Source organism: Synchiropus splendidus, chromosome 3, assembly GCF_027744825.2.
Source record: "Synchiropus splendidus isolate RoL2022-P1 chromosome 3, RoL_Sspl_1.0, whole genome shotgun sequence".
Taxonomy (NCBI): Eukaryota; Metazoa; Chordata; class Actinopteri; order Syngnathiformes; family Callionymidae; genus Synchiropus; species Synchiropus splendidus.
In genome coordinates this window covers 25,966,086-26,542,801 of record NC_071336.1, presented here as the reverse complement: position 1 = coordinate 26,542,801, position 576,716 = coordinate 25,966,086, and the positions used below count along the sequence as shown (strand labels likewise).

Sequence of the window (576,716 nt, the reverse complement as noted above, 5' to 3'; positions counted from 1 at the left end):
TAAAAAGCCAGCCATTACCATGGTCGTCACATTTTTCTTACTTTCAGGAAGCACTTCTTTGCACTTCACTCCGTCTGAAGAGCTTTCCGCAACTCCATCTGTACCCTGTTCAATGCAGGCCCCTCATACTTCTCAATCACTTGGCTCCTTCACACAGGGGTTCAATTATTCCTGTGGCTCCTTCATTCAGATCAAACAGGCTGAGAACGTTACTCATCCTGACCTGGTCTTGAACCCTGGGCCTCTCTGGAAATACATTTGTGTAACTGGGGTATATAAATGAGAATCAGCACATTCAGTATGCCCATCTCTGCTACTGGACCAATCCACCGTCAAAGGACAGTGGTCATTCCAGTCTCCAGGTCTTAGCTGGACCTATATTTATTTTGTTCATTCAGTCTCTATTACTGATGTTTTGATCAAATATGAAGCGGAAAACGACCCTTAGATAAAACAATGATTCCCCTTTACTTCTTCTCAAAAGTGTAGTTTCCGTCGACATAACTTTTGTTCGGTTCTCAAACCTCTTGAAACTAAGGGAGGTTAAAATTGGTCATAAATCCGCACACACTCAAGACGTCCTGACTACACACTCCCTGGCTTCCTCCCTCTGTCGCTCCAGAAGGGACTTATTAAAATCCATATTTTTCCACTACATCAAGTACAAGACTCATGAGTGCACCTGGTGTTTTGGGGACAGTTGTCATGGGTCACATTCGTTTAACTCCCTAAAGAAGAAGAACAACAATCACATGACTATATTTAGTCTGGTGGGAGTCGCTGCTTGTGCTTTCACACATACGACTGCCACGGGTTTCATCCAGACCAGTGTTTACATGAATCACAGCTGCCAACTGCTTCCACATCCTTGTTAGTAAGAGAAACATCTGGCTTGGCAAAAATGGGACCGTGATTGTTGCAGCTGTCGAGTGCTAATGGTGGGAGAAGGTGCTGAGAAGGAATGTGTCATCCGTTTAGAGCACATGGACCTATACGTCTGACACCGTGGTTCCCAGTCTGGTAAGAGTGGAATGTCTGTCCATATTGAGTCCTGTTAAAGGAGTTGAAACATCTAGTTGTGTTATACAGTGAGTGAAAACGTCGGCTCCGTGTTGACGAAAAGTCTCCGCAAGTTTTGCAGATACAATCACTCCGTTTCCGTCTGGACAGGGTCTAAAAGATAGCAATCTGCAAAGATCTGAAGCTTAAGAAGTTCCAGCATCCAGGTCAATGTAAAACCATAGCTCCGAAACAGACCAAAGTTAATTGAGCTAGTCATGACCCCCCCAGGCACCACTTTGGTGGGACATATCAGCTGTGAGGCTGTATCCCTTGGATGTCATAGGAAGACTTGAGCGAAGCCTGCTTTCCTCAACAACCTCAGGCAGCTAAAAATCTAATTCTGCTGACAGAGAGCTTTCCAAAAAATGTTCCCCTCAAAGATCTTTTTTCAAATCCAAAGTCACAAGCAGCTTTATTCATCACTGATTCACGGTTTTGAGCGAGTGAGATGTACACGGTTGTGCTTCAGCGATGACTTGGGACCTGGGTTGAGCTGGTAAAGAGTTGGCAGATTTATTTCCCTGCTACGCTCCATTTGGTCCACTAAGCTCTGTTGTCTCAATCCACGTCATTCTAGGTGATGTAACCTGGCATGCTCTCCTGGTCTGACACAAACTGGGCATTCTGCTCAGCAAGAGAATGCTCCGTGCTTCGAGAGGGAGATTGTTGACCAGAATACTTCCACAGTGTTTGGAACATTCTCGTGTTTAATGATGCGCGTTCACACACTCGCTGGCTTCACTGACTGAACGCACTGTTGTACCTTCTCTCCACTTGTTGGTTGGTTCCACTAGTCACCAGTCGGTTTCCCTGACAACACGTCACATTAGACATGAAAGCGATGAATGTATACAGTATATACATCATCGGTAAAGGAATGTTTAAGAAACTAGACGCATGCTAATTGGTCGCTAATGAATGTTTTTCACAGTCAGGACACTGTCTGGAAAACCAGCACATTCTCACTTCTTCAAGTTTGGTCAAGTTTCTCCCCACGCTGCATATCAGGACGTTGCATGAAACTGGTTGGAATTAGGGATGAATGCATGCTGATCATAAGCTACACTGCTGATGTCACTTTGAGAATATAGTACCTTTTGTAGCCTTGATCACATGAGGTACTATATATACCAAGTGACATGAAGAGCGGAACCCCACCACAGACAGTCTGGCGACATGCTGCCTGTGTGATTTAACATGCTGCTCAGAAGTGTGAGTACGGCGTCCACCAGGCGATGCACAAGTCCACATGAGCAACGTCAATATGTCACACTGTAGGAGTGAAAATGTATGCGACAATTGTTCCTGAAAGAAGTCGGTCATCAAGGAAACCTTAACACAAACCTATTTGTGTTTAGCCCAAGAATAAACGCTGCTCACGTTGACAGCGCAATTTGATCAGAATTCATATTCAGAATTGTGAAGTATCAAACATCCTACCACAAAGACCAAAGAGGACCAAATTGTTTTTTGGGTGAGGACAAGCAGGAGACCTGAAATTGGCGACTGGATTGGAGCTATATAGGTAGATCAACAGGTAGATAGCAGGCAGATAAGGGAGAGAATATCCTGGTCAATAACTCACAGAAATTCAACACAGAATTTACATAAAGATCGAAACCTTTTTTCATTTGTGCAGTGAGTACACGACACAAGTTCTCACTCCTGACTAGATTTTGGAGTGAAGACACTTATGCACCACTCTGTTTTCCCCTTTCTTTAGCGGCCTGATGAACATCCTAAACTGTCCTCTCCTTCTCATTTGTCGAGCTGTAGTTTTGGGAAATGACAGGGTGTCACCTGGAACCCTCCACCATCCTGGCACCGTGTGAGAGAGACACACATTCCCATGCTTTCTGGATGTAGAGGATTTACTTGTTAGCGATGATGACAAGCCCTGCTTGATATCAGGCCTGTAGTTCCTGCAGTACATGGATTATGATCAAATTGAGGAGGCCTGTCAGCAATGAAAAGGAAGATTTCCGCCTGTCCTCTCGCACGTAGGATGCCTTACATCAGGAGTGGTTTCTACTCAGTCGAACTCTGGCTCTTGTTTTCTTAGCTGATTGCAATAGCTGGAGTGGTGAAAGCTGATTTACAATCCCCATGGTGACTGGGATTTTTTGGGGGCGTCAGGTGTCCTCTCAAAAAAAAGCAAAAGTGATGGAAACACTGAGTTACATTCACTAGATAATTGCCCGGGTATTTTCCATTCAATTACCAGTGTTGTTGCAGACAAAAACAGTGCGATTCATCAGTATGGAAATTGTGCGATTACCAAAGACCTTCATCAAGCGAACACCAATTATTTTGAGGGAAATATGCAGGAAATGAACGGTGGCCTCCTGCATCTCCGTCAAGTCCTCAAGAGGAAACGGTCACTTGAATTGCAGACAGGCCTGTGATGACTTTGCCACGACACCAGCTGACACCCAACCTGTTTATTTACAAGTTTACTTTCCAGAAGGAATAAATCATCCTCGCGCTGCTGCGTCGGAAAAGAAGTGAGACGTCAGGTTTAAAAGGACGTGCGTCTTCCGGGGGAGTAAACCACCTTCTGGGTGCATTTGAAACAACAAACCATCAGTAATGTTGCTGTTTCCGTTTAGACATGCAGAGCAACCTCCCTGTTTAATGGTGGACAACCCAAAAAAAAAGGGTAATAACCCATTTTACACCAATAGCTCATTATACAGAAGACAGCGCTATGACGGCCCATTACGGGGAGATTGACAGTGATGGACTGGAGTTGGTCCGAGGACGGCTACATTACAAGGCCCCTGCAGAGGAGGGGGAGGCTCCTCGCGGTGTGAAGTGCTCCCAGGGGCACGAGGGATAGCCGAGAGGGGAAATGTAATAACTCAATGATGCAGAGAAGCTGCCAATTACAGTCTGCTCAGGATCGAGCAGCAGGATCAGACACATTGAAAACGGCTGCATTTCTAGACTCCCCAGGGAAGAACGTCCATCAGTGAGTCTCCAGTCCGCTGGAAATACGAGCAGCAGTGTGGGAGCTGCAACAATATCATAATTGTGACCGATAACAGCAGGCTAAAGAATATAACTAAACACCAGCGTCACTAGCCCCGATGTTGTTTTAAGACCCTCGCGGCTGAAATCTCAAGGCACTTTGGTTGCTCTTGGACAATGTTTGGATTGTCCGCAGAATATTTTCACTAATAACACGAATGAGACTTCTGACATTCCTCGCACGACAGGTCAGCGGCCGAACATGAGACAAGCAAAACAACTTATCAAATGAAGTAAATATCCTCATTGGCCAGGTTTCGGTCAACTGTCCAAGCCTTATTTTCTTTAGGATGATGAAGATGGCTTATTGTTTTCAGCAGGATGAGAAGAGTCCCTGCTGTCAGAGTGGGTCACGGAAACCCCTGCGCTTTGCATCATGCACGCGTCAGTCAAAGGTTATTCAAAGTTGAACCTTAAGATGTATCGCCTGACAGCAACAGCAATCGTGTCAATGAACAATAGAGACATTGTGCTGTGCGAAAATGAAATATAATTGCATCATGCTCTTGTGTTAGCTTAGAGCATTTAAAGTAATTTGATTTGAAGGATGTTGCTGCAGAAATGGACCGATCTTTGAACGGAGACACACACACTGGAATAAGGCAGGCCAAGTTTAATACAGGACAGAACCAAAATGTAAATTGAGTCTGTTGCATGTCATGTCAATCTGCTCACCTATTGGTGAGATGTGATTCACTTTTAGTTAAAAAATGATCAAATAATGAGTGAAAAAATGCTCTTCAATGGGCTAAAGCAATGCGTCTTTTCTCATAGACAAAGAGTAGCTTCTTCTTAATGAACCAGGTCACATGGTGTGACAATTGTAACAGGAAGTTTTACTATTCAGGCTGTTTACAGCTCATCGAACCAGTTTCACTGGGGTTTGGCAGAGTCACCAGGCCTGGAGCACATCCTAGTTGCTGCTCGAAAGCCATGGGTTCATGACAACCAGCGTCGTGACCAAGTCATGATAGATAGCCAAGGCAAACACCATCAACATGGGAAGCGGCAGGGTCACCTCTGCTTGCCTGCTAACAACAGTACAAGACTGAGGGGAAGAAGTTGACTTTTGGAAGCAGATGAAATTCCCAGAAACGTTCGCCACTTTAGCCCCATCGTTCTCTGGGAACTCACTGTAGTCTAGGAGGAGGGTTAATCTTTGACCAAGCATATCGTGCCATTAGTCCACTGCCATTTCAACCTGCCATTTTCATGCCGCAAGGAGAACAGGCAGCGATTTTCTTACTGACCCCTGCAAATCTTAAACTTGACACCTCGATTGGTACTTGTATTATTGACCAAAGTGGCTCCTTATTACAATACAAGTAACATCCGACTTACGACCTGCTTGACTTACGTCCACCCTTACTTACGACCACGGCCAACAGATGCTTTTTTTTTTTTTTTATTCAACGCCTGGCACCGCACCAGCGTAGCGCACGACAGTTACAGCAGCACAGTATCCCAGCATCTCACTCTCACACAGCGATCTACCACTACAGTAGTAGCTATAACCCTCGCGTCGGCTTTTTGAATGGCATTCGAGTTACGTCCAATCTGACTTAGCGTCGGAAGCGATCCCACTCGTAAGTCGCATGTTACTTGTATAGACATTAAACTAAACACAAAAACCACATCGTACACTCAGCCTCAACAGGCTCAGTTTATAAATTGCGGTACCATTTTCCATTTTTAACGTGACAGTAGCTGCAATTAAACCCGTCGAACAGGTTGCTACCGCAGCTTTTGAATCACCAACCACCGTGTGTTTATGCGGTTGCTAAGTTTTCACAGAAACGCATTTGGCATCAGGAACTGACATTCGAGGAAACCATATAAACCGACTGCCTGAAGACAACTCAAATGTTCTGTGCATGAGCGAGTGTGAAGAATGAGGTTTGGCTGTTGATGAGGCTGATTTAATGCAGACGTGCTGATGACTGACTCACTGCAGGTGTGTAGCAACTCATTAAAACATGAACCAGCTATGAGTGAACTGGCGCTGCCTCGGAAAGTTCCACTCGCTCCGATGAAAACTGCAAATGCTCAGAGAATATGGGCCTGAATTGAAAGACTTATGTAACAGCCAAAAAAAAAAAAAAAATATATATATATATATATATATATATATATATATATATATATATATATATATATATATTTGAAATGAAAGCCTGTCATTTGTTTCCATTGTTTTCACACAAACATGACAGACTTCCCTGATGGTAATTAGCTTATATGAAATTCAAAATTGCACATTGATGCCTCATCAAAGCTCAGGAAAGGAAAGGAAGCGCTTTGAGGCAGAAACCTTTAGTGAACCGGACCTAAGATCCACAGTCAGTCATTAATCAGGAGCAAGGAGGAAAAGAGAGATTAGTGAAAGATATCAGGCGAGGAAAGATGTGATAGCAAAGATGAATCAACAGTTATTGTTTCAGATGTTTGATGTGGTCTTGAGTGGGTTCCATTCACAGGCAACAGCTGGAAGTGCGTCCACAATGCTGGGCAGCGATGGCGAGGGTCATCAGAAGGCGACGCTTCTTTGATCTCAGGGACCATGAAAGTGCATTTCTGTAATAGAATTGGGTCAGGGTCCATTTAGCAATTTATAAACATGAGGAGGAAACCCTTTTGATTCCAGATTATTGCTGCTTTCTTTGTGGATGAGTCTTCTTGGCCAGTCTTGGGCAAATATAGCTTCATGAAGGAGTGTCTGAATGATAACTAGCCCTCTCTGTTTTTATTAAAAGGTCACATGATCAGGAGGTCCCTATTTCACCAAAAATAAAATAAAATAATAAAGCAAAATAGTTTGTTTAATTCTGTGATCTCAAATTATTCATTTAATATAATGTATAAAACATTTTTTACACATTAAATATACATATACTGCACTTCCTGGTTGAATGCGGATCAACAAGTCCCCATTTGCAAATTGCTTCATTCTTGAATCTATTACAACTAAACTCAAAGCACATTGACAGAACCCTTGTGCGTCATCACTAATGTCAATTTCATTATCACTGAATAGTGTTTAGAAAGGCAGCAATTTTATTTTCATCTGGTGAGGACATGATATAGAACAAAAAAAACAAATATTCCAGCAAAGACACCTGAATATATGAGCATTGCCAGTCAATAAACAATAGTGACTGGCGCATACTATTTGTACCTGGACGATATAGTGGCCGCACCCACTAAATTTAAGAAATCATTTTTGAAATGTTTTGGATGGAGACTGACTCATGAAACAAACTCGGCAATCTTCTGAACTTGAATCATAAACTCCTCATATCTTTTATTGACATTAAAGCGCTCAAAATGCGTTGTTTCCTCCCACGTATCCGATGTTCTGACACCACAGCTGGTCTCAGCTGCTGCTTCCCATCTCTGGTGCTCCAGGATATCGGCTCTGTTGGCGGAGGAGCAGGCGAAAACAGTGCATTTGAGACTCAATATTTTGGCAGAATGATGCACTTTCACTGTAAAAATCCATATAATAGCTAAGTAGCGGATTATAGTCCGGAGATTATGACAAATTAATTGATGGAAAAAGTATCACAGTCGTAACATGAATTACCTCCACTGCAAAGTCTTTGCCTTTCTGTCTGGCTGATACATTCTCACTCCAAGGCGTATCATACTGAGAATGATCCAGAGGACTTGTCTGCCCAGTGTTAGCTGTTTCAATTGAACATAATGGTTCACCCTCGACGACATTTCCTGGTGCACCTGGTTGGAGTTATGATCGCACAAAGTACTGTCTTCCAAGTGACGTGAAACTGCATTCCATGAACAGGAGTGGAACCTTAAAGAGCGCCACCCCATGGCTTAACCCTTGCCCCAACCTTATTGGACCATCTGGTGATGCTCTGATGGGGCATAGGACGGGAACTCAATTGAAAGTCAAGTGTGTTTAAATGCCAAATAAAGTGAATGTGGGACAACAACAACAAGCAGCGTGGTGGAGACTCAGTGAGGGCTTTTCTAATTTGGCTATATTCACTCCAAAACTCAACTGTTAAAATACCATGAGTCACACCAAGGGCCTGTTTATTTGACACATTACGACAGGCTTTCTGACAAAATGAGTAAGCACCAGGACATCCTGATCACCGCGGCAGCAAATTCTGTTTGGGGCCCAACGTAAGGATTATGAGGCACTGGGCTCTGAACCCGTGACCTGGGCTGTTTGCTTACCCTTTCCAGGATCGGTCACTGTGAGTTATACTGTACTGTTGTGTCAGCAGGTTCTGTATGGATCCATTCATGCAAGAGTATGTTGAAAGCTTGGTTTTAATCATCGCTAATAATGAGACGGTTTAGAAAGTGAGGGATTTATCACATTATTTACCAGCTACTTTCATATCAGTTTAGCAAACGGATGAGGAAGTGGTGTCGGTCGTGTGTATGGCGGCGTCTGCTTCATGCTGTGCAGTTCTATAGGCTCTACTTTAATGACCTCCTCCAGCGCGACCGTGCTAACTGTCTCCAGCAAACAAGCCCCCTGAGGCAGAAGGGTCTGCTCTTGGCCCATTTTAATAAATCGATGCGCTAATCATCGAACCTGCGCCCACTGCCCTGCTTCCAGTCAGCCTCCCTTTGAGCTTAATTTAATTAGGTTCCACTGCTGCAAAGCCGCTGACATACACGTAGAAGCCCAAGACGTAATTGATTTTTTTTTTTTTTTTTTAATACCCACCCAATATTTTTAGCTCTCGGGTGGAAACAATGTCCGGGGTGAAGGCAATTTAATGACCAAAACAGTCAACAAAAGCCCCCAATTTGTGTCTCCGGGAAAGTTTAGTGGAAGATACTGCCAGGGTCCATTGAGATTAATCCTTTACAAATGGGCCGGCTATTATAAGGAACTTCTTTTTCATGTTTTTTTTTTTTCCTCTCCAATTTACTATGGCATTGTTAAAAAGTTGAACTTACACGAAAGTGACCAATTTAGCAGGAATTCAACAGGAAGGAAAAAAAAATCCTTTCACACAACTCATTTGTCACCTGGAAAAAAAATGGCTGATCCTATTTAGTTTGTTACAATTGTAAGAAAAAACAAGGGTAATGATTAGTTTACACAAAATATAATTCAACATTCATATTCAATTCAAGGAAGATTACTGTGTCAGACATTTTGCCACATACAGTAGCAGGACGTTTTCAAAGGCAGAGATGAATCTTTAAGCTTCCGAAAAGGGAAAAAATGACCCACGTAAAAAAACTAAAGATGATAACAGACAAGAAGGTAGATGAATGTTTGCTCAATGATAATAATAATAAATCTGACTGTATTATATAGTGCATTATCTAGTGAAGTCGGTCGCACTCCCATTGATGGAGTGACAGTTAGAGATTCAGTTAATATACGGTTCAGTCCCAAGCGGTGGCAGGTGGCAATTCTTAGATGAACTACATGATGTTGTACATGGATGAGCCAGAGGGGTTGCTTTACTTTTTTTTTACCTTTTCTCACTGACTAGAAACAAACGTGCAATTAAAATCATAAATAATCTCACAAAACTTTACCCCAAACTGTTTCTTCTGATGCTACACTTTTTCCCCAGTTGACATTTTCTCCCATATTTTTTTTTCTTTTCTGGCCTTTCTTTTCAGATCAGATTTCTTTATCCATCGATACATTTTTTTTATTTTAAATATTAAGCTGTTTCCCCATTTTAATGATTAAAATATTCCGGTTACTTTTGACAGCACCGCTCCTTGCTCTCATAACTGATGCACTGGGTCCAGGTCGGGTCAAATTCTAACTATTTTGAGCCCAAATCACAGCAGAGCAATTGATAACTACAGTCTAGTTATGATCAGGTGTTGTCGTGTCAGTTCTTTCAGGACTTGGGAGTATTGAAGTTCAATACACAGTCAAACCGGCAACCTCTGAGTGGCTGTTTCCTGGTCCACCGACTTCCATTAGTGTTCGACTGAGATGCATTTTAAAACAAAACAAAAATCGAAAAATCGAAACTAAAATTCAACCCATAACATTCATTTTAACTTAAGCACTTTAGAAAAGCATCACTCCTGTTTTGGCTTGTTGCAATTCAATGTTCATAAAGTTTGCTAAGTCAATGTATAAGTCACAATGATTCATGTCAGAGAGCAGAAAAAAAGCACATGTACGAATGATTCTGCCCCAAAAGCCATTCACTGCAAAAAATCGACATGGTCAAGAGGGAGATCTTTCTTCCGACGTGTCACCCACACTGCTAGAATGGTCCAAAAGTGTTCTTGAATAATAAACAAAAAAATATCTGGATCATAAATTGCCTACAGCCACTGATACACTACACAACCAATGAGAGAGGATCCAACACACGTCCACCAGCAGTGTCGCAGTCATGCAGCCATAAACCTATCAAAGAAAGAGGCCCGACCTTTTCCCATCTATGACATGAGGGACCACGGAATGTCTGACTTACCAATCATCCCGTAAAGTAACTTTCTCCTGCCCATGATTGGATTGTTAAGTTTGCCGAGCAGCCATGGCGCAGAGGGAGCTCAGATCTATGGGCTGTCTGTGTAAACGGGCCAGATTTGCAGGCAGCACCATGCCGCCATTCATTCAGGAAGAAACCGAAAGGGATTCGAGTGAAGATGGCAGACAGCGCTTGTTATAAGTTTGTCAGGCTGAAGCGGGTCCAACTAAACTATTCTTTTTGGAATGTATTTCCAATCAGACTCCGTCCTTGCACTGCAAACTTCAAGTTGGATCGAAATCATTTGGTTTGCAAAGGCATGTTCCGAGGGAAAGTTTACTGAGGAGTGAGCCCAGCAGTGCTGCAACACACCTTGTTGTGAGGTGAACACAACTACTCTGCAACATCACATTTATTTGCTTATAAATCACTTTTAATGTTTCACCGTTAACTACAAAAATAGGGTCACTATTAAACATTATATTATTATATTATTATTATATAATTTTAAATGCTGGCATGTTTTGTAAACTACCGCGTTCTTCATTAAATGACGAATAAAAAAAATAATAATTTTGAAAGAATAAATAAATAATTGTCTAAAATGACATTTTCAGTCAATGCCTGTTTGTGTTCACGCTCCTTATTGGTCCGCTGTGACTTGTCACATAAATTTAACCACATATAATGAGGAAGAAGTAACTTTTGTGCAAATTACATTGTTGTTTTGTTTGTTAATGAAACCTGTGTCCCTCCCAGTAGACCTAATGCCCCACGATTAAACCAGTTCTGGGGCCGCCACTGAGCCTTGCATCACAAATATCTAGGACAAACGATCGGATCAGGTACAAGGGGCTGTAGTACCACCAGAAACTGTGGGGGCAGTGTTGCTGTTACTACCTGATGCATAGCTCCAATGAGACAGGAAGAAGACAAAACAATGGCGGAAATTCTCCGTCCTCCTCCAACATCCTCACCGACCACCGCCTCCTACAACGCTGCCTCTGTTTTGTCTTTTGTACAAGACTTACATGATCGATACTTCTTCCACAGTCGGCATGTTTGTTTAGGAGTTTGATGTTGTTATAAACCTTTCACTGTGGGCTGCTCCCCCTGGTGGATATATTACTTAAACAGCAATACCAACATAACGCGGGGTCATAAATGGACCCACCGCTCTCGACTCTATCAAAGGAGCCAACTCAGATAGATTCATTTGGAAAGATGCGTTTGCAGGAAGCATTTTAATTCAGATCAGGAATTTATTCCGATTAGAGTGGACCATGCAAATGCAGTAATTGTTATTTCACTTGTGATGTTGCACCTAATGTGTTCATACAAACACTCCCAATGTGCACATGTCAGGACTGTGAATGAAGCTCATGATAATATGAGGTGCAATACTGTATATACTGACACAGCTATTCACGTACTGCTTAAGCAGTCAGGAAGTGCCGAGGGAGAGGAAACATTGTTCAGTTGAAAGTCTACTGTGACAACACGCAACACAGACTGGCGATTTCTACGTCACTATGTGACACAATAGTCAATAGTTGACGCCTTAGGAGTGATACGTTATGGAAGCAACTTGACCGTGGCTGCACAAACATCAGCAGAATTCCGCCCAGTTCTCCATCACTTATTTACTTTTCTTTTTTCTGTTGAGGCCGTTCCACTCAAACCGCTGTCAAGCTTTTGCGAGCATTTACATGGCCTTCAGTCCGTTTGTTTGTGGCAGCAACTTTCTCCAAACCTTAAAACTCATCATTTATTGAACAGATCTTGTTTGCCTTGTCAAGCTGTGGCCTTGCTTCTGGTGCCAGCATGTGCCCGGACTTCATTTTCTTTGCATCTCACAAGGCTAACCTGTATTAATATTTCAAACCAAGGAAGCAAACGGGCCTGGTCCCACTCTATGATTGGCAGCTAAGGTGAAGCAGGTCTTCGGACACGACGGAGGAATTAGTCTTCAGAGTCAAACGTTGCAAACTGAAGAAATAAATTGAAATATTTGTCAGTCACTTTTCCCCACTCTAATTGAATAATTATTCAGGTTTGGAAGCTTCTGGCGGATTCCAAGTGGCACAGATGTCCCATGAATAAAACATGGACTTGGTGCGCAAATATTAGCATTTGCTGCTATGATGATTTTCTTGTTAGTGCCTGCCAAAGTTAAACAAGCCGATGGTGTGTCTGTGCAAATGTGATTATTATTGGTTCTTGTAAACCATCACACCATCCATTACCATTTCACAGATATTTTCGTGCAACGATTTCTCTCGATCTGATCATATTTCAGATTGGTTTTTCTTAAGGGTCTACAACGAGATGCCAAGCGTCGGCGTGGGCTTGAGTGAGAACGGCGTATAAGCGTGTTAAAAGTGAAGACAACTGAAAGGTTGCAACAAACTTCAGGGCCATTTTCTTTATCCTCCAACGGCGATCTATACTTCCTGTCAGGTTGAGTAATCTCACGGATCCAGGCGAACTGACAGCAGTGTGGTTGTGCATCTTAACACCAGAGCAAAACTTCACACTCCTGCCAGGGCATGGAACGGAGATTCACTTCTGCAAACGTTCCTAGAGTTTACTGTCATTGCAGTTTTTGATGCGCCGTAAGAGGAGAAGGATGCTGCTAAACATGTTTAACATCTATGTGAATGTCGTTTTTTTAGCTGTCTTTAGATCGGGATGCCATTTTGGCAAACAAAAGAATATAACGCTCAACATTCACAAGCAGTTGAGATGGTCAGCTTGTGTCTGAAAGACTGTTAATAAAATGATTTGAAAGGTGACCAAGAATGACCAAGAACAAACAATACAATCGGCTTGTGTTCTGGATCAGCAGGATCCATTGTTGTGAGAGGCACTGTGCGGAGTCCAAGAAAAAAAAAAAGTTATAAAATACAGCATACAAATCAATTCATTTTTCCTGCCAAAATTCGTCTGTTTTATGGCTGAAGGACATTTTGTTATCATGCTAATCTCGGGATCTCACTTTCACAAAACCAGTGAAATCAATTTCACCCGCTTGCACTGCATATGAAGCTCCTTCAAGTGGCAGACACTTTCCCTTCTGTAGCAATGACCAGCCAAACTCAAGCGTGATTTCCTATTCACTATTCCTATTGCACATCCACTACTTTGTTTCCTATAATTAACAGCTAATGTTTTATTGTCATCAATTCCGTCATTTGAAAAGTCTCCAACAACACAAGCCATGTTAGAGCTCAAGTCAGGGCGACCAGCTCTCACCACACACAGAAATATTTTGGGGCGTAAATGTTGAACAAGTTTAACAGTTACAATTGTCTTCCCCCGGACATTTTGGAGCTGACAGACAAAAGGCTTCTCCGTAAACACTTTATGTAACACATATTAACTATAAATAAGCAAATTATTTCCTTATTAACTGTTGATAATTAGAAATTACTTCGTGTTTTTTTTTTTTGAGTGAACTTTCAGTGACCATTCCTGGGCAAAATATAGTCAGACTTAGTGCTTTAATATGATGGAATACGTTGGACATCTTCACTCGCTGTGTGCTTTTCTTGTCATTAAATTATTTTGAAATGTTCGCTGAATGTTTCGCGCATTATGATGAGTCATAGCAATCCGAATTGTCTCACATAAAACATACTTTAGAGTCAGAACATGATTGAATAGGAGAAAAACCACCCAGCTGTGTGACCATCCCTGTTTCCTGCTCTGGCCGTCTGCTGTCTTCATCCTTATCATGTTGTCTGTGTTTATTTTGCATAAGCGCTGACTCTGAATGGAGCTCTGTGTGTGTTTCCAGCGCTGTCGCTCTCTCTCTCTAGGTGGTCCGGCCCTATAACAAACATTGTATATTGCGTTTTCCAAGAGGCCATGAGAGATGACATCCCAGTGGACGTCCAGGAGAGTGCACATGCCGGTCCGTGCCAAGTGACTCTGTTAACACCCCAGCGGGAAAAATATACGCGCATATGTGTTATAAAAGAAGTAGTCTGCTGCATCGTGTGGGCTCTCCTGGTTAAAAAGGGACAATAGAAAAGAAGTCTTTTTCGCTTTTCAGTAAAATTTACTTGACGAAAAATGCGAACTCCCCAACAATACAATCCATGTCAGAGCTCAAGTCAGAGCGACCAGCTCTCGCCACACGAAAATATTTTTGGGCGTAAAAATTTTGGAGCTGACAGACAAAAGGCTTCTCTGTTCGTACTTTATGTAACACATATTAACTATAAATAAGCAAATTACTTGCTTGTAAGTCTTAGGACTTTAATATGATGTTGGACATCTGCACTCGCAAAATGGAGATCAAGCCATCATTTCTGAAGTATTTTTGGGAAGTAAATTTGGGCTGAGATAGTTCTTCTGTCTTTAAAATTATGATATATATATATATATATATATATATATATATATATATATATATATATATATATATATATACATATATATAATGTTTCACATTTGAAAGTTGAGATAAGAGTAAAGGTCCGTCTGATATGTGAACGGTGGATCGGTGTTGGACGTTGGGGGTTGGCTGCTGTCGGAGATGGATGTCTGAGACAAGGCCTGGGGTTAACCGAGTGTCGTTGGACAGATTCTTTGTGTGGGTCTGACTAATGAGGGTCAGCAGTGGTCACAGTTCTCGAGCTCCAGCTTTTCTCTGCAGGCTGATGTCACACTTTTATCAGCAGAAAAGATCTTCTTTAACAAGGGATGAGGTTTATTAATGAGACACTACATTAAAGATGTGCTCATGGAGTGAGAGCAATTTGGTTTTTTAATCAGCTTCTGTCGCGCCCCGAAAAAAACAAAAAACGTCCTTATGTGGCAACCATCCTCTTGGTTGTTGTCAATATCCCCCCCCCCCTCATGTCTCCCTCCATGACGTCTTCGACCCTGGGTATTCCAAACAGCTCATCCTCAGCGCCCATGAAAAGGAAAGACGCCTGTCGCAGACAAGAGGCTTTTGAAAAATGAATTAGATGACGCCCTCCTCAGAGGTAACACTTGCACACGCTGTGTTGTCTTCATCACAGAGATGTTTGCATTCATTAGCGCCTGTCTGGGGTGTCTCACAGTCGCCGTCCCTTCCGTCAGACGCACAGACAAGCCTGTAAATTGCCAGCAGATGGTTCCAAAAGGAAACGCAAAAAAAGGGAATTGTTGTGTTTGCAAGGAATGAAAGCAAATGTCAAACCGTTTCTTCTAAAGGGTCAGATTATAGCTTAAAGTTGACACATTCCTGTAATCGTCTGTCATAGAGTCATAAAAGCAGATGTTCTGTTGTGTATCTGAGGGCACCCACTGGTTTGGGTTGATTATTCAAAAAGAGTGTCTACATTTGCCTACATCTGCCTCTATATCAACATGCAGAGAGACCAGGGTTTCCACTATATACGTTTTAGCAAGCGTGGCCCACGGCCATGGCTTAAATGAGAGCTTCCACAGCATTGGAAAAATGATCCCTTTTCAAAGATTTTCAAAGGCGCTTTTTTTGTGTGTTTTAATACAATTTTTTTTTTTTTTATAAAAGCAATATAATAACTGAAGTCTGTTGCTCATGGAAAAAAAAATAAACATCAAAAAAAGGGGAGAGCACATAATGCATCATGGAGGTGGACATGATCATGCCGCTTTTTTGTGTGTTTTAAAACAAAAAAAATTGTGAAAGCAAAACTGAAGTCTGTTGCTCGTGTAATTCAAGTCACGCATTCCGGCAGGACAAATGAAGAGATGGACCGGGTGAGCACGGCTTCAAGTCTGAGAGAGATTTATCTCTCGTGATTGAAAACTGGCATTTTTATTGTTGCCAATTCAGTAAATGTTCAACCTTTTTTTTAAAAAAAACAGGAGGAAACCCGGAATGTACCCAAGTCAAATGGACATTCAGACAATATTATGCATATACAAGCCTATAAAAATGTGTTTCAAGAGGTGCTAACTCTGTTATTTAAACGGCAAATGGACATCAAGCCAGGGTGAATTATTTATTTATTCATGTTAAATAACACTAACACAAACTTTTTACACCCAGCAAATGATGCAGCGTCATCGTGTCAACTTCATTCAACTAATAAAAACAGTTTGGATACTCTTTTTGTTGAGGGAGTGATGGGACTTGTTGATGCTCATCCTGTACATGAGGCGGCAACAGACACAATTTATCTTCTAGGTTTGTCTGGACCTTAGTAAAGGGAAGAAGATGGCTCTGTGACTGAGGTGCAACATTGTGCAGTGTGTGGTATATTTGCCGCTCCGACTTAATGTCCAAGCGGCTGGCCTGTTTAGGGCCTCCCTTCTCTCATGCCAAGTATCTTGGTCAGGCTCCAGCCCACCATGACGCCCTATAAGCAGACGAAAACGACTGAATCACATAATAATACATCATCTGGTGGCAAAATAATCGGTCCTTCCCGACGTACCATGACAGCAAAAGTTTCCTTCTATGAAGACGTCAGCTCAGCACAGGTATTTAACAGCTGCTCCTCAGCCCAGCTGTGAAATCGCTGCTCACCCAAGCACACACGGACACACCACTGCCGCCTCTTTAGACCCCAACCCCATTCCAAGCATGCCACTGCCGCCCTCTGTATTTGATCAGAAAGATTGAGTCATTAAGCCCATCTGACACGAGCAGTGGCCTTCCATGATAAGAGTCAAAGTTTGCCGCGATGCGGAAAGACATATGGGCCTCCTTGATGAAGGGGCCGCCTGATGGCTGGAGCAGGCTGGAGGAGGATCGGGGTGGAGAGGAGGAGGTGCTGTTGGAGGCTGTCAGCAGGCATGTACCAGGGTCACTCTGTGCCAGGCCTTATTAGGTTGCCATCAGGAAAATGTGGGCTGTCAGGCCATGCATTGAAATAGAGGAGGGCTCCTGGTGCGCCTTCTGCTGCTCAGCACCGTGTTTCTGGCTGGATGACCATGATCAAACCCGTCTAGTCCAACCCACGGCGATGCCTTGTGTCACTCCATTAAACAGAATGTAATACTAGTTTCACGCCACGTTAAGGAGGTGACAGGGAAAGTCAACTTGACCTTGAATGCTCCAGCAGCTGTAATTCCTTCTCTGATGTGTTCATCAACAAACTAATCAGATCTCTCAACAGTCCACTCCTCAGAGAAATAAAGTGACGGGACTTGATGCGGCACTGCTGACCAACACTTTGTGGGTTGACTTTAATCGAGGGGAATTTGTCGGATGGGAGTTCTTTTTTTCCTAAGGGCGTTACTCACCACTCAAGAAGCTCATTGCAAAGAGAAATAGTTAAGTTTTCTCAGAGGTTCCCATATAGACATTAGTAGTGCAGTGAAACTATGATAAAAGCATTAAAATCTTGGAAAAAATATCCTTCCTGTGTCACTCAAGCGCAAATATCTATGATCAGATATTTCATCCATGCTATATGTCTCGTACTGTAGCATGTTTGACAATAAAGTTACCTTACCTTACCTTACCTTACCTTATCACCTAGATGTCTCTGGAATTTAGCGCAGGGAAATGTGTGGACATCACGTCATAACAAATGTATATAGTGTAAGTCCCTAACATTTTAAAACTATGGGGAAACCATTTAGGTTTTCGAATCAGCTTCTCTTGAGCAAAACTGTGGGAGTCTAGGTGGAACCAAGACACGTTCTTATGCCTGAAAAGGAGTTTTCTACAAGGCATGGGCAAATATTCAACTGACTCACCTTGGCTCTTCCTCCCGATCACCCATCCCACCTCATGTCCTCCACACCTGCCTTGTCACCTGTGGGTACAGGGTCCCTGCTTCCACACTATTTTCCACCTGGCACTAAACCAATAGTTGTCTGGCCACAGTCTTTCTTGGAGGTTCCTCAGCCCTCTTGCACAGCAGCCCTTACATCAAGCTGGACTTTGGATCCTCACCAGCCCGGAATTCAATTCGCACTGTGCACATAAACATTGTTTTTATGACATCTAACCTCTGTTCCTACTCGTCACACCATTTCTTGCACCATCAGTCGTGGATCATAATTTCAACTACTTGAGATTAGACTTGAAACTATCTAAAACGTGTGGTGGTTTTCTTTTATTTTGGTTTTATTTCACCGCCACACTTCCGCTTCTTCACTCCAAGCACCACTACTGCTGCACACCTGGTCCCATGCTCGTGTCCTTCTCACTGCCCATATTCCTGGCTGGTCTTCTGTTCTCTTGGTTCTAACATTAGGAGACATTTAGCCCCAGTTTGGCAGATGTTTTTGCTTCTTGCATTTTGCTCTAGGACTCCAAATGTTTCGAAATGGGATTTTCTGTTTGGGCTATTGTATTAAATTGTGTGTGCTTGAGACTTGTCCTGGTTATCTTTTGGGTTCTGACACCCTCAGTATCCTTCGCAAAACGTTTCATTTGTAACAGCGGAATCACCCTTCTAGAGTTGTGCTGAAGTGGGGCACTCAAAAAGTCTTTTAAAAAATATGACATGAATGTGATCTTGCTGTGTTTGCTTTGGGATTTGGGGTTACAATTAAGTGATTTGGATGTCATGTGTCGTTGGATGTCAACTTGAGCTCTCTCTCTCTGTGCCATCGTCTTCTCATGTCTCAGATATTTAATGTTGTGTCAAATGTTTGATCATCAACACCGGTTGCTAGATCTTAATGTATGGAACCGTGGGTGTTGTGGTTGTCATGAGCTTGTCAACAAAACCGTCTTGATCCAGATGATGCTGGCAATGTTTAAATCCTTCTTTTGGGATAGTGAAGATCAAAATCAGCATCAGAGAGAGAGGTTAGTTGAGATTTTCTCTCAGCTCAAGACACAAGAAATGACTTTACCAGCAGAAACCTGACAACAACTTGTCAGTATAGTAGACGCTGCTACACTGTGGACTTCAGGCGCACCAACTGCGTTTGACGTAGAACTGTTTTCAGACAACAAAGCAACTTTCGCAGTGTAGGAACCTTTTTAGTTCCAGGAAGGATTTAGAGGAACCATTTTGTGGCCCTTATAGTGTACGTTCACAGGGACACTAGTTAGTAGTGACGAGTTGTCACTGGAGATCATCATGTCATCGGTGTCAAACACCATTCTGCGAATACCAGCCCAGATGGCCAGAGTCAATAGTGCAAAAAAACAACATAAAAGTTAACATTTCATTCAGATCTGATGTATATATTTCAGCCCTCAATTGAAAATCTATAAAACTTGGTTTTCACACACAATTGAAATGAAATTTAAGGAAGTTTTAAGAGAAATTTCACAATTTCTTTAACTGCAAATTAAACCAGTATATATCAAAAAGTAATATAATTTATTACTGACTTATCGAACCATATAATCTGCATTATCAAATATGGGATTCATTCATTCCTGACCGGGGCAATACAAGGATGGTGCCTATCCCAAGTCCGTAAGGTGGAAGACAATCTGTGAAAGATTTTGGGGGAAAAAATGTAAAAATATATATATTGTACAGACAGATAGATATGACACATCCTTGTTTTTCTCATCCTACTGAATTAATAGAAAAATCTTGGGAGTAGTCCAAACCATCTACATGGAGCCTGCTGCTCTATATGACTCGTAAACAGTAGTAAGACAGCCACCCTGACATTAGGATACAGTAATAGTCTGTGGTTTGTAGGCAGATGAATCATGTTGATATTTGAGTCGGTAAACCACGGCAGCCTGACTCCAGTTCTGCTAACACCCAGATTCAGATTACAAAATCACATTGCGAATTCCCCCGATGACAGCCAACTCCTGATAAGTGGATGGCCACACCGCTTCTGTGTGTGAGCCAAGTCAACAAAACCAGAGCGTTCCGTTTTTGTGCCAACTCAGGTCAACAGCCAGCTCCACCGCAGTTAATTCAATTTGTTTCCTGTAGAGTTTGTGGTTGGTGTTTATTGAGCAACTTCATCTACTTTTAAAATGTGTTTTATTTCCTTTCATAAATACATTTTACTCACTCGTGTGCAAGACTGTAAATGTCAGAAGTAGGATTTATTCAAATTATTGAAGCTATGGTTCTGAATTTAATAAAGCTGCTCAATAAACTGGTTGAAGTTAGAATTACAAGTCACATGCTGGTCACCGTTACTACCGACGTCATGATAATCGGGATCGGTGGGTGACTCGGATGACGTCCAGCAACCATACCTTGAACACATGTTTTTGCTGAGGAGCTGAAAGATGGCACTCCCTGGGCCAGAATTGACTGCCTCCAACCGAGAGGAGACATTATCCTGATTTACTGCCACTCTCAGTTCTGCCGCGACTGATTTATGTATGAGGATTCGGCGGAAAGGGGTAAAAGGCAAGAGTTAGGAGAGGAAACAGGGAGCCACGGCGAGCAGCCTGAGAATTGTTTATTTTCACAGGAACATTCCTGGAGTTGACAGCAATTCCCTTGTCTGGAAAGCTGAATTGCGCTTCAATTTTCCAGACACTAGACTTGGAGTGTGAACTCCCACCCCGACGTCTCTGGGACAATGAAGAATAGGCTCTTATTTACGCAACTACTGTGATGAGAGGCACCTTGTGAGGGGACTCAGACCCCCAAAAAACAGTGCTGTCATGTGTGGATTCGCCTCCTGCTGAAGACAAGCTCAGGCTTTTTCTCCTCTCCTGCCAGAGAAAGTTACATCTCTTGAGGTCTATATTTGAGTTCTTGGCTCACATTCCAGCGGTCGCTCTCCACGTGGCTCCTGCTCTGAGATCATTACACGCTTGAGTCCAGTTACACCTCCATTAACGACAGTGTAAAAGATCCCAATGCTGACCCCCTGAAACAGACTCCTAAATTAGCATGCATTTTTAAAGCGTACAGTCATTAGTCACAGCAAGTTTGTAGTATGGCTCACGTTGTACGCTTCCAGACTAAGTTTCATGTGCTACACTGAAGCTATGCAGAACCTTGATGCTAGTCGCTGTATGTAGCTGTGTAGCTAGCTCTTTAAAAACAAAGGGGTATTTTTCCTTGGAGAAGTTCAAATGTTTTGATTTCACATCACGATCTCTCAGTTGGATGTTTGTGTTATGCCTTTGGAGCGTGTAGCTTTCTTTTGCACGACAACACTGGGATCCATTTCCACTAGTGAAGAGTGATCATATTTTGGGCAAAGGGCAGCGACCAGATCCAGTTCCTGGAACTAGCAGTGGCTTACAACACCACAAAGCTGCGGCATGTGGTGGAATGGTGTTGGTATCCAAACTATTCGCACTAATATTCCGTGTAAACCAGTCAACACCCTCCCCCAGCCTCCCCCCTGTATTTGTGATGTGTCTTCTATAGCAGTGGTAAAGCTGTTTCGGGAACAGTGGAGAGAAAATGTGAGTCCCAACTTCACACGTCGCCAACAAATTGCTGGTTAATGTTTCAAACTTTTCCCAATAATAGGGGAGATCCGCAAAAGGGCCATGGGAGTGAGAATGTGTTGACTCCTATTTGGTACTGCAGGCTGTGATCCGACTGTTCCTTTGCATTACAGTCGAGCACGCCAAGTCACGTGGTCATAGTAAACACTTTCTGCTTGCTTGCATGACTTGTGTGACTTTGAGAAGTGTTCCAAGGACTGAGTTAAGTTCTAGAAGTAGTGTGAGGCTAGTTAGGAGGCTACTGGCCCATATGACAGGGTGGTGTGTCGTATGAAAACATTCCATTCAGTCCACTGACAAGACCCCAAATGCGTGTTCTGCTTCAGTCGGCAGCTTCGTTTCTCAGGCGTATTTTTGAAGGCAAAAAGTCTTCCAGTGTTTGATACCACGCTATTTTAAGATAATTGGGGTCATTTAAGGCGACTCGAAATGTGCAGATTCTGGCTCAGGGATGATGAAACCGTGATGTAATGGAGCAAGTCAGGCACAAGGGAAGTTGCATGAGGTTTCAGTCACAGAGGTTAAACAGCTATTGCTTCTCTGGCAGTTGACTCAGTGTTTTTACAGGATGTAAGTGCTCGGCCTTTGTGACAACCAAAGGTTCACCATTGTCCTGCAATGGAAAACTTAATGATGAGGGATGCATCCACTCTGACCTCTGGCTTCTCCAGAGTGCTGATCTAAATATAAGTGCCGGGCAATAACTGTGATGTGACTTAAGACTGGTGCCTGGAATTGATCATCCTCCCTACACAGCTTCATCTTCAGACAGCATCTTCAGACAGAAATCACTTTTGAATGTAGCTGGTTTTAAAATGCCACAGAACTGAGATTTTTATTCAGGTAATACGTATTGAGTCAAGTATAACAGTGTGCGCACCAACCATGGGTCTCAAAAACACTTGTACTCTGCTAGTTTGGCTGGATCCCACAGTGCTTAGTGAATACTCAGCACCAGTACAGACACTTTTATTCTTTGTCATATTTTTTTTCAGTTTCAAGGAGCCTTGCTCGGTAAGCTGTCACCTCTCATTGTGCAGTGATCTTAAGAAAATAGTAGGGGGTTTTGGCAAAGTGTGCTAACTGGGCACCCCGTCATCCTACTCAAGTTACACAGGACATATCCCGCCAAGTGCCCAGCCATCTTCTACTATAATGCTTCGGGTCTGTCCACGTCGCATATGTGATAGGCAGAATAATACTGTTCAGATCAATAGGGCTCAATAAATGGATCAGATTTTAGTCATGGCTTTGAGCTTTAATTTGAATGGCTTTGCAATAGCCAACAGCTTTAGTTCGGGTTTCCTAAACTGTCTCAATAATTTAAATAGTACATTGGGTTAAAAAAAAATCAGGTCATACAAGTAATGTCTGCAAAATACAATATTATTGGGAGGATTAATGTAATCTAAGTATTGTTGTCAGTGATACAATAAAATAAAAAAAACACTTTTTTTCACTCCAGTATTGAGACGTGGCGCTTTGATCAAATATGAGAAAAACTGTCCTGAAACTTGTCTGCTGTATTGAAGCTTCCTGGTAACAGATAGCACCAAGTTTTTTTCTCACACATTCAGAATTGACAAACAAAACACTGCGAAACACTGCCTGTTGCTCTTTTCAAAAGACCTCGAGGGCAATTCAGCGATAAGCACTTCCTCCAAACACAATGCCTTATTTTTCTTTGGTACTCTTCCCAACCCATATCCTGTGACAGCTACCCCAGTCGTGATGTCAATAAACACATGCTGGAGCCATTATTTTCTTTCTGTCTCTCAAATGTTTGACAACACCTTCTTAATACAAGGGAGGAATGTTACTTTTCACTTTTCAAACTTGCTTTGCTACGTTGTCTGTCCCTGCCTTTTCAATAAATAATAACGCGTACCTTCTTTCCCCCGTGGAGTGGAGGCTGAAAGGCAAATACCTTGACCTGTCACGAGATAATGAGAAATATGACAGCTATCACACCATATAGCCGATGGTGTGATACTTTGGTGCGGCTCTGTGTTTGCTCAAGACCCGCAATGAACATCCCAGGCAGGGAATAAAAATAAAACACCTCTTACTCCTGCCTGTAAGTGTAAGAGTACATGGAAGAAATGGTTGGAAAATGCAAAATAAAAACAGCTTATTGGTGCATTCAATAATGAGATATGAACAAGTCGTCCTCAGAGGACATCAGGTTTGTAATGGACATCAACATCAGACAAGCATGTCCAACTTTTCGGCTGAATGAATGAATGATAATGTAAGTTATACATATTAATTTTCAAGTATATTAAGAGAGGAAATGATTATTAGCTTCAGAAGAACAATCTGAGTTGTGAAGGTGGCACATGCATCACAAGTGTCATTCCATTTCAACCAAAAGTTTATCAAATGTATAGAAAAGCAATTGGACCGTGACAGGTCTGACTGTTTACAGAGTTGAATATTAATTACTAGCTAGTCTTGGGTTGAATTTCTCCGACTTTACCTCTTATAGAGCTGTACTGAACAGTGAATCAAGAGTTCTTGCTGTTTAGTTTTACCATGAGAGAGATGGGGACTCGAGTTAGCATGAGCAACGCTAGCACTAGCTTCTGCGCTAGCTTCGGCTTCTAGCCGAGTCAGTCAGATTCTATCGTACGTAAGATATGGCTTTCACCGACAGGTGTTTCCGATGCTGGACAACCGATCGACCTCTGAAAACAATGGCATCATTGACACACGAAACGCCTTGACATCGACATCGACATCTCGACATTGATGGCAGACTACGCTGTGAAGTTTGTTTATCCACACTTAGATTATACAAAATATTAACACAAAATTTTCAGCTTCTCTTCGATCATAATGAACAGTAAATGACTGTTAAAATGACGTATTTTAAAGTTATTTAAAAAAAAAAACAGTACTGCATAGACATGTCTTTAGACATGACAATGCATTGGTCTCAATGGACTGGATATTAGCAGCTAAAAGAAGCGACTTGACTTTGACTTATGAGCGAAGACTTGCAAAAAAAGGACTCGAGACTGTATCCACCATCACATTTGGTGGTGATTAATATGCTTATTAAACTTCCACAATACAATGTTTACTACTTGCGGGAATATTTCATGGATTATTTGTCTGTGGTCACAGCCAACCCACAGTCAGCACAGACTGTGTTTTGTGACGAAGTAACATAAACTCATTCGCCCTCCGGCATTTGGTATATCTTGTGAACTGGAGCATAAAAAGTCTAATGTGTTACCACGAGTTACAGTATTATCACTTATGACAGTCAAATAAAGATGTTGGTGTTTTACTTACACGATCTTCTGTTACTTTCTTTCTCCAATTACCAACCTTGGTGTGGGAGTATTGAGAGAAGCATTCCTCAATCTCTGGAAGGTGAAGTTTTCTCTTGCCCCGGGTGAGAGTGACAGTAAGGAAGTGGCAGAATGCAGAGGAATTTGTTCAGTGTGTAGGAAATGTCAATCACAATTGGGGAGTTCTGCACAACAGCAGCTTACTGCGCGGGGAATTTTGTTGTTATATAAGGAGGAGTCCATCAATATTTGAAAAATAAATACATTCTTGTGCTTCGCCCACAGAGTGAGTGAAAAGAGTTGTTTTCTGAACCCAAATGAGGCGATTTGATTTTGAGGCTTTTGAATCATTCAGGTCTCCACCCGCCCTGACCCCTAATCCTGACCCAAAATACAGGTCAGATCTTATCTCTGCATCCTAGAACTTCACCTGTCCACTTGGGTCCCTCTCATTCACACACATGTATTCTGTCTTGCCGGGGTTAACCTTCATTCCTCTCCTTTCTAAGGCAAACCTCCACCTCTCAAGCTTATCTTCCACTTGCTCCCTGCTCTCACCACAGATCACAATGTCATCTTCAAACATCATTGTCCAAGGGGCTTCTTTTCTAACCTCATCTGTCAACCTGTCTCTATGGAGAAATCATCAACCTAACAAATGATGTTTTCCTCTTCCATGTTTACAACTTGACCGTAAGGTTCTCCAGCTGTCTGTTGTCCCATGACACAAATGCTGTTGCTTTGTAGGAAGAGTCAATGCACCACTTGACTGTAAACACTCTTGTACGTCTCAGTAGTAGTCTGTTGCTTTGGTTGTGGTAAAGGAATTTGCGGTGGCTGATGGTTGACAAGTTCACTCTATATTATATACGGTTACTTCTATGACACCAAGCTATGGATACAAGGAGCGGCAGTTCTGCTTGGATTTACGCCCCGGGCAACCCCCCCGGTTGCTCAACTTGAGTTCCGTGATCAACAGACTTCAGCTATCATGATGTTTCTTTCAGGGTTTTTTGCCGTTAAAATAAAATATGCCGAAAACCATCATGTTCAAAATTCAAAATTGGTAAGAAGCTGAGACATCCTTGTGTGACTCAAAATAGAACTCAAGTTGGCTGTAGTTTATACCAAAGACACATCCCTGGTCACCCTAGTTTGTCAAGCTGTCGGGCGGCCCTGGGCCTCACCTTGGAGATGATGTCTCTGTTGAACACACAACTTTGCCCACAATAGCATGGGGTCTTTTATTATTCGACTGCTGCCTCCACTAGCCAAGCACATACGCTGTAACAAATGGGTGGATCATGAGGAATTGCCACAGCAAGTCATCCTTCTCCACCTCAAACTGTCTTACCTGTTCTCTTCTTGTCAACTTTTACTATATCCTTGGACTTCAGGGAAGAAGACAACCATTCCTATTTATCTGGTATCTGCATGTTAAATGTATTTGGTCCAACACCATCTCGACACCACATGTGTCTAGACCATCGGGCCTCTCTGACTGACTGTCTCCACTGTTCTCCTCATGGGCTGGCCCTAAGAATCATTCAAAAAGTGCCATGAAACATGCCAAACCACATTGTGTTCTCCAGACCAAATGTTCAGTGACTGTTGTGGAAGCTGTTTTGTTTCATTCAAAACCTGGTTCAGAGGAGGAACTGCTTAAGAACTTCAGCCTCACTTCCAAAACTGTTCTGCACGGAGTTTCATGTCAAGAGGGGAACTTCACGCCAGGATGCTAATACAAATGATGGATTTAGATGCAAGGTTTAGAATGCTTCCTCTCACTCTTTCAGTCTCTTGCCATATCTTTCCCCCATGTCACTAGTTTTCTTTACTTTTTTATTTTTTTTATTGATTGCTTGCTGCCTTTAAATTATGCATTCTGCTGCTCAATTCGAAGGGCTCCCAGGTGAGTTACGCAAAGAGAGGAAACACATGTAGCGGGTCACTGCAGCTTGAAGAATCAGAAATCCATACAGGTCACAATAATGTCACCCCATCACTTTGAATCAGTTGGATACAAGCTGGACTCAGAGGTGTTGGAAGCTCCCTGTTCCCCTGGCAATCTGGATCTGGCTCGATACTGCAGGACTGCCAGCGACTCGTTCTTATTATGATGTGTGACTTGTGGCTGGCTTGGAAGGTACGCCGAGACGGTACCAGAGGGCTGCTCTGAAACCTTCTTCTCTCTTGATGATTTATTGCTGCTAATGCTTGCTAGCATGAGGAAATCGTTTCAGACTTGGCAAGACCAAAATGGATCAATCCGATGGAAGAAAAAGCAATAAACTTTATGGCAAACTCTCCCTCAGTTCACAAAAGATATTTTTCAAACCACAAATATTCTTTCAAGCATGGAAAGATGAATGCATAAGAAGGCATTTCAATGATGTGATAATTGTCTTTGTAATACAATCGTGAACAAGAACTGTTTCAGGGATTTCAACATTGTAACAGTGGCCCGATCCCAGCTTTGAATAGTTTTGGAACTTATACTCAGGTGTAAAGCCACGAGAGTCTTTTGAATCTTTTTGACTTAGTCATTGGTGGTAGGGGTTACAGTCTTTTGAAAGCCGGATCAATTACGCCCTCTTTTCGCTGCTCACAGGACATGGAATTACTATTTCAATAAAAGCCCAAAAATGATTCAACTGTCCATCATTACTGTTTTGCTGAATCACAAAAATATAGAAAACCATGGAGGTTCAGCCTCCGGATTGGGTCAGCTACATGGTCAACCCATTGTCACTCCCATGGTGTAATGTACGGAGGTTTGGAAAGTGGACTTTTGCGTCCTATACTGACACCAAAGGCAGCCTTCTGTGGTTCATGTTGTGTCGTACTCCCGCGTCAGAGTGTGGATTGTACGACGGTAGAGGTGGTGGACGAAGTGCAAAGCAATGTTCAGAAACTTCACAAAGTCACTGTGACTAAAATGGATGGCCGTTCGAGGGGCTTTAAATAGAAGTTGATACTTTATATAAAGTAGAACCAATGGAGCAATGACCTAACCTACTGAGTACATCTGGTTGCATTAATGTTTTTGAAAATAGAAACTAGATGAGAGGTGCAAGGTGTCAATATGCAAACAAAAACCCTGACAAAAGCCTAAAAACATTACAGTGATATTGAAAAGGTTTTTGGAATTCAGGTGTTTTTCATAACAGTATTTCTGTGGTCTGGTCTAGTTTTAGTCTACGCAACAATGCAAGTTCTTGTTACAGGAGGTTGCTGCAAACAAAATAGTTCTAACAATAATAGTTCTTTGGGATATTTCCACTTTTATAACTAGAGACCAACAAAAAAAGGATATAGTGCAATATAAAGCAATACATTTTGAGACTTTTTTACGGGAATTACATTGCACAGCATGTTTAGGAAAGCACTAAAACATCGCAAAGCAGCAGCGGTTTTAGGCTTATTTTCTTTTTTTTTCTCACCTGTTCTTCAAATATGACATGGAGGCCCATTTTGGCATCTTGATGAGGTCACTTAGAACTTGAGTTATAGATATAGATAAGTGAACCGTTTGGAAACAGCGCTTGCATGGGTGAAGACAGTCCATCGGCGTGGTCCAGGTCATGTTGCAACACTCCAGATCTTCCCACGGAAGGGCGAGTCCTAAACAGGAGGCCAGCGATTCTATTAATGAACAGTCACCAAGCTGCAACGTTAAAGGAGCGCGACTCCAACAGGGTCAAAAGAGCAAGCCCGGCCCTCTGTTCTCAGCGGCTTCATTGTCAAGTTAGCACAAGGCTCCTAACCTGTTAGGAACAGGTGTGTCTGGGATACAGTTACTGTTCTTCTCCGGACCAGCACACCTCGCAGCTGACAACAGCGCCTTCATTCCAGCCTGAATTATTAAAGATCGGAAAAGTTTTGTTGTGATTTCTGTCGGACATTCCAAAAATGTTACGGCAGCAACACCTGGACCATCATTCATTTAGATAGACAGAGTTTTTACACTCTCACTAAGCTATTTCCGTTGTAACAGAACCCAAAAGGAGTGATAAGGAAAAGATAACTCATATTTCCACCAGAGGCTTTGGAGAGAATATACCTGATCCTTTCCTGTAAGAATATATCAGGTGAGGAAATGACCAGTCACATCTTTTGTTAATTGAAAGACGAGTCTGCTCTCATTCCCTCAGGGGGTATTGTATATGTACTGAAATGTCTTCTCTCAAACACTCATGGAGCCCTTTATACACTTGCTTTTCTCACCTAAATCTAGGTGAAAAAAATGCACAATTTTTCAAAACAGTCGACTGAATGTAAAAAGAAGGATTCAAATTTTTAATGTGTACAGTGTGTTCACTGTTTTTATGAAGTAAAAATATTGCTACAATCTCCTTAATTGTATTCATGAAAGATATTATGTCTAATAATGCTATGATATCTGACCATCCTGGTGGGACTGGGACATTTTCAAAGGATCCACATTATATACAGGGATTGTCCCGTGTACAGTGAAGTACTAGGGCCACGTAAAGAAGTATGTAATAACTTAGCTTTTTCCAGGGGTTAATCTTGTTAAAAAGAAATAAAAAAAGAATTTATTGGAAGCTTTATTATGGTTTATGACAAGATTAAATTCATAACGAAAGTAGTTTATTACATCATAAGTCTCGTGAAAAAAATGAATTTATTACAAGCTTCATCTCGTAAAAATATTAATTATTAATCTCGTAACTTTTTTTTACTTCAAAAAAGTAAAAATCTTATAGAACTCATATATTCATAATAAATATAGCGTAGCACTGACATCCAGCATTTAGAGTAAAAGTTGACTGACAATACAGGAATTGTGGTGTGAAATGGGCTCGTAAGGAAAAAAAATATATATTGCATCTCAAACATAACTGAACTACCAGTTGCTCAAAACTTTGGTGATCAACAGAAACTTCTATTTCTGGTTAGCTAAGGATTCACTGCAACAGTGACTTTAGTTTTGGTCAAAGGAGCTGAGTGTTTTATTTTGTTTTCAGTTCCAAAGGTTCGGAACCAAACAAACGGAGCAAATATGTGTCTTGTTACACCCCACTTCCTTTCTATTCAAAACTCAATGGTAGACACTTGCTGTTTCCCCAGCTGACAACCCCTGACGTTACCATCTGATCCTGTCTGTTGTGACACTTCATGTAAGCAGAAACAAGCCTCGGAGGGAGCCGGAGACAAAACATCCTCTGCCTTCAGGTGACTGTCGGTAACCCCTGTTGCACATGCGAAATGGCTTAAAATAAACTCATGTGAGCAAATGTTTGTATAAATTGTTATCTCAAGCTGTACATTTCCTTCGAGTCTCTGCACCATGAATAGAGGAGTCTGTTCGCGGGTTCAGGAGAATGCAAATGTTGCAGAGTGCACGATCTCATACATTCTCACAAATCAAATTGTTCTTGATGCATCATTCATAAAAGGGCAGACATTACACTACAATAAAGAATGAAAGATGACAAGTCCAGTCAAGAGCCAAACAAGGGCCACATTACACAGACAAGAAAGACGAGATGATGAATAGGAAATTGTTGGACTAAACAACAGGATGACTTTGTCGTGATGTGGTACTTAACTCCAGCTGCATTGACGTGTTGGTTAACATTCGTTCTAAAAGCAGAACTTGTCTTGTAACCATGGACTTCAGTTCAGTTTAATAGTCGCGTATTTTCTTGATCTTTTCAGATGCATGTATTTACTCTGCATACATACTGACAAGCGGACATAAGTGCCTGTCACGCCGGACAGTCATCTCCACCCGTTCCACTCACCTGAATCTCATTTGTGAAGCCATCCGTAAAATTATACTTATTTCAGTGAATCAGAGCCACAATCCACAAACATTCGAATGACACTAATATCTTAAAAACAAGGGACAAATACGGAATACTTTTTGTGATGGGAAGCCACCCTTTGACTGCTCTTGAATGAAAACCAAAACCTTAACTCTGTCTGAGATACACTTACTGGAAAACCATTTGCACGTAAAGATTATTTTACAGTGATTCACGGACCCACAGGTCGTGACCTCTTAGGTGTCGGATTAAACCTGTTCCACTTCCTACACATCAATTAAACTGCTCGCATGTGTGTCATGCCGAAGACAAACAGTATCACACTTTTAAATCAACAGCTGCCCACAATAACTCACTGAGTGTTCAGTTACAGTACGGTGAACACCGGAGACCGTAAATCTGTCACTCAGCAGCAAACTGTCGGCTCTCGCTGACAACACTCCCATCTTCTACCGGACTGTGCGACTCCCTGGAAAATAGCTCATGATACTGGCTGATGTGAGTTGCAGCCAAGAGTCTAAGTCTTGCTTTATATTCCAGTCTGAATCCATACACACCCCATTTCAATTTGATTCAATGTGTTAAAGCGAGATAGTGGGGGGAAATTTCATAGCTGCATTATCTTCTCTGGCAATGGGTTCATTTACATTGACAGTGGTGTATGGATTCCAGAATGTTTATTGAGTCCAAAAATACCCAGCGAAGGAAGACAATGGGTTTAAAATGATGCATTCGAGGCAAAACAAATGCTTAGATACAGTGCTATGATTCATACTCAAACAAAGTAAATGCATTGAATATCATTTAACAAACAAATTAGCATTAACAGGAGCAACAAATGGATTATCTTATTTTATTTTATTTTAGTTTGGCAGTCATTTCCAATACCAGAGCTGGACTGGTGCCAATTCAGAAATTATGGCGAGAAAACTTACATACGGCACAGACATAAAATAGAACCTCTGTATCAAGTGGAGCCAGGAAGTGGTCGACATGCCTCCCAGCTGAGGTGTAACTGGCACCTCAAACAAGGAGGAGACCCAGGACACGCCTAAGACTGGGCTTTTAACAGGCTTAGTCCGACAATGGGAGAGAAATTTGAATTGGTTTTTATCTCCAAATTGAGGCTTAAACTTGTGGAGTCTGGCAAAAGGTCCACACAAAAGCAAATGGTCGCCACAAGGAGGCGTGTTTTTAAGAATTGGTCCCCGGAAGTATAGCTATACAAGGTACACACACATAGGTAGAACACAGCTCCATTGTCTGTATGTTTCACCATGATATTGCAACTGAAAATGAGATCCAACTGTGCTTCTGATGGTTTTCAGTGGACCTGTTTGACGGTCGTCCAGTAGTTTTGTGCGAACATTCTTAAGCTAATACAGACAACATTATCTTCGAGATGGAGGAAATTAGATTTACATCCAACATACTAAGTTGGCAATGCAACGAAAAATATTTGATTTCATTTTAGTTTATTTATTAGTGAGCTTAGATGAATCCAGCAACCCATCAAATGAAGCATTCCATTATGTTTGCAATGACAACTGCTTCAGAGTGGTGACAGCTCCATCGCATTGATTCTGGAACTGTTTAGCTAAACAAGTCGATCATTCAGCACAATTGCTGTGTGAACCTAGATGTCTCCAAACCTTTCCTCACTCACAGTTGACAGCTGAAGCGGATGAACTCAAGAGGCAGCTACGACTTGGCCGCTTAATGAAGCGATTATTTTAGTTCTGCTATTCTCTGCATGAAAACATGGTGACTGGCTGATGCAGAGGAGCTGGAGAAGCTTTCTAGAGAGAGGGATGTCGGGATGACCTAACCATGGAGGAGAGGACATAATGGGGAGCCCATCTACTTCCACCTACTGGGACCTAAGTTAACAAAAAACATGAACAGGAGTCAATGGAGAGATAAAAGTCATTTCCTGATCTAGCTTGAAATATGCCATAGATCTCACATGGGATGTATGTGAATTTGAACGATACATTCTAATGCCGTGAGAGCATTATAACTAGATGCTAACAACTTTAGTATTTGCTTTAGCGTCACAGCAGTCGGATTCAGCTGTGACTTGACACGTGACGTTATTTACATATTTTATGATAATATTTTTTATGATTATTATTTCATTTTTTCACAAGCAAATAAATCATTTATTACACAACAAACATAGTCAAAATTAATACATTATTTATCATTTAAAATGAGGCACAGCACATGTGTGATTCAGGGCGTAAGACAGAGTGGACCTACACTCCCACTCGTTTTTTTTTTTTTTTTTTCCGATCTATGATAGAATGGACCAACCAGCTCCCTAGAGATGGATTGACATGAGGTTTGCCTCCAGGCTTCCCCGAACCCTGCTCATGCAATGTGTTGACTGTGCATTCACAATCTGATGACACAATACATACAGAGGGAAGTTGCAGGTCCATTTTTATTGTACACCATAATGTTGCAAACATCAGCACGGGGTCAGTTTTGGGACGAAGCTGCAACACGGTCCATCCAGTGGGACATTCTCGCCTGGTTCAAATGCAGGCCACTCCACATTTGTACAGTTTGGTCAGTTGGCACGGTGACAGAGCAGCTGGATCAGGTGATTGACAGGCCTATTTACTGTAATGCGACTCTCACTGCAAGTCCACAATCTGGGCTTTTAATTAAACTTGAGGAATTATGGTCAATCCGACAATACCGTCCCAAAGGAGCCAAATGTTTTGGAAGCTCAGCTTTGTAATGACTGTAACAGACACGTCTGTCTCACACCAGCAGGCAGATATGAAACAATAAGTGCAGAAACAGAGGCGCTCTTTCACGTCTCTCCCCACCCTCCACCTTTTTTCCCATATGACCTCATTCCACCTGAGTGGCGCATCCAGCTGCCGCTCTGCGCGCCTCCCAGCCAAACATGAGTAGTGCCAACCACAATCTGTCATTCTCTCAGCCCGCAGCGTTATGAGATCACTGTCATCACGTCACCGTTCCCGCGAAAAAAACAAAGGTTACCAGCAGCCACAGGTGATGAAAGCATTTTTTACAGGTCAGCTCAACTGCTGTGGTTCATTGTCGAGTGATCGTGACTAGTCTAGTCAGGAGCCAATCCCACCTAAACACGCACAGGCAGTGATGGCAAACGCACGGTTATTTCAACAGAAATGATTCACGACTCATTTCAGGAACTGTTTTGAACAGCCGTGATGAAATTACCCTCTATGTTTGTAATGTAATAAATAATCTGAAATGAACACTGGGGCCTTTATTGAAATAAAATGCAATCTAAGTAGCATCTGTGCTTTAAAAAAAGAGAGAGAGAGAGAGGGGCTCTAGTTCATGCCATTTTGTGGGCCTTTGATATCAGCTGCTTTGATGAGCTGCATCTGTGTGTTTGGAGTGCATCCTGGGGTTTATAGTGGGCTGGCGGCCTCTGGGTCTCGCCATTTTCGAATGCTGAGTGCTGTATTCAAGTCCTCCCATGTTGGTGTTGTTTGTTCCTAATAACTCATCATCCACAAGACATGGTCGGAAACCGCAGTCCATACGGTGAAATTGTGCCCCATGCTGCTTTTATTACCGTGTTCCGTTTCTTTATGTTACTTGAACGTAATGAAAGCCATTGTGTGTCTGCCTAAACCTCTCACCGGGACTGGACTGCGGTTGAGAAATAAAGCAGACATTCGCCGAGTGGCTCATATCTTGATGGCCAGATGGGCTCTGCAAGCCTCCTCAGTAAATAATGTCAGTGAAATAGCAAGTATACATTTTGGCAGCCTCCACATGATGATCACGATGCTAAAAAGTCAGTGGTCAATCCGCCAAAATATTCCAAGGTTTCGAACAGGGGTGGGAAAAGTACTCCACAAAGGGTGTGTTGTTCCAACCAAACAAGAGAGACACCTTTTCACCAATGTCTTAGGAGAGGAATCACTTGATCGTCAGTCAGGTGTTGCTTGTTTCAGCTGAAACCTCATTGGTTTGTGGCCGACCCTTTGAAGTCCTGCTCTGGATAGCAGTACAGACCAGGGCTTCACCAAAACAACACCAAAAAAAGAACCATCTGTTTACTGTCTCATGATCTAGTGTTTCTGAAGCTTTGGAACTTGTTCATTTATTTCATTTTGCTCACGCTGAGATGGAGAGAGCAATGGCAGGAAAACACAAGCTCTTCGGTGGAGTTGGTGAAGCAAAAGAGCAATCACTTCTTGTAAAATGATCTCACATCATTCAAAATCAAATTCCGTCCGAAGGACAGCTGCTATGTTTACGCATTGATGTTGACGGGTTCATTTCAGAAAAAGACATAATAATAACTGATCCAAATGAGGCAGATTGTATAACGTATGAAGTTGCTTTCAGGGCACCAATTCCAGGTGCACCTCATTTTACGATGTGATGTCATAACCAAAACATTCATGATGAAGGAGAGTGAAAGAGATGGCGCTGATGGAGGGCACTTCCACCCTAAAGTCTAAGCTTATGTGTAGATTATGTGATTCAGTTAAAATTTGATCGTTAAAATATTGAACTGCAATTCATCACAGACAGAAGTTTACCTTCATACAGCCACATCAAACACATTTCAGGACACAACAAGCACCACTAAAAACAATACGCGTAGTTTTAATGAAAACAGGGTGGTGGTGACTTCTACTGTACTGAGCAGATAACATTTTTGATAGGGCTGTGGGGGCAAAAAATGGATTCTCAAATACATTTTTCTTTTCATGGCAATATGATATATTGATATTTCTGCCCAGTATTGATTTTTTTTTTTTTAAGTTTAATACGCATGACAAGCTTTTATTTTCAAACAACAACTAATGTGAAATGTAAACTAAGGAGTTCTTGCTGGATTCATGCAGCTGATGGTTCCAATGCCAACTGCCAACTGTCACTCCACAGTTTTATTTCACAAGTGCATATATATATATATATATATATATATATATATATATATATATATATATATATATATATATATATATATATATATATATATATATATATATATATATATATATATATATATATATATATAAATTGAATCGGCACCCAATGATCTGGAAAATGTCAAACCAGGCCAAACCGCTCTGCAAATACAAGTCCCCAGTTCGAGAGTCTCAAACTGTTCCTGTGGATGCAGGTTGTAGTTCCAAACAAACCAAATGACAGTCAAGAGACTACAGTCTTGGTTGGGGAAAAAATCTGCACCAACAGTGGACCATAGGTGGATCACTTTGAGACCCCTCCAGTAGTTCCATAATCTTTATTCCAAATCTTTGTGAGCAGTAAAGTAATAAAAATATTGCCAATAAGCCAATAAAGAAAAAGAAAGTAAAATAAAGTTTAGCTTTTATACCTCCAACTACCATCTTATCCCAGATACCCATAAAGAAGTGAGACAAAGTTTGGGTCTTAGAAGTTAAAGAGTTTCTGATAACATAGACATTGTCTACTGCAGTGAAACATAAGAACCAGAAAGTTTTTAAACACAGTGAGGACGATTGGTTAAAGCTCAATCCTGCTTGGCGTCACAACCAGGTGGAGAACAGGCGTCTTTCTTATTGTAAACGCTCCTGCTTATTAAGCCTTGTGGTCGTAGCAGTGCAGTATTCAATTTCCTCTAAAAAACCACTGTGCAAGTGGCGAAAATTTACTGCGTGGCTGCCTCAGGTTTCCTTAAAGGGAGATTCCCCTGTGCTCTTTTACTTTACTCCAAAAATATGGCTTTGCACTCTTCAATGGGCCTGTGGGGGAAGTATGGAAATGTTACAGTGAGAGATGGTGCAATTACAGTCGGCCGGTGTGAGACACCATCGCCTTCCTCCCGCGAGTCCTGCAGCACTCGAGGCCCCCAAGCTACGATCGAACCTGACCGCCTTGTGGAGAAGGTCTTTAAATTGGATCAGATTTTAATAAACAGAAAGTTTCGAGCGGCAGAGTGTGAGTAGTTAAGCTATTTCATAATAGAACCCGATGACTCATTTATTCCCACACAGACTTGTTTCTGCAGCATTCCAGTTAAACAGAAAACGTCTGAATTCCAGCCTCCAACGTGGTTTTCTGGTGGAAACATAGCAACATAGAATTGATATTGAATCCACACAAAGCTCCAGAGTTGTGTCTGCAACACCAGTGGGGAGAGTTTGCAGTTTGGTGGCCTGAGGTTCCAGTCACTGCTATTCGCTGATGATTTGGTTTTTAGAGCTTCATCACAGTGTCACCTTCAGCTCTGGCTGGATGAGTTTACATCTGAGTGTGAAGCAGCTGCTATGAGAATCAGCAACTTGAATACCGAGGCCAAAGATCTCAACCGGAAAAGGATGGATTGCTCTAGGCGAGGAATGAGTTCCTGCCTGAAGTGGAGAAGTTTAAATATCTTGGGGTCTTGTTCTCGAGTGAGGGGAAAGGGACCATTAGCCAAAAGGTAAAGCTATCTAGAACCTGATCAGTAGCTTTTAGTTATGACCAAAAGGAGGAAATCCCAGATACCAGCGGCTGAAATGAGATTTCTCTGACGCGTGGCAAGCGCCTCGGAGTTCTGTCACTTGGGAGAGACTCGGAGTAGAGCCACTACTTCTCCCTCTCAAAAGGAGCCAGTTGAGATGGTTTGGGCATCTCATGAGGATGCTCCCTGGGCGCCTCCCTTTGGAGGTGTGTCAGGCACAGCCAGCTGGGAGGACACCGAGGAGTCGACCCAGGACAAGGTTATATCTCTTCACTGGCCTAGAAGCGTCTTGTGGACCCTCCAGTCAGAGTTGGTGGATGTTGACTGAGAGAACTCGTATTGTTGGTGTGTGGTTAATACAGGTTTTACACCTCAATATGAAGAAAAAACAGTCAGTAAATGTTGCTAATGGGACACGTCTGCATACAGAGGCTGCGTTATACACAATAACAGAGCGCCTCGTGGGTCAGCTGATCGGTCCGCGCACGTTATGTTTTTTCCGTCTTTTTTGGGGGGTGTTCGAGTTCTGGATTTTCGTTGGAAATCCGAAGCAAAAAAATCTAGAAATTTTTGTTCAAACTCAGATTTTTTTCTAATTTCGGGACGTTCAAAAACCGAGATACCACTGTACAGTGTTTATATGTCTGTGTGATTCATTCCTTTGTGTGTGACAGCATTAACTGAGCAAAGTGATGGGCTATTGAGGCTTCACGAAACAGTCTCCTCGTTTTCTGGGCCACCAAATGCCACTTTCGGCTCTAAAATATTTGTATTTGAAGGTCCATTTCAATGACACCTGACATTTTTAAACCTAGAGTGCTACCTGCTGACCTCTGAAAATGAGGACACTGTTTCATGAAGCCTCATGTGCCCATCACTACTGATCAACTGAAGTGGTAATATCAAGTGTGAATAAAATGTCTCTTTCGATGTTAAGGGTCACAATACAGACCTGAACCTCATTGGCTGTTTTACTCCTCGCCATTAAATGCAGTAATGTTACTGTACTTATAAAGACTCTATGGTTGTGCCGGTGGTCCAACTGATCACTGTGCGGAAGGTGTCGAGAGTGTTAGAACCATGCAACTGGATCGCTGACCCGTGAGTCTGAGGTGAGGCGATACCACCTTAGCCTTCATAAACTACTTTTTTTATTTTTCAAACAAATTCTAAGGGAAGCCAGGACACAGCTAATGTGCTCTCTTGTCTGGATCAATAGTGAGAGAGTGGCTAAAAGACAAAATATTTCTTTCATCGGTGCATCAGGACAAGAGTTACAGACCTTCACAGACAGCAAGTTATAATGAAACCATGAAAACAGCCAGACAAATATCCATCTTGGAAAAAGAGTGCATTGCATTTCATCTGACTTTTTTTTATTTTTAAAGCAAATTTCATTTTGCCTGACAAAAAGACCTCTTCCTCAAAGTTTCTTAGAGGCAACTCCATATATTAAGATGCTCCTGAGGTCTGGAGCCGCAAATGTTGATTAAAGGTTTTAGTTTGTGGATTATCAAAAGCTTTGTTTTCATGTTTCCGCTGATCCGATCAGAAAGACCCGCCACAGAAACTCGCTTGAACACAGTGAATCCGCTCCATCATTGACAGTCATATTTTAATCTTCTCTATTTTTGGTCTGGCCACCAAAATAGAAGGCTAAAATAAAACACTGGTTATATCGAGGCGTTTATCTTCTGACGGAATTTTATTTCGGCTCCCGCCGGAGACAGATCCAAAAATAAACAGTGGGATTTAAAGCGCCGACACTGGCTAGTCAGCCCACTGGTCATGACATCACTGATCTATACTGATGATTGACTATTGACTAGAAGGCTGTGAAACTGGGCGTCGAGAAACAGCAGAGTGAGCCTGCCAAAAGCAATTAGCCAGAGAGAAGTGAAACGAATGTTGGGAGTTATTAAAGGCTTATGTCAGGCATGTTACAAAAAGCCCCCTGAGTTGTGACTGACAGTGTTGCTGTGAGAGAGTTTTGGCATCGGAATGGAAGAGTGACAGGAGTAATCACGGCGTGTCAGTCATGGCGAGGAAGAGGTGAACAAGGGTGACAGGGGAAATATTTCCCATCTAACTGTTGGAACAGAAGTCAAGGAACGTCTCTCTCTTGGGTCATGTAACAGGAAGTAGAGTTCATGTACTTTCAATCTGACAACGCTACAGGATGCAGATCATCTTGAATACATTGTTGGAAGGGATTGAAACAGGGCTGTTTTTTTTCCCCACACAACTTTAGTTAAACCTTGCAGCATGCGAAGTCTTTATCTGTCTTAATAGCTACTGCTTAGCTGGAGGTGCTCGTACGAGAGCTAGCGTTAGCTGACACTAGGTGGGAGGCATGTTTGAACTTAGACTGCTAGAGAAGCAAAAGAATAATTGTCTGACACACAACCAGTGCTGCTCAGTATTTAACCATATAAAAGGGCAGAAAGTTTGGGTCGTCATTATAACCTCAGAAACAAAACCTTTATGCTTGTGGAGCATTCAAAAAATAAACTAGTTCATGGAATCTCTAAAAGTATTTTAAATACAACAGGTTTTACAGGAAATAGTGAATTGTTTTGGCGCCCCAAAAACGCACCAAAAAAATAACATAAAATGCTGTAATGGTGTCTCAAAACTGACTTTGTAAGAGCCCCATGGGGAAGTGGACAAACCAGTCTTGACCCCCTTTTATACATGGCGAGGCGAAGATGCAACCAGTTACAAATTCTAAAAGGATGCTTAGAAAAGCCACTCAGAAAATGTGTCACAATGTGGGAGACCACAAAGTAGATTTCTGGCTATAAACAGCACACATTAAAGATCTTAATGTACAAGTAGAAAGGCACTGAGAGAGTGCACACCTCCACTATTCCACGTGACTACATGATAAGCAAACATACAATGAACTCGAAATATCCTTATTTCTCTACTCATTGTCTTAAAGAAACGCCCAATGATCATTAACAACACAGTTTGTCACTCTAGTCACAGGAACATTAATGTATTTTCAGTGAGCCAACTGTGGTTTGTTCTTACCGAAGATGGTCACGTGACAGGAAGCAATTCAATCAGATCATGTTTGTTATAATGTCATGTAATGTTTGTATAGAACGCCACCAAAATCAGTTCATGTCTAAGGTGGCTCTACAAGTGACAAACAAACCGCGACAAACAAACTAACCCCTTGACATGGACTCTGCCACTGTTTACTAAAAAGGATTAAAAATCATTGTTTTATCGCTTAACAATTTATCCTATTTTGAATCAACAATGACAGCGCTAGTATTGTGCATTTCTTTATTAATTTTTCAGTCATTGGAATCGTAGGTGTTCAAAGGATTTAACCAATACATGAAAGTGAAACAGTTTTGTTGCTTTTGTTGCTCTGTTCTGGAATTGTCTCAGCTTCAGTTGTATACATTGTCTGCGTGTTTCTTACATGCCATCTTTCATTTAAAAGAAACATTGAATAAAGAAATACGGAAGCATTTGGTCAATTGATGCAAGCAAAATATTTTGAAATATTTAAACAATTTAGTTATTGACTGTGTACTTCATGTGAATTAGTTATTCATGTGACTGTTATAAATTTGTTGACTGCGAGAATCCCAGGTAACTTGATTTAAAAAAAAAAAAAGAAGAAAGAAACCCACAGTGATTATTTTAGACAACAAAATAAAAGACTAACTGTCCGAGCCGAGATCCCACGCTGGTCCACAATGTGTTTAAATTGCAGAGTTCATAAAGAGTCTCTATTTTCATCCCTTTCCCTTCGCTCATCTATATAAGGTTGAATCCAGACAGAGTGAGGGTGACACGCTTCACATATATAGCTATTGTTTGTGGAAGGAAATGTGAGATGTGAATAAAAACATTATTATACCAGGCAATATATCATTACTCTGAAAGTGTTCACTCTCGTCTGTAAATTGAGGTTGTGGCAAGGCAGGTTTCACTGTATGTGTGAGGACGGACGTTTTTGAACTGAGCTAAATCCAGAGAGAGTAATGTACTGTTATTTATGTAGGTAACCAACCCGGTCTGGAGCCCGTTACTCAGCCTCCCGCGCAAAGTTTACTCCAAGGTGCTGAATGTCAGAATGGGTGAGATGTTGAATTTCCTTTGGGGCCACGTTGTATACAGTGTCTGTCTTAAGGGTCAGTCTGTCAAGACAAAGAAAAGAAGAGGTGACAAATAAGGTGGGAATTTAAAGAGAAAACAACATAAGCTACAAGACAAAAAATAGAATGAGAAAATGTCAAAAATTGCAAGTTTGGATACCAGCACATACAGACCAAGGCCAAGACTTCGAGGGGGAGTGATCGAATCGAGACCAAGACCAAAACCTATGTGAATACAGAACAAACCCTTTATAATGCAAGCATTTCCATTCTCAATATGTTTTGAAAAAATGGCGACCATTTCATTTGCAGTAACATGTAAGTGTGTGTATCTATGTGACTAATAGACCTCGACTTCTGTGTTCTGCATTCAGTTTGGTCCTCTTCATTGGTCTTGGTCTTGACTCAGACTCAGGCCCACAAAGTCCTGGTCTTGGACTCGGCCTCTGTATGCTCTGGTCTCGACTCGGTAAGTTGTCTTGACTTAATATGTCATGATTTTGTAAAAATATGATAAAACTATTTATATATCATAAACCAGCATGTAATGTAAATACAAAAGCATTTAACTTTATAATACACTTTACCAAGTTACATTGAGAGCTTGCTTAATAGTATGTAATATCCTACAAAGTAAACTAGCCAGGTTGTCGTCAGAAACACTGACAAGATCGACATTATAGTTTTATACCAACGTCAGGAAGTCAAAGGCCCCGTGGGTCACACCTCGCCTGGCTCTACTGCCGAACAATGGGATTCTGTGCTGGTCTTTCAAACAGTGCATCTATTCTTAAACAGACTCTAAAACAGAGAACGAAGATCGCATAGTATGAAATGGATTCATATAATTCGATGAAACTTTATATTTTTATTGTAAATCAATATGTGAAGATTATCTACTTCATTTGAAAAGTACATTGTACGTGCAAAATATTATTGCAAAAAACTGTATTTATCTCATACGTTTTCACAAAAATGTCTATTAAAGCTATTGTTCATCAAAATAATATGATGTTATTCATGTGTGAAATGATAGAGAAGAGGGGAAAAGGGGAAAATGAGAGAAGAGAAAGGTAATCCTTAAAACTTTCAAGTTCAGAATGGAAATAGTAATGACACGTAAGGAGCATTTTCTGGATGATCGGTTTCATTGTGTCTGTCTACCTGTGGCCCTCATAAATACAGGCAAAGATGTGGCCCTGGGCCGCACATGGTCTGCTCTGCAGGTTCACTTCCCGGGCCACTGAGGTCACATCTCTGAGCCTGAGACTGATTGACAGTTCTCTTCAAACAGGGATTATAGTTAGACTCGTGGTGAAAACTGTCGAGCCAAGTTTAAATACGGGGTCTAACACTGGGTCAGTTTTAGGGTAAACAATATCTCTGTCATGATCAGGAATCCCACTCATCACTCACTGTCAAACCTGCCTTGATCCTTCCATGCTGTAGCTGTTCACAGTCTAGGTATTTTCCTTAAAAGGAGAGGCGCAAGTCCAAAATCTGACAAATGTGTCATAACCTCACCAGACTGGGCCGCATCCCAGCACGTTTTAATATGTGAGATTTGCATTTCGACGAGACAAAAATATGGAGGGACTTTATTGCTGATGTCAGAAGTGTTTTCTGACTTGGACTTGTAAACAGCGTGACGCTCAAAGCAACCTGTCTGTGTTCGCACGGCAGCACGTGTGACCTTGGCTCGCCAGTGTTTTTTGGCACATGAGAAGACAGAGACCAACACTATGGTGACTGACTTGTTATTCCTAGTGACGAGATTCGCCGCAGCTCACATTAGTCAGAGCTCTGGACGCTTGTAAAACCTCAAGATCATCTGGCAGAGGCTGCTCAGTTTTATGAATCACGTGCTTATAGACGGGATTTATTGCTTTCACCAGCCCTTGGTTTGTTCAAAACAACATCTCAAGCCTGGAATTACAGCTATTGATTAGCTGCTGCTACTGTGAAACAAGCGTCTCAACGCGATGTCAATAAGTGCTCATATATAATGTACACAATGTTGTGATGTTTTCTTATGGCTCCTCGTATCATGGTTTAGTCAAAAGTCTATCCCAGTATTGATGTTACACAAACTCGGTAATTGGTGAGCGGCTGATAAAACATGCAGCCCTTCAGCGGCGCAGCACAAGCAGCAGGCCGCCGTGCATCCAACATGATCATTTATTCACTTGTGAAGTCTCCGGGAGCCGCCGCAACTGACAGAATCAGCCGTTTTTTCAATTCAAACTAAAACAATCTCTAGTGTGGTCTCTTACTACGGAGTTTTAGAGTACACATGCCAGTCTCGGGTAGGAGCCTGAGAGTACTGTACACACGTCTGGATGTCTATCTTTGTCAGTCAGCTGGGGCCAAGTGGAGGGGGGGGGGGAAACAGGCTGTCGATGGTCCGCGTTCGTGAAATATTTAAGTGTTGAGAAAAAAAAAACAGATTTTAAAAGGAATATATTTTTGAGCTCTAGGTGTGTTTTTTAGCTTCCAGTAAACACCTTGTAGCCACAACGAAATGTGGGGTAGGAATGATGCGATCTGGAGACACTGGTTGCTCTGACCTGGCATGAACGTTACTTCGTGAAATCATCGTTTTCTAACCCCTTGAGTTCCTCATACCTTGGTTACTCTGCGAATAAGCATGCAGATGAAAGTGCTCATCCATCCACATGCCCATTTTGTCTTGAAATTAACGCCGAAAACTCTACTCTCATATACATACCTGACTGCTTTTGACATATTATGTCATCAATTTATGGTATGCTTTTGCTTATTTGTTGATAACTACAACAATTATATGCCATTTTAACCAAGAGGTGTCACAATAATCCCTTTTAAAATCACTGTTAGCAGAGGTAAGACAGTCCTGGGAGCAAAATTACCTGATGTATTGAAAGAACAGATCGATGCTAAATAAATCATACTATTGAAACAAAGGTAACTGTTGAATATATAGTACTAATGACTGATCAAATCTAGCACTGCAAAGGCTAGTCACTAGCCGATGAGAGTTTTGTTGAGTCCTAAAAGGAAATACACATATATAGTCGGACATAAATGTAACTGGGAAGAATAGTTTATTAGCGTCAACAAGGAAGTCGTGTGATCGTCTGAACTGTTGGTTAGCAAGACTCTTGATGAATGAAAATTCACGGAAATGATGATGGACATGAAACAGCAGATGATGCTCAAACCACAACTTCAGTTATATGTCCAAATTTGAACAGAGTCCAGAAGTGATGCGGAGGTTTTTCTAAAAGAATAAATTGTTTTCCTTAATGGATTTCCACTGCGCTGAACAGGCCCATGCAGACTGGAAATCAACCTGTGAAAAGTGATATGAATCCAGGAAATTTTCACAATAAAACACTGTACACGCTATTCGCATTTCACTGTGAAAAGAGCAGCGTAAACACTATGTCATAACCAGCGAATGAGATTCCAAAGCAGTCAACAGAGACACGACGAAGCGTTTATTTTGGAGCTTGAGCGTCTTCAGCATCAAGACTTCAACTCCACCTTCCCTCCGCCAGGAGTAATGCATCAACATGCAATGTGGAAGGATGAATTTTGCGTCAACACGGGATGCAAAAAGATCATTTCGTCAATATGTAGCGCCAAAAGAGTGAGATTTTGTGACTGGTGCGCATCAACTATTAATTCGTATTTACTTGTTGCAAACTATTTCAATGCGGTCTAAAACACAGTGGAGTAAAAGAAAAAAGAAAAAGAAAGAAAGGAGCTTTTTCAGAGTTTTTTGTGAAATGCAGTGAATTACTTCAAGAGAGACTCGAGAAATTCATCTCCAGCTCATAAATAGTCTGCAGCCAGCACACGGACATCCATCATTATTTGTTACGTTTGTGCTATAAACTCGGGTCTTCACAGTGCCGGCTGATTTATCGTTCCTGGTGTGGAGGACTTCAGTGGCCGGTGTGTCCTCCGGAGAAAGCTCTGGAGAGAACGGTTTACCATTGATTTACAGTCTGTTTGACCCCATTAGGCCCATGAGCACCTTTGTATCCGCAGCTCTGGGGAATGTGTCTGTATTTATGTATCACACCCAGACACAGAGGCTGGAAGAAAGAGAGATGGGGGCGGTGGGCTGCTGGAGAAGGGGGTGATGCAGGAGGCTTCCAAGGCCAGTGAGAAGGAGGGTTCTGAACATTGCATCAGGCCCATGTTTATTTCATAAACATTCTCCCCAGCTGTCAGTCTCGGGGAGATTGTATCCAACTCTCCCCTCCTCCTCCTCCCGAGGTACCCACCGGGGTAAATAAGCAGCAACACTCCTGCAAAATAGTGTCCTCACATCAAACAGTCAACTTGCCTTGATAACAACCAACTATGTTGAGTATAAAACCTTCATAGACCATCTAGAGTCCCCTATAGCTGACTGGCCATAATCTGTCACCTGACGGTCAATGAGCGATATATTCAAAATGTCCTCCGCGTCGACTGTAGCATGGTCGAGCGAGCGCCCTCTACTCATCATTTCATCACCTTTCAAGCTAGAAATCAATTCTAGTGTGTTGTTTGTAATTACAATATACATTTCTATTTTATCATCATACTTTTTGGGATGTTCTAAATTACAAAAAACATTATTATCATTATTAAATGCATGTTTTTACCATAAATTATTCAATTGCACTTATGCAACTGACCCCTCATTTCAGTTTCCCCTCATTCTTTCCGATATAATTACTATATTTCACTTGTTAAAATAGTTTAATTACATTTTATTTTTTAATATATCAGTATTCCCCTCTACTGTTTCAGGATTTCAACCAATATCTTTTTTTTTCTTTTGTTATTATTTTTCAGTATTTTTAAGTTTAATTTTTTTTTTTATTGTTACATTTTTAGTCTAAATGTTTCAGAATTAAGGACAATAATTTTTCCATTCATTTTGTGATCACTAGTTATGATGAGATACATCTTTAGTAGAATAATTACTTATTATTTATCAAAAATAAATAGAGAAAATAATAGTTCCTCATATTAATTGAATTAAATAAATTTCATTTTTATTTTTTATTTTATTTGTGCTTTACAATAATATTGTCACGCCATGAAATAAAAAAGGTGCTATTTCATTTATATGGTCAAATGTGTTAAAGAAATTAAAAAAAAAAACTAAGGCATATGCCACACAAACACTATTTGAGCAAGAAGTAAAAAAAAAGAGAGAGCGAAAAGAAAATCTCATTTCTGGTTACAGGTTCCCCCCATTCACAGCACCAGCGCTGGTAATGCACCAGAAGACAAATGATTTCAGAGGGAAAGGTTGACGGTCACATCAACACAGAAGGTCAGAGGGGCACATTTGCCCACATTTAACAGCTAAATATCTATCAACATCGCAATACTTCACTCTGCCTCACTCGGTATGCAGCGATGAGAGATGTATGAGTGGGGCGGATGTGGAAGGTCTAAAGACCGCCTCATCCCGGGGGTCCACCAGCCTCTGCACTCTTGTGGAAAAACTCCAAAAAGCAATGTTTGGATCTTCGCCCCGAGGCTATAAACCTATTGACTGTGCATCTTGTGTATTTCTCTGGAGTTCACGCAGACCCCCACCAAGAGTTATTATGACACATCTGCCTTTTGCACAGTGGATGCGCTCCGGCGACATGAAGCGGACGGCTTGAGCAAGTTGCCTGCTGGTCTTATGTAAATAGAGCTGTCAGCCACTTGTTATGGTCGAGCTGGGAGTCATCAGGAGGCCCTGGCAGCTCCTGGGTCCCTGGCGTCGGAGTGATTCATTGCTGGCTGAGAGACAGGGGGAGGGTTGTTCTTTGCCCGAGTCTAAGGGAGCAGGGTTGCGGCACGTAATGGAGGAAGGTGGGGAGCGTGTGAGGGATGATGCGGCGGCTCGGTTACGTGCAGAGACAATCGCGGCAAATGAGTTTTAAATTGAACTCGCTGGGACGTTTCCTCCTGGTCCTGCCTTGTGTTCCTCTCAGTCACTGTCACTCCAATCACGGTTGCACCCTTGCCCTCATTATTTTCACTCCCAGCATCGCTCCGTTATTTGGTTTCCCTCCCCATCCTCTCCTCCCCTCACTCACCGCCTTGATTGGCATGAACCAATTTCTAAAACTTTAATTTCCACTAAACCCCAAGGAACACATCGCCTCCAACTATTCTCATGTCTGACTCAAAGTTGCTGCACAGCGAGGACTCATAATGATTCCGAGGAACGAAATCCATGCCGGCATTTGAATATTATAAACATTAGCTGGAGGTGAATTTGGGCTTCGTCGCTGAGCATCGCCTTAATTGCTACAATTTTCACTTCCTGGGACCTAAATTATGAACTACCAGAACCAGTAAATTAATAAATAATGTACGACTGGATTAAAATAATCGAGTATCCAGAATTTCACACAGGAATTATCCCCAGGCAGCCGTGGTACTTTTGCTAACCTCCATCATGTTTGCAGATTAAATAATACATCGTGCCCAGAGTTTTGTTTGTGGCCAGACAACTTTTCTCGGCGTGTGCCGACTGATACACACTGAACTGTGGAAACATATGGCACCCAAAAGTATTTTGTCAATTTACATGCTAATTCAGTTTCCCGAATATATTACAGGCAGATCATATCTGCGCCCAAAATTACATTTCCAGCAGAGCCAACATGGTGGGGAAAAGGCCGCAGCTTTTCCGTTTTGGATCAACGTGGAAGAGCGTTTCTCCTACTTGCCAAAACATGATCATATTTAAGAGAACCAAACGGACACCACTAATATTTTGGCAAGTAAGGACATTATTGAGCGACTTTGTGGTTGTTTTTTTTTTAATGTAAAATAAAAATTCCATCAAAAATCCTTTTTTTTTTTACGCTACATTATCAGCAACTTCCACTAACAGACAGGCGTCCCCCATTTATCACATGGTTACGTCGCAGACCCCCTGTGAAAAGGACAATTCTGCGGCGGAGAAACCATTTAGTTACCCCCCATGCTCTCCTCAGGCACATAGGATCCCTACAGAACACAGAAGACACATACTGTCAACCTTTCACATTGGGGCTTGAAACTGTCCCATCCATTGGCCGATCGTGTGCCATGTACGAAATCATCTTGACAAACTCGCTCTAGCAGCCCAAACTTCTTTCTCCATGCATGCAATGCTTTTGTCTCAGTAGTAGTGTACTATTTCCAGAGGTCCCTCTACTCTGCAACTCTCTTGGCAATACTGAGGCATTGCCAGACATGACTCCCCAACAGGCACACAGCGGGAGATTGTGAGCACCAGGGTGCAGGTCAGAGAAAGATTTGCACTAGAACTGAAACAAATACCCCCTCAGATATCAAAATACATTTCGGCAGAATTGACAAAAAAGTTGAGAATGTAAGATCCATTTTTTTAAGGGGCACTTTACCTATGCATAGGCTGGTGCTTGAGCGCCACTAGGGGTTTATGGGGGTATATGTCTGCTCCCCAATATCTCTGAGGTCTTCAACCATTCGGACTTTACAAGAGTGTCTCACCAGGAAGCCGTCAAGGACACATCCTAAAGTTGCCTTGGATGTGGAGGAGCAGTGTTTCTACCCATTTAGGCAGTTTGTGACACAGATTCTGTTCTTTGGGTCACTACCTGAAGATCGTGGCCTCAGCTGAGAGTAAGAACGTAAGTTGGCCCAAAATGCTTGAAGTCCATATGGACAAGAATCTCTCTCAACAAAATGAATCCCATGATACTAACAAAGAAATCAGCAACATATTTCTTTTTATACTCGCTAAACAATCTGTGATGGATTACTATAAACATAAAGAAAATACTACCTGTAAATTCCACAAAGTGAAAATAAATATTAATAGACCATATATATTAAATTGACTTGTCTCGCTATAATTTTAACTCCAGCAGGTCCGACTGTTATCATTTGGAAAATCTGATTTAGTATTGAGACCAACACAAGTTTTGTTCAGACAGAACTTCCTACTCATCGCCATGACGATGAGGATACAGCTATCGCACCAGAGGTGGATAAATGGACACTGCTGCTGTTGAAAGTTATGCAAATATGAAGATTTATTCTTTGGCCATGTGTTACAGAGCAGCCAAATATGTATGAATGCTAGCGCATTTGAAGAAAGACCAGATGAAATCTAAACTGAAGGCCAAAGACATAAGTGGATGTAGTTGGGATACATCTGCATCAGCGAAGTCTGATGTAATCCCAGTGTGAATACATATTCATATGGTCTCCTTTCCACCTTGACCGCTGCCACTAGCTCCCTCTGATCAGACTTGGAATAAATTTGGACTAAATGCTCGGCTCCGTGAGTCCCGGGAAGCCAGCAGTGGAATCATCCGCCACCTCTTCCCAACACTGTTCATCCCCTGTCATTGGGCCGCTCAAGTTTTGCCGGCTAAAACAGAGGTAATTAAATCTCCCCACTCTCATTAAATATACAGCTGTCTACCACCAAGCACCGCTGCTCCTTTTTAGCGAATGTAAATTTTCATTTCACGGTGCTGAGAGAGAAGGAGGCCGTTCGTCGGTGCCCCTGCCAGCAATGTGCAGAATTACTTCTCTCCAGAAATAGTTATCTTTTTGTTTTGCGCCCAATCACATGGGGAAATGGCCTGTGTGTTATAGAATTTGTGGATTAGGTGCAGTCATGCGTCCCTCTGTTATTGCTGAGAACACTGCTCCCATTCAGGTGTCCTTTTTTCCCAGCAGGTAAAGGTATATGGCAGGATTTAGAGATGTTAAGTGATTTTTAATTCTGTTTAAAAAGCTCAGATGTACGGCCAAGATTGGGACTGGGAAACGTCTGCGGGGTTAACTACTGGTTGACATGCTGTTCACATTTCCTATCCATTAAGAAGAAGAATGGATTTGCTGATTTATACAGATTGGAGTAAATTAAAGACATAAAACTCTGCGGAAGTCTGATGAGCTGAAGGACAAGTACATGGATTGAGGTAATAACAAGGAAGGAATGGTCGACTCAGATGGTTGAATCGCTCTAACGCGTACATGTACTGTATAACCAATAGTATTTGCAGCCTCTGAGAGGGGGGTTCACATTATAGACTCTATCAGGGACCAGGTCCAAAATGTGAACACAAACGAATCAGGCCCTGAACTTGAGTGTGACATGTGCCAGTAGTATTTTGTCCCAGCCTTCTCCAGCAGGCCCACAGCAGGTATGTGGTGTATGTTCGTCCAAATTTAAACCAGTGCAAGAAATGACCTGCAGAAACAATATACAATGAGTTGCAGGGAACAACTTGACAATTTCAATGTTACGCTGAGGTTCCGTTTGACGTAGAACCAAACTGCAAAACCTGTTCCAACAAGAAGCAGCATCTTTATTGTTATTGTTATTGTTATTGTAGAATAAGTCGATCACAAATAATATTTGTGTGAATACCACTCCCAGCTGGCCAGACGTGGACTCAGACCCCCTGAAGCAGGGCGCATATTGTTGGATTTTTGCCCCGTTCTGTCATGATTTTTCACTCATGACTATTTTGGGGAATTTTACTTTTGTCTCAATTGGTTGTCTCGCTTCTCAAATGCGGAACAAGATGTGGTTAACACCACTCACGACCATGGATAAAACTTGCTTAAAATCCAGGTCATCCCTCATGAGGTTATCGCACTGCTGAAGCAGTGTCACAAGCTCATTTACCTCAACGTGTCACAGTGCACATTTGTGAACATACATTGATACAGATCTAATGTGTAATTTAGCAGTTGTTGCCTACCTCCAACTCTCTTTGGGGAATCGACTGACCATAGTCCAGGGTTTCCACATATCCCCACTAAGATAACCATGCCTCAGATAGACGATCACTTGTTAGAAAGATGAAATTTGACACCATCACAAGTGATAAAATGAAGTGGAAGCATCAAAACAGGCAGATGCATCATGGAGGTGGACATGACCAGGGTGGTTTTCAGCGTATGGGAGATTAAAAAACCTGAAAGACACATTATAAGAACTAAATGACCACCAGGATACATGAAGAGACGGACCAGGTGTTTTCATTGGCAGTACATCAAAACTTCCTCTTCTGCGTCATTGTTTCTTGCTTGGCTGCGTTTCGTTCCGGTTTCCGATGTCCTTACAGCTTATTCATCTACGTTGAGTTTCCGGATAGAAGAGTCCGATGTGCCGTATAAGGACAAACAGTGTGAAGGAACATGAGCTGCCAACTGTGATTCACTCGTACATTATGGGCGGCAGCTGAATACCCCAACTGAAAAAGCTCTCACAGTGTCTGCCCCTGCTTTAGGACCTCAGAACTTCACCTGAGAGGACCTCTTTCATCCATTCAAGGTACTTACAAAAAAAGCTTGAAATAACAGGTAAACCATGTTGAAGCCAATGTTAAAGCTCAGTCGGTATTCCAATAGTGAAGTTAGAAGGAGTCAAAATAGCGACCTAAACTTGCCTAAATCAATACTGTTTCTCAGTCATGTCGGCATTCCATGAAAGTGAGTCTGATACTTCGACAGTCTTTGTGTTTTCATTCTAAAATGAAGAACCGCAATTACCCCACTTAAAAAGTCTATTGGTGGCTCTGCGCTCCGTCTCACTTTTGGCAAAGAGTGCGAAACTGTAGATGAATTTTCCACCCACCAAAGAAACAGAGCTAGAGATTGTAGTTGGCCAAAGTTTGTGGATCAATTTTCAATAAATTCAAACACTTGTTTCTTACTTGGAAAGCTCTTTTCCTGGGTGGCCAAAGTACTAAACTTAACCTGAAGTGGAAATAGAGTTATTCATGATTTGGCCTCATGCATAAGTAAAGATTCAGTGGAAGTGTTTACTTGAACTCACAGTAAATTTGAAGGCAAAAGAAATGCACAAGCACGTTAAATATAATAGTTACACACATGCTGAGGTGAACCTTTCCGACAAAGTCCTCTGGGATGAAGTTTATTACCGCCATGGTAGTCAAAGAATTTTCTATTGGCTAGCCATGAGTATGTAACACAGAGTGTTGCAGAGCTCTTGCGATACTTTTTTTTATTTCATTTCACTTTCATGGCGGGAGCATGGGTGTGAAGATGTGCCTGGCGTCTCTGTCAATCATCCCGGCAAACACACCAAAGCAGATCTATAATTCAACTACAGGGGAGCTCATACAACTCACAGGGGATGGTGTTTGCTTTTTTTCAACTTTTAAATTTATTTTGGCCCCTCTCTCTCTCTTCCTATCGAAGTAACTGTTTAATTTTGCAGACTCACCACTGATATTATGACCAGCCAACTCCTGCTGCCAGCAGACATGGAAGCACTCGCACTTCAATGTGAAATTATCTTGTGAGTTACAGGAAAAGAATGAGAAGTAAAGGGCTCACATTCAGTCGTACTACTACAACTGTCGTTCCATGGTGATCTCCAAAACCATCAAATCATTGAACAGACTTGTGATTTATGGCTTTCAGTGTGTCCCAATTGTGTTCAAGTGTGGAGAGACCCGGGACCACCACTTGGAATCTGTGAAGCTTATTGATGTAAAACACAATGCAGTGACAGTGGCCCAGTTCCAGCGCCTGTCTTGGTCAGGCGCTTGGTCTTGGTAGTTGACTGGCGACAGAATTTGGGAGCAGCAAGTGAGAGTGAAGGCGATATGCTATGAGGAACACCGTCCGACACAGCAGACAAAGATACTAGCTAGTTCCAGAGGCGTACACCTCAAGCAAGGCAGGACGGATAGGCTCAGATTAGGGTTAAGTGCCAGGCAGGATGCTCCCGAAGTAGCACAGACTGAGTGACAGTACTCCAGAATTTAAGGAGTGGTGGGACTTAGACTTAGACTTTCTTTTTTGTCATTGCACAAAAACATATCACTATGTGATGGCAACGAAATTTCGGTCTGTATATATATATATATATATATATATATATATATATGCGGAGCCTGTGTTTGACCAGCAACTCTTCACGCCTCTGGCTTCCTAACATGGACGTTAATGGAGGAGGGATAAAACAGCCAAATAGAGCTGTTCTTACTACACACAAAAACAAAGTCTTGTGGTTTGATGCACTTAAACTGAAGAGCAAAATTAGTGTTGGTTTGTAGTGTTTAAACAGATGTGTCTCCGGTGAATCATCAAGGCCGATCATGTTAACTCATGTCGAGAAAGGTAGACATTTAACATTATCCACAACATCAATTTGGGGAATCATCGAATGAAATCTAAGAGCATCAAACCAAAACCGACCAGTTTTCTAATTTTTCCTTTGCCTCCTCGGGGTTTTGAAAAACATTTTCCACACTTGGTTTTCATCAGACAAGGAACAACACCACGACCACACACTTTGCTATCTCTCCATGCCTCCCTTCTCTGCATGAAGGACTCTCAGTTAAATTACAGGAATATGCCTCCAAGTACCCACCACACGCAAGTTATTTTTAAAGCCCCAACAACCAGAGTTCTGATGTCCATGTACTCAACCATGGAGCTTGAAAGTCAGCCGCATGAGGCTCTGGCACAAGCTGGAAATCTCCTATGTTTAGCCAACTGTGTATTTTTAGCCCAAACCATATTAACTATTAGACGTCTGTGCCTTTTTGAATTTTTCTCATCTGCATTTTCACTTTACAGTACATCTGCCATATCGACAAAGCCACCTTTCACCTTCAGCGGGTGGTAATGTAATAACCCTTAACTCATGGCTGTGAGCGAATCATATCTTGCTCGCGGGGTGTTGGCGATGGAGCTCTTTGATTAACCAGCAGAGACTAGCAAGAAAACTCCGCAGCAGTTAAGGGGAACCAGGGAGGCATCTTGAAAGCCAAGTGGTTTCACTTCAATGCCTCTGACTTTCAGCGGAAAAGGCAGCAGGAAAGGGACAATCGGCACTTTATCTCCTCTTCAGGCCTGGCTTCCGCTTGAAGAGAGAAAAGCAGGTGGCAGGTGTTCACAGAGCTGCAGCGATATGGACGTGACGCTCTGGAGTTGACCCCGCTGAACTCAGTCTTGGTGAAAAAGCCCAGCGAAGTACTCTCTTTATGATCGCCGGGCCGAGAGCTGGCGAGGTCTGCGAAAGCCATTCCTGCTGCGAGAGGCTCGCAGCTACTTTTTTAATCAGCATTTCCTCATTTAAAAAGTGAATTACAGGCTGGAGTTAGTTACCCGCACGCTTCACTCGAGCAGTCACAAGCTGCTACTCATTCAATTTAGCTTGTTTATTATTTTCATTTTCTGCTCGACTGCTGTCACTCAGGAAAAATGCCACGACTCCGGGCAATACATCACTCGTCATCGACATGTGGAAGCAGAGTTTGGTTTTCGCCCCTTTTTAAATTCCCGAGCAGTTTGGAAGATAAACAGAGAGTGTTTGGACAAGCAAAAACAAGTGGCTGTACTTTGGCAAACCACGTAATCTCCCAGCGTATTTATCCAAACAAAGCCCGGTCCAATACCATCCCTCTGTGGCTTCACGATGGTTTCTGCATCATCCACCTCGATCCCTACAATAACACTGGGAGCCTTGGGGCTATTTTCAGATTTCCCAGATTTCCTTGCAGGGATGCAACACTCCGTGGAGGGGTTTTCGCCTTCAGCTGTGTTTGTGCAGGTAGCATCTGCGCTGCTGTGCCTCCCAGGCGAGGTGAGCCGATATGAAACTGAAATCACAGTCGTCTCCTCATCCACTGAGTCGTCTGTCCAGTTTACAAAAGTAAAAGCCAAGTCGAGCAACTCTCCAAATGATGACCACCCTTTCTTTAATGTCGTTTTACGACACTTACATCTTCATCTATAAATAGATCGCAGGTGGAATCACTGTAAGTGCTGGAATACAGAAATATAACTTCAACTTCGTCAAAAGAATTAAACATAAACACAAAATATTATTTGAACACGGAGACAGAACAATTTTGTCGGTTAGCAAAACCATGCTTAGCAACGTAGCCAAGACTTTATTAAACAAAACATCATGTAAATCTTATGCTCAGTATTCAACGCAGAAAAAAAGACATTATACAGCATAAAGAACATGTGTCCAAACCTTATACCGTGCTTCATCAGACATTAAAATCGCTTACATGTCCACTACCTTTTACCACATTTTTTATTGTGCAACTTAAAAAAAAGTTTTAGGGTTCACGTTCTAGGGTGCAACCGGAGCGGTAGGCAAGCTGTATTAGCTCCATCGAGTCCCAAAAGAACTCTCCCCAATAAATTACATAAAATGCTCAATAGTTTGGTATTAATGTGGCTTTTGCTTTTGTCAACTAAAAGGGAGGGTTTATAGAAGAGTAGTGAGATCTGCCATGATGAGTTTTTCAAACTCAATCTAACTAGCGTCCATAGATATGGTCTGCATTGACTGAGGAGGAGCGCGCCAACTGCGCCGCCATCTTGGTACAGAGGCAGCAAAGACAGTATTGACCATCTTCACAGTGACGTCAGGTAACTTCCGTTTAGAGATGATGCTGGGTATCACTACATCCAGTGTAAACAGGTAAGATTGAGACTATAATATTTCACGAGTTGTATTTATCATCTTCGTTTTTCTTGGTGTCGTCAGCCATCTTTTAGACTTACCATTGTAATGAAACCAGTATCGTTCGATGAAGAACTTCTGTCTAATTTTGAGGCTGGCGTGGCAGGGTTTCTGCCAGTCTGTGCACGTCTACAAACCTTATTTTTGGTATCTGAGGGACTGTGTCGATTCCATTTTACCTATCACTGGAATTTCAGTTGTAGCATAGAAGAACGGAAGTTCTCTGACGTCATGTGAAAAGGGTATATCGGAGGAAAGAGGCACTTCATAATGTAAAGCAAAATCCTCTCAATTTCTGCCTGATTTTTGAAATATTTTACAAGCCAACTACATCAAGGTTCTTGTAAAAATGCCGTTTTTCAACCATCCAACTACAAATTATGTAGGCAAAAGGGAGTCTAATCTCATATTCTGGTTAGACTCTTGTGGCTTGTTGTTATTACCTGATGCTGAGGTTGGAGTGAGTGGAAAAGGCAACATCAATGATGAGAATATCAGACGGGCAGCTAATGTGGACAAGTTTGGAGGAAAAATCTAGAAAATCTAGATGGTTTGGACACATAGAGTGGAGAGGGCAGCGCTAGATGAAGAATGTCGGACTATCTCTTTCATTGAATGGAGTATTATTGAACAAATAATACTCCATTCAGTGAAAGAACACTTCAAGGGGAACTAGACAGACAAATTGATTTTAGTTGTTTTTCTATTTCTATTTTTCTATTTTTGTCACGTATTATTCTTCCATATTCAAAACAAAGTTCACTATAAACATAGACATGTTTTTTTTTTCTTCAATATTGCTGTCCAGCTCATGTTTTGGCTCTCTGAGGAAAAAATGTCACGCGTGGGATCCATTAATGGAAGAAAGACGTCACAGCTCAGAGGGTCTGAGAATTCCTCCTTTCAAAACAAACATCAGTATGCATTCCTATTTTCCTCTCTTAACATGAGTTGGAAAGTGCTGTCACCGTTGATGTGGAACCTCTAATGAGATCGTGTCGCCCTTTGTGTCCTCATCACCCAGGTGTGCCAACAAATGCCCCAACACATCCAACCGGTGACCCCGTGGAAAGGTCATGTAGCGCTCCTATTTAAATTCCTGTCCAACAAAAACCTTAAAATCGCTGTGAATAGCCTGTCAGTCCCTGGCCCCGCGGCCTAGGAGACCACTCATCCAGCCAGGCTTCACTCAACACTTTGGTAATGTTGCTCTGGAACAAGGTGGAGATGTAGTTTCAAATATTAGCTGGCTTCTCTGACAGGCCTTTTCACGACTCTGGCGTCAAGACGTCCGCCCGAGAAAGCCCGGAGGAGGCATATTACTGTGGCCCACATCTTGGCTCGCAGGTGCCCGCAGCCTGTCCCTCACAGTTACTGTATCCAAAGTGTGACGAGGTGCTCGGGTTTTGATATCAGTGAAATGCAGACTCCCTACTTGTCCTTCTCCCATGCTCGCTGTTTTCACTCTCCCGCCCTGAGCGGTTGCACCACATGCAGAATGGAGGATCCAGCCAGGAGGTGTTTCAAGGGCTTGAGTCCTTTCAGCCTTTGACAACCATGGCCGTGAAAATGCGGAGCTGCGACCTTGGCAACGGATTTTTATCCTGCTCTGGTTCTCCAACACAGAATCTGTTGTCCCTGAGCTTCACTCCCGCTAACTGTGCACGATTTAAAGCTAATGAGAGCAGGAAATCCACAACTGCCGCTCAAAATGGACAGATGACAGGCAGAAAGAAAAAAGTGAAGGCAGAGTACATTTTAAAACTAAAAGGGAACAGCTGTGTGTATGTGTATATATATATATATATATATATATATATATATATATATATATATATATATATATATATATATATATATAATGCTTTCTTGTTTGTTTGTTTTCCAGCACATGTACCCTCTCTCTTCAAGTTTTATAGTTCTCGAAGGTCTTATAAGACAAGTTCTTATGAACGTATCCACTTCCAAATAATCATTGATGGTGCCATTGTACGAATGACCTCGTCGACACTTAACGGTGAATAATACACACCTACCTCCACACAAATACATTTTATCAGCCACATTGTGTCACATTCCCCAATATTGTTCCGTGTTCAACAGTGGTGATCGTGGAAACCAGAAGGTATCAGCCAGTAGGGTAGTGATATAAGCCAGTATCATGGCAGTGCCACGATATCGGGACATCATGAAAATGAAGGAAAAACTAACACTAGATCATTTCTATCCTCTAAAATAATTGTAATATTTTTGTTTGAACTGGACTGATTTTTTTTTTATGATAATATTTGTGATTGTCTCAAACTTTAAGCGTGTCTGATTTTTTTTCCACAACTGTAAATATGATCACAACTTTAAAATAAATGACATTTTATTTCATTTCATAAAAAAAAACTTTTTTTTAATTTAAAACAACAAATTAATAAAATATATTTAAATTAATCACATTTTTTAAATTACTTTCATAACTTAAAGTGGACATTCAAAACTGAAAGTAGGACTGTGTTTCTGAAGGGAATCACGACTCCAAGATCAATATATATGTCATCACCGCTGTCGCATTGTGTTTGCGCGGGGCGTCTCTGTCGCTTTCAAAACCCACGCATTGAAACCATGATCCAACTTTTTGTGTTCATGGTTTCCCCCAATGAATGGTTTTGTGTGTGTGCTGGACAGTGTTCTTATCATTTTGGTCTGAAAAAAACCTGCTGAAAACAGAGTGTCTCTCTGTTACCCCAACAGAATTGAGTTGCACTGGCAGGAGAAGACAAGAGTTTCCCTCTCCCTCGCTCGCTCTATTGACTCTGTGGATAATCTTGACTCCCCAGCAAAATCCTTAAGCAGCTGGCCACAAACCTTGTGAGTGCACATGCTTACAATATCTGCCGCTAGCCCTGGGGTTGTTTTTCCCCACTCGCTTTTTTCCCTGTCCTCTTCCCCTTTCTTCCCCTTCTTCCTCAGTTCTCCAGCGAGTTTCTGAGCCAACACGTCTGGAAAAAAAAAAAAAAAAAAAAAGCTTGATTTTGCTGGTTGGGACTGGAAACGAGTGCCAAAATCAACACCGCTCTGCTCCGTGGGGAGACCTGCAGCAAATTGGACTCAAGCTTGGTTTCTGTCTCGGACTTGTGTAAGGCCACCGGCCTCCGCGGCTCAAGTCTCTGCAGTGAAACTTGAGCCGGCTGTGTCCATTTTAGTTTAGAAAAATAACAGAAACCCGCAAGTAAGTGGTGGAGAAAATTGTACATAGTTCAAATGGATTGATTTCCTGTGTAAACAGGTCGGCCTGTAGAGAGTTGGTTTAGATTTGTGACCATGCTCAGGCTCTATTAGTGGTTTCCCTTAATCTGGCTCATAGACACGGGAGCTAAAAATCTGTCCGCATCATTGAGCGGTATCGTGTGGAAAACTGTGGTGTGACCAGCTGGTCTTGAATCAAAGTTTATAGGGGTCTTTTCATTTTAAGCTTTTACCTCCAGAGATAGCAAGACGAAATGTCACCAAAATATATACTAGAAGGTAAAAGAACAGTGTTCATGAATATAGAATAATCAAAGAAATATACAGCATTTAAAAAAGAGTCGCCACAGCATCAGAAAAATGATCTCTTTTTAAAAATGAAACTTCACGTGATCAAACGATTTGAAGCGGCAACATCGAATTGAACTGATAACACATAACGGTATCATGGACGTGAACGTGATAGTATTCGGCAGGTTTTTCAAGGAAAAATCCCCAGAGAAAGATCATAATAAATGAAGTCCGTTGCTTTCACAACTGAAGTCGCACATTCCAGCTGGACATATGAAGATACCGTGCTGGCTGGAGAGAGATTTACTTGTCATGATTAAAAACGTCTTTATTATCACCAATTCAGTAAATGTCAAGTCTTTCCCATCTGCCCCATTGTTTCTCTGTCACATGTGTATTGACTGTGTTCCGCTCCGTGTTTTCCGGGGGTGTGGTGCTCCACCATTGTATTCAAATAATCTCAATAGAAACATAATGCCCCTCAAATAGAACAAAAATGCAAAATGCACCCATACCAGTTATTTCCAAAATGACTTGCGTTTGAGTACTTACCAATACCGATGCCGAGTACTTATGCTATTACACATAAAGTCACTTTGAGTTTTTTTCCATATATATTTATATATCGTGATTTGAACAACATCCGTCAGTATGTTTTTCTTGTACATATTGTCATAAACAGACATTCAAAAGCTGCACTTATTCTATGAGTATCAGGTACTCAAGTCCAGTGTTGGACCAATACCCGATGCTGGTAATGTAATGGAAGCAATGTTACATTTAATGTAAAACAGTAGAAGTCATGCAAATATGTAATGCAATTATAATATATTATAGGAGATTGAAATAAACATTGAAATAAGTCATTCATCATAACTGTGGAGTTGAGTGCTATTGAATCACTCATTGAAGTAGTTTGGGTTTGTGAACTGTTTTTCAGCCGTCCAAATATTTGGAGGTAAAATTTGTCCTATTCTGCACATGCTCACATGTAGCTTGAAAATAGTGAGTGAATCCTTTCAAATGCCATCAATGTTTGTGAGCAAACCACACAAGTTTATTCAGGGTTATTGGTGTAAGAAATTGGATGAACACGAAATCAATGACTAGACTATAGACTAGTCTAGCGCCTATAGATTGGCTAGTTGGTTAATGTCGGTCCTCATCATTCATACGCTTCTGTTGACGTTCTCTGCTATAATATTGAATCCATCAGTTGTGATATACATACAAAGGTGCATTTGTTGTTTCAGTCACCTTTGTGTGTGCGTGTGTGTAATCTATTCTAGCACCCCCTTGTGACAATAGAATTATGTCTACGTTTGGTTCAGAGTCCTGGTTAAGGTTAGCCATTTATTTCGGATACTTCAGGGTGAGATGCTGGGGAAAGGGTTATGTCAAAGATGCTGCGACAAACCTGTGTGTGTGTCTGTGTGTATTGTTGCACGTGGTGAGGAAAGTGTCAGTTTCTCCATTTAATCTTCTCCATTGACTGAACGGGGATCTCAATGTTATAAAGCCACAAAAATCTGTCACAAGTGGAGAGACAGAAGAACGTGTCCTGTCAGCTCTCATTTAACTGCCTCCGCAGTCAGCGGTGGGAGCGGGTCGAGTCTTGTACAGACTCAACACATCCTTTGTATCATTACAACTCCTCACATCAAACCTGACTGGACAGCTGCAGATGACACCTTGTTTGAAGAGTTTGACGTTTGATGAAGCATGTGTTTGATGCAGGCGGAATCAAAACTTACACCTTTTCAAACTGGTGGGCTCCGTCGTTTGAAGTGTCCGGCCCGTGCCGGGGAAATGTTCATGTATGTTCAGACCATCTATTGACTTTGCAGGAGGAGAGAAGCTTCTGTTCTTCACCTCAACTCTAGAGGAATAGTTTATTTGCCTTCAGGTTCTGGGGCCCTCCAATTTCTCAATAAAAATTCTATGATTACAAATTTATCTGATGTAGAAAAACAGTTTTGTTTGTTAATTTCTCAAACACGGATGAAGACATCCGAGAATAGAAAACAGTTAATATCACATGGGCCGTTTTGTGCCATCACACGTTTAAGTTGCTCTATTGTGAGTTATTCCATTGAATTTTTCCTAATAAAAAAATCGCACTCTATCAACAGATTTCCTAAAAACTGCTTTTATTATAATCCAACTTGATTCACAAACAACGTGACACTATTACACAAACCGTTTAAGCATTACGTTGTTATCTTCAGCTGAAGCCTTGTTTGGGTTTTACATGTATTCAATTATCAGTGAAGTCACTTGCAGTGGAGCAAGACTTTAAAAACCTTATGCTGGAAATATGTGATCATTTATTTTTAATCTCTTCAAATCCCGATATCAGTTGGAGGGTGTATTTTTAATTCCCAGTGATGAAACACGATCGGGATGGAAGACGATTGCACGCTCTGCCAGATTGAGGTTGCTGCTTATCTCCCGACCTGAGGCTTCCTGAGCCCAGCGAGAGGAACTCCGGCTCCAGCATCCAGGAATATCACCTCTGAGCACATTCCTGCTCCTTATGTAAGACATTCCATTGTTTCCCATGGAGAAATCTAGTTTCTTTAAAGGATTACCTGATAAATACAAAAGCTGGTGGAACAAATCTATTCCCAGACATGTTCGCTCACCGCGTCACACATGGGCCAGAAAGTGTATACGACGTGACCTGTTTAAAATATTGGTCACCTACAGTATGTTGTGTAGGGAACGCTATGTAGCATTCGGAGACAGTTTTTTTTTTTTCCATTTCCTGACTCCTCTGCTCTCTTCTTTCCACATGCTTCAAAGAACAGGTATCCAAAACCCCCTGGGGCCCAGTGATTGAAAGCTCAGAAGGAAGGACTGAGTGCCAAAGTCTTATAAAGAATGCAACAGAGAATACATACATTATTCAGATTACATTCAAATACTCTGTGTCTGTGCAAATATGAAGTTGTTATTTGAGAGTTTCGCAGGTGGCGTCGAGGAAGTCGGGGGGGAAGTAAGAGTTTTATAACACCATTTGTTAAAACCATTGGTTTCAGGGGAAGTGAGAACCGTAAAAGAGAGATGGCTTCTTCAACCAAACTGTGATGCATTTATATGGTGGTGGTGGTTACAATTACAAAACTCTAATGTAAACATGGGTTGTGACTAAATGTGGCCATCAAATAAACTGGAAGGAAATCAGAGAGAGGATACCACCAGCAAGCATAATCCACAGCACACATCAGATCAGTTCAAGACTGGTATTGTACATGACCAGAGTGGCTTAGCAGGAAACAAACCCTGGTTGTGGCTATGCAAGTGCTGCATTATCCTGAGACGCAACTTCAAGAACACATTTTACCACATGGACCGCATGAAAGTTGTTGACTTGAACAAGGTACCGAGCTAAGCAGAACCCAAAGCTGTGTGATTTCTAGAGGGCTAGGAGACCTAGGTCAACGAGAACAGGAGAGCCAAGGTGAGAAAGACAAGAAGTGTTCGGGTGGTGATCGGACGCTCGTCCAAGTAAATAAAGAACGAATGAACAAGACAGGCAACATTTATAGAAGAAGGAGTAGCAGCTACAATATACACGTGGTGGTCAGAATACAGCGAGAAAAGTCAGTCAAAACAAGCTCATGGATAAATACGATCAGGGCTCAAACACCAGAGACAGGAAAGGAGAATCAGAATAATAAGTTACCAGCATCAGAGGAAAGTTGACCAGACCCAGCACTTGGAACCAGGCCTGTTTTATCCAGCAGGTGGGTCATGGCTGCAGATGGGTTCCAGGTAAAACTTGGGAGGACAAAGAGTGTGACCTGTCCTCCCAAGTTTGACAACACAGGAGTGAAGCACAACAGATTTAATTGAGTAGTTTATTTATTTATTTTTATTTTGCTACGCCAGCTACAGAAGTCATCTTCCTGGATCCAGTGGGAACTAAAGAATGCCACCAAAATTCAATAAATCATAATGCAAACGCAAAAGAACTTTTGCGTGAACTACCAAAATAAATAAATAAAATAAAATAGAGGTTCTATAATGACTTAATCACAATGAACTGTATTGTAATATATACAAAATTAGAATGATCTACATCAGTTCACATCAACGTGTCCCTCAGCATGGACTGTAATGGTTACAGCATTACACTGTATATTGTGGTGCCATGTGACATCACATTTGTACAATTCATGTGTGAATTTTTTTTTTTTTTGCTGCAATTGATTCATCAGAATTAACATGTTGAAGTCCAAGCTTCGCAGAGGTGATAATAGGAAGTCCTGGTATCACTTTCACTTGACTCCCAATGATGTACTGAAACATTTAACGCAATTTTCAGAACCTACTTTTTGAAGTATGCAACTTAATTTTACCCAAATGTGTCAGTTCTAATTCTAGAGATAAGACCAATTGTTAGGATTCAACTTGTGAATCCATCAAAATAAGGTCTGGATTAAACAAATAATAATAATAATAATAATAATAAGAAGAAGAAGAAGAAGAAGAAGAAGAAGAAGAAGAAGAAGAAGAAGAAGAAGAGATTTTAAAGCATAAAAAATCAGATTAAAAAAAATGTGTACGTCCAAATATTAATAAAATATTTCTTAAAGGTTGGAAATATGAGTGTACATAGAAAAATGATAAAATGAGAAAACTGATGCAAGGCGATACACCAGCCCATTTTAATTTTGACATTGTCAAATGTGGGATTTTTTTGTGACCACTTCAAATAGACCCTAAATCACGGTGTTGTCAGATTAGCTGTCTGCTGGAAGACTTCAAGATGTCAGAGCACCAAGCGATTAGCATGGCCCCAACATTAAGAGGAGGGCTTACAAACATATTCAGCGACACTCTCCCTCTGGGCCCTTTAGCTGCCCTGCTGCTATTTCAATTCGCTCTGAGGAAGGCTATAAAAATCTGTTTCCTCAGCCTCTGTGCCATCTGAGCCACTGTCGTTCCACAAAATCAACTCCAGTCAAAATGCCTCTCATGCAAGATGAACACCCACAGCGCCACTGGCCACACATTTACGCGGCCGTTTCTGGTGACACGGCGCCAATAATGCAACATCCATCCGGCGGACACCGAGTTGTGAGAGTACAAGAGGATATTTACAGTATTCCTGATGAAGGCAGACAGGGCCGAACCCCGGTGAAGTGCAAGAGCACAAACGCTCCAGACAACTTGAAACGTCTGCATTATTATTTCCAAAATTTGTTTGCTGGGATATCACTTACCCACATTTCCATACTGAACTGAGGGTGCAGCTGCGCAAAATGAATTTGTCATCATGTTTAAAGCTTTTTTGGCAGGCTATCCCGCAGCTAGCTATGGTCCTTGAAGTAGGAAAGGCTTTCCTGCTGCTCGCATCCTCTACATCCCAGCAGGTCTGAGGATTAAATTTACTGCTGCCGTCAAAGCCTCTAACAAGCCTTAAAGGGAGAGCGGCTCTTCTCCGGCTCCCCCAATATCATTCCCAGAGGCCTGAGAAATGAGGACTTTCGACTGGCAGCTGTGGAGCAAACAGTGCCCCGGTGCGCTGCTATAATGTGACGCTTGACTTTGTCGCTGTTCCAGTCCATCTCTCCCCATGTTTGTACGCACTCTCCCACCTCCCTATCATCCCTCTCTTGTGCTTCCCCCTCTGACATCACACTTGTCATCCAGATCCAAGAGTTTCCTTCCATCTTGGATTAAGGATTCACCTCAGATATGCAGTTTTAATCTCGGGTTTCTTATGCGCGGCACAGTGTTTTGACTCAGCACATTATACAACTGCTTCAAGGAGAAAATGTATAAGTCACGCAATTTGCATCGTCAACTTTCAGAACATATGGGAGAATTGAAAGTTGACTCGACTGAAGGCACTTGTGAAACTCCACCTCCACTCACAAAACGGGGATATTTCACTTATTATTAACCAACCTTCTTCAATGAGTCTTAGGTGATGATGTTCCTGGCGATAAGTCAGGGCGGCGAAATCAGCAGCGCTTCACTGAGACAAGACCTTGGAGACAACTTCTCTGGTGTTCCTGCAGCTTCTGCTCTCGCACAAACCTTGAGAAAACCTTTGTAGGAGGGTAAATGAATTTAGATCAGTGTTTGCAGCAAACACAACGTCGTCCATTGCCGCTGCCTTGAAGTCGAAATCGGCTCAGAGGTTAGATTTGGGTCGCGGTGCAGACAATGCCGCTGATTAGAATGGTAAACAACAGACACCACGGCGGAGTGTCTCCCAGCCAGAGATTATTCCTCGGCAAACAATAACAAAAGCCACGAGAGACTGAGAAAACAGAAAACCACAGATAAAGAGTTGAAGGCATTCTGACGCCCGTATGATTGACTGTGCGATGGCAACCGCCGATTGTGCAACGTCTCAACAATAGTTCTGTGATACAACAGGATGACGTTTCATGCTGTACAATATATGGCACAGAATAAAACAAGCACCATCATGTGGTTATCAATGATAAATGCTTCAGAGAAACAGCTCTTCTGCCAACAAATTTAACTCTAACTCATTGACATTTGGCAGACGTCAAATCATAATATAGTAATATAATTTTTGTAGCCAGCATCAACCAAAACCAAACATTTGCCTTCATCCAGTTTATTGACACACATAATAGTAACGGAAGCAAGCAACTGATGCAGTCGAAACTAGAAAAGTATTCAGAAAGTGCAGACCTCCTCACAGCAGCTGAGTTCCGGGTTTTCCGAAAGCTTTTTCTTGCTTAGCTACTAGTCTCCAATGAGATGAATAGCATCTGCACTGCTGTATTCAGGTGGCGTCGGAACATCTGAGTTCCAGAGTTTGCAAGCCATTAGCAATCGTCCTCAGCGACCCTTGAACAATGTTGACAGAGCGGAAACATGTTTTAATACTGCAGCAAAATGGAAGTTGTTTTGAGATTGTTTTACTTGGATCAGTTTGCATCATGTTTGTTTTTTCTTTTATTTGTTTTCAAATTGTTCACCACACAGCAAGAGAGTGACAAATAAACATCCAAAACAATGATTCACCAAAGCATGTATTATCCAAATAGATGGATAATTATAAATAACAGTACATAGATCTGCTGCGGAGGATTTACTTCCAGATAGGCTCATTCATATTCCCTGCAGATTGATATTTGTAATTTATTTCCAAATTCTATATTGCACTGAGCTTTGATTTTGTGTGCATAAATGTGCATTTAATTATTGTAATGTGACATCAGACAACACAAGGGGCGCCAGAGACACAGTATAGCCAATGTGCATAACATAACATATATTCTCTCCAAAGCATCACAAACTTTTGTGTGCAATGTTGACAAGGAAGTCAGAGTTTCGTGTTGAGCATGTTGAGGCGTGACAATCATATGTTTACCAAGTAACTGGATGTGTACCAAGTAACTGAAGTGAATCTCAAGACCCATAGTTCCAATCACTTTCTTATTTTATGTGATGCCGCTGTCACTCACTTCAAATGAAAGTCAGGTGAGTCAACGTGCGACGCAGACACCTGACTTCCACACCACTTTGGGACAAAAAAGTCCACTTGAAAATAGTCTCCTATGGAGTCACAATGTGTTGGTATAGAGGTACACTGCAGAGGATCTACATCCTGATCCTTTGTCTTGTATTCCAGGATGCTAATAAAGACAAAAGTACAAAGGGCCTACACTTTCATCATTGAAATAAACACCACGCTAAAAACTGGGTCTGGATCAGCCTGTGTGTACCACAGTGGTAAGGGCTATTGGGTATTTTGTAGGCAGTGCTACTGTTTTTTTTGTGAGTCAACTCCCTCTTGACCAAAGATAGCTTGCAAGCCTGAACCCAGGTGGTGACAGACTTTCAACTGTTGCGATACTATATCAATAAGCCGAATGAGTCGATCCCTATACTGATCTACAAGCGTCAGTGGCAGAGCTTAAAACATTGACCCTGAAAAACAGATTTGGCTTTGGACGGCTGGCAAAACGGTGTCATCTCCGACAAGCACAATAGAATGTATCTGTAGTTAACAAACTCATCCACGCAAAGGCAGACACTATTTCCTGAGGTAGCCTCTTAATCAAAATGCAGGTTTAAACAATTTATGCCGAACATGTATCCCTAATTCCGCGTGACACTTCTGAAAACGCCACTTAACGTCATTTGCAATGCTAACGCTCCTCCGCTTACACAGCTTATCAGTTGCATACGAAGGGGGCTAATTGCTCAGAGGTGGCCGATAGCAACGCGAGTGTCCATAATTGGAGGACACAGTCGCTGCTGTGAGGATGTATTTGCATAACGTTTTCACCGTCTCTTTATGCTGATGGCTTGAACTCCTGTTTCGCAGGTGTTCATTTTGGGGAATAAATATAGTTTTTCAGGCGACGCATCTTAGCTCTGTGTCTGTTATGCATCCATTCATCCATGTGAAAGAGGAAACAGCTCGCATGAAAGTCGCAACAATGTTCCACGTTGAAAAAGCCCAGCAGGCGAGCACTGCATATCAATGCTAACATGCACCTTCACATCCCTGGCTGAATCGCTGAGCATCTATAATGTTGGGTTTATTCTGGGAAAATGCGTCAATATTGAAAAACAAATCCAATTAGTTATCGTGAATCTTTTTCTCAAGTTACGTTTCATTTAGTTATTATCCACTGGTCATATTGTATTTATCCTGGTGCTCCAGGTGGCAGCAAGAATCACTGAAATTGTAAAAAAAAAACTCTCTACTTTTTTTCTCATGAGTTTCCATGTTCCCTCCATGCTTGCCTGGACACACTGTTTTCCTCCCATTATCCAAATGCAAGCATTACGTGGAGTTAGTGACCCGAAATTCAAAACAATTGTTCTAGTGAGTGCTCTGAGCGTCGCTGCGTGCCCCACAACGGACAGACAGTTTGCCCAGTGTAACCCCCTATTGAGAGCCTGAAGAAACTGGGACAGCGTCCGTCAAACCTTGTTAGCGAGGACTCGATGCTAGCTAGATGATAACAAAGGATTCTGCAGAGTAAGATGTTTTTTTTTTTTCTCATGAACATGCCTATACTGCAATGTAAAATGTGATGCCCAAAAGATGTTTTAGAAAAAAATCAATGTTCAGATCATCGTTCAACAGAGCAGAACCTGCTCCATCGCAGAGGCCAAAAAGCATCAGACTTTCCCTTGAGCAGCAAAAAGCAGTTGGGCAGACCCTGTTTTGACCTTACGAGCCTTGTTAGCGGGGACAATACACCTAGGAGCTGCGCAGTTATCCGTGCCTCCACCCAACTGAACAATGAGCCTGTTGTGTTTTCCTCCGTAGTTAGGACAAGTCCTGGGAGACTACAGAGGCAGCTGTGGCGGGATCCTGGGACAAGCAAAGGGGTAGGACTGAGGGAGGAGGAGTGCTGTAGAGAGGTTTTGTTTTGAGGAGGGGTATGAGGTTACGGAGTCTAGAGGGCCTGTGTGTTGTGGGAACCCCAACCTCCCAAGGCCTCCCCCACCGACCCCTGTCTTTTTTGACTTCAGAAAAGGCCAAAGTGACAGAACTGCCATTTGCAATGCAGATCGTGTCCGGGAGGAGAGAAAATAGAGGAGGGGAATCAATGGATCTGTATCAATCTGCTGACTGCTAATGTCCCCCACATTCTGATTCTTGACCTCTTCGCTGCCTTTTCTGAGACAAACCACCATTGTCCCCAAAGGCCCCACCTTTCCCTCATTGCTCTCTGGCAGGGCCAGGGATGCCACATTAGGCGAGGAAAATCCACAGCTCAAGCCTTCTTTCAAGAGAGACGCAGTAACCGTCATTTAGAAATGTGTTCAGCAGGTTCGGGGCCTTGACATAATGGCCTGAAAAGAGAGAGGAGTGAGAATGGGGAGGGGGACAACGAAGAGAAACCAGTCAGTGTTTGGAGAACACAACTTTTAACCCTTGTGGTCATTGTCATAATATCCTAATTTGTGTCACAAATCTGGTTAGAGTGATACGGTAAATCAAAGAAAGAATAGAAGGGTGTCAGGTGACAACGCTCCAAGACAAAGAAAAGAAAAGCCTTTTTGAAAGTCGCTAATCGTACCTGAAAGTTTGTAGAGACCCGTAGTACTGAGTCTCCATACTTTTGCTAACTCACGTGCGGATACGACTCAGTTTGATGCAACGCTCCCAAAAGTGGTCTGTTTTTGGATGACTTGGAGTTCTAAAGCCAGGTTTGATTCATTTAGTGGCAAATGTTTAACAGATGAAGTATGCGAACACCTTGGTTTTCGCGGAATAAACTGATGAAGCGGTGTTGAAAGTTGACGTTCTGCTAGGTTTTGAGGACACAGTTGGAGAAAGCTACAATACTGCCTGGTCCACAGTCCTGCCCTAAAATGTTTTACCATAAAATATTTGAGTTTAAAATGAGAGGCGAGAAATCATGGGGTTCACTGAAAGCTCCTCTCAAGACTCTCTAACTGTGATTCATTGAGAGTCCTTTCAGGGTTGCCTCTCCGGTCGCACACAAGGTTGTCCCACTGGATTAACCCAGGAGACAAAACAAATGTTTCTCATTAGCTGACATTAGTCAAGCGACCCAGACTTGCCTCTCCCCAGAACCTCCTCCTCCAGCTCCTCTGAGGGAAGGTGTTCCCAGGTCACAGAGAGATATCATCTCTTCGTCGTGCCTTGGAGCCTTCTCCCAGGTGGACATGCCCAGAACTTCTGACTCATCCCGGAGCCATCCCGACAAGACACCGGAGCCACCTCAGCCGGCTTCTCTCAATACAAAAGGAGCAGTGGTTGTAATAATATTTTGTCCTCCGGTACGATTGGGCTTGACACGCTGACATACCAAAGTCATAAATAAAGTCAGGCACAACTCATGCAGTCGAGAATTCTTTTAGTTCCAGGGTAATAAGTATTGCACCCCTGGGCATCGAGCATCATCAAGGCAGACATCAGGGTCTCAAACTACATACCAAAACGTATCATTAGAAGGAGGTGGAAGCACGGCGAGGCACTAAAACAGTCATCAGAGTCAGAGCACAAACAGAGGTTTAACGTGGCATGAACCATCATTGTTCACCAAATAAAAAGTTCAGGGGGTTGATAAACATCCACAACCTTTATGTGAGGTAAGACAGATATTAATATTGTAACACATATATTTTGTGGTTTTAGTTTTAAAATTAAGAAAAAAATAAAATAAAATATTTAGCTGCATCTTTTCATTTTTGAGCTTAAGTAATATTCTTTTTTTTCATCTGTAAGCTAATATCACCAAAAGTTTAAGAAAGGATTAAAATATTTCACTGTGCATGTACTCATTCTATATAACATATGGGTTTCACTTTGTGAAATACATGGAAAACTCATCCTGACTCTCATACTGTAATATATTGCCCTTGGGGAAATTGGACTTTTGCATCCTCTGCTGACACCGAAGGCAGCCTTCAACGTTGCATGTTGCCGCATTAGGTTTTCATTTGAAGCACGTTCCGCCTTCAGTGAGACACGTAAAATAAGACTGAGGTTGTGGTTAGGTTATTTGTGGGATGACGCTCCTTTCCTTCTATATTTAACAACGTGTCTATTGGCCAGGTCAGTCAGGCTTGACTCGGTTCTGTCATGAAGGAGGAAGCCCCGTAAAGGTTTCTAAATGGCTACTGACATCCATTCTAACTCTGTGAAGACAGGTACTGAACTTGCTTCCCCTTAAAACACCTTCAGTGTCTGTATAGCATGCAAAAGTCCACTTTCCTAACATCTACACTGTAAAAGTAGTAAGTAGTAAAAACTCACTACAGCACGCCTTAAAAACTTACATTTAGGTGAATACTTTCTTGTACTGCAAGTGTAGTTGCATAGGTCTATGTGGATGTAAGTCGATTTTCATGGATCACCAAGCCCATTCATATTCTCTGTTCTGTTCACGTTGTTAAGACAACAAAAAAATGAACATCAATGTTTGGTTATTAAGGAGGCGCCCACTCAAAACAAGTGCTTTTCATCCGCTTTTAACACACACTCCCTCTCCACTCCGCCGTGCATGCATGATTTCTGACCGGTCTCCTCCTGAATAGAAAAGCAACGCTGCGGATTAGCCTCCACTGAATACGATGATTTGGAAGCCAATCTGTCAGTTCTCCGAGTCCAGGAGAACCCTGTTCAGCGCTGTTCCCTGCTGTTTATTTATGAGCAGGTCTGGGCCCAGCGTTTTTAAATCATTCATGAACGTTCGACGAGCCGCAAAACAGGCCAATACCACGCTGGATCCTTGGCCTCGTCGATGTTGGGGGTATGAAAATAACCAATTTTATCAGGGACGGAGAGAAACAACAAGGTGGGAGGCGAAACTACAAACAACAAACGTACATCCACAGAAAACTATTCTTATTAGCGGACCTCCACAGAGGAAGTGGCTAAGTATAACCATCAACTTTTTGAAATGCTGACATCACCATTAAGAATGGTGTGTGTTGGACTGAAGGTGTTTTATGCAAGCTTCGTTTTCGGCTCAAATTTGATCTGAAAACTGTAGTGACACAACTCCCTCTGTGCCAGATTAATATATGCACTGTCAAGGCTGTGGTCCATGTGAAAACCGAAAAAACAGGGAGTTGAATGAAGTCAACAATGAGTTATGGAGACACCTGGTGTGTTAGTAACGTGTCTTCATTCATGAGCAATTTGGTTCCCTCTTGCAACACCAAAAGCCTATTGATGACTTGGACCCGCAGGTGTGAAACTCAAGGCTCAGGGACCAAATATGGCCTGCCGAGTGATTTCATGTGGCCCACTGGGTTTTACATAAATATCAAATTACACACGGTATGAATTTGATTGAAATGTGTTTTTACTTTTGGCCCCTTGTGTCACTGAGGTTGACACCACTGCTCTAGCTTGCACTCTCAAGTAAGTCTGTCTACATGTGGCCTGCTGTGGACTTACAGTATATGTAGGTGAATGAATGAATCGAGAATACTAGAAGCATAAAGGGAAGAGAGTATGAATATTCCTGCTTCCACTGAAGCCTCACACTTGTCTCATTGTCTCTTCTGGTTTTGCATAAGATGACAGTTCAATGATTTGTGACATATAAATAAAAAAATGGAACTGAATGGAGTCGCTACTTCAGCTTCAGGTTTGGTTCAGAAGGGTCAGGGTCGGCCTGGGTGTCATCGTCGTCTGGCCAATGAGCTCTGTCCCAAACCCCAGGCAGAGAGAAGCGTAGGCAGAAGTTGCTCCATGAAACCAGCAGCTGAACAGTTCTGCTTACAAAGTGTCGGCTACAGGATTAATGTTTGATTTTTGACCTCCCACGTTCACTTTGTGTAGAGGTCTTTGGAGCAGGAGACTTAAAACAGAGTTCAACCTCGACCACGGCCTGAATTGTGGCACTCAACTTGTAGCATCCTCAGGTGGTGCTTCTGCTCTCCTGTCTTAGTGAAGTCATCAGGCAAGACACTCACGATCTCGTGAAAACAAATCCATTACGCAAAAAAAGCAAGTTGGTTAAGATTTAGTAGCAGTTCTTTTCCCAAACTACCAGCTAGTGTCAACATTTGAAGCTATACAAGCTGTATAAAGCGGAGAGGAAGAGGAGAAGTTGCCAGTTAAGAAATTATTTTATGATTCATCGTGCTTTCATTTGGAATCGTGCAGGAAATGCTTCAGAGATGATACTAAATGTGGAGCCACTCGTCTGTGTTGTTTTTGTTTGTGTCACTCAGTGGAATTGTGTCTTGGAGCAGGAGGATGAGGGCACTAAAACCCTTGTGAGGCAAATGGATGTTTGTGCAGGGGTGGTGGAGGTGTGGTGGGTAGGTTGGGGGTCTGCATTTGTGAGCAAGAGAGTCAACGTCTGTATATATAGCGAGGTCAGCTAAGCTCCCCTAGGTCAGTTTGAACAGTGTGAAGATCATAAACTCATGAACCCGCACAATTAGCCTCCATTAAGACACTCGCAAACAGTGTAAATCAGCCGACTGCGTGAGTTGATGGTTCGAAAACCAATAAAGTGCTATTTTTAGTGCCTCAGTGAAGAGGTGTGATATAGTACGGGCATCTGATTTTTCAGTTAGAAATGAATGCTGCGAACCATTTTGGAGTTTCTTTTGTTGAATATCATATATATTTTCCATCTGCTTGCTGCAGTGGTGAAAAGTATGTAAATATTTTTTTTATTAAATGAGAGTGTCAGGCGCAAGTACACATTTAAAAATAGACATTTTAGTCAATTCCGACCTGAGACAAGATGAAGTAAGCATGGAGAAAGTACTTTCCCATGCACAAGTGTAGTAGCTCAAACATTAGTTTTTTTTATATAAACACTTGTGAATGCCATCTTTAGCTCCGCTCCTGCCACGCCATGACAACATTTGACAAATTTTGAAGCGCAGCTGCCGAGGGCTGCCACTCTGGTTGGAACATTTCTTCATGCCAGCACGCAAGGAAAGTGGCGTTGCTCAAAAGACAGAACATCTGTGTTCCTGAAGGGCAATCCATGACATACCCAACGGTTTTGGAAAAGACATAAGGTCCACTGCGAGTCATTTCAAAAGGTTAGCCAATTTGCCCTCAACCAAATGGAGCCAGGAGGCCCCGGTGACAGTGTGGTGATTGGTTGTGCAAACAGATTCCTCACAGCTCAATAGAGGAGAGAATAATAGGTACAAGGAAGAGTGAAAATGCATGGAAATCAGTCTGAACATTCCAAGCAGGGTCCTGAAGCTCAAAGATTGATGAGCTGAAATAAATTACCGCTGTTAAAGACTCGGGAAATGCTTATAGACCTGAAAATCTACAGAAGGGAAACAAAAGAGGAGTTAAATATTTAACAATTAGAAATGTTGGCATTTACATGTGAAGACTCGCTTTAAATAACCGTGCACAACAGCATGAAAAACATCAGTTAAGAGAAAAAGCCCTTGATCTCACTCAGACAACGGGGACCCAACAGAAGAAAAGACGGATTGGGCACTCAGAGGGTCGCCACTGTTTGCCTGTTTGCTTTTGGTGTTTGTAGAGAAGGCCTCTTTTTTACGATGCCATCTGCACCAAAGTGAGAAGGCTCGCATTGTCCGTACGTGCAAGTCTCTCGTGAATGATCACTGTGTTAAGGCGTTAATGACAATACCATTTGAACTTCCCACACTGCCTTTCTTTCATGGTTGAAAGTTGGAGTCCGCGCGCCAAGGAAAACAACATCATAATGGACGTTTTCTGGCCGAGCAATTATGTGAAACGAGACTGCCTTCTTGTTTTGTTTGTGATGGTTTGTGGTGAAGAAAAACACAGGCAGGACTCATGAAAGTGCAAGAGTTCAGTCGTTTGGAGGGTGAACCTTGTGACAGAAGTAGGCTTAAAAATGTACTTTTGCCGGGTTCACGTTACACAATGGTGAGGTGCTTTTATGAGGTTGCACGCATGTACAACTTTTATTGTGGATATTACGATTACGATACCTAGAATTGAAAGGTCACAGGGAAAAACAATCTGATGTCAAATATTAGGATAAAGGGGTCAATGGAGAAGAATAAGGTACGCCAAATGACAGAAAACCTAAAAAGTATTTTTGATCCATTCTTCACCGGAAAACAGAATTTTAGTTTTGGGGGATACGCTGGTCCGTTCATCTGTATATACTAGATTTGTCAACTGTCATGATATCGTCCAGCCTGGCTACAACTCAATAACCAGAAGTCGTGGTTAAACATATCTTGTCAGGTTTACTTTCGACTTCCACTAGTCTGGAGTTTTCGGCTTTACTGGTTTTATTTACAGTGAATGAGTTCAATTTCTTATATATAACTTTCTAGTCATGTTCAGGCTGTTTGCATCGCTGGATAATAAAGTAAACTATTACTGACACTACCGTTTGGAGGACATGTGGCTGACAAAGTTCAGCGTGGAACCCCAGGTCACACAACAGCCATTTTATTCAAGACAGTGCTGTTACATATTCGTACCAGTTGCCCCACTTTAACAGAGAGACAGAAACAACTGAATACTCATGCAGCAGTCTAAATCAAAACTGTGATATTTGCAAGTTGGAAACTGTTTAAACCTAAACTGCTCAGAAGTTTGTTCGGTCCACTGAGATCTCACCATAGGAAGGATCAGTAGATTGTGCTGCACTGATTTGAAAAGTAAGTTTGAATTAACTGATGGGAACAAGCAAGACAAGTCAACCTTATCTTAGCTTTGTCATCCACCCGAATCACACTTGTCTCAAATCCCCAACAGTCTCATTTCCACATGTCCAAGCCATCTAGCCTCCGTAACGTTGCCCCCAAACTAATCCTTGAAACCAATTCAACAACCAAAAGCTCTGCTTAGATGGACCTAGGAGTGTCATTGTCATCGTCATTGCTGCTTCAATATCTAATAAAATAAAAAATGTGGCCTCATTGTTATGTGAACTTTAAAGTGGGAGTATTACTGGAAACCATGTAATATCCCAAAGTCTCACACTGCACTGAGAATTCATTTCTAAAGAGCATTTTTCCCTCCACCCAAGAGAAGACCTGTCTGATGTCATTTCTTCCACGTCTCAAACAGCAGAGGTGAAAAGCTTGCATTGCAATCGTGTCATTCACAGGTCACGCACACCCCGTCAACAGCTGGCGAACAACCGTGTAAACTTTTCCACATCACAACTCCCTTGCAGCTGCTCACTCTTAGGAGTCAAATACTCACAAATCTACTCGCATCCAGCCGCCCCCCACACAAAAACTGTCACCCTGGTTAATAACATCCATTGCTGTTGCCATGGTTGTACAGTAGTTATTGTTTTTGCCGTTCCCAGTGCAGACCCAGAGCTGTGCTGGTTAGCTGGGAGTGGTCCTGCTTTTTCTGTTGGGTTGTTGCAGGCACCTCATTAGCCACCTCTTCCCTCAGCCCTAAACAGCTCGGTTTGCATATTGAAGCGACTGAAATGTGAAGGTGTTCCAGGCAGTGAAAGGAAGATGGGACTCTGACTTCCCTCCTGAGTGCTATTTTGCTGCCAGGGTTTCTCCCGTGAGTAGATGGGTTGAAAAACAAGTCTATTTGCAGAGATACATCTTTTCCTGCAATAGATTCCACAAAAATCTCCCAGAGCACCGGTAGTTGCTTCATAAACTTCTTTATATTCTTGGAATCTTTGGAATCATTTGGCATCATTTTTTTTAAAGCAACAAGTTATGCAACTCCAACAAAGCTAATGAGAAGATGATTTCAGCAGTGAAGTGGGAAAAAAAGGTGAGTAAGCTTCTCTTGGGTTTGTTGTAAGTAAAAATAATCATTGTAGCCAAACGCCGCCTGTGTAAACTGGGCTATAACCTGAAATGGGCCACGTTGAAAATGGGGTTACGTAAGCTCTGAGGTGATTGTTGATAGAAGCCTGACTGGGGCCAAGAATGGTGCTGATTCCTGAGACCCACTTGATATGAGGAGATTTTATCTGTTTTTCCACTCAACTGAGGTTTGTTTCCTAGCGTGACGTTCAGGGCCTGCGTTTTCGCCAAGATAGTTATAACGACACATCTACACATTAACAAAGTTCTGTTCACAAAATTGCTCTTCTTATACACACATATACACAAATACACTTGGAGATAAAGATCCAGTGTTTATGAATATAGACATATAAACATCTGCCAATGTGAAACCCATCTATTGTCTTAAAAAAAAGAAAAATAACAAAAACTGCTGAAAGACTTTCGCTAACTGAAACAAATACTTAAACAATGACTCTCAGTAAATGTGTGAAACTGACTAAACTGACTAGATTGAAAATGTCCATGAATTTTTCCCTTGTAAATTTATCTTTGGGCTGAAACAATTTGTCGATATCATCATCAACAACAAATTGTGTTGTCTGAGTTGACTCGTCATGTTGTTATGCTAATTATAGCTAGCATGTCGGTTAGCATGATGACTGACTGTTGCTGTTACTAAGAGCGAATAAAAAGAAGGATCTAAACAGTATTTACAGTGTATTTGCATAAAAAAAAGAGTTGTTGCACATTAGTCCAGGGACACCAGCTGTCACTCAGATTGAGGAGTTGTACAGTTTGATGGCCACAGGTAGGAAAGATTTCCTGTGACGCTCGCAGCACAGAGCGTATGTGAATACACTGTAAATGCTGTTTAGATGCTTTTTTTTAGTAGTGTTGTATGTATGTTATTATGTCTTCAATTTTATTTTTATCTCGCATGTTTGTTTGCGTAACAATCTTTCTTTATTTCTTTATTACATCTTTTGTTTTGAGCAGATGTTGTGGTTGTAACGAAAACCAAAACTGAGATGGAGCCATATTCCCAAGTAGAAATACATAAGCACTTTAAGTGTTAAGATATTGCACTGTATTTACTTTAAGATGTAGGAAAATGACATTAAAACCTTGGCATCTCTGATACTAGGTATTCCACATTGGGCAAGAAGTGAAGGACACCCTGGAAAGATCAGCGCTCCGTCATAGGGTGCATACAGACAGACCACCACTCGGATAAAAGACAAAGACAATTTAGAGGCACCATTTTTTAGAGCTGTGGGAAAACCCAGAACCTTCTGCTATGACGCGGAAGCACTCCAGAAAATGTACTTGGTCTCTGTCAGATGAAACGCTGGACCAGGATGGAAAAGGATTTCTCCACCAATGGAGAGACTTTCCCAAAGGTAAACACCACCACTGTGGCTGCTTTGTTTCAGTTTCAAGGGGGGTTGAAGACCAAAGTCCCACACAAATTGCATTACAAGTTAAAAGCATATTTTTCTGACCACAGCCAACCTGAGAAATGGCTCCGTCTGTAGGAAACGCTCTACATGCATGAGCATTAGTTAACTGACTGATTTAAGAAAATATTTGGATTGAAATAAGGTGGGGATGAAAGATTGCTTACAGGCCATTTCTCCTTTCCACAAGAACTGACCCTGATTTTATGGCTGGAACTCTTTAGATTATAGGGTGAAACTGTGTTTGACTCAAACTAAATCAGAAAAAGAGTCTTTTAACAAGAGGACAATACAGTATGTTGCAGTATATTGCCGTAACACAGTACATCTGTGTGTTCTCTTGCTATGATTTCGATGCAAACCGACATTTGAAGATCAAATCAAATGTCAGTGGTTTGATCTTGGCAACGTAGCCTGTCACTCTATTTGACAAAGTCATCGCCATTGCTAACATATCAGGCAAAACAACATCTCTGTTGCAGGGGTTGTAACTCACTCGCACTGAACTATCCGTCACTTGGAGCTAGCTTTACCAGGAAATATGGGTTTGATCGCGATACTGTCTTTTAATTTTTAGAGGCTAAATATAGCATAACTTGTTCTCCATCACCAGATACTGTAATATAGCAACATGAACCAAGCCTTCCACGGGCCACACAAAATGCCAGGTTAGTCCCCTTGGCTTTTTGAGTTTGAACCTGTGGCACCCTTTTGAGCTCTTTACACCACCTCGATTTGTTGCATGGAGAATCTCTGTCTCTACGAAAACAAGAGCTCAAAATGCTCTCTTGTTCTGCACGAGTGTGTTGGGATCAATGACGGCAGCGACTTTGCCACAGGCTTTTTCCCTCCCCAAGTCTGATATCAATGCATGACTATTGAGACAAATGAGGCCCTGCTGTCTTACTAGCATCCTTGGATGGTGAAATCAATGCTCACCCATTCAGGCCTAGGAGCACGTGGACACATTGTCTCACCTGGGAAAAGGTGTGGTGCTTGACTGTGGTGTCATTATAGCAACTCACCATCACCTCCCTCTGGTCCGAAATTTAGCAGATTGACATGAAGCCAGAAACCAGTATGGGAAAATAAATGACTATTTAGATATCGGAGTGCAAACATGCACTGTTCATACATCAAAACGGACCGAAACAGTCACATACATAAAATAGGAAATGCCCTGAAAGATCCCAAAGTCAAATGTGTATGAAACAAAGGGAATGATACACATCTGTCTGTCATGAACAACAATACACTTGACAAATCAACAAACACAAAAGGGACAAAATCAGGCAAAAGGCGAACCAGATGTAGAAGTGAACTGATCATAATCCCCTCAGGAATTCTAGGCCTTGTTAGGCAGCCCTTTTTAGAAGACATCTCAGCGGAGATGGAGCACAGATGCAGTCTGGCGGAAACAGGTGAAGTTGAAAGTGGAAAACAGGAAGAAGGGCGATCATCTCATTGGCTATTTGTCCATTTCTGTCGTGATTTGAATTTACTATGACTATTTTGTAGTAAATTTGCTGAAGTACAGGGCTGTGGTGGAGGACTTTGTTGCTTGGTGTGAGCTGAACCATCTGCAGCTCAATATGGCAAAGTCCAAAGAACTGGTGGTGGACCTAAGGAGGATCAAGTCTCTACATCTTGGGGTCCTCATAGACAATAAAGTGGACTGGGCTCGGAACACTGAGGCCCTTAACCAAAAAGGACAGAGTCGTCTCTACTTCTTGAGGAGGCTCAGGTCCTTCAACGTCTGCGGGACAATGCTGAGGATGTTTTATGAGTCGGTGGTGCCCAGTGCAATTCTGTTCGCTGTGGCAGCAGATTGACAGTGGCGGGCACTAACAGACTCAACAAACTCATCCGCAAAGTTGGTGATGTGGTGGGGGTGAAACTGCACTCATTGGAGATGGTTATGGAGAGAAGGATGCTTCTGAAACTAAGGAGCATCCTGGACAACATCACCCCCCCTCCCTCCATCTGCTCCTGGTCCAGTACAGAAGCACATGGACCAATAGACTGAGACCTCCCATCTCTAAGTCCAAGCGCCACTGGAGGTCCTTTCTTCCTGTGGCAGTAAAAACGTACAATTCATCCCTGAAAAAATTACAATGAAGGATTATTCTTGAACTGCATTTTCTTGCACATTGTTTCTAAGCACTTTAGTATGGCTTTTTTGCGCTTTATAATATCATTTCTTTTTAAATTTATTGTGATATGCTGTGTACAGAGCATGTTACGAACACAATTTACCTTGAGATTAATGCAGTTTTTCCAATTTCTGGCAGTTGTCGCGAATCATACTTCATAACAATCAATATTCCCTTTATCCATGTCTTAAGTGACTTCCAAATTCTGGCACTGATCAGTGGCGAGGCAAATAAAAACACTTTTGATGTTATTCATGCTATAGGGTCGTCAAAGATGTGCTTCAGCAGGGCCCCAGGCAACGCCCCAAACATCTTTTAATCTGCACCCGGGACATGTAAACAGTTATTAAGACTGTGGGAATTCTATTCACGCTCTTCGGCTGCCAGCGTGATGCAGCGATGCCAACGTCGACAACACAAGCGGCGGACCAATGCAAATCAGTAGGACGCTTTCCAAAACACGAGCTCCCGCGAAGAACTGAGAGCACCTTTTCGACTGACGTGCATACGCCTATCTATTCAAGCTGCGAGCGAAGTCTAGAGTTCCACTCGCGGGTGATGATAATGTCGCTCTCCTTGCGATGGCGGGGCTGCGATGGCGTTTGCGTGTTGGTGCGGCGGGGAGATGCATCGGGGGCTTGTTAATTAGCTGAGTGTTTTGAAAGGCCTCACGTCCCGCCTTGGCTGGCAGGTTGGCAGCACCTGATTAGCAGGGAACAGCGGCACACACAGACGATGCTCTACTTCCCCGAAATAAAGAGAGGGAGGAAAGGAAATCACTCACATGCTAACACACACACACACACTCCAGGGCCCATATGTTGGCCTCATTTTTCCCCTCGTCTTCATGTGACAAAGTGAAGATTAAAAGTCATGTGTCTATATGTCAGTAAGAACTTTATTCATTGAAGAATATCTGCTTTGGTGACATTTTTTTTTCCTATTCACAAGGTTAATATGAGCAAATAATTGGAAAACTTAAAACGATTTTTTTTTATATATTTTGTTTTTTAAGTGTATTAAAGGACTTTCATTTGCTCATTCACCAAATACAACTTCATGCATTGAGCAAGCCTTAAATCTATATATATGTATATATATATAGTTTGTTTTTTTCGCAGTGCCTTACAGAATGGAGGCGCAGCTTCCTACTGGTGCAATTTTCCAATATGGCAGCAGCATCTTCCTTCTCACTTCTCAATGGTGACACAATCTTGGTCGGTCTCATGCTTGGTAATGGCTTTCTCCATATGCTTGACTTTCCAAAGCGCTCTACTATTCTCTCTTATTTTGTTTGTAGATTTCTCGCAGCTCTGTCTCTGTTGCTTTAATTTATGATTAGCATTGTTTTTTTGTTTTTTTTTTAAGTAGGTCGTTCTTTTTCAAGTTGTAATTGATACGTTTTCAACTCATAATCTTTTACCATCTAATAGCTACTACTTTTTATATGCTGTTTTTCACCTTGCTATTGAATTGCTTTGATACCTACCTTGTGTTTTAAACCATTTTAAAGCAAACTTTTACTACATTTTTACTGACAGCTTTTTCGACTACATTCCGCCGTTGTGTCATCCGTTTGAATATCACACATTCAGGATAATTTGTCGAACTATTTGTTGTTGTTGATTTGGTCTTTTTAGTCCATTCAGATTTCATTAATACGAGGTTGAACAAGGCTAGCTGTTGAATTGTATCTTTAACATCTTTTGCAGAATCACGGGTACAAACTTCCTGATCTTGACACGTAGATGTGAGGAATTTCAAAATATCCCAAAACAATATCTGTTAAAAGGATTGCATAATATTTTTCTGGTTTATTTAAGTCCATGACTTGACACTGACTTCCCCACAGAGAAATGACAAAGTGTCTGGTATTGCAAAACTCCTCAGAATATGTCTAAAATATTTAAAATAATAATAATGAAAAGTAAATGAAAATAATGAACTATGGTTTACATCAAACCATATGTGTCATTGTGTTTCATCAGTTAATATCAGCGGGTCATCTGCCAGCAAAAACGCCTTCCTCATGTCGGGCATCTTCAAAGACGTAACTTCGCAAGTCGTTGCATATCAGCCTGAAGAGAAAAATACATCTCTTAAATTGTTTGTCTTCACAGAGGACAGCGAACCCCATAATCTCAGCATTTTGAGTGACAGAGTTCCAAAGAAGACTAAAATTATAACCATGCAAAGAGGCACATTACCATGCTGCTGGATCCAAACACAGACCGGCGCTGGTTTACTGTAAGTCGCAGAAAATTATAGAGAAGCAAATCTATATGCACCTTCTGAACTGGACATTGCATCATACAGCTCGAGCCATATGCTTTTGGATTACTTATGTTGGATGTTTTCAATTTTCAATTTCATTTATTTGGTTGAGAATATTTTTGGATTTGTAGTATTTACGTTCCCACTTGAAGAATCATTGTTGGATTTAATTATGAATAAAATCTTCATAAGAAAAGATTATTTTAGGACAAAACTTTGAGAAATTCGAAACAAAAACAACTTCATATTCAACTTTTTTTTATTTTCAGATAGCTGGCAGATGTTTCACATACATGCTTAGCATCTCACACAAAATTCCCTCGGGGGTCTATGATTTCAAGATATTTATGTTTGCAGGGCAGGTTGTTACCCCCAGCTGCCCTCAGTGTCAAGACCACCAGCAGAAGTCCTTGGGGGAAACAACTAATTGTAGAAGCTCCGTTCATGAAGACACCATGTTTGTCAAAATGCACTCCCTTGTTTAATATCTATATTCAACTCACGTGTTTATGGGAACGGCAAAAAATAATTCAACGTAAAATGCGGAACTAGTGTCTTGTCATGCCTTCCCTAAACGCTTCACCCAGCTCGGAAATGAAACTCTGGGAACATCCCGAGTGAAAGTGCAGATGTCATTTCGCTATAATATCCCAGTGCTATTCTACCAGCTGAACACACAACTTTCCATGGAATGCAAGCTGGTTGTGTCCACGTGAGACGTCCATCTTAGCTGCACTCTGCTCTGAGATCCTGATGGATTGCAGATTTCCTATCGCACCGGTTTTGAGCCTGATAAAGGTTTGTACCATGACCTGGGCCAGAGTATCTCAGCGAACTGGTTTTCTCGGGATTTGTGGCTTAAAAAAAGACAGTGTTGCCTTGTGCTTGGTGGGGAAGTCAGACTGCAGACTTTGTGATCAAGGCACAGCCACCATCCGCGACTAGTTGTGGAGACAGTAATGTCGCACAATCATTCTTCGCACAAATCATTTTTACTGCTGCCCAATGTAATGTCACCAAAGACAGAGGACAGATCCATAACAGAAGTAGGTTTTGTTTTTGTAAGCATCCTGTCTATTTCTGATGTGAAATAATGATTTGACTTGACTTCAGGATTTATCGCTCAAGGAAATCCAAGTGGCTCTCCGCACTGTAGCTCAGGCACCACTGACTTTATACCTCTCTTTCATGGCAGTTTAAATTCAACCATGAATGAAATAGACATTTCAACTGCTAAAAAACGCGTACAATTGTATTTATTTATTATATATATATTATTATTATTTATTTATTTATTTATTTATTTTAGAATAAATCTAAGACAATAATACTTGCCAAAAACAACATTGTGGATGAAAACCAGCTCATATACTGTATATAAATGAGCTTTGGAAGTATTTTTTCCACATTTTGTCTTTTGCAATACTTACATACTACAATATCTGTAACATTACGCCGGTCGGGACATCAGGTACCAATTTGGTTGCAAAATGGATATAGCGTTCAAATTCAAAATTAAAATTCATGTGCTTTATTCGAAGAAATACATCAGACGGTTTACATGTCTTTGACCCCAGTGACACTAATGACGTGATAAGAACCATGTTATTACATAGTAATTATTGGACTCTGTTACATTTCAGATGTGCAGTGTGATTCCTATCAGATACTTACAGTATAATAGAACAAATCTGTCCCCACAACATAGTAAATTGACAAATATATACTATCACAATGAAAAAAAATAATGTATTCTTATCAAAATCAGCTCTTGGACACAAACCTCCACCATATTTGCATTAGACCCCTGCAATGATGAGAGAAAAGACAGTGTCTGCTGGACCAGGTGGGTGATCCGGAGCAGGAATCATAATGTATTAGAGAAAAAGCCCCTCATACTGGGCCACCCTGCCGCAGTCTTCCTGGCCAGATGGGGATATCAGATCTGTGGTGTCACAGGTTACCAGGACCTCCCTTCCACCGGTCCCAACTCCAACTAATGGACATCTGTCACGCTCCCCTGACAGCTGACCCGCCACTGTCAGCAGCGGTAATGAAATATGTATGAAACAAGGATATTTAGCAGAGAGCCCGACTCTCTTAATCAATGATTCGATCCACTGGCACACCGCGGCGAATACATTTATTATACATTATCTTTTCAAGCAGTCAATTTTATGCATTCTGATTCCACCTCCAGCTGAACTGCATTGAAATGAGCCAAAGCTGAAATTGTGTTTAAAATTTAAAGTGGTCCCATTGCCCCGAGCTACATGCCCTCTCACTGTCACGCACACAAGAGTGTTGGATGGTGAGATGAATTCTTCACTGGCGCTGCTCTCCCTGCGAGCGTCTGCTGTAACAATTGCAATCCTTCCTCACAGTTCGACCCAGAGTAAACAGTTATGTATGTATATCTGCGAGGCAAAGTCGGGAAATGGAGCGCCGTCTTTTTAATTGTGTTGGAGAAACAAATGGCCCGTGTGGCTGAGCCGCCGCTAAGTGACCCGAGCAGGAGTTAGCGGTGGCAGCCAAGGGCAAAGCTGGTTAATGTAAACCAAATCCTGTACCTGGGGAGCGAAGTCTATTCAGGCTAATCCACTAGCCTGGAGGCTGCTGCTTTAATAGGGACACTGTGGACCAAGTCATTGTCCTCCCTGCTCAAGCAGCCCAGTGCAACACGTTAGAACCACCGCCGTGCAGATACAGCGAAGGCCGTATCAATACGTCTAAGTGCTCATTCCGTATTGACTCCGTTAAATAAACCAATACTTGTATTCTATCGAGAAACGGGGCGGAATGTCTGAATAATTGAAGGTACTTTTGTACAGTGTTTGGATGGTTTGGAGCAACAAGAGTAGCACCACACAACTTCTACAGTAATGGTGTCCTTAACGGAGGGTCGAGTTAGCGTCGCTGGAAGTCAGATCTGCAACACATTTGAGGCCTTGAAATGAAAGTTGCCAGTACTTGAGAGAAATTCAAAAAATGTAAAAATGTAAAACTTAGTCAATGCACACCAGGAAGAAAACTTATAACATATCATGAGTCTAGAAATATGACATACAACTTTTCAACTGAATTGCATTATATGCAAGTTTTATCATTAGAATTAGATGAAGATGTTGACTTGCTGCCATATTTGTTGAGTTGTAGGAGCAGGAGATTTGTTTGATCTGAGCCTGACACACTTGAAGCGGAGTTCATTGCCAGCTCTTCTAGTGTATCCTATTTTGTCTCTATTTTAGGTGCATGAAACACTGAAAAAAAGTCCACTTTTCTGTCCGCAGGGTCAGTGACTAGCAGGCTGAGCAATACACCCCATGTGAAGCATGTCACCACTGTGGTGTACAGTGACTTCCTGCCTGGACTTTGGCCTTGTCATGCAAGGCATCATTCAAAAGCCCAAACTAGTGGTTAGCTTTTCAAACATCTTGCTGATATCTTTTGTAGGCAGAGTCAATGGAGGCAGTTAGAGCAGCAAGCAACATGTGTGACAGAGTGAGTGGAGCAGCAATGGGCCACATTTGTGACTTGCTGCCACAGCTACAATCCTCTGGTCCACAGAAAGAGAGTTACTATTTGCTTGGACTGTGGCCAGTCTGCCCGATTTTTATCATTTATAATGGAGCACAACGGATCACTTTCAGTAGAAATGTGACTTGACCTCTCGTCCAAAAGGCTTCTCACCAATTATGCTACAAACTCAACAGCATGCAGGAAGGCACCTGTGCAAATTCCCAATGGGATTTTGATGTTTACGTGGATGTTTACATTTTACCTTCTCACCCTGGACATGGACTGTTTGTTCCTCTTCCCTCTGGCAGGAGGCTACGGTCGATCCGGACCAGAACCTCCCGTCACAGGAACAGCTTCTTCCCCTCGGCCGTCAGACTGTTGAATTCGTGAACAGTGTTTATTTTATTTTATTTTATTTATTTTTTTGTCAGCACTTTATTCCAAAACACTTTCCTAGTTGGTGGGCTCCCCATTGACCATGGCAATAAAATAAATTCTGATTCTGATTCTGATACCTTGTTATGGTGAACTGGACTTTTTTGGGAGATTTGTGCAGCAGAAATCATCAGAACAGAATTTCAAGAAATCACTGGTTAATTCACCATGTCCAGAAATCACATGATCTACAACATATTTTTATTTTGAATTAATGATATATTGAATTCAGGATATAATACACAGAATATATACACAGAATATATATATATATATATATATATATATATATATATATATATATATATATATATAATTTTTTTTTGTTTGTTTTTTTCATTTTGACCATGAAGTATAGAAGATTAAATTCCAGATAAAATGTTCATTGGGCTAAATTTTTGTTATCCATTTTTGGGGCGCATCAGTTTATACTTACAAAACCACCGTTTCATGGTGACAGCAACAAAAACTGTGGTTTGCAACGTTCTCCCTCCTGCTGTCAAATGTTTTGTATGAAAGTGCGATATTTTAAAAACAGCGACTGAAACACACCAAACAAGTGTATCTTGTAAAAAGATATAAATAAGGCGAGGGGAATGAGATTCTGCTGGGTGCTGGCTGTGATTGTGGTTATCAAAAGTGCTTCTCTCCAGTTGTGTCATCTGGCAGCCGCCACCGAGGGAGCAATAGCAGCTGTCAGCAGCAGCTCTTTACATATCTATCCTCCCAATACATCTCATTGGCTTCAATTTATTTCACCTCAGGCATTTTTGTCAGTTCTCCCGAATGCTTTCCCCCAATTGTGTGTAGGGTGCATGTGTTCCGCGTGTATTTTTAGTGAGTCGTGTGCAACCGTGCGTGAGTGCCTGCGAGTGCGAAGCACAGAATATTTACACACGTATTTAGGCTTGCTGCCACTGGAGCCCGGAGAACGCTCAGGGCTGTTGGGGTTACACAGCAGGGGGCCGACCTGGCAAATAGCTCCAGAAGTGGACTCACGGATTCTCCGAACCATTTATTCACACCTACTTGACCCCGTCTGCTCGACCAGCTCTACTGTGCCGTTTCAAATGACCCCGAAACTCTCACAGCTTGTTCTTTATTACGGCCACTAATAATTCATGTGTTTCAATCCGCACACACATAGAAAAGAGTGAAGGTGATGTGGACTGGGGGTGAGAGATGAGATGGAAATCCTGGAATGGATTGAATCTTTGCAGACATAATTCGACAACATGTTGAAGAGTTACAATTCCCTTTTTATTGTCTTGACCACAGTGCGAGAATCAATGAGATCCACTGCTACTTATTTAATAGGGCTGTAGTCAGGAGCACCAAACCCGAGACCGAGTTAAGACGGAAACCACAGCATACACAGAGTCCAAGTCTAAGACCAAGACTTTGAGGGCCTGAGACAGAGTCGAGTTTGCTCCAGTGTCAGCATTTCACTTCATTTATTTTGAATGAGGAGTTGTTGCTTCTTTTACTGTACTAAATAAATGTGTCTATAATGACGCATAGAGTTTAGCTTCTGTTTTCTGTATTCAGTTAGGTTAATGGTCTCGGCCCGCTCTCTGGTCAGATGGTCTCTTCTACAACACTACTATTTCGACATGGACACATCATTCAATATGTAATAATACAGCAACTTTCTGGACTTAATAACTAATAATAAAAAAATAATAAAATACTTTATGGTTTCATCTTAAGAGTAAGTTCAGCTCCACTTCAGTCACTTCAGTAACACTGAAGTCATATGGATATTTCTTTCTTTTTCATTTACAATTTTCAGGAAAGAATCAGCGCATAATTCTGATCATTTCTGGACATTAATAAGACGCTGACGCACTCCCGGGGATACGTTTTCTCCTATTACGACTCATCAGCATCATAGCGTTGTCGGTCTTTGATGGCTACAGTTCTGGTATGCAGGAGTTTGGACAGCGTCAAGCTCGGTTCAGAGGTTAACTGCCTGTATTCTGCTGTATGACTCCCCGCACGTGTGTCCTGTGTCCGACTTAAATCACCGCGAAGCCTGAACTCGTACAGGTGTCGAGAAGTGGTTGCAATTCAGGTTGTTTCAGCTGTGTTTTAACAAATAACTCCATCCCACTCCTACCTGCGGAGATTCAACCCACACATCAGAAAAGTCACAGCATCCAAGGACCTTCAGCAGGAATTGTGTTCTTACATTCTTTTGCTACTTCACAAGGGGTTGAAAAGGGCAAACATAGCAGCAACAACTGAATGAGAGTTAGTAGTGTTTGTCTAACTTCAGATTAATATGGCTTCAACAAACTTAATATATGATCTTTAAAAGTGTGTGAAATAAAATAAATGTTAAAACCATGATGGTAGCTACTATTATTGTTATTATTATTCCCCAAACTGCAAGGAAAACTACGCAAAATGATTTGACTTTTTACGATGCATTAAGTTTCCACTTAACTTCAATCTTCCTCCACAAGTATCACAAATACATGAGTATTTTGAGACTAAATTCTGTTTATTACCATGCTCATTTTGTAGAACTCTTTTGATCCCTTAATCTTCGCATGTGTATCTACTGCTAAAAATAATGTCCTTTTTCCACAAACCTGACCTGTGTGGACCAGAGGGAGCCCTGACCAAACTGCAGAGGAAAAAGCAGTTTGAATCAGGAGGTCAAAACATATCAGTGTAGCTGCAGCCACAAGTGTGTCCACTCTCATCGGCACATGTCGCTGCGGACAGTGGGCAGGCGACTGGCTAGGGGCTCTCAGCAGGTGATGAAAATCCATTCTCTCCGCTTAATTAAAGGTAGAGCGCTCATGCTCCACGCAGACAGTCGCATGTAATTATTCCAGTCTGCCAGGCTTAAGTTTGCCTGTCAGCTACCTGCCTGCTGCTGCCTGCTGCTGCTAGAGGGTGTGCAGCCCGAAAAGAGGAGGGGGGCGCGAGAGGAAGGGAAAAGTGTGTGCACGCTTGGCCTGGCTTGGGATTTTCACTGGAGGGTTGCATAAAAAGCAGTGATCTTCCAATTTGTCCGTGCCGCTGCTCATCCTTCTTCTATATTTAACTGTCTTTCTACCTCCATACGTCTTTCGCCTGCAGTCGCTCTCCTGTCTCTGCCTCTTCATTTTAAAAAGAGATGGCTAAAAAATAACAAACACGCCAAAAGGAGACAGTAAATGTAGGCCCTCCGAACACAGCCGCGGCGTCTAAACATAGCCGGCTTCTACTCTACTTTGGAGAACCTCAGAGTATTTTGTTCCTGCATGTAGCAATTAGGATGTCAAATCAAACTTGGAAAGGCAAACAGCAGATCGTGCCTCTCCGCTGCTATTTCCAGACTCAGCGTCTGTTTCTAAAGTGTACAACACACTCGAGCCGCCTTCTCCCCTCCGCCATGAGCTGACACCAACTCCGAAGCTGCTCAGCATCCTTCACACGGACACACACCGACACGGTTATTATTATGGAAATGATCACACTCACTCGACAATACGCGGTTCCTGACCCGACAATCTGAGCAGCCGTGTTTCAGCAGGGCCGTGACCTTTGAACCGGCTAACACCAGACCCGTCCTTACTGTCAGTCATGCCTTTATCACGGTCTAACCTCTTGGCATTCCCTCACAAGACCTGGGGATCCCACAGTTTTCTTTCCTGATCACACACGTTTCGACTTCCAGAGTTCACACCATGACATCAGCGACCAACAACTCACTTCCACTCACACTGAGATTTCATTCATGTCTCGGTAATGTAGCATAACTTTGATGCTAAAGAGAGGCTTTCACTTTTCACCCGATAAATAGAATTTCTAACTCAGCTCTCTCTTTTCTGTTTTGTATTCTGACAGTGTGCTGTGACAGAGTTGCATGTTGACTGCAGCTAGCCATACGACCTTCAACACATGTACGTTTAATGCATTCTGTCATCGTCTTCTGTTCATACAGAGTCGAGTGCAGGGGAGCGCCACAATAAAAGGGGTCCAGACTTCATTTTCCCTTGGCGCAGCCTTCATCTTTCCTGACCAATATGGAAGCGACATTGCAAGTCCTATCCACTGCAGTTCAACTCCCATTAGAGGTATTCATGGCGTACTCCGACAAGACAATCAAATCACCTCAGCTGGCTCTTGTCAACGTCGAGGAGCCATGTGCCTCCTCTCAGCTCCTCTTAGTGCCATACTGAAAGCTCTCTTGAACGTATGTCTCTATAAATAGAGAGGTTCCTCGGTGCTCAGCTGATATACAGACCTAATGACTGCAGACACTGCTCATATCCTTCGACCAATTGGCATAAAAACACAAGAAATACAACGCTCTCCAAATAAAAGGAGTGCCTTTAGCTTCTTTCTTTTTATACTGGAAAATGATATTGAAATACATATAGTTTATATGTCGATGGCAGTTTATTTTTTTTTTTTTTTCAAACGAGACATCTCCCTTGGAAACAAACAAAGGACCACTCCTGGTTCTTCCACCATTAGATATGGTGTTCTGAGGTCTTCTCTTCATGACCAATGCAAACCTGTCCAGAACGGATAAGAGCACATTGCTGAGGTGGCATCCAGACCAGATACCCATCCTCAACTGTCTTCTCGTGACACACTGTTCATGGAGAACCTTCCCAACCAAACATGTTTCAGATCTCATACGGTTGATCTCTGAGTCACTTGTAACTCTTACACATTTTGAGGTAATGGCTCCCACCCTTTATTGCCCTTAACAACCCACCATCCTCATCCGGTTTGTTTACGTTGTCCAGTGGCAGCGATGCTGATACAAACATATTGATGTGATTCATACATCCAGAATCCATCTCAGGAGCATTGTACAGCGGTTTATGGGCGGCTTCTATATTGGCGGTGGAGTGGGAGTCAAGCACAGTTACAAAAGAAAAAAAATTCAGTTCAAAACACGATCACACTTCACCAACTGACATCGGAGTGTCATAAAAATAATCAGTCCCGTCATGACTCGTCTTTGTTTGAACACTTTTGTGTTTCTATACGCTGGGCGTTTCCAAACATGAAACACAACTGTTTTGCTGGCCAAGTGCAGAGCAGAAACTGATACACTGGGTGTTTCGACGAACAAAGGAGCACAGACTGGAGACGCCCAGCATGTGCCACACTCGTATACATATCGCATCCGGAGGAATTACGGGTTGTCAGTATACAACTCCATCAAGCCGATATAGAAACCCATCTCTGTCAAGCAAGCTCTGCATTGAAAAGCTCTCCTATTGCGCTGCTAATCCAATAAACGCAATGTTAATCTCCATCTATTTCAAAACCTCATCATTACGATGTGTTCTGCATCATAAATAATCCAGATGCTTCTTTTTGGGCTGTCATAGTTAAAGATACAGTATAAGTCATTCCCGCTCACTCCCCCACATTCCAAAGCAGTAAAAGATTAGCGGGAAAATGATGACAGATAAACGTGGAAGAGTTTGCTTCATGACCCAACTATGAGCACTATAGCTGTCGGAATCACGGAAACATCCCGAGGACACCGACACTCAAACACACAAAAATATTATAAGAGTTTAGGTCTATGGATTTACAACAATGAAAGAGTCAGCAGCAACTATCTTTTGGAATAACTTCAAAAATGCATACATTAAGTGAAGAACTCCACGATAAATTCACAACATATGTTGGGCAAAAGAGGAGAATGTCCGAAGGCTGGGGAAACTCAGGAATTTTGGGGCTACGCAGGGCAGGGCCACCAAGGGACATGGGGCTCAGTTTGGGTCACTGCCTCTCGGGTCAACATGCCCCCATCCCCTCCTCACCGTCGCCGTGTCCCTATTCAACCTAGAACATGCCATGAGCAACAATATTTCCAGCCATGTAAATGAATCCAAAGAGCTATTTTTCAAAAGGAAATTAATCTGCTATTGAGCGGGGTAATCTCATTTTATCTGAAAGGCAGCAAAGAAAAGGTGAATCAGAGCAGGGAATCCAAGTAATTCGATTTATTTGAGATGCAAATCTTGTCTTTTTCAAGATGTTTCAGCGCACAGTCTTATCAGTGCAACTCTTCTATTTCTGGCTGTTCAAAAGCAATTCTTTTTAATTGAATGAATGCATCAGTTTGTCTCGTGCAATCACAAAATACTGGGTAGAATTTGTTTGAAAATGATGGGCGCAGATCTGAGGAATTTTGTTTCTCGTGTCGTGTGCGTTGCACATTGTGATAAATGTTAAAAGGCATACTTTGCTGAATGAAAGGGTATCAATTAGGCAGTGCCAACACTCTATAAAGAGGCAGCAGATGTTGAGTTCACGTGGGAATCAAAATGAAGTGGTAAGGCACAGGAAGAAAAGAAACTGCGGAACAAATGTGAAGAACTATTGGTGCAATTCCCAGGATTTGTTCATGACACAATTCCCACTTCACTATTGCTGCTCTGCCAAGTGGTTGGTCGACAGGAAAACTGTTTATTCAGTTATGATGACTTCATGTTACGTCTTCCCAAAAGCATTGATTTACCTGAGCACTGTGGTGGACAACAGAACATGAGTTTTAAGACTGTTCAAGGGCAATGTGAGGCAGGTCTTTGTTTCTTGCTGCCTCCACAACGATAGCTTCCATAAGTGAATGATCATGGATAGTCCTAGCTTAGTTTCTCGGAGAAAAGAAAAACAATGTAGTCAAGAGACGTAGTACTAGCAACTTCATTCAGTAGAGCTAAAACATTATTCCCCTCTCACTTTAAAATCAAAGACCTCTTGTTAAGAAAGTTAAAACTCCTGTCAAAGTAAAGGGTTTTTATATGATTTCTGAGGTTGACTATTAAGTATTTTCAGACTTTCGCTTCCTACGAAAAACTCAAGCATGAGGTGTTTCAATGGAGTCAAAAGTTCCACTGCCGAGTGGCATTCCAAGCAGGGGGAATAGGACTTACAGGGGGTCATGACCATCAGGAGATCTCATCATGACAGTATCTAGATGTCACTTTGTATATATAGCACCTTATGTGGCCCTCCCGGTTACTGACAGCACGCCACCGCATGGCTAACCCTAACCCAACCTTCCTGACATGCATCTATGGCAGAACATGTGCTTCAATTAAACGGAGAAGGTGTCAACACGTGACATGGAAGGCTGACTTTACCGTGGCAACTAGAAGAACTACTGAAAAAGACAACTATTTCAGTCTAATGAGCAGCTATCCAGCCTAAACTGCCACACGTTATATTTTAAAAAATGAAGGTTTTCTTCATCTTATTGGAAAACCTGACTCTGTTATGACACAGTATCAGTTGCCATCAGCTGGCATGCTACCATGTGGCTCTTTCTGGAACACACTTTATTCATTCATGTTGTTTTGATGGAAAAACTTTCCTCTTACTGTTCTTGCAGAGCCGTCTTGATTAAGGGGTGGCTGTTGTTGGTGCATATTAACCGCCACCGCGCAGCCTCCTCCCAATGTGATGACAAGCTTCAGAGAAAGCCTTCACACAGCTGGAAGCTCAGGGGCCCCAGACTTCAGAGGCGTGCGCCGGCCCCTCAAAAGGAGCCATGCCGATGTACAGTTTTGTTTCTTTGTTCGGCTCCCTCTTCTTCCCTCCCGCTTCTCTTCCTTATCTGCCTTTCTCTTCCCGCTGTGACTCAGTGTTTTCCCCAAACTTTGCTTCTACTTGGCCCTTCTCTCCAGGTTTTTCGGCACTTCATCTGACGGGTGGTTTTTTTATGGAGAAGCAAGGACTTAAAAAGTTTTAATTTGAAGCAAATTATTCCTCGTAGTAATAATCGTAATACTTGACACACTTGATAATCTGGGACTAGACGTGCGGGAGACACACAAATAATGGGGTAGAGGTGGGTTGTGTTCAGAGTCTGAAGGCTGATAGACCATAGACTATTTTCTTTTTCCTTATTCCTGATCAAGTGAACCAGGTGGGAGACAGGTGACATCCTGGATGAGGAGTTTCAAACCGTTGCTTGTGATATTGACATGCTTTGTTGGAGAAATAGTTTGGTTCACCTTCAGTTCATATTGTATTTGTTTTCAACAACAAGTTGAATAAAGACATAACAGATTTGCTCCCCTGGCTTTGCGTTTGATACGTGGACAACAAAGTCAGCACTGTGATTAAGCTTTGAATTCTATGCACTAACTTCTCAATATCGATGGGATGCAGTGTTAGTCCACTGTAGCCCAAAGACAAGTGAAAAGACAAGGGCAAACAAATTGTCTACAGTTCCGAGAAACTTCCCATAACTTTCGTAGGGACACCCCTAAGGGTCATCATAAACGGTAAAAGTGACTATGTGCGACAATGGGATTGTCATGGGATTCCTTGAGCTAACCAATGCTCAAAATGCAAGAATTTTTCACTTCACGACAGGAACAAAGTCACTTGCTCCCATTCTTCAACCCAAGAGCTTATGAGCAGAGCAAAAGTCACTAGCGCTCTCTGAATAAATTGTTAATCTGGAGCTACTGGGACCCAGTATAGCCCTTGGGCTCACTTCAGGAAGTCCTGTAAAAACCATGACTGATTTACATCCCGGCTGTATGGGCTGTACCGCTTCTTCCCGCCACCCCTCACCCCAGTGCGGGTGCTTACGAGAGCCAGTGAGGGCAGGGGCTGCAAGAGACAGTCCAAGGCAGAATAAGAGAGTAGAAATGAGGCAGAGAGAAAAATAGAGAGAATGGGTGGGGGACATAAGGAGGGGGGAGAGGTCATTGGGGCAGTGCAGGGCGCTCCCAGTCAGCGCTGTGTAAACAGGCCTCCTCCTGGAGTGGACAGGTTGCAAGGGGGGAGTTCTCCACGGGCCACTGGGGCTGTCAGCAGAGCAGATAACTGATGGCAGGAATGTGGCATTTGTTCTTAAAAAGAGGGCGAGATGGAGCAAAAGAAGGAAGGGAGGGAAGGAGGAGGAGTTCAACTAGTGGCAGAAAGCGGGAGCCGCCAATTAACATCTACTTGATGCATTCATGAAGCCGGGCCTCTGGCTCCTTAAGCCCCGCAGCTGCATTTGTGCTGGCAGGCAGCTCCCGGCCTCCTTGGCCCCTCACACTCACATAGAGGTCCGCTTAACGACACAACAGGGCCAGCGCCGGGTCCAGAGCGACAGAGCGCTCACATTGCCAGACAGTTCAGTCATTGCTGTGAAGGTTGGTGAGCTTTTAACACACCGCTAAGTTATGGACATCGAAGCTTCACTTCCCGAGGCAATAAAATCCGCCTTATTTTTGTAGACTTTGGACCAGTCTGATAGACATTCAGAATGATGCATCAATGCAAATTGCTAATTCAATTTCACCTCTTCTTATTCCCTTTACAGGGTCGCAAAGGCCAATCCCATTTACATCAGGCATCCGAGAAAGGTCGCCCGAAGGACAGAGAGTCATGAGCAGAATTCAGCCAGCAACTTTCCCATTACCCCAACTAAGTGTGACTTTAATAATGTATGTTTACATCTTTTGAGCTGTTTCAACAATGAATAAAATGCAGTCAGTTACCATTCCTCAACTCTGTTCAATGTCCCCCCGTGTTGTTTCACTGTCTCCACTAATGATCAGTCTTTGTCCTCTCCATTTATGTGAAAAACGTGGTGAGCAAGATTGACATCAATTTAGGAGTTAGGCTTCAACAACGGGATTAACGTGACCCACACGTCAAGTTCTGTCTGCTGCCTTTGCGTGTGTCCCGTCCGCCCTGCTGCCGGGGCATTCATCCTGCTCTGATCCTAAAACGGTTATTAGCCTGTGGTCCCATCATGAGCATGTAGAGCTCAGATCTGAGTCAGCTGACCTCATATCTGCGTTCAATAGAAATACACCGCTCTCCCTCTGAGGCTGCCACGATCTACAAATGGAGCCATGATCCCTGTGATTGACCCTCCCTTTCCCACCACCCGTCGTGGTGGCCTTTGAGGCCAAGTGAAGTGTAAACAAATCCAATATATGCTGCATTGTATGGCACCCCGAGGGTCCCAGTCAAGTTACTCCAGAGGTACAAATCACTTCGGGTCATGGTTTGCTTGCTTTTTCTTGCTCTATTTCCCCGGAGGCGCCCAGTTCCAATGCTACGCAGCCACCCACCATTGCCATCCCACAAGTTTATTTACATTTGGACTACTTAGATTGATTGAGCGGGCCCTAGTTGGGACTGTACCTCTGAAAGCCTGCACAATGTTTAACCAAGGAACCACCCTGGAGTGTTGATGGACAGACAGGCGTGCGCAGTAACAAAGTATTCAGCACTGAAGTCAATAAAAAAACTTTCATATCGTTGATACGTTGGATTCATTTTCATGCTGTGACTTATGGGGTCATAAGAGAACCAGATAAATGGTAAACATTTTGGAAAAGAATCCAAATAAAAGTACTTCTCTGTACAGCTAAGCATTAAGCGCCGGTATATCATTGAAGTCCTTTGACTTGACAAGTTGTTACACTTGCTAGGCATCGGAACAGTGACCTTGTAGACAGCAGTTGCGTTCAAATTGGTAAACCTCACGGACACGGAATTTCTCAGTCAGAAAGAGCTCAACCTGAAAGACCTCCCACTGGAGGCATTAAAAGGACATTGCGACAAGTTGCCAGAGGAGAGCTTGATGTGGAGGACCAGTGGTGTTGCTTTTGGTGTCTCCTGATCCTCCTTGTCCACAGTCTTCTTCTTGTGTCTAAAGTCTTATAACTGTTGACTACCCAATTGGCAAAGGATGGAATGTCAAGTCCTGTTTGGAGATGACTTAACTTACTGTCTTGTGAGGGAAGGATAGAGCGTGAAATCGACAGTCTTAAGGACTCAGCTTGTCGCCCTTGATTTAGGAGTCAATGTCCATTACAATCCTCAACTATGGTGCAAATCGTGTGGTAGAAGAAGACGATAACTGAGGATAAAGAACAACGGGTTCGGACAACTTAAGGGCTAAAGCAGTTGTATGTGGCCAGTGGAGTCTTTAAATACATCGACATCAACAACCCGTGATTCGATGTACTTCAACAGGCTGTCATTGTCTGCAAACATAAAGTGTGAAACACCTCGTAAATATTTTTTTTGTTGTTGCCGCCATTTGAAATCAGAAAAGCACTCTCACATAAATTGCTATTCGTTGTTGCTGTACATATGGACAACAAAAACCTGCCTCACAAAAAGGAAAACACATCGCACAACGTCCTTGTGTATGTAAGACATTTGTACTCACTTTCTCAATTTCCTGTTTTGAAGGACAGGAACTCAATGATTCACCTCACATTGTCCTGTTGCGTATTGTGAAGCCATTGTTCATCTTATCTAAAATCAGACGCTGCCCCCAAACCTAAATAAACTTCAGGACGCTTGTTGCTCCTAAAAATCAAAATGGGACCTTGGAACTGTTGCAGCCATCTCAGTTAAAAGACCTGCACTAAATAATGAATGAAACATACAAGTCATTTGGCAGGGCTCCAGCTATCTTCCAGCTCCTCGCATCTTTTAGCCACTACAGCTGTCCTTTAGCTCCTTTCTCACAATTCGCTGCAGATTCCTGAAATGTTTTCAGCTCATTGCTTCGATTTTCGAGGACGTGGACCTGAGAACGCTGTTGTGTAAACACTTGTGAGCAAACATCGCCCCGGGTCAGCAGGGCAGAGGACAACTATCCATTTCCTGGACAACACCCTCCCCAGACCTGGCAGGCAGTTATTAGGTCACCCCGGGTTCATTCTCCGGGCGTGGCCTTCCCACCGTCTGCACGTTACTTACAGTATTATAGAAGTGTGAAGGAATGTGAAATGTTGCGCTAGCATGAGAGAGAAAAGAGCAAGCGGGTCAGAGAGGACAGACTGAGGTGCTCAGTTGAACCGGTTGCAGGTCGAGTCTCCTCAAGATTCAAGAGCTACATTAAACGCACAGATATAGCGGCATTGTTCCTCAGTATCGGGGCGAGCTACTGGTAGAGGCAGTGACAAAAGCGGTTTCAGCTATAACAAAAGCTCCTTTGTGTCCAGTTGTGTCACTGTGAGCTGCTCACAGCAGTGATTCAGGAGGACTTCCACTGGGTAACTGTAAGAGGATGCACAGCTCAGTGGAGCAGCAGTGGAATCTTTGCTGGTGTGCGTCAGATACATGCATCTGCCTGCAGTGAACACATGAATAGGAGATTGCATTACGGGCCAGTGAATCCATTCACACAGAACGACAGATATGAGCTGTAAGTTGGCAGTTGCTCCAGATGCTAAGTTCATTTTTGGGCTGATTGGACGTGACACGTCTGGGAGGCTGATGACAGCACCACTAATGTAAGCAGCAATGTCGTCCGACTGGTCAACAAGGTGTTGAGACATCGCAGCCGTATGTGTGCAGATCACAGTGGAACCTTTGGACAGGGAAATGGAATAGTCTGTGGCAACAATAATGCATCACATATGAGTTGAAATGCGGCATTTAAGTCAGTAAAACCTTTTAAAGTCTCGTAACATCAAGTTACCAGCCAGACATGGCCAGTTTTTTGAGGGAAGAATGGTCTACAGTTAAGATGCAACATGAGTAATACAGAGTTAAAATGTTGCATAAACCCACTCCGTCAGTGACATAAACGTTTATACAGAATATTGAAATGAAAACAAACCAGTTCACAACAAGAAAAGCAAAGCAAACCAAAAGCCTTGGTTGACCAACTGTTGATTTGTTCATCCTTAGATATGTTATTATATGTTATTATATGTTATTCTAGTAACTACAATTCTCCAGCACTATACTGAGCAGAAGTTATCAGAGAGTGCTAACATGTTAGTACAGGGCAATTCTCTCGTAATGGGCATTACATTTCCCCAAAAGGGGCCTTTGTCGTGCCACACATTATATGTATATACGGTATAAGGTATTATGAATGCAGTCCATGGTCAACTCGCAAAAGGGCACTGTGGAGTAACAGTGCGCTGCCCATTCTTAGCATCAGCTACGTAAATTCAGCAACCAGTCCTTGATCTACATTTGACAATAGTTGGCATTTGAGAATAAAAGCATTAAACTTGGGTGTTTGACCGGCTGCTCTGTTGAGCAGGAGACGCACTTGACTCCCAACTGTTTACCAGGAAATGGTGGACGCGTCTTGTGCTGTCAAATCGCGATATATTTCAGAATCTACTTTTTCCCCCGCCCTAATATAAATAGATATTATTTATTTATTTATCTTTCAGAAAAATTAGGTCGGCCAATACTCTTAATACCTGTAATTGACACGAGCAAAACAAAACGTTTTAATATTTAGCAGGGTTCCATTCACTCATTGGTACAGGAGAGGTGGGTGAAAAAAAAAGAAAATGCTTTAAAGGTTAAGTATATATATATATATATACATGTATATATATTTCATATCATTTTTCAGTTTGCTGATTCAATTGAAGAAGGGGTTCCATGTTCGATTATAACTTTTCAGCTCCCTTGGGAGTGTCCTATTTGCTCCAATCTGATATGTTGCAGGATATCTTGGCTACATCTCTTGTAAGTTGCTGAAAAGACATGCGTCCATTTAAAGGGAATGAGTCACCTTGCCAACAAAGTGGTGAAAGCAACCAGGCGCTGAGTTTATGCACAGCTCAGGTGTCAGTATGGCGCCAAAGAGAGCTGACAGAGGCGCTGCTCACATCATTTCGAGATTGAAATATTTCAGACCAGAACGGTGACAAGTCACAGTGAGACCAGAGTGGATAGCTCATTCTAACAAGAGAAACAATTTTGTAAAAAAAAAACAAACGTGGATTGTGACATATAAAACTGCCCAAAAAACACAGTTGTACAAACATATGTGCAAAACTCACACGGGTGCCAGACATGGACAACCAAGTAATTTCAAGCCAACTTAAATAGTTAACGCCACACCTTGAAGCTCAACCATTCTACTGCCTTTTTGACATGCCAAAAATAAATTTGGAAAACTTCCAAAAAAGGAGAAATAAATGGTGATGGACATGGATTCGTTGAAAGAAAGCAGATGTGAAAACCTCTCTTGTGGTACCGGTTGGTTGAGACACTGCTAAAATTATCATTGAATAATTCAAATAAAGAAACAGATATATGTTGTTTTGCTATATATATATATATATATATATATATATATATATATATATATACAGGATTAAAAAGACCATGATCTAAGAACGTTACGGTGACTTTGACTTACATTTGAAACGTCTCTACATCATGTTACTCTCCAAAATCGAGGGACCAAAATCGAAAAAGCATCGAAGTGTCTCTTCCCTCTTCCACATCTGAATCATCAGCCATGAAATCCAAAAAAAAAACGATGAGTTACTTTTGGGAAATGTAATTAAGCATTATTGCACAGCTGCTGTTTCCCGACCCAGTTGGGCAACGGCGGTCTGTGCAGCACCGTCCCGAGGCAAGACAGCGAGCTTTGGCAATTCCACTGCCGTCTCATAGCATCAGGTATTTTAAATATAATAGGCTCTGGCCTGGTTTCTCTGTGGCCTAGTTTAGGTTCCCTCTCTGTGCTGCCTAATGAGACAAAAACAGCTCCATCCTGTGAGCATCGCCATCCAAACATTAGTCAAGTCTCCCTGAGACTCCAGCGGGCACACGACGTTGTGCGACGTACAAGTGGCTCCATTGCCGAAGGTGCGACCACGTCGTGCTCTGACAAAGCGAAGGCCAGTAGGAATCAACAGACGTGTCTCTTTTCATTATCCGTGGGAGAATGTCAGGACTCAGATCTGCGAAACCCCATTTGCCTGAACGCTGTCACACGCTCCGACACTTCACAATCCAATTACACAAAATTGACAGGTTTGTGGAGACCGGTCTGATTTTGCCGTTCTCCTCCTCTCACTGCGTGCTGCACCAGATTATTGCGCGACAGATAGTGTTTGGATTAAGTGTGTGCGTGTCGGTACGGGCGCGTGTGTGTGAGTACACCATTAATATGAACAAAAGCCGCAGACGTCAAAGCTTTACTGTGATTTGTTCACTATCTGTAAAACACAGAAGAGGAGAGGAAGAGCTGAGGAATAATTCTGACTTTTACATTTTCAAACACTCGGTGGAAATATTTTCCTCCCAAAAAAAATTGCGGCAAATGTTTCATCAAATTTAATTAAAACACATATCAGGACATGAATGTTTTCTCATGACTTATATTTGATCAAAGATTGACTGCTCTTATTGGGGACATGCATTTTTAATAAGCCGCTGTTGGGCTTTTTTTTTTTTTTTTTTTTTAACTGACTTACTGCTGTCTCCAAATTACACGTTGAATATAGATTTTTTGGGGGGTTGGAAGTAATTAAGAATGCTGTTGGATCTCCTCGCTGACAGGTGCTGAAGACATTTCTGAAAGCATTTCTGCAGGATGAAATGTTTATTGAAAAATGAAGTGAGAAGAATCGATGCAATTCAAGATCTTCAGATTTTCCCAGCCATAGTTGTTCATCAAGGTTTTCAAAAGTGGCGAGAGGAGTGTTGTTGGTTCATGTAACAGCAGGACAAGAACTTGTTTTTTTATCATATGTTTGCTAGTTTGATCCCTCCAGGTGGTTGAGCCATGTGGAATAGAGATTGCTTCAACAAAATCTAATGTAGTGCTTCATTGAGGGGTAGAGACATAACGCAGAACCTCAGAAACCATATCTCTGAAAACAAAGAACACATTTCTGATGTAGCAGACCTGCGCAAAGTGTGGTCCAGGGGCCTTATGCGGCCCATTTCCTGTGTCCTCCTGGTCTCTTGAGGTCGCAGCAGAACAACAAAATGACTTCATATTTGAATTCTAGATAAAACTCTTCTTGACAACATTCATTTGCCTATTTTTGTATCCATTTGTTGAATTAAAGTTTGTTTTGAAGAGTCATGATCATTTTAACCGGATGTCATGTCCCTCAAAATACATTAATAAGAAAAATGACGTCACAATTAAGTGTATTTATATCTAATTTTCCAGTTTTACCCTCAGTAACCAGGATATTTACAACTTAAAAACACATTTTAATCAAATATTGTCATGACATTATTACAACTTTTCCTATTACTGTATATCTTCCTCATATTTTAGCAACAAAATGAGAGTTACATTTTAGACTCTTCATCTTCAGTTCTTCTGTCTTTTAGCCAAACTGCCCAGTACAACTGTCATGGTACGTAATATGTCCCAATAGGAAATTGAATTGCCCTCCCCTGTGATACGGTGTGGACCTGTTCCAGTGGGTCCATGTCCAACTCACCCTCAGCAGGGCCTCTTGACAGCTCGACCCTTAGTTAGAGTTGTATCTGATTTTTTTTTCAATACCTGCTGTGGCATCAAGGGGGCAGAATGTGCAGAACTGTCTATTGACAACTATTACCAAAAAGGAGACACCATCAAAAACGTCATGGGCGACAACTGGCTTGAAGATGAGTACTTATTCACATGAGTATTTGCAACATATGAACCTATAATTTGTCATTATATAGTACTTATCAGTGTCATGGTAGTCCTTGTTCATGCTGGCCATAATCGACCTCTCCACAAATACATGTCTGGGCCAAAGAGTGGTTTGTTTGTATTGACATCTAGATCCATCCAGGCAGCATTCCGGACATCATATACACATATGTAGTGATGATCTTTTCCATGCTGCAGAATGCTACTTTTCCCCCTCAATGTCTTCCAATACAGTGTTTTGTAGAGACTCTACAGAATGACACTTCGCTCTTGTCTGTATTGCTGCCATGTTCAAATATGGACAGACATTAGGCAGAAGAGTCACCTCAAGTTTGGAGACACACCTGCGAAGTCACATGAATTGGACTCTTGGAGAAGGCAAAAAGTGGATCTGTTGGACAAAGAATATTGGAGATGGTGGGAGGAAAAAGAGGACTACAACCATCAAGCTTCATGGAGGACATGAAGGGGATCAATAGCTCATCACAAATTCATTCACAAAGAATATTTATGGTTTAACATTAAGAGAAATCTCCGTAACTTAATATAGCTAAGAAAAAGAACATAAATATAGATGCATTGGAGAAGAAAAACAAACACACAGAGAGACAAAGCTACACCGAGACGTGTTTAACCAACGAAGAGAAAGAGACATTGACTGTGAAGCTTTCAAGTAAGTTTCCTGCTAACAAGTCAGAAACGTCTCTTTTTCTCAAACGTGTGGTTCATAGATCATATTCCGCCAGGCGAATCTCGATAAGAGTGACCCCGTCTTTCGGCTCAGAAGCGGAGGATTTCAGCTGTGGTCAGCCGTGTTTTCTCCCACACTACTGACTGCTGTAGCTAATAAGGCTGTCTCAGCCTTCTACCTGCAACTGATGGCTGAGATGCCTTGCTTAATAATGCATTAGACAGGCCGGCATAAAACCCTGACTCCCAAACTACACTCCCCCCCCCTCCTCTATGCACACTCACACACACACAAACACATCCAGAGGCTGGAGATTCAGAAAGAGGCGAACTGGAAAAATAAGAGAGGCACCAAAGCTTTTGTTACTCTGTCAGCCACGGTGACGTCACGCTGCATTTCCCCTCGAGGACGGAACAGAGGATGGAGCCCAGTGGAAAGCAGAGAGGGGGAGGACAGTGGAGGATAAGAAGGAGGGAAGAGCGATGGTTGAGTTGAGGGGAGAAGAGGCTGTTGCTCTCGGACACCGCTTTTGTGGTCTTCCTAACCTCTCGAGTCTCCAGCAACAATCCAAAACCTGAGATGTCTATAATGCGGTGACAGGTATTAGAAGCAGGACTGTAAGCAGATTTTTGCTTTGGCCAAGAAGAAAAAGCTTTTTTTTTTCCTGCCCCGTCCAACATGTCCAGCACATTTGGAGCGAGGTCCTAACGATTCTGTTACAGCAAGCACAGCAAAAAAGAACCTCTAAAGCCAAGTTACAATCTATCCGTTAAGACTTTGCAGAGTTTTTTTTAAGAAAGTTGGCCAAAAAATTGGACATGACAGAATCAGAATCAGAATCAAATTTATTACCATGGTCAGTGGGGAGCCACTGACTAGGAAAGTGTCTTGGAATAAAGTGCAACAAAAAACAAATAAAATAAAATAAAATAGAATAACATAACGCACTTTTTCCAAATTTAAGAAGAAGCCAAACATGCTTAAATTTGGGGTCTTCTCATCCATTGTTCACCCCTTGTTCTTTAACTCCAAAATAAAACAGCCGTGAAGATCCTTAAGCTGTCTGTGTTTGCATATTCCCATAAACATCAGTTTTCCACCAGGAGCAACACATGTAGCCAACTGTATTTTTCATATTTAACAAGAGACCAATGCTTTTATCTCAGACGTATTCTGAAATTAGCCTGGGATTATGAAGCCTTGGTTGCGCTTGTTTAGTGGATTTAAAAAAAGCAGCAGACAGGTTTCACTTGGGAGGGTTTCAGGCTTAAGCTTTCGGTGGATCCCAGAAAACCTGAAAACACAGTGTGTCTTCGAGCTCAGCGGGATTGTTCTCCTGGCGTTGGTCTGCAGTTAATTGTAGGGAAAATTGGATGTTTTTTTTTTTTTTTTTTTTTTTGTTCAACAGTAAAATATTTTCCTCTGATATTACTGCATTTTACCTCTCAAGAAAATGTAACGAGTCCAAGATATTCATATAATAATATTTAATTATATAATTATATTATTTTTTATATTTGATAACCCTTTGAAAAAACTGCTTTTACTAATAAAGATATTCAGAAAAGATGAGAGGTTGAGATGACTTCCTAAATAAGTAAAGGCTGGAACAAGAACGTTGTGTAAAACAGATACAAATATGACTATGTACAATATGACTCTTGGTTTTTGAGGGGAAAATAGATTTTTTTCAAAAATATATATATTTAAAGCTTACAATAATATTAATACATTAAATATATATACTGAAGAAGAAGAAGAATATATATGACAGCTGAAATACCGGGAAGGTCAACCAGACAATTTTGTATTGCACGATCGAGACAGACAACCCAGCAGTTGATGACATGGGTATTTTTTTATTTATTTATTTATTATTTTTCATCCACTTTCCATCCTGTAACATGGCAGCTCAAGCCAGACTCTTTGTTCTCTGTTGTCAAGCAGTGGTTTATGTTTTAAATCTGGTTAGGATGAAAGACTAAACAAGTAGTCCAGGAAAATGAGAAACGTAAATTCACCCCCAAATTCTAAAAATGCACTTTTTCAACAAATATTCAAGCGTCAACACATGTATCTCTATGAACACACTAAAATGACATTAAATTATTCAAAGAGATATTGACGACAAGAGCAGCTCCACTGTTTTAAAATGACGTCGTGAGGACCGGATGACATCAGGCCAAGGGCTGCATTTGGCCCCCGGGCCACACTTTCCGCAGCGATGGTTCACTGGAAGCCATATCTCATCCAAACCACTGTCGTTATTTCTTCAACCTTACACCAGCCTCTTTGCTTGTTAGCATGTTTCAGCAACAGCACTCTTGACGTGGACAACTTCGTCTGGTGAGAAGCCAGAGTCAGTAAAGTGAACTGGAGCAGAACTCAGATAAAGAGCATTCTCTCCTCATTTGTCTCCATCCAGCCCTCTAAGTGAACTGGCCATTGATAATGACACAATGCTTTCCTTCCTGAGAAAGAAAGGCTGCCTCATCCAGATGGCAAATTAGTGCCAATTGTTCAAAAACAATGTGGACGGCTGATGACAGACGCTCTGGCGTGCAGTCGCAGACAGCGGCGCTCCGTTGTTTGGACAGACGATTTTTCCATTCAGACGCTGCTCCCACACTGAGTGAGGGGCCGCGAGGAATCATTATTTATCCTTGGGTTTTCAACCTTTTAGCGTACAAGTTCAGACTGCGCCGAGTGCTGCTAATGCATTCACTCCACAGCTTCGACAGTTTTCTGTTTATAATCACTCCTGGATGCGCAAATGAGCCCTCCGTCACGCTGATGTCTCAATGTTTACCTGGGGATTTGATTTATTTGACTTTAAACAACTTGCTTCTGATGGATTTTTACATTAAAATATTTAGACACGTCCTATTATCTGCCGCTAATACGTAACATGTGGAATACAAAGGAGGATTAATCGTCCCACTTGCTCTCTGACATTGGGCTTTACCGAGAGTTTCTGACAGCTTTTGAAATTTCTTCGCGCTGAATGACTGAAATGTTTAAGTGAAGATCGGCGAGTTACAATGGGCGAGTGAAATGAGGTGGTGCTCACTTGAATTCGGAGAAAACCACCAAATGAGGCCGCAGCTTCTGTTCAAACAAGCAAAACCCAAACTTATTTAAGTCCTTCTGGAGAGCGGTCCAGAGGACTGAGCTGCACCGCCTCCCACAACCACATTCATTCACCATTAAATAATAAGGGAAAAATATAAAAAAAATGCCAAGAATAACAGCAATAATACAGAAAAAAAGACCACCATGTTATATGCAATTGGTTTTTCCAGAACCAGAGAACGTTTGGCTCGAGGAGAAGCGCAACCAAACTTACCACCGTGCGCAGTTGAATTTAGATGGCTTCAAACACTTGGGAAACATTCCATCAGGATACACGTCAGCAAACAAAACCAGAGGATGTGTGCGAGTGCGATTGTGTGTGTTGTCACAGACAGAAGCAGATACAAACTGGAGACCCTTATCTGCAGGGGGAGACTTGTGGTCCTTCAGAGATACTGATTGTCATTCACCTAAACAATGTCAACGTCAGAAGAGTCGACAAATTGCACACCCATGAAAGTCGTGTCATTTAGGTGCAGTGATCTGGCTATATAGCATCGTGTGTTTGAAGTAAATAAATGGTTTGAACATCAGAGTCTGTTTTTGAAGTAGAGGTCTATGGAGAACATCAAACTTCCAGGAAGAAGTAGGTCAAAGTTTTGAGTGATAAATTATTGTTATTCTTCATGGAAACAAAATTGAATCTCGTAAAGCAACCAGGGCCGCATCCAGGCGTCACACAACACTGCAGCTGTCAACTTAAAATGTTTTTTAAATCCAGCACAGGTGCAACGGATTCCACTCACCGACAAGTTGATTCACTGTCATTTGTTTTTCTTGTTATTGAGTCCTTTCTGATTCCCAACAGTGCTCAAAGGAAGAGTAATGGCAAATAGGCACTGACCGTAGTCTCAAATGCCACCAAATAACGCTCTTTCTACTTTTGATTTACTTTTTTCATCACAAATCAATAATAGTACTCAATTTTAAATGCAAAACGAATGACTTTTTGTCACCTAAGATCTACTTTAAATTGTTTTTGAACTGGCTGTTCTTATTTCGCTTCTATTTGTCATTTATACGAGCATTAACATACCAAATTATTTGAAAACCTATGTAACAATAAGCAAAAATGAAACACATCACGAAATCAGTCCAGCACACGAGGGGTTAACACATCTGAAGTTACCATTTAGCAGAGCCAGTTCTGATACAACACATCACCATGATATCACTACACATTAAAAGAGACAAATCTAACTTGCATTTCCTCATTGAACAGAGTCATCTGGAGTACTTCAGACAGAGGTAGGAGCATGTGCCACGTTAGCCTCTGTATGACCATCTCCTGGATCTTTTCTGATGCTCTTTAGGCAAAGTCCATTCGCCTGTCTGGGTGGGTGAATTTGGTTGGTGACGCAACCCATGTCACAGCTTTTTAAAACAGAATAAATAGCCAATTTTCATCAGCTAAACCAAACTGGAAGCTATATGTTAATGGAAAAAAACACAGACAAACCACCACTAATATTTCTATTTATGAGGAGTGTTAACCCAACCCTAACTCTAGTTGCGCAGGAACCAAGCCACTTCAAAGCTTACAATAATGTACACAAGAAACAGTGAAATAATGAAAAGCTTTCACCAAAAGTTTAAACATTTCATTGCTATGTACAGTTTTCTGCTGCCTTGTGCTTCAGCACTACATTAGTTTTGCCAAACAAAAAACAAAAATCAAACTCTTATGAATCCACCAGACCTCGATGAGTCAATATCATTATTGTCATTTGAGTGGTGAAATCATTTCAGTAAGGCTGAGACTGGGGATCACCTGTTGATTTTATTGTTAAAAAACAGCAATGTTGTTATACAAAAGCATCTGAGAGGCAAACAAAGGGGCTAAAAAGCCTCTTCTATGTAAGTGAAGCTGCTTATGAAACTCTGTTTGTCATGGCACGTATTCAATGTATGTCGAGGACACCACAGGGGAATGTGTTGCCGTCAGGCGCTGTAAGAATTGGGTGTGTGGGAGCAAAAATGAAATTCACAAACAAGAAAATCCTCTTCTTCCTGTCCTTTCAAGTGAGTATGGGAAATTAAGAGCTCTAAATCAAAACACTTCTAAGTGATACTGCCTCATTTTTAAACCCACATCTTTGAGCGGCCCGTCTTTTATATCTGTTCAGAAGTTTGATTCATGACTTGCTATAAAACCTGGTGAATGACGGGGCCGAGCGTGCAGGGGAGCATCGCGTCTGCGAACCTCCAGGTTAACAGATGGGTCGACGTGTTCGAGCTTGTCGACATAAAGGCAGCTCCAGGAGGCCCAAGACGTGTCCTGCCACTGAAGTTCCTGCTTTTTGTTCTCCATCTTTTGGTTAAAAAGGAGCTCAGGAAGTTTGATAAAAACAACTCTGGTTGTCTTGGACACGCTTGTCTACGTGAGCCTGCAGTTCCTTTACTTTGTCTACATTGAGGGGCATAATCTGATGTTTACCTAAATGAATACATATTTTCATGAGGGCACATCCTGAGGATCACAGTGTGAGACACTCTTTCAGCATAGAGCGCTGTTACTATAAATAAAAATACAAAAGAAAAGCTGCCTCTTCATGAGTGTATTTTAGGTTAAATGTGATAAACAGGGAACTAAAATTGATGTCCGACATAAATCTATACAATTGTACATGTCTTACGTGCAGTTAAAATGTTAGTGTTAATAACCTAAATCAGTTTTGGAACCCACTCGCGGCATTCACACAGCAGCCAGGAGGAATGCTGTTGGAGTCCACGCTGCCTTCACTAGAGAGTGGTCATGGACGTAATATACAGTGGTACCTCGGTTTCCGAACGTCCCAGAATTCGAACAAATTGGAGTTCGAACAAAAATTTCGAGATGTTTTTGCTTCGGATTTCGAACAAAAATCCAGAACTCGAACACCCCCGAAAAAAGCCGGAAAAAAACATAACGTGCGTGGACCGACACACTTTGTTATTGTGTATAACGCAGCCTCTGTATGCAGTCGTGTCCCGTTAGCTACATTTACTGACTGTTTTTTCTTCATATTGAGGTGTAAAACCTTTCCTGTCTCCACACTGGACCGTGGTAGAGTGTCACAGGGGAGGTGCTCGCTCTCACTCCAGGGTTTGATGTCCTGTTGTGGGCTGGAGCTGGGACAGGGATGAGGCGAGTCTGGGACAGAGCGTGACTTGGTTTATGACTTTGTCACAGCCAAACTGCACAGAAGCGCACATTCAGAGCTGGACACGCACCGGGCACCTCTTCACTTCTGGAGAGACGTCACTCACTCGGCAACCCCTCCCACACACACATAGAGGAACAGCGCTCCTGCAGCAGACACTCTGCATTCACTCCTACAAACGACTATTTTAAGGCTTGGAACGCATTATTTCTTTTTCCATTCATTGTAATGGGAAAAATCGATTCAGATTTCCAACAAATGGCTTCTCGAACGGCAGTCTGGAATGGATTGTGGTCGAGAACCGAGGTACCACTGTATGTAAATTTCATTTCCATAAGCTACAGTTTGATTATGGTTGAAAAATTGGAGTCTATCGAATGGGTGCTTCTCACTGGTCTGCAGCACACAATGGTCGCTTGCTGCACATGTCATGAAAGAGTAGCTGAATATTTTGTGTTAATATTAACAAAAAGATGAACTACTCTCGTCTGCCAGGACAGATCAGTGATGTCATCATTTTAAGAAAATATCCAGAGCAGCCGTAGACAGAGATCTGGCGTTTTCAAATTCGTTCACTCTGGGACCTGGTTTCAAAAAGCAGCGGATACGGCGACTGAAAACGCTAGATCCATGTGCATGAAAGGCCTAACCGACAGAAAACTTCTCCATATGGACGAGGTGTCAAAAGGTTTTGAGGCTCCGTGGCCTGAAGCAACGGCAGCAGAAGCGTGAATCCTATTGGGTTTTTTGGGGGGGGGGAGTCAAACCAACTTTTTCCCAGAGGAAATCATTGGTTCCTCCACACAGATAAACACCGTTTCATGACTGCCACTCAAATTGACTTCCCAGGCTCATCGACTCGAAATCCAACCCCCAATTAAGGTCATTTTCCAGGAATGTGGCTCTGTGGTGGCGATGTGCTGGATGGAGCTGGTCGACTGGAGAGTGTGTTCGCACTGTGCCATTCGTCACGGTGAATGATGAGTGAAGGCTATCACCAGCACAATCCCCGTCGCCAGGCGCAGCAGCATGAAACCACACCTGTCCCAACACCTAACCAGGCGAGGCTAATTCCTCAGATCAAGCCAGGGAGGAGCGCACCAAGAGCACTGGCTCTCCCCTGTCATCCAGCATGACATCTGCAGAGATAACACAGGCAGAGGCCAATCCTCCGCGCCTCACCTCCGCTGCTCTCCCTTCACACTCAGATTAATTTCAGCTCCAGCTTGACAGACAGACGCATCGTCAGAACCTGCCCTGCTATACAAGGTTACCGAGTCAAGGCTGGCATGGGGAATGCGTGCACACTCTCTAGCGTGTGTGTGTGTGTGTGTGTGTTTAAGCCTGCCTCCTCTATGCCGGCTGCCAAAGCCACTTCCTTAAACATGTCAGACATAATCCTGTCATTGCTGCAGGGGAAATAGCCGAGGTCGGTAGGCAAACAAGCTTGAGGGAAAGAGACGTGATAAATGGCCCGGGTTGCAGGTCCAGGTGTGGCTTTCCCTCCACACACCTGCAGACAGAACGAGAAAAAGGACGTCTCGTGCAAAATGTCTGCCGGCATTCACAAAAACTGTGATGTATTTTTAAAGAAGCCACAGGAGCAGTGGATGTGGGTTCGAGGTGTTCCGGTCTTTTGGCCAAACTCTTTCTCTAAGTGGAAAAACACACATGTCAACAAGTCTTTATAGTCGCACGCGAGACTCTCAGTAAGTACAGCGTTAGAATGAGTCTGAGTGCTATTTTGAGGGAAACCAGCCAGACGACAACAACTAAAGACTTGGAGGCACGATATTTGGAAAACACTCACGTCAAACTGCTGCTGTGGAATCACAGCAGATGTTGCAAGAACACTTAACAATATCAGGCATAGTATTCTGTTCCACTGGCCTCATCCTCATTCCTATGGCCTCCAACCAGTTACGTTTCCTGCAGGGCCACATTATCTACTGAGGGGCCCGTCAAGCCGAAGCAGGCCAAAAAAAGTTAAGTGAGAAAATAGGAAAATTTCTCATTTTATTAGGCTAATAAAATGACAAATGGTAATTTGATGATGCATTTCATTTTAGACATATTTTACTTGAAGATTTGACAACAAAATTTTACATTTTAGTTTCAGACTGTACTGGCAAAGACTATTTAGTAAAGAATGCAAAAATGATTGAGTGAGTTTCTTTTTTTTTTTATTTGGATGGGAAAGTAAGAGACGAAAGGAATTCCTTTAAGTATCCATGGGGCAGCGTGGTGGTATAGTTGGTTACTGTTGCAGCCTCAAAGAAAGAAAGCTGTAGGTTTGACCTCAATACAACGCAACCCACGGGGTGAACCCTGTAATTTCAATAGCGAACAGAAGAATGAGAACAAGCTTCATGATCAACTTAATAGTTTTCCTTATGACATCACAAGGGCAAGATAAACATTTAGGTAACAGACTGGTACTTTTGCCCAGGTCTGCTCCCTCAAACCCATCTATCCATAAAGCAGGGCGTTGTGATCGAACACACTGTCCGGCATTTTTTTTTTTTTTTTCAGTCTTGAAATTAGAATAGAGTTGCATTAGAAGCTGACCATTAGCATTGTATGGTCTTACAGGCAAGATAGACAGAAAGTCAGACACCAACACTGAATATGAGCTAAAGTAAAATGCCATTTAAAAAATAAAAGGAAATTTGACTTAAACTGCTCTCTCCAAATATATTGAACAAATACTGAAGAAGTGTGTCATGCAAGTTTATTTATTCATTTTTTAAGCTATTGCTTTGATGTTTACTTCTCCTAGCTAGGTGTTTGAACATCTAAAACTAAACTTTTCAGCCAGATATCTTGTATATTGTATATTTTTGTTGAATCAAGCAAGCGTTCTACAAAGTTCCCTTCAGTGCTAAAGAGGCGGTCATGTCAGCTCCAGACATCAGGACAACTATTATCCGATATATTACTGCCCGACTTGCGTTCCACTAACAAATTCACAAAAGCTTGGTTTTGACATCACAACGACAAAAGTAGAACATCTCAAGAAGTCATCTTTCTGTATAAAAAAAACAAATGGGCTAACTTAAATAACCATACAGTCATAGCTACTGATACAGGAATTGTAAGGATAAAAAGAGCTACTTCACCAGGGAACCCAGAAAAACAAGCAATGATTTGTTAGGTTTTGAAAACAATAACTGAAACTTTTACACCAATAAAAAAGGATGGGTTGGATATCATTACATTCACCATGCAGTCACCATCTTGTCTGAGCAAATGTTTACAGTAAAAGCATATTATTCTTCATCACTCCCCACCAACAGAAAGGCAACATTAGAGCAGCCACAGACTGGCAGAACGTCATATATCTGAAGCAGTGGGCCTTGGCACTCTCTGCTGCCTTCTGTTCAAGTGAGGAGCGAGGATTTATTGGCTGTCATCCAAATCTGAACCTCGCAGCATATCAAGTTTTAACAGTCACATGAAACTCTTGAAGGGTTGTTTCACGATGATGGTGAGGTTTCATCGCAGTGATTCAACCATCAACCACCACCCTCGTATTTTGGAGCAGCATTCAGCCCAGCCTATGTAAGATCAGTGCATCTTTCCAGACATTGCATCATCAAGGATGACGAACAGGTTCCTGCATTTATTCTCACTGTTTCCAGACATTTAGCAAATTAAAAATTAATTAATTTGTTCACCAAAGTTCTTAGACTAGTCACCATCACATTGTGACGATTTTTATTTAAGCACTGACTGGGTTTCCAACAGGATTTTTTGAAACTATGGTGTAGCCCCGCCCCAACCCTGAAAAAATAAAAATAAAGAAACATGGAGCACAATCCATCAAGAAGAGATTGAAACAGCAGGTGCAGTTTTGATATTTAATGAGTCAATAAAAACAGAGTCGACTTCTCTCCAGTCTGCAGCCGTCCTCACACGGTCCATCTCTTCAAATGTCAGGCCCAGTACATGACTTGAGTTCCGCGAGCAACACACTTCAGTCATTATGAGATTTCTTCCAGGATTTTTTTGTGAAAAACACCCAGAATACTGTTGTGTTCACGTCCACCGAAATGATGCGTTTTCCGTTTGTTTCGATGTTTCCACTTCGTTTAAATACATTTGATCACATGAGAATTCATTTTTAAAAAGAGGCATTTTTTTCTGAAAGCATGGCAGCGCTAATTTAGACCGCTAACATGTGGAGGAAACCCTGAGCGAGACACTAAGACTCCATCTCTATTATGTAGACTGGTATGAATCTTTTGGTTGAATAGCGAGACTGTAAAAGGTTGAACAGTGTTGCGTGTGTGAAAAACAGGTTCATAAAGAGGTTTAGACAGCAGACAAATGCTGACTATAAAGTATTATCATTTTCAAATTGTGGTTTTATGTGCCACAGTTGAACCGCCAAGACTGGACTACGGCAGCCAGGAGAAAGCCCTCGGTTCAGGAAACAGGAAGGAATAAAATCGAGTCAATTTTCAGATGTTTGGCTGACGAGGTAACTTAACCAGAACATATTTTTAACTTTGAATCCCAAAATAAAAGGTTGTTTCTTCTCCTCTTCCAGTATTACAGAACTATTCCTGTCAAAACAGAACACCAGGGTGAAATGACAGCCTTGTGAGCTGTGCATAATAACTGTCCTTCCCAACACAAAGGAAGTTGTGAGTCTATTCTGTCGGCATTATTTTTGTATAGGTTCATGCTCAAATAGCCCCAAAGTTAATCAATTGTTGAAGCGATGTACAACGCCGAAGATGTGAAGGTATTATATAATATTTACTATTTCCAGTCACAACCTCTCAAGAACTTCCCAAGCGAAGGTGATAACTAAAATGTTATGTTAACTATTCAGCCGTTTTTACCAAAACACTGAAGTACATCTTTAACAGAGGTGCATTTACCTCTATGTCTCGCAATATAATACGCCACTGGAGGTCCCAAATACAAACCTCTGTCCCCGAAACCAGTCTGAGAGCAGCATTCGTCAATAAAGTTTGGGGCTTGATTATGCAGCTGGCTGGCCGGCAGTCATTCCTCAAGAGGAGCACAAGTGAAAGAGAAGAAGGAGAGAAGTCCGAATTCACTTGTTTAACTTCGGCGCGGCCCTTCCTCACCCATGGTAGACAGCAGCTGCAGACGCACCAGTCAAAACAAACCAGGGATGCCATTGGCCATTCTGTGCGCTGCACCCACCTGACTGCACCTGTATACATAAACAAAGACCTGTGTTATATTTCTCTGCAAGCATCCTCGCTGCATTGCTTTTAGAGCCATCTCCGCTCGAGAGTCTTTCTCAGGACTGCCTGCTTGTGAGGCCTAACACTGGGCCAACCTTTCTACTTGCGCTGATTGAACTTTCTCATGTGGATTCAAACACAAATAATCTGTCCGTGAAGAGTCGTGTTTGTTTTAGGAGCGGATGGATACAGCAGAAGGCTGCGGAATTTGAAGACGTGTGGGGTGGGGGGAGCTCGATTCAAAGCAATACATTTTGCCTTTAAAATGAAATGTCCTTTGTGTGTGTGAATCTCGCTTTGGGTCAGTACCACGTGGTGATGAAGACGGAAGGCAAAACAAGACTTGAAATGAAGTGCGAAAAAGGTTAGCAGAAAAACGTCAGTAAATACATGAATACATATCAGCCCCTCCTACGAGGGAAGAAAGGTACACTTTAATGCTGAAGCGGCGGTTCTTGTCTCTCAAGGGTTCGTCTTGAACAAGCGCCAACCTGGCTTCTAAATGCGATTCGCATTTGCGCGCACGATCCAAAACGTTTCCTTCAAATGCAGCTGCCTGAAGGCTTCCAATATCCTACCTAGCAAAATAAACCAGACAATTAAAAAGACATATAGCCGCACTAGACGTGCACCTCAACTTTTCCAGTGCACTCCTCTCTCACCGAACCTTCCATCCCTCCCTCCTCCTTCTCTCCTCCCTTCCACCTCCTTTCTTCTTTTTCACATGCTTTTACAGTGAGGTGCGCTGAAAGCTCTCTTTGTTGCCACGGTCTGTGGCGTCTGAATGGTACCAAACAAGCGCCCAAGTGCACCAAGCCCCCAAGACGGACGCTGAATAGAATTCTTCCCCTGACTTCTCCCTGGCCGAGCGACAATGAGTGGGACCACTCCTTTCTAGTCAGGCCCGCACTAATGGCTAAGACAATATTTGCAGGAATGAGGGGGATTTAATTTGCATTCAGGCTGTCTCCAGCTCTTTTCACAGGACTTGGTCCTGCTCAGTTCAACTGTGCGCTGCCACTAAAAGTACACATTCGGCCTATTTCCCTTTGATTTTTTTTTTTTTCCATCCCGGTCTCAACTAACAGACCCCAAACCTATTTTTTCCTCCTTCTGAAAAGATCTGCTGCATGGCAATTGCTCCTCAGTGTGGTGCAGAGAAAAGATCAGGATGCAAAGAAAGGGGACAGGTGTGCTTCACCACAACAGGGCTATGTGATCACGTCATGTGAATCCATATCACTGGCAGGTTACGAAACCTGACTGACAGCTGAACTCTGCCAAATGGATTCACTTTACCCGAGCCTAGCACGAGTCATGCCAACTGTATGAAATGAGGAAATGAGTGAGGGAAAACAAAAATCCATCCATTTGACTTTTACTCTGAACCAGGAAGGACAAAATTAGAATGAAGTATATCACATGGACAGCTCATGTGGAGAAGTTTGGAGGTAAAGTCCGAGAGCCTCGACGGTTTGGACAGGTCGACAGCAACAGCGACATAGGTAGGATGAAGAATGCTGGAGATGGAGATGAAGCGGAAGACCACCAAGGAATTTGAAAAACTCAGTCTGAGGACTATGAGGTCAAGAAAAGAATACTACTACTACTACTCGTCTATGTGTGTGGCCGCTGCATGTGGGAGGGGTTGCCGAGTGAGTGACGTCTCTCCAGAAGTGAAGAGGTGCCCGGTGCGTGTCCAGCTCTGAATGTGCGCTTCTGTGCAGTTTGGCTGTGACAAAGTCATAAACCAAGTCACGCTCTGTCCCAGACTCGCCTCATCCCTGTCCCAGCTCCAGCCCACAACAGGACATCAAACCCTGGAGTGAGCGCTCCAGCCTCGGAGGTGTGGAGAGCGAGCACCTCCCCTGAGACACTCTACCACGCTCCAGTGTGGAGACAGGAAAGGTTTTACACCTCAATATGAAGAAAAAACAGTCAGTAAATGGAGCTAACGGGACACGTCTGCATACAGAGGCTGTGTTATACTCAATGACAAAGAGCGTTGTGGGTCAGCTGATCGGGCCGCGCACGTTATGTTTTTTCCGGCTTTTTTCGGGGGCGTTCGAGTCCTGGATTTTCATTCGAAATGCTAAGCAAAAACAATCTCGAAATTTTTGTTCGAACTCCGATTTCTTTGAATTCCAGGACGTTCGAAAAACGCAGTGCCACTGTATATTCAGTTACATTGGTGGCGGTCAGTTTTCCTAATATAGCTGAGTTCATCCAGCAACCTCACAGGATGACGAATAACAGGGAGTTGAGGAATAGATGAATAATAACTGAAATTACAGTGTTCTATAGTTCACTGCTCATCTGTCATCCTCTCCCTGGAGGCTCAACTTGGCTCTTCATTCACTTCCTGTATTGTCATCAGTGTCAGTAAGTTGACTGGAGACCTGATCCAGAGTTGATCTTAAGTTGTCATCAAACCGATCTCCCTCTGCATCACTGTCATCATAGCTGGGAAACCATCCCGCCCCAAGTGCTGTGGCATGACAACAACCACAATCTTAGCGCCACACAACTCGCAACAAAGTGCTACAAGCAACATGGAGGCAACACAGAGAAGGGCTTTAACAACGAATGAAACTGAAGGGACACAGAAAATAACTGATCTTCCAGGTGAAAGAGAAGCTGAGGATTGAAAGGTTACAACCACACCTGCATTGTCTGAGGAGATTTTTACATTGGACCCTTGTGTTTAAAAAAAAAAAACAGCCTACAGTTAAGTGTCATTCAAAATGGCTGATAAAAGACGGCTGGGGAATTAACCACAACAGGGATTCGCCTCGTACTGATACTCTAAAAGCAGTTTCACTGGTCAAAAAAAAATTGCTGCTGCCTCCAATTATAATTTCTCAGGACTGATTAAATAAAGCAATTAGCAGTGTTGGTTTAAGGGATGCTGCATTAGATAAATACAAAACTGGTGGCTAATGCTGACTGACAGGACTGAGAGATGACAGACAATAAAAAAAAGAATAAATTTTCAACAGTTTCCGAAGCACAGAAAAGAACTCAGATGATGATTTTACTTCCGTCAATAGTGGTAATGTCACTGTTGGGTTTTAAAATGAGAAGGCTGGGAATACAGCCGAAGAATAGACGCCATGTACGCTCTTTAAGATGACAGTGAAATCTATATTTGGGCTAATAGCATAGATCCTCTTAAAAATGACACTGGAACTGAAGCAACACTTATATGGGCATTTCAAATTAAATGCTTGCCTTGACTGACTGCAGTATAACTAGGTTTACAGGCAGAGCTGGGGTAAGAAGTAATGGGCTGTCAACGGATGAGCCCATCTGAGTTTGTGTGAAAGAAATGTGTCAATAAATACATTTAAAAGAAATAAGCCAGGTATGAGTGAGGATGTGCGCCAATCTGTTACAGGTCAAGACGCGAGGCGGGACCCAAGTGCAGTGTTGAAAGAGTCACAGGAGGCAGGAGCGAGTCAATACAATACATTTAATCACAAGATACAAAATAGATAACAAAAGGCGTCACCGAACCGGGAGTACAAAACAGAAGACAAATCCAGAGCGTCACCAAAAACGGGTCCACAACGGAATGAGTCCAAACCAAAAGCGTCACCGAACCAGGAGTGCAAAACAGAAGACAAATCCAGAGCTTCACCAAAAACGGGTCCACAACGGAATGAGTCCAAACCAAAAGCGTCACCGAAAGACTAAAGAATGACTAAAAAGAGTTACAGAAAACAGAGAAAACCAAGAAGCCACATGGAGCAGGGAGAACAAAGGAAGTCATACTACAAAAAACTCTGATCACCAGGGTATAGAAGCTAAACAGAAGATAATTTTAACAACGGATAAATGTACGCGGGTAGAGAGGACCGAAGGCAGATTACCAGTTGAAGCAAAAGAAGCAGACAATCTGGCACACGTTGCTGGAGTCCAGGTCTTCTTATTACACAGTTGATCAGGGGTTGATTGGCTCCAGCCGCGTGCCATCAGGAACAGGAAGAAACAGAGGGAGAAAACAAAACAGGACTCACGTGACCAAAATAAAAGCTGAATCATGACACTATCATTCATAACATTTTGGTGGCATTGAAAATTGTAATAATATACTGCGTGCAAGCTTTAACCGGGAAACAAACAAACAAAAAAAGAATTATTTAAAATGGCCCAGTTGCTGTTGCAATTGTAAAACCAACACATTCTCACTCCTAATTCGTCATATAGAGACTATTTGGAAGTGGACTTATGCGTCCCAGAGTGGCGGGAAAGTCTGCCGTCTGCATTGCGTGTTGACGCATTCGGCTTTCAATTGTCAATTTTAAATCCCGACTCATCCCAACCTCAACCTCACCTTTTGGAAAACCACGCAGGAGGGGGGAACAATTGGCCTCATTCAGACACCTACGCATCAACATGTCACACAGGATGCTGGACGCTAAAGTCCACTTGAAACTGGACGCTATTTGATGCCTAGTGTGTTCTTAGTCACAACGTTTTGGCCAAACACCAAATGCTGGAAGAGAAAAGGTGATCGATCAATGACCGTCACAAATGAGTTCCAGCACATTCTGAGACAGAAGAGCAGTAAATAAAAGCTGAAAGACTCCAAGAACAAAAACGCAAACATCATGTAAATATGTTGAAGCCTAAGCAGATCATTACTTGTGCTATTACAAGCACAGAAAAACTTCACTTCAGAACTGGACTTCACTGCACACGAAGCTGATAAAACATTTAGCTATCTCTCTTCAAACAGTGCATCAACAAATCCTCGTCGCCAGGAACTGCTCTCTGAAATTTCATACAAACTTGGTAGATTTCAGATGGAAGCTACATTGCTAACATTTGAAACTAGGCAGAGGTGAGAGAGATCTGGCTCCCATCGCTACAATCGTTGAGAAGTGCAAAACACATTTACAAGGTAATGAAACAAATTCACAAACTCATGGAACAAATTTCCAAATCAGGAACAAAATTATAACATTTCAAACAAACTTCTTCAGCAAACTATTTTTTCCTGAGATTGTAAGTACATTTCCAAGTTTGTGTTTTGAAAGTTTGTAAATTTGTTTTCAGACTTCACTTTTACCAAACACCCACAGTGTCATAGTTCAGAGATTGTTTTTTACTCCGCAGCATTACAATGTTTTAACGCTAATTAAAAGAAAATGTTTGCTCATGAAGTTTGTACATTTTTTAGAAATGTAAATGTATTTCTGTATTTGTAAATTTTGTCATTTTTGCAGTCGCACAGATCCTCATGTGATTGGCTGTGGTAGAAAGAGCCAATGAAGATCAATGTCATTTTATGCTTAGCTAAAAATGAGAAAACAAAAAATGTCCGTTGTTGTACCATTGACTCTTATCGAGCCACTACATTCACTTGTGACTCACAAATCTGCTTTATCACTTGGATTCCCTGCTTTTCAGCCACATGGTAGCAGCATCTGCTGAAGTTCCAACAGCGACCCCTGAATTACAGGGGATTCACTACCACCGAGTTAGAACGGAGTCGACTACGAATACCTTTCTCACTCCTCAAAAGGCAGGTCCTGAATCCCACTGATATTAGGAATGCCTGTGATTCAAATCACTACACAGGAAGCGGGTGTGACTCATCACATCTCCAAATCATATCAGTCCCTGTGACTCAAATGTAGACGACTTTACCTGAAACAATACATTCAGATGATTTAATATTTAACTTGTGCGTTTAAATCGGCGATTCAATGGTGCTTTGCAGTTGAGTTCAGCAGTGAGAAACACATGCGTCTCAAAAGACAATAACACTTTGACTTTAAATTGTCCTCTGAGGGTGCATTGCTGACACTGCTCATGTGTTTCAGGCAGAAACGTCGTTTTAAAGGAGCCTTTAAGCTTAAAAAAATAGACGTAGCCTCTGTCGAGAGGCTTGAGCCTTTGGGAGATGGTAAACAGACGTTTGACAGGGCTGTTCAAACACACACTTACACGCACACACGTCGCAATAAAGCAGTTTGTGTTTGCATATTCTCTTTGAGCTGTTAAAGAGGGGCTCAATGCTGGGAGGTGTTACACAGTTTTGCCTGAAAAACAAGCGTTTTATTTATGAATGCTCGGAAAATGATATGAATAATGAATCAGATGTGGCCAAGGAAAAAAAAAACATCAGGTGATTCTGTCTGAGTTCTTCCACTGTTTAAACTGATGGGAGTCAGAAGTTATTTTGTGGCTCTTTTTTTAATTTAAGCGTTATTGTCACCTATAGTTTGCCAGTTCTGAAGAATTTTAACAGCTGAATTCATTTTGTCTGCTCATCAAAGGGACCACTCAAAGTGTATATACATATATTAATGTCAATAGGATTTTTTTTTTTGTTTATATTATTTATAATGTCACTGTTGACCGAGATTGTAATGCAATCTCAAAATGACTTTGAAGGATAATTGGCTTTTAAATGAGCTCACATTTGAGTAGCAATAATAGAACTCAGCAGGAGAAATGTTCTAAAGGACTTTAAAAAATAATAAAACTCGTGAGCCAATGCATGTTACGAACAAACGAAAAGAAAACATGTTTTTAAGTCGGCTCTTTCGCCAAAACTAAAGTTCTCGCAGTTACTGTCAATGTGACAGACAGACAGACAGACAGACAGACAGATAGATAGATAGATAGATAGATAGATAGATAGATAGATAGATAGATAGATAGATAGATAGATGGATGGACAGACGGACAGACGAACAGACAGATGATAGATAGATAGATAGATAGATAGATAGATGGATGGACAGACGGACGGACGAACAAACAGATAATAGACAGACAGATGATAGACAGACAGATGATAGATAGATAGATAGATAGATAGATAGATAGATAGATAGATAGATAGATAGATAGATAGATAGATAGATAGATAGATAGATAGATAGATAGATAGATAGATGGACGGACAGACGGACGGACGAACAGACAGATGATAGATAGATAGACAGACAGACAGACAGACAGACAGACAGATGATAGACAGATGATAGACAGATAGATAGATAGATAGATAGATAGATAGATAGATAGATAGATAGATAGATAGATAGATAGATCTGTATGTCATGGCACAGAGATTATGATGAGTTTTTAAGTTGTACTCCAGTTATTCACTCGGTGCGAGAATGCAAGTTCGAAAGCATGAGAGCTGCAACCACAGGGAACCATTTATTAAATACATTGAAAACTATAAGATGAGGAGATTGGACATGAGCAAATATTTTAGCTGTAGCTTCAGCATCCCCTTTTACAAGTCTTCTCCACATTCTGGTCTGCAGGGTCAGCAGAGTGCCAGAGAACAGAGGCTGTCAAAACATATCTGGATGTCAAAAAAGATATGACACACGCACACCAACAGAGAGACAGAGAGGTGGGGAACTGGGAAAAGAAGAGACGGAGGAAGTGGTGTGAGGGGTTACCAGGGTTGCGGGAGGGCAAATACAGAAATGTTCATTAGCGCGTGTGTGTATGTGAGCGTGCGAGCCTACTGAACTAGTGGCGTGCTCGCGGTAGTCTGGTACTGAAGGGGGACCAGCACTCGCACCACTTTCTCGCCTGCGGTTATATTGAATGTAGCCAGGATGCAGGGTCTGTTTGACTGCAGGCTATGTGTGGGCCAGACTGGCTGGTCGCGGCCAGGTGAAGGAGGACCACGCAGGGGAGGGAAGAGCGGATTTCTAAAAGTGTGTTTAGATTTCCACAGGGCAAATACTCGGGCTCCCAAATTAATGAGATGAGACTTTGACAGCTTATCTGCGATAACAAGAAGTTGCCTGCGTCTATACGACAGGAATTCCAACGAACAAAGAAGGTCTGCATTGCTCATTGCATTTCCAGGAGCAACACACGAGGATTTGAAAATCAACGCTTTCTGTTCCGGTAATCATGACCAAGAAGAAAAGCACAGTTTATGGTGAAAGGAAAAGTACGTGGTGCCACTCGATCACAGCACAGACAGGAAGCCACAGGTCACACAGTCTTGTGTTAAAGCTATACTTAGAGAATGACAGCTGTCCACCCGCACCATGACAGCTCTCGTGATTCATGACTGGACTCAAAATTTACTTGCTGTTTTACAACTTCCTCAAGGTTTTACAGACATCACAGCAGTTTTTCATGCGTATTTTCACATCATACGGATGTCTTGGTTTAAAAGCCCCATGTTTCTCAGAGACGAATTATAAAAGTGATTTCAATAAATGAAATGAACAGAAGCAAAAGGGATTGAAAAGAGCCAAACACACATGGCACTCATGCAACTGTGCAACAACACACAAGGGACCAAACCCATGGACATGTATGATGCTGTAGAGTGCAGGGGGCGCGCCAGTCCAGCTAGCAGAGCCTCACAACTAGCACAGCAAGGACGCAAGATAAAAGTCTGTTATGTGGGCCTAATAATAATAAATGTTTAATGGAAATGAAAGCTCCGGGTCCGCACTTTGTTTGTCCGTTCATTGTTGTTTTCACTCACTCCGCCTCTGTTTCTCCCCTTCACCATTCAGGCCGCGTGTGAGCAGTTTTCCAGTCTCACTTTTCATTTTCTCTCTCACGTACAGGGGTTGGACAAAATAATGGAAACACCTTAAAGCTAAAAAAAAAGCTTTAAGGTGTTTCCATTATTTTGTCCAACCCCTGTAGTTATTTCCACATGGACCACTCAAAATGGAACAGATGCTTCATGTGCACATGAAATTATCTCAGAGTTCTGACTTTAAGTTTAAAGTCAGAACTCTGAGATTAAAGCCAGAATTCTCACTTTAAAGTCAGAATTCTGAGATCAAAGTCTCACTTTAACGTCCGAATTCTGCCAATTATTATTTTGTTTCTTCACTGGGCCTAATCCTCTTCTGTACATGTGACATGACTACTAAAGCAATTCTCAACAAACATGAGGCAGCTTCTACATTTTCAGCTACTTTCAGTCGGTTTGACAAAATGACGCAAACACTGTCGCTGAGCTCTGATAAAATGTTGCATGTATCAGCACGCGCATCTGAATCAAATCGAACCTCTCAGCATCATGTAAACAGGGGAGATTGAATCTCCGCTCAGAACACATTTATTCAGATAGAAACAGAGTCCACGTGAGTGTAACCTTTGGGAGCATCTCTGTGTTGCCCCAGGAGAGTGGGAGGAAGGTTCGGGAGGGAGCCTGGACCACTTTGCTCAAGCAGTACAACATCGAATAAAACATTCATTTTTCTTAAATGAATAAATTATTTGCTCATGTGTTGCCCAACAAAATTACTGATTTACGACATTCAAAAAGACGTTTTTTTAAGATGCATATTACATAGTTATTGACCTTCCTTAGTTCGCAGAGTCCAGCATAAAATGTGCCTTATTTCTAACACTCCACTTCAGATTTACATTCAAGCGCCGCTATTTATGATATCATATATATATATCTGAGAAGCTTCATACATATATTTCGCTGACTGACACACATGATTAGCGGCTTCATGTATAGTCATGCTTAGAATTGCAAATGGTTCATTAGTTATTTCAAAGAGATCCTGTGTTTACTTGCATCGCCTTCCAAATCCGTCCCACGGATAGTTAAACGAGGGAATACACACAATTACCGACTTCTTGATCTCAGCCACATGCACGTGTCCATGAGCTCACGTCTAAACATTTCCCTGTGGAGGAAAGATTAGCAGGCAAATGTGTACCTGAGAGTGGCCTCTAAGGGGATTTTGGCTGTTTGCTCTTGAGCATTGAAAGAGGTGGTGTGTGACTGAGGTCAGCGCAGTTGTGTCAGGTAGGTAAGTGAGAATACTACTGAAAATACATTTTAAAAATGAGTGTATTACGTTCAACTTCAAGACACATCCATGTCAAACTCAAGACCTGCAGGCACGACTATATTTACATCACTATATACTGAATATATATATATATATATATATATATATATATATATATATATATATATATATATATATATATATATATGTACACACAGATAGACTAATACTTTGTAAAATAACTGAATCCATGGAAACATATTGATGTCGTGCACGTTTTGCCAGCCGTTGCGCCTGGATGTATCTTTGAAATTTTAAGGACTAAGACCACAGGGAATACGCATACATGGCCTCAGATTAAACACAGACAGCTAATATTAACAATGTTCTTTCATCACGAAGACCCCACTCACATCACATCACTTATCCCAGATCAAAACACACGATCAGGTCCGCATAGAATTAGCTTAACCATATCTGCATGACCTAGGGCCTTTATTTAGTAAAATGTAGTCGCAGCTCAAAGCTTTTCTGTTGTGGATTAGCATAGTGTGTGCGGCAACGTTCAGATGTCCTCTGGGTGTTTGTCGACCGCTAGGAAAGTGAATGACCTTTCAGTCGCAGGTGTTTACCCGTTCATTATCTTTGAGTGCAAATTCCATCAGAAATACAGATATGAAGACAAACACTGGCACAGTTGCTCAACCAGGGAGTGGTCACTGTTTTTGCAAAGGTGAGAGAAGGTCACATATATTGTTGATGAAAGTTTTGGAAGGACAAGACACTATGGAATCAAACACATCTCTGCTGAAACAATTACAACATATTTATATTATGTCAATAGTCCAACCGCTATGAAATTACTATTGCTAGTTGTCTTGGGCAATGCTTTCCTTGAGATGCAAGTACAGTGGTACCTCGGTTTTCGAACATCCCAGAATTCGAACAAATCGGAGTTCGAACAAAAATTTTGAGATTTTTTTGCTTCTGATTTCGAGCCAAAATCCAGAACTCGAACCGCACCGCTGAAGTTGCACTCGAATGCTTTTGCTTTATTAAAACTACAGCTTTCAAGGGCATGAATAAAAGTGTAACATGGCAAACATATTAAATAAAATATCATTAAACAAAATAAAGAAAAATACAAAGTAACATCCAACTTACATCCACCCGTACTTACGACCACGGCCAGCAGATGCTTTTTTTTTTTTAATTCAATGTCTGGCAAACTTCATACTATCATGTCAAGTTAGACCAAGAAATTCGGGTCACCCAGCTCCATGAGAAAAGAAAATGAATTGAAGGTACCATACAGCACCTTTCAGAAACTTTGCGTTGCAGAAAATATTCATTACAATGTGCATTAGCCAGTTATTTATCACTTTATCTAAACAACACCACAACCAATGGATGTTTACGGTCAATAAAGCAAGTAATTCATTAATGGTCAATATATGTTACCCAATCTAAAGCGCTACTAATATTTTCAGGCAGAAATGTTCGGGTTAGATGGGGATCAAACTGAAATGGCCATCTGTAAGCTGAACAGGGTCTTAGAAATATTTTCCATTTATTATGTGCACCTTGTTGAGACGATGCTAAAGGCTCACATTTGCCCACAAATATTGCCACCAAGGGTTGTAATTTGTACGTCAACTACTGAACTTCTGAATAGATGCTTTCATGTCCAAATTCCGACTATTTAAATGTGTAATAGACAGAACTTATAAGTGGAACTCACTAGCGTAAACCATGAGAACCATCTCTCTCAACGTTATTTCTGACACTTTACATCCCGACCCTGTGTGACATCTCACCAGCTAATGTCCATTCATGAGTCACCTTTACCTCTCAGACTCCACCCAGCCAAACACCTGTCTGTCTGTCTCCACCCCTCTGAAGAGCCCGATAAGAAAACAAGTGTATGCTGTACCTGGAAAGTACCAGAGAACATCATAATAGTGTACTTATCTAGTCAATTGGGTTCTTATTTTATCAACCATTTTTTGCATATACATTTTTTTTATTGCGTGTGGGGGTTTTTTTTAATGAAAACTAGTCTTTTACAAGATCATTTACACCTTTGCACCTCAACTTTCACTGCAATTTTCTAAACAAAATCTGCAAAAAACAATGAAAGAAAAGTCAAAATCCTGGAGGGACTGACTCATTCACAAATGAGTCAAAGGCATTTCTGGTGGTTCTTCTACTCTGAACTCGTTTGTGCTTTTAATTTAATTTAAATGAACATAGCGTATCATAAAAACAGCATTAGCAAACTTGGGCTATTGTCTATACTAGCGATACGAGAGGAAGCAAGGGGTTCTCTGTCATCTGTGAGAGACTCAGAGTCTTGCCACAGCTTGTCAGGCATGAAGGAGAGATGAAGCACCATATGGAGAGATGTTTCACTCAGGCAGTTGACCGGGAATCCTGGCATTGGCAGACGAAACTGTACGTAAAAATAGCATTTGTCTTACTCTGCAAATGTAAATGCACTACTGCATCATGGCTGCTACACGATACTTGGACATTACCATCACAGTTTGAATGCAGCCGTCGTCGGCGAGTGTTCCAGGTCTTTTGACTGTTCAAACAGATTCTCAACATGTTCCGAAAGACAGCTGGTCACCATCATCTAACTGGGATTTCTATTCATCATAGATCACTTTTGAAAACACTGAACCGTCAGATGACGTGTGAGTGTGTGTGAATGTGTGGTCCTCTTCCTCAGACAACAGGTTTAGAGCCTGGACATTCTCCCAGGCTTTGTGCAAAGGCCTTGCCTGAATTAGCCTCCTCCACCTTCCCAGCCCTCTCTGCTCCGCTGAATAGATTTCCATTGTTGCGTCACATAATGTAACAACCTCATTACTACCTCATAGCATTCATTTGACCACAATCTCAGAAAGGTGGTTCACACAGGGACGCAGGAGGCGTCCAGGGGTTTGAAAATGTAGGATAGGCTGCATTGATCTATCATTCTCTAATCCGAATTAAATAGATTCCTATTCGCCCGGTAAATGAGTTCAGCTGATGTGGTTTCCTGCTGCTGAACAACTGGGTGCAAAATAATGAATATACTGTGGATTGAAATGTGTTGCTTCACATTAATAGTATCTCCGTTGAAATACCTATTAAGCAGAACACAGGGTTTCAGAGTCAACAGAAAAAAGAGATGAAAACACAGCAAGCCAAAGTGTACAATAAAAGGTATGTGATTCTCGCCAGCTAGAATGTTTCAGAAGGAACAATACCATGAAGCAGATTGTCTTATTAATTTTTAACCAGCTGAGTCGGCTGTTCAGTGGTGTCCTCTCCGGAAAGGTCTTTGCATATCACAAAGTCAAAGCATGGAATTTAAATCCGCGCCAGACAGAAGTCGACATGTTACGGGAGTTGGGCTCATTTATAAGAATGGCGATCACATATTTGTGATTTTCCCTGGGGTGAGTCGGAGCCGTGTTGTGACTTTCAAAACACACGCATCACCTGGTGTTTTGGTATTTTAACTGGGGCCATAATGAAGCCTGTCTGTCCTAATGTGTGCGAGTAATATTTTGTTGGAGAAAATAAAGGATGTACACGTTAGCATCATACCATCAGTCAGTCGAAATATAAAATGTATGTTTTGGTCGGAAGCTTCACTTTACTCCCCTCAACACTATACTGTCCGCTCCAGGACGGCCACTTTAGCAAAAGGAATACAGAGATCCCAGAGCTTCTCATCCAGAACACTGTTCATATATTGACCGTTGAACTAGATACACAATAAGTCATGCCGCCACTTCTTAAGGTGGAGGTTACATTCCTCAATAATACTGGTCAAACTCCGTTGGAAAGTTCTTCTGATGCAGGGAACGATTCACCAACGTCCCGAGGAACAGAGGTTCCATCACATCAAGTGAAAACTAATCTGACAAATAATGAGGAAGAAACATGTTACCAAGCATTTCGTGACAAATCTATCAACACAATTTCAACCAATAGAGACGCTGCTATTTTGTGCAATGAATGCAACATTCCCACAAATTCCACCAATCTCTTTAATCTCCTTTCGTCCACCTCTCTAGGCGACATGTGCGTCATCGTGTGCACCTTGTTGAGACGATGCTAAAGGCTCACATTTGCCCACAAATATTGCCACCAAGGGTTGTAATTTGTACGTCAACTACTGAACTTCTGAATAGATGCTTTAATGTCCAAATTCCGACTATTTAAATGTGTAATAGACAGAACTTATAAGTGGAACTCACTAGCGTACGGGGCGGGTGTAAACCATGAGAACCATCTCTCTCAACGTTATTTCTGACACTTTACATCCCGACCCTGTGTGACATCTCACCAGCTAATGTCCATTCATGAGTCACCTTTACCTCTCAGACTCCACACAGCAACGTCTGTCTCCACTCTTCTGAAGAGCCCCATAAGAAAACAAGTATATGCTGTACCTGGAAAGTACCAGAGAACATCATAATAGTGTACTTATTTAGTCAATTGGGTACTTATTTTATCAACCATTTTTAGCATATACATTTTTTTATTGCGTGTGGGGTTTTTTTGAATGAAAACTAGTCTTTTACAAGATCATTTACACCTTTACACCTCAACTTTCACCGCAATTTCAATGAAAAAAAAGTGAAAATCCTGGACGGACTGATTCATTCACAAGTGAGTAGAAGGCATCTCTGGTGGTTCTTCTACTCTGAACTCGTTTGTGCTTTTAATTTAATTTCAATGAACATAGTGCGTCGTAAAAACAGTCTTCGACAAGCCGCTTTCACAGGTGCCGGGAATCTGATGCTAGGGTTTAATCCATTTTTCATCACCATTCCACTCATATTTTACTTTTCAGGGCAGTAATTGCGTGATCTCTTGTTCACCTCCTCAGTCTGTGCATCTTTAATTCAGAGGAATGAATTTGATAGTCATGCATTCACAGCTTTTGTACTTGGACATGGAAGTTTAACACACGGACGGCAGGAGCCCCGGGGTTTTACCACGAGTCGTCATGCCGAGGAACTCTTCCCATCAAACCGTGGCGAGAAACTTTGGCCGACTGCATGGAGAGAAAAGAATGACTTATCCCGATAATGACGTTGGGATGTAGAGATTGTGATGCCGATGGGTGAAATAACTATCAGTGCCAGAACCTCTACAGCACTTGGGGACTGCTATAGCCTTGTTAAAAAGCAGGGAAATGAAGAATCGCATGAAGCCATGAAATGAGCTCATGAATATATACAAGGGGTGAGCAGTTCATAAATGCTAAGTTTTTTTTTTTTTTTTTCAATAAAGGAGTCGGGAACTATGTCCTTGTTATCTGACACAGTGTGGTGAATGTAAATATCTGTTGTCAAATCATTTTTTTGTCATAGAATCAATGGCTGCTCGACAATCCTCTTATGCAGATGCACAGTGTGTCAGGTGTCTGCTCTCACTGGGAGCCATCATTAGCACGACAATGGGCCACATCTGCATTGTCAAGCCTTAACACCGTCGCGGTAAAACAATCACTAAGTAGTAGTCCACTGCTTTTTATGCTAATGAGCGGATTAAATCAACCCAACATGGTCTTGTTAATGGAAAAAACAAACTACCCAGTTAGTGGATGTATGTTAAGTATTGCATTACGGCTCCAAAGGTTAAGACTCCGACTTCACACTCAGTGATGAACATCAGGGGCCCAACTGGAGAACCACAACATTCATATTTCATTTTTACATTTATCACAAATTTGACAAATAGATTGTCATTGGTATGTTTGTGTTCTAGAAGAGAGCGCTGAGCATTTTAGCTGTCTCAAGACGTCCCTTTTGCCAAGAGAACTCCCCATGGATGTCTGTTGGGCTCTCATAAATCATTAGGCACTGTGAGTTTCAGCTGTCTATTCAATATCTATGTGCAGAGGAGTCTATACACTGCTTGCCCAGGGACCACTGGGATTGTCTTCAGAAGTCCTTGTTTGGCTGGACAAGAAATGGACGCCAAATTTGTGTATATTTACTGCTCAGCATCACCAGGTGATTCATGAAAATGTCTCTTAATGGCAGCATTTGTGTCGCAGTACTCATATTGTTAGTTATAAAATTGCCTGAGAGAGCCTAAGACATATATAACACCCAGTGAAAAAAAGCCTTTTGTTTTTCAAGAAAGCTGCAGTTCTATGCAACAGCAGGGACAGTATGGACCCAATTTTCAAGTACCTTTGCAGCTGCCTGAGCCACTTTGCAAAAGGTTGTGCCACTGGCTTCATGCTAACAACCAGCTGGTGAAAGGGGTGGGCGAGCACGGGTTTGACTTGTAGACGTCGTGTCTGCGCCTAAAATGGGGCAAGAGGAAATATTGCCCCTGAACATTTTCATGTTGCAAATCTCGCCACAGTTTTTTTTTTTTTTTTTTTTGGAAGGCAGCTAATAAGGCAGACATGTTGGGCGTGTGACGCTGACAGAGCATCTGTTTGCTATAGAGGCCAGTTCACTTGCGATTCAGGTGCCTAATGAGGCGTGGAGGCCAGGTTGTAGGTTGTGGGAAACGAGGCTTGTGGCCAGACTGTGGAATTGTGAACAAATAGGAGGGCGAGAACAACAGGTGAGATCCAGTATCAACCTTGTTTGCGGTGAATATGGAGGGAAACGCGACCGCATTTGACCCTGATGTCACTTCCTTCCCTTTTTTTTAAGTTCAAATTACCTGCACTTCCTAAAAAAACACCTGGAATAAGCCGCATGGATCTATCACAAACACATTTTACTGAACTGTTCCCCGAGCAGGAGGTTTGCCAATTCTCTCCCTGTCACACCAAGGCTTTCACATAAACAGTGGAGTGGAATTAAAACCGTTGATATACCCAGTTACGTATGCAGGGACTAAATCATCTGTCAATTTATACAGCCAGTGCAGCGCCACTGCCGCTGTTTCCATGGCTTCTGTGTCAGATTAAATATCCTCATGAACACACAGCTGGTTAGCTTTGTTGGTAACATTAGTCGCTGTTTGGCTTAACGCCACGACAGTAGGGGTAAACAGAGTAAACATAGACAGTCTTGCAGTTGCTAATGTCCTTAGCGCGAGCAGTAAACAAAATGAGATTACTGAGGAGGGAAGGCAAACTCTGAATTTGATTTACTCGGGCTTAGTGTAAACAGCCAGTCAAAGTGCTCCGTCGCTGAGGAAATGTCCCAAACACTGTTTATCGCCATTCGCATAATTTAGAATTGTCACAGAAAGAAGACGTCAATTTCTCCCCCCCCCAAAAAAAAATATTCCATCAGGATGATCCAGAGTTTTGAGTGATGGGGGATTATGACAATAAGAACAAGAGGCGTTTGGTTGTTATTATAATGGAATCTGTATTCTGCTAAATGAAAGATAAACAAGTTGAGCGCTCAGAAATGTGCAGCAAGAGGGGATCACCCGAACGCTTGTCCGTGCTTGTCTGAGACATTAGCATAATCCACGGCATAATCCAGAGGCGGCAGCACGGGTCGCGCCATAACGCAGCAGATAATGAGCACAAGACACCACTCCTTGTGGGAATAAAATTCCGATAAATGAGATGGAACCCTGCTCATTGCTCGTATTATGCGATAAACAGGATTTTCCAAGTTCGGATTTCTCCCCACTTTTTCTTATACGGAGTTCTGATGACTACAGCAGTTTACTCTTCCTCCACTGTGGCAGCTGGGAGAAAGTTTCCACCGTCTCCCCACCGACAAGAGAGACAGGGCTAATTGCATGTCAATAATTCAATGCTTAATTTTAATGACCAGGAGAGTCCATTTTATTCTGCCTGGCGGTGTGATTAATGGGGATAAAAGATAAATCTGCAGCGGGAGACGGGGGAATGAGGAGCGGGAGGAAGAGACAATGTTAGTATATCTTATTCTCTTCCTTCCTCCACCCTTCCCACTGGGCACAAAAGGTCTTCCAGACTCCTGAGTCGACAGTTTGAAGAAACTACTGGCGAACCAGTCGGAGAAGAGGAGCGGGGGATCCAAGTGTATCTTGTCATGACTCGCGCGTGAAACCTGTGGAAAACTGTAATGACGCCGAGCTTGTGATATATTGGCCCAAATAGCTAATTATGTTCCCTTTATTGATGCTAATTTGTGTCATTCAGTTCCACTTGTGAACAACAGCGTTGCACCTGGACCAGACTCGAACGCACGCCACCGTTCTCCATTGAGGTTGCACACTATCCTGCGTGTTAGGCACAATAAACAGGTTTATTAGGTTGTGCGTGGCGGCCATTGATGTACAGCCAGGCCATCCATGCAGTTTGGTGAATTATTACGCACTGCAGGAAGATGAGGTGCGTGTCATGGGATTATTATTTTTTTGCCATTCTATTTATCCTTCCGGTGAGAACAACTAAATACCCGTCTTCCTTATCCTGTTGTCATCTTCCTTCTCCCAGAGATTGGTCTGCCCCTCTGAGGGGTTTCCCATTTCATCTCTCCCCTTGCATCAGTAAGTCCTGCCCTAATCCGTGTGGTGAAACTGAGGTGGAATATAATAGAAATGCAGGTGTATTGTCTCAAAACACTTGGCGGTGAATGCTTATTTGGGTTTCCTTGTCGTCCCTCGCCCTCGGCTTCCACAGTCTTTCTGTAAAATGTAGCGTGCCATGTTTGCGGAGAAATTCCCTTCCTAAAATGTTGCCCAAATGAAGGCATCAGAGAGCAGACCATACAATGGAGACACTTCCTCCAGGCCTAATGGCCTCTGAGCCACAGCTATTGTCCCCTGATTAGGCGTCCCATTCAGGGCTCAGCCCCCTAATTGCGTCGCCTGTTTGGCTACCAAGCATTACAGTAGGAATTAATGAGACACAATTACTGCGCCCAGGAAATCTGCCCCTTCCCACTCTCTGTTCTGCAGAAGGACCTTGCCAAATAAAACCTCCTTGAAACCAGAATTCAACTTACTGTCAAAAAAAAAAAAAGTGGAGCACAAGGTTTTCTTCCTCCCCCTTGCTTGGGAAAAAAAAAATACATGTATTTATACGAAACTATCTCATAATTAGGCCCTAGAGTGAATGAGTGAGTGAGGGGAGAGGAGGATGGAAGGTGGGGGGAGGGAGAGAAGGCGGCATTCAATAGCGAAAAGGCCCACGGATACAAAAGGCAGAAGAATGACAGGCACAAGAGTGAAACCTGCTCCGAGAAATGAGCAGGAGGGAGATGGGAGAGATGGATGGGGGTTGTTGTTTGTGGCGCAGCAGTGTCAGATCGAATCCTACAGTTTAGTCAGAAATAACATTACCATGACTCAGTAGGAAATCTCAAACGTGCCAGCAGCCTTGGCTGGGCGCCAATAATGCTGCGAGACAGGATCGCAGTGTCTCCACCGCGGTCGCTTGTTTCGCTCGGGGCTATCAGCTGACACGAATGAGGCATTTAGGCCTCTCAGGGAAAAAATAAGGACACCGGGGGAAATCGTTTTCAGCCATAATAACTCATTTGCGAGTTAACCGCAGCAGATAAACAAATTTGAGAGAAGTCCTCAGTGAACCTTCCACGCGGCTTTTTGTTATGTCACTTCTCTTGGCAATGCCATGTATCGCATAGCCAGTGCTCATGAGAATGACGAGTCCTCTCCCAGAACTGTGTCAGTCATTGTCCGGCCCGGTGCAGGTTCTGATGACACAGAGTCAGGCAAAAGTTTATTCAGCCACAAAGAGAGAGAGAGAAAGAGAGCCAGACCATCCTCAGCACCTCATTCAGGAGAAAGTTTCAACCTTAGTCACCACCTCGCATGGCTCCACAATATCCAGGTTTGAACGTTTTCATTGACATTTTCTCTTGCCAGGCTTCAGAATGACCTTACTTCGCCTTTGGGAGGGGGGCGACATTTCTCGAGTTTCTGGAAAGACATAAAGATGTCAAAGTGTGGGTAGTTAGGAGAAGTTATGGCGACTCACTCGTAAAAAAAAACACACATCAAAACATATTTGGAAAGATGAAGCTTTAAGATGTGGTAGAAATATAGGACAACCCTTCATTTAGTCTAGCGTGTCTCTAGAGTGGTCGAGATAAGACGACAAAGCGCAGTGAAGCATTCCCAAGACGTCAACACTCCGTCTGGTGGAACACAACAAACATACAGACTGCCTTCCGACTTGCATGATTTGCAAAGGTGGTTTGAAAAGTGTGGCGAGTGCTTTCCACGTCTGTGTCCTGAGTTCGCTCAAGATTAGCCCTCATAAAGAGGATTACAGCTTTTGTAATGAGTATTTTCAACACTGGGTTAGTCATTTTAGGAATGTTCATTTGGGCTTTCGGGGCATTGTGTTTACCCACCTGTCAGTCTTTTCTTTAAAAACAATCCAAGCTCACCTATCCAATATTCGGCGCTCACCTGCCTGCTGCCTGGCTGTGCAAACGCCACTGCATTAGCTCCGGTTTTATCTGTGCTGGGAGCCTGTCTGTCTCAGAGAGGCTCACCTGAATGGCCTTTGTTTCCCAGTGACCCTCCTCCCCGCCTAAGAGCAGGTCGCAGCCCGGAGCCATTCCACCCTCAATATGGCCCTGCTCAGGTTTCCCCCCTCTCAGTGCTTTTTGAGAAAAAGAAGAGGAGGCGCAGGGTATAGAAAAGTGACAGAGAGATGTAAAAGGAAAGGTCAGCGGCTCAGGTGAGCTTAGCGTGTAGCCTGTCAGTCAGACATCATACATCGTAGCTCTGGGGAAGCTCTCTCCCTTCCAATGCACTGACCCCTTTTCTCAACCTCAGCAGCTCCCATAACATTTTTATGGCTCTTGCGCTGCTTTAAAAATATTCATCCAGACTCCTAGCTACACCTGACTTAAGCAAATTGTTCAAGAAGCACAGAACTACTCTTGAAACATTTGAACGAAAGTATCAACACAAGACGTAAGAACACCAGGCGAGTGAGTTTTCGCACCTTATTGACCAAAACATTCATATCTAGAAAGTAGTGTTTTAGCTTCAAGTGTGCTCAGATGGCAGGAAATGCAACAGGTAATGCAAACCAGCGTTTAGCCAGCGCCATAATTGGTGTTTAGCAGCGCAAGAATGCACAACCGGCCCTCCTTGTTGATCCTCCCTGTTTACGCAGTTAGTTAAGCAGCCCACTTGCATTGTCTGCAGATGCCGATCTTAATGGTGTCATTGGCTGATAAACAAGTCTTGGGTCTATACGAGGTTAAGATAGCATCAGTGGCTGCAGAGTTCAGGCATGAATACTTGATGAAATCAGTTCGGAGAGTCGGCCTCAGAGGGGACGCGGTCGGCCCTGCCTGACTCATTTCTGGAACGTGACAATTTCAATTGATCCCATCAGCACTCGCTGGAGTGGGGACGTCTTAATGTGAGAGGTGGAGGAGAGCGTGGAAGGGCCGCTTTCATCCGGCGCTGTGGCTGCACATCGTAACGTCGGACAAAGTAAATGACTTTACCGCTCACCGAAATTGACTGAGGGTTCGCGTAACAGCCAAATTCAATTACGTCTGGATTATTTATAGGTTCCAAACAGTGGCCCCGTAGCAGCGTGTGAGGTTGGTATGTAGCTTTTCATTGCAGTTTCCCACCACAGACAGAAATAATTAAAAGTGTTTATAGGTGACCATAAATCGCTCGTTCTGAACACCACAAGTCAACTGCAGTCTCATGCTGGCCTTCATCTGTACCTTGTCCCAAGTCCGAAACAAGCAGAAGTTCCAACAAGTTGGTAAGAAAATTGTCTTCAGGAGCTTAACATTGTGATTTTATAATGTATTTTGTATAACAATAATCATCAATCTTAAATGATGGAATGATGAACATGATCATATTTTATTGTTTGAAAGATAATTCATAAAATGTGTGTCACCGTTTATGCGACAAAAGACGTTAAGATGAGTTGGTACCCAGATGATGATGACTTTGTCATTTCAGAAGAAAAATATATTTTATTTCCGATGAATAATACAATGTTTCCTTCAGCCACAGCCACCGCAAAAACAGGCCTTATCGTCATCCTAAGACTTCGTCCTTACCAAGATGCATCTTTTCCAATCCCAATTTTTTCTCCACCGTTTTCAAAAAGTGATTCATGAACACCGCAGCAAATCACAGAAAACAAGTTTAGAATGACGGCGTACACATGCCAGACCTGTACGTGGCGTTGCAATGTGCTTAAAATTCAAAAAAGAAAAGCTTCATGCGCACAATAGTACAACAACAAGATGAAGGCTAAGCTACAAGGATACAAGCTGAAAAAGACAGGTGAGGTTGTCAGATGGAGATGCAAAGACGCAATGACATCATCAATGTAATAAAGTGGCAGTTTGGTAAAACAATCTATTGGTTAAAACAATCTATTCACAACATCAAAACTACCATTCATAAAAGTTGCTAGCACTATGTTCAGCTGCTTACTCCACACCATCAGTATCTTGGCAGCAGGAATGAAGATTCACCTCCTGGCAAAAATGGCAGCCTCTGCCTTGTGTAACGTGATCTGCATCATGACCTTCACATGACTCATGCTGGACTTACGAGAGGTGAAAGGTGGGCTTTTGTAAGGAGATTCCTCAAATATGCAAATTCATGTTCATTGTGTCAAAATAAACTGACACCATTACTAACAACAAACTTTTTTTCCTTCCCAAATGTCACATTCTCTCGAGGCTTACATTTGAATCGCAGCATTCCGAGACAGAAAGTGTTGAGTTGGTATCACTTTGAGTGACGTAACGTTTGGAGAGAGAGTTTGGACGGCCAGATGTCTTGGACACAGAGAGGAGAGACCGTGTAGGACAGAGGTACCAGTCGAAGAAGCAGAGGAAGCCAACCACTGAGGACCACGATGTGACAAGAGTACGATGAAGCTCAGTGGAGGACTTGTTGTGTTGTGTTTTCATAACTGCAAGCTGCATTCATGTAAATCCCATAGAACTTCATTGTTGTCTTGCAGAATGATTTCTTTCATTGACTTCATCACTGTATCTGCTGATAATCATTTCCTCCGGGGAGAAGCGTGTTAGATCTGCCAACAGAGCCTCGACTGTAAATGCATTATGTTTATTAACAGGCTTAGCATAAGCATGTGATGATCCACGCAAATGTTGACCCCCGTTGTAGATTGAGTAGCCTTGTTATGCATCATTTGAATCAAATATTAACATCAAATCAAAACAAAGTCACATTGTTTATGCTGTTGAATCCCACAGCGAGCTCGCCACTTTTGAGCCTCACGTGTGGGCAACTATTGTCAATTCATATTAATAATTCAGCGAGTGACGACAAGGCTGTCAGTGTGTATATGAAGGAGGCAGGTAGAGCTTGTCGGGATTCACAGGCACGGCGGTCCACGGAGAGATGGATGGGTGGGTCATCTGTGTCCCACTATCTGGCCTCAGGGAGCCCAAGTTTCCCACTCACTCGTACGTATTTCCACAAAGCACACCCACCTCTGAGTGTTCTCCAACCCTCGGCTCATACTTCTGTCAGAGTGTGTGCAAAAAAAAACAGTACACAATAAATGAATATGAGACTGCTAATGAGCCCTGGCGGTGGTTTGGGATCGGAACCAGCCAACAACAAGCCCGGAAATCTCTGCAAGGCCATTTGTGCTCTTACACATCTGCTGTGTCTCTCCCTCAGGTTGTGGTTTCCCACTTACCTTCCATGCGGTTCTCTGCCTCTTGCTCTTCACCTCCATCTGTCTGGCGGTCATCCTTGCCCTCGCCATCTGTTTCACAGGGCGCCACACACCGCGTCGTACCAAAACAGAGGATACCACTGAAAGTAAGACATGAGAGGTAGCGTGCGTTGGGGTTATAGCGCTCCACAAAAGCTATAGAAAAAAAGTGAATCCATTTAAGGAAGGCAGCAGGCCTCAATTCCCAAAAATGAAACAGGTAGAAAAGAGATCATTTCAGTTTTTATTAGTGTAAAAAGCAATACATTTATCAAGCTTCAGGCGTCTAATCATTGCTTTCTCATTTATATCTGATCTTATGGTCGAGATTCTTCCAAAATAAACAACGCAAACAATAAATCTTCAGCTTTTTTTTAAAGCAGAGAAACATGAAGCTACAGATAATAAACAAATAAGAGAAGCCTGATCCCAATAAAAGCATTAAATGAATATCATTCCAGTTACTTAACAACTCGATTCATTATATTCTGAAATATATATTTGTGATCGAGCAGATTTTTCACTTCACTGACTGATAAATAAACAAAAATCGATGTACTCCATTTCATCTCAACATACTGAAACTAGTCTACTCTGTGGTACTGTCTTACTGTGGCATGATGTCTTTTCAGTTTGCTTGTAAAAAATAAATAGCGCTGGCTGTCTATAGGCTCAGCACAGCTCATGTCACTCTAAATTAAAAGAACAGGCTTGGTAGTTAGAGAAAATGACACATGATTGGTCACAATTACGGCAATAAGACCTAATAATAGTGGAAGCACTAACCCCAGCTTGAGTCGGCATGTGATTTGATGAACACATGAAATTTAGGGTCCATGTGTCCCACACGTGCGCTCAGCGACACAAGTAACAAATTGTTGTTTAAGTGTTGCTGCAATTTTGCACTCAGTGAGTAAACTGGAGCAGATTTAGAAATATGTTTTTTATTCCTACATGTATACTTGCTGTAAATATCACTATTGTTCCTATAGTTCCTCTTGGAACTGACTTGGAACTTGGAACTCAAATCTTAAAGCGTTAAAAACGCTCATGGACACTGCTCATAAAATCAATTCCACTCATGTTTTTGCCATATATTATCATTTAACTGTAGCTAACACAATTTTTTCGACAGATTCTTCTCCTTCTATTTTATGTTTTTTGTTATTTTTCCACGTAACATTTTCACATTACCCACCCTGAGTCTACACAGAATTTAACTAAATTCCCATCCTTAGCTGCTTAAACCTGCAGACCCATGTGTTGGAACCAGACACCGAGAATACTTGTGGAAGTGTCATCTCAGGCATGCAAGACTCATCTCCAGTTACATGCAGGATTTAAGAGAATCAGCCACAGCTATTACACACATTACTCCGTGTGGGTTTGCAGTGAAGTGTGTTTCCTGAGCAAAACACAACTCTCAGTGGGCTCACTTACTTTCCTGGACAGGGAGAACAAGTTGCATGCTGTTTTACAAGAGGGGAGATAAATCTGACAGGAGTGTCAAGTAGCAGGAGTCCCGGCAGCCAAAAGCAGACTTCTGCTGGCTGGCCAGATTCTTGTGGCATCAGATGGCAGAAAAACTCCAAACAATTACACAATAACACACAAACACACACTTGCGCCGCTCAGGGACGCCGGCCAACAGAAGTGATTTCTCTGGGAAAGGAAGGGACTCTCCTTGTGGAGGAAATGTTGTTTTTAATTAGTTTTAAAATTGGAAAAGTCTTGATGTTTTAGTCATAACACTCGAGTGAAAAGCTTCCTGACATCCTGTAAATGACTCTCATTCTGGGGGAAGGATCAGCTCACACCGGAATAGCAACAGCAATTATGTGAAGATGAATGGTGTCTGGACTTTAAACTACAGTTTTTTGGATCTATATTTACAAGGAGGCCTTGACTGAACCACAAAATGCTAAAGGTGTTACTGGTCAAAAGAGGTCTGATTCGTTGTGGTATGCAGAATACCACCAGAATAAAAGGTATATCATGGCAGACCTGTAAGAAACTTTGGAGTGAAATTTGTCTTTATTGAAATTTGTAAGCTTATGCCCAGTGCAGACATGTGCATAGAAATGATTGCTTTAATTACATGTAATAAACAAGCCCATAAATAGATAATTTCAGAAGGTACAGCAACCCTTTGAACATAATATTGACACTTGACCATAGCTTCAGCCTCTTCAAGCTATCAAAGTGTGGAACAAATGCACAAAATGTCATGTTTTTATTTCCCAAAAATAACATACTTTATACAACTACTGGATGGTGAAGTGGGTATCTATCAAACCAAAAGGTGATGATCACCACCACAGGCGCGAAAGGAAAGATGAAAAAGAACAAGGCGGAACAAAAGGTACCGGATAATAAGTGTAAGGATCAAGAACAGAGATGACTCACGCATACATTTAGGGCTCTGAAAAACAGAATGGACTTCTTTGAGAATAATGTAAAGTTAACAGACTGTCAGGGAAAACAAACGGGGTGGACATTTTACAACTGCTCTCTGCTCGAAATATAGTATATGACTTGCTGCTGTATGTTTGCTGTAAAGAAGAATTGTAACAAACCATCCTGTAAAGCCATTGTCCCTCTTTAATTAAACTGAAATCTATTTGACTCAATCACACAGTTAATAGTTTTTTGTCTCCTACAAGCACACACACATAAGCTCCGCAGGGTCCCGGCCAGGGGACAGAGGAAGGATTTACAGGGGCCGCCTGTCCTCACAGCAGTAGGCTGATTGGAGGGGCTGGCTGTGTTTGTTAAGGTAATGGGCTCTAGGTGAGCTAATTCACAGGGTACACGCTCCATGCTCCGTCACCATGGGGGCACCTTGGCGGATTCTGGCGAGGGTCGGGGGAGCTCCAGCGCCAAATCCCCTCAGCTCTCCTCCAGCTCCACCTGAAAGTGATTACCAGGCCAGCCGAGAGCAAACAAGCCCCATATGGAGCGTCTATGGCGGGGCCGAGGCCGGAGCCCGGGGAGCCACCCAGCACCTCTTTGAGAGAGAAGAGGCCTGAGCAAACACAGCTAATGAAGTCTTAACAAGCCGCCCCGGGTTAGCGCGAGCCCGCTAAATGCCAGCCAGGCTCTTGGAATTGTGTCCGGCAGATTGGCTAAATCTCCTCCAAGCTTTCCCTTTACAAGATAAAGTTGCATTAGCATATCTGCTTCTCGCCATCTCCGAGGTGATTCTGCATCTGGCAGAAGAGGCTTAGTTTTCTTTAGCGGGCAGCACTTGATTCCGTCTGACACGGTGAGGCCTTCAACGGGACAAATTAACTTTTTGATCCTGAGGTCACTTTGGATTCATTGGTCGTCTTGAGTCGGCCGAGCGCTTCTCTTCTTTCTACATTCCCATCAGCTAAAAAGTGCCCTATGAGTTAGCCTACTGAAGCATTCACCACTAAAACACTAACCGTCTTCTCAACTTTAGCATTAGCTTCCGCAAACCAACACCAGCAACCAGCTGGTTTCCTAATCAACATCCTCATAGACTGAGGCCCCAGCTTTGTTGCTATGGAAACACACAAACAGTCAAGTGAAAGGGACAATCAATAGTCCGACAACTGTACCGAGGATGCCTTCGCAGTAGCCTGAACAGAAGTGTTCCGTCGCAAACGTGTTAAGGTTAGATTCAGTCATTACAGTTGCGAAGCTTGTCGCCTGTAAACCACTATAAAAACTGCTTCAAATGAACATATGTTGGTCTGATGTTGTGGTGACTCCAAACTTTTGGTGCTACATTAAATAAGGTTCTGCGCAAAAGTAGAGACACCCAAACTTCCCCTTCCCTAGAAACCTGCTCTAGGAAAAAATAGTCATAATCTCTCATGCATATTGTGGGTCCGACCTGGGGCCACCTCCCAGCTCAACATGGAACACCACGCTACATACACAGCTTCTGACACCTGAGCTTTTTACCTATATGTTCCGAAGGGTAGGTCACGGGATAGAGTTATCTTTAAGTGCAAAAGCTCCATGTTCAACATGAGTAATGATTTCTAAGTCTAACCCTGGCAGATATGGGTTAACTTCCCCAAGTAAATCATTGTCTCAACACACAACGGAGCCTATCGTGTCCTTCCAACATGGCTCCCTACGCTCTGACCAGCACCTTACCTTTCCTCCCCTTCTATGATGCGGTCTTGTTCACACATCTCAAATCCCAGGGTTTATTATTGAGAAAAATATCGCTGCGTCCACAAATACACACACGGCGCGGTCACGCATTCCTCCACAGCGCCACCCTTGTCTCCCGATCAAAAACAAACAGCCATTAAGAGAGGCCGTCCTTGTTATCACACACGGGCTCCTCACTTAATCAGCCTGATGTTCAGCCGCCGCCACACAACTCACCCCGGGTTGTTCAATTCACCACCGGGTCAAGGCTGAAGAAAATGATTAAAACCTGGCTGCGATCCAGATATAATACCTGCCCCGCCCCATCGCCGGCACACAATTTCTGCAGCGATGCTTTGTAGACACGCAGCTTTGGACTCAAGAGTTTACAAGCAAGTGAGAGGGGAAAGTGTGAGCGTGCGAGTGTGCAGCGGAGGACAAAACCTCTATTCACTTCCCCTGTCGGTGAATTGAATATCAAATTTCGAACAGATGCACTGGTCACATGGCCGCCTGGTCTTGGCTCATTTCACGGGAAACTACCTGCATGATGGGGGGAAAAAAAGTCAATGTCATCACCATGGCACAACAGTTGTGAAAGCCACAAGCTATTTGTTAAGATTGAAAGGCGTCTCTATAGTAAGTGGCATGAATCGGGACGCAATTAAGTTTATACTATCTAAAAAAACTTTTGAAATAAGTTGTTTAATGGGACTTAATGCTTTATACTGTTGCAATAATGTTTGCTATTTATCCACTTTGGAGTTTGTAATGACATTACATGACGTTACATTCAGACATTGTCGAAGCAAAGTCCAAGATAAAGCTGTGCAACAACTAAAAAGTGATGTAGTGGTTAAAGAAAAGTGTTCACTTTAACTTGGAGAGGTGTTTTATAGATTAGTGTCATAAATATATGAAGCTACTATAAAGTCACAGGCATTCAAGTGAACTGTTTTCATCTCCCTGATACAAAAATAACCAGGAAAAAGTAGAATGTAGAGCAAGTTATGATGCTGCTTAGGTTAAACTGAGGTCAGTTAGGGACAGACCAGGCGGTTATTACAGTTGTATTGAGTGGCCTCGGTGTAGCCTGAGTTCACACCATTGCATCTGGGATTATAGGAAAGTAACAAGAGTGTTCTGTCCACAGACAAGTCTGTGGGCACGTTCACACTTTTAGGGATGTGCCTGACGCAATTACGCCTCCCGCGGAGCGTTAAACGAAACATTAGCACCTCATTTGAAGAAGAATGGCGTCTTCTCACGGGGTCAGGTCGCTGACTGGGGGAGTCTTGTCATGCGCAAATGGACCGCTGCTCCACTTCAGAGCGCAAAACAAGATGGGAAAAATAAAAAAAATAAAAATTTGAAGTTGATCATGTGGCATGGAAACGCTATGCTGCTTGTTGACTATTGTCGTCTAGATGTTAAATAATAAATCTTGGCAGCAGCAGACGGCAAAACGAGTCTGAGCGTGCGCTGGGTAACAAAAAGCGCTTGACTGACAGGGCAGGTCCCGCCCTGTTGGCGCCCTGATTGGCTGGGCGGCCTCCGGGGGCGTGGCCGGGGAGCCTGTGGTATAAGTGTTTGCTGTTCGTCTCCGGCTGATGATTTGTGAGAGAACCGGGTCTGAAAAATCACGGCGAGTGGAGGGTTTTCATGAAAGAAACGCGCCCTGTATTTGTCCGCGTTACCACATCGGAAGTGTGCGCGTGTCGTCTGCGAGCTCGTGGAGGATATTTCGGACGTGGGCTGCGAGGATAAAGTGGACTCTTGTCTCCAGCCATCTTGACTGCCGCTCGCCGCCCTGCAGGCTCTTTCTCCTCCTCCTCCTCCTCCTCGTCGGCTTCAGCTGAAAGTAAACACGGCTCCCACATTGCTGGCAACTCCGTGTGAGATCCACACAGAAGCGCGATGGGCTCGCAGCGTGGAGTCTAACCCACAGCGCGGACCGATCTATCGCAGCGGAAGAAAGGGGCAGCGGACTGGAGCGGAGCCGCCTGCGGGATGGACGTGTTCGGGATATACCTGCTCCTCTCACTCGCCCTCCTGCCCAGGTCCAGCTGCACCACGGCCAAGGAGCTCACGTGCCAGGAGATCGCCGTGCCTCTGTGCAAGGGCATCGGCTACAACTACACCTACATGCCCAACCAGTTCAACCACGACACGCAGGACGAGGCGGGTCTGGAGGTGCACCAGTTCTGGCCTCTGGTGGAGATCCAGTGCTCCCCGGACTTGAAGTTCTTCCTGTGCAGCATGTACACGCCGATCTGCCTGGAGGACTACAAGAAGCCGCTGCCGCCCTGCCGGAGCGTGTGCGAGAGAGCCCGGGCCGGCTGCGCGCCTCTCATGCGGCAGTACGGCTTCCCCTGGCCGGACAGGATGCGCTGCGATCTGCTCCCGGTGCAGGGCACCCCGGACACGCTGTGTATGGACTACAACAGAACCGACTCCACGACGGCGTCCCCGGTTCTGTCCAAGCCCACCAACAACCCAGGCAAGGGCTTCGTTCCCCCGAAACGTCCCAGCGCGGCTGGCAAGTACAAGCCGCCGGCAGCGCCGTGCGAGCCCGGGTGCAAGTGTCTGGAGCCCATGGTGCCGGTGAACACGGACCGCCACCCGCTTTACAACCGCGTCAAAACAGGTCAGGTCACCAACTGTGCCATGCCGTGCCACAATCCGTATTTCACGCACGACGAGAGAGCTTTCACGGCTTTCTGGATCGGACTCTGGTCGGTGTTGTGTTTCGTGTCAACTTTCGCCACGGTGGCCACTTTCCTCATCGACATGGAGAGGTTCAAGTACCCGGAGAGGCCCATCATCTTCCTGTCCGCCTGCTACATGTTTGTTTCCATCGGCTACATCGTCAGACTGATCGAAGGACATGAAAAAGTGGCGTGCAGCCGGGAGCACGACCTGGAGCACATCCACTACGAGACCACCGGACCTGCTCTGTGCACCGTGGTCTTCCTGCTCATCTACTTCTTCGGCATGGCCAGCTCCATCTGGTGGGTCATCCTGTCCCTGACCTGGTTCCTGGCCGCGGGGATGAAGTGGGGCAACGAGGCCATCGCCAGCTACTCCCAGTACTTCCACCTGGCCGCCTGGCTCATCCCCAGCATGAAGTCCATTGCGGTTCTGGCTTTGAGCTCAGTGGACGGAGACTCTGTCGCTGGCATTTGCTACGTCGGGAACCAGAACCTGGACAACCTGCGGGGCTTCGTCCTCGCCCCCCTTGTTATTTATTTATTCATCGGCACTATGTTCCTTCTGGCCGGATTCGTGTCGCTGTTCCGGATCAGGAGCGTCATCAAGCAAGGTGGCACCAAAACAGACAAACTGGAGAAGCTGATGATGCGGATCGGCATCTTCACGGTACTCTACACGGTTCCCGCCACAATCATAGTAGCCTGCTACTTCTACGAGCAGCACAACAGACAGAGCTGGGAGATCACCCACAACTGCTCCAACTGCTTGCTGGAGAGGGACCGCAGGACTCCACACTATGCAGTGTTCATGCTCAAGTACCTCATGTGCCTTCTGGTGGGCATCACCTCCGGCGTGTGGATATGGTCGGGGAAGACTCTGGACTCATGGAGGAACTTTTGCACCAAGTGCTGCTGGGGCAGCAAAGCCACCAGCGGGTCCATGTACAGCGACGTTAGCACGGGACTGACGTGGAGGTCCGGCACGGCCAGCTCGGTGTCTTGCCCCAAGCAGATGCCATTGTCCCAGGTTTGAATGAGCAGCTTATGTAGACTGCTAATTGTTTGGGAGATAACCCATCACTCTCTGTCTTCGGCGATTTACATGGTAATGACCTGCTGCTGAGGTGCTCCCAAAGTCCCCACACACCTCCAGGGGAGAGCTCCTAAAACAATGTCCAGGCATTCACACGGGTCAACTCCTCTCTGTTTATATGTATTAGAGCTGCAGACTGAGACCGGGCATTACTTGTTTTACCGAGACAATTGTTCTCCTTAACTAGCTTCATACAAAGACCATTTTTATAACCATTTCTTATCTTCATAGTGCCAGATAACATCGCCAATCAAGATGGTTTAAATTAAGCCTTAATAGCACCCCAAGTATTTTACGGGTCACACTTTTTTTTTTGTATTTATATGAAATATGTACATTTGTGTATAAAAAAAAGAAAGTTTATATTGTAAATTTGTATAAATTGTAGATGTTCTTTTCTGAAAAAAAGCACAAATATGATCTTTATTTTGACAATAAAACCTTTGATAAATTAAAGTTTGGTTTGAAGTGTTTTCAAACGTTTTCAAGATATTGAGTTTCTTTGTTGATACATGTTTCAGTTTACTGTCATACATTGAAAAAAACAGCTCTCTAAATAAGATAATTTTACTTGAATTTCCAAAACTGAATTTGGGTTGCAGGTTTCAAACCAATAGAAGCAGAATACGTGTGACTGAGTAAAGCGTGGTGGCTTCTTTGCTTCTGAAATTTATGATAGTAATACACTTAGGTTGAATGAGCACCATAAGCGAATTTACATGTTTAGCACTTGCACTTGTTAAAATAAATAACAGTGTTTAGAAGTTATAAGGAACTAAATGATCATTATTAAATAGAAGAAAAAAGGTGAGTCATACAGAGCAGATTCTGGTTCAGCTATAGGTAAATGCTTTCCTGAAGTACAGCGTACTGAAAATAGACTTGAAAACAAACTGCATCAGATCATGATCTCACAAATTTATGCCGAATAAAATAAGAAACTTCACTGTATTTTACTGCTGATAAACCCAGCTGTTACGTCATCTAAACAGTGACATCACCGCACGCTAAAATCAAAGGTAACCTCAGCACAAAATCACACCAAGAGCCACAAAAAGAAATGAAATATAAAGACGCTAAAATAAGAAAGCCCCTGTAACCATTAGAGGGAGGTAATTAGAGGCAGGGGTTGAGTTGGAGCATCTCCATAATTGTTCAAGTCCTCTTCACATGCCTGCAGAAGCCCGCTTTCTTAATTTAGTTAAAAAAAAAAAAAGGGTGGGGGGCTGGACCGTGGGTGAATGGGGTATAAATGCAGGGAACGGACCCTTTTCATCTGCAGAAACTTTGATCTTTCTTTTTTAACAGCCGAGAATAAAAGGTGGTGTGTATTAGGAGTGTCTGTCTGATGTGCCAAGGTTCCCCTAAACGTCCCCATTTGGACGCTTTGATGGGTGTCCTACAATTGAAAGACCATTTTGGAACCCTTACTTTTTTTTTTTTTTTTTTTTTCCAGGAGGTTTGTCAGAGCTGAAACCTGCCAGAGCCCCTGCGTCTTGTCTTTTTCTCCCCTTTTTCTGGGTCTTGAATTGAAACATCTCTCCCTCTGCTCAAGCTGTGTCAGCGAGTGCAGGGGCCTTGACATGAATGATATTGAAGCAGCAATGAAAGCCCCACAGGTGGTCTGTTCACATGATCTCACATCTAAAAGAGACCCCTAATAGAGGCACTTTTTTTTTCTTCCTCCATCGGCTGCAACAAATGTATCTGGTTTTGGTCCCAATTAAAGCAATGCACTGGCATCTGATGATCTACAGTAACCAAGCGGCGTCTTTGATTAGCGGGTGAATTGTGATGGTTTGATTTGTGGCTCGCTGCTGAGGAGACAAAAGCAGCTGTTCAGCGGAGCACATCTGCTGAACCAGTGAATACAGCAGTTGTCGCAAGAGCCGCTTTTAGAATTCACGTACGATCGTTACCCTCCAATTACAGTGGGGTTGACCTGAAACGTTGCCAACATTACGCTGGGAAGGACTTATTTTTAATAAAATAGGCAACTTAAGGTTGCTCTGTTCAAACATATGTGAGGCTTTCTGTCATATTGGTTCACCAAGCAGTTTGTTTTTTACCTCAAAAACCACATCTGTGAACCTCACCGTTGAACTGAGCAAACAGCGCCATCTACCGGCGAGAATAGCGCTGTGCACCTCATTCGACTTGATATAAATGTATACGCCTCGGAATATTTTGAGTTTAACAAAGGCAAAAACAGATTTTTCTAAACAACAGTAAGAGCAGAGACAACCAGTCTCCCCGGATCAACACCGCAGACGACCTAAACGACCTGCTGTCTCCTGTCGCACACCTGAATCAGCGTGTTCAGTCTTGACGGCAGCACAAAGGTTGTCATTACTTGGCGGCGCATTTCCTCCGCAGGGTTCACCAGGAAGAGTGGAGAAAGTTCTGCTGGGAGTGTCGTGAAGAGAGGCTTCACACGGACAGAGACGAGCGCCACAAACCCTTCTTGCTTCAGTCAAAGTTCATGGGGTTGTTTGTTTTTATTGTGAGGTCAAAGACACACAGCGCGGATCTGAACTTGTCGAGTGGAGAAACACAGTCTCTGAGAGTTTCTATTGATGCTCTCAAGTATGAGACGGGGGGTAACCTGAAGCACTCAAGACTTAACTGCAACATTCAATGCTTGGGCCAACACCACTGTAGTGGTTCAGACACAGCTGAAACTGCTTTTTTTTTTTTAGATTGATATTGTACATTTACAACTTCCCCCACAACCAATCGATGCGGCAGAAAAGGATCTGATGGCTCCCAGAGATACACAACTTAAATTCAATTTGGTTGGGAGAACTATTGTTTTTGCACCCAATAACAACACAGATACTTTCATCTGAACGACCTTCATCTAAGTTTTCACCTCTCGTACCACGATATGAGCAAGTAACCAGCCACCTGTGTTTTATGTATTTATTAAAATGTTGCTCTAGAGCAAAAGTTTCAAAATAAGGACTCTTTACTGAAAGGAATATTAAGAACAACTAGGCGTTGCTAGTGAGGCTGACAGAAGAAGCCTGTGTTGGTGAATCACCGTGAACCACGTTCCAATGAATTAAACTGTGGGCCAAACAAATGCGGAGCATCATCTCAGGGTTAACCACTTTCCACTGTCACTCTTTCAGACACTTCAGTGACCTCTGCGACCCTTGTCAATCATTGCAGGAGCCCCCCCCCCACCAATCCCAGCTGACCCATTCCGACCCCAGATGTAAGAGACAAGTGGCAGTCTGGAGGGGTTTCTACTTCACATTCCAAGAAACAGTGGTGTTTTTGGACAAATTCGACAGCATTCTCAAACATGATCATGACAATTTTTGGGGAAAATCATTTACAAACACAAACCAGTGCATTATAGATATTTTTTGTCAACAACAAAGTCAACAGCAACAGAGAGAGTTTTTAAAACTGAACAAAAAAATCATCACATATTGTGTGCTAGGCAGAGAAAGTGATCAGTTGCAGCCTGCCACCTCTTCAGGACCTGTATGCCTCTAGGACCCAGAGACGTGCAGGTCGAATCAGAGCCGACCCTCTCATCCTGGACATGGACTGTTTGTTCCTCTTCCCTCTGGCAGGAGGCTACGGTCCATCCAGACCAGAACCTCCCATCACAGGAACAGCTTCTTCCCCTCGTCCGACAACCCACAAACAGCCCTTGTTTGTGGGTTATTTATTTATTAGTTACTTTTATTATTTTATTTTATGATTATTCATCCATCCATCCATCCATCCATCGTCGCCCGCTTATCCGTTGCCGGGTCGCTGGGGCAGCAGCTTCAGGAGGTCACTCCAAACGCCCTTCTCCCGAGCGACATCCACCAGCTCCAACTGGGGGATCCTGAGACACTCCCTGGCCAGTGAAGAGGTACAGTCCCTCCAACTGGTCCTGGGTCGACCCCTCAGTCTCCTCCCAGCTGGACGTGTCTGGAACACCTCCAAAGGGAGGCGTCCAGAGGGCATCCTGATGAGATGCCCAAACTACCTCAGCTGACTCCCCTCAATGTGGAGAAGCAGCGAGCCTCTCCCGAGTGACAGAACTTCTCACCCTATCTCTAAGGGAGACGCCTGCCACCCATCAGAGAAAACCCATTTCAGCCGCTTGTATCCGGGACCTTGCTCTCTCTGTCATGACCCAAAGCTCATGACCACAGGTGAGGGTCAGGACAAAGATTGATCGGTATAAAGAGAGCTTTCTGGCTCAGCTCTCTCTTATGGACAACAGTGCGGGAAAGGGATTGCCATACCGCCCCTGCTGCCCCAATTCGCCAACCAATCGCCAAATCCCTCACATGAGAACGACACCCCAAGATACTTAAACTTCTCCACTTGAAGCAAGATCTCAGTCCCAACCTGGAGAGAGCAATCCATTCGTTTCCGGTTGAGAACCATGGTCTCGGACTTAGAAGTGCTGATCCTCATAATCATATTTTATGATTATGTTTTGTTCATTATTGCACGTTATTCCAAAGCACTTTCCTAGTTGGTGGGATCCTCACTGACCATGGCAATAAAGCTAACTTTAATAATGTATTTAGACAGTAGTGTCCGAAATCCAATCTACATTTGATTTCAATCACGACCGTCACTTTTTAAGAATTAAATTGAACTGCAAGAAAACCGACTGGAAGTGCAAGTCTATTGTTTAACCACTTGAGGGCGACATTAAGGAAGCGATGCATCATGCATATATTTGCGGTAAGCAATCTCACAATTTTATTATGAAGTTCTACTAAAGCGCCACAATAATTTCACCTTTTATTTATAACATAACATGATGGATTATTCTCTGTTTTTTCTATTTATTTTTTTTATACAGTAAGCTTTAGGAGACACTGTAATCCCAAACCCAGGTTTGAACGTCTGGTGGCCCAGCTTCTTCAGGCCTGGTGCACTCAGATCTTCTCACTAAGATCATTGTGAGTGAGACCTCCCAGACACACATGAGCACCACAGATGTGTCAACACCGTGTACAACTTGAACTACAACCTCAGAGAATCTTGTACCTGCAGAGAACGGCTGGCCACTCAGGAAGTTTTCAGGTTTTAACTCGTGCTGGAATTTCCACTCCCCCTCCTCATTCCGTGGATCTGCATGATGAGTGTCCCCTGCAGCATGGGAATAACGCAGGAGCCAAAAAGCTTTGCAAATCATGTAAAAACCATAGCATACTGACGAGGAATCCTGTGCTCGACCTTCACTGGAGAATCTCATCCTGATCAGGGGTGGTCATGGATGAGTCTTCGGACACAGCCTTTCATATGAAATACCAATATATTTAAAAACAGATTAAAGAACACGACTATCAAGAGCGAGAATTCAGTACCTGGGCGCACAGCTTTCTGCGCCTGTCTTTTTCCACTCAAACTCAGGTCTAATTCCTGCTGACGCCGTGGAAGATACAGACTTGCTTAGACATTCAAAAATACTGTCGATGAATAAAATATCTGAATGAATTTAGGATGTAAAAGTTCACCAGGAACAAGCGGGTGGTTCATTAAATAGAGGAAGCCAGTCAGCAGACTGCTGGAGGCGGAGTGAGTGCCGGCAAAGTGAAGATCCATAACAAGGCTGAGGAGCGGAGTGATGGAGAAAGATGGTTCACTGGCATCTCTCTGAGGAGCAAGGAACACAAGTTCAACTGCTCTGGATCATTAAAAAAACACAGGACATATTCTGACTTTTTAGAACTGATCTCAATGTTTCCGAGTCACAGACGCAGGAGCAGTAATGATTCAGGTCCCGCTTTTAAAACTCATACTCAGGGCTGAGAAACAAGCAACTGCCCAGACACCAAAGTATTTGATCAGCTCTCAATAATGAATGTGTTCAACATAATAATGTAATGAAAGGAACAACAAGCAACTGGAGAAGCTGATGATGCATTAGCTAGTTCACATTCATCTTTGTAGAGCACAGACTTTGAACACTTTTCTCATCAAAGCGGTTTTAATTCACTCAGTGGATGACAGAATCATGGGAGGAAAACACTGTGGCTCCTTCCAAGATGGACTGTGGTCTGGCTGAACCATTCCTGCAAGGACTCACACGATGCAGTCTGTTGCCCCCCAGCACCACCGCTTCAGACTTTATTTTACCTTTGACTCACAGGCACATCTGTTGCTCTTCCAGCAAATTCAGTGGATCAGGTCACCATGGCCTCCTTCATGGCCTGAAGCCTGTTGATGACAACTGCCGGTTTAGGTCCAAGAAAAACACTGACTACGTTCCCGCAGTGCAGGGTGAGTAATGAAGGAGGATATTAAACTATTCTGTGTTCAAATATTATACCTGAGAACACCTCTTACTTCAACCAGCTCCAAATAAATTAGACATTTGTAACGTCGACCCTAACAAATGCTGAAATGAATGAATAAAGTAGCTTTCCATACACAGAAGTTGACACCTGACCTTAGAGTTTCAGAGGTGAAAAGGATGGAGAGGGGAGACCCCACAGGTTGGGCCAGGTGTTGATAGTTTGATATGAAAACCTCTTGTTGGGAGAAAAAAACATTCACATTTATCATGTTTAACATGGTCTAAGTCCAGTGGTACCAGTGCTGGAGGCAGTGGACACACAAAGGACAAGCATACAGAGAACAAACATGCTTGCAATTGTGTTGCTTTCTAAAATGTTTTATCCCAATTTTCGGTCACCCATTTCTCAGTCAGTTAAGCAAGTTTCTCCATAGGGCTTGGATTTCAAACAGAGCCGCCCACAACCACGATCTCCTTCTGGCATCCCTTGTTTTCATTTCACGTTAATTTTTAGATGTAAATATTAGTATTATTGCTCAAATGTTTCGTGATATCATAGGCTTCCACTGGCTGCATATGACACATCTTTTGTTTGTACATTTTATTTAAAAACAAATATTTTTCATATTTAAATATGAAATTAAAAGTTCAATCGCGTCAAGGCTATGAATATCACCAATGTGGCTGAATAACATCAGCTGGAACTTTTTTATGCTGAACTGTGATCTAACATATCATGTGACTTTTCAAGGTGTTTAATTTTGATTTTTTTTTTTTTCACAGTAACGCAAATAACAAGCTTAAAATTGCTGATATATTAAAACATTTTTTAAAATATTTTATTTGTAAATTCGTGTGCTTTCTGAGTGTAATTCTAATGTTTGGCAACGTGGGGGCGACATTTACGAAGTTTTCAGAAGAGCAACGCTTCTGTTTTTTTTCTCATTGAAAAGCAGCATCAGAGCTGCAGAAGAAGCTTCTGAGCTGAGTAACTGTATGACGCGTTTATGAAACCAAACACCAGGTCAGTGAGAACTGAATTGTTTGTGTGATAGACTGTGATATTCAATACATATTCTGGAGGCATTTGCGGCATACAGACATTTATTCCGTAGGAATCCATTTCAGAGTCACTTCGACTCTCGGAGTTCAACCTTCATGTGGTAAGGTTTTGGTGAGGTAGATACCCCAAAGACAGGTGTGTAGTCTGGGGCTCCATCTTCTTCAGGCCAGATGAACTTAAACCTTCTCAGCAGCGTCACAAAGACCAAGAAGAGTTCCAGGCGTGCCAGACCTTCTCCCAGACAAACCCGAGCACCTGAGACGGGCCAACATGTTCACATCATGTACAACTGGAACCACAGACTTCAGCTTGGACTATCTTGGACCTGCAGAGAACGGCATGAAGGCTTCGGGTTTCACAAACTCTCCATGGTCATTGAGAAAGTTTTCTGGTTCAAACTGGTGTGGGACCTTCCACGCCCCCTCGTCCTTCAGTACAGAATCCAGGCTCTGGATGACCAGGGTCCCCTGTGGTTATATGTGAGAAGATGCAGAAGGATTTTGTTCATTCTCTGCTGCAGCAGGTGAGGGACACCCTGGACAGGTGCCCTCTCCATCTGACACGTTTCTTTGGTTTGGTCAAGTGGACTAACCTTAGGGACTGAGTATCCCATCAGCTGAGTGTCAGTGGTGGTAGTACGGTAGACAATGAGGGGGATGATGTTTGCAACTCTTTGGATTTCATGGATCACAGCCTGTGGTAAAATGTGACATGAGATTGAGGCCACCATCTAAAATCACATTTCCACGTTGTGAATGCACAGACCTGGACGTAAGGCATCCTGTGTCTGTCTTCATAGCTGGCGTGGCATCCCACCTCCAGCACCAGGTCTATTTCCCGCTGACATCTCTCTGACAGCAGGGCATACAAGCAATATCTTCAACATGTGGAATCTGTCTTTTGCAAAATGAAGTTGTAAACATGTGGGTCACCCTGGATATGTGGGTGATTCATGAGGTAGAGGAAGCCAGTCAGGAAAGTTTTAGAGACGGTGTCACTTCCAGCAAAAAGAAGATCTAAAAGAACGGCCATAGTTTCAGTTGTAGACTTGGAGGATTCAGGTGAATTCTTCTGGAAAGTGAATCAATAAGATTTTTTTCTTACAAAACTTGAGGTGGACAGTGGATTACCTTGGATTAACTTACCTTCTCCAGATCGTCCAGATAGCAGTCGACCAGGTCTCGTGGTTGTCCAGGTTCTCTGGTGCCTTCATGGTCACTGATGATACGACCAACTAGCTCCCTGTGCTCCTAAAAAAAATAAAAGCATCATAGAATCCTCAACTTTGTCAGTGCATTCATAACTTTCTTGGAAGATACAATGTGACCCTAAGCACACCAGCAGCACACTGGATGTTCTTCATGTGCTGTAACATTACGGTCATGAAGCCACCCAGCCACAGTGGTGCGTTCACAAATCAATGCGGTTGCTCACCTCAGAGTTGCGGAAGGCGCGTCGAAATGGCAGCGGTAGCCCCCGAATGACTGGGAGGGAGTCATACAGCTGGAAGAAGGTGACTGTAAGAAGCTCAGCATGCACGGTGACAGCAGCTGTGAGAGACTCACCAGGCCCCAACCACCGCTTGCGATCTTGGTGTTTTCATGAAAGCCGCGAGTCACCACCCTGATGAAGCTATCGTCATAATTATAGCGAGTGCCAAAGAGAACCAGGCACAAGGTGTTGAATGCCAGGGTGTGGAACATCTGACTGGGACTCACTTTCTGTCCTGCGGGAGTCAAAAATGCCTCCTCTCGTGATCAGAACAGCATGGTATATAATGGACTGCCTTGCCTATGCTGCTCTCCAGTGTTTCAATGGTGTGCTGCAACTCTCCATGAATCCTCTGCTCCATGGACTGTTTTCCCATGCCGAAGGTCTTCAGAGACATCAGAGCAAAGCGACGCCGCTTCTTCCAAACTGGGCCATAGTCCTCTGCAAATACTCCTGTGGCACGAATGGATCTCACACATTTCGTCCGATAAAACAAACATTTTCTGGCGCACCATTTTTGGCCAGATGAGTCAGTAAGCTGTCCGCAGGTCGTCCGGCAAATTCAGTGGATTTGGTCACCATGGCTTCCTTCGAGGCCGCAAGTCCATTGATGACGACTGCAAGTTGTGAGCCAAGGTAAATGCTGAAGACGTTCCCGTAACGCTTTCTCAGCTTTGGAGGAGAAAACCATGATAAACAATATTCTTCTTTGCCCAATTTAAAGTTGAAAACATTGAAAATGAAGATGCAGTGATACTGAAAAACAACATTACCTGTTGAAGCACTACATCTAAATACAACCAATCACAGAATATATATCCACAGAGTACAAGAAAGTAGACTTCCTACTCGCTCAAGGTCCTTCATGGGGTTTTGGAGGTTGAGTTCCAGCAGGTTTCCCAGCAGAGGTAGAGGAGAGGGTCCTGGAGGAAAGTGTCTCGGCCGCCGCCATTTAAGACGCAGCATTAGGAGGAAAATACTGATCCAGATGAGAATGGAGGAGAGGAACATGTCTGAACAGTAACAAGGAAACAGGTCAGAGCAAAATTCCTCATACATTTATGAGCCTCAAGACCATTTTAAATGTTTGAATCTTTATCCTAATATTTGGAAACCATGTCCCATGACAGCTTTTTGTCCCTGATCCAGATAGTGTAGTTGGATAATTGTGCAAATTGTTACATACATAAACATTGACGGTCAAAATGTTTGCACTTATGCGCAAATGCTTATTTCAACAAAGACATTATTGGATGAGGAAAAAAGGGGTGACATAGCATAAAAATAAAAAAAACGCAAAAGGAGAGGAAGGAGAGTCGCTGTATGACCTGTTTCTGAAAAGATTCAAACCACCCTGTCACAAAGTCCTGAATTATTTGCATATTTGCAATCATAAACTAACACATTAAATTCATATTCTGGTGGCATTTATGGCACACTGATATTTATTCCCTTATAAAGAATTTATGACAGTATTTTCAGGGTCACTTCTACTCTCGGAGTTCAACCTTCACATGGTAAGGTCTTGTTGAGGTAGATAGCCCAAAGACCACAGACTTCAGAGTTTTGGAGTTCCAAGTTTAATCTTTTGAAAACACCCATCAAACATTGCAAAATTGTGATCCACGTCAGTCTGGTGTCACTGAACCTCATTTTCCTGAGGTGAGATTCTGGCATTGTTGAAACATTGTTCGCCACATTTTAGTTTGATAGAACTGTCATTTTCTAACTCACTGTTTTTGCCAAGGTCAGCCACTAAAACGGCCGCAGGCCGCCTGGCAAATTCAGTGGATTTGGTCGCCATGGCTTCCCTCATGGCCTCAAGCCCGTGGATGACGACTGCAGGTTTTGAGGCCAGAAAAATACTGAATACTTTCTCTAATACTTTCTCAGGTTTGGAAGAGAAAACCATGATAGGAGGTGTTAACTCTGTAACAGACGCATCAAATTAAAATTGCAATTGGCAATACATTGTGACCAGCCCCAAGAGCTTCATCCTGTACATCACTGGAGTGAGACTCATTAATATTAAGTTTACAATGTGACCTCACATTTAAATTAAAGTTGATTCTGCACCCACTTTGACATTTGGCTTTAGAAACATCTGAAAAGGTTTAGTGAAGATGTAGTTATATTAAAAATACCATTATTTTTAGAAGCACCACATCAAAATAAATCCTACACAGAGTACAAGAAAGTAGACTTCCTACTCGCTCAAGGTCCTTCATGGGGTTTTGGAGGTTGAGTTCCAGCAGGTTTCCCAGCAGAGGTAGAGGAGAGGGTCCTGGAGGAAAGTGTCTCGGCCGCCGCTATTTAAGACGCAGCAAACTACGGATCCAGATGAGAACGGAGGAGAGGAACATGTCTGAACCCTCATAAGGATACAGGTCGGAGATAAATGACAGTGTCCTCATTCACGAAGGGCCCTCTGGTCATTTTAAATATTTGAATCTTTATCCTAATATTTGACTTTCTCTTATTTTTCGGCTTCACTCTCCCTCGCCTGCCGAAAGAAGCATTTAGTTTCGACTTATTTGGCTGAATAACACATTTCCTGTGACAACTTTTGTCCCTGATCCAGATATTAATATGAGAATTTAGCAAAAGTGACAGACGATTCGGCCTCAAATATGTTTCTTTAGTTGGATATTTGTGCAAATTAGAACGTATATAAATATTTGAGGTCATAATGTACTTGGTTGCAAAAGCCTATTTCAACAAACACATTGTGGTGTGAGAAGAAGGGTGCATCAAAAATCACTCTGAGCATTTGATAAGAATATAAACAATATTTTTTTTTTTTTTAAAGTTAATGAAATGTTTTTATTCCCATGTATTTTTGTTTGAAAATGTTGGTGGGGGTTTTCCAACTCTTTGAAAACGTCCATCATTTATCATGAAAGCTGCGATCGAACATGGTTTCCTACAATTCAAAAAGGCGACAATACAAATGTTCTTGAGAATATATTCATGACTTCTATAAATACAAAACGTCATTACAAATAAAAAGGTGTCCGTTCACATTCAGTATCGCTAGAGGGCGAAAATGTATCACAACATGGCGTCACCGTAACAAACATGGCTGCTGTTACACAATAAAGTGCATACCAAATGTATAATAGTCATTCAATGCTTAGATTATAACCGCACATATTTTTTAAAGCATGAGTTACCTTTGGTAACAACGGCAGAGGCAGCAGTGACATTGATCTTTACATTCTATAACGGCACAGTTAGTCCAGAACAAACCCACTAAACACCAAATAGAAGGGCAAGTGTGAAGCATCAGTTCAGTTCAGTGAGTCGACAGGGTTGAGGAGGGATAACATCCCAGAAACAGTTGCTCAGCTGAACCAGAGAATATGAGCTCAAGAGTCACCAATACTGGTTGTGTTACGCCCGCTGGGCTCAGATGAAGCTCCCCTTGTGGTCGCTCTTGTGAGGGCGAGAGGGTGGTGCCTCGCTCAGAGAGGGGACACCTTTTGTTGTCAGCCTTCAAAGAGCCCACAAGAGGAGGGAGATCAAGAGCTATCCGTTTACTGAAAGATGCTTCCCTCTGCACGGAAGCTGCAGGTGCCTCTGATGCACGGCAGGATGGAACATAGATTGATGCCGCAGCCCGCTCCCACACATAAATATTCACCAGTCAAAAAATGCATCCGCTCTTATTTTCAAGTACAAACCCAAGGAATCACACCTCAAAGAGAGAAACACAGGGGGGCAGGGACTGGACCAGGGAGATCTGAGATTCTTGTTTTAATCTGCGCTTTGATCAAGATGAAACCTGAAGCAGCCTGAGCACAGATTTCCTGAAGGGCATCAGGCATTACTGCCACACCGCTCAGCTCCTCTCGGCTCTATTCATAGTGAGGGTGTATGTTAAATCTAAGCTGCGCTAGGCCCTGAAATAGAGTGACAAGCTGCCTCCATAAATACTGGGACCCTATGGGAGGGAGTAATTACTATGGAAGCCTCAGTGGATGAAACAAAAAAAATGACTGAAGTGTTGCAAGAAAGCATCAGTGAGGCGAGTTGTGCCAAGTTGTGGAGTCACGTCTTGAAGGGGCTGAGAGTGTAGGACAGGTCAAGGCCTTGTCTTTGTTTATGGAGAGGAGGTGGGGGGTAACAAGGCTGAAACAGGTGGGAAACACTTTTAGAATATTCCAAGGTCAGTGTTCACTCCTGGGCAATTAACACTCCAAGTCTTGTCTTGAATGGTGAATCACATCTTCGTCCAGTTCCAGTGAGGTCACACCCACTGCGATCGCTTCTCCTGTCCGTCGTCGCTGGGATCATCTAACACAGCCCTTCCACTAGTAAGTGAGGAATTACTTCCGACTTGAGCCGCTGCCCCGCCGTGTTGCAGGCCAAGGTCCCTTCTTGGTGGAGGCGGGGGTTTGAGTCGACTGCGCTTGCTAACGCGGATGGATCTTGGCGTCCCCGTGGGCTCCGGAGGGCAGAGCGCCACATCGCTGCCATCATCCACCTGGGAGCAGCCATTGTTCCCATTGGTGTTTCCACTGGCGGGATCACTTGCTCCCGCTCCACATGACCCCTTGCTCCCCCGTCTCCTTCGGAAGCTCCCAGCGGGACCGGAATCTGCCGCCAGATTTACCGAGCAACTCTGATCTATCGCCGGCGCTTCCTCGTAAATATCCTCCACCATCACCTTCCTCCTGTTCTTCTGCAGCACAGAGCGCTTGATGGCGCAGAAGAAGTCCAGGACGTTCAGCAGAAGAGACAGAGCCGCCACTCCGAGCATGAAGTTGAGCATCACGGTTTTCTCAGTGGGTCTGGAGATGTAGCAGTCCACCTGGGTCGTGCATGGAGGATGCTGGCACAGGAATCTCCGGGGGATGTAGAAGCCAAACAGGTAGTAGTGGGCCGCACCAAAGCCCACCTCTAGCAGCGTCCTGAACATCAGGTGGAGCATATACGCACCGGTGAAAAACTGGACTCCTCGGTCCACTCTCTTCCTCGCCGTCATCTTGGTGAGAAGCTCCTTAAACACCTGAGCCGACTTGCCTCCGGTGTTGAGGACCACGCTGAGTCCGTTGGAGACCTTGTGGACCACGTAGATGATGAAGACGATGTAGGGAAGACACAGGGTGATGATCTGGACCAGCCAAAAACGGAAGAGGGAGATGGGAGAGAACAGGTCGTAGCAAACGTTGGCACATCCCGGCTGGATGGTGTTGCACACAAATCTCTCCTGCTCGTCCTGGTAGAGCGGATAACCAGCCAGGAGGAGAATCAGGACGCGGAGGAAGATCATCAGGATGAACCAAATCTTCCCTGGAATACAAGCAGGTCATAATCACTCTCATCATTTTCCCCACGTGTGCTACAAAACACTGGTCGTCCCACCTATTAATGTGATGTTGTAGTTGACGGAAATAAAGACGACTTCAGAAGCGCTCGAGCCAGCCATGCTTCTGCCGCTCCAGATCCAGGCCTCAAGTCAGAGAGTTCACTCCGCTTTTTGTCTTTCGACCAGTGCTGGAACCTGAACTTCCAAACACCAGTCCCAGCAATCGATCCTCATCAATGAAAATCCGGAGAGGGACCCCAAGCGCTCCTGTCTTACCTCCTCCTCCGTCCCCTGCAGACAACTGTCTGTCCTTAGACAACAGAAGACGGGAGCGAGCCCCATTGTGGGTCTATTCTTGTCGCACTTGCAAAGGCACGTCGCGTCCTGGCATTGCAGAGATATTTTGGTGCTGCTGGTCGTCCTTACAGGAGACAACAAGCCTTCTGGACTACTTGTTACAGAGTTAGAGTTCATAAGTTGTCTTGGAAATTGTCTAAATAGGAAACCAGAAGCTGCTATTTTTAACATTATTTAACTTAATAAATTACTAACCACTGGAAGTGCAAAAACACGCACCGCTAAATTGTCGGATCATGTGCTAAAATACATTTCTTTATATACTTTACAGTAGCAATATGATTTCTAATGAGTTGGAATTCATCTGGGCAGTTGAAAACTTCAGGAAAAATACATTTAGAAAATCAATAAAGACTTTTTTTGGTCAATGCCCTTTATTTTAACAGGTTAAAATAAGTCTAGATTTAAAAGCTATAAACCTATAACTGTAAAACAGTTTGAGCAAACACATAACAAACGGAATATAGCTATCGATGACAGAAAACAAGACTGACTATATGAGTTATGATATATCATTTTTAATAAACATTATGAGGACTGTGAGATGAAAAAGGATCCTATTAAATATGCTCATGATGCATGTTTAATTTTTTTAAAATAGTGCATATGATGTACACGTACACTATTAATACAACAATGAAAAATAAATAATAATAACAATAATAACTATTATTATTATAAGTCAATGACGTTCTTCCAGTCACACTAGTTATTGCTACTGCTTTCCATTATGGCCGAACGTTGATACTTCATTTAATAATTTTGAAACAGCAAACTCATGAGCTCATTTTGATGTATGACACATGTATGTACATTGATGGGATAGATGTCGATCTAACAAGCAAGATGAGTTCACTTACAGCAGAAGGAAAGCTGAGTGAAACAGAAAACAGAAAACATTTGTAGTGAAGTTTTGACTTTTTATTCTTGCACAAGTTATCATGAACGTAGTGCTAAATACTGGGAACGTTTTAGAAGTTAAAAACGTGTGGTGGTGAATCTGGCGAAGAGAAACAAATGTGTCAGTGAAGAAACCATGACTGGAAAATGATCAAAGTGGATAAATTATATTTAAAAAAAAACATTGCTGCGGAGTGTTTGAGGGAGGTGTGCAGCACACCAGTGTGCAACTGACACACATATTTTAAATTGTAAACCTTCAGACTTTTCAGCACAAATACCAACAAACACACAATAAATATAAAATACAACCGCCAGCTCTAGTAATTTCACATTTAGACTCCAAACGGGTTGACACCACCATAACCCAACCACTCCGTTTCCATTCACCAATGTTGAATTATTGGCTCAACAAAATGCGTCATATTTTTGAAAATGTAAAAAGAAATAAAGCCAAAGTTTGTTTGTTATCTTCCTTTTTCGTCTTTCGACTGTCTTTGGTTTTCGTGAGAGAGAAGTTAAAATGCAGGAAGCAAAATGAGACCAATTCATGAACATGTGCATGAGAATTTATGACAGTTGAGGCCCTGGGGATGTTTTCAAAGTCATGCAGCGTAAAAGCTCATTAAAAAAAGAACATAAAATTGAGATGACTTCTGGGGTTCTCTTTCAACAACCGTTACTAAGCGACATCACTTTCGTATCACAGTATCACAACATCTCTGGACTGAGACTACACTTGCGCGACAATCTCCTCATCCTCATGCTGAAGTCAAGACCCAGACCAAGATCAAACTGAACACAGAAACATCTGCTAGTTTGTTCCAAAGATACTGTTGAGGCTATCGATCTATTTTGAATAATTACTAGCATTTGAAGTGAAAAATAAATGTGTGGTGTCTATATGACTAATAGGCTTGATGCTTCTGTATTCAGTATGGTCCGGTCTCGAGCCCTCAAGTCTTGTTCCGACTCTGATCTCCGTCTAAGGTGAAGTAGTATGGGATTCTCAAGCTTCATGAAACAGTGTCCTCATTTTCAGAGCCCAATCGATGACACTCTCTGCTCTAAAATGTTTGGATTTGAACAATCATTTCCATGAGGCCTTTCATTATTTTTAGACTGAGAGCGCCACCTACTGAGTTCTGAAACCGAGGGAACTGTTTCATGAAGCCTCATCACCCGATCACTAGCCTTGGCCAAAGTACGGGTTACGGGTTTTAAAAAGAAAATATGCTTCTGGAATATCGGCAAAATATCACTTTTTGTGTTTCTGTGGTATCAATATCGGAAACAATTCCCAATGTTTTTCTTCTTTTCCCCTTCAATCTTCTGATATGTTGAGCATTCTTCCTGCATAAAGCAACAAAGTGGGAAAGCAGCATCTCTACGCCGAGTCACTGATAAATGACTGTGTTGATCTCTCATAAAGTTGAAAACAATTGACATCTGTGAGGTAGCAACAGACGATTTAAAAATGTAGCTACCTTTTTTCCCCCCTTCTCTCAGCATATGTGAGTTCATTAATCCAAAAGACTAAAACTTTATTTCACCAGACTCATTTCTCACTGTAATATGTTTATGTTCATTTTGCCTTTTCATTCTGCTTGGACTTCCTCATCAGGGCTGACCACAGCCACCTCTACCTCACTGTCCTCTGCTGAAAACAGGGAATAGAAACAAAAAATGAAAAATAAAAAATTGAAATAATGATGTGATTTACGCCTCAAAGAACGACTAGAGAAGATGTTGCGGATGAATCCAAAAATGAGACATGCACACAAAAAAGGTTGTAAAAATGTCATCACAGTTTACTGGTGTCTCCAGTTATGATCTGCGTTTCACAAAATGACTTCAAACCAAACAAAAAAAGTGGCCTTTTGTATGCAAAAAATAAAAGAGTGGTGTCTCCCATTTAAATACTTTTGATCACATGATTTGTCATCAGAACGAATATCTCCAGGTTTACAGTAGCAATACCAAATATATATATTCTGACATCATTCTTTCTGATTTTTACATTACAAGCTTCTACCGACGACGTTATAAAAATGTTTACAATCGATCTGCATTAGAGTCATGTAACAGTCATTCGTGAAACAGCAGAAGCTTTCTCTCCTGTAGTGCCATCAAATGGAATAGTTAAACATGAAAAATACTGCGGGTTATTTAACTTTTCCCTCCGTCGCGGTTTACTCGCAGGCACCACAGGTCTGGGCGATGGCAGTGAAGTTCTACAGTTAGTCTCACGTCTGGCGAAGAGTCCAGGATATTGCTTTGACAGCTATGAGAGTGAAGATGTCGAGCATTCTGTCGGAAATACGAAGAGCAGTCCTTCCTTTGCGAACACGTCAGCTGTCAGAATGGAGAATGATGACTTCCCGACCAATGCTGCTACACAAGCTGTGTCTCATGTCTCGCTCAGGTTCTCTCTGTCAGAAAGTTTGGTTCTGTGCAGGCAGGCAGCGCCGCTCCGTCTATGTACAACAGCTAGGTCCAGAGAACCGCCGTCCAGATGTCGACTCAGACAGGAAAACACTCCCGAGTGCGTTACTTTCCCGTGCCGCCGGCTGGTGTTAGGAAACGATGGCGGGGCACCACCGCACCACGGCCAGGTTGTCGGCGCTCTGCGACCTCTTCTTCGCCAGCTTCCTCACGTCTTTGTATCTGTCGTTACACAAGCGGGAGATGGCCTGCAAGTGCAAAATGGTTTTTAGCTAACCAACTGTTTAAAGGTCAAAAGAACACAGATAGTCAGACACGTGGATATTATTATTGATATTAATATATTATTATTCATTCATTGGAGTAATTTCTCTGACATTTCTAAAGATCTAATATAAAATACCTGTATAAATATATATATAAAAAATGTAAACATTTTTTTGTGTTAACAGACAAGGGACCAGATTTCAAAAAATGATAAGAAAATTATGATTTTTTTAAGTTTAATTTTTTTTTCACACATTTGTTCCATATATATATATATATATATATATATATATATATATATATATATATGTGTGTGTGTGTGTGTGTGTGTGTGTGTGTGTGTGTGAAACAAATGTGTGAAAAAAAATGTAAACTTAAAAAATCATTTTCTTATCATTTTTTAAAATCTGGTCCCTTGTCTGTTAACACAAAAAAAATGTTGTTGTTTTTTTTTCAAACTACTTTCATCTTGCATTTAAAGTCAATTTTATCACAACAAAACTTTAAAAATGAATTTTAAGCTTCAGTTATTTGATCTCATTTGTCAAAGACACTTAACAGCTAAGACCGGATGAGAACAAAAACTGGAGGCAGATAAGCTGCATGGACAGCGACGCCTCGTCCTTTTCCCCAGCAAACAATGCAAACTCTTCAAAACTGTACTCATTAACTCGGCCTGAATTCACCAAGCGTCTCGCTGTCTGGCCTGCGGCGTCTCACCTCCAGCTTCTGAGCCTTTTCTCTGCCGAGGGGCTCCAGGGGAAGGCTGAGGTTGTTGGACTCGGCCAGGGAGCGGAGGTCGAAGTAATACTTGGCGTAGACGCTGGACGGCACGTTGATGTTGAACTGCAGCAGCTCCAGAAACTGCCGCTCCAGTTCGTTCCTGCAAGAGTCACCGGAAATAAAGACACATGAGAAGAACATATGTCAGGCTGCTTTCTTTGCCAGTTAAGACCAATGCGCTTTTGTGTATCGCAAGTCAGTTCAACATTTTATGATTAACTTTTAAGAAGCTTGTAAAGTCCATAACCTGAACCTTCCAACCCCCTGTGTCTCTTTTACTTGAAACTTACCTGGAAATGACAAGTTGGCAGAATTTTGTATAGTTTAAATGCTTTTTTTTTGCTTCTTAAGTCAAATATTGATATGTAGATTTATGCCTGTGCACAAGTGGAACTGAGCCCCGAAGAGAGGTTGAAGACAAGATTTTCTTTGACTCATCGAATCAATGTCATCTAGGCCATAAAAGGCGCGAGTCTCTCTCATCATCCATTTCAGAAACATGATGAATTCCGTCTCTGTGCAGATATCAGAGTGAATGGTCGACAGCTATTGAAAGCACGTTCACACCACGCACGCGTCAACTAACTTACATGGAGGGTCACTGTACAGCCATGACTCCATGTGCCAAGACTGTTGCGCCACAATACGGAGGTGTGGATGCGACATGTTTGGGGCACCAGAGTTGCAGCTTCAGCGCGTTTTGTCGCATAAAAAGTCGAGGGAGGGCGGGGAAATTCATCATCATGAAGAAGTGAAATGGAAGAGAAGCTGACAGCAGCAGTTGCTGCCAGTCAGGACTCACTAAGCCCATAGCTGAAGGACATGTTGGACCTGAAGACGACAGCGTCCAAATCTTTTTTTTGCTGGAAATATGCTTCTTCTGTAGATTAGGGGCCACAATTCTTCCTCTGTGTTGACGTTCCACTAACTTTAGACTGACCTAAAGGTGACTTGTGACGCAGGGGAAGTGGCTTTGGTTGCCACTTGGTTGTAGATGTAGCGGCATGAAGACACATTGATGAAACAGCCTGTGACCTTCACGGGACTAGTTACTCAAACTTGCACTCTTGATCCAACATCTTGATACGCCCATAACATACACATCTATATATGCATGAAACACATCCGTCATGATACTGAACCGTCACCCGGATTTTCTCTCGTGACCCGAACTGTTCTCGGACAACTGACTTTCCTTATCTGAACACTTCCTCTCATCATTCTGGACCCCTGAATGTTCCCACGTGTGTTTGCTATGTAAAAGGACCAAATCTTTTTTACATTACAATACATTACATAGCTTTTATTAGTCCCATAATAATAAATAATAACAATAACAATAATAATAACAACAACAACAGCATCAATAATAATAATAATAATAACAACAACAATAATAATAATGACACTTTATACTTCGGGTCTATAGCGTACATTGAAAGCTAAAAAACAGACTGGACAATTCTTTGCTATTTTGGTTCATGCTAGACCCAACAAACCATTGTGCTGGAGAGAGTATCTCTGAGATTTCTGAGGAGGAAATATTTCCATGGTGTGGCATTGTCATGTGTTGCCTTATTCTCTGATCGCTTATTCAGCACGACGGCCGCTTTCATCCTTCACTCTACACTTTGCGGCTCTAAGTGTGAAAGCAGCTCTTCCCGTCTTCTTCTAGTCCTTTTCTCTCAGCACCCACGCACATTTACAGGCCCACACACACACTCTGCGGCTAAATATAGACTCCACAGCTGCATTATGTTGTAGAGAGTGCTTCAACAGAAGCCTCTTTTCATACGGGTCACACTGGACAAACTTAACAGCGGATTTATAATGGATCCTTGATGGAAAAGTCCGGATCATCAGGTGGAAGCTCGGATGGTGGATTGCAGCCACGGTTGGGTGAATGAAGAGAGGACGCGGATATGGCGGCAAAATAAGGGTCATGGTAGGAGAGGTCAGAGGCTATGATGGTGGCAACACGTCCGCCGTATTGTGTTGTCGCTCAGAATACTCCCGCCAAGATTCCTGACATTTCAAGACACGTGTGAAATATAGGGCCGAGTGTGGACTCAGGTCTTTAAATTCTTCTACTGCACTGGTTATCTGAGCAACGACTCTCATTGGAGGAGTTTGGTTACTTACATATACTTATATATAGCAAGTCGTTTTGCTGGGGTTTGTTGTTTTATGTTTTGACCACTCAACCCACCACACAACATTTATAAGACAAAATAAACACCAAAAAAACAGAAGACCGGAACACGGTGGTTTGCTCTCTCCAGGTCGGTGGAGAGTTCTTGCCCCAAGTGGTGGAGTTTAAGTATCTCTGGGTCTCGTTCTCGAGTGAGGGAAAAGGGGAGCGTGAGATTGATAGATGGGTTGGTGCAGCGGCAGCAGTGATGCGGTCGCTGTATCGGACCGTCGTGGTGAAGAGGGAGCTGAGTCACAAGATGAAGCTCTCGAGTTACCGATCGATCTATGTTCCCACCTTCACCTATGGTCACGAGCTTTGGGTCATGACCGAAAGGATGAGATCACAGATACAAGCGGCTGAGATGAGTTTCCTCCGCAGGGTGGCTGGGCGCACCCTTAGAGATAGGGTGAGGAGTTCGGTCATCCGGGAGGAGCTCGGGGTGGAGCCGCTGCTCCTCCACATCGAGAGGAACCAGCTGAGGTGGCTCAGGCATCTGATCCGGATGCCCCCTGGACGCCTCCCTGGGGAGGTGTTCCGGGCATGTCCTAGCGGGAGGAGACCCCGGGGAAGACCCAGGACTCACTGGAGAGATTATGTCTCCGGTCTGGCCTGGGAACGCCTCGGGATCCCCCGGGAGGAGCTGGAGGAGGTTTGTGCAGACCGGGAAGTTTGGGCTTCCCTGCTCCGAATGCTGCCTCTGCGACCCGACCCCGGATAAGCGGTAGAAGAAGGTGAAGGTGAAGGTGAAAAACAGAAGTAAACAGGAGAGTCAAATCTCTGATATCAGAAATACCAGGTCAGAATTAGTGGGTCGCCCCATACCCCGGCCCACTGCGTCATAAAGAGGCATGAGCAAACTGAAATGTAGCTTATATGAGGAACACATTTATTTGAAGAAATGGAATGTACCACAAATTAATCGATAAAGAACTTGATTTGACCAGAAAAAACATGAAAAAAGATGAGATGAGATGAAAAAAGGGAGAACTGTTACTCATTCTATATTGTCCTTGTACTGAGGAAATGTCAAAATGAAAAAGGTTAAAACTAGAAGTGGGAGGTTTAGTTAAAAATCTCATTTCAATATTTGATGCCAGATTGATTCGATCTGTCCACCGAGGCAACACCAGGGTGGACGTGCCCCAGTCATAGTGAACTTATTGCAGCATAAAGTGCCCAGAAAAACATATACTGTCCTCCTAACCTGAACTTATTAAACTTTAATTTTCTTTCTGTGTAGTTTCATTTCCTCTCCCAGTCTCCTTCATCAAAATAGAGAAGATATTACTGTGGAGCCTCTTTAATGACCAAGTATTTAAGCATGGGTACTGAGGGCAGCAGCGGACTCAAAAGATTTCTCGCTCGGAAAAGAAAACAACATTAATAAAACAATTCACCAGATAATACCTACATGAACAAATAATGCATGGATTTACATAAAGCAAACTTTTTAGAGCCCTGATCTGCACAGCCTCTGCTTCAGACGATCCACACTACCACTGCATGTCATCATGTGTCAGAGCATGTAAACATGTCACCAACCAATACTGACATACTGCGAGAGGGAGCTCCATGTAAAGTGATCGTGCTTGTAGATGAGGTTCCCAGCGCGCTGGTGATAATGAGCTCTGAGTGCAACCCCAACCATGTCGCTAATGATCATCGGCCGCATAGTTCTGGCCATCGCCCTCTGCGCCATCTCCCACGCCCGCTTCTCTCCCTCATCACTGTCAGCATGTAGTTGAGAGAGAACGACCAGATCAAGCATCTGCTCTGTCCTTCAGACAGGAAGTGAAGCTCATGCAGGGCTTCAATATGAGAAGTGCTTCGTAATGACATCATATTTGAAAATACTTGTCTGGAATTAGTAGTACTGTAGTAGTAAGATTATGTTTCAACTCATGTGTCTCAGCCCTTTCAACACAAATTCATCTGCTGCTTTGCCAGAGTAAGCCAGGAGCCACTACATGTGGCGAGAGCTGGTGCTCCTCAAACAGACAATACACTCGGATAAAGGCTCACAAACATGTACACTGACGCACAGTTTAAGGCGGTCAGTGCTACTGAAGACAACAGAACAAAGGACAGAAAAACGCATTTATGGCAAACAATAATAATCCAAGTGCTCTGTTGAGATGAAATCAATATTTATTCATTTCAGGCATCTTCACCAGCATCCCACAAAAAACAGAATCTTCTCCGAGTCTGGCCTCCTTCTAAGCTCAAGTAGCAGCCGATATAGCAGTCAACCACTTTTGACTGATGATCCGTGGTTCATGATTGTTGGTAGGTGCGAAAACTGATCAAATAACTGACCTTTTCTTTGCCCCTTTCCTCGCCAACAAGAACCTCAGAAACATTTCAACATGTGAGGACCTAGAACAAACTTCAAAGGACGCCTCACACAGATGCAGCCACACATTCTAATCTCAGTAAACAGTTAGGAAACAAGAGTACACACTCGTTTGAAATCAGGTGTTCAATCAGACCAACATTACAATGTAATTACCTTTCAATGGTCAACAGTGGCACCATAAAGTCTGCAGCATTTTGGCAATATCATGAAGGAGTTTTATTTTTTTGTACAATGCTACCTGATAAGGTGGAGACTGAAGGTAATTGAAGGAGTAACTGCAGGAGTTTCCTGACTACAGTTAAATGAATGTAGAAGCTGTAGACACTTTCATGGTGACTGTGAGTTGTGCCTCTGAAAACCTCGAGCTGCATTGTGAAGCTAACAAGCAGCACACCTTCTCCAGATGCATCTAAAACCTCTGTGAATGAGGATATTGTGCTGCCAAACGCTCAAGATGGAGTCCACATTTTCCTCAGCTGGACCATAAGTTTGACACATCACCCAGAGCCATCCTTTCATCCAACTCACGATTGCTGAAATCCTGGAGGAGCTGACCACTTCTCAAGCTTAATAACCTCAATGGCAAAAGGAATTAGCTGTGAAGACACTTCAGACGGACTGTGATGACTGAGTGCGTCGATGACGTGCTGCAGTGCAGCCAGCTTGCTTTCATATTAAAACAAATCAGCATTTTGGGCCCCCACCCAGGCACTCACATGTCCTCCACGGTGATGTCCTTGAGAATTTGGCAGTAGTCGACGTTCCAAACAGCCTGGTCGTCCCACACCTTGGACGCCAGGAGGATTGCACCCAACACAATGCGCTTCCAGTTGGCGGGGCAGATGTCGATCTCAGCGTAGGTCAGCAAGCGCTCCAAGTAAACCTGATGGCAAAGAGAAGGAAACTGATGTGAAGTGGTGAGGCGTCACTCTACATCCCAAATCCAGTAAAATCCCATGATAGCTCAGATGATATTCGAGCCGTTTCTCCCTTAATATTAGGTCAACGATAATATTCTTACAACACATTTATTTGTCTCTTTTCCTCATGAATTAGCTGCATTAAAATATTCGTCAATACAAGTACTACATTTTTTAAAAATTGTGAATTTTCTACCCACTTTTTAACTTCTATTTTCAATATTTATATGTATTTAACAAAACTAATATTAAAAAATAATAATTTAAAAATATATAGGTCTGAGAGTAAATGAATCATACATACAATAAATAAATACCCACAAAAGAAAACACAAATTCCATTATTTGAGGCCTTACTTTGTCTCATGAGTCCAGAGTAAATATTGGTCGAATTTTAAAACAAAAATATTTAAATGCAATATAATACATATTTTATTAATTAATTAAAAAATATAATTCCTCAAATAGATAATTTACAAAAAAAATTCTAAGGATTTTTAAGTTTTCTTATGTCTAACATGTATCAAATAAATTTCTTTTCTGTTTTAAATATTTTCCCAGAAAATATTGCACAGAAATATTCATTTCCAAGATTGGATTGTAAAATAAGCATTTTTTTCAGGGAAAGTGAAGTAAAAGATATTTCAGCACTTGCAGTGCAGAGTCTGCCTTCTTCTCCACCCCTGCGAGCAACAACAATAACAAACTGTCAAATCCAACTTCCCTGGGGCTCGCTCATAAAATATCCATGTGTATCACAACAACCCATTGACGCCCACCGCTGCATCTCTATTTGTCTCTCTTATCTGATAGTATTCCCACAACCCACGATCACAAGCAACACAGACCACCACATTCACAGGCGAGATCATAAAGTCAGCATACAATATGCGAGTCCCATACATCACAGTTTGTCACCAAATCTAAGGTCCAGTGTTGGTGAATTAACAGCAGATATTGTCGCTGCTTGCATCTGTTTCAAACACGTTCTGTTGCCCACCTTTAGCAGTTGAGTTTAATAAAGACAGAAGTCTGAAAAACCCACACACAAAAATGACCCACCTCCAAAGTATAACCATTTTCCCTCCTAGATTTCTCCAACTACACAGATCACTGCATTCATTCCGTTTCAGCATCAACTTTGAAGTCCTTAAATTGTGCATCAACTAATCTTAGAAGATCAGAGCTGGGGACTGATCAGATCAGACGTTACCACTGCAGCATCAGACGATGGCGTCGCTCCCTTGGGAACCCACTGCTAGATAGCAGTGACATCAAGACATCTGACACCAGCAAAAAGACATTCCAAGTGATTAGATGCCAAATTATTGTTTCATAATTTTGCCAAGAACTGCAGAGCATCTGAAGGACGATCTTTAACACTGAATTATTCTAGTTGAGTTCCTAAAAGAACAAACCCCTTCCATTAAATGAAAGGTATGCTAATAAGCCTGCAACAAGCCATAATAAAAAGTAAAAATAACATTCAGAGCCTCGTGTGGAATATAAAAAGTCAAGAGTTCATTCATGTATTGTCAGTCAATGTGATGAAAAGCAACCTGATCCTTCCTGTACAGTAGTAGATGCCTTAAAAACAAGTGCAATGAAGCCCAGTGGTTACCAACCCTTCTTCAGCGATATACCCCTTGTAAACTATTTCTTTAAGTACAGTACCACACATCTAATGTTTGTATAGTTAAAATGAAATATTTTATATTTACTTTTTTTAATACAAAAGTGAAAAGACTGACATTTTTAAGTGTACTATATTTACAAAATTATCGATTAAAACAACATTACAAATCAATATTTTTTATACAATTTTAAATATGGTTTATTTAAAAAACACCCCATAAACTTATCTGTTTTGAACAGAAAGACATTTTTTAATTTTCATTCCTTTATTTTTGATCACTGGGTTGCCTCTATATACCCAAACGGCTTGTTATACCTGTATTTGCCAACTATTGAGATCAATTTAAGCCAGGAATATTAACCTTTACAAGAGTCTGTTATCTGCGGGGAAGCAGCGCCTCCAACAACAGAGACTGATGACGCTACGGGGTGAAAGCGAAACTACTCTAAAACTCTGTAATGCTCCCAAAAACAGCCCACTTCTTTTCAATAATTCAAAATTAATGAAAGAGTTGACCATCTGTTTGAGGATCATTACCATGTAGTTACCCTCCGGCCCAGTGGGATGGGCCAAAACTGACACCAGAGAGGTGAAGACTCTTTAAACAAAGCGCTCTTTCATCATGTGTGCGACAGTTACACAGCTCAGGTGGCTAATTGGACGATTCATGCTGGGTTCTTTTGGGCTAGCAACCCTACTGCACTACAGGACAATATAACTATGGCCAGGAGGGTAGAATATGTGGAAGAAGGACACTATTAAATGAGCATTGGACCACATGCTGAGCGGAAGGAATGCAGCGTGACAACTATACGAGCAAGCAGCAGAAGCACAGAGACAGCAGAGACAACTCAACGTCAATATGGAGAATCCAGAAGTCAAAGAAAGATGCAGGCCAATTACGCGCATGAAACAAAGTCAGCAAAGCCGCAACACTTGCTGCCCTGGAACTGCCTGCGGGCAGTGAGGATCTGAACCCCCGCCCCCACCGTCGACCCTCCACCTCATGTGTGTAGTTCATACGTTTGTGCATCTGTCCGGAAACACAGTAACCCAATATGAGGCCAGCGGGTCAGACATATTAACCCCACACCCTTGTGCTCACCAGAGGCACACATGCTGGCTCAAGTGAGAGATTGTTTCTGGGCAGATGAGTAGGTAGGAAGTCACTGCTGTTTACATTTCTCCAGTATTATGTATAAGCGGTCAGGATGGGAAGCTCCAATACTGAACCAGTCGAGCTACAAATCTTTTCAGAAAATGCCCTCAAACCGATCTTCTATACATCCCAAATAATTGATAAAAGACGGTTTGGATTCACATAAAATGTAATGAACTGTAAGCAATGTAAAGTTATTCAAATACATCCTTTTGTGATTCACAATTTTTAGACTTCATTTGCAAACCATTCCAAATCTCAAGGCACCGGCACTAAACACCGCACACAACATGACGGGGCAAAAGAAGAAACACTGCCTCCTGCTGCAGACACCAAAATAAAACCCCAAACTCACCAATGTGACAATAGCACACTCTGCAGTGAGCTGGGCGGCGCTGAACAGCGTCCTGACAAAGCGGTAGATCTGCTTCTGCTCCGGGTCGTGCTTGTCGTAATCGGACGGGATCTCCGACTTCTGCAGGAGAGGTTGAGAGGAAACATAGCCAAATAAACAGCGGTGGGAAATACAAAACTGATTCCAACTGATCACAAAGATTTTGTTCTTACGGAGAGTGGATGCAGCTTCTCATCAAATATATCTAACACCATTCTCCCATCGACTTCTCTGAAATCAACACAACATTTATGAATATCAAGGAGGAGTTCAATGCCACTAGGTGCAAATGGCAAAATAAGATACCTGTTCTTTATGTGATAGAATATTGCTAGGGCCACACTGCAACAACAGAATACAAGTGTATAAGAACCTCAAAAACAAACTATAGAATGCTTGAAAAGGCAATACAAAGTTACCATTTGATGGTATATTTGAGGTTTGGCTGACTGACTGTGCTGTCATCCAGGAAGATGGTGGAACATGAACTATACTTGCGCCTCACGGGGCCAGGATGATGCTGCTGAAGAGAAAAACATTAAATATGTCCAATGAAATGACAAACAAAGGAGTTGTGGGTTTTATGTTCAGCAAATAAATCACCAAAAACGTGTTCAACTATCAAGAAATCGGTGCACAATTGATGACTGAAATCTTTGACCGAAAGTAAAATAAGATTCATGCTTGCAAAAAAACAAAATGGGTGAACATATAAATGATAAAAAGAAGTGAAGACATTTCCAGAGTTTACCTTGCATTCCGAAATATGCGTAAACTTGCAAAGAAACAACATTGGCTGGTCATTTTTATGTAATACCACAGTCAATAAATCCTCAGTCTACATATAAATAAATAGAAAGGTGTAGTTAAATTTACTTACATGGTTGATGTAGAGACTTTTCCTTTTTTCTCGAACTGAAAGAAACACAAATGGACATACTATGTAAGATGAAAAGAAGCAACTGGAATGCCTAACCCCCACAGAAGGGGGCAGCAGTGACACCTCAACTTTGGTTCGCCTCTTCAATTCTAAGAGTAGACAGAGCAAATGGTGTGAGGGATTGATTCATACAGCCTGCGCATCAGTGAGTGCTGAAGTGTGAACCTAAACATGAGGCACGCGGGTGCAGACGTGCTTCGGTCCTCGTGACATGTTCACAACGAAGTAGCCGTGAAGCAACATGAAGGGTGAAAGAGTCACTGGCAAAGCAAATCGGAGCAGATGCAGAGGACAACACACTGGTATATACACACACACACACACCTGACACCTAATGATCCCAATCCTGTCTGTCTCGCACCTGGCAGAATCATTTTGAACACTCCAACGCACATTGATTCGCCGATTGAATTTTGGTGGAACAGCACTGACATATAGGGCTGCGTGTCAGAGATGAATGCGGTGGGAGAAGGCTGCTCAAAACAGCGCAGGTCATAAAGGTGACCGAAAACAGACTGCATTACAGTGTTGTAAAGCAGACGGAGTATCCAGCCCAGACAGAGTGGCAATACTATTGACCAACTTCTGGTTAAGGAACCATCTATGCATGAGGACTCTTCCCTCGGAAGATCTAACATGGTTTGATGGCAAAAATCATTGTGAATGGAGATTAATAAATCTGTGTGATCAGAAAGATATTGAGTTTAGCACCTAAACAGGTTTCAGTACCAACATGACAAAGGCTTATTTTATAGCTGAGTTCTGGGCTGCTACTGCCATCTGCTGTATCAGTGAGATCATTGCAATTAATGATGTTTAGAAATGCTAAAAGCCATTTGAAAAACATGGATTGAATAAATGCAGGGCGTTTATTTTATTTTAATGACCTCCTCTACTGCATCACGCAAAACTGTACTGTAGTGTGAGTGTATTTTGTTTATTTATGGTTTATTTGTGTGTTTACGGTTTGTTTATTTTATTAATATATTATACATTTCATTTATATGTTTGTGTGTATATGGTTTATTTATTTTATTTATATATTATATATATAATTTATACGTTTGTGTGTATATGGTTTATTTATTTTATTTATACATAAATAAAATAAATAAACAAAGTGAGGAATTTTAAAAAATAAACATGATTAAGTTAACAATATGATCACCCTTATTTCTAAAATATAAAATAATTAAATGCACAATGAACACCCACAATGTAAACTCATGATAAACACAATTAACAATAAATGAACACAAATGTGTTTTTTCAATCTTTACAAAAAGAAGCATTTCTGCACAGTGATTTCACAGCGAACTCTGTCCTTCCTCTACTGCACGTCCTGCTAAGTGAAACAAGCGCTCACGATCAACAGCTCTATCAACACTAGGTGCATAGTCATAGATTTGGTTAAACGCTGGCCATTAAGGGAACAAAACTGAGGTCTCCAGGTCACCACACATTTGCCCTGAGCCCCCTCACGACATTCATATTCTGTGTTGTGGTGGTGTGTCTGGACCAATGTGTTGAACGTTAGCAGCAAACTTTGTTGGCGAAAAGTTATCAAATGGCTCTATTGTTGGGGGCGGGTCCGTTGCTTCACAACGGGGACTCTGTTGCTGTTGCTCTGATGCTGGTGACCTTTATGTTGCTTATTATGGAAAATATGGGCACAGTTTTATCTGTTTTTTCCATCTACCAATTGTGATGATAATCCCAATCAATATTACACAATCTGCATTTCAGATGAGCACATAATGTCTATCATTTCCATTAGAAAGAGATGTCACCAATTTTATATACCACATTTACATGGGAAGCAAAGCAGAAAGGAAGACTCTTTTTCTTTGACACATCTTCAAAAACATTGCCAACAAAAGCATGTGAGCACAAAACTCCAGTGACACATTGCCTGCAAACCAAAGTGCTTACAATATTACAGAACAGATTGAGACAACAGATAACGCCAAACACACAGAAGTAAAGTAGCAGTGCTTTGTTGGATCACAAATCTTACCTCTCTTGTTGGGCACAGGTACTGAAAAACAAGAGTCCAAATTTGTCTTTTTTATGTTCATCCACACTTAGAAAGGCTCAAGTAAATTTGTGAGCAAATAAACGTCATTTACTTTTTATCATTCCAGAAAACAGGTAATTAAATGAAAAAGTGACAATGAATCTGTCTTTAAAACCAAAGCTCTGCTTCATTAAAAAAAAGTGTTGAGACTTAAGTTGGTAATATTGATCATCCGGCACACACACTAATTAAAAATCCAGTCTCAAGTCTATTACAGCCATGTTCACGAAAACCTTCCCTCATCAGAACAGATAAAAGAGCATCAGCACTATTTATATCCGCGCCTTCATTAGATACAGTACACACTTGAGCTAAGGCAGCCTCTCTCCGCTGTGAGTAAGACAAAGCTACTGATCACATTCAACACGCAGTTTCCACTGGAAATTAATCTCGGAGAAAAAACAAAACTGCCGTCAATTATGCACGGCTCTGATGTGACTTAAATGACTTACAATAAGAGGGAGCTGGATCTGAATATGCAAATACACTGCCACATTAGAAACTCATCGACTGACGCTCGGTGATCTGTTTGGCAGCAGTAATAAAATACTGCGAGCAGCAATCCAATAAGCTTAAGAGCAAACTTTATCAAACGTCTTGCTCAAAATTATATAAATTCAGAACTAGTTATACCACTCACCGTCAGTTTGAGACTTGCTGAGGAAGATGGTGCTCGCTCTGGGATGGTCTGAGGGATTGTACTCCATTGGCAGGTCTGAAAACAGGAAAAAAAAAATCAGTTCAACACACACTGTTTTGTTACTATTTTCAGGATGAGATTAAAAGAGAACTGGCTTTAGGGGAAGCAGGAAAAATATCATGGGTTTGCAGCAGCTCAGTTTGTTAGTCAATACACAGCAACAAACAGCAGAACGTTATGGATTTGTGTCAGCTGTAGACAGAAGAGCTTAGTAGCTGAGAGGATCAAATCAAACGTTTTAACCAGTAGCATTACTCAATGGACAGAAAATTATGAGAACATTGTAGCTAACTTGCCAAGGCGATCCTGGTTCTTGGCGGCATGCTATAATATCTTGCTCCAGGAGAAGCTTCTTAGTCTGGTCATGTGAAAACCAAGCTACACATTGAGCTCATGCATCCAGTATTTTTTTTTCTTCCAAATATTAACTTCACCTTTCGCTACCACTGCCAAAAATGATACATTATGCTTTCGGAATGCATGATACATTTACTGCTAAAAACAATAACCGTGATGAGAATTCAACACATCGTGCTAAACTCAATAAACTTGACTAAGCGCATGAAATGTGAATGTAGCATTGGACTTGCATGATGTATGGCAGACAGTGGTTGCGTAGACATGGAGATCGCAGGGCTGCTCTTTGCTAAATGAGGCTCCTCATTGGTAATACGGAGCTGATTTGAATATCACCAAATGGGTGGGGAAGAAACCTGATACATATGCAAGGTTTTGCAAAAAAAACCTCACAGTTAAAGAAAGCAACACCACTTGGAATACAACCATAAACCACAGTCACACAAGAGCAGCAGCTGAGAAAGCAAGGTCATCCACAGCAGCCACAAAACAAAAAGGTTCAGACAGGTAATTCCATTTAATATGTAAATCACACAAGAGCATACAATAAAAGCAGTTGCTTTTTGCAAGGCTAAAGACATGCAAACCGTAGAGAGGGCGCAAGGTGAACAAGGCGATACAATATCAGTGCCTAAAGTGTGGCAAGTACCGCTGGGATCATCGTCACCAGATCATCATTTTTGGAACAATTATTATTTTTGTTTTTACATGTTTTTTCTGCTATCTACCCAGGGCAAATGTTTTGAATAAGTGTTCCAGACATGTTTGACTAGTCACTAGAAATAGTCTCAAGTTAAGAATCTTCTTAGACTATGCTAACGGCTAAGTACAACCTTAAAACAATGGGGCTCTCAAGACTGATCCAGACGGATTGAGTAAAACACATATTGAGGGACTCATTTTTTTACTGTTACCATTTTCTTTATCCTAATCGCCGGGATGGCAAAATTTATTGGGATAATTTTTCAGCCCATTTTTCAGCCCGTGTCTACCCTGCATCAAAACATTCTAGCATTAGTCAAATTTCACCCAATAACCCATTTGTGGCATTAAAAGTTATTCTTGTTCACTGACTGGGAAAACCACTTAAAAAAAAAAACACTAACAGTATGTGGAAACATGCAGGATTTTCATACTTGGAACAATCTCACCACATCCACGTCTACCTTGGACATAAAATCTGTCCAGAAACTGAAACTACAGAAAACACACAACTATGACCAACACAAGGAGCTATTAAAATTCAGTTGTTATTGCAGGGATGATCACATGTTTATTATCCCAAATGATTATGCTGAAACACTTGCCAACACATGTTCCAGAATCATTCACATTCATTGTGGCATTGCGTATGAAGGTAACCACTCTGCATTAATCACTGTTTGAAACCTGCTGGAACAGGAAAGTGAATGGCATATGAGTGTGGTGAGGAAAGCAGTTTCCTGGCTTCAAGGATGATGTCAGCGAGACAGGAAAGGCCAAGACCTGACCAACACCCTGACACATGGAAGACAGATGTCAAGAGAAAAGGACAGCAGAGAAGTTTTGTTCAACTCATCGCAAATATAAATGGAAGTCTTCCTTCAAGTAGAATCGACCACGGTCATCAGGAACATCAGATTACACAGCCTCAGTACACACAATAAATCCGCTCTCATTCTGCATCTGGGTGCAGCTTAAAGCTGTCAGCCAATGTAAAAGAATGAAAACCTTGTGATAATGCACAAAGTTGCAGAGAAAAAAAGGTAGATCCATTCAATGACACTAGATGATGTAATAGGAAGGTCACCAACAACAAAAAAGGGTGTTTCCCCCTTCCTTGACCTTTGCTTTGGTTGCACCCCCCTAATTTTACACCATGGCTCAAACAAAGGCGTCCTGCCTATGAGAAAAGAGGAAACGCTGTAGGACATAGAGCATTGTCAAAGAGGTGGCCTGCTAATTCCTTGTGCTTACCAAATGTAGCTGACAGTTAAGATAAGATTCATCATATTATTTGAATGCTTCCTAGATCAGGTATGGCGAGAACACACTAAATACCATGTTCACCAGAACCAGGATGGGTTGGATGATTTACTCAACTGATAGTTATATTGAAATATTGAACAGTTTTAAGACCACTGGAATTTTTCCTCTTTGCATTAACACTTAACACCAAGGAAGCTCATGAATGAAAATGAGACGGAAGAAAACAAAAGAAATTACCACAAATATATTTCACATTACCTAAACATGGATCACTAACAACGACAGACACGCGATCAAACGGATTAATTTATTTTCATGTGTGCCTTGAAGGCCGACAAGTCTCAACAGTCAGAAGAAAAACTACTTACAAATTCTGGTACACATAGCCCAACAGTTGCTCATCCATAATTTCAGGAAGAGTGCAGCAGGAACAGGGAGCTCTTTCCTCTCTGCTCACCATGTTCAAAGCCTGTCAGATACTTTCACAGGATTCCACATAGATTAAAAACCACATTGAGAAACAAGGCTCCAATTGGTGTTAGCGGGCTCCAATTGCAGTCCTCTGTCAACAGCTCACCATTTAAAGCTTGTTCATTTCAATTCCTTCTGTAATTTTAGGTTATCTGTGGGATACCAGAGATTACTGTTGTGGGCCCAGGAAATCTATCGGTAATTAGGTCAAGCTGTCTTTTCAAAAGGACAACTTGAATTTTGAAAGTATTCTACGATGGAGGAGCTACTTCAGATTCTCACAGCAGATTTGTCTGTGCCTCAAGTGGAAGGATAACATGTGGGCTGCACAAGGAGCCACCAGTGCAGCACACGGCCAAGTGTGATCAGCCTCGGGCGAGGGTGTGTTGTGATCAAAGACCGAAACACCCAGCAATCTTGGGGTGCACAACTGATGTGTCACTCTGGAGTCAGAGAACCACTAGACTATGACCCATGAGTGCACCCTGAATTGACCTAACAGCAAAGCGCCTTCAAGCAGCTCACTTCCACTCATATTTTACTTGTATCATTGTCCTGCATTTTTTATCTTGATAATAAGATGCCCTTTTTGCATCCGAAATAGCATCAGGTAAAATTAAAATTAACAGCAGGTGGCAGTAGTGTTACAAAATTTACTGGCACAACCCAGTGGAAAGAGCAAACATGTTGAGTCAAACCTGTGTCACAGGGTGTGCCATAGCCACGGAGGGCTACAGGATCTAGATGGTGATCCAAAACAGCACAAAAAAAGTTTTAATCTCTTATCAACATTTCCAGAAATACAACTGAAATTGGTTCTTAGAGTTTTGAGTAAACTTACCTAAGACAAAGACTAATACAGGCAATAATGTGACCTGGTGGACTGTCATAATCGTGCATTGCTAGTGCTGTGTTAAAAAAATCGATTTTCCGATTCTGAATCGATTCGTACATCAATTCCATAAAATCGATTCGTAGGTCCAAAGATCGGATTAATTAATTTACGTTTTAACGCATATTCTCCGGGTCAAGTGCGCATGCGCGCACCTGGAACACCAAAGTCAAAACAACATGCCTCCTCACAGTGGCAACACTAGCAACGCTCAGACGCGACCAAACCAAAAATGCGCTCGACAAAAGCATAGCAATTAGCATGTTATGCCTAATGGAGCTATTGGAAGTGTTGCAGTGCAGCGGAAATACGACCCACCTCACGAGTCACGTGACGCGACATCACCCAGCGCTCCTGTCCAAGCCATCCACCGGGTGACAACAAATGAAACTCGAGCGAACTTTACCACTAGCGGGTACTTCTGCACGCTCTGTCAAAATAACTGAAGCGATTGCGGGCTTCATTTGCAAAGATATGCGCCCGTCTTCCGTCGTTGAGAACGAGGGCTTCAGGCGGCTAATGAAAGTAACAGAGCCACATTACGTTACGGTTTCTCGCAAACGTCTGTTATCCCAAACATGCACCAGTCAGTAAAAGAAAAGGTGAAAAGTAAGCTTCAGTCAGCAGTCAGGGTGGGCATTACACGTGATACGTGGACATCTTCGCAATCTTACGCGAGTCTGACAACTCACTATATTGATGAGGAGTGGGACCTCTTCTCGTACGTACTACAGACCACAGAGAACTGTTCACATACTGACCAATGACCGTCAGGTTGCTGGGAAGTCAGTCACCAGCACTTTGTTTACATTTTCAGTGGCTGAGAATATCTTTTTTTCATTTTGATAATAACATAAAAATGCATTAGTATTAAACAGCATCATCTTTTGGGTGAATTTTTAATGTCATATTTCTAATAATGCACCAGTCCCATGAGCAGTCACATCTGGCCTTCTGTGTCTGGATCTTTATTATCATTTTCTATGAATCCTTCATTCATTTCCTGTTGAATGTCAATATGATACTAGTATTAATACGTTAACTTGTCATGTGATTAAGGCAACAGCTCAGTAAATGGTTTAAATACTAACCTGAATCGAGATCGGATCGGATCGAATCGAATCGAATTGAATCGTGATAATCGATTCTAAGTCATGAGAATCGGCATCGAATCGATTCTTGAAATTAGAATCGATACCCAGCCCTATGCATTGCGTTACGATAAAATTGTTTCATGCTTCACCTCGAGTACAGGAAAGTACTGTTGTGATGCAATTTCTTATTATTTGATTTATACACTGCTGGGGTGGGGCTAGGTTTTTCAGCCAAAAACATGACAGGAGCTAAAAGGTTCCTGGAAAGGTATCAAGTAAGTGGGAGAAAAAAAAGTGCCATCAATTTTGTTTAGCAAAGTCAGGTACATTCACTACTTAGCTAATAAAAGTGGAAGATTTTGCCTTTGTTGAAAAGCGCATCCACTTCAGCTTGTACTTCACTGAAATCTACTCTCTAAAGTGAGGGGTGGAATTACCATTACAATGTTAAAGATGCTGAGTGTTCATGTGGTTGAAAGCTTCCTGCTCTTGCAGCATGTCACAAGCTGGGCGTTGCATTTCAACATCAGCTCAGACAACTAGACTTGAACGTTGCTGCTGAAAGGTGCCAGCCTTAGGGGAGCCAGATGGCACAACATGCCACTGCCGGCTGTCAACGGCATGCGATCAAACAATACACCCACATGGTTAAGCTCTGAAACACAGAACACATCTTGTGTTTGAGACATTGAGTGTTTGGGGGAGAGAAGCGATGACATGACGGAGGTGATGTTGGAGGGGAGATTTTTTTATTACGTTAAATCACTTGGCAGCACGAGTGACTCAAGTATAATGTTCGACCATCTACTTAACTAAAAATAAAAATTAGTGAAATGGCACTTTAACCTAAAAAAATACTTCATTTATTAAATTAAATCAATATGTTAATAAAATAACATTTAAAACAGAAATAACATGAGTTATATTCAGAAGTCAAAACTATTTTTTTTACCTTCACAAATTCACAGGCGCAATTTATATGCAAGTTTAATAATTGCATTCTCTTGCTGACAGTCTTTCAGAACCACAAATTGGACATTTTACAGCAGTGTGTGTATGACATTTGATCGAGGGCTGCAAATGGCCTCCAAACCTGACTTTGGACACACCTGATGAAAGCAGAAGTAAATAAGCAGAAATAAGCAAAGTCAAGTTTAAGATGTGGTAACACATACAAACAAAAGAAGTATTTGCTCAAAAACAAAAGCTGTGTTCTTGGGAATAATAGGTTTTCTCTAGCAAGGTTGATAAATTATTGTCGGGGATTTTGAGCAGAAATGGCAAATGTAGAAGTGAGACAGTGTTGACAGTTAATTATGGAGTGTGAAGCTCGAAGTCAGTGTAGTCAAATATGAAATATTAGTTTAGCTTGAGAACTTTTACAACAAAAACCTGTTTATTTCTTTGGTTTTGTCTTGCAGATGGTGATTTCTGGTGGCACCTCAGTGAGGAAGCATCCTCCTTCTCCTACCAAGTGTAACATTTTAGTCACCCATCTCTCCTTCTACCACCTTCCCACTAGTAGTTCAGTCTTTCACTTAAGAAAAAGCAGATTACAATTACTAATATAAAATATAATTATTTTTACATTCAGCTAGAGTCTTGAAAATAACTGAAAACATCTCTTCCACTAAAGAGATTGATGTTTTTTTTACTGCAGTCATTTGGCCAGAATACTGGAGGCATTCGGTCACTTGTCCAAAAAAAAAATGTCAGCGTGTTGTACAATCCCCAAATGAAACAAGATTTCGATTTTATCCATCAGTGCACACGCCGTCCAATCACAAGAGATTCATTTCAACTGGAATTCAGCATCCATTGATCCAAATGAGGCCTATAAAACACCCCCACCACCACTTTCTAACCCCTTCCATCCCTGCTTCATCTGCTCAGTGTATCCAGGCAACACTGGCTTAAAATGACTTGGACGGAGGAGGCAGGCCCATCAAAGATGAGAGACACCCAGACTTTGCCATCAATTGCTCTTTTTCCGCAGCTCGCCCACCTGATTACATGTAGCACTACAATAATTACTCACAAGACAACCGAGTATCTCCCATCTATGTGAGGCACTAAATCAAAACTGCAAAACTGTGGCCATTTATCAGTGATCCAGCTATAAACGGCTGGTGGTAACAGGAGATGACAAGGTAAAACGACTAGTTAAATGCCAACCGTTCACTACAACAGATTTCTCCTACAGACATGCACATTGAACTTTCCAAATATCATGCCGTTGTTCGAGAACTACTCCTCCTCAGCAGGCTTTTTGTGGGCTAACATTTGATGATAGCTATTATGGTACAAACAGACAAGAGCCGCAGCTGTGCCGTCATGAACAAGGGTCCAGAGGTGTTGACACACAGGGAGGAGATTTCTTATTAGATGGCAGCATTGCAACCACAAAAAAAGTGATAGGAAAATACTTTATTTCAAAACCTTTTTTATAGAGGCTGTCAAAAAAGAATGCTTGTTTTCTGGCCTACATGTCAAATGATGGGAAATCCTAAATAAATAAATGTATTTATGTAAGTAAATCCTAATGCCATTGCAACAACGATGACATAAGCACGAGAGGAACGCTCTCACCAGGACTTTTTGGTGGTGTCTCAGCTCAGGGGGTTTAGAAGAAGAGTCTGAGTTTGATGCAAAATGCATTGTAAATCTGTAACAGACCACCTTCAAAGGAAGACTCCTCCTTGATCAACTCATGAGTGAGCGTGCGCCAAGATTGCGAATCACCCATCACTAAATCTTGAAAAAAATGGCAAAAAAATACCCCTACACAGGGAAAAGCATACTGGTAGAAACCTGTACGGGTCCAATGTAAAAAATAAGACCCATTTTCTTCACAAAAAGTAGGAAAATATGCTGGGTCAGGTGAACAACAGTACACGGTGGCTGTAGAGAGAGTATGGCATCACCCCATGTACGTGGTAAATCTAAACCTCTTGCCACACTGACAACTGCATGCCATCTGTGCCAAATGACTAGTACACTGTGTTGACATTTCACACATTGCACCCATACACACATTCAAGCAAACACACTTGAACTTCAACAGAGATATACAAGAGAATCATGTCTTTCTCAATGATTTAAAAAAAAAACTGGCACACATTCAAGCTCACTCAGTGCATATTTACTCAGTTAGTCATGGAAGCACGGCATTCAAAGTTTAATGAGTCACTAAATCAACTTCAAAATCAGATCCATTTACAGCCAACGTGGAAAAGGCAACAAAGACATTTGGAAATATTTCTCTCTTGATAGGAGGTGAAGTTCGTGGTCTATGGCCTTCGTTCCTGGTAAGGAAACATTTCAGGTGAAATATCAGGGAATAGCATCATGTCAGACCTTTTGCATCATGAACACTGCATGGCTTTACAAGTTTTTCAGATGTTTTCGATAACTTCAGATTTAAAAGTTGCTGCGAGCAGCAAGACAGTAGCCACATGGGTGACCAATGTCACAAATAAACATTTCTTTGGTGAATCTTGAAACTGACCTCCTCGGCACACATATATGCCCTCATGATAAAACCTGCATGAAATGCCACTGACCACTTCTTGTCTTTGCCTATTGGCATTTCCCTTTAGGGGTTGCCACAGTAAGCCAGCCTCCTCCACGTCAACCCATCTAGTCTGCTCAGACAATAGTACTTTCTCAACACAAGGTGCTAATCTCATTACCTTGCAGTAACTTCCAACAAAAGCCTCTTTTTGTGTGACTGACCTCTCAATGGAGCATTAAGGAACACCCATGGGGATTAGTCAACAATGAACACTAATTGCAACCTTTGAGAAGAGCACAATAATGAATCTTTACTGAGCTTCCAACTGAAAAGGTGCATATTGATGTAACCACTAATTCCTCAACACAAATACAAACCTTTGGAACAAATCTATATATAGATGGGAATTTTAGAACAATACTATAGAAAGGAACACACATCATGCCATAAATAAACATATTCCATATACAAAGAATAATCAGGGCCTGAACCCTAAAATGATCGCAGTACTTTCAGGATTTCATGCGAAATTGTTTTCTTTTTTTCTTTTCTTTTTTTCCACAGACAAATGGATACATTGCATGGTTTCATAAGCTGAGCACAGAGTGAAACTGGGCTTCATCAATATGCACTCAAATACAAGAGGATTCCAAACAGCATTCAGGGCTTTGTATTTCTCTTCACAGGCATGAATTTTACATCAATAGTCTTAAAATACTGCACGTTATCTTTTTACGTATGATCGTCAAATTGATCCTCTTTTTGGAGAGTGAGGTTCACAGACTGGGTGTTAAATCCAGATTTCAGACTTTGTCAGCACTGTGTTAACCACTTATGAACTCATTTATTTTTAACTTGAGAGGATGTGGATGAACTAACATTAAGCCCACTGATAAATTATATTCCATCACTGACTGCTACAGCAAAGGCCAATCACATCAGCAGACTTTGCGTTTAAATCACAAAAAGCAGCTCCTCTGTTTTCTTGTGATTCATTTCATCTGTTTTTGGGTCCTCTGAGACTTCAGAAGTGGTGTTTCTATTTTTCAGCACGCATCAGCTGTGAGGAAATGTATGAAAACACATAGGTTCAAAAAGGCATTGCACAACAAAAGGACGGATTGTACAAGATGACTTCACACGACAATTTTGGATCAGTAATAACAAACCTAGATTAAATGAGAAGCCAGTGTTTTTAAAGACCTAAAAAGCTTAAAAAATACTTCGAAAGGAGAAATGACATTACAATTTCCTTCCTAGGAATAATTTTAGGTTGATATCTGCTCAAGTATCTGATATTATTTATAGTAGTTACAACTGTCTAGAATATTTTTACCTCACACAAAGCGATTCATTTGTGAGGGGAAGAATTGAATGAATAAACTCTTGGGTTAACTGACTAACTTAGCAACTGTTTGAAATGGGAAACAAATCCAGACACTGTATGACACGGCAGTGACCTAGGAAAAAATTTGAACCCTAAGAAAAAGCCTAGTTAGGTGAATTCTCACCTCAAACACACACGGTACATCGAGGTCAACATGTCTGGAATTCATACGTTGGAGACTCCCCAGGCTCATCAACCAGGCATGAATAATCCATGTCCAGATTTCAATTAGCCTGCAACCAACACTCATCAATATGAGTGCATGCTTGTGTGCGACTGCACTCCAGAAATCACTAACATGAATGAGACAGAGAAGAACGCCTGGCCTGGAGCCACTGCTCATTTACAGATGTCTACTTTAAGTAAAACCCAAACAGGATGACGGCTCCATCTGCTTCCATCGCTTCATTTGCAAATGCTCTGTTTCACTTCATTACAACACCTTCAAAAAGAATTAGTGATGTGACATTGTTTGGTTTTCAGATAGAACGTGTATCCCTGGCAACTGGCAGACTTCTACACTAAACACAAAAACTAACTAAACTTCTCTCGCACAGAATCCAATGCATGGATAGATATAATTACATGTATTCCGTCAACTCCTTTAAACCAACTGCTGTACCAGTATTTCTAGACACAATTCTGTCCTTAAAAAAGAACATTAATTCTTCGTCCAGAAAAGATCTTTAAAAATACATAAACATAGCACTTGTGTATGACTATACAGTTCGCAGAGGCTTCCCATTAAACTATGACTCCACGATACACGATGTAAAAAAATTGACATAACTTATTTTCCTTTGTGATATATATTGTGACACCATCGCAAATTACCATAATTAATTGTCACCAGATAGCTCGAGTAGTATATTTGCAAAAACATTGATTGGATGATTCTCTCAAAACCAGTGGACAAATTGAGGTTATTTATTAACACTTTATTTTCGGTAAATTAAAATAACTCAACAATGCAATAAAAAACAGAGGCGAAGTGAATGAAAAATTGTGAAAATGCAGGGAATCAATGTGGAAAATAAAAAGGAAGGTGTAATTCTGTTACCAGGGAGAGAGTGAGTTTCATTTACGGAACTCTGGACTACCAATATACGTTACTATTAATATTAGTTGTAGCAGTCGTAGTAGTGGTAGCGAAGTACTTGTGTTCATGCAAAAGACCATTTCTAGTTATTCAGGTTTTTCACGACTTTTATTACTGATTAAACTTAAGATTATGTAGTCTGAAACCCTAACAACAGCAGCCTAGTTGCATGTCTTTACCGAATGGAAACTGTATCCATGATACTTCTGCATTGTTCAAACTCCTTGTCACTGCTGCAAAGGCATCCTGAATTTTCATCAGTTCCTTTAAATGTATTTGGTCGATATACAGTATTGCGCTCTGTGATCTTTTTGAAATCCAGAGTCTAAATTCCTGGTGCCGACTGCCAATCATTGACCTGTGAGCTGCCTCATGTAAATATGATCCTGGCTCATAACAGTAAACTTACTTGTATGACTATTCCTACGCGTATTTTCATGGCCGTGATTTCACATTCGTTGTGAAAGGCCGAAGTCTATACAGTGCCAAAAGACATGGCTAGGGTTTATTATCTACATCTGAACCTCAGAAAGCATTATAGGAATTAGCTAAGCCAATATGTCATACTTGATGCGTCAGCAGCCACCACTGTACCATTGTTCAGGATCATGTGCACATTTCAATGGAAAACCCAGTTCCTTAGAGTAGCAGTCCTTTTTTAGAAGCCTGATGCTCCCGTCATCAGGCTAAGCTGCAAAGCCTTATATGAATGGATGAAACGTTACTCATATAATGCCAAGTGTGGCGCGAATGCTGACAGGCACATTGGAAACCTTGAAGATGTGCACCATATTTTAAGACATGATGGACATGGCATCACCCTTTAAACAGATCTGTGAACGGTGGACAGATCTGGGGCAAGATCATGGGAGAATGTGGGTAAAACCTATGGCCTAAGTGGCAGGAGAACAAGCCCACCCACCAGATTTAGCCAGGACAACACCAGCACTCTATCTACCCATGGCCCCAGACTATGTGCCACACACTCACTGTCAAAAAATCAATTAGTCAATAGTCAGGAATGATTTATAGTCGTAACTTCTAATTAAACAGATAAGTCATGATAACTATTATCCACACTCAAGCATCAAAAGACTAGATTAATTTCAGAGTTAAAAAGCCCCAAAAAGGCATGGCAGATGTAGTGACAACCGCATTGCAGAATTGTATCACCACGATCAGGAACTGGGGCAAATCTAATTCAACAAATAATTTAACCACTGTAAACCAATTTATATGTGGGGCAGAGGAGGGGAAGAATAAGAACTGTGAACATATTGTTGGGTCTACTGCATGCAGGCCATTAACGCTGTCAGGAGATCCAGAGGGAAATTCATCTTCTTGGTCACATGCACGACATGTAACTGTCTCAATGATCAAGGTTTTTTTATTTTTATTTTTTTTCCTCAGTGATACTTGATGAAGATTATATGAGTCATCTAAATTTTCACTCATTTAATAATTAATACTTTAATAATACATTGTATATTTGAAAAAAGTAACCACATGCTCCAAATTTCTAAAATGAAAGCCAGGACACTTTGGTCTGCTGGGTTGGAGCAAATACCGATTGAATGGGAGACGCTAACTTCCAGGTCCTTGCGGGTACAGGAGGTAGCTGAAAGTGCCATAACTAGTAATGTAAGGGTGTGTTTTGAAAGGTAACATGCAGCAGAGCTTCCCTTTGTGTTTCTGAGCAGACAAATAGTCCAATTTTCAGTGCAGCCTATCCATTTTACAGAGCTAAAATGTGCAGTTGGATATACTGTAGACTGATAATAAGTATCCAAAATAGAAGACAACTCCTCACCTCACACGTGAGCTTTGAGGATCGACAAGGCACAGAAAATCCATCGATCTAAACTAAAGTATATCTCAGTTAATAACCATGAACAATGGAGGAAACAGCAGTGTTTAGCTTCTCTGCATTACTGGAATCTGTTTCCAAAATCAATAAAGAATGGGTTTGTGTTCAATACTGGTTCAATGACTAAGACATGGCTGAGTTCTTTGTCTCCCTTTTTCATCCAAGCATCTACCTGTGACGACTGAAAAATCAAAAATCATTTCACCAATATGAGGCGCTGTAAGAGTTGCTGCTTATGCGCACACACATTAATAATTTAATGATCATAACACCGTGAAACACAGAACTTCCTAACCTAACAACACAGAGGAGACTGTTATAAAGAAATAGCTTCAAAACATAGCATCATCATGATGAGGGCCATACAGCATCATGAGGACTTCAAATGAGCATCAGTCAGGAATGTCAGATCAGCAAGGTCCTTTACAAAGAAACACACTTAATTTAACATCATAGCATCGATAGCACAAAAAAGGCAGTGGCATTGTATCTCTTTAAATAAAAGAATCAATTGAAAAAGCAATGAAAGTCAGCAGATGTATTGTGAAGATTAAAGGTCAACTGATTAATATATGAAGGTGCCCAAAACCCAACAGGGAGTGTGCACCTGCATTGCAGAGCAGGATGGAAGTGGCAACAATTGTTGCCAAAGAGGAGACTATTGTACCAGTTGTGTCTCTTAACCCCTCCTCTATTGCTGTACAACAATGCCCTGCTCAACAACACACCTCAAGGGCAAAAAAAAAGGTATCTAAAGAAGAACCAGCCACGATGCCAACACCAACCTCAACCACCAATCCTGAAGGGCCTAAAGCTTCTTCTTTTGAATATTCGATGGGTGACAAAAATGTTATTTGCACAGAGAATACCATGACGCATATGGAATCCTTGACCCCAGACATTGCAGACCTGCTCCAAAAGTTGCGTGACTATGAGAGAGACAAGCTTATTCTATCACGCAACCAGCAGGAAATCTTACAAATGCTGGAGATAGAAAGGGAAAAGGTGCGAGAACTGGGATTGCTATTGCAGAGTCAGCACATTGCCTTTGCCAAGCAAACAGAGTTAGGAAGTAAGTACCAGGAAGAACAAACGCCAACAATATGGCGGAGACTCTTCAGTTGGCTGTTCAGTGGAACGTGGCGGACACTCAGTTGTAGTAAACAAGTTTTACCTAAATAGTGTTGTATTTGCTTCTGTGAGATCAAGCTTATACTCGTGATGGACACCTTTTCAAGCTGCACAGCCAGAATCCACAAGGCCAAAGGAGAGTTGGATGCAGGCTACATACAATCAACAAGGAGGAAGCGCCATCTCATTTTGACAGCTGAAGAAAGCCCAACCTGGTTTGTTCTCAACTCACTGCTAATTGTCTGGAACTCAAGAGGAAAGCTATGTAAAACATCTTTCCAAACAAAAGGAGACCACAGTTCAGAAGCTCACTCTTTTGTACCACCCTACAAACTCCCGTAAGAGGATGAGAAACGCTTGATGGGATTTTGAAAGTTCTCTACAAGCGTGTTTGAGATAGTACTCCATTCATAAATTTTGTTTACCCCATTGTCAACAGCCTTGTCTCAAATGACTCAGCTTTATTTGGTAGTTCACATCGAAGTGGAAATTGCTATAAATGAAATGGATCAAAGCCTTGGATGAGTTTCTGGAAAACTGGTTGTCAAGTGATTAAAAGTGTAGACAAATCCATCAAAAGTGGATGCCAAGTGAAATGGGTAAAATTCTTTCTCATGCTCATTTATTTCATTTTCCTTGTAAAGAAAAAAGTCATTGAGAATAGGTGTCTTTTGCTTTTTGGTGGGGAGCATTCTGTCAATGTCCAAATAAACAACACAAAGGATAAAATTGTGGACACACTATGGGTATGAGGAAGCTACTACAGTTGTTTCCTCAAGGAGTAATAACAGGTTGAGTGCTTTTTTGCAGCATACGGCAAGTATTGGACTGTATTTTTCAAAACAAAGTTTTGAAATTATTTTTATCCATCCACTAGTTGGCACTAGTTTGTTTAAATCTCCCACCACTGGCTCACAAGCTGTCAAATAGTGCCAATCTGTGGGTAACACCGACACTCCTTCCCCTTAACTCCACTTGGGATATTGTGGTCCTTTCCATGGCAGTGGTGTTTAACTTTTTCCTGACCCTATGTGGAAGACTGGTACTACCATACTCTGCCATATGCGCCGCGTGTCTTGAGAAAATGTTGTTCCTCACAGGGGGTGTGATTATAGCAAAAATCATCATGACTATTTTTGATTTATCTTCAGAATTAGAATTCGCTTTTATTGAACTTTAAAATTTAAATGGCAAAAAATTCATTACAATTAAGAGAGTTGCCACAAGGTAGCACTGTTTGTGACGACATATCGGCAAAAACGTAAAATTGCACCCAATGCTGCTAAAGCGGTGGGGAGAACAAAAGTGGATTTCATTTTTAACATGATGATTAAAAAGAAACCAGTGATAATGTTCGGTGGAGGAGAAGATCCCGCAGCTGCACTGCGCATGGTACGGCGATGTACTTTTGATCTTGTGTTCATAACCATAATTGTGAAAAACATTTATGATTTATGGCACAACCCTTGTCATCCCTTCCAACTCTATCGGTGTGTGTAGTCAGTCAGTTGAAATTTTTGTATTGCTAACATCAAAATTCGTTGAATTCGTGCTTCAAAGTGACGTTCTTGTCAAGGCCGCCTTCATGTTAGACTAACCCAGACACATCATCAATACTCCAGGCAACAACAGCTTTTCCTGCCTTGTTTAATGCCATCCTCAGTATTGACTGAACGGTCAGGCAGCTCCACCAGCCAATGAAAGCCGATGAAAGTGACACCACAGAACACTTCAGCACAGCATGGTAGACCCAGGCAGGAGCAAGTTGGGACCATGAGAAACACTGGAGTAGTGCCATTAAGACCCAACATACTAGGAAAAAGTATATCCTTTAATCTCCACTTTATAATGCTCGATGACATATGGTTAATAAAGTGCAAGCCAAGAGTACATGTAATACATGTATACAACACAGCGTCACTAAACTAAAAAACGTTCAGCCCTTACTGTATGCTTCATTCTACTTTGATATTCTAAAATGCTGTTTCAAGAACTCAAATCATCCTGGAAGACATACGTTGTATATTCCATTCCATTTGGCAGCAAAACAGAACAGTTGCTGGGGCAACCCACTGAAACTTCTGTTCCTCTGATGCCCAGTGGTGTCTGTGGCTGCGTCGTCTGTTAATGAAGACATAGCTGGGTTGTCACATCTTTGGCAAGAATTGGAACTGATGCCGCATCCCGACAGTATGCCTCATTCGCGCATCACATCCCATCCCACAGGAGCACAATTTCACACCCTCTGCATGTGCTATTGGCTTCTTTACTCATGCAGGGTCAAGACACTTTTTAAAATCACTGTCAAAGCTTGTCATGTCATGTGAGACCCACTGGACATATTTCAACTGCAGGATCATTCATGGCTTCAGTCGTCTACCTCCCAATAATGTGGCGCAAGAAGTGCACAAACAAGTGACATACAAAAACAAATTTGTGCATCTATTTCTAGCATCTATTTTCTAATCGTGGTATTAATAATCTTGAACCTGTTCATTCATTCACTGTTTGCAAAATCAAAATTACTCAAGCTTTTAGACTAAAGATCCCTTTTTTATCTTCAACAGCAATATCTCATAGTAACATTCTAATTTAATTGTAATCTTTTCCACACCAAACATACACTTTTTAGTATATCTGTGTATATGTTTGACACATGCAAATCTTGCCACAAATGGACACTTGAATGAAGCACAAATCCAGGTTCGATTGAGTGAATGTGGACGGCAACTGGCGTCAGGACCACACGAATTCGACTCCGAACTGGTTCTGCTGCTTTCTAAAAGGCACATGCATGACATTTGGGCTGATAATATAAATTATTTGAACGTAATGTTCAAGTAATCCAGGGCTGGGTCACGAGAATAAAAGCGCCAATGTGCGTCCAGGGGGTTCTAAACACTTCTACCGAACGGAGCAAATGCATCACAGATGCCATCACACCTGTTACAGTGAACAAACACAAGGTTTCTGGTTAAACAATCATCTGCTTCATTGAGAGTCCTCGGAGAGCCGTTCGCAGAGCAAATGCTTGTCGTCAAACTTGTCCCTTGAAGGCACCACAAGTGCCAATCCTTGCTCACTGGCTCCTGGACACTGTGGAATCGCACTACTTTTGTCAGATTTCCCCGTATTATCGTGGACAACAACGTACCATCGAGGTTCTCCCTGTCGCTGATGTGCTGGAGGTTGCAGCCCGTGTCCTCCCGGCTCAGCTCCGGCTCCGGCCGGTAGGGCTCCAGCCGGGAGTGGTTGTTCCTCCGTTGCTTGGGGCTCGAAGACACGCAGCAAGAGGTTGTATTCCCCATGGCGGACGAAGCTCGCGGTTAAATCCCTCCTCGGCCGGCAGTTTGTCGCTCCTCTTCACCAGCTCAGGAGAGGAACACAGACCTGCTGCAAAGTATGAACTGGCCCCGTTATCCGCTCACGTTGCACGCCCTTTTGCACCTCAAACAGCTGGGTTCGAACGAAAATCTCTCTGCAAAAACATCTTGTGTTTCCGTCCGGCGATTACGAGAGTAATTCTGCGCTACCAGGGCAAATGTCTGATCACGGAGCTACATGATTGTACTGGAGAGCGCTGCTAGCACATCCGCTGACGTGCTGCCTTCACGGAACTTCCTGCAAGCTCGGAAATTTTCAATTCAGCAAAGCGACGACCACATGTATAAAATGTATTTTTATTTTTATTTTTATTTTTATTTTTATTTTTATTTTTATTTTTATTTTTATTTATATTTTTATTTTGTTTTTTATTTATTTATTCAATGTAAGTGTTGGTTTAATTTAAGTAGTACATTCTTTTCCGTGCTCGGATCCCAAAATTGATGACGAGGGATTATGGAAAATCCTTTAAATGAGGTAGAATTTCTATCATTTTTTTCATTGCACTTATATCCATTTTTTCCCAATTTTGAATACTTTTGAAGCATTAGACATTAACTATCCAAATCTAATTAATGTCTGCAGCGATATCACGTAAAATTATTATTATTATTATTATTATTAGAAACAAATTAGGTCCAACATCCGGGACTCCAAGGAAAAGCAATCCAACTCGAACAACGATTCAACCAATGACATTATAGTCTGGTGGTCATGTGACGAGGCCAGCGCTCGCAACTATTGGCAATGGCAAACAGCCAGAGGGATACAGCATCACTAGTATCTACACTCTTTTATTTGGTTTTTGTGTTGTTTAAAATTGTATTACAATACTACTTCTACTACAAATAATAATAATAATAATAATAATAATAATAATAATAATAATAATAATAATGATAATAAAACTCGATTGTAATCCAGTCGTAAAACAATATCACATGAAAGTTAGTCAGTAAAACTGTTTTTAAAGGGTATTTTAAAAGTAGAATGCAACTTGTGTTCTTGAGTCGAGGTGACCTGACGGTCCTGCGTTAAATTAATTAATTTTCCAACACAGAGAATAATAATGGTTGACTGGAGACCAATTGTAGAGGCACTTATTACAAGTACTGTACAAGTAGTAGTACAAGTAGTACTGTAATAGGTATTTACCTGTAATAGGTATAACTACCTATGACAGTATCCCATATACAATATAAACTGTGAATAATTTTGTCGTTTTAGAGCAACTTCCAGTGCACACTAGCGTATCCATCTTGTTTATGTGGACACTATTTTATATCAGTTAATATAATCTTGCTGGTTTAATGTTCATGAACTCCCCATTTTATTTCTATTTTTCTTTAAATACATATGACCCTGCTCTGTTTGCCTTGTGTTTATAAACATTTAAATTAGTACCACATAGAGTGTTGGAAACAAGCAATGGTTTACTGTGTATTTGCTGTGACATTGGATATTTACTTCTTCATTTGAATACATTTTACACAGTACGCATGTACTGTTGCTTGATTTATGTGTAAGAATGTGAGGCAGCATAGCAGAGGACACGTGTGTAAATATGACTTCATTATTTGATCTTCCATCAAGTCGACTCAACATTGCCAGTGACAGAGCAAATGGCTGACATCCTAAATCGCACCGCGGGATTAAGAGGGATTAGGCGAGGTCAGAGTAAACAAAGACAAATCCTGAGGAGCAGTCTAATCTTCGGAGATGTGTTCATGACATGTGAGACAATAATCATGCTCAAGAATTAAAGAGGTGCTTTAGATAACAATAACAATTTAATGATTAATAGAAAACCAATTATTGTGATCGCACATTGAATGTGAAGATGAGCTGTGTAATCTGACATGGCGCTCAAACCCTGCTGCTGGTTTTGACGCTCTGTGGCATTTAATGAGGCCGTATTATTGGACAGGGTTTCATCTTCTTAGTGTGTGCCCACATTTTATATTTGTGTTACCAACACCCTCCTGCTGTGCAATATTTTTACTCTGCATCTGGGTTGATGTGCTTTCCTCGAGACTAGACAGTGATGAAGGGAAAAAATAAAGGTCAGTTATGTGTCCAGGAGCAGAATGTGTTTTGCTTCAGTTCTCTCACGCTGGATCATGTGGATTAGGTGAGGTACAACCTACAGAAAATCATAGCAGGACACAATTTAGCAGATGTTGTGTGGGTTCCAAATTTCCAGAAAAATAGTCTCATCTTGCGAAATTGTATCAAGATGAGGAGTAAGATTAAGTACTGAACTACTGACATCAGTGGTCACAATGGTAGCTCAATGAAAGAGCCAGTTTGATCATTTATTGAACCATTATTGAAAAACTGAAGGCCATAAATTTTAACCGGTAAGAATGGTCTCTTCTGAATCAAACATTAAATTCAGTTCAAGGCACGAAGCTCTGTCCTGCAGTGAAGAGAACTGATGGACACAGTTCAGGAGCACAGCACAAAATCTGCAGTGGCTAAAGTGCAGAAATACCCATGGCCTGTTTTCTTTCCAAGTGTATCTTGCCTCCAGAAGGTAGAACCATGTAACCTCAAAAAAGTACATGTTTCTTATTGAAACATGTACTTTAAATATAAAGGAGATCTATTCATGAACACGCCTCTTTTTTTTGGCAGTTTTCGCCATGAGCTAATCCATGTTACTTGAAGCATTCATCTCCACTTCGGATGTTTTCTTTATCCACCCAGTCACAGAATGACATCATTGAAATCCTTCCTTCCCCTAAGGCACACTCACATTCTTACAGACTTGATTTATGTAAAAATGCTCAGACTACTTCCTGTATTCAAGTCACCTATTGTTCTCATGAATCCCCTAAACACGTTTAGGTCTTTTATTGTCGGTGAACATTCATGCGAACAAGAGGCCATTATAAATGAAATCACTGCTGATTTAGAAAGAAATTTCATTTTTGTTTCCAGAGCGCAAATAAAATGACAAAAATATAACTGTGACTAAATGTGTACATTGGATTCCAACTGTCTTCTCCATGGGTGAAAGTCAAGGCCCACCAATTGTATGTGGCCCACAAACATGTTAATTTCATAGCATAAAAGCAGTTAATTGTTTACATACGATATTTTAATTCCTCTTTTCAGTAATCATAAGTCCACTGAAAAAATCTAAGACATGTATCAAGGTCAAGAAGATTAATGATTCTCTCACACTGTTAAAGTGATCAGCAATTCTGCTCTGTATCTAACTATCTACACTTAAGTTTAACAACAGGGCTCTGAAAATTAATGTAGTCAGCATGAACAAAACATTTTGCAATCAGTCTGTCAAAAGAAAATACAACAAAGTGGCAGAAATTATAAGATGGGTTCTTCTATCTGCTCCTTTTCAGAGCACGTTCAGATGAAAGAGTTGTTGCTTGTGTGATGTGGACTTGAAATAAACTTCTACATCTACATAATATCGAACTATGTCTTTGGGAGTGTCTCCATCGTTTGTATGTAATATGTTGCAAGATGTCTCTGCTACTTGTAGGAGTGTAAAAGGCACAAGTTCATTTGGGAGGGATGAGTCTCTTTGATAACTAAGTGCTGATGGCAGCAGCGTGTTGAAAGTTTTTGAGCACGTAGGGAGTTGGTATGACTCCAAGAAGATTCTTGGCAAGCTTTTTTAAACAGCAATTGTAGGTATCATTCCTGATGGAGTGGAGGCAAGGGAAAACATATACCTCTGGAACATATTACTAACAGCTGCTATTAAATGCATCAAGATCATTTTGCTTTACAGAGCCCATATTAGTTGAATCCCATATATAGTGCTAGAGATATCATTCCCTTATACACACAGCACTACGCACATTGTGATGTTGGTTGCCTCGTGCCTTTTCTTTTTCTTTCATGAGTGTGATTTCTTCTGTTGGACATATGACGTCTTCTTATTATATGTGTGTACTCATGTTTATGTAAACGTTTAGCTGATCGATTTTGTAAATATCTTGACTAAAAAAATGTAATAAAAAGAAAGTTTTTAAAAAAGTGATGTGGGTTGGGCAGCGTCAATCATTCTGCCAAAGACTGTGGTGAGAGGATATTTCTGATCAGAACAGTGATAAGTTTGGTCAGCTAATTTTTAAGATAGATTACACTGAAAGAAAGTGAAATTTTACACATAAAAAACCCTGTTAAACTCACAGCTCAGACCTTCAAGTTGTACAGTGTCTTTGTGTGTTAAGAAACTAACTTTCAAATAAACTGTATTGTTGTTGCTGTTAATCATTTTAGTCAGACTAAAATGGTTTATTGTTCACTCACAAATGCAGAAGATCATAGCTCAGGACTATTATAGCACTCCAAACTTAAGTTTGGCCCTTGTTGTTGACAATAAATCTAATTTCTTGTCAAGGTAGGAACAGACTCTTCAATAATGTAGACCTGTTCATGTACACATCACCATCAATGAAAACAAGGCTTGTTTTACCAGATGTTTCTTTTCTTTTAGTTCAAGCATGTTTTTGGTAAAATGTCATGCAGTCAACACGTGCTGGAATAGCAGCCCATTGGTAGTGCAGAAAAAACATTTGACTTTCTCCAGATTGATCTACTTGGCTTCCATCCGAAAAACCAAAACAGAAAATCTTAGGTAGCCATGAAGTTCGAAGCCAGAAGACAATGAGTCTGCTACATGTATATCAGCTCAGCAGTGGCAAAGGTTTGATAGCTGTTTTTATGGAGTAGATCAAGTCACTACAAAGTCAAAAGAGTTGCTTTATTACCTCACTTTGATGCTATATAAGCATGAACATGCTAGATTATTTACCTAAGTGGCTTCTGTTCATCACTGAGGTGTGTCTAGGTCTGTTTTTCAGTGGGCCTGCCAGTGATTCAGTCAGTTTTGTCTGCTGAAAAAAATAACATATATACTCTAAATATTGTAGACTTCAGACATGAGATCTGACTGAATATAACTGACTGCATACCAGTTGTTAGAAATGCCAAATATCAAGGTATTCAGCGGCAGTTCAAACCCTCAGTTGTCACAGAAGATAGCCGATCGCCTCGGACTTCAGCTGGGCAAGGTGGTCAGCAAGAAATTCAGTAACCAAGAGACTTGTGTGGAGATAGGGGAGAGTGTTCGGGGCGAGGATGTCTTCATCGTTCAGAGCGGCTGTGGGGATGTGAACGACAACCTGATGGAGCTTCTGATCATGATCAACGCCTGCAAGAATGCTTCAGCCTCCAGGGTCACCGCCGTCATACCCTGCTTCCCTTACGCTCGCCAGGATAAGAAGGAAAAGAGCCGAACGCCCATCTCCGCCAAGTTAGTAGCCAACATGTTGTCGGTATCTGGGGCAGACCACATCATCACGATGGACCTCCACGCCTCACAGATTCAGGGTTTTTTCGACATCCCCGTGGACAACCTCTATGCAGAGCCAACTGTGCTGAAGTGGATCGTGGTCAACATCCATGATTGGCAGAACTGCGTGATAGTGTCTCCTCATGCAGGAGGAGCCAAGAGGGTGACCTCCATAGCTGACCGCCTGGATGTAGATTTTGCTCTGATTCACAAAGAAAAAAAGAAGGCAAATGAGGAGCACCGCATGATTCTTGTCGGAGATGTGAGGAATCGGGTCGCCGTCCTCGTCGATGACATCGCAGACACCTGTGAGACTATCTGTCTTGCAGCTGATAAGTTAGTGTCCTCCGGTGCCGCGAAGGTTTACGCCATCGTCATCCATGGCATCTTCTCCGGCCCAGCCATCGCTCGTCTCAGCAGGACGTGTTTTGAGGCAGTGGTTGTCACCAATACCATTCCACAGCAAGAGAAAATCCTGCATTGCCCCAAAATAAAGGTCATTGACATCTCCATGATCCTCTCAGAGGCAATTCGGCGGACTCACAACGGCGAGTCAGTGTTATATCTGTTCAGCCATGCCCCACTGGAATGATTCAGGATCCTTCCCATCAACAGTTGCCAACTCATGCACCAGCGTGAGTGAAATGAAACTCAATAAATAGTGATGGTCACTAAAAATGCTGGCTTATATTTAATATATGTGAATTTTAAATCATATATCTCACTTGCGGGTCAAGTTCTGGACAGTTTGTTGATGGTCTTATTACTGGTCTGTGGTGCAGCGAATAGGTCTCACCACAAAGAGGATCATTTCAGGAGGCACAGTTTTGGATACTGCTTTTTTTTGCCTTTCAAACATCATTGAGGAGGAGACCAAGAGACATACATCTCCATCAGATCTTAGAGGTCTGCTGCTGTATCCTCAATTGCAAGTTCAACCAAGTACCAAAGGGGAAAACGCTTGCGACTCTACTGGCAAGCAGCGTCCTCTACTGGACACGAGTACACATCGCAATACAATTCATATGATCTTCCTTTTCGATCGTAAAATAAATGTTGAGAATATTAAGATTAAATGAAACATGCGGTATAAGTCCATTTCATCACTTTGCTCTCTGCTCTCACCAGCACGTATCTCGAATCACCATCAGTAAAGAGACTTCATGCGTCGACGTCATAAAATGTTTAGTTACGTCATAATCGTCTGTGCGGAATGGTGAGGTGGCAAACGTATATATACAGGGAGTTCACTGAAGCACCGCTGAATAGGTTCGTCGCTTAAACCGCACAAATAATTGTGAGTGACGGTCATGTGATTTTACTCTATATTTAATGGCGATTTAAGGTTGATAGCTTATGTATTTAACGATTTCTATTTCCAAACCGCATAGCAATGTAAATATGTAAATATGATTTGTTATTTATCGACATAACCAATTTAACGTTTCAGACTCAACATTATTATGAGATGTATTACTGATTAGAAGTATTAGGAAATATCGAAAGCTGCTAGTTCCAGGTCAAAGCTCTTGATATCAGTCGATCTATTTTCTTTCTCTCATTTCTGGTCACAAGCCTTTTAGTTAGTGACTCTAAAAACAAGATGGAAGACATTCTGAAGTGATTTGATCTTTATATAACTCTAATAGAAATGTCTCTGTGCTATCTCGTGAAATTTGTAGAGAGATGATCATCTGAAAAATAAATAGAATGAAGGGTCTGCTCTTAAAAATGTATTGTGAAATTCATCACTTCACAGGAGTTATGTCCTCTTTGAATATGGACAATGCAGTAAACCCCTCCTCTGGTCACGTCCACTACTATGATGATCTCGGTCACTACCGGGACAATTGTCCTCTTCAAACGCTACCAGGTAATGTTTTAGTTTCTCTGTTGTTGTGGAACAGATTCATTTGATGTTATTACTCCTAATGGATATCTATTTATAACAAAAGCAAACATGAGGCTTGACAAGTAGCTTTGACATTTGCCGTGCCTTTGAATTTGAAATTCAATATTCCGGCTGCGGGACTCATTTAAGCGCGTGAACATTGCTTTGTTACTTGACCTGTTCTATTTCAAAACACACTTTTAGCCAAAGAGATTTTCAAACCAAATTTCAACAGTGCTGATGTTTTAATGCTCCCTGATTTCCAGTCTTATCAATCCTTATTTTACTGTAATTGGGAGGGGTATAATTAGAAATGTCTTTTAAAGATCTGCCATATACATTTTAAAAGACAATAAAACAAAATTTAGATTGCTGTAATTGATTCCATAAAGTATTAAACCCAGTATTTTATGCGCATCCAGGTGCTGCCTCTGACATGAGCTCCTACCAGCTGCGCAACACCTTATCCCGGCTTCAGCGAGTCGTGGTCCAGGCCAGTGATCCTATGTACAAGAAGCTCACTCAGGACTCTTTACAGAAGAAGGCTCTCCGCCTGATGAAGAATAGGTGGCGTGATATCTTCCTTGACTTGATGTGTCACCCATTATGTATATATGAAATCATAAGACAGTATTGTTTTCTGGGGTTCCAGGAAAGCGGGTCGGGAATGTCGGCAAAGAAAGAAAGAGTATCTGATGCGTCTGGAGAATCGAGTGGCTGATTTGGAGAAACAAAACCAAGCTCTTCTTGAGGAACTTCATGCTTTGAGAGGCTCCCAGGGAAACAGTGAAACAGTGATAGTGGAGTGACACGACCTTGAAGGACACCGCCGTCAAGTGTCTGCAGGTCATCCGTCTCCATGTACTCCCTGTGCCTGTGTGGGTTTTCTCCGGGCACTCCGGTTTTATCCCACACCGCCATATTTGAACTTGTGATTATGTATCATTTTGCAATGTAGTGTGTGGTTTTGTCAACATTCTTAAGGGTGTGAATAGCTCTATGTTGGTGTTCTGAAATAAACAGTTTACAAATAGAGTTCGGGGTATGCCATCACTTTTAAGTGTGTTGTGTGGTGAGCATGATGTTGTGGCGGTAAGTGCCGTTCCCTCACTGCAAGAAGGTCAGAGGCATTATCCCAGCTTCTCGGGGATTTATGGGATCTTATGACCTTTATGTGTTGCATTTGCCCACCAGTGGGCACTGTCTCCTCTAAAGTCACAATGAAGCCTCACTTTTTTTTATCTGAGTCCTACCTACTGACCTTTAAATGAGGGTACATCATGATTTGCCTTAGCTCAGTGCCTTATTATCAATGCACATCATTTCTTTATTTCATATGTTATCGGACTATTCATTTCCACCTGAGTGAGTCTTTATTTTCCTTTGAAGTACGTTTTATTCAATGAAGGATTCTTTGGCACATTTTTCTGTTCACTCTGTCCTTGAATCTGCATTTTCTTGCACCTTGTTTCTGTCTCTTGTATTACTTTTTTAACCTACGATGCTTTATCTATTTATGATAAATGTGAATCTTTCTCCCACAGTCTGGACTCAATAATCTGGCTTACTACCTCTGTACTCAACCAACTACATGCATTTGTGTTTATTATTCAACAAAATTGGACACGTTTTCCAACAAAAGACTTTTCAAATGTTTAATTTAAATCCATGTTTGCTCTTCAAGGCTTCAAGCTCCTCCACCAAAGCCTCGTTCTCCTTTTGGAGCTTGGCAGCACGAGATTCGAGGGTTTCAATGTACCTTTTCTTCCGTTGCCGAAACTCTTGAACAGCTTTCCTGAACAAAAAAAGTTGTTCAGGATCATTGACGTGAATAAATACATTTTGGTTGTTAAGTTACATTGTTGTTCTTATTATTCTTCTTTAAAAATAAACAACATTTATGACCTGTTCTTCATCAAACGATCTGCTCTCTTCTGCGAGGCATCGAGTAAATAATGGGAGTCCGGGACGACAACTTCACCGTGATACCCTGAAGTAGAGTTATTCAGCTGATAGGTTATCCTGTCACCAGCCTGAATTACTATGAGAAAGGACAAGTCAGACAAGACAACTGGCCTTGTGAGCCAAATACTGCTGACAAAATCTGATTCTGATAAGACTAAGGTGGATGTAAAATGGATGATGAAACCTGTCCTAAGTGCCACGCCACACAGATACAACATACAAGACATTATTGACATTATTATGCCCCAGATAACATAGAGATGTAATTCAAACAACCCCCATCTTGATGACAAACAGCGGTGAGATAACAAAGAGTGACCATGGTGCAATTACCACCAGACACAATGCCAAGGGTTGACATTACCTGGACATATATGATAGTTGCTCTGGACATCTCTGTCCTCCCACTTGATCTCAGAAGGTAGGTCTCGTTTATTCGACATTTCAGTGGCGACTGTAAACAAATTAACAGTAATCGGTGAAGAATGAATGGCACATTTATGCCCATGAATAATAACAATATCCACAGATGACTTTTAATATAACTGCCTTGCTTATGTTTCTAATTCCAATGTGTACAATCTAAATGCACTGTACTCACAGTCAATAACAATACGGATTGTTAAATGACGCACTTCTGAGCGCAACACAATGGAAAGAAGCACGTTTGTGGAAATGCCTTTTGTAGTGGACTATCGAGAATTTGACGAATCAAAGGCACAGAATTACATCTTTATGAAGCGTGCCAATATTAATGCACTCCTCAGGTGATCACGGGCTTCGGATATTTTTGTGCTGCCGACAAGGACGTTGAAGAAAGAAATACTTGTGTGCTACAAACCCTTTTCTTTGAGCACTTTTTGCTGCACATCCAAAATGTGAATAAACATTAAACAAACACAATCAAAATAGGTTGGTTAAAACGACAAAGAAAAGCACGAGAAAGGGATTAGAGCCAAGAGAAATAACAATTTAATGTATTTTAACGTTTGACCCCTCGTGGTTTCCGTAGTTTCGGGCGATACCACAAGAAAGTGGTCGTTACTCAGACATGAATCCAAAGAGCGAATTTGCATGCGCATTAAATAAATACACATAGGTTCAATTTCATTTTAAATACTATTAAATAGACGACCCATGACCCACTCTAACCCTCAATAAAAACAACAACGCTTTATAATATCTCTGTTAACACAATGGTATAATCCAGGAGGTAGGAAGACCTGTGAGACACTTCCAGCCTGTGACAGCGGAGAAACTTGACTTTTACTACAAGAAAATACTCAACTGAGGTACGTACAGTTGAAAAGTCTACGTACGGCGTGAGTGCCTTGTTTAATTTCACACCATCGGGATGTTTTAGCGAGCTGTCGCTGAAAGTATGAGGTTGTAGCCGAGCTCTCGTTAGCTTATCGCTAACTCAGTCGCTATGTAGCTGTGAGCTAACCATCCTATTTTGGGGTATTGGCATGCCGCTAGCTCAATGTGGCTCATGTTATTACTGTGAGGCGACCGTTAACTATGAAATAGCGGCGACTGTTGCATTTGTGTAATCGGTTTTCGCCAATGTTAACTCGCCGTTGTTGGTAAAAGTACATGGTGATGTTGCAATGTGCTGTCAGACGTTCAATCAACTGGTATGAATGACGTAGAACATCAATGGGCCCAACTTGCTTTCTCTTTCGTCATGACAACAGCAAAGTCACCTGTTCCCGATTTTAAATCACAGTTTCGACTGTAATGTAGTTTGCTAAAAAGGCACCGCGTCGGTATTGGAAACACGAAGGAGGGCTGTTCTGCGGATCGCTTGGACTTATGATCTGGAATACCATCATGGAGAACGTGAATTAAGTGCACATCCCGAGAGGTCCTGCCTAAGATATGCTAAAATTGAGTTCGATTTTTCATTGTTTTTGCTGTGTGATGAACACGATTGACCCCATTCTTAACTCACTATGGATCTGATGCTCTATCCCCTCAATACCTTTAATTGAAACGGTAATCGAACCTCTCCATACTGTCCTGCGTTTTTGCATTTTTGGTCATCCTTCTTCATTGTTTCTACTTAATGTGCTCTTGCTTTTATTCTTACCTGTTTGCTAATTGATTTATTCACTACCCCAAGTCTGTTTGACTCAGGGTTACTGTCTTAAAATGTACTGACAAATTTGAGGTTCTCTCATATATTTGAGGTGACTGGTTGTTGACTGATCACCCATTGTTAAAAGCCCATACCAAAGTCCCTTTGGTTAAGTGTGTTAGACAAATCCGATTGAGCAGGACAATGACTCTGATAACCAGAATAATTTGAATAAAACCACTCAAATGGTTTTGTTGCCTTAAGTAATCCTTCCATTGTGTGTTTTACATGGCAATTTCTGGTACTCGGTGCATGTTGACTGCCATCCACTGATAGAGAAAGTGTGTTAAATATCATTTTCATTAATGTCAAAAGTTGAATTAAGCGAGGCAACAAAATTATTCAAGTGCCTTAATTTAGTTATGCGATTTGTTTAAGCATTGTGAAGAAATTTCAATGGTGTGAGAATTGATAAACAAAACAATTGAGTTGCTTCAAGATGATCATCCACTATAGATGGGTCAATATCTGACATATTATATTGAGGTCAGATATTATTATATCATCAGAATTTCACGTAAGCCACTTAAAGCTGAATCTACATGACAAAACTCAGGACCTTTGGAAATATTTGTCTTCTCTGTTTATCAATTGTATTTTTAAATATTGTGTGTTGGGTTATTTTTGTTTCATATTACTGTATTGTCAAGACTGTGTTGCGTAATCTCATCAATTTCAAGTGAAGACTAAATGCAGAACTTCTAAGGAAACTCATGCCTGCAGATCAAGAGGAACATTAACTCATCTCTTACTCAGCTTTCGGCTGAAGTTAAAAATGGCTTCATTCCAAATGCTTTGCGGTGATGATTGTCTGGTCCACTGATGTGGGTTGATGACTGTGGGGCTTCCAAAACAAAACAAAACTTAACGCAACATTTTATGTGGAAAATGTTTTGCAATTTTGTGGAGGGGTGTCTGATCAGAAGGATTTTGTCACATTGTTCATGGGCAGTTCTGCTTTCCATCTTTTGTTGGATTTCCTCAGTTACATTTAGTTTTGTAACGTCATCACTTTTATTGATTTATCCTTTCCTTTCCAACAGCCACCAGGAGCAATCTGTACAATGTCCTTAAAGCCGCGGGTGGTGGACTTTGACGAGACATGGAACAAGTTACTGACGACGATAAAAGCTGTTGTGATGCTCGACTACGTGGAGAGAGCCACATGGAATGATCGCTTCTCGTATCCTACCTCTGCTTGCTTTTTATGTCAACGTTCGCACTACCTTTGTTTGATGTGATAACACCAGAGCATTTATAATCCTGAGCTTTGAACCCAGTGATATTTATGCCTTGTGTGTTGCATACCCAGAGCCTTTAGGTGAGAGATTATACACAGAGACCAAGGTGTTCCTTGAGAATCATGTGCGGCAGTTATACAAGGTAGGTGGTCGAGAGCCGTACCCATGCTATATTTCTGTGCATGGGTTCTAGTTTGTAATGTGGTGTTGTTTGATGTGCTTTTAGAAAGTCATGGAGTCAGAGGAAAAGGTTTTAGTGATGTACCACAGATATTGGGATGAGTACAGCAAAGGTGCTGACTATATGGACTGCTTGTACAGGTACGTAAAGTTGCTCAATGACGTCACAATGTGGTCACTGTTGCTTCTACACAAATGGCATCTTTTTGGAACTATAATCAGGTCATATGCAGGGTTTTCGCCACATATTAACTTGCATGGTGCACCGCCATGGCTCAAATAAGCACCACCATGTCATCAGAAAAATGATCTCTTTGTGAAGATGAAGTCTCACATGATCTAACGTATTAAAACTAAGACAACACATCATGGAGGTGGACATGAACATAGCGGTTTTCGCTGTGTTATTAATGGAAAAATCCCGAAAGAAACCTCTGTTGCTCCTGGAACTCAAGTCGTGCATTCCAGCCAGACATACTGTATGAAGTCCCATGTGAGGACCGTTTGGGTTGGGGACGGAGTTACTTCTCATGATTAACAGCTAGTGTTTTTACTGCCACCCTTTCAGTAGATGTAAAACTCCTCTGTGTTTCTATCACTTTTTGATTGGTTGCATTCCGTTCTATTCTGGTTTATTTAGTTTTATTATTTATTTATTTATTTTTTGTATAATTAATAACGATTCAAGAACCAACAATGGTGTTTAGTCTGCCAAAGTGTGTGATTAAATAATGCTGTCTTTAACATCCTTTCATAAGGTTCAACTAAATGTGTTTTCTGCATCGAAGCTACTGGTTCCATGTCGTCTTGAAATTAAATAAAAGTATCCTGCCACTATAAACCAGCTTCTTTGTTTGTACAGTCGAAAAGCAAGCAGCGATCATCCCCTCTGAGTTTATAGACTTAAACACTTGCTGGTTATATTTGCCTCACAACACATTGTGGCGATGTGAGATCTGCTCTCATTACGACACTGCTGACAAAGACAGATGGCACAGCTGTGAAAACTGTGTCATCTGAGCCCAACTGATTTAACCACCCCACTCCTGTACAGCCACCGAAACACTTGTCACTGAGCATAATTTCTGCTTCAACATCTCAAGCTGGGGAAGATCTGACATAATGCCTTTGCCTTGTATGGTTTCTAATGGTCTCTGTGTTTTTCAACCCCTGGTGCATGTAGGTATCTCAACACACAGTTTATCAAGAAGAACAAACTCACTGAAGCAGACCTGCAGTATGGCTATGGAGGGGTCGATATGAATGAGCCGCTGATGGAGATCGGAGAGGTACGGATGATGAGCCTGTGAAACAATGTACCGTAACACATGCTAATATATATATATATATATATATATATATTTTTGCAGTTGGCTCTAGATATGTGGCGGAAGCTGATGATAGAACCTCTTCAAGGTGTGCTCATCCGGAGGCTGCTGGACGAAATAAAAAAGTGAGTCGGAAGTAAAGGAGGAAGGCAATGTGAAAACATGCATGATATGTTATGTGTTCAACAGCGATCGGTGCGGCGAGAACCCCAACCAGAAAGTAATACACGGGGTCATCAACTCCTTTGTTCATGTTGAACAGTACAAGAAAAAGTTTCCACTAAAAGTGAGTTTAACTTCAATTTGACATGAGGACATCAAATGTTTTTGCCCATTGAAATCCTTGTCTTGTTTTGGCAGTTTTATCAGGAGATATTCGAGGGACCATTTCTAACAAAAACAGGAGAGTATTACAAACAGGAAGCCTCCAATCTATTGCAGGAATCCAACTGCTCGCAGTACATGGAGAAGGTATTTCACACCATTGCTTTACGTGTTTGTCATGAACAGATGATCACCTTTGTTGATGGATTAGCTGCACCATGTGATGAAAAGAGTCAGTGTACTTCCGTAGCATTGTTTGTGATTGGCTTGGAATTTTTCCATATTTTTTCATATTTTGTATCATATTTTTATTTTGCAACAGGCAGCATTGCTGCATGTAAAGAAGCCAAGCTGAATATCTGAAGCCTGATGTAGTTACTACTTTACTCAAGCTGCACAAGTGTCACTTTAATCTAAATATTTGGGAGCGTGTTTCTATTGAAAGTAAATAGAGGAAAAAATGCCTCCTGGAGATAAGAGAGTTTGTAGTTATGTAGTCGGTGCACAACAGAGAATGGAATTTGACTGACACTGATTTTGAAGAGGAATATTGACACTCTCACTTACAGTGAGACAGAAAGTGAAGCTGCCTCTACGGGAAGTGACAGCAAGTCATGGCGAGGGACAGTTCACAAGTAGCACATTCTGGAGCAAATGCTTCGCTTTACTCTGGGGTGTGTAAAAGGATGCTGCTGAAGGTTACTGAAGTAGTGTAAATGTCATAACAAAAATGCTGTAGACATGGGGTTAATTGTCCCACCATAAACAACAGTGATGACTCCCAGTCATTATTATTATTTCTTGAGAGATGAGGGGAATAGTATCATGAGTACCATGAATTTACTCCCACACTGAAGAGTTTTATTTACACTATGCTGTTCATCCTCTACCATTTTCAAGTTACAACTGTTTGAAATAGTGATGCTAAAATGTAACATTTCATAGAAAGAACTCTCGTGCCTTAAGGGCCTCCCCTCTTCTACCAGTGAGATTAATAAGCGACATGACTGACAGCCTGAAACTCAAAACATTTGTCTGAACAAGCCCTGTCAGATGCCGATGGCTTCGTCCGCACTGTTTGTTCTGTTACTGAGCTAGACCTGGAGTAAAGGTACTACTTCCAGTATTAGGCCTTTGTTTTTACAGACAGTTAGGGAATTTTTGGAAGCAGCAACAATGCATTCCGTATGTTCAAAAATGATGTGAGGTGTCATTGACATCAAATCCAAATATTAGAGTACCATCTAGTGGGCCCCGAAAATGAGGGCACTGTTTCATGAAGCCTCATCAGCCCATCACTGGTTTCAAATCATCAAGCTAATCCAAATGTTTTTACTGTCATTTTGCTATTTTGGTTATTTAACTCTCAAGTTACATGACCTGAACAGTCGTAGAAACATAGAAACATAATAGAAGTGAAAGGCGGCTATGTCCTGTTAGCAGACTACGATATTGCAGCCCTTTATTTCTCATCGCCAGTAAAGCTGACTCAGCACCTTCTCTCTCCTGCAGGTTTTGGGGAGGTTAAAAGATGAAGAAGTGCGGTGTAGAAAATACCTGCATCCGAGCTCCTATGCCAAAGTCATCCACGAATGCCAGCAGAGGATGGTGGCGGATCATTTGCAGTTTCTCCATGGAGAGTGCCAGAACATTATCCGACAGGAGAAGCGAGATGGTAAAGCTAATATGTTCAGTACAGTGATGGTAACCTGAATAGTTGAGGATGTTTTTATGATTTTGAAATGCTAAACATGTCCAAAGGTGTCTGTGTGTTTTAATAACTGAGAACATTTTCAATGAAAACCAAAGAGATCCTTGTAAGTTTTCCACCATGTTTGGGTATACATCTCAAACAGGCCTATATTCTATATTTCTGAGTTAAAAATCAGTATACAGAATGGAGGAGTATCGAGTTTTGCTTCCTTCTTTGAATAACACCACCTGTTGTGGTTTATGTTGCGTGTTGCTTCTTAGCTTAACACAAACACCTTAAGACGTCTCGTCTTACAGCTGGCTCTTCCTGTTAACTCTTCAGTTAACATGCTAAATGTATCTTCATGTCCTCTCATGCAGATATGCACTGTTGTGTCGTGGTATAGAAACTATATTCTGCTGCGTCAACTTCATGTCTCTCTTGTTCTGCTTTCCAGACATGGCCAACATGTACACGCTGTTGAGGGCCGTGACAAACGGGCTGCCTCACATGATCCAGGAGCTGCAGGTTCACATCCACAACGAAGGCATCCGAGGCACCAGTAACCTTTCTCAGGAAAATGTTCGTTATATAAACATAAACGCTTTTCATGCATCAGAGGAGCAGCTCTGATATATAGTTTTTATATTACATGTAAAATTTTAATGCCATTGTTTATATTTCATTGTCCTTCCATCTAGATGCCAACCCTGTTTGTGGAGTCTGTGCTGGAGGTTCACAGTAAATTTGTTCAGCTCATCAACACAGTTCTAAATGGAGACCAGCACTTCATGAGTGCTCTCGATAAGGTACAAGTCTTTTTTTGTCCTGGTTCAGGTGCGAATGTGCGCTGAGAGTCACGTGTGTGTCTTGCAGGCTTTGACGTCTGTCGTGAACTTCAGGGAGCCCAAAACCATCTGCAAGGCACCAGAACTGGTCAGCCCTCACATCCGCCTGCATGTTGTACAAGCAGTGTTGTGACCGGGTCTCTTGTGACTTGTTTGTGCAGCTGGCTAAGTACTGTGACAATCTCCTGAAGAAGTCTGCAAAGGGAATGACAGAGAACGAGGTGGAGGACAAGTTGACCAGCTTCATCACGGTTTTCAAGTACATTGATGACAAGGACATCTTTCAAAAGGTGTCTGCATATTTTGTTTTCACTGCTCTCTTTGTGGCACTGAACATATTCTTAGTTGTAGAGTGTCTTGGCCACTGTCTTTATTTAGCTTAGTCTTAAAATACCCTTCTTCATCATTGTTGTGGTTTTTCAATCCTCGCTCCTTCTGTCTCATTGTAACACTTGTTTCCTGTGTCTTATACAGTTTTATGCCAGAATGTTAGCAAAGCGGCTAATACATGGTTTATCGTTGTCGATGGATTCAGAAGAAGCTATGATCAACAAACTAAAGGTAAAACCTTTTCACATCCCTGTTGAATCTCACTGTGAAAGCGAGTTGATGGTCATTAAACCTCTATGTCTCACGTAAAACTCACTCACCGGATTCATGAGCTACATATGAAAATAAAGATAACATAAAGTTCCGCCCTGAAGGTTATGTTTTCAACTGGGTTGGAAACGTAAAAGACAGTGGCACACCACTATGCCTTGAGGATATTGATCTCTTTCTAAAGATGAAATCTCACTTGATCAAATGTATTTCAACAAAGTGGTAACATCCAAACAAGTAGAAAACACATCATGGAAGTGGTCATGGTTATGTGTGTTTTTCCTGTGTATTTTTAATGGGAAAAAAACCCAAAAGAAACAACCTAACTAAATGACAGGGACATTTTTTTTAACCTTTTCAATGGCACCAGCTATGTTTTTTTTTTATTTACATTTAGCAATGAGTGTGCGTGAGCAATTTCCTAGGTATCATGATGAGACTAACCTCATTTGTGGAGCTGTGTGTCAAAACTACACAATGGTTTCATCACAGTTTTTCCTCCTACCTTGTGTATTTCCAAATGGTATTCTGATGTCAATCTTTAAATGTTTGCTTCTGCAGCAAGCTTGTGGCTATGAGTTCACGAGCAAACTCCACCGAATGTACACAGACATGAGCGTGAGCGCCGACCTCAACAACAAATTTAACAACTTCATCAAGACACAGGAGACGGTGGTGGACCTGGGAATCAGTTTTCAAATTTACGTGTTGCAAGTGAGTTGATTCATGTTTCTTGAGAAAACAGCGAATGCTGCGTTCATCATGGAACACGCTGTGACCGTGCAAGGACACAACTCTTTTTCACCTGAAGTCATTCACATTGCTTGACTTGTGTTTGCTGATGTGATGGCAGGCTGGTGCGTGGCCCCTCACACATGTTCCCTCCTCCACATTTGCCATTCCTCAAGAGCTAGAAAAGAGTGTGCAAATGGTGAGTAAGACCCTGAGGACGTTCATTCTTCAATGTGAAGTAGCTGAGCTTCATCACAATCTCTGTGTGTATAGTTTGAGTTGTTCTATAATCAGCACTTCAGCGGGAGGAAGTTGACCTGGCTACATTACCTCTGCACAGGTACCCAATTCACTCGCCAGTGGTGGAAAAAGAATCGTTTGACTGAGCCACTCAAATGTGTTTTGTCACCCAAAGGTGAAGTGAAGATGAACTACTTGTCGAAACCCTACGTTGCCATGGTGACCACTTATCAAATGGCAGTGCTGTTGGCCTTCAACAACAGTCTAACGGTGAGCTACAAGGAGCTGCAGGACGGGACTCAGATGAACGAGAAGGAGCTGCAGAAGACCATCAAGTCTCTGTTGGACGTCAAGATGCTCAACCACGACTTGGAGAAGGTCAGACAAAGTGACCAATCAATTATGTGTGTCTGTTTGTGCTGCTCAATTCCAGTTTCTAACCTTTTCAAACAAACACATACTAGAAGGGGCAACAAAAATTGTCAGGTGTTGGTTTATGGACGTTGACAACTGGTAAAATAATAAAAGTGACCCCTGCTGGCTCATTCGCTTATTGCAGGTTTTTGTTTTGGAAAAACTGAGATGCGTATTTTCAACATTCATTCATACACTTTTATTATAAGGGAACACAGATGGTCCTAAAACATCTGCAATAAAACGGTTATTACTTTATTAATGTAATGGTTGTGTTCAGAACCATTTGCAGTATTTATTTCACTTAAGTATATGAGCATTCATTTCAAATTCAATTGTTGAGTCCTTGCTACTTTTGTAATTTGCTTTTGTGATAAATGTGTTAGATGGTAAAGTGACAGCCTGTTTATTCTGGTGTGTTCAGAGTTTCCCTTCACTATTGTGACATTCTCGCTTGAACCCTCTGCAGGAGGAGATTGAAGTCGAATCTACATTTTCCCTAAATATGAGTTTCACCAGTAAAAGAACAAAGTTCAAGATCACCACAGCCATGCAGAAAGACACGCCACAGGTAGAGGATGGTTTCTCTCAAATGTCTGGGTTGACATGGTTCCTCACACGTGTCTTATGTTCAGGAGATTGAGCAGACGAGGAGTGCCGTAGACGAGGACCGAAAAATGTATTTACAAGCTGCTATAGTGAGAATCATGAAGGCCCGCAAGGTGCTTCGACACAACGCCCTCATACAAGAGGTGGGAGGATTTTCTTTTGTCTTAATCTTCCCCAGGTTTTTAAAAGAAACCAAATGGTGCTGTGTGCTGCAAAGCTTTTCATGGGAACCTCACATCATTTTAAACTACAAGCTCCTCCGACTGAATTTGAAAATGAGGACTGTTTCCTGAAGCCTCTATAATCTACATATGGATTTTTTGTCATTGAAATCCTGTAGTAGTTAAATACCTGTTTTAACTACTCACAAACTATTTATACTGGAATTATACTTCCATAAAATACAGTTTTGAAATACAGGACATCACATGTTGAGTTCTTTTTTTCAATGAACTACTTTAGTTTAATGATAGAATTGTGTGCCTTGTGTTTAACTGAGTCACAACTTTTAACATTCTGTGTAAGGCCTTGCTCACCTTTGAGATCCTGACAGTCTGATCAGGTTTCAGGAAACAGTGGCCTCAGAGATCAGTGGACGACGCTCTCTATTGAAAAATACTATGAGGTTTCCTTGAGATGTTTAAAACAAGTCTCATGGAGCAGTTTGAATGTCATCAGTTCTACCGCTATTAAAACAGTTTGCAAGAAAAACATACAGTTTATACACCATATTTTATTGAGGGGCAATGATTTTCAAACTGTGAGTTAAGTCTGTGTGCTTAGATTAACGTCCGCTTGTGTTTGTCCTTCACTCTGTCAGGTCATCAATCAGTCCAAAGCCAGGTTCAACCCCAGTATCAGCATGATCAAGAAGTGCATTGAAGTGCTCATCGATAAGCAGTACATCGAGCGGAGTCAGAGCTCTGCGGATGAGTACAGCTACGTCGCATAGACTGTGGATATGAGTCAGTAGGGGGCGCCATCGTACAAACATTCTGCTGTGTGAAGCTGGTCAAGCCTCATGAAAAGAAACATCAAAACAGACTCATATATTTAGTTCTTTTTTTTTTTTTTAACATGGCTGACCACCTCGCCCCGCCCCCACACTCACCACCATCCGATTTTTAGCCGTTTACATCACCAGTGCCACGCACCAGTGTGTCCGACTCGCAAAAGAAAATGCCTCTGGAGGAAGGAGCTGATGGACGGAATCGGAAAATTGAGACATCAATGACACATTGGCGGCTCATCGTTAAAACATGCTCTTCTTTCTCACGTTTGCAGTTGGTGTGTTTTTATTTTACTTTCCTCGTCAAACGTACTGAACTTAGAAATTTATTGTAATAAAACTGGTATACTGTCTATTATATCTACTTTTAAATGTAAAGAAAAAATGAGGTGACAAACATGCTGCTTGTCAAATAAATAAGTAACACTGAAGGCTTTTATGTACAAGATTTGTCATGTCTGTTTCTGTTTGGGTTTTTTTTGTCTATGTTCAGGATTATTTCTAGATTCATATTTTACCACTACTGAAGTGAGGTTAACAAACTGCCAAAGCATAATGTGTGACAGGGATTTTTAACCGTACTTTTAGTATTTCAAATAAGACAGCTCGCACAGTTTTTACTTGTAAAGTCTTTGAAGACTATTTAAATTAGGCAACATGGCAAAAAGCGTATTTTACTACGTTGCGACGGATACTGCTACGGGTCTTTGAATATTCGTCTCACGTGTAAAACACGTAATACGTTGATTTGAGTGACGAGCTAGTCGAGAAATACTGTATATAGCTCAATGAGGAAGTAAACGATCACGTTTGTTTTGCTGAATCACGTGACTCGCTGTCTTGATATGCGCATGCGCGAATTTGCCAGCAACGCATTGAGAAGAGACATATGTAGCGAGTTGAAACAACACTCAAATCCCTGATTCCTGAAGCGAGACAAGTTCCTTGTAAACTCGTTTGATCGCAATGTCCTCCCGAGAAAGCATCTCTACATTATACACCAGTTAAGCTTAACGACTAACTCCTGTAAGTACGCAGCTATATACCCACTGGCTCAGCTGATCGCACGGAGGACCTCGTGGCGCAACGGTAGCGCGTCTGACTCCAGATCAGAAGGTTGCGTGTTCAAATCACGTCGGGGTCAAAGTTTTCTTTCGTTTTTTTTCCGATGAGTGGGAATGGAAAGGGGCATTTTCACCACACTTGTTAAATATACAAAGCTCCATGGGGAACACTTACAATGGCACCACTGTATCGTAAACTGCCTCATACATGTAAGGAAGACTCATAGCAACTGTACCTGAGTCATTCAGAAATGTCACAGGAACATTCCAACCCAGGCACAGCCATTCAAGGATCTACCTTTAATCCAAGAACAGAAGAAGAATATGTTGGCCAAAACAATGGAATCAGCAACTCTGAAAGTCCAAGACTTTTCTCAAGAGAAAGGTTTGCTGCTCACGGTTACATTTACAATCAGCCTCAGGTCATTGTCAACCCCAATCCAGGGGTAGATTCTAGGATACCAGATCTTCCTTTGACTCACTGTATGTGTCAGAAGATAAGACTGGCCTGATATTGACTGACTTTTTCCATTCACTATGGTGAATGCAAACCCTAATCCTGTTGTTATATTTAACACAGCAGTGATGATAGCCTTGGAGATCCTGTCTCTGAAACCCAACCACCTTCTAGAACCAGTCTGACTCAGAATCTAGTTTCGTTACGAAAGGCTGAAATGAGAAGCTTTGGATTTACAGGACAAATAAATCACAGTCGCCTTCTCGCTCAACCTGTTGTGAGGTTGCATCATCAAAACAAACACACGGCTCACTTGTGGACAAAACAAAAAGTTTGTTTGCAACCCATTTTGGAACTCAGGATCCACCGAAATCTCATGAGTCAGGTACGTTGTGACGTGTCCTCAGTGTGGTCGTGGAGACCACCTAACCTGAGATACCAGAACATACAGTGACCAAAACTGAGACTTTGAGGGCTTTGCAGACCGAGTCGAGACCAAACTGAACACAGAATAAACAAATTGTTTGTTCCAATAAAAGCATTTCAGTTCATTATGTATACTGAAAAACATGACTGCCGCTTCTTTGGCAGTGTGTTTATATGACTGATAAGCGTCTCGGTCTTGGTCTCAACATGGTCTTGGGCCGTCAAGGTTTTTGTCTCAGCATCTGCAGGTCTCAGTCTCGGTCAAATTACTGTCCGATAAACATTAAGGAATTCCTACTGCCACCTCTACAAGAGCTTTTCTCTTGAATCATTTCTCTTGACCCATCACCTTAGAACCTGGAGAACTAGGAGCATGTGATGAACACAAGTGGAATGTGGCCTGAGGGTGGTGTAGAAATAGGTGAGAAAATAGGTGAGAAAAATCGTTCAGCTGCCACCAGACAATTTGCTCCTTCAAACCTTAAAGGCACCTGACACTGAAAGGGAGAAACCTGACGGTTGCTTCCGTGGTCTGCTATTTGTGACTGATATAGTTTTCAGTCTCACCAACACGACATAGTGACTCAGTCAGCGCTGAGCCTTTCAACCTGTGTACCTTTCTTGTAAGATGAATTCCACCTTGGTGAGGTCACTCTGTTGACAGGTTCCTCTCGGTATGACCCCCTCCTCTCCCCGCCACGGAAAGACACCGTTCAAACTTGCCTTCCCTTTTGTAAACACCTCTCAAAATGCTCTGCAAGGACGCTCAGAAGGAGAAAATTACAGGTGAAATACACAACATTCTTACCTGGAGAGCGACCACGTGCAACTATTCCCACCACTGTGTCACCCCTCCATGCATTCCTCATGTGCAGTGACCAGTCTGGCCTCGGCAACACTCTCATATTGGCGACAAAAACAAAAGGGTTTTTGAATTCTGATTCAGAGCAGTGCTTTTGAACTCTTGATACATTGATGTCCACTCACAAAGAAGCAGAGCTGCAGGGAAGCAGTGAGGCTTCATTGAGAGGTTGTAGCTATTATCAGTGAATTGGGTCACCAAGTAGATCCACCCCTGGGCAGTCCCCTGCATCCTGGACCCATAACTGAGTCAAGGATGTCTTTTTTAATCGCTGGCATTAGAGCAGGTTAAGACAGGGCCTGTTTTCAGCATTGAATCACTGAGCTTTTGCCGTGCAGGGATGACCTGCTGGTGAATGGAGCAGGCCACCAAGAGGAGGACTGGATGAATACTGGAGGTCAGGGGAAGTGATGCGACAACATCCAGGGGGGGAGGATCGCGTTGTAATTACTGCTCATATCAGTTATGCATGAGTAATAAACATGCAACACAAGTGTAAACAGTCGTACAAATGACGTATAAATTGGTCTTGTAATACTTTGTCAAAGCAGGTGCAAACTAGAAATTATGATGCCAGTTTCTGAGATAAGAATTGTTGGAATGTTGTAGTGCAACATAGGGGCCACATGTGGCCCTTCACCTTTACTGATGTTACCCACTTTCTTTTTTTGGAATGTTTAATTGTCATGTTATTCTTAGTTATTATTAAATTAAAATGTGTTTATTATTATTTATTATTTATGGAATATATTTGAAGGGGATACGTTTTTATTAAACTAATTTGATTTCCTCGAGATTATATATATATTTTTTTTCTGACTTTTTTATATTGAAGATCAAGAGAAGATAACAATAATATCGCGGTTTTATTAAGTACATGTAATAATTCCCTTACTGTTCTGTTTTTCTGTTTTTTTGCCCCCTGATGTGTAATAACTATAATAATTTAAAAGAAAATAAAAATAATGCGGAAATGATTTTTTCCACTTCAAGAATTACAAGGGGAATACGAGTTCGATCTTACTTTGCTGTTCATAATAATAATAATAATAATAATAATAATAATAATAATAATAATAATAATAACATGACCCGTTCTATCGTTTACAAGGAGAATGACGTCAACGTCAAAGTGAGCGACTAAACGATTCATCCTTCTGAATTGTCGACGAAGGAAGGGATCCAGCTCACAGTTCGATTAACACCAGCATGTGCACAGTCAGAATAGCGGAGGCACCAACGTCGCGTTTCTCAGCGCAGAGTCGGAGCGCGGTGACACCGTCACTGGCGCGTGGGCTGGACACATTCTCGGAGCCTGCTGGAACATGTGGCAGTGGGTTCGTGTCTCAGTGCAGCACAACTTTCAGTCAAGTCACAGAGCGGAGGGATACGAGCGGGATTCGAGCTCAGGCTCACGTCTTCTTCACCACAACAACTGCGGAATTACTTTGCTGACAAGTCTCCGCGGGAAGCTCCGGCGATGGTCGCTGCTTTCTTTCCGCCGCGACTTTTTTCCTGAGTGGAATTAAAAGGCGCCGGAGGAATGAAGGTGACGGTGTGTTTCGGGAGGACCCGGGTGGTCGTTCCGTGCGGGGATGGGAATATCAAAGTGCTCAGTCTGGTGGAACAAGCGGCCATGAGATACAAGAAGGCGATCGCGAAGGTGAGTGTGGCTCGGTGGCACCGCGCTTTCATCCCGAGCGCTGCCTCAACATGGCGCGCTGCTCCGGCTGAGGAGCGGAGAGAAGAGTCGGTGGAGGAGGGACGACAACCGGCCTCTGCCTGTGGACCCCAGAGGGCACTGCTGGAGCCTACATCCAGGGGACAAACTTACTTTCTGTTGTGTCTATACAAGTTATCTAGTTAAACTACTTGAGCAACAACTAAGGCTTAATAATAATACGAATAACAATAGTATATGCGCTTAAAATTGGAATACTAGTGACAGTCTATAGCAGTATAATTACATGTATTTCTTTGTATGTTCATCTTTGTTAAATTGAGATATGAAAATTAAATTCAAGTTCAGGCGCCAACTTGTCAGAGGTGTTCCCTGTCACACCGGTGAGACACTAGATGTCTAATGAAAACAATGTAAAGTCTAAAAATGGAGAGCAAAATAATTCAATAAGTATCTTAAATATTAACAACAGTGTATCAGTGATTTTTCACCAACAATTACAAACCAAACTTTCTTCCAAATTTCCTGCATGTCACTTATTATAAAGCAATATAGTTGAAAACATACAGTGTTGGATTAGTGTGTCTTTTGCACTTGTATACTGCTATTTTGCCTGTAAACTTTTGGAGGATGAGCTGAGATAGATAATCGCACAATGTTGTGAATCACCTTTCAAGTGTTTTAGACATGTCATGTGACACAATGAACTGATAAGACAACTAAACAATCAATAGAAATCATGAATATCTGCATCTTTGTTACGATCACTGCTTAGTTAGCAGCTCAAGTGACTTAAATAATTCGTATCTGAAACGGTCAGACTTATATTTCAACGTTTGCATCCGTGTTCTACAGAAAGTCCTCAGCATGATACTCAAACAGTGTGAAGCTAGAAACTTCTGATAACCTCTGCTTTGCACTTGTTGCCCTTCTGACTTGCTTAAAAGGGTCATGCAACTTTCACCTGTTGAGCAATGGAAGCTGAAAACCTGCAGCCGGCCTGTGTCACGTGTTGTTTGGGTTCCCAGCTGCTGAGCTTTGAAAGCCTTTTAAGACGAATAATGAATGTATTAGCAGTGATGTTACCATGGTGTGTGACAGGCCCTCCCCCCCTTTTTTTTTGCTACCAGGTGGTACCACTATTTTAGTGGCATAATCATGAGAGAACTTCAAAGCCGAGAAATACCTTGCGGAAAGCGAGCTTGCCAACTTTTACAGAAGCGATCGATCTTCTGTGTTCCAGCATGTTCTAGTAGAATTCTGACAGTGTTTTACCGTGCAAGGCATGAGTGAAGTTGATTTACTCCTGACACTGGGTGTTGAGTAACATCACATCTGCAACAAACGTTTATGTCAAACATAATGTGTAGATGATAAACCATTTACCATTGCAGTTAGCAGTTAATGCTCAGTACTACTTGTCCGAAGTTCAGCGCCTGGTTCCTGGTGGCTTTCTGTGGTTCAGCAGAATGGAGGCGACTGCTTCATCGATCTGTGTGATCTCACTGTAAACGTAGGAGTGTGGGCCCTCAGTCTGTGGAGAGCACTTGAAGCTGCCTCACATTCAAGCTTTTGATATGAGCTTCATCGTGACTGAAAGAAAATACAGCTCAGACAAGGACTGAATTGTGGTTCTATATAGATAACAGGGCGATCTGCGTAGAAGCGTTGCCAAAATTGAATATTTAGAGTCTGTTATAGTTGTGATCGGAACTGGGAAATTCCTAGGAATCCCCCCCCATGTGACGTCACCGGATGTAGTTGAAAAATCCAAGATGGCTACCCCGAACGTAAAGAGGAAGTTTTGAATGAATGAAATACGTTGATAAAAACAAACAGATTTGTGTTTCCTCTTCAACCTGTGGGTTTCTAGTTGCAAAGGGAGGATGTATTTATCTAGAAGTTGCTTCTATCATCCATCCATCCATCCATCCTTATGCTAACTACACTCACGCTTCATCCATGCTGTGCTGCTGCAGATATCTCATTTCGACTGGTCCCAAGTCTGAGCCACTTCCCCCTAAACATTGCTGCCAAACCTCAGCTTCAACTTTCTCAACTAGTCATCGTCATGTCAGAGTTTCATTGATGGATCCAATGTCCTGATTCGTGCCAGGTTACGAGCACTAGTCTCACTGGACAGACAACCCATAGCTCATCCTTGACGCTGGAATGCCACTGCTGAATAAGCTTTGAGCACGTTTTCTTCAAGGTGCCACGAGTGCTCTGCCTCTGTGGGACTTGCCAATATCTGTCAGTTAACGTCTCCATCGTGACTCCCTGTAGGATCAGTCTGTTCCACATTATGCACCGTCATGAAGGACTGATGCTAATTTGTTGGCAAGCCTGTTCTTTGTAGTGCTCTGCTGACAAATTGGGAAGCGGTGACCATGTTTCACGCCGTTGTTTCCTGGGTGTTTTCTGGAAGACCTTCACATCCTCGTACTTCTACAGCACATCATGACACATTTTCATTATGACAGGAACAGGAAGTTAGCGGAGTCATCGCGCCTGCCTGCCTATTAAATTTGCATGACACATCAACCACAAAAAGCTGACGTAACGGAGAAGCGATATGTTTACGTTAAATAAATCTGCCTTTCATTGCTTGAGGACGAAACCATGGCTTACATAAATAATTTGCGCTACTTTTATCATCACTCAGTTTCTAGCTGTAAGTCACAGAGACGTTAAACGAGTCATCTGTTACTGTCGTGCATGGTGCAACAGGCATGACAGACTTGGAAGTAGACCAACATTTCTGCAGCAGTCTGATGACTTGTCTGTTATGCATCAAACACCAGACAGTCTACGTGAGAGTTGTAGTAGATTGGCCTTGGTCTCAGAACTACTTTTGCGAGTGGAATGCAATTTCTCTGTGTTGTCTCGGTCTCGTACTGATCCACAAAAGGGTGCTAGTTTTTGTTGCAACTAATCTAGCAAACACCAATAAGGTGTCTGAAGACTGGTGATGCTTGTTTCATCTGACACCTGATTGGTTTGCCAGTCTGTACCTGCACCCACTGTGGCATTCAGTTTGAGACTCCTTATGCATACTGTCTTGGTTTTGTCTTGGCTTTGACCCCCAAATATCTTGGTCTTGTCCCCATACTGTCCAGTCTCGGTCTGAAGCTTAAAGGTTGCTGCAGGCTGTTTTTGTCCCGATTTTGTTTCTTCCCGACCAACAATGATTCTGTTGACTCTCATAAGATTAACCTTCAAGAGATTCTTATGTCTGGGGTGTGTTGAGTCTGAAAATGGTTGGGCAGACAATTGCTAATGTTAATCATGTTCACTATTTACGCCCCAAAAAGTCTTTATCTGTGTCTTGCCTCCGACTTGGGAGCAGCAGATTGACTGAATGAGTTTTGTACGACAGGTGGAGGGTGTCCCCCTTAGTGATAGGGTGAGTACTGTCAACAAGAGAGAGAAGAGAGTAGAGTCGCTGCTTCTCCGAGTTGATAGGAGCCAGTTGAGGTGGTTTGGGCATCACATGAGGATGCTCCCTGGGCGGTGTTTCAGGCTCGCCCAGCAGGGAGGAGACCAAGGGGTCGACCCAGGACCAGATGGAGGGATTATATTTCTTTCCGGACCTGGGAGCTTCTCAGATCCCCGAGTTGGAGCTGGTGGATGTTGCCTGGGAGGAGGAGTGTTGGGCACGACCTTTTGAAGCAGCTGCCCCCGCAACCTGGCAATGGATGAGGATGGATGGATGGATGGATGGATAGATGGATATGAGAAGGAAATCTCACTCATATCAGCAGCCGTCCTCACCTGCTCCGTTCCGTCTAACCCTTCTCTCAGAATTCTTCCTTTAAACGCATGGAACCACCATTATCCGTTACATTTCCATTTTGCATGTGTTGTTTTCTGCGTGTTGTTTCCAATACATTATATCTCGTGCCACCATGTGAGAGTTGTGGCACTGGGGATCGAGCTTCTTGATCAGGGTGTGTATGGTGTCATGCAAATTTTCGGGGGGCCCCACAGCCACAACGATCAACGCCAGATTTTTTTTATCTTCATGGGATCTCTGACAGATTAAAAAAAAAATCGCTCAGTGTTATTAAAATAGTGATGTGTATGGGCCTCTTAAGTCTCGCCATGAACTCCATTCACCCTTTAGTTTTCTTGTTACACTGCACCGCGCCTGTCTCTGACACTGATATGCATTTATTAAATTTATATTTGCAATTGTTATATATATATATATATATATATATATATATATATATATATATATATATATATATATATATATATATATATATATATATATATATATATATATATATATATATATATTTGTCAATATCTTTTGCATCTGATTCATGCGTCCAAAAGCGATCCGTGAGCAGGGACATGCACTTAATTGGTCCGTGTTGGTTGCGGTGTTGTCAGACATTGTTAGTTCAGCCGCTGTGTGATGCTCTGGTTATGCAACAGAGCTGGGCAGCTGGATGTGAACCGGAATATCACATTGGTTAGCGATACTTCAGGAGATTGTCATGAGAGCAGCCTACGTCAAACTGAGCTCTAGATGTCAAAAACTTGTAGCAGCAAGTTCTCGGTTAAGATCTGGTCAAGTAAGAATTTATTTTAGCCACAGCATGCCAAAGACCAAGAGAAATGTGGACTCACTAACCTCAGATTCTGTGTTCTTCTTGCTTTTTTCACTGTCCTTTTTGGTTTTCATCAGCACTGTGGTAATCTTTTCCCTCATGCTCTCTGTCTCTTTCACTGCATTTGACAGTCAGTTTCCATCCTGGCATCTCAGCTCTTGCCGTTGGTCTCATGCTAATTACTTTCTGCTGAATTGTTGCCACTCGATTTTAAGTATGAAACAACCATCGGCATTTAGAAGCCCTGTGCTGTGTGGAAGTGTGTGGTGCCTTATTGTCGATTAATAACCCGTAATATGTGAATACCGAAGTCGCCATTTTATCCTCTTGGCTTCAGAGTTTTTTAGTCAAGTGAACCAGAGAATCAGTGGGAGAGTGTCTACATTACCGCTCAAAAACCTCTAATGCAAACTCAATTCGAGTGAAATTTAAAATGATATTTGACCCAAAAAATAAGCATTCAGTAATCCCTCGATTATGGCTCGCATTTCGTTCCGGAGCCCCCTGTGATGCAGGGAAATCCGCAAAGTAGTAACCATATATTAATTTAATGTCATCAATTTTAAGCCTTTAAAAACCCTCCCTGTGCGCTCACATTCTTTGATATTTGGAGGAGTTTCTACGATACTTAGCACAGGACACTGAACCGTCTCATCTGTTGATCAATAGTATGAAAATAAAAGGCTCCTTGCTGAAGAGTCCCACGATGTCATTTTGCAGTCTGCAAAAAGTGAATGGCATGGCGAGGGATTACTGTTTAACTGGTATAGCACGACATCAACGTATGGAAATGGGATGCCACTACGTCGTGCAGACATATAGTGATAGTTAAATTTAACGTGTGCTTGTCTATTCATGAGTAAATCCTATTTCCTACCCATAATAAAGGCCATCTAATATGTCTGTTTGACCATTCCAATACCTGAGATCAGATGTTTCATGGCGCAACAGTAATTTCTGTGAGATTACTTTTGTACAAGTGATTTGTTTTTCCACAAACAGTGTAGAATGTTGCGTGCCCGGGTGAGGGTCCTGCTCTGAATACTTGAAATGTTGCACAAATCCATTGACGAAGAGTTGTCAGGTGCAGTGTTGGTGGTGTGAACCTTAAGCAGCGCTAAGTAAACACTGCGTCCTACCACATGCTGGACCACGTTCGGTGCTGTTTCATCTGCATACTTCCCACTTGCTGTCACCAGTCACTCAGTTGCGTTGCACAATGACAATGAAAAACAATGTCTATTTTGGTCCCATTGGAGGCTGGATTTTGGGTGAGAACATAGGGCAGAAGTAACTAACGTAGGCAACTTGAAAAATGACCCTGACGTGATTTGAACACGCAACCTTCTGATCTGGAGTCAGACGCGCTACCGTTGCACCACAAGGTCTTGCTGTCGCGCACCATCTCCTCTTACACAGTTCCCATCATTTTACATAGTGGGCACCTATTCTGTGAACATTCCCAAAAAGGTATTAGGTGTTTTCTACATTTTTTTCTTCATACTTTCCCTCCTGGCCTCGATTGCAACCTTCAGTCTTAGGAAAGTGGTGAGCCTGATTCTGAATGAGGTGAACTCATCTGTGAACTGGAATGTGGAACTGTGGAACAGTAAATGGCCTAGTTATTTAGTTTGATATCACGGATATAATAAACGCACAAGAGACATACGCCGGACGGGAACCAGCAATCTAGTGAACCATGGGGACCTGATGCCATACCTGAGTTTTGTCTGAGTTTATACCTCTGAGGAACATTTAGACAGTCACCTTGGACGTTGCTGAAGCCGTCTCTGCCCCCTGCCCGCCCTGCACAATAAAACATCGCCACCTTGAAGAGAACTCGAAAGACGAACATTGGCATTGAAAAAAAGAACTGGCTGAAAACAAGAATATAGGCATTGAAAAAAATGTATTGGCTGGAAAAAAAGAAAATAGGAATCGAAAAACGGAATGTTGGCTGAAACATTTTTGTATTGTGGTTGAAAACTAGAATGGTATTAAAATAAAAAAGAATATATTTCTATATGTATCAGCCAATATTCTTTTTTTAATGCCTATATTCTGTTTTTCAGCCAGGATATTTTTTTTCAATGGCATTGTCAGGTGTCCCTGTACTAGCCCCATAGTACAGAGGAATATCTGCTGCAACCCGAGCTACATCACCTGACCGTTCCTTGTTTATCGTGACCTACTCATTGAGATAACTTAGTGAATTATTAGCTGAGGCAATACTTGGATAACAGCGGTACATGCGCGCGTCATTAATCCCCTTCCACCAACAGAAAATTTGGAGCCACAGAACAATAAATACCTGCTCGAAGCCAACTTGTTAGTGGCATTTTATTTTGGATGCACCACTCTTTTCTCCCCTTCTCTCAAACCACCATCCTCCCAAAATATTCCCATTTGTTACCACAGATTAGTCACCAGCAGTCTGCTATGGGAAAGGTTACTATTAAGCGCCTTTGGTGTAAATCTCTTGACCTGAATATTAGCCAGCAGCACATGTTCGGGAATCAGAGTACTGATTCTACAAGTGCCAACTGAAATTTCAAATATCAGCAGTAATCCTTGCTTGTACAATGACATGCGGCTGCTGCTCTCTGAAGTGAGATCTTTTTTTTTCACGTTTAGGTTACAATAATAGTCACTCCTTTGACTCTCCGACAAGGTTGCTCGCTGTGAACGTAAATATACTTCTTTTAATGGTCTCCTCAGCTTTATAGTTGAAATCCAAGCTGGAAAACTGCTTTTTGACCTTGTTACTGTCCACACTTGGCAGGTCTTAACACAATGGCCTCCATTTTTATACACACAAACCGCATTTTCCATTCGGTAATGGCATCAGCGTGTCTTAGATTCAACAGTGTCCCTAATATTTGCAGACGCTGCCTCAAGCTTTCAACCTGTGTATTCATAGTTTCATAAATCAAGACTCAGCAGCTTGAACATCTGTTCATTTGCAATACTTGAGTTGATGCATTGGCTACATATGTCAGTCCAAATGCCTCTTTGTAATATTCTCTTGTGGCCACTATCAAACACGAACTAAAGATTAAAGAGAGTATGTCTCTGTTAGAGCTACTATGACTGTGCTGATAGTCGACCAGTTACATACAATGTTCATAATATTCTAGTGCTGTAAATAGTTGTTGAAAAAAAGGAAAAAATACATTTACATTTCTTATATACTTGTATAGTGTTAAATGTAGTTTGAACTTAGACATTTCAGTTGCTGAAAAAGATTGGTACGATGGTGCAAATGTGACGCTAGTCGAGTCTTGTGTTGTGAAATGTTCCCATGCTCTGGATGTTTTGGGTCACAGTGGTCCCGGAGTCTAAGCCATTTCTCCTCTTATTGCAGACTTCTTTGGCTATCTCGATTTTTGGGGCCATGGCTTGATTTAAAATTGATTTTCAATGAAAAACAATTTAATTTCTAATGTTATCTGATATACATTTTTTATATTATTTATATATATATTTTTAAATAATTGTTTTTATAATCTTTTAAACATGTATATACATACATTATGGTCCATAAAAGTAATATCACATACTGCTGAAAAAAGAAAGAACAGAAATAAAAGTCTTTCATCGTGTTTTAAATTCCTATTGCGTTGACGCATCTGATCAGTGAAAAACTACGGTAAAACTCAAAGTGATGCCAAACCTCAGATGGAAAAGGTTAGAGCTCCATGCCATTTTTGGTTTGGAGCTTGTGTGCTGACTCATTCATGCGCAGAAAAGACGCCGATGATGCCACAACTTGTCGACCATTGAAACCGTATTGTAATTCTTTAACAGACGACAACGTTGACTAGTCGTTGCAGCCCTTGTCGCTGCTGTGTTTCTGTTCCAAAACATCCTAACAATGAACATTCTGTGCCTTGTGTTTTTATCATGAGTGAGAATGAGAGCGGCTGCCTGCGATATTGGCATCTTCATATCTGCTGCTGGAAACCCTGGACATGCTCAGATTGATGGTTGCAGATTCATAAATAAGGTGCAACAAAACAAGTTATAGGAATAGAAAAGGAAGGGCCGGTGCAGTGCTCTTTGACAGCGTGCTGCCGCTAATGCGAATGTTTGCACACAAGCACGGTGGTTAAAGGAGCAGTCACCCCTGTAGCACCTGCACGGTTCACCTTCATGGACTGTAAAGCTGAACTCAGAATGCCTGAAAACATGAAGTTCATAACCTGTGAATGTGAGTCGACGACTGCACAGGCCGTCTTCTCTTTGTTATCCCAAAACACGACTTTCACGTTAACAGAGTAGAATGGCTCTTGGGTCAGAGTCACGATTGTCTTGACTGCAAATCGATTGATGAAATCCCTTTTTGGATCAAGATGTTTACTTAACAGACTTAATGTTGGAGGTTTCAATTGACGCTGGGTTTTATTTTCGTCAGGATCTTTGTGTCAAAAAGTAACAGATATCAAATTGGTGTTGCGTACTGTAGCCAACTTCGCTGCTCTAAGAGGTTTCTCCTGTTATTCTCCTCTGCAAAATGACAGTTTCCTGCCTCCAGCTGTAGCCGAGCGAGTCAAAGCAAAGACCAGCTATGTGGTTTGCAGTGTTGGGACATGCTGGGTACGCAGGGCTCTCTTGGGTGTGAGCTCCTGTTTTGTCAACAGCTTATTTCTGCCACCATGATCACAGAAACAGAAGTAACAGACCTTGATTTTGCATCTTCTTTTGCATCCTGGAACATGTTCACCGCATTTGTAACATTGGTGGCTATGTTCATGAGCAGTAGGTGCAATCTTTGTTCCTAAGAAGGAACAAAGTTATTTGGAAAACCTGATCTCAAAAATGCCCTTTCTGCTTTAAAGAAACAGTTAGTGAGAAGAGAGAGTGCTGACTGAATATCCGTCGAACATCAAAACATTTCTAAAATAAACATTATGAATTTTTCAATATTCAAAACAGATAATGAATAACCCAATTATGAGAGGGTTCAAACACAAGTTTTAACTGGGATTCGCTTCAGGAGGGATCTGTGTTCATCATTTATTTAGAATTCATTTATTATAAGCATGAGCTTAATTTTTCATGATCTTAATGCTTCAGTTCTCGGTTTGCAGTGAAGCCTCATAAACCGCTGTGATACCCTCCAAATACTTCAAATCGAGCATGCATTGATCTTCCTCTCCGATTGATCTAGTCGTTCCCCCAAATCTGGAATCCATTATGCTGTCAAATGTGATTGGGGTTTTCCTGTTCGACACTTACAGGGCACTTTGTTATTTCCTTTTTCCAAATCAGCTCCTTCTTCTTTCCTGCGATCAATAATCCTTCCTTCTCTCTCAGCGATTGGAAGTATTTGGAAAATTCTCCTTGGAAAATCCTTGGCTTTGCACGCATGCCACTGAATTGCACTTCCATGACTCATGGCAGCTACTTTCCTGTGTTGATGGAAACGGCATGTTAAAGCTCACCTTGATGCTGAAAGGCTCGGCGGCTGTGAAGTTGTCTTTCGGAAATCAAACGCTCTTGGCTCCTGATATGAACTTAAAAACAGACCCATTTCTAACTCCAGTTCGATCTGGTGGACAGTGCTGACTCAGGTATTTGTTTCCAAAATCTAAAAGCAACTTTCCAGACATGTGAAGTGCAGACCTCCTGAGTAGAAAGGTTCTGCATGAACTGGCTGATGTGATTTAACAGTTGTCTGGGTTTTAATTTAACATGTGCACTGAAAGAAAAGCTGAAATATTGTACATATTTGTAAGAGTTATGAACTCTAAAAAAGTAGCTGTCGCTGTTTTCCATTCCTTCACGTGACATTTCATTTAACTGACTTATTGCGAGGGAAAATATAAATATAAAAAATAATAAATACAAATATAATTGTGTTTTGGCACAATAAAAAAAAATTAAAAACAGGGTTTCCTCTACATGTAAACTATAAAGAAATAAATGTTCAAAACATTAAAATACACTTGACGAGAGTCTATATGCGACGCTAAGGATAAAACTGTGTTGTTATTACTTGTTAATAGATGGCTTACATACTTAATTTTCAATAATGCCTTTGTATTTATTGCCCATCAAAATACATGGCAAATAATAGTGCCTTTATACCATATGTTTTTGTCTTATAATCAGTTTCTGTGGCTTAGCACCAGCCACCTTCCCAAAAAAAGAAGAAGAAAAAGAGAGAAAAATGTACAGTTTTCACTTTTAGTGAAGAAAAGGCAAGTTTTTAATCATGAGAAGTGAATCTCTCTCCAGTCTGCAGCCGTCTTCACCTGGTCCGTCTCTTCGTATGTCAGACTGGAGTGCGCGACTTGAGTTCCGCAGGCAACAGACTTCAGTTTTTCTGTGAAAAACAAGCTAAAAACCTTCATGTTGATGTCCAGCTCCATGATGCCTTGTATTTGTTTTAGAGGTGTAAATACCTTGATCTCATGAGATTTCATCTTTAGGATGAGATCATTTTTCTGATGGCGTGGGGGGCTCTCTCGGTTTCGGAAAATCCTGTTGGATTTGAATATTCTGAATATAAGGCAACACATATGATATAAAGCCGCTATTTTGTCAAGTTATTTTTATGGGCAATAAATACTAACAAAAGCCAACAATGAAAAGTTTGCGTCCGAAGTTGATACCCAAGTCAGCCTTCTGTGTTTCATGTCTAAACATAAGCAATTTAATGGTATGAAATTTTTGCCTAGCCGCGTGACACTTACTTGATAGGTTTGGATTTAAAACTTAAATCCTTGCACTCATCCAATGCATTGCTTGTAAGCTTAGCACGTACTGGGCAAATAATTTCAGCGACACTTTAAGAATCCTTGACATACTATGTTACCACAAGTAAACATGTTTAGCCTTTGTGCACTCTGAAGATGTTGAGACGCTGCCATTGCAAATGACGAGTAAATACAGGTCATCTGGATTCCATGCTTTACTACTTAGGGTTTTAGAGAATGTCATCAGAAGTATGTAAACGTTGTGGATTTGTCTGTGCAGTGTAATTTCCTGCCCAGACATCTCTCGTAGCAGATGATCAGTCCTTGCTTGGACCATACATTTGGCTCACTTTTGACTGGAGAAAAAAAAAGACATGGTTAGTATTTGACTGTTAAATCAGCAGCGCAGGGGACTGCACTTCCTGTTCGCCTTTTCCAGTGGAATTGCTTTTGAAAAAGGTTCTCGTAAGCACCAGCGTGAATCCTTGCTGAGAGCAAATCCTGGGAACCACATTTCTCACCACCGTCTTTTGCCTGTCTCAGCTGGGATACACTTGAGGCGGACTTGAAAGTGTCATCAGGACTCACGCTTGCGTTACCTCTTTGCTGCCGGGGTAACAGTCACAGCACATTGATAGCAGATGGGTTTCTGGCTGTCAACTTTTGAAGCCTGCAAGGAGGACATGAGCTCACACACCCTGTGATTATGGATCAGAAGTGCCTCAAGAAAAAGAGTCTGTGAAAACAGTATCTATTGTCTCTGCTGTTTGAAATCTCTGCCAGCTGGATGCAGACAACAATAGCCTCCATTTACTAAATTACTTTTAAGCGACTTGCCAAAGATATGAGGTTCATGATAGAAAATAGAAATAAAATGTGAAATTGATATTGAATTGGATTACAGTTGGTTTCTGGTTTCAAGGTCATGGTGACATAAACTTTGTTCTCAAGAACTTTTCATCTCTGCACAGTTACAGTGCCTTTCTTCTAAAATAACATTCCTCCATTAAGCACTCATTCTTCATTTCACTTTCTTTGGTTGGTTGAGAATACTGATACTTTTATCCATTCATTGACTCGACTTTCTCTGCCCGTCTGAATATTTGATACAATATTCATTTTTTTCAGCACTTCTCATGTTCATATTCAGATTATTTGCTGGCTCAAATGTCTGTTGAAGAGAGTTAAAAATGTTTTCAGGGTAGGCAAAACATTCTGCCTACTCTACCTTGAAAGGGAGGCAAATGCCATACTTGTAATGCAGACCTTGCCAAAGTGCCACTGCTGAGGGGCCAAATGTGACCCTTATGAGGTCAGGGTAAAACTCGCACCGTAAATCCGGACTGTATGGTACATTGGAATAGAAGCCTCACCGCTAAATTGAAGACAGGAAACAGATCTTATTGCTACATAAGCCGGACCGGTCTGTAAGCTGTGGATGCAGTAGTGCTGTCTGCTCTGTGGAAAGGTCAGTGGATCATGAGTGGTGAGTGAGGATCACTTCTAAACTAGTCTTGAAAACAGGTTCCCGCATCGAGACTGACTCATGAAACAAATCTGGACATTTGCCACATACATAGTCATAGGGTTGAGATCATGAGAAAAAAAGTAATTTAGTAAGAATTTCTTTTGTCTTTTGCTTTCTAGCACTCGGTCTTGTTCGACTATAAATATTACCTTTTTCTTTTTTTTCATATGTACATTTCTGACTGTAAAATGTAGTAAAATAATATACAATCTGATAATATAAAAAACATATTGTTACTTGTTACTTGTTCATATTCCTACTCACAATATTTAATCTTTTCCTTTTTACCTTATTTTTTTCATAAAAAAGGTTTTTAGTTTTCCCATCGAATTAAGGCTCTTTGTGCCTTCTCTGTTTTTGTCCCTCAAAAAAGTCCAGCTAAATAACGTGGCCCTTCAGGAAACTGAATTACACACCCCCTGTTCTAAGCTGTCTGCCAAGCAGAAGAGTTCGTATTGTTTTGAAAGCATTTTTTTTTTACAGAAATATACACAAAAGCCTGTTTGATGTGTATTCAAATGAGCAGTTCTAACAGTTATTATGTTTGAGTTGTTGCTGAGTGTTTTCCCTCAACTGGTTCCCCCTTATAAAACCATTTTACCGCGTCGCTATCATCTTTGCTGTACAAGGAAGTGACTGGGTTTGGAGATCCTCTGCCGAAGACTGGCTGTCGGTGGATTTAAAGCACATAAGATCACATTACCGCACAATCTGCGGTCTGGTTCACGCTTGTCAGCACTTCAGAGCGCTGGAAGAGCTTTTGCTTCTTCGTGTTTACTAATTAATTTCATTCCTCAACAAAGGGGGAGTAGTTGTAAACACACTCATGTGGGCGAGTGCATTTGTCGGTTCCTTACAGTTACGTTTGCTCAGACACAAGTTTACATCATAGCAAAGAGCAACAGAGTGTGTGGGTGTGTGGAGGTGAGTGACCTGGTTGAGCCGGTTTGTTACTGTCGTCTCTGTCAAACAAATACGCCTCCCGACCAACCCGCTCTTTGCAAATGAAAGTGGCCCTGACACACTTTTTCCCATCTTTACTTCCCAATGCAATTCTCATTTTTATTACACATTAAGGGCCTTTTCCTTATTTAGACAGACTCCCCTGTCTTTCTGTCAATAATGGAGCTGAGGCGTTATAAAGCCTTCACAGTGCATCTCTGTTTGTTGGTGAATTAAGTTGCAATCCTTGGATCTTACATCACGTGTAGCCTAAAGGTGACTTATAAGTAGACAGCAGAATTTAAAAGCACGTGCTGTAAGGTGCTGCAACACTGAAGCAATATGTTCAATCGAAAGTATTAGTTACTGCCGAATTTCACAGATGGTTTTCGCTGATGGGTCATTTGTAAACAGCGAAATGTTATGAATGAATTTTAAGCACTGATTCGGTCCTATCTTCCAAATCTTGGAAACAGACAGTGATCCGCATCACTCCCAAAATTGAGTCATTTGACCCATTTCCCATTCAAATCTGTCTATAACGTGAGTTATTATGAAGACAGATGAAACAAAGTAACGTTGGAAACATAGTGTTCTTCAGAAAACTAGTCTTACAAAATTAGAAAATTAGCTCTTTTTTTAGGAAATCTCACGTGGGCAAACATATTTAAACAGGAAAAAAAAAATCAGAATCAAATATATTGACTGAAGTCTGTTGGTCGCGGAACTCAAGTTGCACATTCCTTTTGCACAAACGAAGAGACGGACCAGTGAGGATGGCTGCAGATTGGAGACAGATTTACTTCTCCTGATGAAAAACTAGCATTATTATTGTCACAAATTCAGTAAATGTCAAAACAATCCCCTCTTCTTTAATGTTTCTCTATCGCTTCTTCATTATTTTTCAGTTTCGAAAAACCCTGGCAGAAAACCTGGGTAAACACGCTCTCTGACAAACATTATTCTATTCTTGATTCTTAGTTAGATGCGCTATGCAGTGCAGCTATCGTAACAATCCGAGTGATTTGCTACAGGGAGTGTTTCACAAATAATCATTAAAAAAAAAAAATCCTAAATCCAGACAGTGATGCGGATCACTCCCATAACAAATTCCTGAAATTCAAAATAACTTTGAACAAGTACAGACAGGTAAACCAATGCCGTCAAACACATAAGGTAAGGATACTCCAGTGGGCATGAGTTAGACCTGGTTCAGTTTTACAGAGCATCATCTTTGCAAACAAACTGCAGCGATCACAGCTCTCCAAGAGCCAAATCAATGCCATTCTCCCCGTTAAGTTCCTTCTCACTGGGTGCCGTCAACTCTGGTGGTCCAGTGCAGTGATTGATGACACTTCTTTTTCCATACTTGGCTGAATGAATGTGAGAAAGCTCAGTGGACGCCCTGGTGGAGGCGGAGACACCGTGATGGAAGAGTGAGCCTGCTGTAAGGAAGTGAAATGGGTACATCAGCTCACACTTGGCCACCGAAGATCAGTGTTCTGCCCTTTCAGATTAATGTGTTACCGCATTTGTATGTTCACTGGCAAGTTATAGTTTTAGTAAGGCCCTGCACCCGTTTGAATTCACCTCTAAATACACCACTGACAGCTAACTGCAAGCAAGTTGCAAGTGTGTCAGTCAAACATTTGTTACAGGCAGCACTATATTAGTGTCTGATGGACCGTCCACGCAAAGTTGTGTTGCTTGTTTTGAGTTGCATTTGTGCATATGAAACTGCTGTTTTCAATCTCAACATTTTGAAAGCGTGTTTCACAGTGGATGCATTTGAAAACACTGGTGTGCAACTTATATAAAGTGATGAGGTCATAGTTTTGCCACCCAATTCTCAGTCTTGCACTGCAGAAATCATTCTGTCACAGCAACAACAGCAGACTAAAGAGTAGTGCTCTTCCTGCTGACTTTTTTGTGTACAAATATTTTTCGTAAAATGAAACGTAAAAGACATATGTGGCACCGTAGTTGTACAATGGCAGTGAAAGAGATAAGGTTATAAAATTATTATCTACATGCGGTATCTTAACTTTTGCTTTTAAAAAAATCCTTTATGTAAATACCTTTTTACAAATTACTTATATGCCTTGTTGTACTTTCGCCTGACTGCGATGTATTAATGCCTGTCCTGTGTCCAAAACGCTGCCTAACCTGATATTAAGCGGTCAAACATTTATTGAACTGAAACTTTATTTTTCCTTTCTTCCCTTTGAAGTTCTTTTGTGGTTTGTTGTTGCTTTCGGACACATGACTCTTGACACTTCTCTACCCATTTCAGATCATCACATTTTGAAATTGTGTTCACAAAGTGTGGCTCTAGTTGCGATTCAATAAAAGATGGAGAAAAACATATTTTACAGTTTGATACAGGGTGTGGAAATAAAGGAAAGGAGTCGGTACGTTTAAGTGTCTTTAGACTGGTATGAGGTGAGAGCGGGACAGATGCCACACAGGTCCAATAGACAAAAATAAAGGCTTTGTTGGGGAAAACATTTCATTGTTTGAGTTAATTGCAGTTTTGTCTTGTGATTCTAATAGCATGTTGTCATATAACAAAGATTCCAGGTCAGAGTCAACAGGATAAACTAAGTAACTACTTGTTGCTCCTTGCCTCACATTAGTCTGTCTTAGAGAATGATCTACGGCGCTCTGGTGCTAAGAATAGCTGGGTTGCGTGTTTAGGAATTCCTCTTCTACCCGGCACAACTGTGGCTAATTCTCTGTGTGATCAACCCTGTGCTCATTATATTTTATCCGTCGGCTCAGCCTGAGGTCCTCAGACATCTCTTTAATTCACTTGTAAAAGCCTCTCTCCTCTAGGTTTTCCCTTTTTACGCCACATTTTTCTTCACACCACCTTTCATTTTCTCTTGACTACTGTTCCACCAGTGTTTTTCTTCTCCCATCTACATCTGCAGTCATAAAGTTCACCTTTGCTCATAGAGTCAGGTCGGCGATGTTCTGAGTTGTACAGTAATTACATGCTAATCTCATGCTGCTTTTGTCATAATTATGGGAATTATGTTACAAAGTTCTGCAAGGCTTATATCATCTTCACATGATCTGTCACTGTTTTACTGTTTCTGCTCTCAGATGACCCAGCAGTAATCTTGACCTCTTTAAATGAGGATGATCCAGAGAAGGAAGTTAGGACAGTGGATGTTTCATCTCAGGCTTTGTGTTGGGTCTTCAGCATTCACAACACATTCACAAGACAAACCAGTCTAGTTCTTATCTAAAACCTATTGTCTAACTAATACACTTGTGTCTAAACGAAAGAGACACCAAAAGCTGTGTCTGGAGAAAATGGCAGACTGAGAAAACAGCACTCTGTCTTCAGCAAAATCCCATCGTTTGATAATGAAAACCATCTGAGCACTGGTTATGCACTTCACCGTTCTTCTTTTCCTTTCTTTCCGTGCACCTTGAGCAGTGTTCTTTTATCCAACCCATTATTTGGTACTTTGACTGATATAATACATGGCGAGGTTGTTTGAATCTGAAGAAATACAGGAAGAGTCATCTTGCTCCAGTGGTTTGGGAATTCCCTTTCTTTCGCACACTATGGAATTGAGGGCATGTTTTTCCCATTGGAACAGGAATGGTGTGGTTATTCAAGCTTATATGGAAATACCAGCCAGTGCTGTCATGCTGTGACTACTTGAGGTTTTAAACCAGAAGTGCTTGATAGATGGAGGTTGTGAATATAACTATAAGTGTTAGGGAACTATGTCTGGAGCTGGTGTGTGTAAAGGACATATTGTAAAGAAATGTCTAAACATTGTTCCATTCACCAACCTATTTTAACTTATTGGCTCCTTCCTGTGAAAGGATGGTCAACCCTCGATTATCATAACTCTTATAAGAGTATGTGATGTGCTGGGGCGTGTAAATCCGTCGTTCGATCGTAAATGCTAAATCTGTTCGGTATTACAAACAAAATCTTTATGTGTATGGTGAGAACCGGTCGCACAGACCCGCACTGTGACATGGACCTGAACTGAGCCAAAGAAGAAGTGACCAGACAGAGAATGGGATTTAGATTTAAGGTTTTTTAAAACCTTTTTTCTATCTGGATTCCTCTGGTAAAAAAATACACAAACAAAAATTTACATTTTGAAAATCCTTATTTCTGTGGCCCGCTAGAGATGACTGTTCGACAATGTGCGTTCCCAACTATATGAGGAAAGCGACTGTTTAACATACTAAATCAATATAGAATGGACCTGTTACAAACGTGAATGGGCCGACAATGTTCCATATTCAGCTGGTTTCAAATGAGACATTTCAGGCAACTGTCGCTCAGAACGCTTAAAGTAGAAAAACCTGAATTTCGCCAACAAGAAGAACCAATGAAATGGAAGAGAAGCCAATAGCTCTGCGAGCTGATGGCGCCTCTGAGGGATCTGATGGATCCGTGGACAGCAGCATCCAAATCCATTTTTTGCTGGTTATGTACTTTCACCACTGATAAAGGGCTACAGGGCTTGACTTCCTACTCGCTGACCCACCCACCAGCAGTGTGAACTACTTTTTTAATGCAACTTGGTGTGGTAGGGGGAAGTCTCTCGACCACTTCGGGGCAAGTAGCGTGACAAATGTTGTTGGTTAAGGGTCTTTTCTTTGAATGTAAATGTCACGAAGCTTCCTGTCGCAGAGATGGTAAATTGTACATAAGGAAAGGTTTCCATGAGAGTTTTTTTTAGGCTTCAATTCTGTGAAAATAAACTATATTAATAGTATTTGCAGGTAGTGATTCCTGGAATATATTCAAAGTATCACTGTATTCAGATTTTGCAACATATTTTAAAGGAGATGTTACATTGTGACCTATTGAGGGTTGCCAGAGGGTTGTTTGTTTGCACTGTAACTTTTTATGCTTTTTTGTTTTACATTTAAACCCAACATTAAATAACACACGGTCACATAGGCATGGATTAATATTATCAAAATCTCACAAATAAGTATCCACTCAAATCCGAGAAGAAGCTTAGTCAAGTGGAACGCCTGCTGTGAAGCTTTGATCAGCGCACACATCCGTTCTCTGGACCGACTGCAGCTTCTTGGAGTGAGCAGCCGTTTGATCTGGTGTCAGATTTGCATAACACCATTGCTGAACATTTTGGACAAATTACCGAACTCAAAAGGAAAGGTCCAAAAGGCCGATCTTTTCTTGACAAAACGCTACGTACGTAACAGTGGCTGCTCTCTGTAGTCCAGGCGCTTTAGCCTGAGTTTGTTTAAAGTTCAGTTGGAGCGATTACGGCGCCTTTCATGTTGAATCTCTCAGACTGTCAGTGAGTCCATGTGGAGGTTTTCAGGCCAAATGGGTTGGCTATGAATTTGTGATGGACTAATGCTACTATGCTGTTAACATACTGCAGTCACAATATTGCCATGAAAACACACCAGAAGGAAGTATGGCAAGTTAGTTGGAGAGAACTTCACCTCTTTCTATTTTCTCCTGGAGACAGTATTTCTACTAGAGAGGTGACTGAGACATACATGAGGGCTTGGTTTAAAATTCAGTCTATTGATCTGAATTGATCTGAATGGATTTTCACACTGAGTCATGAACATGTCAAATCGACGATTTATGTGTCTTTTCTACTGTCTGTAGTAGTTTGAATCAGCATGTAAACATGTATATTTTAGGCGGAGGAACATAAATTAACAAATAAAAGTGTTCTTCCACTGTAGTTCTTGGATAATCTCCAATTTCAAGCAAAAATTGGGGTGTGACTGAAATATGCTGAATCAAATCGAAATGAAATTTGACTTGGTAATTGAAATCGAATCAATTTGGGAAATCTAATTTCATACCAAGCTATAATATACACACATATGGCTCAAACCAACTCCTTGTCAGGTGATTTTTTTTGATCCATAGAGTTGAGATTTGTATGAAAATATGTGACTTTCAATGAATGCAATGTAGATCCAGATCTGTAACATGGACGTGTTCTGTGAGGTTTATGTGACGTGTACAGTAAAGTTCATGTACGTTTTACCATTGATACATTGAGGAATGAAACTCTGAGTTTATACTTGCAGTACACAATGGTGAAAGGTCATGTTTAAATAACATACTTTAGTTGAATATATTCAAATTTTACTGCATCAGATTCTCACTTTCTGACTCTGCCACTGCATCCTTCCGTGGCAGCCTATTTTCTCCTCCAGTGTCCTTAGCTCGCCGTGCCATGTAACAAGCAGCTCGGCTGACATTCCTCTGTAAAAATAGATGTTTCCTACAGGATTATGTCAAAACAATCTCTCAGCAGAAAGAGCTAAAAATGTCACATATGTTCACTACTTTTGCAGGCATTTAACGGTTATTTCAAGATGTAAACACAGCATTTATAGAAACACTGTGCGCATTCTAAACACAAGTTCACATCTGGACTTTGTTTCTCTTTACTGCGTGCATGTGACAGTCTTTCGGGTTTGTCATTCTGTCGCCAGGCAGTGGCTTAGTTAGATGTGAAGAGATGGTGTGTCTTGTTTGACTGGACATTTGACCTTAACAGTGTGTGTCCACTTGACCTTAATGAGACTGGTCCATTCCATAAAACACTAAGGAAAGTCATTGTGTTTCATTCAGGTTTTCTAGTGATGTCCTAGTGACTTTCTTCAGTACCTATGTGTACTAGGTACTAAACAATGGGCTGAATCATGTGACCGAGCTCACACAGTAACTCCACTGACTTGACCTATAATGTATTGTTGTACCTTCACGCACACTCACAATAACAACCAGAATAACCTGAGCAACAAGCGCAGAGAACATAAGACCATAAACTGAATGAATGTCAACCTGGAAAGTGCTTCAGGATTGTAGGTACATTTTTTTATTTCTAGATTTCACCGCAGTATGGTTAACAGCAGACTGCAACGGAGTGCTACTGCCTGAACCTCATGTCCCTGTCGTTGTTGTTCCTCATCATATTACCAGCCAGACTCATAACCTTTGCAGTGAGCTACACTTCTGTGGTCTAAATCTACAATAACCTCTGTCAATAAAGAACGATGAGTGACTTAAATGCAAATTAAAACGAGGACCTGCGGTCTGTGCTTCTCTTATCAATTGTTATGCTGGTTATAAAAACTGTCAGAGACAATCATTAAACAGAGATCACGTCTGCAGACGAGGAACCTGATGTGGGTTTTATCTTTTGTGTCGAAGCGTTGCCGTCCTGTAGGTCCGCACGATTATGGCAGAAATTGTAATCGCCATTATTTTTGATCAACAATAATTATATAATAATGTATAATAATGTATAATAATTGTGATTGTTATTCATGAGTTTATATATGCAGATGTTACAGATATGTGTGTGTGTGTGTGTGTGTGTGTAATATAATACTAAGAAATAGTTTGATGTCAAGTAAGTGTTAAAGAGGAGAATGAAACATTCATTCATTCTCTTGTTTGCCAAGATTGTTTGCATCCGGCGCATGCTGACCTCAATGGGGGGGGCGGGTCACATGTCAATGATTGACAGGTTTCAGTCAGATGCCACAGTTTTGTCCTGGTTAAAGTGGAACCTCAGCGCGCTTTGCGGTCATCCAGATTGTCTGCGGAGAGTGTGTCCAGGATTTACAGGATTGTTTGTGGTGACCTACTCATGTACATGACCTAGTGTTTTGCATGTATAATCAATCTTATTTATTCACTGTCATATGAAAATGATAGGCCTAAACAATGCCACTGAAACAATGCAGAAATATGCAGTATGAAATGAGCCTTAAATCCTGTAGGGACACCATTAGAATGCATTTTTGTTCTTCTCACCAAAAGATGAACATCATGAGAAATAGATGAATCAAGTTTCAAGAATGAGGGACGAGTGGCAACTACCGGCGTTTCGCTCCTTTGCAGGATTGTTTTGCCCTGAAAGTTTGCCTCAAACGGGAATTGAAACCGATAGAACTGAAACAAATGGCAAGTGATGATGCCAATCTATCAAAACAACGCACAGAAGCTATCAAAAAACTTTATTGAGGAGGGGTCATTACTCGCTGGTAAAAGACAGAGTAGGTCCCACTGTTTACTTTGTTCTATTGACCCTTCTTACGAGAGTTTTACACTACATTTACATTATTTTTCAGTGTTGTTGTCAGTCTGTCTCTGATCTGTTCAGACACTTCGTCCTCTCACATTATTCTCAGTCGTTGCTTCCATAACAACGTGGTTTGAATAGAAATAAGTCCTTGGTTTACATGAACTTGCTCTTCTTCCTCAAAAAAGGTTGACACATTCCTCATTATTATATATATATATTTGGCCCAAGTCAGAATCACTATGTATTTTCTTGAAGTGCAACAAAATTCTATAGATTTTTTTTTTGTATACATGGAATGAAAACCCAGTATTTCTTCTTCATATTTATTCATTGGTTGATGTTGGTGGCCCTTTAAATAATTCAAATGTCGGGTGCATTCTCGTATTTATGTGTTGCAAATTAAATATATTTATAAGTAACCTCCTTCTGTCTGTTTGTTTGTCAGGCATAGTTTGATTTAAGAGGCTTTTCACCTGCAAAATGTGAGATAATATTCTTTTTTTTGGTTCACGCAGCTGTTTCTGGTTAATATCAGGGTGGAAATATTTGGTGCTGGAACAGGCTGTGCCCAGTCATGCCAGATTCGAAGCACACGCACGCACACACTCACACTCACACTCTGAGATCACGTGCGCTTTTGTGCCTGCAGCCAGGTGGCTTAAATCTTGCCTGTAATGAGAGATGTAGTGCCTGCAGGCGTGGCAGTTTAGGCAACCCTTGACTGGGCATTGGTGATAATTTTGTCCTGTGCAGATGTGACCAGTGTGGTACACCGTCTTGACTTGTGAGAGGCGACCACACCCTCGTGCCTGCTGCCCTTAGACTCCGGGGATATTCAAGTCTGCTGAGCATATGTTGGGATTTACACTTGTCTTGAAATTGGCTACACAAATCGTCGGAGACCCACGTAGAAATGAAAGGATGTCAAGTCTTCACAACACTGATGCAGATAAGTGCTTAAACACACAGTGACCTGTCAGTGACCCACATCCACAGTGTGTGTTTCACTGATCCCTCTTGACTTTTTAGATAACCATTTGCTCTTGGTATTTTAATCTTCCAAATATTGCCTGTCCAAAAGTCATGTATATTAATCAAATGAATCTGTTATTTTGGAATTTTACTGGCAGCGGTCTGCACTTTCATTATTATGTCATCACTGGGTCAGTGATCCAGAATAAATAGCCGAATTAAGCAATAGCTCACTGACTTGAATTTCATGGATTCAGTCCTGGCCCATGAAACGCTTATAGTTGTCATGAACAGGAAGAGCAGACTGCGGTTTTAATTAAAAAAAAAAAAAAAAAAAAAACATGCCATGAAACTGAGTGCATGATGTCATCCATTCAATATGAATTCTAATATTAAAAGAGTTTCTTGCTCATTTAGTTTTAAAACAGCAACGGGTTGAATGGGCGAAAAAACAATATCTGAAGTACTGATACGTAAGCTTGTGAGGTTTGTAAACATTCAGAAATATACATTTTTTTTGCCTTTTTTCATTTCCGTCTCATATAAAATAAATATGATATTTTAATTTCATCCTATTAAATCACAAAGGCTTCCCTGACACTTTCTATTTTTGGTCTGTCCCGGAGCAGATGGCATGAATGGTGAACCTCCTTTCGTCCCTCAGGGATCTCCGACTAAAATGTCCATATTAGAAACACGACACTCACCTTCTGTTTCTCCTGTGTTCTTCTCCTAGGCAATTAGAAATGACAGATAGACTCTTTGTGAACTCCCCCAGGGACGCTTGGCTTTTGAGTTCCCTCCTCACATGGTTATATGAAGCTAACTTTGAGCAAACAGATCTTTCAGTAGGTTTATTTAAGGACTGTTAAATGGATTATTTTCCTCTTGGCAATTTATCTTGAGCGTGAAAGCTTTTACTTTGGCTACACAACCCTGTATTTATACATGAGCGTTTTTCAATTGACCAAACTGAACCTGCAGTTCTGACCCCGGGTGTGTAGCCGTACACCAGTCCAAGTCAAACAAGTTACTCCTGCAGTTACCTCACTGTGTGAAGTCAACTATGGAAGCCAACCTAAGTGAAAATTGTGATGTCATCGGCAACATTAGAGTCTGCAGCACTCAGGAAGTGGCACCTCACTGGGTTGTCTGTGTATGTCTGCCTGGATATGTGTGTGCTGAGATACCGAAGAGTCAAGCTGACCGACAGAACAAATGAGCATCACTGAAGTGATGTGGGGAGTTTGTTTCTCCCAGTCTTGAGCCCTGTCTTCTGACAGAGACTTGGTTTTATTATGAAAGTTGTACACGACGAAATGACTTCCATCTTCCAAGGTTGGCAACAGCAAGAAGAGCTGGAGGGGTGTGATGCCGCCTTAACTGTTAAAAAATAAACAACAGACACAGCCTAATGATCCCTGAAGGAATTTTTGGATTAAGGTGTTTATTTATCCAAATGACTTCTTGGAATAAAGCAAATGATGTTTTGCTCAAACTGGTGTTCCATGCTTAAAATAGCCCGTGAAATCATTGTGTCTGCTTTCACTTGTGCTGCGACGTGTTTTAAATACAGTGTTCTGTCGGACGTATTACATTTCCACTTGTAGAGATGGTGACTGAAAGTATGTTCAGTCCAAAGTTTAATGTAACATTCACAAGTGAACTGTACAATGAGGGTTAGTTTTATCATGTTGACGCTGTCAAGTATTCGTTCCTGCTCTATATCGTTCCTGTAATTTTAGCAAGTGTGTACATTGATACATGGGAGCACCATGTTATCTGAGTAAGGGGAACGATACTGTTTCACTATTGAAACCTAAGATCAGAAGTTATCGAGGGGCGAGGTTCTATGTAAATTAAAGACATGCCAAGTATTGCCACTCTTTCACTTTCCATTCTTTGGTGAGTATTAATGGATAGTCATAGACATTAGACAGTTACTGCATGTAGAACAAAGACTTAGTTCAATGGCTTTGAATCCAAAAGGACCAAGACATGAAAAGTAATTTTCATGAAACCTGGAGAGAGTATCATAAAATAAAGAAGAAAAAAAAAGACTGAAATGAAAGAGGTTTTATTCAGGTCCAATCCTCGCGACTGAGATTTCAGTTTCACTCTCTTCTTTGTCTCCGGGGCGGAGTACATGCCTTTTATATCCCACAAACAATGTTGTTAGGTTTTATGGATGCATTTGGATGCTGTCCTTTGCCCCGTAGCTAATCACAGTGACCGATATTTAAAAGCGTTTATGGAAAGTTCAGTTCTATTTCTGCCCCTCCGTCATCCGTGGGGGTGTTCCTCTGTAATAAATGTGTGCTGTTGAGTGTAGAGAGGGCTCGTGTTTCAGTGTCTGCAGGTTGTGGTTGTTCAGTGAAGGCAACTCATTAATAATGCACAGACACTGGCTGGAGGTGACTTTGTCTCTGAGGAATATGACTTCCCCTTCTGCCTCTTATTATCTGGCCATGTATCCCTTGTCTAAGTACATGTATACTGTAGACTCACAGGGAGAATCCGGAGATGCAAAAGCCCTTTTTGTCCCGAGGCTTCTTAGTTACACCCATGAATCATCCATTTGTCTTCTGCTGCTGTCAGGCCAAATGGGAGCTTTAGTAAACAAGCAATGCTTAGCGCTTGATGAATTGTCGCGTTCCCCTCCTCTGGGAGCTGTTGCCAAAAAACTACAGGCTTTGTATGACGTGAGTCCACAATGTTTATGGGCTGTTTGCGATCCTGAAGGCTGACTGAGGTCAAGCAACCTTTGAAGTGATCCCACACAATCTCACACCAAATTCCTTTGTCAGAATGAGCTGTCTGTTGTCATCTCAGTGTCATAACAATATACAGTGGATATTTTTTCTGATGGGACTGTGTTTCAGCTCCTTATCTAATGCTCCAGTTTTGTCTTCATGTGTAGAAGCCTGTTAGTGTCTCAGTGATAGCAGGCAGAGGCTGTTGACTGGAAAAAATGGCTGGCATTCCATATATCACAGCTTTATTGGACTGCCGAGCACAAACTCCAGCAGTGGGTGGTGAGAGTTTGAACTTCTGGCAATTGACACAGGGGTCTTAACTCCTACAAGGTCACGGGTCAAAGGCTAATCCTGGGTGTAAGCAGGGCAGGCTTCTGAAACTTCAGTCATTTCAAGCATGTTCACATTCTCTTGCGTTTCCTTTACAAATAGAAGTACTGACGTGAACGTGTGCACCTCCGAAGTCTTCTCGATTTGATTTTTAATCTCATGTTAACAACTAAAAAACGTTGTTAAGAATGTTTATGGATGTGAACTGCTTAATACTCACGTCTGACAACACTGCACCACAGAAGTTACGGCTTAAATAGAAGTGCGACATCGGCAAAGTCAAGAAATTATTAACCTAACAAAACAAAAACCAAACAAATCAGTTTGTCACGCAAAGTGAAACTGAAGGTATTTGGGCATATGTATTGGCTGGGATCGGAACCGAGACCAAGCCAATGCAATACCTGCGATAACCATCCCTAGTTGTCACGATACTAAAATGGCAAACTTGATATCGATACCCAGGAAGACGTTAAATACCATTTTCAGTGGATAAAAAAGGATAAAGGAATGAAAAAAACAACATATTGTCAAAAAAGCAGAAAATACATTTCATACTGATAAAGGATGAATGATATAAAATAGTTAAATTGACAAAGAAAAACAGAATGCTCAAAAACCAGGCAATCATGTTTTCACTCGCATGTGGAATGTGGAATAATTCACCCAAATCTTCAGGAGTTTCGGAATCATTCGCGTGATCATTACTTTTTTTGTTTTTCAAACCCTAGTAGGCACAGTTTGCTGTAACGTCTTATGTTTAGTTTCGGCTGAACTTCGCTGTAGTTCAGGCTGCATCTTTAATATACAGGAAGAAAGGATGTTTGGATCATGCTTGTGGGCTAAAGACCAACATAACAAAACAACCAGAATGCATTGAGCAGCAAGTTAAATGCAGCAAGTGAGCGTGAACTGGAGTAGTGTGTTAGTCTCAGCTAATAACAAAACAAGCAACATTCATTGAGCAGCAATGAGCATTATTATTATTATTATTATTATTATTGTTATGTTTTGTTCATTAGTGCACGTTGTTCCACTTTCCTAGTTGGTGGGATCCTCACTGACCTTATAATAAAGTTGATTCTGATTCTAATAAAACACTGAGCAGCAAGGTAAATATGGACAAGAGCGGTACGCTAGTCTCAGCTAATCTCAAAATAACTAACATGCGGGAAACCGGCCAGACAAACCTCAGCGATCAGTTTAATCCAGCAAGGTGAATATTGAACGTGAGCTTTACTAACATGTCGGATAAATGACATGAAGGTCTGGTTGCTGGCGTTGCTGTATGCCGGACTGCGTGCGTCGATTCGATATGAAATGACGTCTGGTAGGTGTCAGTACTTTTCGGAGTATTTTCAACATCCGTTCTGCATATAGTTTTTTTTAACCTCAGTTGCCACTCCTGAGCCTTTTCCAAATCCATTTCCTTTCGTGTGTAATTTTAGCAACCACACATTTGAGTGTCGCAATCTGGCAGGAGCTGAAAGTTGCATCAATATCTCATTCCCACAACGCTGCTGGGACCGCTCTCTCAAGGAAGTTGAAAGCTGCGGATCAAATGAGAGACATCCTGTGACGCAACCGTGGAAGGTAATTATAGTGAACACCCGACCGTACGCCTAAAGCATCAGAGTGCTGACACAGTGGTCGGGAGCCAGTCCCTGTGAAGAGTACATTTCAAACCGTGGTGCAAAGACGTCCGTGTACCAGGCAGGGATAAAGTGAATTCCTCAATGAGGGGAGCATTGTGGTGTGGTGGGGCTCTCTTTTCCGCTGTGATCAGGTCCTGCACACTTTCACCGTGTTGGGTTTCCTCTTCACTGTGGTGAGCGAGTCTTCCCTCTGATGTTTGCTCTGTGTTTATAGGATTAGATCCAAATGTTTGGCATTCCTGCACAAGTTGAAAACCCACTTCCCCTTTTAAAAAGCTTTGACCCCGACGTGATTTGAACACGCAACCTTCTGATCTGGAGTCAGACGCGCTACCGTTGCGCCACGAGGTCCCAGTGCAGGAGGGGACATCCGAGAAGACAGTGTAGCCTGAATTCCTGCTCCCGTGGGAACGGACACACTTGAAGCTGCTCACGCAGCAATCATAAAACACACACAGACACATGCTCCTGCTGCCTCACACACACTTTGTGTCACAGTGCTGCCAGCCTCCTGCAGGGCAGCTGCAGTTGTGTGGTCTGCGGCAGGAACAGGACACCCAGTCTGGCACAAAGAGACTGATAATAGGCTGAAGAGAGCGATTGTCTGAGCTCATGTCGCCTGAGTAAGAGTGACAACAAACCACCGGTCTGTTGTGAAGGAGGAAAAAGTGATTCGATGAGACCAAGGTGGCGCTGTGGCAGCCACAAATGAATACAGCACACTCACCCACAAAGGAGGTCACTGGAGTAGGAAGTCCATGCCGTGCAATCTGACCACAACATATCTGCTCATATCTGCCAAATACAAGTCTCTTAAGCTGCAGATCTGCTCAGTGTCAACACTGCTGGGATTACCAGGGCTGTCAACCCACCAGATACTCTGCCCGCGCTTTGGATGTGACTAGATGGTCTCATGGTTATTGAAGCCACTTTGACTTCAACACTACATGATACATGTTCCTTTTTGAAAAATACACAGCGCAAGAAAGTTTTTTTCTTCTATAATGTCAAATATATGTTTGAATTAATGCGGAAACCTGCATTTGATTTTCTACTTGCAAATTATTTATGTTAGAAGTACAGCTTCACAATAGCGCGTAGGGCCCATATGCGAATACACTCTCTTTGCCTGGTGGTGTTTTCTGCTTTATTTTTTGACATATATTTCAAGTGTGACTCATCATGACAGCCTCGTCGTCAGTTCTACTTCAATGTGTCATTCGGCTAGTGGTGTGCCCTAATAATATAAAATATTGAATCCTGAAACATTAATTTTTTCAGAATTTGGAGCGCAGTTCTTTTCAGTTTGACATGTTGCCCCATTTTTTTATTTCTTTCCTGAAATAAACCGAGTGTCTGTTGCATTGCTGTGCTTCCCAATAATAATCTTGTTCGAATAGAAGTTATTTATTAATTTTTAAAATTAGGACAACATAAATAATCGGAAAACTCTTCATGTTTTCCACCTGCGACTTATTCGGCCATCCATATTTTGTTTTCTGGTGGTATATTTTTGCACTGAACAGTCTTGCGGTGTGGTCATGTAATTCCGCTGGTTTTTGTGCTCCTGTTACTAACACCCAACACTGATCCAGTTCGGGAAGAAAACCCAAGTTACGGGTCATGATATTGTTTGGACTTGACTGTCACATGTTTTGACAAGTTCAGAAGGCTTTTTCCGACAACAAGATGATATACGAGACGTTGGGATTGTGTACACCGCTGTGTGGATTACACATGGGCTTTGTTAGACAGAGGAACGCAACGATGCGTATGAGGATGATTAATGGAGGGCTTGTTCCGGAAAGGACATCACATGAAAGAATCAAGGTCATTTGAAACTGTTCGAGACTTTGAGAGTAGATAGTATCAGTTTTAAGATATGTGTTGAAGCGGACTAATTGGGGATGAGATGGAAAGAAGCTTTTGATTTACGTTTGTTTTACTGCTGGTGATCAACGCCGTGATTCACAAGCCATTGAGCTAGTGTCTACGCTAAAAGTTTAATAGTTAATAGAAAACAGAACAGTGTAAGTTATGGGTTGAATTGACCGTCAACTTGTCGCGAACAAGTCAACTTTTTGAGATATGATGGTTACGTACGAGTCTGTAGCGTTTTATATACTTGGATTTTTCATTTTTCATTGCTCAAAATGCGGGATAGTAGTCAGTATAGAGCAGAACAGAGTGACTGTGTCGACTAGTCTTCAACAAGTTAATATGCTGACCACGATCCGTCACCACAGCATGCACCTGATCCACTTTCGTCTCATGGTTTTGTGTTGCCCAAGCAGGCGAGCAATGTTTGGGGAACGTTTAATTAAATTAAATTAATAATCATGGACAATTTCAGGATAATCACGATTGTTCTCTGTCAAGCTTCTTGTAGATTGAACTTGTCTGAACTTGTCGGTTTCTTGGATACACCTCCCTTCCTTGACCACGAGAGTTCGGAAGCTGAGCCAGTCCAAAATATTGCGCGTGTGCGCGTGTGTGTGCACTACCTTGTAACAAAAGTGAGCTCTCATAGAGTGATACTAAAATTGAGTACATCTATTAAACTAGGTGAGTTGACTGTTTTTCTTTTTTTTTGGCAACTTTCTTGAAGACACAGAGTCAGTTTGGAGCATTAGCCGCCAAGCTGACCGGTTTGTAACATGAGTGTCGACTTGGTCGCAGTGTGGAGTTTTATTTGCTTTGCAGTTATAGTGTTCTGTGCTCTCTTTCTAGATGTTTGGAGTGTAGACTTTTCATATGCAACTTGCTTTGTATTTCCATGAGTTTCAATTTTAATTTCATTTGCTGTTTGTTAAATGTCAAGCTTTTGGGATATATATATTTTTTATTTTTAATTCCACATTCTTAAAAAAGCTGGCAATTTGAATACAATCTCGGAAAACCAAAATATTCAGATTGAATGGTATGGTATTGTTTTCAATAGTTTCATTGGTTGTGCAAGCACTCTTCCACAACAAAATAAATTCTTCACACTCCAAAGGTAGTTGGAAGGTTTCTCTTTGTTACTTCCTCTCTCTTATGAAGCTAGTCTGAATCGAGTCATTCTCATTCTCAACTGTATCTTAATAGCTTAATCTGAGCTATTGTAGGACAGTCAATGGATATTAACAAGTGTTATTGCCTTACTAATGCATGACTAATTCATGATCCTGCGTCATAGTTTGCAAAAAGCTACTAGTTTGTTTAAGACACTGATTGTATCTGTGCTATTTCTTCAGGGCATTAGCGTTTATAATAGTATTAATTCGGAAAATACTGAGCATGACAAATCTAATATGCGATTTTGTGCGAGTAGTTGCCTTGAATTTTCTTCCATTAGACAAGATGTGCAGAAAATCTGTTTTTTTGTGATGTCTGTCTGGCTTTTGCCAGGAGAGAATGAATAAGTTATTCCTGAACCAGCAAATGGCATTGATGCGTATGCTTTGTTGAACTGTGTGTGTCCTCCAGAATTTTATCTTCAGGGTCAGATTCGAAGGCCAAAGATAAAAGTGAAGATCTAATTTTCCTTTTTTTTTTTTTTTTTTTTCCCAACGTGTAACACTAATAGATATTCAAACAGCTCAACTCACAATAAGGAGGTCAGAGCACAAACCAGTCATATGTATGTAATATAAAAGAAAGACGTAGGGTGTAGCCACATCTGATATTGCAAACATATTTCAGCTACCTGACCAGTGGGTAGATGACATAGCTTTTTCAACAGCTGTCGAGCAGCAGTGTTTAAAGATTCAGAGTGCAATGTTTTAACAGTCCGAGCTGGAAAATATTAAGCGCAGATGGTTTGGGGAGCTTTGATCATGTGAAGTGGGAACATCATTTAGAAGTTCTCCGCCAAATTTGGGTGGAAGACAGGTCTGGTAAAGCAGGAAAGAAAGTGTGGGAGTTGGCAGAAAATTGAGTGATCTTGTGCTTTGGGGGGGTTTCAGAAGAATTTTGTTTATTCGGGTGGAGAAAACATGCTCAGCTGACACAACACAAAACTCATCACATTGCTTGTCAGCGGGGGAATGTAGGGATACAACATTCGCAGTGTTTGGTTCGTGTTGGCTGGGAACCAAACCTGTAAGGCTCTTACATCACTTGAGCCAAACACCAATCTTAGGAATTGCTGGTTGTAGATTTGCCTTGCCTCAGTGGAGGAACATTCTTGTTGTAGTAGAAATGAAAAACAAGTTAAGTATTTTTGTGTACATTGGAGTGAGTCAACGGTGAACATTCATGCTTGATCAATATGACTGGTACAGATTATGAGGATATGAATTTTTATTTTAAATAATCTGAACAGAAATGTAGTTTAACAAGTCAAAAAATGTATCAACTTTTAACTTTTGCTGCATTAAAGTTATTGTAATAATTCATTCTCTCTTGTATAAGAGAGATATAAGCAAGGTGGGAAGATTTTAGGGGAACTATTTGTTCATTTCCTCTATACTCTTTCCCCTCCGTTTTTCCCCACTATGTCAGTGAAAAGTATTTGTTATGCTGCGGGAGAGAAATACATTACATTATTATAACATAACTGAACTTACTGAGCGTTCTTTGGTATCAACCTCAAAACAAAGACGAACACCACGCTCTCGTCAACCCCTCGATTCGGATCATTGCACTTGGTGAACCACAGTGGAGATTTCAGTACAGCAAGGTCGAGCATGAAGGCATTCAACCACAGACCTGACGACAGCTCAGCCCGGGAGAGCAAGAGCCTGGGAGAGAAAAGTCGGATACTTTCCAAGCACGGGGGAAGGAGGAGATGTGCTGCTCCTATTTCTTCTCCAGGCGAGCTCAGTCTTCATGCTTCGGTGCTCAAAGCGTTAGAATCCAGAGGAAGAAGTAGCAAAATAGAAGAACTGTAAAAAAAACCCCAGTAATAATAAAAAAATAAAAATAAATTTGAAAGAATTTTGGAAAAATAAATTATGGATAAGTGATATGACAGCTCTTCTGCATGGTCCTGGGGGGGAGTTACGTCACCCAATGTTGGATTGGAAAGTTGGAGAATCACCCGAGTATGGAATCTAAAATCCCCAAACGTAAACAGGAAATAGAGGTTTTGAATCAATTAAATACACGGAAAAGATCTCACATATTCTGCGAATTTTTGCTTCCCTTTCGTCCAGCATTTTTTTCTAGTAGGTATCACAGCTCCTCTTTATCAAGAAGTTGCTAAGACTTGTGGAGACGCTTTCGTGGATGTCACTATCTTCTGCTTTGATGCTGCCCCCCTGACCCCAACCTTGAACAATCCTGAGAAACTGTATGGATTGTCACGACTTACATGAAGGTTGTGGCCAAAACAAGTCGCCAGATTATTTGGTTGAAGTTCTTAACACAAATTTATCAGGATTTTGGGGTTCATTTTTGCTTTATTTTGGTAATGACATTTAGTGATGGGCTACTGAGGCTTCATGACACAATGTCTTCATTTTCAGAGCCCTCTAGATGGCACTGTCAGCTCCAAAATATTTGCATTTGAACAACCTTCTCATTGAAACTGAACTCTGAAAATAAGGACACGGTTCCATGCCGCCTCATAAGCCCATCACTGCCATATTTACATATATTTCACTGATATTTTCATAAAAACTAAAAGGAAAAAAAAGCAGAAGAATTACCGACCCACTAGCAACTGCTAACTGTGTTAAAGTTCAGCAAGAAAGGCAAACCTGTGTGCTGCCTGGCTACCTTCTTTTGTTTGTGTCTTGTTGGTTTTATTAAAGCAGACTTGGAAAACATTGTGTTGCTTTATAACAAGACTGTGTTTTGTGTGCTTCATGTCTCTCTATCAACTGAGCACATCATAAAGCTTTGTTGTCCCTAAAAATAGAAGTACTAGTTACATAAATGAACCTCTTTTTTTAATGTATTCTATTAAGGGAATAATATTGGGTCAAATTGCAAAGTCAGTCTGATTTTAGTGTCAGCTCTGCAGTTATGGTTATGGACACCAGAATGATGTGTAAATAGTTCGGCATCAGTTTATTGGCGTAAACTGATGCTGCGCTTATGACCGGAGAGAAAATATTGAAATATGACCTAACTGAGATCATGCCAGTTCATGGCCGACTCATGCCAGCCGAATGGATCATTTTATTATCCTCAGATTAGATCCCGAATTCCTTTGACCTGCTGTATGGATTTAAAGACACAAATGCCATCGTCTTTACGCAACAAATAAAGAGGATCTTGTTAAAGAGCTAATTCTTTTTTCTGTGTCTCAGGACCCCAGCTACTGGGTCCAGGTCCACCGCCTAGAGCATGGTGACGGAGGCATTCTGGACCTGGATGACGTGCTGTCTGATGTGGTGGACGACAAAGACAGGGTGAGTTGGTCACTTTGTGTTTCGCACTATCCGTAGTCATTTGAGGTCACACTTCATCTGTCGCTTCAATCAAAAACCATTCACAATAAACTGCGACTTCAAACTCAACTCACTTCTGACCATCTTTTCCAATGTGTCAGCGACATTTCCAGCCTGAAATTACAAGGCCTCAGAGCTCTTTGGCTGTGATGACCAACAGTTTGGTTCTCGTGGGAAAAGTGCTGACTGCACCTGCTTCTTTAATGCAACCCTTCTTTGTGTATTTGTTTCAAACATGATTGATACAGAGTGCGTGTCAGAATAACCATAGCTTTCACAGACTGTCTAATATCTTAGGAGCCAGTGAAATGTGATGCAGGGTCTTCACCACTGTGGGTGTGTGGAGAGAAGCATGGTGTTGAAGTGGGTGTCCCGGGAACACATGAAGCCGGATGAAAGCCAGAGCCACAACTTTCAGCTGCTGCGTCAAACCTTCATTCTTTTCTACACTGCTCTTTGATTTCACATGCATTATACTGACTTGTCAATGCTGATGTTGGGTGACACGCCTTGCGCCCCCTTGTGGTTATACGAGCGCACTGCCTCACCATGCAGATTGATTTATACTAGACTATAGGAATAAATAAAACCAAAGCGATATAACATGAATCATAAATATTTGTTTACAGCGTTGTCGAGTTCAATTTGAGGATGTATTTGTGCGTGCGTTGAACGTGTCACACACCCTGTAGTAATGTTCTGTTGACATTTGTAAAGGTTCTAGGAGTCTGCGCACGTCTCTCTCACGCTCTCTCTCTCTCACTCTCTCTCAGTGTTTGTGTGGAGGTTTGGCTCCTAGTTGGTATAGTTGTAGTAATTCCAGTCTATCCAGATCCTTCAATCTGCCCTGGTTTCCTGGTTTTACGATAATCCACCTACAGGCAGCAACACAGATCACTCCACCAGTTGGTTTTAACCCGTCAGTGGCAGCACTGCGCGTCTCAATAATTTCAAACTCTGGTTTAATTCTAAATGTTTTGGTTGTTTCTGTGCATTACTGTTTCAGGGATGTGTTCCAGCTTGACTTTTGGTTTAGTTTTGTTCCCTCTCTTTTCCTGTATTGCCAAGTTTCAGCCTTGTTGGCCGTGGGACCAAGTACTTGTCATACCCCCAACATTTACTTTACTACTTTACTAGTGGACTTAGCAAAGGTGTTTGAACGTGTTCCTCGGCTCATCCTATAGGAATATTTCGTACCAAAGCTGGTAAAACATGATCTATTCAGTCCCTGCATGAGCGCTGTCAGAGTCTGGTCCGCATTGTTGGTAATGAGTCGGATCCACTTCCATTGAGGACTCGGCCTCAGCTACCCTTGGTCACTGGTTCTTATCAAACCAGCTCCTACAAATCCAAGACAGTCGGACAAAGCTAGAGTGTGTTGAGATCCTTCCCCGGGTGGAAGAGTTCAAGTATCTTGGGGCCTTGCTCAGGAGTGAGTGGACGAAGGAGCGTAAGATTGACAGGTGGATCAAGTTCCTCTGAGGACTCTTTATCAGCCTGTTGTGTTGAAGCATGAGCCAAGCTGGCTGCAAGCTTTGGGTTTTGAAGGAAAGAAGATAAATGAGTTCCCTCCACAAGGTGACTGGACTCTATAGATACAGTGAGGTGTCATTTGGTAGGGACTCAAAGTAGAACCACATCCACATGAGAGAAGACGGTTGAGGTGACATCTTCTTTACATCCTTCCGTGTCGCCTCTTTGGTGAGGTACTCTGGATATATCCAACTGGGAGGATGCTCATTATTCCCACTGAGGAGTTGGAGATATCCGGGGAGGGGGAGGAAATCTGAGACTTTTCTCTTTGGCTGCTGCCTCTGTGATGAACCCTTATGCTTAAAATTGAAGTTGGCCACATGCGTAACATCTTCAAAGGTAGATCAGAGCTGTGTACTTCAACAAATCGATGCATTTTAGTTGAATCTTTAACTCTATCTTAAATCATTTTTATTTGTTCGATCTTTGCTGTCTTCACTCAGTGTTCAAATCTCATTCTTTTGAGACACTATTATCTTGATGGTGAGTCATCGCGATGTTCCTGCACCCGTCCATTGTATCCTTATGGGAGGAGGGTATCTGAAGCGACTCACACCATTCTGACTCACCATGCTGCAGGATTCTCAGCCCCTGAATTTTCTCTTGCTCGTCCACTGATATTGTAGGGGGCAACATCTGAGTTTGATATCCACCTGATGCAGCTCATTTTTGTGGTTATGCGTGTTTCAGTTCAGCCCTGGTGGCGCCACCTATCATACTAATGAGGTTTTTCGACAACCCTTCATTTTCAGATTTTATGTTGTGATTTTTAAAATGCTTTGATGTCAAGTCTGGCCTCGACTCGACCAGAGAAAGATGTATGTTCATCTCACGTGATACCTCATCGCACAACATCGAATCTTCGTGTCCCTCTGAGAGTTTCTGCAGGAGGATGGGGAAAGCAAATGGGAGTTACTACCAAAGGTTTTTCTGGTCTTGGCTTCTCTTCAAGCAGTTTTAATGCGAGATGTTTGGTATGTGAGACGTCTGGCTTGGGTTCAGCTCTGAGATTATCACGCTGTGATTCACGCTGCGGCACAGCAGCAAGCCCCAGCTTGTCAGTCTCTGCTGTTCACCAGCTCCAAATGATCATCTGACTTCCATCTGACGAGCATTGAAACTCTCGCCACCTGCCAGTGAAGGTGTATTAGTTCTCAGGCTTTGGTTTTTACGTAACATGTGTCAAGCGTTTCTGCGGTTGAAACTGTTGCCAAGGTTTATTCACTTTCATTAGTTGCTGTTAATATTCATAAACGGTTGCTCAAGGGAGCCAAAACATCAGCTTCACTGTCACTACTGAGAAGGGTTTGCTGACAGGAAAATTAAAAACTTGTATTTCGACTGAAGTTGAACATTTGGGGCGTTTTAAAGGCCGGTTGTGTATGATGCGCATCTGCCTCCATCTGCTGGATAGAACGTAGAATTGCAAGGTGCGTGCTGCTCTACATTGTCTTTAAAATATATTAAATTATTCAATTGGCTTTTCTATCTTCGTTGTACATTGACTCAAAATCTCATGTTCTCTTGTCCTTAGTTTTCTTTGTCGGGTGCAGTTATGAATAATGTATTTTAGAAGTCAAAAATTCAACTCCGTTCCTGAGCTACTCACTACATATGAACATGGGTTACATATTGTGGTGCTCAGTGTATTTGAAATGACTCACGTGAAAAGTGCAAGCTGCTTGGTTTTAGACTGCAGATGAAGTGTCACTGGTGACATCATATTCATGACCGCATTGTCCATATTGGCATGCTGCAAAATGCACTTCTTCACTTGACCTTGAACCCTTTACTTGTGCTCCTTACTCATTCTTCACTGGCTTTGATCCCCTTGAATGGAAGAACTTTTTTGTCACATACTTTCTTTGTGAGAATCCATCCATCCATCCATCGTCGTCCGTTTATCCGTTACCGGGTTGCGGGGGCAGCAGGTTCAGGAGGTCCACCAGCTCCAACTGGGGGATCCTGAGATGCTCCCAGGCCAGAGTAGAGATATAACCTCTCCACCTGGTCCTGGGTCGACCCCTCGGTCTCCTCCCTCCCTCTCTTTGTGAGAATCAAAACTAAAAATCAAAATCAAAACTAAAATGATGATTTCTCCGAGAGCCATCATCCGAAAGCAAACATCCTTATTAATACTTTTAGGTTAGGGGACTGGGATACTTCCAGTGGCCTGGCTTGGCTTCCCACACATTGTTACATAAGTTTCCATTTTATTACCTTGGTTTTGCCTTTGAAATTGACAAACTCGACTTGTGTGTTCGTACATGACTGTAGCTTCAATATGACGAAGGCCAGTGACCTTGTTGCTTGCGTACCAGTGCCATTATATATCTGGAACTGGACCGTCAGTTTGGGGTCGTGCCATACTACAGAGAATTTAAACAAAAATGAAAACATCAAATAAGGAGTGAGAATTCATTATCCATCAGTCAAAGAGGAACTAAAGCATTGTGAACTATTGTATTAAAGTCAGAATACATATCAGCGGAAAATATATGAATTTACACTACAGAAAGAGGGTCATAGTGTTGCAATTACGCACTTAAACCACAAGGAGGTAGTCATGTCCGTGTTATGACGCCCTCTTCTCTCTGCTCCTCTACAAGTGATATAGGCTTGAAAAAGTCTTAATGGTTTATCATTTTTAATTACAAAGAAACTGCTAAAATTACGATTAAATCAAAGCAGTAAATTCAGCTTTCGGGCCGACTGGCTGGGCTGGATGTGGGCGCCTGCTTATGTGGCCTGTTTCGAAGGGGATCGTGGGCCCGCTCCTCTTGAGCGCTCTCCTTGGTCAATTGGCATTTTCTTGGCACACGTGGTTGGCATTGCCATGGAAACAGGGGTTGGGCGCCAAATGTGCACCTGTGCTGGGTCGACATCAAGCCGCGAGTGAAATTAACCGAAGCTTAAGCAGGGTCCCATCAGCTGCCCCCTGGTACCAGATCACTGTCGAGGGAAATCAAAGACTAATTACACGGTTGTGTGTGTGTGTGTGTCTGTGTGTGTAGGCCAGTGTGTATTTGTGTGTGTGCGTGCTGATGTATTTATGAATGTAGCCCGGTTTGGTACTGACAGCCGACTATTGTGTCTCGTTTGCATTCGACATGATCCCGGAGTGACGCACTGAAACATGCATGCAGACACGCTCATCTCCCCCAGGAATAAGGAACAAAAAAAGAACTCCTACACGAGCCCAAACATTTGCTCTTGTCAGCTGTAATTCGCCTTCAAGGACCAAAGTCAGCCCCTCGTCTTGATTCTCGCAGCGTTTCCACTCACCTCCGCCGCTCCGCTCAGAGGTCTGTGGGCGGCAGCGAGCAGCAGTTTTTCATTTCATTTTCCTCTGAGGCTTTGAATTTATTGTCTGTTGTTGCTTGTTTATTAGGTTTTGAGTTTCTCAGCTCGACGTCCCGTGGAAAGATTTGTTGGCCACTCTCGTTTTCTTCCAACAGCTCCTTACTTACCACTTATGTAGTTATAATCCCTCACAGCAGGGAAATGCCCGGCGAAAACCTCAGTCCGTTTTTCCATTGCAGGCTTTTCTTTTGGAAACCCTGCGTCAACTTACACTGGGGAACTTTGATACAACATTCTTTGGTGTTTTTAAGCCATAATCCTTGCCTCGGAAACCCACGTCTGCCTCACAAAAGTTGAGAATTGATTTGCTGTGTACAGAAAACAATGTTTCTCTGAAGGTCTTAGAAAGGTGATGTGCTATGTGTAAAGCAAGTCATCAGTCACCACATCCAAGTAACTTGTGAGCTGCCCGCCTTCTTCCCTTTTCCTGGCTACCTCCATCTCCAACATTCTTCTTACAACCCGTCCTCTTGTCTCACATTACATCACATTATTGGCCATGTTGTAGGCAGTGCCGTTGCTAGGGTCTCTTGGGGATCAAAGCAACCACTAATAACAAACTGAAGCAATCGATAAGTTCTGTGAGGTCCAGCAAATTGCCCATTGTCGCCGTTGTGGAACATTTTCTCCAGCGATCCCACTACTGGTGGGGGTTCCAAGCAACTCCCAGGCTTGTCTGTCCTCAAGCTCCGCCTCTGTTTACTGGCACTGTTATCCAACACAACTTGAACAAGACCATTAACCACTTCAAAACCTCTGTTGATGAGGTATCATGAAACGGTATTGCAGGCTTAATGAAACAATGTCCTTATTTTCAGTAGCCACTAGATGGAGATCTTGGTTTCAAAATGATGTGAGGTAACATTGAATTAGTTGTTTAAGTCCAAACATTTCACTGCCGACAGTGCCATCTAGTGGCCTCTAAAAAACCAGGATCCTGTTTCATGAAACCTCAACAACCCTTCAATCCTGTGTCATCTACCCATCACTAGTCAGAAGACTGGATGCGTGCCTTGGGCAACCTAGCTCCTAGAGTGAGAAGATCCCTTCTGTCACCAAGCAGCAAGTCGGTATGTTCATGCTGAGTGGAGTGGACAAGCTGGCATTTATGCCTTTACTGTGTCTCAGATGCTTAGATGCCACCCATAGTGGGTGTAGTGAAAGGTAGTTGAGGGAGTGGAGAAATGGTGGTTTTGTGTGGCAGCTTTGTTTCTGAACTCCTCTGCATGAGCTGTGAATTTTTCACATCTGTCTAACTCCCAGATCAACCCTGTCGGTCTTCTCTGGATAACTGATGCCAAATACATACACCTCATACTTTTTCCCCTTGCATCTCTGCTGTTGTTTTGACTACCTCCCATTCACACTTCCATTACTCTTCTTCCCAGCTTCCACTCCTCTCCTTATTACTCTCACTATATCATCAGCAAACATCATTGTTCATGACACTATGTGAATATCTAGAATGGAGTATTCCCAATTGGTTTTTCTTACTTTGTTCATCCATCATCCATCCATGCCCTGCATCTTTTATTGTCAGCAAAGCAACATGAGACATGTGTTACGTAACAGTAAGAGCAACTATCTGAGGGCTGCCGTGAGTAAGATAAACAAAAAAAAAACAGCCTGAGAGAAGACCATGTGAAGCAAAGGTCAGCTGGAGTTCCTCAACCTTAAGGTTCAGGAGGCCATGACAGCTTACTGATGCAGACATGCTGAGCCACCAGTCTGACGGGAGCTCACCCATGCATGCAGACAAACAGATAACTTCAGCTGCGGAGCATATGCAGTGCGACTTACACATGCTTGTGCCGCGGGTTAGAAGGAAACCCCCCCGCGCTGCAGAACAGAGTTCTGAGTCCTCCAGCTCCTGCGACTTTGCCGTAAATTTAAGGGAAGTCAGGTCACATCACCGCACATTTCTTTCTGCTTGGAGGCAACCCGGTTTGTCATGTAGGTGTCTTTGATTTCTTCTCCATGACAGCTCCCCCTACAGGAGAACATTTCTGGTGAGGTGCCAAATTGCTCCTGACACAACGTAGACTCCCCTGAATTCCATGTGGGACTGCAGGATGCTTTTGCCGGTTTTAGCGATAGACTGAGCCAAAACTAACATTAAGGGACCCTTTTCTAAAAATGTGACATCCTACCACAGACAGTGCGGGACGGACGCTGAACCGTGGGCCGTCATGTAGATACGTTTGCCCTGGTCGACAGCTGTCACTGCTGCTTTGGCTGCAGCGTCTGGATGCCATTCCAAACAAGCCCATTAGCTGCTGTGATGGGGGCTTTGGTGGAGCTTGGCGTTGCCCGGGGAGACGTCCCTCCGCTGTTAGAGAAGCCCTAAACGGAGATGACAGAAGCAGACCCCGCCTCAAATACTGGCAACCCCCTATTGACCCTCCCAGGTCTGCAACCGGGATAACAAGGGCTATTTTGGCATTCTTTCCTCCATTATACATAAGGGGTATAAACTGTGCCCTCACAGTCTCGGGTGAAAAACTGCCCTGATTTCATTCAATTACGGCGCTGCAGTGAGTCATCTCTACATGGGGCTCATTTAAAACTCCACCTGAGAGAGTCAGAGTGCATTATTTAGCTGTATCCAAATAGATAGGGATGCAGTGCATTTTTGTAAACAACACAATCCAGAGTGCTTTTATAGGCCTTCTATGATGTATGTCTGATGTATGATGTGGCTGATCAAACAAACAAAAATCTGTTCTTAATAGCTTGTGTTTGCTTTGCACTCAGTTAGCATTTCATCAAACACTCAAGTTTTGTCAGTAGTTGTCTTTTTTTGCTGACTATAAGGGTCGCTCGGTGGAGCACTGGTTCGTCGCAGCGCTTTGTAGCAAGAAGAATGCAATAAGTTAGCGACCTGTTCAGGGTGTGACCCCCATGAAGATGAATGAATGAATGCTGACTATAGTAATGGACGCTGTTCAAGCCACTCTTTACTTGCTTTCATCCTGCCTATTCCTTGTATATTGCCCTGCACTCATAACAAAAGAGGGTTCTTTGTTGTTATTGAAATTTCCAGTATTGTATAAACATGATGCTGAAACTCATGACTAATCCCCTGCATTGCTTGAGAGAACCCGGGGGTCACGACCATCTCTTGCCGAGTCCCTCAGCCTCCCATCTAACATATATTCTGCATATAGATATATTTCTCTCATGCTCCGCTGCCTCTTGGCCTCTTGTTAACCCACGAGTGTCTCCTCTGCATGACAAATATGCAGCTCTAGCTTTGGTCCACACTCTTGACAAGCTCTCTCAGTAAACTCCAAAGTCACTCCCAAGTTGTGCCTGAACTCCTTTTTTGGGTCCATTTGTGAGTTATTTGACGAAACATCCGTGGGGTATGAAGCTATGGAGGATGGAGGACTGTGTGCAGGTGAATATCAAGTAGAAAAACAAAGTAGAGAAGCATTGAAGGGGCAGACAAAAAGAGGAAGCCCGGTGAGAGTGGGCAGCAGGTATTGCCGTGAGCGTGGCTGAGCCTGGCACGAGCAGCAGTGGCTGGCACCGCTCCGTGCTGAAGTTGACACTGGCACGAGTACGCAGGAGGATGGTGCCAAGGCCTCAAAGCTTATCCCTGTTTGGAGGGCTTTAGACTGACATGTTGTGTTTCAGGAAGAGCCCAATCTCTCCTTATAACTCAGCACTTCAGTCTCCTATCACCCCGGAGGTCACTGTCCCACCTTCTACATGCTAAAATACAGTCATCTTACGCTGCTTTTGCTTTGTAAATCCGCTGTGAGTGTTTGCTTCGGCCTCAGAAACATATCCCTTTCTAGTTTAACATAAATTGTAAAAATGAACTAATAAGGTCTGTAATCTATCTTAAAACTATCATTGAATCATTAAAAAAAGTGGTATATAATGATTAAAATACATGATTTATTTAATATCATTTGTTTCAAGATGTTTAATATCAATAACATTTGGAGAAAAGATCAGTTGAAAGATAGTTACCATGGCCTACAATACCCTCCCTCCGCTGAGTTAGATGTCATCATTTACTGACTTATTTTAGTATTTATTATTTATTTATATAATTTATTTTATTGTAATGACATTAAGTATCGAGCGGAAGAAAGTTGACAGGGGTCACAAGTGGGCAATTAGATTTACTAATGGGCCACTTAATATTCACCACTTCAGAAAAAGCTAAAAAGATAGATGGAATAAAAGCAGTCCAAAATTTTAACTTTCATTTTGTCACAGGGTTAAGGTTAATGTTTGACATTTTAATATAATTGAATTGATAGAGAAGCAGAAAAACACCTGTAAAATGGTGGAAGAAAAAGAACAACAACCTAAGAAAGTGTCTTATCAGTTGTAGTTGGAATTGATACAGCAATTTCTGATGAAAAATGTGGCGAAGTCTTGTCATTTATCTCTGAGCTCATGAGGGCCTCTTAAATACAGTGGCGCCCCTGGGGCGCACTCAGTGAAAGAGGCTGCTTTACAGTGGGCAGATTACTGTGCTCATTTCGAACAAAATATGTGCATTTGAAAAACACCGCCTTCCCTCGACTGTTTATCAACCTGTTCTCTGAAACAGTGTTGGGCGTGCTGGCACTGCAGAGCATGAAGAACATAGCCTCAGGTTTTTCCCTCATCCAGTTTAAACCACATTGTGCTCACCACAATGTGAATCCTCCATTGTTCAAGTGACCGAACTCTATCACTCCCCTCACTTTCGCCTGGCAGAGCCCAATAAACACAAAGGAGGTCAACCTTGTTAGTTGATGACTAATGCAGCCCTCTGCAGCCTCACAGACCCAGTCAGATCTGATCTGGTCTGATGACTGCCTCCCTCTTTATTTTGGTTAAATCAAAAACACGCTCATGCTTATAATGGAGCAGTTATGTCAGTAGATTTATGTTCCATAGTCTCACGAGATTAAATGAATCTGTTTAAGTGTTTCCAGATGGGCTCGATGTAAACAAGCAACAATAGGTTTCCCTGAATCTGCTGTGACTGTGTGTTATAAAGCCGCATTCATTTGCAGTGTATCTGTGGGTTAGTGGGCCAATTTGCCAGAAAGTGTGTCAGTGTGGAAATGCTTCCAGAAGGAGATATTCAGGGAAGAGTCGCTGGCAAATTGCTTTAAAAATAAGCTCCTCTATCACACAGTGTGTGTGTGTGTGTGTGTGTGCTCAGTGTCTGTTCAGAACAATACTTTGAGAATCTTGAGAGTCTCTGCATGACTGTCTTATGTCTCTTCTGAAGCAGATGTGCCACAGCCTCAGGCCCGCTGCAGTTGTCGCTCGTTACGGGAGTGTGTGCGCGTTTGTGTTTGTGTGTCGAAAGAATCCATTCTGCTCCCATTCAGAAGTCAGCGGGGAGTTTTCCCATAAAAGGCACAAATAAAAGGCACTCATTTATCTCTGAAGACACTCATCCGTCAGTGTACACACACACACGCACTCGTGGCGGTTTGTGATATTATTGCTCTGTTGAGCCGGAAGCTCTGTCCTGTACACAAGCATGAGTGTAAACGTCTGTCTTCCCACACAGACAGTGTCAGACATGCTGTCAGCAGCTCTAGTGGATTCTTCTTTTTTTTTTTTTTTTTTTTTACGGCGAAATGCTTACGACGAATTTACTGCCACTGTGTGTGGTCACACTCACTGACCACTGTCCCACAGGACTCACAAATCACACCAGGACAATGAAAGCCATTAGGCAATTGAGTCCTACAGTACCATTTGCATTTTACAATGATGGACATTTACCTTAAAGCATAAGTGAAAATGTCTCTTATTATTAACCCTAGGGCTGTGTGTTGGCAGGTAACTTGCGATACAATACGTATCCCGATAAAGGAGTGGTAATACGATTCATTGGAATATATTGTGATGCTGTTCATTCAGCAATGTATTGCAGTAGGAACTACCATCTCAAAGGGGAAAGTCAGATAATGCAGTACAATATTGTGTGCTTGAAAACAAGGTGTCAGTCCAGTTGGACTTTCAGTTACATTTTGCACTTTAACAGAAGAGTGAATCACTTAATCAATCGACAAAATAACTTACTCACTGATGATGGTTGTCGTGGACTTTTTTGCCCAATGTTGATGCAGAAGTCAACTTTCCATGTTCCGTTAGTTGAATAAAATGTTTCCCCTCCTGCTTGAGAAAAGGATGATTGTGGCTAGGATGAGGGTAGGCAGCGACGGTGACCTTCGGGTACGATATAAACGTAAGAAATAAATGTGTGTCTTTAGTCTTATCCTTCTGTATTGTGTATTCAGTCTTGGTTTTGGTTTTGGTCTTGGTCTTGGTCTCGCCCCGCTTATTGTCTCAGTCTAGACTTGGTGTTAGATGATTGTTACTACAACACAACAATATTTAATTTGAGCAACACTGATATTATATTTCAGGAAATAAAGCTCGGTGTGAAACAAAGGTTGCCCTAAAATGTCTGCAATTCAACTCAACTTTCTGCGTGTTGGATATTTTTTATGTCTGCGTCACTGTTGCTACTGTCTTTCCTAGCATGAGTCTCCATATGTCCAGAGTCAATCAAAGTTAGACATCTACATGAGAGATATGGATGACAGTCCATGTGGCCTGATGGACAAAATGTACATTTACTGAACAACTCTCAGTGGGAAATAAGGATTTAAGTGTAATATCATTCTCTCTGTTAGTAATATCTCTGTGGCTTGAATCAAAATTGACCACCGACTCTGCTTCGTAACGTTACACACTTAACTCATTGAAGAACAAAAAACTTGTTCATCCGAAAGTCTGCCGTTTAATGGACGACTTCTGCAATCTCTGCTTGCTAGAAAATCGCCTTTCAAATTGATTTTATTTTGAGCGACGCTCCTGTGGACCACATAAATTGACTACGGAGGCCAGAGTTGGACCTCTGACCTTGGGTTTGACTTGGGTTTTGAATCGCTGTAAATGTACTTCTTTCCCATTCTACCGACTTGACCCACTGCACTGAGCGCACATCCTCACTACAAGCCTCTTCTTTTGTGTTGCGTTTCCAAGTTGAAATGGCAGGAGGCCATGCTGTCTGCATCAGTGGCTTTGTTTTCTGTTCCAACCGCTTCATTCTCCTGCTCAATCCCGTCACGTCTTCATGAGCCTTTAAACAATATGAGAAGCCAGAAAGCTGCTTCCCTTTTCAACCGGTATTGATCATCAGTCAGGGAACGAGGCGCACGCCGAAGATCCAACTGGCTCCATTGATCACAGCACCACTCGCCCGCACACACGCACTCACACTCATAATTTACCTCATTTACGAGAAGCTGTTTTGAACAGGATTCCTCTGCCCTGCTTCTGAGTGATGGTTATATGATGTGTAAAGTGGTGAGATGTGCTGCCAAGCTCAAAGTTCATGCCCCCATTAGAGAAAGGCATGTTTCAGAAAGACAAACAGAAAAGAAAAGCAGGATATGGTTTGGCCCCTTCATTGCGAATATTTTACGAGACCCACACTCAGAGCTGTTGTGTTCAGCGCTGTTTTTGTTTTCTAAGAGGTTTATTTTTCAATTACCGCAGCTGCTATCATTTCAGTATGTTCAGCTTTGTTCCTGTGGTTCCTGTTTTTTATTGACAATGTTTTAATACTACACTTTCACAGCATATGAAAACAGCAACACTCGAAAGTGGCTGCTGTGACGCAACATAAATAATTCATGAGAGAGAAAAACAACACAGCAGATGTTCATCTACTTATTTTCCACCCCGGCCTTTTGAACAATAAGCACAGAAATCAGGAAAAACTCCACCAACAAACCAAATTTTCTTTTGCATTTTTGGGGTTTTTCTATCCGTGGGAGACGCAGATGGAACACATGTTTTTATTGTTTGCTCTTGTGTGATCAAGTTGTCTGGCATGGGCGCTTGGCAAATGGGTTCGCACCAAATGAGGATGTTTTCAGAGATTGATGGTGTTTATCCAGGGCTTTTTCAAGTAATCTCCTCGTCTTGGCGGATTCTTCTTCCAAAAGTGCCCTCACAGATTGATCATTAGCTTGGTGGCAGCCCAAAGTCATTTGTGGGTGTTTGATAGTCGTGACTCTCAGACCCAAGTACTTCTCAAAAGATCCACTGGTCTTCAGTTCATTACTGGACTTCAGTGTATTCAGGTTTGGTAATGGCTTTCCTTCACTGACTGGTTCTACAGATCACTGGAACTGATGGAGGGAACTGGTACATGTACATGTCAGATTTTTCTTGCATGAATTCGATTCGAGTTTTCATTAATGCAAACCACACTTTTTATTCACCACATTGGTGGTGCGCAGTACGATTCTAACTTTTTCTGGACGATAGAAAAATGTCTATCGTGTCATTTGCCTTCTATCATTTCTATTGCCATTTCGTCAGTTCAAGTATGCAGTGTACTTTTGGCTATTATTCCCTCAAGGACGATAAGAAAATACAAAAGATGTCAAACACTGAGTTGCCTATCTCTACACTTATTTGACAATTACATAAATTTAACTATATTAATGACGAAACAAACACATTGTTATTTGATGTCGGAGTCAAATTCCAGTAATGCAGAAAGTGGCTTCAACTTTCATCGTAAAACAAGTTGATACCAGTTATTTAAAATATGATACTTGTGCTTTATTGCAAAAAAATGTTTACACTACACTTGATCTACCTCTCTGCCTTTTTTGTTAATTTTGTCTTGTTGTCTTCCTGGACAGCCATCTCATTTGTGACAGTATGAAGAACTGTATTGCGGTATCAGGTTATTGTAATATAAGATGGTACACATCGCCCATCCCTAACCCACTGTAGATACACTTAAACACGGTGGGTCTGTGTTTTTGTCTGAAATGATGATGTCACCGACATGCATCTGGTACCTCAGTTTTTCTCTCATGAAAGTCACCATTGGACAACAACAACCATGGTGGGCGATGGTGTGGTCTTAGTTGATTTTCCAGAAAATTTGAACACGACGTTTTACTTGTCAAGTTCGATCATGTTTGTATTCAGGTGGCCCTGTATGCCAATCTTTTTTTATTGGCTACAGCATTAAAATGTCTGACATACATGTACTGTACACTGCATAAGTTCAAGTGCATTTTTTCTGAAACAACTTTTTGGAAAATGTCAGAGGGAACGATCTTTGTGTAGAGCAGTCTCAAGTGTACTTCTGGGTCTGGATGTTACTTGTAATTCATCCGTGGATCCAACTGGGCTCAACCTGCCTCATTTCTATGTGTGGCTCAGTTTCTCAGTAATGGATTGGAACGATACGGTCTTCACTCTGTCATCTCATAATCGCTGCGAGCAAACCAACCTCACTTCTTCAGGACAGGTTGTGGAAGCTACATTGTGTGAAAAAAAACTACCCTAAGCCTAACCTTTACAGCATGAGAAGAGAGAAGAGATGTAGGCATCATTATGCACTGCACCTGAGCTCTTGTCTTTTTTCATGATAGCTTTTGAAAATTCACCCCCAGTGATTCACTTGGACACTATGACACTCTGTGTGTCTTCATGGGAGTGTGTCATCTGCACGGTTCTTTTGGAGCACTCATCTTGTCCTCAGAAATCAGAGGTTGAGGTTATAAGTCTTCATTTCTCTAAGGTCCACCACTTAGTTTTGTTGTCAAATCCAAACAAATGTGCACAGTTCTCACCCAGGTGCAGCTCAAATTTGCTGTAAACGTCTCCCCCGCCCTGCAAACTCTTAACACAGCATTAAAATAACCACCCAGCCTTCAGTTTGACAAAGGAACCTCTGTAACGTTTCCTTTTAAATCCTCTGTTAATGTTTTTTATGTGGCGGTGGAAATGAATTTTGCTGCAGGGAGGAAATACTGAGAAATGTTAGAGCCACACATTTGGAGGAAGGCGAAATAAACTGCCGAGCGTGTATGAGAGCATTTACTTTGGCACTGGTGTTTCAAAGGAGATGTCATAAAGCTGAGACATTTCTGCTGCAAAAGACCAATAAAATGAATGTAACTGTGGAAGCCAAATCGAAACGTTAACCAGCTCGTACACGACTGACGCTGTTTGCTACCATTGAACTTAACTTGACAAGGTCTTTATAGACTTTGCGCTTTGGTCTATCACCGGAGCAAATCTTGCTTTTATTTTACCATGAAACATATTCATCACAGCAAAGTATACAGACAACGACTGGCAGAGTTACTTGCTGCCATAACATATTTTATCTTAGTTTAGCAGGTGGTTGGAACGTTCGTATAATTTAGACTGTTTGTGCTTAATTCATTTTATATATGATGAAAATCCAGTCCTAGTTAGTTGAATTGAAATTCACCAGCTGAGCCCAACATTTTAATTTTGATGCAAATGATGGTCGTAATTGTAACATAATATGCAGGTACTGCCTGTACAAAAAAGAAAAACAATGGAGAGCGGGAGAGAAATCTGGGTGATAGCTACTGTGAACCTGTGTGATATGATGTTGAACAGTGATGGACTACGGTAGAATTGGATACTACTTTAGTTAAAAATGGGGCTTATAAAACAAGTCGGCTGATCTCCAGGAGGACTGGAGGCGAGAAGCAGCAGCTGAGACTATCTAACTTTAGGCATGCAGGCGAAAACGTAAATGAAAGATGTGAGGAGTTCTTGATCCAAGTTCAGAAAATTGCCGAGTTTGTTTCATGAGTCAGTCTTGAAGCTGCAACCCGTTTTCAAAACTAGTTCAGAAGTGATCCTCATGCATTTTTAAGCTGGGTGACCTTTCTACGGAGCAGACAGCACCACTGCACCCACGGCTTGTAGAGCGCTGCAGCTTATCCATGAACAAGATGTATTTCATTCTTAAATTTAGTTGGTGTGGTCAATATTCCTGTGCGCTCTATTGTCTGGAATTTACAGTAATTGAAAACTTACATCATTTTTAAACTGAGGGTGTCACCTACTGAGCTCTGTAAGAGTGATGGGTGGGTGAGGCGTCTTAAAACAACACTGCAGGGTTGATGAAACGGTGTCCTAACTTTCAGAGGACAAAAGATGGCGCTTTTTGCTTGAGAAATGATGTGAGGTTTTGTTGGCTTAGTTGTTCAGTGCCTCTGAAAATCAGGACACTGTGTCATGAAACCTCATCTACCCATTGCGAGGAGACATTGTTTCATGAAGCATCATGACTGCTGATCATCATTCTGATCAAATGTTGGCAATACACATGACGTGATCTTATCGGAGTTACCACTACAATCAAGTATTAAAGTATGAAGTATACAAGTATTAAAAACCATGTTTAAAAACCATGATGATGAACTTAACTCTCCCAGATTCTTTCCTCACCATGTTTCGGTGCCTTATGTTCACACTTTCATGCAACAATTTTCTGATAAGCACTTGCATTCTACTGCTTCCACTGCAGATGCTTCATAGCCACTAAACCTATAACACACACACACATTTTAACTTATAACGGATCACTGTAACAGTAGTTCCGGTCATGAAGTCATCTGAGAAAGCTTGTACAAACTACCAGTGCTACACAACCAAATGTGCCTGAGCAAGTAACCCATACGGCTCTGCAACGGTTAAAGCTGAAAAGACATTTTTATCAAGATAAAAAGTTGAAGTCACATTAGACTTAGTTATAGAAAATAGGCAAGTTTTCCACCTGCTTCTTGAAGTAGTTTCACACCTCTGCCGTAATAGTATCCAGTGGAGGACGAGGAGACATTGAAGGATGGTAAAAGTTGAGTTATATGCATTTCCAAGCCTTTTATGATGCAAAATCCACCTCTGAATTGAAAGTTTTTCACACCCCGGTATGTCAATGACTGAGTAACATAATGGGTAGAACATGATGTACTTGGATTCTGAAAGTCTGTGAATACTGATGAGCAGATAACCACGTGATGATGCAGAAGGAAAAAGAAAAAGAAAAAAACGCGACTGGAAAATACGACGGAAGATGTGGATTCACTGCGGTGCTGAAATAGCTGTGCTGAGAAAAAGCTTTTAATGTCATGTGGTGCATGATCAATGTTGTTGATCACTTTTTTGCATTGAAGCCTTTTTTGAGAAGTCACCACCCCTCCTTGAAGGTTACTGTTAAAGATCAAAATCACGTGTATCTGAGCCCGCCAGAGACTGTAAATGATAATTCTCCTTTCGCAGTTTCTTTGCGTCCTCCCCCTCCTCCGCGGTTGGAAGATGCACGGTTCCAGGAACGCGGGTGTGTTCGCTACAGATCAAACACTTTCCACGCTCTGCAAGATTCTACACTTCACTTTCATGTAGCGTGGTTATTGTATCTGCGAAAGAAAGATAGAATTAGATCCAGAAAGGGGAAGTGAGAGCGGTGTCTTCGTAGGACACAGACCTGGAGGTTGATATGGAAATGAAAAAGTTGTATTCCTGCTAGGCGATGTTGCCGCCTGTGGTGCTCACACACACACACACAATGGAAGCCTGTTATGAGTTTGTGTAAAGGGAGCATATTAGAAGCGCAACATACAGATGTGGATAAATGTGGGGTTGCTTTCTGCAGATTGACCCTGGCCTGTGGCATCTTTTATTGAACACGCACGAGTCCTCATCCTTTGGAAACAGGCTTTCGCTCTGTGGGGGGCACGTTTGTGTTCACCCCGAGTAAAACAACACGCTCCATGCTTGTATTTCACGGCTGGCTTGGTGCAGGAGAGTATCGAGATGTTGTTAAAATGTGTCACCTGTGACTTTGCCAACTGGGTGGTCTGAGAGTCTGATGTGTTGGTGAGTCAGCGTGCATGAATAAGTCTTTCACACTCACTGCTGGTTTTGTGCCTTTATTTCCAACTTTATATTGTTGACTTTTTAAAATGTTCATTTCCAAATGTAGCTTCATCAATAGATTTTAATGATCCTGTCATTCCAAATATGGACAGCAGGGGACACAAGTCTGATGGTCAGATTTACAGATTATTTTTCACCCTTTATGAACGACTGTGCAGTTTATAAATGTAGTAAAAGATGACATGCTGTCCAGTTGCTGTGTGAATGAAATGTAATTTTGATGATACTAGAAAGGGGGCTCATGAATTTTTCTTTGGGGCCACATGAAAACCTTGGGGCCTTGTTGTGGGCCAGGCAGTACTCAACATTTTAATTGAGAGTTGTGTTGTTACGAGCCCGCCGCGACCTCACCGGTGAGAGAAATTAATGAGCTGAGATGGAGATCCAGCAGCAAAGAATCTGATAAAGATAAAATGAAATTCAAGTCAGGAAAATTTGCACAAAGTTACAGTCAACACAATGTTATGAATATAATGAGGATGTATAATTCAATCATACGCTAAACCTAAGCATAAATAATGTTTACAAAATTTTATTTTTTTTTACCTAAAACTGCCAAACTCAAAGTGAAAGTAGTAAATTTCCAGAAAGATCATACTGAAATATCAAGATAAAAATCACAAAAATATGATAAAACCTTTTTTTTCCGAGATGTACTTTCGTCTTGAAAGAAACGACCAAATCCATTTTGACATGGATGGTGTGGCGAGGAGCATCAAAGGGCCGATGTGGCCCCTGGATAGCACAATTCATCGACCTGCATTAAAGATATGGAAATCAAAAAGATCAAATATAACACATTTACATTGGCTCGATCAGGTTCCTCACTTTTATGAGTTAATGATTTATGATAGCACATGGTGGCGGTTGATGCTGTGTTTGGGGTATTGGAATAGTAGACGGGAGTATATTATGTCGAATGGACACTGGGGATTTCTTGAGCCATAAGAAAGAGCTTCTTGTTTGACACTGGGCCACTCAGCTGTGTCGGTGTCGGCATGCATCAGACGCACTAAAGTCGTCTCTCGGGTGTCACTCAGAGTGATCCACTGGTTGGAATGGGGGAGATCCTTGGTCCTTTATTTTTATTTTTTTTTACATCCCCACTCAATGTTATGACCTCCAGCTTGCAGCAGGGGGCACTGTGGTGACGTCACACAGCATGTCGACATCCCCCAGACCTCTGAATCCACATGCTGCCAAGTCACTCTCTGAATTAACTTTTAAAAAAGCTTTTCAATTTCAAGCAAACCATGCGATTATGTAATGGGTTGTATCTTTCGGACAGAGGTCATCGCGGGATCGAATGTAAATCTCTGTCCCTAACCACAAATTCAAGCATTTAGCTGATGATGCTTCACTAAAAATCTGTTGTTTTTTTTTTGTAAAGGACAAGCCAGGTAAGTGGAGGCAGAAATCCATGCAGTGTCCAGCGCTTCTGGAATATCACATTACCTCAGTGTTGAATGTTTTTCAAAGGCATGTCGAATCGGCTGTCTACAAGGAGGGAGCTTCATGCTCAGGAGGTTTCTTTTTAGGAGGCAGACTTCTTATCACAACACCAGCAACTGAAAAACACCCCGATACAATTTCCACGACGTTGTTATGAGAAAGAATTTGCAAAGTTGGGAGAAAACTTGCTGGAGGAACTGTGACGCTGGTTGATCCTTTATCGTGTTTTCCCTCCCAAATAACTGGAATCAGAAGCTTGCAAGCTTCTTTCTGTGCTGACACCTTGATGTGGATCGAGTGGGAAGAGCAGCATGGAGAGAGGCCACCCTATTTATTACTCACTGTCCTACTTCTCTCCCTCAGCAAGTCGCCTTGTCGTGCGTGAAATGGCTCCAAATGGGGAGTTTGGGCTGTGTTTCAGTTGAGCATGCTTCCGCTGTCTACCCGCCTCATTGGAAAAATTCAAAACATCATTAGTTGTACTGCTGTTCTGACCCTTAAAAAAATCTTCAGTGATTGTTCAAGCTCTTGTTGTAGTTAATATCAAAAGGTTTTTTTAAATTTTTATTAAAGATTTGCCCCTTTTGTGGCTGACCGACTGCTGATTCATCTTCGACAGGATGTTGGATTGAATCCCGCTCATTTATATTACACAGACAGACAGCGAACCACACGTAGGTTTTAGCATCAACTCATCCTGCCGACAGTAAGAAAGTCTCTCCTTCCTGCTGCGGCTGAACAGTCACTCAGCGCGAACAAAAAAAAAAAAAACTTCTCCAACTATAGTAGTCTAAAGCCCTAAACCTTCTACCTCTTGACTCCCATCATACACATCTTTGAAGAATCGCACCAGCGCAGCACCGAGAGCTTACACGCTGAAAGCTGAATGGCCCTGCGTCGGCTAACTTCCAGGCTTATGCAGCTGATGAACTCAAGCAGCCATCATCTGTGTGCCTCATCCCAGCTAAAACCTGCATTGTGCTGGAGAGGCTTAGAGATGAGCGTAAAGGGGATTGTCAATAGATAGGAAAGAGGCAGAGGAATCCGTGTGTAAAACGTGGAATAAACGCCTAAAAGACGTCTGATCTGAAGTCGAACATTTCAAGTATGAAAGTTTAAGTTGTGAGTGCCAAGAATCTGCAGAGTTACTCATTCTTTCTGGTGTATTTTAAGTGTTCAAATGAGATTGTGATAAACTGCAGAAGAAGTTAAGGGGCCAACTTGGAGTTAGTAATGTACATGTATTCCAATTTATTGCATAAATTACTGACTCATGGGTTTTTGGGCCATGTTATACCTTTCTGTTTCACACTCGGCCGCCTCAACGACCTACTGAACCGCCTGGCAGGCTGTTACCCTCCACTTGATTTCTCTGCTTCTATTCTAGATTGTGCTCCGTTCCCACGATGAATTTGTTGCCAAGAAAACTTATTGCACCTTCTTCCTCATGAGCCAAAGACAGCAGCTGAGTGGTGGAAGTCGATGCCATGGACGGCAGGATTTTATTGCCTCAGCACGAAAAAAAGGGGCTCATGCTTGTACTTTTATGGCCGATTGCGTGAGCCACCATAAAACTAAGCAGAGGGGACCCGTCTTTATGATGTCAGTTGCAAACTGTGTGCTACCTGTTTTCCCGGGTAAGAAGCCCCGGCTGTGTAATAGTGAAACTAAAGAGACCCCTGAACTTATGTCTTACATTTCCTGCTATCATTTGAATGATGTCTTAGAGTTTGTTTTCTGTTTGTTGTGAGAAAAGTGGTCCTCTATGGCCTGTTTGAAAACAAGATATATGGGATACACACTGCAAAATGAACTTGACCCTGACGTGATTTGAACACGCAACCTTCTGATCTGGAGTCAGACGCGCTACCGTTGCGCCACAAGGTCCCCCGCTGGGTTTATAGCGGACCTGGGCAAATTGTGATCTTGGGGGACATGTGCAGCAAATTCAAGTTGGTATTGCTCAGAATTATTTTTTTTTAATAAGTATTGATTTTGTGCTTTCCAAATAAATGTAAAAGTAATTGTGAATTAGCTTAGTTTTTAATATCATATTCACATGCTACACTTACGGTTGCCCCAAAAGAGTCAGAATACAAAAGCTGAACGGAACAGAAAATCTGATCCAAACTACTTTGTTTCTTAAAACTTTGATGTGATTTTTTACATCATGCATTTTTCAATATTTTAGAGTAATTACTCAACTCTGCTCTCAAAAGCATTGACTATTTGCATATTAATTTCCTCATATATTTATTAATTTATGTTAAAATTTGGTGCACTCCAAAACTTCTCAACGGCCATCTGGAATTTGAATCGTAAAACAAGACCTTCAAAAGTCAACATAAATATTTTCTGTGAAAGGTCCCAGTGGGAGTCATTTTGTGGACGATGTCGGAAGAATTGCTTGGATGAATCTTTAACCAAGGACATTTTGCATAGTCACTGGGAAAAAAAATACCTTTGAAATGCATTTATCATTCCATGTTTGTCTGATCATGGTCAAACTCCTAGTTATGAGCTTTTCTCTCTTTTTTTGCGGTATGTGAGTACAGAAAACCTTGCGAAGATAATGAAGTCCAGCCACGTCCACACCTGCTTGTATTCTCACTTCAGTCAGCGAGTTGTTGCTGCATGTACAGACCTCGTGGCGCAACGGTAGCGCGTCTGACTCCAGATCAGAAGGTTGCGTGTTCAAATCACGTCGGGGTCATGAGTTGTTTTTCAAAATTTTCCACCGTTCAAAATGATGGCGAACAGAAGGAAATAGTGGAGCTTGTGGTGATGATAGCGTTGCTACCTGTAGGTAAAAAAAACACCTTGTAGCAGAGCGTGGGTCGCTATCATCCCCATTTGGCTTTATCTGTACATCTACTCCAGAGTTTGTTTCGGAAATAAAAGGTCCATCTTTCTCAAAAATCGGTTGCCTCGCTGTGCAAATCTCTCAGTGCCGGAGATTGTTTATGAGGTTTGGGCTGGTGTATTAGCTGACTGGGTATTACTCCACACCTCATCTCTGCGCCCACACAACCACTGATAGGAGACTCATTATGCATCAAATGGCCGTAAATGGCCCTCAGACCGCCCGTCTTATCTGGATGAGCAGCTCCCTGAAGGCTTTAATCTGTTTGTGTGTGTCAGGCTCCTTTGTTTAATGTGTAATGCTTCCATTTCTGTTGTCATACCTTTTTTGTTTTGGTGCGTCCTGGACGTACTGCTGGCCTGCATCATAGATAATGTTTATTATGCCTGCGTTATTAATGTGTATTTGCATCCAAACGTACTTGTTTACCAACTGGCTTGTGTCACGCATAACTAATCCCACCCCCTCCCCCCCCATTCTTCTACATTAGCTCCTATGACTGATAGAAAGCTGTGATAACACCCTATCACATGAAATGAGCCAAAGAGCGGGGGCTTGGAGGGAGAACTCCATCCTTCGTATCGCCCCTCTATCTCATCCTTCATCCCTCCATCCCCATGTTAAACCAATTAACAGTAATTACCGGCCACCCAAGGCGCAGCTTCTTTCTGCTGGCTCCACTGTTTTGTCCTCATCACCACGCTGACACAAAGTTAGTCTCCGAGACATGTCGGGAAGCAGATCATTACTGTTTATTAGCTAAGGGAGCTTGATTTCCCATGATGGGCCCTGGAGGAACCCAGTGAATTTTGGCTGTGTGGTCCCCGAACTGATAGTAGTTATGGTGCCCACGCTAGTTTTTGTTACAATGTCATGACAGATGTGTCAGGAAGCGCTTGTCTTACCTTAGTCAATGAAATTTCCTACACACAATGGGACGTTGAAGTGATGGGTAGATGAGGTGTCGTGAAACGAGACCGCAGGGTTGATGAAACAGTGCCCTAATGTTACAGGCCACTAGATGGCTCGCTTGGTTTAGAAATGAGGTTTTATGTGTTTGTTGTTGAAATCCAAACCTTCTGGTGGCCTCTGAAAATCGCACCACTGTTTCATGAAACCTCATCAACCCTTCAATACTGTGTTGTTAAACCTATCTAACCAATAACTCGGACAAGGTATGGATCGTGGAACTTTCCAGATTGCCATGTAAACTGGAAGATATGGCAAAATAAAAGATAAATTATCTTTTTTTTTCATATCGTTTGATCTCCGTTCTTTAAAAAAATTGGTTTTAAAATGTCTGTTTATGACACAGCTGTTACGAAAACGATTGAAAGTAGAGTTCTTTAAACAAAAAAATGTGACCGACGTTAAACAAAGAACAAAGCAAATTCAGTTGAAAAAACATACCAACACTGTTATAAAGTATGAACAATGAACTCAACAAAAGTTAAAACAAAAAACTTGGTGGCTAATGCTACAAACAATTTTGGTTTCTGACATTCTATGACAGCTCTCAGTTCAAAATGTTATATTTTGAACTGGAACATTTTCCAGTCTTCATCGTCATGAGGCATATTCCGAACACATTCATTACGTACACATCGGGAAGTAGAGTTACCGCCGAGATCAACCAAAAATCATCACTCCTGACTGCATAGTCTCCCAGCCCTAATCTGGACTGAGGAATCTTTGGAGGGATTCATCACACTTTGTTGTGAACACAGCTTCAGTGTGAGCCTTGCTGTCTTCTTCATGTGCTGTGTTTGTTGGGCAAGTGAGTTTTAGAATTCCTCTGCCGTCTGCTGTGTCGGCACATTGGAATTTGACCATTAATATCATTGAGATTTGCTTAAAAAGGCATTTCATTTAGTTTAATCCAAAAAAAATCACAATGTGGGTGGAAATGAGTGCCGCTGTGGAGGTCTGTGCTCTCTGAGTCTTGTTTTCTCCAGTCGTTTCTTGAGGTTGGGACACATTCTTTCACTGCATCCAAATATATGTAATTATTTCTTTATTACATGCAATGCTGCGGTGGAAAAAGATGATGCCTTATTGTTTTTAAAAAAGTAATCCAGTATTGACTGAAATCAAATAAAGAAATATGAAGAGCATCGACAGTCGTAGAACTAATGCGGATCTCTGTCTGTGTTGTCGTAAACTGGCTGTCGCGTGTGATAGGACTTTTCTCCTTTCATAAATGCTGCCGACAAAGAGCCTGTAATTATCGATAACAGAGTCTTTCTTCAGAGCGGATATTCAGTGGGAGAAAAGAAAACTGATACGCTTCAAGTGCAACTATTAAACTGGGACTGGAGGTTGTAATTATCTATGTGGCATTCAAGGATCTTCAAATAACATAATATTTGAATTCTGTTGCACAAGCATGTTCCCACAAAACACACATCGCTGCAACAGACTCATGGCTTTTTAGTCCACTTCACTCTCAGTCTTTTTGATTCAGCCTTTTTTAAGCTAATTCTCCAAATGCAGCTCTCATAAGAGTTTTCTCCATGGTATTTTGATACTTCTAATTGCTTCATTCAGTTCTTGTGGAATCAAAGGTATTTTTTCTTTATGAATAAAAAAAAAAGTCATGTTTTTTTTATATGGAATTTGAGTTAGCTTAATGTTGAGTTCACTATCCAGACTAACCTAAGAAATATATATATATATATATATATATATATATATATATATATATATATATATATATATATATATATATATATATATATATGAATTAACTAAACACTGTTCTATCAATGGGAAAACCATCAATCATAAGGAGTTGGAGTATATTACAACGAATGTTTCCTTATTTAAAAGTAACTGTCATAATGCACTTGTAAAAGCCCATGAGTCTGGGGAATATGATGTCATGACAGAAACAATCCCTCTCTTTCAGGACACGAGGTTGGCATCTTGTACCTGAATAATTGATCAGCTCTTTATATAAGGGGTCCTGATATTGCTGGATTCTGCCCTTCAATTATGTTAGCATTAATAATTGATTGGCGGTCCGGGGGGGCGAGAGTATTGGTGCCCAGTCGCCAATCTGGCAATGAGTGCTGAAGTCACTTGATCTGACTATTAAAACAAGGTATTGCTTTACAATAGTGGGGACTTGGATATTTATTGTCAGAGATTTTTATTCCCAATTGCACATCCAAATGACACCTTCCACTCTTTGTCTGAATGTCCATGTTGTATGCGTCATCTCACCCGGCAATATTTTCCACTACTCCAGTAGACTCATCTTATTCTGGACCCTTTGTTCCAGCTATACGATTAAACTTCTCTAATATGACCTGAGAGTAAACATTTATACCACAGCCAAACTTGTACCATAGCAGCACATGCCATGACTGCAGCTGCAGGTGGCTAAGCATCTAATGGCTTGAGGCACTAGTGGGGCACTGACCTGTGAAAACCTCCAGCTCAGTGGAGTCGCTGACTAATTCAATAAAGGCCTTTGAGAAAGACTGAAACATCTGTGCGTAGATGCAACAGAGGCCCCACTCTGGACCACCACGAAACTTAAAAAGCTCTGTTACAACTTTGCATTTTATTTTGAATAGCTTGAACGTGACATTATTTTATTGATTTTAATTGACCTGAAATAAAATGGTCCACTAGACTCGCGCTGGGCTCAGAGTGTATGGTGAACAAAAGAGTCTTGTGTGTGTGTGTGTGTGGCAAAGGACCTTAATTGCTGCTGCACCGTTAATAGAAAGCTTCGCAGACTCTTAAGTACTGCGCGAACTGGGATTTGATCCAAGCACCAGCTGGTTTTACAGTCATAGATATATGACTGATATAGACACAGCTCAACACTGAGGAAAATATGCAGATATTAGTGCCAATATTGAGCTCCTCCGGGTGAATGGCTGTCGTTACACCAAAGGTGGCTACAACTCTGTTTCAGAAATCATGAAGATAAAAAATCTGATGTTGATTGTTATCTGTGTTGCACTTTGATAATCACAACATCAAGCATCAAAACTCCACTGTTCAAGAATCTCTACACTCCTCCAAGACTGAAATGTGTGATAAAATGAAGAAGAAACATCATTGCTAGTGGAAAAGACAACATGCAACATGGAAGTGGACAAGATGATGGTGATTTTTGTCGCTTTTTGAACATAAAAATCCTGAAAAAAAGTCAGAATACATAAATAAGAGGAGCACAACTGCTGCTCGTGGAACAAAAGTAAAAGTTTGACATCCCACCTGGACACCCTGCTTCTTGGTTAGCTACATTCTGTTCCTGTTCTGTTCGGTTCTAGTTGGTTTTGATGGCAAATGTTGAACATGTTTAATGTTTTCAATTGGAGGACCCAAGCATTTTCAGAGCTGGTTGTCATCGCCCCTCAAACAATCTGGTATTGGCCATCATTGGTCAGGACTGGGCAAAAACTCCTGCAAAAACAGGTTGAATGTCTGCATGTGTCCCCCGCTTTAGGGATAGGCCTGTCCACTAGATACACCTAAACCTGTTACCTAGTAGAGAAATCCTTTGGTCTGGGAGCATGAGTTCATGGGTCTGGGATCAGTCATGTAGAGTAACGGACAGTATCGAGAGAGGTGAAGAGGAGAGTGCAGGTGGGGTGGAGACGACTGTCTGAGGTGATCTATAACAGAAGAGTAGAAGAGCTACCAGTGGCAGGGATAAGATGTTGAGGCAGTCATTGGGCGTGACCAGAAAGAAGACAGCGACTGAAGGATAAAAACTCAAGTAGCTCCAAATTGTTTTTTTTTTGTATTTAACGAATTGATAAGTAACTTACCAAATCAATGTTTCACATATCTGACTACATCGTCTGGTATCTGCGCTTCCGTCAGCCTTGAGACGGAACTTCTGAGGAGCATCTCTGTCAGATCAAACGCTCATGTTGCTTGTCCTCCCCTCTTCCGATTCCCACCTGTCATCTATCTGATAACTGAAAGGAATAGCAGGAGGAAGAAAGGCTGTCTTTGTCTGTCGATGCGTGTGGAGGAGTGAAAGAGGGGTACACGGCGAAGAGAGGGGAGGAGATGAGTGGAGAGGTGAAGGGGCAGAAGGGAGGTATTGAATTACCCCCCCTTCCCTCTGCCCTGTATGGTGTCGTCTGGATTTATCACCCTTTGGCACCTTCAAATTAAATTTATCCTGCAGTGTGGGCCAATGGGGTCGGGGGTGGTGGAAAACGCGTGGTATGGCTGCTGTGTTGCATGCTTCCCTCCATGGGCCCCGGAGGAGCCGAGCTGGGCGCTGACAAGTCAGATGCGATCAAGGATGCAGAGTGTTCATGTGGGGGGGTGATAGAAGCCCACCAGAAAGATAAACACAATGCAGCATCGGTTGGACCCCTTAGGCCAGACAGAGTGTCCACTTCCTGTCTCCTCTTTATGGACTCACAGAGAATTGATTCATCTCTCTGACTGAAGCAGACCCGTCGATAGCAGCGTCTCTGACTCGTGTGCAAAATGTCAGCGGAGCAGATGGACATTAGATAAAGCGTCCACTCAGGAAAGTCTTTCATGCTTGAACCAGCGGCAACTTTGATAAACCTGACCCGTCCCTTATGAGGGGTGAACACTGCTTATCCTTATTCTTCATGCACAAAATCAAGAGCTGGCAATTTTTATCACTAATAAGAAAGTATTTTTAAGGTCACGATTGTTTGAAAAAAGTAAATAACCCGAACAAAAATGCCTTTTTGTTGCGAAAACTGCTCTTTTTTTTACCACTTGCCTGCCTTTATTTTGTTTACTCTCACAATTTTCCAAAAAGGTGGACACCCAGTGTCGCCCACGGAGAAACAAACAAGTCTTTGAACTCCATCCTACAGGCGAATCCTCTTGTATTCCTCTTGTTTCTCTTTGTGCCTTTTCTCAATGTGAATCCTTCAGGAAAGAGGTTCCTCTTAATTGAGAAAGTGTCTGCGAAGCCTTTGAACAACGCTATCCGCCTGCCGTAGAAATGACAGCCTTTCAAATGTGCACTGTCTTTGCACAAAGACTTGTAATGAGCGACTGATGCTCGCACACGCCGACCCTCATGCCGGCGTCTACCAAGATGAACACGCGCTCAAAAACAAGTTGTCTATTTGTTGGGGTGATAAATGGAGCAAGAGTCCTGGCCCAGCTTGCTGATATAGTCATTGATTCTGGCGGCCTCTCACGCTCCCCTACACACACGTGTGCTCACTGCTATCCGGGATGTGACAAAGCTTCTTTTCAGAGCTCTTAATCGCTCCAACACTGACTAATTGAATTCATTAACCGTCCGGCTCATTGTGCTTGCAGTTATTTAGAGCCCCATTTGAAAAGCAACAATAGAGGAAATGTCAGGTAATGGTGGAATGAGATTTGGAACCATCTGAGTTAATGGGCGATGGGCCATGAAAGGCTCTGATGTATGCATGCATGGCCCGGTGTTGGACGCTTTCCCGGCTTTTCATTGAATTCCCGCATGTTTTTTTTGGAAGTTTCCAGATGAAATGTTGACATTTACAATGTCTGCTTCGAGGGTCACATTATCAAAAGTTTTTACTACATTTTATATCATCTATGAGTTCATTGTTGAGCCAACTTTACGTTGTCTAAAGCTCAGCCACACAATTTTATACTTTGGATTTGGCGCCAGGGCCTTGAGTTTGATATGTGGCTTAACCAATGACTGCACAAACCAGAATGCTGGCCCTTTCTCGCCTCTGGAGGGTTACCCAAGAACTACTTACTTCTACTGGTATAGGGGTCACTTCAAACTTGATGATTTGGGAGAACAGCTGTGTACTGTGGACTGTTGAAGTCAGAGCCTGGAAAAAAGCTTGTTCAAAATTTGATCATGAAATATTACCCTGCTGCCTCCACTCCTGGGTGGTCATTTAAAGACCCTGCTGTGTGAAGTGGTTTCCGTCATATCTTTCAGACAGGACATCTTAAGTTGCCGCAGGAAACTTATCTCTTCATCGTTCTTCTCTTAATCCATGGCCAAATGACCTGTGGCGTTCCTCAAGGTTCGACTTTAGGTCCCATTCTATTTTCCAGCTACACTCAAGATCGCGCAGCGTCGTAACTTTCTTGACCCACTGATTTACTTACCAATGAAGGATTCTTCGGGTGTCGCCGCTGTTTTAGCATGTCTTAATAACGTCAGTTTGCTGGTGGCACCAAATATCCTTCAACTGAACCAGTCAAAAACAGAAATAGTGCTCTGTCCCTCACTAAACTCTCACAGCCCAAAAACACAACAGCTGAAATCTCTGCATCTTATTTGACTCTTCACTCAGAACAGAAGAAACAGTCGAGTTCTATTTCTTTAAGCTAAAAACGATGTGTTCAATTAAAGCTATATTGTCACATGCGAAGTAAATCTCCAACCAGCAGCTGCTGGTCTCTTCACATGTCTAACTGGAGTATGGGACTTGAGTTCTGTGAGCAACGGACTTCAGTCATTTTGAGGTTTCTATCTGGATTTTTCTGTTGAACACATGTCGAAAACCACTACAATCATGTCCACCTCTGTCTTGTGTTAAGTGTTATTCCCATGTTTTGATGTTTCCACTTTGTTTTGATATGTTTGATCGTGTGACATTTAATAGACAGTGAGAGATCATTTTTCTGAAGCTGTGGCGGTTCTCATTTGAGTCACGGTGGTGCACCACGATCGTCTACAGGAAACCCTGACCTTTAATATTGTTGTCTGAACAAACTGCTGGCTAGCTGTAAAATATTTAAAATAAAGCATGTATAAACCACTGCTGCACTGTCAGTATGCAAAGAACCAATGGGTGGCTCCATTTGAGGACAGTTTTGTGATGATATTTTGATATTCTGTTGAGCTCCCGTCAGTGATTTACACGGCAGTCAAACATGACTGGAGGAAATCCCCTTTTTACTGCTGCGGCCTCTGTTTTATGTGCAGACAATGACAAAGAAATTGAATCATAACCTACTTCACATTTGCATGTGTGTCTAGGTCTTGGTGGTCATGTCTGGAGGGGCAATCTGGCTAATAGGAGGAGGGGGGGTACCCATGGGGGAGCTTTCGTTCCAAGGCAAATAAAATCTCAGATCAAGTATGGTTTCCAGAGACATCCCTGAGGCCCACTTAAGAAAATATCAACGCCCCATTTTCCTGATCGAGGGAGTATTCAATTCGGGGAACGTCTCAGCCTCCCCCTCTATCCTGTTATTCCACTGACCGAGAAGCTTTCACGTGCCTTGAAATATGCGTCTCGGCCTCTCATTAGTGTGCTGTGATTTATTGAATTTTTTTGTCATTTTCAGCTGTGTTGTGTAGCTATTTGGTGCAACTCCCTTGCACAACAACTTCAGTTATCTCAAAACAGTGCAGATGTTTTATATTGAAGTGTGAGAGGCACAGGCATAAATTAAGTTAAAGTTTTTTTAGTCCAACTAAATCAGCTTTTTAATATTTTTTTGTTCGCAGAAATACTTTCAGAACTCATACATCAAGCCTGTCTCTCACTTTTCCATGCACGTCCAGTGTTGACAGAGGCCCCTGACCGTGTCGTGGGCCCATGCTCAATTTAGACTTCCCATGATGCCTCACTGTCGCTGACTCGTCACGGCCGTCTGGCAGAGCATTGCTCAATGGGGCCCAGGTGTTTGACTGAGCTGTATAACTCCAGAGGTGGTTTAGTACAAACCCACACAGACATGAAACATTGTGTATATTGGCAAACCACAGGCTTTACGCTATCTGGCTAATGATTTGGCCCCACTTTTTGATTTCCCATATGTTGAATCCATTTTTCTTTCTTGCACCACAGGAAGCAGGGCAAGGGCACGAAGAGTGATAGCACTCAATTTTTGATTTTATTCCTTTAAAATGTGGGGAATAAGGCCTTCAAGAACAAATTATACATTTCATAGCGTGGGAATATCATGAATGTATTGTTTCTTGATCTACACTTAATTTATGATTTTGCTATCAACCGATATCAATGCCGATATTTTCCCTGAAACTAATTTAAAAAGTAGGATGCGAGGGTTTGACGACAGGTGGGGAGCAGTTCTGCCTTGATGATATGGCACTGCAGGAAACATTGGTGTCTCCAATTCTTCTGTCATGCCCCTATAGACACTTTGATGTAGTGCAGTGACACAAGAACCATGAAGGTTAAGGGTGGAGTTTAAAATTTGACTCGTGTGACTTTGACAAGCAAACTGGTCACCACAAATCACCCTAAGGATGTTGTTGTGTCCCATCCCTCGCAGTACTCCATAAGCATCCCAGTGCATTTGGTGAATCTAGACATTACTCAACTGTGCTATTATTGGGACAATAACATAGGCTAGACCAGTGGTTTTCAAATCGCCCATCAACACTCTTCATTATTAAGTTGCACCCAGCAGATGCAGCTAATTTTTCTACCAAGCATCGTAAAAATATGTAAACAATATGGGAACAAAATTTTCAGTTGCCTCAATCAAGACCAAATCTAGGTAAAAACTAGACATTAAAAATGAACTTTGACTGGCTGACATGCAGTTGTGTCCAAGATTGGAAAAAAAATCTGGAGCACAAAGCCCACAAAGCTGAAATGACTGCAGGAATTCAAGACATAAAATGTCAGTGGAAGAGAATGTTTAGGTTTGTTTTTTTTTTTTTCATGTCCAAAAATGGGGCACAAGAAACATTGTTAGACCTTTCTGAAAAAGATAAAGACACTGACAAAATTTTGCAGAATGTGCTGGTGCAGTCACACCCAAGACAACATTTACGTTTGTGCATTATGCAGATTTCTTTCTGCACTGTTGGGGAAAAGGTTACAAATGCAAACATCATAATTGTATAAAGTCCCATTGGAGGATTATCTGTAGATAAAAGCCAGTGGAATCACCACATGACCAATGGTGTAAAGATACAGAGGAGGTATTGCGGGATGGCATACCGCAACAACATTCTGCAGTTGTTAAATTTTATTTTATTTTTTTCTACTCCTGTTGCACTGAAAAACAAGATCAAATCACAGAGATCATGTCAAGCCCAATGCATTTAGGAGCATGGTGTCTGCCATAGGGCACAGGACGTGTCTCTATATGCTTCCTCAGTAATGTTGAGTGGAAGCCACGCGCGTATTAACAGGTCTGCAGATGTTCCGTCTTTGTAGGACATTTGCCAGAAGCATCGTTCTGTCCTCAGGTAACTTGCTGTATAAATTAAAAGCTTGACAGAAGATTAAATGCACCGAAGAATGTTAAATGAGAAAATGACCTATCGACAGCATTTAACCTACAGCTCATCCAACAGATACATGTGTCGTAAACTCCCCTTGTATTCATAACGAAAATGATTCTAACCTGTTGTCTTAGAATCCGTCTAATTTATATCCTGCATCATCTTTCCATTGTGGATTGCAAGATGAGTAACTTGCACTAATATAATAATAGTTAAAGCTAAAAGAGTGAACTCAAAGTACATTATCATGTTCTTGATTTTGAAAGCATGAAAAGTCCTTTGTCTTTGTGGCTCAGTTGTCTTGTCCTCATGACTTTTTTCTCCTCTGAACCTGATGTTTGTTGTCATTCCTTCATCCATTCTACAGCACAGTAGTGAGTTTCTTCTGTTATTTTATCCTCCACCTCTTTTCAAGGCTCTTTAATCAGGTACAAATGACATACAATCTAAAGCAAAGGAACAGATAAACAAGACCAATCCACTCTGGAATTCTTATCTGCAGATGCGCTGAATGGCCGAGGACACACAGTCGCAGACAATACACACACTCACGCCACACACTCATAATGTCTTATGCAAAATAAGTCTTTAGATAAATAGTCCATTCCAGAAGTAACCTCCCTCTTTAACAAATCGCTTCTCGCAGGAGAGGAGCTCATATAAATACCTATTAGATGCCCCAATTGTCTTACCGCCAGTGCGGGGAGAGTGGCGGGTCGGTTAAATTGAGCCCAGAGTGGCATTCATCAGCATCCATTGTCATCTTTGCTTCTGCCTCTCTCGCTGAAGGTAACTGACTAGAGAATAGCGTCAGCCGATCTGTCCACCTACGGAGCGAAGAGCCACAGATTGATTAGCTCGGTGGCGGCGCACTGAGCCACACAGCGACGGAGATATTGTTATTCTCAAATATGAAAATGCTCTAATGGAGCCGGACAAGGACTGATGATGAGAGGGGATGGAACGGAATAAAGGAAAGTGCTTAAATTATCCCCGCGGCTCGCTTATTTAAGAGGCGCTTTCTGCTCAATGAAAAGGTTGAGCTTCTCAGCGTTGCGCCTCATATTAATAGAGCTGAAAGGCAATAACAGCAGTTAGCCTGCCGTGGCCTCCGTGAACTCTGGTTGCTGTTGACAGCGCGAAAACCCTTTTTTTGCGTGGACTCAGGTTTCATCACAAAAGGAACGTTTACGGGCTCTCTGTTGAAAACTTGAGCTAGCGACCAATGGAAAGTACTGGACAGCAACACAGCAGGTACTATCGCGGACAGGTTTATTGTCTTTTAGGGCGAGCCATGTCCGACTGCTTATTATTTTCAAATAATCTTTTTATATCTGCGGCCCATGGCGGTCATTATCAAGTGGAGTCCGTCCTGGTTTACATTGGCTTGGTGTGGATTTAAGCCCTGTTATGTGCATGTAAGTAGTCAAACCATATGGTAGGGAAACAGAATAGTGTGTTCCATTCAATGAGTCTGAATTAGGCTCAAAAAGTAGGAACCACAGGACACGTCTGAACTTTTCTGAATGTTTCCTAACAAAATAATTTTTTCGAAAAACACAAAGCTTTTACTCGTGTTTCATTCGTGCTGGATGCTAAGAAACATTTCTAGCATTTTTCATCAACATTTTCTCAGAGATATAAAGGCAATACAATAGGCGTCATGATGCATGGATACATTTTTTCCCCCTTCCCTTCTTTTACATTAATAAACATAGTTGGAAATATGCAAAAAAGAACACAAACACAAAGGAACATATGAAGGCATGTCACATAGAACAATACTTAAGTGATACCTATAGATAACGCTGCTTTCTTCCAAGCATATTCCAAGCAAGAACTTGGCTCAGGTTTTCATCCACACCCACACTCACACAGGGCACATGGCTAAAATAAAGAAATGAATGAATAAGTAATATAAAATAACTATTATTTTCATCTTTATTTTTTATTGTTTATAAAAAGGGCAACTTTAGGTCAGCAAAAGTACAGAAAAGGAAGACAGAAACATAAGGAATTTCGCTAACAAAAAAAAAAAAAAAACATCCTATCCTGAAGATAAATTTGTGACACTGAAGGTTTCACATTTATATCTATTATATCCAAGACATATTAGCTGTATGTAAAAGGTAAATACAGTTTAAGATGCTGCCTCATTTCATCAACAAAATGACCTACAGTACACTCGCTGTTGACGCATGAATAAAGACGTTTGCGTTTAAAAAAATTAAAGATACATTTGTTTGGTTTGGTGTCTCAGTACTTCTGGTGTTACATCTATCTGCACCATTTGTTTGCATGCAGAGGAGCATCTTGCTCTCTGACATGGGCGGTCAGGTACTCCACCTAAACACTTCAGTCTACATGTACTTTAGGTTCCAACTGACTCACATATACTGTGCATCCCTAGTGTGAAGTGATCCCGAGCAGTGGACATGTTTGCAAGGCAAGTTTCTGCACTAGGTTCCTGCTAAACACAAGTGTAGCGTGATCTGTGTCTCAATGAGATGCGTTTAAGTTCAGGAAATCCATTCCACAGTTTGCAGTGAGCTTGCAGAGCAGCTGACCTTGAAGAAATTTCATCAGACAACATGAAGGATCAGGAATCTTCACTGGTTTGATCGTCACTTTCCATAAAAAAACATCTATATTGGAGACTGATACTATGCAGCGCAAAGATGGATGCTAATCGTAGCTCTTCAAAGACAGCTCTGAGTGATGCCACAACATAATTCATTATTCATATATAGCAAAAATAACTTGCTGGAGGGGCAAAAAGGGTAGAAGTTCATTTGTTTTCTTTTACTTGAGACAAACAATTGTGCACTCATAAAACCGCTCGGATCACATGGCCGACTGAAAACAATCTGGGTTTATTTTCACAGAGAGAAAGTGGAGTTTATTCCAGTAGAAATCTTGAGACTGAGAGAAGACGACGTGTTTACAAATTTAAGCTGCTTAGCGATGAGGTCTTCTGTGTGTATGTCTCCTTGTGTAATGGATTTACTCCAGTGAATTAAAGAAACCCCTGGAGGGAGCGTGGCACTTCTGCTCTGCTGCTCATCCAAATCAAATTCCACATGGATGTAATAATGTGAGCCGAATCTAGATGATCACAACACTCATAAACATTTATAAACGCGCACACAACCATCTCAGCTTCCGCTTTGGCACGGATGACGGTGGATTCCATATCGAATGTTTTTCATGTTGAAATGTGGTTTTGGATTTTCTTCCATGATGATTCACATGGTGGGACTGATAGGGTTTATTTTCAAGGTCGATTTCAGTGACAGGGCCAGTAAGCTTAACAGTTTACATCTCAGAACAGACATTTCTTTCCTCATCCCTGCAGGCTGAGGGCATCTATTTGAGATATGGAGAAGCCGTCGCTCTACTCTGAGTCTCTGATGGATGGAGCCTAAGATACAGTTTCGTCTTGTGACACTGCAATAGAGCTGTTGCATTATCAGATTTATATATATATATTTATATTATATATATTTAGATTTTTATATATATTTATATTATTATAATACATTCCTTTTTTCTTCTATTTTGATTTTTTTGTTGTCCAATTAAGTAGACTGAACTAATTATTTAGCAACCGACAACTCAACAATTTCTCTTGAAATATGTTGAATTAATTTACTTATTCATATTAATTATATTTATCATTATATTTATTTCATTTTATATTTTTCAGCACAGTGAGCGGAATCTTTTGACCTACACCAGTTTGTCAGAAACATGTTTTCAGCAGTAATAATTGACAGGTGTGATGTAGCAGATATGTAGTGACAGATTGTTACATTGATATTACCTCATAGCGGGTGTCAAACATACGGCTGAGGGTCCAAATCCAGCTCACCCAGTCATTTTATGTGGCCTGCAAGAGCGTTACAATGTCACCTGCCAACTCTCATGCCAAACTTGCTGTTTGTAATGTGACAAATATACTGCCCACAGCACAGCACTCTGCCGGACGTCCACTCTGCATTACTGAGCTCCACACAGCACCGCTTCAAGTAGGAGAGGAGTGGATCCTTCAGACAGGAAGTAAATTAAAGCCCATTAAAAGTGATGTAAATCTGGGAAAATGTCATCATAAAACATGTAGACGTTGTTCGCATTTTACTGTGAAAGGACCAAAGGAGCAGTATGACATGGACTGCAGCTCTGCGCTGTGTCAAACCCGATGACGAACTTGCTAGTGTGGAGGACCTGCATGGTCAAAGTTTGAATTGTACTTCTAACACAGCAAACTCACCTCGGTCTGCTTAGCTACTGGTGGAAATTGAAAACTCTGTGTGACTCCGCCTCAACGTCGCGATCTGCTGTCTGTGGAAGTCCGAGCTTTTTCATGGATTTTCGACTATTGCTGGTCCTGGAACGGAACACCCACGATACACAAGGGAACACTGGGAATCCATGTAGTATTCTGGGAAGTAATTGGAAGCACCCCGAAAACTAGATCACCTCACATGCAAGGTGCTATAGTGACCCATGATGAGTACAGTTTTCGAGCTTTGCCGTTTCCTGAACTCGGAGAAGTGAACAGAAACAGAAGGGAGCAGGCTGTGTATTCTCAGGCGCAGTTGGTGGTGAACAAGGACAAATGTTAAAACACAGATAAGCGCCATGTTCATTTCCAGTTTAGGGAGTGCCTGTTCAATAAGTAGAAATTTTGTCCAGCTGGCAACTCTGCTGAACATTTTGGCTTCTCGCTCCATTGAGTTTGACACCTCTGCCCAGAAGGAAGAGAAAATGAATCAAATTTTTCAATTGTTACATAAACCACTCAGAGACCTTCCCAAATCTGGACTTAAATTTCCTTCTGAGACACGTTTGATGGGGATTGTGTTTGCTTTTCTGTCCAGTCAAATCGAATGAATGCAACCCAATATCAACATCTCGCTCGTGTGTGTTGATGTTTGTGAGTGTGGGCTCATGTATTGAAACCCTATTGACTCCTTACTGCATAAAATACATTTCTTTGGTTTGGAAAAAATACAATGCTAAGTTATTGGGAATTATTAATTAAACTGGAGTATATTTTTATAGCATTAAATATCTTGTAATAACCGGAACTCCTTATCTCCACACGAATCAGGGTGACTGAGCTACATATGTTTAACTTGAACAGAAGTGTGACATAAACACGGCTAAAATTCCAAGCACTCGCTCACCTACTTCACAGTCGCCCTTGAGAGTGAGACAAAGGAAACGACAAGAACGAGGGGTCTTTCACTGACAAAAGTGACATTGACACTTGGCTTATTGCCTAGTCAAACACACCGCGCCGCCGCCACACGCAGCCTGACCTAGTAATGGAGGCCAATGAAATCTGCTGGTTGGGAGCAGGGGACCTGATCGTACCGCACAGGAACTGAGTCGAAACAGTCCCATTCCGCTACTGTCATACACAGAAAACCGACTGACTTCACTCGCAACCTTGTTAGGAGCCTTCAAGGTACCAGTCGCTCCAGATTTGGTGGCTCCAACACCCGGAATGAGAATTTATGCTTTATGCAGAGGAACCTAAGTAGCTGTGGCAGGCAATTTGACCCCAAATGAGCATAAACTATATTTCTATAGAGCCCCACTTTAGTCAAAGTCATTCGAAGCGGGAGTGTAGGAGGTTGAACCTGCGTCCAACTGGTGATGTTGGGGGGTATTTTTCATCCACTTCTCCTGTTTTCTTCCCTGTAATCAGATTGTAGTGTAATGAGGCTGCAGGGGAAGAGGATGACAATTATGTGTTCAAAATGAGCTCAGCTCCTCTGTGGAAAGCGCTTTTTTTAAACATAGCTGGAGGAGATGGTGCTTGGAAACGGTGGAGATTGCTCCCCGCGGGGTTTTCAACGTGCCTCGCCGCTGATTGTGGGCCGTGATTTCAGATTGAATTCAGAAATGCGGATGATTTCCTGTCATTTCCGTTTGTTAGCGATTGCTGTTCCCTCTCCGGCGCCCGTGACAGTGATCGCTGGTGTTGGTAGAAGGTTGGAGTGGGGCCATCTTGAATCCTGTTACCGAGAAATACTGTACGCCGTAGCAGCACGTTCATCTAATTTTAGTGTTGTGTGCGATGGGTTAGTTTCGGGGTGAGCAGCGACCTTATCAAATCTCATCATTCTGCCGTCATGGCTGCGCATGACCATAGGAGCACAGTTATAAACAACGCTTGGCCAATCTAAACTGTGCTTGCTGAATCTGTATTTACATGCTCCCTGTATTTTTCAAGGGCCTCCTTTTGCGGCTGAAAGAACACACTTCATCTGAAAGCTGGATTTGCTACACTGAGATTTCTCATTCTCACCACAGAGACTTTACAAAGGATGAATAACACCTAACTTTCTTGGCTAAAACAGAGAAAGGCAGATGAAAGTCAACATGCACACAAAGCAATGATTTTATGTCTCCCTCCCCCCCTCTTCCCTCTCACTGCGTGTCTTGAGGGGCTTGGAGAGCTGAGGGAACCCGTCTTTTCTGAAGCCTTATCTATTGCACAGCTTGCCCTCGCGAAAACACCCCACAAACACCCTGAGGACATGCTGAAATTAGCATAATTTCCAATTTACAATGAGTTTTTTTTTCCTTTTCTCAAAGTTATCCTTTTAAAAGCAAGTCCATTTCTTGTAGCGGTAGAGTTATCGCTCAGCAGGAGACTGATGTTATATTCATTTTACCATGCTTTTACAATCAGTTCAACTTCAGGTCTGTTTGGTCACTTGTCAAGAGAAGAAATACATCACTTTATGAAGCAAATATTAGACTTTATTCCGCAAACCCGAATGTTTAAACACATTTGTTGTATTTTATTGTGTACTTATAAGTTGCTATTTTAAGAACTGACACATTTAGCCATCTCTAACTTCTAGAGTCTGAGGGAAAGACTTAAAATATCTTGGGATTTGAGGGAATAATAAGGCTCCTGGATGCCTCCTTGGTGCGGTGCTCCTGGCGACTCCAACTGGTAGACGTGACAGGACATACCCAGGATACACAAGTGACATTAACTATCAAAAATACCATACTATCAAAAACATTTATGTCTTTCATTTGTGTCTTTCTTTTATGCATGCTACTGTTTAGAAGCCAAGTTGAAAGTCCAGCCCTGCGGCCTTTTGTGACTCTTGATCCTATCTGAAGTGGCCCTCTGTCTCTCCCATCAAATGTTGTCAACAACCATAAAATACACGTTACCAGAAGCTTGTGCGTACTGATTGTGATTCTAAGTGTTACTCTCTGGTGAAGAAGACTTTGCAATTGATATTCTGACAAGGGGAATTCTCGTGATGTGTTTATGGGCCTGTTCCTCTTAGTCTGGCCCTTTGTCGTGTTTATCTGTTAAGTTCTTATACTGTGTTTTTTTCTGTTACATCCTGTTTTGTTCTGAGGAGTTGCACCTTTGCTTTGTTTATTCGCCTGACCTTCCTGTCATGCCTCATCCACCTGCGCCATCTGCAGCTCCACGATGTGATCAGCTTCGGAACTCCCTTCCTCTTTGTGTTGTGTTCATTTGAGTGATTCCTTTGTCTCGTGCCACTTCATCTTGTCCCAGTTAGAGAGTTCCTGCATCATATATTCTGGTGACTTGTGATTCCTGAGACCTTGCCTGTTGAAAGTTTTATTTATTTTTTCCGCCCCCTCTGGATACTTTTGCCTGTCTGCATTGATCACCCACCAAACCTTTCCTGGAAAAAAAAGACTTCTATGTGAGTCGAGCACTTGAGTCCAGTTTTCTGTACTTCTGCTACACGATCTAATCTACTTCAAATAACCATTTTTGAGGCGAGATATGAAGGTGGTGTACAGCAGGGGTTCTTAACCTTTTTAATCTCGGTGCCCACCATTCCCAGAACAATTGGTCCCAGGGCCCATTCAGTACAATTTATTCATTACTCTTGATTTCATTTGTGATCTACAACCATATTTATATACATATCTACTTGCACGTGAACTAACCAAAACCTTGTGAAATGATATGAAACCATGTGATCTTTGCAAACATATTTATTTTTCATCGAAAAAGTCCAACCGGCAGCAGGACCAAAGTCACATTCATCAAATTTACAAAAGAAAAATAAATGAAAAAAAATACACTTGATGCAGACTGTTGAGAAAAAAAAAAAAAGAATAAAATTATGAATAAAATAAATATAATAAAACCATGTGTAAATACAATAAAATAAAAATATATTTAGATTTATTTTAAATATATTTTATTTAAACTCTATAGAACATATAAGTAAAGTGTAATGCAAAGTATCGCCATAAAATGTTATCATTAATTTTCAAAACTGCTCCAACAGGTGCTTTCATGAATGGTTTTTACTGTTTGGGGGGGAGACATCACTTTCTCTATCATTTTTTTCTTTTTAGGAACTTCTCCATTGTTGTTAACTGTCACAGATTTACAGATTTACTAACAAGTCCTATGTGGCTGATGTATTAAAACCGAGCTTCTCGCTGCCCAAAAGTGTAAAGCAAAAAAACTTTCAGTGGCCCTCTTGGACGCGCTGGTGGCCCATCCATGGGCCCCGGACCTATGGTTAAGAATCACTGGTTTGGACATTATTGTTATGATTTCCAATGTGAGTGTCTTGTTTGTATTTCACCCGACATATTTCACCATTTCCACATATAATAAACGTTCTCATGTGTGAGGAAGCAAGATGTATCCCAGCCTACTGTGCATTGTTTACTGTGCTGGTCCTAGAGATGCCCAATTCTCATCTTGACTGAGCCAAAAACACATCCTTAAAATGTCCTTAAAATGTCCAAATATGAATCTATATAATATATATAATATAGTGCAGCATATGAACCCATGTGAGCTATGAGAATTTAGGTCCTTATTGTTTTAAGAAATAGGTCAATTAACCAGTGTTCCTCTCTTTTGTCTTTTCTCTCCCTGCCGCTGCTCCCTGACCATCATGTCTGTCGTTCATCTCCCAGGTAAGATATTTCACACTCTCACCTTTTGTGTGTCATCAATATCTCTGAACCAGTCTCACAGCTGGTCTCACAGGGCTCACTCTCTCTCACACACACACACACACACACACGCCACAGTCTTGGACCTTAATAAAACTTTCTCTACTTTTTTGGCCATTTCATCTGCCTCTCTCGGTGGGGGTCTGCTTTATTATTATGGGATATTTGATGGTCCTGCTCCACAATAAAGGGGCCCTCGGTGAGCATACATGTGTCTGATGGAAGACAGCGTGGCTGATGAATGGGCTGTCAGTGGTCGATCCAGATGGAAGCAGGTCTCATATAATAGGATTCCATAAACACCGGTCCCAGTAGGGTGGCTGGAGGAGTGGCCCGACCAACAAAGCGAGCCATGATCTATGGAGAGAGGGAGTGGAGGCTGATACAAGTAGGAACAGGTGTGAACACACTCATAAAGATGCATGAGGCTGTGCCGTCTATTGTACATATCCACAGATGGACCGGTCGGAGTGGCTACTTTGAAACCAAGGAGATCTTGGCATCACCAGGAACGAGGTAGCTGTGGTGCTAAAATGAGGGATAAGATATCCACTTGACTGCACATGGTTTAGAGCTGAAATACGAAGCGTTTATTTTGTTTCATTCAAGACACACACACCTGTGCAACTCACATTTCCTGTACATTATCACTAGTTCATCTGTGCTTTCTCTTCCCACTCATCTAACCTCTTGTCAAGCAAGTAAAAAGCAGGGCTCTCTCTCACAATGCACACCCTTTTCTCTCCTTTCCCACTCCTTAAAGCAGCAGCTGTCAATGGGTCTCCTGAAGGCCGCGGTGAATATGTTCGTATGTAAGAGGGAGAGGGTTGTAGAGAGAGGAGCAGCTGGGAAGTATCCTAATAGGCTTGGCTGGCCCAATGTCACTGTCTTGCACGGTGACTGCCTCCATCTCCACCCTGCCGCCCTCATGCTGATGGGAACTCAAGCAGCCTCCTGAATACAGAACAACACTCAGGCTGCACTGTGTTCAGGAAAAAGAAACAGCAGGCGACAAAAACTCTCTGTGAGCCGTAAGTGATAATGTCTTGAAACAAACTTGTAGAATTGAACTGTGAATCGTTTACGATTTGACGTAAGTTTGTATCGTTGTCTTTTTATTTGAGACAAAAGTCATTACCTTCCGTTTGTGAGGTATTTGGCAGCTTCTAATGCAACAATATCCTTCTTTCTAAGAGGCTCTGACACTTTTTGTGTGTTGGTAGAATTTAAATTTTGTCTGAAATGAATGGACCGAACCATTTACTTAAAAACAAGAATGCAACATTTCCGTTGTCAGACCTTCTGTTAGGCTTATCAGAAGCACCTCTTATGGTAACCACTAAGATCTCACACCCATCTTCTATGATATTACAGACTAATACTATGGGGGCGAAATATCCGAGCCGGCCGTCTGCTCTCTCATCACACCAATCAATCTTCCACATATTACACTCCCACTGAACACCTTTATAGAAATACATTGATTTTATGTTCCTCTTGACAAATCCCCTCCCGCTTGATGAATTAAATCTATGGTTTTGTTAATATCCAGTCAGTCTTGCTTCCATTTACTCCCACAGTCGCTTGTTTACTCACACGCCGCACGACGATACGTAAAGTTTTACTCCGTGTTGCACGTCTACTTTCTATTCATGAGCGCGTTTGAACCACAAATAATTCATGCGACGGTATAAGCGCACCTGAAAGTGGTCCAAAATAACAAGCTTGAAGTGAGGAAACGGCCCTGCATATCATCAGGCTCATTAGGCAGAGCCAGGCATCCTGGATGCATAGCTAATGAGCGGGCGCTCCGTCTCCGTCAGGATCACCCGGCACGTCCAACGGTCACATAAATTCTCATTTATAGGTCATAATCTGTCATTTATACACACAGGCTCCCCCAATTAGTGGCTTGGGCCCTTCAGACTGATGTGTCTCTGGGGGACTCGCAGCTCCAGTGCCCTGGCACTCACAGAACCCCATTAGTGACAAATTCTGACCTGTTGTCCCAACTGACCCTGGAGGACTGTTGCTAACTGGGCTCATAAATGCCACTGGTACCAGGGAACTATTCCAGGTGCTTTTGTGTGAGTGTGCTGTTTATCAGTTCCGATGTCTGTCTGCTGGGAAAAAAAAAAAAAAAAAAAAGAACTGGCGAGGAAACCAGAGCCTCTAATATGGGCCAGAGTAGAAAGGGATGCAAATGGCAGGACCCTTTGAAGCGCCCTCTTTATTTTATGCAGGACAATTACTGTTTGTCCGGCAACAGCCAAGTATTAGTTATTGTTCTTGTGGGTCAAATTACAATATTAAATAGATAGCAAGATGCCACGGCCCAGCTTTAATTAGAAAATTGAGGATTGCCAATGAACGGAGACATTTGACTGGCTCCCAGTGGAGTCACCGAAATGCCAAGCTGATGCATGCAAGGTCCCAGCAATGTTGTGTAAATCTCACAAGCAATAATAACCCAGGAAGTTTCTTCAAGAGAACTTTTGACAGACCTGGAAAAAATGGCGAATAACCTGACATAAAAATAGTCGTAACTGAATGTTCAGTGATTCCCGGCTATTTCGATGGCTTACCCCTCCCATTGTAATAGACAATATCGGTCAATTTGCTGTCGCGTTTCTAAAGTTTGTAGATCAACATGGCGGGTCGGTGAGGGAGAATTGCTTCACTAAGTCTACTGGGAAAGTTTATTGAAAGATCTGGATGCCGCCGTTGTTACGGAACTGTCTTTGTGAAGACCCAAACGCAAGAGACAGGGTTTAAACCTGGAAAAAAACTATGCCCAAAGTTAAAACAAAACTCAGTCCGAATGAAATGCTACATAACGTGCTTCTCAATTAAGTATTATAAACACAACTGTACTGACTTATTACGTGGACTTTGCTTGATCGTGACTTGACTGAAGTTGGCTAAATGCAACGCAGACTTGGCAACAGGATGGTGTACACAGAGACAGGACAGGTAAGGGGAACTGAGCAGGACACCAAGCGCAATGAATAGTGGGATCAGAAGTAGACACAGACACACAAGACACGATTAAACCTCACCAAAATAAAACAAGCGGATGAGAACAAGACAGAAACAGAAAGTTAAAATTAAGATAAACTAACCAACCTAGAATAAAAATGATAAAACATAAGTGACTACGCGTAAGAACTGTCGTCGGGTCCATCAGGTCATTCTGAAGCACTGTGAGCTCATCCAGTTGTGAATTGCTGCAACGATAAGGTCCTATACCATTTACGTTTTTCACAAAGTCACCATCAAATTCTTCAGTTCAGTTGCTTTCTGGAGTCTAAGTTGCATTTACTGTTTAACATCCCGTAAGTGACCAATGTGTGAGACTAAGATAACAAAAGTCTCCTGTCAAAATGTGCTGCCATTTTTGTTGTCTTGCATTCAACCCAAATGCCAACTTGAGAATTTTATGTAAAAAGTTGAGTTGCCCACGCTCGGATGACCTCCAGATGACTCTTGCATGTAAACCCCCTGTTGAGCCATTCCACATACTGTGAGCACAACTGCTGTTGCTTTTTCCAGCAAGTCGATTTGGATGCTTTCAGCTTTATTTCACTCAAGAGACCCCTGCAGTCTCCGCCATGGACACATTTTCTTGCAGTCTGCTTGTCTGCTCCTTCTTGATTTTCTTTTTTCCCCCCACTTTCTTTAATCCTAATTTAAAATGTGTGGCCTACAAGTTTCATTTGAGGCTGTTGGACATCAAGTCCCATTCATCCCTTTAAAATTCATCCCTTTAAAACACTCTGAAAGGAAGGCAGACAATAGTTAGCTTGGCTGGGTAAATGGTTTGTGACCCGAGTCTGCCATCAACTGCCACTACTGTAGATGCACAGTAAAAGAGCAACATTGGTTGAATACTGGAGAGGGAAGGCAGCTGTTTTGCAGCATAAGCTGGCCCAGAGAGCCAGTGCAGGTCAGAGTCAGTGTGTAGGCGTTTCGTAATTTACTGCTTGTGAAGCGCTCTCTCAGGGGGTTCCTCTTGGGTTGTGTTACCAGACATGGTGAAGATGAGACGGTTATGTTGTGGTTCACCTCCAAGTCTGTGGGAGAAATCGAAAGGGCACTTTTTGATGGCTTCTTTGTGGAAACGGTTCTGCCATGTGACGGTCAAGGATCCACATATGTTGCTTTGAAGAAAGAGAAATGTTCCTTTGTATTCAAGGAAGTTAAAAAAAATGGAAATTTGGGAAATTGTATATGTTGGGGTTTGACAAATCATATTTGTTCAAGCAAGTGTGTTGCTAAACCCCTGTGAATGTTGCGCCTATGATTCTGTCACGACTGCTGCATTACTGTTGACGTTCATTCTTCAGATGAGACTCAAGTCTCCACTGGTTAGTGGCCAGGTCTGAATAATGCATATTAAGTAATGAGCTGCCCAAATGGATCAGTTGGTAGTCAGTTAGCCTGTGCATAAAGCAATCAATTATTTGATCAATAGCCCTCATTTGGCCGTCATACAGTCCGGCTGCATGAATGGGCCTCTGGTTGGACTGAATTATTTACTACACACCAAGGAAAATGGAGTGTCTGGTGCAACTAACTTCCATGGCGTGCGGCTTCCTTTACCCAGTGGAAGTAATGGGATAGTGTGGAGCAGTAGCTTTGTTTTGCTGAGTATTAAATGCATTTTTTTTTTTGCGTAGAAGATTTAACAGTTTTTGATCAGTCATCCACTAACTTGAGTTTAATGTGTAGTAATATCACTATACACATGTACAAAAATGGGTGTTCATCAACATCTATCGATATTTTATGAACATATGATTCAATTTCAATACCTTGACTTAAAGTGGAATAAATCCTGGACACCTGCCTAACTATGAGTCCACACTGGATTTTTTAAAAGCACACAAAGTACATCATGAGTTTCCAGTAAAACCGTTCCCAAGTAGTGTACATTAACCTCCAGACAGAGAAGCGTTTGAAGTGCATGATACACATGTCTCCAAAACCGACATCGCACCTTCAAAGTCTTCGATAAAAGATCCATGCTGCGCGTCTACTGTAGTACTTCCCGAACACTTTTTAGATCTTGGTCGGCGGTCGGGCTTCAAGACGGCGGCGGTTTGCCTTTGTTTTGGTGCTAATTAGAACCGCAACATGCGCCGAACACAGATTTCGCCGAAGGGGGCAACGGTGGGAACCTAAACCGATGCCTGGCGGCATTTCCACACAGCGATAAGCCCATATGGTGGAACAAGTGAAGTTTAATGCCGCCATCTCTGCTTTTCCCCATGGGACTCTTAAAACAGAACGTCTAACTACCTGCTAGGAAACAGCGAACCGCCTGAACAAACAGGTCAAAATTTAGATCTGAACTGGCGGCGGCGCGTCTAAACTTGCACGAGATTTTCTGTTTTTTAAAAAAAAGAACCTTTTAATCTGTCAAAAAACTTTCTGCCTCCCTGTCATTAGCAGAATCTATAAGTATTCTCAATTCCCAGTCCGATGTCTTAAACCCCCTTCCTGCGGTAAGTGGCCATGTTTCCTTCTTCTAATTGCTTCCAGCCGGTCGGAATCAGACCTGAATGGTTGTCTAGGTGTTAATTGGTTTGAAGGACTGCTAACAAGGTACGATCTGTAGAGTGGTGAATGAGGAAGGTGGATGTGGCCCATAAATGGCACGATAAGGCCTGGCTGCTGTCATGCCTTGTTTAAAGGTGTTCTGGATTGTGTTGGCCATTAGGGGGTCGAGGAGGAGGGAAGCCCTCCATCTAGACTTGTCTGTGTATCAAAAGGTTTGGGTTACATTTCGAAACAGTGATATTTCAATTCCCAGTCACAATTGTTGTCATCCTCAATGAAACCTCTATTTATTTATATATATATAACCTCACTTTATTGATTTATTCTGTGATCAGTCCATGTCTGCCTGTATTAGTTTCCCAATCTGTCAAATCTAATGGCCTCAAAACATATGAAGATCCTCTTGAGATTCTTGAACTGAAGCACAGGAATAAAGCAGAAAATTAAGTCTCTTGCTGGTCATGCAACCACCCATCATGCTTCCATAGAAAATTGCCATCATCTTCCAGGCTTCTTTGATAGTCAGTCATCGCAATGTAATGGGCCAAACTGGACTGACATTTGGAGGTAATGGGCAGGAGATGGAAGAGAACTATTGGACAATAGTGAGACCTGCCATCACCTATGGTTTGGAGAGGTCATCATTGGAAATTACTTTAAAGAACATGCTAAGGAATGAGTTTATGAGAGAAGAAGTTTGGCGGTGACAGAGATCAGATGGTTTGGAGATGTGGAGATGAGTGAGTGGGGCACGTTGGGTGAAGAATGACGTTCATGAATGTGGTGAGTGACGAGACAAAGGTTGTGACCAAGTACCGGCTTCTAGCTAGGAGGGCGTCTGGACACCTGATTCTTGACCGTAGCTTGGCCGCCAGATGCCGCCATATACCAGCGAAATCTGGCGGTCGAGAATCAGGTGTCCATTTCTTCATGTTTTGCAGACGCCCAGACGCCCTCTTAGCTAAAAGCCTGACCAAGTACAAGAGTATTTCACCTACTCTTGGGAATGGCATCTATAAATACATGAGCACATGAAAATGTTAGTTGCTAAGAGAAAAAAAAAAAAAGTAACTCATGAAAGCTGTGAAAGATTAGGATTTTATCAGGGCACTGGAAGTATTTCTTGATTCATGAAAAGAAATGAGTTTGCGGTGCTTCAACTCTCGATAACATGATCCACAACTGATTTAGATTCATGCCACCATTCGCATGCCGAGTGCTCAGCCATCTTATGAAGTGCAGATCTTTGTTTTTCCTCTTCCCACTCTTCCCTACTCTTCATCTCCCCCTCTCGATCCCTTGGCTGAGAATCTCCTGGGTGATTTATATAATCCTTTAAATTGTAGGTGAATACTAAAAGTTGACTTTTTAATTTGAAGAGCCTGTGTAGGGGAAAGCTATGTGTTGTGTATCAGAATGAATTTAGCCTCGAGGCTGGCAACTCTCACAACTATTAGTGAAGTCTTGACATGTACTCCTGCGATGACCTTGATGAAAAGTTTGAGATCGGTTCAGAGTCTTGTTAGCTAACCGCCGTGGTTTTTGATCTCCCTGCTGCCACGAAGCAGAAGCAACATAGTGCTGATGAGTCTTGGCAGATTTATTTGCTGATGTGTCGCAACAAAGAGTAGTTAGTTTTTTTTTTTTTTTTTGAACGTTGTAAAAATTGAAGGTAATCATCTACTGACTTCAGGTTCAATATAATACGCCCGGGGACTTTCCAGACTTCAATTTAAATTGGAATGTGTAAAGCAATTAAGAGAAGTTTGATCTACAGTCTGGACATGTTGTGGAGACTGCAAATCCAGTGTTTGATTGAGGTTGACTCTGCAGAGTGAAATTAAACCTCAACTTCACCTCAGTCATCCCTTTCCACTCATTTGACCCTCATCCAATTTGATTCAGGTTTTAGTACTTCTACTGCTATGCATGGATACGGACTCACTGAAAGGACCAACCATGAGTGTTCTTGACCTCTTCTTTTTTTTTTTTTTGGACCCATACCAAATACACTGAATTATTTTCGCTGTTGGAAAATAGAATGTAAGTCAGAGTCAGTAAGAGCACTTGAACTGAAATGCCATTGAGTTGACCGGATCGTTCATGCTGGAGGCCGGTCGATAAAAGTGAAGTACATTCTGTACGTTTTTAAAATGAAGTGCTGTTTGTAGAATCACATTCTATTCTATCTCAGGTGGCGCTCTCTGTTTAAAATGATGTGAGGTTTGATTGAAATGGTTGCTCAAACATAAGGATTTTACAGCATAGACTGGCATCGAGTGGGCTCTGACAAAGCTTCATGAAGCCTCATACACACGATCACTGTCAAATGGGCTTTTTCCAAGGATGTTGGTCTCCCGTGAGTGAGTCAATGATCTTACGTTCCAATACGTTGCTTGTTGACACTGTCCTCATCTACCGCCTCTGGAATGCGCTGCCACATTGCACAACGTACTCTAGTGCAGAACTACCATGAGCCACAACCATGTTTGTATGGGGTCGGGCAGTTCACCTGAATTAGATGGTGGCTATTTAACTTGTTTGTCACTGAAACACAGCTGTAGTTGGACTGGTTTTATTCAGTGGGAATGAGGATTATCATGGAAGGGAGAGACGAAGAGACAAACTGACGCATGTAAGGAGAAATAAAAAAACCTTCACCTTCACCTTCTTCTGCCGCTTATCCGGGGTCGGGTCGCGGAGGCAGCATTCGGAGCAAGGAAGCCCAAACTTCCTGATCCACACAAACCTCCTCCAGCTCTTCCTGAGGGATCCCGAGGTGTTCCCAGGCCAGACCGGAGACATAATCTCTCCAGCGAGTCCTGGGTCTTCCCCGAGGTCTCCTCCCGGTAGAACATGCCCGGAACATCTCCCCAGGGAGGCGTCCAGGGGGCATCCGGATCAGATGCCCGAGCCACCTCAGCTGGTTCCTCTCGATGTGGAGGGGCAGCGGCTCCACCCTGAGCTCCTCCCGGATGACCGAACTCCTCACCCTATCCCTAAGGCTGCGCCCAGCCACCCTGCGGAGGAAACTCATCTCAGCCGCTTGTATCCGTGATCTCATCCTTTCGGTCATGACCCAAAGCTCGTGACCATAGGTGAGGGTGGGAACATAGATCGATCGGTAAATCGAGAGCTTCGTCTTGTGACTCAGCTCCCTCTTCACCACGACGGTCCGAAATCAAAAAACACCTAAGTAATAGGTCCTCATACATTTGGTCCGCAAAAATTAGGATGCACTCGGTTCAGATTTCATACTCAGATTTGCCCCCTTCAGTCTTCCAAAACAAGCTCATCCCGTAGTGGCTCCGCTCGCCGCAGATTCTCAAGGTCGTGCCAAGGAGAAAGTGCCGGAAAGGGACTTGGTGCCATCTGTTAAATTTGGAAGCAGGCTCGAGTCGAGAAGAAGGCAAACTTCACCCATATACAGTATGTTCACAGTGAAGCTGTTGATGACACGTCATGTTTTCACAGCTGATGGTTGATGCGATAAATACAGACGTTCACCTTGTCTGGCATCGCTTTATTTGTTTTTACTGAGGTCAGCTCGGGCGATGGCAATCGCTTGAGAAAATGCCCTCCGAAATTCAACAGAAGAAATAACATGACGTACAATAAATCAATTAGCCTTTCCCGATATAAGTGACAGCCACCGAGTTTTCTCTCCAAACATAAATATTGTTCCACCCACAGAAGGAGCTGCAGTCATGGGAAAACTCTGGCCTGTGCACAGCGTCAACTCCCCCCGTCGCCAAGTCAACCTAACCAGTCCCCTCGCCACTCTCTGGCTAAGTAGCCCACTGGCTGTGACATCTCCATCTATCACAGCCTTGATAGGGGCTTTCTTTAATTACACCCTTCTTTCTTCTAGTAGATCCGTATCTCTTCTCTCCCTCTGTCTTAACAGACTCCCATCCATCCGTCCGTTCTTAAAGATCCCTTCTAGCAAAGGCTATAGCATGTCACTGTCCCAATGCTCAGGACTCAGTAAGTCGATCCAACAGGAAATCAATATTAGGGCCTAATGCTGAATAATTGAGGTTACGGGAGTTCAGCGGCACTCCCCAGACGTACACCCCCCCACCTCCTTTCAGTACTGTAACCTCCCATAATGCACTGGGTAGAGTGCGGTTTGTTCATTTGCCCCATCTCCTTTTATTCTGAGCAACATCAGTACATTTATTTCAGTTAGAGTGATCCCTCAGTTTATAGTCCTCTGAAGGGTTTTTTGACAAAAGAGATGCCAATTGTTGTCACAAAATACGCTTTTAATAATGATAAACCTGCAGTGATTAGTTTCTTGTGGACATCACAACAGAAAAATTATATTCACACAAAGACTGAAGATTAAATCAAAGTACAACACTTTTGAATTTTTGAAGACTTCAATGTACAACACAGTAGCTAATGCTTTTGTTTGATGCAGATCTTGTCAGCCACAGTCTGTGCACCTCCAGAGCGTGTGAAGAAACAGAAGAGATTGCAGCCTGGAGTGTTGCGTGCACTAGAGGGCACAAGCTGCCTTTTATAAGACACAGGCTGGGAGCACTGGAGGAGAGTGTTCCACCTCTGCTGAAAGACGATGCAATGAGACAGAAAAGGGAAGAATTATTGAGCCGTTGTGACAAACCGATAACAGAACGGCGCCTGTTCACTCAAGCAGTCAAGGATATGGTGTTTATTATAAAAAAGTTTGATGCAGGTTTTGCAAAATCTGCTCTTATTTTTGAAGGTGACGATCGCCTACACTAAGCTCAAAATAAATCTGTGACTGCAGCTGAAACACGACCTCTTTCAGATGTTAACTAAAGTTCAAATAAAGCCGTGTTTTAAACCATGTGAATAGAATTGATTTAGCAATGTTTGTCTTCACTGAACATCTTTTCTGTTGAATGATGAAACAGTGTTGGACCAATGACCAGATTAAAATGTTCTGGTTGTTACAAGTTTTTTTTCCCCCCAACTTCAGTTGTTGACTGTCTTGTCTGACTGCTTAAAACCTGATCTTAAAGCCGAAAGTCAGTGTAGTTCAATGACTACCGTAATCCCTATAGACTACAGAGCACACTGGAATATGAGCCACACCCACTAAATTTAAGAAGGAAAATAGATCTTGACCTGAGTGCTCCAAGATGTTTGTGTCCACTTAAAAAATAGATCTGCGTCTGTTTCCGTTGTAATGTGACGATTTTTCCTCGCAACCGCTTAGCGCAGGTGTGAAGTAGTTTTTGTCAAAGCCAAGATTTTAGACACTTATCTCTGTTCATTCTTTGTCTTGTTACAATTGTGATGAAAACACCAGGGTGCTGGTCCAACCTCAGATACAAACAAATCACAGATTATGATGTCGTCTGCAAATGTGGACTTCGGTATGACCAATATAAAATGACCTGTGTCTGACTTATGTTTAATTACTTATTGTGAAATACTAAGTGATATAGAGTGTGCCATTCAGTCGAGTAACTGTGTCACATTTGTCTCCAGATCTGGTTGGCTGGGGTTCAAAGTGGTGACATTTACATTTTAAACAGCCTCTGGACCACTTAGTTCCCTGTGTTGTGGGTCCATGGCTCTGGGCTATTGCCATGCTAACCCCAGGCCATCCCATGTGATGGAGGCACCAGGGAATATTTTCCGCTTCAGTTTCACTCTATGGAACATTTAGGTTTCTACATACAATATATGAACAGTCTTTGGGACACATTCTTCCTAATAGGGTTTTCATTTAAAATATTTTTTTGGGAAAGCATGGTGATGAAAATAACTGAATGAATTTCAATGATTGACTGGAAATGGCAATATTTTTGCGCCTCACTTAACAAGTTTTCAAATAATCCTGGTTATTTCTGTCTTTGTCCCCTTGAATGAAGGAATTTAGTTTAGTTGATACGGGAAGTTGAAGGTAATTCAAGTAATGACAATCCTGCTCAGTGGCTGTTGGACACAATGTTTTCAAAATATATTGTGGTATTCATGGTGAATTTAATGACCCATCCAGTATGAAACAGTAATGTCCAGTTTTCTACAAGGATTGACAACAGACAGTTGAGGACCTGAAAGAAGTTTTTTTTTTTTTTACTACTTTATTACTCTCTGTTGGCTGCGTGCACAACAAATGAAAGATCGAAATGCGCTTCCCCCTGAATGACTCTGAGTTTTTCTCATGCTATTGTCATGGGAGACGAATACTAATACACAAAGTGTGACTTATAGTTGCAGTCACATCTGCATATCCTGTCTGTGTTTTTATGCGTGAGGCTGTCCCTCGCCTGTCTGGCCTTACCTCTGAATTTAAAGCAATGCTGGGATGAGTTCAGTTGAGAGTTCAGTAGCAGGTAACAGTTCCTTAAGGATTTACTTGGCCAAATTCATCTCTTAGATGCTGCTCAAGACAACATTAAATAATCAGTAAAATGAGTCTTCATTTATTTTAAGAGGTAGAGTATATGTTGAGAAAGTATGTTTCTCAGTCTGCATGTAATGCACAGTACTTTATTTACTTCTTTAAGACACCATTATGGTTTTGGAATTGAAGGGTCAGAAGTTAAAGGGCAACTAATGTCCAAATCCAACTTTCCTGACTGATGCGTTTCATGTTTCAAATGTTGCAATCCTGCTCTCCTTGATGCAATAAGCCCCTCATCATGATGATGCTCCTTTTTGAAGTTATTGCTTTTTAAAGTTCTCCCCGGTCTGAATTTACGGTTATGAAAATCGGGTTTTTTATCACGTCACAACAAAACCTGACTCCGCCTCCAGCGTGGCAATGACCCCGCCCACTTCCTCACTGGACAGAGCCATGGCTGCTTTGCATTAGATCAGAGATGTAATGGGACATGGTCTGTCATCAGTTTATTTTGAGACAGGTTTCAGCGACATCACCTTCCTCCTGTCCCCTGAAGGAGGAGCTTTATGTATTTTCATCTCTACAGAAACAAGTGTGCAGACAGGATGGTGCACGTCAGCGTGTTTGGACTGACGAGGAAATGAGGCTGTGGCTGTGTGAGATTTTAACTCTCAACTGTGGAGTGTATGTGGGTGTTTAAGAGTTTCAACAGGCGGGGCTTATGCACATTGATTTATAGAAATATTTCAATTCATAGAGAGTTTTGTGCATACTGTTCAGTTGGGTCATCAAGTCTTTATTCATAAGTCTTTAAGTCCTTCATGTTTATGGAGCTTCATTGACTGATAAGTCATTGTTGGGTGTGAAATTGCTGGTAGAAATCTCAAGTTTTCAAAAAAAAATTGTAAGGTACTTATAGTTTCTGTTTGATTCAAGTTTGGAAATTAAGTTAAAATATTTTTTGCTTTTCTGTGATTCTCGGAGAAATATCCACTAGAGGGAGCAGCACACAGTCAAAAGTTTTCGAGTTTGACGACGACAAACTCAGAAACAAATAAAGCACCTGTGGAAGAAGTATTGTTAATACACCTCTTGGAGGCAGCGTTGTTAGAGGCGATGGTCCGTGAGGCTGTTGAATATATCGGGACTGGAGGACTGGAGGAGAATTTCCACCATTATGTCTTCTTTGTGTCGCATGAGAGCTACGTGTCGGGTAGTAACAGCAGCACGGCCCCCATGTTTTCCGGTGGTACTGCTTCGTTTGGTCTGTATCCGTAGGCTTTTTGGAAACTTGAAGAAATATGGATGAAGAAATATGGATGAAATGAACTTCAACATTATAAGCTGTCGGTGATGACTTTTCTTTCTCGACTGTGTCGACTACTACTTGCAGCCCTAAAATAAATAGGAGGATGCATTCTATTTTCTGACTTATCTTTATGCATTACCTAGCTTTGCTGTGTGTGTCATCATCTCAGGGTGTGCTGCTCTTCCTTCCCATCAGCTTCTGCTTGACAGCAACTGAAATATGCATATGTTTCTGCAGCTCGGCGGGGTGCCATTTGAGGGTTATTTGGAATGCCAGCAATGGCAGGCCAGAGCGCAGGAGACCTATTCTCTGAATATTTGATGGTGTTAATGAGCGGGAAAAATACAGGACTAAGCACTTTGTTGGTCCACATGCTCGGAATAATGGACGGAAGTAACAAATGAAATATTGAAAACTCTGTCATAACACTGCGGAAAGATGAAGGCGCTTTGTCCGGAGTGACGTTGCTTAAGGTCATGTAACAGCTCCGTGTAAAGGTCACGCATTATTTGAAGTGAGCAATAAGGAAAAGACCATGTGCTGTCACTGAGGTGAAGAGTATGTGTGTCAGAGCTGCACAGAAAATTGATCTTTCTGCAAACAGAAGAACAGAATAAATGCTCGAGCGTTCTGTGACGGCTAGTCGGTGTATCTGGAAGACGGTGAATGCATGAATGGACAGACGGAGGGATAGATGGATGGAGTGCAGGTGAATGATGAAGGGTCATGGCAATTGCTCAATAAGTTACCTTGGAGTTTTTGGTCGAGTAAGTGGCTTTCGGAGCTTTCACCAGCACACCAGCCATAATGACTGTGTGCCCTTGATACCATTTATAAAATGAAATGATGATGAATGCTTGCGTTGGAAGAAAAATATTGGTGTACACAGCTGCAAAAAAGAAAAGTGAAGCTCTCATTTGGCCATTGAATTCAAATTCACACTGATACTCTTAACACATCTTGGTTGCCAACCTGTTGACTCTTTATTTTTGACTCGATGCCACTCAGAAGTTACATCTTCTTGAGGCTGAGAGACTTTAGTTATGACTTAAATCCTTTTCATTTGTCAATGTCTTGCAGTAATTCAGTATCAAACACTTTCCACTTGATAAAAGCTGTGGGATTGTAAGCTTTATAACAATATTATAGCTCTATCAAGAGCTGAATCAACAAACAGATGTAGGTTTAAACTCTTTAACATGTTTCCAACAACAAACATTCATCATTCCTTGATTTGTATATTTCTGTTTTTCTACAAGGTATGTTTTAGCCTGTGTGGTGGGACTAAGTGGTCTCGTGGTCTTTTCAGTCGTGATAATACTCACAGGATGTTTTCGAGTGACACCTATGTCAGAAAAGACAAATCCACACTGGCTTTCTCATTAAAATAAAATCACTTTCCAACTCACTTTTCATATTAACTGTGATTTGCACTCGACAAGTCACACCTTCACGCCCGGAACGTTATCCTCTTTGCAGATGTTGCATGTGTTAAGTGAACTCTGAAGTTGCCCACCCATTAGAGTAGTTACGGTAGTTTGAGATGCACATATCAAAATCATATCAACAGTAAAAGGACCATCAAATATGGGTTAAAGCACTGTGTTAAGTAAGTCCACTGAGCTAAGCAACAAATACATTTTTGATCATAGCTTACTGGGAAGACCATAAAAAAAAAGACATAGCATTTACTGTGGTCAAAAAAAGGAAAATGTTATTGAACTGAAAGGTGTGAGGATACATAGTGTGGCGTTATGATCACACATAATATGTTTGTTTAGGATCTTGTTTTTACTTCATGATGTGAAATAACTATGTATGTATATACTGTAGGAATTATGGGCTAACTCCTGGGTGAAACTTTTTGTCCAGTGTAAATGTATTCACAGCACGCAGTACACTAGCCCAACTTTCGATGTGCTTTTTAATTGAAAGTGTGGATTGAGCTGACAGGTTTCCTGTGGGTTGACTTATGTCAGCCGTCCTTTCCACTCAGCTGTGAAAAAGCTGTCACGGCAGATATGGATTAGCGTCACAGCATCACAGTGCAGGTATTACATGTCTCTGGTGGCATTGGCAGTGCCGCCCGTGACTACTAATATCCCTGGATTTGCAGCATCCTCACAGGTTGATGAACACTCGGGACAGTGGTTTTGTTCTAGTGCCAGTACCCCGGCCTGGATCTGGTCTTATAAAGGAGGCGACGGGCTGTTCCGGGCGAAGGAGGGGGGGGGCTATATAGAAAGTCGAAAAGGAGCAAGGTTGTCAAAACAGCTCCTCATCCCCTCTGCTGCTTCCTATCCATCTCTTCTTGTACTCCACCCTTGATGCCAAAAGGCGGCAAGAGATCAAAGGAGGCTCACATGAAAGGCATCCTTGAGATTCGGGGCTTTTTCAGCAGCCGGTCTGCCTGCTCTCACTGTTACAGATATGGAAATGCTGAATCCCGAACACGACCTGTGACGAGGCTTCGCTGAATGCCTGGCCCCGTCTGGCTCTCTCTCTTTTCTTCAGAGTTTCTCCTCCACCCCAGTTCATCTCAGACATCCTCCATTCTCTGCTATTTTTGCTTCTATTCCGGCCGCCCTAGGGCTCCGAGGTAGATAGTGGTTGATTGGCAGCTGCTGTGACAGGCAGTGGAACCAGCTAAGAGTGGATGAGTGTCAGCCTTGCTCCAGGGGCTTAAGGTAGCTGCAATGGTGAAGCTCACTACTCAAGTGGTTGAGGCCCATGAAATGACTTTTTTTTTTTTCTTGCTTCTCTCAATTCAAGCAGAAAGCGAGGTTCTTCAATCAGCCCAAAGGTCATTTTGATTCTTAGAACTTAAATATTTCTTTGACTCAAACCAGTCCAGGAGCTCTGTGTCTGGTTATCCTTTTGAAATTGAACTTACTTTACCATAACATCTTTTATTTGCCGGTACGCACTCATTCATAGTATTGACCCAGGTGGATATGTATATAGGAGTTGTGCTGACTTTTTCTTTGGGGACATTTCAGAACACACTTTAACCTTTCATAGGTGACAATTAGCAGTGCCTCATGAAGGAGTAATTCTCTCCTTAAGTAGATTGAGTCACTCGGAGCTTAAAAAATGTTTGGTTTTTCTTGATGGTTCATGTTGAGAAAGCTGATGACAAAAAAAGGATGTTGTTTTCTCAATGTAGTCCTGAGCTGGCTCCATTACATGGCATGAATCATCAAAACTACGCTACTTTGGAAAATACTGACATAACTTTTTGGTCATACTCCTCGACACTACTATCACGCTCACTTTAGGCTGTTGAGTCTTGTAATTCTCTTTAAATCCTCCTTTCAGGGTCTAGCCTTACTTCCCTCTGAATCCTTCCCTTCAGCTGTCACACTCTTTAGCAACGCTCCTTCTGCCTCTGCTTTAAAAAAGTTTTCCTTCACTGGGTAAACTCCAGAATTCACCTCAACAAAGTGAAGCAGCCATAGGGGGACGTTAGAAATGAGGATGACTTGTCTTGCTTGTGAAATGCAAGGGAGAAACGTCGCCACAGGTGGAGCCGTGATGGGTAAAGTTCACTTCTGTTCATCACAGATGAGACAATGGGAAGAAGGAAAAAGTTCTGAAGGGGATTAGATGGGGAAAAAAAAGATTGTTCTACCTGCCTCTATTGTCAGTTGGTGTGCAATGTTATGTCATGTGAACATGGCAGCGAGCACCTCCAGTTCTGTGGGCTTTGTTTGAGTATCTGCATTTGACAGATTCAGTTTACATAGCTGGCATTTCTCATTAATTTTATCGTGAAATAAATACCCCTCGATTGAGATGGCACAAGACGCAAATTCCTGGAGAAGAAAATGTCTTCCCTCTATCATATGAAATAGAATAGATTAAGGCAAAGTCCCTGAACGCACCATCAGGAATTTCTGTGGCATAGATATGCTGGAATTGTGACAACGATCAGATGGTTTTGAAAATAAAAGATGCTGTGGGCCAATGTGTTGTTGGTTCTCTGTGTGGAATGAGAACCAGAAAGATCATGTTTTTGTCTTCAATAATTCAGTGGTTGGAATTCAAATGCATCATTAGAAGAAAGACTGGAAAACCAGCTTTTAGATCAAGCAAGACAATACAACTGGGGCAAACACAAATGTATACGCTCGACAACAAACCAGTCAAAAGCATCACAAATGTAGCGAAATAGGAATATTATGAAGTAATGTACTGTAAACAGCATTTGCATGCAAGAACTGATACATTCACTGTTAATCTTTCCTTGTTTTTTTTTCCCCCTACATTAGCTTGTTGCTGTATATGAGGAGCAGGACCCTCACAATGGTGGCGATGGAACAAGTGCCAGCTCCACAGGCACGCAGAGCCCGGAACCATTTGCTGGCGAACTGAGTTCCGCATCAGCCTTCCAGCCGTATCAGGCCAACAGCGAGATTGAGGTCACACCATCAGCGCTGCGATCCAGTAAGTCCCAAGAAAGCTTACGTTTGCATTCAGCAATCCTCAATAGTTCATGAGTCTTGTGAAAGTTTGGGATGCCAGTGCTGTGTTGAGTTAGACAGTGACCTTGCAATCCTGTCCAAGTGATGCATTCAGGTGACAGTCACGAAGCTGGGGACTTGAAACCAGCCAGCGTACATACAAAGGTGGCAACCAAGTAAAACATAACAGAAAAAACATGACGGATAAATATTCAGACAGATGGTCCATGTCTGTGCTTTCGATTATGTGGGGTCATTTTAAAGAAATACTACAACTATTATGTTTCAGGTCAGTGAAAAAAATGCTGCCCACATTAGTTTATAGTGGCTTTGCTGACATTTAGGGGTTGGGAGTAACCGGGGAGTCTTGACATACTGCAATGGTGAGAAACAGTCTGGACTTGGAGTTAACTTTTCCTTAAGTGCTGAAATTCTTGCTGAGGGTGGACTCTGTTACAGTCGGGAACCACTTTGGCAAAGTTAACAAAATGTTTGGAATCTCCTCTGCTGTCAAAATGTCAGCTAAAAAAACACAAAAGCTAAGTAAAGAAACATTTTTTTTTGCTACAAATCTAAGCCACAGTAAAGCGTGTGTTACTTGACATGCTTCAGGTGCTCTGCGTGGAGTCGGGTGTCTGTCAAGAATGCGGACTGTGTCCAGGGAACGACGGTCGGGACAAAGACTGGCAGGTAGATGCCAAGACAAAGGAAGGAAGTGAAACTCACCTGGGTGCTCAGTTATGCTTGAGCACGATCATGCTTGCCAGAACAAAGTTGAGTTTTTTTTAGGTGAAAGAAAATGGCAAAAGCCAGTGTTGCTCATGTTCACACTGCATGACTGCGAGCCAGTCAGCTGCTGCAGAGCTGTCTTCAACTTGAAGGACATTCAAAGACAGTACCGCGTTATGTAAAGAACATATTCAGGCGTCTCGCAGGATGGCGCCGTGGAAACCATCTTAAAGGCCAAACAACTTTCTTTCGGGCTGCAGTTCCAAACTTTGTTTCCAAGAGTTCGATACGCTGAACCACGATACAGTTCCTTCTGTATGAAATTCAAATCATATCCGGTAAGCAAATAGAAACATGTACCACAGTATGACAGGTACAGCAGTTACAGCCATCATCCTGCACCGAATAACAAAATAATGGAAAGTTTGTGGATAGGGCACTTTCCCAACGTCAACATACTGCACCATGGGAGTGAGGATGGGTTGCTTTGGTACTCAAGTACCCTGGCGAGGTTTCCAATTTGGAGCATCCAAAATTATATCTCCTCCACCAGCCAATTTTGGTCTTTCCGAATTGCCATGAACACATGGCAGAGTGCGGCTGGACACTGTGGATTGGTCGCTGTAGAACCACTTGAAACCATGGGGGCAGTGTTGCTGTGTACCCGATGTGTAGCTCTGATGAGACGCGAAGACATAATCATAATGGACATGTCTGTCCTCCAGTCTAAATATATTTAACAACCTCACCGATCGCCGTTTCGATCTTTTGTGCAAGAGGTACATGATCCATACTTCTTCCACAGTCGTGTTTGTTTCGGAGTTTGTTGTTTTTGCTTTTCACTGTGGGCTGCTCCCCCTGGTGGATATATCGGTGAGCAACAATACTAGCGTAAAGAAGGCTTGTGATCAGTCATGGCATTTTAAATGGATAGGTACAATTTCCAGCATACATGGGCCTTTATTGGGAGTTGTTTGATCCTCAGAACTACACCAGATGCAGGTGAGTCTCTCCTGCACAAATCCAGGTTGCTCAAATCCATGTTTCAACAGCTGGATCGCTAAATATTTTTCGAGGAATTAAACTGATCTGCAGCACCTTTCTAGCATTTTCGGACTAGTAAAATAGTGTCTTTTATCCCTTCCTAAGCTAACACACAAGTCTGACCTTGAGCGTCCTTTTGACCGCACATTTCTGGCAAAAACACTGCAACTCAATCGGCTGTGCATACAGTCATATTGATGGTTATGTGTAGAGCAATTTCCTCTGGATAATGATGGTGAGGGAGGTGGATAAGACAGGCAGACCAGGGACTAATTGTGTAAATTCTTCCGACAGACTGGCAGGTGAGGCCGGCGATGTGTTCTGTTTGTGATAGTTTGGTGAAGTGCAGGATGCATGAGAGACTGCATGCTTGTTTAGAGGAGTTCTGCTCCTCGGAGATCGGCTTGTAATGCACCACTCCACTTACAACTCCTCATTTCAACTCTAAACACGCGTCGGATGTTTCTGTGTGAGGGGGGCTGCATCTTTAAAGCAGCAGACAGTCTGCCTGACTGGCACTTCTCTCACGTTGATGCAGCCAGATGAACAGGTAATAGCCCCTCCCGAGATGCAGATGAGAAGATTACTGGCAGCAATTTTGAAAATCAGACATCAAAGGGAAGCGGCGGCGCCCGGAGCTTTGGTGCTCCGAGTCGGAGAATTATGGCTATTAAAAACCATCATCGTCTTAAGCCGTATTGATTGTTTTTCCCCTTATACGAGCCTCAAAGTCACAAACTCTCCCTGGCACTTTTTATCTGCCCTTCACCTGCCCCCCGCCTCATCCTAGGGAGCACATTTCAGAGCTCCGTGCCACGCGGCACAGCGCAGGCCAGCCTGCCAATAATTGGATTTGAGATGAGATGTAAATTACAATAATTGAAAGTAATTTTCCTGTAATTATACAGACGCCAGTGCTGGCTGTCGCTCCTCTCAGCGCTAAATTAAAATCTTTGATAAGAGATGTCGCATAAAACTTGGAATAATCACAGCAGTAGAGGAACCTGTGGCTGAAATTACCAGCTGCTGGTTGGCTATTTTTGGAATTACTGCCGCCTGGTTGTTAATTGGCCTATCGTGATCGCCAAAACTTTTGTTCCGAAAATTATGTAGAGAAGAGAAGTTCTGATGTTCTCAGTGTTCCTTGTAATACTATTTCCTCCTAGTTCACCATGGAAGCTTGTTACAAAGATACAAAGAAATACAGCTACTCCTACCTACTCCTCCATCCATCCTCATCCGCCTGTCTGTTGCCGGGTCGTGGGGGCAGCAGTTTCAGAAGGTCACACCAAACGCTCCCTTCTCCCGGACAACATCCACCAGCTCCAACTGGGGGATCCCGAGATGCTCCCATGTCAGTGTAGAGATATAATCCCACTGCCTAGTCAAGGGTTGACCCCTTGGTCTCCTCCCAGCTGGCCGTGCCTGAAACACCTCTAAAGGGAGGCCTCCGGGGGCATCCTCATGAGCCGAACCACCTGAACTGACTCCTCACAATGCAGGGAAGTAACAGCTCTACTTCGAGTCTGTCCCGAGTGACATAATGTCTCATCTGTAAGGAACAAGCCCGCCACCCGTCAGAGAAGACTCATGTCAGCCGCTTGTATCCTACTCTTACTACCAATGAAACTAATGCATTAGTAGTAAGATCCTTGTTTTTTATGAGACACATTTTCACATTTAAATATAATATATAATAAAATATAATAGTTTTTTTTATCCTTTGTTGATCCATTGTTTTGTCAAAATAAAGGGGGCTATATCATGAAGGCAGACACCTCACCAAAAACTAGACCCAGCCTTGGTTACACTGACTAGTATAAAAAAAAAAAAAATATCAGTCATAAAATATTGGTTGCTGATTTTCATCTTTAGATATATTAGCTCAACTTCCGCACCTCTTTCGTGAGGTACTGCTGAACAAACTGTTATGCTCTTGGTCTCACTCACCATGAGGGTACATGATTTAACCCCAAAATAAAGTGACGGCACAATGTCTGTGACATCAGGAAGCCAACAAGGCTCTTAATATGTTGTATTTACAGTGGTTTTGATGGCAACAATGATGGACTCCTACCAACAAATCCTAGTCAGAAGAAACACCTTTATTGCTGACTGCTATCGGAATATCGCTTTTCCTCACACTGGAATCTCGAGTCAACCCTTGCGACCAATGTGTTTTCTCCCGGGAAAGTGGTCATGTGGTACTTGAGACTCAGTTGTGACCAGTGATAACCTCAGTTTGTCTTGAGGCAAAAAACCCCCACTTTAATCCAGCTCCTCCACCTTCCTGCCCAATGTTCCATGATGGCTACAGTCTGAGTCACTAAAGTGCAGAGATGTGCACCAGCCATGTTTAACAGTGGTGGGAGTCCCATATGTTTTTCAAGCCCATGAAGAGGTCTCATTATGCGTGTACGAGGGGAGCGATTAGTCATTATAGATAAACTAGCCGGTTGAGTTTGGAATCACACGCTGCTTGGACTGATAGCAGGACCTTAATTCTTATCTTCCCCATCTGCCCTCCCTCACTCCCACTCTCCGTGGCGCCGCAGCCTCCTCTTTCATCTTTCCCTTCACCAGTGAGCAGGTGATGCAGTAGGACATCAGGACTGTGATCACGGAGATGATAACTCCAGCACTTTACATCAGTTGATTGGTGCTTACGGCCGACACAGGCGCCTCACGTACTGAATCGGCCTCAAATGAATCAGATGTGCGTGTGAGAGACCAAGAAGGACCAGAGAGTTTGCATCATCTTCATGGAGCTGCGTGTGTAGCCAAGGATGTTAGCAAAAACACAGAGGTTCATCTTCAATTCAGTTGTGTTCCACTGTTTTTAGGTTCATTTATTTTAGAATGGGAACTTTTTTGTTTCAAACCAGTTGCAAATTCCATAATTATAATAATTAAAAAAGAAAAAAAACACCTTCATTACTATACAAAACTGATGCTAATATATGTATATATATATATATATAGACTTAGACTTAGACTTTCTTTATTGTCATTGCACAAAAACATATCACTATATTATGGCAACGAAATTTCGGTCCAATGTCCAAAAATAAATAAATATTAGATAAATACCAGTCAAGAAGATGTACAAATAAACAAATGAACAGTGTTGCAGCTACTGTCTAACTTTCAGCAGCCTGACAGCACCAGGAATGAAACTATTCCTGAATCTGGTGGATCGGATGCTACGGAACCAGGCAGGAGGGAGAACAGTGCATAGTGGGGGGATGAGTAGAGTCCGCGATGATCCTTTTTGCCTTGGATAAGCAGCGATCATCTGCTATATCCTGGATGGCAGGGAGCGGGGTCCTGATGATTTTCTCCGCTGTCCTCACCACCCTCTGAGACTTCCATATTTTTATATATATATATATAAAATAGAAAAATACTATACACCCCAAACATGCCTTTATTCAAGTTTACTAAGCGGGGGAACAAGCCTAGAAAATGGTAAATGTAAAAAGCCGCCACCATTTCTCACTTGCTTTTATCATTGGAGAAGGAAATTGCCAGGAAGGCCTCCATTCCTCTCGTGCTGAAGTTAGATTCCTCTCCGTTATTTATGTCTGCTTCCAGATCTGATCAACCGCTGTTTGTTTACTTTTTGTTTGTCTCCTTTGTGCTGCAGTGGCATGATACTATCCATTGTTGTGACAGGTTTTTGAGCAACTCCTGCTGAGATTGAGAAACGTTTTCTACCCTTAAAAAAAAAATACAGAAGGCGTCACTCTCTGATTCAGTTGTAAGTTGATTCCGCGAGCAGCTGATTCATGTTTCACGGTGAAAATCTTATGACACTGATGCAGTCGTGGTGGCACTTTCTTCAGTTTTCAGACAGTGATTCTCTCTCTCAGTGTATGAAACTGCTGAAAGTGGCGCTGATGCTTGTGCCGGAGTGAAGTACACACTCAGCAGAGCGCATGTTGGGATTGTGAGCTCATCATCGTCAGCAAAGTCATCATTAGCAAGTTGAAAGCGCTTTTAAACCCTTTAGCCTCTCGTGAGACTTTGAACTGCCTTCTCCTACCTGAGTTAGTGGAGGGGCTATTACTTATGTCCACTCTTCATCATACTCGCGCCCATCGAAGGAGTGGGAGAGCCGCGACGTGGGCGTCCAGTTCATCATCGCCCGGAATATTGCTCATAAAAAAACACTGGCTGTCATAACATCATCCTCAGCTTATTATTGCTAATTATTTTAACGACAGGCTTGGTAAAAAGGGAGAGAGGGTGCTGCGGTAATGTTGTGTGAAGTGCTCGGGGTGTCAAAAGTCTCCACTCAGCACCGATGGGACTGTGGTACCAGTTCCACCATTATTTCTCTGAGAATCCCAATAAAACCTGGCGAGAGTCACTCATGGCTTGGTGTGTGTGTTTGTGTTGACTGCTTTATTACTTCCTGCGCCGCACTGGTGTCACCCTCGGATCAACACAGAAGCTGTGAGGTCCGAAAGGAAACAAAGTCCTTCATGCTTTCTGGCACACTAATGTAAACTCTCACGGTGATTTGTTTTAACCCCGTGGCAGAGAGCATGAGAAGCAACGCTGCGTTTATTTACACTCACTCTTGTGTCACCTCGGCACCAGATACTTGGCAGAAAGGAAGACTTGAAGGGGATATATCTTTAGTGCGGCGGGTCAGGACAGTGACTGCTAACATGTCTGGAAAATTTCAGGAAATTTAGCTTCAGCTTAAACATAATAGATGACAGTTGCAGTGCAAGCACATGAAAACAGGTTTGAATATGATACTGGAAGAGATAGTAAGCAACAGCAGTGGTGTGAGGGGAAACTTGTTTTGAGATTTTTGCCCAATAAAAGTCACAAAAAATATTCATAAAATGTGCCTCGCGATATTGGACACCTAAATCTCTGCCAAAAAAGATGGTCATGGTACAAAAATGTAAAACTCTCATCCAAATATTTGATGCCACAGGGACAAAAAGGGATTTAAACATTTTTATTGGCATGAAAAACATGACAGCAGGAAAAAAAAGGATTATTTTTAAATAAATGAATAAAACATTTCAATAATCAGAAAAAAAAGAACAGGTAACGAAATGAGGAATTTTTGGTGGTTGTAAATTGTCTCTATTATAATATTATTGTCAACATTATTTTGACCAAATTCATCATCAATGTAGATCATAAAAATAATGCAAGTACACCCTTTAAAATGTAATGTAATGTGCTTCTATTACTCATCAGTATTTTACAGTTTAATTTAAAAAATATATATTTTCAAGATAAATATCTTGAATTGCAATCATAGTCTCCGTTACAACTTGACCAAAATATTTCCATACCAGTGCTGTGGCATTTGACTTTGCAGTCATGTTTTTCCTCCTTTAATTTCTATAACAACAACAACAACAACAACAACAACAACAACAATAATAATAATAATACTCCCCGCTGTCTCGCCAAGTTTCTTGCTGAAGGACTGGCTCAACTGCACCCGAGAGGTGTCTGATATCGTGGACAGAGTGAACCCTCCTGTCAGCGGGTGAAGACGTCAGCTAGTAAATGAGACAAAGTGAGTTCATTTTACGATGAATTGACTTATCAGGCCTATACAAAACAATTGTAAGCATGAGTTATGTTCAAGGCTAATACAGTAGCAAAACAGACATATCTGGATATGGCAGTTGAGTGTGATGATTGTGTTGATTTTGACAGCTTGACTGCAACTAGCATAGTAATATTGTTCTTTTCTGTTCATGGTATCTCACAATAAAGCATTTTCATCTCAGTTATTTGTCATTCGAAGCAGGTCTTTCAAAATGGGATCAGGCTAACAGAGTGTGCCACATTGTTCAGACACCACTAAACCCCGTGGTCATTCCCCGACTTCTCTTGACCTTAGCGTTCTGATCAACTACTCATCTCTTATTCTGAGATTTGCCCCATTTGCACAGGTACCTGGAACGCCCACATGTTTCTGAAAACATAGCGCAGCGGTGCGGTGGTTTGAGCAAACTCTTTTCCGATTGTTGCCTGCCCAGAGTACGCCTTCCATCTGTTGCCATGGCACTGGATGTCAACTGGTTCAGCTGCTGCACTTTAGAATTACTCACGGTTCATAGTTATAATTGCATTCTAATTTCAGTTTTGAAAAAAAAAAAAAAAAGAAACCCAAAACAAAACAAGCAGTTGTTTGAGCGTCCGTTTGGATCACATTAAAGCGCTCGGCACTAATCCCACTCATATATTTGTGTCATTATTTTCACCGCCTTCCTCAAGTGAGGGAGCTTATCCCCAAAACTGGCATCAAAAAACAGGGAGAAAAGAAATGAAGAGGCTTAAGAACAAAAAACACATCTGCGTAATGATCTTAATGATGGTAATTGCACATCATATAATGAGCACAATTATCGTGGCTCTTTGTTGAAGTTGAAGATGTTTGTTTAAAGCAATCAACTAGCAAGTGAAACTGCGTCATTTGTCCCGTAGGATTTTGGGAGTTGATTTGTATTGCAGTTGACACACCAAAAGAGGGTCACTGCTTGCCAAGGGCAGTGTCTACTGTCATGTTCAGCCCACAAAGGGATATGAGCATTTAGCATCTCTTTGTCTTTGGACGGCAGGTCCCTGTGGACCGGAGAACTCTGAGGCTCCTCCTCCTCCTCCTCCTCTCTCATTCGCTGAGACGGACACCCCTGAGAGGTTCTTTCACCCATCAATATCCTTAGATGCCAAGACGCCACGTGCACTGCAGTCATGGATACAATGGAGGGAATTTGTGTGTCTATAGTCAACATTCGTTCATGAGGATTTGGACCTATTGAATTGTCTCTAACCACAGTAGATCAAAATGAGTGAGTGAGCACATAAATCTTCTTTGCTACGTCCTCTATTCTGTTTCACTTCCTCCTCCTGTATTTCATCAGCTCCACAAAGATACTGTGCACCCAACACGCCGCAGAAATCCCCGGACCCCGCTCCCTTCAGCATTCCTATCTCCTCGCTCGCAGAGTGTTTTCTTTGGCCGACAATCGCCACTTTGATCAAAGTCAAAATATTTTCGCGCAGTCAGGGTGATTTATTATTTTCCTCATGGCGTGCTTTCTGCCTGCCATTGCGGCACAGTGGACAAATTAATTTGACAACATGTGGGACTTCCTTTAAGACACAGAGCAGCTCTGGAGAAACTTCCTGTTGATGCACAGACAGAAATATTTGACTCAATGAGTCATAAAATCAGAGAGGACCTGTTTCTTTAACTGAGACGTAAAAAATAAATATATTTTGTCAGGCATTAAAAACATCAGACCCACGCATTATTATTGTTATTGTATAATGGTGTATATATATATATATATATATATATATATATATATATATATATATATATATAAAGAGATGATGCTAAGGGTTCTGTTGGTTCTGGCCCTTGCACTTCTTCTCTCTCATTTGCAGCAGCAGGGAAGAATCCAAAAGTACAAGTATCGAAATGTGTCAAGACATGAAATACGTGCCAGACTTTCATCATAGCGTGACAGTTCCATTTCTCCCGAGTTGCACACATTCTTTAAGGTTGTTTAAAACGGATTACGCCATGCGAGGTCCAGATCACTGTGAAATAAGAACCTTTGAAGGGTAAAAAAAAAAAAAAAGTCACGGTTTAGAGGAGAAGTTAAAATAGTCTGCTGTACATTTTCAGTTACCTGCAAGTTTCATCATCTTATTGTGTGGTCAAGCGGTGCCAGTTTCTATCAACTGGTGAAACTTTAAACCTTTCAAAGCCTCCATTTACAACTGGGGAGGTTAAAGGTGATCTTCCAATGAAACACCAGACTCTTGAACTATTGCTATCACATGCTAATCTGAGTCATGCAGTGATGGAAAAGGATTATTTGATCATTGTCAAAGGATGTTCATGCCTCACGCAATGACCAGTTACATGTTTAGCGCTTCAAGACTGTCTGAACACTCAACATGCTAGCAGATGCTTAGAAACGGAAACCGAGGCTCGGAAAAATTGCACAATAGAAGATGGGAAAACATAGATGGTCGAATGAGTTTTTGCTCCGGCGTTCAAATGAAAGGGTCTGAATGTGATGTGAACAACACAGAACACTTAAGGGGAAGTAGAGACTCTGCTGCAACACAAATCTTGGTGATGTTTTAACAAGCTAAAACCTAAACAGGAGCTAGTAATTTGGGGATTTGCTGTGACATTTTGTAAACTTCATCTAAATATGTTCTGCTAAAATTTAAGATGTTTTGGTGCAAGGCGACTTGAGTACTAAAGAAAAAGAGAAGCACACAATAGAACCCCTTCAACCTGGTTTGAGTCCAGCTTCATCCTGTTTGGACATTGTTATGAGTTTGTGGGTTTCCTGCAGGTTTCCTCTCATTTTGTATGTAGTTGACAAAATATTTCGGATGTGAGTGTGTTGGTCTGCTCTTCCAAACCTTGGAGTAGTGGGAATAAATGGACTCACTTTAGTGACGACAATATTGGCTGACAAATGTAGCAAGTTCTGTATATCTCAAGGTCACCGCCAACGACACACAACTCTTATGACCACTTGTCTCCAGGATTCTTTCGTTCATATCATTCATGTTTAGTTTGCGTCTTCATGCATGCACACACACATGCACAGGTTTGCCACACCTCTTTGTGGGCTCCACTCATTGCCATAATGCTTTCCCCAGCCTCTCACCCTACACCTAACCATCTAATACTAACAGCTAACCTTAACCAGGACTCCGAAGCAAACTTAAACCCAATTATAATGGCCAAGTTATTTGGAATTCTTCATCTTCAAATGGAAGTTGAAATTCTGGGGTCTAGAAAAAAGGCCCCACAAGGAGGTGCTTTCCCGAAATTGGTCCTCACTAAGCCAGATAAGCTGAAAGACACACTTTTTTGTTTTCTGTGTGGGGACCCCTCAATTGACATAATGCCTTCACCCTTAACTTGAACATCCAAAAGAAATGGCAAACCGTAACCAGGACTCTGAATCAAACTTGCAGAACTGGGCCAGTTATAATAAACTACTTTTATAGATGTTGTAACCCTGTAAGCCTTGTGAGGACACGCGCGAGTCTGTCCAGCTGTTGATGTGTGTGACCAATTCAAGTGATGTTCACTCAAAGCACAGTCTTCAGTTCACATCTGTTTCCAAATCCTATATTTAGGTTCCTTGCGAGGGAAAACCGGTGGCGTTTCTTGTTTTGTCTTCTGCGCTTTGTTTCGCATCCCGGTAAGAATAGGTCTCTGTTCTACTCTCTGACCTCATATGTTACGGTGCTTGAGCGATTCAAGTCGGAATGGATTCTGGGGTGAATGAAGTGTTTTAAGATTAACAAAGCGACTACCCCTAACAGAAATGCCTGGCTTCATTGGACAGAAACACATTTACTCCAGACGTCTGAGCTGTGAACACATCACTGTTTCGCCAGCTCGCCTCTCATCCCGCACCGCAAATGTCTTCCTTACGATTCTCCACAGTAGATAGTCGAAGACTTGAAGAATTGCTCAGTGAATCTGGTGAAAGTTTGTGTTGGTTAACTTTTCTGAAAAAAATGGCAGTTGAAGTTAAGATGTTTTGTTCACAGGAGAGGAAGGAGCCGTTCTCACGGCTGGGATGTTTGCGATATGGATTTTGTGTACGTGCTGTCTGGAAAAAGCTCTGTACTTAAGATGCTGCCTGAACTGTCAGAAACTGAAATTCATTCTCAAACTCCCCGGCCTCTGGTTTTCACTACGGAATCTGTGACAGTTTGTTTTGAGTAATCCTAAAGCTGAGTAAATGGATCCATCAGCTCTCCTGCCAAGGCGTGCAGCAGGCATTAGTTTCCGGAACAATTAGTTTTTATCCCTTTATTTTAAGAGGAATCATGAACCAGCAGTTGGTAACAGTTTAAAGCAAGGAAGTCTGCTGATCGGAAAAAACGAACCTGTGACATATTGGATAACTGATCCAGGGATTTAATGAATCGATTTGGGGCAAAAGAACATCAATTCAGATCGATGCATTGTGGTTAAACGCAGCCCTACATAATGACTATGGTCCAACTCATTAGTCTGACCCGCTTCACGTCTCTGCATGGATAATGGTCACCAGGTTTTCTGTCATGCTCTTTATAAAGTTTTATATATGTGGTGTCGAGACACCAAACATGTCACTCCCGCATTGCCTTCTGCTCCATATAGTAGTGTGAACTTCAGTGTCATGGGTTAGACTGATAACGTGCTGGTTTTCACGAGGCCGTCCGATAATACCGTGTCAGTCCTCTGTACCTCACAACGCTACTGAAGATTAGCGGAATTAGAATCAACTTCATTGTCATTGTCCAGGTACCAATCTAAGCTAGCATCTCAGCAGAACTATATATTATATTCACAGTAAAGTGCAACATGTTCTTTTTATACATTATAATCGCCATATGCGTATTTGCAGCATTAATGCTCCTGGAACTTGTACCTTTGGTAAATTCCACCTGGTGTTACTTGTTCAGTGAGAGTAGACCGTTTTGTGTGGTACCGGTTGGAACCATGGCATTGAACTGTATTTGAAACCTGGGAGCTAACTGAGTCAGGTTTACTCCCAGGTCTGCATTTGTTCTGTGGCAAACTCACGTAGCTCATGTAAACGCCATGTTGTCACGCACATGAAGCAGTGGTATACTTCACCATGTACCTGAGGGTACATTTGTGAGGGGCCTGACCACTCCCAACTGTGGAAATAACAATGAACCCATCATTGTTAACAGATACATGAGATGAAATAAGGTGAAAATGAAACCCCTGAATAACCTATACATTTTTCATTATTACACTGTTATTACACTTTCCTCATTGCATGACGGTGATCACAATATTCACTTGAATGTGGAGGATGTATATGAGGGCAATCTTACCAAAGCATTTTCCTTTGCATCATTCTATCTGAGTCGCCTTTGCAGATGCAGTTTTGCAATGGTGCATCCATGTTTGTCCACGTGCTGTATTTTAGATGCATTCCAACTATTTGTACGGCATCTGCTGAAGTTTGAAACTGAAAGAAAAGGGAATTTGTCACAAACACAAAACACTTTCAAGTCATTTGAGTGGTAACAACAACACAAAAATGTCAGGTGTAGTGGCTTATGTTCAGGGTCCAGAGACCTCTGCTCCTATACACACTCTTGTGCTGCATTTTAATAATGTTCAGTTCAATGAGGAAAAAAGGTTGACGTAAAACAGTTTTGTTTCAAGTTAATTTTCCCAGTGCCGCTCCAGAAGTGGCATAAATATACTTTGTCCCACACTTTCATCAAGTTTAATGTGTCTGCTTGACGATTCTTAAAAAGATCTTACATGGTGAAATGGCTCGAATGCGCTCTGCCAACAAAAGTAAATTCTAAATAAAAGCAGGACTCTGTCAGCTGTGGCTGCGGCCCACCTGCCAGAGCACTCTCTTGGGGGGTGTTTGTAATCATGAGTGACTTGGTCTCACATCACGCTGAGTGAGATTTATGGCCTCTGTGCTCCGAGAGCCCAAAACTCAGTAATGATGTTTATGTGAAAGGTGCTGCTGTTTCTGGACTCAAATGGAGCCGCTGGGGTTGTGATTAGCAACTTCCCGGCGAAGAGGGCGTGTCTGGTGCACGTCTGGATCGAGGTGGGCTGCTGGAGTCGTTTTTTAAAAATAAGCTGTGTTTTGAGGGAAAGTATCTGGCCCCGTGGATGGATGGACGTGGTGAGGAAAACCACGTTTCAGAAGTGTATTAGTGGAGAGTTAATGGATTTTTCGTGTGCAACTGCACCCAATTATGCTTCGATATGACTCCGGCACCGCAAATAAATCACTGGAGTCACTCATTCATGCGTGACATAATTGATCCTCATAAATGTGTATATGATTAATAAGTCAATGTTCAGTTTGTTATTTACTTTATGAGTAAATATTCAGTTTATTAAAGGGTAACTGATATCCTTAGAGCATTCATTCCCCCTTTTGTTTTAAAATTACAATTTAAGTCCAGCAGATCTCAGATCCAATTTATTCCCATGTATTCTAATGTGTCATGAAATTGAAATCATTTTTCGTTATCTATTTACGATTTCTCACACACGTCTTTGCCCTTGGTTTTATGAGAGTGAAGTTTACTAAACACTTCACTCTGAATGGTGTTCTTGACCCTGTTTGCCCCTCTTGACCACAGCCTTATTTAAACCCTCTACATATTTCATCGTCCTCTGCCCCGGACCAGGTTCCCAGCCCTTCTTCTTGACTGCCTGCTCTACCCAAAAATGGAAGCTTTTGTCCTCTGTGGATGATTCGGGTCAGGGTGTATTGAGTGGAAATCCCCCTTCGCCGCACACAGGGGACATCAATATGTAGCCGGTGGTTGGAGAGCGAGTTAAAATGGCTCAGTGCCATAATTTATTCAGACACTGAACTGGCCGTGGCTTGAAGTATTCAAAGTAGGCTGAGAAAAAAAAATAGCTTTTAGACATTTCATGAAGCCATGGTTGCTTGGCATTTATATTTAAATCAGTTAAATGTGAAAGCATAGACACGGAGTGTGCCTGGGCCAGAGGGCCACTAGAGAAAATGGTCAATTCACCCGGCAGACAGCCTTCATCTGCTGCCGTCTGATAGCGCCTATATTCTTCTTATGTGCTTACAATTGTGTTTAAATACTATTAAGAAGCCTTTTCTATGCCGCAACTCTACCCCTAAAACAGCATGAATGGAACATCTCTGTATGCAGAAGAAGGCTGGAGGTTATTGTCCTGAATATATGATAGTTTTTGAATCCAGTATCAGTGCATGGGGCTTTCAAATTTGGAATTTATATAGACAAGGGAGCGGTTTATTACGTGTACTATGCTTCCTGTTTGGTATATTCAGGAACAATAGGTGAACCCAAGTTCCCATTCACTCGGACCATAGGCGATGTTCACAATGAAGATTTATCTTCTGTTTAATGTTATTTCGACGTCTGTTAAAAAAATAACTATCAACACTAGTATTTATCAAGTTTTTTGGAGCCTTTGCCTCATTCTTGCACGGCTCAAATCTAAATGCAGACTCAGAACTCACTCCGTCTTCATGGGCAAGTCATGGCTCTGTTACCTGCTCTTGGCAGGCAGTCAGGAGGAGGTGCTGCTCTTCTCAGGTACAGCACGGATCCCTTCTCTTCCACTCCATCCTCTTTCCGTAATTGGAAACTGTCCGAAGCAATACATTAGAGCTGACCCCTCGTCTTTCACCACCGTGTTGGGAGTTGATGTTGCAACATTATTAGGACTGCATCAAGAGAAAACGGAAGTGTGTCGTGAAGCAGGAATGCTAAAATAGAATTTTAAGATGAGTGCCTCCCCGTAAACTATAGCTTTAAACAAGTCACACTTTCTAAGACAGAGTCCAACTCTCTGGAAGTCATATGTTGATGTTTGGGCACAACAGCTCCAAGTCACGTTGTGAGTCCAATGTGCGAATGTGTGAGGTTGGGGTTTGGGATGGTGCTATGGGTGCATCAATGGATTTTTGTTTTGCAGTGGGGGGTGTCAATTGCATATCGAATGTGGGGGTGAGCGCTATCCCACAGCTTACCGCACGCCAACCTCTGTCTTTTTTTTCAATCTCAAAGGCAAGTCACAATGTGACTTGGAGCTGCTCTGCTCAATTGTCAACATATGACTTATAGGAGAATGTATTTCATTTGATACTCTATGTAAGAATACCACATGTTGACATTGTTCCAAAACCCTTGCCAACACATGCAGTCAAAATAATCGACACTCATAGTAGAGTCAATGTAAAGATGGTGCTCAGATTGATCATCTGAAAGTGCAGCCACCACTTCTGGGATCCTCCCACTGAGTATGTGGGTATGGAAATTGGTGCATAAACCAATGTTAAGGTCAAAATATGAGATGTGAAGCACGGACTGCTATTGCAAAGTCGTGTCTTCCGTGATTAGTACTCTATCACCAAGAACTCTTTCGTTTGTCAGCACTGATACATTTCAAAATGTCCTTTCCTCCGAGGCAACTTTCAACAAGCACTTTTTCGTAAACTGAATACAAATCTAGCCTGGATGTTTTGACCTCAGCAAAGACACTCAGCTGCTCATAACACTCCGGTGTGTCCTGTATGCCCAAAGCTGTTAACTTAATCTCGCTAAAACTAAACTAAATGGGTTTGATATCGACTTGTTTGCTGTTGGTATATGGAAATGCCGTCATAGAAGAGTTCTCCTTTTTCTCCTCCAAAGGAGGCCAGTGTGAAAGATAAACAAAGGACAAACCAATAAGAGGTAATAGGTCTGAGGCTGACCTCCCCCTGCAGCGAAGTACGCTGTGTGTACATCTCTGTGACCCGGTGCCCGCGCTATAATCCCTCACTACAGGGGCTGGATTAGGGCCTGCTTTTATTAGCCACCCTCCACAGCCCCCACTGGTCTGGCCGCCGCTTCAGCCTGGATCGATGGCTGGCTCATTCTGAAGTGGCTGCACCCGTTATTAAACGTGGGACCGAGCAAACCCTTCGGACTGCCGGGATAATCCCATCACAAATTAAAAACAGGGAAATTGGTCGGGGAGGATAAGGGGGAGTCGGAATCTTCATATTGTGACCTTCTAACACACAAACAAGAGCTACTTACTTATCATCCTACGTTAATATGGTTCGGATCCGGCTGCTACACGCTGCTCTCTGATGTCCTGCATCTTGTCCATGTAGATGAGGTGTGGTTAAGATGATGTGACTCCTGAATCATGATGAATTGTTGTCGATACAGACTCTCACGCTCAATGTTTTTAATAAACTTCTTCAAACAATCCTCTTTTACATAACATCCGAAGGCAGACACTTGCAGTCGTGCTTCTCCGAGTTGGGCGATTCAACTTAAGCATTCTGTCAGATGATGTTTTCCAAAGTTTACTGTACTCTGTTTATGCTCAGAGTGTGGAGGATGCATGACAGCAGAAGCCAAGCACATTTTCCAACATAACACATTGGAAACTCGAAGTAAAAGCGCTCACTAACTGAGCGAATGATGACAATAGAAGAGTGGGATAGTTGTCTTCAATATCCAGGTACAACTAAGAAGGAGTGATGCACTGATGAGGCTTGATATTATTTCTAAGCGGCTCAACAAGCTCAGACTCACAAGCCTATGAAGTGTTCTAGTCCAGTAAGCACAACACGTCAGGTCAGGCATGATCAAAAACAAGAGCGTAAAGCTGGTGTCGAATGAGAGGAGCAGGAGCATGTGCTGGTGAGGCCTCATGAAACAATGTTCTCACTTTCAGATCGAGGTAGGCGGCACCCCTGTTTTAAAAATGATGTCATTTCATTTCCATTTTTTTCAGCAGAGTGTCATCGAGTGGGCTCTGAAAGTGTGGACACTGTTTCAAGAAACGTCATTAGTCCATCGATAGCTTACCAGCAATGCTGAATGTTCAGTAACTGGCACTTTCAGATGCGCCAGGCGCCGCTCAAGTCACTGCTAATGGTTGTGCTTGTTGTTTGCTAGGAGAAGGAAAGATGCTAGGACCAGAACTGTGCAAAATAAAAGCCTCTGTGAGAGGGTCTTGAAGTGCAGTGGTCCCTCAATTTGCGAGTTGCGGTGACGTCAACACCTAGAAGCTCCTGCTTGAGGTGTTTTGTCACCGTACATTTGTAATTTAAGCTATGCAGTAGTAGTTTGGTGGGTTCATCTGCAATATTCTGAATATTAACTGAATAGATAACGGGGAACGGGCACAACACTGATGCAGTAACTGTGGACCAGTGAACAGGTGAGATGCTAGTTACTTGGCGGATGACCAGGATGATTTTTATCTCAACTCAATGCAAAAAAATGTGTCTCAAGGAACTCACAAATTGGGTTTTAAGTCGATGTTTACATACATTTCTCCGTATGAATGAGTGACGAAAAAGCCGTGGCTCATGCTGGACCTAACAGTTAATCCCTCATATGCTCTCCCTGGTCAGGAATGTGCCGTTCGCCGATAAGGATGGTTCTGACAGGCGATGCAGATCGGTTTCGCCCTCTCAGTGTGAAGCAAGAAAGTGAAATGCAAAATATAAATTCCTATATCATTTTTCTGTGTGTATACACAGGAAAGTATGCGGACTAGACCCACAGCCAGATTTGTTGACAACAGATCTCCAGTCCGCCTGACTCTAGAAACGATCACGGTCCGTGGAGCAAGCTTGACATTGTCATGTCGTTGAAAGAGTTAGATATGTGTCCTGTAAGAGCAGAGCCAGAAGCCATTCGGGGAAACACACAAATGCTTTTAATCCTCCATATATGACTTGAGTAACTCAATACCCAGCCACACAGATATAGATGTATGGATGTTTAACAAAGGTGAGGCAGATTAATTAAATCTCTGAGCCGCATGCTTCATCTGTTTCCGATGTTCCTGTGTCATCTCTGGCTCTGTCAGAGGGGTAATGCTGGTTGTTAATTACTCCTGCTGTCTGAGGTAAATGTCATTAAAGATCTGAACTAGACGTAACCACAGACAGACTTGACGTCTATTTGATTCTATTATTGAATCTTCCACCAGATCTGAAGGTACATATATGACGACACGCTGTCTCCTGTGGGTTTTTTTAACAGCTTCTCAATATCTTTTATTGAAGCCTGCGGTAAATAAAAGTAAATGAAACACATTCTAGCAGTCAAACTCAGCATATATCAAAGTCCTGATTCTTCTGTATTGCTCTGCTAAAATGATGCTAAACCTCCGAGACTGAAATGGATAACAGAAAGTTTTATGATCAAGATGTTTACAAAGAAATGAAAGGTTTAGAACCCCAGCTGCTTTCTGCACTTTTGATAAAACAACATGGAGTGATCTGAGCAGATGCTGAAAAACGGGTTTGTCTGTTTCCCAAGATGCACGAGAGGAACTGAGTCATAATGATGCTGCCTCTTTTTTCTTCCATTTACTTGTTCTGGTTATGTGGGAAATATTGTCGGCCATAGTGACAAATCCAATACGTGTCCCGATACAGGAGTGGTGGTATATTGTGACACTGTTTCAACAATATATTGTGATAAGAGCCATCATTTTAAGGGGGGAAATAAAATAACGCGGCACAATATTAAGTGCATGAAAACTACGTTATTGTTATGACATCAAAGTTAGACTTTCAGTTAAATGCTGGTTAATCAACAAAGTAACTCAGGTGTACAAAAAGAAAAGGTCAGTATTAAACAAATGCAGCAGCACATCCAAATATCAATGTATTAAATATTGATGTAGGTGACTTAAAATGTCAAGACAATATCCGACAATCAAATATTATGGTATTTCAGCAAAAATATTGATGCAATATTTGACAGTCAAGTATCATGATATTTGAGCGTATCAACATTTTCTTGTGCCCCATCCACCACACTTCCTACCAACTGCTTTTATATTCAGCGAATCTTAATGGAATAATGTGAAAATGGATGAGTGCAACTCAATGAACATTGAACCAGCATTTTATATGTGTGAAGCAAATACTACATCCAGTAAAAAAGTACATAAATAAAGAAAAAAGAATCTGTTATCACTGCAATAAGTTGTTTTACATCCTCTTTGGTCATGGGTGTATGAGAGCGTTTTATGATGCTGAAAACTGCACCAAGTCCAGCTTACAAATGTACATGGATATTTGTTTTGATAATGTTTTGATTTGCTGCACCATATGTGTGCTTAGATTCTACAAGTAGTAACATAAAGTTCAATAAAAAATATGAATGAAAAGAGAAAAAAATAAGAAAAAACATTCACTGTTGTAATGCAAAGTTCGAAATATTATGTCATATTATGTCCTACTCTAAATATTTGTCTTGTAAAATGTTACTGTCACTTCCTATACATTCTTGTGCTATACCTTACTTTTTTACCATCTTAAGTCTTCAGTGTCAATATCATCTGGAAAGTGGGCCATTCCAGATTAGCGGAAATATATTTTTAGTTGACCAGTGAAGGTTTTAGAATGAGCATCAGTTACTCCAGCATTAATACTGATGGAGATCCCTGACCGAGGAAAGGTCTGAATACAATTTAATGTCTCTCTGTGGCGTACAGATAAATAGTTGTCACATTGACTTTTGCTAATTTGTCGTCTTTGTTCCCAGCTCTCCTGCAGGCGGTCATAAGAATCACTTACCAGCCACATTTAGAACTCCCCACTCTTGTCACAGAATTAAATACGCTTGATTTGCAGCACAGCGTAAGCCGTGATTAAAATGCGCTGCTTCCAACACTAAGACTTGTCTCCGGTGTATCAGATGGAAGCTTAGCACCGGCATATGCTCGCTGCAATGAGCCGCCAATGGATGACAGGTGGTTTTCCCACTATTTGCATAATTACGGCTGTAATGCTCAGGCTGTTCAAACGGTCTAAACAAATCCACACGGCCTGTTGGGAAAATCCAGATGATTCACGCTGCAACTCAGATATACTTAACGGCTTCCCAGTTAAGCAAGATTCCTCGGCAAGTGTTGTGTGAAACTTCATTCCTGCCTCTTAGTCGGGCAAATCTGGGGTAGGTGCATACGGACGTTCATTTTTTACTATTAATCAGTGCTGTCAGTTTGGATCTGCAAATGTCCCTGCATCGCACAGTAGCAGCTTTTCTCTTCCAACTTGTGCAACTCCAAGTCTCCAGTGACGTGGCTCCTGTGAAGTTGGCAACTCCTCATTCAAAACATTTGTATCTGAATTGTTTTGTTGTTGTCAGGAATGCAGTCCGGTATCTGTGCCCTGCCAATATGGTGACAAAAAGCAGGTTGTCACATCCATCCATGCCGCTTGGACACGCCCAGACAGTCCTCTGCCCGCCCACTTCAACCAGCTCCTCAGAGAGTATTGTAATGCGTTCTCTATATAGCCTCCTCACAGACTGACGTTCTCGAAACACCTCCCCACGGAGACATTTGCAAGACATCCTTGCCAGATGCCCAAACCACCTCTTGTGGCTCCTCTTGATGCAGAGGAGCAGAGGTTCTACTTCGAGCCCTTCCAAGATACCCTGTAGTTTTGTGCCACCTGTTGGTCTTGTCCTTTCGGTCATTACCCAAACCTTATGAGAGTCTTGCCTACTTGCTGACGCATTTTTGCACTCACCTCTCGATTGAACAAAACCTCAAACAACTTAAACCCAAGCCACAGAGAGATTAAATCTTTCATAGTTCTCCATGTAGTTCAACAGTAATCCAGTGTTTTCACCCACCGTATCCGATACTTTCTGAAACAATGTTCCAGAGTGAATGATGCGGATGCACTTCTTTGGGAAAATAATGACGTCATGGTCCCATTCCACTCCGGAAAGTCGCCACCTCATGATACCAGTACTTGTAGTTCCATTGACTCAAACCAAAGTTGTGTATTTTGTAAATACAGATGTCGATCGATTTGTTTTTGCTCAAGTGCTAATAATTAGCACACAAGCTTTATTTGCGCATGCGCCGTGTCGTCTCCTTATATGTTGCACAATCATTACAATCCATGTATTAGTACTCATGTACTACATTGTTTCAAATTATTTGCAGTGAATCCGTGTGGACAGCAGAAATGGGTTTCTTTTTACACTTTTTTAAAACTGCCTGTTTGGAAAATGTCCGTCTTGATGTGGATGAAACCTTCAATTCCTCCAACACTGACTTGAGATGGGAAGTCCCCCATTTTCTGGTAACCAGACTTGGCCATTTTAGACTCAGGTGCGAACTGTTCCTCTGCAAGTGTGATGGCAATAATGCCAAATCATTTGCAAAAGCAGATGTGGGATTCTTAGGTCATTCAACTTGAGACTCCTTGCTACTCACTTGTGCCTAGTTTCATTGTATTAATAATATCCACTCTTTTACCCACCTGATGTATTGAACTGCTTTAGTCAATTGAGTGACATGAAATGTTACTTCCAACGTGACAAACAAACCTCTCAAGATATATTCGCGAAAAAGCCTCTTGAAAAAAACAGCTAGCGTTTATTTTGAGGTTACTCTATTTATACTGGAAAGTCTGGCGTTTTGTCATCTTTAATCACTATATTTAAAGTCCAGTGAGAGTTTACATTCCAGCAGGACTTGTATTCATAAACACACCTATTTTTTAAAGATATGTGTAATCTGGCGAGTTGTGTTTCTTTCAGTGTTTTAGGACTCGACCCAAGGAAAATCACCCAAAGTCCAGTTGAACAATGTTTCCATTTGGCCTCAGCAGACCAATTACTGAAGCAAAAGTGCTCATTATTCTGCTCTGTGTGTTTCCACTGATGTGTAAATCAAAAGTGTACATCAGGGCTGCTATGGCTACCAGATGTACAGGCTGTTTTAACGTGTGAAGGACGCTGATGTTGGCCCTTCTCATTTTTCGTGTTCTCCACAGATATGCCTCTCCATGTCCGTCGCAGCAGTGATCCCTCCCTCGCGGCTCTGACTCCAGGTGAGATCCTGCTTGGCCCTGAAGAACCGTCCAGGAAAAATCCGGCCCGCTGGTCCACGACTGCTGGCTTCCAAAAATACAAGCACAAACCCAACGCGACTCCCAGCACCAGCAGCCTTGAACGAAAGGTAGCACTCTTCTTTGTCATCTCCTGAAAAGACGACGCATCTAAAGATATTAAAGGACATTACATGTATTTTTGGGCCATTACTTTTCCAATAACTGGTGTTTAAATTCTAATACTCATCATCACCTCTTTGAAGGAGGTAGTGTGACAGTCATGTTTCTCTGCCTGACTGAGAAGTTACTGAGAAACAGATGGGCGCATTTCAGTCAAATTATCTGGACACATTTCCGATGGTAAAATGAACTGATCAAACTTTGGTGGTGCCCATCTGGATATACAAAGGTTTTGATGGACTCATCGACTGATCATTATTTCAGAGCACTCATATCTGTGCCTGGTACTATCCCCTCGCTGCTACATTTGAAAATAAAGAGCTATTTGTTGACTAAAAATCACATTCTACTCTTGAAACGTCAACGTGACGCGGACTAGCTCCGAGCCTTACGATGAAAGAAGACCTTGCTTGATACTTTTAACCTTTTGGGCGCTAAAGATGCAGCATCGCACCACGCAACATTGCGGTATTCAGACTCATCGATGTGCAAATATGAAACCTGGTGTAGTTACTACTTTACACAAGCAGATGACAGACACCTGTAGCTTCAATCCAAGCAACATTCAAGGCTATTTCTATCAAAATTTTTGAGCAAAAAAAAAAAAAAAACGCCCTCGGTCGCAGAGACAAGGGCTTTGTTACACAGTATGAGCAAAACAGAGAGCAAGAGAGCAAATATGACGGTGTTGGATTCTGAAGAGAAGTATTCACGCTCTGATGGAGATCACAACAGTTGGACAGGAAGTGATGGCAGAGGTCAGCAGTGCTGCTTTAATGCGTCGTGACTACCTGTCCGTTCGTCACGACTGCTCCATGAGAAGCACATTCTGGAGCCAATTCATCAAAAACACCATCATCGCTGCTTGAGATATGAGTGGGTCAGATAAACATATGTGAAAGTCATATTTACGATGGCCCACAATGGGTGATGTCATAATTTTGAAGGTGAAAGAATGGTACAAGTTCAAAAAAGGCAAGAAGTTGGTGGATGCGAAACAAACGGACACGCGTCAGACTGGTCACATAACTTTTCCCCGGGACATTGGTCTCTTTAAAAGTGTCTATGATGTTGCGGTGTTGCCATTCTCACATGACTGAGTGAACAGATGATGCGAACATGCATCATGCTCTGGACAGAAATCATCTCTGGTGTGCCACAAACAGTGACCTGATTTGCCCCAGGTAATTTTAACACCGTGCTGCTCATGTTCCCAGCCCTGTTCAGAACTGAAAAAAAAAAATGCAAACATGACTTTGTTAAACACGGAACATTGCAAACAATGTCAGGGGTGAAATTAGCTGCTTTGGCAGAGGTTTACGACTCTTATTCTCCAGTGACGCCCACTTTTTTCTTTTCAGCGTAGAAAGGCAAAAGGCAATACAGTGTTGATACCAAACTTATATAATATGAGTAAAATATTTAAGACTTATCTGTTAATCGCCTCAGATGTTTATTATGTGAGATGCCGATGAATTTCGGATTGATCGTAAATGCTGAACAACGTCCCTTTGTTTTGTAGCATTTCTAAAATAACTGCATGTCTCCGATCATAAAGGCTCACGCAGGATATTAGGTATGTCCTCCCTGCAGTTAGGGAAGACAAGGGAAGCCAATTAACCACTCAAAATGGCTGCCTCTACGTGGCGCCGTCAGACTTGGGCTCCTCGCTGAGAAAGAGAGACACTTCCGAGGAGGTTAAAAAGGGGGAAGATTGAGTGCTCCGAACGTGACATGGCAAACCTCTGTGAGATTATTGCCTCTGAAAGCTCTGTCCGATAATCCTATTAAAAAGACACTTTGGTTGTCACTGCCGCAACAATACCGCACACTCACTGGTGAAGGAAGAATGGGGGGCAAAAAAACGCAGAATTAGGACATCAGTCGAGACAGAAATGTTTCAGGTGGGTACCTATCAGTGGCGACGTGATTTCTTTACAAGTTGGTTGAAAATCTCTGGTCATCTATTGTTAATGTTAAGTGATGCAAAGATGTTGAATTGCTGTTGGAAGTCTTGATCTGTGGTGCAGTGTCATCCCATCTTTGCAATTGAGCTCCGAACTAGAGATCATCAGTCGGTAACTCTTTTATTGAAATTCAGCAGCTATTTGAATTTTCATTTTCAGAAGCTTGATGAAGTTTCCAAGAAAACATGTACTACTTAAGCGCTTGCATTTAGTCGGACTTTTTGCTGGATAATTTAGTGGAGGCTTTAATAAGTTCAGCGCACTATGAAATTGTTTTCCACTTTCAAAATTGTAGCTGGAAAGTGTAGAGATTTTTATGAATAAGATCACCATTATTCATGTCTGCAGATGTGTGTATAGCTGACCAAAGACTTCTTTTTAATATTCTATGTCTGAAGGCGGGAAGCTCTTTTATTGTTGCCGCCACAGAAGCCTTCAGTCATCAACTTTCGCGGTAAACTCCATCAAACTCCCCTCCCAAGTCCTCTACGTGAGAAGGAACGGTCTGATGGTATCAGGCCGCAGGTTTGAAGATTTACCGCTGCCTCTCTGGTGTTGCTGTGTTTCCCCTGCTTTACGATCTGCTTTGACATTAAAATTTGTGGAGTGAGGCTCCCTGTCGCGACGTGTCGTGTGGTGGAGACAGAGTGCGATGGCTATCTTGGGGTCGTCTCAGAGTAGCGCTGGGGTTTTACAGTCCAGTCTGCCGTGCTTCCTCAGAGTCATGTCACACTACATTCAACCTGAAAAACATCTGTTGTCGCCGACCTCGCTTTCTCTCGCGAGCTCAGCTGCAGCTATCTTGTAATAAGAGGCCTTGTACTGTCTGTTTAGGTGTTGAATGAGAAAAGTTGAAGGTTGGAATGAAAACATGAAAACACAAGTTCAAACAACAGAGGAAAAACTGCCTTTTCAGTGTTGAAAATGACTGAGACGTGACACAAACTTTGGCTCCTCAACTTCTGACTTTCTGTATGCCACTTACTATGTTCGCATGGAGATGGATGGACAGATGGAAGGACAGATAGCTAAATGGATAGTTAGCTAGCTAGATAGCAAGCTAGATCGTGAGTTAGCTAGCTTGCTAGATACAGTAGATAGATAGCTAGATACAGTAGATAGCTAGATAGCCATGAATTAGCGAGCTAGCTAGCTAGATCATGAGTTAGCTAGATAGATAGATACTGTAGATACATAGCTAGACACAGTAGATAGCTAGATAGCCATGAATTAGCTAGCTAGCTAGCTAGATCATGAGTTAGCTAGCTAGATAGATACATTAGATAGATAGCTAGATACAGTAGATAGCTAGATAGCCATGAGTTAGCTAGATAGCTAGCCAGATCATGAGTTAGCTAGCTAGATGGATACATTAGATAGATAGCTAGATACAGTGGATAGCTAGATAGCCATGCATTAGCTAGATAGCTAGCTAGATCATGAGTTAACTAGATAGATACATTAGATAGATAGCTAGATACAGTGGAAAGCTAGATAGCCATGAGTTAGCTAGATAGCTAGCTAGATCATGAGTTAACTAGATAGATACATTAAATAGATAGCTAGATACAGTAGATAGCTAGATAGCCATGGGTTAGCTAGATAGCTAGCTAGATCATGAGTTAGCTAGCTAGCTAGATACATTAGATAGATAGCTAGATACAGTGGATAGCTAGATAGCCATGAGTTAGCTAGATATCTAGCTAGATCATAGATAGCTAGATACAGTAGATAGCTAGATAGCCATGAGTTAGCTAGATAGCTAGCTAGATCATGAGTTAGCTAGCTAGATAGAAAAATGTGACTAATGAAAGATGAGTTATTTCAGTGCAAAATCAAATAACTTCAAAAACAACTACTTGCGCTTGGCGGTGATAACAAGATCAAATGCTGCCAAAGCAAAAAGAAAATATGTCATACTGTCTCACATTATACAAGGCTAGAGTCACCTTGAGAGTCACCCAATTTTTGCGCAAAGGTCTATTGATGATAAGTCATGATGAAAACGATGACTATTTGACACATTAATGGAAGAGAATAAAAAGAGAAAAAAAAGAAAAGTAAGACCTAAAACTGTGCAGTTACATTCAGAATTGAAATAGTAATGACTTGTAAAAAAAATGGAAAATAGTAGCTGCGGAAGCCCTCTTAATATCGAGATGATCAATTTGATAGTTTCACTCTGACTTCATGAGGGCCACATAAATGCTGTGCAGGCTGTATGTGAAAAGTAGCTCCTCAAGTTCTCATCTGAAGCTGTTCCCTTCTCCTCCTCTTCAGGGCAGAGGAGGCCATGCTTACCGGAGTCTTCCTCGAGATGCAAGTGGCTGGTCCACGCAGTTCCAGAGAGAGATGATGCGCTCCTCTCTCAGCGCCAACCACCCGATGGTTGACAGGTGGCTGGACAAACAAGAGCAGGTAGGTTTCTTTGTTTCTCTGTTTGTCACCGTGTTCGTGAATTAAATGCGAAAAACAAACATTCTGATCACTGTATCGTTTGTTGTGAATCCCGAGCAAATCCATTAATCCTCTTCTCTTCATCCCCTGCAATCACAGCTGTAGCGTCAACATTTGTTTATGTTAAATATGATCATTTGCTTTACGTCCTCAGAAATCTCCAACATCAACAATCAAATTTGACATTTCGCAGCTAGTTATTCCAGCCACGTTGGCATGTCGACGTTCAATAGATAACAGCCTCAGCGGGGACGGAAACGTCCACATGACTGAGACCTGGCGGGAGCTGGCTTCTTTCATCTGACAGCTCCTCTGCTCCATCATTCATCTGATGTGTCACAGGGAGTGTTTTCCGAGCGCCACCTCATCACCAAGCGTTTGTCTGTTTTGTCACTTGAGGTTATTTCCATCTTGATTCTTGAAGCTCTTATTTCCTTGGACGGGCAGACGAGGGCAGCCTTGGTCAGAGGGACACGATAAAAGTGGTGGCAGGACTGTGAAGACTTAACTAGACGTCAAACTTCCTCTTGTTTTAAGTGCTTCACTGATGCATGTAAAAAACAATCAGCTGCCCGAAACAACAAATCCTTGAGAATATTTCCTTGTTTTCTCCCACTGTTCTCGCACCACAAGGCGCAACATGACATAATATGACATAACTTCCGCGTGATGACACAGTGGGCGCTTACATTTTTTCCCGTAGGGGAGCATTTCTTGATGTTCCAAAAGAATGATGGGTACTGACACACTGCTCTCGATCACGAGATGCTAGTCGTACTCAGTAACGTGAGTCGGAATTTGAGGAGTGCAACCTCTTGACTTAAACTTTGCCCCAACTGGCTTCAGAAAATGCAGTGGGAAGGGAAACCTAGCACGGAGGTTTCCTTGACATCAGCGAGAATATCTTGGTCCAAAACCCCTTCACTTGAGCTGATTGTCCCTTTGCTGCTGAATAAGATCTGGTTCACCCTCCATATTGTCGCTCAGGTGCCTCATATTTAGTCATCATGCACGAAGGTACACCCGTTGAAACGTCATAGTTGTGTTTCTTGGGATGCATCCTTTGGCATCCGGACTCTGTTTGTGGCGTACATGAGAGCCTAAAACAATGTGGGACGGCCTGATGACCTTTGGACTCAATATATTTCAGCAATCGTTTCTACACACCATTGCTACAAAAAGGTTGCTACCTATACCAAAAAGAGAGATGATACAGGTGGAGGCCATAATTGGGAGGGAATTCTGCATCTTCTGCGTCTCATATAATAGTGTTTATCAACTGGTGGCTCACATCGGTGGGTCACAAAGCCATTTTCCACAGGCCGTGGTGTTAAGGTAAATGGCAGACCGTGAAGTCCGGCCCTCACAAACAGTTCTCCTGAGAGGGAGAAGTCCTTTTCGACAAGCCTGCACTGTCATTGCGAGCGGAGTCACACTCTACACAAACAACTCTCAGCTCCCATGTCAAACCCTGCTAAAGTACTGGGCTGAACCCTGTGTAAGGTACATGCTGCGTGCCTCATACTGTAGTATTTAGTAGCCAAACAGAGTGATCAAGACGACTTCAGGTCTGATTTTGCCAAGATAGTGACCGATTGATCCAGGTCCAATAAGGTCTCTTATAAGGCTCCAATAAGTTCCAATAAGGGCTCTTATATACATCAGTGTCTTGAAGCTTAGGTATAGATTTTCACCCTGACTCCACCAGTCTTGTGCTAAACGTAGCTAACAACACTTGAGCGTCGAGATGTGAGTCACCATCCTCTGACTCATGAATACACTCTCCGCATCAAATGCAACCAGCGCTCTCAGTGTATCCGCCGATGGCCTCCGAGTGATTCGGTATATAAACAGCTGACATTAGCCTTGGCCTATTATCCCACTCATGAATGCTAATGGCGGTGTTTGTGTGTGCGCTCATGTGCTGGTATACATTTGGACCTGGCTGTGTGCCGATTTGCTGCTTTATTATTCTTGCCACGATAATGTCGCAGGGTCTAACACCAGCTGTCGATCCCTGAGCTGCATAATCAAATCAAAAGTTTCTGATCATGTATGCTTTTTCCATTTGCTAACTTCTCTCTTTTTTGCTGACTTGCCACTGGAGTTTACCTCCTTTTGCTCTTCATTCTTACAAAGAACCTTACCTTATTTAAATAGGTTCAACATCCTGTTATAATCCAGTGTGTTGCTGAAACTATTGAAGTGTTGTGTCGATTCCAAACGTACGCCACGTAATGGAATGTTTGGTTTCTTTCTAATAGAACACTTTTTGCAGTGCACTCATTAACACAGTTTTTACAGTTCCCGAACTGAGTTTGGCTTGAACATTGAACACTAAAAAGACCACACCACAAGTAAACCTACCTCCTCAGAACATTTCCGCTTTTGTAAGTGACCACCTGTGTAGTCTTTATGCCGAGTTTCCGCCACATTTAAATGATCGTGGTGCACCGCTATGTCGTAAATGATTGTTGCCACACCTTTAGAAAAAAAGGTTACTTTTTAAAGATGAAATCTCACATGATTAAACATATTAAAATGAAGTGGAATCAAAGCATACGGGTTATGCAACGCGTCACTGAAGTAGACATGAGTATGGTGGTTTTCTGCGAATGTTTAAGTGAATATTACAGCAGGAAAACTGATATTGATTGTCTCACGGACCTCTGCTGCTCCGCAGCGGAAATTTAATCCCCTGCGTTGATGTAGTCAGCAAGGAACGCCCCAAAGCAGCCGGAGCCGCAATTCCTAGTTTATCCATGGGGAGGCGGACCACTGCGGATTGGAGAAAGATTTACCTCTCACGATTAAAAACTAGCGTCTTTATTGTCACTAATTCAGTAATACTCCAAAATATTCCCCTCTGATTCCTTGTTTTTCTATTGCGTCCTGATTTGCTGCTTTCCAAAACGTGTTTTCACTGAGTTCAAAGAGTAAAAATGCATCGCTAACATCTCATGTCGAACGATATTCTGTCAATGTTGCAAGCATAATTAAAGCGATCTAACACCATTAATGCCCCTTCAGTGCCTTATATCATATTATTTCTCCCCTTTTATTGCTTTCAGTATGTCAGCCATGAAGATAATCGCTGGTTCGATCAGTTCTGCGGCCCCGAGCGTATCGTTCACACTAGCCTGTTGGTGAAGACCAAACACCGCTTAAACCCTTAGGCAGGCTGCAGGCAACTTTAGAGGAGCTGGGCACAAAGAGAATACACGGCAGCACCTTGTTTCTCTGTTTCTGTCTGGACTTTCATCTTTCAACGGCCAACGTTGATGCTTGTAGGCCTTTCTCGTTCATTGCTAAGCCGGAGAGTTTGCGCTAAATGGTCAGAAAAGTGGTGCCATGTTTTGTGATGGCATGCAGTAAATAATGAAGCCAGACCAATAGCAGGTTGCTAGGGACTCTACAGTGGGTGGAAATCCACACAGGCTCAGGTTGATCCTACAATCTCAACATCAGACGGAGTGATATATAATGTTGCGGACGTTAGAAGTTAGTAGCATTTTAGTCGGGTGAGCCTGGCGGTGAAGAACAATTCAGCGGAAGTGAGGAAGTTCACTATAATTCTGCTTTGTTTTTGCAAATGACATGCTGAGGCTTTTCCCTCTCTTGTTGTGGAGAGCCGTGTGAGTGGCAGCTCAGCAGTTTGACTGAGCCTCACAATGGCGTCTCTTCACTTAATTAGCTGCCGTTGTTGAACTGCTGCCGGCGCGTTTCGGCCCCTCACTCGCCACTGAAGGTTCATTGGTGATTTATTTTTTTTTCTCCCCTCTCAGGACCCGAGTCGCTCTTCAAGCCCCGCGGCGTTGGCAAAGGTCGAGCTTGTTAACCGAACATGCTTATTGTTAGTGAGTGAACAGGAAAGTCAGGACCATTAAACTCCCATCGAATGTAGCAGACAGTCACCAGGAGGACTTTTCATATCAAATTAATGTGTACCATTTTGGACTCAAATTACTAACTTGCTCAAACCCGTTTTCAGATTTCAATGACGTGATGTATTCACAAATTTGCCTGATGGTTAATGTCCAACATAATTGAATTTACTGTATCCATGGCTTTGTAGTGGTGACTGACATCTTCCTTTGAATGGAGGATGCATGTGGACCAATATATAAAGCAAAATAAAACTACATACAGTAGTGGCAGCATCATTTGTCGTGTATTAAACCCACAATCAAACGTCAACTATTACATTTGCTGTGCAGCTGCAGAGAACTTGCTTTCATACTGTACAGTAGTCAATGGCTTATGAAGCTTCATGAAACCGTGTCCTCATCCCTGTTGCCCACTGGATGGCACACTCTGCTCTAAAAGCTTTTGGATTTAGACCGTTTCATTTGGAAACAAAGAGCGCCGCCCACTGAGCTCTGATAGCAAGGGCGCTGTTTCTACCCATCACTACAAAACAATAACAATTATGTATATGTTATTTTGGTTTATGCATTTGATTTATTTGGCTGTATTTTTATTTATTTTTTTATTTTTTGTCATCCAGCTACCACATCCAGTTGAGAGGTAAAATATGTCACGATTGTGCCTCTCCTTTTATAAGAGAGGTGGGTAATGTATTATTATTATTATTATTATTATTATTATTATTATTTTATTTTATTTTTCACTGCTGGAGCAGGGTGAATCCTCACTTTAGGGCCTTGCACACTGAGGGAGAACTCTTGTGCGGGTGGGGATTTGGTATCCTGCTGTAATGACAGCTATATGAGCACAAAGTTCTGGTTCCATGCATTCAGATAATGCATAAATTCTCCAGGTAGAATAAACTCTCCAGGACTTTTAGTGTTTTTTAAACGTGCCCATCCTGTTGGCTGTCGCACAAACATCAATTGAGAGTAAACCAAAACAATTTCGTCCTATAGGTTTCCTCAAAAATGAAACTTTGAACCCTTCCGAACACACATTTAGTCATCAACAAAAACGAATGCTACTGTAGAACTGATAAAATGCATCACCTGGGGCCATGACGGTCATACAGTTCAGGTTATTCAACCTCCTTTATCTCCAATAAAATACACTCTTTTAAATAAGCATTTGTTTTACATTGAGTGTGTTAGCTACAATTTTAGCGTTAGCTTTATACAATGTCCTTCTTACTGTTAAACCAACTATAACTGTAAATATAAAAAAGCTTCAAACACAATATAAGTAATGTATTTTGTCAACATGAGTCACAACGTCATTGCTCCCTAACTGCCAGTCGGTGGAGCAGGACTCCGCCTTTTAAGGTAGAATGTTAAGGAGGACCGTTAAGGATGTACAATGATCTCTTCTTCATCCAACCCTCACGACGGAGACACCCCCTATGAAAAAAGTCGATCCGAGTATGATACGAAAATACACTCCTGTTACAGGCCCATGAGCTACTCCTGCGTTGGTGACCCCTGCTCTCCAGACATTATAATTGAGTCTTGGTTTAAACTTCAGATCGCTTCTCTCTAACTTCGTTGCATGCAACACTTTCACCTGAGAGATGCTGCATGATAAAAGAACAACCTTCACATCTCACTTCCAAGTACAGAGCACAAAAGACAAAACCAGTTTCCAAGGACAGAATATTGGAAGAGAAGTTTCTGAGAGAAGAAGATATACACACCGGCATTAACTTTCTCAGTGCAGAAGAGCAGAACAGTGTATGTATTTTATTTTATTATTTTATTTTTTTGTTCCAAAGTTTCATGCTGCACCGGTGTTCCTTCCCTCCGCTCCTCGTAGAGACACCTATTGATTCTTCCTTTCTTCTCTCCTTCTGACTTTATGGAGAATAGTGCAAATTATGTTTCACCTCTTATCTCTCTCGAGCAGAAGAGGCGACGGCAGACGTTTTCTTGAAAGGTGCCAACGCACTTTTACCCTATCAGCGGCACTGTAGCCGGGAACTGTGTAACCTGTCATGCCGGGCAAGTTGTGTTTGCTTCCAGACAGTCCAGATTAGACGCTGAATGATTTGGGCTTCAGACAACCGATAGCAATGTTTTGCCACCTTCTTTTGTCAGTTTTGAAAATTTGCAATTTATATGCAAAAAAGTTGCTTTGTGAAATACAAGAGTGACCCATCATGATCAGAAAATACTTTTTCTCTCTGAAATAGTGTTTAATACTTGTCTTGCTAGTTAGGGATTCTTCCCTTTTCAGCCCATCTGACATCAAGCTGATGTCATTTGGATGTTTTAATCCAATGTATTCTTACTTTCCTGCATTCCCTTTTGTGCGTGCCCTCTATTGTCACCCATCATGTCTTCATCTTCCTTTTTCTTGCTCCACCATCATATCTGACCGCTTTTACTTGTCCACACTTTTCTTCTTGCTCCCAATGATTCATGTCTTTCTGTTACTGAGCTACTGTCTCTGAGCCTTACATCATGGCAGCTCTGACAAGTGATGGGCTGTGAAGTGTTCACCTTTTTAGAGCTCAATAGGTGGCGCTCTAGGTTTTAGTAAAAGGGTTGTTCAAATCCAAAGATTTCAGAGCAGAGAGTGGCATTTAGTGGGCTTTTCCGAAGCTCTCACTACTGTCTTGTGACGCTTTCCTTTCACAGTAGTTGCGTCCCGTTCCACCGTGTCTGCACTTTTCTCTTCACCTTACGTGATCTTTCCTCTTTCCTGCCTTCTTTTAACTTTGAAATAAGTCATGTCTTTTGCACTTTGCACTTTGCACCATGGCAGTGTGTTGTTTTTATCACTGTTGCCATTGCGCCTATTCACTTGCATTATTTTTGCTATTTTGGTTATTTTTTACAGTATAATGGTTGCCATCGTAAAAAAGGAACTCTTTTCCAATGTATTGAACTGAATAAAAATGTAGGAAAGCGGGAAAAAAATAAACACTTTGTTCTTAAAATCGACACTTTTTTGCACTTGATTCCCCTAGATTGTAGGCTAGCTTGCCAAATCATGGTAGGCATACAATATTATGACTCCTTGGATGACTGAACAGGCACAAGTGCCAAAGTGAGTACATGATCTCTGTGGTTAAAGTCAATTTGGATGCAAAAAAGAAACACATTTTTGTAGTTAGTGTTTATGTTCTCTGTAAGAACTTGCCAACGCTGAATTATATGTAAGACTTTAGAATAAATAGGAATGAAGAAGAGCACTTGTCAATGACGTATAATAAACAAAATTATTTCTTCATTTTTTTGTGTTGTTTGAATCTGTTTCACACAGCTGCGATATCTTTTGACACTTAAGCAGCCACTTTTTTTGCGCATTTAAATCATTAAACCGCACTAAAGTGATCTCAAACCCAGAAACACGTCTCCAGTTTCACCCAACGTCTCCACTCGTCATGCCCTCCAGGCATAAAGTTGGCACATGGCACATGTGTTTTAGTGAAAATTGGGCGAGAATCGGTTCCAACCTCTTTGTCTTGTCAGTCAAAGATGTATTTTTCCTTCTCTGTGCTGTTGGGCTTCACTGGCTGGAATGATGAATGTGCAGAGTTTGACCCTTGCAAGCTGTTTTTACTTTCATTGATGAAAGTGCAAATTTTTTTTGGGCCCACTGCAAGGATAGATTCCCCCGTCTGAAATATTGACATCACAAATGGTTTTCTGCGGATCCGGGTCACTTGTGGACTAGATCATTTACAGCTCGCCAACACTTTGAGTTGCACATTTCATGGTGGAATAGAAGGCATCGTGTAACATAGTACATGTAGTTATTTGCACATTTAGAACTCTTTTTGGGAACCATGATATTTGTGGGAAAAGTAGTGGACAGGATGTTTCTAAGCTATTATAAATATCATCTTATATTTACTTGTATTTATTGTCTTGTATTAAAAATATACATATATTTACAGTGATGTAGTACAGATGTAGGGCACCATCTAAACCATTCACAGAGGGTATGGTCTATGGAACGCACATGAACTATTAATAAAGTAACTGTTTATTTACGGTTAACCGTCTACAGTCAACATTTGGTCACTATTGCAGGGTAAAATCTAGTCCACCTTAACAAGACACTAACCAATACTTTGTAATGATAAATTACTGGGTAATATGCTGTGAATACACACATGGATACATTTATCCAGGGAACCAATTGGGTAGGTCCCTAGTCTGAGTTTTTATTTTGTTATCAATTGGAATAAAATCAAAGACTGTTTTTGCACTCACTGAACTAAAATTGCTTTGGAATATTTGACCAATGCTTTTTCATAGTTGTTCCAAACAGTTTCCATACGTAGATACTCTGTTTTGTCTGAGTAATTCTGTTTCTCCATTTTTGAAGGGGACTTGTGTTTCGATGATGGTCCCTCCAGTGATACAATCCAAAATATATCTGGGCAGAACTAGTTCAGGATCATCCACGGACCCACGTATTATTTGGTTCTGTGAACTGTGAGCGACCTTGGTGTTCACGCACTTATGGAGTGGCCTCACCAAGATCTCAACCCTTCCAGCTGACCACTGTCCCTGTGTGCTTCATTGAATTCCCGCCTCCCTAAAGGTTTTTATTTGCAAAAAAGCATCACCTTGTTGGACCGTTGCTAGTCTGCGGTGTACTTCCTCTGTACAGTGTCACAGTTTATGTCCCTCCCCACCCGGCCGGTTTGGAACGTGTTAATTCTTGATTAGAGTTCATGCGTTCGCCTTCTCCGATTTGCTCCGCGGAGTGAGAAATCACTTTTTCAATGAGAATAATTGAACATAGGCAGGGGGGTGCCAGCTCATTACCCACAACTCAAAGGGAGCTCGGGCACCTTTGCCGAAGACAATAATGACTTCAGGGAATAAAACCGTGGCACCAGCATGAAGCCAAAGCAGCATGGACTCAGTACAAAGCAGAAAGATTAACATGCAGACTGTGTTATTCCTTCAACTGGTACAAAAAAGTCTGTTTATCTTCCAGTGTTCTGATTTTAATCTATTGAATTATCTATTGCAGACTTTTCACAACGTGAATTTCTAGCATTTTTACAGTCTATGTCAGGCCTGTTTTATTAGGATAAGGAAATGAAACCGCTAACATGCGATGTATGACAGCTGATACCTTAGGATGGCCACTGAGAATATCACCGCATTCACACTTTCAAAGTTATGTTGGAAAGCTTGTAAATGGCTCCTGAATTCATGATGATTTTATGAAGGTGCAACATAACTCATTATGTACTTGGTGAAGCTAAAAACATTACCCACAATACGGGTTTCAAAAAACAGAAAAACAAAATCAGACCCGAATGCAGTGCTCTAAGTGCTTGGTTTTAAATCACTTTAGCAATGATTCATGACAAAATGTGGAAGTATTTCTCTCGATCTCAAATAATAATTGGTGAGATTTTGGTTTTCCCAATGAGTGAAGGCAAAAGCCAGACAATATTATTATTAATATTGTTATTATTATTATGATGCTATGTTCCGTAAAACTTCAACCTGAACACATTGTGCCATAAAAACAAAACAAAAAAAAACAGACTTTTAAATATAGAAACACCATTAGTAACCAGATTGCTGAACTGCAGATGCTCTGTGTCTTAATACGGAGGGGCGCAATGATTCATGTGCAGCATTGGTTTTATGGTTGACACAGTTGGAAGGGGATTTATTTTCTTCATAAGCAGAGTGGTCTCTTTGGGGATGAAATCATAGCACTTATCCTGGAGAGAAATAAACACAATTCACAGCGAAGTGTTGAACGGATGCTAGGTGTTTTCACAATTGCTAATTTAAAGGTTGTCATATTTGAGTGCCAAAAAAAAAAAAAAAAAACTCCTGCTGCGTTGTTTGCTGACACTAATATATCTGAAATATGTGTTCATGTTTGTTGGAAAAATATGCATTCATTAAATACAGAGGGACACCCAAAGTGCTGAGCTCTACTCATCCTGAGAAGTAGATCATATAAAGTGATGTTGTGTTGGACTCACTGCCAGGCGACTGGACGGAGTTTGGCCCGATACTTTGTCTTGCGTCATTTGGAACAGTTTTGTCGGGAGGCAGGGGTTTGATGCTGCTGCGGGAAACTTTGATCATTCTTTTGTGGCCACTTATGGACACTTCAGAAAGACAAGAGTCACAAGTGACTATTGATTCAAAAAGCCACCACAAAAAAGAAGGGTGTTCCTGTCAAAGTAGCAGTCAAGTGTAAGGTAAATTGTGTCTCGGTTTTTACCTTTGTTACACATCTTGAAGGTGAATCCACCATGACACGTGTGCTTGAACAAACACCAGCATGTTTAAAGTTATGCTTGAATTCAGTCTATTGTCCTGTGCGCTGAGCAGTTTGCCTGTGCCCTCATGTTTTAGATATTCTATCCAGCGGAACTGTCGTCTAAAACGGCAACCCCGCTGAGCTTCTTTCCGACACGTTCGGATGTCTCCAATCAGAAGCAAAGGCTCCCTAATAGCTCTTGTCATTTGGAGAATGAGGTGGAGATGCATGTATTGGCTTGTGTCGAGGTGTCTATTCAGACACCCACTGAGTTTGGTTCTTGGCAATATGGCTGAAGCCCGAATAGACACACAGGAGTGAGACCCGTTTATGTGGGCATGTTGCACTTACTGGAAATGTAAGACGGCATGTTGTTAAATCAAAACAAAAGCATGTTTATAGTGGCTGTCCAAGTGGATTGAGCTGTAATGTTTGATGTGTTGTACTGAAACTGGGAAAATATTTGGCGTTTTTAGCTCACAGTAAAACACAAGAACTAAACAAAGACTGAGAGTTGCATTCATTGGTGAGACAAATATGTTGTCCTTGAAAACAGTATGAACTGGAGCCAAAAAAACTTAAAGCAGCCACAGTTTTAAACATATTGTTACCTGGAATTGGGATATTTTATCATAGCAATTACAAGTAACGGTTCCAAACTCCATTTCATTTTATTCCTTTACTTTTTAATTTGCTGCTTCCATACAAAAACACACCCCTGACACCCTCACACACTGAACTCCGCCTCACTAAATTGCTGTAGCTCTGACCTGGTCTTTTGGGACCTCTCTTCATTACTGGCCCTCCACAGACCCCCATTTCCAAACAGCCCTCTTCATTTAGCCCCAACCGAGAGCAAAGACTTGGCCAAATGGCTTTCTGTCTCCTACTTATCCACAAATTTCAGCGTCCAATTAAAACGGAATGAAACTGGCCCCCTCCCCTCAGCCCCCCCACAATCATCACTGCTCCCATGACACCGCAGATGAGCCCCCTCACCCCAGACCCTTCCACCTTTGCAGCCCTGCTCAAACAAAGCGGTGAACAAGAGTGGATCAGCACTTGTGGATGGACTGTAAACCTCCTCAAATTACTTTCCGCAGTATGTGCCAGAGATTGACTCACCTTTTAATTATTCATCATCCGACACCATTCACATCATTTTCTCCTCGGCGTGTTTGGTCTGGTTTAGGCGGAGGGCGCAGAGTGTCAAGACACCTAATGGAGAATGTGATGAGATTCTTGTGTAAATAGCTTATTATGAGTTGCTGGTGGAACATTTGCATTGAAATAACAGCGATGGGTAATTCATCAGCGCTGGGGTCATTACGCATGTCTCACATTCAATTCTTAGTTTGCTGGGATCCTGCTCCTTTATTAAAAAAAAACTATACAACAGGTGGTTGAAAACATTATCTTTAGTCATAGTGAGTGGAAATTATTGCAAAATAATTGTGGAATTTATGGACTGATATCCAAAACTTTGGTCAAGTAAAGTAGTTCAAAAGTGAAGAGGAAAAATCTCTTCAACGAAAAAACATATCTGTGTAATAGCAGTGAGCACCTGCCATTTCTGCTCCGAACCAGATGGAAAACGTGAGCAAAACAGGATGTAACTCAACTCAAGAAGCATCAGGACAAGAACACTTATTTATTTCTTTATTTTTTTTTAATAAACATTCACCTAGAGTTAACATTGAAATCAGATTGACAGTTGGCCTGTCTACTCCTCCTTGAAAATTGCTCATCATTGTACATTGTTTTTTCCTGTGGAAGATGGAGTGAAAAGTTATATTTCATTCAGACACCGGATGTATGGCAAATGAGGGTTGGGCTTGGTACCAAACCCTGAAGCTGGGCGATGTATTGATATGATACCCATATTGATTATGAGGCAGATAGGGATATGAAGTTGATGCAATATCATCCCATCGATCAATATATATATATATATATATATATATATATATATATATATATATCGTTGACTCACCACCGTTATGTCTCGAGGCGACTGCAGCTCTGTAGCACTACTGACAGCTTTCAGCTCACCGTCAGCTTGTCAGCGCCGCCCTTACGTCCTCAACAAACAACAAACAAACAAATCAGAACAAATAAAAAACAATGCAGACTCAACAGATGTGAGGGAGCTTGATATTTTGAATTCAAAACTCACAAAGTGCAAGGTGCTAACTGGACAGTAAAGGTTGCCACTTGTGAGTTGTGTGAATCGGTGTATGACAAATCATTTCCACTTCAGCAGTTTTTTTGACATTTATTTGCTCTTCTTTGTTTATCAACTGCACTGCTGCAATTGTTTATTCTCTTTTATTTTTGCCTATAATTTGTCCTTGTAATAATAACTGGTAGGTATGGTATTTCTGTTGTGTATTTAGTATATCTTGGCACTTAGGTTTTTTAGTGTCTTAAAATAAAAGTAGTGACTCATTTCTTATTATATAATTGCCGAGTTAGAATTAGAGTTCTGTGTTACAGATTTCGCCATTGAGGCAAAATATACCAGGATATGAATTTACTGAATGGTAAGTCCATAAGGCAGAGCCCTACCAACACGAGACGCGAGATAATCTAATGCTTTTCAGTAGTGGGGAAAACCTTTGGCAACTAGGTTGAAATACATGACACAGGCGTAGTGCCATCATGGTACAGTATGTGCCTCCAGACGTTGCATCATGCAGGTCACCTGCATATCAGGAAAACCTCTGTTTGACAACCTCATGTCATCTTTGAGTGTCTTATACGATCTCTTGCAATCCTCCTTGCAAAATACTGTTGAGAACAATTTTAAATCTGAGAGCTCACATCCATTGTTGTGTTACCTTTGCACAAACATTCCACAATTTACCTGCTGTGGTGATTCAGATGTAGACATCTTTGTCCAGTCTGCTGATCAATTTGACACAAGCCGATCTTGCCGTCTCTCCCTGCAGCCAAGTATTAGCTGTCACCTCTTTCTGCACCTGCAGCCGGGTCACAGCCTTCTTGTTTCTCATTTTTATGAAAGTGGCCTCGAAAGTGGCCTTACGATTTCTTAAAAAAATTGCACCTCCCAAAACAGATCAAATGAATTTAATTAGCATCCCTGACTGAACTACGGAGACTCGTATTGAATTTCAAACCGCTGCTATTATTTCAAGGGGGTAACATTTGCTCGCTGACCTTCACACTTTGAAAGATGGATTAAACATTCTGAGCAGTGGAAAGCGGACTGTCCTCCCACTTAATAAGCTCAAAATGATGATTAATCTGTGGAAAGCAGCACAGAGCTCCTTTTAATGCATGGGTAAAGACTGGGGATCCGGCCGGGACCATCCGCTCAGCAAGGCTGCGCGCTCACCCAGCAGGATTATCTGTTCGGAATCACCTAAGCCAGGTGTCTGAAAAGTCATAATATCTGCTTTGAAGTATTCTCTCGTGCACCAGAGACTCTAAAGCCGCTTTAAATGTGCCTTTGAAGTGTCATTCTAATGCAAAATGCTCCGTACATTCGAACGCTTTGACTGTATTCAAGCGGCGCGGGTAAGATGTGCTCGGAACAAAAGCAACTGCCGATAACTCAATTCTCTGTAATTCCTATCCGTTTGAACCTTCCGGCTCGCTGGTACCGCAGCTGTCGGCTCCGATTGTGGCTGTTATTGATGAGGTTTGGGAAAAGTCTCAGTCCTCTCTGTTGGCTGTGGGTCTTTGTTATTGACCTGGTGATTGATTTAAACCCTCATAATTAGCAGGCCTAATTTAATTAAAGTACAATTTAATGATACAGTGGGCAAAGGCAAAGGCAGCCGTGTCATTGATAGATCAGTCCGGAGCTGATATGAAGCAGGCACCGGGGGAGATGATGTATTCCAGAGAGCAGGTCTACCTCCATCAGAGAAGGAGACAAAGAGGGTGGAATAAGTGGGCAAGAGGGAGAGATAGGTCTTTGTTTTTCAAATGTCAGGCCACAAGTCAATGCTGTCCAGGTTTGGCACCCGCCCCGCCATATATCTCCATCCCTCTCCCTGATGTGGACAAATGCAGCCTCACATCTCTGATCTAATTTGCTTAACAGCATTAGGAACCTGTCCGTCCCTGTAATCTGTTCCGAGTAAATCCATGACCAAAGCTGAACTTTCGTTGGGTCTTTGAATCTGCAGCTCTTTCTTATGTTGTGGAAGGGCATTTGTTGGGTTGTGTATAGTGAATATCATAGTTATAGACACTGAGATTGTGCTAAAAAAATGACCCCAAACATGGAAAAACACTGGAACCCAAGAACTCCAACCTCGAAATTGACATAAAAGATATTGTTTAGGCAATGAGAGCTGTAGTCGGCTGCCAAATGTAAGTGACATTTGACAAGTAACTTGTAATCTAACTTAGTTACTTTTAAATTCAAGTAATCCGTAAAGTAAGTACTTTACTTTTTGAGGATAACTTTTTCAAAGTAACTGTGGCAACACTGGTTATTGGTGGGGTTTAATTTAAAGTGCAAAGGTCCCTTCCCTGAAGAACTAAATGTAGAGATGGTTCTTGCAACCAAAAGATGTTTTCAATGAAAATATGGCTTATGACCTATATTACGATCAAAGGGGTGGAGGTGTGCGCCAGAGCCTCTTCTGTCGCGCTAACAATATTCATGTGTTTCTCTCCCTTATAGGTTTCATAAACATCTCAACATTAGTTATAGCACCTCGGAATCATATGTAGAAGATGTTGACAACCATAAAGTGCCATTTAGAAAAGGTGCGGTTTGGCTAACGTCGCTCATTATGATCCTTTCATCATCCGCTACGCGCTCTTACTCTTTGATGTCCCCCATATTGCGCTGCCTGATCTCCCACATAAATCCAAATAAGTGTCCCGTGATCTGAGTTGCTGAGAGGGATGGGTTGTTTTAATGCAGCCCAATGAGCGGGTGAAGCACAAAGGGTTAAGGCTGGTGGAGAGGGCGGGGCTGGGTCACCGAGTGCAACAATCATGTCAAATCGAATCATGGGGGCCGTTTCGCGGCCTAATTGGCCCGTAATGGCAGTTTGCTCTAAGGGCCTGGATATGAAGGATAGAGGAGCTTCTGTAACGCGGAGGATAACCCGCGTGTGGTTGAAGCGACACATCCTGGTGCGTAGTTGTGGTCATCCATCACTGGTGGTTAAAGGCTGCTGAGATAGTTTGAAGTTTCAGCTGCTGTTTTAACTGAAGATGATGAATGTTATGTCTGCCATCATGTAGTGTTATCCATCTGGAAGAAAGCAGTTTGTCTCATGGAAGCAGCTCTGTGAGGTCAGCTGCTCTCTAATGGAATAATAGCAAGCTGTTTGAAAGAGGTTCATTGGTGGTTCATTTGTGTGATGCAACTATTTTAAAGTCATTGTTGGAGTTAGCAAATGATTCCTACAGTTTAGCTGAGTGACCCGACAGAAAAGCTCTATTCTCCTGCTGGGTTGAATCCAGTATGAGGCAACTTGGGCTTTGGAGCATAAATGTGCTCATAAACAAACTCACTACTAGGTTAAATGACGACTCAGTTGTGGATGTACAGGGTAATGATCCACAACACAGTATTGAAGGGTTGATGAGGTTTCATGAAACAGTACACTGATTTTCAGAGGCCACTAGGTGGCACTGTCTTCTGAAAATTTTTTCAACTATTTCACTGAAAACCTCACTTTATTCCTGAGACAAAAGCGTCATCCACTGGCCTCTGAAAATGAGGGCACTGTTTTGTCAACCTTACAATCCTGTTTCATGATACCTCAACACTAGGTCACAGGGTTTGACCATCCACAAGAAGGGTACGGGGAACACGTCTCACGTCTCTCTTAAATTGTGAATGATGTCTTACAAAAGAGGTGCTGAAAATTTTGTATTCTAAGCACCAGCTTTGTAAAGTGATATGTGACTGGCTAAAGGTTTATTTGTGCCCCCCCCCAGTGGACTACTGACCTATGTGGAATGGAGGAAGGTTTTAAAGGTTTTGTCACTGGAAAGCATGGCTACAACAGTTTATGTGCCAAAAATGATATTGGCAAAGTGACATAACTTTATAAAGCAAATTAATAAACAGCTTGTCCTTCATTCCACATTGTTTTAGGAGGCAGAGCCATCACCACTGGTGGTCAAGTGCTCGTGAACAGGCCTGGGTTTGTTTCCAATGGCTACTGCAGTTCTTGAGCCACAGAGTTGTTTCATGGGTTTGGTTAGCTGTTTTTTTTTTTAAATCCTCTGAAATTGGTGGTGGTCTGAGCTGTCTGAGTGCTTTCCTAATTTTTCATATCGCACCTGTCATACAAGTATAATGCATTCTGAATGGCGTATAGTCGAAATGTAGAGCATGGAAAGATCAGAGGAAGATTAAGCAGGGTGTGGACAGGGCTATACAAAGACACATAAGCAGAATAAGTGGAGGAATGTACAGGCCCTTGCGCATGAAAAATGTATGAAAAACAAACAGCATGTTCTTATAAATATCGAGCTCTGAGCTTCTGGTCAAGCGTAAATGCTAATAATAGGGGGAGCAGGTTTCAAAATAAATATTTCAGCAGCTATTTCATCCAGTTCAATAGCACGTTTTGGCCAACCCAGAATACCAGAATGTTCTCATGTGGACCTTTACATCCTGCTCTTTTCTGTCCATTGTTCTCTGTGGCACAGACAGCCAATTGTTAAGGGAAAGACACGGTCTGACAGGGGTGGGAGCCGATTTACACATGGAGCCGTCACACAGATGTGGACCACAGGCCTTAAGGAGGGGAAGTGGCTGGAAACACACCATTTACTGTGACCTTTGAACCTCTCCTTGTTAAGCTCTTGATGCCAAAGATGGACCCAGGAGGGACCTCCTACCCCTCCTCCCCACATCCCATGTACATGTACTTGCCCATGGCTAATGGAGTGACACACTCTCCCTTGCACACACACACACTCACATATGTATATGTGCGCATGGTATTTCTCCTGTAGGACATAGTTGATCGAAGGTGACAGCTCCTCGAGACATCTTTTACCCCAACCCCCAAGCCATGTGTGTTGTGCGTACTGCGTCAGACGTGTCACCCTATACCAGACCGAATACCCTCCAAATATTTCAATCTTTCCCAGGTATTTTCTCTTCATTTTCCAAGGACTAGAATGTAACTATCCACTTCGCAGCCTTTATTTTCTCTCTCACACTCTCTCTGTTTCCTCCCAGCCAGCCACCAGCTGTGTAGCCTTGAGCACCATAGCAAGAAATATTAAGGCGCAATCCAGAGTCACCATTCTTTTCATCCACTGATGGAATTTGGCTTTGAGAAAAACAGATTTCACATTGACTTGGGAATCAATTACCATCTTTGCTTCAATGAAAGATTTGACAAAACACATTCCTCTTCGTGAATTTGCGAACCATGACCCGTGACCCAAGGTTTTCTTTGTTCTATTGCTCTTTTGCAGTTAGTACAGTCGAGTTATTAGATTTGCATGCAAAGTGGTAGGAATGAGGTTCAGCTTCTCCACGGCTGAGGTTCATTTCATTAACTGCGCTGGCAAACAAGACGGACAATTGAAGCTACTCAGGCAAATATTTAGGCACATTTTTCCGAGATTGTAGCCAGTAACTCAAACTTTTTCTTCGTTCAACATTGTAGCATTAGTAGTTTGATCACCTTTGTTTTACTTGTACAGTGATACAGTGAAGTTAAAACTTGTTACAGATTATTTAGCAACAGCAACACACTCCATGTCTACCATGAGTAAATCAGATTCTGAAAAAGATTTTTGTCACTTTGCTCCTTGAAAAAACGAACCAACTATTTGGCAGCAGCAAATACAGTTGGAAAAAATAAGGGGAAAAGGATGTTGTCTTGATGAATCTCACGGTGACTTACAAAGCTATTCAGTGGAACTGTCAGAGATTAGAACGGATCATTCATTTTCATTGGCCATGGGAACTTAGGATACACTCATTCAAGCCTCTGTTCCAAAGCGCCTCTCATTTGATTGTTGTTCCTGAGAGTTTAAATCCTTCCTAAGATGTACCTCAAGTTCAACTCAATTGATTTCTGCCCGTGTAGTAAGTAAGAAACAAGTGGAAAATCCCATTTATAGATTTCTCTCACTTGATTTAAGGAAGTGATTCAGAGATAGATCGAAATGCATTTGCTTCCGAGTCCTTTTTTAATGTGCTACAACATTAAAAGAGGCGAGAATGAACTTAATTGCTTCTTCAGTAGGAGATCTTAAAGAGACTTGGGTTTCTGTCTTGTTCATGACTGGATGTAGACGAGAGAATAGTCTTGGACGTGAACTTCTCTGAAGTAAATATAGAAGATTATTGTCCTGTGTTTAATTGAATGCTGTCTTCAGTCATGATGCATCCGTGTTGGTATGATCGAGCTATTTACATTGTCACTTTTTCTACAATTTAACTTCTAAAATTCTTCTGTTTATGTTCTGGAGGATTTGACCTTGTGTATTTGTTCAGTTTTCCCTTTTAGAAATATGCCCTAATAACATCACACTTGGGTAGTAAGCAGAATATCTGACTAGGGAAGCGAAAGAGAACTCCTTTTGGGAGATATTTGGTACTAGTTCATTGCAAAATCAATCCCTAAATTTAGTGTGTGCTCTGTGTTGCCTGTTAGATCAGAGCATTTCATTTTTAAAATGTTCCTTTGAGGTAACAACTCAGTTTGATCTTGATCCTGGTCTCACCCCTCCTGGTCTCGACACGTTCTCGACAAGGCCTACACAGACAGCACTTGTGTGTGCGCCTCAGCACTGTGGTGTCAGAAGAGGCTTCAGACTTTTATTCGATATTATCTCCAGTCTAATTAAAAGCCTATTAACGGCTCTGTCTGATCAGCGCTGCGGCGGTGTCCTGCACGGTGCTGCGCCTGACACACGTTATTACAACACGTGATGTAAGCTTGAACATCTCAAAGGTCCTCATATTCACGGCAACGCAGCCTCCTGTAACTATTAAAAAATCCACCGACGTGTTTGACGCCTTCATTTTCTAAAAGGATGCTGAATAAAAAAACAAAAAACAAATGATCCGTCGCCGTGCTACAACCGAGCTACAACCGAGCTACTTAGCACAGCAAACTAGATGACTGAAGTTTGTTGCTGTGAGCAACTAATACTGAAGTTAATTACGTGTCACTTTTCGTGGTGATACACAGCGACTCAGCTCGGCTCTCTGATCATTCGGTCCAATGAGGCGGAGGGCAGCGTCTCCTTCCTGGTTTGAATCAGTTTGAACACAGGTCCTGTCTCATAAAAACATGTTGTACTTTGTCTTGTTCAGCGTTGGAAGTGCGCACCATCATTTGACCTGCTGTGAAGTCTAAAAGTGCAAGCTCACCTGGTTCCCTAAAGGGGGAGCCATAAAAGGTTGGTGAATAATGGCCCCTCACAGATCCTCAGGGACCTTGGCTGAAATGTAATTAAAGCCAGTCCTGAGCGGCCGACTGACTCATTTTCATACCAGGCGGGATCTGAAAAGAGAAAAAAAGAAAAGAGGCCAGACATGTTGGGTCCCATAAGGTGGGCTGCTGATGAAAATTTCATCCCCTTACCCTTATCACAAACCTCAATAAATAAATAGGGGGCAGTGTCTCCACTGCTGTGTGCGACCACTGATATTCTGTGCTCTGAAAAGGAATCCATTTCCATAAAGAAGCCAGACCTTTTTGGGTTGGGCTTGACATTTCCGTTAAGAGAAGATAGTAACGGGAGGCTGACTGTTAACAAAAGCATTTCTGCGCAGTCTGCCAACATGGGGGAGTCGAGGAGCGAGACGCTCAGACTCACGCATGGCAAGGTGCTTTTTCACAGCGTCATTTCTGACGTTGCTGAATCTGCTGCTACTGCACTAACAGGTTTGTTTATGTAGCTATATCATAAGTATTCACACAGTAGTTTGAGGTCCTTTGTCCAGTGGACAAGAGGCCAACTTACAACCCTTCATGTATCTTTTTGTCCACTGGTTTCGACTGGTTGTGACTGGAATTGGCTCCAATAACACAAGACCTTCGGTGATCAGTTGTGACGGAGGAACATAACTCAAAAATGATGATTGGATTTCACTGAATTTGAAGGAACTGATTATGAGTCCAGGGTTAAATATTTATATTTTTCCCCTCCAGAGGCACAAATCTTAGGAGGTGGTGAGCAGTATCGCAACGTCAAACAACTCTTCTTTACGCTTTGTCGCTAGTTTGCATTGGCGTTGTAGTTGAGACCATCTAACTGGAAATTAAGACTGTGACAGAGTGAGTCAAGACTAAGTCCAAGAACGATTCCAAACAGCACACAGCATCAAGGCCCATTTATGACCCCTTTACGTACAAAAATTTACATGATGTCATCGACACTGATCACATGCTTCCATGTGTTCTTTGGTTGGTGTTTCTGTTCCCCAATATATCCACCAGGGAGACCAGCCCTTAGTCAGAAGTTTATGACTACAGCATACTCCAAAACTGTGGAAGAACTATTGACAATGTAACACGGAAATATATCGCAGGTGGAGGAATTTCCGCCGTTGTTATGTCTACTTTGTGTGTCATTAGAGCTACATCAGGTAGTGACAGCAACACTGCTCCCCCCTCGATTTCCGGTGCTACTGCTCCATTTGGACCATAGAAATACAGACGGAATGAACATAGCGCGCGGACAGAAAGCTTTGTCCATATCGGGATCCACATGCAAGGTTGAGCCTTAATGGGCCTTTCGTCTGTTGAACAATAGATAGGTCTGATTGATGGATAGACTTACTGTCTTAAAACCAAGGTTGGTATTGACTGTATTTCTCACTGTTGGTGTGGTTGACTCTCCTCCATTAGAGTCTGGTCATTTTAATTTGCATTATATTCTGATAAAATGACAATTGTTTATTGTTTATTATTGCTAGAGCCATTTAAGCTGGCGTGATGCTCAGAAACAGAGCTCTCTTTTTTCCTCTTTGAAACAAGGTTCATTAGAAAGGGTGCGGTTAAAAAGAACACACAAAATTCTTTGTTTATTTTTTCATTTATTTATTTTCTTTTGAGAAAGCGAAGTCCAATTGAGGAAGAAGACCAAGCCCATGGTAATACTGTACAATCTGGTCTGGTCTTGAGTGCGACAACATTTTTTGTTTTTTTTTCCCAATTTAACACTGACACAACACAGAGGCACAACCGCAACACACACTGTTCAATCATGTCTGAACTATGTCTCTCATTTAAATAGAACATGTGCTTCCACTGCTGTGCAGCATTATTATGATGGAACTTGCCTTTTTACTTATTTTCCTCAGAACCCAGAGCTGGCTGGTGCTGGCAGAGGAGCGCAGATTATAATAACCGTGTAATTATAATTTTCTTACGTAACATACACTGCAAGGATATTCCGTTTTTATTGAGTGAGCATGTAAAGTGCCTTCCATATCTGTGGCATCATCATAACTGGAGCTAAGATAAAGATTTCTCTGTCCATTAGAGAAGTGAAGCCGAAACGTCTCTTCGGCGAGTCCGGTCCAAGTTGCAGACGTCAGTCTTGCTGCCCCTGCAGGTCTCACAGCCTAATGGCCCTGAAAGAGGATGAGTAAATGAAACGAATGGTGGATGAAATAAATAAAAGTGGGGCCCACCACTTTCCTCCACTCTGGACCTGATCACATCTACAGGCGGCGGTGCCACGCCGCGAGGCCGGGCCAGATTGAGGAGCAATCGATCAGGGCCACTTTGTCATGACAGTTGCTGAGGTTTTGGCTGAGCTGCGATGTCACTGCCGCTGCATCAGCTCTCCCGCCTGAGCTGCTCTGACAATGTCTGCTGATTCAGTGGAGATACTCTCACAAACGGTTAATTCAATGAAACGCGCTGGAGATGCAGACAACACCGCCAGCCTCACGGGCTTTCACTTATCTGTGTTTTTGTGTCTCCGTAATTAGGAGCTGGAGGAAGAGGAGCAGAGAAAACACGAGCGGAGGATCGAGAGGATCGAGCCAGTCGGGAGGGCAGACTCGGCGTTGGACCATTCACCTGTTTTCAGTCTTCAGTGAGTCCACGTACAACATCTGCATGTGTCCCTCTGTAAAACACAGAACATCTGTGTTAGCGGCGGCTCATTTGTCACCAGGCGCAGACGCCCCTCCCTTCTTTTGTCACACAATTTTCAATTAATCGGCTCTGCACCCGAGCTGCAATCTGATCGAATCACTTAATTGGGGTCTTCATTTGGGTCCCTAACCAACCCTGAGGTCCACGAGCAGAACGCAGTAATGGATGACTTAGTATGGACAGCACAACGCAGCATTCGTCCCTTCTGGCACATGTCGCTCCTGTATTGTGTTTTGATGTGTTCCATTCATGAACGTCCCCCACCACCTAACTACGTTCGTCATCACCCTACAGAGGAATGTTGAAGCCGGTGGAGGTGTCCAATGAAGGCGGGCCCCTCGGGATACACGTAGTGCCTTTCAGCTCGCAGGATGTCAGGTAAGAGCGAGGAAAATCAAATAATCAATGCTGCTTTGAGCTCAACAATGGCCACTTAGTTCCACTGTCCAACCTGTTTCCGCCAGTCTGTTTAGCTCCGCGGTGTAGTTCTTTATCCCCCAACTTTTTATCCTTATTTTGCAGCTCAGACACTTTACATTCTCTCTACGGCGAATCATGCTCTTGACGGCGAAAACATCAGACCCAAACCAGCACATTTCTTATCTGTGGGAGCTTCACCCGCTGGGGAGAACAGATGAAAGACCTTTTGTTCCTGACTGCATAGCTGCTTTTCATGTCTTGTGTTTTGAATTCATCAACACCTGAACCGAAGCAAAATCTGCTCCGGTCTTGATGACGCCTCTGTTTTTTGGTGACCTATTTTCTTCTTAATATTGTACAAATAATCTTACATTTGTTATCAAACCAATATGACGGCTGAACTTTAAGGACATTTAACTGGCGCATTACTTTTTTATAAGAATTATTATGCTGTTAAAATGTGTTGCAGGCAGCGATGGGTTTATGAGACTCCATGAAACCATGTCCTCATTTTCAGAGCCCACTAGATGGCACTTTCCACTGTTCATCTGTTCACAAAATAACTGGAAAAGTCCTGAACATATTGTCATGAAATTTTCTGGAAAACATATGCATCCAAGGCGTCATATAGTGACGTTTTGTGTCCCACAGTGACTCACAGGTCGGCAAGTGTTGCTTGTCGACTCATTAATCTTTCAGTTGAAGCACAAGTCCTGCATCCCATAGCACATCCTGAAATTATAAACACCTGTTCAGCATGGTAAAGTCGAATTCCAATTCCTCCCTGAATCCTCAATCTTACCCCTAAACCTTAGTCCGCAAAACCAAGTGTTAAATGCTGATAAGTCAATTCAGAAGACAAAGATTACCAAATAAAGTTAATGTCATAATCTGTCAAATAGGCTCGGATAACACAATGGGTTTCACCATGTTTTATTGGCTGAAAATAAACAAAGCATTCTGGGTATTACTCAATCTTAAGGGAAGGGCCGGTCAATCTCACGGTACTTTCCTGCATGTTGCTCTTTAGCTTAACCTCTTTCGGGGTTGAGGGCTGAGGTTGAGGATGATGAAAGGAAGGAATTGGAATTCACCCTAACACATTGTCACGCATATGGCGTCACCTATTGACTATTTTCAGGTGGACTTTGGCTTCCAATTTTGACATTGAACGCTGCATTTTGTCGCCACCCAGGGACACTAAATCTTACTTGTAATCATTTGCATTTGAAGTGGAAATGCGTTGAACACACAGAAATATTCATAGTGTTTATCAAAGTAGAATCATTTTTTCAAAAGTGCCCGACTTTTGAGGGCATTAACTTGAATGGGTTTTCCACATTCTGTGTCATTTGGTATTCCCCCAAAGGACCCTGATCTCCTGGCGATGAGGACACTGTACAATATTTTTAGCCGATGAGGCGTGTCGATGACAGGAGACAAGAGGAGGAGTACATCCTAGTTTATGGTTATTCTACAAAAAAAAACTAAAGGACAGAGGAGGTGGCCAGATGTAATCAAACTAAAAGCTCGCGTGTAACACGGATTCCGCCGCCAGCCAAGCGACTGGCAAGCCACCAAGGTGAATATGACTACTCAGCTCTGGGGAATTAGAGGCCCTGGAATGAGGTGAAAAGACTGAGTGAGAAGATAAAATGGGCTGACATTTGAGGGGAGAGGATGACTGTCTTTGAAGATTGCTGTGTGTCATTTCTTTGCGACACTAATCCAATTGCTGTTTATAAGGTAGTGTTGCGATACTATATTTAGCGTTGACCTCCACCGATCAAATGCATGAGAGCGTTTTTTGGCGTGAGGTTTCCTGAGTCAGAATTGAAGAAGGCGAGAGCAATGGAAAAGTCCTTTTTTCTTGTAATTTGAAAAGGTTTTTTAATGGTTAATAAGAACCCTATATAACATTTGTGATACTCGTGCTACTGCTATGATGCTATTATTATTTGGCTGAAAACAGCCGGCTGAATCTCATGTCGACATAAGATTTGTCTCCCTATGATCAGACAGTCATTTTTCTGGGCGTTAGCTTTGAGTGAAAGTAGCACTCTGCTGTATAGTTTTGCATATGTTTAAGTCTTGAAAAGCCTTTCGTGGTTATAGGAAGCTAAACTTGTAATTACACTTGTCCCCCTCTATGTCGTGAATAATCGCCATTTCTCCCTGCGGTGTTGTGCTCTTATCACCAGGCGTCTGTGTCTTTCCATATCAGCCTCCTTTTCACATTAGAAAGCGCATAAGTAATGCAGCATGCCAGTAAATTTCTTCCTCATCAGCTGAGCACTCATCGCTATCGGAGCCTTCAATTAACTTCGGACATGATCAGACTTAACTTCGGATCAGTAAGACGATGCTAATGGGCAGCTCTTTCCTGTAGCCGCGCATTAGCAGAGAAGACGTTCCGCCTTAGCCAGCTGTCATTAGTGTCTAGACCGGGGCCACGGGGGTTAGACGGCCCACAAAAACCAGACAGCAAACAAGGAGCTGCTGGCGCTCCTGCCATGGCTGACGGCGCTTCACTTCTCCGCCATGACACCCTGATCGGCCCAAGCAAGCGAAGATGACAGCTACAGAAAAGACCGCGTCACGTTGATGGACACGAACGCAAACACCCAAATTCGTGGAGCCCACCTGCCTCACCGTTACCCTGGCCGAGCGGCTTGCTTATTCGTGTGGCGTAGATGGTCTGTTCCGCGTGTGTCAGTACACTCAAGCAAACACACAATCATTCAAGCATTCTTTGCGTAATGAACTTCTCATTCCACAACCAATTTCAATTATAAACAAACTGCGGACATAATTACCTCGCATAATGTGGTCCTGATTGGATTATTGTTTGATTAAAGACAGGACTTGAGAGCAGGTGGTCTGAGTGCTGCTGCTGCGGACAGCTGGATCCTTCTGGGTTGAATACGACAGTGACTGCTCTTCACTCGCTCGCTTCTTTCCCAACAGTTGTGGGGCGAGACGCCGGTTTAAATTTTGGACTAAAAACTTCACCTTCACCTTCTCATCCGGGGTCGGGTCGCGGAGGCAGCATTCGGAGCAAGGAAGCGCAAACTTCCCGGTCTGCACAAACCTCCTCCAGCTCTTCCCGGGGGATCCCGAGGCGTTCCCAGGCCAGACCGGAGACATAATCTCTCCAGTGAGTCCTGGGTCTTCCCCGTGGTCTCCTCCCCGTAGAACATGCCCGGAACACCTCCTCAGGGAGGCGTCCAGGGGGCATCCGGATCAGATGCCTTAGCCACCTCAGCTGGTTCCTCTCGATGTGGAGGAGCAGCTGCTCCACCCCGAGCTCCTCCCGGATGACTGAACTCCTCACCCTATCTCTAAGGGTGCGCCCAGCCACCCTGCGGAGGAAACTCATCTCAGCCACTTGTATCCGCGATCTCATCACAGGCAGACTGGTCATGGTGTTGGAAAAAATCAAGACTGAGACAGAGAAAAAGGAAAACGTGTGTGAGTTGTACAACATCAGTAGCGTAGATCACATTTTTTCCACTTCAACACAGATACTCTCAATTTCTTGTTTATGAGCTCACACTGAATATTTTCCCAGAAAATATGAAACGGTAGATGGTTCAGGCTTTGTGTTCTCATTAAACAGGAAGATATAGACAGTATTGCTGGTCAATAGTGCTGTATTTCTTCACAAATCTTGTGAGAACATCATACATATTAGGCATAAACCTCAAGAAGCATAATGGTCTCTAATTCATATCGAACCTTTTACCTCTGGGTTCGGAGCTGAACTTGGTATTGAAAACGACTTCTTTGGTACAGCTTAAACTTCTTTAAAAAATAGTTGTAAGCTCTGAAATAACTTTGGAAAATACATCGCTGAACTGGCTCAGCCTCATTTCTCAGACATATTTTTCTTCCTAATACTGTGAACTCCATCATATAGAGGAAGAAATGATATTGTAATGTCTGACAATGTGCATCTGTCGCAAGTGGCATAAACAAGAAGTGAGAGGATGAGATCACTACCACTGCAATGAAGCCTTTGAAAACCATCCAGCTCAACACAAGAAAACATGCTGCCTTATCCCCAATCTTTGCCGCCAAAGCTTTGAATACTGATCAGGGATCAGGTCTTTATCTCCTGTATTTGCTCTGCAACAAGTCATTACAATCTGTCGGCGCTATAATCTTCATGTGAAATACTTTGTTTTCAAGCTGCCAAACACTTGTGAAGATAAAAGGCTGCTGTGTTTGCTTCAGCAGTGACTCTCTCCCCAGAAACTGCCATCGCTGGGTCACACGCTGAGGAAGTGGGACGGGTCTTGGACGATCTTTAATTTTGCCTTCATTTTGATGCGTTGACATGTTGAGCTGAGTGCAACTGTGCGAGCGTGGTTGTCCGCATGATGCGCCCAATTACAGTCGCGGTCAGCGAGTGTCCGTGCACAGCGGCAGTTTGCCTTCGTCACAATTTAAAGATGAAGTTGTTTATCAGTGGAAATTACAAAAAGCACGGCACGAACTGGTCGGCGTGATTGTCGGGTCAAATCCTCGCCGTCGTGACAGGTTTTTAATGGGTGTGCTCTTGATACATGGGCTCCTTGAGCAGAAGTTAAAAATAAGTTTGGGCGAATACTTTACCAGTTAAAGAATAAAAGACATTCACAGTCAGTCAGTGTTCCTGCTTCCTCAGGCATCCGGCGCATTAGAGACGGATGGAGTTTATACTTGAGCTGTGTGAGCGCACATCAGATCTCTTTGCATGCGCTTATCCTGAGGGCCTCAATAAACCCTGGCGGAGCTCACTGATGTGTTTATTTAAAAGGAAACCGAGGCTATGCGAAGGTAAAGGTTGACTTTTTTCTAAAGGATTGCTGAGAGTGCGGCGCGGAGGATAGGGGCTAGGTGTTTGTTACAGCACTGCCAGCTCGCACCTTAAGCTCCACCAATAGCAAACGCAGCAGAAGTTCATCTCGGAGCTCTTTGGATTATTACTCACCAACTCCTTTTAGCATTCTCTGAAGCGAGTTGTCTGACAGGAAAAGTTGGGGCGAAGTTTTGGAGGAGAAAGAATGAAGAAGAATAGAGCAATAGAAGAAGGAATGCTGTGATGCTTGTAGACGAACGATTTCTGTGGTGGAGGAAACGGTCATGGAGATTATGACACTCGGTGTACAGTAATCCAGAGTGAAGAGTTGTGATTCGTATTGTCGGATATTAATGCGACACACGTGAATAACGAATGATGTTTTCTGCTTCATCTGTGAGAGTTATTTTTCACCAAATTCAAATGCATATATGCTCACAATGATTATTGGCTGGTGCGTTGCTTCATAATGCTCCACAGAAGATTTGAAACTGACACAAATACTGCATTTAGAAAAAAAAAAAAAATACTGAACCCCCTACTCAAACCCTGTTTCATCTCCTTTATACTTTTCTCAACACAAGCTAACAGGTTGGCATATGTTTTAGTATGTGCAACCTCGTGATGGGCTATTGAGGCTTCATGAAACAGTGTGCTCATTTGCAGGGCCCACTAGATGGCACTCTTTGCACTTAAATATGTGGATTTGAACAACCATTTTGATGAAGCCTCATGTCATTTTAAACCAAGAGCACCACCTGCTGAACTATGAATAAATAAATCATGAATAAACCTGCACCTATAGTTTAGAATTACAGTTGACTCTGTCTGTCAGAAAATCTCTTACATCTTTTCCGACATGACTTTACTGAACAAAACCATATATTATTTACCCCATGCGTGGATGCTGAGTAATAAACTGTGTAATTTATCATTTGTAATATTGAATCTCTGTGCAGTCTGTCTGGCGGTGTGTTTTTCACGTATGTGTCACTTTGTTTTGCAATGTCCGCAGGACTCAAGGCTTGCTTGTCAAGCGTCTGGAGCGAGGAGGCAAAGCTGAACAGGAGCATCTTTTTCAGGAGAACGACTGCATTGTCATGATCAATCAGGGAGACATACGCAACCTACGCTTTGAACAGTAAGCATCGCTGCTCTTTTGCTCTTTCATCGATAGTCCTCTTCATTTTTTCATGAATTTGAGTTGTTCATTTTCTTCACTCTAAATAACAAATTGATTTTTATTCTCGGTTGGAGCAGAGCATGCAAAAATAGTGAGTGTGTTTGAGAAAACTTAACCAAAAAGCTGGACAATGCGCCTCATGTTCCCATTGAACGGAAGCTTTACTTGCAGTTATTAATTCTCTACAAGGAAAAATCAACTCACAAACACTTCACCAGTCATTAATTCCTGATGTGACAACAACGCCCAATTTACCCCCGACCCCACGCAGTCGCAAAATCCTGATGCACCCACTTGTTTTCGCTGCTCACACATTCATGGAAGCTTGTTGACGCTGGGAGAATGGCTTTCCATCTGTCCCTGGCAGGACTCTCAAACTTCGGCAGAGGGTGGTCTGCTTGGCTCAGGGCTGTTTCATTTCACTGGAAATTATCAAACTGTGCCAAATTGTCATCCCACTCCCACTCAGCAGTTAAAAGACTGACTCTTAAAACCAAGTTTTAGGTCTATAATTCAGAAGACATTTTGAGCTGTGAAGGCTCCAAAGAAAATGGACATGGAAGATAAAAATAAAAATGATTTCCTTAAGTGCAAACATGGAGGATTCACCTGTACACCACATGCACATGCAACAGTGTCAGCGCTAACACGTTGTATAGGTGTCATATTTGTTTAAAAAAAACCCCTAAACACTCTAAAATTGATCGTTTTTTCACACTCCACCATATGTTCAGGTGATGCTTGCTAACACTGCAAGATAACTGGCCCTTTTAAAGGATGTGCTACACCAGCGTTTTTCAACCGGTGTGTGCCGTGAGAGACTGTTCGGTGTGCTTTGGGAAATAATCCAGTTTCACCGAATTTGTCCGGAGACCTGTTGGCGACCAACGTGAGGAGATGACATGGATTTGGTGGCGTTCTTTCTGTACCCTATAGATGCACTTACACTATAGTAAGTGATGCTGATGCTACACGTCCATCACTCAATGCTCCTCTTCCCACACACTCGCAGGGAAGAAGCCGGTACAATGCGCAACTTTGAGTTGTTTTTCAACCTGATGCAGCTCTAACATGACCACACACACCTTCACAACAAAACGATGGAGTATTCCTTGGCGGATCCGCGACGCCCTCAGAGCTGACTGCTTACATGACGTCTCCCTTCAAAACTTTATTGACAATCGTAAGCCATTTGCTTTGTTTAAAAGTTATAAACTAAATCTAAAATCTCTGGAGCTGAGCCAAAGAATGATTAAGATACAGTATGTCTGAAAATTCATGCAAAAGACATTGTGATAAAATCCAAAGTTATTAAAAATACATAAATACATCATTTTTAAACAAACACATTTCCCGCAATTTGTTCCTGCAAATAGCATTTGGCAGATGCCAAAATAGCTGAGCCTTAGTAGCTACAATTTTTCACAAGTTAAAAGGGGATTTTCTACAGGACTTTAGTGCTTTGACCGAGGTTCCTTTGGTGGTGCGCCTCAGGATGTTTTTCAATGAACGAAGTGTGCCGTGGCTTGTAAAAAGTAAAAAAAAAAAAACACTGCTACAAAAATTCAAATGACAAGTTGTACTGAAACATGACACTTGTATTACGGCCTGCTTAGCACCTCCGTACCCCTCAATTCAGTGATGATATTTGATAGTTCACCTCCTCTCTGAGGCCAGCCAGCTCCTTTTTTCATGCTGTGAAAAGAGTGTCAGGCGCTGATGCTAACTCGCAGTCGTATTTTGCTTCATCCTCTTGAATGTCTTTCCCCCCCTCCGTGTTTGTTGCATCCGAAGTTCAAATAAACTTCAGGAAGAAATCGCTGACCCTTCTCAGAGCACGTGTTTAATGCCGCCTCAGCCGCCATCAACCGAAATGTCGCACTGTTTAATCACATTTACGTCGTCGTCTGGATCCCATGCTGTCACGCTGTCTCTATTGACAAACTTCACTCCTACAAAAAGTGCAAGAAAACTTGTAAAACTTCAGGCTATCATAGCTCCCATTATGCTAATGTGCTCACCAGGGTGTATGCTAAGCCATCTTCGCTCAGTCGTCTCTCTCCCCCAAAACAATACTAATGTCATTAGAAAACATCTCAGGTTCCTTACAAACCTTTTCAACTGTGAAAGCGGCTTATGAACCAAATACACAGGGGAGTGATGTTTTGTTGCGTTCCTCGCTCACCCACCTGCCAAACACACTTTCTTCCGTCGCATCCAAACACATCCAATGTTTGTACTTCTGCATGAAAATGAGGTGAAGGCGTTGAAATCCCCCCCCCGCCTCAACCCCCGACTTCATCACTTGTCTTGATTGTGCTCCTTGCAGAGCTACAATTTTAAGTGATAGTCTAATCTGCCTGGATTGTTTTGCATGGGTAAATATTTTGAGCCACTTAATCTAACTGAATATAATGATGCATTGATGGAGTCATTTACTGTTCGATCGAGTCTGTGTAGCGGCTGATGACTGGAGTGATGCCACTGTATTTGTGCACGGCCTCATCAACTCTATATATTGTCGCGAGTGATTTATTTTTCGCAGGATTACCATAAGAATAAAGATGGGAGCGACTGAATCCCACAGAAGTGGCATGCTGCCGCTTGCGTGCCGCGCCCCTGCCACTCGGCTCAAATGAAGTAGCGCGCGTCGCGGCAGAGGCAGATTAGCATTGTCATTTGGATGGGAGCGGCGTGGTATTACTGGCATGGTAATGGGGGTCTTGAAGCAGGAGGCAGGATTGTCGCAAAACAGGAATAAACCCGTCTGTTGTTGTGCGGCTCCCTCCTGGGCAGCCTATCTATATGCTAAGTGCCAAAGGCAAGCGGACTAAACAATTCTAGAGTCTGGGAATGGTGTGCTCATGTCTTGGCTCATTTTGCCACAAATGTTGAACAAGACTGTTTGTTTTGGATTTTTTTTTTTTTTTTGGGGGGGCACTTGCTTTGGAGAATCATTTTCTGAAGCTTCTTGGTACATGCTGCCCAGATTATGCACTATACACTACGAAAATAACCGGATGTTCTTCACGAAGCAAACATAAAGCAGTGATAAGCACAAAAATCTAGCAAAATGAACTGACTTCAATGTCACCCGCTCAGCCACTTGGGCCCAGACGTTCACTTAATATTTTGGGCTTTCAGCACTGGGGTACTTCTGTTCTAGTGTTGATACAATATGTACATTAAAGTCATATATTTAGTTATATATTAGTTACAATAGAATTGTTATTATAACAACGTTGTGATAATTTTTTGCAAAAACAACTTTCCATAGAGGACTAAGTTTATTTATTACTCCTGAGAAATTTCTGTGGCAAATTGCAAAATATAAAACTCAAGAAAAGCTCGGGTTTTAAGAGGTCTTAACAAGTGTTGGCCCATCAGCCCCCTTGAGTAACAATTTGGATTGATGTAACAGTATTTTTCCCGCCACAGTGAGAAAAATAAGACCGAAAAGTCAGCAAAGGAGACTGACTGAAGCTCCTTATATATTTATATCATCCGAACGTATTCAAGTCATTTTTCTCTTTTGGTAGAATAATAGAAGAATAATTGTTGTGCTCTAGATATGTAGCTCTGTAGACATCTCACACTGTTAAAGTATGGCTGGATCGCTGACATGATAGAAACACTTCAAATTTCATCCTGTAAATATGAAGTTTCATTATAGTAATATTAGCATGACATTATCATTAGACATAACACATTGAACTATGTGAGCTTCACACTACTGTAACTTACAGTATTATATTTTATCTAATGCATAAATATTTTTGTTATTCATGTTATCGTTCATTGTTTTGGCCTGTTTATACAGTACTCTTAGTAAAAACATTGAAATTAGAGTTCAAAGTGGAGGTGAGACTGCACCAAGGCTCAGCTCTGAGCCCCTTCATGTTGGTGATGGACAGGTTGACAGATGAGGTTAGACTAGAAGCCCCGTGGACGATGATGTTTGCAGATGACATTGTGATCTGTGGTGAGAGCAGGGAGCAAGTGGATAAGATAAGTTAAAGAGGTGGAGGTTTGCCTTAGAAAGGAGAGGAGTGGAGGTTAGCCGCAGTAAGATGGAATACATGTGTGTGAATGAGAGGGACCCAAGTGGACAGGTGAAGTAACAGGATGCAGAGATAGAGAAGGTTTAAGTACTTAGGCTGAACTGTCCAAGAGTGATGGAGGGTGTGACAAAGAGGTGAAGAAGCGGGTGCAGGCTGAATGAAGTAATTGGAGAAAAGTGTCAGGTGTGATGTGTAACAAAAAGGTGTCGGCAAGGATGAAAGGGAAGGTGTACAAAAGAGTGGTGAGGCCAGCAATGTTGTATGGTTTAGAAAAGACAGGAGGCAGATCTGGAGGTAGCAGAGATGAAGATGCTGAGGTTCTCTCTGGGAGTGAGCAGGATGGATAGGATCAGGAAGCAGTAGATCAGAGGGACAGCACATGTGGTCAAGTGTTTAGGGGACAAGGTCAGAGAGGCCAGATGGAGATGGTTTGGACATGTACAGAGGAGAGAGAGAGCCAGTACACTGGTAGGAAGATGTTGAGGTTGGAACTTCCAGGCAGAAGGTGGAGAGGAAGGCCAAAGAGGAGATTTATGGAGGTGGTGAAGGAGGACATGAGGTTTGTAGGTTTGAGAGAAGAGTAAGCAGAGGACAGGGTGAGATGGAGGAGAATGATCCGCTGTGGCCACCCTGAAGGGGGAAGAAGAAGAACATGAACATTATGATTCAAATTTTTATTTTTATTTATTTTATGGACCAAAGATAAGTAAATTGTCAAATGTTCATGTCAAACCATCAATTGAACCCCGGTGATCGAGGAAGTGGAGATTTGATTCTCAACTTGAAGCCACTAATATAAATAATGACTTCACTTTGACTATTACTAGTTAAAGCTTCAGCATCGTGAATTGTTGTTGACATTGAAAGACTCAACACTGTTTATGCAGGAGGAACAACGTATCTATTATTAGCGGAGAAGCTTACCAGGAAGCAAAGTTATTATGGGATTGTCACGGCGTAAGCTATCGTTTTCATCACTGATAATCATGCTTTCATGTAAAACAAAACAAACAAAAAACACGTTTCGTAGTGATATCGAACTGGTTACCGCCGTTATCTTTCTCCAGCCCCGATGCTGGTAATTATAGATAATGTAATTTCTTTACTGGTGCAACCGCCCTGCAATTAACAGCCTCTATCGCCTTTGAGCGCACTGTACTTCTAAGCTGTCCCTTATCCTTCTCCATCAGCCGCGCTATGATATTACACATTCTTCTTGTTCTCTTATCGTGTTGGAGCTAATTCACTTCTCTCCCTCTGACCTCCCTTCCCCGAACTACTTTCCTCCGCACCCAGAGCCCAGAACATTTTCCGGCAGGCCATGCGTTCCCCTGTCATCCTCTTCCACGTGGTCCCCGCCGCCATGAAGAGACAGTACGAGCTGCTTTCGCTCCAGAGTGAACTCAGCCCACCGCAGTCCAACAGGGTGCGCTTCAGCCAAGAACTGCCGCTGCCAGGCGACAGATCCAGCTTGGTGGGGGGGCTGACTTCCAGGTCTGGACCGCAATCGGGACTCAACCACAAGTGGGTCTATGTGTTTTATTTTTGTGCACCACCAAAAGTTTCTGGCATCAGTCATAACTCATTCGTGTGTGAAGCAATTGGTGCGACATTAAAAACAAATCTATCACTTGTCCGCTTGTAGCCACCAAGGGCCGCTGGCTGGAAGCACGCCAGAGCCAAGCCGGCGCTACGCCACGTTGCCACACAACGTGATTTCAAGAGCGTCATCGCTGCCGTCGCCGTCCTTACAACGCAGGATCAGCACAAATCAGACCCACAGCTCTTACGTGAAGCACAAAGGCCGCAGGTTCAACATCCAGCTGAAAAAAGGTGAGAGCCAGAAACTTTTTTCTCTTCGTCGACGACTCTACCGTTCGATTTTTTGAAGCTCTTTGAAAATTCCCTTTAATCCCTCTGCAGTTGTATCTGACCAATTAAAACTAAGTGCACAAAGTTTTGTTGAGTTGGAAAGAGACCAGTGCAGTTTGGCTCCAGGGTAGTATTAGCAATATTTGCATCAGAACGCTGTTGTTTTGGACTGCGTCTCCTCATACTGCATCACCGTTAATTGGCAAGACGAAGTTAGATTCACTTAATCAGTCAGCAGTGAACTGTCACGTCCGTCCGTCAAGACTCATTTATTCTTGTCCCCAGGTCTCACTCGCATTACAGCACTTAAATGACGCACATGCATGAGTGAAGGAATGGTAGTGTTGATATGCGAAATGTCATAATGCACTGCTTTAAAAGGCATGGGATAACTGTTGTTCTTATGTGTATTCGCAGCATATTAGCCAGCAAGATATTATTGAGTACTGACTAGTGACTTGTTGACCAGATTCTACCCTGGAATATTCACTGTAGATTCACTCTAAACCAGTAATTCTTAACCATATGGCCGAGGCCCATGACTGGCTGCGGTCGCCTTGTAAAGGGCCAGTAAAAGTTTTTTGTTTAACACCTCCGGGCCATGAGACACTCAGTTTTAATACACTTGCCGCATACGGTGGCAGTCGTGTGTCGTTGAATTGACTCGACTGCTGCAAATTTCTGATAGTTACCAAGTGTGGAGGAGTTCTTGACAAGAAAAAATGTTAAAGAAAGTGCTGACTCCGCTGACATGAAAGCACCTGTTGGAGCAGTGTTTAAAAACGATCAGAAAGTTTTATGCCGATACTTTCATTTACACTTGGTGTTTTACTCTTACTAGATTAGATTACAAGGCCCTTATCATATAAAATGAAATATTTTTATTATGATGATTCGTGATATTTAGACATAGTTTTTGTATATGTATTTTATTCAGAATTTTATTCATGACGTACATTTTTTTTCAAATTCAAATTTCAACACTTTGCACCAAGTGTAAAGTGTTATTTTTTGTAAATTTCATGAACATGACTTGCGCCTCATTCTGCTGCTGGTGGGACTTTTCAATGACAAGTGTCTTTGCGATGATCACATGGTGTCATGTCATTTCACAAGGTTTTGCTCCGTAAGTAGATTAAATATGGTTATTGAACACAAATGAAATCAAGAGTAATGAATCATTTCTCTAACTTGAACGGGCCCCGGACCCATTTGTTCTGGAAAACAAATTAAAAAGTATTAATATTTAATGTGTTCCCCTATGGAAAATCTTAGCTACACTTTATTTGAACATTCTTAATATATATCTATCAATGCATTGGGCCTGTGCTGCATCCAGGTTCATCCCATGTTGCCATGTTAATAATTTATATACAGCTAACATGCTGGGTAAATATTTATAAACAGTGTTTCCAGTTTTTTTTGTTGTTTTTTTTTTTTTTATATCCAGCTGACTGAGGATGAGCCCTTCGCTTTATATCAACATGACTCACGAGTCTTCATGTTGTCAATGTTGGGACACATTCATGCAGGTTTTAGAAAGAGGCCACAGTCACATGTATCTTAGAACAATTCTACTTAAAAAACACAGTGTCCTGCACTGCCTCGCTTCCACTGGCGCTTGCCTTTCAAACCGCTGCCGGTGCATGGCATCACTGTACTGTCTTCATCTTGTAAAAGCGATGAAGAGTTATTGGAAGTTGGCACCTGTGAGGCGGCGCTGCTTAATGCATCCATTCCAGCAGCAGACGTGTAAGGCTGGCACGGCACAGAGGCGTCAGGGGAAATCTCCGGGTAACGTTTCCGCTCGCGAGACGTGCTTTGCCATGGACGACAAGCTCATTTAAAATATTTAAAATGTGTCGTACCAGACTGTTTGTCTCCATAATTCCAGTGGATCTCAGTGTTTGTTTCAGGCAGCAGCAACATTAGTCGCACTTTTAAATCTGAATTTTCATGTCAAGGTAAATGCCTCGTAGCGAGTAAGCAAGTTTGAGGTGTTCAGATAAAGACATCACTGCGAAGAGTCTACTTATTTGTTGACCATTAATGATCTTAAGTCGTAGAGGAGAGATAAGTCGTGCTCATCTTACACAGACTGAAAGAAAGTAGACGCATCTTGTCGGCTGGTGCGACCAAAACATTCCATTCCATTGGTGAAGAAGCTCCTCAGAGAGGATCCTGTAGGCGTCTTATTGAAAGGCGCTTGCCGACGTCAAATTTTAACAATGCCATCAATTCCTGTCTACATGGTTATCAGGCTGCATCGGCGAGGGAGAGATGAGAGCGCAAGTTTTCTCAGCTCCACGCAACTTTTTTTGACTTCACAGGCTAACTTGTTATCACCTTTCAGCAAGTTTGTTTGTGCGCAAAAGCCTTAAGAAAAGTTACGATCAACGCTTTGTGTTTCTCCTTCATCAACACAATCACTGTCAGCGAAACGACTGACAGCTCGACAGGCTGCGCGAGAGAGAGGGAGAGAGGGAGAGAGACGTTGGAAGGGAAAACTGGGTCAGGATGAACCACCAGAGGTGCTGACAGCTCCATGAAGCACTTGCTTCGACATGAATGCTAATCACCGCAGTTACTGCCAAAGAAGTCTCTTAAAAAGAACATCAACTTCTTTAGATGACTGCTTGACTCCCAAACTAATTTCACTTTTCACTTTATGAACTGGATTGCTTGAACCCAGAGTTGAGGAACAAATCTTGAGCTTGGCCTCACATCCAGCTCCATTACTCCAGAACAAACAGCTGTACAGTTGACAGGATCACTTCTACTGAGGACCATGGCCTTGGAGATGTAGCTGACAATACTGTTCAGGCTGAAGCTCATTGGAATAACACATTTAAAAATGCTATGATAGGACCCTGAAAACAAACCAAAACAAATCCTCACCTTCTTTATGGTGACCTACTTAAATCTCTGAACCAAATGAACACCCTTTGTCTTGCTGCCTTACACAACACTCAATATTCACATAAAAAAGCACTCAAATGGGATCCATTCCGCTGCAGTTCCCAGTTGACATTTGAAACCATTTATTTCTATCTGATAAAAGTCTGGTCAGCAGAAAAGGTCAGGCCTGAGATCCTCTTATTTATCTGATACTCCAAACCAACAATTTATATTCGTTTATCGCCCAGTGGCAAAAGGTCAAACTTAAAACATGAAACGATTGCTTTGTTTGCCGCCGCACATCTTCGCACGATATATGTGTGAGACATCACTGTACTTCAGATGGTTCTGACGCATTAAAAGAACAGATTTTCGGGTTGAAAACATACTAATGATTTTTGCCAGACGTGCCATTTGTGTGCTAAAACTATTTTCTGCATGTGCAAAGAGATTAAAAAAAGATAGCAGGTCATTCATCAAGATTTTCTGACCCACGTGCTTCCACTGGGTTCTCTGGTCAGAAACTGCTCTTTATTCCAACCATAAGTAGGGAGTGAGAGCCAAGTGAACTCCGTTTTGGTTTAATAAATTGCCACTAAGTTTAGAGTTTGGAACTAGTGGTGCACTTGATGGCAACACTCTAAAGGTCAGAAACGCCCTGATGGCAAATCCTGATGGCAAATCAAAGGAACGTAGTCCGCTCTGGCCTCTCTGTGTTTTTATTAGCTCAAAGAGGTTCATATTATGGTTACAAATGGCACCTGGTTCCCGAGGCGGAGGTTATCTGGCAGCATGCAATGAAGTAAGAGCTGCCCTTCATTTACTTAAAGCCTGTTTCTGAAGTCAAAATTCATGAGTGAGAAAATATGTAAATATCTGCAGTTTAAATGTTCAAGACAAGTTCGAACAACACTTGAAATCAACTGAAGATTGAAGTTCCCTGTGTAGTGTTTCACGTTAACTTCCATCATTGAAGCAAGAAGCAGACGGCCGGTTAAATATCAGACGGTATTATTCAGTAGTTGTAAGTTGGGATGACCTTTGCTCTTTGCTTACCACCTTCTGATGATGTTGTGTAAATTTGCTCAGGGATTTCTTTTCGTTTTGAGATGAAGTGACACTTCCAAATGTAGCCATATTTTTAAAAGAACTATAATAATAAGTTGATATAGAAGTACCTATCTGCATGTGGTTGCTTATTATTGTTTTATTTAAAAGGTATGGAACTGTTTATTTGTTGTTGTACTTTCAGTGTACATCACTGATACGATTTCAGGATGCATACGTTTTCGTATGTATGGAACACAGAGAGGACGTAAACAAGTTCTGGTCATGTGAAGGGGTGCGGTGTACGAGGCACGGAAGACATACCCGGGTATTTAGTTTTTGGGGGGATCAGGATGTGAATCGAGGTGTTCAATGGACAGAGAGCCGAAGCCGAACTCCTCAAAGGACCGACGATGCGACAGCGCACCCTTCTAATTCCGGGGTGTTGATACCAAGATACCCTGACTTATATACACGTTTTGAAATAAGTGTAAGGAAGAAACCTTTTGTTCACGGAGAACATTGATTGGCTTATTTAATTATTGAATACTTTACAGATATTCATTTAGTTATTTAGATTAGTAGAAAATATTTATTTTTTGAATATTTTGATTGAAATGTAAACTTTTTTTTTATTTATATTTCTGGTGGTATAAGTTGGTGAAGTGATCACCTGAAAAAAGAGAAAAGAGAAAAGAAAGTAAAATAAGGTTAGCTACTATGTACAGAAGAGCTACAAAATCAAAATACACAACACATGAAACCTTTCTATTGACAAAAAAAAGGAAACTGAAAATATGTCTGAGCCGTCCCTTGTTGATGTTGTCATGGTTCAATTCAGTTTCCTGGAATGAGCCGAATGGATTGATGCCAAAAGTTAGTAAAGAACAATAGGGTTGTTGAGCTGTCACCATGAACAAGAAGAACCGCTAGGTTCAGCATGCCGACGACTGTTTCACCTGCACTCACAGTGCCTGCTGGAAAATGGCTCCTCGAGTTCAGTGATGAAGGTTTCAAGTCTTGAAAGCACAATTTTTCCATTTATGTAATGTATCAATGCAAGCCATCGTTGTCTCCGTCCTTCATAAAAACAAGGTTCACTTTGATTCTCTGAACCAATGGCATAATCATAAGTTCACCATCTGAATGTACTAAAAACGCAAACTGTCTAAAATGACAAAAACATGGAAAACGCAGAGTGTCTGACTGGCATCCATGTTGGATCAACCCTGCAACATTCTATTCAAATTCTCCCTCAGAATCTGAATCAACACTCCAAGTTATTAATATCGCTGTTGTCGTGGAATGAAGACACAGCAGATTATTATCTTTCAATTTTATTTCCCCGGCACAGGCATCCCCCGTTGGTTCGTGTCCTTCAGCAAAAGCGATGAAATCTTGATGGAAGTGCGGGAGGAAGACAATAAAAGCTGCTCCGCATTAGTTCATGAAAACGTCGTGTTTTGACTCTCTGCTTCTGCTCCACTGTGTTCAGGTCCAGAAGGTCTGGGCTTCAGCATCACGTCCAGAGATGTCCCCGTGGGTGGCAGCGCTCCTATCTATGTCAAAAACATTCTCCCCCGGGGGGCCGCCATTCAGGACGGACGCCTTAAAGCTGGGGATCGACTCCTGGAGGTTTGGCTCTACATTTTCAAACTCTGATTTATCTGAAGCTTGTTTACATTTCAAATATGTAATCACTTATTTCCACCTTTTAATAGCTTGAATAAACTTTTATTTGAAGTGATACAGTAAATGTTGAAGTTATTTCCTCCAATTTTCAATTCTTTAGATATTTTCAAATGTTTTTATTTCACTTTTTCAAAATTGTGTGCGTGTCGCAGGTGAGTGGAGAGGACCTGAACGGTAAAACGCAAGAAGAGGTTGTGGCCCTGCTGCGAGCCACATCGATGGGAGGGATTGTGAACCTGCTGGTGGTCCGGCAAGAAGACTCGCTGCTACCCCGAGAAGTGGTCAGTACTTTTAACTCTACCATTTTCTTTGTCAGTTTCTTCATGTGTTGTTCGCACTACTACTACTCATTGAATCTACAACAAAAAAGCTTTATTTTTATGTTTAAGAGGTATTTCAATAATGAATAAGAGGGAGGAATTTGAGTCACAGTCGTAGGTCCAATACTGAACGAATTTATTAAGACCGCATCTTCTGCGTCTTCTCGATTTGTTTGGTCTCCTGTCTTTGCAATTTTGACTCAGACCTTGATTCTCCCACGCAGTGTGTTAAGTTTCTGTCACCAGAGAGAAGAGTCATATCGGCAGTGTGCAGACAATGTCAAAAGTGAATATCTATCTATGAAAATATCGTCGGAAATGAGCATTCGCAGGGACGCAACTTTCAATAAGTTGACAACAGAGTAGTACAAATGACAGTCCAGTAAGTGGCGCTGCGTCTCTCTGTCTTCTTGCAAGCAAAGAAGAAGGTGTTTAGAGTCACTATCTTGACTCTGTCGAATGTTTTTGTGTTTGTAGCGTCACAGTTTGCTCCGTCAAATTTTATTTTGGGTCGCTCCCAAATGTTTGTAGCTTCGAGTCACAATAGGCGTGAACACACAAAGGCTTTCGTTGCTCAATTTAAGCACTGATTCTATGGCACAGTTCTCCTCTGCTGCCGTTCTCAGCACCACACGGATACGTTTCACCTCCTTTTTACACAGTTTTAGCCCCTTTCTGACCATCTACCTGCTTGGCCCCTGACTCCCACGTCTGACCTGTACACGCCGAGTCTTTCACGCAGGGTGACTTTGCCTGTTGTCAGACAGATGGTGAAGCTACTGCCCTCGTCCAGCCGCTTTTCAGCCGCTCTGACAGCGGGCTGCAGTTCCCTCCCTTTCATGACAGACCAAAGGTCCCTCATGTCCACTCCCCTGTAAACACGTCAGACCCGCTTGGAAGAATGTTGTGTTGCTTAAATCGACAAAACACGGTCCAAAAAAAACACACAGCACAGCCCTCACCTTCTCTGTCAACATGTGTATTTTCAGTGTGTGAGTTAAATAGGACTCCACACGTATGAGACAGAGCTATTATACACTGCTGCTATGGCTCTAGTGACAACGCCGATTTTAAATTAGCTCCGGACTGACATGTTGGGACTGCAAGCATTTGCCGGAAAGTCACACGTGGATGTAAATATGAGGCCTGTGACTCGTGCGTGTTGATGACATTTGCTGGCAAATGTTTAATGTCACGGCTGAAAACCCCTCCATGTCTCTTTGTTCGAATGTTTCTTTGTCAGTCAGTTTTTCAGCACGCAGCCCGCCGGAATTTACCCGCCCTCCCAGCGTGTTTATATGTATGCGTGTCTTTAATTACTGCCGTCACAGCTGCATTTTGACAGAAGTGTGGTTGGAATATCAGCAGCTCTCTGTAGCTACTGACATATGACACACAGTGGCAAGACGGCAGTGTTGTAGTTTTACTGAGCAAAATTAAAACTGTTGCACTCCTGAGCAAACCAATTCAAGTGAAGACTTAAAGTCATTTCTTTTTTTCTCGCGGTCTGAACCCTGAGGTTTATATAATGATGCGGCTATTATATGGATTTTCAGAGACTAAAGAGCGTCATGCTGCCAAAACATTGAGCTTTGTCACATCAAGCCGATGAAATCACAGGTGTTCTATTGACCTTAAAGTGCTCAAAATGTGCTGTCTTCGCTCCGCGTGTCAGCAGCTCCTCCAACAGAGCTGATCTCCTGGAGGACCGGAGATGAGAAGCAGCAGCTGAGACCAGCTGTGGTGTCCAAACTTCAGACACGCAGACCGAAGCAGCCCAGCTGTAAATAAAAGATGTGAGGAGTTCATGATCCAAGTTCAGGAGATTGCCAAGTTTGTTTCATGAGTCTGTCTTGATGCTGCAAGCTCAGAAGTGATCCTCATGCATTTTTTAGCCGGGTGCATCACTGACCTTTCTATGGCACAGATAGCACCACTGCACCCGTGGCTTATAGATCCCTGCGGCGTACGTAGGAACAAGATCTGTTGTCCTTCTTAAATTTAGTGGATGTGGCGAATATTCCAGTGCACTCTATAGTCTGGAAATTACGGTAGCTCATTGACTTATTTTAATTCAAAATTAATTCAATATTCCTTTCTCACAACACAAAAAAAGTCCTCTTGTGATTTTTCATGACCGGTTAATAAACATTTCAGTCCAAAACAGTCCAACAGTGTCGATATTATGTATATTTTTTCCCTTAAAAATGCTGGTGACTGCAGTAGAGCCCACCACGTTTCAGTCGGAATTAAAGAAAAAAAAAAAATGGCTATTTTTCAGTTCACCCATCATATGAACGTCGTTCACTGCTTTATTTTTTTTATCCTGTAGAATGACAAATGCTTTTTTTTTGGCTCCTTTAGCATGGCTTGTAGCAAAACGAAGGTTTTAAACAATCATCCCATTAGTGAATTATATGGATGGCCCTCTTTACTGCTCAATGAAGCGCAAATAATTTCACCAACCAGCCATCCATCATGTTCTGCTTATCCAACGTCAGGTCGCAGGGGGCAGCAGCACAAACAAAGAGACCCACGCTTCCCTATGCATTGGCACCTCCTCCAGCACTCCGCGGGGAACGTTCCCCAGAGAAATAGTCTCTTCAGCTCTGCCCTGCGGTCTGACCCCAGTTAGCATTTCAGCTGGGACGGAATAAGAACCTTTTAATAGGATAAATGGAAAGTTAAGTTTTGAAAATGTGACTTTTCAAATGACTTTTCTTGGTAGTTAAATGAGCATGTTGTATTGTACAAAAAGGTTTGACTCATAAACAAATACAAATTACATACTTTTTCGTTTGTTGTTTACACGAAAAACTAACAAAACCAAAATCTTGACACTTTAAGTATGTCAGTTCTCAACACCGTTGGTGTCAGAGTCAACAAATAATGTGTTCGAAACTGAGCAAAAATGAAATAAAACGTTCGACCGCTGGTCTAAATAGATGAGTGGTACTTACTGTTTTGGCCAGAAATCATCAGTAGAATACATGATTTAAGCTGTTACAAGTGCTTAACATAACACCACTTGGAGACATATTGCATATTAAGTTTTCAGTGAACTGAGAAAGAGGCCAAATTTCAAGTCTTTGATAATGTTAAGTGAAATTTGCATTTCACATTTTTCATATTTCAGTCAAAGTCCGGCTTGAAACGACTGGATTAGACTCCACTAGCGCGTTCAGATAGTCCGTTTTTGGCAGCCCGATTTCCCGGAGCCACAGCTTCCTGCGACGTTCTCGGAGTTGAAAATCAAAATTACAGGCATCCAATAATTGGAATAACCAGTGGGTGGAGTCCCAAGTCAGTAAAGAGGGATTGGAGGCCGGTGGCCTGACGACTCATTCACCCCGTGTGGATTTGTGATCACAGTCACGTCGGACACAGATGTAACAATGATTAAAATTCATTATACATTTGCTGGCGGCGAGTAAGTGAATTATCACATTCGTCCAGCGCCATCTAATCCTCACTCGGCCTAAATATTAACAAGCCTTGTACGCCGCGCGGACTTGGCTGCGGTGCCCACAAGAGCAGTGTTTTAACACCCTCCACTGAATAATAGACTGTGGAGAACAAGCGGGCTTTTTTTGTATACGACTCTGAACCATATAAGAGCAATTAAACAGTACATTAAAATGCTCTCTTTATGATCATATCACTCTTGTCACCGCACCATTACGAGCGATGTCTGCCAAGCAACGAGGATCTTAATTGCACAATTAATTCTGGCCTCTGATGGATGTGACGTGCAAATTTATGGCTCCTCAGAATGTGGAGGACACGGCGGGACCAACGCGCGCTGCTATTTCTGTCAATTAAACAAGGCTAATAGTGAGCGCCGCGGCTGCGTCCAAACTCCCATCACACACGTTTAACCAGCTCTAAGTAACAGCACATCAATGATAAAACATTGGATTGTGAACCAAGCAGAAATGAAGAGTTTGCTTAAGATCACGCCATCTATTTAGCATATTAAGCGATAATCGCAGAGCGTTGTGGTCTTGCTTGTGTCGGTAATTATTTTCCACCAAATTTGTTGCGCTGCGATGTTTTACATTGTACGACTTGATTAACATTCTCTCCTGGCCTGGTAATGTGTGAAGACAAGACGCGACTTATTAAAACTGCTGCGAAGATCCATTTCCCGACTTGTTAGAGGGAAAAATTAATTGGGACGGTACGTGTTGCGAAGCGCTGGGACGTGGCGAATGTCTGTTGAGGGCCAAGTTCATTTCGCCTGCTTCATCTGGTTCCAGTTTCCAATTGCATGTGATTGTGAGAAAGACAAATATTTTGGGACACTTTTTGTGTTAGTGAAAGGCTTTCAAATTGCCTTTTGTGAGCATGGATGCTAAATATTTGACGGCACATTGCTAATCGGACTTTTGGAATCTCTTCTCTTATCTTTGATTAAATTTCATTTTATCAATATAGTAATTGATTCCAGCAAATCTGCAGTCCAGCGCGACAGCTTTCCATTGCTGAAGTGCAAAGGACAAGGGGAGGCTATCTGATAACAAAACGTTTCTCCCCCGGATGTGGGCCAGATCTACTCGGCGATCCGTTCCAGATCCGGGCAACAAGATGTTTGAACAATGGGCCACACTTGGTATGCAACTGTTTGCTGGATCCAGTGTGGCAAGATCTGGACCAGCAAAAAAAAAAAAGTTAATATACGGCCCAGTTTCAGCCCAGGTCCCTCCACATAAGGCTCAGATCCAGGTGAAATATGACAGTCAGATTCATGCTGGATATCCGTCTGGGAGATCCGTCCCGGTTCTGTTGTGGTGGCAATGAGCACGTCTGACTCCTATGTAGACCTGCTGACTTGTAGCCGGATCCGACGTGGATCACAGTACTTACGCTACAAATGGCCCCTCATGCACCTTTTAAAACAAAGCAGTTTTAATGTGTACTTACACACTTATGTACACACTGTAATATAGCTCAGCAAGGATTTTACAATCTGTTCTGTACGTAAAGACACAACAGCTTTAACTTTCGATGTCATGATAATGAATGAGCTGGGCAGTCTTCTTTCTCTTCTGAGACTTCTGCTTCCACTTTTTCGACTGTATTTCTATACTTTTTTAAAGCAAAGAAAAAAAAAGATCTTTTGTGAAATATGGATATTTTAGACCCTAAAATATCTACCGAAAGGTGTCCCTTTCTTGTGAGGCTGAGTCAGCTACATTAACATGTCACTATTTAACATACTTAACACTGTCATGAATTGGTGGCTTGTCATTTCAAATTCACCCATGAGATATAGGTACAAAACATTGGTGCCTGTCTAAGTAAGGAATGCCAGGATAAAGATGGGATTGGAAATGGAGACATTAACTTTAAATATATATATATATATATATATATATATATATATATATATATATATATATATATATATATATATATATATATATATATATATATATATATATATATATATATATATATATCTTTAGCTTTAAATCTGGCACTCCTGGCATTCCTGCATTCAACTCTATTCAACAAAGCACGATTTTCACAGACGCCATCTTACTAATGACGAAAGCTAAATTATGGCTTCAAATGCATCAACGTTCCATCAGATGTGTAACTCAGTGCGTTGTCATTTAATTATTACTGAGGCTAAATTAGAGCTGACATTGTGTTGGCGCCTTCATTGTTACAAAGCCCATTATATTATTAACTCAGGCTGCGTCATATGCAATGACCATATCTTTGGACTTCAGACACCTACATGTAAATTACAGCCCAAGCCTTTGGAATTCAATGGTGTTACAATAAAGGAAAAAAGATTTACTATTGAGGAAGCTCAGGCATCTGTTCCAGATGCCCCCTGGACGCCTCCCTGGGGGGGTGTTCCGGGCATGTCCTAGCGGGAGGAGACCCCAGGGAAGACCCAGGACTCGCTGGAGAGACTATGTCTCCGGTCTGGCCTGGGAACGCCTCGGGATCCCCCGGGAAGAGCTGGAGGAGGTTTGTGTGGATCGGGAAGTTTGGGCTTCCTTGCTCCGAATGCTGCCTCCGCGACCCGACCCCCCGATTTACTTCAGAGTTCTTATATACACTTTTTTGTAGTCTACTCTGCAGCCAGAATATGATTATTATAGCTATAGAACAATTGACTGAATAGTTATGCTGAGTCATATTTCCAGTTTTATTTCAGTTGCCTTTCGTGCAGCAGCTTCTGTGGCACTCATCTCAACTCAAGTGTAAGTTTAGCCTTGTAGCTCATGCTTTTTAGGAGGTGGAGACCAGCTATCAAAGTTGGTGGAGCAACTATGTTGGATCATGTTAGGTTTATTGTATGCAGCTTGGGGACAAGCAGACGGACTCATGGTGCTTCATCAATAGCTATAATTCCAGGGAGATGGTTTCCTGCCCGCGTAAGCACGTATGCAGGTCTGTTGACCTACACAAACGTATCATTTCCTTGCTTTTCCTTCCAGTTCTTGGCTCCTGCTTCGTACTTTTGAAGTCAAAAACGAAGTCGCCTTTTACAGCAGTAATCAGCTGAAGATTTACTGATGCTAAACATTTCCTGTAATCCTGCAGAGTGCGGACACGGTGTTTGGTTTCGTCTCTGGAGGGCCGTGCCAAAGAAGTGACACCTTTGCTGGTTAGCTAATTAGATGTACTGCGCTGTTGGGATGATGCAGTTTGTCACTGTTTTATTTTTTACGATGCACCATGATGTCTGTAATGCAGCAGATTACTTAGCCTCACCGAAAATATAAAGCAGAAGGCGGCGAGGACATTCATCAATGCGCTTGAGCTTGAGCTATTCACCTGGATTCAGCCGCATTGCGCAATAAATCCACACACAAGAGGCCAAGTGTGTGGATACAATGGCATGTGCCATTATAAATGTCTTGCAGTTTCCTCACAGCTGGAATCCAGCTGAAGACAAATGTCAGGGACAGCTTTGGAAGATGCTAGGAGGGAGTCAAAAGATCTGTGAATCAAAAGCTGGACACGTAATGTACATAATAATCCGCTGTAGAAACAGCAATAACATTGATGAATAAATGGAATGACTCGCTTCATCTCTCGCTTCGTGATTCGCTTCATTTTCACGCATTTTCTGGTGGCTCTGAGGCAGGTGTCGCAGAACAAGGCTTGCACTTTTGGTCTATCTTATATCTTTTGTGCCCTTGTTTTCCCACATCCTCACTCCCATGGCGCAATATATTGACGTTGAGAAAGTTTGTGTGCTATCCTGACGCCAAAGGCGGGGCGCATTACGTTTTTAATTTTTAATTTTTGTTCTACGGCATTGTGACACGTAAAAAAAGATTGACGTTCGGGTTAGGTAAGCTATGAGATGGGGCTGTGTTCATTCTGTGTATAACAACGTGTCAGTTGCTAGTTAAAGTGGCTGTGCATTTTAGTCACGGTGACTTCCACGTCTGGGTACCATCACAAAGGAGGAGAGCCACATATGATTCAGTGTAGAGAGCTTTGGTAGCTTTGGCTCTGAGGCACGTGATGTGCAACACCTGGAACTCTATACAGGAACAGAATCCATTGCCACCTAGGCATATGTGTCAACATGCATCGCTGATGGCTGCCTTTATCAGTATAGGACACAAAAGTCCACTTTCCCAACGTTAATATATTACGCCATGGGAGTGAGGATGGATTGGAAAAACAGAACCGCAAATAATCAGTTTAAAAAGTATCAAATAGTCAGGAAACAAAAATGGAAACAGTCACATGTTCACTTGCAAATAAATGCCAAATAAAAAAGCCAAATATCTATTTATTTTCAAAGCTCCATAGAATGAATCTTGTGCGCAGGGGTAGTAAGAAAACAATAGCCGATTCATGTCATTCCCGATTGAAGTGCCGTGACTCCCCGCAATGTCCGGACGTAGTTTGAAGGGTGAAAAGCTTGTTCACAAATATGCTATATCTTGATCAGTTCACTCTGATCTAGATGAGCTTTCTGATCACATGTCAGCAAATTCCTAATAAAAAGAAATTTAAAAAACTTCCTGACACACTTGGTAGAAGACAATGCCGGTGCGTAACAATTTGCGAGCACACGTCAAGTCACCACCACCTGTTTTCGTTTAGTACTTTTCAGCAGCTGGTCCCATAATTATGCTAGCTGTCAGTGCCGAGAAGCGGTGGGTGCGCTGCAGTATTGTGCCTTGCCGATAAACAAGGTAGTTAAAGGCCACTTATGGCGACACAGTTACTCTCCCGCAGGGGATTCAGCGTCTGTTTCCAGAACACAAAATGGCTTCAAGTGTGTATCTGCAGTTGGACATAGATAATAGCTTTTTATCCACCATTAGTCTGAAATGAGAGGCATCTGCTTGGTGATGCGTGTGTATCTGCTTCCGCCGACAAATGCACGGGATTCACCTGGCATTTTTATGTTCTTATTTGATTGGATGTAATCTGTTGGTCGTGCACGACTGGTTTCAGTGTCCTCCTCTAAAGTTTGAGGTCACTCAGCCAGTGCCCCATCAATGTTTTGGTGCCTCATTTTTGTCAGGATTCACTCTGCATCCTGGTCAATTTTATTGCCCATTTGAAAATCACCTAAGGGACGAGACTGAGGTAAGAATTATATTTGCGACGCGTGTGACATTTAAATGTCTTGTGCCAGACCAAAATATTTGTAAACACTTTTTTGTTGTGTCGATGTTTTGTTCGGAGTTTAATGAAAAAAAAAAAAATCAATATTGAGCTGCTTTTACAAAGGTATTCGAGAAGAATTTGAGCTCTTAATGCAGCCTTAAGTGAAATCACTACGCTGTTCTCAAAGAGCGAAGCGGTCGCAAATTGTTGAAAAGCTGAAAGTGTGTCGGTTTAAAATAGATCCAGAGCCACTTAAAACCTCCTTCTGTCCTCAATTGAGTGCATCGTCCCGCTCAAGCCTTCATTGTACCTGAAAGAGGCTGGATTTGTTTGTGAGGCTTAGAGGTATTTAATATGTAGCTCCTTTTGTGGGGAAACTATGTTCCAAGGGAGAAAAACATCTCCTGCCGAAATGGGCGCAACAATACTTATCACACAGGCACCACTTTTTGTAATTACACCCATGGCTGACTTCTTTGAGCCCCTTTAAATTCATTTCCAATGACCTTTGTGTTGCGAAATTGGGCCAAGTGTGGTAAGAAGTTTCCAGCGGTGTTAATTGTTTTAGTCAGTGATGTGCGGAGAGCTCCGGCTGCATGAACAGAAGTAATTGTGATTCATTTGCACCCCGTTTCTCTTTATTTATTTTTATTTTTTTTGCAGCTCTTTCTCGACACTTCCTTGTTAGCACCTGACAAGTGAAGTGAGCTGGAGAGTGAGAGACAAAAGGGTCTATGATGAGCCTCTTTTTTGAGTGCTCTGGTCACCTGCCTCTTCTTCTTTTCACCTTCTTTTCAAAAGCGTATTCACTGTGACTGTATGAAGTTATTCACGAGTTAAACAGCCGAGCACTGGAGGAAACAGAATTCTAATGAAGTGTGAACCTTAACAGAAAAAATGAGATTAGAATTCAATCCTTAAAAATCACATTTGGATAATTCGTGCTGCAATGCATATGAAGCCAGACAGAAATAAAATGGATGTGATAGTCGATGACTGCGCCTTCACCCTCGACATGTGGATGGATGCATTCTCTTCACATCTACGTGAAGTCATGTTTTCAATCACGTCTTGTGTGTCTGAGCTGAGACATAGGGCAACAAAATGGTTAAACTATATTGTTCGTCTGCGATACACCATTCGCCACCATTCTAAATTCGTAAAACATAGTTTTCCTGTCTGTATGACCGGTCAGTTCGCTGAGGTTTCATGTTGACAAAACATGACAAAATGGTGCTTTACACTGAGCCTTACACTGAGATGCAATTGTGTCGGTCGGCTGCTTTTTCAATGAGCGGGAAGGAAGTTGAGAGTCACCTGCACTAATGTTGCGACGCATTATTTGCCATAGTAATGCTTGTGAATTGCAGTGTGATGCAGATGGAGACTTTAGAACTGTATTTGTTCCAGTACAGTTTCATCAAACATTGTCCTTATTTTCAGAGGTCAGTAGGAGGCGCTCTCGGATTTAAAACAAAAACGCTGTGAGGTTTCATTTTAATGGTCCATAATAGCCCATCACTCCCTATATTCTGTGTGTGTTGCTATTCTGTTGCATTTTGCGATCACTGCCAGTAATAACATATTCATGCCATTAGTTCTTGGCAAGTCCTTATTAAATCCTTAATGGTCATTTGAGTGTCTTTTTTGCTTTGAAAGCTTGTCACACTTTTGTTCTTAAGTCAAATTTAAGTCAGATTAATGTTCACAATCTTTTGGACCATAGTTGCACAACAGTGGAAACTGTTTTTGATTCCAACTTGGTGCAACTTTGAAGGAGTTTGTGCTTGGGTGTCCACCTACAGTCGAAACACTTTTCTTTATTGTGCCCTGGTTTTGAAGTGAACTTCGGGACCACCAGTATGGAGGTTCTACAGTAGGTCTGCTGCTGTACCTCACACTTGCTCATTACACAGCTGTAGACGGAGGCCAGATGAAGACAGGCAACAGCAGTTGAAACTTTTACATGGTGTTTGTGTATTGTACCAGTTTCTTTCATGAAAAACTGTGTGTTTCTAGACTATCCCAAGGTGAAGGGGGTTGCAAAGGCTGTATAACTCAACATGGCGTTTCTGAGCTTCGTGTCTTTGTGCCTCCTTTATGCCCTTTACTTTAAACCTCATTGTTATTCTTTCACTCACTTCTGACGTCGATCATCTGCTGAGCTTAATGGTGGTCCACCTTCAGCCGGCTTCAAGCATTTTTTCTTCCACCAAACTATACCTTTTCTGCTATAACCTGACCATGCAGGACAGATATATGGAGACATCAAACTCCACACGAATGTGGAATGTTTTTTTTTTTTTTTTTAGAGTGAGCCAAGAGATGGCTGTTGTGTGCCTTTCACCTTTTTCTGAGTTTATTTTTTATGTATTTCTTACTTCAAAAACACATTTTTTTTTTGCTGCCACTGGGGAGAAAAAAAGACAATTGAACAATTATCTAGTGAAACCCTGATTTGCTCATTTCCAGCATCAGATTTTCCATCTTTTATCTTCTTAATGAAACAATCAGCAGCCAATCTTCATGTGTAATTGAAACCACCTAAACTGAGATCTAAATCTGCTTCCTCAGGGTTAGGTTTTATCATCATTATCAGCCACTACTTAGGGCGAGAGGCGGGTCCGTCATGGTGTCCCAGGTGTCCCTCACCCCAGCAGACAATTTAGAGTCATCAACCGGAATGTGGGAGGAAACCGGAGTGCCTCAAGGAAGCCCACCTACGCAGAATCTCCAGGGTCAGGAACAGGAAACAAACCAACAACCGCCTTGCTGAGAGGCTGCAAACCACTACTGTCTTTTTAGAGAATAACTCATTTGATTTCAGCAAATAAAGTACTTCAACAAAAACAAGAAAAAATCTCTCACCAACCTGAGGCCAGACATGAAGACGCCTTTTAAATATTTCATGGTATTGTGCCATTGACCACGTCGTATTTTTTTCATGTCCGTATCACTTCATCTATTGTCAAAAAAAAGTGGTGCTCTTTGTCCCAGGTGTGTCACGGATGTGTCAGCAGGCTTTTCTTCCTGTTGTTTTCAAGTAGAATCCAGTCCCGCTTGAGCTGAATGCTTTCAACAAGGCCTGTCAAGCGGTCTGACAAACTCATTCACGGCCGGCGCTGCTTGTTCCTGTCTGATGGAAATGTTACTCCGTCTTTCTGTCTCTGCCTGAGAATGGCATTCCTGGAGCAGCGTATTGAGTGGGTAGTTATTTTGTCATCATTTTTAGATAAGGATTTGCTCCAGTACTCGCAAATATATACATCCGGCGTCACGGACAGCTCCTGGAACCATTAATAATAATACCAGTGATTCGTCTGCCTCAGAATTGAATTATGTCCTTTTTGTCCATGAGTGCAGATGAACACTTGGATTGCTCAGGACAAAGGACAAACTATATGTCCGACCTGAAGGTGGACAGTGAGGGAGAAGACCACTACAACTCATTCTAACCCCCAAGAAGTCTAATACCAACTGTTTGCAATTGCACTGATGCATCCAATGTTGACACAGAAGTCAGTCTTCCCATGTAATGTGCCAAAGCTTGGGTTTCGGGCAAGAGTTTGCGGGGCCATGACGGCACCATGACTAAAGCACATGATTGTAGCGGGTCGTCTTCGTCATCGGCGCAAAGTCAACCAATCCCCTCAAGTTTTGCAAGGTGCTGCAATTTGACCAATCACTTCAGACTCCTTCCACCCACCCTCCATGCGGCTTGTGCGGCGTCATATTCACAACTGCCTTGTTAAGTTGAACTCATGTGCGACACATAGTGCTCATGTTTGTGCACAAATATTATAACACGGGTCGTCGTTCAGACGTGAGCGATTCTGAATTATCTAAATGTACAATAGACAGAACTCACAGGTGCAGCGTGCCGTCACCAGAACACTGTATGGGACAGACTTAAAGGGGCATTCTTTGACTTGAATACTCCTTACTTTCCTGTCGTGTTGCTCTAAGACCGTGAATGTTTGCAACTTTAACTGTAATTTAAATTAAAAATAGTGTGCTACAGAATCAACATTTCTGGCTGTAACAACCAATAAGACCAAGTCTGCGAAATCCTTGAGAGTCTGGCAATTTTTTATACCGTGTAAAATGTGCACAACGCCATGGCTTAACCCAAGCCTCTTTTACCTGCATTACACGCTACGCACAGGTGGATACATTTAAAGCATGTCTTCGTTGGAAGCCTAATGCATCAACATGCAACGTGACGGGCAAACTTCAGTGTCTCTCTGGGCAGTAAAAGGTCACTTTAACAGTCGCTATTTGACGCCTGGGGAGTGAGAACAACTCGGAGCTGCCCCTTATAGTTACAGGACAGCAATGTTGTATGGTTTGGAAACAGTGACACTGAGGAAAAGACGGGAGGCAGAGCTGGAGGTAGCAGAGATGAAGATGCTGAGGTTCTCTCTGGGAGTGAGCAGGATGGATAGGATCAGGAAGCAGTAGATCAGAGGGACAGCACATGTCAAGTGTTCAGGAGACAGAGTCAGAGAGGCTAGATGGAGATGGTTTGGACATGTGCAGAGGAGCAATAGCCAGTACATTGGTAGGAAGATGTTGAGGTTGGAACTGCAAGGCAGAAGGTGGAGAGGAAGGTCAAAGAGGAGATTTATGGAGGTGGTGAAGGAGGACATGAGGTTTGTAGGTTTGAGAGAAGAGGAAGCAGAGGACAGGGTGAGATGAAGGAAGATGATCCGCTGTGGCGACCGATGAAGGGAGAAGCTGAAAGGACAAAAAAAGAAGATAGCACTCGACAGTGGGTCGATTCAGAAAATAGGCGTTCCGTGTATTCTTGGTCGACGGGGTCTTGTTGTTGACTACTACATTTATAGAAGTGAAACCAGTGAAATGCAACCTAGTTTGGTGGATATATCAGTTAACACTATTTACTGTGTTGGTTTCCCTGTGGTAGCATTACAAGTCTCTACAAAGTCGCCAGTTGAATGATTTCACACTTCTTTTAAACACGACCCACTAAGTGCCCCTGTCCTCTATCAACAGCCAGGCAGGTTAAGGGTGAGTGGTTTCCTTGAATCACACTATAACTTTTCAAGTGCAGTCTGATTAAAAGGAATTCCACGGATGAGGACAAATCCCAGTTGCACAGACAGGTGTCCGATCGTTTCAAACCAGATAGAAATCAGGTACGCAGGGAGGTCTGTCTGGAGAATAGGGGCTCAGTCAAAGGGTGTTGAAAAGTGTCCGCAACTGAATGCACCGCTGCACTTTTCTGTGAAAGAAAAGAGAAAAATACAGCTTTTTTTTTTCAGTGCTCCAATTTTTTTTCATGACCACATGTGGAGGACACACATCTGGCCGTCTTCCACATGGGTATCTGTTTGAGTGTGTGTCAGCATGTGTGTGTTCTGCCACAGTGGGATTTTTGGCTTGATCACAAGCAAGTTTGTGGAAGTAGAAGTGGCTGCAATGGTGATTGAAGTCAGTCCGTCCGGCTGTCTATAGGTTCACATCTCAACCATGCACTTCTAAATGTGCCCTGTTTGCTTCAAACGGCACTTTAATCTCCTCCAATCCGACGTCTCACCCACTGTTTTTGTCGAAAGAGGCCATTGTCTCACATTGAAAAGCCTATTATCCTTCAACACATAGTTGTCCAAGGGAAGCTACCGTGTTATTACCTGACAATTTCAGAAAGTTTTCCACTGTCCCCACTTTTCCGACGCTACCATCACGTATTTCTAGCGCTTGACTAGATTGCACGGTCAATTGACGTTGACAGCTCTGTGATCTGCGAAGCACTTTCCATACTCTCCTCTTCTGTTCCCCCTCATCTGAGCACTCTTTATCTTGTCTTCTGACTCGTGCTATTTTCTCATCATTTATCCTTTTGTTTAATTCCCGCCTTTTCTCTGTCGCTCTCTCTGAAACGGCGGACACGTCTCCAACTATGACACAGTAGTGGAGTGAAAATACAACTTTAATTCAGTTGAAGTAATACAAAGTGGGTGTCATTGACAGGAGGTGAAATATGTTCTTGTTGTTTCCATAGCATTCTGAAGAGGAGAACTTGGTTTTGAACCCTGAAGGCACGCCGGAGTTGATGACCTTTGAGATCCCTCTGAATGACTCCGGGTCTGCGGGCTTGGGGGTCAGTGTCAAGGGCAACCGGTCCAAGGAGAACCATGATGACTTGGGCATCTTTGTCAAATCCATCATCAATGGAGGTGCAGCCAGCAAGGTAAGGCCTAGTCGAGTCAGAGAAGGAGCGAGACTGAAGAGTATGGGCATCAGTCTTCAAATCTTGAGAAAGAGAGCGCATAAATTGGTCGATGCGATTAAGTCCGTTTTCTTGTTTGGAAGGATGGTCGTCTTCGTGTCAACGACCAACTCATCGCAGTCAATGGGGAGTCGCTGCTGGGGAACACAAACCAGGAAGCCATGGAGACGCTGCGCAAGTCCATGTCTGTGGAGGGCAACAAGCGCGGCATGATCCAGCTCATCGTGGCCCGGCAGTTGGCCAAAAACAATGAGGTAAGAATCAGTTTGGGGTGGGGCTGGTGTCCGGGGAGTGACTGGCTCCGGGAGGATGACGTAACTGTTGTTTATCTTGTCCGTCGGTTTGTCAGATAAATGTTTCAGTCACATGAAATCTGGCTTTAATATCTACAAACTTCTTGGTCTTTATTCTGAATTTCGGCTTCAGGCTTGTTGCACACCTCAGAACGGTTGAGAAAAACATAAATGGTTAAATGTTGGACAACGTGAAGTTTTTTTTTTTTTTTTTAACTTGAACATGGTTCCTCTTTGGCCTTTTTCCAATCCTCCGTGAAATGCATTTATTATACTGGCAGCATCGTTGTTACAGTCAACTGTGACAGGTGGTCGGTTAATGAGTCTTCTCACCTAAATATGTGAAGACGTGACGCTGTTCTCTGAACTCGATTTCAGACCAGACGAAGTGTTGATAGCACATGCAGTCTGTAAACAACATTTATTTTTGTTAAACTGTCAAGACAATTCTGCCACCACTTGGAAGTGGAGCTAAATCTGAAGTTATTGAACTTCACAGTGAAAGCAACAAAATTGTGAGCTGTGCTTTGTTTTCGTTGACATCTCCTCAAGAAAATGAGAGAACTTTTAAATCAAACAGATCTCCAAAGTGCTGTGTGAGATTGTAGATAGAGTGAAACGTCACCTTCTTCATCTTAAAGCACTTCACTGAGTCATAACGGATAGTACTGAAGAATCCATGACACAATGATTTCAGGAACCCTAGTTATAGTTTGAGACATTGAATTAGGTTGCGTGATATCTAGTCATAGTGTTGGTTTTGGCAGCCTCTTTTATGTTTTGTTTTCATCCTCTTTGTGTCATTTATGCTTGTACTAGCTTCAGGCTGTGTCCCTGTGTCTCCCCTAACCCTCAGTTTTGTGCATTCATGTTTTGTTTGTGTGAACCATATCTCTAGAGAGCAAAAGGGAGTAAGAATTTGCCCTTAAAATCCTGAAAATGTAGTGAGGTTGGATGCCGACTTACTGTACTACAAGAACGTTGATGACATGAAATTGCCTTAAATGATATTGAAACAAGTGTAAGATTTAAAGGGAAGAAATGTTATGTCGAATTTCATTTATTTATTTATTTTTTCAATTCTTTTTGTGATTCCTCCATGGCTGTTTTTTTTTCCTGTTTTAGCTAATGTTTTAGCCAATGACAATATATTTGTCAATATTGTATAAGCCTACAGTAGAGTAACATATTTTGAAAAATCCTCCCCCTGGAGACAAACATGTGCAGTAGGGGGTGCATTTTTTGGCAAAATTACAACTGCAGAATGTTCATGTCACGTTTGATAATAAGTAAAAATAATATTAATAATATTAATAAATACGAAACAAAAACATACAATGGAAGATTTAACCCAAAATGCTGCAGTTGCAGCTAGCAGAAGGCGCCTGGACACAATTAAGGGATGCATTTCTCCTACCCCGACCAACTCTTATGGATTTGACACTTGTTGACAACAAGTGACGATAAAATATACAACGTGCTTATTTCAATTTTATTTCAATAACATAAAGCTTACATGCATTAGTTGGAATTACATTCGTTTTACATTGTTTTGCCTCCTTAATACACAAATTATTGCTGAGAAGGACTTTTTTTTTTACAGAATTGACATGTTTTCCACAAAAGATTATCATCAATTTGTGCACCTATGTCAAACTGTCGTAACAAGATCATGAGCGGCTCGCCTGTCGAGTTGTGATCAGTCAACTGCGTCTGCGGCACCAGAAGTGAGACGTGACTGGTGAAAAAGAGATGAAAGTGATTTCTTAATTTTGCCAGTTTTTATTTTGTAAACCACATTTAGACATGTTTTTCCTCAGCAATAATGAACTATATATGAAGTTATTGTGGCCTTTTGTCTCTTCTCATTCTCCTCTCATGGGAGAGGTACGTTAACGTTAATAGTTTGTCTTAATTTTTCTTGACGAAAACAGCTCTGGCAGTATGTCTGTTTAATAACTTCAATCGTGAGCGATATTTTAACGCCTGGACTTGTCCATGCTTCGCAGAGGTGGTTTAAATGTCACATGTTTGCCTGCTCCTTGTTTGTGTCCTCCTTTCATTCCCTCTAAAAGCTCGGGAAGGTCACGCGTCCCTCTGGGGAATCATCCTGCACAAGCTTCGCTGAGCTCTATCACTTTGGCCAGGTCACTCTTTTAATCCCTCACCTGAAGGAAGACAGGTGACAGATGACACAAATTCCCTTCTAAGGAGAGAAAATGTGGATTTTAGAAGTTTGCCCTTGAAAGTGAAGAAAAAAAATTGAGTTTGCAGGTTTAGATGCTAAAAGATATTATTGTATCTTTAAGTACCTTTTCTTTAAGCTTCGAATGATATATATACTCGGAGGAGTACGATCTGGCAACATTTCCTCATGAATGAAGCTCTTTTTAAGAGTGTTTATGGTGAGTTCTTATTAGTGGGCACTTTTAAGGTGATAAAACTTGGAAAATGTTGGTGAATAAATCATAAACTGAACGTTCACTGGATTAATATCACTGTTACTTTTCCTTTTTTTCCCTACCAAATGCAAAAACGGAGACATAACATGTCCAACTCCAACCCCCCACCCCACCCCCTTGCAGCTCAGCTTTGGTCAGGCAGATTTCAGGCAGCCCCAGTTTGCCACTGTCACCCAGCCAAATGGAAGTGAGCACTAGAGGCCACCATTAAAATGAATCTGATCCATCATTGTCTGCCGCGTCGAGAAACCGAGCGAGCGACTGCTTACGCATCAGCGACAGGGTCGCGGTTACCTCGTGTACAGTATACAGAATTAACCCTTGCATTGGCTTCTTCCTGGTTTGGATGCATGCTAGTGCCTAAAGAAACATTTCTGCTGTGCTAACTTGATTTAGAGGACATCGAAGATTCAACCGAAAGGAAGAACAAATCCATTTTGTCCCACAGAATTACACGTTCAAGTCGGGGAGCCTTTACAGAGTCATGGCTGCGCCGTCTCTAAACCACCGTTATAGCGAGGAACAACTTTGAATAGGTTTGCTCTCATGATTGACGGCCACCCACAAGGTTTCTAAGACGTTATGACGTTAGCAACTGAGTGATTTATTAGCCATAATCATCTATATTTAAGTCCAGGAAAGCTTTTCCCTGCTCTCAATTGAGGCATTTTATTTTTAGTGACCAACGTAAAAACCAGAAATATTCCTATTCACTCTGAAAGTTTTTGTACTATTTCACACTGCTGGTGCCTGTAATTTTGTATATAACTGTCAAATATATATATATATATATATATATATATATATATATATATATATATATATATATATATATATATATATATATATATATATATATATATATATATGGTAAGATATGGTAAGATACCAAGTACCTAGCTATAGCCAGCTAGGTACTTGGTATCTTGGTACAAATATTTATATCGGTTTTATCGAGACACATGTTTCAATTGTATTACAATATATATATATATATATATATATATATATATATATATATACAATACAATTGAAACATGTGTCTCGATAAAACCGATATAAATATTTGTACCAAGATACCAAGTACCTAGCTGGCTGGATAGATAGATAGAGCGCCACCTACTGAGCGCTGAAAATGAGGGCACTGTTTCATGAAACCTCATCAGCCTATCATTACATCCTGCCAATAGTCAGGCGTGAATTCTCCAAAAACAGAGGTGGATATATGGGACCAGCGTGTGAAGGATCTCAGCGTACGGGGCTGTGACTGTTGCTGTCAGTGGTCGGACAGTGACTGTGCAACGGCTCTGAAGACTCTCCTTCTCCTCTCTATTTTCCCTCTGACTGAGTGTCATCCTGCCCCAGATACTCAACGGGTTTGATCGGTCAGCAGCGATTTGTTTGAAGCTGGGTAATAGCATAGCTGCCTAAATTACACTTTCCAAATCTGAAGTCCATTAATATTCCATCAAACGCGCGTCAGCAATGAAATTTATGAGAAGTCGTATTATGGGCTGCTCCATCGCCAAACGCTTCCCGTCTTCACCCTCGCCCACAGTTTTAGAGGCGGACTCGGCTGCCAAACCACTGTAACTCATCCGATGCCGTCGCCGGGCTTCGGCTTTGCACGTCGGGAATCGGAGTCAGGTTCAGAACCATTTTCCGTAGTTTTCTCTCCTAATGACACGCTGTGAATCTGCTTCCTGACATGTAAACACAGTTCCTTTTCGACAGCCGTCTCATGTTTTAAGTGATTTCGGTTTGTGGTTGTATCTCCCTCCAAAAACAGGTCACAGCAACTGCCTTCTTATCTGCTTTGTAATCTTGGCTGAGCTCTAGTGGCTTTTTTAGTCAGTCACAGTCCGGTATTACAGACATTTTTAAATCATGATTCTATTAATGTACATAGATTCAAATGAATGAGATAGCAACCTTTAGCTGTGCAAATGGTGATGAGTGACGGAAGATAAGCAGCTGCTGTTATTGACGATGGTTGCATCAATGCTTACGACACTCTATTACCACCGAATGTCATTACTACCTTGATCAATCTGAAGAGAACAGGCTGACTTTATCGTTTTACATTTCATTACATGGATTTGTGTCTGCGCCCTCCCTCACCTCCTGCTTTCATTCACTTCCACCGAGCCGACTCTTTCTGTCTGTTGCAACATCCGTGGCACTTCATTACATTACTGAAGACAAGCGTGATGATGGCCACGCTCCTCTGTGATTCCAGACTGATCAAAGAAAGTGTGCTCGCTCCGTTTTCAGCAGTTACTTCTGACACCGACAGACGCGCGACGTGCAGCGCCAGAAAGATAAGACGATAGTTGGAAACCAGGGAAAGTGTGTTCGACTTGAAATGTTTTTCTTTCACCAGTTAACTTCATGAACGTCAATTTGATCGTATCAAATACCTAGCTATTAATCTGTAGCTTTATTACCTATTCATTGAATAAAGACATTTTTTATCAATTACATTTTTTTTTCACTCAAAAATGATATATTACTTTATATGAAATATAATACAACACTTAAGTCATTTGCACCTATTAAAATGGTTATACAAGGTGAAGAGAGAGCAAAGTTGACAGCCATTTTTCTGTCTTTTAGCCAACAACGACCGAGTTATGATCAATATTTTGTCATTCAGTCAATACATGTAATGTCCACAGCCTGAATCAATGCAAGTTACCCTCAATAAATGATTAGTCAACATATATAGCAACACGTTTAGCCAATAAACCCAGCCAGTCAGAGGACGCACTGTCATTGAAATTAAACACTGAAACCAAGATGGATAAAAGTAAGTGGAGTCTGGATGGAAAGTTTGCGTGACAGTTTTTTTGCATATACAGTGGTAGCTCGGTTCTAGAGTTCCTCTATGTGTGTGGCCGCTGCATGTGGGAGGGGTTGCCGAGTGAGTGACGTCTCTCCAGAAGTGAAGAGGTGCCCGGTGCGTGTCCAGCTCTGAATGTGCGCTTCTGTGCAGTTTGGCTGTGACAAAGTCATAAACCAAGTAACGCTCTGTCCCAGACTCGCCTCATCCCTGTACCAGCTCCAGCCCACAACAGGACATCAAACCCTGGAGTGAGAGCGAGCACCTCCCCTGTGACACTCTACCACGGTCCAGTGTGGAGACAGGAAAGGTTTTACACCTCAATATGAAGAAAAAACAGTCAGTAAATGTAGCTAACGGGACACGTCTGCATACAGAGGCTGCATCATATACAAGAACAGAGCGCCTTGTGGGTCAGCTGATCGGTCCGGCCACATTATGTTTTATCCGGCGTTTTTGGGGGCGTTCGAAATCCGAAGCAAAACAATCTCGAAATTTTTGTTCGATCTCCGATTTGTTCGAAAACCGAGGTACCACCTGAACTTGACATGAGGAGATAAAAGGAAATTTCTATGCCAGTCTCTTCTTGTAGTGGTGAAGTTTAAGTCACTGTTATCAATAAGTTGTTGCTCTGCTTTGAGTCATAATAATTTGGATTCAATAATTAAAACTTATTAGACGTGATAGTTGGATGAAAAGGTACGTCTCTGGGCCGTCAGTGTCACTGTTATTTTGGGGGTCACAGCCTGAAAAATGTACCATCCATCATGGAAATATTTGACCAGGATAAAGACTCTTCATTTACCCACTGCAACGGCGCAGATGAACAAAGAGTGTAACCAACTTTTTTGAATCGCGTAAACCCTCATCAGATGTTACATAAGACATGTCATGACGCAACTCAAATATGGCAGCTTTGTCAGGAGCTGATGAAAGGCTGCGTCGATCAATTCCTGCACCATCGCTCCGAACCGAGCCTGATAATTGGACGTGTATGATATATGCAATATGAATGAGAAGCAGTAGGTGATAGAAGAACCAGATGAAAGCAGATGTCCGTGCTCCGGTGATGCTAATTTATAGTAATTTAAAGGCCAGCTCGGCCCTGAAGGGGAGTTTGAGCTGCTTGTGTGTATACACAGTTGTGTCCTGAGCATATCAATGGCCTTGTTGCTAATCCACTCCAATAGTGTGGCTGTCAGTGAGGGAATGTTCATGCAAAGAGACAAGAGGGAAGGAAGTGGCGGGCCCCAACAAAAGACGCGCCCTCGGAAGAGAGGAGCTGATCGATAAATCCTGGAGAGAGACATCACTCAGTACCCCGGCCCAGTAGATTATGCTTTTATTAGTATTGAGCTGACCACTGCTGGCCGAGCTCTGAGACGCCGCACCACAAGAGCAGCAAATGTGGGTCTGCCCCGCCTTAATGTCCAGTCAGGGGCGTGATGCGTCGGGGCCCGAGCTGTTGTCAAAGCAAATAGGGATGATGCATGAAGAGAGGGCACAGAGCAATGCACCCTGGGAAATGCAGTTTGTGTTGAGGGAGAAATGAGGGGAGTCGATGGCAGAGAGGCAGAAATGAAATTCTGCCCGAGCCAGCCACTCATTCCCAGGCCACTCTCTGAACACTAACTCATTTAGGGGAAGCAGGGGAAACTCAATAGCACCAATTGAGGGAATAATATATTAAATCTGGTGGCTGAGTGGGCTGGTGGGCACCGAGGAGCACTGCTGAGGTGAGGAGGGTGTTTTCCCCAAATTCTGGTTTGTATCAACCTTCGGGTTTGTGTTGCACAAAAGTCAAAAGTAGAGATTCAATAATTAATCGTTCATAACCACTGAACCTAGACTGGGTTCAAGTGTCAAATGTGCATTGTATTTCATGACGATGCTACTACTACTATTACTACTGTACGACTAATACTAATAATTGTAATGACAATATATATATATATATATATATAGTTTCCACGACTCTGAATATACTTGAAATTATTATACAAATATTTTCAAGACATTAATAGAGCTTTAGTTTAAATAAGGTGATATAAAAACTTGAATATAGCCACCATCGTGATTTATTGTGCCATTGTCAAACTGATGCAAAATAAAGAATATTTTTCTTTGTTTAAATGTATGTATGGGTCCATCAAATTGGTAAATGTGGCTTTTTGTGGCAAATATTATTTTATTTTCATTTTATTTAAGGCTTATAGATACAATTTTGCCACTGTTTTCGTATTCATGTGCATCTTTCCCACATTTTTAATATAACTGAATATAATTTGAGATTTTTCATAGTTGTGCCTTGATGGTTTCCGAAATATATTTTGATGTCTCTTTGACTTGTGTTTTTTCGATTTGATTTTCTCTGCATTTTAGATTTACAATTTCATTACGTATTTTATTTTTTTGGTTTCTGTCCCTAGTGTGTTATTATTATTTGTATTGTCTAATTTATTTTTTACTTATTTAATTTATTTATAACACTTTGGAATATTTATATATGTATTTCTCCCCTCTCCAATTTTGAGAGAGTTTTTAAAAAGTCCAAATGATGATATGCAATTTTCTTGTTCAATGTACCTCTGAATAATATATGTGTAATTACTTACCATAGAAGTAATTAAATGTCAATTGCTCATTCAGAACTAAGTAACCCAATGGGCGTTGCATAGTGTAAATGATTAAATGCACCGTGTGTGTGTGTTATGTTCATTAGTTCTGCAGGAGTTTCCCTTCCAATTATGTGAAGAGGTGGTTTATGGGACGTTTGCGTGTCGTCAGTGCCCTGTGTCAATAGCTGCATGACATTGATTGGTCTGGAGCTGACTTTACTAGCCTGCGCATGATGTCACTTTGTTCTTTTCTCAAAATAAATGTGCTGCTTTCTCCAATAAATCAGCTGCATTTACTTCCTGAGTATTTCCAGGTTATGAAGTAGTAAAACAACCAATGCAAACACTCTTCAATTACGCCAGTGCGAACCAATATTAATAATGTTGTCCAGTCCGGAAAGCTATTAAACAAAAGCAAAACGTCGATCAATTCTATGTTAAAATATGAGGTGAGTTGTGTCTCGGGCCCGACTCAGCAGCTTAAAGTCAGTAATTACAGAATTATGGAGAAGGTTGACTGGATTAGGGCCACATCAACAGACTGAGACCAGGATTGAAGTGGGAATAGAGGCCAGGAAATGGCAATGGACGAGACATTAGGAGGCTTAGTTGACAGCTTAAGACCAGTCCTGTCATCACTTCGCCTCGCTTCTTCTCCCTCGGCGAGGACTCAAGGTCAGAGAGATGCTTATGCACAAGCAAACACAGCACAGATGCTTTTAAGCCGGCGAGAATGTGCATCATTGCTGGTGTACCCAAAACCCATCGCAGTAATATCACACTTTGGAGTATGAATTACCTTCAGCACACAAAGACCTAAAGGGAGCGGGGCAACAAAGATTCCTATAACGGTGAATCACTTTCCCCTAAGTCAACATGATAATCCACTCTGAAAATGACTAGATTAGGGCAGATTAAAGCATGATGAGGTGATGAAACCTGATGGAATAAATGGGCTCAGATACTAGTGGGTGGTTTAAAGGAACATGTCCACTTAAGAAGTGCTTTCACTCTTGTTTTAACTCCAACTGAACTGTGAAACTGAAGTGGGCAAAGAGCTTCTTATTAACATTGCTTTGTTCCAGTTTATTATGCGATTTGAGTTTATTATGACATTTGATTGAGGCCAACAATAGTAACGCTACACACCACTGGCCAGTAATATACATCGCAATATGTATGTACTACGAATTGATTCAAAGGGAAGTAGTGAATATCAGATTGAAGCCTCTTATTTTAATAGTGGTTTTGGCTTTGACATTGCAGTGACAGTAAAAATACAGCAAACACCATAAAAACACTCACGGAGTGCAGACCTCTGCCAAGCAGCTCGATCAGCCATGCTGTGGTTTTAGCCACTATGCAGTATTATGCATTTGTGTTTCCTATAATTCAACATGTTTCTGCTGTTTGAAATGTAAGTGCCATTGATATGACTAAGCAACACATTCTCACTCAACACTCAACATATATTTTTGGAAGAGGACTATTGCGTGCAATGATGACACCTCAGTCTGCCTTCTGTGTGATGCACAGACGTGTCAGTGTTTTTTGTCTGTCAGGGGTTATAACACCTGAGGAGTCACTTATATGACTTGAATGTCATGCAACATAGCTGTCATTTGAAGTGCTATGTATATACCAAGTGAGGCCACCCGTGTGGTCTTAACCCCATTCTAGAGTTATTTCATATGATGTGCTGCCCACAGCGTCAGGATAAGCCTGCGAAGGCGCTTCAGTATAAGGCCTAACATGTCTACATTTCTCACACGGAACCCTGACTTTGGCCACGTCACTGGACGTAAAAATCCGTTTGCAAATAGTCACTATTGGGCGTGAGAATGTATTGATGTGGGAGCCAGTCGTGTTCCCCTCAAACAGCAGTGCTGTGGGAAAGATGGTGTCTGGGCGTCTATGTGATCCAGGTGATCTACCAGAGTGCCACCACTATTTTATCATGTCTTCCATGATCACCATCTCACTGAAACCCATTCGTTTCAAGTTATGTTACCAGCAGACAGACAGCAAAAGCGTTCTCTCCCCGTGACCACAAGCAACACCATTGAGTGAGTGTGGACATTTTTACGGCATGTTTTAGCGGTTTCTGAGGGAAAACAAATGAAGTCATAAGTGTATGTAATCGCCCTCATTAAAGAAAGTGTGAGGCACAGGATCCGCCGTGATGCGTGCATGAAAAGGTCCATTTTAAAGCTTGTGGCTTGCTCACTTCTCCATCCACGCTTTCCTCCGCTTCTCACCTAAAACCCCGCGTCTTACTTCGGAGCTCGTGGCAGGTCTGAAGCAGATGTGAAACAGATTAAAAATCCTGGCGAGGGTCGGAGTGAAAGTGGGAGAAGCGAGTGAAATAAATCTTCATTTCGACAGTTTGAACCTTTTGAGTGAATCATCCAGGGACTGGCTTTTTAATACAAAGCAGGCCACCCTCCACAGTGCTGATTGTAATTGCGTTGAACTCGAAGTGAAACCCACCTCCCCTTCTCCACGGTCTTATCAACACCCTGTCTCGGAAAATTCCAACCCCTGTGACCTTGTTAGGCCTTCCATTTATATTAAGCAGTCCTGCTCTAGTGCCTCGCGTCTCCCTTGGCACAGGACCCCAATGGGAGTAAACCCTGTTGCCACACTAGGGTGACACGCTTCATTACTCTTGTTGGTTTCTTCATTTGTTTACAGAAAACTCTCTGCCACCTAAACTACCTCATCCTGTTTTCCTGTCGCTGTTTTCTGCTCCTTTTGGCCCGGAGCCAGCGGAGTGTTGTGAGACATCAATATTAGCCGGGGCCTCCTGGATGTCGAGCATGCTTGAGCTACAGTGTTGAACTGAGCAGGACTATCTGAGTTATCATTCACCGACCCTGTGCAGGTCCATGCTGTCTGCCACAGAGCTGCCCACGGGCTGCTGTGTAGCATTGGAGGAAATAAGTCCAAGGCCCAAGCGTTTTACCTTAAGTCCCTACAGGTGGGTTTCATTGCCTTGATCTCCCACCGTCTTCAAGAAAGGCTCCAGATACCGGACTTTGAGACAAACCAGCTGTCAGGACTGACACGGGCACTGAGGCCTGAGTCGGCTCAATAACCAGCAGTGCGGTGCATCGAACAAACGGCAAGTGTCACTGGTCCGTTTACTGGGACTCATTGTTAGAGACAGCTGCCCGTCGGCGGGAGGGAAATCCATGGAGCTTTATCCGGCTCAAACACTGAGGAGCCGTTTCACACTGCTGAACCAGAGAGGAGAAGTTCAAACTGAGATGAACACCATGTGTCTGGAGTATTGACAGAATGGCACCAGGGAGGTTGTGTTACTTGGATGACCTTAATTTTTTTTTTTGCTAGATGCTGAGGCTCAATGGCATCAAGGGACAGCCTTTTAGGACCATTTATGAAATAATAAAGTCATTTTTAAATGACAATGAATTGGTATTAGGAGCTCGGACGGTAGAGGAAACTTGTAAATGGGATGGCAGTGGTACTGCCACTTGCTTAAATAATGTGTTTATATCAGTCATTTCCAAACTTTTCTGATACTACTTTTTTTCTCACGGTCTGAACCCTGCGGCTTATTCAATAATGCGGCTAAAATATGGATTTTTACAAGCAAAAGAGGGTCATGCTGCCAAGATACTGAGCCTTTTCACATCAAACCAATTATATCACAGATGTTTTATTTGCCTTAAAGCGCTCAAAATGCGCTGTTTTCACCTGCGTGTCTGCAGCTCCGCCAACAAAGCCGATCTCCTGCAGGACTGTGGTATCAGAACTTCAGACACGCAGGCGAAAACAGGGAATTTTGAGCGCTTTAATGTAAATAAAACATGTGTTGAGTTCATGATTTAAGTACAGAACATTGCCCAGTTTGTTTCATAAGTCAGTCTCGATGATGGAGCCCGTTTTCAAAAGCAGTTTAGAAGCTATCCTCAGGTATTTGTAAGCCGGGTGCACCACTGACCTTTCTACGGCGTAGACAGCACCAATGCAGCTACGGTTTAAGATCTATTTTCCTTCTCAAATTTAGTGGGTGAGGCTAATTTTCCAGTGAGCTCTATAGTGTGGAATTTACAGTAGTTGTCATTTGTAGCAGGAACTAGTAAATGGGATGGCAGCCATATTGCCTCTTGGGTAAACAGTGCATTTCTATCAGTCACTTCGAGACTAATCTGACACCACGTCGTGGAATTTGAGGCTCATATGGCTGATTGATAGACAGATGGACTCATCTGTCTGGATTCCATTCTTGGGTCCTGTTGGGCTTTAAACCAGGCGATGTATTGGGAATAGGTCATGTTTCGCTCTGTCCTTATGTCAAAGGATAGGTAGCAACTCTCCCAATAGTTTTCCTTGCTCCATCAAATGCAGTGCATTGTTTGCATCATGCACCGTGTCTAGACTTTGAAACCATTATTTATGATGTGAATAAAATTATATAAACACAATGGAATCTTCCCTGTTAATGTTCAAAACATATTTATTTTAAACTCTCCTTGCAGCATGCACCCAGCAGCCCTCCTGTCTCGGAGACTCCCGCCATCCAGCCGTCCGACAACCACGAGCGTCGGATCTCCCACTCGCTGTACGACAGCATTGAGAGCTTCAACAACATCACCACTCCTCGAGCCATGGGACGCATGGGTGAGTGACTTGAAAACCGTCTGTCAATGTCAGCAGACTTCCTAGAAATCTCCCTGTAATCACGTTATTGCTTGACCCGACTGAAAGTCTTTTTGACCTTGTAAACTGATTTCCGTTACCTGAAACCGTTCGTCATGCACACTGAAGCCTTCAATACGTCTGTCTTTTAATGCAGCGCAGTGTTCAAAGAGGTGCTACCTCAATATGCTAATATATTAGGGATTGCCATCATCCTCAATCACTCCTTCCTTCACTCATATCACTGCCGGTTTGAGTCGGTCAATGCCCAATCTACTCAGCTGACATCGGTGGGCTAAGAATTCAGCTCCTCACGTCGATTGAAATTGGCAATTCAATCTCCCAGCCGTCACCGCTGTCATCTCTACATCGACGGACCTTTCTCAAATGCAGACGCACTGACTCACGTTTCAACTGGGCCTGTCACGAACGACGGCATCTACGCAAATATCTGCACGTTCCCAAAACCTTTCACCTGCTTCTCGTTCTCGACCACAATCCGTTCCAGGCGGCCGTTCGAGAAGCGATTTGTTCGAAATCTGAATCGATTTTTCCCATTACAATGAATGGAAAAAGAAATAATGCGTTCCAAGCCTTAAAATAGTCTTTTGTAGGAGTGAATGTAGAGAGTCTGCTGCAGGTGCGCTGTTCCTCTATGTGTGTGGCCGCTGCATGTGGGAGGGGTTGCCGAGTTAGTGACGTCTCTCCAGAAGTGAAGAGGTGCCCGGTGCGTGTCCAGCTCTGAATGTGCGCTTCTGTGCAGTTTGGCTGTGACAAAGTCATAAACCAAGTCACGCTCTGTCCCAGACTCGCCTCGTCCCTGTCCCAGCTCCAGCCCACAACAGGACATCAAACCCTGGAGTGAGAGCGAGCACCTCCCCTGTGACACTCTACCACGGTCCAGAGCGGAGACAGGAAAGGTTTTACACCTCAATATGAAGAAAAAACAGACAGTAAATGTAGCTAACGGAACACGTCTGCATACAGAGGCTGCGTTATACACAATGACAAAGTGCCTTGTGGGTCAGCTGATCGGTCCGCGCATGTTATGTTTTTTCCGGCATTTTTCGGGGGCGTTCGAGTTCTGGATTTTCGTTTGAAATCCGAAGCAAAAAAATCTCAAAATTTTTGTTCGAATTCCGAGACGTTCGAATTCCAAGACGTTCGAAAACTAAGGCACCACTGTAGTTGATGTCTCTCAGTTATTCCTAAGCAAATGTGTTTAGCATACCCAACATACATCCACATTTATCATCAGGGAAATACTGTGGAGGAAAATACAGATGATAGAAACAATGTGACACTTGAATGACACATCACTGGTCACACATTCTATGAGCTCATCCTCGTGCGATGTAAATGTGTCCGGTCCTGATCTGGGGGTGTCAGGCTGACAGACAGCACTTAACCCATCTGCCACTTCATCAAAGAGAGGCTGTTATGGTTGGTCATGATTTGTCTCCGGTCCTCCTCTCCATCACCTCCTTCACACACTCCTGTTCCAAATGTTTGTGATCATAACCACTTGTATGTTTTCCATGTTCATCTTTAAGGCTACTGAAACAATTTTTCATACAATGTCGTCGTTTTAAACTCAACGCCTTTTGTTCAGTCGCACACATGCAATTGCACACACACACTCATATACACACACTAGACACACATGCATGTATCTCTCCAGAGTGGTGCCACTGATCAAAGAAGATCAGCAGCCATGTCAGAACCGTCTGACTGTTAATGAAACCTCCCGATCAATAGGGTTAACCGTGACACATTTCCCCTCCCTTCTCTTTTGTCTCGCCTTACACTGAACCCCCTTCCTCCGAATCCTAGACAGAATCTTCTTGGTTGGTGTTTTTTTGGATTTGTTTATTTATCTTTATGCTTTTTTTTTTTGTCTTTAAATTTTATTTTATTTTTTTTTAGATCCAAGAAAGCTTTCCAAAAACATCATAAGCGATCATAAGTGACATCTGTGAATGCACTGATGGAAAAAGTTGCTTGCGAGTGAAACTTCAAGGTCACATGCATTCATCCCATTGTGCATGGTGGCAATCAAATGAGTGGAAACATTTGAGGAACGGGGGCGGAGCAGGCGCCACGGGAGCAAGTTATTAAAACAGCAGCTCAGCTTAGATCTTTCCATCGGCTTCTCAGGTAGTGTGAAAATGTCAGTTTAGGCTTGCAGTGCATGCCCTTGTTAACCCAAGCATACTTGCCGTGACTGTTTGCCATCTTCTTTTTGCAAAGATAAAATTTGTTCTTAGGTAGTTTAGGAAGTTTATTTTGGTGTGAGACAGTCGTAGCATCTCCCACAAGCAATAAATAAAACAAAAACACTTTATCATGGTTAGATATCGGCAGGAAAAAGTAGCATGCACATTCAGTTCAATTCAGAAAAGTAGCAATATTTTAAAATGGACATCATCGATATCACATCTCACAGTTCACTTCCAGAGACCTTACGTATTTAAGAAACCTACCAAGGCAGCAATTTTGTAGCTGATCAGTCCTGGAAATGACGTGGGAAATGCCTGACAGGTTCAGTGTTCCCCTGCCTGTTTAGGTCAGTGTATTTTCCAAAGATCCCTGCTTCCATTTACACTGCAATCTACTGTTGTCATGAATCCTTTTAGCTATAAACGGAAACATCCTCCTGCAGTAGATATATAACCATTCTGGTACTCTTGAAGATCAACACTGGACCACTAATTTCTTGAGAGCAATGGAAGCAATTGAATCAGACAAAAGCACATTTTGTTTCCCTATTTTAAATAGCATAGACCCATTTACATACCAAAGGATATGCTAGCGCATTTTGGCAACAGAAGTAGCTGGTAGCTGCCGTTGTTTGTTTGAAAAATGTTCAGTGCAAATAATGACTGTTGCATCAATCTGTCTTGTTTATCAGACCAGCAATCCTTCACATCTGCCAGACTCTTCTCTTCTTTTGAATTTATTTTGGTTCACCCAAATCTGCAACTGTCTGCAGCACGGCTATTTCTTGTTAACTATTAGCCTGTACTATTTTATTGTGGCCGGAACCTGGCAGCTTATACAACGACGCGGCTAATATATGGATTTTTGGAGGGTAAAGAGCGTGATGCTGCCAAAATCTTGAGCTTTGTCACATCAAACTGATGAAGTCACAGGCGTTAAAGCGCTCAAAATGGGCTGCCGACAGAGCCGATCTCCTAGAGGACTGGACACGAGAAGCTGCCGCCGAGACCGACTGTGGTGTCGGAACTTCTGTGCTTTAATGTCAATATAAGACGTGAGGACTTCATGATTCAAGTTCAGAACATTGCCGAGTTTGTTTCATGAGTCAGATCCTCATGCGTTTTTAAGCCGGGGCTTATTGACCTGCGTGGCTTATGTATGAACAAGATCTGTTTTCCTTCTAAAATTTAGTGGTCTTATATTCTGGTGTGCTCAATAGTCTAGAAATTACGGTAACATTGTTTCACTGTAAATGCTGTAAAACTGCTTTTTAACTTCATGTAATAAAACGGAACAGTAAAACGCCACTGCACACTCCATAATATGTCAGAAAAATTACCTTAAAAACAAAAGGAGGCATAGAGAAATAAAGAGGCAATCACACATCACAAGTCAACGTTCTGAGTGAGCAGATACAGAAGAGAAAACTACCCACATCCGAGACTAGATCCGGGTCGCAGAGCCCCGAGAGTGTAGTCTATAGCCACAATTGAGTACAGCTACGCAGCAGATCCCATTGCACCAAACCAATGGCTGTTGTTGGTGCCTCCATGTAATGACCAACATCTGTAGCCATAAGCCTAAGAGCTGATGAGCGAAATTCTCTTGAAAATGACAAACATGAATGCAGTTGTTTGTTGTATATTCACATATAGTCACCTGTAAAATAATAGAAAGCTGTATGGCATGTCTTTAGGTCGACACAAATTGACAACATATTATTTATGCACTTGTTAAAAAATATCTGTAAATACATATAAAATGTATTTTTTCATATATAGTGGGGCACTGCAGTCTGGACAGGAAGTGCCCCCTTCTCTCTATTATTTCAGACGTATTGCTTGCTGTGTGAGATGTGACAGACGTAGTTGGAGGACAGATGCTGAGATGAGCTCCGCAAGGTCAGGAAGTACACAGCCGCTAGGCCTTGACTGACAGCTCATGCTAAATTACTGACTCATGAAGGCCAGACGTTACGTTGGGGACACAGGACCGTACGCGCGCGCCAGCTCTACCTGCACACTCAGATGCAATGCGATTATTCACAGAGGGTTAAGTTGTTTTAGTCGTAAAGCACAACTGAAAAGCCTTTTAACCAAATCGTGCGCCTCCTTCTGCTCCATTACACTTCCTGTGCTGCCATAAATGGAGCAATACACGGAGGTAAATGGAGTGGAATGGTAGACTTGAGGAATAAGACCTGACTTTGATTGTGAGTTATTGCAGATGGCAGTAAGTCAATATGGTGAAATAGTAAACTCTATATTGCTGCCAACCTATTTCTGTTATTGTCGTGTGTTTTATATTCTGGAGAAAACAGCAAATACCTGGCCTGTCTCTTATCTCTCAGCCGAGAATCGATCTGAAACCGGACTGTCTCTTCGACTCTCGCTCTTCGACTCTCTCCTGTCACAGTCCTCTTCCCGCTTTTCTCTGTAGCAGATAGATTTTCTTCTTTGCTTGATTGAATTAATTATAGGAAATAAAAACACCATGGCAACAGGAAGTTAAAAAGCACCGAACAACAGTCGACACAGGTGCCGGTAAGCTGGTGTCATGCTGTCACACTCGCTGCACTGAAGCCTGATCTGTCCTGCCTGGTGTGTGTTAGCAAGTGTGTGCATCTGTGAGCACACTGTTTCAGATAATCAATAGTCAGAAGTAATCCCATTCCCCGTCTGCCTCACTAAACCAGGCGATGCTGTGATATTGTCAGCTTTTGCTTCACACCCTGCATCGCGCCGCCGTGGCCACAGGCTGAATCCACAGCTCGCGGAAGATGAACACACCAGTGTGCTGCCTGTGCTGCTTGTATTAAATGAGTTTCTGCTACTTTTCATTCCCTGCTTTAGTTTCAGAGCCAACGTAGCCTTTTCTGTGGAAAAGAGGGCAGAAACAGCGGCAATGCGGCTCCGAACAAAGGCTCAAAAGGCAGGGGGGGAAGTTACAACACACTTACAGTCAGTGCTTGACGCACACTTTTAGAATCACACCCGGCTTCCACATCCGCTCGCTGTAATTGAAAATAGCTTCTGGGTGCCAGGTTCACATGCTGCGGTGAAAATTAAGGCCCACAGATGGACACTGTGGAGGGGACTGATTGGCTGAGTGCCCGAGCTCCCGTTCTGAGTGAAGAGGTAGCATGCAGAAACACAAGGACAAGCCTTTTTTTTTTCCAGGAGATGATGGAAGATTGGGGGAGAAGTAGTCAGTCTTTCTCTGCAACATTCAAGAGCACAACATTAAACAAAGGTCATGGAAAGCAAATGATTCTCTTTCTGTCTGTTTCATCATCAAATACTTCCCAAGCTAGTTTCAAACTCTGACAAAAGAAATGTTTTCGATTGACAAACACTTCACACATTTCAGTATTGTGCCCTGATATGTGAAAATATCTTTAGTGATTCATTCTAGCCAGCAGTATATGCAACATTTAGTCTGCTTACTAGATGATTGTGGAATTATTATGATTTCCTGTCAGCAACATAAATCAAATTTTCTTTGTGATATGTCAACAAAAATAGTGGCATACTCTGCAGACCTTTATAGGAAAGCATGGTGGCTTCCATTTCAACGTAATGTTTGTTGAAAATTGCCATTTTTAACACGGATCTGCGACACAATGCCTTAGTTCTGGTCACATCCGCATTCAACGGCATCCTCCCAGAACTTCTCCAGATCCGCTAAGAGTGCCAGACTTCCTCTGCAGATGGACTTCCTGTTTAAAGTAGTGTGAGAAGGTGAGGAAATGGTATTTCAAATCACAGAAAATCAGTGGCGTCTCGCCCCAAGATGTTCTTCAGGCTGTGTGTCGAGATCCTTATGCACCAAACCTCCTGCTTCAAGAACAGTTTTGTTTGTCTCAGTACACTGTAATGAAGTATTTAATGTCTTTAGTTAGCTGCCGTATGAAAGTATGGCAGGGTAAATTCAGTGTATCTTAACGTCAACTGGAGGACTCAAAATAAATTTAAATTCTGAAAAATAGCGACATTTCAGATGACAAAAACTAACTCCTTTTCAAGACTTCACTTTACCTCAACTTTAAAGTACAAACTCGACAAATATCTACTGTTCATTTCAACATCTTTTCGACAGATATGAAATTACATAGCTGGTTTTCAAAGTGATTTTAAATAGATTAGTCACTGAACCGATAAGTCATGATAATTTTACATGCTAACATGAGGCGGCACACCGGGTATACACCCTCACCCTTCAACTCTTCCTGCCTAAAAAGCCCTCTATTTTACGGTCCACTCGACCGGGTATTTCAAACCCAGCAGACATTCTCAGGCATCAGTGTTGGAGATGAGGCGAAGTGACCTCCTTTAACCCGCTGCCCAGACAGCTTGAGAGTGCTATTAACATGCCTCACTGGGAAACGACAGTCATATAAATGGTGTGACCCGGGATATCTCACTTTTTGCTTCAATGTGGTCAAGGAGGCTAGAAAAGCTGCAGTGGCATCGATTCAAAGGGAAAGAAAGGAGGCTGAAATCACTTAATCTGTCTCTCAGTTGCACAATTAGATCAAGATGTTGAGAGGAAGAACAAAGAAGTCGCCCTCACACTCGAATATGTCACGAGTTCAGTGTCTTACTAAATGACTGTTATTACAACCTTGCTATTAATGGAGGCTTCCCCCAAATCTGAAGTCCAACAAGACTTGGTGTTATTCAAAACTGAAACTGCTGCGTCATAAATACAATGTTGTTGAAGTGATATCACAGGGGGAAAAAGCAGCCAGGCCACAACAGGTGCCGCTAAATTACTGTACTCTGGCACAATTACATATCTGTGTATATTTAAGTTGCAGTGAAGCATGAACATGACTGATATTAATGGCCACGCACAGGTGGTTTCACTTACTTTGTCTAATTAAACCTCCTCAGAGGGAAATACCATTTGGCTGACGCTGTTCCCACGACTGAATTATTCTTATTAATTCATGGTGGCCACAGACTGTATGTGATCTGTACCTCGCTCAAGACTTGGTCTGTGTGGAAATGAAACGTGTATGTATGTATCATCAGTGGCCTTTAAGAGTATTCTACACGTATAAGTTATGGGACTGGAAAATTCAAGTGGTTTCGTATTGCCGTGTCATATAGTGTAATGGCAGAATTCCAATAGATGAAATGGAAGTTCAGACTTATGTTGGGTAGAAACCAGTGCCGGGAGAAGCCCTGTGGTGAAGGAGCAATGATCTGCGTTGAAGCTTGGCACTTGATGTTGAGAACTAGGATCTATTTCATTGGCAAAAAGATGCAGTGAATATGGAGAATTCTCTCACAGTCAGTTACCACTCAACTTCATTGATCCTCTTACAATAGAGGTCACTTGTCAAACAGCTTTGTTTGTGTCACACTTAGTTTCCACCAAACAAAAAGTACATGTTGTTGAACTAAATTTGCGGTCCATGTCGTGAAAGTTCTGGAGCACAACTGCATTTTTTACAATTTTATTAGAACAATGCCAACAGTCATATGATGCGGACGACTATCACTGTAAAATGTGTTCCTTAAATTGTGCTCTACAGTGCCCCATTAGCCGATCTCCACACAACAGCGGACCCAGCAGGGAATTAGGCAAATCTCAGAACACCAACAGTATATAATGTAAAATTGTGCCTGGAAAGGCACTGGACACACCTCAGTGGCACAAGGACTTTATGGACAGCCCTCTAACCACTACCCATAATGCACCAGTGAAAGTGCAAGCCCACCCACGGCCGTATCTCAGTTGTTGCTAAAGCTGCTTTTTTACAAACTACATCAATCCTGGGAATATGCTACTGCTGGTATTAAGTCATTTTACAGGCTATATTTGGAAAGTAGCCTCCACAACAAGCTACAGATCTAAGGATCGATACAGTATGTTAGTGGCAAAGAAGAACAATAACTAATACAGCTTTCAAACCTGTAACTCCATAGCAGAGATGCACGCAGGTCATGTTTTGTTCTCAGTCGTAAGTCCAACTCAAGTTCTTTGTTTGTAACAAGTATTCTATGATTTACAGCCAGTGTACAGCTTACCTAAACCATCAAGACTAAATATTATATTTAAAATTACAATTACAATTTACATACTATATGGAAAAAGTCACGCCTCATGTCAGAGTTAAGTGTAACTCGAGTGTGAGCCGCCGACTCAAATGTGCATTTCTGCTACGCAGTAAAAAAAACAACACGAAACAGCTGTTTCACTAACACATTGTTTTGCGCCCACAGATGTTTTGCTGTGAACTGCGGTGTGTTCTTGTGAATCTCACTGTTGTTGGAAACATTCAGTCCTTGAGTTTACGTTGAGTATTTCCACTATTGAGTTGTCCAGTCATGATATACATGACCCTGTAGCCAAACTCTTCACTGTATTGGTCCACTCCAAATGGCATCTTCAATCTAAAAAAAACCCCAACCACAAGAATATTTTTTTTCTGGAATCACGTCGTCAAGTGAGTTCTTTTAATGTTCTGATCAATGGCATTGACAAGGAATTCCCACATGGAACATGATGGAACGCTCCGAGGAAAAATGTCAGTGGCTTTGGTTTCCAATAGCATGTACTTAGGGTGATTACCTGCTGCTGTCCATGTATGCGTCTGATAGCCACGGCGGCATGGATCAACTAATGATCCCTCCATCATTCCGATCAATAGGCCAAAGTGTCAGAGAAGGAGACGGCGAATGAGGGGCGAGGGAAGAAAGTATAAGTGTGTGTGATGGACAGCGATGGCTGAAAGTGTGTGAAGGAAAGAAGACGGAGTGGGTCTATTAGTACGACCTCTCACCTTACAGCTCAATGTTTCAGCGGACCCGGCTTGGTCTGAAGGCACGGAAGGGAGAGAGTGAGGCGCTGATCTATTTGAAAGGATGCAGCCAGGTGGCCTATCGAGCAGGGGAGCTCATCTGTCTCTGTCCGCCGCTCCTGCCAGGGGGAGGAAGTACATCTCTGCCTCAATAACATGGAATAGCTTCCACACACTGAGCATGGCTGGCCAGGAGCCTCCATCGCTAGCCTCGGAAATATGAGCCTTTCACCCGTCTTGATTGTGCACTTGCCAGCGAATTCCCTGCTGCATGCAGCATGAATCACAAGCTCTTTAACAAAACCCAAATTGTTGATTTGGGAAATAACCTGCCTCTGTAAACCATTATTCATAACTGGAATAATGTTTATCCCCGGGTGACCTTATGTGCGGGTGTTTGCTTCCAGCAGCTGGTCCGCCCGCGGTGCTTTACATTTCCTTCGTGAAAGGTTCTATTGTTTTAAAAATGGCAGAGGTCATTGCAGTTTGACTCGGATTTATGCCGAGGTTTTGAACTTCTTGTAAGCCGCAATTACCTTCAAATGTCTGCGCATCGTCTGCTTGAGCTGTGATATTAGCCGGCGTCAAATGTGCATACAGGCTCCGATGATGAGGAAAATAAAGCAGGCTATTACTCGCTGTGTTTTCTGAAAATACCGAAAAATATCTATTGAATAACTGTGTTGCCTCTGTTACATTGTGCTGGTAACTTACTAATGGTGCCTTTCTGATGCTAATCATTCACTCAGCGACGAGTTCTGAGGTTCAATGGGGGTGTGCAACAGAAAGATGTGAATGAGGATGGACGTTAAAAATAAATACCTAAAAACAACTCCACCACCAGGACATCCAAGGACAGCGGCTGTCGTGATCCCTTAAGTTCCGTCCTTTGCTACTTTAAATGCACCTCAACATGCCTTCAACTTTAGTTTTAGCATTTCATTGGACATTCGGTGAGGTTGTTGCCTTTTGTCTGAGATTTTTAATCTTATGATGCTTCCACTCTACAGGCCCAAATGGACCCAGGTCCATTCTGTGCCCCTTCACAGCTCCTCACTCACTGCTCTCAGGGCTGTATCCCATTTTTCTACCACATTTTTGGGGGAAGTGGTATGCGTGACTGGTTGTATATGATCTAAGAGGCATGTCACCGAAATCCTCCAAGTGATGTTATGGCCCCGTCTTGTTTTCCTCTTGTCCCTCTTTGTCTTTCACAGAAGACGATGTCATCATCAGCTTCCAAATAACACCTTTCACAGGGTGCAGAGATTGAACTGCCGACAGTTCAGTGAAAAGCATATTGTTTACTTGACAGATTAAGTAAGCGGACCTTATGTTGGAGAAGTCGCTGACTAAATCCTCTCTGCATGCTGACTTGAGTCGAGGGATGAGGGCTGGTTTGTTTGTGTCCACAGCTCAAATTTTAGAGCAAAACTCAGTCAAAAAGCAGAACTCTGTTTCTAGTCGTGTCCTGCCAACCTGCGCCTGTAATGTGGATGCCCTATACGACCCTCCTCAGCTTGAAAAGGGTGCACCAGCTCAGGAATGCCTGGGTCTTGTACCCCCTCGTTGATGGATTTGCAGATGAACGCACATTGTATTTGTCTATCAGGGTGTGTAGGGAGTTCGGCCATGTGGAGAAGGTCTTAGCAGTGTCCCCTGGGGGATGCAATAAATAGATATACTAACTATATGTGCACAAGTTTTGTCCCTCCATACCATGGTGAGCGAGGTCATACAATCTTACCAGAATACAGGCATCTACAGTCAACACAAGGGAGAAAACATTTGCACTAACATGTAGCGTATTTGTTTTGCTTGGAAAAAATGGGAGCGATTTTAAGACAAAGTGTGAAAGAGCAAGGTTTTACAACCTATTTTCCAGAGCTTACCAATGGTCATGAGGTCAGGGACATTTTTGTCGTTCTTTTTGTGGAGGTCTGAGACCCCTCCCTTGCTTGAATAACCCAGTACCTTATGCAACAATGTCCTTACCACGCAACACGAGGATTACATCTTATTCACTAATATTAAAGAAACCACTGCTGCAGTGAATAAATCCATCACTTGAACTGACCAAGCTGTGCCTGCCACAGCGCAGCCCCTTCACACCGTGGGTAAACTTAATTTCCCACAGTTTCTTGTGGAGCTGCCCAAATGAGAAATTACCTCCATTCCACCTGCGCGGTGTTGGCAGCCATTTTTACTGATCTGAATATGCATGTTGTAGACAAACGCAGGAAGCTTCCAGGAGAATCAATTAACACGTGTGTGGTGTTCTAACACACCAAGTTAAGCCGCTTGCCTCGGAAATGCCTTTAATTTATGAATAAAACATTTTTTTTTTCACAGTTTGGAAGCAATCTAACGCTGCATTGGAAAGGCTTTTGGGTCATGTATTCACGCAAGCTGTAATAAATCATTCACATCCCACTGATAAGACTCCTGACATGCACTTCGCTGCCTAACTTTCGCTGCACTCTGGGGGACCTGTTTGAAAGCCAGCAGAATCCTGACCTCTTCATACCAGTGTTTTATCTTTAGCCTTTTGTTTCTGCATAAATAAGCAAAGCGCTACACGTCATGGCTCAGTTGATTACACCACAAATCGAAGCAAATGGCTCTTCGATTCACATGCTGGGATCCAGCCAGCGTAAATATTGCTGTCTGCTGCTTGTGATTGCTCACAATTGTATTTAAGCGGTGACATTAGTCATAATGTCTCGCTGATAACGAAGCACAAGTGCTCGTTGGTCTGATTATAATCGGTTGTTTGGCGCCACTCAACACCCTCACTTGGGCTTTTACTTTTTTTATTTTCTTTTCCATAGCATACTGATAACTAAGTGAAGACTTTGCAAGCATTTCCTCAGGATCTGTACTGACTCTGGATGTTCATTTTGTGGTTGTGAATTCCATCCCACTCTCCTTCCCAGAGGTCATGCGACACTAGAGTGGCACTCAGAGGACCCAGACCTCCGCCAAGCAGCTCATCCCCTTCACTTTTCCGTCTAACTATTTGAACTACATGTATCCCATCTATATAAGCCGCTACATTTTTTAAACATTTGACATGCCATTAATAGTCAAAAGAGTGGATTACAACAGCAAGTGTTGGCAAGTGCTGATGGACTCATGAGGCTTCGTGAAACAGCGTCCTAAATGTTCTGCACTCACTCGATGGAAATCGCTGCTCTAAAATCTTTGGGTTTAGACAACCATTTCTATGAAACCTCACATGAACCTCACAAGCTCTGAAAGTGAGGTCACTGTTTCACGAAGCCTCATCAGCCCATCACTACTTGCAAGAGTCACAAATTCTTTATAGATTTATGGATCCAGATGGTCATTCAGCGTTACCTGATTTTTTTCTTCAAAAGTCTCTCACAGTAAAATTCAACTCCTAAAATTAAGTGTTAGGACAAGTACAATTGGAGGAAGAGAATCCCGGGACATGATTGACAGGTTTCACCTCATTTTTGGCTGTAGAATGTCCCTGTATCCCAGCAGAAGGTTGAGTGGAGGTTTCTTAGGAGGGGAACGTCTGAGTCCTGTTGCTCACATTGCAGCCTCTGCAGCCGGGCGTTGGATAACCAAAAGAAAATGGATGAGTTCGACTTCTTTCAACTGCTTTCACTACCATTCACGACCCCATTCATTTCAGTTGAACAGAATCAAGATGGAATTATTCTGTTCAAATAATGCAATGACCTGTGTGGTTGGTTCCCTTGGTTTCCAGACTCGAAGCTGCAATAAAGGTCTGTTTGCATGGACATGGGAACAAGTGTGGTGCAGTTATTTTGCTACAGAAAACACTTGATAATTGCACCTGAATATGATGATCCAAACCACTTGGTTTTTGAGCATGTGCTAATCTCTTATACTGCAACAGTTGTGAAACTGCCACTTCTCGTGGCGTTCAACAAGCCCTCTCCTGACCTTCTCCTGGAACCCCGGCAGAACATTCCCCATTGACTTTGACTCACGAGGAAAAGAAAAGGAGCGATTGAAAGAAGTCCTCAGCAGGGAGGGTCAGCCAGTGCAGAATACAGATCAGTTCTTCTGCACATCTTTGTCCTTTGCCAAGAGTCAAGGAGAATGTATAAACCGATTTCAGCCCAACAACTTTGAGCTGGTTAAAGTGGCATGAGTTAGAGCGGCGGCACGTAAACAGACCGTTTCAGTTTGTTTTAATGAAAACCGCGCTTCTATTTACAAGGAAATGTCTTTGCCGAAGAGTCTTTGTTTTAATTCAATACAGCGAAATTGCACCTGATAAAAATCCTTCATTTATCGGAAATGTGTCGACGCCCTTCAGGCATGTCCTGGCTCAAAAATTCCAATTAATCTTAGCCAAAGTTATCTCTCAGCACAATATTCTCTTGGCAATTATTAAAGCAAGATAAAAATGTTTACACAATCGTGTCTGCGGAGGCAATTGTGTGCAGGGCTCTGACTTTGCGAAGCAACGCAATCTGAATATTTCATGATTGAATGCAGTTTATTTATTTTATTACTGACGCCTTTCTGTGTCCGTAACAGGCAACTACCAGCTGTCTCCGACCGTAAACATGCCCCAGGACGACATAGTGATGATCGAGGACGACAGGCCGGTGCTGCTCCCGGCAAATATCTCCGACCAGTCGTCGTCTAGTTCCCACGATGACATGGGGTTTGTTGGGGAGAATCCAATGCACTGGATTCATGAACTGCCCAACCAGAATGAATGGTAAGTGGACTCCAATTTTCTTGTTTTAGGGACCATGTCTGAGAGGAGTCTATGTGCTTGTCAACTTGCTCATAACTCTCTGACTCATCTTCGTCTTTTGACCTGTCCAATCTGGAGTTGCAACTGCAACTCAACTTCCTGAATCTTGACCCGCGTTGTGGCTCTACCACATGAATCCTATTCATATCCCGCATCCTTGACATCATGTTCTTGAAATTTTAGTCATACACAGGGACAGAGATTCAAACTCTGGAACTTCATGGCTTACATTGGGAGAGTCAGTGTTAAGGGCTCCACAAACCTTGCAGGTTGCTTCATATTTGCATTAGTCCTCTCACTAGTCCAGTCACTAGTCACCAGTTTCTCTCCCCTGATGCACACACATAGTAATACAAAGTGTCTGTCTTCCTGTCAACTTTTATTCTTGTCCTTCATTGGTGTGTCTCCCTCCAATGAAGGACAACAGTTTCAACTTCTTCGTGATCTTGCCCTAACAGTCAAGGGTATAATTTTACCGATGTCCACTAATGGCATTTCGTACAATTCAATTACTTTTTTCAAAATACCACAATTTTTCATCGCTTTGTTCGACCCAACATGGCAACCTGTCATCAACCTGTCAAGAAAAGGCTGAGAAGATTTTTGCCAGCCCATGATAAAGGTCAGAGGCTGGTGGAAAATGAGGAGAAAAACTCAGAAAAACTTGAAGTACTTCAGGACAATAAAAGTATTTAAAAAAAAAAGAAGTTTAGCCATACACCATAATTGTGTGTCACACTTAAAGTAATTGCTACAATTATCTTTGACATTTGACAAGCGATTGCGATGCACAGGAAATATAGGAGACGCAGGCGTCTAATCATGTACGAATTCCTGCCTGAGTGATTCTGTCAGGAAGTGCTATTATGTACATTTGTTGTATTTTTATTTCCTTTCTCAGTGGAGAATGTTCTGGCCTGGTTGCATCAATTATATAAAACGATTCAAAGGCGAATTTAGTGTCTTGTTTAATGGCCGGCAAATTTCCAAATTTACCCTTAACTTTTGAAGAAGAAGAACCACGACGTAGTCATCGAAAAGTATCTGGAATGTAAAGAGCATCTGTAGTGTCTCACATATGGTAAAGGAACAAGATTCCGACTTCAAGTCTCCACAGGGTGGTTGGACTCTCCATTTTAGACTCTGCAAAGAGATTTGTCATCCAGGAGAGACTCAGTGGTGAAGTCAGAAGCCAGTTCAGGTGACTCAGGCAACAGTTTAGGATGCCTCCTGGACACCTCCTTGGTGAGGTGTTTCAGGTATGTTTAACTATGAGGAGGCCTTGGTGCAGACCCAGGACATTTTGAGAAATTATTAGCCATTTTATACTGTACCAGTTGTGTGAGGTGAGAGTCACAGTGATAGAATTTTTTGAAAACCTGGTTCTAGAACGGACGGAGAGGACTGTGAAGTTATGAGAAACTGATCCTTATTTTCATCACAAACTGAAGTGTCTGAAAATGGTTAATTAAGTTGTCGTATTTGCAGTTTTGCAACATCGTGGAGCTTTAATGTTTAATGATCTGACCTCAGATAAGCCGCGGAAGATGGATGGATGCAATCTGAAATAATATATAAAACATTATGACCATCAATCTAATATGCTGTTGCTCTGGCCTTGTCTGTACATGTGCAGCTAATGAAGATTTTTAGCATCTAAAGTCATCACCAATATAAATAAAACAGATGTCAGAGGACATCTCTTCTTTCGCTTTCTATTTTAGCATTATTGAAATAGTTTTGAATTAGCAAATGTATACACGAATGTTCACCCAGGACCAAATTTGAATCACACAGTACAGTGGTACCTCGGTTCTCGAGCACAATCCGTTCCAGGCGGCCGTTCGAGAAGCGATTTGTTCAAAATCTGAATCGATTTTTCCCATTACAATGAATGGAAAAAGAAATGATGCGTTCCAAGCCTTGAAATAGTCTTTTGTAGGAGTGAATGTAGAGTGTCTGCTGCAGGTGCGCTGTTCCTCTATGTGTGTGGCCGCTGCATGTGGGAGGGGTTGCAGAGTGAGTGACGTCTCTCCAGAAGTGAAGAGGTGCCCGGTGCGTGTCCAGCTCTGAATGTGCGCTTCTGTGCAGTTTGGCTGTGACAAAGTCATAGCCCAAGTCACGCTCTGTCCCAGACTCGCCTCATCCCTGTCCCAGCTCCAGCCCACAACAGGACATCAAACCCTGGAGTGGAGCCTCAGAGGTGTGGAGAGCGAGCACCTCCCCTGTGACACTCTACCACGGTCCAGTGTGGAGACAGGAAAGATTTTACACCTCAATATGAAGAAAAAACAGTCAGTAAATGTAGCTAACGGGACACGTCTGCATACAGAGGCTGCGTTATACACAATAACAAAGCGCATCGTGGGTCAGATGATCGGTCCGCGCACATTATGTTATTTCTGGCTTTTTTCGGGGCCGTTCGAGTTCTGGATTTTCGTTCGAAATCTGAAGCAAAAAAATCTCGAAATTTTTGTTCGAACTCCGATTTGTTCGAATTCCGAGACGTTTGAAAACCGAGGTACCACTGTATTTTGTTGATGCTGTCTTGCTGTCTTTTTGTGTTTTCCCCAATGGTCCCTCCCCTCCACCCCTTTCTGCCCTTTCTCTCTGCTTGCTTTCTTTATCGCATGAATTATGAATTAGCAGATTTGCTCTGCATGCCGGTCGTTAATGTGATGTCAGAGTTTTGTCATAGTGGATTAATTCCGAGACATATGGCTGAAACACACTTATCCACTCGCTCCTTGGCGCTTGCACGAGCACACACACACACTCCCAGGCTCGTGCAAGGCATGTGCAAAAAGTGTGCTGTGTACTACTGCCCAGGGTTATTGTAAATAATTCATCGGCTCACACACACATCCAGCTCCACATTTTCCTTCACTGCAGTGCTGACAGCTGCTTAAACGCACCTTGTGTGTTTCCTCATTCCATCTGACTTTGAGTGTTTCTCATTTTTCAACGCAAGTGCCTCCCAACATCCCACCACACGTGCTCGACATTAACAGGCACACCAAGCTGGCAGGCGATGTGAGCCGACCCAGCGCCGATGTAGTGAAACTCTTACTTTTTAATTAAGATCCTTCAACAGTGAAGCCAGAGTCACTGAATATGTATTGTCTCACCTCTGGCCTCCTGTATTATGCAGCCCTCCTGTCCTCATGAGGTGAACCTCGCCAAGGCCGCTGCTATATACTGTGAATACACAAGGAACAAAAAAAAGGCTTGTAAATGATCGTAATTCAAGCTCTTGATTTCTTTCCCGCTATTCTTTGGGAAAGAAAAAATCCGCACAAGACTCCACTTTGTTTAGAAGAGTTCACCCCAAGTTCCCTTTTCCACTTGCTGAGTTTTTTTCTAGTCGCATCTGTCAGGGATTATTTGAAAGACCATTAGTCGCTAATGTAAACATCTTTGAAAAGTAATGCTCTTCCTTTCCCAGCAAACAGTTTTGCCTCAGAACTTGCCTCTCAGTTCAACTCTGGGATTCTCAGAAGCTAACCAGTTCAAGACATTCCCAAAAAATGCTGTGTCTTTGTCAGAGTTACTGTTTCAATATTTTCCCTGTGTTTTGCTTATAGGTTTTTATTTATCGCAGCTAAACGCACAGGCGTATCAGATTCTACTGAGAGACGCTTCTAAAGAAATCCCTGATTTAAGCATCGTCATGTCTTACATTGTTTACATCACAAAGTTTCAGGAAGCTCCTTAACTTGGGTGCTACCCAAGAAAGGCAAATCTGCCCTGAAGTCAGACCCTTGTAATAGTGCTAGTAGTGCTTAAAGAAGAGCGTTTGAACTCCAGGAGATGTTAAAGCTGTGCTTGAAGCTGTTTAGAAATGGCAGTTATTTTGTGGCCTGGGCTGCCAGGTGTGCGGTCAACGCAGTTACAGTCGGTGGAAAAACGTGCTTGTGCTTTTATCCTCCTGACTTGCATTACTGTCCTCTTTTTACATTAGTTTTGCATTATTTAGAATATTCATCTTCACCTTTTTAAAATTATATTTGTTTTAGATGTACGTTTTTTGGCAATGCTGAATTAACCCAAAATAAGGTTACATTATGACCACCTACTTAGTTTGGTGTTTGTCTTGCTCTGACAAGGTTTGTTAGTGACAAACACTGTTCCCAGCCAGTCTTCACTATTGTCAAAAGTATATTTGAGAGGCTTCATATAATGAGAATAAAAAGACAGGAGATTGTCACTGGACCTCTTTATCCATTAAATGGGGTTCACTTATGGAACCAACAGTTGTTTCATTGACCTTCACAAAGATGGAGATTATGGCCTTCAGACTAAACCTTGGTTGACCTACTAAATCAAGTTTAGCCTTAGGTCAAGTTCCTTTGAACTGATTTGAACTATTTTACAGAAAAAAAAACAACAACAAAAGAAATAAATAATTGTAGTAATAAATGAATGCTCATTTTATCATGAAAAAAACATGAAAAACAACACTGAAGTCTCCAAACTAGAACAGAAGCACATGGAACACCAGAATGATTGTAGTGTAAAAAGAATCTAAATCCAAATTTTGAAAAAAAGCCAATTATTTTATTAAAACTTATGAATTGTGTAAGTTTCTTTTAGCAGATTTTAAATTTAAAATTGTATTGCTCGAAATGTGGATTGTAATGTGTGTGTCCTTTGAGGTGTCCTTTGTGAAATTGTCCCATATGTTGAAGGTTTTGGGTCTCGATGGTCATTTTCTTCTTTTGCTACAGATTGAGCTATGAGATTGTTGCCGTATTGAGCTCACCTTTCTTGTAGCGCTTTGTTGGAAGCCACTTTAGTTAGTTCACATCCGTGACACATTGGTTGGTTGAATGTTTGTTCAAACCGAATTGTTTGTGAGACACGTTAACAGGAGTGTTCAAAACCAAGGTGACACTGCGTATTGCTTCAGTTACAATTCCCAGATGTCTTTCGCATGAACATTGAAAGTAAGCAACTCCAGTGGTGCTGCACCAGCTGCAGTATTTGAACACTCCGTAAAACTTGTGGTATATTATTACCAATGATGTCATCAGCAGTCCGCTTGAATAAGAATCTTCACTTTGGGTAAATTTAGTTATAAACTGCACGCATGCCCTTGCAGAAATTCCTAAATGACAATGTTTTATTGTTCCTCTGTGTGCACTCCAGTGGATTTTACTGACAACTGAGTATAGTGCCATGTTTCCCCCTAGAAAAATGATTATTTTGAAGACAGAAATCCAATTTCACAGAAGACACGCAGCATAAATTGACCCACTTTTGCTTCCTGATGTCTCTTGCCAATAGCTAATGGCTATGTGCTGGAGAAAATGTTGCCATTCTGCAGGTTCACTATGCAACTTTGTATTTGAAATATGGTTGCTGCTTCCATTTTGTTTTGCTAAGAGATGCGAAGTGAACATAGGAGCAGAACTATCCAAACCCAGATTACTGTAGCAGCACATGCAAATTATAATGTGACAGCTATTGGCTGCTATTTCATAAATTCATCAATGAAAATATGGCTATGGATAACGTGGAAAACAAAACAAAACAAAAAAAACATCTCTTGAACATAGAGGTAAACATGTGCGAGACTTACATTATTTTTCAGTACGAGCTGCTGCTGATGTCGCTCTGGACGACGGTTAGAACTGTGATGGAAAGCAGCCCTTCCTCGAGGTTTGCTTCAAAAGACGGAAAAAAAACATAGGTTATACCTTATTACTTTGTTAGAGCATTAGGTTGGAGCCTGTCACATCAATTATGTGTCCGGTGTCTTCCTCCTCAGTCATTGGTTTGAATCCAGAGCCAAACAGGAAGAGCGGTGTCTGGATGATTAACTGTAAAGCAGATAAGGCAGGACTGTGCGATGGAGGGGAATTATCAGCAGAGAGGACGTAAGAAAGAGAAGAGGTGGAATGTTGGTTTGGTGTCAAAAACACAATGTAGTGCACAACCCAGGCAGCTGGGAGGTTCCAGTTTCAAAATTCCACCTGGTTTTCATCCCATGGAATCAGTATGCAGAGTTGCTGGCTGTATTCTGGCCTCAGTTTCACTTCCTTTTATGGCCTGGGCTGCCAGGCTGGATTGTCATCATTGCAATTGGATTTGAATAACCAGAGACGTAAAGAAACACTAGGACTGTTGTGCTCAGGGTTGGTTTTAATCACATCATTTGAGAGAATTTGAGCAGTCTGAAGAATAAACACGAGTGCCCTCCCTGCAGTGGGAAGGAGTGAAACCAGCATGAATAAAAAAAGCACTTATCTACTCAAAGATTTAAACGTGATTTGCTTTGCTAATGTGTTTTGACCAATGAGGAACTCAAACCTAATATTTTTCAACGTTGCTTTTGCAGGATATTAAGTTTGATATTTTGCCATGGTATGTTGAGGTGCAAAGAAGTACGGGACGTGCTCTGAAAACATTCTTGGCACATGGATTCTTTTCGTCCCGCTAATGTATACAATTTAAAACTTTCACTTTCATTGGCTTTTGTGGTATATCTGTGTGACAGTGTGAAAAAAAAGTCTGACATGTTTTATATTTGATGTGATTCATTGTCTTATTTTGTCTTGGCTTTAGGTGCCAAAACAAAAGTTGTCCGATCCGAGCTCATGAAGAACATTTTTCAGCTGCATAGACAAGGCAAACCCAAGTCTGAAGATCTTATGACTCCACTCTGACTTGAGAATGTCTTAAATTCTAATTTGCTTTAGACAACGTAGGTGTAAGCAAAGCTTCTTAGGCACCAAACATTCATTTACACGTTTAAAAATGTCTCATCATATCAAGTCAGTCAACTCCACTTAAACCGATCTCAATGAACCTTGCCAGTCACACCTACCCTCTTCACACTGTATTACCTTTTGACAAGGCCAAACCGTCTGGCCTGTCTAAAGGCCCATTAATGGTCAACGTTCCATACGGATCTGGATACGGACAGAGCCTTCTGTCCATGCTTTGCATTCATTTCAACTGTATTTCTGCACATTTCCATAAAGCTTATGGATACGGACAAAACTGAGAAGTACCACCTGAAATCATGGGGGACAGTGTCGCTGTTACTACCCGATACAAAACTCTTTTGAGACGCGAAGAAGTCATAACAATGGTGGACATTCTCCGTCCTTCAGTTGTGATGTATTTAACAGACTCACTGACCATCACCTCCTACAGTGCTGCATCTCTTGTGCTAGAGACACAAAAGTCATAACTCTGGACTGCTCCCCCTGATGGATATATTAGGAAGCATGTGAGCAGTGACGGTCACATTGTTTGAATGGGACGGGCATAAATGGGCCTCTACTCTGTCTCCAAACTTCTCCAAATAAGCTGCAGTTACTAAGGGTTTGCTTATGTTTAGTTGTTGAGTCCATCCATCTGAGGCCTCAGGGGTTGGACAGCTTGCAGAGTTCGTCCTTTGTCTTGGCGAGGTGTTGCCAGTGAAGGAAGGGTCTTCTCCTGGCCAACTGTGACACTGTGTAGTTGGTGGTCAAATGCCAAGCAGGAGTCTAGTCAAACACACATATGCCTGGCTTCTCAGCTGGTCTATTCGGTACACATCTACCGGTAAACAATTTACCAAATTAACATATAAAGTGAAAAATACAGTTGAGCAAACCAACTGATTCCAAGCCAACTGATAACCATGTTAATAAGCTTGACTATCCGAAAGTCTTCAGCAGGGCCGCAACGTAAACACAGCGGCCTTGGTGTCCCTATTCTTACCTCTATTCCACAGGGACATAAACAACCGCTATATATGCTACATTGTATTTGGACTCTTAGATTGCATATGCAGTGCTAATATTGCCACACGACTTCATGAATATTTATCGGGGTGCACCTTCGCTACAAGCATGTCATACAAGATCCAGCGGCTGTGTGCAACCTAGCAAGTGTTTGTGTGTTCCACTGTGTCGCGTAGCGTGTGAGGCTGTGTGCCCTCACTCCCTCACTGTGACAGGAGTGCAGGTGAACTCAGCGTGAAGGATGCAAAACAACCTTTGCACACACACAGCTGACACACAAGAAACTTCGCTCTTTGTCATTCGCTGTTGCTTTCAGTAGCCCGGAGAAGTCGGAGCTGTGAAAACCTCATTAAAGCATTTGTACACCAGGCCGGGAATGAATGAGGAGGGCGATGCAGGAGCCAGCAGACGGACAAAGAGCTCTTAATTGATCGTGTTCGCTCGCTATCTGTCTCGCTATGCGTCTCGGGCACAATTAAAAGAAGACTTCAACAAATCGCAGGTGCAGCTTCTCCCTGCCACACTGATGGACTTGTACAGTTTTAGTGTCAGGGTCTCAAGTCAAGTGTTTTAATGGTGTAATTAAACAGTCCTTACCGGCAATTCGAGCTTGTTTTGGAATGGTTTCAAAATATGTCAACAAATAAGGTAAAACTCTGCAGACCTATTAATGTATGCCAGTTGTTGTACAGGGTTTAAAAGTCCATATTAACAGAATTAGGCCAGGTAGTATTGCAGGTAGAAGCGGTCTTTCTGGGGTGTTGTGTTCAAGTTGTGCACTCAGTCTCGAACCTATCTTCATTTCAAAAGTTCCACTGACAGTTGCACTCACCTTTGACCAGGTTTTCTCAGCCTCCAACTCGTCTGATTTTCTGTATTTCTTCGCAAGAGTTTCAAGGTCAGGGTTTGGCCTCTTAAGGTTCGTATTGAACGCATATGTTAGGAACATCTCAGGATCAAAATTGAGGCGCTACATGGGCATCTTCTGTTGGATTCCACCGTGTCAAAGACAACTCAACACTCCAAGCCAGGGATGTCAAAGTCAGTTACAATAGGAGGCAAACCTCTTATTGCAGCTGAATAATAAAATAAAATACATTTCTGATCCTGCTAAAAGGACATGCATTTCCTTTCCAATCTTTCTACAAATTTCCTCCTGCAACATAGTTTTGGTTTATTTTCGTTCTTTGTTCATCTTTATTTTTAGTTATTGCAGGGACAGCTTGTAAATTAAACTACATTAGTGTCCATAGGTCACGACATCACCCTGCATTTTATGTTAACAGGTTTTTAGGCACGTTCATTTTCCAAATTTGGATTGAACACAATGGTTTTATGGCTTTTGGCCCCGGGGCCTTCAGTTAAACATATGTACTCTAAATGCTCTATCTAGTCCCGTCTTGTCAGAGACACAGTTCTTCTTTTAAAGGTCACAGCGATGCCAGAGGTCTTGCTTGTCTCTACAGAAGTCTTGTGCCTTATTATATCCTTGACTTTTGAGTCCCCCCCGAGACATCCTTCTCCCTCTGCACTTTAAGTTTGTTTTGCGTCTGCACATTGCTGCATAAACAAACAGACTTTTCCTCGCTGAGACAAACTTCCTGACTGATCTCTGAGAGTTGTTTCTCACTAAAGTGAAAACGGCTTATGGTCAAATCCTCATCACTCACTCAACATGTTGAGTTTGTTTTTTCTTATTAAAATTAGGGTTTAGCATGAGTTTGTTCATACAGTATCTGGAGCACTTCCCTCCTGATGTTTAAGCTTGATCATTATGGAGTGAAACATTATGGTGTGATTCATTTTGATGCATCAATTGTAGAACCTGAAATTATTGAGAGTGAGTCTAAACAAGACCAAACCCAAACTATTGTACTATTCTGCCATTTTGTTATGAGAAAATTATTGGCAAAAGTTACTTTTACAAAGTGATAGGCGACTATAAAAGCATCAGTGACAGGTTTATTTTAACTGAAAATAACAGTGTTTTTAACCTCTGTAAAAATGAATCTTTTCTCATCAATACCACTTTAATGTCCCCTTCAGGCCACCGTAGATCAAGTTACTTACGCTACCTGCGTGAGATGATCAGGCTGAAATAAACCACAAGTATTCTTTTACACATCGTAGCTCCGGTTTGCTTTCACTGCTTTTTTCAGCTCTTTCGTGTTCTCAGGTGAAGCACCGGTGTTTTGGATGCGTGGGGATGATGCGTTCATGAGTGTTGGAATCTTCCATACTACGGAAAATTACCAAGTTAAGGTGGTTTGAGGGGGAGGGAGCATGACCCCCCGTCATTCCCTAAACTAACACCTCTGTATACAGCTGTGTTTTATTATTGGATTCATCCTCTTCAACTAGGAGAGAAGTCTAAGTTTTCGAACATAAGGTTTGGATTTACTTGTGTGTACATTTTATATTTTTTTGATTTTGAGTAGAACTGCACAAACATAAGCAATACTTCCCAGCATCTTTTCTGCTGTGCTGCTTGTTTGAAGATAGTAGCCGCTGTAACTTAGAGACCAAAAAATGTTGAAGGAAGAAAAATCAAATTCACTCAGGTAGCACTGAAAACTTTCTGCATATTACACTTAGCGACGAGGCTGCGGTTTGTGGTTCAACACATTTAACTTCCTGCTCGGGAGATGGAGACGGGCGCGCGTAATGTAAAATGCACGTCGAAGCTGTGGATTTGCCTGTGAGCAATCCTCACTGCTAGTTAATTTTAGATGATGGGGGAACTTTGAAAGTGGAAAACGGAGCATCTGCTCCCAATGTTAGAAATAGCTTTTTTAAACACTTCTTGAAGAAGCGCAGTCTCAGGGAAACGCAATACATATGAACAGAACTCACAATTAAAGATAGACCCAAAGCTCAGAGAGTCAGTGCAGGAAAAAAAAAAAAACCCTCTTGATCACATCGGTGCACTTTGCTGCGGTCACATGATAATTTTAAACTGTTAATTAGAATATTTCACAGGGAATGGAATCAACGTTTGACTTCAAAAACTCCAATGGCTTCACAGAGACCATCTTTGAAGCAGTGTCAGGACGGCAGCCATTTAGATGAGGAAATTAATAGCTAGTAGAAAGTTAATGCAATTTTGAGATTGGTTTCCATTAATTCTATTACTTCTTTCGTCGCCCTCTCTTCTTTAAGTCCACAAATGGGATATCAGTGTCGATATTAAAGTTGCTGTAGCTGCTTGAAAGTATTTCATAATCAAGTGTTGTAATGTAAAATGCACTGTAGTAATTAACTAGGCAAGTTTTAAAAACACTACAGCACAGATATCATAGTGAGGCAGCGGCTGCTATGCAACATTTCTCATATTCGCTGCATAATCCAAGCTAACCTAAGTGAATTTGGGATTTTCAATGCAAACCCAGAAAGATAAAGCAATTGGTGCAGTTTTTCTTAACTACAGTAAAAGTGAAGTGAAATTATTCGCTGTTATGTTTTGGATTGGTTGAAGGATGGCCGTCCATTAACTTCTTGTTTGTGTATGTGTAACGTGCTGCAACATTTGTTGAACACTGGCCAATGTTTCTTTCTGTCTTCGATTGGATCATTCTCATGTGGAAGAGTTCGAAGTTAGGGAGGCCAAGTGGTTTCAACAGGAGAATGATGGACAAAAAATGTGGTTGATGGAAGTACCAAGAAACATTCAAAACCTAAAGGCTCATACATGCTCAATGTTTATGTACGGATCTGGATTTGCACGGAGCCGTCTGTCTGTGTCCTGCGTTCATTTCGTACGTATTTCTGCACGTTTCCACAAAGCTGGACAAATTGGAGCAGTACCACTGGACACCACGGGGGGCAGTGTTGCTGTTACTACCCGATACGTCGTGCTGATGAGACACGAAGAAGACCTAAAAATGGCAGAAATTATTCGTCCTCCAGTTGCGAAATATTTAACGCTGCCTCTGCTTCGTCATATGTGCAAGACCTACATGATCAAAACCTCTTTGACTGTCGGCATCTTTGTTTTGAAGTTTGTCATTCTTCTTTTGACTCAGTTTGCTTGGGGACTGTCCAGTACTGGTTGGACGCACTCCCTTTGTTTTGAGCATTCTCTCATGACCAGATGCTCAGCATTGTAAACTGTGCCTGGTCATAATGTTTAGACTGATTAGGGGAGAGATTGACTCAGCTCAATGAGCCTAGGTGCAATACCATCTTGCTTGATGTGCCGAGTAATTCCTCCTCTGTCCAGCGATATTTGGGCACGTAGCCCCCTCCTGGCCTTCACTCGTGCGTGCTCAATCGGGCCAGAGACACAATGCCAGAAAGAGTGAGTGAAATCTAAATTTCAGCTGAAAATACATTCCCTCCCGTCTGAACCATCTCAGTCACGCGCTGACAGATGACATTTGGGGAGACAGAAAAAGAGCGGGCACACTGTTCCTATTTTTTTCCCCTTCATTCTTCCGTTGGCTTCAAATGATGAGAGGAGAAAAGCGAGGGGTTGATGAATAAATGAATAATACATCTGTGCTGTCATTGCTCTCTTCCTGCTCCACCTTCCTCTCTTCCCGTGTCAGCTGGAGTCGGTCCTGCGAGACGGTGTGATCGTAGATGGGATTGTCAGGTACGGTCGACGGCAAAGTGACAAGCTGACGCCGGTCGCTCCGTGACACGAGAAGCTGCTTTTGTGTTCGACGTGGTTGACAAGGCAAATAAGAATTGTTTACATGCAAAAGAGCGCCAACAGGTCTGCGGCGTTTTGAGGAGAACGACCTGCAGGGGATTGTAGTTACAGAAAAGCCACCGGGAGATTCTCAAAACGTGAAATAATAGATTTAGATTGCTATCATCTCAAATACCTCTCATCGGACGACAGTATTAATGAGGAAACTGAACTGTGGAGCTTGCAACAGCATTGGACCGGAACCCTCAGTGGCTCCTACCAAAATATCTCCATGTTTTCAACCTAATTGTGACGTCCTCTCCATGCAAATCCCACTGCCCTCCACTCCCAACGTGTCCCTTGCTCTCCTCAGATTTTCAATTAAGATCCAGACAGAGATAGAGGATCTCAAAGGAAAAGTGGAAAGGTGGGCCGCGCTTTCTGCCGCTTCTCCAGACATATAAGAGGAGGGGGTTATTGAGTGGCCATGACCCTGGCCCTCCATCACCTGGCCAGGGTATCACAAGCATCCTCCCTCCAAGTGAATCTGCCCAGCAGACACCATTAGGTGTCCTTGTGTGGAATGCTCTTTGAGATGAAGGATTGAATCTGACTGAGTGCGCGAGGCAGAATATTGAATGTCGATGGTCATTATCTGATAATAAAGGAGTGTTTGGGGCTGAGGTTTCGGGGGATGGATGAATATTAATGGTCTGATTTCATCGCTCGGTCTAATAACCAAGACGGTTCCCGGCGTTATAGCGCCAACAGATGGTTGCCGTTCATTAGACGCTCTTCAGATAAAAGGCTCGGCTTTTCAAATGACCCTGAATTTACGGCTTTGTGATAATATTTTGTTCCCCCCATCGCCTTTGTCTTCGCAGCTCACTCAGCGCCGACGCGGACCCCGACGGTTCCTTCCAGAGGGAGGGATTCGGCCGCCAGAGTATGTCGGAGAAGCGCACCAAGCAGTTTGAAAACCCTGCGCAGCTGGATATTATCAAAACCCGCAAGTCCAAGAGCATGGATCTTGGTGAGTGCTCTGTGTTGTGTCACTGACGTCTCGTGACTTGATGAAATGAAAAAGTTTCACATTTGTCTGAAGATATGAACAAACCCCAAGCAGCCTGCTGTATTCCTCCAAATATGACACAGTAAGAAGAAGCTTCGGATGAAGTCATGAAGTGGCATAATCCTGACAATAAAACATGCCAGTGTGGGAGCATTTACAAATGCCGGCACCAGAAATGAACAACTGTTCAGACTGTTGAGCTCATTTTTGCCGTGTACAGCTTCTTTGTGCAAAGTGAATGTTTTTGGACATTTTAGTGGAGTGAACACAGTGGAGTTTACACAGCAATTGCATCTCTATTGTCCACCAGTATTGCGAGACAATTCCAGTAAGTTTTGAATACAGGGACCGAAGCAGGAATTTTCGGTGCTATGTAAATACGAGCAGTGCACCACATGATCAGCGTCAGAACACCACACAAGTATTGATCTCCTGCTGTGATGCTTGTGAGACAGAGGAGTGTTGAAGTACTCAACACCAGTCTCAAGAGTTTCACCAGTTTCATGACTGAAGACAACATTTTAAGGCCTTTGTCTTGTCTCAGAATCAACTGCATTTACACTTGTTTCTGCCCTGTTGGACTCTGTAAGCACCTCCTGGATGCTACTTACATGCCTATTAATGAAGACCAGGGGAAAAAGAGACCGCTGACTGTGAATGTCAAGTTTGCTCTAAACACAACATTAATAAAGCAAATAATTACCCCTGCCAATCATGGGGGCGACTTGTTTGCGGTTCAGTCCATCCATTATAAACAGAATAGCAATTGTATTTTAATGAAACTTTCAGGGATTGGTTGGAAATGAGCTAACGTTGAACATTGGTGGTGCTCCATAGGTTTGTTTGGATTTACAATGGCAAAAAGACTGATGGCTTCCAAGTTAAGTTTGGTCTCAGTCTTGCCCCTCCTTGGTCTTGACTCTGTCTCAGGTGTGGTGGTCTCGACTACAGCTCTAATGTTAGACAATAAAAACTGTATGAAAAGTGGAAACTATTTTTGGAACCTTCATAGCATTTGCTCCGCTGGTGGAAAGTTCAAATCTCATCGTGATGACGGATCAATGTGTGGCCGTCTTGACAGCGCCAGTCTAAACCTGGAGCTCAAAGTAATGGAACATTGTCACTCTGGAGCCTTTAAATGTGGCAATATCAGTTAAACAATCCGACGTATCATACAACCCACACATGAGCAGTGGAGTACACGAGTTGAACTCCGCAGTCTGCGTAACATTAAAGCTACATCATCCACACAACGTGCACCGACATAAGTTCCAATTACTCAAAAGAAGAAAACCGCCAAAGGATGGTGATTATTTTAATGAAATTATTACATCAAAGCCACACAATGAACAAAATGGCCTGTGGCTGGAGTACAATCGAGTAGGGAATGAAATGAGCCGTAGAACATCTCAGCGCTCTTCAGAAGTTATATGACGAAGTACCTCTCTGCTTTTCATGAACTCATTAATAGAGCTGCTCTCTGATTTCATGCTACCTTGACTAAACAATTAATCCGCTCAACAATGCACCACCCATGTCTTTTTTTTCTTTTTTTTCTACTCCTTCTCTGGGTCTTTCTGTCCTTCCTTTTCATCAGGCTCCAGGTGCTTTTCAAACCACATCAGCAGATAGAAGAGACTTTCTTTAAAGCACATCATTGTTGAAATATGCTAAATCGGTCAGACTGCTCCGAGTTGGATCCCATTTAGATGAGGAGCGAGATTGAAGGAAGACAGACGGAGCGAAGAGAGCGGCACGGCTGCCAGAATTATATCAGCACATACCCAGTGCTTTGCCTTGCAGGACGTTCATGTCTGGCACTTGCATGAGATGTAATATCAGCTGCTCTTGGATCAATTTCTCAACATCCTCGTGTCTGTCTTTCACTTTAACATTTCGTCTGTCTGGCTTTGCGTGTGAAGCTGCCGCTCACTAACCTCTGGTGCGTCTCTGTGCTCTTCACCAGTAGCAGATGAACTTGTCTCCAGGCCAAGACCCAGTGGAGGTAAGCGGCCATTACTGTAACAACGAAACAAGGTGGTCGTGCTCCCCGTTCCTGTCAAGGGTCAATAGATTATGTTTGGCAATACTCTATCTTGACAACAAGCTCATAATCTTGGCAAACTCCAGTGCGTATGCATGAAAGTGTTCCTTCAAGTCAATACCTTGGGCTCAGAAGAGAGTTTCATTCTGCAGAGAGAGAGTTGTTCTCTGTTGAATTGTGACTTGGCAAACTAATATGTGGCCTTTGCCATCATGCTTCAGTGAAAAATGGAGGCAACGTTGTGAGTTCTGTGTGGCTGAGGCAAGCGGGGGAGCAGTGCAGAAGTCAGCCGTACTTGGTCACATATTAAAATTAAGATCTAAATAAATCAACAATGATGCAAATGATGATGATTGGACACATCCCACCATGGCTTTTGTGGATAGTTTGATACACTGTGAATGCGAAGATAGACACTTTCCGATTAAATTGTGCTTCTTCTAAGAAGTCGAACAACATATTGGCTTGCTAAAGTTGGAAACTGGGCGCAAAGAATTACAGAAGAAAAAAAAGGAATAAACTCTGAATATTAACATGTCCAGTAATTTTCATTGTTAGTCCTGAATGGAACCCCCAACCCCACATAATACTGTTTGTGGTCTGATCAAAATAATCCAACCAAAGAGTTGTGATGAATAAACATTTAAGAAGGAAAATAGATCTTGTTCAAATACAAGCTGCACTGGTCTATAAGCCACTGGTGCAGCGGTGCTGTCTGCAATGGTGAATGTTGCACCCAGCTTAAAAATACATGAGGATAACTTCTAAAATAGCTTATGAAATGGCGTCCAGTTAAAAACCATATATTAGCCGCAACATTGTATAAGTCCCAGGGTTCTGACCTTTAGACAAAAGCAGCATCTGATAGTGTGGAAATTACAGTAGTTGTCTGTTACCAGAGGCATATTTGTCCAATATTGAAGTGGGCTTTTCAATATTTTTAGTCTGTATAAAAAATAATTCCAGATAAATAAAATAAAACCTTGACTTTGACAGCCCTAAATCAAACAGAAGCAAACAGTATTAAATGTGTTTCATAAGTGTATATCTCTTTGCAACATTGAAATGTTAAATAAACGCGGAAAGAATTAAATTTTACTTGAAAATACCATTTGCTTTCGGTGTTAAATTCATTGCACGACGAAAACTAATTTTCAATAATCTCTCCTTGTCATGTTGACATCATAACAAAGCAGCTAAAAATAGCACTGTTATCATACATTCATCCCCTTATTGAGCCTACGACACAGTGGGAGTCGCCTTAAGTGAGCCGCCTGCGAGGCGCCTTAATGATGATTTCTCGCTGACACGTGGTCGGCAATACGGAGGACGTCCTCTGAGGTGCTAATGATCCACCACTGGCAGAGACGTAGAACCTGGACGACCCAGAGGCACCTGACTTCGGCTGGGATACCTGGACTTGGCCCTCCCTCAGCCACCACGGAGGCTATTTTTACCGTAATTACCCTTTTACCGCCCCGCTTAAAGCCCCGGCTCTTTGAATAAATTATGTGTAATGGAGCCCCTGTCTGTACACAGATCTTTACATGCAAGGGCTTGTGGTGAATAATGGCCGGGGAGCATAGTTTTAGCTCTTCTAATTATACTTCGGCTTCTGTTCCTGTAATAACTGGTACTGATTTATTCATGCGGTTTGCCATGCCTCGCCTTTACCGTTTAATGGCAATGGATCTTCTCCAATGAACTGTCCTTGCTGTTATTCTGGCCGAGAACACAGGCCGCCGGCCCCGATTGTCTTTCAGGCCGCTTCAGTTGGTGTGTCTGATTATTTTCACATTTCCGCCAATGCAAGCGCCACAGCTCCACGAAACGTGCCGCCAAGTGACAAGCTTGCCTTTGCATGCATGACGGGGAGTGTGTATTTTCACGCCGCTGAAAAGATGAGGAGCGTTGCAGCGACGCCTCTGTGATAGGAATCACATAATGGACTGACATACAGAGAGCTGTCCGTCAAACTCTCCCTGGAGAGCGGTGGCTGCTTCAGATGAAAACAAAAGCAGGTTGAAGGCAGCCACGGTCTTTGGGCAAACTGCCTTTCCGCTCGCTCCGCCATTGTCTTTGTCTGTCTGCTCCTCTCAGTCATCCGCAGCTCTGACCGGAGACAATAGTGAAGAGGATTGTGGGGCTGAATACCGAGTGGGAAGATAATTCCCTCTCTTCAAGTACAGCAGATGTCATTTTAGCTCCCTTGAACTGTTGCATCTTGTGCTGCTCAAACTTGCAATCCCATTGTATCGAACACGCACTCTGGCTTCTGTGTACCATCTGCAGGATTAACAACCCCGCTACCCCTCAAACAAAGTGTTGTAAGATTGAGTTTTCCCCGACTTACTCTGCTCTTTTCTGAAAGTAGCTTCTCCAGTGCCCAACAAGTCTCCCATAATGAAATTGTCCCCATTCAACAAATGCATCTCCAAGGTCTTGGCCAGCGTTTTCTCGCCTTATAAGGTTTTTTAATGCTTGACATTGTCGCATTAACATTCCTCAAAGTAATCAGAAACGGTGTGCCTCTTTAAGGGGAAGCCGTAAAATGGATCTTTCACTTGTGCCAACAGTGCTTTGTGAAGCCCTCAGACATTTGTAACGCACAGTAAAGTTTCATTTTACCGCTTCAGCCTGCCCAAAGGCAAACGTGGCCACTCTGCCTGCTAAATGGAATATGGCATTATAGGATTGGTGTTCATTTATTTCAGCGTTGAGTCTGCAGTTCTCCTGGGATTGGCCACTTTTATTAATATTGGCGAAACAGAGTAGAATGGGGCGTTAAACGTATAACAATACATTCACAGCCGCTGAAAGGTAACTCCACCGGATAACGGCTGACCTTTTAGCTTATTTGACACCAGATCTATTGCGGCTGTGGATGAGAGAGAGGCACTTACACTCCGAGTGAGAGTGCATTGGGAGGCAATGTAGCAGAAACGCCGGTGTCCCTGCGACCCGTGAAGCCCTTAAAGACACGGGGAAACTTTGGTTTGTTTAACATGTCAACAAACTGTTTTTATCAATGAAACATGCTTTTGTGTTGAGATGTGTTTTAATGGCCCATTTGGTTTTGCAAGTTCAGGTCAATAACCCTATGTGCTACTGCTTTGTTGAAGTGGGGTACAGAGGCACGTATGTTATAGCAAAATGATGTGTAATTACCTGTTTAGATTGTGAAGAAACGAATCCCAAATTACTCCTTTAAATTTTGCTTAGTTGTCAGGGCTGATGAGGCTTCATGAAACAGTGTCTTCATTTTCAGAGCCCACCAGGTGGCTCTCACTGCTCTAAAATGTATTTGTATTTGAACAACTATTTCAATGAAGTGTCACATTATTTTTTCACGTCACTACAATCTTGAACTCCAAAAGCCAAAGCAGCTTGGCTCCAGGCAACTGCATTCAAATACCAATGCATTACCTTTTGAATGAAACAATGAGGATGATACTGTTGAGGAGGTTGTGTGTGTAGGTGTCTGTAGTCAAGTCTCAGCTGTACAATGGGCGTCTTTGCAGGCTCGTGTTGTTTAAAATGTGATTTTGGGGACAGAAGTTTTCATTTTCCCAATTCAACCTTTTAGTGAATTGACCATTAAATAAACAGAGAATTTGGTGGTCTTCATTGAACCTTCTGACCAAACAGAAACCTAAAATAAAGTTTTAGTTTTCAAATATATGCACCATTCCTCTGGTCACATTTAAAGAAATACAATATTATTCCTTTATGTACAAACTGAAACATGATGACACACACATCTAACTCGACCTAATGGACATGATACAGGAGGACATCTTGTTTTTATCAGTCCAAATGCAGTAGTCCAGGCTGCTACTGTCGTGGCAGAAATATGAGGGCAGCTGTTTGCTGCTTTACAACAGGGTTTTTAATGGATTTCATTTCATAAACCTTTGTGGAGATTATTTCAATGCACATGTCAGACCCCAACAGGCTGTAACTGTGAGGTTGAATTTGACTTTATGCCACAGTAATGTAGTATTAATGAGGTAAGATGAATCAAATGATGACCTCAGACATCATAGTATAAGATGCAAGAACCCATGTCGAGAGAGTAATGCTACTCTGGCGAGTGAATGTCCAGAAGGGCCTTTTATATTATCAAAGAAAATGAGCATTTGTTCCATGTGGTTCAGAGGACAAGAGTCCACAGTCATGAGGTTTTCTATTTTCATTTAGTTTTCCTCCTATATCCCTTTGGTGTTTACATTTCTCAGCTCCCCGCCAACACAGTTCTGTTATGGTAGGGGCTCTGCTTGTAAAAAGGTAGTCATAATTTCAATCAGAGAAGTGGGTTTATTTTCCTTTGTTAATCCGTGCAACCGGCCACCGAAAGCTCCCCAAGCACAAGTGTTACACGCCTCATTTGGACAACTTTAAACATGTCACGCTGCGAGGGCTGGACGCCGAGGCGTGCGTCACTGGGGCGTCACGTTTCAGACTTGGAAACATATACATCGTGTGGTCAATAGTGAGAGCTTCCCGCACCATTGACGACCAAAAGACAGGAAGTGCTGTGCTGTTTAACCATCTGCCGCTACAGAGGAGACGGTGTAGTGTAGTGAGCCAGCATCTGCTTCTTTAGGGAGATGTAGTGACACAGTGTCTGACATGGTGACATATGCCGTGCCCCTGGAGGCTTCTGGAGGAGTGGGTGACAAATATAATTGAATCTTTGGTCGGGTCTTTGCGAGCGACTGTTTCCTCGGCTGAAGTTTAACAAGCTCAAACTCAAAAATCCATCTTGAATCAAGGCGGAATGAAAGGGGACAGGAAATCAACCCCGGGTGCTTGTTTACCGACTGGCAGGCGAGGTGAGATCACCAGGGAGTAAATAAATGTCGCAGCTGGCAAAATGAAATACCAATGCCAGAATGGCGCTCCACCTACGTGCACTAAACATCTCCCCGCAAACATCGGAAAAACAATTACGGCTATTCGCTGCTTCCCAGTTGAGCAGCTGGACTTTTGAACGTTGAATTCACTGTGCTCAGGACCTGTGGGATGGAAATCGAGCTGACGGTATCATCCAGCTGGCCAGTCTGTTTTTTTTTTTTCTTTGTTTTTTAAGGAACAAAACGTAGGTTGTTGATCGATAGATTGAATGAATTCATCTAGACTTAGACTTAGACTTAGACTTTCTTTATTGTCATTGCACAAAAACATATCACTATATTATGGCAACGAAATTTCGGTCTCCTCCGATTTCCAAAAAACAAAAATTATATGTCCAAAAATAAATAAATATCAGCTAAATACTTATCAGAAAATGTACAACCAAAAAAAGTAATATACTAAATGTAAACAAATAAACAGTATTGCAGCTATTGTCCAACATTCAGCTACCTGACAGCACCAGATGTTCCTGAATCTGGTGGTTCTGCATCGGATGCTGCATTTAAAATACATATTATAAAATAAATATTTGGGAAATTGAAATACATTTCCCAGCAACAGTTATTTCACAGTCTGTCAACGTTAGCGTGTTTCCTAAATTCTCCCAGAATGTAGCATATGTTTTATAATATTGAGGGGAAAAAAAGGTCAGGGTTCATTAACATCAAACTCTATACGGGTTTATATTTTTGGCCGCTGCGGAAGAAACACATGATTAAAATCTAATTCCCTTTTTTTTCCGCAGGTTCCTCTGAGCAAGAGGTTGGCCCGTCATTGGGCTTGAAGAAGTCCAGTTCCCTGGAAAGCCTCCAGACCGCCGTGGCTGAGATCACGCTCAACGGAGAGTCCGGCCCCCAGAGGTCTCACTCCCGGATTGTCAGAGGCCGCGGATGCAACGACAGTTTTCGAGCGGCCATCGACAAATCCTACGAGAAAGTGTGCGCCAATTCCGCCGAGGAGGAAAACAGCATGGACACACGTGAGTCTTCAAGCCCCCATGTTTTGGAACGTCAAATAATCTGGAGAGTATGCTGGTGATATATGGGCCAGCTCCACTGAATTTCCCCAGAGCCTTTTTGGAATGTCTGGATTCACCCCCAAAGTAGGTTAGGACTCCCCCCGTTTGCTGAATAGACGTGTCCGCCACTAAGCTCATCAGCAAAGGCGTCTAGGTTACACACTCATTAATATTAACACACTTCATCTTGAGTCAAATTGTAAAAGACTGTGGCAACAAATTTTCCCCCCGGAGCGTTGGCCCTTTAAGTGCATTGCCATGTTCCTCGATAGGAGGCAGGTGAAGTCGAAGTGGAAATTGTGATGAGGTTGTTGTTGCGACATTGTAATTCATATTGACGCACAGTTTGAAGAGCTGTCAGAAAATCCAACACAATCCATCAGCCACTATTTATGTTTCACCAGTCGTGTTTACATGAAGTGTTTTAGGTTGATGGTTGTTTATGGTACTTCCTGGAAGTACAAGAGGTCTTTGTGTATATATATATATATACTGCATATATATGTAAAAATGAAGTGATTAAAAACATGTGGAAAAAAAACATAAAATAAATAAATATATATATATATATATATATATATATATATATATATATATATATATATATATATATATATATATATATATATATTTATTTATTTATTTTATGTATTGACTTTTATTCATTTACTAATATTCATTTACTTGTATATATGAAGATGAACAGCAAATTGACCAAAACACACATTAATTTCAAAAATGTCACATCATGAAAAGTCATTACTGATTGTAGTTAGAGTCACAGTGTCAAGTACAGCAGCAAGTGTTTGTTAAAATTCTCCCGCTTTTATCCCCCAAAAAATATTCCATTAGTTTCTTCAGACGATTTGTGCCCACAAAAATGCAGAAATATGTCATGTTTGTGTATGAAATGGCAACAACACAGCCCTCTCGCGAGACAGGTAATAACTCTGCCAGAGCACTAGAGTAATTACAATAAATAAATTTCCACATTCACCGAGTCCATTAATGGAGAGTGGGAACGTTTGGGAAAGGAAACGTTTTGTTCTCATCAGCTCTGTCGGCGAGTCACTAAATACAGTGTTATCTCGGCTGAGAAAAATGGGGAAAGCAGGCGATTTTCTTTCCGCCGTGGTATATTGCATTCTTCAGCCGTGATATTCAAATAACTCTGTTTTTCAATTTAGATAAAAGCAGTCCGTCGGTTAGGTTAATAGTCAAAGTTGACAGATAAGCCGCTGCTTCCTTCTGCTCGCGGGCTTTTATTTACATAAAATAGGAATTTGGCATCACCTCAAGAAAATGTGTCGCTCAAAGATATCCCTGCTGGACAAAATTGACTTTTTGTGCCGCACAACATCTGAGCATTCTCAAATACGACAAGAAAACAATGTGGGGCAGGCTCCTCCCTTTCATGTCACTGCTCTACCTTCTGCTCGCAGCTCACCTGAAATGTGCATGGCTTTCAAAGAGGACATTTAAATAGGCCTGATATTCACTTATTTATGGACTGGATATCGCAAAAAAGTGTGTGTTGACACACAAGGATTTCAAACGTGAATACATGAAGTGTAAAAAAACAACAAGACCAAGTGATGGTAATCTGGCAATTACAGTGCTTTTAGTCAAACTCAGGGCGAATGTTGTGGTGGTGAACTGCCCACGTTGTTTTTTTAAGATGCGTTCTTCACATCTAGAAACAAAAATACGCATGAAGATATCTTGAGGAATTAGCGCCTGGGGTCATGATCATCGAGAGAGAACCAACATATCTAGTATTTTTGAGTCGCCAAAAACAGTAAATCAGAGCAAGAAACCCTTTTGAATTCAACTATTGTGCTGTGTTTTCAAATAGGTTTGATGAGGTAAGACGGTCCCTTGTTGGTCTTGAAGTGGAGAAACAGACACTACTCAATTGTCAATAACATAAGTAGCCATTTTGCCTTTTAAATAACACCACAGTGATACTGTAGCTTCTTTGTTTTTTGGCATTTCCTGTTTCGGGCTGCCACAGTGATTTAGCCTCCTCCACCTTCAGAAGAGGATCGGTGTGCACCCCACCGCTCACACTAATCAATATCTCGAAATATTTAGCGAAAATTAGAAAAAGAGAATTACTTAATGTCCTTTTTCATTTGTTATTATTTTGCGATCATTTAGAGCAAATTGCACCTTGAGATGATGTCATCAGAGAGCGTCTCTCTGCCCATGCCTTTTTCAAAAAAGAGCTTCGTAACAACGATGCTGTTTCTACTGTCCACTTGGATTTGCTGTTTACCAACAACGCGATTCAGCTTATATCACACGAGACATGAGATAGTGTTCGGGGGCGCGTGTTTTTAGAAGCTCTGCGATCACCTGCTTCCTGCTCCATTGACCCCACAGGAAACGCTATAAATTCTGCCTTTTTTCGAACCACAGAAGATGACGGGAAGGCGGAGCTGACAACAAGGTTGTGCTGTTTCAAGTCACACTTGACTATAAATTGACAAAAACAACACTAGGCAGAAAACCCTAGAAAATGCTAATAATTTTAGCCCCTACTGGATGCTGTGCTTCTCCTAGCGTAAGTGCTCTGCTTCACATTTGGGCGAAAACCCTGACTCAGTTCAGTCCGGATGGGCAGAGAGGAAGTTGTCATTCTGTAGTCAGAAATTCACCATATTGCGTGCAGAAATAAAGGCAACTGTAGGTGTGACACTTCATGTTGAACATGAGTCCATTATTGAATGACTGTCCCTTTATAGATGAAAAAGTTATGTGACCAATGAAGTACTCTGATACTTCTCATCAAAACGTTCGTACTTCAAAGATATTACTGCTCAGTAACAAAAGAGAAGGATTATCCATCAGCCTCTGGGGCCTTATATTCCTGCAGTGCATGCTGGGATTCATTGTTTAGAACATTTTGTGGAATGCAAGGCGATCCACAAAACCCAGACTTGACCCGGCGCTCGCCCCCAACCATGTCAGTTGGGTTTATGACCCCGGTTATAGACGAACAGCGACTTTAAAAAGAAGTTCAGATACGACTCATGACACTCTTGTGTGATGTGTTGCATCACTGTGACGTTTCCACCAAGATAGGAATTATAGCCCCACATCCAGTCCAAGAAGGCTTTGAAAAGTGAGTCTTGTAATCTGTTAGAAAAGATGAGCCTCTATCATATCCCTCCTGCCGTCGTCTCTCATCCCGATAAGCATTTTTTTTTCTGTTTCCACTTCCATCAAAGACGGAACTGAACTGGCGATATGTTGTAATCAAAAGGACATCTACCTCGCGAGGCCTTCCAGCGACAGCCAGCTTGCCGGCAGCAGCATCACATTTGCAATTTAGATCTCAGGATTTTTTTTTCAAACATGAGCTTAATATTTAATTACTGACAGATTAATTACATTTCGCACATCACTTCTGATTAGATGTGATTGAAACTTTGTGTTTAATGAACCTTGCATCACCTTCAGAGCTTCAATTAGATGCTGGTTTTTAAAATGGAAATAAACTGGAGTTAAGATGTGAAAGGAAACTCTCACCACGGGTTGTATTTGCATTGCTGAAGATTTTAGAAGACAGTTTAGATGTGATCGAAATGTAACAGTTTATATTTGACAACGTTCTTCTGTTTCATATTCTCAAACTTCATTTTCATTGGGATGTTTTCACCCATTATCTTTGTATGTGTTTACGTATTACTCAACTGCTGAAATGATCATCTCTGTCTTTCCACTCCAGTAGATGAGGACACAGAGGAAAGTTCTCGCTCTGGCCCTGAGTCGATGTCAACCAGCGGTGATCTCACCGTGGGACCGGGACCGAACGGCAGCATTTCCAAAGAGGACCGGGGGATCGATCGAGACAAAGCTGGAGGAAGCGGAAGGAAAAAAACAGAGCGTGACAAAGAGGAGAGAGACAAGGACAAGAACAAATCCAAGAAAGGCGTGTTAAAGGGCTTGGGCGAGATGTTCAGGTAGGAACCATCCATATGGCCTTGAGTGCCAATTACGGTTCTTTTTATTTAATTCTGCCGAACACATTCACAGCAGGGTCCTGCTGAATTTGAACGCATTCTCTGGACGTTGAAGTGCTAATCAGGGACTCTTCTCCTTGAACCTTGTGAGATAGTGGGAGTGGTTGAAGGCGCGCGTGTGTTTCTGTGGGGTTATATCAGCTTGAAGGGCCCCTGGCACTTTTGAGCCAGATTATTTTTAATAGGGCATCATGTTTTATTCATAGTCCCGATCCGTTCTCCTCCTTTGTAAACATGCCTGGCGTTTTTTTTTTTTTTTTTTTTTTTTTCTTTTTTTCGGATCGGTACAGGTGCAAATGTTGGTTCGTGGTAAAGGATCAAAAGACCTGTGTAGATTGGAAACGCGTTGTTGCCTGTGGCAGAAACTGGGTGGAGAAAAACAGGGAGATTCATGATCACCTACACATGGTTAACCATACGGATGTGTGTAGTGTGTGTGGCAGGAAGTTACTCACACTGAAGAGCACATATTAATAGCAAGTAAAATGTTATGAGTTATGAGAGTTTCAGGTTCTCATAGTGTCTACTGTTGTGTGTTTTGGATTAATGTAGTGATGGGTCGATGAAGTTTCATGATGCAGTATTGAAGAGGTCGATGAGGTTTCATGAAACGGCGTCCTGATTTTCAGAGACCACCAGATGGCAGTGTGTGCTCCAAAATGTTTCGACTCGTACAACTAATTCCATGAAGCCTCTCATCATTTCTAAACCAAGAGCGCCATCTAGTGCCCGCTGAAAATCAGGACACTGTTTCATCAACCCTGCAATACTGTTTCATGATACCTCATCTACAAGTGCATGGCTGAGTGATAAACAATGGAGATCTCAAGAATGTTTTGAGGTCATGATTCAGGAGAGACATGCAGCTTTTTTACCGTCTCTCCCTTTTGTTTTTTTGTGGCTCTTGCATTGTGAGCCGGCTGTAAAGGCACAATGCCTCATGCATGCACATGAACACGTGCAGACACATGTTCACAACAGGGCAAACAATGAGGTACGCTGGATTAGGACGTGAATGTGGAGTTTGATCCCTGGTTTGGCAGGCTTTGACGCTCAGTCAGAGCCATTGGCAGAGAGTTCAAGTGGCTGCGTGTGCTGCCTGATAGGTGGCTGTTGGGTGATTTCAGGAGAGTGGGACTCACCCAGCACACACTCTGCATGGCCTCATCATCGCTCTTCATTATCTTTGAGTGCCACTGCCACTTAAGACTTGGCACATGACAGTCTTCCCTTATTCCATATGCATTAAATGCCAGACACGTGGCGTCTGGATTCAAAATCTCCTCTGCTTTGTCTTTTCCTTACTCTCCGACTCTTTCTACTTCTTGATACCTTGAACAATCTCCACCGTGACAGTTCTCACACCCACACAACGGCATCATTCTCTTTCTCCACCCAACCGATTTAGATACTTGGAGAGGAGGTGAGCTTGAATCCATCCCATAGGCTTTAGTACAAACCTATTTCAGCAGAACAAAATGGAGTCATATCCAATGCCTTCTGGTGAAATGTGGTGAAGCATATTTGAGGGAACTTTTTCACTATACATTTATGGTGAAGCTTTGTTTCTCCACATCGTGTTACAGACAAACTTGTTTTCCCGACGTTTAATTTGCTCTTGGGGAAGCTTTTTTATGACTGTTGTTTACAAGAGCTGAAAAAATATTCTCTAGACGAAGACAATGGCGCTGGTGTGTTACTTCTGCTGCAGCTGCAGGCTGCAGCTTACACTTCCTTGCAGCATAAATGCCCGTTTATGCTCAACATTCCATACAGATCCAGATACTGAGGGAGCCTTCTGTCCATGCAAAGCGTTCATTTGTATTTGCTGTATTTCTGCACGTTTCCGCAAAGCTTATGGATACAGACCAAACGGAAACCATGAGGGCCAGTGTGGCTGTTACTAACTGATACATAACTCTAATGAGACACAAAGAAGACATGGTGGAAAACCTCCATCCTCCAGTCTCAATGTATTTAACAGCCTCCTTCTGCGCTGCCTCTTTTTGTCTTTTATGCAAGAGGTACATGATCAATACTTCTTCTGCAGTTGCAATGTTGGTTTTGGAGTTTGTCTTGTCATAAATGTTTTGACTGTGAGCTGCTCCGCCTGGTGGACATATTGGTGGACGACGAAAAAACAAACAAACAAACAAAAAAAATGCATGGAAGCATGTGATGGGGCGCAAATACTGTAGGCCTTAATACTTATGGAAACCTGGTGAATCTTCATTCTAAATAACATTCCCTCTAATCTACTGCTGTAGTGATCTGGGTTGCCCATGTTGGGGCGTTTTTGCCACCAAAAGGGGATGAAATAACAGACCGGACCCTAACTGTTTTTGGCTAAAACATCTCAAAGAGGGATATCAGGGTACTGATACATGTGATACACCCATGGCACCACAGATTAGAAATCTAGTCAACTGGCAACGGCAGCCATTGTTGTAAACAAGTGCTATCATTAGCCGCAACCCGAGCTGGTAGGCTAATAACTCGACGCCATTGTTGAAGTAATAAAACTTCAACTAGTTGTGCACTTGTGACTAAAACTACCTGAGACAAACCAACTCGCTCTGTTCACTGGAAACACGGCATGTGAAATGATACTAGAATCCCCTGGACTCTAAGCATAAAACTGTGTCTTTCTATTACCGAAACAACTCAAAGCAACATACGAATTTAATTTTCAGGAAATATGAATAATGTGCCAGGGAACAAGTGATTGTATGTTGATGGTGTTCTGTCAAGGCCAGTGCTGGCACTGTAGCCTTAGTCTGACCAACGTCTCATTGCTGTTTGAAACAGGTGGAGGTCTGCGCTTTCTGCGTGCTTTTGTTGTTTATTTTTTCCTAGTTCAATAATTAGCTTTGCATGTTGAAATCCTCATATTTTAATAATTAAATAATCACGGAGGTCAGACCATCACAGGACAGTGAGCTCACATTTCTAGCTGTGGATCTTCATAATAGCGTGAGAATGGAGAACAGAAAGGTGCTGAAATCGGTGTGAAAGCCGCTCATATAGCAAGCAAACAGCACACATGAAAAGCATCCCAGTACTTTATGATGCTTTCAGTGGACAATAAAAGACAGACTGCCATGCAATATCTCTCTCACTCTTCCTCTGGTCTCCGTGCTCTTGGCAAAAATAAATCATTTCAGAGCACAAGCTAACACAAAGGTTTAATATACAAAATCCTGGAGTGCCATTGTGAAACAGGTTGGTAAGTAATTGACTTTGAAACAGCATTTTCCAAATGAAAAGTAAAATTATTATCTATTTTAAAAACTGTTTTTGGTCTCTGAGATGCACGGGCTACTACCAAGTTGCAGTGGCTTCAGCTCCCGTCGAGCCAGTGCCAGGCTATGAATGAATGAACGTGCGCTCAACAGCCTTCCTAGATAGAACACATTTAGCATTCAGTGTTTCATCACATCATCACAATGGCAGCCTGATTGGGTTATTCTCCGCAATATTCATCCCTGCTATTATTATTTGCCTAAAATGAATTGCCCAGCTATCACTCTTCCCCTGCACGTCTTACTCTCATTTTCATGTCTGAGGAGATTTCAAGGAGTGCACAGGGCGCTGCAATTTCGGCTCATTTGCATGTCGGCCTTTGGACAGCGCACGTCCGCTTAATGGACAGACTGATTGGGAGTGCATTAACATCGGAGCCAGGGGAAACAAGAACGCTCTAATATAGACTGAGAGGGAGGACAGCGCCTGAGATAAATGCTGCAAAGGCTGGAACGACTGCGAGAAAACCGAGTCAAAGAAAGAAAAGCCTAACAAAGAGTGGACTTTCTGCTGCCTTGTTGGATCCAGTGCAAACTGGAAGTAGGTTGACTGGCTGTAGGGTGTACTGCGGCAATGGATGGCTTAGACTCTTATGAATGGTTAGTGGATAGAAGAAGCGCTCCAGGCATCTTAACATCTCTGTTGTTGAAAGGATGTCTGCTGCGTGCTCGTATCGTCCACGTCTAGACCTACTGACATATAGGCAAATGCAGGGCTGTGCATTAACCCCCCCCTGCCCCAAGGAAGACCATGCCTGCCATTATTCATGTCCCTTCTACCAGATAACATGTGATCATGACTTTCTGATCCTATCAGGTTTGTTGGCGTCCCCAGCTTGGCCTAGGGCACGGTTAGCATGCTAGCACGTCTCAGCCCAGACCGACTCTCTTTGGTGTGTCTAATGAAGTGCCACTTATTCACTGTGCGACTGACCGCCGGAGTTGGAAACTGAGCCCTCATTGCATTCTGCTTGGATGCGTGAAACCAAAAGAAAAACACGCTGAAGAAGCTTGTGATCATGATGCTAAAGTACCAACTGTTGTAATTTCCATGTATCATGGAACATTTGTGTCTAGATATAACTTGAAACAAGTATATTCAAATGGGTTGTTCATTGGGTGCTTTAAATACCTTGGCATGACTAAATACAATTCACTGAAATTGAAATTGTTTTCAGTGCCACCAATATTTTTTTGAAATTCCACAAGTGCTTGTGCCCTGTTTCTCGGACATGTTTAAAAAATGTGTCCATGGGCATGGAAGCGGCCCAATATTTTGATCATCTTTATTTTCTTTACATCATATTTATGTTACTATATTAAGTGTCTTTCGGGAAAAAAAAAAAAAAAATCCCCTGTTGCTCAGCAAATCACTTTCTCTATTCAAGCATTTGCGTGAGGCAGTTGAACGTGAGGGACAGAAAGACATATGGACGTATTGACATGTTATGTGTGGAATGAATGAGGCACCTATCGCCTACCTGTTTTTTTTTTGTTTTTTTTTTCGTGTTGTGCTGTCAATGAGTCAACATGCAACGTGAAGGCTGCCTCTGTCGTCAGCAGAAGTTCACTTTTGCAACATCAATGTATTTCTCCATGGGAGTGAGGATGTGTTGTCTTTCCAAGTCGTGCCTGATGGTCAACTTTGACATGGTGTCTCTTCAGGTTTGTACTTTGCTGCAGAGTCTTGGTGGTGTTAAAGCATGAACACACATATCAAATCAAGGCAACAAACAAAAGCTGTGTCTGAACAGGTCTCCACAGTGCTGATCTTATTTGGTCTCATTTTTCACACTTATCTTTAATCTTTTTTCACAGTTTTAGTTGGAGTGCTTCAATAAACGAAATTGAAAGGAAACTGAGTGGGAAATATAATGGAGGAACTGTAGTGTCATCCCCCAGTGTTGGAGGCGGAGCTGAGATGGGGTGTGGATGTGGTAATAGAGGAGACCTATTGTGTTCACTGAAGTGAAGTAGGGCACCAAGGGAGAGAGCAGAGGAGGGATATAAAGCGAGGCGAGTGGGGCGGCGAGAAGGGAAGGCTGCTTTTCAATGCTGACGTCACGATATGGCGAAACTCTCTGCCTGGAGGGGAGACAGGAGATCTTCAGCGATTTCATCTGCCTGTGTTTCTGCAGGGAACAGGACTCTGCATGTGTGTTTGCTTGCATGCATCTGGAGTCAGAGACAATAGACATCCATCACACACGTACCTCTTCCCCCCCGACCTTATTCACTTTCTATCTCTGCCAATCTGATAAGTGGCATGCTTCACGTCAGGCCATCAGCCAACAGCGGGGCTCGGTGTGACAGCGGTGTAACTCCGCCAAGCTCCCTCGTTCCCTCCGCCACCCTGGGGATCGCATCTGCTCGTGTCGTCCTGCAGATGAAGCTCCACTCACAAGAAACGTGCAGGAGAAGGGCGCGGGGGCGAAGAAGGGTAGAGCAAAGATGCTTTCCATCCTTCAATTTGAGTCGTTCAGCAGCGGCAGTGTGGCGTGTGAATGCATATGATTTTATTATGGATACCATGCTACGGAGTCACGATATCCTTATGTGTGTAGGGGAGAAGATGGTTTGCGTGTTCCTGTGGCATTCCGTGTTCCCTCCATATGCATTCTTCTGCTCGCGTGGGTGTGAACAGCTGATGGCGGGTGAGCCAGTTTGATCATTAGAACACCGACATGACATACACATTAGCCTGGCTTCTCTCCTTCCTCCACGCACGCCTGATGGATCAACATGCCATCTCTTCTCCACGAGACAACCCTCTTGGCCTCCACCTTCCCCAATACACACTTGCATATGTTTGTCGTATTGCGCCACCGATTCATGTTGAGATTTGCAATTAGTGGCCTCCATATGCGGTTCCTGACATCTGCTGAATATAATCTGGTTGAAAATGATAATGGTTCCCTGTTTGTTCTACCTCACTCATCATTATGTCTGTGCTGAGCTTAGCAGTGCGCTGAAACATGCCGCTGAGAATTTGACGAAGAAATAAACATTAGCGCGGATGGCGTGTGAATGACCTGCAGAGATGTGTGCCAGGTTTTTTACAGGCAGTTGATGGTTGGCAACAAGGTTTCTCCGGCTTGTGTCGGCTTCAGTCACTAAGAAAAAAATTCTACACCACAGCTGGGTGAAGTGCAACATGAGGGACACCTGTCTGTAAAGTCACTGTCAAACTGAGCATCTGGAGACAGTCCTTCTCCAGTTTGAAAAACGTGCACTCCAGAATTATTTTTGTTATTTAAGCGTTTTGTGAAAACATTTCTTTTTGTTAGCATTTTGTGTATTCATCGACTTTGTTTATTGCTTCTATAATATGCAAGACGGCCTTTTATCTATCATTTCTTCTCCACCATATTACAAAAATATTATTTTAAGAAATATAACTGTTTCCAGATATGAACTGCTTTAAAACGCTTCCATAGTTATGAGATTTCAATTTTCTCCTTCCAAAAAGCTTTATTTTTCACTCGCACAACACTTTGAAAAACTAAGTGTATTGGTCTAGGATCGCATTGTATACACTAAGAAATGTGAGAGGCTGCTCAGTCAAAGGACAGAAGACATTTTATATCTAAAATATCATGCAATATTGAAAACAAAACAGAAGGACAACACAATGACATTGGAGACTTAAAATATATTTGAAGTGGTGAATATCTGGTCAACAGTATGGGTAGTTAAAACATATTTAGGGCTAGTCTTGAACAGTTGGAAACAAAAAAAAAAGGTAAAAACAATTATGGAGAAATTATTTATTTAGTAAGAAGTGATGAAAAAAGTTTAAAAAAAAGTCATAGTTTTCTCATTTAGGGCACATTAATTCAGCCAAAGGGCGACCTCTAGTATAGATTGCATTAGGTTAGATACAGTACTGTATTTTAACTTTTTTCTCCCTATTGTCTGAAAAATAAACTACTTATATACAAAAAAACAACCCCCTTTTGTGTCTCCCATTTCTCACCAGCTTTCTCTGCATTGCCATCTGAACCCATGTATTAGACTTAAGCAAAATTCATATGGAAGACATATTCAATGGCACGTGCCTCTGCTGCAACACAATTTAACGTATATGATAGGCAAGCTGGCACTTTTTCTCAAGTTTTTTTTTGTGGATTCAGTTCCAGTCCACACCAAAGCTGTTACCCGAGTGTGACATCCCATTACTCCTCAGCTTGTCATGTTCTGAAAACGCCCAGCAGGGGGACTAATGACAAACAGCAGTTGTTCTCCAATTGAGAAAATGAGCGGCACTGTCAGAGGGAGAGAAGAGTAAACAAACAAATGGCTTTTGTACACAAGGTGACAGCTTTTGTATTTCTTTATATTTCATTGCATACAAACAAAGGGGTTAAGACGTGGGGCCAGGTTTAAGGTATGTCCTTGCAGGTCGGATTAACTCGCCACCGAGCCGCCGCTGCTTTCGGACACTTGACGCAGAAGTGTTTGGGCTGCGCTGTGGGCCTGTCAGGCAGCCGAGGAGTAATTAGGTTGAGAATCATTACGGAGCGCTCGCACACAGACCTCCGAGCGTCGGGGAGGGTAGTGGTGGTTCTCCACGATGTCGCTAATTGAATCTGAAATCTTGTCGGCCTGAAATGAGATCCTCCGATGTCTTCCCCGCCGCGTCTCATGTAGAGGGGCCGGTGTTTTGTAGCCCTCTGCCTGAGACATCATAAAGTCTGTTATTAAAGAGCCCAAATTAAGTGTAGCGCCGCTCTCCACTGTGCTCCACCACGACTGTGTCGGCTAATGATCCCACCCCGCCCGCATCTAAAGCAGGATCCAGAGGAGAAGCCCAACACGCCGCTGCTCCTCTCCTCCACGGAGCACCCGACGACTCCTTTCATCAAATTTGATGCTGTAAACTTAGCATCCTCCCTTAGTGATTATCATTCCTTTTTCACATTCTCAGACTCTCAACTTTGATGTTTTTTGAAAGTGGCCCAATCACGGGAAAGATGATCCAAATTTCATTCAATTTGAGGCGCCTGGTGTGTTTTTACAGCAGATACTTCAATGTTTTATCATCATTAGTCAAGTTAAGGGCCTCAGATGATCCTCACAGCAAACGTCAGCTGAGAAACCACTCGGATGTTTGACTGGTCATCAACCCACTCATGATCTGTTGGATTGGAACTGGATGAAATGTCGGAAAAATGATCGCTCACAGATAGTTATTCTTTGTTTTTATCTAATAGTAACGCAGAACCTCCTTGGTGAAGTCCTGCCATGGTTCCATACGATGGTCTTCTCAGATGAAGACGAATAAATCACAGGACTTAAAGAAGACCTGAAGATGGGGCCCCTGAAAAAAAGGGACAAGACAATGGGCGATGTTGTCAGAACTTAGAACTTTCCCAACCAGCGATGAGCAGAGCATTTTGTCCTTTTTGCTTCCAAGCCAGTAGGGCCTCCATTTGGATTGACCCTTGTCTTAGTTCCTGAAGGGCATCTTGTCCTTTGGCATGTCCCTGCACAGAATGCCACAGAAAGTCAGCCCCATATCCAAGCCTCTCAATGTCCCTGTTGCTGTCCTGCTCTTCTTTACTCTTCCATCACCAACATTGTTGGTCAAACGCATCCACTCTCAAGTATAAGATTCCCAAAACCTGTCCGCGCTGACTTGATCTCTCATCTTATTCCATTCCATTTGGATTGATCGGCTTCACCCCTGGTTTTCAAGCATTGACACGAATGTTTGATGTTTGGAATCCTGCTCCTTCAGACACACCACATCACGCGAGGATTGCAACATTGCACGGTACGCTAGGGGCATTTAAAGGGAACAGTAAGCCATTAGTACTAAGTATATTTATTAGATGTGTTCTGTTTGTGTGTGCCCATGGGGTGTGTGTGTCTCAAGTGGTGACGGTGTCCTAGCTCTTTCTATGGTGTGGTCCATGACAAGAAACAGAAGTGCTACCTACATTTAGCATCGTAGCATGGTGCGACATGTTGTGGCACTGCTACGTTTGGTGGAAACCAGGGGCCGGAGTGACATTCAATTGTATTGCTAAGTCACTTTTCAAGGGATTGGAAACTATACATCTTTTTGTGAGACGCAAGGCGTGTCTGCAGATGGATTATGGTTGTTGGGTGTTTTATCCAGTGGTTTCGAAACAGCAAAGACGTAGAGGTTCTAGGATAAGACACGATTTTGTTATTTAATACCACAAATGAATGACTAATGCCCGGCAGGATACCACGCGAATGTGTTTGCGTGTGTGGGAGCAGAAAGTATTGATAGTATTAGAGAAGCAGGGCTTGCTTATTACAGGCACAGAGGTGAAAAATGCACATGGGAAAATCTATTTATTTGCCCACATGTACTATGCAAATGAAGTGGGCTGCCTGCTACACTAGAACTCATTGCTAGTCTGCTCAGCATCCAGCAGGCTTAGCATGTAATGAAATAGAGGCCTTTGGCTGGGATGACCTTTCCCGTCCACTGAGTTCCCACCTGCTTGCGTGAGCGCACGTCCTTTACATGTAAGGGGAGAGGATGGGTGTTGGGAAAGACACAATCTTCACGGAGTGAGAGAAAAGCCCAGGAAAATTGCTTTGGAATTACAGAGGTAATATCAATCGATGTTGAATTACACTTCTGATTTCCATCAAAGGCACCCAATTAAAGCCGGGAATCGCACGGCTTTTGTTCTGCCGGTGACTCCGCATGTGTTGGCCATGTAAAGAGAAGGTGTCTTTGTTTCCTCTTCACAGTTATCCACCGTCTCACTGGCTCTCGCCTCGGCGATCATATTTTCCCCAGTCTTCGGCGAGCTTGACAGAGAACTGACGGGAGATTCCTATCATGGCGAAATCAGATTTCACACCTTTCAGTGTTTGTCGTCAAGAAAAAAAAAAGAAGCGTAGACACCGTAGCCATGTCTGCTGTTCCCATCTCAGCTTGTGAGCCATAATCTGTCACAGCAACGGTTATGTTATCGCCTGCATGATAAATGGCCTGCAAAGTATCATATATCATAGTTTGCTGTTTATATACTAGAATTAGATCCGTACTGAACAGTTTTACAGCTCAGCATTTACACCCAGCAACAGAATTCCGACCCACAGGAGGCGTCAGGAAATCTATACCTTGTCTATTGTTAACACCTTTTTAAAATCAAAAATAACCGCCTCTGTTCATGGCATTCTTAGCCACTGCTTGATGAATCATGCTAACCGCTACATAAATCTTCCAGTTAGCAATCTTTAACTTGAACCAGGCCGTTTGTGTTCTGTTGGACGATCCATCTGCGTAGCGCTGGGTGACCATGAGGCGCACATAAGCGTGGACCGAAGAGGTGTGTCCAGGGTTATTCATCTGACCCCACGAGTGACGTACCCTCACTATTGCTCAGCTTCCTACTGTCTCTCATCCTCACTTTACTCACAATTACTGTCACTCCCCCCCTCCTTCCCTCCTGTACACACCCCCGAGCACCCCCTTCTTAGCTGCCCTGGAGATTCATCGTGGCATTGACAGAAAGACCTCTCCGTCTCCCTCCGAGTGCTGGGAGGGATGTATATCACGGATCAGCAGTTCTGCTGTCTCCTCTCTTTGACGGACTCAGATTCAGTGCCTGGGCTGCCTCGTGTCCTTGTCTGGATTTCAGAGTCTGATGTTTACGAGAAAGAAATGCTACCTCGCCCTTGTCCTTCCCCGACTGGAATATCTATGGAATAGAAAAGAGTTTTAGGAGTGTGTTTTTACAGTCAGACGTCAATGACAGTATTTCAACATTTGCATTGTGATACTACCAACTGTGTTAGTCTAGATAATGTTGCTTGTAAATTTAAATTCATGCTCCGAAGTGGTTGAAATAGTTGACAACAAGTCAATTGATCAATAATGGTTCTAACAAAAAAATGGACTTACTCCATCTATTGTTTGTTGAGAAGAAGCTCCCGGATCATTCTGAGAGTAATTGTGATGGTTGAAAGGCTTATTCCACCCTGTGATGGACTGCCTCTCACCCCAAAGAGCTGGGACCTAACCATGTGGCTGAACTAGAGGGCAACTCTTGCTTTGCTGGATGGAGTGGTAGCTGAGAAGTTTCATCAACTGTCGACTGAAACGTGCCTTCTTTTTGCGGATTTCCTGACAAATCAGTTCATCTGTATTGCTCAAAAGAGCATACGTCCCCTCTGACTGAATCTAATAGTTTATTCCAGAAGTGTCTAATATAGAGTGGGAAAACCTTTTTTTTTAATTGTAGCTGTTTTCAATAGTTGCATTGCAACATGGGACTTGTGGTGTGTGTGGTTGAGGTCTGTTTTACTGTACCACCATTTCAAAAAGGAATTATGATTTTTGGCTTTTCCTGCTTTTCCTTCAATCCTGAAATACCATTGGACCCCATCGCCCTCTTCAGCTCAGCTACACACCAGGACCATATGATTACTATAAGCTTCCCCGTTAAAATTTAATATATTTTTTTCTCTCACTGTCACTTTTCGTTGCCGTCATTTAATGAGATTAGCCGCTGCGTCTGCTGAGTGCTGACTCGGTATGTCTGAGGTGCGCGGCAGCGGCCAGGCTGAGGATAAGGAGAGTAGCAGTGATCAGAATGGCCCATTAGGAATGCAGTGTGCCATCGTGAATCTAGGTCACAGCATGAGCCACCTACTGGAGCTGCACTGGGAATCCACACCAGTGTCTTCCCCTCCCTGTGGCCCGACTCTACATGCATTCGAGTGCGGCACCAGGCATGAGCGTCAGACTCATGCATGTGGTTGGACTTGCAAGAGATGGAAAACATATGTAGATGTGAAATGATCAGGGAGGTTCTTTTTTGAGTAAGTGGTGATGATGAGATTCACTTCACCGAGGGACTTTTTAATTTTTAATTGTTTTTCTTTAACCACAAGACGTTGGGAATGTTGATGGCCGATTCGCTGAGGACAAGAAAGTAGCGAGGCGGGTCAATCCTCCCATGCCGTTGCATGCGAATGACATTGCAGGCGATGTACTTTTCGGGATCCCAACAAAGAGCACGGCGTCCCCGGGTGGTGCGGAGGTCTTCGTGTTCTGGGTATGCCCACGATAACTGCGACCACTGTCTGTCCTATCAGATCAGTGTGTATAGTTCTTGTCTTCTGAAATCCAGCGTTGGGTAGCAAAATACTCATCCCATTCAGATATGAATAGATGTGAGTCAAGTTCACGCTCTTTTCAATATCAGATGCAAGCTGAGTCAATGTAGTGTTTTCATAAAGTGAATCCATTTCTTAAACATCTAAACAGTGGGCAAACATGTCATATAAATGTCTAGCTGCGACAGAAAAAAGTCATATTCCTGTTTCTTTACATTGCACACTCTAACACTAGGATAAGGGCGTGTGCACAGTGAATATGAAGAAGTTCTACCCCTGAAAACAAATGGGCCTTGACATGATTTTAATAGTCAAATTCGTAAAAGCCTTACTCCCCTCATCACACTTCCTTCTCAGCTGCTCAAGTGTTTTTATGTAAATTATGTAAATTGTCCTTTAGAAAAGCCCCCCCGCCCCTCTCCTCACTGGCTCATACACTTTAACAAATGGGTGCATGAATGCATTTGGACTGTTTATTTGTGTTGTAATGAGAGGCTTTAATCAGGGGTGTCAAGGATTTGAAATGTTCTCTTATAGCCTGTGCAGGAAGCAACAGCCCGTGCACACACACACACGCACACACACTCACAGAGTTAGTGATTTATGTGAAACATTAAAAGCAATCATGTTGGGCTGGTCTGTGTCTTTGTATTGCACCGGCCGTTTGAAATATAGAAAAGGCAAGCTGTCCTTTGATTTATAAGTACATACACACTCGCCTACACACACACACACAGATAAAACACACTCATTCATAAATGGGACTGGCCTTGCTAAGGCATCAGGAAATTCAGTTAAATGGTCAGGTTTATGTGCACAACTCGGCAGGTATGGCAACACTTGCGTTGCTTGTCTGAAGGCAAGTTTGAGAATAAGGTCTGTTAGACTGTTAGTACTGCCATAATTGTCAAATTAAAGCTGGCGGCATTCCGGAGCATACTTCAGCATTGAAGCTTTGTTGATGTGCATTTGCTTGATTTTCTTGAATTACGTCTTACTAGTCAAAACAGTATCCACCCAAATAGCTGGCGCTCACAGTGCTTCGCATATTTTACGGCAGTGAAGAACCTTTTACAGTCGGAGCACTTCAATTGTTCCCCTCCCAGCACAGTTCCAGCACAGTTCCAGCTGATTCCCAGCACAGTTCCAGCAGAGGTCTCGCCACTAGAGAGTGTCTTTGAATAATGTAAACCCCACCTACTCATTGCACTACGAGGTGTGAACTGAAAGCGACACTTTCTCTTCATACACAAAGTGTACTAAGTGAAAGCTGGTTCCTTATACCTTGTACCGTATTTTAAGACAGGTTAAAGTCTTACTTCTCAAGATGTAGCACATCTGTGTTGACAATTGGTGCTATTTCCTCTTTGCACTACCTCTCAAGCTCCACTAGGTTAGATCAGAATAGTGAGTGTACAAACTCTAGAATGGTGCTCTAGAACTGGAATGCTAGTTAGAATAGGTATTAAAGGAGTGGCTTCAGGACTGTCCTCATCCTACATGAGGAAGCTTGAGACGTGTTGCTAAGATGAATGAACGAAACCGCTAAAAGACGGTTCTAAGACTGTCCAAACACCACAGCTTTGACTTTGAGCTTTTTTTTTATTATTCTCTATTGGTTTTTAATTTTTTTTTCTAAAATCTTGAGGTGTACTATATATATATATATATATATATATATATATATATATATATATATATATATATATATATATATATATATATATATATATATATATATATATATATATATATATATATATTCGTCCGTTCTGCCATGTTTTACATTCCATGAATCATAGTTATTCTATTTTCTGCTTGTTCCTGCTAGCAAAATTGAAAGCTGCCTGTGTGTTAGCATTGCCCTGATCACACTGGCAAACAAACTCGAGAGCGGACGGACAGCAAGAAGGGCAAGGACAGCGCAGATAATAGCATGTTATGATTGAAAACCAAAAACAAAATGGATGCAGCCCTTTATTTTGGTTTTCAATTTCAGTTATTTCCATACAATTCCATTTTTATGCTAAACAGGTGAAGAAGATTGTGGAGAAAATGACTAAATGCAATGATATTTGCTAAGAAACGGCGTGCTCATTTGTTTTCATCATTGCAACAACACACAGATGAGTCTCTGAAAAAGGCACATTTTTCATGGTGCCATCTTTGCCCTGGAAACTTTGGAGTTTCTTCTGACGATTATATTTTTCCTCGCCTGTCGTGCGCTCCCCCTACTGAGGCTTGGCTTGATATCATGAATAAATGCATGTCATGGTGCTAAGATGCAGGACATGGCACTTTCCCACCCGGCACGAACCATTTCGATTCCCATCCTCCCTCCTCATGTATCACTCCCCGCTGTTCTCACACCCTAAATGAAAAAAACATTAATCCTGACTTTTGGATCCAGCCAATCAGGAGATGCTCCTCGACTTCATCTTCCGGAGAGGATTTATTGGTTCGCTGGATGCTGTGGTTTATCCAATGGTGAGGGATGTCATTGCTCGCCCTGACCTGTGAGAGAGTTTAACTGAAGCAATTCTTATTCTTCCAAAGGCGCAAAGATGCTAGAAAGTGAAGGTGGTCCACTTGTGCAGACTGAAACTGGAAGTGTTGAAACAAGCGTCAGTTAGCCATTGACTGTAATAGCAAAGACAAATGCATGATAGCATTTGTTATTTTTTCATTTGACATTGAATCAGAATCAGAATCAGAATCAGAATCAGAGTCAAATTTATTGCCATGGTCAGTGGGGAGCCACTGACTAGGAAAGTGCCTTGGAATAAAGTGCAACAAAAAAACAAATAAAATAAAATAAATAGAATAACATTTATTTTATGACGGTTGTTATGCTCAATATTTTCAGCTGAATATTTTTTTTTTTTTTTTTAATTCAACTTCATAGGAATCTTTTAAATTAGTGGCACAGTTCATATGAGTGTTTGAATGTATTTCAGCTTTTTTCATGAAGGATAAAGAAAGAAAAGACTGCAACTAATAGTCGATTGTAATCTTTAATATAAACTTAAAACGGACCATCCTCCTGGAACAGAGGGGGAAAAGGGCCTGGATCGGGGGACACACAGTCGCCACAGTAACTGAGAAAATATGTAGTAACAATATGGGTGTAATCTGGTCGTTTTTCCCGGTAATAGTAGGAGGACACCACAGGCAACCTACACATAGAGATAAGCCAAATTCCACACACAAAGCGAATACTGTAATCTTGTATTTGCCAGCTCCAGTGACCTTCTGGGCACCTGCTGAGATGTCACATCCGTAGCACAGGTTGAACATGTACAAGGACCACTTTAAAAGGTTTTGCAGTAAGCAGTCTAATGGTTAGAAACATTTTATACTCCTCAAGATACTCTTCATGCTCAGATTGCGACCTGTTAATAAAGTTTTTGGTCACTTATGAAACATTCAGTACTGTAAATTTACCTACGTGTGTATGTAATGTGTCACTGAATCTCAGCTGTATTTATATTCCCTTGTTGTATGTTCACACGTGATTTACTCATTCAGTCAATGTAGAGGGGCGATGGAACTGAAAGGTGCAGTACGATCGGCCGGACGTTATGGACAGAGACGCAGGTCGTCTGCAGCCTCTGATACTCAGTTTGACAAATCTGACGTGTGCCGTTCATTCACACCACCTTAACCAATCAGAGCCTGGATCCTACGGTGACCTACGCACTGAAGGAAAATTCATCATTGTCATCATGGTGGACGGATTGTTCATTGTGGAAGCTTTTACTTGATAACAATGAATGTCCCATCTTCTTGGGCAGTGGACTAAAGCAGTGATTCTTAACCATAGAGTGCCTCCTAGAGGTCTGCCTTAAGTTTTTTGTTTTACTCCTCTGGGCTGTGAGACGCTCAGTTTTAATACACTTGCCACATATGCTGGCAGTAGTGTGTCATTGAAGTGACTTGACAGCTGCAAATTTGTGGTAGTTACCAGCTATGAAGAATCTCTTGAAAAGAAAAAATGATAAAGAAAGTGATGGCGCCCCCATCAGTAAAAAGTGCTCACCTTGTTGGAGCTTATCTTCTTTAGAGTTAATTCATGAAATGTTATGATACTAAGATGTTGTTTTATTGTATTTATATTACTCTGAATTTCATTCATGACCTCCCATTTTTCCAGTTTTCTCAACAGTTTGCATCAAGGGTATTTTTTTCTTTATCAAATTTGATGGACATGACTTGCTTCTGGTTCTGCTGCTGGTTGGACTTTTCAATGACAAATATCTTTGCACTGATCACATGCTTTCCTGTCATTTGGTATATACATATATGGTCATTGAACACAAGTGAAATCAATAATACTGAAATCAGAAATCAGCGATCACAGTCATGAATCAGTTCGATTCCTTGAATGGGCCCTGGACCTGTTTGTTCTGGAAAAGGTGGGCCCCCGAGATCAAAAAGGTGAAGGACACCAGGACCATACCTTGAGGAGAATAGACTAAAGAGTGGCATTCCTAATGTCTTGTGGTATTTATAGGTTCAGAGCTGTTTCTGCTAACATGCCAGAACAAAGTGTAATTTCAATGGTGACCAACTTTGGAAACCTCTTGACAGATTCAGGGAACACTTTTTGGCGACAGAATGAAGCAACCAATCACAGTTCACACAAGCAAACACAGAGGTTGAGGCGGCGAATCCACAACATGCGGTACATACGTATCTTTCGACGTATCTCTCTGGAGAAGAAGAAATGGGGTTGTACTTTTTAATTCATTGTTCAGCTTATACAAACCGCTTCCCAAGATCATCTTTCCCACCACCACTTCAAAGTCATTTGTGGTGGGTCACGCCATTGTCGGAAATCCTGAGAGCCAATACTTCGACCCAAGACTTTGAATAAAGTAAAACGTGCGATCAATTCAAAACATGAATCTTTAAATATCATTTCTTTAACCCATTTCTCATTGTACTGTTGGTGGAAAAAGCTCCTGTGTGTTCTACAGGAGGGTGAGCAGTTACATTACAGGTTGGAGATAATAAGATCCGTGGGGAGAAAAATAATCACCTGGCAGTGGCTATTAGAAGCTGGAACAACAGGCCTCCCCACTTCCACTCCTCTCAGGGATTCCTGTAAATCACTAGCTCATAGCTGATGACAAAGACCTCTTTAATACCTGTTAATGATCTTTGGGTGCCTCTGTGGTGGCAGGAAAGGAGGACATGAAACTCTCTCCCATCTCAGGTGTGTGTGTCTCCCCTCAGGGGCAGAGTTTACTTGCCACTTTCTGCAAAAGCTCCTGGCTGTTTAGGACGACGGTCACTTTTGACAAGCTCACCTCCCTAACAAGGCACTGTTAAACTCACATGCCACTGTCAGGCTTTTTGCCCCGGGCTGTAGCGCGAGGAGAAAATACTGAAATGTCCATAAGAAGACAAAACATTTTTGAGTTTATCCATGGTGTACACCTTGTTTTATCACGGAGTCTTGCTCATCCAGTAATCTGATGGAATTCTATTGTTTTGTGAATGTGTAGAGAGGGATACGATATTCATACTGACGTCAGGCTGTCAGATATTTGTACATTTCTGAGCAAAGTGAGACAAAGCTTGCCTTTAGCCTCGACTTTTTTAAGTCACCAGAAGTGTGCGCAATGTTATCTACTGTTGCATTTGCAGATATTACGCCACGTAGCCTGTGTCTGGGCTTTTTCCTCATTTCCTAAAAGTGTGAATTTAAATTTGAAGAAGCTATGTACTGTTGCATTTGCAGGTATTACGTCACCTAGCTTGTGTCCGGGCTTTTTCCTCATTTCCTAAAAGTGTGAATTTAAATTTGAAGAAGCCATCCAAACAAGTGGTGGTGCTTTGAATGTCTCTGGTGATTTGCCAGTTGCTTTTGACTGGATTTGGTAGCTAGAGAACCAAAATCAGCAGTGGAAAAAAAAAGTATTTATTCGAGGTACATGTATAAAAATGTAATTTTATGCTGTATGGTCTCTGTTGAAGTGTTGAATGGAAGAAACAATTTTCAACCAAAGTAAACTAGCCATGTACCATTTAGGTTCCACTTATATGCCCATTTTAAAATATATGGGCCATGACTGAAATAAAAAGATTATGATTCTGATGATCGATATGGTGCGTACGTCAGGGAATGGAATTTATTTATTCTATTGTCTTCCGTTCGACCCTATTCAGGGGAAGTGCGCTATCACTCCAGTTGTGGCTTTAAGTCACATCAGTCAAACAATTGCATTTCACGTCAACCTTGCCATTAATTGGCTCATAAATATGAGTCGGCAAAACGCACACTTTCCGGGTGTGTGGGCTCAGACACCACTGCAGACGCCCATGGGGGACTTCACCCAGCTAGATTTGGATTAACTTTCAGGTTGGCGAAGCAGAAACCATAATGATTCTCTGTCTGCCCTTGAAATTATCTCCTCATCACTTACTCACATTGATAAATGCAGTCGTTATTTTTTCCCTCTCCAGCTCACGTACTCCCATCCCAGCTTTGAATATTGCCAACGATTAAACAGCAAATGTGATGAATGCATCACAGGAGGTTAAATCAAGCGGCGCAACACATCACTTCATACACATCTGAGTCCTCCATTCCAATATTTGCAGAAGGGACAGGCAGCTTGTCCGCATTTTTCTTCTGCTTTTTCCACTTTCTTATAAGGCAGCAATTTCCTGTGGGCAAAGCATACAATTCCCCACAGAAGATGTCAAAACAGATTGGCTTTTTTCAAATCTACTCTCTCGATAAGCTTGGAGGATTTACATAATTTACTTTATCTTTGTTAAGGCTGCCTGTGACTCCACTCCTCCCTGGTGACTTCAGCTGTGAAGTAATATTAGCGAGTGAATCGATGTAGGTGCATTAGACGGTTGGCAATATAAACGTCCATCATCTCATTTGTGTAAAGTATATTACATAAATTAGCTGACAGCAACGCTTATATTTATGTCCAACAGAACCGAATCTGTCTTCACTCTCGACAGCTAAATAGTCAAAATAAAAACCTGCATGTCCAACAGATTGCTTTCAGCACTAGTAAGCTAAGAGCTGGGAGTCGTGGTTTTGAGTCAAAATCTGTTCGAATTGCAAAGGTGGGCATGTTTTCCATTGATGCACCAGGGGATGGAGAATGGAAATGTGTTGACTGCATTTGAAATCCAATTCCAATGCCCCACGTTCTTCTTGGATATATTTTGTGCATTTGCTTGGATGTTGGCGATATCTGATGTTGATGCCAATCTTTGGCATCAGAGAAGCATTTTCCATCAGGGGGTTTGCACAACAAGTCAGTCTGCCCCATCTTAACATCTTGTCCATCCATCTCAGCGTGTTTTTTAACTTTGGCTCCAAACCTCTCCACGTGCTCTGTCCCTCAGAAAAAGTCCAACCTTGTACAGTATGTGACCATAGACCGCGTCCATTTGCCTGAATCACTTCCAAGCTGTTGGTGTGGCATCGCTCTAACTGAGCGAACTAATCGTTATTCACTCGGCAATTTCTGCATTTTGATGTGATGCTTCTCAGCGCTTTGATGTCATCCTGAGAGACATGCTTGTTGCGTCGCATCCTATATCCCCTGGGCATCCTCTTCTCTGTTAAGTGTAGGACATGCCTGCACCTTCTCATATGAGCACAGTTTGTTGACACTCATCGTTGTTTTGGTTGCTGAAAACAATGGCAACTCGACTTAAGGACTCTTGAGGCGCACCAAAAAATGGTCCAGGTGGAGTCGTTTTTTTTCCTCTTTTAAGAGTGACTAACCGAACTGCACCAACCCAGACCATACATCATAGCCACTCACATTACTTTGCTATGGAGCGTCTTTCACTCAAGCTTGTGTTGTCTCTCACTGGTCTGCCGTCCACCTTCCCTGCACTCTCTTCTTCATCCCCCTTGGTTATGGTCCTTTGCTCTGGACGATTGTACTTAACTACTTAAATAACTACATCATCTGCAAACATGGAGACACCTGCCTAACCATGTCTGTCAATCTGTCCAAACTTAAAAAAGGATGTGAAAGAAAATTCCTTCTATTCAGACATGAATCAATATAGAGAGGTTCTAGCAGAAAAAACATTTAAAAAACAAATGTCAGAAAAAACAACCATCATTAAACATGGAAATTTCTGAAAGGCCAATCCAAAACTGAATCACTTCTTGAACTGCAACTCTTCATGGAGACAATATTGAAAAACGAGGTCCCATCAGATGGTGTGTGATGGAATGCTCCTGGTGTTCCATCACATCAGCTGTCTTAGAAACATTAATACGGAATATATTATAAGTGAGTGACATGCTAGATTACTTTCCCTCCTAATGAGTTCTGATGGTAAATCAGACACTATCAGCCGAGCTGATGATAGATGGCCCAGAGCAGTCCGAGCCCTGAATGAGGCCGAAAGGTCATAAATATTCTGTGTTTATCTGCATCTCATGCGTGTAACTCGATCTCATTTATCAAATGAGCATCTTATTCAGCCTTTATGGGTGGGCAGCCATTGTAATCGTTGCTCACTGTCTCACTATCCAGGTGTATCTCCGCTCACTCCATCACTCTCTGTCTTTTGAGGGCCCCCCCCCTCACTTCAGTACTCATCACTCTTACAGTAGCGGCTGCTGCCCCCAGTGAGATAGATGCTTAGTGATGGATCATTAAACAGAGTCTGCTGAATCCACGTGGTAGAAAGAGACGATTGCTTCGTGAGAATATAAATGCCTTATCATCATCTTGAATAGTGTTGGCAAGCCCAGCTGTTGCTCCTGTACAGACCACGCTGACTGGTTTAGGATCTGATTTTTGTTGGTCTAAAACCAAAAGACCTTCAAAATAATTTGAATAAGCAGTGCTTCTAAAAATGCACAAGGTAATGTCTTCAAATGACTTAAGACATGGAACCAAATTATTCCCACTTTGCATCTATATCCAGCTTATTTTGCCAGTGTTTTAGCTCACTGAAGAAAAGTGGTTTTGAAAGCAAGTTCAGCCTTAAAACATGTAACCAGACTACATCAATGGGAACACACTCACATTTTTTTAGTGACTTGAAATGTTGATGAAAAGCACTGTCTTGCTAAGTTAGTGTTTACATGTCCTGCAGCAACGCCGTCATTTAGTGCCTGTGCAAAAGATAGTTTTCATTGACAGCAGTGTTGTTTTAGTCTTGATTCTAGTCTTTTGTTCTTGTCACATGTTAGTCACGTCCACTTGTACAGTGGTACCTCGGTTTTCGAACATCCCGGAATTCGAACAAGTCGGAGGTCAAACAAAAATTTTGAACCAAAATCCAGAACTCGAAGGTCCCCGAAGCCGGAAAAAAATAACATAACGTGTGCGGACCGATCAGGTGACCCACGATGTGCTTTGTTATTGTGTATAACACAGCCTCTGCATGCAGACGTGTCCCTTTAGCTAGACTGTTTTTTCTTCATATTGAGGTGAGGTCCTGTCTCCACACTGGACCGTGGTAGAGTGTCACAGGGGAGGTGCTCGCTCTCCACGCCTCCGCGGCTGGAGCGCTCACTCCAGGGTTTGATGTCCTGTTGTGGGCTGGAGCTGGGACAGGGATGAGGCGAGTCTGGGACAGAGCGTGACTTGGTTTATGACTTTGTCACAGCCAAACTGCACAGAAGCACACATTCAGAGCTGGACACGCACTGGGCACCTCTTCACTTCTGGAGAGACGTCACTCACTCGGCAACCCCTCCCACATGCAGCGGCCACACACATAGAGGAACAGCGCACCTGCAGCAGACACTCTACATTCACTCCTACAAAAGCCTATTTTAAGGCTTGGAACGCATTATTTCTCTTTCTATTCACTGTAATGGGAAAAATTGATGCGCCGTACCCGGGTGGGTGCTGGGCGTGTGCAAACATGGCCACTTCATCTGACAGAAATTACGGATGACACGGATGTCACATATTTTGAATGTCTGACAGACCTCCTACGTGCATTTTCGTCATCACCATCGCTTTATCGTCAACAAGAACCAATGTTTGGATCGTCGTTCTGTTTTCATCATGAAAAAAAAAAGAAATGTTTTAGTCATTGTTGACAATAACAACATTGTTTGTCAGTAGCCGTACACCTCAGACACATTGTCCCATGGAGCCTGGTCCACTGTAAGTGACCCTACTGTAGCCAGTTCATCCATTGTCACCAGTTTGCTTGGTCATCTAAATACAAATTTGAGTCAAAAAGTACTTCTTGATTCAATTGGTTCAAAGATCTGGATGTCAAAAGAAGTTCTTTCCCTCAAAGTGGATGGCACATCAAGTTCAGCGATTGTCATTCCACTGTTGCACTTTCTCTCACAATCGATACCTTATTATCAGGCGTCATCAGCCTCACTCTCGATGCTCGGATGCCAGCTTCACTTTCTGCCAGCAGTGGCCTCAGTAGCAGAACGTTCTTTGGATGACAATTCATATCGCAGTGGCATATATTCTAAGTGATTTGGGTTAGAATTTCCAATTTTCATTGGAGTTGTGATGCATATTAGAAGGTCTCAGTGACTGTGATTTGACTCTCATAGCTGTAGCTTCTGTACTCCTGAGGCCCATGAAGGACTTGGCATCTATTGCCCATCATTGCAGTTCAGTCTGCTATTTTAGACTTCAGCAGATCCCTTCACCCGACTGCTGCGAATCAAGTTATTTCTTCCCGAGGGTTTCTTTTTAAGACGACACAAAACCTGAGCTTGATATGCAAAGGGGGATTTATTTTCAATGAAAGTCCTTGAGGCCAGAGAGCCTGTCACCTGCCCTGGTGATAGATCACATACCCCCTGTTATTAGCATTCCCAGCGCAAGAGATGGGTTTTATGCCTGCGGAGAGTCATTTGGTGATTAATTAATCAGGTAATGCACCTTATCTGGCCGGTGGAAAAGCTCTCCTGACCTCTCCGGGATTATTTTTACAGCCACAAATGGCAGTGACCAAAGAGCATTTAAAGGCTTAGGAACTCAGATCTGCTTCTAGTTGCCCTGGCCCTTGCACACAACAGCAGAGCAAGCGTTCAGGAGAAACGGCGCAGTACATGAAACACGCTCTCAACAGGGGACAAGCTTTATCACACAGCCTCGGTATAATCAAGGTCAATTGTAAAGCACTTATGGAACACTTTCGTTCCTCGCTTTCCCATCGAATGGACCGGCGATCAGAATGGACTTTCGTAGAAATGGTACCACTGGTAGTTCCTTGGAATTACATGCATTTATATTGCACAAAATGTGACCAAAAAGTATTAGTTTGGTTGCTATAACCTTTCAAAAATGTCTTCAATTGACATGAATGTCTGTCACATGCCAATGCCAATGATTCGGTTGAAGGAAAGGTCGATACCTCCAAAGATGGTAGGTTGGTTTCTTTTACTAGAGCCGGGTATGGTTGGTTCAAATGAGTATTCCTGGGAGACAACCATGTCCATCTCTCTTCTAGAGACGTATTCCTCCATCAATAGAAGTGGTTTGTGTTTCTGCCACTTCTGCCTCTCAATGATGTCATCTATAATGTTACTGTTTGTTGCATCCAGTCGTTTTGTTTTTCCTTTCCCAGCTGGCACCATTGTGGAACAGCAGGAAATTGCTCCACAGTTTCACAGTGTGGAAGTTCCTATTTACGAGTCCTCGCAGCCAGTCCTCTTATCTGATCCCATGCATTCTTGGCATCGAGTCTTTTCCTCAAGAGCATTGTTGTGAGCCTCAAGTCTCAGCCACAAACTCGAATAACACCCTTGCCCATACATTGCACATGTTTCGGAGAGTGCAGCTGTGAACACTTGAAAACTTCGTTCTCCTCCATTCCTCATCGTTTTCTTCCACCCATCACTCTACGCCTCGAAATTTTTATTAGCAGCGGCTTGTCTTACTCACACTCAGCTTTTAAGGATTTACCGCTATCAGACTCGCAACTGTCATTAAAAGGAAAGTGAGGCTGTGTCAGATTGTTCCCAAAACTTCTACAGTGTTTGTGGTGAGAAGCTTGTTCAGCAGTGCCGGTGCTTTTATCAGTTCTCCTCCTGGGAGCTGACAGAACAATTCACATTTAAATGGATAATTTTGGACTTTAGACGATGACAAATGCTGTCATATGTCATGACATCGGGGTGAGATAATGTTAACACTCATTCAGACCTCATTTTAAAAGCTACAATTGTATTTCACATTGGGCTTCAAATCTCTCCTCTTTTCTCTTAAAGGTTCGGGAAGAACCGAAAAGATGAGAGGGCAGGCGAGCGGATGGAGAGGAAGGCTTCCCGGAAATCAAAAGCGGACGACGTGCAGGCGTCAGAGGAGGAGACCTTACGGATGAAACTGGAACAAGAAAGGTGAGCGACCGGAAATGTTGGAACAAAAGGGATGCGGATCGAACGATTTCGGAAGTAGCTACTTAACAAAATGGAATATAGAAAAGTTCTAGGAAAGCACTTTATTGTCAATCTGTTAAATGGTGTTTGGTTTATATCTGTGCATTAAACAGATGGTTTATGGATTGTCCGTGCCTTCACTCTTTCAGGTTCCACTGTTTAAACGCAGACATGGACTTGATTGAATGGCGCGCTCATTATATTCGTGAAATCGATGTGGCTCTTCGTTGGTCTTCTGTGCTTTAGATCTCACATATGATGCCGGTGAATTTGAACGATACATTCTAATGCTGTTGCTTTTCGATCAGCATCAAAAGTTACTTTAGATTTTGTGTGACATGTTTTAGCGAAATGTTCACTGTTCATCGCAGGCTCTGACTCGACAGTTGGACGAGTGAGAGCCAGCATGCGGGACAAGCTCTTCAGGGTCACGATAGGTGTTTAGCGATGTCAGCTAAATCGATGTGGCTCTGTGTTGATCTTCTGCTCATAGGTTGTTTATCATAAAATATAAACCGATCCCCTCAGTCAGGCCTCTTGTGTCCCGTCCATCGCTGGGAGACTAAATAGAGGCCTTTGTTTTGTGTTCATTCCTCACGCTGTCCAGCCCTGTTTCACTGTCTGAGGCTGGAAGACAATCTTGGTGACAGGGTGAATCAGAAGACGGCTTGCTGCCTGCATTGTTCCTCAGCAGCTGAATGAACTCGCAATCAAACACTGGCTGGTAATGACAGCTAATTGAATCGAAACAATGGGGTTTGATACCGTTCCCTCCCATGGCAGCCGAAAATGATGGATGAATGGACGTGGAAATGCAACAACATAAACCAAAGCAATGTCTCCTCGGCTGAATAGAACATCTGGGAACCTTATTCAAATGGTGTGCCACGTCTCAATGTGCTTGTTTGGCGGCAAGGTTCTCTCTGTTTTTGGGCGTGACGCTCATTGGCTGAGGGCCCGACACATTTCCCTCCGTCCCAGAGAGACCACTAGGATTCAACGTCCATCCAAAAGGGTCTCCTTAGGTTAGCACCAACACAGAAAAAAGTGATGTACACTATCTAGAAGTGAGTTAAAAATGTTTTTCTTGTTTTTCTTTGTCAATATAAAATCTGAAATTTTGAGGTAGCGTTTCATTTTTGTCTTTGGCTTTGTCATTTTTTGTCCATACCTACAAGTGGTAATGAGAGGTGCATTGGTTATCTGAGGTCACCATTTCACATAGCCGACCCCTCATTTTCCGTCGTTTCCCCAAGTGGGCATAAGCGATGGATGGGTGTCTGTAGTAACCATCATGACCAACTTGAGCTACGGTCGTCTATTGTTTTCACCATGTCAGTAGCTCTGTTATCATGTATCCCAACAAGGACTCAAGCGGCTTGTTTCAGTTTTCCAATCATTCACTCTTAAACAAAAACTGATCCGAAAAAGCATTGCTGCTGACATTTCACGCAAAGTGAAGTTAAGTACGTTTAGACACAGCAAGCATTTTTTCAACATTTATATATCAACTTTAACTAAAGTGGGAGGGCACTAAAAAGTAACAAGTTTGTGTTTATATATGCCAACCACTGATGTCATGGTTCACACGCCAACTTATTTGGGTTTCAGCCAGATGCAAATCTCGCCAGAACTGCCTTTGACCATGTCAGGGTGAAAAGTGTGCCTCTCCTCAGTCATTGTCGCTACCTAGTGAGCTAACATCATATTGGAGTTGAGGTCCAGCCATGCATCATAACCAAGAGTAGGAGGAACGGAACTGCGGGAAAGGCTTATCTGGCTGAAGGAAATTGAGGTTTGGGAGACAAACCTTTGATTCACTTTTTATTCCCATGTGTCAACATGTTCATAGAATCCATCTTCTCAATACCTTCTGTTATGTGTGTACAAACAAGTTATTATTATTCCCCTCCCTGTTTTTTGGTCCTATTTCAATACCAGACCACTGGAGCAGTGCGGGATTGTCTATAAGCGGATGGAAACAGAGTCCTTCCAGGAATGGTGATAGGTAATCGTGACCCATACTCGGCTGAATCCAGGTCCATATATATTCAAATCATATGAGTTCAGCAGGAGCCGTCTTGTGTTTTCTGTGTCACCACCATGATGTGTGTTCTGTGTTGCCAACGGTCCGCGGTGTAGGCACATGCTGTGATTCAATGCAGTGCTACCATGAAGACAGAACTATTTCACTCTGCATTTATGAAATTATGGATTGGAGCGGAACAGACCTCCGAAGCTGGCAGTCATCAGCCAGCGCTGTGTGTCAGCGGGAGCCGGGCGGATGGGGCCGCAGCCAAACCCCTGGTCCATTTGACATTAGCAATCATTAATTCGAGCAGACGGTTGTGACAGGAGCTTTTAGTGATTCAAAATAGAAGTCAATGACGAGGTTAGGCAGATTAATTCATAAAAACCCTGCCCTTCTCTACCCTGCAATAAGCCAGAGATGGTTATATATTTAAAAGTACAACCTTGATAGGATTCCTGTAATTTATGGCTTGGCTCCGTCTCTGAGGAGACGCGGGACGTTTATCTCGGCGGACGCCTCCCTTTTTCAATGAAACAGCCAAAGAGTAGATAAAAGTGTGACTTCATTACTGGAGGACAGTGGAGTTTTGAGCTGATGCTCTGGTTTTGGTTTGTACATTTAAGCAGCTCTTTCAGTCACCTGTTTCACTCCAGAACCAGATGTTTGACTGATCCACGTCTGCAGTCAGCCTGGCAGCAGCAGGTGCGCCAAACACATCCTATCCGATTCGCTGATGTCAAGTCTGTTTGAACCAAAGGAGCGTTCAAGCTTTTATTATCTGCAGTGTAACACAGCATCTGCATGAAGAACTGTACGGTTGTTTTCAATTGAAGATTGTAACAAGACGTTGTATATAAAATCATATTCACAGCAGTGTTGTGGTCGCTTGATGGTGGATTGTGATTGAGTCCAATTGAAACTGTTTAGGGCAGAGGTGGGCGAACTGTTCCACAACGGGCCGCAGTGGGTGCAGGTTTTTGTTCCATCTGGTCAAGAGTCTGTTGTTTCTTGTTTCAGACGAAACCTCATTGGTTAAACTGTGTGTGCTTAATCTGTTGGAACAAAAACCTGCACCACCCTTTGAGGACCGGTTTGCCCACCCCTGGTTTAGGGTCTCGCTAGTGGGTGTCCAACCTAAACCAAGGAACTGAGTCTTTCTCATATTGTGTTGCCGTGCTACAAACACACTTGTCTGTTTGTAAGCACTGGTTATGGTTTACGTCATGTTAGCTCTCTGCACAAAAACTACGTAAGTACTAACAGAGGATTACTATACAGTTGTTTGTGTTGAATTACTGTATTGAGGTTTCAATGTGAAACAACATTTTTTTAACCAGCCACCACTCATTACTACTGCTATCACCCCCACCCCCACTACTATTGTTCTTATTACTGCTTCTACTACTACTACTACTACTATTGCTGCTATGACTGCTATGAATTCTGTTACTGGTTCTACCACGAGCACCACAACTCTGACTTCTCATCTGTGGATTTTTGAGTTTTTAAGCTCTAAATCAGACCTGAGGTAAAGACAATCATAGCTGTCTCCTTTGTTCTGTATGTCCACTGATGTCTAGCCATACTTTTTTTTGTCCTGCGTATGATGTCCACTCTCTTATCTGCACCGCTGTAGTCGGCTTCTAATCAGCGTCCAGCACTCAACCGACCACTCCACTCTCGTCTGCTCCCCCGACAACCACGGTGCCAATCACTGCTTTTAATCTGCACGGCTGGTGTTGTTTGACTTCCTGTTGACTCTGGAGTCAAAGCTTGGCCAGTGTGTCTCTCTGGTGTCGCTACGACCACACAACCATGTTCAGTTAAAGGAAACAAAGTTATTATTGTAAAATATTTTGCCATCAACTTTCATGATGGAGTGATGTCATCTACACCTTTTGTGAGTCAATTCAAGTGTCAAAACAAAGCCGTGCCTGTCAGAGGGCTGCGCTCTGGCTTCTTCTGGCTTGAAACTTTGATTAGATTCCAAAAGTCTTTTTGCGAACAATTGAGCCGGGTTTGATGAGCAGGGGGAGTTTGAAAAGAAGTCTTTTTCAAGACAGCCGGAGGAGAAGCTAATACTCTTTTTCATCCACCATTGTAACAATGCATATTAAAGAGGCCGCGTTTGAAGTTTGTTGACTTCGAAATGAGACCGCGGCGAACTCAATGCAGACAAATATACAGCAGCAATATCTGAAAGCTTTATTGCTCCCATTGAAAAATGTGACTCTATAGCAATATTAACTTGAAATTGAGTGTCATTCTTCAACCGCGGGACAAAAGTGATTTTGTAACGGTGTGACAAACTCGACGTATTTGCATTTTCATGAGCCATCCATCGTTGTCGCTTCATTTTTTTCTTCAGATTTATACACAGATTGTCAGATACATACTCGGTGTGATACCATTTTTTAAAATTTACATTAAATCTTGCACTGTCTTTCTCCATAGAGCTTTAGCCTTTTGTGTGTTCACAGGCAATGTTTTGCTTTGTGTTGGCAACACGGGCAAATGACTGATCTGAAGAGGCTACAAGCATTTTCGCATCAGAGTTTTGTCATAAGAGGTCAGACCTCTGCGTCTTGATCCTTTTTTCTCCAGACTGAATCCCAAGAGCTGTTCCTCTTATTTAGTAATTTGTGATCTCATCCTTCCTGGTCACGTCATGGCAGGTCTTATTACTGTCCTATCACACTTCCTGCTCTCACTTACTCATACTTTTCTGTTACATTTCACTGTGTCAGTTGTCTCCTCCCCTTCCAACCTGCCTGCACTCTCCTCTTCACCTCATCTGTTTGACCACCTTTGCTCTTCATCTTCACTCATCTTTACTCCCATTGAAAGTCACTAACAAGTGTTATTGTCCTCTACTGTCCCAATGGGGAGTCTAAGTCCGGGCCGTCTACCTCTGCCTCACGGGACCCAAGTTATCTAGAACATATGAATGGGAGTCAGTGGAGAGAGAAAAGTTATTTCCTGATCTATGGTAGCTTGAAATATGCTTTAGATCTCACATATGATGCTGGTGAATTTGAACGATACATTCTAATGCTGTTGCTTTTCGACCAGCATCAAAAGTTACTTTAGATTTTGTGTGACATGTTTTAGCGAAATGTTCAATGTTCATCGCAGGCTCTGACTCGACAGTTGGACGAGTGAGAGCCAGCATGTGGGACAAGCTCTTCAGGGTCACGATAAGTGTTTAGCGATGTCTGCTAATGTTTGCTTCTACCTTTGATAGTTTAGTACCTTTAGAATCTGCCTTAGCGCCGTAGCAGTTGGATTCTGCTGTGACGTCTTCCATGCCAAATAATTACATGTTTACAGAAGCAAATAAATCATAAATTACATGACAAATGTAGCCAAAACTGACACCATTGTTCCTCATTTAAATTGAGGCACAGCACATGTGTGATCCAGGGCATGAGGCAAAGTGTATTAGAAAGTAACTTCCATCTCCCCATAGACTCGATTCATGTTTTCTCATGTGGGGTCTTATTGACCTATTGGAACGCGCGGTAACTTTGTCTCCACATAGTGAGCTGTATTCCTCATATTCTCACCTAGAGTCGCTCGGCCACTCCTACAGAATGCCCCAACACTGCCTCACTTTCCTCGACGCTTTTCTATTAAACTCTCGTATGAAAATCTTAAAGAAGCACGATAAATGAGGTACAATTGAAGTTTTTACATTTGCCAAGAAATATGTTAGCTGATGCAGGAACTTCAACAGCAATGCAATTCGCCCTTGAGTCAAGGAAAGCACAGCCAAAGTCTCTGAAGTGTTTACTGCAGCATTGTGAATAAGACAAAGAGGTGCTTGATTTATCCACCACTGCAGCTGATTCAGCTCAAACGGTTGTTGTTATGCACAGTTGTGTTCACACTTAAATCCAGTTTTAAATAATTTATTTCTATGTTGTTGCCGACACATTCACACTTCCAAGGTGTCAAATATTTTATGTGGACTTTCGCGTCCCACAGTGACGCCAAAGTCATCTCCACATTGCATGCTGGCACAGTAAGTTTTCAATTGAAGTACATGTTTCACCTTCCGTGGCATTTAGCGGCTTTGGGTTTAGGATGCCTAAAACATTTGGCACCATTGAAACAACTATGCCTCAGCATAGGTTTTTGCCTGTGTGTGTGTTTGAGGTTTCAGTACCTGCTGTACATCAAACAAAGTCAGCCACAAATACTCAATCTGGGCCTTGCAGACAAACACAGCATCTAACAATCATATAATTTCCGTGTAACTTGACTTGATACTACAGCCACGATTGAAATCAGTATAACCGTCATCTGTGACACATCTGTGGCGTAAAGCAGTTCGGTGGTCAAACAAAAAATACCAAAATATTTTTACTCGGAACTCATTTAAAATGTACAAAGTAAAACTATTTTATGGATTTTAACTTACCATAATTGAAGTTAAAATAATAATTGTATAATAATAATAATAATAATAATAATAATAATAATAATAATAATAATAATAATAATAATAATAATAATAATATTTATCATATTAGAAACCATGTCTAATGACCGAAAAAATAAATACATGGTGTCTCATGACAGTGTCACTAGTAACAAGTATGTACAGATGCCAGGAAAGTTCATCTTGAGGCCACTGTAGGTACGAAGGGACGGCCTCATGGTCGACACATAATTTCCTTAACATCTTGGTCATTCAGTGGTTTGGGAGATGAACTTTTAATACCTGGAACCTCGCACCATTAGACTGTCTAGACTCCAGATTGTCCTCCAGCCAGCAGGAAATACCATCCGGCTGCGCTGGTATGACCAGCAAATGAAAAGGAAGTGTGGTGTTTTTCTTTTATTCGCAAAATGAAGCAAGCAATTACTGGCCAGATACTGGTTGTATCTCCCGTCTTGTGATCAGTGTAATTAAAGTGGAAATAAAAGCCTCGCTGGAGAGCAGTGTGACAAGACGCTCGTTCTTTTGATGTAAAATATTCGTCTTGTTGCATTAGAGGGCCGTTTTATGCTCTTCTTCATGCAATCTGCGACAAGGAGCGGAAAAGAAGGGCCGGTAATTGGGGCTGTACAGTAATAATGTGTTCAGTGTGGGCCGTGCCTTCCTCAGTGTGAACATGCTGGGCCATTAAATGCCTAATAGAGTATACAAGGTACTTTGAATGGCTGGTCTTCTGAGTGGGGTGGTGGAAATGAGTTGCCCCATGCAGAGAAGTGAGTTTCTGACATAAAAAAGTTTTAAATTCAGAAAGTTTTTCTGGTGTAAAGACACAAAACAGTTACTAATCCCGTGGCATGCACCACTGTGCTGACAATCTGTGTTGCAGGGAGCCAATACGTCCCTCGATCATTTTAAAGATATAGAGCTGTAGCTCAGAAAGTGAAAGAGACTGTCTCAAATGAACTTGTTATAGCTGCTTAGAGGGAAGGAGGTTAGGCTGCCTTAATGACTGTTGAAACTAAAATGTGGGTTTCGATTATATGGCGGCTGCCATCAGTTGAATCAGTTGTGCGGTTTAAACATGCACCTATTGGAAGCTTAAACTAAAAAAAAGGAGTCTGCTGCCAGTTTCACTCTGAAAAACTCACTCTGAGACTTTGAAGGAGGAGGTGACAATCTATCTCCAATGGTTTATGTGTAAAATAAATAAATAAAAATGTAATATGTTTTTTTTTATCTTTAGTACAATGAACAATTGAAAAAAATTGTTTAAGATATCATTAATCAATTCAAATGTCTCATTCAGTACGCGAAAGCGGTGTGTTCAACGTATGGTTTCATTGTCAAAACTGCCGGTCACTGTTCCCACCTTCACCTCTGGTCATGAACTTTGGTTGATGACTGAAAAGAATGAATCAGAGAGCTGCTCTCCAGTGTCCAGAGAAGCTGGGTGAGGTTCTACTGGTCAGTCCTGGATGCCTCATGGACTCCTCTTTAGTCAGGAGAACCAGGACACACAGATTGTATTTGTTTTATCCCAATAATGCTGTCGGGGGACAGAGAACTCTGTGTATGTTTACCCTCGCTGCTGCCCCCGCGACCCATGCTCGGCTAAATGGAGGAAAATGTATCAGTTGATGAATGGAAACTCATTTTTACTTTAATATGGAAGAGATATTAATCCCTTTCAGTACATTATTCTACCACTCTGAAAATATAAAACAAAAACATAAGACAAAACTATGTACCTTCACCACCTTATTTTTAAGTTTTGTTCTTGACTTTATTGATGTATGCTGGCGTTACGAATGACCTCTGCTTGAATCTTCTCTTCTTATTATTATTTAGATAATGTGCCTTATTTATGGTACAATAGTAGCAGTCAGGTCAGGGGAAAAAAACAAAAACAAACTCAGCTTTATGTCGCCAGAGACATTATCTCATCCGAATATCAATATCTCTGTTTTTATGAATCTGATTATTCTGTGAAATGCCAGAGGGTTTGGAGGTCCTGTGGGATTTCCGTAAACCTGTGCCGAGATCTCCTTCCTGGCAGAGCGGTGACATCACTTTGGCCAGACGGCAGGTGAACAGGCTCCCGGGAGCCGTCATCTTCATTGTTTCCTCTCTGGCTCACCAGCTGACTCAACGCCATATTGTGATGATGCAAAAAGACCCGAAACCCATCAAGCCACGTTTCATCAGATTCTCATTCACACAGTTGATGGTGAGAAAATGTGATTTCAATTTGCTAAAAATAAACAATGCAGTTGCGGCGTCGGACGGCGGAACTGGGTTAATCCCACGCTGATGAATGTTTGCTGTCTGAAATGGGATTATGGTTATTGACGCACACAATGGAAAGCGAGACCACTGACAGTGGGGTTTTATTCCTGTTGCAAATATGTCAGTCATCTGTCAGGAGCTGTGGGAGAGGAGGGGGGGTCAAAGGTTAGTTATGACCTCAGGTAATTGAGATGTGTGGCTCCAGTGGGAGGGAGCCAGCTTCAATTGGTGTGTACCATGTGTGTTCTACCCTGCGGCAGGGAGGCTACATCTGGAACCTGTGAGGGCTACGGTGGCTGAGGTCACTGCAGTAGGTGGGGTCAACTTTCCCCTTGTGCTTGTCTTTGCTCCCACTGTCCGCTCCCAGAGAGTGGGGATCACATGAGTGCTCTCATGGACCTGCTCTGTGAGAAGGAGAGGAGCCATGAAAGGAACTTTTGTGTAGGAGTTGTCCCAAGGAGTGGGACGCTGTTGAAGAAGGAGAAGGGTCAGAGGAGGGAAAGAGGTCTGGCTGCTTGCCTCATGCATTCTTCAGGCTGATAAGATCAGAACAAACACTCTCTCCCATTTTTGGGAATCTGCAGGACGTCCTTCAGGGAGCGCCTCGAAAACACTTTTTTTTTTAAACTACTTGTTTCTCATTGCAGCAAGAACGGAACGTTTATTTTCTTGGTTTGAAGAAGAGGAGAATAATACTTGCATTGATGCCAGCGAGTTATGACTTGCAGTGTTTTTCATTCTACAACTTCTTTGAGATTGACGTTTCACGAGTGAGTTATGCAAAATGAAGATCACTTGTAATTAAAATGCTGTCATTTCTGAAAAAATTAGTCAGAACTGCCATCTTCAGCCACATATACCCAAAGGCCTCTGGTTTTCCTGGAAGACCCCACATGGGCCAGATGGAAAATGTTCTTATAAACATTTTCCCAACGAGTGTTTGCAGCAATATTTTCTGCTGTAATGTGTGAAAATGAAATTCTTTCTTGGTGGAGTTTGCATGTTCTCCCCGTGTGCCTGCATGGATTTTCTCCGGGAACTCCGGTTTCCTCCCACAGCCCATGCCTGACATGCTTGCTAGGTTAGTTGGACACTCTAAATTTGCCCCTAGTTGGGCGTATGTGTGTGGGGGTGGGAATGTTTTTGCCATACTTGTGAGTACGAAGTCTTGACAAACCACCTGCTTGTGAGGACATTTTGGCCTGTCCTCACAAGGTTTAGAGGGTTAAAACATCAGTGAAAGTACTTTATTATTATTGGGTGCAAGTTTGGTTCAGAGCCCTGGCTAAGGTTAGCCATTTGTTTTGGATGGTTAAGTTAAGGGTAAGTGGATGGGGAAAGCATTATGTCAATGAGTGGTCCTCACAAGGTGTGTGCTGGACATAGGAAACCATGTGAGCCAGTGTTGCTGTTACTATCTGATACGTAGCAATGAGACACGAAGAAGACATAACAATGGTGGAAATTCTCCGTCCTCCAGATGAGACACGAGACCGAATTCATTTTTATATTTTCATATTTTAATTATATTTTGTCATTGAAAAAAATGTCAAAATATAATAAATTAAAAAAAATTAACCTGGTCTCAAAACAAAGAGAAATTTATAGCCCACCACAGAAAAATGTCTAAATGCAGAGGCTGCTTGTGAATACAAACATTTATGATTGTATGAATAGCAGCAACAAGAACAAATACACCTTCAACAATCCCCATCAAATTATCAGTAAGCTCACTAAAAAATCTAACTTTTTCAACCTTTTACGTTTTCAGAATCCAGGCCAAGACACGAGAGCTTCGGGAGAAACAGGCGAAGGAGCGAGAATATGCTGAAATTCAAGATTTTGTCAGCCACACCACTCTAAGTTCTGATGAAGAGCACACTTACGCCGGCATCGGATCGTTCGACTCGTCGGTGTCGGTGGACGGCAGCAGCGTGGAGACGTACAGCGCTCAGCACCACTACCATCTTCCTCAGAGCCCTCAGAGCCCACCGCTTCCCAGCAGTCCACCTGTGGAGGCCGTGTACGCCCAAGTCAACAAGCCTCGCAACGGACGGCCCGCGGCGGCTGTGGACAGGTAGGAAACGCTGGACAGCTTCTCCTCCCAGTCACACCGACATCCCTCATGCCTTTGCACTGCACTCTGCCAAGTTCATTTACACTTCATCAAAAATGCATCAGCCGGCTTGTGATTGTATTTGCTCGCTTTTATTTGTCATGGATGGCAACAGCGGCGCACTCACAGCGTTATCGCTGCCTGCTCCCTAAAGGCAAACTCCACAGTCAAGGTGAAAGACAACATGAGCCTATCTGTAATTCAGTGTGTTCAAATTTAATTTCAGTCCCTGTGTTTTTGTTTTTATCATGGGATCACTGGTAATCTTCCAGAGCTATTCTCACCAAGTTTTTTTTTTTTCTCTTCAGTGTCAGTAACTTAGCCTATCACTGGCTTTGAAAAGCACATTTCAATATTTGATATTGTTGTGTTTGCTGCCAAAAAAGAAAAGAAAGAATGATGCTATATCCATTATTTATAACCCGGCTTTTTTGTAACATTGTTTGGGCTGTCGTCCTCTTTTTTGTGAACTCTACACTTGAGATCTTTTTTTTATTATTATGATGATCAGTTTAAATGTTTTGTTAAGGAGCGTGAAACTGCTTTAGGAAACTATGGGAGCCAGTGTTGCTGCTACTATCCAATACGAAGCTGCAATGAGACAAAAAGACATAACAATGGTGGAAATTCTCCGTCCTCCTGTCGCGATGTATTTAGCAGACGCACATCAATACTTCCTCCACAGTTTGTTTTCAAGCTTGTTGTTGTTGTCATAATCGTTTGACTCTGTGCTGCTCCCCCTGGTGGATACAACAATACAAGCGTAAAGAACGCATGGAGGCATGTGATCAGTGAAATAAGTTAATGGAAAATCATCGGAAAATACTTTTTTATTCATATTCATAGTTTATGGAACAACAGTCGATTAAAACAGCATGGTTTTGAATGGAATTCCTCTTTATTCACTCCACACAGACTCAGGTGTCGCTTGCCTGATGTAGCTGGGATAGACTCAACCCTATGTCAGGCTGAAATCCAACTCACATCTAACTCACAATTTTGGAACAAAATACATTTCATTGAATTAATATTTCAGTGTAAATGACATTACAATTCTAACGTATACATATGGGCTGTAAAAACCTGCAACAGGAAACATGTACATCCAGGAAGCTCATATAAGTTTTGCTATTTTAATTCACACTACCTTGTTCTTCTAATTCAAAGTTTTTCCTCACCTCCGCAGCTCAGACCTGCAAACAAAATTCCTTGCCGAGTGTTAATGCAGGCTTATATTTCGCTTAGATGGCGCTATAGGTATTGATATTTCAAGACGGAATTATATTTTCCTGTCTGGGATTAGCTGTTTTGGAGAGCTGCGACTCGATTTGAAATATGCATTGCGTGTTCAGCGCTGCATTTTTGTTTCGCACCTCTCGCTGCTTTGCATATCTTGTGTACGCCAGACTGGCTGAGCGCCTGCAATATTTGTCTTGCTGCCTTTGAGATATAATAACATGTGCGTTTTCTTATTTGGCTCCGGGGCTTTCTATTTACGCTTCGCAAAAAGAGGCTTGAAACATATTCAGATTCAATAGTCACGTCACTTGCCTATCACCAGCAACAAACAGTCATTTGCATTTCCAAATGAAACGTAATGGAACTTCCACTGTCACAGCAGAAGCAGCATTTTCAATCGATTCATTCAGTTCAGCAGAATTGATCTCTGAACTTGAGTATGAATCTGAGAATTCCAGCTCTAAATCGTTCACTCTTCTTGTTTGGGAGTTGCCACAGAGCTCTTTTGGTCTGGATCAATGGAGAATAATACATTGAAGCAGATGTTTTTACAGCATGCTTTAGATATCGTGCCCCACTGCAAAACACCTGCTGCTACACATCAGACAGTAAAAACATGAACTGTAGAAAAGGTCAAAAACCAGGAAGTGGACGATGTTGATCAAAGGCACGCCTCCTCATTCCTGCCTGTCAGTGAGTCGTCACTGTGAGAGAAGAAAATGAGCTCAACTTAACCTCCACCTGGATACAGTTTCTGCCGAGTGAGGCGGGCCACTGAGGAACCTCTTGCTCCTGTGGGACGTCTTATTATAGTGCAACTACTATTGCGAGAGCCTGCTGCATTATAGTCATTACATGGTTCGAAAAAGATGCATGCAAAGTAAAGTGATGACTGAACATGTATGAGTGTTGATATTGAAACGAAAAATGAATCTGAATTTCATGGTTCATCACAAAGATGAGGTTAAGGCGAAGGCTTGTGTCTTAAATTAGATTCTTGCTGGAATACATGATACAGCCCTCCTTTACCTCAAAGTCCCAAGGCTCCTTCCTTTCATTACACAACATATAGAAAAAGAGGAGACTCTTTCAGATCCACTTAACTCATTAGAGACACTTAGGGGCCCATCTGGAAGGGGGACGGACCTTTTAGCCCAAGTTGAGCCGCTTCTTACTGTAATTTTTCCTGTTTCATCCTGGACTTCATTTTCGGCCTTATCTCCGTTCACTCCTGAGACGTGGAGGCTTTTAAGCAGCACTCTTGTTTATCTGCTTTGGTTCCTATAAAGAGGCGGCAGCTGGATAAATAGGGGTGTATGTCTCTCTCTAATAGACCTTTGGTAATGGAACCCTAATGAGAAGGTCACTGTGACTGTAAAGCTGGAGTGAGTCAGACGTGAGCCCATAAACTCCGGGCAAAATGAAGACCCCGTGTCTCTGTGGCCGTCTGGAGATCCTGCTCTTTCTGCCATATCAGGTTTTACTGTGGCAGTATGGAATCAGGGCGCGACAAGAGCCTGTTTGTCAGTTTACTGTGCACCTCCATTTTATTGACACCAGTGTTCACACAGCTCTGTCATGCTCTGTAAACAGCTTCTGATTTACATTCTTTTATTGTGAAAATCTTTTATTATACCTCTGTATATATCAGCTTTCACCGTCAACTCTGCGATATTGCTCCTTGGTCTTCTTTAAAGAGTGGGCAGTAAAGGTTGGGCGACTTTTATAATCTCCGCTTACAAGAAAGCAACCCATTGAACGGCCACATTCAACACTGTCAACACGGTGTCATCTGTGGAGTTTATAGCGTCTGCAGGCCACATAAAGCTGCATGGTGGTCAGGGTTTGGCCCCCGGACCTTGAGTTTGACTGGTTCAGTTATTTTGAAGAAAGGTAGGAAATGATGTTTGCTTTCTATGTTTGTAACTTTCCACAGTGATCTTTTGCACCTTCGGGTCACACCTCATCGTACCCTTGAAGCTCCTCTTTTATCGTGTATCTCCATCTCCAATGCAGTCACTAGTGTCATTGCCTCCAAGCTCTCCGAGTCTGGCCTGCATGGGATGTCCCTCCGATGTGCTTAACTCATTCGAGGTGCTCCTTTTTGTGTGTGAGACTACAGTGGTAAATACAAAGTGACTTTAAAGTAAAGCGTTCATGAGCCTTGTAGATGCCCCCATTTTGCTGATACCCCGTCGTCAGCACCTATAAAATGGAGTGACCCCATTTCCGAACCGTCAACTGACAAGTCAACCTCTCCACCTGCCAGGGGACCGTGAGGTTTAGGTGACGGGCGTCAGATGCTGTGTTTAGGCACGACAACCTGACAGGTGCCGGCTCGGAGGGATCCACAGGAAGCAGGCATGAAACAAAGCAACGCCTTTGAAACTGCAAAGTGATTGACTGCTGCTCCCGTTACCGTGCGCTGGAGTGCTCCTCCAAGCATGGGTGCCAAATAGTGGGAGACGCTGGCAGCTAGGGCTGAAGGCAGCAATACAGAGACAGAGTTGAAGCTTGGGTTTTTGTCAGGAGAGAGCCCTTGATGGCTCCTGCGGCTCGGCTCTACTGGGCAGAGAGAGTGAAGAACCCGAAGATATGAAGATATATGTTCTCTGTGATTTAAATTGGGTCAAAATGACAGTGCTTTTGTGAGAGTTTCTGAAAAGGCATGTTGTCAGCTGTTGACTTTATAGGGGAAAAGTGAGGAGGCTCTGGGCCGACCCCATAAGGCGTGCGTATCCTTCAGGTCTGCGGCTTTACAGTGATGCTTGTAAGGGGAAAAAATCTAACCAAGATGGTTTTATGATGACTTTCCATGCTCCTTCAAATGTTAAGCTTTATTCATGAGAAGTTACCTTCATCTTCATAACTGTTATACGTGCCAATTTTGCACTAAAGGCTAAAAAGTGTGTGAAAATGGAGAACAATTTTCTCGGCAAATTGATCATCTGTGTTTCTGGAAGTGCGGGCCCCGGTGAGGTTCGGCTATTTGCAGAGCGACTGCTTCGCAGTGATGCTAATGAAGTGCGCTCTCCTCCGATCAGACCGTCGCGCCTTCAATCCCCGGCAAACATTGTTATTCTTCACCGCTTCTTATTTAGTGTCCGCAATTAACTCCGCAATCAACCGTCCGTCTTCCTGATTTTTATTGTCTATAGTTTCATTAAGACACAATCAAAGGCAGATTAACGGCACTTTCTGACTGCAACATCTGCAACTTTGATTAAATCCCACCTCTCAATAATTCATCTGTAAACAAATGAATCGCGGCCCGAGTGAAGACCTCAATAAGTGAGTGTCTAATAACACGCTGCCTCGCTCCCGGGGGACTTCACTTGATATGTCTTGCGTCACGGAACATTTTTGCTGTGATGAGGCGCGTGCACGGCGAAATAACTTTTTTACATTAATTTTTACACCTTCCATTTGGGCTTTTTGCGCTTTCGTGTTCCCCATGTTTCCCGAGGTACATTCAAGGTGGACAGTAGCTGCTTTATTTTTTTTCCTGTCACAAAATATTTGCTTAGAACACATGTGGCTTGATTTGTTTTGTGATAAATAACCAGAGATTACTTATTGTTGAGCTCCCAAAGATGAACTTAGCATCACAGTTTTAACAATTAAACCTGAGTTTCTAAGTAGCGGTTGTTGCTATCAAATCAAGTTAGTGTTCAAGCAACAAACATGTTACCAGTGACACATTTCTGGCCATTTTTAATGGTGGCAGAGAACGATAATATAAAATAGAAAAAAAAATGAGGAGTTAAAGTCCACAATATGTCATGTAAACTGAGTTAAGTGTGATGGATAAAATATGAAAAAGAATGGATGTAGCTTCATTGTACAGAGCCCCTAAAGGCACATGACAAAAAAAAAAAAAAGAGACCAACTAGTGAGACACTAGCAGGAGCGCACAAGATACTAACTGGTGCACATGAGATGCTAACTGGTGCGCGCCAGTTAGTTTCTTGTGCTCACTAGTTAGTAATTTCATTATGGGTAAAATGGCAGACATACATTGGCTGGCCTTGTTCTTCATCCATTTCCTTATGTTTCCCAATTCACCGCCATATCCTTGAATATGTTTCTGTCCTGCCTGACACCTCTAACACAACTTGACTTGTTTTACTGACTAAGTAGCGTCATTCAGGCAGGATATCAATGGCGTAACTCTGTCTTGGAACCCTTAAAAACCCATTAATCCCATTAAGAAGTGGAAACTGAGGATGTAAACACTAATCAAAACCAAATCTATGCCTCTGAAAGTCACTTGAAGTGAGCTGAGCCATAGAACATAAAGTCCCTTACTGGATGGGTCTGGATCTTTCTATAAGACAGAGATTGTGAAGAATTTTTTTGGTGCTTGTCCTGTTCTCTTGTTGATGTGTTGGGTCAAATCGGAACAGAAAAACAGAAATAGCTTAGACTGGATTTAGTTCGAACCTGTCTTATAAGGCTCACAAGAGAGAGGTTCAGTTAGTCAAGAATGTTTCTGAGCCTATAAAACGGTAGACTTCCTCAATAAATTCTTTTTTTTTTTATTATTTCATTTCATGAAATCATGGCTGAAGCGTGGTAACTAACATTGACAGGAGCTTTTTGCCCTTTCCTCCGGCCCACTCTGCACCGGCTTGATAATGCAGGATGGCTAACGCACCAAAATGCACATTGCTGTTATCGCGTAGATTCTACACTGATAGCAATATGTGTCTCCCAGGCAGAGCAAGGGAATTACTTCCCCGGCCTGTTTTCTTCATCTTTTTCCCCTCACTTTGGAGAGGGCCCCCGTGGGACGGATGTGATGAGTCGGAGTACACAGAAGACAATTTATTCTCCGTTTGTAGCATTACATTCATTTAAGAAAGCAAACAGCCTGGAAGCAGGTGGAGAGAGGAACAGCGGTGGAGAGAGAGAGAGAGAGAGTGCGGGAACAGAACACGATGAATACCTTGCTCTTTCAACTCCACATCAAACTGATCAACATGTTTTCTCTTCTTTTGTTCCTTTGGAATCCTGTAAATGAGAAGTAGCTTGTAGCGTCTAATGACTTTTCAAGAGTTGATGGGAGGAAATGGGACTGACTGCTATAAGAATAAATGGCTGACTCTGGCTCATGGTTGGAGGATGCTGGAGCTACCTCGTGTGTTAATCACAACCTGAGGGCTTCTCATCGCTGGCAATCAGCAGCTGCAAACAGGCAGTTAATCCCCCTCGACTCCCTCCTGAAGGCGGCTGATGTCTTACACCAGCGCGAGCTGAGCCGTGCCAAGCAGATATTAATAAAAAAGACAAGCATTTCCTGGGCATGGAATGTTTTCCTCCACTGTTTGGAGCAAATTGGAACATTTGTTTTGAGCAGCGCACAGAGAATCGGCTGTCGCACCTTTCCTTCCAGTCTGCTGCTGAATGAGCCACTTTGACTGAATGATGGAAGACTGTGTCTGTTATGTGGATTAGAAAAAGCGGCTGCAAACACGTCTGATGACACAATTGAAGAAACTAATCACAGGCGTGAGTGAGTGTTCTTTGTGCAGAGGCTTGAGGAAGGAGAGGTTGTGTGTTGACTCCAGATCCCCGTACAGTTTCAAATATTTTAGTGCCATCAGATCCACCTTGTTTTAGCTTTGGATGGTGACTGTTCTCTTGGTGTCGCCACCACCAAATGAAGCCTCTACATTTCTGTGAGGACATTTAAAACACACATCAGAATGTCTCCTCTAATTCTCAATCATGTGAATTGCCAACATGTAATTGTGTAATCGAGAAGAACAGGCCCTTTAATCCATAGTCATAACACGATCAACGGCATGTGTCTAATGTGATTGATTTACATATGAAATATGAAAGAAGAGGCGCGATTGCGTGCAACAAATTGTCATGCTACAGTCTGGGAGCCTGTGGTTACAACGTGTTTTGGGCAAAAAAAAGTCAACTCTTCAGAGCGTTTATGGTGACATGGTTCAGCCGACGAGTTAACCAGTCAGAGCCCAGATTTTACAGGGACGTATGCAGAAAGAGGTATTGTGTCAACAAGACGGAGAAGTTGGAAGAGAAGCTGAGAAGCTGATCTTGAATCTTATACATAGGACATGTGGGACATACAGAATGCGAAGGTCCTCTTTCCCAACCTCAATATATTACAGCATGGGAGTGAGGATGAAAAGCTCTTCAAAGATTTTTAATCCAGATTCAGAACATCACCAAAATTAGATCAGCTGTGCTCTGGTCCATTAGAGTCGTTTTTTTCCTGCTAACAGACAGATAAATGCAGTGTTAAATACATTATTATTATTGTTGTTGTTGTTGTTGTTGTTGTTGTTGTTGTTATGATTTTTATTATTATTATTGTTATTATTATAATTCAGCCTAAACATAATTTTGGTCTCAAGACAGTTATTACTGAAAACTTCGGAATAATCATTTTATTTATTTATGAATTTTCCTAACTGACCCCTGTTTTTCTACTTATGGTGAGCAAACTCATCATCTATAGCCTCATGCTACACTCAGTGACCACTCTTCAAACCGCTTCCTCTTCTCCAGTTCCCAATTCCGGGTTCGAGACTCACCATAACCTGCGACTAAAGTTCATCCACGTCCAGGAGACCTCAGGGCATGCAGATTGTTTCGGTTACTTCTATCCGAAGCATGATAATTGTTGCGATAACACCCATTAGAGGGGCGGGTTATGCCTCCCAATAGTTAGCATGTCAAGTTATAGAACCTGAGGGCTCAATAATTCTTGGGAAATTGCCCTCTTCAGATAATTAAAGGTATTTCAGAATGAGGTATTGTATCTTAGACAAAGAGGAAGGGGCTTGCTCAGACAGATTTTGACATCCCAAGCCTGTGACTGCAAAAACGTTTGTGAAACTTCAAATGTGACTCGTGTTTTAACCCTATTACATACACATTATAGATACTGTAACATAGTATCATAAACAGATGAGGGTGCAAGGCGACAAGTCTGAATTGACTTTAAATAAAGTATGAAATAGTAGAACCAGAGTGGTTTTACTTTTATCTATTTCACAGGCATTTCGTGCTCCTTCAAGTCTCCATTGGCGTGTGACTTGGATGCGCATTGTCAGGTTACCTGAGCTCGACCTGTTCCAGCTCTGAGTGGAACATAATGAAACTATGCCGGGGCCACCAGACGTTCCTAATGCCATCAGCTTGCCTGTAAAAATGCTGTTAGGCACTCGCAGCAGAGTAATGGCAGTGTAAGGCCTTGTCAGTCCGCTGTAATTGGTCAATGATGTCATCACATATCATCGTGGAGCCAAAGGTCTTAAAGCGCAGCCTGGTTTTCATGAAAACGTCTGGGACTCGTAGGAATGGCTCGAGTGTATCTGTTTCCACGGAACCCGCATTGATTGGTGGAATTTGTTCAGAGAAATTACCAGCAAAGTGAATAACGCAAGGCATTTTGACCTCCTCAGCTTTATTGAATTGGTGCTCCCCGTGATCCAAGCGCCACGTCCCCTCGACATTTGCCGTCATGTTTATGTCTGTCAATGTTGGGTTGACTCTGTGTTGCTGCCCTCTAACCACTTCTGCGCGGGTGCATTCTGCAAAGCTTTAGCCTCGGCTGATGGCCTGCGATCGGCCCTGCGAGAGTTGGCATCCCAGAAACACTGGTCTTCTCGGCAGTGATTAAACATAAGGAATAATCCCCGTCATGCCGTTATATGACCGTCATTAAAGACTTGACTGCGAGGCCGTCCCGCCTTGACTCGCCTCCGGATAATGGCTCTCTTTTAGTGGTAGTCAGGGATGTCATTTAGAATCCACAAGGCTTTTATGACCTTTTGTCGTACGGTGTGGCCCATCGATTGCGCGACACTGTGTAATAAACCTTGTGATTTCACACTTTATGATTTAATGTTTACAGTAGATTTATTAGATCGGTGTGCACAGGAACAATTTGGCCCTGGAGATTCTAGTGTGTCATTTTTGAATGCTGCTATCACACCGTCATTTTTTTAAACCTTGGTGACCAGTTTTGTGTCGCAGCTTTGTCGTCACAGTCATGTAGACTCAGTCGGTTGTGCATAGAAAAGAGGCCTGTTCGCTTAAAATGGTGCTGCCATCATTCTGTTAAATCTCAGCGGAAATCTGAATCTCATCTCATAGAGGAGTCATGGCTACGGAAAGTGTCAGTTAACATCAGCAGGCCACACACGGCAATCCCTTGATGAAGTATCTGTTGTGCGGATTGTGTGATTTCTTAATGCTGCTGCTGTTTTTTTTATCGTGACTGGACTGGTTGGTACCAACATGACTGTGAGCCACTCAGTGGTCAGACGTGAAAAGTCCAGAAACTTTTGGCGAGCATCTAATGTTAGGGTGAATTTTCATGGATATAAACAAGAAGTCAATGAATAACCTCAACCAACAACTCAGTTAGTGAAGTAAACTGTTGACTAGTTTAATAGTTTCGTGTTTGCCAGAAAATCTCTCAATTGATCAAGGTGTGTCAGGGTGTTTTTGAAGCGAGAGGCGCCATCTAGTGGGCTCTGAAAATGAGGACTGTTTCGTGAAAAATCATAAGTAAAGTACTTTTCCGAGTGTATATGGTCCATAACCCATAACTATATCGATAACTACAACAAAAAATAGTGGCATCAACACCTGTTCAGATGAGATTATTTTGACATAACGTGAGGTGTAGAGTCTTTGGATTTGATCAACCATGATGACTAAACTTCATCATTTAGAAACAGAAAGCGCCACCTACTGAACTCTGAAAATGAGGACACTGTTTCATGAAGCCTCAACCTCAGCATTTAAGTATTTTAATGAATATATGATGGTGGGGTGGCACAGCGCAAGAAGTTTCAGGGTTTGTATCCAGCTCTGGATGGAGCTTGCATGTTCTCTCTATGCTGTGTGGGGTTTCTCCGGGTACTCCGGTTTCCTTACACTAGCCCAAGGACATGCTCATGAGGTTAATCGGACACTCTAAAAGGTGTCCAGGGTGCATTGCTGCCTCCCGCACTGCCGCTGCTGGGATGGGCTCCAGCACTCCCCTCAACTGAAGATGAATGGATGTATATGGTGGCGGTGGAATGACTGTGTCAGAGCCCTGCGATCGTGATTTGTCTCCCCGACTTCGTCATTGGGTCACTGCTTTGACCCTCTGTGTTTGCAAGCGATGTCCTTGGGCCAGAAGTTGAACCCCAAATTTCTCTCCGGGTCGTTTAAAATCATATTTCCTGTACGTTTGTGTCATTGGTAATTGCCTGCAGAGCCTACAGGCTCCAGTTTGTCCTGGTGACAAATGTAACGATTAAAAGAAACGGAGATTGATGCCCTTATTTATTGGGAAATAATGCCTGCAGTCTCCGAGGGAGCCGTGAAAGCACTGTATTTTGCTTCACTGTATTTTATCCCCTCTTTTGTGGGAAATGTAGTTTGCAGATTTATCGACGCCACTCCTTGACAAACTACATTCATCGCCTCTCTTATTCTCCTTCTCACTGTTGTGTTCTTTCACCCCTTCCCTCTTTCTTATTTCTGTCCTCTCCTCTACCCCCCACCTGCTATTCTCCATGCCATGGCTACTGACCGAAGCCTCTGCTGTCAAACCATAATGAGCATGTTCGCTGTAGCCCTGATTCATCAGAACAAAGAGAGGCAGACTGTGAGGTAAAGGGACGGAGCGAGTGAATAAAAGTGAAAGAGCGGTTGGGGGCGCACTCATGGTACCGATGAATGGCTTTAGACTGTAAACCCCTACAGCTTATTTCTCCACTGGCTACATTTTCCTTAATAGCCACTTGGGCTATTTCTGGGTTCCATTTTAAATGGGCCGAGGTTGGGGTTGAATACAGCGAAGGGGTTGAAGGGAGTGTTTGGCCCCGCCGGAGTGGTGAATAAGCACTCTGACTCACAGCGGGGTCGGAGGAGATGGTGGTGGCGGGAGAAAGTGTGCGTGTGCACGGGTCTCTGTTGCCACTGGAGACCGTAAAAGCAGCACACACACACACACACACACACACACAACTGAATGTGGAACCTCCAAAGCTGATTAGTCAAACTTGTGATTTCCAATTTCAAACCATGACACAAATCCCACACTTAATATTCATGCAGCAGCAGTCAAGCCCTCGCCATCTTTTGCTGCCGTGGGGTTGTGGGTGAGCAAGGGGGTGGCGGTGTTGTCTTTTAATCAGCTTAGTTAAAAGGATGGAAATGTGAAAATAGCGGAAGGGAGTATAGTGTGTGTTGTGTTTGCACATTAGCTGTCCGCACACTCGAGGTGTTTGTCTTATCTGGCTGAGCGCTGTGATAAATTGACCTCCAACTCGCACACTTGCCTTGTCTCTTTCAATCTGCTCCAAGGTGTCCAACGGAAACAGACGGCAGGAAGGTGTGTTATGTTTACAGCTCACACACCACGCCGTTGATGTGTGTGGATGGAGACATTTATCCTTTTCATTCTTCTGTCTTGCGATTGTCGTCGTATTTAGAACCTGAACAAAACTGTGTGGCGTTTGCATGTTTCCAGGCAGAAACAACATGATCTCTGAGGATACAAAAGATGCTGTGTTTGCATATAACATATAGTGAGCTGTTGCAGAACAAAGGCTTTACAACTTTGGGGATTGGTAACTGCTCTCATCCCAGCAGAGCAGTTGTTTGTTTGTTTTGCAGTTGTACAATTTGGTGCTGGACTGAGCCACATCTTGAGTGTTTGCTGTCTCTAAAGTGAAAGTGTTTCTCACAGTTGTTGAATATTTTTCGAGAAAAACTAAACAGAGTTGTTGACAAAAAGTTGCATAAAAAAATATTTCCATTAACTGTAATAAACACGATGATATTGACCTGCAGGCTGGATTACACACTGGGCAGCAATAATGACTGTCACTGAGAGGTCCTGCGCCCGTGGCGTCTATTGAAGCACCGCCTAAATCATGTTGACTGTAAAGGGTTGTTCTAGACTAAACAAAAAAATGCAATTGACAGAGCAAACACTTGAAATGGCAGGGAACGCAAAGCATCCCGCGATGATTCTGGTGATCAAACCTTGAGATAAAACTTTCTCAACACATGATGATGAACCCTGTATTTCTGGATTGCACCTCAAACTGTTTAAAGTTGACAGTACCTTGAATTAAATTGTCAGTTCTGAATAGTATGTGAAAGGAATGGTTTGTTCCCCTCAATAATTTGGAGCCTTCTACTTCCTCCAACCAAAAAGTAGTTTTATTCATTACTCTAAGGCTTTCCACATGAAAGATTATTTTCCAAACAGGCTTGCAGCCTTTAGTCTTGTTTAATGAGTCTATTTATTGACTATGCCACGCATAACTTTCTTCATAGTGTTGGATTACTCAGGTCAAATAATGCTCTGAAAATAGGCTCTAGTGTGGGAGCACTTCAAGTCCCAAAGAAAAACAGCTGGGGAGATGCTGTGGAGTACGGCTGGTCTTTATGAAGAAAAATAGGGCAGCGGACTGTGTGTATTAAAAGACAAATAAACAGCAAAGGGAGTATGCAGCTATCTGAGGTGATCCGACGGACCCTGAAGACCTCTACCTCCCAGAGACTAAAAGTGATTGGAGTGAGAAACCTCCTCTCACCTCCCTGAAGAGTCCACAAGTGAAGAATCCCGTCCCATCATTCATCCCGGCTGTTACGGGGCAGTGTAAGGTGCTTCGTGTCTCCTGCGCGCTCCATAACTCAACCTCTCCTCTCCACCTAGACATTCCTTAAAGACCACCTCCCTGCACCTCTTCCTCATCACTCCCATCCGTCTGTCTATAAAAGCACCGGTGGAGATATGAGAGGCAGCAGCCGGCGACCGTCACAGTAACTCCTGGACGATCGAACCGGCCTCGTCCCCGCAGGCCTGGAGGAGAGGAATGTGGCGGACATGCGGACGGTGTTGCTCCTCGGGGAGACTTTACGAAAAATGGCTGCAATCGAGTCTTCAGAGGCTGTAATTCAGCATGGTGCCTCACCGACGCTGTGACATGGTTATTAGCCATATAAACTAGAACTGTCACAGTGTCATTATTGCTCACATCCACATAGAAACATCCTTTACTTTTATTTACTTTTCTTCGGAGACAACCTTGGTCCGGGATCGTTTCAGCTCTTGGTCTGTGGCAGTGCGATCGATGGCTGTGGCCAACATTGTTTTCCTCCCCCCCTTGTTTGGATTTGGCCTTGTTTTCACACTAAACTCCAAAGCAGAGGAAAGACATCGACACATTTACAGGCCGTCGATGTTAGTCGGGTGGCAATGAGCCCACTGTTTTGACAGTGCTTCACACACTTCGTCTCAATCGGTTTTATTGCTAACTACACTGTTATTTCAGGGAAGATGTGCATAATAGGTTTCTCAAGCAGGAATAAAAGCAATTTCCTGATGGGTTGTGGGAATCTACTGAATTTAAAGGAACAACCACACTCATCCTTTAGTGGTCAGGGGTTGCCCGTCGACAAATACACTTGGCAACCAATAACTATCTTGTGGATGCTTGTCTGGAGGGGAAGACCTTGAAGGGCTCACCAGTATTTTGGTCTGTTCCCACTTGCTTTGGAAACAGAATCTGTGTATCCAGTTTTGTGGAGTAGGAGGCAAACTGAATTCTTCTACAATCTCAATTATATATTGCAAATTATTTTGTTGCAGGAGGAGGAGAAGAATGTGTAAGTGGGGAAATGTGTCCCAGTCAGATGCAGCATTGTCATCTGTCATTTTGGTGTAATGAGAGTGACAAAAAGTGAATATGACCGGCTCAGATTTACTTACTTTCACGGTTCCCGTGTAGCAAGACAACTTGGCTTCGAAGGGCCACTTAATGTAAATACTGATGCATTACTCCGTCAAGATACATTCGGTCGTTCTGGTCCAAACAGCAAGTTGCATTTGGAAAGCCTTCACAATCAATGATGCTTTAGTTTGCAAGTGCTCTGTGAGTTATATCCCGAGGAGACACCAGTGAGCTGCTTTAAGGCGCTTATTCTGCTACCTAACTTCGAACTTGTTTTGTCATCTTCCCAATGATCATACACTTCATTTCACTTCTCCTAACGCAGACAATTCTCGCCAACCCTCTGGCACTAACTAAAACACGTATAAATCACAGTCTAAAATGCAGCTGTCCACATTTACTGTGCACCCCACATGGACTCTGAGTTTTCATGGTTGGAAAATGCTAATTATTTATATATATATATATATATATGTATATATATATATATATATATTTGTATCACCTTCATTCAGTTGTCAAACCTGTATTCATAGAATTTAGTCATGATTTCACTTCATAAATTTTCTATTTTGTGTGTGTTCTGCTATTCAGAAGTGTGTGATTCTGAATTGATTCATAAATGTCCAAATTCAGATTCGATAACTGTACAATAGACTTAACTAAAATGCAGAACTCACTAGTAAACAGACATGGTTGACCATAACAAAATAACACCCCGTTAACTGAAAATCATAATAAAAATTAACTTATTTTTATCATCTTTCAAAAATTACTGCATTTATTTTTTGATTTGGTTCATGATATGATTTATTTATTTATTTTTTCATTTATTTTATTTTATTTTCATTTATAATCTGCTACAAAATCGAGCACTTTTGGCCGACAAAGACCGATGGGACCAATAAAGCCGTTTACCTGCCTGACCATACGCACCGATTGCTAACACTGTGGTATTATTTTAGAAAACAGTAAAGATGAATTAGCTTCCCTTAAACCGAGCGGATTGATGAAATAAGCCGCACTAGGTAAGAAAGCAGGTGCGTTTCTCGTGAGATAAATAGGTGACGCGTGGCTCCGTCCGACGATGCATCTCCTCTTGGTTAAAGGAGACATAAAGATCTCTCCCTCCTCATCGTTGTTCAGACTTACAGCCCATCATTCCACCGATGTGAGTGGCAGTTATGGGCTGCTGCTTGATGGATGCTCCACTGGCAGATGGTACACAAAGAAAACACCATTTGTCAACGGTCCGTGGCACTTTGTTTTCACGCAGTACCTCCTGCAGTGCTTTGCCATGTACAATAATATCATATATATTTTACCAAAATGCTGCTAAATACAGTTTTCTGAATACCATGTAAAGATGAGCACAGGATATGTGTTGTCCTAAGAAACTTTTTTTTCAGTTTTGTTGTCTTCATTTTCAAGTCAGCAACAGTAAATAGACTATTTATATGCTTAGACAAGGAAAAACACATTTTTCTTCCAGACAGACGTGATCTGATGATGATTATAGTTTGAGCCCAAACTAACTCTATCGCCCACGATGATCTCAGCAATGTCTCAGTACTTTTTCTCTTTGTCACGAGCTGCCAGTCACTTCCTCCTATATGGCTGCGCTCCTCTTTAGCGCCCTCCTTATGCACATAACACATGTAGGAGAGCTCCGGCGCCCTGAGGAGCCGCTGTCAATCACCCGTCAGGATCCCAGGTCAATTTGCCAGGCTGCCAAAAGTGTCATATCAGTGTTCTCCCATGGTGTCAAGAGCCCTCATTATAGGCCAAAGGCTAAACCAAGGAAGTGAACGAGTCTCTGCTCTTCATTATTTCCAGTCCCCCGTGACCCCCTCACCTCTTAGGGCTTCCTCTGTCGCAACGACACAGACCCCCCTATACCTGGCGAGAACAGTTCAACCTTTAACCAAGCACACAGACATAACCTCCGTTTCCCTGCAGGCCACTGCCTGGGAATCCACTTCTTTCTCCTTCTCATGCTTGTTTGCTTCCATCTCCCACTGTTTCTCTTTCTCCACCAAGGGCCCAAAAGAGCCGGTGAAATGAGCTTGGAGTGCTGTTTCTCAAAAAGCATCGCTCGGTCTTCCTTGTGTTTGAATACCTCCGGAGACTTCTAAAAAGCCGTTCGCAAACTTAAATAAAAGGAAAGAAATCTATTTACAGTTTCACACCTCACTTTATTCCCTGCTCACATTCAAGCCACGTCTCACTGTATAAGCACATATGAGGATGATTCATGATGCATTAACTCAGCCTGTTTTGTAGTGCAAGGCTTTCATGTGACTTATTTTTTTTGTCTAAATTTATAAGCAATTTTCATGTTCAAGCCCCCTGGGGTTCCTGCAGCTCTATATCATTAAGGCAGCTGCCTTAAAAAAAACCTGATCCCTGCCTTGACTACGCTGCTATACAACAATGGCAACCTATGATCTTCTTTGAAATATTAATACATTAAATTCGGCTACATTTAAGCTCCAAATACCACAAGTACTTTGTTGTTCTGACTCACCACCTCACACAGACACGATCTAACCCGAAAATAAAGCCAACACAACACAGTCTGTTTGAATACAAAACTTTAACTACAGGTAACCTTTCTTTTATGAATGTTACTATGATTCATTTGTAATTTGAATTTGAATTGTTTTAAAAAATGAGTGGACAGCAGGTGGCAGTGGCATGCCCGAACTTGTGAGCAAAACGGACAAAGAAAGTTTGTGGAACTGGCACAGCAGCTTGGGTCTCGACAGAGTGACAAATCCTTAAAACAATTTGTGGCGCCAGATGGTCACACAGAACTTTTACCATCCTGTTCCAACTTCAGAATTCAATCGTTAGTTTTTGAGTTATGTCCGTATAAAACAGACAGTTGGACCGTGAGACAAACACTGTCTATTCTTGGTGGAGTTCAAAAGTCCCTCTGACATTTTACAATTGAAGTGTTGACTACCAAAATAATTTTGGTCCAAATTTGTCATTTTACATGGACCCCTTAAGGGCCATCTGGATCTCAGTCTTTCTTCTTATTTCCTTCACATTTTTATACCATGTGAAGACGAGCACAGGAAAAAGAAACAAGACACTGAGCAGCAAAAATAGACCTGAAGAGTACAGATAATGCGTCTTAGTGTTGAAAGTTCATTCAGAAATGTCCCGCTGACATGACACCTTGGAGGAAAGCCACAGTGATGTGTGCTGAACTTCGATAAGTGAAGGGGCCCTCTGATCTGATGGGAAGGGGAGGTCACTGCAAGACTGTTTTAGTTGGGTGCTTTATAAACAGATGCACTGTACAGTTATAACAAACAATGTCAGCCATCGACCTTCATGGTTTGACCTCCCAAACACCTCCCCAAGTCCAGTTTTAGTTTACAAGTCTGTCTTATCCAGAATCAACTGGATCAAAAGCCTCATCAGTCAGGGCCTCCCTGACATGACTTTTTTTTTTTTTTTTTTTTTAATGGCCAATCCAACCTTCTGAACCTGTTCACTGGATTATATTCCCATGAATAGTGATTTTCTTTCTTTTTTTGACCAACTTTTGTTTAGTATGTTTGAAGAATAGAGGTCCACACGTAATACTCTACACAACAATAAGGTTCTCCTTTAACTTCTGTGAGTTTATGGTGTCAGTCGCTACTTTAGCCGATAATGTAGAAACCTGAGACATTCTTGAGCCAAGGTTGGAATTTTATATATGGTTATACTCGACCCTCACCCTGGCATATGGCAAACCTTCTCTATGCTCTCACCCTTTAAATCCTGACCAAATATTGGTGGCTGATAGCCAGTACAACTCACCGATTCTGTCAAAACTCTTCTCTCTTGACTGTAACATGTTGATTCACATTATAGGAAAGCCTCCAGCAGCGCCATCTCTTTGTATGAGAGCCAAGCGGGGCCCTGTTGGCACGAGTGTGCCAGTGTGCACGGATAGACTTTGGCCCTGGTGTGAGCGAGAATGTCAAGTAGCTTAACCCGAGGACCATTCATCTTCGCCTCCTTACCCATTTATCTGCAGTCATGCCAGTGTCTAGATAAACAGTCCTGCATGTAAAGCCTACCCCTGGTGGATAAGCCCCATTCAGGCAAACATATGGTGCTAGACCAGGGAGGGCGGAGAACAAAACAGGAAGTGTGGCTGCACAGTCAAAGACTTGGGAGACTTCTTAAAGTGCTGAGGTGGTACACTAATCCTTCCTCCCCTACCAGGTGCTGAGAGAGGAGATAACCTGGGAGACAATGGTAACAACCAGGCCTCTTTCTCTCTCTCACACACACATACACTGTGGCATGAAGCAGCCTGGTTGGATGTTTATGTGTGAAGGGGGAGACAGACACCAGCAGTGAAAGGGCTCTGGTTTTGTTTTCACTGGCCTAAATAGGGATTAGTGGTTTGCTGACGTTTTCTGTCAGTGGACACACTGTGACGGCCGCTTGGAAGCTTAATGAAAGTGACCGTGTTGAGACTGACCCTCCTCAGATTAAAGCCGTGCTGACTGATCAGAGTGTGAGAGCTACTTGGGTGATTCCCACATCATTCCACGGAAAAAGGGTTTGCTGTGGTGCACGAGTTTGGGCCCGACCGCCGCACGTTTTCTTTCCTCACATGGACACAAGTTGGCTCGGCATTTTCCGTCTGGAAGTATGAGTTCGTATTGATGTTTTGAGAACCAACAGTTTTGTGAGGAAAGACAATACTCTACCTGTAATGACGTTTGGTAAATTCTTTGTTCAAGTAAACTTCTTCTTTAAAGACATCAAGAATGCAGTGTGCACACTCGCCGAGTGAAAACACAGCCCCTCAGTAGCGGGGTCAGGAAGCGGTGAATGATTTGATCCTTCTAAAACCTGTCTATAAAAAGTGGATTAAGATGACTTTTCGGATAAAATTGCATTCCTTAGAGTGTGTTCCAGCAGCACTGGCCGAGTCTACCAAACTTCAGAGGCTACAAAGTCTTCTCTGTTTTTCTCTCACGACAAGATTCCATTTGTTCAACTGAAGTAATTAAATTCAACTAATTGACGTGATGGTGATGATCAGATGCGTCGATCTAATTTTGGTGCTTGCAATCCGTGTAAAATATAGACCTTATGTGGTATTGAACATTACATTTGTTCACCCTACACTGTCGGTGGACTGCAGTCATTATACATTGGGGTCCTTCCATCCATCCATCTGTCCTCCATCCATTCATCATCCATCCATCCACACATTCATACATCGATTCATCCATCATCATCCATCCATCCACACATACATACATCGATTTGTCCATCCATCCATGTATCCATCCATCCATACATCGATTCATCCATCCATCCATGTATCCATCCATCCATACATCGATTCATCCATCCATCCATGTATCCATCCATCCACTCATCCATCCATCCATGTATCCATCCATCCACACATACATACATCAATTTGTCCATCCATCCATGTATCCATCCATCCACATATCCATCCATCCATACATCGATTCATCCATCCATCCATCCATACGTCGATTCATCCATCCACCCACGTATCCATCCATCCATACATCAATTCATCCATCCATCTGTGTATCCATCCGTCCATACATACATCGATTCACCCATCCATCCGTCCATCCATCCAGTGTCATCTGCGGCAGCAGCATCCCAAGTTTTTCAACTCTAATCTAATGTGCCCTCCATTTTAACTGCCTTCTTGCGAAAAGATACTATAAGGATTATATTATGGTACGCTCCTTGATGAGCAGGCTTCTGGCCCAGTCTTGTATTTGCTTATGTTTATTTGATCACCACTCCAAGCTTGTGGAATGCAGATCCTTGCTTCTTGGCTCATTTCCTTCTTCACCAAAACAGCATCCTCGTGACTTAAGGCTGGAAAACACTTTGAGCAAGCTACATTGTGAGGTCCAAACCCTTGCCCTCAGACTCAGTATCAACTGAAAAAAAAAACAAAAGAATCAGCGTTGTCACCGTCTTCCGAAACGATCGAGCTGAGCTACTGCGACATGTGTGTTGGGTGACAACACACAAAAAAATAGATCAATGAAAACTCAGTATTTATCATGTAATGATGTGCAATGATATTAACATTAAGCTGAAATGATATCAAGGTACCAATGTACACCACCCTGAAAATATACCAAGACACTTTCTCCTCCTCCTCCCTGACGAAAGTAGCCTCCAGATCCCAACTCTAAATTCCTAGAGTCTGTGAATGCTACGTTTGAGTGTCTGTGGGATTAAATTCGTGACTGAGATGTTTGTTTATTGTTGGAGTTCCTAATTCACTGGTTCACATCGGGGTGTGAAGGGGGTTTGAAACAGTGTAGTGAAATACTTTCACTGATAGTGGACCCCACCTTTAACCTACAGCTGGTGCTGGGACTCGTGCCTTTACTGGAATGGTCATTTCCTCTTTGACAAACTTGGATAAGCGATTTGTACTCCAACTGAATCATTCCCAGCTTCTAACAATTCCAGTGACGGACTGCGGTCGGGACCCTGGTGACCTGTGGAAGTTCAGCCCGTAACGGTCATTATAAACATTCACGATCCAGTGGACACTCTCCTTAACCTTCCTAATAGGAGAGACATCTCTAGATGAAAAACAGACAGATTCAAGAAATGACCCAAAATACTGTGATGAAATGTCATGACTGTTGTGTTGGTTGATTCAAAACAGATATGGAAAAAATCTTTTTTCATTCCATGGCATCACGTTTGGGTGAGGGGCAGCATTGTCGTGAAGAGATATGGAGAGAACATGAGGAGACTGCTAAATGACAATTCAAAGGTTGCATCGGCTGTGTATGTCCCAAGGCCTCATCTCAGCGTGGAGGGAAAGTCACAATGATCCCCTTGTTTGAACCTCTGTGGGAAGAATCGGGGAGAGCATGTGTTGAAGGATTGAGCCTCAGATACCCCAGGGTACGTACCCATGTGTTTTCACAAGCCAACAACTCAGTATTGGGAACATCAGAGTGCCAACTGTGGCTCCCGAAGTTCAGTAGGGAAATGTCTTGCATGGAGACATGTATCTTTGCTTGCGGTGTGTTAAAGAAACTCTGATGCAAACTGTAGAAATCCTCTGAAAGCCGTGTCTTCCTACACTGTTGCATTAGTACAATAAACGTCTTTCATCCGTGTTGCATGACTGGAGCCCAGGTGAGTTCATCTTTCCGCAATGTTCATCCTTTAAATTTTTCCTCAGCAAAGACTTGAGTGACATTTAATGCAAAGTGATATTTCCCATCGGAAGATTCTTGTTCTTGCTTTACAGCAGTGACATCTTAAATTTGCAGGCAAATAACTCACAATAACCCAATAAATGTTTGCATGGGTTAACTCTGGGAACTCTGGTTTCCTCCCTCATTCATCCTCGGTGAAAACATACAGAGGATGAGTGAGTCCTCTCAATAGTCTCCCATTGTGCCCTGTGATAGCCCAGCAACCTTCTGGAAAACTTAAACCTCATTGGACAGTATGTTTGCATGGCAGGCGCTCAAACTCAAATCCCATGATGCACTGCAGCAGTTGAGGTTCTTGAAACATTTAACATTGTCTGTTCTTTTTGCCACTGTATTCCTTGTTGTTTGGGCGCCTGCTGCGATTCAGTTTTCTAGTCTCTGGTGAGAACACTGAAAATGTACACGCTTGCCTCAGGAAAGCTGGTGAATTTCGAGGTTTTTCTCTTCTTGTACCCGTTTCACAGAGCACTAACTTCAGCGCTGTATAACGGTTCACTGCACAAAAAAAGTCAACTTGCCATTCATTGAGTCATTTCTTATTTAAGAGATAGAAAAATGGAATGAAAACTTTGCCCCCTTTTCCCATGTAACACCTATTATTCTCTCCTCCACGTATCGTCTCCTTGTTACCGTCCCATCATAAATATTGATGCCAAAAAAGCTTCGAATGCACAGTGTTCGCTTCACACCGACAGTTTGCCGTATATTTTGGTCGTTGTGCTGCAGCGAGAGAAAGGTTCTCTCTTTTGTGATTCTCTGATTAAGACTGAAAAGACTTTCTCCGGCTCCGTGTTTCACTTGCATAGCGCCGCTTCTCACTTGTTTTGATCTTGGGTGACAAGTGAGGGGCTGCTGCCGACAGGAGAAGAATCAGCAGAGAAGGTGGCTTTGATAGTTGAAATTAATGAGGCTGGATATGTTTGGCTCCGCTCATTATGCCTACACATAGACCTCAAACCCCGGGGGCCCGGCGCTCTGCTTCCCCTCTTTGGGCCGTGATCTCTCTGTCTCTTGATTTAGAGCCTCTTTCACTTCATTTCTCCATCGCTCTTTACTACTTCTGTCTCCTTTACTTGCTCTCCTCCCACATCTCGCCCCCTCCTTGTCTCCCAGACTCGGTTCCTGTCGTGTGTGTGCGAGAGGGAGATAATATAATCACCCGCACACGGTAAGAACAATAAGTGTGTCATGTCGGGGCTGACACGAAGCAGACACCCCCCTTCAAAGCCACCTAAACATTCCACTTCAGTCCGACTGCACGCGGGCGGAGGAAGGCGTGAGGGCAGATGTGCTGATACTGTTTCCTCTCACTGTCACAGAGCGCTAACTGGGATGGAAGCTGTACGTCTTTGATTTAAGAGGCACGTTCCTTCATCAACACATGTTTTGGTAAATGTGCAACTCACTCATAGTGCATGTGGTTATCTGAGGGTTTTGTGTGTCTGTTTGTGTTAAGGGGTTGATGGACTTGTGGTTGGTCTGGAGATAAGGGGAACATCTGTTAGTCTGTCTTTATCTCTGGCACAGCTCCTGACACTCCAAAGTAAGAAGCACCATCTAATCTGAGCAGACACTGTGTTTGGGGGCAGACGTGGCTGCCCACTGTGGGGTCCCCCGCTTCCCCTGCGCCACTCAGAATCTACATTTGTACACCAATCTGTAGAAGAGTATCTCATGTCTGCATGAGCAAGTACAAAGACAATTCAGTATCATATTTAATTTACACTACATTCTTTGAAATCTGTCACACAATGGGTATGTACTAAAGTCGGCGTCAACACCAACAGATTTTTTTATTTTTGTAAATGTAATTACAATGTACTTTTATACACAGACAGAGAACCTTCTACCACATGGTTTTTTTCACTGTGTTTGGGGGCAGACGTGGCTGCCCACTGTATATATATATATATATATATATATATATATATATATATATATATATATATATATATATACCATGGGGATCAAAAACATTCTTAAAATTGCATAGACAAATGTATGTTCATATAAAAAACAGAACTGCACATCAATTAAATAAATACATCAAATTATAATGATGATAATAAAAATGATCAGAAAATATGGAAAAATAAACACAAGACACTTATGGGTTCCTTTGCATAAAAGTGCTAATTAAAAAACTCAGCTGTAAGTAATAGATATTAAATCCTTGAACTCAGCCACAACACTGTTTATAGTCAAACTACATATTTTCATTGTTTTTCAAAGAACACTGGTAGATTTGGCTGGAACTTCTTCCTGTAGGTTAAGTGACAACTGGACTTCTCTCTGCTTCAGTTTGCATCTTTAACAGAAGAATACAAGTTTGAGTCACTATTTAGCGTCATCTATCACTTTAATGTTGTATGCAACAAACAAACGGATCCTTTACTGACCTGTTGGAAAGCGTCATGATGATCGGGGTGCCACCGGAGTCTGTTGCTGACACCGCTGTTGCAAAACTTTGCAACATTGCAAGTTCATATCGTATCCAAATATGACCTTCTAGTATCGACAACCCTACTTGGAATACTTTTCCTAAGATCAAAAATGAGTTGACTGAAAATTGCATTTGTCTTGCTTTAAAATGAAATTCTAAGTGGCATAACTGCTGTCTGTTCACAAAACCTCTTGGCCTTAAACACAAGAGAGGTGACAATGAATAAATGTAACCCATTCGGTTCACAAACATGCACGTTTTCAAAATTCAGCTTGTGAAGTATGTCACGTATCAAAGGCTTTTCTAATTAAATGTCATATGAGCACATGCTCTGCAAGATCTTCACGCTGTTTTGTAGTTTCTGTTTTTAATTTTGCTGTTTTTTTTCACCCCTTTCTTCAGCACTCCTGCAGTAGCTCTGCTGCTTCGCTCTGAGGCATCTGGAGGGTTAGATTGATTCTCTACCCTCTGGGCAAAACATCACTGTCGCAACTTTGCCTCTGCAGAATCTAATCCTGCAGGTAAATCATGTCTGCAGGCTTCTGTCTCCAACTTTAAACTGCCGTGACATTGTCAGCTGCAACTTTAAACTTAAACAAATGCCTGTTGTGCTGTCTGAGAGGGGTTGTAGTGTCTTGTAGCTCACTCTGGGTCGACTGTTTTCTTTTTCCACATTGGTTCTGGTTGTGCACCCGGGTGTCAGAATAACTAGCGGTGACATCAGCCTGCTGCGCGTCATGGATGTGGTCCTTATGAGGTCTGCTGAATCTCGGAGGGTCGTGTCACTGTGTGTCTCTGAGCATCATTGTGAGAGTCGACAGGTTTACACAGCTGTACCAACCTCCCCATGGAGCGGATGATGGCAGACATGGGGCTCAGCATCGGAGGGGTTTATCATTTGTGGCACACATAAGTCGGCTTTTTATTGAGTAAAATGTGCTTTTGAACATAATGTGTGTAATGTTTTAAATTGTCGAAAACCATCATCAAAAGACGAGACGTATCGGACGAGACTCATGGGAGTGTTCGGCGTATTTCAGTACCTGTCTCTGCAAACAGGCTAAGCTTTTAAAAAGCATACGCATGAATGAGCCTGCACAGCCTCATAAAACTCCTCTTTTATGTGACAGCCCTTTCGCAGTTGTGGAGAATCTGTCTTGACAACAATTATTGTCACTTCATCAACCCTCGCGCTGCGTTATTTTCCTCACAATTATACTTCAGAAGAGACTCGCGTTTATTCGGCCTGGAATGTGAGCGTTCATCTCCAATTGGAGTCCAGACTTGGACAGAAAGCAGGTTAACAAGCAGAATGACTCCCACCTGTTCCCCAGCTCCCCCCCCTGACAAGCCAACACATGAACATGACCAAAAATGGCCCGCTGACTCACTCTAGCCCCATTAAAGAGTCAAAAGTCGCACACAAAACCTCTCTATAATGACTTAATTAATGCAATTTTCCTTTTAATTCCTTTCACAGCGGCTCACAACTACCTCCCTGCGGGAGACCTTTGACTTGTCATCCCCATTCTCCCACCCCCCCAAAACTCTCCCTGCCTTTGTGATGCTGAGTTTTAACATGTGCTACTTTCACTGTCTCTTGGATCTGTTTAGATAAATGCCAGTTTAGAGTCTTGCCTGTCAGGAAAAATTATGGCATGGTGTCTGGTGCTGGAGGAAAGCCAGAGGCCCACTTGTTTGCACACATGTTGCTTTAATGTGGCTGCTGAAAGACAGACCCTCTCTCATCTTCTTCTGCATTTGAGGTCTATAAGTGGGCTGGACTGGAACTTTTCATTCCATTTGGTCAAAAAAATAAAAAGGACATTTCTGTTTTGCAACTTTTTGTCGGCGCCACCTTGTAGAAGAATTGCGTGAGTCATCCCTGAAGTATTTCTCTGTTTCTGCCATTGGGCAGATTTAAAGCCTTGTGGAAACATGTTAAATTCATTTAATATGGAAGTATATATCGGTAGTTAAGTTCAACACGGACCTGTGTTTAATTTCATGAGGCCAATATTACTGCTGTTCTCTCAGAATGTGCCTCCCATGTGCACCTTTCTCAAGGCACCCGCTACTATATCAAGGGTTATAGATTTTTAAAAAAAAATTATCACCCAGATTTACATATTTTTTTCGAATTTCTATACAGTTTTCGACTTGTATGAATACAGAGGTGCAATTACACAGAGGGAAATTCATGCTTAATTCAGTTATATTTTGTAATGTACTGGACAGATGTCTTACATCAGTACAACTATAACTAACTAACAGTTGAGTTTCTGCTGACATAAATACCATTCAACCAACCGACAAGTGCGTTTTGGTCATTGACAAAGGAGTGAAACAATTCACTCTGCTGAAATAACTCACTGAGAGGTTGCCACAGCAAGCCAACTGTTATCAGCCTCCCTTGCCGTAGCTGTCTTCTCCATATCAATATTTACCACATTCATCATTGGTCCTCCTTGTGTATCGCCAACATTCCAAACCATCGTCTTCTCCAACATTACCTTCTGTCACACTCAGGAAGGTCTCCTTACTCTCTTATAAAGTTTCCCTTTCGACCTTCTGTCACACATCACTCCTATCTGTCTCGTCCTCCCACTCCACCATGCCTGCATTCTTTTCTCTGCCATTCTACTTCAAAATACTCATCTGTGTGAGCATAAAGTATTGACACAGATTTTTACTCAAATTGATTTTACAGACTGTGGACCACGTGTGTAATTAAATAAGGGTACTGCAAGTATCAGTAGACCACGTTCTCACTCCTAAGGTGAAACCTATTGATGCGTTTGGCTTTTCAAGTGACTCAACACTTTCCTCGCCTGCAGCATTTTCTGACTTTCAAATCGAACATTTGGGGGTTCAGGACATGCAGGTGTCGATGACTGTCAGTCCTCATCGCTGCGTTACATATATATAGTACCTTCTGTGACCACGCACAGAGGAATACGGCATCACTACTTTCATTGGTGGGTTAGTTGCTAACTGTTTATAACTGCTTAGGTGGAACTGAAAGTTACATGTGTTGTGAAGCAACACGTGGAAACTGAACTAAATGCTGTCCAGAACTCAACATGCAATAATTGGCGCGACAACAACCATCTGGGTCACAGCACCTCACTGGCGTAAAGCACTGGCTTGGCCCATGGGTCTTCAACATGGTCGTCTTAAGGCCTACATGGTGTAGGTTTCTTCCAACACAAAGAACAACACAAGACATAAGAAACACATTGGTTTACCATTCAGGTGTCAGATGAAACAAGTAGCACAAGCAACCGATTACACTCTACAGACACATTGGTTTAACTATACCGAGTGTATTCTAAGATCAGATCATTAAGGAGCAGCTGTGGCTCTCAAACTGGTCCTCAATGGGCCCCAGTGGGTTTGTTCCAACCAAGGAAGCACACATTGGTTAATCACACATCAGCTGAAGCAGCAGCACCAGACTGTCAATCTACAGATTACAATCCTAAAACACCTGAATGGTGGGAAAAGTGTTCTCTTGTTTGCACCTGCATCCACCGTGCATCACTTTGAGGGTTACCAGCAATTGTTGTAAACAGTGAAGCGCTGCCTCTGGTGTCAGGAAAACGTTGATTCAGCCTGTGTCAACATGCAACGCAGGAAGGCCAATCTGTGTCAACATCGGACACAAGGAGTCCACTTGAGGAACATCATGTTACGCCTTACTAGCGATAGTAGTGAGTCACTATCTGCTCTAAAACATTTGGATTTGAACAACCATTTCAATGAAACCTCTCATTTTTAAACCAAAAGCTCCACCCGCTGAACTCTGAGAATGAGGACATTGTTTCATGAATCCTTCTATAAGCCATCACTACACCTTAGGAATGAGCTTGTATCCTGTTGAACATCGCCATAAAAACTTTACTTCACGTACAAGAAGAACATCTCTTAATTTCAGAACAAAGTGCGAGAACCATTGTTTCAATACTTGGTGGTACTGCTTTGTTTTCTGTGAACGAAGAAGAGGAACAACAAAAATGAAGTTCAATATCTTTCAAAAACACAGATGCCGGAAAAGTGTCCGAAGCTCATCATTGGGTTTTTATACCCTGCTGTGAGAGATACGTCGCCTGCCTTGTTACTGAACTCCTCCGTGCTGTTCCTACAAAATATCCCAAGAAGTAAAACTACACTCAAAAAGATTCCATGAGTATTATTAGTAGCAAAATGTCATGGAGACCAAATCATTCCTTTTCTTATGATGACATTCTCCACTGCAAGCTGTTACATTCACCTCCTCCATGGTGTTTCTATGGGAACATGGGTCTTGTTAGATCAAGGTATTTTTGTCCACTGTGAGAAGCCTTCACCACTGGGAGCGATCACTCCTCTCGACACATCTTCTGCGACACAGCAGGTTTCTGTCGGTTCCATAGAACTGAATGTTTACGGAAGCTCATGTTTGTGCATTTATGTATGATTCCAAATGTTTTGGTTTACACCCCACCTCCTCCACAGGATGCGTGTTTTCAATATTTGAGAGGCCCTGAATGATTCAACGCATATGTTTGCTTTGGTGATTTTAGAAACCAGAACATGAAAGAAAAGACGTTTCATCATTTGTCAATAGCGTTTACCCAAGCATCTGGCGCTGCTGTGCCTGGTAGTCTGAATTACTGCAAGGACAAATGATTCTCAGCACATCCTCAGTGATATAATCATGTTGCTATTTCGCCATCATGAGGCACAGTTTTCTGCTCTCTGTTCTGCAGACAGTCTTTCACATTTAACCCGGAGGGATCACGACTTGTGTAACCTCCCTAAAGAATTGTCCTTGAGTTTGTTTGCGGTTTACTAAGGGGCCACATTATAAACTGTCACTGTTGTGAGGGGCCGTCATCGCAAAAGAAAGACGGTGATGACTATGAAATATGAGTGAAAAATATCAAACAAAATAGACCTAAAGAGATTAGACGTCAGTAAGGCTATTAAGAAGTGTAAATATGCCATGAAACCGATAGAAATATTACATTTTACATTCAAGAAAGATAAATGGCAATAGATATTTTCAATTTTCTTTCAATGTATTTTGAGGAACAAGAAATACGCAATTGAAAAGACGAAAATGTGAGTCTTTATACAAGAACATTTAATATTTACTGTTGAACAAGTGATGGCTAAAATTGAAATCGGACCAAAAAAAGTAGTGAGAAAAGGTTAGGTCATCGCAGATGTATAGTTTTTAGGACCGTGAAAATACTGGCAAAGGCCCTAATATGGCCGCACTTTGACTTTGCCCGGGTCTGCAGTATCATTGCTGCTGACAAATAGGTCAGCTGGGGTTTCTAAGTTGGTTCTTGAAGTCGTGAGAACTAAAATCATGCCGCATTGATTTGATTTTTCACGACCGGTTTAAATGTCGAGAGTCATGCCAACCCCAAGCCTGAAATAAATCATTTTCACAGTGAGGTTCTACCTGCCTTGAAGCTAGTCGGAGTGGTGTCTCGCTGACCTGAATCAATTTGTTTTGACCGGTCTTACTGTCCTCAGACTCGGCACAGAAGCAAAAGGAAACTGTGGTCGACTTTCAACTGTTTGCACTTCAAAGGAATAGTTTGAAGTTATGTTGAGTTTGTTCAAGGTACTCTGTATTTACAGTTTAAATGAGACAAGAATGTAACAGCTCAAATAAAGTCACCGTCTCTTCGTGGGAGCAGCGTCTGTGTCAGAAACGGCTGTCCAGTTATTCTGACATCATGGTTCGAGCAACTCGATAATGAGAGTGCTTGGGCTGAGTTGATCATGAATAGATGGACAACCAAACTTTTTGTCCCGAAACAACTGTGGCCTACATCCCAGGTATGAGGAGGTAGCACCTACTCCTGTTTGTGTGCCAAAACAAATTATACATTCTTTGGCACAAACAGGATTGGTATGCTACAACCATTATTCACGGCCCATAATCCTAAAGTGAGGCAGTGTTAGCACACAGGCCTCAAGGTTAGCTTGAGTGACTCATTTAGACTGGCTGGCTCTGTGACTCTAAGGCCTTCAAGATTGTTTTGGGGAAAGACACAGTGTTCCACACTAGCTTCATAGAGTGAGAAGCAGGGGATACCCTGGTCTACCACAAGGTACGTCCCAGTAACCCCAGTGTCTTGTCATATGACAATAAAGTCCTAACTAGGAGCCAGGCCTGGGGAGGGCGCGCTCAGCAAATGACCAGGCTTCTATTCAAGGGCCCAAAAAAGATGGATTGATCTGCTCTCTCGTGGTTCCGCCACCGGTGAGAGGGATCATACGGTTGGGCTACCACGGACACCAGGCAGTGGCACTAGCATGACCAGATTCCAATAGTGGCTCTCAGGACATGGAATGGCATCTATCTACTTGGAAAAGAGTCTGAATTGGTGGAGACGTACCCACTAAATCTTACCTCAACGTGAGAGCTCAGGCTCTCTACCGCTTCTCTACATCGAAAGACACCAGTTGAGGTGGCTCGGACCCCTTTCAAGGGTAGCTCCGGGACGCCTCTGTAGCAAGGTGTTTCAAGCATGTCTAACTGATTGGAAACCTTTGGGCAAACCGATGGCATGTGTTTTGGTAGGCCAGGGTAGTTTGGTATTATTTTGGTCAGACCCAACCTGTGTCTTGCGACTAAATATAGATGGATTATTTTTAAAAAGTAGAGTTGTATTCTGTAAAGTAGCTACAAGATGCAGTACTCTATGCAATACCCGAACTAGTCTGGATATTTTGATGGTTGATGCTGAACTGTTCAAAATGTCTTTGAAAGTTATAGAGAAATGTATGCTGACATACAGCTCAGCAACACATGTGTAGAGCAACAATATTGATACACACACTGCCAAGGCAAGACTGCGTGTTTTTCACTGACTGGAGTGGCTTCATAGCCTGTGATTTACCGGTCATTTTGTCATGTGCAATAGCATCCTTTCCCATTCCATGGTGCCCAGTGGGGAAATAACAGGCTCCGGGCTTGTCCTCAAAACCCACAGGACAACACTTGAATCATTGCTACAATTTGAGCTATCAAATCATAATGTGAGGACAAGATTGCTTCACTTTGCTCTGTTTGTGCATTTGTGTGCTGGTGAGCGCAAGGCAGACAATGTTGTGTATTCTCTTTTGAAGCCACCGTTGATGGAACCTTGTCTTCAGTACCAGGCCCCGTTGGTTGGGAGCATTGCTATTTTGTCCGGGTCTGATGTAGCTCTAATAGCAATGTTGGCGCTGTATCTTCAAGGGACAATTTTTTATGTTAACGTACAAAAGAAAAGTAACTTGTTTTTGCTAAATCTGTCTGACATAACAGGAAGCACGCGTCCAGTTTCCCACCTCTGTTGATGGAATGGAAGCCACCATTTGCTAAGACAAACTATGATCATGTTGGCAAGCGTGCACACCCTCCTCAGCTCATGGCTAATGATCCCTTTCAACAGAGCAACATCCACACTGCCCCGCAACACGCGCTCCTTATTCCACTTGCATTGATTGTGTGCCTATTTTCGCACAGTAATGGATGGCATTGTCCCTCCCTCGCCACTGTTAGAACAAATGATTACAGATCAATATGCACTCAAGGCTCCACATCAGAATATAATTTTATCACATGATTTATTTCTACCAATGCCGAGCTGTCCGGCTCTCATGCCAGGGTCAAGGGTGGCCCACTCCCAGGACACTTTTGTAGATCAATCAAAGCAATCGCCATAAGTACATTGGATTTAGCTCCTAAAACTAAAGGGATGTTTTGGCTATTTTGGTGACTTGTTTATGTCCAGACACTAAATACTGATCAACTTACGGCTGTAAGTGTTTCAAGGCAAATTCAAGCAAAAACAGCTTGTCGTCCATGAAATTGTTTTTAATGAAACTCAAAACACACACTGAAAGTCCATGCCTGTTATGTGCATGTACGTGTCTGTCTGTCAAACCTCTGCCAAGAAAGTTTACCCGCATAACTGAATGCCAGCAAAGTAGCTCAACATGTTATCACTGGATTTCACTGAAATCTGAAGGGGTCAAGAGACAGACTATGGTAGTGTTCCAGATTACAGTCTGGTTCCGAGAGGTCTTTTTTTTAAAGGTTTCAGCGCAGATCTCAAAGGAGTATTTATATGGGAGCAGATTGAAGAGGCTGTGTGAGGGGTGTGTAGCATCTTCCATTACTGGGTGAGGGTGTGGATGTCCTCACAGTGATGCAGCTGGTCCGGATGCTCTCTATAGCCCCTCTGAAGAATAAGCCCATGATGGAGGTCTGGGAACTGGTTCCTTGTTGAGTTGAGGCGCTGGTGGGCTTTCTTGACTCGTAATGAGGTGTTTCTGGTCCAGGAGAGGTCCTTGGCCATATGACAATATGCGATGAGACAGAAAGAATTTTTACGACGGTGTGGAGTGTGAGTGAATGAATCCATACATCCCTTGGATTCTGACATCTCAATGTCCATCCTGTGGCGCAGGTAGAGGGGGTAGCGTGGGCAGAGAGTTCAGCTTCCTGGTGGATGAAGCTGTCCTTCAGTCGACTGGTTTGGGTCCTAAAATCTATCAGCACGTTGCTCACGCTCGGCGGACGTCCCATATGTACAAGCCTTTCATAACTACACAGTCTGACTCCCTGGAAGTCATATGTAGACGTTTGGGCGGAACTGCGTAGCTCCAAGTCACGTTGTGACCAGAATTCCAGAAGTGAAAATGTGTCCATGGATGAGCCGAATGGAGGAGGTCCATCCTCCCTGAGCGTTTCTCTACTGGTCTGACTTCAGACATGTCTACAAGCTTACTATTTGTTGGATTAAAAACTCTTTATCTTGCAACATAAGTTGTTATGACATAAAATAGAGGTCTGCTACTGTGTTGCCTGATCTGTTCAATCTATTTACCTCCATCAAAAAAAAAAAAAGAAAACGACATTCATGCGTCCTGTTGACTAAAACTTTGACTTCAAAACCAAAGTGAGGTGAAACTTTGGCCGTATTATTATTCAACAGGCATCATTGCTCGTCTCTTGTTGTTGACATCCTGTTGGCAGCCGTTAATGTTCGGGGAAATCAACTGACTTGAGTCTCCAGGCGATCAGAGCGAAGCAATCATGATAAAAGAGCTGTACAAAGTCAATGTCAGTTACAGACAAATCCCCAAAGGTAAAACCACAGAGACCGTGTCAAGCGAAGATCAAGTGATGCTGAAGGATGCGTCTGAGAAACAAAGAATGTGTGTTTATATCGTACAAATGCGACACCCTCGCCAGGGTCAACTGAGGTGCTGAGAGATCCTTCTTTGTCGACTCCTCCCTCTCATACATTCAAACACAAATTCTTTGTATCCGGCTTCTTCATCTTTGATGCCCCCTTTTCCAACTGGATTACACTCTTTGATTCTTTCTCAATGAAACGAAAACAAATATGGTGCCAGCTTCCGCTGACAGATGGAGGTCAGACTGAGAAGTAATTTGAGGATGCTTACACACATTTCTTCACTGGCTTGCGACATTAACGCGTAGGAGGGGAATGTCTTGTCAGCAGAAGCTGATGGGTGTTTTCAGGATTCCTTTTGATGACTGTGTTCCCCTGCTGGGACACAACAGCTCTCCATCCATGGATAATGAAGAGAGCGAGCAGTCATCAAAAACTCTGTGGACGTTTTCATCTTTTTGTAGCAGCAGATAGCGGGTCATCAGCGTGTCTGTCATCCGCGCTCGCGCTGCTTGTCTGTTTGGCGCCCCAACGCAAGCTGTGGCAAAGGTTGCAGTCATGTTCAGGGAACGGCGACAGCCTTGGTTTGAGGTCACGCAGAGAGGAAGGCATCAGAATGGTTGATATTTACCTTGGATATGGAGGATGTGTTCACCATTAACCTGTTATTTTCACCATGTATACTGTTTACAACAACAGCCGTCCTTACTTTATTCCATTTTTTTTTTCATTAGCCCTTCCAAATTGCCTTTTTAATACTATAACTTTATGAATGTGTATTAGTGATGGTCAGATGAAGTTTCATGAAACAGTGACCTGATTTTCAGAGCCCACTAGTTGGCGCTGTCTGCTGTGAAATGTTTGGACTTGAACAACTCATTCAGTGAAACCCCACATCGTTTCTAAACCAACCAAGAGTACCATCTAGTGGCCTCCGAAAATGAGGACACTGTTTCATCAAGCCTGTAGTACCGTTTCATGATACCTCATCTACCCAACACTAATGTCTATCATTTCAAACACCATCTGAAAGCTGACTGGGCTTCTAAACCATGAAGAAATACTTGTCTCCACTGGAAATGATTTAAGTACTCCTAATAAATAAATAAATAAAATGTAAAAAAAATAAATAAATACATAAAATGAAATTAATTATTCGCTAGAATATTGTCAGTTAGTAGTGATGTGCATGTGGGCATGAGGTTTCATAAAACTGTATCCTTATTTTCACAGCCCACGAGATGCCGCTGTATACTGTAAAATATTTTGGATTTGAACCTCCATTTTACTTAAGCATCAAATGAGTTTCCTTAAAACCATGGGCGCCGCCTATGTGCTATGAAAATGAGGACACTGTTTCATGAGGTCTCGTCCAGCCTACTTGTCAACATGCTAAAGTGGGACGTATGGTAGCTTGTTTTGTGGGGTCCATTGTGGAAAACAGGAAGACAAAATAATATTTGTTTCCAAAAGTGACTTCTTATTCTCGTTGGAAGTTTTGGATGCCCAAGCTTTGAATATAATGACATTCTGCACTCGTGGTTATTAACAACTCAGTGTTGGAAGGTCGAATCTTCACTTCTTTGTCCCTTTATCGGAGTTCGTCATGATGCACGTTTCCAGCGGTGGCTTTGTACCTTGACGTTGGAGGCAGATTTAAATAACTTAAAGCTTTCATTCCGACCTAATCCCCAACCCTGCTCTCATCAAACCTCCACTTCACTTATTCGCTTCTTCACGTTTTCTATGCGATAGAGAGACTCAAGTCCAGAGAAAGGCATTTGAATGTAAGTGCGGGCAAGCTAATCTCCTGACTTCCACCCTCTGTTGCCGTCCGACTTTGCCCAAGCACACATTGTTTTCTCTTCTCTTCTGGTCGTCCGTGTGAACATTACAAGCCCGGAAGTGATTTTAACAATATGAAAGACTAGTATTTGCCACACTCCCTTGCGCTTAAATCGCTTTACCTGGAGCACCTCAGGCGATGAAGTTTAATATGTGGCTCTGCTTTGTTATGTATCAAACACGAGACTCGCGCTGACAGGCCAAAGTCGATAAACGTATGATATGTTCGTTAGGCTACACCTCTGTAATAATCTTCCTCCGCTTTTGCCGGCGACTGTGGCATTTACCTGGTTACGTACCCATCCAGCAGAGGCAATACTCAGATCCCAGGAAGATAAGTGGGATCATTTTTTTTTTCCCTTTGCCATGGAAATGTTTTTCCCCAGTCCCATCTTTCTTGATGGATCTTGAGCCCTGAAGCGAAATGACACAATAAAATATAGCTTTTCTAAAGTGATTTGAGCGGCCAAAGCTTCCGTGACATTCAATACGGATAAAAATCTTTGTGAAGGAATCAACGGCGTCCCCAAGCAGCTCCAGCTTTAGAGTACAATATCTGAAGAAAAAGCAATAAGAGTACTCGGATTAGCGAAGCTGATGTCACGGTCAGGTTGGACTCTTGTATTTCTTTTGGTGCCCTTTGCTTTGGTTTTGACTTTGTACATGACAGAAATAGAGGCCCAGTTTTAGTCGAGTTACAATTGTATTATTCTAACGTAGCTTTATCAAATCAGCTATGGTTCTGGTTTGATTTAAAAAGTGGCTGTGGCTGATTCGTAGAAATTTCTTTGTGTCTCATTTGCGATTTCCCATTAGGGCTTATCACAGCAAAATGGCTTCCCCCAGCTTAACTTCAGGATGTCCTCATTCACTGCAGCTGTGAACCTCACTGGTTGCCTTCCCTTCATTTTACCTGGTGCTGTATCTCCATCCACATTCTTCGTCCTGAGTGTCTGTCCTCTCCATGGGTCCAATTAGAACCCGACACCGTCGACCCAGTAGCATCTCAAATCTGTAATGCTGAATATTGAATGTGTGGCATCTTCCTACAGCATAAGGCTTGCTGTTGGAATAGATTTGGGTTTGTATATTAGTGCTGAGGTTGCCATCTTCCATCACTTTAACACACCGAAAACACCCCTCCATCTGTTTTTGCAGGCCAGAATGCAATTTAAAAACATATATTCCAGCTAATTTAGTTCTGAATATCTTGAGAAATATCAGAGCCATATGCTGCGCTGTGATATGTTTTGCATATAACTGTTAAAATTTCCCAAATATCAACTGAAATATTTGTGCCGAAAATTGGTCTTTGGATCGTACAATGCATTTGCAGACATCAAGAACTCAATTTATTAAGTTCTCACCTTGAGAAGTCAATGCCATCATCACCAAAGTTCAGTGATTCAATTCCACTGCCATATGTCATAGTCATAAAAACAAAGAAATGTTGAATGTCCTTCTGGTTAGCAGCCAAGCATATTTGCCTTGAGTCATACTTGCTGGCTAATATGTGGGTTCATATGTTGGTCACTGTCATATTACTGGGTGAAAGCTCAGCTCCAGTAGCTTTAAAGACCTTCCATTAACCCTCTCCAAAGGCTGACAACCTAATACACAATGAATGCTGCAGACGGAGCCCAAAGCCTAAGTGGTCTTCTATTGTGTTGGACCGCCCCCCCACTCCCCACTATATGCCCAGCCTTCACCCCCTCCATTTACCCTGCACACACAAAGAAGAGACAGAGTTGGCCTGGGTAATTGGGATAATAATTATTTCTGCATTTAGTGCCAGCTGGGTGCCTGAGAAGGTCAGGGAACAGCATGAGGACAGGCTTATCTTCGTGTTGATGCTGGCTTCCATATGGCAGCAGACAATGGGAAAGAGCCCTGGCCCTGGACACAGCAGCGTGGCACAGGACGACTCCCACAGACAACGCAGTGAGGCACACTGTGACGACCCTAAGGAGTTCGGTACGAGTGCAGAGAGGGGACCTACAGTAGCTTCAGTCGCTTAAATGGAACTCAGATGATTTTCGAGATTATTATTTGATCTTATCGCTTCTTGAACCTTCACTTTTTAATGGACTGTTGAGCTGCCCTGGGTGGCATTGAAAAATAAAATGAAGAAACAAAACATCCTCAGTGAACATCTGTATATATATATATATATACATACACGAGTAACATACGACTCATGACCAACCGGTCGTAAGTCGGATTGGACGTAAATCGAATGCCATTCCATGCCAGACGCGAGGGTTATAGGTACTACTGTATAGGATATATAATGTCAATCTGTTGCATTTTTAAGGAACTTTTTCGATATACGATTATATACTAAGCTGTGTACTGCCCTAACTGTCGTACACGATGCCGGCTGGCTGCCATAATTGTTGTACATGTTGCTGGGCTGCTACGTGCTGTGGTGCCAGTCATTGAATGAAAAAAACAGGCAACTGCTGGCCGTGGTACAGGTACAGGTGGACGTAAGTCGAGCAGGTCGTAAGTCGGAGATGAGAGCAGGGTCGGATGTTACTATATATATATATATATATATATATATATATATATATATATATATATATATATATATATATATATATATATATATATATATATATAAACAAACTAAGTGTGAAACTCTGGTTGTGGTCCTCCATTTAAAATGTAGAAATTCAGAAGATCGGAAAATTAAAATCAGAAATTCAGAAAATGGTGGTGGATTTTTTCCAAAGAAATGTAATGGGAAGTGACAGAAGAGTTTTTGGGGGGTTTTTTGGATGGGGATGGATCTACCCATGGCATCTCTGAAAACATGAAGTCACTGGGTTTGGTCTCTTTTGTCCCCTCTGGGTTCAAACCAGCTCCTCTGGTCTGCATATAAATAGCAAAACTCGTCTCATTGATGCACTAAGACGACCTCTTCATTTGAAACTTTTATTCTGGTGAATGTTCATTGAGACGAAGTGAACAGTGAAAGTTTGAAAGTCTCCTTTCTTCCCAACCCATTCTTAAGCTCAGCAATCAACCGCCCCTTTTCTGTTCACTGGGTTTCCATGGCACCAAAGTGGCATTGCAACCCGACAAAAGCTTTATAAATAACAGTCTTTTATTATTGTTTTTTTACACTGCTGAGTTAAGTCCCTTTCTGCTGACACCTTTATTTGTGTGACGCCTTTCAGTGTTTTCCTGCATGTTCACAGGCGTGAGAACAAGCCTGGCGAGAGCACTGTAGTGTCTCCTGCACCTTCAGCTTATTTTCCCTCTTTTTCAATGTCCTCTACACTAAATAGTGAGACTTTGATAAGTTAGGGTCATTTTTTTGTTCGAAATGACAAGTCATTAATCCCCCGCTGGGATGCAATCATTCTTCACTTTCATGTCCAGAAGAGGAGTGCAGCCCATTTTACTCTCTCTCAACATGGGTTCTTCTTTTTTCAAAATGAAGAAAATAAATCAATAAATGAAAAGGTGTTTCATTAAATTAAAAGCCAACTTGGCATTGCCATCGTGAATTTCTGTTATTTATTCATAAAGTGACTCTTTCTTTGCTCACTGTTGATCAGTGCGGCGCTATAAATAACAGCAGCAGTGAAGCCTTTCCGCTGCCAGTGGTGTCAAACTACAATACAACTCTGCAGGTGCAGGTCACCGTCATATCTCAGAGTCCATCTCCCAAACAAACAACAGAGGTGAGAGAGGACGAAGTGACACGTAGGAAAGAGACTCGACGCCCAGCCTTGGCTGGTTAAGTGTCTCTGCTCGATGATACACTGCTTATTTCAGTAACAGTCTCATTGATCTGAAAGTAAATGGATGAGATGGCTCAGTAATAGCAGGGACCTCTGGCTCTTAACAACAGCTGTCTGTCTCAAATATATACTCTGATCGATGAGGTGGCCATGTGGAAATGGATCCAAAGCTGGTTGAAAGTTTGGCTCACCGAGTCACTTGTTTTTCCTGAACTTCGAGGTGTAGGGACTTCAGTTATGATGACCCTGCCTTTATTCCCATGAACATGAACTCTGTATCTTCTCATTTCATACATGTGTCATACTTGTTCACCTCTCATGTCAGCTTAACTGGAACATCCTCTCTTGTCAACCCCATCCTTTTATTTACCTTTACCTCCTGCATGCGCCTCATTCATTTAGGTCGAAGAGTAGTAGCATGAGGGAAGATGGCTTTCATAGCAGCTCAATGTCTTTGTCCAATTCCCCTTGAGAAGTGAGAGAACTGGAGTGATCCTGTTTCCAGTCGGGCCTCGATTTCATCCAGAGGCAGACATTTTCTTCGAAGTTCACTGCAGAGAGAACCAGCCACACAGGACTGTTTTGCGCTTGACTTATTTAGGTGTCATTATTAAAATGACTTGGCCGACGGAGAATATTGGACTTGCTGGAGCAAATGCCAATTCCAGCCGCGTAAGTTCCCCGTATCACCCATTTGGGGAATATCTTAATAGCTTTTTGCGTGTATTGAAATGCATTGAAGAAAACTATCGCAACCTGTCTGAAATAAATAACTTGCTTGTGTTTCCAAAACGCCTGGAGAAATGTTTGAATTGGCTCGATGGAAATCTGAAGAATAATATTTCCTCGATGTTTAAGCCGATTTGCAGGCTTTTACAAGTACGTGTGTGTGATGTGAACACTTCAGAAGCGACTTTAAAATGAGTGACATTTTTCTGTTAATTTCAACTCATCTCCCAGAGACAGCCACAATCTCTCTCGGTCTGTTGGTTGTTGTTTATTGGTTTATTGGCCCACCTTTCCACAGCATACCACCTTTTCTGAACATTCCTAATGTCTGACATACATGTTTTATGTACCTGACAAAGTACTGAGCAGTTTTAGCCTCTGCACGTTCAATTCCTTGTATGTTTGCATGAAATGTTTGCAAAAGCAACTGATACACATGTAAAGTGACTATGTATGACAGCTATGATACAAAGCACCGTGTGGGATGTGAAATATTTGGGGCGACAGGGTTCAGCTTCAGTGCATTTGGAGCAACACCTCTCATTTGTAGTAGTGATGGGCTTATGAGGCTTCGTGAAACAGTGTCCTCATTTTCAGAGTTCAGCAGGTGGCGCTCTTGGTTTAAAAATAATGTGAGGTATCATAGAAGTGGTTGTTCAAATACAAAGATGTTCGAGCGGATGTAGTGGGCTCTGAAAAAGAAGACACTGTTTCATGAAGCCTCAGTAGCCCATTTAATTTAATAGTTGAGAAATACAAACTATTGAACGACTGGAGCCTTGGTTTTACCGTGACATATGCAGGGAGGGCAAATTCAATAGGACAAAGACGACCTGATGAATGCAGAGATGCCGGCATCTTAATCAGATTTGCGTTACTCTTCCACAGGTGCTAAAGAATCACAGTTCTGTCTCTCTGATCTACAATGTTGACCCTACACTAGCTTCAGACCTGCCACAGCAGACTTTTTCTGATGTGACTGGAGAGGTGAAGGGACAAGAGGGTACTTGGAATGTTCTCCCCATGATTTTGTGGGTGTCCTTTTGGCACTCTGCTTTCCTCCCCCAGCTCAAAAAAGTGTTAATTGGTCATTAAAATAGTTTGTCAGAGGCAATATGTGTATGAATAGTTTTTCCCTCGCCTGCTGCAGGCCCCTAAAAAAAAAGATCAAGCGTTCTAAAGAGGGTTCTAGTAATAATGGACCATAATACCCTGAGTCATTTTGGCTTCTGGTTGGCCACCCTGTTTGATGTCAAAGATGAGGAAAGTGAGTTATTTGATGTGGACTTGTGTAGGGATTGATACTAGGACTAGATGTGTGAGAAATCCTGCTCATCCTGGAAAATACTCTGGGATTTGCTCCTTTTGGACTGGCTGTTCTTCACATATTTTCTTTGACACAACTGAAGGCAAATGAACAGTTGTACACATGAAGCCTCTGTTTAATCTCAAAGCTATTTCAGAAATACTTCTACTCTGGTCTGATCCTCGTGTTCCAAAAGTGCAAAGGCCTAGGATTGTGTGCACATGCATGTACGCGTTCACTGACATGAATGCCGAGCCTTCTTTGGGAGACTGACATGCTGTGAACATCAGCCAATTGGCAAACACTGTTTACTGCCACCAGCTGCTGAGGCTCATTGAAGCTTTCGCCTGTATTTTACACATCAATCTACATTCTCCCCTCCCTAACCTCTCATTAATCTTTACAAGATCCCGGGGTATGGCATAACTTAAGCCGTGCCATATTAACTGGCCTGGAAGGCTTGTTAAGTCTATTTTGGAAAATGCCTCCACATTTAACAAAAGATACCGCATGTGAGACAAAACTTGATGTTCTTCTCCTGTTGAGATTTATGGATTTGGATTCAGGGAATTTGTGTCTTCAAGCAAGAAAGTGGCGCAAAGTAAAAATCCTAAGATCAAAAATCATCTCTCCTCCTGGATTGTAGCATAGCACTTTGACTGTTTAAAGGGGACAATGACATTTGAAGTTCTGCTGTAATGATTCATCAGCTTCTCCTTTGCCCTCTAAAGCTGACTTTCAAACATGAAATAGAATCTCTTAGATGTTGCTCCAGTCGGAGTCACCTCTTTGAAACGTCTGACACTTGAAAAGGAAGGTGACCGGGAGATAGAGAGGGAGCGATGGGAACCATTTTTTATTTATTTATTTGCTGAGCTACAAGAGCTCCAATCCAATTTTTCCAGCGTCTGGAATTATCCCCAAGCCTGTCACACACACACTGTCAGGAAAAGCTGTCACTCCATCCACTCAGTCTCTCACTATATACTGCACAGGACACAGAACTATCAATACCAATAAGACCTTTAAGAGTCCGTTGAGGAACAGATACGGAACATTGTTTTTAATCTATTAACAGCCCTTCCTCATCAAATTGAGATTCAAACTGCTCCCGTGTTCCTGACTGAAATCTGATTTCTCATTCGGGACTTGGCATAGTCAGGAAGCCGAGGAATTTCTCAAAAATGCGCCTGCAATACAAACCTCTCCGATGCTGCAAGCTGTCTTTCTTCCATTTTTTTAATTAGATTTTATCATTTTCTGAAAATATAATTTGTGTTAATCCAATTTTTGCGACTTTGACTGTGTTTTTTTTTGTTTTGCCCCATCTGCAACAGCTCCCGACGCATTCTCTGGTGTCTGTCTTGCTTTAAATAAGTCAGAAAACAGACAAAACTCAGACACTGCACATGGTTTGGACTGGCTTTGGGACAAACCTTGTATCTATGCCTTCAACAAATGTGTAGATTGGACGGTGATACTCTCAGGTACTGCATCCATGTATCATGGCATATGAACTTATAACACTGTCACCAACTAACTATGTGGCTTTCATTGGAAATGAAGAGAGTTCACTGGACAATGCTTTCGTTTCGCAGTTGCTTGGCGATGTGGTCACACTACAGTTGTTAAGTGTCCCCACATGACTCAAGTCCTCTCTTGTACTTAGCCCCACAGTGGTGTCCAAATAAAGGGCTACAGTGTAGTGACTGCTTCTGTTGTCATACACCTCTCACTTAACATATGCTAGGGGTTAAAGTGAATGGCTATTTTGTGAATGCGCAGTCTTGTTTTGGAATTCCATTCAGACAGAATCTTAATTAAGTTTGGACCCACTGGTGCGTTCATTTACACATCAGCTACCGCAGTCGCCATCTGTGGTCAAACTCATGGCCGCTTGGTTTCTTTTGTCAAGAGTGGGGAGGGGGGTTAATCTCACAAGCTTGTCTGGGGTGCTGTGACCAACACTTGCGTCTGAGCTTTCCCCCCTTCACCGAGCTACCTGCAGATGACGCTGTGTTGTCGCTAGCATGTACCGACATTTAAATACAGTCAGGAATCAAAGGGAAGCAGGAAGCGTAAATAATTTTCTTGGACATTACAAGCAACTTTAGAAGGTCTTCTGAGTGCTCTGTTGTGTTCCTGTGTGATATAGTATGAGGCCTTTTAAGAGGGTTCATGTTGACTGTCCTACGGTTCTACAGGACCTGTTCTGGCAGCATCGATCCATGTTTTTGTTTTCACTGTTAATATGAGACAATTTGAAAGTATGTTTTGTTTTTTTTTTAACTTCAACGTCTTTCGTCCCACTGTGTTGCGGTGTTGGGGAATGTGTCCCTGCCACTGCTTGCCATTCTGACCCACCTCATAGTGTTCCCTCCCAGTAAGCCTGGACAGTTATAGCCCACTAAACCTCCCCAGAGGACGCAAATACGATTCCGCTCTGCCTCTCTATCACAAGATTAGCATTTTCTTTGGGAAAATCCCAAACACTTTTCAGCCGGGTCATGTTGACTCTAGTCCAAATCCTGTTTTTACCGCTTAAGTGAGCCAATCTTATTAATCTGACCCGAGCGGCATTAAGGGATGTAATTACTCTGGACCAATTTTGCACCTGATGGCCTTTTCCATGCCTGATATATTGAGTGCTAGCAATTAGCATGTCGGTCACTGAAGAAGTGACCCACTGTGAAGATCATAATCTAAGGTTTGTATGTTTGCTGATGATATTGGCGTTCCGGTTATGGGGGGGAGGGGGTCCCATCTGTCAGCGGAGGGTCTTGATTGATTGACAGCTAATGAAAGATGATGGATCCGGACTCACATTAAGAATAGCGGTGGCTGTCCGTGCGCCTGTCTTGGCCTTGGCAGTTAAAGACGGCATTATGGCTCCATTAATGCGGAGAGCCACGGCGGCCATAGATCACGCCAGTGACAGGCCAACATTATGTCTGCTTGAGTTGATAATGATGTCATGAGCGAGGGGTCACAAGTTGAAGGGGTATTAACATATGTTCGCCTCCACGTTGAGATAACGGTGAGAGATTTTTTATCATATCCTGACTGACTTGGATTTGTGACTGTATTGACACATGTGGCAGTTATATGTGACTCGCAGTTTCATACGTGAACTCTGGTGGCGCACATGAGTTCTCAGTCGTCGGTGAGTGTGTCAGTTTTACGTCATACTGACACTTTTTTTTGGAGCGGAAGAGCTACCAATCCTTTAAAAATACGACTAATGTTGTAATGTTTTATGGGTTTGTGTTACTTTTCTGTCTAGAATATATTACATTTTCCCAGCAGTACTCTGTAGAAGTGTAGTGGATTCCCCCCCATCTCTTGGGATAGGCACCATCTTCCCACAGGAATAAGCAAAAGAGGTTGGATAGATGGATTATTTTCATTGCCATTCCACTTTGTACCTCAGAAAGTGCTCATTTGAGGCCTAAAATTGTTCAAAAAAAATTGAACTGAAATCAACAGATCATTTAACTTATTTTCCTTAGATTTATAAAAATCTCGAAGAGCAACAAGTGACATTAAATCAGCCTAAAAGTGTCAAAAATAAAGGCAGTCCGCTTAAAAAAAAACACCTCAGCATGTGCTTAAACTGGACATGAATGGTTTTGACACCTCGGCTGGCTGTTTGTCTTTTAAGTCTCCCATCTATCTTCATTATCTTCTCACGATTCTTTTGATGCCGTTTCTCTCCTTTGTGTTTTTCGCCTCCATCTGTCACTGTCTGCCCTCAACACTACATTAATAGCCTACATTGTCACAATAACTCTGCGCTCATCTGTCTGAGTCGCCATCACTAAAGGTCTTGACCCCTGACCTCCTGCCGTTTCATTCCTTTCTGCCACTCAAACAAGGCTCCGGGACTTAATCCAGTAATGGAGAAGCCAGGAAAGCACCTCTCCATCTCGGTCCTCTTTTACTCAATCGCCTTTTCTTCAGTCTCTGGCCACTTTGTTAAATGCACCGGTCACCTCATTTCGCTTCCTTTCTGTCACTTGAAACGGCAACCAGCTGTGCACAGGCTCATCCACGTAATTGAGACGAACCTTCTCTTCCCCCGGACAATCACATTTTGTTTCTTGACCACGACAGTATTTGGGCCGTTGCCTTCCACAGAGTTTCCCCCTCTTTAATTATGTATGGTGAAAGCTGTTGCTTCACTTGCGTATGGGAAGTCTGGTGTGAATTATTTACTCTGGCTCATGGTCGGCCCGCTGAGTGTCAGGCTTTGACATTTGGAAAGGGAACAATTGTCGGGCTTCAGCACAGTGTGATGTTGCGCCGGAGTAAATGAGATGCTTTACAGGTGTTGGCCTTCTGGAATGAACCTTTGGGACTCCAGGGCCTTAATAACAGACAGGATTTTGCTGTGGTTTTTGGTCACCAAAGTAGCAGATACACGACCGTCCATGATAATAGAGATGAAATAAGCCTTTCATGAATCAGCAAGATTCAGAACTGATGTGTCATAACTGTGAAGCAAAGCATCTGGAATCTTACTTAATAATATTTAGCTAGCATTGTCATTTACTCAGTCAACCAAAGCATGAACACTGATCAGTCCATCTATTCAACATTATGTGGACGCCCTTTCATCTGTTGCCTTTTTTTTTTTTTTCCCCGTCATATACAGCCATCTGTCGAGCAGTTTCTGTGCTTTGTTGTGTTACTCTTGTAAAACGTATGGCCTTCTAATCTGCTGCCTGTGGGCTTTCCAACACGGGAGCAGCTGAGCAACATGTCTGAAGATATAGTTTAAAAAAAAAAAAACTCAAGTGGTGGAGAAGGCAAGAGGTGGCCGGGTCACGCAGCTGCACGGACGGCTTAGTCGGACCTTTTACTTTCAAGTCCGAGATGTTTTTGCTGCTCTTGAGTTGTGGCATTATCTGCTCAAAAGTAAGTCGATAAAAGGAGCGATCCATGTTACAAATGCTAACCCTTCACGTTGCCACCTCATTCCAACCTGTGTATGAGAATCTCCTGCCAAATGTGTGCTTTATGTTTCATGCTTTCTCAGAATTTAATGTGGATGTGGATCAAATCCAAGCTTTTAAATTGTGTTGTTTGCGAGCCTAGATCTTACAAATCAAATGAGTCCAGAGATTTCTCAAAGTGAAGTAAAATGGGTACAAACTGATTTTCTGGTGTGAGCAGAGAGCACATCTGTCTCTCAACTTTAGATCCAGACCAATACTTACCATTCTTCTTCTGTAGCCTGAGGCTGGAGCCTGTCCCAAGAAGCATGGGACACCCTGAAGCTGCCATTCATGTACACACCACATACATTTTTCAGTACTCAAATAACCTGTGTGTTTTTGGATTGTGAGAGGAAAACGGAGTGCCCAGAGTAAACCCACGCAAGCTTGTATAGCACCTACAAATATCACACAATAAGGACTAAAGTGGAAGCTGGTAGCAAACCTGCCACCTTATTGCTGTGATGGTGCTTGGCAGCACTGCCCACTACCCCACCGTCCGCCCAGTCCAGCACTTCATTTTAGCAAAACCTGAAGAGGAAAGTGATGAGAGGCCTTCGCTCTACTACGGAATATGTGCGTAGCCATGTGACTGTCTTAACAGACACTACGGTGCACGGTGGAAGATGTCACTGTATTTCCTTATATTTGAGAGGGTACTTTTATTCAGATGTGTTGTTGAAACATCCCCTGCAGCGGTGCCTCTTCATTTCCCACTCTAGGGAAGCGAAAGATGAAGGGGACACCGAAAGGTTAGCTGTGCCAGACGGCCTGTTGGGGACAGGCTTCAATTCTTGCCCCGCTAATCAGTGCGCTACACTCCCCAGACGTGCCACTTCTGCGGCCTGCGTCCCAGATGATGGCCTCTTAGCACCCGCTAGGGCCCCAAATGCTTCACCCTGTTTCTGGAAGAAAGCACGCTCCTGTACATATATTCACAGCTCCAAAGCTGTCCCCATTTGGAAGCGGGGCTTTTAGCTGGCCCGGCGCCACAGTCGGTGCATCAGTCACAAGAGTACACGGGTGAAGTCAGAGCCTGACAAATCCAGGGTATTATCAGGCCTTTGTCCAGCCTGCAGCTGTCACTTACCAGGCTCATGGGACAGGATGAGGGGGACAGATGAGAATTCATGCCCTTTCCCTCTCACCACAGAGGGGGATTCAGCCACTCAGAGGAGTGACACCCGCACAAGGAAGGGAGTGGAAAAAGATGAAGCAAGAAGGAAAATAAGGAGATATTTCACGTGATGAGATGAAAGTGAAGATGTAAAAATGCGAGGAGACACATGTTTCAAATCCGTCCGATTTTCGAGCAATCACGGCGATACGCAGATAAATGCTGATTTACTTTGAAGCCCCCAAAAATGTTTTTATCATTGTCCCTTTCTCCCGTCAAATGGGACCAGCGGGAATGCAGATCTTATCTTGTTCTATCTTCGCAGTGCTTTCTAAAGCCTGTCCATCTCCCCCAAATGCCTCATCTTTCTGTCTTTGAAATAAATGTTAGCCCATGGGGTGATGGGGAAAAAAAAGATGAGCTCAGCCTTTGACTTGATAGAAAGTTGCCAAAGGGTCCAAACTTAAGAAGCCTGTCATCTGCTACATGGAGATACTGAGGCCAGAGCCGATAAAAAAAAGAATGAAATGTGATCAGATTAGAATTAATGTTGAGCATGAATTTGAAGTTCCAATTTTTACATCTCTCAGAACTGTTTTCAAACTTTGCTTCATGGAACTTCAGTGACTGTATCAGCGGTCTCTGTGTGTCTGACTCTGGTTAGCAGGGGCTGATCCCTGATCATGCACATGCTCATATGACTTGCTGTGATTGGATTAGCTCTTTATTGGTTAGCACTTGTGTTTATTGGGCACACGGCGTCTCGGTGGGACTTTGATCCGCCAACAGAAGCAAACAAGGGGGATGGCTGCATAGTTTTGCGTCCTAAACGTAAGCCTTGTGGTGTGCGAGACATCTGCCAAATCCTCCTGGATCAAAGGATGACTATTACATCGGGAGGCACTCGCATACCTTCAACTTCAGAGCTCATGACCTCTGTCAACAGTCAGAAAACACAGGTGGGACAGGGGTCACATGCAGAACAGAAGTCCTCAAGTATCATCTTACAATTGGGCTACTGTACATTGCTGTTTAAAATAAAGGTCATAAACACTTTTAGTGGGACAGAACCAAATGCCTCCAACCGAAGACTGTGATAGCTCAGGATGAAAATCGTTTGGATGAGGATTATATCTCAGATACTCTTAAATCGATGACCTTCTTTGGTGTGACACATCATCCATTTTTCTTGGTGACAAAAGTGTTGCAGCAACCTGAGAGATTTGAAACAGCAGAGCACGTGACTTCCTTATCTGTTGTTTATAATCAGTTCGAAGGCTGTAGTTTGGAATGAACTCTTGAGTTTCCATTCTAGTGCCGAATGTTGCCATTAAAAACTGGCTACTTTCTGTTTATACATATGTGGTATATGGGTGATATATTGTGGTTCTTTTGTGTTAGCGAGAGCCCCAAATGTAACTGATATTATCAATAAAATGGTGTATTACATTTTAAAATCACAGACACAGTGTTGTGCATTAGAACCTGGAAAATCATCATTTACAAGTGTCAAACCTCACCACAATCATTCTGAATATTTGATTTGAATTTGAACAAATAAGTGGATGACGTGGAATCAAAAATAAAGAAAAACTCAAATGTTGTTCCTGTGCACAACCAGTGTTCAAATCCCGGAGACGGATGTCATTCAGCAGCACACAGAGTTTAAAAACAGCAGACCGGTGATGCAGTCACATATAGATGCCCTTTCTTCCTCTCTGTCTCTTCCATATATAGTGCAACATAAACAGGCGTGGAACTAAGCCCTGCTCCTGCATATGATGGTGGTGCTGACGTTCCCTCTGCATATACCCATGAGTACAGAGCAGCAACCTGACCTTTTCTCTTTGAGCACAAACCTGCTCAATTCATTCATATTCTTTATGACACATCTGTTTCCTTCTTCACAGTGTTCAATAACTGAAACCATCCACACTTTTTTGTCACTTTGAATTTATATTTTCATCTGGAGGTTCCATCTGAAAACTGCCCCCCCTCAAAAATAGTTTTATATTAATCAGAAATAAGGCAAAAATATTTGTTTTTTGTCGCCCTCTCCTGCTGTTTTACCATCCTAAAAGGTTCAAGGAAAGTTTTTATTCTATTGTATAAGCGTCAGCTGTCTCTGTCGCACGTTAGCTTATTAAATGAATGACACTTCCGAAAGTGCTTTGTGGAATAAGAGAAGAGGAGATACGGCACGACAAACTACTGATAAAAACTCAGACATCTATGTACTCTATTTATTTCTGAGGACATGCTATGGTGGGATGCAACATCATGAGGCCAGATCTGAGGCCAAATTGCGCAATAGAATGGGCGAGTAAAACTGACCAGAGTGTCACACATTCACAGACCCATATGGGGAAACACCACTGCTACTACAGAGAAAGACTGAATAAACATGCTTAAGCAGTTTTTAAAAAGGTGGCAACATAGAAACGTATTTCTGTATAAAAAGTCAGGTCATAAAAGGAGCATAAGAAGGCCTAGATTAAAAATATAAAATGGTAAATAAATATATAAGATCCAATGTAAACTCAAGATACAAAAAAATAAGTCTTAAGTTCCTGGAGTCTTGGGGCCCTCAGGCTATTGGTTGCCTTGATAATAACTGACAGAGACTTCTCCAGACTTGCTGAGGACAGAAGGTTCCAGGAGGGCTGACGAAAACTAATCTGAAAAAAAAGAGACTATTAAGAGATTAATAACCCAAAGAAAGGACCTTAAAATGGATCATGAAACCGACAGGAAGCCAAAGTTGAGGCTTAAAAATGTCGTGTCCCGTAAGATTGGTGATACGTTTTGCTTATTTAACTTCCGTCCGTTACATCACGGTTTGAAACGCTCATCAAATTCCAATTGAGCAGGTCTTTAAATAAACAACGTCGCACTTCATTTCCCACCAACTGATGACCTACTGTAAGCGCCTTGTCCGCTGAAGACATAAAGGCAGATGGAGCGTGACCAACACGAGCGACTGCGACCAGGCAGAACCTCGTCGTGACTGGCCAAGTGCTACGAATCTCTCCAAGCTGCTATTTATTCTGCTTGATTGGCAGCGCATCCTAGTGGCCATTATCATCAGAATTACAGCCGTAATTGTACCCAGAATCCTTTGGGCCCAAATAAGCAATCACTTCCACCGCAGGCCTGTAAGTGCTGCTCAGTCGCACAGCACCTGGCCACAGTCGAGTGTTTTCTCAATGCTGTTTCTCTCCGTCGTCCTCGTCCTGTAACCCACCTGTAACTCTCTTCTCTTCCTCTTCCCTCTGTTTCTCTTCTCTCTCACATGCTCTTTATTAACCTTTCACTTTTTCACTCAGCGCCGCAGCGGAGCGCCCCCTACCCCCTCCTCTCCCCACTCCCTTTATCTCTTTTCAACTTCACCACCTGACATGTCGACTCTCCCGTCGCTCCCGACCTCCTCTCGCTTTCATCCGTGTTTTTTTTTTTTATGCATAACTCAGTTGTCGTTTCCATGCCTGTGGTCACGTGCTGCCTCTGTCGCCGGTGATAAAAGGCGACCGTGATTAAGCTAAGGGAATGCGATTGATTCCTATCGACGGCCCCCTCAAAGCCGCCTAATGAAGAGGATGTAAATGAGGGCTTTCTGCAGTGTTTAATGATTCCGTGCCATAAAAGGGTAACAGTCACCAGCAGTCCAAAAGGGACATGCTTCGCTCACAATGGTGCACGAGGGACGCTTCGGTACGGGTTCGGAGGGAAAGTAAAGGAGATGAAGATATGAGTGCTTCAGCTTATACGTCGCACATCGTGACTTTATGATCAAGTCTTCACATGTTCCATGAATCCACCACGCTAGCATGTTGAATTTGCTCGACCCAGATGAGATGCGATAATGTCAGGCTAAAATTGCGGTATTACCATGTAGTTTTCATACAGGCATGTCACTCATGCTTTTGAAAAGAAGACAGCATTTGCTTTCACTGTACAGTTCCTGACTTATTTTACTGAATCATTCATTGTCAGTGTGTGGGTTCTGTCTTTAAGAAATATTGTATGACCCGAATGAAGTGCACTCCCACTGCTACATGTCATACATAATAATGCACTGCAACAGTTTCAAGAGTGAATATCAAACTCATACGAGTCATTATTTTGCTCCCTCCCTTCGGTGCGGAAAACTGCTGCCATATTTATTGTGTTGTTTTAAGGGTAAAACCATAATATCTATGTGGAAATATTAAACACCATAACAAAGTACATAACGGTTCCAGTTAAGGTCACGGTTTCAGCTGCTTTTTTTTCTGTCTCGTAGCAGTCAGATGACTCCCAGTAACCACGACCGGATACAGAGGCTGAGACATGAGTTCCAGCAGGCTAAACAAGAAGAAGACCAGGATGACCTCCGTCACACCTTGAGCTTTGACCAGCCCTGGGTGAGTGAAAAGTCATTTGTTTCACATGAAAGAGCAAACGCCATTTTCTCCCTGTGTTGTCCAACCCTTGACCTCAACATCACCGTCAGTGCCGACTCTTTGCCTTACGCATTTTCTGTGTGGGTTCTGAGTGAGGGTTTTGGTGCCTGGTCGGCAACATTTCAGCAGCTTGGATCAAAGTAAGGTTCTCATTTTCATTAGGCGTGATTAAAGGGATTTTCAAATTAAAAGTTTTAAATGAAAATTCCTGGATCTTCTTGAAGTTCTGTGGGTGATCTCCAATAATCGGGGGGTTTATCCTCCATAATTGGAAATTTGTAATAAAGCTAATTCCTCTGTTAATTTACCCGCTCGCGAAGAGCTCACCTCCCTGCTGTGCACGAAAAGTGGAAGTGAAGTTGGTAGGTCAAATCCCTTGCTGCGTTTGCAAGCCGATATCCAGTTGTGCTTACAGCTGCATCTCTGGACAAACCTGACATTTCCTGTGGAGCAATGATTCGAGACAGACACGGCCGACGGTGGCCTTTTTGACCCGATCGGGGCTGAAAGGTCACCGACTGTTCCACCTAGTGGGGCTATTTTCCAAATGACTGGTCACAAGGTCAGACCTTGGAAGTTAAAATGTGTAGTAGACCATTTTCTGACTCAATTGGTTGGGTTTGTCTGCCTGGATCTGTTTGCTCTTCTGTCTGAAGCAATTTGTGTTTACACCACGACTTGAATGTTGCGAACGAAAGAAAGCTTGCTACCTTTCACTCTATATATTTGTATGCTTAAAAAAGAGCCATTTAAAGATCAATCGATTTATTGGTAACATATAGCAAATATTCGGACGCTAATTTTTAAAAATATGAATCAAATCTTTGAGCACATTACACCGGCTGATGCTCTTTAATACAGGTACAGCACCTTTCATATAAGAAGAGACGCACCTCCCCCCACTCCCAATTACGTTTTTAATCCCTTGCTTCATTCCCTCGCTAAATGAGATGTTCTCATTGTTTAGCATCAGTCGGTCACCGCCGCTCGCTCTCATCGTCCTTAGCTCCTAATTGCTCGTGATTGTTGACATTGTCGAGCGCACCCTCGCGACAACTCTACCGGTAATAAGACACGAGACGGGCCCTGCAGCATTGAAGTCCATTTTATGAGTCTGCTTTTATGTTATTTTGAGTCTCCTTCAAAACGGCACTGCTTGTTAAGGTACGGAACAGACAGTGTTAAATAGCCGCTCCAGGAAAGTCTGTGTTGGTGACATGACGAACGTCTCTCCAGATCAGCCGATGAAAAAAATAAACTGCGGTGACGCGTCTGAAGCCTGCTACTTAAAAGGCTGTCGACGTCGTGAGGTGGGAGATGTGTACATTGTGATCTAAGAGGCGTTCAAGTGGGCTGGGTTGATGTCGACGCCAGGATGAAGGGGAATGGGAGCTTTGAATTGAACTGTTCATTATTTGACAATGAAAACATGAGAATGAGCACTTGTTTGAATTCCAGAAGAAAACCACTTTGCCTGAAAGATGAACAAGTCGGTTGAAGTCGTGTCATGTAATTTCAGATTATAGTGATGCGCACTTCAATATCCAGTTATGCTTTCATGCTGATGGCGGCTGCTGAATTTACACTTTTAAATGCCGTGAAATTCAAGTATCTGTTTAACGCTAAAGATGCATTAGATCAGAGACTCTGGTACACAGACTGAAAACAGTACATTTCAATAATAATAATAATGATGTTTCCTCTGGGTTGGCATTCACGGGGTGACGATTTTGCTACGTATATACCATGTTACTTTCGAGGATTCTTTCTTATAGTACATGGTTTCATCATGATGCCAGCGCAGTCACTGGTTGGGATGGGATTGGTCGATGAGGAGAACGGCTGAGTGTGTTATACATCCTCAATGATCCTCCTAGGTAGCGCTCTCATCACGGGTCACATCCCCAATGCTGGGAAAACCTCAGCGTAGGAGCCCCACGAGTAGAGCACAAGGTACTACAGTATATACTGTACATCAGGCCTGGTCTGCGGCTCCCTTTGTCCAATTTCATGAGGCTCCTCAGTGTCGCCAAACAGGCTGCGGTTTTGATCAAGTTGTTGTTGATATGATTGTTTGTACAGGAAATAAGTCGAAAAAGTAAGAGCTATTCTGGCAAAATTTCAAAATATTGTTCAAAGACTTTGACTCGCATTTAACTTTGAGTCGTGTTTAACCCTCCCCATTACTTAGTTCCACATTTCACTTTGTGATTCCCTAAACTAATTATGTGGCATATGTTTCGTGTCTTTTTCACTGTTCGCCGTGAACTCTGTTTGATTCAGTGGAGGGAAGCGACAACATGAGACGCTCCAGTCTGCAGCGTTGCTTACAGACCGGGGCGACGTTATTGGCGGCATGAGCCATGTAAAACACTAAATAAGTAAAATAAATGGCCCACACTTGATAATTCAAAGAGGATCACAGTAAAATGTATTAATTTTTAAAATAAAGGCACATGCAACATACGCTGTACACGAACCTGCAACATTGTGACACGCAGGGATGTGCTTTAAAGACATGTGACTCACTCTTCAGGTGAGCCCTGCAGCCTTGTCTGCCACACCGATATGTATTTGTTGGCTGTGGATCATTGCAGCGACACAGGTGTGGTTCTTAGCCTGCGACTGGTTGGTCATCCCTGCTCTATGTTATAGAGAGCAGTGTGAAACTGGTTTTTATAAGGAGCGGCTTCCTCCCTTTCTTTTTTCGATTGTATTAGTCTGTCCGATGGCATGGCGTCTATGGCGTCAGGAACTGCCACGGGAGGAGAAAGAAGATTCAACTGAAAGCATCAACAAGCAGCGCAGAAGGATGACTTCAACCACATGGTGACTACATCACAGCTTATGAGTTAAATTCAGTGCTAATTAAAAGCACATTAATTAACACACACCCACACGCACTTGCCATTTGGCAAAAGCTTATTAATGTCAACAATTGGAAGGGAATTTTGTGAAGAAAGTGGAAGCGTATGTCTGTATTTTAGGGAGAGAAAACGGAGTGTTACGAGGTGTTTCATTCCGATACTTAAAAGGGAAGTCGATATCTTAGGTGCCTTATCTTTAACAATGAACGGCGTCACTGGCTCAAGCACCTTTCACCGCAGCTATTACACGGCAATATGAGACTTATGGAGTGTCCTCCTTGCACCTGGATGGCTACCTACTCACAGTGCAAGAACCTAAATCCCCCTCATTCAAATAACAGCCAGAGCATGAGGCGTATCTGTCTCCCGATCAAGTCCATCTAGTAGCCCCCAAACCAATGGGCCCATTTAGAGCTGGCATGTTCTGCTCCCTCTCTGCCCACTGTTCTCTCAGGAGGGGATTTCCAGATGTTGACTATAAAGCTTTACATATTTTCCTAAGAGTTGCTCCTCTCCCCCCTCCAACCGTCTGTGGCAGTAAAATCAGTTGCACTGCAGTGCCAGTGAGCATGACCACACTGAAGAGTTGGGATCAAGTACAGGAACAGCTTGTGAAGCCGCTTTTTATTGCAATTCTGCGGAATTTATTTTAGTTTATCTGTTGCTACTAGGTTACGTGTGTGACAAACATTTGTTGTTATGCATCGGACTTACTGCTACTGCCGACTTTCATGATGCAGATTTATTCCAATTTCAATCTTTAAGGCTCCATTGACTGTGCTGTTAAAGGGACCTTCAATGAGAAACTACATTTTTAAGGATGAATGTGAAGCCCCGTGGACATGGCAACGGCAGACTCTGAACCACATTACCATCTTGTTTAAAAAGCAATTCGCACATGTTTTATGAAGACACCCAGAGGGTGCAATCTATGGCTTAAATGTGATAACAGGCTTGGTAAATTCCACGTTTAACATACTGCATCAGTTTTTAATGTTATTATGAAGAGGAAAGTGTCACATATCTCACTTTTGTTGCCAAAAAATGAGGCTAAAAGACGGTAATTTGTGTTGTAAACAGATCAGATTCTCTGTCGGCATGAATGTATTGTGAAGAAATAGCTCTTTGAGTGCAAGTTTATTCGATGTTATGGTTGAAGGTGGTTCAGTGTGAAGAACATTGGTGGCATTTTGTGCTGCGGCTTTAGTGGTACAGAAATGACCTCAAGTGCGATTAAGAGAGGCCATCGACGTCTGACTGCATTTGTTTGTAGCTGAATATGCAAATGCTAAAGTGTGCTAAACTGTGTTTTTTTCTTGTTGGAAAATATGCAATTTTTTTTGCATTTTTTGGTAACTCGCTATAGCTGCAGATTAAAAGCAATGGCGTTTGATCGTGATTGTTCATGAAGATAGCAGTTATATGTAGTGCCTCTGTCATAAGGGGCCGTCCACAGACAGATGAAATAAATGGAAAGAATCCTTAATGTCGTGGGAGACTGAAGAGCTCAAGGTTTTGGCAGGCAGCACCTTCTTTCTGGTTACTAAAATTGTTGATGACTTTGGGTACTAATCGGTGGAGATGTGCTTATGAGGCTTCATGAAACAGTCTCCTCATTTTCAGAGTTAAGCAGGTGGCGCTCTGACTTTAAAATGTGAAGTTTCATTGAAATGGTTCTTCAAATCCAAATATTTTACAACAGAGACTGCCATCGAGTGGGCTCCGAAAATGAAGACACGGTTTCATGAAGCCTCAGTAGCCCGTCACTTCTCATTGGTCAATATGTTGTTAGTTTTTAGTCTGTGAAAACACAAATAAAGAATCAATAACAAGCCAGCAGCTGAACAAAGTTTGTACTTAAAACAATGTTGTTTAAACATTTTTACTCATTCATGTGGAGAAGAAAAAAACGAAAACGGAAGAGAATACGAGGAAAAGCAAGAACATTAAAGAGATCATTATTAGTGATGAAAGTCGTATTTTTTTTTAATGAAAGGATGTTTAAATATTTAACAAAAACACATTTCCACCTGACCACACTGTTCCTGGCTCTGTGATCTATCTTAAGAAAATATCTTTTTCATCATGGCGAATAGTCAAGTCCCCAAACTGCTTTGATCTGAAAAAGTAAAATGGTAAAACTGAATTACCAGCTAATGTCACCGCTGCGATTCCTTTCCCTCTCAAGTTAAATCAGAGTTTAGATCAGTTTGTATTTTATTGTAGCGTCATATTTTGGTCAGTCCAGCCTGTTAATTATGTAGCAAACATACCCCCCTCCCTATTCTGTTCAGAAGTCAATCTCCGTGGCCTTGAAACAAATGTTAGCGCAGCAAAAGGCAGAAGCAAAATATGCCGGATTATAAAGTCAGAAATCCTGCTTCTTGGGGGTGATTTTAAAGTCTGAGGGTCATTTGTCATTTGTTATTCATGAGCTGAACTGCAAAAGCCTTAATGACCCAAAGTTTATTTTTCGTAAATCACAGCTGGCTTTTTTTTTCATCCATTCTGTGTGTAATTTGGTCAGTGCTCTTTGCGTTTTCAAAAAAAGAAATGCAATCAGCCAGGCTGCTTCTGGAAGCCAGTCGCCTGACTGGCTTGATGGAGGCATCGACGTGCTGCAACAAACAGTCGTGTTAACTGCGTGTAATTCTAACAAAGTAAAATGGATTTCAGATTAGCAATTGGTGCATTTCCCCCGAAAACCACGTCATGTTTAAAGACAAGAGGCTCTTTAGTCGATGGTACTTTCACCTGGGGGCCACTGAGGTGTTAGCTGGCCAATAAATCAATCCATCATGGTTTGACAGGCGATATTTACAAGCATCAGAAAAGACTTCAGTCACTTGTCTGAGACTCGTAGTAGAGCTGCTAGTTCACAGCAAAGAAATAATGGAAGTGAAATGTGAAAACTCCCTTTTAGATAAAGCATGAAGAAAACACTTTGGCTTCAGAAAGTCCCCAGAACCTCAAACTTTAGAGGCACCAACTGCACTAGGTCAAGCTTGACCCTCAATATGAAGAAGATGGCGCAGTATAAGGTCCTACATTTCAACCACTACACTCAAAGCCAATAATATTGCCGGCCATTGGGATGATATTCTGTGGCCTGCCACTTGATGTCTGACATTACTTCCCTCTTTGAACCTTGTTGTATTTGTAATATTTGCAGCACTGTCTCAAAAGGTGAGTCATTTGCTTGTGATCATCACCAATGCTGTATCGAACAGCATCACTCATAGTGTGACTTTCAGTTGCCACTTGTACATGCTGACCGAGTAAAAATGCTAACTTCTATCTGTGGGCATTGAATTAAAAACTTTCATTACGTCAAATTTACGGCGCAAACTCCGCTACTGACGGAAATACTAATGACGTCCCAAACACTGCAAAAATCCCATGAAGGATTCAAACATTCAAACACTCAAAACATCTATCCCCCGCTTATTTATATACCTCGGTTTGTTGAACTTCCCATCACGTATGGATGTCAGGACGGAGACACTCAGGATTTATTTATGGTTTTACTGCCCCAACTGGAAACAAATTAAGACATATTATTATATAATCAAAAATATGAAATATTGAGCATGTTATAAACCTTCCCCTCATCCTCAGCAAATTTCGTGCACACGAAAAGTAAGAAGTTGTGATAATATTGTAAATGCATATTCCTCACTTAGCAATACGTGTGAAGGAAGATGTGTCATGTTCTGCCTGTCTTCAATTATAAGATTAATAAATAATACAATTTTAAAATCACGGTAAGACCGTCCAAAGAGGAGGAAAAAGAACAAACCGAAGGCAAATGCAGCCTCACAGGGACAACCATGTGTGACAACCGTGACTATAAGGTATAAGGATTTTGAGGGTGACTTGTTATCATGTAACATACATGCCATCATGCTACGGTCCCACATCATATACTTTAAATTGATTTTAAATCTTCATACTGACATGGTCGATTGTCTACGCCAGGGGTGGGTTATTATGCAGCGAGTGGAGCCACATGTAATACAGGCACTGCTGTGAGGGGCCATGAAATAGTGAGGGGTTTTTCTGTGCCATAATATGTTAATATGTTCTGTGTTCATCTTATTATTATTTAATATTATAGAAGAAGTTCATTGCTGGGCACAAGGTAAGAAAGGGACTATATTTTCACATCAATCATTTCAATGTACAGTACATCGTAAATAACAATGTAGTAAAAAAATATTTTTTTATGTGGTAGGAGATACAACAAAGTCTAAAAGCTACCACAGTAAGCCGTTAAAAGTATTGCTCCATCCTCACTTCGACAATGACCTCACAAGGGCCAGATGAGTGCTGGATGTAGCCCCGGGGCCACACTTCGCCTTGGTCTGGTCAAAATATTATAACTTAAAAAAAATAAAAATAAGAATCATAAAAAAGATTAGGACCTTCACAGGAGTCATTTTTGTGCAGTCATAAAGTTATGTCAGTACAATAAAATGTTATTTATAAAGCACATTCCACAAAAGTTTTAAAAACAAATTTGCCCAAAAATTGCAACCTCTTATTTATGCAGCATATTCAAACAAACACACATTGTTGATGTTGGAGACTCCAGTACAGTAATGCAGAGAATAGAAGTTACCAGATAGTGACTGGTCAGTTTCATCATGAAACAGTTCATGGGCTTTTTGCTTGGTACATTTATTTTGTCTTTATTTATTATATATATATATCTATTATTGCTATCTCCAGAATGGTTCAAATGTGGATTTTTATCATACCATATCACTCACTCCGGATCTCAAGTTTACATTTAAAAATAAGAAGCAATACACTGGAATTCTCAGTGAAAGACAAAATTCTCTGAACACGATACGGGAACATGGCAGCGAACATGCAAACGCCAATGTTCTACGAGCCGCTCGGATATTATATCCTGCGAATATCATCAAATTGAAAACACTATCTTCCCACATCTCCCGCGCAGCTGCAATAACAGCACAATTACAAGTCGATCACACAGGTCTATTCTCTCAAGCCTCCTCACGACCAAAAGCATATATTATTCCATGTGGGCGAAGCAAATTGGACTCACATGCTTCGAGTTTCTTTGAATATACAAAAGTAATAAGTCCATATCCGTAGGAGCACTGTACAGGAAGAGAAAGCCGTTCGACGGGGGACGTATGTGGTTGAGGGAAAATAATTAGTGACGGATACAGAAGGTTTTTAATGTGATTTCAAAGGAAATGGCGAGGAATCCGGAGGCGCTTAACTAACTACAGGTTGGAGGTATGTGACACGGAGCCGAGTGAAAAGCATGAGAAATAGCAGGGAGAGGAAATCAGTCAGAGTAAAGGCATTAAGAAGGACGGAGAATCAGATTATTCCATGTAAGGCCTGGAATATGATCCCGCATAAAACACGACATTCCCCCGAAATCAAATCAAAGAGACGTCTATGTTTCTTTTTATCCAATAATGTGTAAAAATGACGAGGATATGGCTTTTGTCTCTGCCTGGGCGCGACGCCGGTGTCACAGACAAAGCAAGGTGCGGGAGGGCTTGGAAATTATTCTGCACCTGTTAAAACATTACAGCAGCCACATACTATGAGCATGGAGGAAATAATTATGGAAATTATTCGCAGCTATCAAAAACACATGACTAAAAAGGCAGCTGGAGAAAGAAAACACAGAGGTCAGGGGAGTATCAAAGCTGTTGTGAGGCGACCTCTGGATCGTTATTAATCCAAATCTTCGAGATGGATGTCTCAATACGCTGCACTTTGGCAGCTATATATACAATTATTTATGTCTGCTATTACAGCACTTTTCATGGCAGAGAAGGATGTGAGAACATTGGAGTGAATTCCCCCTTTTCAGACCCATGTCCGGTTGGATGTTGTGTCTCTTATTGGCCGAGTGGATTTGACAAACAAGCACAGTCCTCTTGTGGTCGCTGACATTTCTGAGCTGTGGGAAAATCAGTCTGACAATGAACAATGTGGTCTGCGGTCCCTGACGCTCCTCCATCGATGCTATGTTAAATGGAAAGTTTGCTTATTGCCTCCGCCAAGAAGGTTATGCTTTAGATGCCGTTGGTTTGTCTGTTTGTCTGTGTTCGAAATGACTTGAAAAGTTATGGATAGATGTGGATGAAGTTTTCTGGAAATATGTGAAATGGGACCACGAACAAATGATTCGGTTTTGGGAGTGATCCGGATCACCGTCTGGATCCAAGCAGTGTCATTGGGAGAGTGTGTTGAGGGTGGCACACTGAGGTTTGTGCGGAGTATGTTTTCATTGTGGGTTTTTAGGGGCTAGGAGGGATTCACTAACACGCCGTTGTTTCTCAGGGGGTAAATGGTTTTGAGGTTTTGGGGAATTCAAATTTCAATTGGGAACAAATTGTGTTCAACTTTCACCGTATATCAACTGAAACAAAATGTATGGCCCACTGTCCCATAAAGCACTGCAAGCGTTTAAGATCCTACAGTTCTTAGTAGAGTCCAGGTTTAAATTACATTTGCTACACAGTAAATATGATCCAGACCTGTGAAGTTGTGATGACAAGACCAGTTGTGATGCTGGAGATCGTCCACTGCGTTTGATGAAGTGTTCTGAAGTCAGGGTTAAGCGTCTTGTCTTAAAATCTAGTCCCAAAAACTTTTTTTCTCCACACCATGTGTTGCAGTCAAGATCGTGTCGTGACATGAGTGAACAGAGACCAAGACCGATGAGGGTGCCAAGATATCGCTCATGGACTGGTCTCGACTACAACACTATCTGCCAACACATCCTCACTCCCATGGCGTATTATATTGACGTGAGGAAAGTTGACTTTTGCGTCCTATACTGACGACAAAGGCAGCCTTCTGCGTTGCATGTTGATGCATTAGCAGGGCGACACCTTTAAAAAAAAAGATTGGGGTTAAGTAAGCCACGGGATGGCGCTGCTTTGATCCTACAGGCAACAAAATGTACTATTTAAAGCCCAACAAATGGCCGTGTTTTTTGGTTACGGTGACTTGGTACCGTCACTCTGGAGGAGAGCCATATAAGGGGTGATAAATAGCAACTGGCATCCAGTGTGATTCAGTGAAGAATCCCTCACACATCACCCCCTGCCTCCAACACACCTATGCATCAACATGCAATGCTGAAGGCTGCCTTTGTCGTCAGTATAGGACGCACAAGTCCACTTGTGTTACGCCACGGCAGTGAGGAGGTGTTGGATCTACAACCATTTTATTCCCTGTTTTGCTGTTCAACCAGGGAATTCCTCATCACCTGTTACTCTGTGGTGGTTTGGAGAGTCAGTGCAGGTAATAATCTGCTGAACCAGCGTTATGAACATGACCCGCCCGTCAGTTGTTGCTCGCGACACCTCATCAACTCGCTGAAGTTTAATTAGCTCCTCGTTCTCTTTCACCAGGCAGCTTGTTAGCAGGTGAAGAGGGAGATGTCTCCGTGAAAACCCCTGACAGTCCGCCACAAACAAACCTGATCCATGAAGCTGGATATGGTTGTTGAGGAACTTGACATGATTATATTGTATGTCTTGGCACAGGTCGTCACTCTTTAGGAGAATATTTAAAAAATAAAAGCATGATTTGAGCTGTTGCTTCACCGCCACAGGTGCATTTTTCCCTGACGTTGCCATCGTGGAATAACACCTACTTACTACCTGCTCCCTCAGGCTGTTAACAATCACCGCAGTGTCACACCTGCAGCGCGGAGGGAGCGTAAATCCATCACTGCGTACGAATGTGTGACCTCTTCAGAGCATTTCTAGAGGCTTTTTTTCCCACTTCAAATTAGCTCCTAAACCAACTCTCGACCGCTGTGTTTTACAGGTGAACAACGGCACCGAGACTCAGAGTGGGCGTCATTCTGTGACACTGGAGAGTCAGGTCCAGAAAGATGATCAAGAAAATCTCCAACAAGCACAGAGAAGCTTCACCTCCCTGCCTCGGTGAGACAGTCGCTCCAACGTGCATCGTGTCTCGCTTCCCTCCTCTCCCTTGACTTATCACGTCTGGAATGCGCTTTCACGTTCCGATTTCCATCCCTTTCTACTCCTGGTTTTTGTGCCGTCACAAAGTCAATAGCCACAAAGCAGTCTTTCAACTGGTCTCCAGACACTGAAATGATTCTTAAAAAGAGCAGAAAGAAATCATTTAATGTGATCACTCTGACTTCTTTTCTTGTGACTGGTATTCCGCTTCATTAAGTCAATGTTGACCCTGAAGAAAAGGCGACTGTGTCCCAGATATCCTCCTCCTCATCCTTCAAATGTTCAAATATCGTCTCATCATTATGAATTCCTTTTCTGGCTCCCGCAGCATGATTCCCTCAACCGCTGCCGTCGCGTGTTTGAATTCCAGCTGCATATTCATCAGGCAAATGTCAATAGAGCTCAACTAATCTGGTATCAGGACGACTGCTGGGGACACCAAGTCTTTCCTTTATCAAGCTTCACTTGCTTACCCTTTAAAAATAGGTGGGACTTAAACGCATTATTTTCGATGAGCTAATTCCTGTAAAAAAGATCAGTCGACGCGCAGAGCCCAGATTAATCACATTGTTAACTTCCATGCTCAGGGAACATTTATCAGGGCTCCAATTCCAGCTGCACTACATTATTTGTTGTGATCTCATAGCCAAAACATCCACAATGAAGGAGACTAAATGATGTTACTCTGAGGTCAAAAAATGTAAATTCCCAAAACTTCAGGATACAAGCACGAAATGTTGTTCTCTTTAATTTTTTAATCAGATTTTAATTCTTCAAAGATTGTGCTGACTAACTTTTTGTCTGTTTTTTACCACCTACTGTAGACTCCGTCAGCTCAGTCAATGTTAGGGTCAAACCCGATATAGCACATACAGTTGCACAACCTAACTGACTGATAATGTCCCCGTTGTTGTGTTGTTTTGCAAAGGTTTTTCCAGCTGTGGTTCCAAAAAACAAGTGACTGTGAAGAGAGTGATGTGCCTCAGGTTAGACAGGAGGAACTGGCTAACAACTGTGTGACAGAACAGTGCGGATTTTCAGGAATGAGGTGGATGCATAAAGATAATGGAAGGAAGGAAGAAATATTGTATCACTGGTTGACTGCTGGTTTTCATCTTCATTTTTCACTTGACTTTTCGTATGTTTTTGGGAGTAAGGAACAGATGAATTTCATTTCAATGATTCCATGTCTCGATTCATTTTGAATTTCGCCGTTGAGCCAATGGGTGGTGGGCGGCTGGCAATTCATTTTGGCCTAAGCATTTTACGTAGCCTCAGTTAAACACCATCAGCAGGTGTTTAACTTTAAGCCGTATCTTGTAAAGTTTCCTCTCCTGCCAGTTAAAACAAGCAAGAAACAGTCGACATTTCGACATAGGCATGTGTGGTCTTTTTCTCAGCTCCACTTTCTCAACTCCCTCCATCTTTCTTCATGTCTTCCAAACCCTCTTTTTTTCCACAGATGAGGAGTCCAAGTTGGGTCGATTAAAACATGTTCCTGTCCATGCTTATAGATTTGCGGTCCACATGGACGCTAAATCAATGCGCACTGTATAAGCCAGGCGGATCTATAGAGCGCTCTCGGCGTGTTATCTGTTGCTCTGTCATGTGACGTGACAGGCGACTCCGACGCTCCCCTTTCACTGACTTTCTTCTCTGGGGAAAGTTGGTGTGGACTCCCAAAACCCCGGCCTTTGATATGCATTCCTTTAATAATCTCTAAGCGTCTTTTCGCAAACCGCGGCGGCTCAGGCTTTGACGTTTGACCCCATGCTGAAGGCATTTCAGCGATTGTGACTCAATGCTCAGATTAATCACCATGTTTCCTTTAACAACCCTGCCCAAAATACCAAGAGGACATGCCACGCCAAAGAAGAGAAAAAAAAAAGAATCTCGGAAAGGGCCTCCAGAAGTAGCCATGGTCGCTGGTTATCTGATGACAGCCAGACTAAGCTCATTGTCTGGGATGTGAGGATTGTCGGGCCACTAATGAAGGCTTGTTGTCTGAGCAGGATTAGCAGTGACAGGCGGTGGAGTGCAAGAGGGGCCCGGAGTGGACCCTGGCGCTAGTGGGTTAGAGAGACCTCGGATTAGCCAGGAAGAGACACAAACATAGCGGAGATCAGAATCAGAAAACTGTATTAATCCCAAGGGAAATTCTGTTCCTAACACGCTCTGTACACATCACTATAAAAAAGAAATAATACAGTATTATAAAGTGCAAACAGCTACACAAAAGAGCTTAGCAACAATGCACAAGAAAATGCAGATTCAAGGACAGAGTGAACAGAAAAACGTGCCAAAGAATCCTTCATTGTAATTTTTTCAGGGATGAATTGTACATTTTTATTACCACAGGAAGAAAGGACGTCATGTGGCGCTCAGTCTTTGAGATGGGTAGTCTCAGTCTGTTGGTCCATGTGCTTCTGTATTGGACCAGGAGCAGATGGAGGGGGGGGGGTGATGTTGTCCAGGATGCTCCTTAGTTTCAGGAGCATCCTTCTCTCCAGAACGGTCTCTCAGGAGTCCAGTTTCACCCCCAACTTTGCGGATTAGTTTGTTGAGTCTGTTAGTGTCCGCCACTGTAAATCTGCTGCCCCAGCAAACCACAGCAAACAGAATTGCACTGGACACCACAGACTCATAAAACATCGTCAGCATTGTCCTGCAGACGTTGAAGGACCTGAGCCTCCTCAAGAAGTAGAGACGTCTCTGTCCTTTTTTATAGAGGGCCTCAGTGTTCCGAGCCCAGTCCACTTTATTGTCTATGTGGACCCCAAGATATTTATAGTCCTCAACCGTATCCACATTGACTCCCCAGAGGGAAACGGGGGTTACAGGAGACTTGGTCCTCCTGAGGTCCACCACCAGTTATTTGGACTTTGCCACATTGAGCTGCAGATGGTTCAGCTCACACCAAGCAACAGAGTCCTGCACCACAGCCCTGTACTCAGTCTCCTCGCCCTTGCTGCTACATCCAACTATGGCAGAGTCGTCTGAGAACTTCTGAAGGTGGCAAGTCTCCGCCCGATAGCTGAACTCTGTAGTGTCAATAGTGAGGAATGAGAGAATCTCTAGAAGCACTCACTGCAAACATTATTCCAAACTTATTGATTATTTATTTAATCTTTGCTTGCTCATTTCAAAGATATATCTGTTTCTGTTTTTTCCCTGACACAAAGCAGGATGAAAACAAACACACCCACTGCATTTTTTCCCCGAACTCCCTGGCTTTATTTGTTATGTTCTGTCAGTCTCCATCGACTCCTCTCCTTCCTCGGATATATTCCCATCCACTCCCTAAGTAAATGTAACTAATCTACTATGTGACATATTCTGGCACAGGAGTCATGGAGAGATAAGAAAGCTCGCTCCCCTGATGCATCAATCATGAGTACATTCCTTTGGAAAAATGCCATCGTCGTCTCTTCTCGCAGCCGACAACTTTCCCCCTAAATCTTCCCTCCACTTTTTATCTGCTTTTACAAATTAAACCATCAGTCTGGAAACGTGGATTACTGCCGAGAGAAGCTGCCGTCCCAGGTTTCCAAATCAGCCTGCTCTGAAGTTCAAGCCAGGGTGTGAATTTGTGATGGCTCCCGCCGGCTGGCTGCATCTCGCGGCGCTGCCTCTGCGGGGCTGCAGATGCTACTCCGTCAAACACGAGTCGAGCTGAGTGATATAATGTGCTGTCTAAGCACGTGGTCACTTCATAAATACAACCACATCAGCGCGCACAAACGCAGAATGTCGAACTTCATCTTATTTGGGTTAATGCAGTGCACTCTGGCTCGCAGGGACTTGACCATAAAAGAGCTTCCATTAGCATTGGCGCATCGTATTCTGCCGTCAGACACATCTATAATGTACAGACTTGGTGATTTCATATCTGAGGAAACTTCGAACATGCACATTGCAATTGTAATGAAATCTTTCTAAGGTTCCAGCGCAATTTTTTTTGTCATTTTTGTCAGGAAGGTCACACTCAATTACAAGTATGGGCCGACCCGTAAAGTTTTGGCAAAACCTATGAAACTAGATCGAATGCTGCCTCAGTCAAATTTTCTAGTTTTTCTAGCACAGTAGCACGAGGAAGTCTCAGTTCTTCCCTACTCGCGCACTCCAGTTTCTGGCCTTTCCCATCTGATATTCATTTTCCATCCTTCCCCTGCAACATTTCTTCTCTTCTTTAAATGTCAACATTTGTAACCTCCACAGTCTGACAGCCGATAATAGAGAAACTTTGTGATCTGGAGGCAGGAGGTCGTCTCTCTCGAGCTCGCAAGATCCTCATGCTGTTTACGTTTTACGTGTGCTTTGAATTACTTTCATTTCAAGCCGACTTTACTGATTTCAAGCTCCTGCTGGTGTAAACACGGAACAGACATTTTATTAGTATTTCATTTTTCCGCTACCAAATGAGGCTTTAAATTATGTTTGATCTACACATGAAACATTTACACATCTGCAAAAATGAACTCTTTTAATGTGATGTATCTACAGGAGAAACATATACCAGATATCTCAACATCAATATGAGACTATAATGTACTTGACTGCTGTCTGGTTGTCTGTTGTCAGACCTGGTATTCTAACTTAGGACTAAAGTAAAGTAGATCACTCACTGATATTGTACTGGTCTGGGATCCTTTTTTCAGTCTGAGTTTTCTAGATAATATTTGTGATCATTTGTAGGAAGCCCTCTCATGAAGTTTGATAGTCAACAGTACTCTGTTGCCAAAATGTTGCACACACTCATTCATACTTCACCACTGTTTACAAACGCTGAACATATCTATTGATTTTACTTCTGTGAACCTTTACGATGAAGATATATGTATCACATTTACTGATATATTTAACAGTAACTGTGGTTCTCTTCAGCTACTTCCTGTTCTTTTGAAGTTTTTTCACTGCAAAAACTAAAAATCTTGCCATGTTTATTTGTCTTATTTTTAGTCAAAATGTTGCATCACAATTGATTTAAGATGAATTCACATTTACAGATGACATTTAAGCAAGAAGTCAACTTGTTTTAAGACGATGCATCTTAAATATCTTGTTTAGTCACTTGCTCTTTTTTAAGAGTAAAAGAAAGTACCTTTAAATATATATATATATATATATGTATATATATATATATATATATATATAGAGAGAGAGAGAGAGAGAGAGAGAGAGAGAGATTTTGTTTGATATAAATTTTCCATTTTGAAATTTCATAATTCTTAAATTTATTATTATTATTATTATTGAAACAAATGGAAAAAAAAATCCAGAGTGTGACATTTTCACCAAGCAATAGAAGGATAGTAGGACAACCTCAAGACTGTCAAGAGTCTACAGTCAGACACCACCACTGGTCTGAGCTTGTACAGCAGCAGAGCCACTGTTAGTCCCATTAATTCTATTGCACATACAGTACAGAGAAAAAACCCCACATCATTTAAACTACCTTCAATGATAACTTTTCAGCCCCAAATCAGCGATTTTATGTGGATAAGGGAACATGAAGTTGAGATTGGATTTTTCCTCAAATAGCTCAGGCGTTATAAACGGCCATTTTGCCCTAAAAGCTGTTTCCTCCTGCAGCCCAGTGTGCTGTGAACTCAAAAATCCTTTTAAGCCTGCAGCGGGTCAGTGAGGTGTGAATGGGATTTCTCTTTGCACCCCATACTGTCACAGGTCTTTCAGAACATCCACGCCCTAATGGATCCTAATGACAGAGGAAGAGGCGCAACACTTTGGCAAAAGACGCGGCGCTTGCCAGCGAGGCCGTTGGGACCTTTGTCTTAGAAGATGCACGGAAATATAGGAGGATGAGTTGCTTGTTTTTATTTTTTTTTGATCCGTCACGTCAGTGTCAAGACCGACTCACGATGAGTAGGAGGGTGGCGCCGTTGTGAGCTCTGCCATTACCGTGTCTCTGCTGCAGAAGCATTTATCTGGGAGCCTGAAAACAAGTTAAATGGTTGAAAGCCACAATTTTCTTCAAGGAGTTTTTAACATTTGTTTGTCTGTGCAGTGTGGAACTAATGGTCCTGGAGGCCTTTCAGGATTCCTGTGCGTCACGCTGAAACTTTCTTCAGCCACGTTTATGTTCCCAGGGCATTTAGACACACTTCAGTAGGAACTACACGGATTTGTTTTTGCACTTGTGAATTATTGACTGCATATGGATTTCATGTCAAGAACTAGAAACACATGAGAAGATAGATGTGGTATTAACAAACCTTCAAACTTCATCAATGCAATGAGGACGGCCAGATAAACAAAGTCTCCGCTTTTGCCTGCCTGTCTTTTATAAAGGTCACAACACTGTCCTGGTTATTCTCGCCTAGGAAGCTTTGCTTTTTTGTGTATTTTCTGTCTCTTAGCAAAATAAAGTTCCCAACATATTTAAATGAAACGTTCAGAAAATCTTAGTACAGTCCAGTGTTCTTCTTACTTCTGGAATTCAATGAAACATTAAATCTTCATAAAACACAACGCTGAAGTGAGTAGCTGAAACTTCAAATGAAGGATTTGAAGGCCGCTTTCCACCACATATGAAAAACATTAACATTATCAACGATAGACACCAGTCATTATTTGTCTTCAAAGCAGGTACATATGTAAAACACACTGAAGTTTAGAGACTGTTCGGGTGATGTTAGTATTATGTATGTGGTGGAAAGTGCTCTCAATTGAAGCGTCATCTAAAAAAAAAGAAAAAAGTTAGAAAAAAGTCTGAACTGCTAGATGTGACCGCAGGTGACATCACGGACCCTGTTTCAGTTCCCAGCTGAGATACTTCCTTCTCCTATTTATTTGCTTTTATTTGATGGTCATTCTCTCCGTGGAAGTAAACAACGTCTCCCTTCAGCCGGTAACAGATTTCAGTGGTTCAGTATTCAAGTCAAGAGCTCTGCCCCTTTTACCCTCACAAGACTTCACAATTGCTGCTGCAGAAATGCAGATTCTCTCGCAGATTCTTTTGCGCTCCACAGCTGCAAAGAAAAAGCACCATTTTTGGGGAAGAGTTGCCCCCAAAGTCTCCTCTTTTCAAAGTCACTATAACAATGGCTCAATCAAACGCAACTCTGCTCTTTCTGTGCAGGCAACCTCGGAAGACCCCCAGCACAGTCTCGCAGGACTCCTGGGACAAGGTGTACCCGCCGACAGATGGGCCTCAGACCACCAAGGAGAACCCTCGCTACTCCGTCGGACAGGGGTCGCACAACGGCTATCTGGGAACCTCCAGCTTCAACGCCCGCGTCCTGCTGGAGACTCAGGAGCTGCTGAGGCAGGAACAGAGACGCAGAGAGCAGGAGGCCAGCAAGGCCAGACCTCCTCCTGCACCAGAAACTCCCAGCAGAGACCATTCTCAGCCGAAAGCTCATTCGAAAGGCCCCTATCGGCAGGATGTCCCCCCATCACCTTCCCAACTTGCCAAGCTCAGCCGGCTGCAGGGTTCTGAGAAAGGGAGGCAGTTTTATTCCTGAGGGACGCAAACAGCAGCGAGCTTTAAAATGCTGGGGAACAAAAGTTTTTAATGTCGATATGAAAAAAAGATATTTAAATGATTTTTTTAAAACTACAGAGAATCATGATTTTATTGTTGCATACAACTTTTATTTTTGTTCCAAATCTATGTTTAAGTGCCTTTTTACTAGAGTTATTTTTCACCTTTGTGTCGGTACGCAACTGTTTTTATTCCCACATGATGTTTTGTTTATCCAAAAATCTGACACAGTCGAGACGTTCAGCTGAAAGGAATGACACTTTTGACATTTTTTCTGGAGGGATATCACAACACTGTGACTCTTTAACAAGCTCATGAGACGACCCAGACATGTTTGTGTATGTGTGTATTAAGTGTGTGTGTGTGTATGTGTAAGCACAAGCAGCTACTAGAGGTAAAATAATGACAGACTTGCTTTATTTTTGCTTGTCAGATCTCCTTGTAGTCGTGAAATTTAGCGAGCGCTTAGACGGCGGGACACATTTACCAGCAAACTATGATTTATTACATTGGTATGCCACCTATTCCGAACCCTATTCTTAAGCAGCTCTTGACATGCTGCTTCTATGCTGCCAAATTTGACCTTCTTTTCCTATTGTTTCTCTACATTTCTGCAACACATGGTGTCAGTTGTGGGATGGGAGACAACATAAGGCCCGTTTATGCTCTACGTTACCGAAAGAGCCTTCTGTCCGTGCTCTGCTTTCATTTCGTCCATATTTCCCCGTTTCCATAAAGCTTATGGAAACCATGAGGGCAGTGTTGCTGTAACTACCCGATATGTAGCTCTAATAAGACACGCAGGAGACATAATAATAACGAAAATTCTCCGTCCTCCACTCGTGATATATATGTAACCAACATACCGACCACCACCTCCCGCTGCCGCTGTTTGATATTTAGTGCAAGAGGTACATTGTCAGTACTTCTTCCACAGTCGCCATGTTTGTCGTCAAAAACATTTGGCTCTGAGCTGCTCCCCCTGGTGGACATATTGGTGGACAATACCAATGCAAAAAAACGTGTGGAAGTATGTGAACATTGTCTGAAACAGACCCGTACAATGTTGTATGTAAAGGAACCATAAATGGGCCTTTTGGAGGGTGATCTCTCTAATATACACATTTTTTGCCTTTTTATTCTACTCTGACTGTTTACTTAAGTCATAAATAGTCAAAAAAATTTTAGGTCAATTATTTATAGAGTTGCTTTAAGCTTACTGTCTGAACTGTGAGACGAAGTCTGGACTCCCGTCTTATATGCACCGTCTTCCAAGCATCTTGTGAATCCAAGATAATCCCCCTCTGCAATTCTCTTTGTTGGCTTCTTTTGGCAGTTTTTTTTTTCGTCCTCCCTTTGTCCCTTGAACCATCCAACGCTCCACTGAGACCAAAAGATCCTTAAGATCCCCCTCCGTCCTCCACAGCCGCCGACCGTGATGTGAGAATTTGCTTATCAATTAATAGATATGAATAAATATAAATCGTTGTTCTCCACACAGTGCAACTTGCAACACAGAATTCTGAGATTTTGTCTGAGAGTAAATCGCATGTAACCAAATGGCTGTGGTGCTCTGTGAATATTTCATCAGGGTGGTCACATGGGAAAGCACATCAGTGGTGCGGTGGGTGGCCTCAGTGAGGGTCTGCATGTCTATGGCCCCGACACAATGGAGCTGATTTTGTTTCCCCGCCATCATTATGTCCTTTGATGGAAACCATTTTGGAGCTTTTTCACTCTTCAATGGAAATTAGCCGCATTTCTCCAAGTCTGACGGTGTAGCTGTGAACTTTTGGATTGAGGAGTGGACTTTCTCTCAAAAGATTTTTTTTTTTTTTCGTCTCTCCATCCAGATCTTTTCTGTATTCAGACTGCAGCTCAGACAGATTGGCGGTATTATAACTGTATAACATAGTTTTGTACTGTATGAGGTGCAATTTTTCGGTGACATATAGAGGCAGTTCCTTTTTGGAGATTTGCTTTAACGGCTGTATTGGTAAAATGAGTTTAAAGTATAACAAAGAATCTAGAACTTCCATTCAGCATCACATCATTTCAAAGTTTTATCACAAAGTTTTATGTCTTTTATTCCTGTCAGAGTGGCAGCGAACAAAATACTACTCAGACGTGGAACAAAATACAGTTGTCAATCAAGCTTTTGGGACTGTGGGAGGAAACCAGAGTGCCTCTGTGTTTAGCATTACTCTCTGATCAACTTTCCCACTTGGAAGCAGAGTTTCCACCATGTGGTTTCTCTGTGTGGCTGGAGGTCATTCACTGTTTTGGAATCATTTTTTATTGCCTCTAACTTTGGTACCAGTGATTCATTCTCTGGACAACTAGTGCATCGGACAATCCACGCAGAGGACAAGGGGTGATGAGGGGAACTGAAACATCATTTTTGCGATGAGAAAATAGTTGTAATTTAGTCCGGGGTCTGTCTATTCTGCCACTTCCTGCCCTTCTCTTCCGACTTTGAGCAATGACTTCACCCAGGCCTCGCTTGCATAAAGTCGAGCTCTGCCTGAAAGTGTGCAACTCATGTTGGGGTTTTGAAGACCAGCAGGTTTCCATCTTCTTCAGTTGGAGTGTTTGGGTCGTATAGGGTGATAAGTTACAGAAACAAAAAACATTTTTGTGAGTATCAAGGTACCAACACACAATTTAAACAAGTAGGATCAGCACTACTGCACCGCTGTGAAGGCATCACCCGTGTTTTATCTCGGAGATAAACCTTTAGCGATGAGTGAGTTCTTGTTTCACCCAAGCTTGCAGGTTACTTTCACGCTGGTACGAAGTGCATGGATTGTCTTTATTGTACAACTTAATATTAGTACAATTTGGGGAGCATATATGGGCAGATTCTGTCAAGAAAAATGTGTTTCTTATGTTTTAATTTTGTGCTCGTTGCGTCACTATCTCTATATTTCATGTTGCAAAAATGCTATTTTTCATCCTTTCAGCATGAATCATGGGTCTTCTTGAGTGGGTCATTGTGTAGGGACTGACTTATAGTTGACACAACCACCCATCTTATTTGATTTTAGCGTTTCATTGCATTATTGTTAATGCGCTCATTTGAACGGCTGTTTTCCAAGCTTCCTTTTAAGGACCAAGGCATCTAAAGTCTGGTGAAACAGACCCGTTGTGTGCAAATCCCAAATTCAAAATGGGCGAATATTTCCATGTTGAATACAACCGGAGGAATATGGTTCAGTCCGCAGCGATCACCAGCGAATTCTTCTCATTTAAGGAAGCAACAGGCTGTTGTTGGACCTGCCACATAAACACGGGTGCATTAAGAACAGTATGTTTTTAGCTGCTCCGCCGCTAATGTATCAGCGTAGGTGGACATGTGTTTGGAGTGTCTGCAGATGCTGCCAGTAGCCCGACGCTCCAATATGTCTATGAATATGCCTTGGCAGCCATGTGAACCACTTGGCTGCTGAGTGGGTGAGTAGCCGAAGAGTAGGAGGATGAGACGACGGGAGGTCTGATCTCGCAGATGATTCAGTCGGCGGCGTAATAGCCAGTATTCCTCCCGAGTCTGCGGCACAAACAGGAGGCCGAGCTGTGTTCTGCTGACTGTCTTCACCTTCTGTTTGATTCCCGGTCAGTGTGGATGATGTGTGTTTGTGTGATTTATATTTTGGATTCCTCACCGTGAAGCAGCCAGCCTCCCCCTCCAGGCAGCACGTATGCAAATCCAATAATATCCCCTAATCTGCATGTATTATTTGTAATGAATGTTCTTTGTGACACACAAATCTCCCATATAATGTTGTTTTATATGTCCTTGAGTTGGGGAGAAATGAGACTGTACTGTTGTTTTATTACTTTTTTCATAAGCATCCCTCATTATGTTTTATTATCCGCCGTATGGTACTATGATGGCTAAGGAAAGTATAACAAGTAAACAGTGCAATTGTTTTGTTATCCTTTTTTTGTTGTTGTTACAACCGTGTATCCAGGAGAAATGTTTGTTCCCTGTACATAAACAACATAAACTTTTTCAATGAATAAATTAAAGGTGTTTTCAATCCTCACTGTAATTTCCCTGGACGGTCTTACTCGAATGTTTAAAACTGCTTCTTCATCGTGATCGCAGGCCGGAGAGATGAAATGTTCCACTCAAACTCAGACATTTTCAAGTCAAGTTCAAGTCAACTTTATTGTCATGAATACTAAATGCAAGACATCCAGTACAAACATATTGCAGTCCACCCAGCGCAGTGTCAGTAGAAATATAAAAATATAAAACATAAAAGATCTTAGTGTGCGCTGAAGAATTTATAATAGAAAAAAATGGCTTCCCGTGGATTTTCCTCCGCTATGATTATGTAATTATCAAGGTCTTTTGCCGATATTAAGCTGGACTGAAAGCCTTTTTGGCATTAATATGATTTCACATTGTGCATGGATTGAGAGATCATAAACTAGCTCACATAGTGACAAGGCATGTTTTTTATTCCCAAACTTTTGTTGTGTAAAGTTAATAAACAAACAAAACTTTTTTTTGTTCAGACAAAAAGTTTGTTGAAGTATCATGGAGACACAGAACAAGAATAGGTCAGCAACTTTTGATCTTCAGTAGAACCCAAGTGGAATCGTCCCGACTGAATCAAGTGTGGGAAGCAGATCTATAGCACACTACTCAAATTTCCACTCTTCTTTGTCCTGTCCCGAAAGCTCATTTCTTTGAGACAGAAAGCTAAAAAATGCAACTGAAATACCTTTTAAACCGCAAACGATGTGAGTAGAATAAGTTTGCTTAATTGTTCTGTGACCAACAAGGATAGCGTTTCAGTCTTCTCGGTCCACTTGGCTCGATCACTGCGGTGAAAATCAGGGAGGCCATAACAGTGTATCACACTGTGTTTATACGGGAAAAATTTAAACCATCCGTTCACATCAGAGCTTCAGCCATTGCTCATTGGAGCTAAAGAATCATTTTGTCTGAGCGGGAGTGTGACATGAGCTGGAGCTGGGATGGTCTTGCTCAACTCTGACCAACATAACGTGTTCATGGGAGTTGCAATGGTGTTTGAGTACTGATCATCTGAATCCTCATGTCAAAGGTTGCCTTGTAGTTGTGCTCCTCCATATCGGGAAGCCTCCTTGTTCTTTTTTGAAATTTTTAAATTGAATATGTATAAATGTATTTATTTTAGAACATGACAAATAACGAAAAAAAAAGTTTAATTTTATATATTTTTAGAAATAGAACAAATTACGCTACCTCTACTCTCAGCTACAAAAAAAATATATACATGTGTATGTTAGATAAAATAAATAGTAATAAACATGTAAAATTACTTCAACATTGTCCAACTTGAAGATAATAGTTTTATTATATTAACAGAAAAAAGTAAAAAGAATACAAAACACTTAACCTTGAAGTGACCATCTTTGTGTCTAATTCATTATTCCCCTGTAATATAACTGAAATTATTGCCTTGCCCAAAAGTACAGTATAAATCGTCCTCCTTCTCTTCAGGCAGCTGTTGCACATTGCAGCAGCCAGGAACATGTAAACAAAACTTATTGCATTTCAGACTCCATTTTATGGACGTGTTTATTGTGGATGCTGAGCTTTAGACGTCTGAAAGTTGTCTGTTGAAGTTTGCCAGTGCAGTTGGCAACATATCAAACTGTAATCCGGCCTACTGTTTCAAAAAATTTTGAGTTTCGCATATCCCCTATTTCACCTGTCTGTGACCCTTGTGTACCAGGAGAAAGCAACTTGAGTACCTCTCAGTCATCCCGCGGATTCAAAGTTTTCATTTCTATATAGTAAGTCTGAAGACACTCACACACCTCCTCGGTACAAAAGCCAGCATAAGTTACAGACACCCCTCAGCACACAGTCGAATGATTCAGCCATGTTAATGTTTTCAGTGAATCAGCGTCACCCTCTTGACCATGGTGATGTAGTTTCAAGGCCTTTGCTTAAGATCCCTGTTTGTTTCAGTCTCACACCAAAGGGCTTGAGGTGGAAAACAATCTCCACTTTGTAAACAAACATGTTGCATAATAATGTACAGCTTTTCTGATGTCCCCAGAGAAGATGAGGCGGTTCTTCATCACAACAATGCATCAGTCGAGGACACGTCTCGCCTCCTCGCGGCAAAACTCACATCGGTTTGCAGAGCCGCTTCCCTATGGTCATCTGCTCGCCAGATCTTTATCCGACCTGTGAAATATTTCTTTCATATCTTAAAGAATCTTAAAGAATGTCTGGTGCCGAACCTCTGCTGCTTTTGCTCGCTGGATCTTTTTTAAACACCATGCACATGTGAAGCAGCAGCCGTGAAAATATGCCATAAATGTCATCTTCCCTGCGCCCTGAAATCTATTCCTTGATGTCTAAAAACAGCCTGCGACGACTCCAGCGGTGATGAATAAAATACTTATTTATGATATTCCGCTCTGGAGGGAATGCGAGGTTTTAGGAAGAGTTGTGATTGGCCACACATCATAGAACTCGTTCCACATCTATCCTTATCCACAGGAAGGAAGAAGTCTTTGTAGGTATCCGCCTGCCGAGTGAGGTAATCCACATGCATCAAGGATCAAGACATCCACTCGTCTCTATAGTGCCGTTGGGGATTGAAGGTAAAATGAAGGTGAGGAAGAGGAGCAGACCAAACAGTGGATACTGGCCCAGACTGCAATGTGGCAGAGGGGAGGGGGGGGCTTAACCCTCATATTGCCTCCGGGGCGACTTTAAAAAGTGGCCAAAATGACTGGAGTCTCAACATCTCTGCCGAGCTGCAGTCCATTTCCCTCACTATTGCCTCTGATTGAGTGTCGGCGGGGAAAATGGAGAAAAATGATCCTGGGGTTCGTCCTGCTTTTATCCCCAGCTGTGCTTTACCTGGACGACAAGCCATAGCGTCAAATGAATGTTTTCATAAACCGACTTCCAGATGCAGCACGTGTCTTTTATCATGTATTTTGCAGTGCAGGTATCAATCTACAGCAGCCACAGACGTAGGTTCACAGAGTAGTCACCAGCTTGTTTCGCTGTCGTGATGAAAAGGCTAAATCAGAGCCGGCAACCGAATGTGATTATAATGTAAGTCAGACTGGTCACCTTCAACGCAAAACTCAGTTCCTATTGCGAAGACACACAGCCTGTAGAATGTTGAGGTTTTTGTACAGCAACATGTTCTTCCCAACTCCGCGCCACAACTGGCCCAAAAGTGCAGTTTTTCGCGATTTTCTCCCATTAACAAATATAGATTTGAATTAATATACAAATATTTTCAAACATGTATCGAGTTCAGTTTGACAAAACGGATGGTTCCCTGACAAACCCACGATATCTGTAATACTGTCCGATGTGAAATTTCGACTGAATGGTGGTGTTTCTGGGGAGCAGCCTGGCTACAGCTGCTGTCTTGAAGAACGAGAAGCTTTCAAAGTAAGCTTCAAAGTAAAGGCAAATGCTGCACATCTTCCTCTCCCTTAGATCCAAAAACACTTCATCTGTCAAGAGAATGTTTAGCCATCCCTCCATGAGGTCAGTAAAAAGTCTCTAAGTGAGGTCTTTATATGTGGCATAAGTGTTATAGTGCAGGGGTCTCAAGCTGATCCACCAATAGGCCACAGTGCTCAACGCAGGTTTTTGTTTCAACCAAACAAGCGCAGCATCAAACTATTTAAAGTCTACTGACGCTTGACTGGTGAAAAGGTGACTGGTTGGAACAAAAACCTGCACCTGCTGTGGCCCTTTGAGGACCGGTTTGAGACCCCTGCTAGAGTCCCATACGAGTTACATGAGCAAGCATTGCAGCCACCACACGTGCCTTGATGTTACAGGATGACTCTCTCAGCCTGGCCTTTTCTTTGAGGGATCGTTTTTACTCTCTGATCTAATACGGTCCCTTGCCATATAAAGGATTAATGCCACAGTAATCTATCGCCATCTTTCCTCCGTGGGTTCAACAATCACAGTCACGTCATCTGCGCGACTGACATCACACCAATTAACAGACATAAAGGCAGTTAATTCATCTGGCTCAGTGATTTAGCCTCAGCGATGCCGAGTTGTTTCTGCCTGGGATCATCTCAACACCGAGAGGTCTTTGGGAACAGTAAAACTGTCTCCGCTCCGTTCGGCCATTACTCACACTCAAGAGCTCCTCTGAGTCTTTATCACTCCCCCTTTCTGCATTTCCACGGCCATAATGTTTCATAATGACAACCTTCTGCGACTATCATTCGGCCATTTTGATTTTATTACACCACTTCATTGTGTCGACCCCTTCAGGGCAGACCGGCCGACCCCTGTTTTGGCAAGCGCACCCGCGCTGACGGATGCAGCAGATGGCTTTCGTGTACAGCGCAGTTTTTGAGCAAAAATCATTACGTCTGAGGGCGTTTTTTTTTGTTTTTTTTTTAAGTCGCAGTTCATCTTCGTGTGGCCTGAGTCAGACGCCAGAGTCACCTGTTTCGTGTTTAAAGAACCTGTTCGGTTCTGTTTCCTCCTGTGGAATTTAGAAGAGGAAGCTGAGTTTGTTGAAGGGAAGAAAAACGGTCATAAATCCTGGATCCCGCTCAAGGAAAACCATTTGTGTAAGCCTGACCGGCGAACTTTCACGCACACACCCGCACGACTCGGCATACCTGAAGGTTCATCCCCTTCGCTCATGGCAACATCTGGTCGTTGCGTGTTGCGTGTGTTTAAGGAGACGCTAATGTGGCTAATGTGAGGGTGGAAGCGGGAGGAGGTCTAATGTCTTTCACTCTTCTGTTTTTATGGAAAGCAGTTAAGCGTTTGTTTACTGGCCAAATGGAATCCAGGGAAGTTAATGTCAACCTGACACAACATGACCTGACACGACACTCAAAATCAGAGACTCTTAAGAGACATGAAGCTCCTACTATGAGGCACATTAGCAGCGACTGCAGCGCAAGAGGGGCTTTATTTTTCTTTCCTTCCTGGATTAAGGTGCTCCTGTTGAGACTTTTCTTTCTCTCTGAACCTGTTTGGCTGCTGGAGTTATCTCTATTTATTCCAGTGAACTGAATAAAGACCGTGTTTTTCCACTTCATTTTGATTTTTTTGTTATATGTGTCAGTATTTATCATCTAGTATGTTACTAAACTACTATAAATTCCAGACTAAAGAGTGCACCAGAGTATTAGCTGCTCCCACTAAATCGAAGAAGGAGAATAGATCTTGTTCCTACATAAGCCGCAGCGGTCTATAGGCCGTGGGTGCAGTGGTGCTGTCTGCGCTGTAGAAAGGTTAGGAGGATCACTTCTAAACTAGTTTTGAAAATGGGGTCCAGCATGAAGAATGTTCTGAACTTGGCTCATGAACTCTTCATAGCTTTTATTTACATCTGAGCGCTCAGAACGTGCTGTTTTTGTTGTTGTATAAGTTGAATGGTTCAGACTTCGAGAAATAAATAGAGGCTTACAGTCTGGAAATTACGTTAGCTATTCTAAATCACTTTCATTGTTGTCTGTGGCATCAAGGATGAAGTGAGAACGTCAGTTCTGCTGTCATCATGATGCTCCAAGAATAGAATGTGATTCCAATTCAACAAGTAGTGGCTTATTCTAAAAGTTTACATGGTCCCGGTTTAAAATTATTGACTCACTGCATAAACAATCCTCAGCAGCTACTGTTCTCATTTTCAGAGCTCAGTAGGTGACGTTCTGGATACATTGAAATGGTTGCTCAAATCCATGCTGTTACCTTTCCCACCTTGGCTGCACTCTCTTCATCAACTGCCTTGATCGCTGTTGTTTTCTCTGGACGACTGTACTCACTGTGGTCACTATCGCTACTGCCGGCAATTTCACCATTCCTCCTGCCTCCATCATGTCCTGGTTCTAGTGCCCTCCCTAGTGACCACCTTTCCAGCATCTCCTTCACCTCCTTGTTATAGCCACTACAGATTGTTATCGCATTGTTATCCGCAAAAATCCAGAGCAAATTCAGTGTGTGATGGCAACAAGACAAAGAATGTCTTCTTCATAAGTGCCTAAATCATTTTTTTTTTGGTCATATGATTTAAAAACAGCATGAAATCTTCCAAAGTTAAAAATACCACAGGTCATCTTTGTTTCCTGCTTCTTAATTTACTTAACTGATTCAGAATGGACCGTAAAATTAGGCTGAGGAAAAAGGTCCTGCTTCTTCCTGTGCCATTGTTCCCCGAAGACTTGTTCCACCCAGCCACCCACCGAGCGTCACACACTGAGTCTGGGACCTGAGTCAGGCCTGCAGGCGACAGCAGAAGACGCTCCCACAAATGAGGAGAGGCAATCAAGATAACAAGTAAACACATGTGCGCCTCGTGAACTCGAGCTTCTCCTTGAACGTTTAATAGAAAGACGTCAGAGACTTTCGAGTCGTGCCACCAAACACATGAAAAGAAGCGTTTTCGCTGCGTTGATGATGCAACTTTATTGACAGAATGTTTCATTAACAGTCTCCTGCTGGTGTGTTTAGGTTTCAAACGCAGGCGCTGTTGGCTATTTGATCTGAAGGGTCGGACGAGCAGACGGTAATGAGGTTTGTCAGATCCCAAAACTGGCGGTGCAGAGGAAAATTCAGGCCCTTAACGTTCAACAAGCCCCTCAAAGAGCAGGATTGAAACCAGAGGTGTTTGAGTGCAGCATGATTGGTGACACATGGCGCAAGAAGCCGTAAGGAATGACAGAACTTTTCTTTTCCTCAGCAGATGAGCCTTTGATTCCTCCCGAAATTGTTCTAAGGCCTCGGTCCTGCAAGAGATATTAATCTCCCGCTCTCCACTCCCCCCCTGACTTTATACAAGTCATGAGGGAGTCAGCAGAAGTTCACCCAAAAGATAAACTCATGTTTTATTGCTGCAGACTGCCACAGCTCGGCGGCGAGCAAATAAAATCGCACGTAAATAAAAACCTCTTTTGTTCATGTGTGGACAAGGATTTGCTCAAAGTCGAGCGACTTTGAAATGGTAATGCCATGTTGGAGGAAAACTATAACTGCTAATAGGGGCTGAGGTTTGATCTTGGAGTAATATTTTTGAAAATCAAAGATGTTCCACTGATTAAGTACATAGTTAAATGATGATATTTGCCACAATCATCCCTCCAGTCCTGATGTGATCTGATGAGATGAATCATCTGGCTGGCTGTATGAAGGATGACCTGCATTACATAAAAGGAAGTATCTCAAGAGTGATACATTTCATACACTTGTAACCTTCATCATCGCATTCTGAGTAATGTTACACCATAAGTAGCGACTCAGGCAGCAAGTGGATGGGCAAACTGAACCCTGAAGTACTGAATCGGGATGATCCTGACAAGTGAAGAACAATGTAAACTTTCTGCTCACTAGTACTATAGTGATGATCTGATGAGGCTTCATAAAACAGCGTCCTCATTTTCAGAACTCATCGAGTGTCGCTCTCAGTTTTAAAACAATGTGGGATTTCACTGCAGTGGTTGTTCGTCGTGTTGAAGAGGGAGCTGAGTCACAAGACTAAGATCTCGATCTACTGATCGATCTATGTTCGCACCCTCACCTATGGTCACGAGCTTTGGGTATTGACCGAAAGGATGAGATCACGGATACAAGCGGCTGAGATGAGGGTGGCTGGTCGCAGCCTTAGAGATGGGGTGAGGAGTTCGGTCATCCGGGAGGAGCTCGGGGTGGAGCCGCTGCTCCTCCACATCGAGAGGAACCAGCTGAGGTGGCTCGGGCATCTGTTCCGGATGCCCCATGGACGCCTCCCTGGGGAGGTGTTCCAGGCATGTCCTACTGGGAGGAGACCCCGGGGAAGACCCAGGACTCGCTGGAGAGATGATGTCTCCAGTCTGGCCTGGGAACGCCTCGGGATCCCCCAGGAGGAGCTGGAGGAGGTTTGTGCGGACCGGGAAGTTTGGGCTTCCTTGCTCTGAATGCTGCCTCCGCGACCTGACTCCGGATAAGCAGCAGAAGAAGGTGAAGGTGAAGGTTGTTCAAACCTCAGGATTTCGGGCCAAGGGGTTTTGAAAATGAGGACACTGTTTCTTGAAGCTTCATAAGCCCAGCACCTCTTACTAGACAACTGAACAATGTGGTTTGTTAATTACTCAACCATTAAAATGGTGTTAAGGCGCTAGTTACTCACCCACATAAACACGTCAGCTATTTCTGGGTCAGCTCGACTGAATATTTTTGAATGAGCCATAGGACGACTCTGTCTGGTGGAGGGAACTCATCTCTCACTGGTGTGAGAATTGTGATCTCGGACTCAGAGGAGCTGCAGGATCACATCACCTGAAAATGCAATGGTGAACTGAAAAACCTCTCATCCCAGCGACACAAAAAATAATGCAACGATGAAAACTGTGAAGGGAAATCTCTCAAAAGCTTGATATTTAACCTTCAAACTGTCTAATTTCAGAGAATCGTATCGGCCTTTTGACATTTCCTGGCAGCCAAACAAGGGTCGTCCTCCCGCTGCTTTGTTTCCATATGCTAAATATATACAGAGCTGTCACTTATGTTCACACACATCAGATGGACTCGCTCTGCCTCGCAATCCGGCAGAACAAAAGACACGCAGCTCTGGCATTGCTCAGTATTTATGGATTTATACAACACGTAGGCGGCCGGGCGTTCTGCTGAAGTGCACAGGATGCGTCTGTAAAATCTACATGGGAATAAATCCTCTAATCTGTCCTCCGTTTGCACACTACACTGACTGAGAGTAATTACTCTGACAAAGAAAGCCTTTCTTCTCCTCCATCCTCCTCTTCTTCCCCACCGTCTCCCCTCCTCTCTGCCTTGTGTCACAAATTAATCCTCTGAACTTTCCCAAAGATCTTCGTCTGGCTGCACACACTGACACACACACACACACACCATCCCAACCTCTATTTCGGATATGGCGGCCGGCAAGGGAGATTGACTTCCGAATGAAACAGCTGTCACGAGTTCCCAACATCTTGCCGCGCTCGATCCTTCTTTGTTCTACCCTCCTCCGGTGTTACACACTCACTTTTCACTATCAAACACGCTCAGACCCTTAAAGACAGAGATGCTAAGGTCTTATCCCCTCTCACAGGTGATGAAGGATGGGAGGAGAAGGGAGTCCCCAGGAGGAAGGGAAGATGGACAGGCAGCGGAGGAGGGGGGAGGGTGATTATTGAACGATGGAGGGGAAGGGGGGTGGGAGTCTGACACCTGTGTGGGGCAGCCAGGGGGAGGAGGCGCTAAGAAAAAGGGGGCGACCATCTGTTGCAGTCACCAGAGACAAGAAGCACCAGGAGCCTTCAACCCGGTCCAGAAATGTTAATGTGGCGCCAATGATGCATTTGAAAGCACATCTGCCGAGCTGCTGACTGTAAATACCCACCTCACCTTCGTGTGCCGCGCGTCGATGGCAATCATTATTACCTGTGGCGTGTTTTATTAATTCCCCCACCTGATGCCCACGTTTCATTATTGTGTTATTGATCGGTGCTTTAATTGACCCAGTAGCATAAATGCCCTCAAACCAAACAATCCATAGCCTAAGTGAGTGTAATTTGATTTTTACTTCTGTTTTCTTGCGAAGATTAATCTGATTTTGATTGCGGAAGCAGCGGAGCAGGGATGATGAATCGCTCAGTTCATGACTGCAGCCACCCAGCAAGGTTACCAGACTCAACTTTCCCGGAGAGTGAGCGAAGTCGAAGGAGGACGTGGAGTACTGAGCCGATTCACTGTGCGGCTTCAGTTGTTGTTGTTCGCCAACATTGTAAATATCAGTTGCTTTTAAGATTGTCGTCATTCTGAGTTAGTTGAACCTGAGGGTGGAGGACGGAGTGAGAGATCAGCAGCTGGTCATATGAGTCGATCTATTGTAGTGAAGAAAGATCTGAGCCACGATAAGCTCTGGAGAAACTGCTCGGCCTTTCTGGAGTGATTAAAGATCAAGGTCAGAAGTGCCTGAAACGTGACCTTGTGAGGGTGTCTGGGCTCTTATGGATAGTACTGCTGCTCCTTCACACTGAAGCCAGAAGGTGCTTGGACACCGAGTCCCAGGGATCTGTGAGCAACAGGTCGGTTCCTATTATTGAGTTCATGAAACTTCTTTCAGCTAAAAAAAAACCATGTCATCATGTCCACTTCCATGTTGCATACTATCTTTTCCTAGTTTTGTCAAGGGATTCATGCAAGATTTTTGGGTTGGAGGGCGAGCATCTCGATCAGTGGTGTCTTGTATGGAGGTTATTGGGGTGCACCACTGGCTTTAAAATCATTTCATGCTTTTTTTCTCTTCACATCTGAGGTCTTTGACAGATAATGAAAGATGTGCGCAGCCCCCTTTTGACACCTGTGAGGTGTTCAGCGCATTTCCGACTGGCAGACTGAAGAACAAAACTATGACCTGCCGCACTTGTTGTCTAGCATTTTCCCTCCGGAGAAGTTTTCGGAGTATTATTATATCTTTTGTTTACTGCGTTCAAATAAATGCTGTTAATGCCAGTGTTTGCTGTACCATTCTTTCCCCTCACCACTACACAATATATTCCTGAATATGGAATTCTCCCTGTCTTTGAATGTACGGTAGGCAACACCAACAAAGACTGAATGGATACTGGCGAGTCACAAGCACTCCTGTACTTTGTAGGCTACATTTTTACAATGTTGACTGGATAGCTTCTTGCTCTCATGAGTATACGGAGATGACTATGATAAAAAAAACAGTCAAATAAAAGACTGTGTTCTCTGACTGCAGTGTGAGAGACCATTTCTTTAGCTCCGCTGCATGTTTTTGTGTCTTTGTTGTGCTTCAATACCGCACATGTAGGTCTTCTCCCGCCGCCGACCTGCTCTCGCTCGTGCTCACAATGACAGCGTTTATCTTTAATGATGACGGTGTTTAGTTTTTTTCCCTCCCCGGGGACAGATAATAGGGAGCGCTCCTCCGTCTGAGCCAATGGGCCCAGAAGAGGCTGTGTAAACATGAGGGAATGAAGATTAATCACACACTGGAGATGGTGTTCCCGCTTTAATAATCAGTATTGATTACTGTCACCTTACATCTGCAGCAACAGCTGCCGCCAGACGGACCCGTCGCCCAAGGCTGGTCCACCTCGCACTTTTAAATCACTGTGCATTTCATAAGGGAATCCGACATGAAACACACACCAATGGAAATAATTTACTGCTTCTCAAACAATAAAACGATTGAAGTTTAGAGTCAAGCTGTGAAGCCTCACGTCCCTGACTATTTCATCTGGTAACAAGAGGTTTTGTTCCAGGTTGGATCAGGGGTTCCTTCAGTCTCTTTTATACTGCCTCATCACAGCTGGTCTCAGTTCATTTTTGTCTCACCTCCAGCTGTTTTTGGGCTGTGGTCTGCGGTGCATAGGACAAGACTAAATCCTGTCTCGCCTTCCTCCGTCTGACCACCGTCTTATACGATAACAATCGTCTGCATCTTGTGGTCTTTCAAGTCTGGGGAGCTGTTGCTGCTACCGTTGAGGATTCATGAGGGTCCAGCTGTTTGTCAGCTCATCACATGCTTCTTGAGCCTGACCAATGGAGCCTGTGATGTCCCACGAAGTTCCTCCTAGTGGACAGCCAAACTTTTACTCGCAAAAAGACAAAATCTCATTGATCAGTTGCATGGCTTTGTAGAGAATTCCGCTTGCTGAAGCTCCTCATTTAACCAGGAACTTCTTGACCTTTAACTGGCTCTTTAGAACAGAAGAAGCTCCTTGAATGTATTAGCCAAATTTGATTTGACTTGGTTTTCGGCAGTTTTCAATTTCAAAACTGCATTCAAAAGTGGCCCCTCCAAATCAGCTCAGTGTGCACCTCAGTTGCAAAGGATTTTCCACTTTAACCCTACTGCAAAAGAGATGACTCCACTCTTCCAAAACAGCTGTAATATTAATGTCATAACGTCTTTAACAAAAATGACTTTACTGTTGATACCTATAATACCACAGCTGCACTCCAGAACCCTTTAAAGGCCATTTATGCTCCCTATATGTATGGAAATCTAACCGTCCTTTTCAAATGATGCTTCCGTCATACTTCTATATACTTCATACTCATACTGATGACAGACTTCCATGCGTTCCTTTCATTGGTATTGCTGTTCACCAATATATCCACCAGGGGAGGAGACCAGAGTCAAATGTTTATGGCAACAACAAACTCCAAATCAAACATGACGACTGTGGAAGAAGTAGTGACAATGTGCCGCTTGCACATAAGAGGAGGAAGCGTAGCAGGAGGCTGCGATCGGTGAGGCCGATAAATACCGTATATTGTGAATGGAGTACAGAGAAGATCTTCTTGATGTTGATGTTTTGCTTGAGGACATAGGCAGTATGTGACAGAAGCACAGTTCTTGGGGATAGGGCCTAGCCGTGGGGCGGCTCTCTTAATGCACAATATGTGTATATGTATATGATACTTCATAAGATGCATTTAAGTCATGGCGCCTTAGCTTGGTGCTTTGCAAACGCAAAAGGAAAAAAAAAAACATTAACCAGTAACCAATATAGCAGGTGGCTGGTTTGGTCAAGGGAAACAGAAAAGTCACTGTATAAATCATGGCAAAGCAGCAAGGTTGCTTATTCTCTCCAACATCTCACCCCCAACACCTACACAGTACAGTTCCTTTGTCAGTCAGCTGAAGTCTTCTGATGTGAACCTGAACTGGGGAATATTTCAATTCTATCGCTTGTACTTGCTGCCCAACATCAGAATTTTCTTTTTGATGCGTGCTGATTTAAATGATAAACAAACCCTATTTCTAGTTGCCGTAACAACTTCCATTTACAGACAAAAGTGAGAGTCACAAAAAAAGAAAAAAAAAGACTTTCCCTGAAGGTTGTCATCCTTCAAGTTGTCATCCTTGTTCCTGTGGAAGAGCTAACACTGTTAGGACCGCAGAACTTGGAAGCTGAGTAAGCAGTCACACACTTGCAGAGCAGAGTTCATACAAGTGAAATAATGTCCCAATGGGTTCTCAAAGCTTTCAGAAATATAGATGGACTCATGTGCTTGAGCTTTTGTAGTTCCACGTGATGAGCGAAAAGTGAAAACTCGACAGTCTAGCGACGCTGTAGGGGATGGGTTTTTAGTATAATTCAAAAGCATGACGGCAAGCTCGGGTTTGACTTTATCTTGGTCATCTAATGAAAAATGAAAGGAATGCATATGGTGATTGAAATATGCGATGGTGAATTGATTGTAGAAGGCTACGAGACGTGATGACAGACAAAGGCCCTTTCATCCCTCCATGCAACTTTGCTAGTAGCGAACGCATGCACTTACCAAAATAATTCTTTGTTATCAGGCAGACGTGACTCTTGAGAGATTGGCAAACAAATAAGAAATGCATGATGCCCCCAAGGATTTCAAGCATTTCCGACAGCCAAAACATCATGTCGATGATGCTTCAAGAGAAATGAAATATGAGTTCAATAACACCCGACCTCTGACCGGAGCTCAGCTCTCTGCTGGGAGCGTGGGTTTGCTCAGACACGGGTCATGTGGGTAATAGCAAAAGAACAGCAGCGAATAAGAACATAGAGAGTTGTGACCCCGGGGCAGCTTTCCTCCGTCTCTGGAGCCTGCAGCATGACGGCGCGGAGATTGAGCGCCATTTGGGTGCTGTTTGACTGGCGTTCGGGCAGTTGATCCGAGCTCAAACAGGAAAAAAAAGACTATTATCGAATGTGTTGAGACCAAACCTGGCACGCAAGTCTGCGAATGCTAATGTGTTGTACAAATAGAAGCCAGAAATAAAGCCAATCGATTGTAAACGTGTCAGCTGATATTAGACAAGCAGAGGTAGTGATTGCTACTGAGATCACCGCACCTGGCAGCAAGCGGAGTTCTGCCTCCGACTTATTGTGCCGGAATAATTACACAGTCATGCTGTCATCTGTAAGCACCAGCGGTCCGGGCTTGGCCGAGGTCCATTAGAACCATTCAAAGGCTACACCTCTTCGATAATTACCTGGCAAAACAACAGATCAATAAAAGCCTTTCGTTTGTAATGGCCGATAAAGTGGAGTTCATTCATGCATTTTTGTAAACACCAGGGCCGAGGGTTAAGACGATGACTGTCGCTACGGAGGAACAGTAATGATGATGAACTCTGCCGCTCCCTTCCTTGTTTATCGAACGACTGCCACGAGAGTTGGACACGTCCAGCTGAGCCACTACAGCAATGTAACTGCACTTTATTCTTCTGTAGAAGTTAGCGCTTGAAATTCCTATTATTTAATGAAGTGAAGTTACTTTGTCTGCCTTCACCTGATTCATGCATGAACCTGTTCAAAACAGGTTGCGATGCCTTTCACACTCAGCGTATGTCACAATTGAAATCAGCCAGAATGAGCCCTGATAAATGGAATTTAGTTGGAGTGCTGCGAGATTTTCGAACCAATATGAGATGGATGGCAACACTTGTAACAGACAACCCATAGTTACTGTGGTTATCATCATGTTTTTTGGTATTCAAGCTTTTTATACGACTAAATCTTAGTCTACTACATCTACTGACCAACAATAGTTCAAATATTCAACTTTTTATTTTTAGTGTGGCTAGCATCGATTGAAACACAGCCACAATGACACATTTGCAAGTCATTCACTGTTGAACCGCCAGTCTTCTTTTGTGTTTACAGGCAGGAGGAATGATAGACATCACTGACCTGCCATTAGTCATACTGGAAATGTATCTTTGATTCTGGGTCAGCCCTTCCTACGTGTCCGCCAGGGTTCAGAGGTATGAAATGCGAGATGATTGCCGCCGAGCCAGAGACGCGAGGGGGCGTGAAAGTGTCGAAATGATTGTAATTGTGTGTCATCTCACTCATCTTAGCTCGGTTAATAATCGTCCTGCTGTGAATGGATGAAGTGACAATCATCCAATGTGAGGAGCATCCATCCCAGTGTGTAATGGGGCAAACAAAATACACATCGATTGTTTCACTTTTCACTGTGCAAGAGAAAGGCCCGTTTTTAATCACCTTTATTTACAATAATGTAGTTCATAACCTGTCGTAAAAGAACAACACAAAAGAGAAGGAAATTTCGTTGGTTACGTGTTACGGTAACATGAATTTAAGTAGGAACTAGTCACACGTCAATTTCCACACACCCACGGGGTGGAAAGGTTTTTAGTTTGATGAGCTAAAAAAACTCATCTCTGCCTTCACAGATTATCTGGTCATGTGACCCCAACCCAAGGACCTCCAACTATTAAAGCCGGGTGTGAAGTTACTGGGATTGATCTCCTCTCTGACCTTGTTGGTCAGACTCCAATAACATGGTCTTGGCCACAAGCTTTGGGGACTGACATTTTGAGGGACTGCAATGAACAAAGGACTCTGTCTTAGATATAGGATTGTCATGACTCCGCTTCCTGGCTCAGTGTCCCTGAGCCATGTTTTGCTTTTCTCCCTCTGTTTCTTTTGGCGCACGGCTGGAGCCGTTTAACCCCTAATCAACTAAGTACTTAAGCACCTGGACTCCAGCAACATGTGCCAGATCGTCACCTTCTCTCTGTTCCCCAGGATCGTCACTTCCAGTTCCTTGGACTCACCCGTTGTTTCCCTTTCTTGGGATTTTGGACTTCTCGTTCCCCCGTGGTAACTCCCGAGTCGCGTGTCTCTCCCTCTCTGTTCGGCTTCTTGTTTTCTCATGCTAGCTAGCTCATTTAACTCCCGGTTCTCATTGTTTCGGTCTCTCATGCTAGCTAGCTGGTTCTCGTGTCTCTCCCTCTCTGTTCGGCTTCTTGTTTTCTCATGCTAGCTGGCTCATTTAACTCCCGGTTCTCATTGTTCCGGTCTCTCATGCTAGCTAGCTCATTTAACTCCCGGTTCGGTGACGCTTTCGGTTTGGACTTTGTTAGTTTTGTTACTCTGTTTTTTCATTCTGTGTTTGCTCTGTTTCTCCCGGTTCGGTGACGTTTTCCGTTGTGTGTTTTCTTGTTTGTTTAATTATTAAATATTATTTCTAATTTGCTCCTGCCTCGCTGTGGCTTTCACCACTTGCGTTTGGGTTCCGCTCCGCGATCCCCTCTCTTGATTCGTTACAAGGATGAGGCCACACATCCTCACTCCCATGGTGTGATATATCGACATTGAGAAAGTAGACTTTTGTGTCTTGTAGCCTTAAGCACTGCTGCCTTTACCGTCACTGTAGGATGCGAAAGTCCATGTTCTCACCGTCAATATATTACGCAATGGGAGTGATGATGGCTTGGTTAAGGACGTTCTCGGACATCCTGCAGCCTTCTAGAGACTTATTTTTAAAGATCTTCTCATCTAGGCGGAGGCTCAAGGGCAGACCCAGAAGCATTAAGAGACATGTCTTAAAGTAGACCATGGGACATCTCGATATTCCACCAGAATAGTGGGCTTCTTAGACTGCTGCAGCTAACAGTGAATGGTGCAAACAAATGGAGAATACTGAGATCAGTGTCATATTGCCGTCAAGTCAAGGGCCTCTATGAAGAGAAGTTCATTGAGCTTTTTGGTATATGGTAAAACTGAGAATGTAAATATTAAAACAAATGAGTAAAACTTCTACATTATGAGGTAAATAAAATGAGATTTTGCCAAAAAATGAATAGAGAATCGACAAAATTGGAGAAACAGGGTTGAATAAACAAGGCAACAGAAAATAGTGTAGTGTGAGGGACAGTAGGAAAAGGTGTGCAAAGGCTGGATTGATAGAATAATCCATAAGCAATGGTCTTGAATTGTGGGTAGAGATTGAAGGAGCAGGGTGCTCAAGCGATGCCAGATCGGGTGGTAAAAACACACCTTCCGACTGAGGTGTTCTGGCCTCATCCAGCCCAGGGCAGACTTCCTTATTTATTTAAAAATGTAAAAGTATTTCACCGATGCAGAGGGAAGTCTTGAGTTCAGTTCCTGTCCTCTACTTGGCCTTGAATGAGAGGGACACAATGAATGACCCCTCTTCACCTCATAAGCTCAATAGCATCAGGAGTAAGGCAGGAGGAAGTCATTGATGAGACTGTGGGGATTTGATCAGTGTTCTGTTTTATTTTCCGCATCCTGAGTCACACCCAAGACGAGGAACCAACTGAGCCAGCGGCTTGAGTGGATTTATTTTTTATTTGCTGTGGATCTTATTTCAACTGTGTTGTCCTCATGAAATGGAAGCCGAGGCCGGGTCTCAGGGTCGCAGCCAAAGAGCAATTCCAGAATCCTTTCTGAGTGAAAAATCTGAGAAAAAAACCAAGACAGCAATCATACACTCCACTCTAATGAAACCTGAATGAATGTGCAACTATTATTATTTTTCTCAATCACTTATGATGTACAGTGGTACCTCGGTTCTCGACCACAATCCGTTCCAGACGGCTGTTCGAGAAGCGATTTGTTCAAAATCTGAATCGATTTTTCCCGTTACAATGAATGGAAAAATAAATCATGCGTTCCAATCCTTAAAATAGTCTTTTGTAGGAGTGAATGTAGAGTGTCTGCTGCAGGTGCGCTGTTCGTCTATGTGTGTGGCTGCTGCATGTGGGAGGGGTTGCCGAGTGAGTGACGTCTCTCCAGAAGTGAAGAGGTGCCCGGTGCGTGTCCAGCTCTGAATGTGCGCTTCTGTGCAGTTTGGCTGTGACAAAGTCATAAACCAAGTCACGCTCTGTCCCAGACTCGCCTCATCCCTGTCCCAGCTCCAGCCCACAACAGGACATCAAACCCTGGAGTGAGCGCTCCAGCCTCGGAGGTGTGGAGAGCGAGCACCTCCCCTGTGACACTCTACCACGGTCCAGTGTGGAGGAAAGGTTTTACACCTCAATATGAAGAAAAAACAGTCAGTAAATGTAGCTAACGGGACACGTCTGCATACAGAGGCTGCGTTATACACAATAACAAAGCGCGTCGTGGGTCAGCTGATCGGTCCACGCACCTTATGTTTTTTTCTGGCTTTTTTCGGGGGTGTTCGCGTTCTGGATTTTCGTTCGGAATCCAAAGCAAAAAAATGCATAATCTTTATAATTCATCACCAAGCTACGTTTAAATCCTCAGTGCCAGTCATGAAGAAGCCATTGTTAACCAAGAGTCCAGCAGCAATTAAAAATATGCTGCAAATGCTGATTTATTTTTGGATAAGAACCCGGTCTAATGAGGTGATGACTGGACTTTAAGTTAACTGTGAAAGTGATAAAAATGTCCATCTCCGAAATGAAATTGAAGCCAGTAAAGGTCACGTGTGACAATGTAATTGGCAGAAATACTTAACTGTGCAAATATATGAGCTTCAATATTGTGATCACGGTGGGCCCTGACGTCCTGGTGGGATGACACAGAGCAAACCTACCAGGCTCTCGATATAGGGCTGGGAAACTCGCCAGATAAGAATCCATTAACCTTTGGAATGGATCCAGATGAAGTTGTGGATGAAGGATTTTTCAAAAGCAGATTTTAAGCACTTGTGACTGGAAATCATCAAACACTGACAACATGTGTTCTGAAATGGAACATGGCAGGAAATATGACTCTGCTATATGGGTGTTTCGCCACAGCAGAAGCCGTGATGGTCTGTGGATCACATTTAGCTTCATCGTTTAGCTACCGCATTAGCTAATACTGCACTTTGGTCACTGGGTAGCAACAGCGGTTCTGAAGAGCTGGAGGGCTTTTCAGGTGAGAAGGCGCTTGAAATAAAAGCTTCAGACACACAGCCTTTACTGTACAAGGTTTTAGCTAAAGCGGGATACACATGTAGCGATATTCAGGTTGTTTTTTTCCCAACATTTTGTCAGCTCAGAAAATGATCAGGCAAACAAATGCAAGTGTTCAACACTGTACATCAATGAAAAATCTCTGTGTGTGAGAAACAAGGAAGCAGAAGGGGAAGCTCTCTTATAATCCTCAGGGCTCGGTTCTTAGAGGTTCCCAGGTAGCATGTGCAACTTTTGCTTTACGCAAGCAGTAGTTGCGTTTCAGTCATTTCGTAATTTAGTTCTCATACTAGTTAATTTCAGGATTTTTGACATGGTCTCCGTCTGCTCTGGTCACAGTAAAGGTGGTCTCCACAACGACACTAGAATAGTGTTTTCCTCCAGTTGTGGTGTTTCTCTACTTTTCATCTCATGTGATCGTCTGAGATTTCTGGTGAGGTGAATGAACTCCTCCAGCTGAGGTGGGACAGAATCTCCGTGTGTGGCGTTGTGTTCATTTCATCAGACGAAACAAGGCGAAATATGTTTGTCAACAACACAATGATGAAAACTGTGTGAATGTGAATTATAAATGAGAGTTAAAGCAAGACTAAAAGGTGAAGCAAGGAATGAAAACACTGAACAAATGTATCATTTGCCAATGCGTACTGAGTCAGCGATCAAAACATAAATAGCTTCATTGAGGGATCATTCATTCAGTTTACTGCTAGATGCTTATTATTCCAGATTTTAGGTCAATATTTTAACCATGGAACATAAGTCAACTGGAATAAATGAACAAAAGAATCGCAGGAATGAAAAGTGACAAACATATTTTGACCTAGACTTAAGAAAAATACAGTTTTCGTTTGGCTAAAACTAGACTAAATTGTTGTGACTTTTAGTTGACTAAAACATGAATAACAAAAATATGTGAATGACAAAATGTAGCTATGAATTAACTTTGTCACATAGCAGAGCGTAAATTAAAAAATGGGCGATAAAATTGATAGTCGTGTGGTGAGATTATCCAGAGGCAGAACAATAAACAGCACACCTTTTATCTTCATCTGTGGGTTCTTTGACAAAAAAAAAACAAAAAAAAACAGTCAAAGACTTTGGAAAAAAATGTCTTCAACAGACCGATGCATTTCCGCTGAGCTCATTTCTTCGGAGCAGTTCTGTAGCCGGCTATTGTTGACAAATAGAATGTCTCCCAACATTAGAGTAGGATGTTTTCCAACATTCCACGAAGGCAATTTGAAGTTGTTAAGATGTTTTGATTGAAGAGTTGATTCCACCACTTTTTTTTTTTCGCACTGCTGTGTGTCACAATCCCGCTTCTACGAATAATTAGACGGCCAATGGTGTGGGTTTTGTATATTTAATAAGTTGAAATAACAGTCCACAGGAGTCCCTGAGTGTTGTCTCCCTGTTCTGGTTCCCAAGGTGCAAAATAAGACGCTGTAGTTGCGTATATTCATATTCATGCTCACTAGTACATTATTCACGAAAACATTCTCGCAATTCAGTTCAATTCAGTTCTTCACCCCGCCACCCACCTGGAGGTCACAATGCAGCTAGGATAGTGTCAGGTATGAGGCAGATACACCGCAATGAGTGAATGAACAAACATCTCCTGAGTTGGGGTTTGATGCAACCTTTCAACAATCTTAACCAAATTCTAGCTGCCCTTCTTAAATTCCACCAGGGACCATGTGGACCACAGAGAACCTTTACAATCATATCTACTGT

The 576,716-nt window shown here is 42.3% G+C and overlaps 9 protein-coding genes and 5 non-coding genes across 30 annotated transcripts; 7 read left to right on the top strand and 7 right to left on the bottom strand.

The window, feature by feature from the left end:
• Nucleotides 1–144,361: 144,361 nt before the first annotated feature.
• fzd8a (frizzled class receptor 8a) lies at nucleotides 144,362–146,965 on the top strand. The gene has a single exon (XM_053859324.1). The coding sequence runs from the start codon at nucleotides 144,745–144,747 to the stop codon at nucleotides 146,476–146,478; it is 1,734 nt and encodes a 577-aa protein (XP_053715299.1). The 5' UTR covers nucleotides 144,362–144,744; the 3' UTR covers nucleotides 146,479–146,965.
• Nucleotides 146,966–153,936: 6,971 nt separating this feature from the next.
• On the bottom strand, nucleotides 153,937–157,708 carry LOC128755743 (cytochrome P450 2F2-like). Its single transcript, XM_053859696.1, has 12 exons — nucleotides 157,571–157,708; nucleotides 156,210–156,373; nucleotides 155,873–156,032; nucleotides 155,656–155,813; nucleotides 155,435–155,590; nucleotides 155,304–155,372; nucleotides 155,015–155,119; nucleotides 154,802–154,940; nucleotides 154,635–154,720; nucleotides 154,462–154,563; nucleotides 154,195–154,336; nucleotides 153,937–154,124 (listed from the first exon to the last, which is right to left on the bottom strand). Exons 2-12 carry the CDS (start codon nucleotides 156,369–156,371, stop codon nucleotides 153,937–153,939), a joined length of 1,467 nt encoding a protein of 488 aa, XP_053715671.1. The 5' UTR covers nucleotides 156,372–156,373; nucleotides 157,571–157,708.
• A 1,901-nt stretch (nucleotides 157,709–159,609) lies between these two features.
• Nucleotides 159,610–160,791, bottom strand: LOC128755979 (gap junction delta-4 protein). The gene is made up of 2 exons (XM_053860098.1): nucleotides 160,728–160,791; nucleotides 159,610–160,655 (listed from the first exon to the last, which is right to left on the bottom strand). The coding sequence occupies exons 1-2, from the start codon at nucleotides 160,789–160,791 to the stop codon at nucleotides 159,610–159,612; spliced, it is 1,110 nt and encodes a 369-aa protein (XP_053716073.1).
• Nucleotides 160,792–161,913: 1,122 nt separating this feature from the next.
• Nucleotides 161,914–195,151, bottom strand: ccny (cyclin Y). Of its 8 annotated transcripts, none has more exons than XM_053859864.1 (12): nucleotides 194,734–195,151; nucleotides 177,740–177,814; nucleotides 177,040–177,060; nucleotides 174,963–174,997; nucleotides 174,834–174,857; nucleotides 174,502–174,605; nucleotides 174,389–174,424; nucleotides 174,256–174,313; nucleotides 174,044–174,163; nucleotides 170,690–170,856; nucleotides 165,361–165,523; nucleotides 161,914–164,621 (listed from the first exon to the last, which is right to left on the bottom strand). In XM_053859864.1, the coding sequence occupies exons 1-12, from the start codon at nucleotides 194,885–194,887 to the stop codon at nucleotides 164,505–164,507; spliced, it is 1,074 nt and encodes a 357-aa protein (XP_053715839.1). In that variant the 5' UTR covers nucleotides 194,888–195,151; the 3' UTR covers nucleotides 161,914–164,504. The 8 variants fall into 8 exon arrangements, with proteins under 8 accessions (XP_053715839.1, XP_053715840.1, XP_053715844.1 ...); XM_053859865.1 differs by having other exon boundaries at nucleotides 174,502–174,602; XM_053859869.1 differs by lacking the exon at nucleotides 174,834–174,857.
• A 4,621-nt stretch (nucleotides 195,152–199,772) lies between these two features.
• Nucleotides 199,773–200,940, top strand: LOC128756119 (ribose-phosphate pyrophosphokinase 1-like). Its single transcript, XM_053860345.1, has one exon. The coding sequence runs from the start codon at nucleotides 199,928–199,930 to the stop codon at nucleotides 200,885–200,887; it is 960 nt and encodes a 319-aa protein (XP_053716320.1). The 5' UTR covers nucleotides 199,773–199,927; the 3' UTR covers nucleotides 200,888–200,940.
• A 584-nt stretch (nucleotides 200,941–201,524) lies between these two features.
• Nucleotides 201,525–204,026, top strand: LOC128756120 (cAMP-responsive element modulator-like). 2 transcript variants are annotated; one of them, XM_053860346.1, is made up of 4 exons: nucleotides 201,525–201,592; nucleotides 202,055–202,168; nucleotides 202,609–202,756; nucleotides 202,839–204,026. In XM_053860346.1, exons 2-4 carry the CDS (start codon nucleotides 202,060–202,062, stop codon nucleotides 202,993–202,995), a joined length of 414 nt encoding a protein of 137 aa, XP_053716321.1. In that variant the 5' UTR covers nucleotides 201,525–201,592; nucleotides 202,055–202,059; the 3' UTR covers nucleotides 202,996–204,026. The 2 variants fall into 2 exon arrangements, with proteins under 2 accessions (XP_053716321.1, XP_053716323.1); XM_053860348.1 differs by having other exon boundaries at nucleotides 201,540–201,592; nucleotides 202,609–202,753.
• On the bottom strand, nucleotides 203,638–204,822 carry LOC128756121 (cyclic AMP-responsive element-binding protein 1-like). The gene is made up of 4 exons (XM_053860349.1): nucleotides 204,753–204,822; nucleotides 204,516–204,605; nucleotides 204,092–204,176; nucleotides 203,638–203,981 (listed from the first exon to the last, which is right to left on the bottom strand). The coding sequence occupies exons 2-4, from the start codon at nucleotides 204,592–204,594 to the stop codon at nucleotides 203,834–203,836; spliced, it is 312 nt and encodes a 103-aa protein (XP_053716324.1). The 5' UTR covers nucleotides 204,595–204,605; nucleotides 204,753–204,822; the 3' UTR covers nucleotides 203,638–203,833.
• cul2 (cullin 2) lies at nucleotides 204,458–215,938 on the top strand. 2 transcript variants are annotated; one of them, XM_053860344.1, is made up of 21 exons: nucleotides 204,458–204,572; nucleotides 207,335–207,474; nucleotides 207,572–207,674; nucleotides 207,759–207,853; nucleotides 208,896–209,001; nucleotides 209,083–209,165; nucleotides 209,230–209,326; nucleotides 209,401–209,511; nucleotides 210,877–211,039; nucleotides 211,515–211,639; nucleotides 211,759–211,866; nucleotides 211,934–211,993; nucleotides 212,067–212,195; nucleotides 212,380–212,466; nucleotides 213,067–213,219; nucleotides 213,359–213,436; nucleotides 213,511–213,577; nucleotides 213,653–213,855; nucleotides 214,361–214,462; nucleotides 214,527–214,643; nucleotides 215,321–215,938. In XM_053860344.1, exons 2-21 carry the CDS (start codon nucleotides 207,356–207,358, stop codon nucleotides 215,450–215,452), a joined length of 2,238 nt encoding a protein of 745 aa, XP_053716319.1. In that variant the 5' UTR covers nucleotides 204,458–204,572; nucleotides 207,335–207,355; the 3' UTR covers nucleotides 215,453–215,938. The 2 variants fall into 2 exon arrangements, with proteins under 2 accessions (XP_053716319.1, XP_053716318.1); XM_053860343.1 differs by lacking the exon at nucleotides 204,458–204,572 and adding an exon at nucleotides 205,015–205,443.
• A 643-nt stretch (nucleotides 215,939–216,581) lies between these two features.
• trnaw-cca (transfer RNA tryptophan (anticodon CCA)) lies at nucleotides 216,582–216,653 on the top strand. Its single transcript has one exon. It is a non-coding gene; the product is annotated as a tRNA-Trp (tRNA).
• A 2,951-nt stretch (nucleotides 216,654–219,604) lies between these two features.
• On the top strand, nucleotides 219,605–556,333 carry LOC128755422 (partitioning defective 3 homolog). Of its 8 annotated transcripts, none has more exons than XM_053858871.1 (25): nucleotides 219,605–219,981; nucleotides 253,826–253,927; nucleotides 312,632–312,806; nucleotides 334,963–335,147; nucleotides 339,447–339,584; nucleotides 361,726–361,832; nucleotides 362,189–362,272; nucleotides 368,173–368,298; nucleotides 373,698–373,925; nucleotides 374,047–374,234; nucleotides 379,714–379,853; nucleotides 380,063–380,191; nucleotides 394,857–395,045; nucleotides 395,168–395,338; nucleotides 407,805–407,946; nucleotides 421,538–421,724; nucleotides 435,017–435,165; nucleotides 437,171–437,209; nucleotides 442,911–443,144; nucleotides 446,920–447,151; nucleotides 471,830–471,958; nucleotides 482,531–482,836; nucleotides 533,779–533,899; nucleotides 544,642–544,760; nucleotides 551,902–556,333. In XM_053858871.1, the coding sequence occupies exons 1-25, from the start codon at nucleotides 219,862–219,864 to the stop codon at nucleotides 552,284–552,286; spliced, it is 4,125 nt and encodes a 1,374-aa protein (XP_053714846.1). In that variant the 5' UTR covers nucleotides 219,605–219,861; the 3' UTR covers nucleotides 552,287–556,333. The 8 variants fall into 8 exon arrangements, with proteins under 8 accessions (XP_053714846.1, XP_053714848.1, XP_053714845.1 ...); XM_053858870.1 differs by having other exon boundaries at nucleotides 219,606–219,981; nucleotides 437,174–437,209; nucleotides 446,917–447,151; XM_053858869.1 differs by having other exon boundaries at nucleotides 219,606–219,981; nucleotides 446,917–447,151.
• On the bottom strand, nucleotides 225,938–226,009 carry trnaw-cca (transfer RNA tryptophan (anticodon CCA)). Its single transcript has one exon. It is a non-coding gene; the product is annotated as a tRNA-Trp (tRNA).
• trnaw-cca (transfer RNA tryptophan (anticodon CCA)) lies at nucleotides 247,866–247,937 on the bottom strand. The gene has a single exon. It is a non-coding gene; the product is annotated as a tRNA-Trp (tRNA).
• trnaw-cca (transfer RNA tryptophan (anticodon CCA)) lies at nucleotides 274,901–274,972 on the bottom strand. Its single transcript has one exon. It is a non-coding gene; the product is annotated as a tRNA-Trp (tRNA).
• trnaw-cca (transfer RNA tryptophan (anticodon CCA)) lies at nucleotides 275,727–275,798 on the top strand. The gene has a single exon. It is a non-coding gene; the product is annotated as a tRNA-Trp (tRNA).
• Nucleotides 556,334–576,716: the final 20,383 nt, after the last annotated feature.

Bases quoted from the DNA above. Each gene is read 5' to 3' on its own strand.
- LOC128756119 (XM_053860345.1), top strand. From the start codon at position 199,928: ATGCCAAATATCAAGGTATTCAGCGGCAGTTCAAACCCTCAGTTGTCA.
- LOC128755422 (XM_053858869.1), top strand. From the start codon at position 219,862: ATGAAGGTGACGGTGTGTTTCGGGAGGACCCGGGTGGTCGTTCCGTGC. The intron at 335,148-339,446 runs GTAGCACTCTTC...CCTCCTCTTCAG, and splicing joins CCAGCAGCCTTGAACGAAAG to GGCAGAGGAGGCCATGCTTA. The intron at 395,046-395,167 runs GTAAGGCCTAGT...CTTGTTTGGAAG, and splicing joins ATGGAGGTGCAGCCAGCAAG to GATGGTCGTCTTCGTGTCAA.
- ccny (XM_053859864.1), bottom strand. From the start codon at position 194,887: ATGGGGAATACAACCTCTTGCTGCGTGTCTTCGAGCCCCAAGCAACGG. The intron at 174,425-174,501 runs GTAACTTTGTAT...CTGTTGTTGCAG, and splicing joins CTCAAATATACCATCAAATG to TGTGGCCCTAGCAATATTCT. The intron at 174,314-174,388 runs GTATCTTATTTT...TGTTGATTTCAG, and splicing joins TTCTATCACATAAAGAACAG to AGAAGTCGATGGGAGAATGG.
- LOC128755979 (XM_053860098.1), bottom strand. From the start codon at position 160,791: ATGGCTGGCTCGAGCGCTTCTGAAGTCGTCTTTATTTCCGTCAACTAC. The intron at 160,656-160,727 runs GTGGGACGACCA...CTTGTATTCCAG, and splicing joins CTACAACATCACATTAATAG to GGAAGATTTGGTTCATCCTG.
- fzd8a (XM_053859324.1), top strand. From the start codon at position 144,745: ATGGACGTGTTCGGGATATACCTGCTCCTCTCACTCGCCCTCCTGCCC.
- LOC128755743 (XM_053859696.1), bottom strand. From the start codon at position 156,371: ATGTTCCTCTCCTCCATTCTCATCTGGATCAGTATTTTCCTCCTAATG. The intron at 155,120-155,303 runs GTGAGCAACCGC...TATTTTTTTTAG, and splicing joins GCGCCTTCCGCAACTCTGAG to GAGCACAGGGAGCTAGTTGG. The intron at 154,337-154,461 runs GTTAGTCCACTT...ATATAACCACAG, and splicing joins TGGGATACTCAGTCCCTAAG to GGGACCCTGGTCATCCAGAG.
- LOC128756121 (XM_053860349.1), bottom strand. From the start codon at position 204,594: ATGTCGAATAAACGAGACCTACCTTCTGAGATCAAGTGGGAGGACAGA. The intron at 204,177-204,515 runs GTAATGTCAACC...ACTCTACTTCAG, and splicing joins CAACTATCATATATGTCCAG to GGTATCACGGTGAAGTTGTC. The intron at 203,982-204,091 runs GTCATAAATGTT...TTTTTTGTTCAG, and splicing joins GATCGTTTGATGAAGAACAG to GAAAGCTGTTCAAGAGTTTC.
- LOC128756120 (XM_053860346.1), top strand. From the start codon at position 202,060: ATGTCCTCTTTGAATATGGACAATGCAGTAAACCCCTCCTCTGGTCAC. The intron at 202,169-202,608 runs GTAATGTTTTAG...ATGCGCATCCAG, and splicing joins TCCTCTTCAAACGCTACCAG to GTGCTGCCTCTGACATGAGC. The intron at 202,757-202,838 runs GCGTGATATCTT...CTGGGGTTCCAG, and splicing joins CGCCTGATGAAGAATAGGTG to GAAAGCGGGTCGGGAATGTC.
- cul2 (XM_053860344.1), top strand. From the start codon at position 207,356: ATGTCCTTAAAGCCGCGGGTGGTGGACTTTGACGAGACATGGAACAAG. The intron at 212,467-213,066 runs GTAAAACCTTTT...TTGCTTCTGCAG, and splicing joins CTATGATCAACAAACTAAAG to CAAGCTTGTGGCTATGAGTT. The intron at 213,856-214,360 runs GTCAGACAAAGT...AACCCTCTGCAG, and splicing joins TCAACCACGACTTGGAGAAG to GAGGAGATTGAAGTCGAATC.